Source organism: Esox lucius, chromosome 5 (assembly GCF_011004845.1).
Source record: "Esox lucius isolate fEsoLuc1 chromosome 5, fEsoLuc1.pri, whole genome shotgun sequence".
Classification (NCBI taxonomy): Eukaryota; Metazoa; Chordata; class Actinopteri; order Esociformes; family Esocidae; genus Esox; species Esox lucius.
The window spans coordinates 19386879-19944920 of NC_047573.1; the positions used below are offsets into that span (position 1 = coordinate 19386879).

The following is a 558042-nucleotide window of genomic DNA, read 5'->3' on the forward strand; positions in this document are numbered from 1 at the left end:
TGTTCAACTTTAATACTGCATCCATTTCAGCAAACAGGAAACACTAGCTCTATATAAAAAAATTCTAAACTGAAGTTTAGAGTAATTTCACAAATGCACCTTGTGTTGCGATTACTTAACAGTTACAGCCCATTGCATTACACCAGAGTGGGACATGAGAAGTTGTCCAGATACAGATATACTTCCTTTTGTCACAAGTGCAAATCCTTTCATAACCTCAGCTTGTTCCTCATTGTCTGCCTAGCCAATAGAAATCTTCCCTCTGGTAGATAACTAACATATGTTATTCCTAAAGTAAACACTTCCTTTGGCCACCATTCACATTTCTCTGCTTACAGTAACTGGATTTAATAAAAGACACACCTCATACATCTGAATATATTCATCAAGGTGTAACTTGGTGTAATTTATTTATCTCTTGCATTTTCCATTGTACACAACGTTTCTGATGCAGTTTAAAGCTTACGTGGCAAAATAAAGCAGCAATTTATGAAATCAAAGAAAAAAGTGACATGTAAAAGGATGTACTAAGAAAATTACCTTAAAAACAATGCATTTATCTCCCACCTTAGCATCATTTTTGTGTTCTCATTGAAACTTAACATAGTCTGAAGATATTGCCTACTGCCCGTTATCTATTCCATTCCAACATAAAAAAAAAGTATATTATATACAGTTTTCTTGACATTTTCTTGACCTCCTTTTCCTTAGATTTGTATTCATGCGCAGAGTTTTTTTTGTTTATGTTTGTTTTTTGCCCCCCCTGGCTCAAATATCAAATATCTTATGTTTTTATTTCTATATATTGTGATGGCAATATACAGAATGAATCTGTAACTCAACAACGTTTTTGATATTAAGCTATACAATCATGTTTTAATGCTTTATAAAAGCTGTTAAATTGGCTAATTCAATTGTCAGATACTGTTGTAAGAGGAATTCTCATTTGGCCCATAGCGCCCAATTAAAATGTTGGTTACACCCCTATTTATAACCACAGCTGAAACCTTTTCAATAGAATTTAGAACCTTGTCTAAAAGATCTAAAAAGAGCAAGGTTCTAAATGAAACGTGGAAAGAATCTTTTCCTACGGTTCCTTATACAGTAAAAACATTTTGCTTATGTTGCAGTATCAACTCTTTGAAAAATCCAACAAAATAAAAATTATTATTCAACAAAGGAATACTTTGTTGAATACTGTTCACTGTTTTTGTTGTCTGCAACCATAACCAATTTGAAAATGGACAAACTTGGACAAACTTGTCCATAAATAATTATTGGAGGGAGACAGTGGTATATTGTTGGATAGAGTGTGGCCCCTAATAATAAAGTTTACAATATTAAGGTTTATTTGAAAATAGTTGAGGTCAATTTGTTTTCATTGCTGTGAAACTGAGAAAGATTACATTGTTATATTCTGCATTGATTGAAGGCAAAATCGAACTCCTCAGTAGAGCAAAATCCTCTGGCTATGTTTGCCTGCTTACGTATTTGAATGTGTCCATTACTGCAAATGTATGTGTGTGTGTGTGTGTGTGTGTGAATGTTCCAGTTTCTGTGACTGTATGTGTGTGTGTGTGTGTGTGTGTGAATGTTCCAGTTTCTGTGACTCTATGTGTGTGTGTGTGTGTGTATGTGTGTGTGTGTGTGTGTGTGTGTGAATGTTCCAGTTTCTGTGACTATGTGTGTGTGTGTGTGTGTGTGTGGGTGTGTGTGAGAATGTTCCAGTTTCTGTGACTGTATGTGTGTGTGTGTGTGTGTGTGTGTGTGTGTGAATGTTCCAGTTTCTGTGACTCTATGTGTGTGTGTGTGTGTGTGTGTGTGTGTGTGTGTGAATGTTCCAGTTTCTGTGACTGTATGTGTGTGTGTGTGTGTGTGTGTGTGTGTGTGAATGTTCCAGTTTCTGTGACTGTATGCGTGTGTGTGTGTGTCTGTGTGTGTGAATGTTCCAGTTTCTGTGACTGTATGTATGTGTGTGTCTGTGTGTGTGTGTGAATGTTCCAGTTTCTGTGACTGTATGTGTGTGTGTGTGTGTGTGTGTGTGAATGTTCCAGTTTCTGTGGCTGTATGTGTGTGTGTGAATGTTCCAGTTTCTGTGACTGTATGTGTGTGTGTGTGTGTGTGTGTGTGTGTGTGTGTGTGTGTGTGTGTGTGTGTGTGTGTGTGAATGTTCCAGTTTCTGTCACTGTATGTGTGTGTATGTGTGTGTGTGTGTGTGTGTGTGTGAATGTTCCAGTTTCTGTGACTGTATGTGTGTTTGTGTGTGTGTGTGTGTGTGTGTGTGAATGTTCCAGTTTCTGTGACTATGTGTGTGTGTGTGTGTGTGTGTGTGTGGGTGTGTGTGAGAATGTTCCAGTTTCTGTGACTGTATGTGTGTGTGCGTGTGTGTGTGTGTGTGTGTGTGAATGTTCCAGTTTCTGTGACTCTATATGTGTGTGTGTGTGTGTGTGTGTGTGTGTGTGTGTGTGTGTGTGTGTGTGTGTGAATGTTCCAGTTTCTGTGACTGTATGTGTGTGTGTGTGTGTGTGTGTGTGTGTGTGAATGTTCCAGTTTCTGTGACTGTATGTGTGTGTGTGTGTCTGTGTGTGTGAATGTTCCAGTTTCTGTCACTGTATGTATGTGTGTGTGTGTGTGTGTGTGTGTGTGTGTGTGTGAATGTTCCAGTTTCTGTGACTGTATGGGTGTGTGTGTGTGTGTGTGAATGTTCCAGTTTCTGTGACTGTATGTGTGTGTGTGTGTGTGTGTGTGTGTGTGTGTGTGTGTGTGTGTGTGTGTGTGTGTGTGAATGTTCCAGTTTCTGTCACTGTATGTGTGTGTATGTGTGTGTGTGTGTGTGTGTGTGTGTGTGAATGTTCCAGTTTCTGTGTCTGTGTGTGTGTGTGTGTGTGTGTGTGCATGTGCTGAAATGAATGCACTGAGGTTTGACAGTGCATGCAAACTGCAGTCTGTGAGGTTTACAGTGGAGTGCAGCGTAAGTGCCAAAGACTTCATAAGCATAAACAGATGAAGGCCGTCCCCTACGTGGTGCAACGCTTCAGCCGGGACAAGACCCCGTTGACCCCCAAAGTAAGCTCTGTGGTCGCCTGCCTGCTATTGCTAATAACTGATCTGCAACTGCTCCATTATGGGTGAATAAGTCAAAATCTGTGGCCCCTGACAATGTAGTAGGTTGCCTTCCTTGCGTAGCTGAATGCAGCGCCATCTGTTAAGAGCTTAACAAATACGAACAGGTGAGATTATCACTTGTAGCCTGTCCCATGGAAATGTTGCTAAATCCCTTTAGAGAGAAGTAAAATGTTGCCCTCCTGACATGCGGTCTAGCCTATAACACAGCATGTACTCACAAAAAATCAGTGGGGAACCGTCAGGTCTTCTATGCCCTCAGAGAGGGCCTAAGGATAGATACAATCTGTATATATTTGTATACAGCTCCGGACAAAATTAAGATAAAACATTTCACCCCTGATAAAAATGTATGTGATGATGTGTTGCTCTTGCTTTCCTGGCTTAATAACAGACACAACCTTGTTTTCTCATATTGAAGCAGATATTAGTCAGAAGTAGCCTGCTAACCAACAACAAGTAACATATGGCCTTGAGAAAAATAGAATCACATATAGGAAGACGTCTAGCTAGCATTGAGTGAGTGGTATGGACTAGAGCCAAGCTTGTGTGTCTGTCTGGGGAATTGAAAGGGGAGGGGGAGTATCTCTAATCCAATTTTAAAAGCAGACTCAACCAACACCGCACCAGTCCCTTTACAGACAGCCAAACCTAACCAACAGGCCAGAGTTTTTTAGGACAAACATCGCTTCACACTATTTGTGCTGGCAGGGCATCTAAGCATTTTGATCACTGATAATTTTCCTAACAAATGTGGCCAGGCCAGCCACACACGTGCCCTTCATCCGCAAAAACTTTAAACAACCGCCTTCCCGTGAATACAACCGTAGAGAGTCTGGGTCATGAGTCAATCCGTGTTTCACTAACTACTGAGCCTGCCACGCACTGTGTGGGGGCCTTGCATCATTGGTGTGTCTCTGCTATCGCTCCCTCTCTGCCACGTTCATTTCTCACACCAAGCAGCAAGCACAGGGTCGGGCACTGGGGACCAGACAATGAAATTGAAAAGAGAGAGGCACATTTTTCACCTCAGGCCACAAAAAAACACATTATATCCTGCTGCTGGTGTTTCCCACCAAATCACACTACTCTGCAGCTCCCCTAACAGAGCTGTGCTTGCACAACCATCAAATGAATGAAATTTAAAACGCTGGTTTTGCCTGTCTTACTTGCCGTATAAAATGTTTAACATATTTGGTTGACTGGACACAACACCCCCCCCACATTTTTTTTCTCTGACTGTGGGGTTGTCTTGAATATAAGTGTCCTTGTTACACAGCCTGTGAAAAGTATGACACACGTCAGTGGGTTTTCTTCAGGTTTTAAGTTTCAAGGTTTAACGGCTCAATGTGTGTGTTTGTTTGGGTCAGTGAGTGCATGCATTTATATATCAGTGTAGGTGGCCAGTGGTCTGGCCGGCGGTAGGTAAATAAAGCCCAGGTGAGACAAGTCCTTGATGAGACAGCGTGTCATGTCCTGAATGGTCTCGCATAGACGGCTTGTACGCGTGGAAGTGCAATCCCTGGACTGCGTCTTCAGCGCCCGCTGGAGGGCCCTTGCAGCCATGCGTTGGAGCAGTTCCCATACAAGTCTATGATTCAGGGATTGGATTGACAGGACCCAGGATGGGATGCCGCATTTATTTAGTCGCTTTAGGGAGTAGTCTTAGTTGTGCCACTTGTGACAACACTGGTGGCATTGATGGACCATGACGAGAAGATAAAAGTGCTGACTTTCTTTACAGCAGCCTCATTGATGTTGACTGGGGCATTCTCTTCACTGCGCCCTGAAGTCGACAATCATTGGCTTTGTTTTGCTGACGTTCAAGGAGATGTTTTAGTCCTGGTACCCCAATGTCAGTTAGCTTACCTCCTTCCAGTAGGCTGACTCCTCGTTGTGGGTAATCAGGCCTACAAGCATGGTATTGATTGGACAGTTTATGGAGTTGGTTTAGTATGGAACAGTGTAGTTATGGGTCAACATGGAGCAGAGCAGAACATTCAGGGCACACCCCAGTGATGCCACAGTGTGAAGAGTACATGAGGAGCAGGTATTATAGCCAAGATTCACAGCATAAGGTATGTCTGTCAAAAAGACCAGCATTCCAGTGTACAGGGTGGTGTCCAGACCTAGTACTCTGAGCTTGGTGATGAGTTTTGCGCAAACAATAACCTGAAGTTGTTGAACTAGTTTTTAGGTATGTTGTGGCTGGGTAATGATTGAAGGAAATAGACAAGTATTTCTTAACCACTTCAACACGTGTTAGCTTGTTGTTAAAGTGTTAGCTTGGTGTTAAAGTGTTAGTTTGTTGTTAAAGTGTTAGCTTGGTGTTAAAGTGTTAGCTTTGTGTTAAAGTGTTAGCTTGGTGTTAAAGTGTTAGCTTGGTGTTAAAGTGTTAGCTTGGTGTTAAAGTGTTGGCTTGTTGTTAAAGTGTTAGCTTGGTGTTAAAGTGTTAGCTTGGTGTTAAAGTGTTAGCTTGGTGTTAAAGTGTTAGCTTGGTGTTCTTGGGCACCGGGATGGTGGTTAGGGTTAGGAACCACACCCACATGGGAACAACACTTTGACAAGGACAGGTTGAAAATACCTGCAAAGAAACCCATCAGCTGGTTGATACAAACTCAATGGGGCAGTTTCACGGACACTGATCAACCATTGTCCTGGACTGAAAAAAATCAAGTTCAATAGAGATTTCCATTTGTCAAATTCAGGTATTTGTTATTCTTCCATTTTAATGGATTTTAGGCTGTTGTATTTACTTGAATGCGTTGCATGCCACAGAGGGGCGGGTTGGTAAAGTGAACGATGCACTTCGGGCTTTCACCAGGATCTGTGTTTCTCAGTTCATTAAAAATACATTTGGAGGAAATATTTGAATGAGTTATGTGGGATCAACGTCATGCACACATTTCCCGAGGAAGCCTGTGATTGATGTTGCATATCTCTCAATGTTGGTGGTGTTTCCGCGTGAGTGAACCTCTGAACGTGTTCTACGTTGTATCATCAAAGCAGTCTTTGACAGAGTGTGGCAGAGAGACACACAGACACTGGGAGATGGAGTGGGAGAGACATAGAGACACTGGGAGACGACATGGGAGAGACATAGAGACACTGGGAGATGGAGTGGGAGAGACACACAGACACTGGGAGATGGAGTGGGAGAGACATAGAGACACTGGGAGATGGAGTGGGAGAGACACAGAGACACTGGGAGATGGAGTAGGAGAGACATAGAGACACTGGGAGAGGGAGTTGGACAGACACAGAGACACTAGGAGATGGAGTAGGAGAGACATAGACACAGATTCACTTGGAGATGGGTGGGGGAGACATAAAGACACTGGGAGATGGAGTAGGAGAGATACAGAGTCACTGGGAGATGACGTGGGAGAGACACACTCACTAGGAGATGGAGTTGGACAGACACAGAGACACTAGGAGATGGAGTTGGACAGACACAGAGACACTAGGAGATGGAGTTGGACAGACACAGAGACACTAGGAGATGGAGTTGGACAGACACAGAGACACTAGGAGATGGAGTTGGACAGACACAGAGACACTAGGAGATGGAGTTGGACAGACACAGAGACACTAGGAGATGGAGTTGGACAGACACAGAGACACTAGGAGATGGAGTTGGACAGACACAGAGACACTAGGAGATGGAGTTGGACAGACACAGAGACACTAGGAGATGGAGTTGGACAGACACAGAGACACTAGGAGATGGAGTTGGACAGACACAGAGACACTAGGAGATGGAGTAGGAGAGACATAGACACAGATTCACTTGGAGATGGGTGGGGGAGACATAAAGACCCAGGGAAATAATGTGGTTATGGCCGAGACACACAGAGAGACCGGAAAGGTTAACTGGAAAGTGGTGGATACTGGAGCCCATACCACTTGTCTTTATATTTGTGGTTATACTTGTTGTTTGGCTGGGGGGATAATAAATCACAATTAATAAAAGTGATTTCCTCCAACATTTTTTACTGTACTAAAGAAAAGTATTTGGGTAAATAAGTAGCTTTATATATCAGAATACTGTAATGGTGCACAGTTAAGTCTAAAATAAATACATAGCATGGCTGCAAATTGGCCATTGAAATGCTGTACAAATTACGTTGGGCTTGGTGTACTGCTGTTACATTTCTAGCCAGATGTACTGGTTTGGATGCCGTTCCTGATCAGGCTACATGAAAAGTTATTTTTATTATTCTTTCCAAAAATGTACACAAAAGACAATCAAAATTGCTTGCAGCGAGCATCAACTGAAATGAATGCCTAAGATGCACCATGAAAATATAATAAATTGAGTCCTCGCGATCAGAGGACCATCCAGTGACATTTACTGACACCTATAATTTGATGTTTTACAATGTCAGTACACATGCATTACAAAGCAATTACATATAATATCCTGTATCTGGATACATTCTCAAGTGTCAATTTATTGTAAAGCTAGAACAATTCTACTGGGACGCACAGTTCTAGTGATATTTCAAAACCCAACTTAATTGAAAACGGTTATTTTGACAGGTTATTGTGTTTCCGGGAAAAAAATATTTTAAATCCTCTGCCATTCCATTGCATTTCAACAGAAAATCGCCATGAAATAAAGGGAGAAAATGTTACAGCTATTAATACTGTGTTATTTGGAGAGCTTGGCGTACGTCCTTGAGTTCTGCCAGGCTTCTTTCACTTTCTTTTCCTTTCCACTTTAACCCTCTGTTATCCTGCGCCAATTATCTGTTATTCTGCACCTCTTTCTTTCTTTTTCTGTCTTTCTCCTTTTTCATGAAAATGTCATTCCTTGTCTCTTTCCTTACAGTCTCTCGCTATCTTTATCACTCTCTTTCTTTTGCACACACTTGCATGAGCATTCCTGCACGCATACAGACCCACATAAAAGACCTGTGTAGAAATATGTTATCTGTGACAGTTGAATGTGAAACATGCAGAACTCAGCTTGAGAAGTAGAGGAGTGATAAAGTGAGTATAAATGCTGTGGGACTCCACAAATTCACATGTAACATGAGCTGGACATAAACTGGAATATGACAGTTAACTATTACAGTCTTCACAAGAATGGCTGGAGCCCCAGACAAAGTGACCTAGTAATTTAAATGGAACTTAAAATGTAGTGATTTATATATTTTAACAGTTTGGGTAGATTGATGAATTGGGCAGGACACAGGGCAGGACACTTGAACACATCATGCTACAGTTGCCCAAAAGCAGGTTTATGATCTACCTCTTCCTTAATGCTTATAAGTAAACAGTTAAATGGACGAAGAAAAAACACAAGGGTTTCTACCAGAAACCCACGTTGAGCTCCAGTACTCTGCAAAAGCCTTAGGCAACTGAAAGTCGCGTTAAGCCATTTATTTTGGTAGCTGCAAAGAATTTTGTTAAGTGCTGGTAGAAGAGCTGGAAAGATTATTGATATCTATCAATAATGAGAAGCCACCTGATAGTGATTTATTGTATGGGAAACTACTGAGGATGGTAGCAAACCATACTGACACTACTATTTGCTAATTCTTTTTTTTTATCTTAGCCTTGAAAGTAATGTGTCCACAAACCTTGGCTCCAACAGCTGATCAATCAGCTTGCTGCCAGTTATAAGCAAACTGTAGGAAATACAATTATTTCACTAGATACAATGCTATTTTTCCTTGAACAACTTGACAAGTGGTTACCAGCATGCTTATTGGGAAGGGAAATCGACTTGCATAGCGTTTACACAAATGACGGATGATTGGTTAAACGATATTGATCAATAGAAGATTGCAAGAGCAGTACCATTAGACGTTCATACTGCCTCTGATGTCATTCATCATGGATTGCTATTGAGGAAACACGTATTATGGCTTTACTCAACCTGCCTTAGCATGGCTGGAAAGCTATCTATCTAATAGAATGCAGAACATTTTCTTTAAAGGAAGCTTTGCAAATATATGATGTACATAAATAAGGTGGAATTCTACAGGGTTCTTCCCATGAACCGCTGTTCTTTTCAATTTTGAATTGCCTGTGTGTCTATGTATGCAGATTATTCACTTTACATGTCTGCACCCACTGCAAAGGGAATTACTGCAACCCTCAACAAAGGGTTGTAGAAAGTACTTGAAACTGTCTATTTACTTAAACTGAAGTCACGGGAAACACCTTATTGTAATTGCACACAAGTGGACTCCCAACTAATTACATGACTAAAGACAGTTGGTTCCACCACGGCTTATTCAGATGTGTCATACTGTAGCAAATGGGGAGAAAACTTCAGCAATCATTCATTTCCTTTTTTGTATTTGTAATTAATGTAGAATAATTAGATAACATTTTTCACTTTTACATTAGGGAATATTTTTGTGTTTATCAGTAGCAAAAAAACCTGATTAAATACATTTTGATTTCATGTTTTAATAAAATAATATGTGTTCAGAGGGTTGAACCATTTTGAAAGCCACTGAATATATGACTAAGGGCAATGTATGAGACCTCAGTAGAATTGGGTAATGAACAATTTTGCTGTTGAGCAAGAAGAGGAAGCTAAGCTTTTGGCATGACCTTAGATTGTAAACGTTCATGGTCAAGACAGTGATTCGCTGGTTGTCAAAAAGATTTTTGCCGGACCGTGTAAGCGGAGCCTGCTAAGAAGAGTGAATGTCTTTTACTGACTGACTGACTGAGTGCCTGACTGACTGACTACCCCTTGTTTAATCGCGTAGTGGTTAGAGAAGCGGACTTGTGAACTATAGGTCCCGAGTTTGTATCTCCTCGCAGGCGAAGCGAAGTACGCATTGTGAATTATTCCGTATTGGCGAAAACTTCGCTGGCTGAAACTGTATACAGTTATATTGCGACTGTTTCGGGCATGGAATAGTTCATCTTCAGTCTCGCTAGAAATTGCTCAATTCTTATGATTATTCCTATGAAGTTAGTAGATACTAGTAAGCCTATTACTGGCTAATAAGCTATTAAAACGGCCAGTGGCAAAAGCAATACAGTTCATAGACGCTATTTGTGGTGGAGGTAAACTTAATAAGAAATGTTAGTCAGTTTTACACAATCCTCAATGGAGTCTAGTGACTGTTGAAACGTGTAATGCCGTCGCGTAGTGGTTAAAGACAGTGCCTCTCATGTGGAAGACATAAGTTCTAATCTATTGAGAACAATGACATTTATTAATTATTTCTGGTAGATTCCACGATTCTCTCGTCTTTTCACTTGTATAATTATATAAATGTTGTTCACGAATGAAAGAAAAAAATACGTTCTCTTATGACTATTCCAGTAAGTTAGTAGAGACCGGTAAAGCTTATTACTGGCTATAATACGCTGTTCAAACAGCCAGTGGCAAACGCAATACATAGCAAGAAACGTTAATCAGTATCAACGACATTCACGAATGGCAAATTAACTATTAAAACAGTCAGTGGCAAAAGAGGATTTGTTCAGGATAGAGAAATGAGGCTATACTGACACCCAGCAACTGTCCAGCTCTGTGGTGTAGTGGTTCACGACAAAGCCTTTCATGCGGTTGACCTGGGTTTAAATCTTGAGGTGGCAAAGTTTTCTATTGCGGGCCGGCTGAACTAGGCTTGCCCGTTTTCTTGTTTAACAAGAAACCAGTCTTGCAGACTTTTATTAAAACTGGATTATTGCCCAATGGTTTGGTTGGTGCCACAAACAGACGTAGTAAAGCTTCAGGTGGTTCAGGCCTGGGCGGCTCGGCTGAACCTACGATGCTTGCTGAGAGCCAATACAAGTAACGTGTATAACATGCTCCTGGTTTAAAGCACTTTTTTGATTTTGTGAGAAACATGTATTGAAAATCCCCAGTTGTGCATCCAGTCAACCGACACCTCAGACACACACATACCATACCAGACATGTGATCAGAGGTCACCACACATTGGCCAGAACTACCTGAACCATATTAGTTCACTGCCATCACATGACTGCGTACATGAAACAAGAAATAATGACATCAACACCATGAAGCAACATGACATTGTCATCAGCTAATAGGGATTCTGGTAAAATCCAAAAATCCTCCAAGAAGCCATTCAGTACCCTGTACTTTATTCACCTTACAGCCTCAGGTAGCTTTGAATGTCCCTGAGGTGTCTGTCATTTAACATTACCCCCCCGGGTAATGTTAAATGTTGTCTAATGCAAATCTACAAAAACATTCCAAAATGCTAACAACATGAACCCCGGCAAATCATACAGTGCTGTAATAATGATATGTTTGGGAATTTGCATCATCCATTTGAATACTGTTGAGTCAGAATTAAACAAACGTTTGAATCCTGCTTGCGAGTTGACACTGTGGTCACGCTGTGGGCGGTCCAATTGACCAGAAGCATGCTGGTTTGGAGGATAGTACAGAATTTGGTCGCCATGCCTTGTCGCGCTGTAGCGATTCGTTATGGCAGCTTGGGCCGTGTAAGCCCAATTGCGGTAGAAGCCAGTGTTCCTGTGTGCCAGTGTAAACCTGATTGAGTGAGCAGCATGATAAGAGCAGATGGCCTCGGACGTGCTTCGGAAGACACATAGTACATCTCGATATGTCTCAAGCACTGTATGTTGGGAGTTGATTGCGATGAAGCTGGGCCTTAATAAAAAAGAAAAGATTATTCAACAATCAAGGCCTTTAAACACTTGATGGGAACTTTTGATCAAGTTGCGTTGTAGATAAGATAAAAACCTTCACGTGATCACGCATGTAGAAAAGTATTTGAGGAAAAAAAAATATCCCTGATTTAAGTGCTGTTTTCCATTCCTCTCTCTACTAACCATGGGTATAATTGGATATAAAACATTTGTGAGGACCCATAGCTCTCTTACGCACCCCCCCACCCCCCACACACATTGCCTCCCTAGACCAGTAGAAACAATAAAACACCATTAAACCACATGAGGAATTATTGATTAGTGTGGACAAGCAGAGGGAGTCAATAGTCTATTATGCATAACATTTTCTATAAAGGGGTATGTTGAATGTGTTGTGACGGTTGTTATGAATGATACTGCAACACTCATCAAAGTGTTATGACTGGTTATGATGTATACCCACTTCATAAACTGTCACTGTATTATGTATGCCATGGTTCCCAGAGAGTGCATCGCAAATGACAGCCTTAACCCTTTACAAACACCACTGTTTTGGGAACAAAACCTAAATAAACAACTTCAACCATTTCCTCACCACCACCAACACCTCTGTGACATGCCATGTGTCACTAACCTGCTCTAGTCATCCCTAATAGTCATTCATGTGATGGATTGGGGAACAAAAATGCAATGACCGAGGTTGAAATAGTGGCTGCGGTTGTGCGACATTTCCAATACTGTGACGAAAAAGCTCTTGTCTTTAACACATGAAGAGACGACCATGGCAGGTGTCAGAACGAAGCCCCCCCAATCAATCCCAGGACTAACCATACTCTTTGGCCTGGTAGTGCAATCCGTGGCTCGTATCACCGGTGTCGGGCAGGAGACACAAATTCAGCAGTGAATAACAACCCACTCCTGGCGTTCAACGCTGGCATGACTGAGGTGTCTGCATCCGAAGACAGACGGAGGCCTATAAGGTTCCCTTCCCACCCCTGTCTTCTGATCCCACTCATCCAATGAATAACCGTTTCCAGTTTGTCTGTGGAAATGCACAGGATTAACAGCCACTGTCAGAGCGGGGGGGGGCGGTGACGGAATGGGTGAGAGGGGGCATGGCAACCCTCAGTGTCGGTGGGACGGTGGGGTGTTGGGACGGTGAAATATGGCAGCATTGAAGGACGCGGCATAAACCCAGAGCCACTCTAACTTTTTTTTTATTTGGATTGGCACGCCAGATGCCGGAGCGCTCATATTTTATCCGCCCTAGTTTTTCTGAGGAGCTGAGTGGCTCTCAATCACGTTTGGCAGCGGGGTTTTATAACACTGAGAAAGGATGAAATGCTCGCCGGCTGGGGTGGTGACCAAAGGCCTGCGAGAATGCGAGCGCGATGTGTGTGTGTTAGAGACAGGAAGATGGTGTGTTTGCGTGCATATAAAGAGAGGATGTGTGTGTGTGTGTGTGTGTGTCTCGGTAGGTGGCTGAAATTGAAAAATATGCAACAGAGTTTATGAAAAGTTCCACATTTACGATTGTAATATCAATTAATTATGTATGAGGAACTCGGTGTCCATATTTATCTGTACAGCAGCAGATTTTTTGTAGGGCAGCAAGGTAGTCTTGCAATCAAGAGGGTTGGTCAATGAAAAGCAATATGTGCTTGAATAAAGATGATAACAGACAGCTTTGGATGATATTGGTGGTCTCCTAGGTTTCAATGATAGTGTACTAGGTTTCGTTATTTCTGAGATAACTCTTTGGTCAACAACTTAACAGGCAATCAATCCATAAATGAGTTTTATATTCTGTATTGTTGTTTTTGACTCATACGCATTGTGGATTTTCTGTCTCTTTGTGTCTGTCCACAGAACATTTGCTGGCTTGAAAACTTGGCTTGAAAAATCTGAAAATGTAATTCACCTTACATACACAATACCAATGTTTTTATAAAAAGTTTAATTATACGAAACAACCCCAAAACCCTACACCACCCCAGAGTGATTCTCTCCAACAAAGCAGTACTCCATTGAAAGCTAACATAAAGTAAACACTGTACAACATAGAAAAATAGCCACTCACAGGCATTACAGTGGCAAATAGCAGGTTTTGATCAAAAGTAGGTGGTTCTGAGAATCAATGTCTCTGAAAACCAGTGTCCCAAATGGCAGCGTGTTCCCTTCACGCACGACCTATAACAAGCAATTGGGTGTCATTCAGGACACATCTCTAACATTCTGGAGAGTAAAACAAACGTCCTCTGCTTCTGTATTGTCATCTCTTTGAAGTGGTAACTCAGCAGTCAGGAGTTTTCCACAGACCACCAACTATCAAGCATTTGGTCTGTTTGTGTGTGTCCTTGTTTTCCTACAATTGTGAAGACCAAACCCAAACAAGACTGTTAAAAAAAGGGAAATGTAACTTGTAAATGTGCCATGAAGCAGACATCTATTTCCAGCTCTTGAGTTAGTGTAATGGCTCTTGAGTTAGTGTATTTTAATTTCTTACTGCTATAAAACCCTGGGTTGCAAGGAGCAATTTCAACTTCCTGTTCTTAGTAAAGATACAGTGAGTTTAAGTTACTCTGGTCAGGAGAATGTGGGGGACCATGTGGGAGATGTTTGTCTGTTGAATCAGTGAAGGTTGTGAGCCCAATGGTGGAGAAATGTAAATTAAGCGCTAAGAGTGAACAAATCAATATAATCAAATACAATAGATTGATTAAATAATGAACAAAATACTCCCACCAAGAGATTCAGCCCTACATATAGAAAAGGGTCATATACAGGAAATAAATGCATTTAGTTAAGAGAAAAAAACAAAGAGATACACAGAATGGAATAAAACAAATACAAATTAATGTAAAGTTTAAGGTTAGGGAAAACAGGACTTTAGGTTTCGAGTAAAACCCTGAGTGTGTGTCTATTTCTGATCTGTTTGTGCATTTCTGAAAAATACAGTCCTTGGGAATGATACAATTATGCCCTGTTGACAGACTCCAAAGACCCAGGATGCCTGTTTTTTCTGCAAACATAAATCCGGCCCTCTTTCCACTACCCATCACCCCCATCACGTCATTTTCCATATCACTGTGGCTGGAGCCGTCTTGACCGATTGAAAGGCCTGATTTACACCCTGGGGACCTGTGTGCTGCAAGAATTTAATTAAAAGAGAGGACATAAATAGAGAATACATTAAGGGCCTCACCTTTCAGTTGTAATCCTTATACAACGCAGATTTAGGTCCACATGGGAAATGCATGGACTGAGCATTTGTGCGATGTTGGTTAATTGTGTATCAGCGGTAAATAAAATAGAAATGCAAAGGTCAAAGAGAGATAAAAATAAAAGACACATGCAGAGAGAGACAAGATGGGTCAGAGAAAGGGAGCTAGAGGGTCATATTGGATCAATAAAATACTCTGTAGTTTAAAATGATTGGATGCAATAGATGAGTAAAGAAATTCTAGATTTCAATGGTTTCATATACAAACACTAAATGCCTAAGCGACTTCTATGATTGGATGCCAGGCGGCACATGAGAAGAATCTGTCCTTCTAAGGGCAGCTAAACATTAAGCATTTTCCCTCATTAGTCAGTCCTCCTAGAGCTTTAAGCCTTGATCAAAACAAATATTCAAATTGGCTATCTGGACCCGTTTAAGGTCAGCAGGTATTTTAAACAGCCTTTGGGCATTTAGTTGGCGAGTGCTAGGAAGAACCACGTTCTGCATTACAGAATCTGCATTGCCTTTATTTGCTAAGAACCTTTATCTGGAAAAGGAAACGTTTTGGGCCTGCGAGTGACCAGGGTGGGAGGGGTCCACGGTGACCTTTAATGCAGGCTTCTTTGCCATGGAGTCATGTACTGTAGATCCTTGATACAAGGCAGGTGGCAGACAGTGGCCCTTTCTTAGGGACCCTGCAATGCGCTGGCGGACAGACGCAGACCCTACGCTGATGGGTGAGGTTAGGACGGACCCTCTGACAGACGGGGAGAGACGCATCAGGATTAAGACATAAGTAGTCTGCATAACATGTAGCAGGAAAGTGAATGGGAGAGAGCAAAAGAGATGTAGAGAGAGAGTAGCCCACGGAACCTACCACATTTGGTGGTCAAATGTTTCATACTAAGGTAATTTGGACAAGAGGGTACCACTTGAGACCAAAGGGAGAAATGACACGGGTAACATTACATTGATGTGTATGCACACATTTATGTCAGTTCCCACGGAACATTGATACATCAGTCCTCAGGAACCAGTCTCAGTTATGTACTGTACAACATTACATCGAGAAGAAATTATAGACCGGAACTGCTCTTGCTTTCTCTGGTGCCATCTTTCTCTATTCCTTCCCCTTTCCTTGTCAACCTCCTGTAGGTCGCCCCAGTCATTTTTGTAATGGGATACTCCAAATCTCTCATATCTGACCTCATCCCTAACAATTCAGATGTGACCTTTCTCTTCCCACTGACTTGGCCTACCTTCAGACATGAAAATGAGAACCTCAGAAAGGATGTTTTATCTGTCACAATGGGACTAAAGCACTCTGTGTGTGTGTGTTTGTACCAGTGTTATAATTAAAGATTATTATGTTGGGTGGATGACTTATTACTATTATAAACTGGTTTCCAATGCAATTACAGCAGTAAAAAAATATGTGATAGCATATATGTGGTATACAGTCTGATATACCAGGGCTATCAGCCAATCAACATTCAGGATTCGAACTACCCTGTGCGTAATCAAAAATGGTGTGCTTACAGTTGCCATCCCCATAAAATCGGTACAAAATCCAAAATGCTTGTTTCTTGCATTTCATTGAAATGTGTTTAATTGTTTCTATATTTGGATATTCCCACTTTTGGTGCAATATTTTGGAACCAAGCAACATTGGAGCAGGTTAAAAGTAGGGCACTTCAACGGGATCACAGTGCCATTTTGTAAGCACTCCATTTCCCTTCGGACGTCTAAATGTGCAGCAGTGGTAAGGAGTGAAAACAGGCACTCTTGTTGCTGCAACTTGGGCATCTTCTGTTCACCTCTCCTTCTACTTAAAAGGAAGTACTTAGTATTTATGCAAGGTGTATAAAAAGCCCATAAAATAAAAGCAGAACCGGGGAGTAGGGAGGGAGCAGTGTAGACTGGGCCAGGCAGCCGCCATGCCCCAAAGCCCATTGTAACTCCTCACCCTCACTGATAACTCTGAGACAGCGCGAGAGAATCGCTAACAATGGTAGGCAAGGTATGCAGGATTTTGACTTAACCGACCTGGAATACCAGGAGCTGTATTCACAAAATATTTCATCTTACCACTACGACTCCCAAACAGCACTAAAAGTTTACTCTTAAAACCTATTCACAAAGCTGCTAAGACCAACTTTTACTGAGGAACTACACCGGGTGTTTGAGCTATGGCCATAAAGTCGGCTTTGTTTCTTTGTAGTTGGCGAACATCATGAGGAAACTGAATGATTTGTCGCACAATATGGGGTCTGGAGAGGGCATTTATTGTTTGATTTAATATGCTAGTGACAGATGACTGAGATATAAGCACGTCATCTGCGCTGAATAGCTGCATTTTCCCTGTGGCCAAGTAACGTAGTTCTCACAACCTTGATGTCCCACGTTACTGGGTTGTTTCTGTTTGTTGGTGAAGTGACAGCATCCCTGACTAGCTCTATATGTGGATAACACCCTCGCGATTAAGGCAATACCTTGTTAAAAGCTCAGTATCATTAAATGTTTCTTAAACGTCGACCTGATTACGAGGCGGAGTGTCGACAGCAGCCCTTTTAAGATTATTTGTGATTTGGTCTTAGTGTCTTAGGAGTCCTCTTGACAAGGCTACTCCTAACTTTTCACAGATTTAGGAGCTGGTTTTAGCTCTAGAACGCTTTGTGAAATACTTTTAGAAAAAAGATTTCAGAGTCCTTATTTCTTTTTAAGAGTTACTCTTAAATCAGCATGTTAGCCTTAAGATGTTTTGTGAACAAGGCCCCAGGTATTTTGAATTTAGTAAACCACAGAACTAATTAATTTGCTTAGTTGGTCTGTCTGTAGTAGTGATTAATTTAACTCAACACACCTGTTGAGTTGATGTATATCCCATGGCTTTCCAGTAGGGGGTTGGCTACCCTTGTATTGTTCTAACACAAAATATACACTCTGTGGAAAGTTTATTAGGGAAACAAAAATGATAGTGATTCACATGACTTGGTATATAAAGCCAGGCAGACAGGCATCAAGGAATGTAGTTACTGTTTGAGTGAATTTTAGAATGGACAAAACAACTGACCTTGAGCATAATTTAATTGTTGTGACACGCAACGTCGGTCTTCAGAAACGTCTGTCGTCCTTTTGCCATGATGGGCTTTTTACGCGTAACTGTGTCTAGAGTTTATAGCAAATGTTGAAACACACCACCAACTGCGGTGCCAAGTGGTAACACGTCTTACTCGTTTAAATGGTGCCATTTGAAGCGTTTTGCCATGTCAATCTCCTTGACCAGATGGTTTTAACCCCAACCCTAAAAATAACCCTAAAAATCCTGATCCTAAATCTATACCTAACCTTAACTTCTGACCTTTCTCATTACCCAAGAATAGCCATTTAAAATGACAATGTCCTCACTGATTTACCATCAATGGTAAACCACACACGCATACAAACACAAAAACACGGACACAATGCAACAAAGTGCTCTCTCTCCCCTCACACATTCTTCTGAGGACATTTAATTTTCCCGCATTTACAGGGTATGTAACACAACCATCTGTTGCTGTGTGTCATCCTGTTTAGTGACCTTTTGAGAAACTAGGAATGTCAACAGTGTTCAGGACTACACCATTATTGTCTGTTTTCATCACTTGACCAAAGTTGATAAAATTGATAAAAGGGAGCAAGCAAAATAGTTCTAAAACTACACTGTGGCCTCCATGTGACCATTTGTTACACTACCTCATTCACAAACATTTCGAAAGTACAATAAACCATCAATTTCAAGTGTTCATGAGAAAGAAAAAAATTACATTCTGAATTAACTAGAATTTGCAAAACCTTAACACTAGTTTGAAAAACTCTCCCCCTTAGCTACCCTTAGAAGGCCTTTGACTTTGTGAACTAAAAACTGATGTTCACATCACCATTCCAGGACTCAGCCTTCCAGTATACTTCAGACAGCCTCATGGGAATTGCTGTATTACTGTATTTTCCCTTTACTTTTTCTTCTTCAATCCTTCTTTCACTTTCAATTTTCAAAGGAGCTGAAAATTCACCATTGATCACCTCATCTTCTCTGACTGCATCAAAACACTTATGTTGTTCTTTCAAGGCGACCAGAGGCATATTGCGTTAATGTTGTTTGAGTAAACATATGTCACTAAAAAGACAAGGGTTGGGGCCTTTAGATGGCATGGACACCCGCGGGGGGCTCTGTCAGAACTCCCCATACCGTGTGATATAAAAGAAAGCATAGATCCATCAGTTTGCTGAGAGCTAAGTAAACTGGTGTTGATTCTTGATGAGATACTGAACTATACACATTTCTTTCTTTTTTTTTATCTCACTACAATGGCTTTAATTCATCCAAAAACATCATAAGAATAAAACTCCCTATCCATCTGGCTCTAAGCTTGGCCGCATATGTTCCACACAATACATACCCCGTGCTTTCTAACCATCCAACTTGATATGCTGCTGTCCAGCACAGCTCACAAGCTGTGAATTTAATAGGCCGGCCACTGAACAATCCAATAATATCAGGACTCCTCCAATGTTCCCCTAAAACATTGTACCATCTACCCCGGATGATCCCAAACCGCATACTCCTTGGGATGAGGGCCCACAGGGCTGGGGTCAAGATGCTGTGAATAGGGTGCCATTTGGAACACAAGTTCATTTCTTATTGATGGAACTTTGAGTCGCAAAACACAGCAATGACTAAAGGCCTGTCATCCTGTACGACGCGTCGTCTGGGACAAAAGTAGTTTGTACTGAAGAAGGGGACAGTGGGAGAGATGAAGGGTGAAAGGGAAACAGGAAGAGCAAAAGAGGGAGAGAGAGAGAGAGAGAGAGAGAGAGAGAGAGAGAGAGAGAGTTGGACATGGACAGGGCAACACTTCACTGAAGCCTTCCATCATCCACCTCACAGAAGGCTGTCACCAGGCAGGACAGAACACAGCGTAAAGACATTTGTAACCCTCTATTACCGGCTTGTGACAAATGGCTGTCAGTAAGAAGCAGCGAGTGATTAGCGCCAGCAGCATAAGAAGACAGTAGTTACATCCCAAATGGCATCCTACAACCCCCACACATTCCAAGGCAGTGCTTTATAAAGTCCGTAGTGGGTCATTTTGGATGCAACCAGTGAGTTTAACAAGAGGACGAGGAGAGGAAGAGTTCTTGGCCCATCGTGGGAGAGGACAGGGTTGTAAGCGATGTCAAATGGCCAAAGGGGTATGTTGAGAAGGGCTAAAACCTCACTGGATAAGTTAAACGTTGTATTTTGTATCTTAGAGAAATAGGGTTTTCTTTAACAGCGAGACTAACGTCAGGGTTAAATCCTGTTTCCTTAAGAAAAGCAGTTATGTCAATGACTTGCATAATATTTTACTGTCTCAAATAGAGCTTTTTAGAACTTTTTTTGATACAACTTTTCGGCCCAAAGCATTAGCAATGTTTTTTTTCACTCCCTCCCCTTAATGCACTTTGGTTTTTCCCTCAAGACCCACAATATTCCCATCGTCCATATTGATTTGCCTACACCAGATGCCTTTTGGGGACACAAGCAATTGTTAAGAATTCAACAGCGGTTGCTTTCTAATGGAAATGGAGGGCAAAGCGTGTATAATCCATACACACGCTTTGAATGATTTATTAACACTTATTTGGGTATGGAACCAATTTGTTTCATTACATGCCTTTGTTTATTTATTGAGCAGTGGGGACTATGTTAAAAATTAATAGGCAAATAATTGCCAACAAAGCAAGACTTCATGCTGCAATGCTCTATGAAATATTGCTTTAAAAAGTGATCCAGAATGACCTCCTGTATGAGAAATGCTCCAAGCAGCATCAACCGTTATTAAAATGATCTTACATAGCTAATGGAGGATATTACACATACCGCCGATTTAATTAAACAAATTTGATGTTTTCTATTCACACAGAAAAGGAGGAATTTAATTACAAACGGCAATACTGTCCAACTGTGAACAAGAGGTTGCTGGCTTTGTTGGCTGCTTGGCTGGTTGAATTTTTGTTGTTTGGTTGTCATCTAGCTTCCTCCTTAAAGGCATAGTTCACCCAAATTAATTTCTTACTCTGTAAGCTGTTTACAGGCCAGGTTTGACACAAATCCATGCTCTGGTTTAGTGTCCCCGGCACGTTTTGCAACTTCTAACGTTTTTAGCATATGTGACAACTCCAATCAAAAGTCCAAATCATCCAAGAGTATCTAAAATTGATGGAAAACAGCTTTCTTTTATTCTCTCTTTGTAATTATATTCACAGTGTTGTTTGTCACAGCACAAAGTAGTTGTTTTATTTACCTGTTGATTCACAAAGGACAAACTAACATCACCAGCAGGGACTTGTCTTTCCCCTTGGCGGAGCAACCTCTCCTCAGACAGGAACCTTCCTCTCCCTTTCTATCTCTCCCTGCCTCATCCCCTCCTCTCCAATTAGTAAGGGACCCAGTGAAGGTTTGAAGGGAAGAAAGATAGAGAATATACTGCCCTGCTCCATCCACAACAGTCCTGAGCCCTAATCCCTCTCTCCATTCCTACCTCTCAACATCAACCGAATTCCAATCAATTATTTTAGTGTGAATGACCTTTAAGTATTTATGAAAGAGCTGGCTGGCGGTCCTCTAAAGAGTGTTTCGGATCAAATGTATTGTATATATATAGGATGCATCCCTAGAAGCACGATGTTCCCCCGATTTAGTGGACTACTTTTGACCAGGGATCATATGGTTCCGGTCAAAGGTAGTGGAACACGTAGGGAACAGGATGCCATTTGGGAGGTATCCTTGATACTATTGGCTACAGGCCCAGTTTTATGGTTCTGCTCTTTGCTCTTTTTATTAAGAAAAAGTGGTGCCGGATAATACAGTATATTGGCATGAGCGCCAACTCTACCCTTTTGGGGGCCGTAAGAGCTATTTGATCAATGTGCCCTCCCACCTCTCAGGCAAAACTTTTTTTGGTGTGTGTTCATAATTTTTCCTCAATTCTACAATTCCGCAGTCTAAGGAAGATAGACCGTCTAATTACTTTTATTCAGATTTTTCGTGTTCAGAGTGGTCAGGAGGCCTACACACATGCACAGCATGCATAGACTGGAATTTAGTGATGATTAGGTCTACAAAGTTAAATACACTTAACATATCAACCTCAACAACAATAATTAACAAAGAGAAACAGAATGTGGTTTCACCAGTGAACGGCTGATTCCCCCCAAAAAATGCTGACAACTGAGTGACTGATCCACAAATGAAGAAGAGTTGGAGAAGTCTCCCAAACATGTCCAAGATTCGGTTTCGCTTTGGAGTCAGGGCGGTACTTCCAACATTGAAATAATCTCAGTTGAACATCAGCTTCAAAACAAACATTCGAAACAGCACTGTGACGACATAAGAAATCTATGTATAGGAGAATTCAAGGTGTCACAATACGGTTTTGAATGTTAGTTTTGGGTTTGATGTGCAACTGAGCATTCTACTCAAAGCATCCTCAAAGGGAGCTGATGAAGATTTGATCTAAAGCACATTACTAAGGTTTAAAAAACATGATACCATCACTAAAAAAGGCAAATAATTAGTATCTAGGCCTTTTGATATCATTTGGATGTAACCAAATTGATTTTAGATGCAGAATAACATTAATGTTAGTGACCATGGCAACAGCACAGCCAAGTGAAGAAAAATTCATAAATGTTGACATTTTCCATTGGGGTCCCCTAGTGGCCACATGGCTGTTATTACTGCACATATTCCATCTACAAGCAGTGTTTCTCAACCCTGCTCCTGGGCGCCCCCTGCCCTGCATGTTTTAGATCTCTCCCTGCTCTGTCACACCTGATTTAAATGATCAGCTCATTATCAAGTCCTTCATGAGCTACATCAGGTATGTTAGGACAGGGAGAGATCTAAAACATGCAGGGCACGGGGCGTCTAGGAGCAGGGTTGAGAAACAATGACTTAAAGGAAGCAAAGGCTCTGACTGGCAATAAAATGACAACAGAGGCGCTAAAGAGGCATTACTAAAGTATGCACTTTGAGCAAAAAGGATGTCAGAATTCTGACCTTCGTTCTGTCCTGTGGTGCAAAGAGAAACAGTACATGTGAAAACTTGTCAACTTTTCGATCAGTGTAAAGTTTTATCACAATAATATATGCTTTACAGTACAGTCCTCATCCTAAGGAGCCCAGCGTGAAATGGAGGAACAGCTTTACCTTTGGTTCTTAAAGATTTTGCAGGCAAATGGCATCACTCACAGCCGCTAACTGCTTCTGTCACCCCTGAATTACGACCCCATATTTCAATTTTGACAGGACTGTTACTTGTCTTCAACTTGGCGGCTTTGTTCCAGTTGAATTGTGTTTGGTTTTCAGATGCAGAAAGCTTCCAGGAAGCCAAGGTCTTGTGTAAATACACTGTATACATTAGGTGTGTATTGGGAAAACATACGTCTCTAATCAAATACAAATGTATGTCGACAAGGGAATGCCATTAATCAATTGACAATTATTTGATCTTGTAAATGTGTTGCAAACCAAATATCCACATTACACCATCATTTTGTCTGTGTACAGGTGTGCTATATAAAAGTGTTACCATGAAAAGTTTAATGTGAGGTTCACAGCTATGCAATGCAGTTGGGGAATATAAAATATTCAGACGCATGGCACGAGTCGGTGCCTTAAATAGTGGGTTTTTATTATTATTTGCCTATTGGACAGGATAATCTTTGCTCCCTGACTTTCACAGTACCTGACATGGAATTAGATTGAAGTCACACTCAGCTGGTCGCAATTCCCACAGAAAGCCATACTTGTTATCGTCTCTCTCTTTCTTTTTCTCTCTCCGAGGCATAGGTAGCTCTGGCCTGGGAACTAAAGACAGGATTGTCTATCCTGTATTCACAACTCGTATAGCCACGAAAATGTGTATTTCCAGCGTCTGGTATCGTTGTAAGATCTACGTAACAGAGCGTAATAAGTACAGCCGGTATCTCCCTGTATGTCAGTTTACATAAAAACAAGGTGAAACGACAATTATTGTACTTAAGGCATTACATTAACAATGACATTTATCAGAGATTTTGCGCTACCCTTTTCAAAACATTTACATGTCGATTCACATTTGAAATCACACTAGAACATGAAACGCATTTTGGTGCCATCGCTCTCACAACTCCCTCATACTGGTCACTGGAAGTTCAACATGGCACCTCATGGCAAAGAATTCCCTGAGGATCTGAAAAAATAATTGTTGATCTACATAAAAATGGCCTAGGCTATAAGATTGCCAAGACCCTGAAACGTAGCTGCAGCATAGTGGCCAAGACCATACAGCTGTTTAACAGGACAGGTTCCACTCAGAACAGGCCTTGCCATCGTTGACCAAAGATGTTGAGTGCATGTGCTCAGCATCATATCCAGAGGTTGTCTTTGGGAAATAGACATATGAGTGCTGCCAGCATTGCTGCAGAGGTTGAAGGGGTCAGACCATACGCCGCACACTGAATCAAATTGGTAAGCATGACTGTCGTCCCAGAAGGAAGCCTCTTCTAAAGATGATGCACAAGAAAGCCTGCAAACAGTTTGCTAAAGACAAGCAGACTAAGGACATGGATTACTGGAACCATGTCCTGTGGTCTGATGATAAACTTTTTTGGTTCAGATGTTTTCAAACATGTGTGGTGGCAACCAGGTGAGGAGTACAAAGACAAGTGCGTCTTGCCTTCAGTCAAGCATGGTTGTGGGAGTGTCATGGTCTGGGGCTGCATGAGTGCTGCCGACACTGGGGAGCTACAGTTCATTACCTGTGTGAAGTTGGCCCCCCACCCAACACGAAACGTCGTCAAACTATGCTCAATCGTTTGTGCTCCATTTGTGCTGTAAAAAGTTTTGTTTGTGCTGCTTCGGTTTTTTAGATATTAAAATAATATTTTTAGGTCAATCTGAGGTCACCCCCCACATGTTCCAAATTCACCCAAAATTATCTTGTTCGTTTGTGCTTCGTTTGTGCTGGAAAAGGTTTTGTTTGTGCTGCGTTGGGTTTTAAAATATTAGACATTGAATTATAGACGATGATGTCACCAGCCCCCCCTCACACCTACATTTTTCAAGTTTTTGTCCAGTGGCTAATGTCCAGGCTAAAATCTGGTTAGAGTGGGGCTTGAGTCTGCACATAGTACAGTAGATCTAGGGATTGGTTGGGCAACATTACAACCAAATTTTGTGATGATTCCCAAATTCCATGATCAAATGCATTAGCTAATTAATCTATTTCCACACATTACTGTCCATGGCAAAACATGTAGAGAATGTCTGCTATTTTTTATGCAAATGCCAAACTGCATTGCCTATAGATGTGGATGTGGGAAGGTGACCAACAGGCTAATTTGTTTCATTAAAAGTGCAGGTACAGAGCTCTGGATGGCTTTTCTGCCCAAGGAATTTATACCAAACCCCGGAGCTCCTCTCCGGACAGCTCCGGACAAGGCTAAATGTTGGTGAAGGTGTTGATAAAAGTCACCTTGTTCTACAAATATTGACACAGGTATGTGAGAAATAAATGATGTAATAACGCAGACGCCTTTCAAGTTTTGCCACATAGTTTTATGGGGATTATGACACATTATTTCAGTCAATTTGCATGATCAACCATAAATGAACTAGTTGATACCCACTAGAAATTGATTCTGGTGGCAGGATTTGTCTTCCAACATTTTTCGTAGCTCAGTGTAGCCAGCGACAGTTTAAGGAATGGAACATTTCCGTGCATCCGAAAAAGAATTCTGTGGAATTCTATGCATGTGTAGAACGAGATGCTGCTCAGCTTGTTTGGTGCCACATCGGGAAACCCAGAATGGGCACCAACGGAGAATGGGTAAGACACTGGTCGTTTAGAAGATCACATAAGATTGAAAGGTGTATCCGATGGTGTCCGCTCGAAAACCCCAATTTAAATATTCCCGACGCGTAGGACTTTGAGCCTCTCTTTGTGGAGAGGCTCTAGGTGACTCCTTATGATGTCTCCTCCCCTCTCTGAGTTTGAAATAAGGTCTAGCATACATTACAGGCACACCAGAGCAATCTGTGCCCCACAAGTGGCCACACGTGAAGAAAGCAGCAGGGCTCTCTTCCAGGCACCAGCATTTAGCCAAAGCATTCGGTCCTGATGGATGTCAAAGATGCATTGTTCTCATAGCGCTAATGGATCTGCCCTAGTAGCACTATTTATTATCTCTCTGTTGTTAGAGCCAGGTGTTGATAACACTATCAGTTAGTGATAAAAAGCTGAGTAGCTTGGCAGGATGTGCTCAGGAGGACATGTGTCCTGATTAACTTTCCCGAAAACACTTGGTAGTTGCTGCGTCGAAAAAAAAACACAAATAGACAACACAAAATTTAGAGAAGCGAAATGCGGTGTGAAATAAAACTAAACGTTAAATGGGAAACAAATGCACTTCTTTTCTAATCTATTCAAGCAAAGGGAGCTAGAACGAGAAAGAAAGGGCTTTGTGTATTAATGCTGGGTGATGAGGAGTATGGGGCAGCTGCCATCCTTCCTCAGTCTGAGTGAGAGAGAAGGAACAGCAAGCTGACAGCAGTGCAACGTGTGGAAGGAGTGCCAAAAGACTCATTCACTTCTCCCGTCCCTCTCATGTCTTGTCTAGCTCGTTCCTCCTCTTCCCTTCTTTCTTTTATCACAGAAATTGAGAGCTGCTCCTCTCACGGGCAGAAATAAGTAAAAAAAAAAAACAAGTCCGTCTCACTCCGGTGGATAAATAGAGAAATGACTCGAGTAACAGGCCACGCTTATTTACAGGGGTTTATTTATTTATTTATTTGTTTAAAGATTATCTGAAACTGAACAGAGGAAAAAAGCAATATCATTTTTCATAATGGGCTTTTCTCTCCATTGACTATGTACAAGGGCTATTTCCTTTCCATGAATTTCCGGTGAAACCAAGCAGCACACTGAATGCAAAGCTGTACATTGTCGTACTAGTAATCCTGTCAATATCAAACCTTTGACTGGAAGAGAAAGTTCTAGAGCTTTTAGTTCTATCCTGGTTCCATGCTGGTATTATCCGTTTCATCCATCAGGATTCTAACGATTTATAACATGTATATGGGATGTAATCTTCTCCCACCATTTTAACACACAGTAACCATCAATCAACACAGAACGCTGTATGCAATATCAGTAATGAGAAAAAAATGCAGCTCTTATAACCACTTTTCCTTCTGTCACGAGAACTATTGTGGCTTTTTTGATGAGTATGTATTGTGATATGGCCCTGAATCTCAGCGGATCCTAAACCTCAAAAAATAACAAACACTTAAACATTCTGCGGTGGCTGCTCTCATTAAGACAAAGTGCTGCACTTTGTAATTAATGATATATGCTAAATAATGGCTCTTTGGAAATGATGGTGGTGGCTTTTTAATGAGGCGCTTTGTCTGGGGCTGTGTCCCAAATGACACCCGGAGGGCTCCATGTCACAAGCAGTGGACTATATAGGGAGTAGGATGCCATTCGCAACACAGCCTTGGTCTGGCTTTTTGAGATGAGTCTGTGGTGTAAAGCAGACAGCAGGCCTTCAAAGTCTCTGCCCAGAGAGGAGAGGTTGATTAACTCAGGATCGGTGCTGTCGAGTGCTACTGAAAGCAGAGAGGAGCAGGAGCCTAGCAGAACGACGCCTACATCAGTCCATCAGTTCTCTGTTTCTTCCTCTCTGTCGTCACATCTATACAGGCCAACACTACATTCTCACCTGGTGCCTCCCTCCATTTCTCCTATTAACCCCCTTCTTTGACAGTGTGAACGCAGGGAAGGGAGACCAACAGGAGGGCATCACATTTGGTCGAGAGGAAAAAAAGAGATACACCAGGGGAGATTAGAAATGTCAATGGAAATGACTAGCATGATGTCAGTGTATTGGAGTGAGGCTACCGCAGGGGCACAGAAAATAAATGCTAATACGATTCGTGTACACATACCGTATAAAATGAGTGGACAAAGTTGTGATGTACAATATCCGTTCAAAACTTGGAGTGTACTATGGAGTATAGCAAGACACGGAAGACAGTTTAAAGTGGGATAGTTATTCGAGCTGCGCCGAGGAAAGGTCATAGAACAAAACAATAACACTACAACAATGGAACAATAAAAAACTGGGGCAATTTACTGTTTGGATTTCACCAATACATCCGGTTGCAATATGATAAATGGTTACCGATCCAGTTCCAATCTACATGTAAATATGGAACTGCTGTTAGCTATAGTACTACCGTCACAGATTCATCTCTAAAATGTAAAATATCCTATCTTCTTCCTCCACACACATTTGATTGTTATTGTCTACCTTTCAATTCTATTCCCCCTGGCCATCTCAAGTTCCTGCTCTCACCCATTTATCTTCCTCCCTCAACTTCTTTCAACTCTTCTCTTCCTTCTTCCCCTTTATTCTCTAATAAGTATGTCAGAGGTGCTACTCACATTGGGGGGATGAAGTTCAGTTTATTAGATTCCCATTAGTTATAGCACATGCAGTAGCTACTCTTTCTGAGGTTCATATTTAAAACATGATATTCATGTATTATTTCTATTGAAACATAGTGCATTGTAATTTTTATATTATAATATTGCATAGCAGTTTGATCGTTGTTAAGATTGGACTTCAGAGAGATAAGTAAAATTGGTTGAATGCTTTATCTAACCAAATATAATTGAAGAGAACTATTTTCTCCATAGAAGATAAACACCCGCACCCACCTGCTTTGGCGTTATTGTGGAGTTACTCATTAAGACATGCAGCAGCGATGACATGCGGCCAACCAAGATGTGTCTTGGAGGTGGAGTATCATTTGGGGGTCTCTTGGTGTGTCAAGGACACATCCACCTGTCAAAACATGGACGTCTTGCACACAACCAGCTGCTCATCTGGTAGGGGCCCCCGGGGCTACAAGCCTTTCTAGCTTTCATCAAGGGTTGACAGGGTTGATGTATACTTGTCTTCCTTTCTCTCTTGGTCAATAATCTTTCTATGCATATGCTTACTGAATTAACTGTACGGTAATGTATAACGTGGGAGCGTCTGCCACACCATTTTTAAAATGTAGCTTCATGAAATATATTGTTCGCAAAGCATTATGTGGGGCAAGGTGCAGGATTAAGAACGACTTGCCTGTGTTTCTCTCATTCACACCGGAGCACCGCTGCATTCTCTGTGCGTCTTCACCAAGTGCACAGAAACCACAAGTCTTCCAAGCGCGATCGCTCCGTCTGCAAACGTTTCGGTATGGCCCCTTTAAAAACTCTTACATTAATGATCCAGCCTAGATCTCCACTTCATTAGCGATCTGACATTCAGTATTTCATGGAAACAGGACAATGTCAAACGCCATTCGACTAGGCTATAATGTGCAGGTTTCGTCCTTAGTTCTAGCCATGGCAAACGAGGGGAGCGGCTGTTTCTTGTGAATAGGTGAATGGGATCAAACCTGGTCGTTGTCATCAAAGTTCACATTAAACCTGAAAACATTACTGGAGAAAACTGTGCACAAACTAACACAATGAGATCTCAGTGGAATACGTAAGAGATTATACGTAAATCTGTGACACCTGATTTTGAATGATATGTTGCATTATGTTACATTGCAATGTGCTACCAAAACATATAATGTGTTACATATCATTTGCTAAAACATGTGTTACGAACACAACTATTTTTCTTTTATGAATTTTCAATGTATTTATTAAATTACGTTTAGGTATCCCAGTACTGGGGCAAATGTTATGGTTATGGTTTGGGTTTAGGTTAAAAAAAATTTAAATGTTAGGGAAGAGTTAATGCTAGCCATTACAGCACTGCCGTTAAAGTTTCTGTATGAAAATGAAAAATTTTTGGTTTGCCTTAAGGTCAGGGGTCACAGTACTGGTTAGTAGTGGGGTTAAGGTTTGGGTAATGGTTACCAAAAAACATCTCATTGGATTTGAACTTGCAGTTAGAGTTAAGGTTGGGGATGTTTCTGTATTCTAACCATACCCACCATAACAATAACCATACCCACTATAACAATAACCATACCCACCATAACATATCGTACACACTTGGTTGTCAAAGCCATTTACTCACAAAAATGTACTTGCGCCTCAAGAGGCAACTCAATGATTAGTTGTATTTAATTCTATATTTTCAGCCAGTATACCAATGTTGTTAAGCATTATCTATTGCAATTGTTGCATGATACCACTGTATATATTTGTTTGCATGTCTTTCAATGGTGGACTTCTACAGGCAAAATCCAATTTCCACTAAAGTGGCTATTAAGTTCACACAGGTTGCCATCCCATGTATATTATGGGATACTAGGACATTAGTTGCTGTTTTAATTTTAATTCAATTCCAACCATGTGTTATGGTGATGCAATCTTAGAGCACTTCTCTTTCGACAAGAGTGAAGAGTTCGTTATCGCTACAGGTGCTCCTTAACATTTGTCGCCACCTCCTGGGACCTGTAAAATACTTTTGGATGGATGGAGAAACAGAGAAAAAAAAACAGATTGAAAGACTAAGAAAGAAAGACCATTAGAAGAGCAAGCAAACAGATACCCAACAATCATTATTTTAAGGTTGCAAGTTTATAAACGGAGTCATCGTTTCTGCAGTCTGATTGGTCATCGGTCTCTTGGCAGGATGATTTTTGAGGGACTAATATGTACTTAGAAGTCACGGCAAATGTATCTTGACAACAAAAAGGAAAGGCAGAACCAGTTGGATGAGAACCCTTGAAACACCCTTAGTGAGGTGCAGAGACTGGTTCACAAACCATTTGGAGGAGACCCCTTGAAACACCTTTAGTGAGGTGTACAGAAACTGGTTCACAAACCATTTGGAGGAGACCCCTTGAAACACCTTTAGTGAGGTGTACAGAAACTGGTTCACAAAGCATTTGGATGAGAACCCTTGAAACACCCTTAGTGAGATGCACAGAGAATGGTTCACAAACCATTTGGATGAGAACCCTTGAAACACCCTTATTGAGAAGCACAGAGACTGGTTCACAAACCATTTGGATGAGAACCCTTGAAACACCCTTAGTGAGATGCACAGAGACTGGTTCACAAACCATTTGGATGAGAACCCTTGAAACACCCTTAGTGAGATGCACAGAGACTGGTTCACAAACCATTTGGAGGGTCTTTTGATTCCCAGTGATCAGAAGGTGTACACTAACTGTGCCCTCCTCTGCCTTTAATGCATCCGGTATGTGTGATTGATTTCTGGTGCCACAGCGTAGGGTGTCTTAATGTCCTAATGCATTGCTCTGTCACACCGGGCTACCTTGGCAACCTGCCCTCTCCACAGAGCGATCTGCTGCTCCATTGGATGAGACCTGGGTGAATAAATACAAAGAGACGGCTTGGCGCTGGGGCGGAGGGGGGGATGGTTAAAAACAGAAATGTACACACAAGTGCAGGCATACGTGCACTCACAAAAAACCAAACAGAGGTGATGTGTGTGTGTGTGTGTGTGTGTGTGTGGGGGGGGGGGGGGGGTCGACATAGGTTGTTTCTAAAAGTGTTTGCCGTTTTTAACCGGATATTGATTCGTCTCAGTGGGGCCTGCCCGTGCTCGCCTGGTCCATTTCAGGCAATAGTGGCTTGTACTTGTTCCACCTCTATGGCTGGATAACACCTAAATCAATACATTGTTTTGCAGCATTTTCATTTTCCCTTTATGTTTGTGAAAAGAGCCCCCCACTGGGTAAAGTAGATCCTCCCTAATCCCTTGGACCGTTGGTTAACGGAACAACATTGTTGGCTGCAGTTCAGCTCTCATTACAGGAACCCATGGTTGTACAGTTAAACCTCTATACAAACAGTCCGCCATCCTAAGAAAAGCTATCGTAACCTCGTTGCCAGACTTGATTACCCCCTAAAAGGCCTCACTATAGCTGCCAACTTATATTGTATTCAAATGGGAGTTAAATTCAACATAATGAAAAACAAATAATTTTGTTACAAATTATGTATGTTTAATAAAACCAAAATGCTTTTTACAACTTGCTAACTACAATGTTTGCAAGTATTTTTTTTATAACCAACCAAACTAAAGCTTTTCCTTTTCCTAAGCAAAGGAAATGGATGAAACGCATTACTGCACCTATTCACGCTGAATGAAATGCACAATTTTAATCAAAGATAATCACCCATGGTTCCTACTGTGGCGCAATTAGCCAGATTATGTTTTACAGGATGTAAAGCCCCAACCATGTCTCTGAAGCATCTGAAAAAATTGGCGGGTTTTAGCATTGAAGCTACTTCTAGACAGATTGCATATTTCTTTCAGATTATATCCATAGTTGCAAGCAATACGACATTTATGGTTTTTCCTTTCCTATCGTGCCCCCATGTGGGCAACTTGAAACATCATTCACACAAAGTAAAATCACAACCCTGATCATGTGTACAAAATGTAATCGCACTGAGTGACAAAGATCAATAGATATTGTGTTATAGCTATTATACCACCACTGGCCAAAGTGAATGTACTTGCATGTCCTGAAAACTATTGCATGTAACATTTACCTCCAATGGCATTATAGTGCAATTATAATTAGTCTTCCCCAGCACAGAGCATGTTAAAAGATAATGATGGGGTCAGAAGAGATAGTCATTATCATTTTCAAAAGGTATGTTTAATTCAGTATGTGTATTAACACCAATGATTAAGCAAACTATTTCTCTTAGAATTGTCTAATTTTGATGATCAAAAGACTGTTACAGGTGGCAACAATAATACCAATAACTTTTCAGATGTTCCTTTTTTGGGAAAATACCCTCCCTATTCTTACTGTAAAAAGATGTTGACTTTGATAGGGCATGGGCATATATATATCCTACGTACCCATGTGTTGTTGTTGAATTACAACTCAGATTTCATATTAATTTAACTGCCATGTAGAAGTGGAGCTGTTAAAACAAATGAAAACAGAGAAATTACTTAACTACTGAGAATAGATGATCTACTGAGGCTTGAACACATAACACCCTATCTATCAAAGGCACATTTTTTTAGCTAAAGCATTTGTTAAAATGTTCATGTCACCAGAATGATTTAAGGTGAACTAACACTAGCATAGACTGAGGCACCTCTAGCAATTATTTATAAAGAAATAATCATGGCAACGTTGCATTTCACTAAATATTTGCTTATATTAGCAAGTAGTTGTTACAAATGAAAACAAAGAATAAACTTAGCTACATGAGCATACATAAGCTACTGAGGCTTGAAAGCATGACAGCATCTCCACAAGGTCAAGTTATTATTAGCTAAATCATATGTCATAATGTTCATGTCAACAGAATGATTTTAGAAGGACAAATGTTAGCTTAAACTTAGCTTAAACATATTTTTGTTAGCTAACGTTACTAGCTAGCCAATGCGGTTAGCAATTATCGCTAAGGTTAGTGTCATTAGCTATTTTTAATTGACTCTGCTAGCTAGTTTTTTTATTAAATAATCATGGCAACATTGTATTCCACTAAATATTTGCCTATAGTAGCAATTCATTGCACAAATGAAAACAGTGGATTAACATAGTTATTGAGCATTGATTAGCTACTAAAGCAGGAAAACATGACACCATATTTAAAAGGCAAATTATTAATAGCTAAATTGTTTGTAATAAGGTTCATGTCATAACAATCATTTTAGATGGAGTAACTAGCTAGCTTCAAAAATATAGAACATTGAACAACTTGAACTTGAATAAGTAGCAAAAATAGAACACTTACAACAATGATAATGTTAAAATAAATTGGTGGCAACTGGCAACTATGTCCAGTAAATATTTTAATGTAACTATTTGCACCTTGGCATTTATTTGCCAAGGCTGCAGATCCATTGCCATAAACTTTTTTATTGCATTTGTTATTTCTTTGGCACAAGTTGAGTTTATTGTCAGTTATTTATGCTCTAACCATTTCTCCACTTTATAATATTCTCAAAATTATGTAAAGCATTATTGAAATAGTAATTTTGTTTTGTTTATAATTTCCTCCCACATAGTTTCACTTGTAGCCTACACAATCCAAACTATAGACACACTGCAGACCTTTATTTTGAAGGCAACATATGAAATTTTAAGTCTTATTGTTGCTGCCAAATGTATATAACATTTCATCGCAGACTTCTATTTTGAAGTCAAAATACAAAACCGCATGTCTTATTGTTGCTAAGTTAAATAAAAAATAGGCCTGCAAGTATAGAGCAGTATAGTTGTTTTTAACTGTTTTGTGAGTGCAATTCGTTTAATGCCAAATCCACAAACCGTACACGATCAGTTGCATGGATATGGTGGAGGTGGTAATCGCTGGCCACAATGACATGCGGCTACTTAATCACAGAATCGCGAACTCCTTTTAAATTTCACAGTTCGAAATCAAACTTGCACATTTTCGAACTAGAATCCAAATTGGTCCACATATAAGTCCATATATTGTAGATTAAATGACAAAGTATTCATCCCCTCTTGAAAGTCATTAGCCCCTGACCAACTTCTGTGCATCTAAATGGCAGCTACATTTACCTGGTTACAGTCTTAACCTGCTTACCTTTGAAGTAGGTACAGGTCAGTAACCAAAACAAAAGTGTTGGACAGGCATTTGATTTCCAAGGGGGGGGGGGGGGGGGGGCATGTTTATCTTACTTACCAACAATGACTAGTGATGGGCTATTAGGCTATTGTCATTCGACATAACCATCCCACATTCACAGTGACAGTGGAATAAAGCGATTTAACTAGAGGCTTGCAACACTAATTACATGGTGAATTAAACCACCAAGGATGTACAGTACCAGTATGCAGTATGACAGGATGCCGCAACACTAATATACATTGCAACTCCCAAATCAATGACATAACAGGTACCAAAGAAACAAGAACGTACTCACAAAAACGTTGTTCCCTCGACTGTAAGTCAGGTGTACTTTTCGTACTTTGGTTCCTCACAACTTCCATGTTTTCTCTAAAAAGGCTTTGTCAGTAAATCCGCCACCAAATGCATTTCTTCTCTTCCATTAAGCATTAAAAAGACAACAACATGGCTCAGAAAAAATATAAACAAAAAATCTAACGGAAAGCACTATATCTAAAAAATGGCAACCTCTCAAAAGAAAGTTAAAATAAATCTTAGATGTTCCTACATTACATCCTAACTAGATCTACCTCAGTTAGGTAGCTGGCTCTCAGATCACACCACCTGAAAAATGTGCACATAGGCAACTAGGCAAGCTAGAAAGCTGCTAAGTGGCAAAGAACAGGCTCGTTATGGCAACTCGAAGTCGGATTGGTTGAAGAATATGACAATCAACAACCTCCTCCCCATTTGCATCAACAGAAGATGGGATTCACTCAAAATTCTATAGGCCTCAGGATAGATTTTTCACCTGGAGACAGCACATGTGGAAAATCTGATTGGATAAAAGCTCTGATTTATCTGAGCTGCACTGGAAACAGCCAAACTGAAGGAGAGAAAAGCAATGAAACTATGTCAGTAAACTGATGAGAACGAACTTTGTAAAATACATAGTGTTATGAAAATACATATTAAATTAAACAATATATAATTTTCCGTTTCTGATATCACTTGGCCAGCAAAACATTATCGTCTACCTTACTATTTTGTTCAATTGCATTATATTTCGTTTTTATTGATGTTGCAAATGACAGACTAGAGAGTTTTACCTACCTTACTTGCCTTCCAGTAAAGAAAAAAGACTGATCAAATTAACATTACATGATGTCTGGTCTGTCGCGCATGTGGTATTTCACGATTTGCAACTCATCTGCTAAAGATTGTTTATCAAACAAAGTCAGATACAGGTGACAAGATGAGTGACTCAGAGACAGGAAGGTAATCAAGATTTGAACATCCGGTCAGATTGGTGAATCATCTTCTTCAACCATCTTTGATTGCAGAGACATTTGGTCCCAGAATTCAGTGGATTGAAAACAAAAATGGCTGTGCGCGTAAACAGTAATTAGCCAAACAAGCTCAACATAACCTTCATGAATATGTTTTTCACTGATTGTATTTGTCCATTACTAAATATACAAGAATCGGAATTTATAACTTTTCACCATCTTTAGTTAAATAGTGAATAATCCTGTAAATAAAGGTAATATTAAGACACAAACCCTTGTCTGCTGGTTAGCATATGTTTTATTGATAAGACAAGTGGTGTGATCCTCAGGAAAATAACATCTTAGAAGGTTGCTCAATAAATATTCAGTCTTTAACAGTACTATTGCCCTAAATAGTTTCAAAATATAATTTGAATCTGTTGAAATCAGAATACTGCTCCATATCTAATAAGCAATATGGTGTTTATGGGCTGCTGTGGTGGCAATTTGTGTTGTGTTATAATATACAATTCTAGAAATGTCAGTGCATACTGAAAAAAATATGCATTAAGAAATCAACTTGAACATAAATTATATTTAAAATGTACTTGTGAAAAGGTTTCAGTATGTCAGTGCATACTGAAATAATATGCATTAAGAAATCAACTTGAACTTCAGTGATATTTTAAAATGTACTTGTGAAATGGTTTAAATCTGTCCTTTGATGTAGCGTTTGCAAAAAAAAAGTATAATAATGCCAGAAGTATAATAATAATAATGACCCAGAACAAACACAATAGGGTTTCCCCAGTGAACTGCTGAAACCCTAATAATAATAATAATGAACAGGAACAAACACAATAGGGATTCACCAGTGAACTGCTGAAACCCTAATAATAATAATAATGAATGGGAACAAACACAATAGGGTTTCACTAGTGAACTGCTGAAACCCTAATAATAATAATGAACGGGAACAAACACAATAGGGTTTCACTAGTGAACTGCTGAAACCCTAATAATAATAATGAACGGGAACAAACACAATAGGGTTTCCCCAGTGAACTGCTGAAACCCGAATAATGAACCGGAACAAACACAATAGGGATTCACCAGTGAACTGCTGAAACCCTAATGAAAATACGCTACTAAACGGTCAGTGATTAACACCATTTAAAGCATGTCATTAACTAAATAGAATTACATTTAAGCTGCAAATGTTATTGGCCAAGTGGGAGTGGGGCTGTAATCGATAGACCACAGCAGTCCACACTGACTTAAACCCACGTTTATCAAGTCAGTCATGGTTCAGAATACAATGTAAAGGAATGAGGTTATCTCAATAATATATTCGAACAACCAAAGACATTCTTTGTATGCAAGCCCAGACTGAAGTAGAATTCACAACCTAATCTCTTAACAAACCACGTCCCATAGGCGAAACTGCAGGACCAGAATAACTGCATGACCTCACATTTTAATTAAGCCATGTTGTGGTAAATCTGTTATTTTGCCATTGCCTAGCATTTTAATTTGATCATATTCCAAATTTTGGCTGTCAATGAAAATCTTAAAGAAATATTCAACAGAAAGAATTCAACAGTTAAGGTTAGATGTGTATTGCCTGTGACTAAAAGTTCCTGATCCAACAAGGGGAAGAATCTGTCAATGTGCAAGGTACTGAACCATAATGGCTAATTTAATAAGTAACTGAAAGGATTTTTTGTGTAGCTTGATGTACAAATCTAGCAGTCTCAGTGGCTAGCCCCTAAGCTATGGCCTCAATGCAGAACGCCAAGCAGAGATTTGTTGTGTCCCATTTTTAAACTGTTTTGCAAAACTTGGTTTGATAATTAAATAAATAAGTATTTAAATAAGTGTAGATAATCTAACCTCTAAATTCAAGCTAATGTCTTAAGTAATTGAACTGGCATTACTACAAACACACCTTCATTTTTGTCAGGTATCTTCATGTATTTTTTATTTTATTTGATAGCTTGCACAGCCAGTTAGCCTTAACACAACAGTTTATGTTTACATATTGCATTTTAATACATTTGCCGACATCCCTTTCCAAAGCAACTTACAGTGCTGAGTGCAAACATTTCTGACACGGTCCCTTATCAGAATCCAAATGTCAACCTCTGGCATTGCTAATTAGGTTATACGTAAACAGCAAAACCTAATTATGTGCATTTATTTGTTTTAGCTAACATCAAAATTATATCACCTATGAGAATCAAGTGTTTTAAGCAACAGGAGATGTATTAGGGAAGCACTTTTTCTGTATCTTCGTAGTCTACCATTTTTGACAATATTTCTTGACCTGTTCTGGCCAGTGTTAGTCAGTAGCCATGAACTGGGCTGTTGTGTTTTGTCTACTCTTGTGGTTCCTTTATTGCCTCTTGGTTGTTGGAGTTTATCTACTTACTACAGTGTGAAACTCCATTGGTCTCCCCCATCACGTCACATACTCACATTATAGGCATTTATCACAAACTTGGCCTAGAGGATTGCATTAACATTTTAACAATTTGTTGGATGGTATTATCTAGGCTATTTCCATTGGGGGTTGGGAGGTTGGCAGTTTTTTTCTCAAATAATTGTACATTTATGTCATTTAGCAGATGCTCTTATCCAGAGCAACTTACAGGAGAACATGCATTTTCATGAGGCATCCCTGCTTTGACTGGTCTGGGTCAGGTGATCGAATGACATTATGAAGGGCAGCTCTGAGAAGCTGAAAAAGGATTTTAAGAAGCTGATTGTCTCTACTAATTAATTCTGGACATTTACCACCACTTGATCGTGGTATTAAACGCTTCAGCAGACTCAAAATCATAACTGCCTTCAGAATTACTGCAAATCCATGGGAGTAACTTTTGTAGACAACTGTGATACTTTCTGAAAGCAAAGGTTGTTTAATAAAAGGAACGTTTCCACACAAAAGACCTAGGAGCTTGGATTTGAACTCAACACTACAGGGCAGATTTGAGTGATCAACTAACCAAGCCTATCCCTGTAAAGATATTTGGTGACCAAAGTTAGCAGTTCCATTGTCCTGCTTCTGTGTCTAATGACAGAATGGGTTTAACCAGTAATCCTGTGGATGTAACTCAAAACCAAAGGGCTTGTTCATTATACTCCCCAGACCGTAGTGTCACCCTACAGTGACTAACATTTCATATTCCTTCTCATGTGACCTTAAAATGGTTCAGCCCATCACAAGACAGACCTAGGCATAGAGGCGCACATATCAGGAAATCTAATCCCCATTGCCTTGCAGTCTCCAGAAACATATTGTCGATGTGTTGGTAATAATCCTACATTTATTGCAACCCTCTTGTTTTCAAAAATTGTAATGGGTTTCTGGTTCTTGCAGTCGAATTTACAAAGTCTACTGTCTGAGATGGATTTAATTAAGAATTGGGTATCTCAGTCAAATCCAGACATCTTTATTTATCTGAAACCAAATCAAAGTAAACAATGATGAAGACACCGTACTTCTTGGGTAAAAATGTGTTGGATCAGATAGGTTGGATAAGGTTGAGGTGTTGCACCTTTTACAAAAACTAATCTTTCAGTCTCCCAGTTAGTATTTGTCTCCATATTAACTAAGCAGTTTGAAATTAAATTATGAAACTGTCATGTTATTTATGGGTGTATACTGTCCACATTTCACAAAGTAGCAATGTATGACTCAACATGAATAGTGCTCTTTTTGGTGGTTTTGCAGTTGGACAACTAATCAAGTGTCTGTGTGACGCGGGTGCCACAAGCCCATGGCCTCCCGCCACCTGATGTCCATTCCTCTTGCGGGAAATATTCGGGAGGATGATTTTCCAGTTTTGGCACAGGCACATTGAGAGGTCTGTGAATGGCTCAGCACAGGGACCAACAAACCTGACCTAGGTCTGCTGGTTACATCGGGCCCACTCAGCACCGGAGCCCTAGATTAAATTCAACTTTAATGTCATTGAATAGTACAAGTACAGTACAACGAAATGCAGTTTGCGTCTAACCAGAAGTGCAAATAGAAGAGGGCAGGAAATGTATAAGTATTAATTATATGTATGTATAAGTGGAATGTATAGATGTGCAATTAATGCAAATGCATTACATATGGCAATTCTAAATGTGCAGTGGAAGCAAATAGAAGAGGGCAGAAAATGTACAGGTATTAAATAAATTATGTACAAGTATTAATTAAGTAAAATGTATGTACAAGTGGGATAAATAGTTGTTCGGGTACAAGTGGCAATTCTCAGTGGCATTCTGAATTTGCAATCGTGGAGAACTGAAGGAGTAGGGTAGCATGTGCAACTGACATGCAGACATAGCAGCAATGAAGTTCCTGAGGTATACTTGTATATTTAACAATTGAAAATGCAAGTACAGTGGATGTTCTAAATGTGCAATGAAGGCAATTTTAAGTCAGCATGTGCAAATACAATTTTAGCAGATATTTTTAAATGTACACTCATTCTTTGGGTTATTCCATAGGTATGGAAAACCGCCTGTGTTTTGCCACTACATTGGTGTGGAAATACTAGTGACCTTGACAATTAAAATCTCTAAAATTCTTGTGAAATACTTGAGAATTCTATAGCTGTGTTCTTTTTTATCTGACCACCACTTTCTGAATGGATTTCAGTCTGGTTTTACCTGGGTATTTTTTTCTATTACAACAAATACATTGGTCGAATTGGCCTGCTGTACCAGTGAAATTCAACGCTCCTCATCTCGTGTCTGGACACCTGTTTGTCTTTATTGCCCCCACCAGCTCTTCATCACTGTCCCTATTTAAGTATTTTCTTTGTTGTCGGTCAATGTTTAGTTTTCATGGTTTCTGTTTTTGTTACATTTCAGTTCTTTATTAAAAGTTCTTTGTTCTCTTTAGACTTTTTTCCCCCACTATCTATTGACCTGTCAAAGGGTTTTGATACATTGAATCACTTAATTTTCCTAAAGAAACTGACTCCTTGGGCCACATACGTATGTTTTGATAAAACAAAGTATATGCTATTTACTAGTTTCCAAAGTCTTGGCTTGGATTATTTCAAAACCTTGAACAGTTCTCTCACAGAATATGTTCCTATCTACAAATAAGATGACAGTCTGTTTTTTAAACCCAGCATTAATGATTGGGTTAAGAAGCTGGTTAAGTTGGTTCATTTCATAAAAAAAAACGAATCATGTCTGTCTTCTCAGCACAGAAATTAAATTGTGCAAGCCACTTTTATGTTGGTGCTAGATTATGGTGACGTGGTTTATATGCATGCTCCAGCATCAGTATTGAAACCTCAGGATTCAGTCAATCATGTAGCCTTGCGTTTTATTACTGGTGCAAACTTTCGCCCACATCGGTCTATTTATACACTTCAGTTGGCTGGGACTCCCTGACATCCAGAAGGGTCATACATTAGCCAATGTTTGCTTAAAAGGCTGCCCTCGAAAAACTTCTGCCTATCGCAATGAAGTTGAAAAACAATAGTTATCAAATGCTTTCATTCAACTGGTTAGTCCTACAGATACCGTTTGTGATTTGCAGACTGACATGTGTTGCATGTCTGTGTATTTTTGTTTTTATTGCTGTAATACAGGGTTCAACAGTGAAAGGCACATGGGTCTCAGTTGGATTTTTCTTGTTCACAGGGGAAATAAAAAAAATATATATATAAAAAAATATTAAAAAAACGTAATGTTGGTCGAGTTTCATCAAACCCTTCGTCACATTCACTGGACTAAGAGGTCAGCCAATTAAAACTATCCCAAGTTTTGTCCGCAATTGGCTTCCAACTTCCAAACTGAGGTGCTTTGAAAACAGATGGTTTGACAAAGGAGAGCCAGCTGGTGGACGAGATTGACGGTATCCAAACTGTTACTGCAGTTTCAATGTCATTAGTGCCTCCTTCACACACAGGGAGTCTTGTGAGGAATTAGAGAATTGTCAGTCTATTCTCCTCCAGGGCTGCCTGAGTGTTCATAAGAGGTTACAGGGCAAATTACTCATCACTGTCACCATTAGCTGGATACAGTAGGCTGTGGATGGAACAATGGGCAGGGATATTGCCTGGAAAATATATTATAATACAATGTCCGAATATCCAGACATTAATTTAAAAAATAAATTCTTGGTCAGGATGTCAGTGGTTGCATGGCCAAGGGCAACCTGTATTACAGCCAGGATATACAGTAGTTTAGAGATAGTGGACTATATAGGGACTTATGTCCACATTGAAGTGCCATCCAATCCCAAGCACTAAACATAATTCCAATAGCATTATTTGCACATTATTATTATGTACATTTGAATCATGTTAGTTGATAAGCGTAATGAAATTAGTTGTTAAAGTAAACAGGACCAGTTGATAACTGTAGTACTGTATTTAGCCCTACCTACAATGGGACTTTTTCAGAACTGGCTTCTCACTGTTGCTGCCCGATCCTGCCAATTATTATCTCCAGAGAAATATCTCTCTGAGAAGACATTTTTGTTGCCAAAAAATTGTAATTTGCGGCTTCATTGGACTGTTTCAGTGTAATGACTTGGGGTGAGGAATACAGACTAGAGAAGGAGTCGGGAATGAACCTGTATCAAGGCAGTGTGCATGCACAAACACACACACACACACACACGCAGTCACACGTATGTATAAGCAAAGTTTCACACACACACACACACTCAGGCTAGCAATTACATAGTATTGATCTCAAAGGGAAGGTGTTTTCCTGCCACCTTCCTGTCAGGTGCCTATTGCATGACTCTCACATTTAAACACATGCCTACACACACACACACACACACACACACAAAGGAAGCTCCAGTTGAGATATTTCCCCCTGAGGTGAAACAGAAAAGCTGTGAAGTGGACACAGGGTCAATTCACCTCCTCTTTCTAAACACTCCCCTCTGCCCCTGCTGTTAAACTCTTTGGTGACGGTAAAAGGAATTGTCAGGATGCTTTTTACAGCACCGAACCACATTCCCCCGCAGCTAGCCTCTCCTCTCCTCCCATGCGCACCATAGGCAATCCCAAAGAAATTTGAGCCTTAAATGGCAAACTCTCTCTACCCTCAGGAAATACAATCTGCGGGGTGTTTCGGTTCAACTGTGTTGTTTAAGTGAGTGCTGAACCTGCTGTACACAGAGGAAACAGGGAAAGAAGATTTGCTTGTTGGTGCCTCCCATGTGAAGCTCCACCGAGGTGGAGGCTACTGCTTGAAACTGGATTGTTTTTGGATTGTTAACTTACCATGCTTGAATCTACAGATGTGTGTGTGTGTGTGTGGGGGAGTGGGTGTTTTAGTCTTTGTCAAGGAATAAGTGCTAATCCGCAGTGTGATGGCTTGTGGCTGGACGTATAGTGATATTCAGACATCACAGGCGTTCGGTCCGGTCTGTCTGGCAACTAATGTAAACGGCAGTCACTCTGGGAAATGGTATTCTTGTCAACAGGAGTGTGGCACCATATGGAGGGCATGACACCCAAAAAGACATACCTTTGCCGAGTGTTAAACAGATTACAGCAGGTGTCTCTATAAATGTAGGCCTAATTGTAAAAATAAATGTTTTTTTTCCTCTATATTGCTACTTATCCCTAGGTCCTTATCAAAGAGAAAGCCCTGCAAAAAGTTTTGTCAAAATAACCATTCAAATAAAAGCAAAAAAATAACTACTATATTTCTTCAGAAATGTCCTAGGTTTTATTTTTCCTGCTTGTGAAATCAATCAATTAATCAATCAAATGTATTTATAAAGCCCTTTTTACAACAGCAGTTGTCACAAAGTACTTTACAGTGACACCCGGCCTTAAACCCCAAGAAGCAAACAGTAGTGTTGAATTTCAGTGGCTAGGAAAAACTCCCTAAGAAGGTCGAATTTTAGGAAGAAACCCAGGCTCAGAGGGGTGACCAGTCCTCTTCTGGCTGTGTTGGGTGAGATATTAAGAGTCCAATTGGAATAATAAATACATGTCTCTGGGCTAAATCCAGAGTCTATTTGATTTTAGACTCGGTCAGAAGTATGACCAGGTGGACAAGGACAGGAACAGCAACGGGCCAGGACCTCATCTCCTCCTAAAATTTAAAACTGGAGGAGACTGAAAAAAAAGTTAGTAGTGCATTTCTCATATCCCCCAGCACAATAATATAGCAACGTAACACCTTGGAACTGAGACGGGGGGGTCCGGTGACACTGTGGCCCTACCCGGGGGAGGCCCCGGACAGGGCCCAACAGGCAGGAACTCAATCCACCCACATTGTTGTTCTATTTCAAAAATGTCTTATTTGTCGAGCAAATAACATGTTCTGAGTTAATATAAGTTATGAAATCCCATCAGAAGAAACTGTATTTATTTGTTTAAAAATATAAACAGAAATATTTTTCACTCATCATGCATCTGGTCCTTTTATTTTGTATGTGTCTTGGTCTTTGAATTAATCTGCTGTTTTTGGATGAATCTCTAGCTTGCTACTATTTCATATGAATAACAAATAATATATAACAATTATGTACTTACTCAAGATATACTTCTGCCAGGAAAGTCTAATTTACAGTTTTGAGAAGGTTTTTGGGAAAGTTCAAAGTATTTCGGTCAACCCACATGACGCCGGTATCATTAGCAACTGGCTACACATGGAGTGATCAAACGTGCGCACCACGTAGACAGACAGTGCAACATTGTGGAAAATAATTGCCATATATTGTGTAAGGTTTGGCTTTTCAAGCCCAAAATGGCTGAACAAAGAGGGGGTAATGTCAATATTGCATTGATTAGCTAGTAGCAGAGAGATCCTCTGTTTCTAAACTTAAAAAATGCATACCGTTCAATTTTCTTTGGAAGGCTACTGATAAATGATCTGCGAGCTACCAGTACCCTGGGATTAGCCCATTGCATTGCAGAATACGTCCGAAATGGGACCCTTAAACCCTATTCCCAGTATAATGCACTACTTTGACCCGAGCCCTGGGGCTGTTTTAAAACACACTGCATTTAGGATTCTGCCTTTTTCCCCTGTTAATTTAACATCCTCCACAGTGGGAAGTGTCACACGTGCCGTGCCACAGCCAGGGGCTCTGATCCTGGGCTGAGAGTTCAGACGGAGGCCTCAGGACCACACCGCGGTCTGCTGGAGGTTAATGACCAGATCAATCTTAATTCAAAGATAGTGATGGTCGGATGGACCAAATGCTTCTCTCATTACTTTGATTGTGTGCCATATTTGATCAGGGCACAAATAGCTCAGGTCAAAAGTAGTACTTAAAGAGAAGACACGGTACTGGTCTGTTGACTATTGTTATGGGCCTCACCACGCCGGGGATCAATAAAATGCTCAATATGAGTTTGAAATGAGAGAGGGGTGGTTTGGTTAATCTTGTGACACGTTAACCGAAATGGGAAGATTACAGAGGATTTCGGATGTACTTCCCAGCTTTACCCTTTTCTGGAAGTTATTTTTTACAAATGCTGTCTTCTGTACCTCTTCTTCGATCTGTCAGACTTTGGGTAGTCTTTATCTTAACATTATCATTGAGCCTAACTGACTGCAGTCTCTGTGTGATTGCTTGCTATGCTTCGTCATAATGGGGACAGCTTTTTGTTCGAATTGTGTACAGTCATTATCTCCCTTCCACAGTTTTGTTAAAACACATGGAATCTATGGCTCTGTGTAATCTAAAAACCATCTAACAGATCCATGTGAGCGGAAGAACACAGCACACTTTACTCATAGGCATCCATGTGGCTAGCCACTGTTTACAATGCTCTTCAAACCAGGAAGTCTCATTGGTCAACGCATGTGGCCACCTCAGATTCCTTTCCTGGTGCCCAAGGTGCCTGAGGGAGTTGCAAGAACACGATAACACCGTAAAATCCTCTGCTGACAATGATTTGTCACTCCCCAGGCTCTGTTGGCCAATTTGCATCACTCATGAGGGTTGTAAGAGGGTCTTAGGTTTAACCATTTAAATCATAATTGATTTAAAAATCATCCGAGTTCACTGTGTGCGAAGGGGGAAGACTGACTGCTGTGGTCTAGGCCAGCATTAAAGAGGTCACCACAAGAAGTCATAAAGGACTGATCCAGATCAGGTCCCCTGTTACTTGGCCCTTGTATTTGGAACATCGTTTGAGGGTTTGCTAGTAAAACACATCAAGTGGCACTATTTGAAGTGCTGGCTAAGACCCAAACAGCATTTCAGACTAGTGTGTGTATGCGAGTGACTGCCTGTGTTTGTGAGCATGTGCAAGCTCACAGACCTGGTACCAGATCCAAAACAAACTGGATAATAATGTAGATTTACACTTAACATAAAGTAAGACTAACTCCACCAAAATATAGTTATGTCCTGAACTACTCCTTTAAGACACACAGGGCTGGATTTTGAGATCTGACTTTAGGAGAAAAGAGAAGATTAAGACGAGTGCATCATCTCTAGCAGGGTGATGCTGTCTCCCTTCTTATGACTTAATCGGGCAAACAGCTAATTAAAAGTCTCATTAGCAGGGACGAGGAAAGCGGAGCGAGCTGGAGACTTCATTAATGAAGAAATGCATCCATCCTGGGCATCACAATGACGTCCCTAGCCCCCTTTTAGCATGACACGCCACATTAACTAACACACAGCCCCATCTGGACCTCAGAGCCACACTGGACCAAGGAACAGCTTTACCCCAGCTCATCAGAATGGTCTGATGGAGAAACTTACATGGAGAAACTGACTTTGAGCTATATGGTGCAGCGGACTCTCAAGCAAAATCTCATCAAATTGCATTTGTCACGTGTTTTGTGAACAACGGGGGCAGATTAACAATGAACCGCTTACGTATGGGCCCTTCTTCAACAACAGAGTCAACTGGGAAATAATGAGATATGGAAGTAGATAAAATGTAAATAGATAACATTAAATACAGAAGCAAAACTGAGCAATTGAGGATGTAAAGCAATGAGAGAGGTACGAATTCCAGACTTCTCAGAAGTGATCCGCGCATGTCCAACTCTTGTCTAATGTATCCGGTGGTCCATCAAAAGTTTAACTGAGTTCTACTTTTTGTCTCTGAACCGATGGGATGCGTCATAGGCAATCAACAACGCACTCCTGGTATAAAATGACCCGTTTATATCATTCCACAATAGAGCAGCTACACAGATAAACTTGTGTTTTGCATTTATTAGAGGGCAAATGAAATGCTGTACCATGCTTTTGTCCTTTGTGTGATTGCATCACCATGGCCAAAAGCTAAATCTGAATTGGATCCTTCACTGTGGAGGTGTTAGATGTGAATAAAGTTTGGTTGATGAGCGCATACGTGTGTGTGCGCACGTGTGTGTACTACTATACTAGGCCCAGATGTACAGGAATGGTAACGGGATATTTAGCTGGTCTTCGATTCAGGTTAAGTTTAGGGTTATAAATGGGTTAAACTTAGGGTTATAAATGGGTTTCAGGGGTTAATATAATGTTTAGAGTTATAGGTTAGAAAACATCCCCAAAGTCCTCATGGGTTGAGTAAAAAAAGCCTGTGTGTGGTAGGGCTATCAAAATTGCTCAGAAATGACGTTAGAATATTCCCTAAAAAAAAACGCATAATATTTGAACTATTCGAACATCTGGTTGCGCATGAGCATTTTGTCAATGACGCGCATTACGTTAATAACAGGACAAATTAATACAAAGAGACATAACTACTTGTATAGGTAGTCTATTTAAGTTTAAACATATTTGACAACGTATAACCTACACAAAAACAAGTAAATCAAATAATGACCAAGACCGCAGACCTCACGCTTGCTCACTCGCTTGCTCACGCGAGCACTTTCTCTCTCTCGCCCTCACGCTCTCTGCGCAATGTGCGGTTGTGCGCATAACGGTTTAAAATTAACAACAATAAACACATTTTGAGTGCTGATCAAGAGTTTTGTGCAAGCAATTTAAGGTCGCGACTATAGACTCTGTGCACCAGCGTACTGACGAACTTCCGCTTTTGTCTAGAAGTCAGTATTGCAGTTTCCGGTTTACTTACTAATACTCATCCGCATTAGTAAACACCTAAACTCACAACAAGATGAGTGATTACATTCTTGGCGTTTGAATGAAAAAAAAAGGAAAAAAATAAAACTGACAGCAATCCGGCGCGCTAGCGTGCGCACTCGCAAAGCAGTGGGCTACCGCAAGCGTTTTTTTATTTATTTTTATTCTAATATACATTTTCACCTTCGAAATTCGTTTTTTTAAAACTATTCAAATATATATTTGAATTTAGAATATTCGTTGACAGCCCTAGTGTGTGGCCATGTGTGTGCGCCTGGTTGATGTGTGTGTGTACGCATGGTGACTGTGTGTGTGGGGGGGAGGGGGGGGGGGCTGTATGCGCACTAGTGTCAGCGTATGTATCTGTGTGAATTACACCGCAACACTGACTGTAGATAAGAAACACTTCTACTTTTTCTGATCAGATGAGAGATTTAAAGGGGGGAGGAGAGATGGGATAGAGAGTCGAGAGCCACTAGATAGTGTGACTGACTGCTAAAACATGCCAAATGGCAAACTATAAACTAGATAGAGCACTACTTTTTTAACAGGACCCATAGGGAACAATGGGCCATTTGGTACTCAGTCTGTGAGTGCCAAGGTCAGGCTGGAGGAGTGGAATCGACAGCATTGATGTTCCTCCCACTGTGTTATCTGGAGAAGCCAGACTGCAGAGTCACAGGAAGGCGGATCTCCTCACAGCTCATTTAGGAGATATTACACACAGGCTGCCCATGGAGCCAAGGTACCTGCCGAGTGAAGATCAAATTGACATGGAAACTGAGAGAGAGACAGAAAGAGAGACAGGGCAGAGGGAGAGACAGGGAAAAGGGCGAGAGTGAGACATGGGAGGAGAGATAGATGCGGATCACATACATACTGCAGTAGAATAAAATGCTATCCTATTTGAGGTCAGTCCAAGTTGACTATTATTCAGACTCTGGTCCCAGAGTTGAGGATCCATTTCCTAAGTCCTCATTACAAAATTGTTGGACTGTAAATTAGTGTGTCACATGGCTGGCTGATTGGCGAGGAGGTATTGTGTCTATATCCTAATAAACTATTTCCTTAACGTTGGGTCTTTCTTTCTCGTCTCTGCAAGGCATGGTTACAACAGCCTGGTGTTTGTGCGCATCAAATTTTCCAGTGGTGAATCACCAACGTGTTTCTTAGTCCACACAATTTACTAATAAATTAACACTGCTTGGTGGTTATGCTGTTACACTTGTATTACAGTATGTACCAACACCTCACAGTGGCAAACTATAGCTATTGGACCTTGGGTTTTCTGTGAGGGAAAATAATCCTCCAAAATGTCTTATCAGACTGAATAAACTAGAATGAGGACCAAATCACAGCATCACGTCAAACATCACATCTAGCTCTAATGCAAGATAATCGAATTTTTGTAAGGTGCCTTTACAGATCACATATCAAGAATGGGTACTTGATGTTATGGTGCTGCTAGCAGCGTTGTAACACCAGAGTCGGACTCAAGTTCCAATTGTCAGGACACTGTACTAGACTTGTGGGGACCCTTCATTTTTACTTGGAATCGGTTAACTATGAAAGGAGATATAATATTAGCGGTAAAAGATATTCAGGTAGTATTTAGTAGTCAGAAACTCATGCCACACACAGCCCACATCAGCTTGTGAGCTGCAAGGGAATGTGGAAAGACAGGCAGACAGGCTCCGTTCCAGCTCAGATCATACGCACCGCGCAAAACAGACCTGTTTCTTCCCCCTAGATAACAGGCCTGGTTAAGGTAGACATACTGATCTATGAAGTAACTACGTGTATTGAGTTGACTTTAATATTACAACTGCATTCCACCTATTTGCGTCTCCCCATGGAGAGGTTGGTCTTTGATTTTGTAGTCTTGCTAAACCATCACACTTTCCACACAGCATCCCATTGTTATCATCTCATGTGCATTGCTTTCAGTCAGCGAAAATGGCTTAGTTCGTTAAATAATTGATGCTGTATTAGCACCAAAACGTTTCTCTTTCTGTAGTAGGTACATCGTTGGAAATTTTTAACAGATGAAGCATATCGTGCAGACAGTCCTAGAACCAAGTTCCCCTACATGCAGACATGGCCATTATTAACTGCAACACCATGTTTTCTCAAAATGGCCCGGCTGGTGTGATTTCATGTATTTATTCTGGTAAACAAAACCTTTTAATGGAGCATGTCGCTGTCCCAGTTTGGTTCAATTTCACCAAATGTTTTGCAACTAAAACGTTTTGTTTGCTGAAATGAATGCTCCCCTGGTAACTTAACCACTGCCAAAAGAATATATGTAAACATTGGTTGGCACAGAAAAATAGAAAGCAAACCAATTAAGTTAAATTAAAAGCCATTAAATTCCCCTCACCGTTACACTATATTTGACAGGGTGAATAGCATATTTTTTAAGTGAATGAGTCCCAGTGACTCAGATATGAGCACTATGCCCAGGACTCAAGCCCAAGAACTCAGACTTCAGCCAAAGACACTTGGGTGACCGAGACTCAAGACTCGACTTGGAATTGGAGTGTTTGGAGCAGATCCATTCAAGCAACACACAAGTAGATGATCTGCTATAATGATGGTAGCTTAGCTCAGAAAATGACTGACATTTCTGGACATTGTTTTGAAGCTAGTTCTTTAACTGATTATTTGTTACAGTTAGGTCTGGAAATAATTGGAAACTGACACAAGTTTTGTTTTGTTGGCTGTTTAACAAAATATATTCAAATAATGAAAGTGCAGTCACTCAGCTTTAATTTGAGGGTAATGGAGGAAGGGTTTAGCAATTACAGCTCTTTAATATGTAGCCCCCTCTTTTGCAAGACACCAAAATTAACTGGACAATTGACTCAAAAGCAGTTTCATGGACAGGTGTGGGCTATTCCTTAATTATTTCCTCATCAATTAAGCAGGTAAAAGGTCTGGTGTTGATTCCAGGTGTCGCATTCACGTTTGGAAGCTGTTGCTTGCAGTCGAATGAGCTCTAAGTGCAAGTGAAACAAGCCATCCTTAGGCTGCAAAAAAAAGAAATTCCATCAAGGAGATAGCAGGAACATTAGGAGTGACCAAATCAACACTATGGTAATTCTGAAAAAAAAGAATGCACAGGTGAGCTCTGCAACTTAAAAAGGCCTGGACGTCCATGGAAGAAAACAGTGGTGGATGATCATAGGATCCTCTCCATGGTAAAGAAAAACCCCTTCACAACATCCAACCAAGTGAAGAACACTCTCCAGGAGGTAGGCATATCATTATCCAAGTCTACCATAAACAGAAGACTTCACGAGAGCAAATACAGAGGGTTCACCACAAAGTGCAAACCATTCATAAGCCTCAAGAATAGAAAGGCCAGACTAGACTTTGCCAAAAAACATTAAAAAAGCCAGCCCAGTTCTGGAACAGCTTTTTTTGGTCAGATGAAACTAAGATCAATCGGTACCAGAATTATGGAAAGAAAAAAAATATGGAGAAGGCTTGGAACGGCTCATGATCCAAAGCATACCACAACATCTGTAAAACAAGGTGGAGGAAGTGTAATGGCATGGGCATGCATGGCTTCCAATTGCAGTGGGTCACTAGTGTTTATTGATGATGACAAAAGACAGAAGCAGCCAGGTGTATTCTGAAGTGTATAGGGATATATTGTCTGCTCAGATTCAGCCAAATTCAGCAAAGTTGACGGCACTTCACTTTAAGGATGGACAATGAACCAAAACATACTGCAAAAGCATGTTTTTTTAAGGCAAAGAAGTGGAATATTCTGCATTGGCCGAGTCAATCCCCTGATCTCAACCCGTTCGAGCATGTATTTCATTTGCCAAAAACTTAACTTAAGGCAGAAAGACCCAGAAACAAACAACAACTGAAGACAGTTGCAGTAAAGGCCTGGCAAAGCATCAGAAATAAGGAAACCCAACGTTTGGTGGTGTCCATGTGTCCAGAATTCAAGCAGAATTCAAGTATTAAAAATGCACATTTTACTTTGATTGTGTTAATTTGCCCAATTACATTTTAGCCTCTGAATTAAGGAGACTGTGTATGAAAATGGTTCCAATTCCTAAACATTTCATCCAATATTTCTGTTCAACCCATTGAATTAAAGCTGAAAGTCTTCAATTGAATCTCAGTTGCAATCTCATTTAAAGTCCATTGTGGTGGTGTACAGAGCCAAAATTGAGAAAATTGTGTTAGTGTCCAAATATGTCCAGACCTAAGTTTGTCAGATATTTTATTTGTCCATTTTCACATGCAAAAGCTCAAACAATATTTACAAGACACATCAGAGCTTAAGACTAGCATTTTGTTTTATATTCTGCATTTATTTGTATTTTCTATAATTTTTTCATGAAGGTCTGTGATGGAAATATGTTTGTTTTGTCTTTTGTAATTTTACATTTCTTCAATATACTGAGACAGGTTCCACAAAACAATGCATAACAGCCGGCCCACCAGAATGGTGCAGCGGAAACGTCTGCCTTAATTTACAGTTAGCTCCATGATTGTGAGGCCATGGTTTTAATCCTGCTCACGGATTAGTCTAGGGTTCCCCCAGAGGTCAACGCGATTGGCCAGCCCCATCCGGGTTTCGGGGATTAGTAATCAAATACGGTTGCCTTGCCTTGTTGTGCTCCAGCAACTCCTTGTGGTGGCTCGGGCACCTGTGAATGTGTTCCCTTGGACGCATAAGGATTCTGAAATAGACTTCCTGGTCATACAAGCAGAGTGACAGGAACCAGAAATGTAATGGATTTGCGTCAGGGGACATGAACGTTACAGAAGCCCAAATAATAGAAATACAGCCAGGAGTAGAAGGACAGAGAGGTCGCCAAGCTGCCTGAGCCATTCTTACCAAACCTCCACTGGGAGGCTTCCCCAGAGACAACACAGCATTCCCAGCAAAGTGCTTTTTCTGACTGTTTGGTTTCCCACCTCCCCAGTGTCTTTTGGAAATAAAATGCCCACCAAGTGTAGCGTAGTGAAAGGAGGGAGCCAGGCGCAGGATGTGGAGTACAGGTTTTTCAATAAAGCAGCTGCACAAACCCTTATGAACAGTGAGTACAGTTACAGAACATTCTTATAATTTTGTTTAATTCTTATAAGTAGAATTAAACAAAAGGAAACAACGGGTCACAGCCCGGAATGAAGTTTCCGTCACAACAGCGTATGCCATACACGTAACAGGGAAAAAATAACACCAAGGACTAAGGGAGTAAAAGAAACAGATATAAACTAGTAATGACGGGAAACGAGGGTCAGGTGTGTGTCGTTGTGACAGGACAGGCCATGGTGCGTTTGGGACAAAAGTGTTGTGGAATGTTCCTTTGTCCATTCCATGTGCGATATTCCATTACTATATATCAGTGTACATGCTACACAGCTTTTCAATAATAACAATTGTTCATTATTCACCCCCCCCCCCCCCCCCAAACAAAACAACACTGTTACACAGGCAAATTTGAAGCAAGCATTGAAACACAATCAGACAGACTCAAACAACAGAGGAAGGCAAAGCAGAGGAAGGCCAGGTGCAGTTCTGCTGTGACTGCACTGCAAAACCCTTCAACACGTTAACGGTTTGATATAGTGGAGGACACATGCCCACCTTTTCATCGTGGCCATGTTATACTCGGAAATAATATCCTATTATTTGATTGTGAATGTGATTTATGTGACAAAAGTGTGATTATAAAAGTTCAAAAAAATGTATGCCAAATTGTAAAGTCTTAATTGACTTTCTGGAAAAAGATTTAATGTGGAAGATGATGTCTTACAGGCTGTAGTTTGGGTAGACCCTTGTCAGGGATTGTGATTCCACATTATGGACGTTATGATATAGATCATTGATTAATAGAGGTCATAAAGAAACTAAGCACTAGATAAAATCACAAAGTGGTTCAAATGCTTTTGACAGATTATTTAAACAGATTGTCATTAGCTAGCAAAATCAGTGAAAAATGTTAATGTTAGCTAGCTCAAATTCAGTGGACTTTCTAGTTAGTTTTATTGCATCTTAAGTAAATCTGTCGACATTAAAATGATGTTTTCAAGCCACAGTAATGAACTTAAGTCCAAATCATCATGAGCAATCATAGGATGCACTCAGTAGAATAGCCTTTTGGAAAACACTCTTTAAGCAAATGTCCAAAACAATATTTTGATGAAATGTGCAACCAATTAATTATTGCCAGTGCTCATCATGTCTGGAGGCTGCCTGGCAGCTATCAAAATGAATGCCGTTATTACGAACAATGTTCCTGCAAACATCAGGTTTTGGTTGGTCGAAATATGCAGGAAATTAACACTTGGATCATGTTTTTAAGGACACAAAATATTTACACCCTGTGATCGCTAATCATTGCCAGTAAACACGGGTTTCATAATAACGCCACTTTTATGGCAGGCGAAAATAGGGCCCTCTGTGTGTGTCTGTGTTTGCCTTGTGTACAGCTCATTTTGTAAATTGCTGTGATTTCTTGGCTGCCGCCGGTGCCCTCTCTCTCACCGAAGCCTTGGGGTGTGTGTGCGCAAGTGCTGGGGTGCCGGGTGACACATTTAAATAGGATTTGCATCTTAAACCAGCAGTGAGAAATGTGAGCATGATTCACCAAGGAAGATGGCAAGAAGATTGCATTAGAGAGACTGGAAGAGAGAAATGGGGAACAACGGGAGAGACAGTATCAGTGACCTTGAGAGCTAAACTAAGAAGGAAGAAGAGGTGAAGCGATGGGAGTAGAGGAGGAACGATCTCGATGGAAAAGAGAAACAAAAAGTGATTGAGAGAGCAAGACAATAGGTTTGGCTCGTAGCTAATGGCGCACTGCAATTGCAGTAATGAAAGCTATTCAGGTGTATTTTAGATGGTTAGAATATATAAAACTCTTCAGGCACCCAATTTCTTATGCAGTGCGCTACTTTGCCTGGTCATACAGCACTGCAAAGGATGCCATTTTGGATGCACCCAGCTTACAGAGACTGTGAAGACCATAACTAAATAGGATTTATTCATGGAAGAGTTCCCATTCAGAACAATCATTGTTGGTGTTCTTCAACAAATCAGATGGGCATTTGTGGTTTGTAACAAAATATGTGTTTAAGCAAATGTAGTAAGGGTTGATTCATACATGAATATAATGAAATTATAAAAATAAATGACTTGCATAACTGAGTGGGATGGTAAGGCACAGTTCCCCCCGGGGGATTTCTCTCCAGTCATTCTGAACACAGTGAAAGGTGTTATAGTTACTTAGGGACTGGTCGTTTTTATGACATGGGGTATCCGGAGGATAAAGCCCCAAAATATATGAAAATGGTTGACTCTCCCCCAAGGCAAAATATACACAGCTCAAAAAGATTAAGGGAACCCCTAAATCACACATTGGTTCTCCATGAACGAAATATATTAAAGATCAAAATCTTTACTGTTTATTGTGTAATTCAATGTGAATAAAATGACATAACAACGGTCAATGGAAACCAAAATCACCAACCGATTGAGGGCTGGATTCGAACTCAAACCGAGAATCTAAGTAAACCATTGAAATCACAGGCTGCTCCAACTGGCATGAATTTCGTCATGGCAACTTATAATGTGACTCAGTAGTTTGTATGGTCCCACGTGCCTGTATGCACTCCTGACAATGTCTGGGCATGCTCCTGATGAGACGGCGGATGGTGTCCTGGGGGATCTCCTCCTAGACCTGGATCAGCGCATCAGTGTTCCTGGACATTCTGTGGTGCTACCTGGTGGCGTTGGATGCACTGATACATAACGTCCAAGGGGTTCTCAATTGGATTCAGATCCGGGGAATTTGAGGGCCAGTCAATGGTATCAATGCCTTTGTCAGTGAGGAACTGCCTACACACTTGGGCATTGTCATTGTCCTGCACCAGTAGGAACCCAGGGCCCACCATACCAGCGTAAGGTCCGATGATGGGTCAGAGGATTTCATCCTGGTACCTAACAGCAGTCCAGGTACCATTGGCTAGCATGTGGAGGTCTGTGTGACCCTCCAAGGATATGCCTCTGCAGAACATCACTGACCCACCGCCAAACCAGTCATGCTGGATGATCTTGCAGGCAGCATAACATTCACCATGGCATCTCCAGACTGTTTTGTGTATGTCACATGTCACAGTAAGAAGCCCAGGCGCAGGATGAACGCTGAAACAAGGGTTTAATATACAAGGGCAGTTATAGGCTGAAGTAGGGAAGATCCAGTGAGCGTAATGATGGGAAGTCCGGGGTGAATGCAATGCTAGCAATGGGAAGAATGGATAATGGTGGCTAATAGGCCGGTGACAGAGAGCAATGTATTCAAGCTTCCCCGGAAGGAGGTGTGATCACAAGAGGCACCATGTTGGCTACGGTAAATCATCCTTTAATCATCCTTTTACTCTGCCAATCAAATTTTCAAATACAATTCATCGAATAATTCACTGCAATGTTTTTTCTTGGAGAGGCTACATATCCTTGGATCTATCCATTTTATGTCTATGAAAAGGCTGTAGCCTATGTGTTATTCATTCTTTGAAATTGTTGACGTTTATCGAGCAACTGTGCTTTAGGCCTATGTATGGCTCTTCATGTGGATGTTCTTTGATGTTACGCATGCAGGTACCCTGTATGTGCGTTTGTATTTTTCCCCTCCTGTCGTTTCCTCATGTGTCCCTTATGTTCCTGATTGTGCTCGTTGGTGTTTCCCACCTGGCAGTCATGAGTTTATCGCCTGACTGCTGTGGTGGACCAATCAGTGGACACCCCTCCTAATTGCACCACCTTTTTCTTTTTCTTTTTCCATTACCCAATCACATCACACATCCACAGGTTTAAAATCCCAGTCAGTTGGTTCTCCCAGAGATACTCTTTTGTTTTACCCCACATGGACATAGACACTCTTGAGAGACATTCCCTTTTTGATAGACAGGCACTTTGTTCATTCATACATCACTTAGTTTAGCACATACATCTCACTTTGTCCTGTTTCATGTGAGTATGTACTGCTGTGGTGTTTTGTTTGGTGTTGTCTAGTCAATTGTTTGCTGTTTAGTCCTTGTTCAACCTGTGTGTTTGGTTTGTCTCTGCGTCCCTGGGAAAAGTTTATTTTTAGCAAGTCACCCTTGGGTATGCACAACCCTTAGGAAAACTTTGTCTAAAAACACTAGTTAGAACTGAGTGGACCACCCAGTGTATTTTTGTATTGGTTAGTAGTTAGCTAAGTGGTAAGTTCAGTTTAGGGGTGTTTGACCATATTATTTCATTTCTTGGGTCCAGCTCAACCCTTTTCCCCTAACCCGTTTACCGTGTGTTTATAATACACGTTTTGTTTGACGGTAGCTTTGGTTATCTGTGTCGTTTGTTCTCACTGTGCCTTTACACTACACTAATTTGCATGAGTTTTATGTAATGGGTCTCTGTACCATCCACCCTAGACTGCTAGAGCCACAGGGTTTGTAACATTTGATCATTGCAAATTCTAATATTTTGAGAAACTGTTTTTTTGAATTCCATGAGCTGTAAGCCATAACCATCAAGATTGAAACAAAAAAGTATTTTTCACTTTGTGTAATGAATCTAGAAAATATAGGTGTCACATTTTGATTAGAATTACAGGTAAAAATGAACTTTTCCACTATATTCAAATGTTTTGAGATGCACCTGTACACACATCAGCCATATACCTCACAAAGGAGGATTCAAGGAGGTTTCATTACATTGTGTAACTCTGTTTTCCCCCAAAGCTCAGAAAAAAATAATTGACTCTGCAACAAGGGGGTGCTGATGACAAAGCGAATGGTAGTGTGGTAAATTACATCAAATTCATAAGAAACCTTTTAGCAGAAAGCTTATATATTACATTGTCATAATGGAGAATTGGCAGAATGGTCATTTTAATAGGTTACACTTGATAGTGTGGGTACAGGATGCTTTGTTGTGGAACTGAAGGTGGATGAATAAGGGTATTGAATGAGTGCACTGTCAAGCCATTTTGCAAGGTATTTGTAGGTTTCAATTAGGTGTGATATGGCCTAAAAATCACACCACTGTGGTAAAGAATATATCACAGAGTTATAAAGAACTCCTTTAATTGATAAAAAGATAAGTATAAGGAAAACAAGATTGTAGTTAACAACTCTAGCCATGTACAAAGATGAAGAACTACAAAGAATAATGCAATTCACAACATTATTCTTCAGATGAAAGAATAATGTCTGTAATGTTGGCATTGTGGCTTTTTCCTTTGACACTGACACTACTACTTGTCATGATGACCCTCTAGTGTCTGAGTGCATTCTATAACTTCCATCATACTCCCACGTTTCATCTTGATGTGATATAAGAGGTTGCTTGTATTACCACAACTATACTCCCAACACCTGTTGCAGATAGTGGTTCTCTGCTTTGAATCAGGACCATGTCCAAATGATGGAGGAGGCCTCTTTCTTCCTAGCTATTTCTTGAGAGGCATGGGGGAACCAGGGTGGGTTCTGCTCTGCATGCACTGGCACTCCACTCATCTTTGCCTACAGAAGTTGCAGAACAGGCAGGTGAGCTTGTTCACATTGAATCAGAAAAGGAAACAACCCAACGTGTGGTTGCATTAGACAAGTTATAATATCTCTTCATAAGGGCGGTCTTCTCTAGCCAAAATTCTGGCAAATACAGACTTTGCATGAACTTCAATATCCATCCTCCATCCTAGCGCAGAACATACATAATGGGCAAATTCATGCCATAGCACATAGTTCTACACAAGCATACTATTTCCATTATCCATATCACCTACCCCTAGTTTAGTCCTACCTATTCTGCCCCAGTATTGTAACACTCATATGTAACACTTTATGCACGATCACAGAAATAGTTTTCAAACCAAACTAGGCAGTCTTCTACTGACCCTAGGTTGTTTAATTGGAGTCTGTTCATTTCAATGGTTGATATAATAAAAGCCTTTAGCGAAATACATTTCAAAAAGTAGCAAAATACTGCTTAGTGTAAAGCCAAAATAGTATAGTCATTAGACATGATCTCCAACCACGGTGATTTCTGAAGCCTGACTCAACTGCAGAGAAAACACTGTAGGACTCAAGATTGGGGGTTAACATTTTGTTGACCAGTTTATATACAGGCAGGGCAGGATTGAGATAGGGGGAAACAAGACTGTTACAGGCCTATTTTACAGAAATGATGGCAGCAGCTTTCCAGTCCTGTGGGATAAGAACTGTTTGAAATGAAATATTTACCAGGCATGTGATAGGGGCTGAGATATTAGAGGCAGATAGCTTCAGAAAATAAGGGTGCAGATCATTGAGCCCAGATCAGGAAACTCCTTTTGCACTTCATTCACCAGTGGGTGAAAGCAGGGTTTGCTCTGAGAGAGGACTTTACGGGGGTTATGGGCAGCATTTTATTTGGCCATATTCTTTCTCTATGTTACAGAAATGTTTAGGATCATAACCAGTCACAGGAATGCAGTTAAATCACACGTTTGCCTTCTTGACCTCCAGAGTGCCCTGAGCCAAAGCTTCGCCCCAGAACAAGTGGTTATACTTGACTAGCACAGACAATTCTTGATTGGGGCATGTTTATTAATACATTGAATGACTTCGCAGATAACTGCAGCGGGGTAGCTTATAGGCATATCAGAACAAATTATGTATATTAAAGTTGCTTCATCCAGAGACATATGGTTGAATCTGGTAGGGGGCCTAAACCATCTGAATTTAGAACAACCAATTGGAGCAGGTCAAGTGTTGGTGTGTTTTGTACTTCCTAGTCTCACAACGCCACACCTCCAATCTCATCTGGCCTCCTTGGAGGTTTGGAAACTTTCCTATTAAACAGAAGTCTGATTCTCAGTGGCAAGATTTCTATTGGATGTTTGTTTTAAAATAAACCACCATTCACTGGCTTGGTGAAGGCGGGCTTAATGTGGTTTCACTATTTTTTCAAACAGGATAGAACACATTTCCTGAAAGTTTTTAGTTCCTTCCTACGTTGCAACATTTCAGAAAATAAATTCTGTATTGGAAGAACTGTGCTGTATTCATAAGATCGAGTCAATAAAGCCATTACAACTTCTCTGCTTAAATTCTGTTCTGAAAAGAAAGAGATTTGTTTTGGCGTGCCTTCCTACAGGCTATGGTCAGTGTCCGAAAGAGGACTGGTAGATGAAGAAATCAACCAACCAAGCTTATTTTTTACTGGCCAAAACAATAAATTGCCTTTGTGTGTGACATATACATTAATTTCAGTACATTTCATTGAGATTTATGATGACAAATTAATTGTTTCTGCTTATATCTATAGCATACTTGCCACACACAGAACAACTCGTCACCAGAGCCTCAGCATCATACTGTAACCAGTCACTTGAAACTCCTTTAGCTCCAAACCTCCATTTCTCACAAAACATTCTTATTTGAAGTGATTCTCCAAACATGTTTTTTATGTACTGCAATAACATCATCCCTGTACACCAGTCACTCTTCCTTGTCAACTGAACTTTTGACAATACTTTCTTAACATTATTCCCTAAAAATAAGCAGTTCCCCTCAATTAACCATTCTCTAAATCTGTTAATGAATTGCCTCTCAGATTTATAACACAATCCCTCTCCAAAGCAAATGAGCAAAAGCAAAATTAACAATAATATAAAAAATTTGAATTTGATTTATAATATTCTTTACCTTATATGATGTATTATTTAAATAGTAATTTGTTTAATTTATTTTTTACCCAACATAGTTTTTCCTTTGAAAATGTATACAATACACACCACAGACATTTATTTTTGATGCAAATTACAAAAATCGTGAGTCCTGTTGTTGCTGCCGAATTTATAACGTTTCACCGCAGACATCTATTTTGAAGGCAAAATATGAAAACCACAACGAAGCTACTTGATGACAGTTCAACACAAACATGGAGGGAAATGAAGTGGCTGATATGGTGGCAAAAAATACTGCGAGGTGGACGGAGATAGATGTCCGCGTACTGTTGGGGCGTAGGGAGGTCAAGTCCGTAACTCAGCTGGGATTGAGTTACGGGAGAGACAGTGGAGTGAAGGTAGCAAAGGGAGACATTTTTATAATGTACATAGGTCTGTGGGGTGGGAATTGTGAGATGTACTGTGGGAGAGAGGAAGTGGTATGGAACAGGTTGCGGTATGAGGACACAGGTTTGAAAGCCACATTGAGAATAGTGGCAAAACATGAAACGGGATTGTGTGACTTTGGTGGTGGAAACAGTGGAGAATGTTCTGTTTTTCTGTGAAAGGTATGATGGTGATAGGAAAAGATTATATGACAGGGTAATGGAGGCTAAGCGAGGATGGGACCTGGGTGGTATTCTTGGGGGTGGGAAAGGGGAGGAGGTTGTAATAAAGGCATTGTTTTCTTTTCTAAAGAATACAGGTCTTTCAGTGAGGATTTGAAGTAGGGAGGCTGTGACCGGCCACACACTCCAGTGTGCCCCTTCAGTTGGACACGATCTGCCAACTGAATCAAAATAAGAAGAACTTGCACAAGCACAGACACAGGTGGGTCCTGGATGTTGTTGCTCTGCTCTAGTCAACAGTGCGTGATGAAAAATGCACTAAGCTTGGTGAAAAATAAATGTGGATTTCATAAAACTGTCTGCTTCTGTCTTCTGTCACATAATCAATATACACTAGTGACCCAGTGCCATTGGAAGCCATGCATGCCCATGCCATCACACTGCCTCCACCGTGTTTGGATCATGAGCCATTCCAAGCCTTCACCTTACTTTTCTCTTCCCATCATTCTGGTACAGGTTGATCTTAGTTTTATCTGTCCAAAGAATGCTGTTCCAGAACGGGGCTGGCTTTTTTAGATGTTTTATTATTTAGTCTAATCTAGCCTTTCAATTCTTAAAGTTTTATGAATGGTTTGCATCTTATGGTGAACCTTCTGTATTTGCACTGTATTTCCAAGTCTACCATAAAGTGAAGTCTTCTCTTTATGGTAGACTTGGATAATGATATGCCTACCTCCTGGAGAGTGTTCTTCACTTGGCTGGATGTTGTGAAGGGGTTTTTCTTTACCATGGAAATGAAAAGGATGCTACGATCATCCACCTCTGTTATCTTCCGTGGACGTCTAGGCCTTTTTGTGTTGCAGAGCTCACCAGTGCGTCTCTTTTTTCTCCGAATGTATGAAACTGTTGATTTGGCCACTCCTAATTTTCCTGCTATATATCTGATGGATAAAAAAATGTTTGCATCCTAACGATGGCCTGTTTCACTTGCGTTGAGAGCTTATACTTTAGGAGGACTTGAGATCCTGGTCCACACCTGCGGAGTACCTGGTTTGGGAGGCCCGTTGCTGTCCCTGTCCTTGTCCACCTGGTCATACTTCTGAGACTCTGGATTTAGCCCACATGCATTTATTAATTATTCTAATTGGACTCGTAATATCTCACCCGGCACAGCCAGAATAGGACTGTTCACCCTAGGTCCTCTCTAGGTTTCTTCCTAAAATTCAGCCTTCTTAAGGAGTTTTTCCTAGCCACTGAAATTCAACACTACTGTTGTTTGCTCCTTGGGGTTTAAGGCCGGGTGTCTCTGTAAAGCACTTTGTGACAACTTCTGTTGTAAAAAGGTCTTTATAAATTAATTTGATTGATTGAATGCCACACCAGGAATCAACACAAGCCATTTTACCTGCTTAATAGTTGAGGAAATAACAAAGGAATAGCCCATACCTGTCCATAAAACAGCTTTTGAGTCAATTGTCCAATTACATTTGGTCCCTTGAAATAGAGGGGGCGACATATTAAAGAGCTGTAATTCCTAAACCCTCCAATTTGGATGTGAATACCATCAAATTAAAGCTGAGAGACTGCACTTTAAGCCCATATTCATTATTTAACTGTAACTTGAGTAGATTTGGTAAACAGACAAAATAACAAATCTTGTGTTGTGGTCCAATTTTTTCTGGACCTAAATGTATGATAAAGCATAAGAATGTGACAGGAGGCACATACTGCTTTAGAAAACCCATCATTCAGTATTACCGGTCCTATTATATCTTTTAACATGTGTTAGTTTGACTCTTTCTACTGACTTGGATATTGTTGAGTCATTCAGTGAAAGTCATTTTCAAGTCATTTTGTTTATTTGTGTCAGTTATTCCTACTTCCTTTTAGCTAGATGTAACACATTAGGACAATTGTTGAACTCATTCTTACAAACCCAATTCCAAAAATGTTGGGACACTGTACAATTGTGAATAAAAACAGAATGCAATGATGTGGAAGTTTCAAATTTGAACATTTTATTCATAATACAACATAGATGACATATCAAATAATTAAACTGAGAAAATGTATCACTTTAAGGGAAAAATAAGTTGATTTAAAATGTCATGGCATCAATACATCTCAAAAAAGTTGGGACAAGGCCATGTTTACCACTGTGTGGCATCCGCTCTTCTTTTTATAACAGACTGCAAATGTCTGGGGACTGAGGAGACAAGTTGCTCAAGTTTATGAATAGGAATGTTGTCCCATTCTTGTCTAATACAGGCTTCTAGTTGCTCAACTGTCTTAGGTCTTCTTTGTCACACCTTCCTCTTTATGTTGCGCCAAATGTTTTCTATGGGTGAAAGATCTGGACTGCAGGCTGGCCATTTCAGTACCCGAATCCTCCTTCTATGCAGCCATGACATTGTAATTGATGCAGTATGTGGTCTGGTATTGTCATGTTGGAAAATGCAAGGTCTTCCCTGAAAGAGACGACGTCTGGATGGGAGCATATGTTGTTCTAGAACTTGGATATAACTGTCAGCATTGATGGTGTCTTTCCATTTTAAATGATCCTTGGCCCAGAGAAAATGCCTGCCCTGTTTAGATACGGCACTGTAGATTATGATAACTTCAAACTTTTTCTCTGAGAAACTCCTTTCTGATATTGCTCCACTATTTTTCCCCGCAGCATTGGGGGAATTGGTGATCCTCTGCCCATCTTGACTTCTGAGAGACACTGCCACTCTGAGAGGCTCTTTTTATACCCAATCATGTTGCCAATTGACATAATAATTTGCAACATTTGGCATGACATTACAAAATGTCTCACTTTCAACATTCGATATGTTATCTATTTTCTATTGTGAATTAAATATAAGTTTATGAGATTTGTAAATTATTCCATTCATTTTTTACTCACAATTTGTAGTGTCCCAACTTTTTTGGAATCGGGTTTGTTCATATTTGTATTGAGAATTACTGCTTTGCATAACAATACGCATGCTTTGAAACAAGATATTCCAATACTTTCACAAGCAAACACACAAAACCTTTTCCAATTCACATCACTTCCTCCAAGCAAGTTTTTAGGAATAACATATTCAATGCAAAAATACAGATAAGTGGTTTTGTTCAGTTTTACACACCTGATATTAAAAACAGAGTAGCAGACAACGGTTACCATGTAGCTTGCTCAGGTGCAGTCTATTTCCTGATAGTCAACCTTGCTGCAATCCCGAAGTCTAGCATCTCCATTTCTTCCTGCCTACAGCGCCACCTGTTGTGCAGGTAGTTACCACTTAATTCAGTAAGTTTCTTTGTTGGGTATGAAACAATAAAAAAGGAAGTGGTGCTTTATCATTGAATACTCAAACCATCACTAGTTTTCAATCCATTACAGTTGCCTAGTAACACAAAGTCTGAGGAGAGATAAGGAGCAAAAAGATCACTTAGGACAATCAGAGAAGTGACAGGAGCTGAGGGAGGTCTACAACAATATGTTCAGTTGGGACAGTCAGAAGAAACCAAACACCACATTAAACAAGCCTTATACATTGCAATTCAAACAGTGGATGCACACAAGTTAGAGTCAGAGTAACAAAAAATAAAGATCATAATGGAAACAATAATGAAAATCAATAGTTCACTGAGCTATTTACAACAGAGTAAATAAGTAAATGTCACACCATCATGTGAGCAAGACAGTCAACTAATTTTAAATACATACATTATAACATAAATACCTGTGTGTGGGTGTGTAATACCTGTGTGAGTCATGCTGGAGCATTGATGCAGAGTGCACAGTGATACACCTCTGCACTGACCGTACCTGCATTGGTTTATCCTTTGTTTTCAGTCATGGGGCTAACACCCAAAGGGCTGACAGCCATAGCAGAAGTGCATAACCCCCAACTGTTTGAAATAGAAAAAGGACAATTTCCTATTTACCCTCCTTCAATCTTAATAGGCCATTCCCTTCTCTACCCAAAGGAAAACATGTATTTATCGCATAGTCACAGTTCAAGCCAAAAGCTATTTAATGCTCTTCTTTTGTTTTAAACTGTACCAGGTTAAACATTAAACCTCTTTTATATTGCATTCTACAATACAGGTTGATGTTTCAGCATTTGGCTAGGCCCTACACGATTGATCATGGTGACTCACTCCAAGGTCTTGCTTTCCTGCCGGCTAAATACTATATCATGTTTATCCATAGTCTGCTTGCAGCCCTGCTTGGTGAATCACTGTATCTTGCTTATGACACTCTCATCGGTAAGATCTCCTCCTCTGTCCTTGAACATTGATTGCCCCACCCCCCCACCCCCCACCGGTTTAATCTACCACACTTCACAGGGTTGTTCTTCTAGAATGTGTTTCGAGAATCTGTTTCTTTTCCTTTTCATTCTCAACTCTGTAGGATGTCATGTCGAAAGACGATACAACGTTCTTTAAAAGCCTCATGACACAAAACAAGGTTTCATAACATGAAAGCATGGGAACTAAAAGTATTTTACCTCGGTTGGGTCCATTTCTATAGAAAATTGTAAAACAAATTGGGCAATGGGGCAATAAGACAAATGTTCAGAAGTCCCCAGGCCTGCTTCTTTGGACCCCAATAACAGTGCACACATAAAACAGAAAGCTGGGAAGCAGAAGAGGTACAGGGAGGTTTTTCACTGAGAGAACCAATCTCAGTAAATCAGTCACTTAAGACACGAAACAAGTGCCAATAGGCCTGTCAGCACCCGGAGTCATCATTAAGACATTTTATATACTGTACCCCGTATAGCTTTCACCCTCTTCCATAAATAAAAGAAACTGGATGAGAATTAAAAATGTGAGGTATGCGCTGAGGTAATAAAATGGAGTTGTAGTGCGGTCATATTTCATATAAATGTGTAATTCATATGTGACCCGTATAAGACTATGCAAATGTAATTACGAAGTATATTAAAAAGATTCTTACTGCACAAAGACAAAAGAATAACTGGAGAAATGCCTTGCATGTGATATAAAAGAATGGAGTTGATGGAAAGAATGGGTCTGGGAATTGTATTATGTAGGAAAATTGATTCACTTCACATTAGAAAAAGAATTAATACATTATACACACAATTCACGTTTTTACATTCCATGTGCTTTTTTAATTTTAACATATATAACCTCTCTTCATGGATTCATGCTTTGTTTTGTTACTTAATTGTATATGACTGAACAGATAATACTTTAATGTTGATACACAGCAAATAGGGCAGAGTTCTTCAGGATGATTTAGGACTCACCAGTGATAGGTAGTAACTCTACAGCTAACGTTTTGCACAGGGATGCACAGGCCAGAGGGGCGGGTTTCCGAGGTAGGGACTTCAGTCCTACGGTGGGTTTGCAATTGAGACCTCCTTGGTTGCTTCTGGGTCCAGTGGTTACCCGAGGTGGTAAAGAGGCACCTGGAGGGCTGGTGCCCAGAGTGTGTCGCGGTGTTCATGGACGGATCTAAGAACCCAGGGACGGATCAGACTGGGGCAGATTTTGTAGTTAGGGGAGTGGTGTGTGAGTGTCACTAAATGGGATTGCTGATCACTTGGCGGTTTAAACTGCTGAAGTGTCTGGCGGTGCAGTTTGCATTGAGGTGGGTGGAGGACACAAAGCCAGAAAGGGTGGTTATTTGCTCTGATTCATGTGAGGTGTTGATTAGTTTGCAGTCCTTCAAATCCACTAGGTGGATAGGGTGTTGGAAGCACAGGATAGAGTGAGAAGGGATGGGGTGCAGGTCTCATTCATTTTGGTTCCGGCTTATGCTAGGGTGGCCAGGTACGAAACAGACGATAAATTGGCGAAAAAGTGTGTCTTTGAGCAGAGGAGAGGCTAAGGTGATTATGTGGAATGAGGTGAGGAAGGTGTGGCAGGACCAGTGGAATGCAGACACCAAAGGAAGACACTTCCAGATACAGGGTGAAATTGGGGATGGAAGAAGGGCAGTTAGGAGTAGGAAGGAGGAAACCATAGTGACTAGACTGAGGGTGGGGCACTGTGGATTGGAAGGAGGGCAGTTAGGAATAGGAAGGATGAAACCATAGCGACTAGACTGAGGGTGGGGCACTGTGGATTGGAAGGAGGGCAGTTAGGAGTAGGAAGGATGAAACCATAGCGACTAGACTGAGGGTGGGGCACTGTGGATTGGAAGGAGGGCAGTTAGGAGGAGAAAGGAGGAAAACGATTGTGACTAGACTGAGGGTGGGGCACTGTGTATTGCACGACACGCTACAAATGATGGGGAAGCATCTGACTGGACTGTGTGACTACTGTGGGGGAGTGGAGATGATAGATCACGTCCTGAGGCAGTGCAGGAACTATGACAGGGAGAGGTTGTGACTGGGTGTGAGGGAAGTAGGCGTGCACATGTTGTATTTAGTGTAGGCGGTGTTCAGATGGAGTGGTTAAGTGTCTGGAGGTGTACCTTGACGAGACTGGGTTGGCAGGGAAAATTTAGTTCCTCCTTGACGCTGGCCCATTACAGTAGGTGGCAGTAATGTGCCAATAGCGTTGGATGCCAACTGCCATGAAACCACACAGAAGAAGTGGCTGAAACAAGGTAAAGTCACTTTTAGACAAGGTGAGATCAACTTTTATTTGGAGGTACTTGACCATTTAAATGGGATGATCAAATGACTTTTGTTCCCCTCTAATAAGTAGAACTTACTTTTATAACAAGAATGATCTTACTTTTAGCTTAAAGGGGAGGTAAGATAGAACAAGAGATAATGGAGAACTGCTCTACATAGAAATAACAGCCAATGTTGTCCCTGGTAGTCAATGGTGAGAATATGTGTCTAAATTTGCTCAGATGCATCATGGGGGCATATGACATACTGGGTCCAAAAGCCTCAAGAGTGTCAGCAAGGTGGATATAGATTATCTGCAAAATCAATTTGAGGGAAGAACAAGAGTATATAATGTTCAAAAAGTCAGTTGATGGTAAGTTGTGGAGCACTCATAAAATGTGGCTCTATTTTGTGATGCAAACGTAAATCTATAGGGCTAATCTTACAAGGCCATGAATGGTGGTCACTCCCATTAATCACATACCCGTCGAGTCAAGGGAGAGAATTTAACTTTCATTGAAATTATCGCAGTGTTGCTTCTTGGCTGTTCAAATCAATCTCAACCATACTTCCGGTTACAACCCAATTTATAGACATTGCTACCCAGAATTCCACAACGCAGTAACGTGACTTCCTGTGAATGAATACAAATGGATGTTCTGTTTGTTATCTAAGCACATTTAACTTACAACAAAGCGTACATCAACACCATAATTATACACTCTATTGCTGAAGGGACACAGGCACAAATATCTTTCATTCACATGTACTGTAGATGAAAGCCACAATTACTCTTTCCCAGGAATGGGTTTGAATTGTTTATTGTATACAAATAGTAGTGGCATTACTATCCATAAAGGAGAGGCCCCTAGTCCATATGTACATAATGTATAACACTTTGTTAGCACACTAATTTGGACCTTTGACTTTTAACTCATTCATCATTTTTTCTTCTTGCCCAGCAGCCAGCAAACTTGGTCCCTATCAATTTTCAATTTTAAAATGATGCTAGTCCCAGCAGGGAAGAAATGAAAGCACAGCGAACGAATGAAGATTTGAAAATAAGAGTGCTCACAAAATAACTATTCTAGGTCAGAGACCAGAGGCTGCATGTGTGAAGCTATTTTCAAAAGACAAGGCATGAGAAAGTGAATGAGATACAAAGAGAGAGAGAACAAAATAGAAAGCGAGACTTTGAGAGAGGGCAAGACAAGAGGAGAAATATAATTTGAGGGAATGGGAAAATGAGAGAGAGAGGGAATAGAGAAAGAGTGAGATATGGAAGAGAGAGAGAAACAGAGGGTTGTAAAGGTTTTTATATTATTGTGTGAATCTGTCTCCCTGGGTTCCTGCACCAGATTTTATTACACAAAAGCTGCCTAATACAAGCTAATCCCTCAATCCAGGCCTCGTAGAATGTGTGATAGATTTGTAAAGGGTACCCTTTACAAATCGGCTTGAACCTGCATAGGTTTTCTTCCATGTGCTCTGCTCTCTCACTCTCACCCGTCCCGCTCCCCTCTCTCAATTGCTCTCCATGTCTTCTGCCCCTTTTCCATTACCTGGGCAACATCACTGATATCATTGGATTAGTTAGGGGGATTCTAAAAACCGCAAATCCACTCCTTGAGTTTTTCTTTTACTACAATATTTATTGATGTGGTTATTTCCCTGCCTTGTTAGACTGGACAGGGCTATTGACCAGCCACCTCCCCTTGCTAAATATGTTAATTAAACTCAGTTGATCTTCAAACAAATAGTCTATTTGATATGCATTTAACCATACAATGTAAACCTTAATGTATTTCTTACTCAAATGTTTTATAACTCAAAGTTAGAGAAAACATATGTTACACAGATTTTTACTGATTTTCAAGTTTAATATGAAAATGTTCCCAGCATGCTCTGCTTCAGGTTGAACTTTTTATCCTTATTTTGCATATAAATTGAGTAATTAATAGATTTTTGCTGCACAAACATTAAACACATCATGTAGTAAAACAACTAGTTTGCACCAACTACTAAAATAATTGTAAGAATTACATTTTTTTAAATCCTGTCAAAATGTTAGCTGGATTCCAATGGGATTTGTGCGTTCCTTTGTGCTAATGCCTTATGAGTAGCTTTGTGAAGTTTGGGCAATGTGCCCAGGTTATCAAGAAATATCAGCAGAAGCAGTGATTTCATTTTTGGAAATATGTGAATTTCCTGATAGTTAGGAAAGATTTTTTAACCATGGCTTTCTGGCAACTGTGCAAGGATTTTAATCTGACAGCACAGTGTATTTTGAGGACATCTGAAATGAATGAGCTAGGTGGGTTTTTTGGGATATGTTAAGTATTCACTGTTGACAATTTTATTACAGTCAAGGAGGTTATAGAAAACAATTATAGAAAATGAATGTGTTCAGTAACCATGTCTCTGTCAATAACAAATACAGTCATTAGTGGTAACTCTAGAGTTCACTGGGAATGCATGTTGGGAAATTATATTGTAGGTGTGGCTTAGTATATAACTCAGTTCCTTTAAGCAAATACAAATCAAATTTGAAACGCTGTTTAAGTTGTATCAACTGAAAATGTGTGTGCTTTCTCAATAATTTCAGTAGTATGGAATGGAAATATAAATGTTCAACTAACTAAGTTAAGAACCAAAAGTTTTTGCGTTACTTAAATCAGAACGTTTTGGTTTTATATTAGTTGTCATTACTTCAATTATTAATAGTTACACTTGTAATTTCAGTGCAAGTACATTAAATACTCAGTTACTGCACTTAAAATTGTTTAGCTATTGACTTAATTTTATTAAGTGAGAAGAATTACCATTTTAAGTTTCATTGACTGAAAACATTTCAGTTTACTTATTTAGGCATTCAACTGATTTGTAATCAAAAGGTGCATATACAAGTCACTCCATGTAAGTTCCACAAACAAAAAACCTTTGAGTAAATAAATTTAAATCTTTTAAGGTAATCAGTTGTCTTACATTTTTCGACTTCTGCTATCTTATTCGGGTTTACAGTGTAGTACATTACAGTTTTGCTACATTTCTCAAATCACAGTTGAAATTCTCAAAACTACTTGTTCAACCTTCTATCTAGTTCACATCATCTAGTCACTTCTGCACATAATAAAAGCCATCTCTTGTTATTTTTGAACAAATTGCCACTGGTTTGGTACGTTCATGCAGTTGATTACTTTATGTAAAATGGCCTGCTGTTTACTCCTTTATCAATTGCTTATACAATGTTGATCAAAAAATAATACAGGTCTTCGTCCAAATCGACCGACCGGCGGGTCAGAACGTATCCCGGTCGTATATCGACGACTACCTGTATACAGGTTCTTTGCTGAAGTCTTACCCCTCAAAACAGCTAGGCATTAGTTAATTGCACAAGTCATTAAATGCAAAATAATCCACTTGTCATAATCTGTCAATCATATTTTCTATACTCAGCCACATACTTAGATGACCCTGCTGGCTGCCATGGATGCTGCATGTGAGGACATCTTAGCAGACGCCTGTAGAGGCTGGATAAGACACTGCAAGTGATTCGTTCAGCGCTGCATTGCAATGGAAGATATCTGTTGTAATGTGAATGTGAATCTGTAGCCCAATATACCGGGACGTCAGGAGGTGTAGATAGTACGCACTGTAATTCTCCATACAGTGCTGCATGTACAGTTCTGACTAAGAAATGCTTCCTATGTTTAACTTTCTAATTTTGTATTTCTTCCCTTTGTGCTGTAAAACTGTATTTTTCTTTTCTGTATTGCAATGACATTGTACTGTAATTCGTTGACAGACCAACAGTAAAAGAGTAAATGTGAATCCTGTCCATTCTCTTGCAATCAATATCCCACAACAGTAATGTGTAACTTTGAACTGTTGAAATGGATATATGCTATACAGAAAAAGTGCAGCCATGTGCATTTTCAATCATTGTAATCAAAACTGTAGCCGTACAGTAGTTTACATCAGAAAATACTCACAGCGTACATTGTTATATTGACAATATGACTGAGAATTTTGACTATCTTGTTTGTGAACAATGACACAAGGACTTGCCGTTCTGATGGCACTGATATGTTCATTGACACAAATATTTATCTTTGAGAGATGAACTAAGGATTTTGAGCAAGTTCCCGGCTTTTGCAAGTAATCCATTGTGTGGTGTTGTTCGTACGAATTGTTTGGAGAAATGCACTTACTGGTCTGCAAATGTTAAGGATGATTCAAGGAATGTACCAAAGTGACTTTGAAAAACTGTAACTTATAACTTGAATATACACTGATTATGACCACTCACAGGTGAAGCAAATAACATTGATCATCTCCTAACATGGGAACATGTCAAGGTCTGGGTAGATGAGATGGCAAGCGAATAATCAGTTCTTGTAGTCACCGTGTTGGATGCAGGAGAAATGGGCCGGAGTAAAGACCAGAGCGACTTTGACTAGGGCCAAATAGTTACGGCCAGACCTACTGACAGTGGTCCGAGGAGGGACAAACCGACGACAGGGTGTTGGGCACCCAAGGATCATCGATGCGCGAGGGCAACAAAGGTTATCCCATCTGGTCCAAACCGACAGAAGGTCTACTGTGGCACAAGGCACAGTACATTTGAATGCTGGTTACGGGAGGTACAGTATGTCATCACACCCTGCTGTGTTTGAGGCTGCGTAGCCGCAGACCTGTCAGAGTGTCCAGGTCCACCGTCGAAAGCACCTTCAATGGGCGTGCGAGCGTTGGAACTGGACCTTAGAGCAGAGGGAATAACTTGTCTAGACTGATGACTCCCGTGTTCTTTAATGTAGACGGCCGTGTACATGTGCACGGTTTACCTGGGGAAGTGATGCACTGTGGGACAACGACAATTGTGTTGGTGTCGGTAACATGTAATTTACCCCTGCAGGTAACTAGGACTGTTATGGTTTCTCAAGCTCTATGCGATTTTAAGGTTGGACCATCTCTGTGTGGATTGATCGCATTGTGTGTATGTGTATATCAGGAATGTCAAACCCCATCATAACCCTCAATTCTCGCACCGGAGTGAGCAGAGTAGCAATTTTGGTTACATCCTGTATAGATAATTTCTTTTTTTTTTTTTGTGGAACATTAGTATATTATGTAGTATATATTGTACATATCAGTATATATTGTAAGGGAATCTTTGTTGCACTGGCCTATTGCCTTGGGTATACATGACTGTGCTAAAATCCAAATAAAAATTCCAAGCTAAACACTGATCTGTTCCGTCAGCGTCATTATGGTTCATTGTGTGGGGATTTAACAGTACGGACCTCAGTGTCCTTAAATCGAGTTACGCCGCTCAATTTGAGGGAGAGGATTAAAGTCTCTTGTCTGGGAATTTAAACATGGAGGTTTTAAACACTCTCACCATCGTCTACATCAGGGCCTTAATTGTACCTTGCCTGACTCACTGCCGTCCTGCACTGCTTTGCCAGGGGCCTCGGCTTTCTCTGTCACGCACACATACACACATTGTATACACCGCCAAGGGCTGGTTAGGCTGCTCCAGTAGGATGCCAAGAAACTGTACAGCTTTAGTAGGCTAAGTAAGAGGCTTTGTCCTCACCCATAGGACTCATTAATACCCTCTACAGGTGTTTCTGCCATTTTCTGGATCGTTATGACGGTTTAATCCAGCTTGGTTTTAGGACAATCAGAGCCAGCTACACCGCATGCTATGACTGTGGGTGTGGAATTGGCCAAGGATCGGTGAGGAAGGATAGATGTGACAACAGAATTATCATGCCCCCTATGGTATAACAATGACTTATTCATGCTAATCCTGTCAGCAGGGGGACACCTTAGTGCCTGGTTCGATGGTGAGTAATGTTATAATTTGTTAGAAAGGTTGCACTTTATAACTACACATAGTGAAGTGTTCACAACTAAGTTATGATTAAGAAATGGTGCATTATTCCCATATTTCCTAAATATTAGTAATCTAATTATTCATAACACCATTTTGACATGTTTAAACTAATACTTATAAAATAATAACAACGGTACTAATAATACCATTATGAATTGAATTATGGGCGTGGCAGGACATTACTTGGTGATGGTCTTCCATACCTGTTAGTCTCACTGTGAAGGCAGCTGAAAGTTAAGGCCATTAAGGAAGGCAGTTCAAACTGAAATGAATTATGGGCATGGCAGGACATTACTTGGTGATGGTCTTCCATACCTGTTAGTCTCACTGTGAAGGCAGCTGAAAGTTAAGGCCATTAAGGAAGGCAGTTCAAACTGAAATGAATTATGGGCATGGCAGGACATTACTTGGTGATGGTCTTCCATACCTGTTAGTCTCACTGTGAAGGCAGCTGAAAGTTAAGGCCATTAAGGAAGGCAGTTCCAGCGGAGGTAGCTTCGATGGTACATGAAGGTACAAGCGTCAAGTCAGACAGGCACGGACCTCCTCCTCATTGTGCACCTCCCGGTATCCTCCTCCTCTGCCAGTGGGCTGGATCATCAACTGGCAAAGCGTAGCACCCATCTGGGTGATGCTCATTGGCAGCTGCAAGCTGAGCACCAACAAAAAGATGGCCATTCCGCGCCTGAAGCTGGGTACATTCTCCATTCGAGGCGAGTTGCATCCATTCACACCAACTAGAAACCAAGGCAGATTAAACCAAAAGCCGGTTCTGCAGGCTATTGATGCATAATTTCAATTAACGCTGTGCAAGTGTGCTAGCTTGCTAGATAGCAAGTTCAGCCTTAAAATTGCTGACACTCTACTGCTACCCTGTGGACGTGGATTGGGGCATGTTCCCTCCTCTTATTCCTAAAGTCTCGTATCATCGCCTTTGTTTTGCTGACAGTGTGCAATAGTCTATTCAGGAACTGCAATGCTAGTTTGCTTACCTACTTCCCCATTGTTGGCTGTCTTCACTATAAAAATTGAGCAACCTGCAAACTTGATGAAACATTTTAAATGGCATGATAATTAATAGATTAATAAACTATTCACAAATCTTTTAATAATGCTTCATTGTGTGCAGTCATTATAAAATGCTACCGCTGTAATTTAATTCATTAAATTCAGTACAATATCTACACCCTCAGAACTCACTCATCTCCTACAGTACCTAGCTCTAGTTCAGCCCTTCCTGTGAGCATTGTTTTCCTAAAGGGACCCTATTCCTTAAATATTATGCTTTTGACCAGAGCTTCATGTTTACTACTGAAGGAATGCTGCCAAGGAAGGTCTGATTGAACCCACAGTCTCATCAACTACTGTCCCCCATTCAATACTGCTCACCACCAACCAATCGGTCTAACTAGGATTAATCTACCCTCCTCTACCGGAGCCTACTCTATTAGACCTGAATTAAAAATAGTATTCAAAATCGTTTCAAGACAATAGTTCACTGAAGTCTGGCCTGGAGAGCCAGGTGGGTTTGCACAAGAGATATTCATGACTGTTCAATTGGAGATTAGTCAAGCCCAGTTAGAGCATGTCAAAGGTTTATAATACTAGCTATGTGAAACCAGGTCTGCTCAGTGTGCTTATACTGACTTATATCACAGGCCTTTACTAGCTGATGAACTGGTAATAACTAATTGCCTGCTCACGGACCAGATTGAGTCATTTGGCACTTTCGACAGTTATCTGGGTATTATAATTTTTTTTACAGGTATGAAATTGTTCCAACAGCTAATTGAATTGGGGAAATGTGTTGTTTTAATAAAATTCTATGAGAATAGTAGCTGCCAAAGGGTGAGGCTCGCCCCACAGGGATCAACTTAACAATTAAATGATCTACAAAAAAAGCCTGAGCATAATTCGCACTAACAATTGCAACTGGTTATTCACGTGAGTGAAAACATTTTGGAACCACTGCCCTAAGTATGAACACAAACAAACAAAACATGCATAGCCACCAAGGGTATGAGAGAGAGATTTGTTCACTCAATTTCTCTCTGCTTTACAAATAAAATAATTAAAGCAAGCATGAGACGTGTATTGAGGACAAAGGAATTCAGACAAATACTGTGATTTCAATAATGTTATGTTGAATGTCATTACGACTGCATTGTTCATTTGGTGAAACGTAATGGCAGCTTATTGTTCATAATTTACATTTATGGGGAACAGTAAATCATTTATAACCCCAGAGCTTCTAAGCTCTTCCCCTTGTGTCAGCACAACTCACATATTCAATTACATAAAACACATACAATAAATCAATATTACACAATCCAGACAAATCAACTGCACAGAATGATATTGGGGTTGTATCAAGAGTATTGCAAGAAAAACATAAAACAGCTAATGAAATGAACTTAGATAGTGGTGCGCAAACTTTACATACTTTATGGTCCCCCAAATCCAAACACGTTAAGAATGCTTCCCACTGTGGCGTGTTGCGTACTGTAGAAGAAGTGAGGTAGATTGGTGCAATACGAGATTGCAATTACATTTTAAATACCAGATAAACATAGTTCGCTTTTACATTTTTTCCCGTAACAGTCTCTTGTCAGTACTTTTGTCTAATCATACAAACGCAAGTGATTTTAGAACCACAGAATAATTCCTTGCCTCGCGGTCTCTCTATACAATCTGCTCCTGAGCATCCGCCTGGATCGATGGTTCCAATATGCTCCATCTCAATAGAGTACAGTAGACTAGCCTATCTCTTTAATTAACACCACACTGTGTCTCTGTCACAATTAAATTCCTTCATGCTTGAGCGACACGTTCTTTGACTGGATTTTTCACTGTCCGTAACTTCTTTGGCTGTGTTCGGTGTGGACTAAATATTATACGTGTCACAAATGGCACACTACTCCCTCCACACCGTAATGTACTACTCTTATAGTTCCAGGACAAAGTGTTTCATTAAGTGTTTCATAACAGTTGTTAGGACATTCTAAGGGCTCTGTTTTTACAAACCTAAAAAGATTTGTTGTAGGGTTCGCTAAGAGAGTGCTTGAGAGGGTTTTTGAAATATCGCTGTTTTTTTACCTTGAATAATGAGAGATGCATTAATAAATAAGTGGAGACTTGACCCCTCACTGGTCCATCACAACAAGCTCCATGGGTAAATATTTAGTAGATTGTTGTTGCTTAGACTGTGTCAAGTTTCAAACGCAGGACCTGATGGTTGTAGGTCCGCATCTCTAACCGCTACACTATATAACAAGGGGTAGTCAGTCAGTCAGTCGGTCAGTCTGTCAGTCACTCACTCAGACAATCACTCAGTAAGAGACATTCGCTCTTCTTGGCCGACTCCGCTTACGTGGTCCGGCAAATATAGAATGTATGTAGATATATCTGGGCAGCATCAGCAGATTGATAGGCCCAATATTTGGTAGGTCTGCTTACAGTGACAAAGACAGCAGTTGGCAGAGTCAAGTGCGAAAGGAAGAGAAGACAGTGATGATCCAGGCCCAATGGCAGCCAAGGTTCTACAATACAGCAGCCAGTAGTAATCCCTAGTAACTGCGGGTATGCATTTCTGTAGCCTAATATAAACTTCTGGTCATCATGGTACAATGAACATAAATATAAAACGGAATAGGCAACGCATTTTGCTACACCAGTCGACTATGGATTCTGTCCGCAAAGGAAAGATACTATTAGGGTTGTAAACATTTGTGTGCAACATTTCAGAGAACTAAGCTTTTCATGCTTACGCAACATTTTTTACGCGACTTTTTTTTATATTAGCTTATGATACACTGGTTCAATACGTCACATGTGGCTTTTATATTTTTGTTCAGTGTACATAATATTGTTTAAATATTTGGCAAATGGGTCTGCCACAGGTGCAATCCAGCATTATTATTTTCTACAGTTTATTTTCTACAGTGGTGCTGCTAGTGGAAAACAAGACAGGGTGGACAGGCAGTGGCCAGATTTAAGTGGGTGAGAATGGAGGACAGGGAGTCAGCTCTGTCAGAGTGGAAATCCTCTTTGACACAGAAGGGAGGAGTTTCGGTTGAGTTATCCTTCTGGCTAGTTAGGGTAAAAGAGATCATAACTGGGGTTTTACAGTATAGCCAATATTCCATTAGGGTAGCCATGCTTAACTTAAATATATCAATAAAATGATTGCTTGTGATTGCAACCAATAACCTAGGCTTAAGGGCCTAGTCCAAAGAAGAAATATGCTAGAATAAATAAACGCAGATCGGTGAATGGAAAAAGAGGTGGAAATGTCTAATGAAATTCAGTAGCTAGACTATAATTAGGCCAACAATACATTCAGATTTATGGTGTAAGTGCCCTCTCTATCTTCAGCCTAGGCAACATGTGTTTTAGTTGAGCCAGAAGTTCAAGTACATTTCCAAATATTACAAATGCAACACACTTGCGTAATTACATATTGTTCCACAACTCAACATTCTGTTAGATTTTGCTGCAGGTGCCGAGTTTTGCACTTTTGTGTTTTTTTGCATGCCCTCTGCGGCTGTGTGCCCTAATAGAGTAGAACCAAATAACATTTTGAAAAATATTATATCTTTTATCAATTAGCTGATTAGATTAATCAGATATTGCATACGTCCTTCTCTGCCCTAATTGGCTCCCATTTGGAATAATGTAATCCTAGCATCTATGCATGGCTATGGAGCCCTGGAGGTGACATGGAGGGAAAAAATTGCATAACACACGTGTTTCATAACTCGCACTCAGGCTTTACTAAAATGCATGCCCCCCCATGCCCAACTAACTGCAGTTCAGTGCTCAGTTTGCACCTAGAATATGCTACAGCTCCGGAAAAAATTTAATTGACCACTGAACCTTTTTCTTTCCTTTCCAAAAAAGTTTAAAAGGAAAGTTTTGAGTGAGGAACAGAAGCGTTAAATTTGCAGTGGTCTCTTAATTTTAACCCTTCAGTTCCTCACTCAAAACCTTCCTTTCCAACTTTTTTGGAAAGGAAAGAAAAAGGTGCAGTGGTCACTTAATTTGTTCCAGAGATGTACTTGTTTATTACATATTACAAGTTAAGAATGTGGTCATCCAGCTATTATATTACACTTGTGAACTGTTTTACTCTTTGAAAGTACCAAAAGCATTGCAATGGACTTCTTACTAAAGCACGCAAGCAACTTACTTAAAGCATGCGAGCGACATATTAACAATTGCAACTTAACAAAACACATAGGCACTTTACAATTTCACCTCTGGGGCTCCGTACATGGCTAGCATTAAGACTGCTGTAGTTTTTATTCATGAGTAGCTTTGCATTTTCACTCACACCTATAGGTGGGTACACAGGAGTGGTATAAGACCCAGACGCAAAGTGATTGTTGGAAGTTGTATTGTTTAATTCCAAAGGGGCAAGGGAAATAATAGTCAAAAAATACACAACACAGGTCGTAAATCTTTTCCAGGCAGGTAATCAAAAGGGCTAGGCAGAATCGTAGTCAAGGTAACACATGGCTAAGGTCGGTACACAAAATCACTAATAATAAACAGGCTCAGTATGTCGCTAACACAAACAATACCTCACAATGAACTGAAGGTGGGCATAAACTAAATAGATATACTAATAATGCTAACAATAAGGCCAACGGAAAGTCACACTAAGCAGAGAGCATAGAACCACGATAATAGACAGGCACCTAACGAAAAATAACTAACACAAACACTCAAACCCAAACAAAAGGTTTAAAGCTTATTGTGTATCCAAACAAAAGGTACATAATCAACACAGCAAAAAAGGACTCCTCACATGCATTGTCCGAAAATCATTAAAATACCAGTGTTGTTACATTATTACCTACACATGGTAATATAGTGTGGTCCTAGTGTCTCGCCATCAAAAAATGTAATGTAAAAACTGGTATCATAAACTTTGAAATGGTATTATATTATCACTAGGCAATAACTTTGCTCATCCAGATAATTATATCCAGCAAATATATTTGTAAAAAATTAACACATGAACGACAAACAAACAATTCAGATACTCCCAGAAATCATATATGGGCTATGACTTTCTCCTAGTCGGAAGGAAGGCTAAAAAAATGCATCTGGCAAGATCAGCAGGAAACAATAAAAAGCACTGACACACCCACATCATTCCAAAAGGATATTTCTTGAGGTATCCAAGGCTCACTCATTATGATTAGGCTGTAACATGACCCTACTTGCCCAGAAATTAATAATTGTAGCAGTCATTAGTAGACAACAGAGCTAAATAATCTATATTACCTCGTAGCATGCATTATTACGTAATGATTTGTAGTTCACGTCTAAGCCAAACTGCTCTCCAACATTTTTTTGCGTTAAAATTAGGTTGCCAATCATTTCAGCATTTTGTTATTTAAGATTAATTAACAGTCATTTTAATGTACAACCTACAGTATTTGTTGCCCAACTGACCTCTCTGTAGGTTGCTCATTGTTATTCGTGCTGCAGATTTTGAGCCAACCTGTCAATTCAAAAGGTCTGGCAAACAATTTCATGTAAATATAGCAGTATAGAAACTGAAAGCATTTTAAATGTTTTTGCCCCTCTTTAAATTGGTACTTGGTGAAAGGATGGGACATGACATTTCTTAACTCTTTAACCCTCTCCAGCTGGTTTCTTCAATTTTAGTCCAATGTAAATAACCTTTAGACCTTTGTAAATAACAATTCCAATTACTGTAAGCCTACACATGTATTGAATATACAGTGGGGAGAGTATCAAAAGTATTTGATACACTGCCGATTTTGCAGGGTTTCCCACTTACAAAGCATGTAGAAGGCTGTCATTTTTATCATAGGTACTCTTCATCTGTGAGTGATGGAATCTAAAACAAAAATCCAGAAAATCATATTGTATGATTTTTAAGTAATTAATTAGCATTCTATTGCATGACATAAGTATTTGATCCATCAGAAAAGCAGAACTTAATATTTGGTACAGAAACCTTTGTTTGCAATTACAGAGATCATACGTTTCCTGTTGTTCTAGACCAGGTGTGCACACACTGCAGCAGAGGTTTTGGCCCACTCCTCCATACAGACCTTCTCCAGATCCTTCAGGTTTGGGGGTTGTCGCTGGGCAATACGGACTTCCAGCTCCCTCCAAAGATGTTCTATTGGGTTCAGGTCTGGAGACTGGTTAGGCCACTCCAGGACCTTGAGATGCTTCTTATGGAGCCATTCCTTGGTTGCCCTGGCTGTGTGTTTCGGGTCGTTGTCATGCTGGAAGACCCAGCCACGACCCATCTTCAATGCTCTTAATGAGGGAAGGAGGTTGTTGGCCAAGATTTCACGATACATGGCCCCATCCATCCACCCCTCAATACGGTGCAGTTGTCCTGTCCCCTTTGCAGAAAAGCATCCCCAAGGAATTATGTTTCCACCTCCATGCTTCACGGTTGGGATGGTGTTCTTGGGGTTGTAATCATCCTTCTTCTTCCTCCAAACACGGCGAGTGGAGTTAAGACCAAAAAGCTCTATTTTTGTCTCATCAGACCACATGACCTTCTCCCATTCCTCCTCTGGATCATCCAGATGGTCATTGGCAAACTTCAGACGGGCCTGGACATGCGCTGGCTTGAGCAGGGGGACCTTGCGTGCGCTGCAGGATCTTAATCCATGACGGCGTAGTGTGTTACTAATGGTTTTCTTTGAGCCTGTGGTCCCAGCTCTCTTCAGGTCATTGACCAGGTCCTGCCGTGTAGTTTTGGGCTGATCCCTCACCTTCCTCATGATCATTGTTCCCCACGAGGTGAGATCTTGCATGGAGCCCCAGACCGAGGGAGATTGACCGTCATCTTGAACTTCTTCCATTTTCTAATAATTGCGCCAACAGTTGTTGCCTTCTCACCAAGCTGCTTGCCTATTCTCCTGTAGCCCATCCCAGCCTTGTGCAGGTCTACAATTTTATCCCTGATGTCCTTACACAGCTCTCTGGTCTTGGCCATTGTGGAGAGGTTGGAGTCTGTTTGATTGAGTGTGTGGACAGGTGTCTTTTATACAGGTAACAAGTTCAAACAGGTGCAGTTAATACAGGTAATGAGTGGAGAACAGGAGGGCTTATGAGAGACGGAATTCTTACTGATTGGTAGGTGATCAAATATTTATGTCATGCAATAAAATTTAAATACATTTTTTGAAAATCATACAATGTGATTTTCTGTATTTTTGTTTTAGATTCCGTCTCTCACAGTTGAAGTGTGCATATGATAAAAATGACAGACCTCTACATGCTTTGTAAGTAGGAAAACCTACAAAATCAGCTGTGTATCAAATACTTGTTCTCCCCACTGTATTACTATGTTAATATTGTAAATAATTTATTTAAATATAGTATATTTACTATATAATAGCTTAATGTACTTTTTCTTTATGCAAAGACACAAGCAAAGTCTCGCAGGCGCTTCGTTGTGCTGATGTGTGAGTGATCACTGAACAGGATGAATTAATACAGTTGTATGCCCTGCGACTGTTGATTACACTGCAGTGCAATGAGGATTAGATGCCTACTCCCAGCCCAGTTTTATGTTGGCTTAATGCATATGAAACAAAGTGGAACTTAGATCAAATTATTACAGTCTAAATACTAGGATGTTGGCTCTTAGGGAGTTCTTCCTAGCCACTGAAATTCAACACTACTGTTGTTTGTTCCTTGGGGTTAAAGGCTGGGTGTCTCTGTAAAGCACTTTGTGACAACTGCTGTTGTAAAAAGGGCTTTATAAATTAATTTGATTGATTGATTGACTTGAGAATGGGGGTTACCAGTGCTCTTGCTGTTATTCTTTAAAATTGCGGTGCAAATTCACATTTCACGTGGCAGCCTTTCTCAGATAATTTATGACTTCTTCAAGCTCTTTCTTGGAGAGTTCACGTTTTACTTCCTCGGTCGGTGGTGTGACAGCCGAAATATTCAGGTATCGTCAGCTCCTTGATCTGCAACACAACCAGGAGGACTTTGGACAAGGCCAGCTACAAGCAGTTGGGGCCAGGTAGTCCTGAGGTGTTGTCCAAGGTGTGTCTTTAAACAAAGCAGGACACAAAGGAAAATGTTGACAGTGCATTCCTTAGATTTACAAAACATTTACAAAGGAGAAGGAGAACTAACCCTACTCCCCCAGCACAGTAATATGCAACTGTGCAATTTGTTCATTTTGCAGTAAACTCAGGACATGGTAAAATACAGAGAAGTTTGTAGATAAACAAAATCCGGCCAGGCGAGAACATAACAAACTGACTGGGATGATGTTAAGTAACGCAGGCAGATCTGACAAGTGCATTTTCCCAGCGTGCATTGTTTAAATTGCACAGGGTTGTATGAAATATCAGCAGAACACCCCACAGAACACCCAGCCTGTTTTTACGCTGGCATTAATGTTATAATCATGTGAGTGACTACAAACTGACTAACAACCTGAAAACCATTACACAGGTATTATATGTGGATTTAAAAACAAACAATACCGATAAATCAGAATACTCTGACATCATTTTAATTATATTTGAATAATTTAATATAAAGATATATATATATATATATATTTAAACATAAAATATGGTATTCTATTGCTAGGTCAAAACATCATCAGCCATAAAAATTGCAAGTTCTGATCTTTATCGGTCTCTCTTCCCTATCATACATAATCATTCACCATACATCATCAGGCATCTTAAAATGAGCGGGCATGTATATTATTACACGTAGGCTATAATGTCTTTATTAAATGTGGGCATTTTCAAGTGTTTGTGGACTTGGTGTGGAAACTAAAAAGCATTGTGCTTACACCATAACAGTTAACTGTACTGCATGAAAGGCTAACATGGAGGCGCCGATGTGAATACTAGCACCTAAACATTTCGAAGGTTTTTATTTTTTACTATTACAGACAATAATAAAAACATAATTACATATTAGGCAGTTTTTCAGTCACAATAATTAGTTTATAAGGTTGTTATTATTAGCCCTTATTACATGGATTGGCTGAATTCCAGTGCAGAATGCGTGTTATTTCTTGATAACAGACCGTTGCCATGAAAAACAGCGCATTGCAATTGACGCAGCAGGATTCTAACCAGTGACAGAACGGACTATTTTCTTTAGAGGAAGCAATACAATCGTTTTTAAATCAATAAATTCCTTTTGAAATCAATATTTTGTGTGAAATTATAGATGTATTTGGTAGGTAGCCATGTAATAAGCGGGATAAGGTATAGCGAGGCGGTTGTTATAACCCCTTCAGGCTGATTCAAGATCCCTCCGCTTCGTCCCCCCAAAAAATTGTACCGCGGAGGAGAAAAATATTTGGTTTTGAAATCGAGCTTCGCACCGAGCGCACGTCAGAAACAGAGGACAGTGTGTGTGTGTGTTCATCTCTTTAGTACTGTGACTTGACTTGACTTGAAACTTATAAGGACTCGACTTGACTTGCTTAGAGTGAACCCTTGACTTGACTTGACTTGCTTGATTTATCTGAACTGTGACTTGAGACTTGACTCGAGACTTGATGGTTTAGACTTGAGACTTGCTTGGACTTGACCATGTGTGACTTGTCCCCATCTCTGGTACCTCCCCATACTTTTCCTGCAGAACGGGACTTACAACAGAATTATCCAAACATCTATTACATGCTTACTTACAGAATTGATAGCAGTCCATTTGGTCCCTCCAGCCTGCCTCTTCTTACAGTTTCTTTGAGGACAAGGAAGATATCCAAAACTGCCTGCAGTTGTTAAGAGTTTGAAAGTCAATGCCGTCTGTTGCAATCTGGAGCCGATTCAGCCCCATCCACGGAAACATCAAGGTTCTTGATAGCATTAGGTGGCAATAAATTCCACTCCTAACATGAGCTACAGTTTTGTAAACAAAGCCGGTTGCTGGATAAATCCTCCTCGCAGACAGACCTGCGTTGGTTTACCAGCAGCTTACACAACTTGTTGGCATTTGTCTTTGAGCTAGTCCATAATAGGTAACGCGAGCTACAGTTTTGTAAACAATGCTGGTTGCCAGATAAATCCTCCTAGCAGACAGATTCCTGTCGGTTTACTAGCAGCTAATACAACTTGCTGGCATTTTTGTTTGTGCTCGTAGTCTATACTAGCTAACGGGAGCTACAGTTTTGTGAACAAAGCCGGTTACGGATACATAGGATGACCACATTTTCAAACCCTCAAACCGGGACCCTTGTGTAACAGGATGTTAATGTACCCGCACATGTATGCCTTATGCACGCTTGTAGGTCATCATGTGTGCTTGTGGTTGGTGGAGCAGGAGCGCTTTGAGCTTTGATAAAAATTGTTGCTTTGCTACGCAGTTCTACGCAGTCGTTCAACTCATATGTGGAAACATTACAGTATTGTTATTATTGTGGGGAAAACCTGGACAATTTGGCAGTGAATGTCAGAAACCGGGACATTTTCGTGTTTTACAGATATTTGTCAGGGCCCCTGACACACAGCTTGAAACCGGGACAGTCCTGGGCAAACTGGGACGCCTGGTCATACTACGGATAAGGCCTCCTCACAGACAGATTCATCTGTGAGGCAGCTTCTTATGCATTTCCCGGAAAGAATAAACAGCCATAACCATTGATACAATGCTCTTTTTGGCACAAATTGTTTTTGGCCAAATATATCCTATATTGTCTAACGCTACATCGATTGACCCATTCACTTCCATTGTAGCCCGGGTAGAGGCTTCCTTTAAAAGATCTGAGAAAAAAAAAAACACTAAAAACTGTGATAATTCCCAAAACATTTCTCTATCCAGCATAATCCTAGACTGTAATCAGAAAAAGACCCCAGGTTCAAAATAGCAACCCTTTCCTTTAAACATTCAAAAATAAATCAATAATGATTACATAATTAAATGTGTTTGACTCTTATACCACCGCCTTGCTTTAAGTCAAATAATGTATTTCTAATGATTTACCCTCTGTAATTATAGGTGCCTTCTTGTGATTTTCCTTGTATTGATATTGAAATGGTGGAATGACGCAGTCTTTCTAGACTAGAAGGCCTACGGTTCTTCATCCTAATGCATGCTAAATCCATGGAATGCAGAACAAACACTGGCATAAGATAAAATATACAGTAATATGTAATATATAATTATACAAATGTAAATCAAGCAGGGATATATTCAGTGACATGAACAAAGCATTGTCATTTTATTGATGCTTTTCTCTGTCTTATTGCAGGGGATTAGACATATGAACTACAGTCACCTGATCCCCAATCTTGAAAACCTAAGTATAGATACATCTAAATGTGTCATTTTGAACACATAAATCATTTTCTATTGGTTTCCTTGTATATGTGCATGAGACCTTAGAAAACAGCTTACTGTACAAAATATGTAATTCCCAAGTGAGGAACATTTCAAGGAGATTAACCTCCAACATTCATAAGCTTATTCAGTATAAGAGGGTAAATGAACTCACGACAGCTATATATTTTTCCATACACACAGGACACAAGTTTACAGGGTTTCTTTTCAACCCTTACTAAAGTTTTTAAAGTTGTATTAGTCATATACAGTACACATTATAGCAGATGCTGTTGTGGGTGTAGTGATACAGTATGATTCAGTTCCTATGCTGAAGTAATTTAAAGAAAGTACAATAAAACAAGTACAATATCAACTAAACAGTTTACAGAAAAAAGAAAAATTGGAACATGACCAGAAAAAGGTATAGCAGCATGGATTTAATGTGTCTACTCTATAAGTGAAAATGTGTGTTTGTGCGCTGAGTTTGAAGAGGCACAGGTGCATCTTCATGACCACGAAGTTGGTTGAAAAACTCAGGTCCACAGGAATGAGTACGTCATGGAACTTGAAGCAAAGATCATTCCACAATTAGGTACTGTGTAGGTATTTTGTTATTTGTTTTGTTACTTTGTTACTGTTTTGTTAGTTTTTGAATTCTCCACCAGGCTCTATCTTACAGTCGCATTGTTGGAAACACCACCAATCACCATACAGAACAACTTTTAAATGGTTCCTCCAAAAACCTTTTGAATAACCTATTGGGGTTGATTTTTGTGGAACAATTATTATGATATACACTCACCTAAAGTATTATTAGGAACACCATACTAATACTGTGTTGATTCAACAAGGTGCTGAAAGCATTCTTTAGAGATGTTGGCCCATATTGATAGGATAGCATCTTGCAGTTGATGGAGATTTGTGGGATGCACATCCAGGGCACTAAGCTCCCGTTCCACCACATCCCAAAGATGCTCTATTGGGTTGAGATCTGGTGACTGTGGGGGCCATTTCAGTACAGTGAACTCATTGTCATGTTCAAGAAACCAATTTGAAATGATTCGAGCTTTGTGACATGGTGCATTATCCTGCTGGAAGTAGCCATCAGAGGATGGGTACATGGTGGTCATAAAGGGATGGACATGGTCAGAAACAATGCTCAGGTAGGCCGTGGCATTTAAACGATGCCCAATTGGCACTAAGGGGCCTAAAGTGTGCCAAGAAAACATCCCCCACACCATTACACCACCACCACCAGCCTGCACAGTGGTAATAAGGCATGATGGATCCATGTTCTCATTCTGTTTACGCCAAATTCTGACTCTACAATCTGAATGTCTCAACAGAAATCGCAAGGCATTTTCGCCCACAGGACTGCCGCATACTGGATGTTTTTCCCTTTTCACACCATTCTTTGTAAACCCTAGAAATGGTTGTGCGTGAAAATCCCAGTAACTGAGCAGATTGTGAAATACTCAGACCGGCCCGTCTGGCACCAACAACCATGCCACGCTCAAAATTGCTTAAATCACCGTTCTTTCCCATTCTGACATTCAGTTTGGAGTTCAGGAGATTGTCTTGACCAGGACCACACCCCTAAATGCATTGAAGCAACTGCCATGTGATTGGTTGATTAGATAATTGCATTAATGAGAAATTGAACAGGTGTTCCTTATAATCCTTTAGGTGAGTGTATATAACATATATACACTTTTGAATATACAATTGCTTCTGTATATACCCTTTCAGACTTAATAAATTAGAAATGAAATAATTGAAAATGACTATTTCTTCAATAAAAGCTGTGCCTTGTAACCATAGTTGTTTTCCTTATGGATCCAAGTTCAGCCTGTTTTATCAATCCTTGTAAAAATCACGAGGCATCATGTACTTATGCATAACACAGATTTTGGTATGAATTATTAACAAAGTCATTTAACTGTGACTTACAACATTTAATTTAAAAACATTGGTTATATAGTAGAACAAGACAATGTGTAGTAATATCTGTTGCTACAAATATGGATTAACATTCAGCGAGTGAATGTGTAATTTCACAATTAGTTCCAATTACCAACTGACTCTGCAACAACCATTACCATGTACTACATTACCATGTAATTAGTTAGTAAAGCCAATGTATTTCATAAGTTGTTACTACTTTCATTATTCTGTTAGTTGTATAGCCAACTTTTTAAATGTTTTGTTAATTTATAGCAGTGCATGTATCCCTCAAAAACAGAATGTACTGTTTTATAAAAATTTTTAATATTTTGTTAGACACCATTAACTAGCTTTAAACTGAGAGTATCGTGAAGCTGGCAAAGTGTTTGTCTAACCTGAACAAATCCTAATATCCACCAGAACCGTTTTATTTTAGGCTTCCTGTTATGTAGCTATGTAAAGTTGTAGCCAGTAAAGTTTTTTCTGTCCTGAACCTCAGGCATAATGCATTTTGACTGTTACGGGAGGCGAACACAAGACCAGTTGTTCCAGAGCCCGCGTCTCTAACCACTACGTTATTTAACAAGGGTCGGTCAGTGGGTGGGTCGGTCGGTCGGTCGGTGGGTCGGTCAGTCAGTCACGGACTCAGTAAAAGACATTCTTCTTGGCCGGCTCCGCTTGCGCGGTCCGGCAAAAATTAGACTTTGAGGGAAGTGAAAGAATAAAGTGTGGAACTCGGGGGTATAACAAACCGATGATAATTAGGGAGAGAGTTGCGTAATGATACTGTCCTCTGTGTGACTTCTCTCCTGGCTCCATCATCTTTCTCTCCCCCCATTATCCTAACTGTTCCTCCCTTCCTCTTTCTCTCTCCATTCCTCCCTCTATGTTTCTCCCTCTTTCTCTTCTAAAATGTATCTCTCGCCCAACCCCTCTTTTCATTTCTCTCTCACCCTCCCACCCACTCTCTCTGTCTCCCTTTCTTTCCCTCACTGTTTAATTCTCCACCTGCTCTCTGTCGATTAGCAGCTCTCTGTGTAATCCCATTAAGGTCTGCGTGTTTCCGTCAGAAGCCCATTACTCCTCCTTCCACCATGCCACACACCACCGTCCCTGTCCCCTCCACCGACCGTTGAGTCTAGAGGTGACTCAGGCTCAGGCTGCTCCTCACAAGCCGCGGGAGTGCTTCACTTAAGCTGTCTTCCTCTTCTCTGTTGCCTTTCTCCCTGGGCTTCTAGTGTAGCTGTCCCTGTGATCAACACACCATCGCGGAGGTTACGCCGGCTTGTCTATCGTTCCTATGGCTGGTTACGAGCATCTGATAAATTACTGAAACAACAGATAACTGATGAATATATAATTGGGAATAGTATTTGTTGAAACTTTGGTTTACTCAACATGCTAGATGACTTCGAAAACATAGTCAAAATGTTAATTTGATGTAGTGTGTTTGTATGACCATTATTTCAAAATACATATATGACCTTCCACAGAACAATAATGCCATGCAGACAAGACATTTAAGAAAGCAAACTACCCACTTTGGACAGATTGAAGTCTTGGAGGTGCATTCTTATCCATGAAAACACTGACCTTCATTATTGTCTTTCAGACCATGCTGGAACCCCTCCGTTAAAGCTTTTACCGGTATTCTGCCTGTCTATTACTATAGTATAGGGTATTAAAAGACCTTGCCCAGTCCTCTGAGCCATGCTTATGAAATGAAGGTATACTCGCCGAGGTAGCTATTTAGGAAAATAGATAAATTAGACTGATAGTGGTCTGGAAGGGGGAGCGGACAGTTGTGCTGCTGACCATGGAGGAATGAAAAGTCCCAAATGGTATTCTATTCAATTTATAATGCATAACTTTTTGCAGAGCCATACAGTGCACTATATATTGAACAATAAAGGGGAACCGTCTCCATAACTTTACCTGTTGTACAATAAGCAGTAATCAGTTAATTAACCTGAAGTGCTATTACCAAGTAATAAACCTGAAGTAATGTTACCAGGTAATAAACCTGTAGTACTGTTACCAGGTAATAAACCTGTAATACCGTAATACATTTTTGCCTCTTGCCCACCCGCTGTAATGTTGCCTGTCAGGATCCACTATCTTTCACATACATCTGTCTACCAGTTGGCCCGCATGGGCTTTTTCAAAGCCTAAGTAACAGTTGAGTGTACACTGATCTTTGATTCACCAGAGGTGGCATTGAAATGGTGTTCTTATCTTAACTAAAACATTTGCAAGGTGTTCATATTTTTTGTTGGTGTGACTCTCCCCACGGAATAACTCAATCTTCACTGGTGTGTAATCCTAACCTCTTCACTGGCATAACATGCAACATATCTTTATTTCTTTTACTCACAAAACACAATAAATCTAGTGAGCTTTAGGTACCCTAATCTGTTGTGATGAGATATTAAAGATGTTTTGTATTACTTAAATACTAATTTTTCCACTGCATTCCATTCTGTTTATAGAGACTCACTTTAGGCCCATGGACAGGGGATTTTTTAGAGAGTCAGTTGTATCAGCTACAGCACACCGCCATCGTAGCAAACAGTGAAATTAAATGACGCAAGAAGCTACAGTACAATGTGAAGTGAAGAATCCTATAGGAAAAGAGGTCTGCCTTCAGGGAACTGCTGCGGATCAATGTGATTCATGTTATTGGGGGAGGTGGTGATGTAATGGGGGAGTTGTTGTGTGGGTTTGACTCAATACTCCTTGACTCAGTGGGGTTCGACTCTAAACAGTTTGACTCAATTGGGTTTGACTCATTTGGGTTTGACTAAGGGCAGTTTGCAATCTCTTCTCAATTTCTATACCTTCCCTCGCCCTTTCTCTATTTTTTCCTCTACAGTAGCATTTCTTTTCACACACACACACACCAATCAGTTCTCCCTCAATCTTATTGCCTTCCACAGCCAGTGAACCTCTGGGTCAAACACTTCAAGCGGTCCCAGTAGCAGCTGAGGCTACTGATGTAAACAAATCAATTAATCAAATGTATTTTATAATGCCCGTTTTCCATCAGCAGTTGTCAAAATGTGCTTATACCTGTCTGGCAGCGAGGGGGCTGTGAATTGAGGTGAGCATGGCCTGACTGACAGCACGCGATCCAGAGAAGCAGGGAATAAGCTCTTAAAGGGAGTTATGTTATTTTTATGAAATTAGAAATAGAAGGAATCGTGAGCATGCATAAAGTAAACTTGTCTAATGTCCTAGTCCAGGAACCCCTATTATATCTATTAAGCTGGCTTTACTTAATATCAGATCTCTCGCTGACAAATCATTCTTGGTAAATTACATTATAATATCCTACAACTTAGATTTTATGTTTCTTACTGAAACGTGGTTAACAGAAGAATGTAGTGCTACTGTTCTTAACGAGACAGCACCTGAAAAATTTGGCTATATAAATTCATGTCAAAATGGTAGGAAAGGAGGAGGAGTGGCTGCCCTACTCAAAGATACATTCCAGTGCAAAGAAAATACATTAGGTAATTTTATTTATTTTGAATACCTCTGTTTTACATTGAAGGGTACCCCCAACATTTAGTTTTAAAATTTGCACGATATTCTGCAATTTGTATTAATGATTTTGCTAAACTACTCTCTGTTATATCAGTTGATTATAACTTGTTTATTATTACAGGGGATTTTAACATCCACATAGATAATAGTACAGACAATAATGCCAAATAACTTTTTGCACTACTTGACACTTTTGATCTCACTCAACACGTGAAAGAGCATACACACACTCAAGGCCACATTCTAGATCTGATTAGCTCTAAAGGTCTCGATATGTCCTCTGTCATGGTTAAAGACTTGGTCCTGTCTGATCATTACTGTGTCTTTTTTAAATCACCTATCACCCTGAATGTTCCAGTAAACTCTGTTTCTGTTAAGAAAAGGTACATTAATGAGAGTACCAATGCTCAGTTTATGGAAGCCATAGCTATCTCTCCAACAATAAGTGCTGAGTCAGTTGATGTACTCCTGGATAATTGTAATGCCAAAATATTGAATGTCATGGATCGTGTTGCACCGGTAAAGGAAAAGAAAACTATGAGCAAACAGAAAACACCATGGAGAACCACCATGATGGGAAGTGCCCTGAAAAGAGAATGTAGGAAAGTGGAACGTAAGTGGAGGAAAACTAAACTTCAGATCCACTATGACATCTATAAACAAAGCCTTGGTAGCTTCAGCTATGAGTTACGCAGGGCGAGACAGCAACTTTTATCAGGAATGATCAACAAAAATATCAACAATACCCGCACTCTATTTGTCATGGTCGACAAGCTTACAAACCCAATAAAGCAGATAGCATCAGAACTCATGTCCACTGTGAAATGTAATGAATTTGCGTGTTACTTTAGTGAAAAAATTATAAGCATTAGACGAACCACCAGAACTACACAGTCTAACAAGGACTCTGTACCGTCTCCATGACCACTTGGTTATTATGTCGCATTTTAATACAAATGATAAAAAATCCCTAGAAGAAACAGTTCGACATCTTAAAGCTTCCACAAGCTGTCTCGACACACTGCCATCAGACTGTTTAACTCTATAACAATGGACCTACAGCAAATAGCTAATAGCTCTCTGCAATCAGGCATTTCCCCAACGTCTCTAAAAACAGCTGCCATTAAGCCCCTATTAAAAAAGAGAACAGTGGATGTACAGTATCTATAATGAACAACTATAGACCTGTATCAAATCACCCTTTTATAGCCAAGATCATTGAGCAATTTTGTGACCTCAAGCGGTCTCTTTGACAAATTTCTGTCAGGTTTCCAACCTCACCACAGTACTGAAACGGCCCTGATTCAAGTTTTAAATGATATACGGCTGAATACCGATTCTGATAAAATAACAGTTCTGGTTATATTAGATCTCAGTGCAGCATTAGACACTGTAGATCATAGAACACTTATAGATTGAAAATTGGGTAGGACTCACCGGGACAGTCCTTGATTGGTTCAGATCTTATCTAGATGGCCGGAGTTACTTTGTCACCATTGGTAATCATGAATCTGATAGGGTGGCTATGACATGCAGAGTTTCACAGGGATCAGTTCTCAGACCACTTCTGTTCAATCTCTATATGCTACCTCTGGGCCAAATTCTGCAGAACAACAACATTAACTACCACAGCTATGCCAATGATTCTCAAATATATATGGCTCTAGAACCATATGACAACAGCTCAATAGAATCTCTATGTCACTGTATAGAGCACATAAATACCTGGATGAACCAAAATTGTCTACAATTAAACCAAGATAAATTATTGTGTTTGGCCAAAAAAATAAAATAAAAAGTATTAGTAAAGAGCTGGATTCTCGGGCCCTTAAAACCAAGGATCAAGTGCGTAATATTGGTGTTCTGATAGACCTCACATTTCACAGTCATATCAAAGAGGTCACCGAAACAGCATTCTATCATCTAAAAAATATAGCCAGAATCAAAGGCTTGGTGTCCCAAAAAGACCAAGAGAAGCTCATCCATGCTTTTATATCTAGTTATCTGGTATATCTAGTTGACTACTATAATGGGCTCTTAACTGGACGAAAAAGACTATAAAACAACTGCAGCTCATACAGAATGCTGCTGCTAGAATGTTAACCAGGACCAAGAGAACAGAGCACATCACTCCGGATCTTAAATCTTTGCATTGGCTTCCAGTCAGTTACAGAATAGATTTCAAAGTGATGCTTTTAGTTTATAAATCTCTAAATGGTTTAGGACCCGAATACATTTCTGATATGTTTGAAGAATATAAACTGAGCAGGGCTCGTAGATCCATGAACATAGGTCAGCTAATAGAGCCCAAACTAAACATGGAGAAGCTGCGTTTAGCACTTATGCTGAACACAACTGGAATAAACTACCAGAAGAAATTAGACATGCCCCAAACTTATACATTTTTAAATCCAGGTTAAAAACACTTCTCTTTTCACGTGCTTATGACTGAGCACTTAAACTTAACCACACTGTTTAGCCTTATAGCTTCTTATGTTTTTATCCCATTCTTAATGTTTTCTTATTGTATATTTTATTATTATGATGTATTAATTTGCTTTGATGTTTCCATTTGAGTATTTGTTTTTATGTTATTGAATTTTTCTATATATTTTTTTAATTTTTTTTGTAAAGCACATTGAATTGCTTCGATGAATTAATTGTGCTATATAAATAAAACTTGCTTGCTTGAATCTTACATTGGGCCTTATACTGTAAATCCTGGTCAAAATCGACAACAACATTGTCAGTATTGGAATCCTGGAAAAACTGTTTTGGGTGTTGAGTGGTGTTATTTTAGCGTTCCTCTGGGAAATTAAAATTGTTTTGGGTTTTCAAGGGGAATAATGAAAAATATCTAGGATTTTTCTAAGTTCATGAATTGCTTGAAGAAATTGTTGGACTAACGCAGGGTTGAGCTAGCGCAAGTGCAGAATCAGAGGTACATTCCTCTCAAACTGAAGAACAAATGATCTGTCATAGAGAAAACGCTAATGTAACCCTATGACACAGCACTTACACCAGAATGACCCTAGCCTGCCCCAGAGTGAGAGAACTGCATGCATAAACAGCCCAAAAAGGATTTCAAAAGATTTAAGAACATAGACAGATCTTAGGTATTCGTTGTAATTCCCCTTTTAGTGGCGTAAAATAATCCCATTGTTGTGGTAAATAATCAAACCACATCTGGGATTATTACATTTTTTATGATATAGATTGTTTTTACTTCCTGTGTTTCTGGTACATTGATTGAGTAATCAATCTTATGCTACACAAAGCTAAATTATATGCTTCAAAATAAACAAATGCAATCAGTCAGATTTACATAAAGCATGGTTGTTCCACTTTCTTTGGTTAAGGTACTCTCACCACAATAATTCTAACCTTGATGGCCATTTTGAAGACCGGACACAGGCACATGAAAATTCATGATTAAAATGAAGTGCTTTGAAACACCAAAACAAGTGTAAACTATGCTGCCACCAACTTGAATATGAAGAAAACATATTAAAACACATCATATGGAGTTGTACTGAAACCTTTTAAGGTTTAATGTAATACTACTTAATCAGGAAATAGGAGCATAACCAGAAAAAAAGATTCAAAACTTGCTTTTTTCCATTTAGTATATAATTACATTACTTCTACTAAAGTATTTTACGTTTAATAGTGATTTACAGAAAACAGTGCATTACTGTATTTATCTCTACCATTAAAATACAACAATGTTATATTGTCAATAAACTTGATATTTGAAAGTCTTGATTTTCATTAATCATGATTAGTTCATTCAATACCTTTTTATCCATCTTTGCGTATCCTCATAAAATGTATTTAAATGAAACCTGGATTTAATAAAATGTAATTAACAAATCAATGAAACGGCTAATATTACATTTGATTAATTCAATTTGTTGTTTTTTAATCAATTTTAACTCACCCCAGAATATGTATTGCCAGTGTGGCTGTTTGTACATTAAGGATGAAATTCCAATAAAATTACCATCTTCCTTCTCCAGAAGTCATGGTTTAAACATTGCTTCTACCGGTCCCACTACCAAACCTACTGAAGAATACAAATAATTAAAGGGGAATTCCTCTATGTAGTACATCTAACAATGCAGCTCTTGTACCACAAAACTGTTGAATAATTGTTGCTGATAGGCAAACTTTTTTCTAGAATTCACGTTAAGGCATCCTGATATACACGTAATACCCCAAACATGTATTAGAAGCAATTAGCTAATTGTATCTACAGACACATTTTGTAACTCTGAAAATAAAGTATTACCTTACATCATTTTCTGTTGCACCTACAGGTGTTACATACATTGTTAGGATTTTATTTGTTTCTTTGTATCATACCAATATTGTTGTCATATTTACTAGCCTTAACATTGCTAGTGGAAGGAACAGTGTGTTTTTTTCTCTTATTGTCACTGTTAAATTGTGTTTGCAACATGGATTTTAAAGGGATTGTAGCCTGGTGCACTGAGAACAAGGATGCTACACAAAATGATGTGCTACTGAGTGATGTGTCTGTTGAAGTGACAGATGAGGAACTGTTTCATGTCATGTATTTCACATGACTCATGTCCTGAGTCATGTCAAAGACCATGGGAAGGTTTTGATGTGCAATTGATGAAAATGAAGGGATGACTACCGCTGATCTTAAAGACCTGATAAGTCTAACCCCTGCTATAGACAAATATTCTCAACTGGTTAGTGCTGATCAATCAGATCATGGTGGAAATATATATATATATATATATATATATATATATTTACTGCTCAAAAAATTAAGGGAACACGTAATCATCACAGTATAACACCAAGTCAATTATACTTCAGGGATATCAATCTGTTGAGCTAGGAAGCATAAGCAAATGAAAATGAAAGTAACAACAGGTGCACTGGAGATGAACAGCAAGACAACCTCCAAAAAGGGAATGGTTTTCCAGGTGGTGGCCACAAACAATTGCTTTCCCCTTATCCTTCCTGACTGATTCTTCTCTAGTTTGGCATTTTGCTAGTGTCATCACTACTGGAAGCATGAGGCGGTACCTGCAGCCCATTCAGGTTGCACAGGTAGTCCAGCTCCTCCAGGATTGCACATCCGTATGTGCCATTGCAAGAAGGTTTGCTGTGTCTCCCAGTACAGTCACAAGAGCATGCAGGAGATACCAGGAGACAGGATTTTACTTGAGGAGATCTGGACAGGGCCATAGAAGGGCATCAACCCAGCAGCAGGACCAAAATCTGCTCCCTTGTGTGAGAAGGAACAGGAGGAGTACTGCCAGAGCCCTACAAAATTATCTCCAGCAGGCTGACTAAACTCAGAAACAGACTCCATGAGGGTGGCACAAGGGGCAGATGTCCTCTAGTTGCACTTGTGCTCACAGCCCAGCACCATGCAGCTCAATTGACATTCACTCGAGGACACCAGAAGTGTCAGGTCCGCAATTGGCGCCCCATTCTCTTCACAAATGAGAGCAGATTCACACTGGCACATGTGACAGATGTGAAAGACTCTGGAGACGCCATAGTGAACGTTATGCTGCCTGCAACATCGTCCAGCATGACCGGCGGTGGGTAATTGATGGTCTGGGGAGGCATTTCCTTGGAGGGTCACACAGACCTCCACGTGCTAGCCAACGGTACCCTGACTGCTGTTAGGTATTGGGATGAAATCCTCAGACCTATCGTCAGACCTTATACTGGTGCAGTGGGTCCTGGATTCCTCCTCTTGCAGGACAATACCCAGCCTCATGTGGCCAGAGTGTGTACAGTTTCTAGATGACAAAGGCATTGATGCCATTCACTGGCCCTCACGTTCCCCAGACCTGAATCCAACTTTCAGCTTTTAATTTTTGAACAAAAATATAATACGAAACGTTTAAGGAATTGTAACCCTTTTCATACACATACGTCACCTTATTTCAGGGTCTCAAATATAATTGGAAAAATTAACACAATCATAAAGGAAATTTTCATTTTTAATACTTTGTTGGGAACCCTTTGAAGGCAATGACTGCTTGAAGTCTGGAATGCATGGACATCACCAAAACTTGTTTGTTCATGGGTCTTTCTGCCTTAAGTTTTGTCTTCACCAAGTGAAATGCATGATCGATCAGGTTGAGATCAGATGATTGCAAAATATGGTTGCTTTCACAGTGGCCCTCATTTATCATTCTTGCGTAGAAACTGGCGTATATGTTGGCATAAGATTTTGCTTACACTCCTCTCACCGCCTGATTTATGAAGCTGTGCATACCTTTAAAATCCAGGTGTACGCAATACCTTCCCTTGATAAATGCCGCGGCTGAAAACGATCGTCATTAGAATAACACGCCCCTATATATTCAAGTCTCCGCTTCCCCCACGCCCTCATTTTACACCATGGACACATGGAAGACGGCAAAAAAGAGAAACTTCTCTGACGTGGAGATTGAGATGATCACCAGGGAGGTAGAAAGAAAGAAAATTGTTTCATTTGGCAGTTTAAAAAGCGGAATAAAAGATGATGATGTGATGTGGAGTACCATTCATTCACATTAATAATTGCATGACAATTTGTAATATACGTCTTATTATTTCATGATATTTATTATTAATGACGTTTATTGTTATTCAGAAGAAGAATGTCGTTCTTATTATTAGTTCTATTATTGTTTAAAAGAAGAAGAATGTCATTTTTATTATTTTGTCAGTCTGAATTTTATTTTGGTAATTTAAAGCCTTTTTTTTACTGAACCCAGTCCATGCGCAACTGCCGGGCCGAACCCTGAAACGTCATGCAAAGCGCACAGGCTCGCATCTGAAGGAATACATATAAGTCAAATGCTTTGGTAAAGTCACACAAATGAAACCTTGAAGTCCATGTTGCACAAAAATAAACACTGTATTTGTAATTGTGTTGTTGTTTTTTTTACAGTAGGTCATAATATATCACATCTTTTAGTTTGTCAGTGCGTTAGGATTTTTTTTTCTGCGCATTTCCGCACTAACTCAAAACGTGCGTACACCACCTCCTGAGCTGGCGTAGGATTTGAGAGTGCCGAACGTCCATATTGATAAATCTCAAAGTCACCGTGGTTTTGGGTGTACGCCAGGTGTATGCTGGAAATTTGGTGTACGCACTTTTGATAAATGAGGGCCAGTATGTTTTGAGTCATTGTCCATCTGTAAAGTGAGGCACCGTCCAATCAACTTGGCTAAATTTGGCTGAATCTGAGCAGACAATATATCCCTATACACTTCAGAATTCATCCGGCTGATTCTGTCTTCTGTTACATCATCAATAAACACTAGAGACCCAGTGCCACTGGATGCCATGCATGCCTATGCCATCACACTGCCTCCACCGTGTTTTACAGATGTTGTGGTATGCTTTGGATAACGAGTCGTTCCAAGCCTTCTCCATACTTTTTTCTTCCCAACATTCTGGTACAGGTTGATCTTAGTTTAATCTGTCCAAAGAATGCTGTTCTAGAACGCGGCTGGCTTTTTTAGATAATCTTTGGCAAAGTCTAATCTGGCCTTTCTATTCTTGAGACTTATGAATGGTTTGCACCTTGTGGTGAACCCTCAGTATTTGCTCCTGTGAAGTCTTCTGTTCATGGTAGACTTGGATAATGATATGCCTACCTCCTGGAGAGTGTTCTTCACTTGGCTGGATGTTGTGAAGGGGTTTTTCTTTACCATGGAAAGGATCTTACAATCATCCACCACCATTGTCTTCTGTGGACATCCAGGCCTTTTTGTGTTGCAGAGCTCACCAGTGCGCTCTTTTTTTCTCAGAATGTACCAAACCGTTGATTTGGCTACTCCTAATGTTCCTGCTATCTCTCAAATTGATTTTTTTGCAGCCTAAGGATGGCCTGTTTCACTTTAGCACCTTTGACCGCATATACACCCTTGAACCAGTTGTGGGTTCAAAGCAACAGCTTCCAAATGTGAATGCCACCCCTGGAATCAACTCCAGATATTTTTCTTGCTTAATTGATAAAGAAATAATGAAGGAATAGCCCACACCTGTCTTTGAAGCTTTTGAGTCATTTGTCCAATTACCTTTGCTCCCTTGAAAAAGAGGGGGCTACATATTAAAGAGCTATAATTGATACAACATTCCTACAATTTGAATGTGAATACCCTCAAATAAAAGCTGGGAGACTGCACTTTAACAGAATACCATGAATAAATCTGTACTGCAGAAGCCCATATTATTGCAAGAACTGCTCAAATAAGCAAAGAGAAATGACAGTCCATCATTAATTTAAGGTCTATAAATCCAGAAAATGTTAAGAACTCAGTAAGTTTCTTCAAGTGCAGTCACAATAATGATTTTAGTGCTATGATGAAACTGTCTCTCAAGTCCGCCACAGGAAACAAAGACGCGGTGTTACTTATGCTGCAGAGTATACATTTGTTAGAGATAGCAGTAGGCAGCGAAGGAATTTTAAAATGGCCACGGCCGTCGTTGCCCTAACTCTGGCCATGATGCCCTGAAAATCATCATACGCCCTACGGCCACCATTGCCTTTTTGCTCCAGTTACTGTAAAAATCTTGCGGTCAGCAATCGGTAATTTTTTGTAAGTTGGTTTGTGGTTCACAACTGAGAACAACAACAAGAACAGTCTACATGCAGGTGAGCAAGCTAGCTAGTTATCGAACGATAGCTGACTTATTTAGTGCTTCACAGAATCAAAACTCTGTTTGGGAAGGTGCATTCATGAGCAATAGGGAAGTGGGAAAGTTCCGAACTCCGAGTGGGAGAATACCCCTGAACGCTTTTTGAAAGCTCAGAGAAGTAACGTTAGGTTTGACATCACTAGACATGGCAGCGTTTGTAGTTAAAAAAAATAATAAAACAAAATAAGTCACACAAATAAGTCACTACATTTGTTTATTTAGTTTGTACAATTTTGCGCAGGGGATTGTGATGTTAATGGATACTTTCCGGGTTACTTTTGTATAATTGAGGTAATGTTAGCCTTCTTGCTAGTTAACCTTAATGTTACTTAACTGTCAATACAGTTGCCTATTTGGTGTCGATATGTGAATGCTATCAACTAAAACTCTTGAAATTAAACAAATTCCAGAATCTATAAACATTTTGAGCGAGGAGTAGATGTAATTTCAAGGATTAAAACATGATCCTTTAACTTTTTAAGTGGAAAAAAAACATATGATTTATAATAAGTTATTATTCAAAGAATTATAAAAAAAAGTGAATAATTTATGTTTTTATGTCATGCATGATATTTTTCTTATCAGCAATTAAAGTTGTTTATTTGTAAGCGCCAAATCCTCCTAATTCACTCAATGCCCTGGCAATGTGGCCTTTGTGCATTCAAAACTTTTGTGACACTGAAGGCCAAATGGCCTTGCCCCTAAAATGAAGAAATTCGAAGCCTGCCAGTAGGGCTGTCACGATTATGACATTTTAGTTGACGATTCATTGTCGCACAAATAATTGCAATTAACAATTTAACAATTTATATTGGAAATTGGATGCCACTATTATAGAGTAAGCCAAATGATACTGTAGGCATAAAATTACATGATGGATCCAGAGCAGAGGATATAATTGCAGAACGAAAGTCGGGGCATTATGTAATATGGGGGTTCATGAATATTAAGTTACACCCATTGATGTTTGCCATTGGTCTGGTCTTTTTGGTGGTTTTAATTGCTTGCGTTTATGAAGGAAGAGTTACAGGGTCAGTGACAACGTTTTCAGTACGTACTTCCATAGGACAATCTCTTGCTATACATATAGGGATAGGTAACATGTTCATTAAGATCACTTTTCTACTCAATTCTTTATTTGAATCTGAGATTTGAATAGCTTTCTAGTTACAGAACTCAGAAAATACGACATTCTGTATAGCTATGTTTAAAGATAGCTAGCTATGCGACGAGGTAGGCAACTTGTTAGCCAGCTTTACGCAAGGTTTACATTGTAATGTATGTAATTATGGCATTTTTTGGACGCAGTCTTGCTCCGCTACATGACTCAGATCTGGGCAGACGGCGACTACGGCAGCTGTCCTCCAGCATAGCGATCAAGAAAACCTTACAAAGCTTTGTGTCTCTCATTTTGGTTTGAATAAATAGTCTTCCAGGCCAGCTTATTCATACTACTTTTACAGTGAAAATAGATACATTTTGGAGGGAGTAACCAAGAATAATAAAAAGTTCAATATCAATTTAGGTAAATTATATGTATGCAATAACCTTATTTAAAAAAGGAACATTACATTCTATCATTAATATTAAAAAATACTTTTTAGAATAAAATGAGAATGTTATTCAAGAAATTATAGACAATTATAACCACCAATATTATCACAATGTATATTTTAGATGGGAACATTATTTATTAAAATAATAGGTCATTATAACCATCACTTTTATTATCACAAGAAACGTAACAACATGGGGACATTATTTAATAGTGGAACATGTAATTCTAACCATAGTTATCACAAACATTTTAGTAGGCTATAGAAATAGAAAGTTGCTAACATAACAAATCGTTCAGAACTTTTGTATAACAATCAAGTTAATGTTACTGAGCTGGTAGCCGAATATCAGAATATCATCTTCCTCCATGCATTATTTGTACCATTTATGTTTCTATAAATATCTGTCAGACAAATTGAAAAGGTCAGTATAACCGGCGACCGCACATATCAGCCTCTATAGATGCGTCGTGAATCTAAAAATAATGTGTTGTATATGGAAAGGGCTTGCAACAAACCGATGCATTCACAACACAATTGTCAGATCTGGTCTGGCCAAGGCGTTCGCCCAGGTGCCTTGAGGCCTGCGTTGTTCTCGATCCTGGGGGTTATGCAGTGCAGGTTTTTCTGGCCGTCGTTTCCGAGGTGTCTCGTGTGCATTCATTTCTCTGATCCAGTTTGTATGATCTGGTTCGGTATTGTGACTGCTGGGATCTGGCATTTCGCCTCGATGGCTACGTAACTCATTTGGATGTTGTCCGCCATGTGCTGCTTGTTTCCGTGTGGCATTTTATGTGTCGAATTACGGTGTCATCCGTGGTCTCTCGCACTGCAGTATTTGTGTGGTCCTGCGGCTGGTCTGTCTGTGTTCTATGTATGGACGCATGTGTGTTCATGTGGGTACAGCGTGCATGTTGCAGCAACGCATCTGGTTATGTTTCAGTGTGGACTGTTTCCTGCGGTTGTGCTGCATCAGGTGTGCTACATCGCTCCATCTAGATCTGGTTGTGGAGCGCTCCTCGATTGTCCGTGTCTTTGTGGCAGGCGTGCTGGTTGTCGCCTGGCTGGCGTCTTCGGGAGGGTTTAATCTATCTGCGCTTCTGCGATGCGGTGATCATTTGCTGTGCCCGTGTGTATCTACGGATGCTTCCCGTGTGGGGGCCCCGCTCGCTGTAGATGGTTTACTTGCTGTGAGTGGCATTGTGTTTTCCTACGGAACTCTGGTGTTGTTGTCATGGCCACTCAGGAGTTATCCTGTCAAATGTGTTGGCACCTCTGCTCTCTCGGTGGAGCTGAGGCTGTGCTCATGCTGTGTCGGGAATTTGCGGGGGGTTTCTGGGATCTTTGATTGTGCGATCTCGTCTTCTTATTGCGGCATGTGTGTTCGCTGCACTGTGGAGCATGCAGTGGTCAGAGGATGTGCCCAGGCAGTGATGGGAGTTTTGATCTGGAACCTGGGTATGTACTCTCAGTCATGTCACTCCAGCAGTGGCATACGGCAGTGGTTGTCCTGGTAACAGGGTGGAGCGTGCCAGACTGATCAGAATTATCTTACTATTATCGGGTTGGCTTCGTGTCTGTGTGGTTGTCCGCATTGATGTTACCGCCGTATTGTTGTCTGTCCTTGCACCCCGTGTCATTCTCTTTTATGCAATTCCCGTTTGTTGATGCACTGTTACTGGTTGATGCATTTGTTCTTTTGATTCCATGTCACTCCCTGGCTATGATGGTGACTGCTGGTGGATGGGATCCGCTGATCTACTTCGGTGCCGGCGAGCCCATGGTGCGTCTTGGTTGTCGTCCCAGGTCTTCTCCGCTCAGATGACGTCGAGAGTTGTCTCCAAGTTCATACTCCGCGTTCGCCCACTGTGTCTATGTGCTGTTTGTATTGTCGTGTCCCTTATGGTGTGTATTACCTTATGGCTTCAGTTGGGTAGTGGGGGTGTATTGATTTAGCGGGTTGTGTGTTACTTTTGGCGATGGGTCGGATGCAAACGTGCAGGATTTTCGGCTGTTGCGGGACCAACTTCGGTCGAGGGTCGTCAGGTAGGGTATTACACCATCAAGATGGGTGGTGGATCTTCCTCCGGCTCCCACCTGATGGCATCAGGTGGGAGTGATGTTTCTGAGGGCATGTAGGAGTGACATGCCGCTGAGTAGGTTCATTCTCACCTGACAAAATGGCTGGTCCATCTTGCTCCTGCGAGGCACCTTGCGGTGTGTTATGTAAGAATAAATACTCTGAGAGCGTCAGTATGGGTGATGCGCTGCTAAGTAGGTTTATTCTCACCTGACAAAATGGCTGGTCCATCTTGCTCCTGCGAGGCACCCTGCAGTGTTTTATGTGGGAATAAATACTCAGTGGAATGCTTGTCAGTATCGGGTGGAGCCGGTATCAAGAGGGTATCAGATGGCACTCTGCTGAATGACGTAGTGTCTGGCAGTGGTTTTGCAGTGTTGGGGGATTGGTACTGCGTACCTTGCTCATTGCCATGGGAATTGCATAAATAATAACAAAGGTATGTTATTGTGGTAGTATTGTATACATGATCATGTGATGGCAATGAGTTACCCTAAAGGAGCAAAACCTAATGCCAAGACTTGCATGTACAGGGCTGTACATAAGCTCTCTAATAAACGGTTAAACTCATATGTGATGTTTTCTGTCTGAACTATGATGTCATTATTTTGAAATGTAGGATCTAACCAGAAGTGCAAATAGAAGAGGGCAGAACATTTACAAGTATTAAGTATACAGTTGTGCTCATAAGTTGAAATACCCTGGCAGAAATTGTGAAATCTTGGCTTTGATTTTGAAAATATGAATGATCATGCAAAAAAATTGTCTTATCTAAGGATAGTGATTATAAGAAGCCATTTATTATCACATAGTTGTTTGACTCCTTTTTTAATCAGAAATCACCCAAATGGCCCTGATCAAAAGTTTACATACCCTTGAATGTTTGGCCATCTTTCAGACACACAAGGTGACACACACAGGTGAAAATGGCAATTAAAGGTACATTTCCCACACCTGTGGCTTTTTTAATTGCAGTTAGTGTCTGTGTATAAATAGTCAATGAGTTTGTTAGCTTTCACGTGGATGCAGTGAGCAGGCTAGATACTGAGCCATGGGGAGCAGAAAATACCTTTGTTACAAGATAATGGAACTTGATAAATATGGAAAAGGATATAAAAAGATATCCAAAGTCTTGCAAATGCCGATCAGTACTGTTCAATCACTTAAGAAGTGGACAATTAAGGGATCTCTTGATACCAAGCCAAGGTCAGGTAGACCAGGAAAGTTTTCAGCCAATTCAGGCTGCTCTGGAAAAAGACAGTGTGGTTGGTTCAAGGAGTACGATACGACGATACTTGAACAAAAATGAGCTGCATGTTCAAGTTGCCAGAAAGAGGCCTTTACTGCACCATCATCATCATCATCACTTTCTTCCGCTTATCCGGGGCCGGGTCGCGGGGGCAGCAGTCTAAGCAGGGATGCCCAGACTTCCCTCTCCCCAGACACTTCCTCCAGCTCTTCCGGGGGGACACCGAGGCGTTCCCAGGCCAGCCGGGAGACATAGTCCCTCCAGCGTGTCCATGGTCACAACCATAAGCGCTATGTTTGGAGAGGGGTCAACAAGGCCCATAGTGAACAAAATACCATCCCCACTGTAAAGCATGGTAGTGGCTCACTGATGTCTTGGTTGTGTGTGAGCTCTAAAGGCACGGGGAGTCTTATGAAAATGTATGGCAAGATCAATGCTTCATGTTTTCAGAAAATACTGGCAGACAATTTGCATTCTTCTGCACGAAAGCTAGGCATGGGACTCTTGGACTTTCCAGCACGACAATGACCCTAAGCACAAGGCCAAGTTGACCCACCAGTGGTTACAGCAGAAAAAGGTTACTAGAGTGGCCAACACAGTCTCCTGACCTTAATATCATCGAGCCACTCTGGGGAGATATCAAACGTGCAGTTCATGCAAGACGACCAAAGACTTTGCACAACCTGGAGGCAGTTTGTGGGCTCTCGTCGCCACTGGGATGCCCTCCCTCCAATGCCTTTCGGGGGAAGAGTCACTGGCTTGTTGTTGACTCTCTGTTGCGCACTTGTGCAATTGGGCTGTACGCCGCTAGCAATACTCAGCCCTCATTCAGGGGGGTTGCGGTTGGTGGGTGTCCCTTTGGTTGATGCCTGGCAATGTGGTTGGATTGATTTCCTGCCTGTTGGGCCCTGTCCGGGGCCTCCCCCGGGTAGGGCCACAGTGTCACCGGACCCCCCCGTCTCAGTTCCAAGGTGTTACGCTGCTATATTATTGTGCTGGGGGATATGAGGGATGTACTACTAACTTTTCTCAGTTTCCTCCAGTTTTACATTTTAGAAGGAGATGAGGTCCTGGTCCACACCTGCGGATTACCTGGTTTGGGGGGCCCGTTGCTGTCCCTGTCCTTGTCCACCTGGTCATACTTCTGACCTAGTCTAAATTCAAATAGACTCTGGATTTAGCCCAGAGAAATGTATTTATTATTCCAATTGGACTCTTAATATCTCACCCGGCACAGCCAGAAGAGGACTGGTCCCCCCTCTGAGCCTGGGTCCTCTCTAGGTTTCTTCCTAAAATTCGACCTTAGGGAGTTTTTCCTAGCCACTGAAATTCAACACTACTGTTGTTTGCTTCTTGGGGTTTAAGGCCGGGTGTCTCTGTAAAGCACTTTGTGACAACTGCTGTTGTAAAAAGGGCTTTATAAATAAATTTGATTGATTGATTGAGTTTGCCAAGACGAATGGGCAGCTATACCAACTACAAGAATTTGGGGGCCTCATAGACATCTATTACACAAGACTGCACACTGTCATTGATGCTAAAGTGGGTAATACACAATATTAAGAATTAAGGTTATGCAGACTTATGATCAAACGTCAGTTATTTTTTTTCCTTTGTTGCCATGTTTTGTTTTATGATTGTGCCATTCTGTTATGACCTACAGTTGAATATGAATCCCATAAATAAAAGACTTGTTTTGCCTGCTCACTCATGTTTTCTTTACAAATGGTACATATACAGTATTACCAATTCTCCAAGGGTATGCATACTTTTGAGCACAACTATATGTATATTGCAATTGGAATGTATAGATGTGCAAAGAAGGTAAGTGCAGTACAAATGGCGACTGGCAATACCAAATGGTCTTTGGTAGACCAGGTACAAGTCCTCCCACCTTAATGTTGTAGGAAATAGAGGGTGCTGTGCAGATGCATAGAGAGGACTCAACTCTAGAGGAAGAACATAGATGCTCTTTCCCAGTTCGTTTTTGTTTAATGATTTTGAAGACACAGTCAAACATTCATGGACGAAATGGACAAAAGAGGACTTTATTGTAAATTGAGCTTCTCTGTTAATTATTTTTGTTGATGAGGATGTCTTTAAACCGCCAGCTAATGCTGGTTTCCACTCAACAAAAAATAGAAGATCCATAAAACACAATATAGTGTGACGAGACAAACAGACAAGAAACATCAGGGGGGTCTTTCAGAAAGCTGAGGGGTAACCTCAGGAGTAACTTGGTGACGTGGGGTGTAATTTATAGATTAACCAGTACTATGAAGGGTGAATACGTTTTACCCGGGGTATGCTGCCATGGCAATTTACGCTGCATCTCTAAACTGTTTCGAGCAGGTTATCTTCACGGTTAATTCAGTGATACCCAACATAAGCACCGCCCTTCCACCCACAAAAAGACTGGCATATTTGGAAAGCCCAATCGACATTGCCACACGGATTGTGTGAGGCTCACTCCGCAGGCCGAGGGTCTTTAAAGACCGTGTAACTCCGTTAGTTTACCCCGATGGTGTTTTCTAATAAAGATATTGATTCTCATCTGAGGGAATTGGATCTTTGCTGGCTTCTTGGGCCAGATGTTTCCAATGCCACTTGCCGGAGTAATGCGCTCATGTTGAGCAGCGTGTTGTGCTTTTGCGATGTTTTGCCAGTGGACATTTCATGTATTACATCGGTGATGCTGAACAAGAATACTGTAGGCTATGCCGTGCAGTTCGCAAGGTGGTAGCTCTCACAAACTGCTTGATGCATTTGTTGTTCCCTGGCCATTTAAGCGTTCTTAAAATCAAGTATGCTTTTTATATGATCGCAAGTAATTAGCAAAATAGACTTGGTCTACTTTTAATATGATATATATACTGGGTATATACTGGGTTAAGGTTATATACAGAAGACATTTTTTTCCATATGAATTTTGAATATGATTGGTGTGATTGACTGCATATCCCCATTAGAGCGCCCCTGGGAGAACATGAGGGGGGTTGTGTGAATAGGAATTCATTTCACAGCATTCATGTTCAGGTATTTGATCAATGAACTCATGCAGGTAACCCTGCAACCAAGGTGTTCTATGGAGTAGATCTTAAATAATGAAAAGTGAGTAATGGGTCAATTTCAGAAATCTAGCCCATGTGTAGGCCATAACGGAATTATCTTAATTGTTTTCACATGTTTAGATAGACTAGTTAACTTGTCCTAACATCTCAATCAAACTACAAATAAAATATGAGTCTGCAAGCCAAAATAGAGAATATCGGACAAGAACACTGCTCTCACAAATGTACTGTCATCAGTACGCTGCCAACAAGTCTCCCTGGCTTTGTTGGCTGCCACGGTGTTAGATTTAGGCATTAACCTCTCTTTGAACTCCTCATAACCTTTCTATATTAACGTGCATACGTCCAAGACAGAAGACAGAGCATGAGCCATTGTGCAAAAAACTCAGCTCTCGTTGCCGAATGCGCCCCTTTTAGGCGAACGTGCACAAACTCCAGTAAGTTAACACAGAGACAACTAACAAACATCTTAGTCACAGTCTTGGTACCGTTTAACACCACTTTAGGCAATCAGAGTTTGTGCTACTCTTTAACTGAAACCTGCCCTCTGAATGTATCAGACAGGGCATGTCCTTTTCTCGAAGAGCCACTTCAAGCACAAATACTCAGCCGAAATCTCCATCAGGAGTGATCAGACCCTGCTTGGATGTTTTATCATTCCATAATGATTATCTGTTTGAGCATTACCATTTTCCTGCACAATCAATCATTGATCTCTTTTTTTATGATTAGGGCCGGCCCAAGGCATAAGCGATGTAAGCGTCCGCTTAGGGCCCCCAACCGCCAAGGGGCCCTGGACTGCTAGTGAGCCACGGACCGCTAGGGGAGAGGGGGCCCCCAAAATCCAATTTTGCTTAGGGCGCCCAAAAGGCTAGGGCTGGCACTGACTATGATACATGGCGGACATGCTCTCAGTTTGGAACAAATTCTTTGTGTTGCAGTCTTCTGTATAACATCGGTGACGCTGAGCATATGTCCCAGGCAACCGTCTCTGTCGGACTCTTGCACTGAATCGTTTTCTGTACACTTTCGTAGTGTTCCCAAGTCACAGACCAACAAGACTCATCAAAAAAGATTTTCACAGAATTGCAGGTATCAGTCTAAGCAGTAATCCGATAATTTTGTATGAAGCTTTGAGACTTTTGAGACTACTTTTTCTGAGAATTGTTATTATTTTTTTGCTTATAAAATTTCACTTACTGCTTAAATATATGTTGAATGTAGCCACTGAAAGGTGTTTAATTAGGTAGGGCAGGCTAAACAGCATCACAATTGTTTGTACCGATATTATACTTCTCCTGATTGAAGTATATATTTTATTTCATTTTCAGTTGCTGCCAAGTACGTTTTGTGTCTGTTAGGTTGCACCTGCATAAATAGATGACCTCACATTGTCCAGGAAAGCAAACTCAGCAGTGAAAAGTGCCCAAAATCAAATATACTTCCTGAGGAGACTCAAGAAGTTTGGCATGTCTGTAAAAACTCTCACCAACTTCTACAGGTGCACCATTGAGAGCATCCTCTCAGGCTGCATTACTGCCTGGTACGGCAGCCGCTCCGATCACAAGTCCCTCCAGAGGGTGGTGAAGTGTGCGGAGCGCATCATCGTCTGCCGACTCCTTTCTTTGCAAGGCATCTATCATACACGATGCCTTAGGAAAGCATGGAACATCATCAAAGACTACAGCCACCAAGGCTATGGTCTGTTCACACTGCTGCTTCAGTCTGGTTGACACTACCGGAGCACTGGAGCACTTCCAGACTCAGTTTTTTCCCTCAGGCCATAAGGCTCCTCAACCAGCAACAGTGATCTATGATCATACTGATCACACATGAACAATCCAATTGCTCTGATGTCTTTCTATGTACATTCAGTGTACATTAGAATATTATTTTGTGTGTACCATTCATTGGCATATTACACTCATATTATATTAATAATATTCAATACTTCTACCCATATTGTTCATATTTCCCATCCTACTCCCTTTAAAATTGCTGCTAGTTTACATTTTGATGTATAATATTGCTATATTTTAGTTTTATATATTTCTTAATTCTTACTACGTAGATGTGTGCGATGTCACATGAGTGTCACTGTTCAGACTGACGCTGTGTTATTCGGTGCATTTGATAGATCAACTCTGAGCTTGATATTACACCCCCCCACACACACACATTATATAAATGTTTAATGAGTGGAACACTCGAGATGTGACTTCTCTTTTTTTTCAATTAATATGTATTGTCTTGGTCAGCAGTTTTCTGCCACTCTAGCTCACGTTCTTTTGCTGCTGCTACTGTATTGCTTTTTTCTTGAATATATACTATATTTTGTATGTGCATTCATTAATATATCTAACTCCACTGGGGAGAAGTACAGGTCCGAGAAATTGTTCTCCTGTTGCCATTATGAATCACGTTATCTGCGTTCCATTAATGTTATCTGCTTCTTATTTCCTCGTGCACATGCTTTACTCAGGGTTAACTTAACTCAGAATTGACTGAACTAATTGTTACCACCTGTTTGGATACCGTCAACTCTGAGTTTGACAGCCCAGAGTCAGTGAACCCAGAGTTGTGAGAGTATGTTAAACCTGCTTTCTGAAATCTTCCCCAGTTGTTAAGCTGTAAACAGGAAGTTTTTTGGAAGTGTTCACCTGGCCATACAACATGGTAGGATGAAACCAAAGTACAGAATCTGGGCAAAGCTGAATACACAGTACATAAGGAAACAATTTGGTTTTGTCCGGGTTGGAATGTGATGTTTTAAATAGTTGATGGATTGATTAAATGTTTAATTGTCTAACTGGTAAATCATTTTACTGTGTATTACTTTTAATCTTCATGCTTTTGGACTACATACATTGTCTTTCAATGTTTTTTGTGCTCTTTTGGACCTGTTCTAAATAAATTAAAAACTTCCAGTAACCAATTTCAACTTTCTAGAACATTGCAAACTGAAAAGTGCAAGTCAAAGGAAGGAGAAAATATCACAATGATTTGCATGGAAACTGGTCAGATCTCCACAGCAGAACCCACAGGTCTTGGCAAAGGACCTTCAGAAAAGTTTAGCTGACAGTGAAGTAGTTGTTGACGTCACCATCATCGAGGCACGGATTTCCCGAAGAGGGATTAATCGTTTAAAAGCAGTAGATTAACTTTTTTCTTGAAAGAACCTAAATGGTAAAGGTAAAACTTTAATATCGCATTTATTCACCGTTGTTCTTAATTGGAGGAGATCGTGTCTGAAACGCAAAAAAGTACTTTGGCGTATGCATAGCACGAAATTGTGAAGTGTAAACCCGTGTTGTACGCAAAGGGAAGAGAGTGGGTTGGTTGAATCTATGGAAAATTGATAAATAGTAATCCTGTATAAACTTGTGCAAAAGGGTGTTTTGTTCCACTTTGTAACATGTAGAGCTCAGATCACCTATATTGTAACTGCAATAAGCAGCATTCTCAACCTCCTAATGACGGCCCTCTATCACATTAATCGCAATGGCTATTCAAACAAAAACTGACCATGGCAGTCATAGTGAGTATGACTGTGCATGTGTATGTATGCATGTGTCTGTACTCAGTAGCTTTCAAAACCACCAGTATCTCATCCTTGACCGTAACCAAAACATTTAAAACTATTTTTAGAGGCTCTTCAGTCTTCAAATTAATATCTTTCAGCTGTATCTTTTCAAACATTTTGAATCCTGAAACAAAATACAAATAAATGGTATTTCAGCCTCTGCAAATGGTCCTGGAAAAATTGGTACAAGCATCATGAGACTAGAGCGTTTTTTCAACATGTAGCCTAGTCAAAGCAAATACGCTTTTGTTTTCTATATCTATGCTTAAACCGCTTGAACCTGTTATCAAGACAAACAATATTAAATGAAATCACACAGACTCAAAGACAAAGTTTGAACATCAGATAACCCTTCTTCCAGCATTAGTACACTCAACGTAATGACCGAGTGTCAAACCAGGATGTTCCCAACCTGAACCAATGGCGAACATCAGTGGGCGTAACTTAATATTCAGGAACCCCCATATTAACTGAGCAATGGTAAACATCATTGGGGGTAACTTCATATTTAGCCCCCCCCCCCCCCCCCCCCCATATTAAGTTCTGCAGATATATTATTGGCATCAAATATATATATAACACAGTTTTCACTTTTGAGCGAAAAAAGTAGACTTACAATATTAGTAAATCAAAATGACTCACTCTGCTAGACAATCCAGAACGGTGCTTTGGTGCAAAGCCATTCCAAACTAGGTTAAAGCAAATACATTTCAGTAATTGATCTGCCACTATAAATTGGAACAGCGAAGACTGTGTTCTAACGTACGAGCAGCGGCTTTTCATCAACCGAACTGTATTATAAAAGAAGCTCAAACTGATCTTTAGAACGGAGCGGAGGCAGGACGGTAATTCGTAATTCAGACAGGCTTTTGGACCACGCAAAGACGCTTTGCTTTGAGGTCATGGAAAGAACATGCACACAGTGCTGGTTACCGTAGTACAATAGAGGCTGCCGTTGCTACTAGCAACAGAGATATCTGGTTCATGAAAGTTCGATAATCTAGCTGACATTACCTCTAGTTAACGACCTCCCATAACATATGATTTAGGTAGATAATTAGCTAATAAATCCTCAATCACAGCTCACCTACATGGTACAAGTCAAGAAGAGATTTAAATTAGACATACAAGCAATTTTTTTCTATGCAAAGGCAAAGGTTGGATCTCAAATCGCATATTACATACTCCGTACTACAAGTATGTACCTCACGGATAAAATACATAATGTTCAGTAGATAGTAAGCTAGTATTCCAGTATTGGGACCGATTGGGATATACTACCTCATCATAAAATTCTCAACAACATTAGATGATTTTTCATTAACATCACACCAAATGTGAATATTTAGCTAGACACCACTAAGCATTGTGTTAAAAGGACAAACATTTCTTATGAAGTTTACTTCCACCACAAATAGCATCTGTGAACTGTATGGCTTTTGCCTCTGGCCATGTTAATAATACCCCAGTGAGCAATCGATGGCAGCCTGCCGGCGTTTTGCTGCTGGCGGGCCGCAGGAGGCTATAATGTCCTACAGCCGGTGGGCGACCAGCTTTTGTCATAAGCTAATTTGCCTCTCAGGCGGCTTTCCACCAGCGGCCCGACTGCGTTACGTTGGCGGCTATCCGCCAAAGAGAGGGCGTGCGTTGTGATTTGCTGTATCTGCTTGTGTTGCCACTTTCATCCAGCATAGATGCTATTGTACCCCTTTTATTCCTGTACTGATTATTTGTATTAACCTTAATATTGTTAAACTTAGTGTACAGTATCTTGGTCAACATTTGTAGTTTATAAATAAAATAGTCTTTGACTTTTGCACTATTGCTTGTGTCAAGGACCTGTGTGTAGATATGTACAATAAACACATATAAACAGCCATCTCTCGCGATTGCTGACCATAATATTTTCCCAAACTAATGGCCATTTTCCACTACATGGTACCGGCTCAACTACTCGCCTATAGCCTCAACTTCATGTGGGACAGTTCTTTACTGTGTTTAAACACCGCCGTGACCGTAGATGGCGCTATAGCGAATGTGAATTGCACGTAAGGCAAGACAATCGTGATTTTCAAAGCCAGGAATTCCACGCTGTAGTACCGTGAAAACTAGTAGGGATCATTTGGTTCTTTCTTTCAGGAACAGGAACAATTATTGTTCAAAGTGTGTGAGGTATAAGCTATATGCTCTGAATTTGACAATACAACGTGGATTATGACATTGTTTTACTACAATTGATGAACTCCCGAAACAAACGAAGATCAAGATTTTTTTGGACATCGGACTGAAAATTCCTGAACGCCGAGTCACCTACATAGCTATGGTGAGTACTGTTCTGTGATATTATAAATAAGTAGCATTAAGTGTTGTTAGGTTACTGAGTAAAAACGTAATGACTGTTTTGTATTAAACAAGGACTGTTTGCAATATAAAATTCAATAGAATTGAATGGCTCCTGTAATACAGTAATATGATATTTTACTTAAATGGTCTGACATGATTTTGAGAATTGCATAACATTCAAGACAAATGAAATGTTTCATGAAGACAAAATGCTAGCGCAACTATAGTCTTGTTTTTCCTGATTGTAGAGCCAGCTGTGCCCTCAGCTTGACATTCTCTTCAATCAGATGTTTATCAGAAGCTAAAAAGCACAATGAAATGTCAATAGCTTAATAGTGAAATAAATAAAACTGCCATATACATGTAATTTCAGAAAGGCTGTACAGTATTGCATTTTAGTAAAAGGCACACGTTCAGACAAATGCAGTTTCATGAAGATGCTAGCGCAAATATAGTCTTGTTTTTACCTGATTGTAGAGCCAACTGCGCCCTCAGCTCAACCTTCTCTTCAGTCAGCTGCTTGATCTTCTACAAATTTTCTGAAAGTAAAGACAGTTAATTTTTCAGTCCTAAATATCTGCTTATTTTACAATCAGAACTCAAATCGCAGTGTCCGTTAAAATGTTAATTCTTACCCTCATGTGCAGAGCTAAAACCTCCCCCTACCTCTGCCTTCTTGCCCTTAAAAATTAATGGAAAATGACAAATGGACATTGGAAGCAACATACTTTAATAAAAAGTTAAAGTTTAATCTGGGTTAAGTGAATGAACCCACTTACCTATGGTGGTGTGGGGTACCTCTCTGGTGCCTTGGATTACTGTGCTTGCTCCATCCTGAAAATAAAAGTTGGTGAACAGGTAAATATGGTGAAACCAAGTAAACATTGCAGCAATTACGAGATCAACATGGAATTCACATATCTCCAGGGCTGCAATCCACAGGGTGTTGTGGGGTAGATGTGCTTCCTTGGGGTGGTAGGTGCCCACGCTTGAAAGTTTTTCGCTCCTCTGGCGATACACACATCCGCTCTCTCACGTGTCTAGGAAAAGTTAAGGTTTTGTAAGCATTTATCCTGCAAAACATATTTTCATTCCAAGTTTCAAATTGTTATTACATTTTCAAATTCACCTGGATGCTTGATGAGCTTATAAGGGACAGCCTCCCAGGTGTCTTCAGGTTGTGAACAAGTTCTGGCAAACTTGTCGTGGCTGAAGGACTTCCTGCTGGTGATGCTGTGTGGTGGCCAGTAGCAAAGTCCTCCTTTGAGCCACAGGCATGGAACTACTGCCACACAGTCATCCTCCTCCGGGAACAAAACTACAGAAAACTTCATCAACTGAAAGCAATGTTTAAAAAAGAGGTTTAAAAAAACGGCAGCATAAGACACACACAGGCTAGCTAAGAACAATGTCGATACACAAAGACACCTCAGTAACAGAATTGTAACAAGTGCAGGTTTAGCTAGTCTAGCTAAATCTACTGCCGAGAGTAACGTTATCCACATCATGTGGATATCGTTACACAAAGAAACACGATGTAGCTAACGTTACATATCAGTTGATAAAAGTTACAACGAATAAGCACATATCATAACATTCTAACAAGTTGATACGCTAAGAAACACGATTTAGACAAGTTAGCTAACAATGTTACCATATACCTGTTCAACTGTTGATATGCGAAGAAGCACAAAACATCCCAACTTGAGGATAAACGAAGAAACAAAAAATTGTGAGCAACCTAACTTGTGGACTCACGAAGAAACAAGGGTTACTGTAGGTATTTCATCTCATGCCAGCGCTGTTTTCTATATCTTGTTTTGCCTCCAACGGTTTAGAACTTGCGTACAGCTACCAGTGACTTTGACTAAAGAATTTTCATGTTAATAGAATATTGCAAACAGTAACCTAACAACACTTAATGCTAGTTATTTATAATATCATAGAACAAAACTCACCATAGCTATGTAGGTGACTCGGCATTCAAAAATTTTCAGTCCGATGTCCAAATAAATCTTGATCTTCGTTTGTTTTGGGAGTTCATCAAATTGTAGTAAAACAATGTCATAATCCACATGTGGTATTGTCCAATTCAGAGCATATAGCTTATACCCTAAACACTTTGAACAAGAGTTGTTTCTGTTCCTGAACGAAAGAACCAAGTCACTAAAATTATCCTATTAGTTTTCACGGTACTACAGTGTGGGATTCCTAGCTTTAAAAATGGCAATTGTCTTGCCTTACGTGCAATTCACATTTGCTATAGCGCCATCTATGGACACAGCAGTGTTTAAACACAGTAAAGAACTGTCCCCCATGAAGCATTAAAATCGAGGCTATAGGCGAGTAGTTGAGCCGGTACCATGCAGTGGAAAATGGCCATTAGTTCAGGAACATATTATGGTCAGCAATCGCGAGAGACAGCTGTTTCTATGTGTTTACTGTACATATCTACACAAGGGTCCTTTACACAAGCAATAATGAAAAACTGCAAAACATTTATTTTTTTTATTACTGAAGACACATTTGGTTAAAGAAAGTCACAATATAAGGTGCTTTAGCCGAACGGGGTAAAGTAATTGTTGGCATTTAATATGACTATCTAATGACATTCTACAGCATTGAGGAAGTGCTATAGCACAGAACTCATGCAGTCCATGGCAAACAGTATGTTTAGAGTTGAGATTTTCTTTTAATGTCTTTCATGTGCAATTTTCTGACTTTGGTCTTTTTTTGTAACACTGAGTGAAAAATGTGATGAAAAATACCCACTTTATAATGTATTATTATCACATTTATAACACTCTATGACATTGTGCATAATGCATTATAATGCTCTTAGAGAGGATAGTGAGTGGGTGCAGGTCCATTAAAAAGACTTCCCCTATTCCAAGCCATTTCTCTATCCTTCTCGTGTGTCCTCACTCCTCTTAGGCTCATTAGGTCTCTGTTACACACACACACCAGACTGGACTCCCTGCCCTATGGACAGTTTCTGTATTGTTTATATATGAAGCTGCAGATAAGTAGGTTGAAGGAACCGAAAAATGTCAAATCTATGTCTGTTTACACATTTAATGATTCTTCATTATTTATTGTATACATGTATACCTGTGTATGTAATTTATATTCTATAAGGCTGTCATTGGAATGTTTATGGTTAACAGTTGTTTCTGTACTGAGCGAATGCAGAGACAAAAGGGTTGATTTAAATGCCTAGCTTGCGTGATCCTTGAGATACCACCCAAGTATTGATAAGAGGTCTATTCTACAGGACTGGTTTTGTTTTCCTTAGGTCAGTTAACCAACCCCCACTACTTGAGTTTTAGGATAAAACCAAAGCAAGGGTTTGAGGAAGCTCTCTTGCATTTACCTTTCTTGCTGCCTGCATTTTTGGAGAACTTTCTATCTTTGATACTTATAATACTGTAATACTCTCTTTATATATTAAATTAATTGGTTACATTAAATAATTGACTATTTGGAATAAATATTAAAAGGGTCAAAATCCAGTTCCTTCAAGGTTTCCCCTCGTCACTCCCTTCTTTCCTTTGCCTCCCTCCTGCTCCCCCCTTTCACCTTACCTACCCTGCCTTCCCCCATTCACCTTACCTACCCTGCCTCCCCCCATTCACCTTGCCTACCCTGCCTCCCCCCATTCACCTTACCTACCCTGCTTCCCCCCTTTCACCTTACCTACCCTGCCTCCCCCCTTTCACCTTACCTACCCTGCCTCCCCCCATTCACCTTACCTACCCTGCCTCCCCCCATTCACCTTACCTACCCTGCCTCCCCCCATTCACCTTACCTACCCTGCTGTCATCCCTGTCTGCCTTGCATTCCTTAATTCCGATCCTGTTTGCCTTCTTTCATCTAATCACACATCTGTCCAATATGAAGAGCTTCTGCGGGTACACCACTCTGATCTCTGGGCATTCATTTACACTCACCCACGGCTGTGTTCCTCATTGTCTGACGGGGGGCCCCAGGAAGGAGAGGAACAAAGAGGAGGTGAAATGGTAAATAAGTGCAGAAGAGAGACCACCTGAAAGGGGAGGGTAGAAGGACAAGAGAGGGTAAAGTTAGATAAATAAGTCTTGGACTTGGGGATGTGGCCATACCCAGAATCAGAAAAACTACTGGCTACCGTTTCTATGGCTCTGTGTTCAGTTTGGAGAAAGTTGAGCTCATTGTCACCTCACCCTGCCAGTCCGGTAGTCCATGCTTAGCCTGACATTCCCCATCTTATGTCTGTCTGGATACTCTGCGCCATGGCTTTGCATTCGCCCCACCAGATGGGCTAGCAGTCCAGTGCTGCACACATAGCATAACATTATCTGACCATGTCTGGCCAGCCCACAAACACCAACCGATATGTTGAAGTAAAGATGTGCCTTCTTTTTTATGATTTCAGTTGGTCAGCTTGTCTTGAAACGTTCATAGAGAAATAAAAAGGATCCACTAGCATTACTTCATTAAAAACAAAATTCAGATCACCAAATTTTTATACAAGGACTGCATCCAGCAGTGACAATATTCATTTTTGCATTGTTTTTGATAGAATTTGCTCATGTTGTTGTACAACTGACATATACAGTATTCCAGTTTTCCAGTAGGGGGTCCCCTCTAAATAACTCAACACACAGCAATTCATGTCTAAACCGCTGGCAGCAAAATTGAGTACACCCCTAAGTGAAAATGTTACATGAAAAGATATAATCAAATATTTGCAAAAATGTGAGGGGTGTACTCACTTTTGTGAGATACTGTAAGTGGGATAAACGCCTACGTAAATGTGTTTCGGCTTTCTAAATGTAGTGGTTTTGTGGCTTCTTACCTCATGATTAGATGTCCCATTAATCAGGAATGAATGTTCATTGTAGAACTCATTCAGTCAGGATAAAATATTCAACAATCCTGTGGCATAAGTAAGCAATAAGACACTAGGGGGTGTGTTATATGGCCAATGTAACCCGGTTAAGAGCTGTTCTTAGACACAGCGCATTGCGGAGTGCCTAGACACAGAGCTTAGCTGTGGTATGCCTTATTAGTCCTCTAAACCGTTTACCAATGCAATTAAAGCACGTGAAATTGATGTGATGTCACACTTGTGGTGTGTGGTCTCATATACTGTACCATGGCAATCAGTCAATCAGAATTCAAACACCTTTATTAGTAAGCGATAAGGCACAGCAGGCTGTGGTGGATAACCGGTGGGCGCATCATGTATGCATGCTGGAGTGTGTGGCTGAGCGCTTAGCTCTGTTATATTGGCAATGTATCACAAAGTACCAAGATGCCTTACCTCTCTTATGATCTGGTTACCAAAGAGAAGTTATGTCACAGCCATGTTATAAAGTCTCACATACCATAGCTATAAGGCAAACAGCATTTACAGTAAATATTAGTATGTATAAGATCTTCCCCCATTTGTTGTTTTTTATTAGCTTTTTATTTGCTTCCAATGAATACACCCTGTCTGAGGATTTCACTCCTCTGTTCCTGCGTGATAATTCTTCTGAATAATTCTTCTGCCCCAGCCGCACTGGGCATGTGTCCCAAATACCCAATTCCCTTTATAGTGCATAGGACTCCAGTCAAAAGTAACACACTACATAGGGAATAGGGCATTATTTGAGATACACACTCACTCAAAGAGTCATGTCGTGTGTAGCTCTCATTGGATTAAGTAAGCCTAATATAAACCTGTCATCTGGTTTAGTGAATGAGAGTTATTTGCTTTGGACTTAGTCCCACAGTAGAGCTAGGAGGTGTATGTCTATTAAAGGATTCCTTTCAAGTTTTGTACACCATGTGATAGAAGGAAAGAATGTGTGAAGTACTAATGGATCTTGTGTGAAAAATAATCTTAAACAGCAATAATGTTGTAGGGACAAATAAGGTAAGACACGTAAGACGAGGTACTCTAGATATACAATGTAAATTGCTTATGGCCTTTTTCTGTCAGGTCTTGGCAAGAACTGGATTTATAACCTCCCAATGTAAATGCCAGTGTTATGAAACACGAGAGGGTGCTTAGCATTTATTGCAGAAAGGAGGGTGGAGAGAGCTCTGTGTTGATTCTGGAATTGGGTGGAGTTGGTTGAATGGAAGTGCTGTTGGTCAGAAGAGCGGATGCAGGCCTGATAAAAGGCTAGGACACACATAAGCAACAGATGCTTCCTAAGAGCTTGCCCTACCTGTCTGCACCTCATTATACACTTTATTATAGAAAGAGGACAAAATTAGGACAATAGACTGAGGCTTTTAGTTTTTGGTGGAAACATCAAAGTGACTGTGGGCTTTTTAAATAAAACTAATACGAAGGTGGTTAAAAGAAACTGAGCCAATATGCTGGTCTTTGATCTTCTAAATGGAAGCCTCATGTCCATTCAATACAGGAGAGGAGAAGATGAGAGGAGAGTACTTCGCATATGGTCTTTATTGGCCTAAGCAGCAAAAGCCTCTCCAATGAGCCTATTATTGTCATTAAGGAGAGGTCCTGAAAAATGATATTTTTTATTTGGATTAGATTTTTGTTTAAATATGATGTAAACGTTTCAGCACTGCCATAAATATTTTAGGAAATATGAATAGTGTTATTCAGTAAACGTATATTTATGTATAACCTTCAACTAAGATTTGGGAAAATACTGTAAAAAATGTTGGTATTAATACTGTACAATTCTGTGTAATTTTCTGACAGTAATGTTCTGTTGAATAACTTCACAGTAGTTCTACATATTTAACCAAACACACATTGCATGCTGGGTACAAGGCATCTTCAAAATATGTGAATGTTGTAATCTGGATAAAATGTTCAACCCATTAATTACATTTGTTATACAATAGGTACTGAATCATACTGAAAACAAACTACATAATAGTGATGCGAAGCGAAACTATTTTTACTGACTTTGATCTTTTTGAGTCAAAATAACTAATATTGTGCCTCGTTTTGTGAATTTGAGTCAGTAATGCCAGAGCACGTGAGACCCCCTACTGGAAAACGAATAACTACACCCTCAAAGAAAGATGACTACAGCCACTTATTCACAAATCACATTGTCCTGAAGAAACATCAGTGCTGTTCCCAGATCATTCCTTGGACCATAATTTAGTCGGTCAGAGCACTGAGCTAAGAGGACCACATATGAATCCCACCAGTTATCATGTTGTAGATCTCCACTGCCTATTTCAATGTATTATAAAGTCAAAAAAAACTTGCCAGAGTCAAAACAAATTGTAAAAAAAAACGAATTGGGGTCGTGTCTACCTAGCCAGTTAGAACGGTTGTTCTAAAATAATTAATCGTTCTCAAACTGCACATCACTAGTAACTAGCTCAGTTTTTATGACTTAGATCTGAAATTTTAACACATCTCTTGTTACCACTTTTGACTAGCCTAGCTATACATCATACATGAAATCACATGACAATGTGTATTACACTTTTTGTAATTTTTGTGTATATATTTTTTATTCTTTTTCACATTCCCAGATGTAATTCGCACATTTTCAGAATCTTTTTAAAATTGTCTATTTTGTACAGTCTACCTACTGTAATAGCAATGACATATGATTCATATATATTTTCTTTTTTAAAACCAGAGTAGTCTCTTATCTGTTGAGACATTTATTTTAGTACTTTAATGTCATTACCAGCAATAACTGATCGTGGTACCCTGATGATCTGATGTGAAAATACATTATCCATTTTCCAAATGTCGTGTACAATCACTCAGTCTTTCTGCTGTTCTCAGGCACAGCCATTATTGAGAAAGAGAGAATGTGATATATATATTGAGAGAGCAAGAGGAGAGTAGAAAATCAAAGGGTACCAAACGCTGCTTGGTCTACCTCAGTAGACAGTCCTCAGTGCTGGCCCACATCTGCGGAGTACCTGGCTTGGGATACCTGTTGCTGTCCCTGTCCAGAGTCCTCTTGGTTGTGTTACAGATTGAGACGATGCCTGAAGATTTCAGCTGCCACTGTGCTGACACCTCCCCCGTGTTGTCCCTTTCCTTGTCCATCTGGTCATGCTTCCGGCCTGGACTAAGTTTAAATAGACTCTAGAGTCTAGACTCAGCCCACACACATATAATATTTATTACAATTGTAATCTTAATACGTTCAACTGGCACAGCCAGAAGAGGACTGGTTACTCCTCTGAGCCTGGGTCCTCTCTAGGTTTCTTCCTAAATTTTGGCATTCTTAGGGAGTTTTTCCTAGCCACTGAAATTCAACACTACTGTTGTTTGCTCCTTGGGGTTTAAGGCCAGGTGTTTTGTAAAAGCACTTTGTGACATCTGCTGATGTGAAAAGGGCTTTATAAATAAATGTGATTGATTGAAATGTGAGTAATTTGGGTATTTTAAAAGACCGAAAGACAGATTTACCATCTCTCTTCTGCTACCATTTGCAGCAGCTCTCACTGATTTTTTTTGACATGGTGATCTCAACTTTTGTTTTTACATTAGGTCTCTGCCATCAGGTCATGTGTTCAAAATCAAACATGTTCACGCCTCATGATCTGGATTACCACCGCTACACGGCTGACTCATCCCAGGTTGTATTGCTAACTTCAGAGATCTGGTAAAGGTGGATTTGCTGACAGAGAAGCAGACAGAACAGCGACTCGTCTTCCTGCCCAGAAGCAGAAACTGGAATAGGACGTATCAGGTCTGATGTGGCTTGTACAACGTCACTAATCTGTCATTGATAAGTGTCCCAGATATTTTGTCCTTTGTCATTAGTAACAATTTGCCCCAAAAATATTATTAGTTTTATCTGGAAATTAATCACAAACACATAAATATCCACATAATATTCCTATTAATATTCTTCAGAATCAGTTCAATATTTGAGGGCGAACTCTGTTTTGGTTTGTAAGCACAGGAATTATCTGAAGAAACTATAGAATGTCAGAGAATGGACTAATACAGTATACTTATGGTAGCTCTATATATTACATAAATGGCCCTTCATTTAATAGTTGATCACATTATTTAAAGCGTATTATATAACAAAACACTTAAATGTGCCATCATTTAATATAATAGGTAGCAAAGGATTCTTCTAGATAGAGCTATAAATGGATAATGGATGGCTGAATTTTAGGAATTTATGAACCGCATCACATATCTCTTAGCAGTTAAGGATTATAGGGTTATTGGAAATTATGTTCTCTTTTTTTAGACCCAACATAAACAAAATGATCTAGGTCATATGGAAATAAAAAATGTGATTCTTTGCCCAGGCATCTGATCCTTATGCTGGCTTCCGATGATTGTACACCCCATGTTTGATATCTTAAAGCAGATGAAACCCTAGGTGCTCTAATTTTGATAAATTCAATATCTAAATTAGATTTGGATCTTGCATGTATATATTTTTTCTTCAAAACCGGACGATTGGAACAGATAACCCATAACACCATACGTTTTTAAAAGACACCCCAAGTGGGGCTGATATAATATGCCACCAGCTGCCATATTCCAAGGCACTATCGATATTCCGCAGCCAGGATTCAAACTCCTTACCCCATGACACAGTTGTACTACAAGAGGGTGGCAAACACCAATACACCACCTGGGGCCCCAGATAGTTAAATGTCTATATTCACTCTCCCTAAGCATGACATTGCAACACAATCTCTTAAGATCTCTGTCCCATATACACACAAATGTACATAACTTACGCGTCAGTATGGGAACGCGTTTTTGACGCTGCTAGCGTGGACCTGGAGGGGGCGCTGCTGCTACGGACCTGAGGAAGACCATTGACCCCAACTTCTTACACATTTTCCCTCTACCCCAACTTCTTACACATTTTCCCTCTACCCCAACCAAAACAAATGGTTGATAAAATAAATTGGTAAAAATCTCCCAGTTTACTTTGTATTCAAAAATTTTGATCAAAGTATTGAGCATTCCAAAGTTGGAGGGAATTGAGGATTCAGGATTTGATAGCGCAAAATAATATCAGTGTCTAATTAAATATCTTGTGGCTTAGCCCACATCCTGAATTCCAGTATTGTCAGTTAATTCTAAAAATTCAGTCAGGCAAGGATGGTGAAAGTGGGAAGCCTTGGCTCATGATTTGGATAGCGTGAAAGGCCTTTAACGCCCCCTTTTTGTGTTAAAAAAAGCTTTGATTTAGTACAATGTCTTGACCGAGGAGCAAAATGTGGAGCCAAATGTAAAGTCTGTAGAATAGAAATTACACTGAGTAACCTATGTAATTTATCAGATGACTAGCAACCCTTGACAAACCCTGTTAGATTATTATAGATTTGTGTATAAATAAATGCTTCCATATGACGTAATCATGTACATTTTATGTAGACACAGGATAATGTTATAGGAAATAAATCTTTATTTTAGTAATGTAATTATTGCAATATTAAGATTCTCTATTATGGTTCCTTCCATATAGCTGTGAAAGGAATTCTCTTGAGAACGTTTTGCAGCTTTTAAATAAAAATGATTATACATTTACACTGGAATTCATAAACCTCATAATAAGTTCAACTATATGCAGTCTGTAGCAGTATTGCAATTTAGATTTCCCCAAGCTAGCTTTCCCAAGTGAAGGATCTGACATTATTCAAGGCAGCTATTCACATTTTAAGACAATATATGAGGTTTTATTAAATATATGAGGTCCCATGGGATAAAAAAAAAAAGAGAAGTCCCCAACATGGGGGTGGAGTTATCTCCACACTTCACAGAAATGCAAATTTCTTGCATTAGGACTCAAAGCTATGCCAAATTGAAAGGTGGCCACCCCTTATAGACAACTTGTAAAGTTATGTATTAAAGGTACCAATAAAAAACAAATCCTAATGCAAGTTTATTTTCATCTTCAGGTTAATTATCTTTAATTATATGTTGTTTTTGAATTCAGGGTCAGCTTGATTGGGGTTTTCTTGGTGAATAAATGAGCAACAGAACGTCCTTTTGATTCAGCTCTACACTATACATAGCATACTGCCTCTCTGTGTATTACTTCATTGGGTTGAAATAATATGTAGAACTAAGAAAGCACCCTACTCATTAGTATGACCATATAAAGAGTGAAAGATGTATTCAAACCAGGAAATGTATTATTTACACCAGTGGGTGAAAGAAATATTAGATTGGTACTGAATGTATGTTGTTTGTTTTGAATAGAATAAGTTGAATCTATCAATCAATGAAAATGCCCCAAAAAGCACCAACACACACAAACAAAACCTACTGTACATTCCAAACATTCCTCTCTTCCATTGTGCAGAGTAAAACGCTTCGTCCATCAATTCTAGATCTGTTGCAATCTGACTCTCGCTCCGGTGATTCTGATTTGCACCCCTTGATCAACATGTCTTCCTGAGGCCATGAATAACAACATTGTTGGTATTTTAAGCCAATGACTGTTAATTTAAAACTCAGAGTTAATTTAACAACAGAATCAACACTAGAAATGTAACACTGAAAAATCAACACAGCAGGAGCATTCATTTCCTCCAAACTAACCGTTTAGATGGCAAATGCAGGAAATCCCACAGTAACTAAATTTCACCAATTGGAACCATTTTACTAAATGTTTCTAAGCTAAAAAGCTTTGCCACTAGTATCACTGGTCAATAATTCGCTGGGTTGAGGTAGAGCTACGCAATTACAGAGGGAGTGAGTGAGTGATGAGAGTGAACAAGGGGAAGACAGAGTATAAGGAGAGACAGAATCAAAAAGAAAGAGATATGACAAAGATGGAGAGTGGAGAGTTGATAGCCCACTCAAAGTGATCCAGGATAATCTGTAGGACCATGCTTGTGTAAATAATGTGTTAATTACAGCATTACTATCAAGATTATGGAAATGAAAGAGAACCCTCTTGTTGTGACCTTTGTGAAACGGTACGCAATCACACTCTGGCAAATAGGCGTTCTATTTCGAGAGCTCACCCCAACACTCACTTCCTCCACTTCATCCCTCCACTCAATCCTCCTTTCTTCTGTATTACTTCCTCATTTTCTTTCTTTTTTTTCTTTCATGCTCTCTTGCTTTTTATTTAACCTCTGCTCTTGCTCCATCACTTTCCCTTGATTCTGTTTCCTCCGCTTCCTCCTCCACACGTTCTCATTACCATACCTCCAGTGTCTTATCATAAAGTCATTCTTTCTTCTTTGCTCTTCCTGAAACAAAGCACAGGTCAGAAGAGGTCAGTACCATAGCAGTAGAGTTGACCAAGTAATTAGGGGGAAGAAAAGTGATGCACTTGCCTCTTAGTTGCCTATTATTGTACTTAGAATGGGTAATATCCCCCAGGCCCTCTTTGAGCTGTAGCTCTTGTGATTTCTTGGTTGCTTCCTAATGGCACCATATTCCTTAGTCCACTGCTTCTGACCAGAGCCCTAAATAGGGAATAGGGCCCTAAATAGGGAATAGGGCCCTAAATAGGGAATAAAATACTATTTGGGATACTGACTTCAGAGACTCTAATGTCAATCGGCAGCTTATCACTCCTTGTTCCTAAGCCGGTAATTCAGCAATGACCTCTTTCAAACAGATCTAAATAAATGTGGTGAAACCCTGTTTTTAAGCTGAGAGGAGAAATGTATTTACATGCATCCTCTCAACAACGACACGCAGCCAAGTGCAAGTTGTCTTCTTTGAGTCCTTCCAGCCAGATCAATCATCCAATATCTACCTGGATATTAAAAGATATATCACAGACTCTCAATTCACCCGTCTCCAGCCCAAGGATGGTCCCATATTCATCAATTGATAAGCTGTTCAAATATTTCCTTTGTTCACATTCCTATGGAATTACAATCGACATCACCACTGATATATCATTGTCCCAGCAATGTCTCGAGTCATCAGGTGCTTGAACAACCTGTCTCAACTCTACGGCAGCCTTATTGAACATACATTCATCTCATGTTGCAATGGAAGCTTCACCATCACAAAATCTAACTCAGTTTGAATCTTTAATTCAAAACTTTCTCTCCTGAATGATTGTGCTATTTAGCTCCAAATCACAAGTTGTCAAGACACATGAGTTAAATTAATCCAGGCTTGTTTGTTTCCTGCATATTTTCTATATGTACCCTTTAAGTAATTTGTGAGCTGTGTCAACATGATCCTCTTGTAGGAAAATAAACATGATTCTGGTTACAGTACCTGATTAGCAAATGGAGCGAATGGAACTGATTGAACGAATGATAATGATGATAGCAACGAGGACCCTTCAAGATCTGAGGTGTATTATTCCAGGCTTTGAGATTCAAACTGAAGAGCGCATGAGGGAGATAAAGGACCTATGGCCTCCAAAACCTGCCCAAATGCTGTCCTTGATTCCCCCTGGTTGCCTAGCCCGAGGGGCCTATGAACTGATGGAAAACATCCTAAAGAAAATATACCACGGCCCGGGCTGACTGCCCTACTGGCTGGTTTGTTGGGTGACTAACTGACTGTCAAGAGTAGTTTGCTGGCTTGCTGGTTGGTTTTCTGTCTGGCAGACTAACTGGAAGTCTGACTAGTTGGCTGTTTCACTGGATAATTGATTGACTGGGTGGCTCACTCACGCTGCCAGAAACGACAACCAGTCTTCCAAATTGTGTCTGCGAGAGATGAAAACCAAAAAAAAAAAAAAATTATGGTGTCCCTTGGGGCTGACAAACTAACAATGCTTTAATTGCCTTGGGGCTGACTCACTAACAAAGCTTCACCCTATCTGCCTTGAAAATGACATCCTTTAGTACACTGCTTTTGACCAGAGTCCTACGAGTATGGTAAAGAGAATTGGGTGCCATTTCTGCCTGCCATTGTAACCATGCCATTAATACCTATATGAATCAAATTTAGGAATGTTTGTCCTAGAGCATCTTAATTGAGGCAATCATGCTTACAACATTTAGTTTAGTTCTTATGGATCATAAGGAGAATTATGCACACCTCACATGGAAAGTTCTGCAATTATGTATTGGTAAATACAGTAGTTGTTTTGTCAGTCGTCATGTCCAGACTACAATATTTTCTATATTTGCCCAGCAGCTATTGGCAGTGAGAAGAGCAGGTATACAAAAAGATCACCCGAAACAACGGTAATTGCTGTGACTCTAAATACCAGAAGGGGAAATGTTTTTTTAAGTTAACACTTTTTCCCAGGGGCCACAGTCTCATTGAATTCAATGTAAAGGTTTTCATGAATAGTGATCTACTCAAAATACACATTTACATTTTGTTCGAATACCTGAGGTTGTGGGTTTTAACCAATTCATTTTCTACTCCAACAAACAACATAGACTACTGCAGAATGTTCTGCTTTGTTAATTATTTTAATTTAATGAACATGCCTTTAACCTTTCTGTTCCTTACTGGAAATCACATAGAATCCCTGCTGGTTTCTGAATGCTATATCTCAGAGTGGACCAGCCCTTAACACCTAATTATATCACTATTGAAATGTTTCATACCAACTGTGATAGGTAGTAGCCCTACTTTTTAATTGTGTCTTTGTTAGGTAGAATTAAAGTAGTGATGATTGTAACTGTTGTTAAGATCATCCCCAATCAGCTTCACTCTTTACAGGCCTGGGTCATTAAAAATCCACTGGAAAGCAAAGCAGGCAGAACTTCAAAAGATTTAGAAGCAAACATTCCGCCCTTACCTCTCCTGCAATTGCCTCTTGATAATACTTCTGATGGACTGTAGGTCTAGTCAGGAAGAGATTGAGGCACGGAGACAGAGAAACAGAGAGTAGGACTGTTTGGCTAAAGGATCGGAGACAGAGAAACAGAGAGTAGGACTGTTTTGCTAAAGGATCGGAGACAGAGAAACAGAGAGTAGGATTGTTTTGCTAAAGGATCGGAGACAGAGAAACAGAGAGTAGGATTGTTTTGCTAAAGGATCGGAGACAGAGAAACAGAGAGTAGGATTGTTTTGCTAAAGGATCGGAGACAGAGAAACAGAGAGTAGGACTGTTTTGCTAAAGGATCGGAGACGGAGAAACAGAGAGTGGGACTGTTTTGCTAAAGGATCGGAGACAGAGAAACAGAGAGTAGGACTGTTTTGCTAAAGGATCAGAGACAGAGAAACAGAGAGTGGGACTGTTTTGCTAAAGGATCGGAGACAGAGAAACAGAGAGTAGGACTGTTTTGCTAAAGGATCGGAGACAGAGAAACAGAGAGTAGGACTGTTTTGCTAAAGGATCGGAGACAGAGAAACAGAGAGTAGGACTGTTTTGCTAAAGGATCGGAGACAGAGAAACAGAGAGTAGGACTGTTTTGCTAAAGGATCGGAGACAGAGAAACAGAGAGTAGGACTGTTTTGCTAAAGGATCGGAGACAGAGAAACAGAGAGTGGGACTGTTTTGCTAAAGGATCGGAGACAGAGAAACAGAGAGTAGGATTGTTTTGCTAAAGGATCAGAGACAGAGAAACAGAGAGTGGGACTGTTTTGCTAAAGGATCGGAGACAGAGAAACAGAGAGTAGGACTGTTTTGCTAAAGGATCGGAGACAGAAAGCAGGGAACAGATGTTCATCATAGAATTCGGTTTAATTGACCCTCCTATTCCGACTTATCCACTGCAGCCTTTTGGAAACAAAACTTTAAAGTTATTCTCAAGTGCATTCAGTATAAAATAAAACTCTAGTTGGCCTTGATTGCTGGAACAGGACAAAAGCACTGTGGATGACAACATTCAGTCTCCCCCAACTACCGTACAATCAGGTACACCATCACCCAGGCTATTTTCCTAAACGCAAGCCAGCCTCTTGTTGCCAACTAGCAAAAGTAGAGGAGGAACTGGAGCGGGAAAGAGGCTTTTAAATCACTGGGAATTGACGCAGGCAGGTGGGTTGATATAAATGGACTGGACTCAACACAGAAGCACTGCATGGGCAGATTATATCAGAGACGGATATGTTCTTTTACCCACATGAAAAGGGACTGAGATTGAGTAGGTGTATAATCTAGCCGAGACTCCAGCAGTCATGAAAACTCCATAAATATGTATATGTCTATGTAAATAAGGGTCTGTAGGAGAAGAGAGAGAGGTTGGAGAGTGGATACAAGCGGGCGGGGCTGAGGTGCTGGCTTTAATTGGCTGAAATAACCAGGCTCTTTTACTGGGATCAGTGCATACAGGAGCAGGGATGTAGTTAGTAAAGCAAACAACCACCCGCAGTTTACCCGTAGAGATGTAGCATATGGTGGAATCATATAGTGAGGCACCCGCTTAAGCAGGACAGTTTTAGTGGAAAACTGAAAATTACAAGAATGACTCAACTGACATGGCAAAACCAGCGAAGCTAGCTATAACTAATGCTGTGTTTTAGTATGTGAAGAGGTGGGCAGAAAAATGCTCACACGTCCTGCCCAGAATATCCCATTTTGTGTGGCAAGTAAGATGAGTTGTATGATTTGTCATATTCGTCTCTTGCTGTATCTTAGGGGATGTATTGGTAGATTTTTGCCCCAGGACAAAACGTTTTTCCTTTCATAACCTTTACGGTGCAGACCTCAGATACGGTTCTTGTTTCGTTGTGTTTAATATTGAGGTAAAAAGGGGTGAATTAATAAATGAAAAGGTGCAATGATCCTGTTCTCTGTTCTTCTCCCTGAGGTTTTCACTCTTCATTTTTGCTCTGAAAAAAGGAATAGAGAATGCATAGACTAGTTTCAAACCCACCACATCCTTTCTGGAGAGAGAGTGTGTAATAGAGAGAATGTAACACTTTGGTGTAGTGTTGCGGAGCAAGGAACCAGGCTGCAGGCAGAGGTAGTCGGTGTAGTTATTTAACGGCAACACACAAGACATCCAAACATGACAATAACAATGATCCACAATGTGGAGAGCCGACGGAGGGTCGGTAGCCGGCGGAGGGTGAGGAGCCGGGAGAGCCGAACGAGGGTCGGTAGCCGGAAGAGCCGGGACAGAAGAGGGCGCGGGGGCGGCCGGGCCGGTAGAGGGCGCCGGGGCGGCCGGCGGCAGAGGCCACTACTCCTCAGGCTCAGGCGGCAGAGGCCACTACTCCTCGGGCTCAGGCGGCAGAGGCCACTACTCCTCGGGCTCAGGCGGCAGAGGCCACTCCTCCTCGGGCTCAGGCGGCAGAGGCCACTCCTCCTCAGGCTCAGGCGGCAGAGGCCACTCCTCCTCAGGCTCAGGCGGCAGAGGCCACTCCTCCTCGGGTAGGTAGGAGGCACAGGCTGCCGCTTCTGGCAGGTAGGAGGCGCTGGCTGCAGCTCCCGGGCAGCAGGGGGCGCTGGCTGCAGCTCCCGGGCAGCAGGGGGCGCTGGCTGCAGCTCCCGGGCAGCAGGGAACAGTCGGCGCCGTGGCGCAGGCACCGGACGTAGAGGGGGACTTCCCTCGGGCACCCACTCACCCCCCCCCTAAATATGTCCTGGGGGGACCTCGGTTCAGGAGGGGACCGCAGACCGGGCGTTAGGCACCTCGCCCGTTTGAAGGGAAGATGTCCCTCCCCAACCGGAACGGGTACCGGGCCAGCAGCTCCTTAGTCCCGGTGATCGCTCTTTGTTTACACGCCTCCCCGGGTACATGCTCGATGCGCTCCCCGGTAAAGGGAGCCTCCCGCTCCAGGTGTCGGTAGTGTACTGTGCTGAGCATGCACTCGAGGAGGTGGCGATTCCACAGGTTGTCCTCCTCCATTGTAGCCTACTGGCTCCAGTTTTGGTGTATCATTCTGTAACAGTTTGGTGTAGTGTTGCGGAGCAAGGAACCAGGTTGCAGGCAGAGGTAGTCGGTGTAGTTATTTAACGGCAACACACAAGACATCCAAACACGACAATAACAATGATCCACAATGTGGGGAGCAGAGGGGAAACATTTAAACACATACAAACAATATCAATTGGGACATGTTGTGAATGATTGAAAACATGTGACATTCCGGGATGTGTTCATATGTGTTGGAAACTGAGAAAGTACTGCACAGTGGCACTGCTGCTCACCGTACCATGACAGAGAAACAGAGAAAAAAGAGAAAAAAGTGACAGAAGCAGAAACTGAAAGAAGCAGAGATTGTTTTAGGACTTATATTCTACTTGGTCTCTCACTATTGTTTGACGCAACATGTTTCAACTTATCAGCGCAACGTGTATATTCCTTATCAATACTTTCCACTTTAATGGAGACAACCTCATTATAGTATTTTTGTAACTTTAGTCTTCAGGTACTAGCGTCCATCCGATCTATACCATTATTCAGTCTCCACTTCCCCTCTATCAGTAGCCCATCTCAAGATGGATTCCAGCTAATTTCCTGGCTTAGCTGGGTGTCCTTTTCTCGCCTGTAATAACTGAGCAGTCTGCTGCTTGACCGACAGACTTTCATGGATGATTTGGCTGAGGGGATGTGGTTCAGTCATTCATTGGTGCGCGTATAATTGACGTCCTCTGGGTGGAATGTGGCCATTGTCTCCCTTCCCCTTCCAACAGTTGGGGACGAGAGGGGCCGGACCTTCCCGTGGTTCCCAGGGTTCATTGCACTAGTTCTGACCAAAGAGTTAATGGCCACGGTCCAAGGTATCAGCATGCCATTTGGGACACCTTCAACCATGTCTTGCTGATTCCTCCATTCTATTGTATACCGCTGGAGCAAACAGGGAGGGTTCATTAGGATGTGCCTTCAGAGGCAAACACTACGTGGGGGCGTTTGTTTTCCATGTGTGGATGTGTGTTGTGGTATTGTGTTAGAGAGAGAGAGAACAGCCGGTTCTTTTCTTGGGTAAAATGAACTACAAAACAAACTTATTTCTATCTAACCACAGTCTCGTCAGGTGATTATCCAAGTGGGAAAACAGAAAATGATCTGGTACAGTCAGTAAAGAAAAAAAGTCAAGAAAGAGACATAAAAGAGAGAGAAGGGAGATAGAGCAAAAGAAAAGTGAGAAAGTAAGAAAAAGAGAGCAAGGAGAGAGTCCCACAGTGAGGGAGATGTTGAAAATAAATAGTGAAATAAAGCACATCCATAATGAAAGAGAAGCGGTTCTTTTCAAACCACACCGGAGGAGGCGAGGAGGAGAAAGGACTATTAAATAAACACAGTCAATGCTGAGACTCCCCCAGAATGTGTGTGTTCAATGGTGTTGGATTAGACTGGGACATAAAAAGTGCCCTCGCCCAGCCTGGCCCACCGCACCACAGCTGTGCATACCCCACTTCCAATGCCCTCACCAACCCAAATATTCACCGTATGTACACCAACCCCTAAGACCATTTCCTAGCTGCATAAAAGCTTTTGCAAATGCAATAGCATTTAGAGGTGTTTCAGAACACAGCCTGGACGTTGTTCGGAGACATCTACTGAACACGTATGGAATAGTCATGATTGAACAATTATCCGATCAACTGAAGCCTAGAATAGACAGAGAAGGTATATGATAGCCAGAATACGTTTTCTGGCCCTAAGACAGAGGATTAGATCAAATTTAAAAGTGAGAAACTCAGTAGTATTAAAATGTGCAAACAAAAAAAATAAGGTTGCATTACGGTTGATTGATTTTGTTTTCTTGTTATTGCTTATTTTGTTTTAGCCACTTTACCTAAACCACCTCAGTATCTCTTCAGTGAACATGACTTTTTAAAGATGGAATATTCTAGATCATGGTCCAGATCCACCCTGGCATTTCCAATGAGCTAATTGTTACATTTCAGTGTTTCCGTGTGGGCGTCAGTCAAATGTCAAACCATTAGAAGGCTGATACTCCCCGCTGTTGAATGCAGGTGATGGGCAGCAGGCTGACTTATTGGTCCGTTTCTCAATTACATAACAAAACTAATAATCCTGGAGATGTAATGGGGCAGTTATTCATCATATGACTTTACTGAATTATGAATGTTTTGCACAGTCCGGCAGTAAGCCAAATGGAGGCAGGTGATGTTTCTTTCAGCTGCTGCAGAAAACAACTGCATGCAAGTTGTTCTATCTACTTCATACAGAAGCAACTGAACATGCAGGCGTACTCGTTATTTCACATCTGGACTGAAGGGATAACATTAAATGAAATGCAGATCTCATTAAGTTGATGGAGGAGCCCTTAGAACAGAACTGCAGTACAGTATGTTGAGGACTGGAGAAGAAGAAGAGGTGGTCTCACCATAGTGGCTTAGTAGTGAGAGCGTCTGACTTTTGAATCTCTGAGCTCGGCAAGTGCAACATTTCTTTGTTCTGTCCTTGAGCAAGACAGTTAATCAGTATTGCTCATGTAAGTCGCTCTGGAGAAGATAGTCTAATACATGTAAATGTATTCTGTGTTCCATCCCTCAGTTCAGGGACCTGCAGATTCATGTTACGGTATTGCATGCTACCTTTAACATATTTTTATAGAGGTTGTTTCCTGGACATAGATTAAACCTAGTCTTGGATTAAAAGCCATGTTCAAGAATGATTTGACTTTAAACAGGCTTTTAAGTCCAGGACTATGCTTTATCTTTGTCAGGGAATCCAGCCCATATTGTTCCAGTGAAATGCATAGATCATCTGTAAACAGCTCACATCACAGATGGCTATGTGGAGTGGGAGTCAATCAGCAGAGGTAGGAGGCAGAAGGAAGAAGCCCTGGGTCTGGGCTAGGGGGAAGGGGGAAGGGGAAGAGGGCCTGGGGCTGTGGAAGTTGGGTCCCAGGCTGTGTGTGTGTGTGTGCCCACTAGCGTCGTCACATTGCTTGTGGAAAGGCTTGAGCAGCGCTGGTGGTGGATGTTTATATTCCTGCCGAGCAGAGAGCCAGAGAGGTGAACCACTGTCGTACCTTCTGCTTACCTGTCAGAGCCACCAGCTTCAGTGATTAATGAGAAGGAGAGTGTGAGCATGCTCCACATAAGGACACTGTGTGTGTGTGTGTGTGTGTGTGAGTGTGTGTGTGTGTCTGACGCACTGGCCTGGCTATCTGTCTGCCCAGCTCTTAACAGTCTTGATTTACACACACACACACACACACGCACACACACACATATTGCTACACAGGCCTGCCAAATGACCTGTCTCGAATACTTTATTGCTACTTAAACAATCATTTCCAGAAGCAGTCTACTTTTTACCACCATTAATTTACTCCTCTCCCTGTGTCTATCCTTCCCTCATACCACACCTCCTTTCTGATATAATACAGCTCACAAAACCAGTGACATGGACACGTACTGACTCAAAGCTATGCAGGTGTGTGTGTGTGTGTGTGTGTGTAAATATGCGTGTGTGTTCATATAGACCTGTGCGTGGCAAGTGGGCAGCGGTAAATCAATGCGCAGTCCAATGCTAGGCTGAAACCTCAGTGGGAATGAGGTGGCTGAAGATGATTTCACTCCACAGTCGTAAGTCTGTGTCTCTGTTCCCCTCTGGCAGTGACTGAGAAGACTGGGCTCTGTAGGTGTGGTCCATCGGTCCTCCCATCCTTCATTTGTCACCATCTGTCGGTCGGGGATCTCCTTCCTTCCCCATCCCCTCATCGCTCACTCTCTCCATCACACTCCCTCTCGTTAGGCATCCTCCATCTCTCCCTACCACTCTTTCTATCTATCCATCACCCTCTCTTTCTCCACTGCCCGCCTTTCTCTCAGAGAGTGTGCATTTAACGTCGAAGAGGAGCGTGATGGTCGACCGGCTCTAAGCTTACGCAGCGGAGACTATATTCTGAGTCCCGCTGTTGCCTTCACGCAGCCTTCAGATGAGCCATGGTCGAGGGGAGGCTCATTCATGGTGGACTCGTCACATCCTCGCAGGCTCTGAAGAGCATGAGTGACGTCTGGGGAGTCTGTGCTTTTGCATTTTGACGGATCAGTATAGTCCACTGACCTTCCTTCCTCTGTTCTGAAACCCGTCTCGCCCCTCCTTTATGTGTCTGAACCCAATCCGGAGTAAAAAGAGAATGTGACTTGCTTAGAAAGTTAGAAAAGGACCCACTTTGAGTGTACCTGTCCATCCCTCATGCACTCCTATAGCACTGGTTCTGGTAAAGCTATTTTTGTCATTTACTTGTTATTCACAAATGAATGAAAGATAGATATATGGCCATAAGTGATCTGTGTTTTTGTATTGTGGATTCTCTCAGAGGCACAGAGAGTGCAAAACATAAAGACATCCGCAGCTCAGAGGAATTTATTTTCACGCCTTCTTTCTGATGAATATTATCATTTCCATTTTGAGAGTTGGCTCTGACACCGGCTGTTAGTCATCTTTACGGACGTGTCAGGTGAGTGGGAGTAGTTGATATTGATTCTTTTGCAATAGCAGCAGGGTGTGGCCTGATGGTTGTCGACGCTGGATGTCTCTGTATCGGACTGGGAAGGCTGATGGAGAGGAGTGGTAAGGAGAGAGAGATGGATTAGAGGAGGCATGCAAAGAGGAAGGGGGGTGAGTTGGAGGCACAGTAAGTGGAAATAGCAGCGGCAAACCTGGGTCCTTCGACGGGTGAGACCCTTAAATGCTGCACCTAACTGAATAGCGAAGGGAGATCACAGCGTTACGTGTTCACTTTCTGCACACAGCGTCAAATCTCTGAAGCAGGAGAATCGAACCCTCGTCATGATGACATCCTGAAATCATCAAAGCCCTGAGCCGGAGTTGGAGTGGAGCGCGTGTCATTTGGCTGGAGCACAAAGCAGATCAAACCGTTCCCTTAATGACCTTCGGCATAGCCTGTGATATGCAGCTGAAACATCGAGTGCTTCTTCTCAGATAGCTAACATAGACAAACAAATGGTAGCCTAGATCAAGGCCGTAATTACAATATATACTCTCTCTATCTCATTACTTTTCAAAAATGGAAAACTAGAATGTAATGTGAATGTTACACAGGCTATCTTCTTGTCGATTATGATAGTTTTAACATCAACACGTCATTTTGTGCTGGAACTGTAATTGTGGAAATAAATAATAGTTAGCTAAAAAGTGTCATTAATTGCATGGAGCGTAAACAAATGTTTTTGGTGAAAAAGGGCCAATGTGCGAGTGCTAATAAATCAACCATCACTAACGTCATCTGTCATAGCTAAGTTACCTGGAAAGCTAATTAGCCACACATTCTCCTAGCGACCAACAATGGTGCTCATGTGAGACACTGAAGTTAATGTCTTACATTAATGATTTTGTTAGAAATGTCAGAAAGCCCACGTGAAGCCTGAGTAAAGTGTCAATCATTTATGTTGCGGTGCATGTGTAATTTATGCAGGGGTTAGTCATTTTCATTGATTGCATATTCATATTATTTACTGTAAAGTTGTATCTGCTTACTGTATAATACATGGCATTATTAGTGTTTGATTTAAGTGCATGCAGTTTTATTAGTTAGCCCTCATTCACAGTGAGTGTCATCATGATCACTAGGAAGGGTGGCAGTGACACTCATCAGTTTGTTGGGTAGCCTCAGAAAAGTAAGCTGAGAGCAGTGAGAAAATGAGTACCAGTCAGATAAAAATATACAGTAGCACATGAGGTTAGTTAATGTTTATTGATATAATAATCATTTCCATTCAGATCAGAAATTTTTAGTAATCCATTCCTGAACATCATGGCAAGAATGCCATGTTGGTGTTGTTTTCGACATCATACTTAATGTTGGCACAACAGAGGTTAGGTTTAGGCCCTGGCACCACTAATGTTAGGTTTAGGCACAGGTGTCTCTGAGATTAGGGTTAGGTCAAAGGGTGGGGAGCAGCATAATGATGGTTAAGAGTCTTAAAAATATTTAGAAAATGTTTGAATGTTTTGTTTGGGGGGACTCCCAGCCCCTTGTCTGATTTGCCCCCCCCCCCCCCCCCCCAATGTTGACTCCATGGCTCCATCCAGATCATTACAGAAGTAGCAGTGTTTGTAAACTGTATGTTAAAACAGCATTTTTTTTTTTTATGGAATATCTACATGGTCGTACAGAGGCCCATTATCAGCAAACATCAGTCTTGTGTTCCAATGGCACCTTGTGTTTGCTAATCCAAGTAAATCATTTGAAAAGGCTAATTGATCATTAGAAGACCCTTTTTGCAATTGTCAAAATGTTAGTTCAGCTGAAGATATAAAACTGTCTGTCTTTAAACTATGTCTCCCGGCTGGCCTGGGAACGCCTCGGTGTCCCCCCGGAAGAGCTGGAGGAAGTGTCTGGGGAGAGGGAAGTCTGGGCATCTCTGCTTAGACTGCTGCCCCCGCGACCCGGCCCCGGATAAATGGAAGAAGATGGATGGATGTCTTTAAACTAGTTGAGGATCTGAAGCATCGGCAATTGAAGAACTTTCTTCTGAAATTTGTCTATTCCTGTTCTGAGAAATGAAGTATATTCTGTGTAAAAAAAAAAGCCAACAAACTGAATATCCCATAGAACACTGTGTACTACTCCCTTCACAGAACAACACAAACTGGCTTGATTAGAAAGAGGAGTGGGTGGCCCCGGTGTACAACTGAGCAAGGAGACAAATATCTTACAGTGTCTAGTTTGAGAAAAAGATTCCTCACAGGTCATCACCTGGCAGCTTCATTAAATAGTAGCCGCAAAACACCAGTCTCACCGTCAACAGTGAAGAGGCGACTCCAAGATTCTGGCCTTCTAGGCAAAGTTGCAAAGCCCAATCTCCGACTGGACAATAAAAAAAAAGAGATTAAGATGGGCAAACAAACACAGACACTGGACAGAGGAAAATTGCCATACCCTGTTGATGGCACTTGATTGGAGCCAATTTCCTCCTACAATAGGACAATGACCCAAAGCACATCACCAACCTATGCCAGAACAATTTAGGCAAGAAGCAATCAGCTGGTATTCTGTCTATAATGGAGTGGCCATCATAGACAGAATAGAGTGGGACAGTCACCGGATCTCAACCCTATTGAGCTGTTGTGGTGGCAGCTTGACCGTAAGGTACAGTGGGGAGAACAAGTATTTGATACACTGGCGATTTTCACATATACAAAGCGTGTAGAGGTCTGTCATTTTTATCATATGTACTCTTTAACTGTGAGTGACGGAATCTAAAACAAAAATCAAGAAAATCACATTGTATGATTTTTAAGTAATTAATTTGCATTTTATTGCATGACATAAGTATTTGATCAGAAAAGCAAAACATAATATTTGGTACAGAAACCTTTGTTTGAAATTACAGAGATCATAAGTTTCCTGTAGTTCTTGACCAGGTTTGCACACACTGCAGCAGGGATTGTGGCCCACCCCTCCATACAGACCTTTTCCAGATCCTTCGTGTTTCAGGGCTGTCGCTGGGCAATACAGGCTTTCAGCTCCCTCCAAAGATTTTCTATTGTGTTCAGGTCTGGAGACTGGCTAGGCCACTCCAGGACCTTGAGATGCTTCTTACAGAGCCACTCCTTAGTTGCCCTGGCTGTGTGTTTCGGGTCGTTGTCATGCTGGAAGAACCAGCCATGACCCATCTTCAGTGCATTTACAGAGGGAAGGAGGTTGTCGGCCAAGATCTCACAATACATGGCCCCATCTATCCTCCCCTCAATACGGGGCAGTCATCCTGTCTCCTTTGCAGAAAAGCATCCCCACAGAATGATGTTTCCACCTCCATACTCATTCCTCTTCTTCCTCCAAACACGGCGAGTGGAGTTTAGACCAAAAAGCTCTATTTTTGTCTCATCAGACCACATGACCTTCTCCCATTCCTCCTCTGGATCATCCAGATGGTCATTGGTAAACTTCAGACGGGCCTGGACATGTGCTGGCTTGAGCAGGGGGACCTTGCGTGCGCTGCAGGATTTTAATCCATGACGGCGTAGTGTGTTACTAATGGTTTTCTTTGAGACTGTGGTCCTAGCTCTCTTCAGTTCATTGACCAGGTCCTGCCGTGTAGTTCTGGGCTGATCCCTCACCTTCCTCATGATCTTTGATGCCCCATGAGGTGAGATCTTGCATGGAGCCCCAGACCGAGGGAGATTGACCGTCATCTTGAACTTCTTCCATTTTCTAATAATTGCGCCAACAGTTGTTGCCTTCTCACCAAGCTGCTTGCCTATTGTCCTGTAGCCCATCCCAGCCTTGTGCAGGTCTACAATTTTATCCCTAATGTCCTTACACAGCTCTCTGGTCTTGGGCCATTGTGGAGAGGTTGGAGTATGTTTGATTGAGTGTGTGGACAGGTGTCTTTTATACATGTAACGAGTTCAAACAGGTGCAGTTAATACAGGTAATGAGTGGTGAACAGGAGGGCTTCTTAAAGAAAAAGTAACAGGTCTGTTAGAGCCGGAATTCTTACTGGTTGGTAGGTGATCAAATACTTATGTCATGCCGTAAAATGCAAATTAATTATTTAAAAATCATACAATGAGATTTTCTGGATTTTTGTTTTAGAATCCGTCTTTTACAGTTAAAGTGTACCTATGATAAAAATTACAGACCTCTACATGCTTTATAAGTAGGAAAACCTGAAAAATCAGCAGTGTATCAAATACTTGTTCTCCCCACTGTACATAAGTGCCCATCAAGCCAATCTAACTTGTGGGAGGTGCTTCAGGAAGCATGGGATGGGATATCTGTAATTGCTTTGATGAAAAACCAAGTGTGAAGGACACAATTATTATTTCATTTAAAAATCATTATTTCTAACCTTGTCAACGACAATATTTCATATACATTTTGCTTTATTAAAGCAAGGAAATGTCTAAGTAGCTGACCAGCTCCAAATAATGTGACCAGCAGCAGCACCCACATGCACACCCACCTGTACGTAAAACATGTGACAGTGACAAAGAGACAATGATACACAGACTAGGTGCTTTTTATAAATCAGATCTACCAGACTGACTGAATAAAAAAACATCAAAATAAAAACATCCAGTTTTTACATCCAGTTTTATTCCCTGGATGTAATATGCCAGTAAGCCTCAATCATGGAAATTTTAAACCATTTTCAAATTGAAATGTGCTATTACTTCTCATTGCAAAAACAAACGATCAAGTTTGAATGCTACACAGTCTTGAAAGGTCTCATGCACATATTTTCATAGAAAGCAAACACCTCTGCATAAAAAGAACTGTGACTCTTACCAGGTGATGATTTTTGAAACATAACCTCCTGTGGAAAGTCCATCTAAAAGGCAGATGTTTATAAATAAGACCACATAATTGTTGAAAACATTTTTGAAAGTCAGTAAAAGTCAAAAATCTGCCCTTAATTAAACTAGGCAAATGTTAGCTATTTGCTCACAAATATTATGTCTTTCCATGCCTTCTAGAAGGCATAATGTGACATTTGCATCACAGTGCAAAAAGGCATAACAGTCCCACCCATATCGGTTGATTATTTTGACATTCCAAAATGATGCTTTAATGGAGTTGAATGACAGGTGCAGTGACATGGGCAGATGCCATCTCTCCAAATCCTGAAGGCTTTGAATTTTTTTTTGGGTCACTGTGTACAATGGAAATAAAAACACAATGCAATGTGCAAATAATTTGAACCCTACATTCAATAGAAGATAGTACAAAGACAACATATCACATGTTGAAACTGAAAATGTTTTGTTGTTCCTTGAAAAATATATGCCCACTTTAAATTTGATGCCAGCAACACATTTAAAAAAAGCTGGGACAAGGGCAACATAAAACTGGAAAAGTTGTGTAATACAAAAAAAGAACCTGGGGTAACATCATGCAACAAATTAGGTTAATTGTCAACAGGTCAGTAACATGATTGGGTATATAAAGATCTTCCCAGAGAGGATGATTCTTTCAGAAGTATAGATGGGGAGGGGTTCACCACCAAATAGTGCAACAATTCAAATTTTTTATTGCAAAAAGTTTGGGAATCACATAGTCTAAAGTACATAATACCATTAACATATTCATAGAATCTAGTGAAATCTCTGTACGCAAGGCAGATGTTGTATGGCCGTGATCTTTGGGCCCTCAGACGGCCATGCATTTAAAATAAACACAATTCTGTAGTGGAAATAATTGCTGCATGGGCTCAAGAACACTTCTAAAAACCATTGTCTGTGAACACAGTTTGTTGCTGCATCCACAATTGCATGTAAAAACTCTACCATACAAAGAAGAAAACATATATAAACAAGATCCAGAAATGCCGCAGCATTCTCTGGGCCCGAACTCATGATGGAGTGAGCTGAAGTGGAAAACTGTCATGTGGTCTGACAAATCAAAATTTTAAATTCTTCTTGGGAATTATGGACGCCACATACTCCGGGCTAAAATGGAAAGGGACCATCAGGCTTGTTATCAGTGCATAGTTCAAAAGACAACATTCGTGATGGTATGGGGGTGCATTAGCGCACATGTCATGGGTGACTTGCACATCTGTGAAGGCACCATTAATGCTGAACAATATATAAGCAGGTTTTGGGGCAACATATGCTGCCATTCAGACAATGTCTTTCAGCAAGACAATGCCAAACCACATTCTGTGTGTTTTTCAACTGGACTGCCTGTATGCAGTCCAGACCTGTCACCCACTGGTGCAGCACAAAATTCTGGGCTTGTACATAGGAGGTCCCTGAGGGCCCCTCCCCCCTTTACTCAAGATTAAAAAATATTCAAGGGTAACTCTACATGTTAGGGCTCTATATACTTAGTACCCCTTTTCCCCTGGTCCAACGCTGTCACCCATTGTTGAGCAGCTGAAATTCAAGCAAGAATGGGAAAACATTTAACTTTCAAAACTACAGCAACTGGTCTTCTCAGTTACCGAACGCTTACAGAGTATTGATAAAAGAAGAGGAGATGCAACACAGTAATAAACATGGCCCTGTCACAACCTTTGTCCGAACTTGTTGCTGGGATAACATTTTAAATGGCCATATATTTTTCCCAAAAATGGATCTGGTGCCACATTAGATATCAATTAAACATAGGTATTAAATGATTTGCACATTGAATGCATTCTGTTTTTAGTGGCATTTTACACAGCTTTCCAACTTTGGAAACAGGGTTGTATGAAGACCATTAAAATGTAAAAATATACAGGAAAGAGAGACAGAGAAAGGACTGGAAGAGAGGAAGGTATAGGGCTGAGGAAGGGAGAAAGAGATAGGAGATGAAGGTAGGGCAAGGAAGACAGAGACAGGAGAAGAAGAGAGAACGGTAGAGGGAGGAAGTTAGAGGGAGGAAGTGGGAGAAAGGAGTGGGTGGTTATTGGATCTATACTGTTTGGCCTTTTGTCTACTGGTTAAGTATTGCTTGATGCTTAATATGCTTGTGTTTGTTTTAGATGCTGTGTTGTTCTCAGCTCTTCTTTGAGCTTTACCCTTTTCACCAGTTTGGCTTCTGTGTGATATATTTTCACTTAGGGATTAAGACCATTTCAAGTTTAAACTGTGTTTGGCAGGTCATTACAAGCACAACAACAGGCATAATTTTGAAGGCAGGAAGCAGGCATAAGCAAGTATTTGAAAGTCATAATAAATCAATCAGTCCAGCACTTCTTAAAGTAATAAGTAGATGCAGTAACATTTGAACACATGACTGGAAAAAACTGTTCCTTAAGTGGGCGGAGTTGATACCTTGTTAAGCAAAGGCATGCAATCTAAGCAAATCGGTGTATACCAAAAATCACCATTATCATCAATGACTACAACACCTAATGGTACAACACATTCATTAACCAAAGCATAATTGGTTTCACTTGAACGTTTTTCCACAATCCATATTACATATTACATATTACAAGCATGAAATCTTAATTAAATATATTTTCCACTTCCTTGAAACTATAAAGGGAAGTAGCGAGAGTGTAGCTGTTCCTGAATGAATTTTTCCCTTACCAGTATCAAAGATCAGACATATTGGGCCACTTAACTGTACCTCCTCCATATCTTCGTTCATTTCAATAATTCAACTGAGAATCGTTTCAGGGGAAAGAGCTTTTCGATCAATGGATGGGTGCTGTGGAATCCTATTTTCACATTGATATGTAAAGCAGACCTAGAACAATGTCGTCAACTGTGGATCATCTCCAATGCCACATGAAACAGACACTTCACATGGTCGGAGTGAGCATTCTTTCCCGGTGTGGGGGGGGGGGGGGGGGGGGGGGGGGCTGCGAGTGAAAGTCATTGAAATGGACAGATGAAAAGATAAAGATATGTGCTCGGAGATGAGGGATGGATAGTGTGAGAAAAGAGGTAGTTGGAGGGAGAGGGATGAGAGTAGATGTTAAGAGGGCCTGTCTGTGTGTGGGCAGTGGAAGGCAGTAGGCAGCGTTGATGGGCGGATGCATCCAGTTAGCAGCTACTGTTCCACCTGACACCTCCATGCCTGTAACCCCATCTGCACTCTTTTCCCTCTGCAGTGTCTATAGGGTCCAGGTCAAAAGTAGTGCCCTAATAGGAAAACATTTTAGGACACAATCCATAGTTTCCTTTCCCAGGAGGCTTTGCTAGCTGTAGATAAAAAGCCTCATGGGGATACAGCTGCAACACTGCATGACGCTGGCTAATTCCATGGCTCCTCTCGTGATGCTTCCCAAGTCCACTAATTACACACTAAGCGTTTTTAGGTGATTAGGCATTTTGTGTTGGGTTGTCCATTTCATTTAATTATGTTTAAATCATGCATTCCTTTGTTCAGCTATGCACATGTTGTGCTTGTGGAAAATGCAGTGAACTGTCATTTCTTTTACTGTATGTTTGGTCATTTTGTTTTGTGGTTGTGCTGTGGTGGTGAATTGGTGGTTTCTGGCTGTTTTGTGTGAAGCCTGTGTGTCTTCGATAAGTCTGATATTTTCATCCAGATTTCAGCTACATTAATTCTTAAATCTATTTTTATTTAAATTGTGAAGTGATCTTTCTAAAGGAGGCAGAATTAGAATTAATTTTGGGATGATTGTTGTAACTAAAGGATTTTGTTAATACTGTATATTATGTATACTTCACATTGAAATTTAGCTAAATAATAGCCTATAAAATAAATATTGTCTTCTCCATCCATTTTCCCTCAGTCCAGTGAGACAAATTATAAGTAAACACTGATCAAGCTTCTAATTTTCATGGAATTACAATGAATGTTCCAAGCACTACAGGAATAGCTTTTCTTTGATTCTGGAAAATGCCCTTCAGGAATGTACGCGGGAATGTGTGTTTGCATGTGATGTGCGCGAGTGTGTCTGTTTGTCTGTGCACGCATGCCTGTCTGTTTTGCTGAAGACTGACTCCTGAAGGTCTTTGCAAACTTTTACCTACTCTAATGATTTTAAGTACTGCTCGGTTTACCTATCATGCAATTATAGAACAATCCATACCACTCTCTCTGTCTTAAGTTATATATTTTTTGTAATTTGCTGTGGACATTCTATTTTGTAGCACCCTATTCCCTTGCTGATATAGTGCATCCCACATCAAATGTAGTTAATTTGAAAAGAAGTAGGGTGCTATTTGTAACACAGGAAGAGTCTTTAGAAAGAGCCATCTGTAAAAAGATGGAAAATAATGTTCCATATGGAAGCCTGACCGCGGTGACCCTACTAGCGATCATGCTTAAACAGCTTTTTGTTTTCATTTTCTTGTTTTCAATCAAAAAGCAGAAATAACAGCATTGGACGAATGCATGGCCTGGTATCAGAAGAAAAGCGTCCAGCTGGCATGATTTTGCTAATAGAAACACCGTAAATAAAGTGCATTCAATTGGGAAGAAGATTAAAGTACGTCAACAGTGTTGACGTATTGAAAAAAAGTGTCACGGACATAAAGCTTGTGAATACACTGCATTCAATGAAGGGAATAGCTCTCCCCTCTCTCCCACCTCCACAGACAGTGTATTGAGACATACAGTAGATATGTCTGGCTATTGACTATCTGTCTTTCCCCGTCTCTTCCTCCCTTTTCTATAGCTTTTTCTCTTTCTCTGTATCTCTCCTCTTCATCGCCTCCCTTCCTCCTCTCTGTTTGACTCTCTCCTTTTCTCCCTCCTCTCAGCAGCTTTCTATCTTCCCTTTTACCCCCACCATTCTCTCTCCCTCCTTCTTTCTTACCCCCGCTTTTCTCTTTTTCTTTCCCTCCTCTTTCCAACCTCCAACTCTCTTTCCTTCGTCCCCCACAGACAGAGTACTGGGGTGTAGATATGCTTCAAGGCAAAGAAGTTGATGATCATCTGTAAATAAGTACATTGGTGAGAAAGACCGAAAAAAAATTCTGTTGCGTTCTATTTTGTCGATCAGTTTTATCCCATTGTGGATAAAAACAGGCAGAATGCTCAGTCAAGCTAGCCATCTCATAACATATCTTGTAGAGGGACAAGAGCATAATCTTACAGGGATTTCAGTAAGTTATGCACCTCTATGGAAAATATCACTCTACTACAATCTAACACACAACTAGACGAAGGCTACAATGCTCGTACTCATAAACACAATTTGGACGTCAGTAGAAATTGGCCAATCTTTTCAAACGCTAATGATTGTCAAATTCATCACACAGCTTTGCACTTGGGAGTCATGATGAAACTGAAGATTTTGTGGCAACTGGACAGCGAACTTAATGAAATACCACTTATAAAAAGTAAGTGCAAAACAAGCTATTGGAATGTATTCTGACCTCAGTACAATGTAATAACTTAATTTATTAAATTCATAGTTTAGAGATGTGTGTAGCAGTTTTTTGGGGTGAGTAACATGCATTTGTTGCACTGCAATCCTGACTCAAGCTACGCGCATGTTTTTTATCTGACCACCTGTTTTCAGCTACATTTTACAAAAAGAGTGTTGGTTGGCCCAGCCCAATGAGATGTAGACATCATTGTATTGGGAGCATCTAGTGTGTCAGGGTGTGTAAGTGGTTGTCTGTCACAGAGGTCAAAAACATTCTCTTCTGACCTTTCTCTCTTCCTCTCTCTCTCTCCCACACACACACTAACACACACAGGCACCAACACCCACACCCCATGCACACAGCCCTGTGTGAGTTAGTAGATGCCGTGGTGGAGAGCTGGAATATTCAAGATTGCAGATTACTTTTTGTCATAATTTGTCAGAATGGATAGGCATTCAACGTGGTGAGAGGCATAAAAATAGGTAATGAAGACAATTATTTGATTATTTCTGAATTACAAGAAAAGGTCTCACATAAATCCTTTCTAACACATCCTAATGGAGAGGAAAACTGCTGCTGATGCACTGAAATATCCCTGAGACAGAAACACGTTGTATTCAAAAATGTTCCCCTAGTTTTTCATGGACCATAGTGCTGTGGTCATGAGTAATGCACTCCAGAGATTAACATGCCATTTGGGATTAGAGTTTTGAAAGTGTGTGATTCCCATAACCTCGGTTTAGGTGTCTTGTCTATATGACAGTCTAATTCAGAGGGACGGTATTCTGGGATCAAATTGAGGTAAAACATTTAAAATAATTCAACTTGCTGTAGTTCAATCAAAGGATCCCCAAACCTGACACCCTCCGGCCCCTGGCTGCGCCTAGAAATTCTGTCCATAAAAATTACGAACAGAACCGGCGACAAAGGGCAGCCCTGCCGGAGTCCAACATGCACTGGGAACAAGTCTGACTTACTGCCGGCAATGCGGACCAAGCTCCTGCTTCGGTCGTACAGGGACCTGACAGCCCTTAGCAAAGGACCCAGGACCCCATATTCCTGAAGCACTCTCTACAGGATGCCGCGAGGGACACAGTTGAATGCCTTCTCCAAATCCACAAAACACATGTGGATTGGTTGGGCAAACTCCCATGGTATAGAGCTGGTCCAGTGTTCCACGGCCCGGACAAAAACCGCACTGTTCCTCCTGAATCCGAGGTTCTACTATCGGCCATATTCTCCTCTTCAGCACCCTGGCATAGACTTTCCCGGGGAGGCTGAGAAGTGTGATCCCCCTATAGTTGGAACACACCCTCCGGTCCCCCTTCTTAAAAAGAGGGACCACCACCCCGGTCTGCCATCCCAGAGGCACTGTCTCCGACCGCCACGTGATGTTGCACAGGCATGTCAACCAAGACAGCCCCACAACATCCAGAGACTCATCACCATGTGATCAAATTTACCATCCTTAGACAGACCTCCATTTTCATTCAGTTTTTTCATTTAAGGTCGAGTGAGTTGACACCTGCATAAAGCAGTCAAACCATCTGTGTTCCCACCTCCTTCTGATTCAGGTGCGCAGATTTCCACCACTTCACAGTTTTGCATGTTTTCTGTAAGGATACTTTAAAAACGCAATTCTATAGTGGACATCATCGCATGGCCTCAGGAATACTTCTAAAAAACCATTGTCTGTGAACACAGTTTGTCACTGCATCCACAAATGCAAGTTAAAACTCTACCATGCAAAGAAGAAACCAGGTATAAAGAAGATCCAAAAATGCTGTCGCGTTGTCTGGGCCCGAGCTCATTTAAGACGGACTGAGGCGAAGTGGAAAACCGTCCTGTGGTCTGACAAATAACATTTAGACATTATTTTTTGGAATCATGGACGCCACGTCCTCAAGACAAAAAAGGAAAGGGACCATCCAGCTAGTGCATAGTTCAAAAAGAGCCTGGGTGCAAAACTGGCATGCTTGCAGTCCTGACCTGTCACACATTGAAAACATTTGGCGCATTATGGAACAAAACATACGATAAATTAGACCCCAAATTGTTGAGCAGCTGAAATCCAGTATCAAGCAAGAATGGGAAAACATTTCACTCTCAAAACTACAGCAATTGGTCTCCTCAGTTCCCAAACGCTTACAGAGTGTTGTAAAAAGAAAAGGCAATGCAACACAGTGGTAAACAGGCACAAGTCCCAACTTTTTTGGAACGTGTTGCTGGCATCAAATTCAAAATGCCCATATAGTTTTCCAAAAACAATTGCATTTCTCTGGTTTAACATTTCATGTGTTGTCTTTGTACTATTTTTTATTAAATACATTAGCACATCATTGCATTCTGTTTTTATTTACATTTTACCCAGCATCCCAACTCTTTTGGAAACAGGGTTTATACATTAGCCTATCGATCATTTCAGATTAAATACAGGCACACTTAATATTGCGCACCGACCAGAGCATCTGGGATGAGGGTCTGAATCAGGTACACATTGAGGCCAATAATAAGCAACTCATTCTAAAACACATTGCAATATTGACATTTCATTGATCACAAATTACATTAACCTTCCCTGGTGTAGATTTAAACAACTCTCCCCCTGACTGAACTGTAAAAAGCATAAAACTAACCCAATCTCCTCCAGGTCCCAGGGCTCAGTTCAATCTGTTTTACTGAATCATTACGGATTGCAACATTGAAAATCTATTTCTGGTTTAGCTCACTGAATGCAGTCTGTGCTAACACAGGAACATCGGACTGAAATTTGAATCACTTTACAACCCTGAATCTCCACCATAAAGATTGTATAGAGTTCGAAGTTGTGAAAATGTCAAGCATTCCCAGTGGAACTAGCTTGAGTACCAGACCAGATTTGGGGGGCAAAATGTTATCTATAATGCGTGGGGCATTGCCAGGTGTTTGAGTTGTTTTAGTTGTGATTTATAGCATACAGGCAAAACAAACCAATCGCGTGGTGCTAATGATGGAAAAGAGGAGATTTGCCTGAAGCCATAAGGTACGAAAGGGGAAAAGAAACAGCTTTTAACTTCCATACTTGTTTGGAGAAATTGGCGTGGCCAGACCATCACCCATCTCCCTCCACCACCCTCCCTCTCTCCCTCCCACTTGTCCTTCTCCTCCCTCCTCTCATCTCAGTCTAGTTCTGTATTTATTCATTTTTCCCCCCTCAGTTCTCTCTTTACTTCCCTCCTTTCAGCCTCTCTACCTCCCTCTGTTCTCTCTCTTTCCCTTCTCTCGCATCCTATCTAGCTCCAAGCTGTCTTTCTCCCTCGCTCTTCTACGTAACTCCCTCGTTTTGCCCTCTCCTTCCCACTATTCTCTCTCTCACCTTCCACCTTCCGCTACATTCTCTCCCTCTCTCTCCTCCCCCTTTACCCCGTTTTTCCTCTCTTTCTCCCTACAAGGCTGTAATGAGGATTGGATGATGAACTGCTCCAAGTCCCCCACACCACTGCCACACAATTTAAGATGGCAAATAGTTATTTGAAGCACTGTTGGGAAAGTAAAACAGAAATACGGAGGTTAAGTACTTCACGCAAACATATGCCAAAGGCTGCCCAGGCAATCTGGATGTGACTGCTTCCTTTCTTCTCTTTCTGTTTCTGCATGTTCATCTTCGTTTCACTGAAAGTATTTTCTGTTCACTTAAATGCAATTCAGAGCAATTCAGAACGTGGCTTTTGGAATGATTATCAATACGCCTACATGTGGGCAACTATGACCACTAAGGCAGCCAAATAGGGAATGGAAATGAATGCTGTGGACATAATGCTCTTGTATACTGTTCCTGTTGTCAAAAGGTTCTATCAATCAACCGCCTGTTTACCTTCTTGTCAGTTATTGCGTTTTAAAATACTTGAGCAGGTCATTTTGGGTGTTGAGTTGCTATGTGTGCGGAGGAGTCAAAAATATGTTGGTTTGGCAGTGAATGGGTTTGTTTAGGTGTACTTTCAAACTTGTTTCACACATTGCTCTCAGGATTCACATATTTTAATCTTTATTTAGACAGATAAGTTATCAAAAAGTTATTTTTTAAAGTACAGCCAGTACACATGAAAAAGATACCTTTGTATATAAAAAATATATAAAATGTAAATGCATAATCAAATAAAATATACAAACATTGCTGTTTTTAAAGAAAGTTCCACAAATGAAAAACAGTTACAAAATGATTGGTTATGGGTAAATAAATATGGTTATGGGTAAATAAACTCTTAACACAGACTCTCCACAGGTAGGCCTAGTAACCCCCTGTCACCAGCCTCAACCCCTGACTAAACTAAACTACCTTTAAATAGCAGCTAAACACACCATCTTCCTTTGGACCCAAGTCCCACATGCACAGGGGGGTTTTCCTTCCTCATTTTCATCAGGTAGGTCAAATATAGCACATAACCAAACACAGTTTGGTTGCATGGTGGTGGCTTACTAATGGTTTGGGGGAGTGTGAGCTCTAAAGGCACTGGGAATCTTGTGAAAACTGATGGAAAGATGAATGTAACATGTTATCAGAAAATACTGGCAGACAATGTGAATTATTCTGCATGAAAGCTGTGCAAGGAACGCTCTTGGACTTTCCAGCATGACAATGACCCTAAGCACAAGGCCAAGTTGACCCTTAATATCATTGAGCCACTCTGGGGAAATCTCAAACATGCGGTTCATGCAAGACGACCGAAGACTTTCCATGACCTGGAGGCATTTTGTCAAGTGGAATGGGCAGCTATACCACTGACAAGAATTTGGGGCCTCCTAGACAACTACTACAAAAAACTGCACGCTATCATTGATGCTAAAGGGGGCAATACACAATATTAAGAACTTAGGGTATGCAGACTTTTGAACAGGGATCATTTCATTTTTTTCTTTGTTGCCATGTTTTGTTTTATGATTGTGCCATTCTGTTATGACCTAAAGTTGAATGTGAATCCCATAAGAAATAAAAGACGTGTTTTGCCTATTCATTCACGTTTTCTTTAAAAATGGTACATATAACATATAAATTCCAATTCTCCAAGGGTATGCAAACTTTTGAGCACAACAGTACATGTATTAGGGTAGTGTGTGTGGACATAGTGCAATGTGGCTTAATATCTTTTGAATGCAAAAATCCAAAAATGTGTCAATTTTTCCTATGGAATTCAGGGAGATATGTCCAAATCTGGCAATGAGATACAGTGGGGAATATGTGAGTTTTGAGAGAGCATACAAAATGAAAGAGAGTGTAAACACATTTTACAGTTTTTCTCGATTGCTTGACATTTTTCCCGGACCACATAAGTGGCGCCGGCCAAGAAAAGCACTCTGACTGACTGACTATCCATCCCTTGTTAAATAGCTTAGTGGTTAGAGAGGCAGACTTCTATGTGGGCTACCAGTGTTCGTTCCTTGCCTCCAACAGAACAACATATACATTAGGATTTGTTATGGATGAACAAAAATGTCACTGGCTACAAGTTTCTGTAGCTACGTTATAGTAAGTCTAAAATAAAACTGTTTACGGTTATGTTGCGACTATTTCTGGTGGATTTTTGAAGTATGCATCCATGCATGCTTTTTGGTGTAATATAGACCACAATCCCTGCAGAGTAAAAGAGGAGGGTTTTCAACGATTTTCTTATCTTTTCACTAGATGAACAAGTCAGTTATTGTCACCTATATTGATAGTTATTGTATCAATGTAATTCACGAATGAAAGAAAAACAAACGTTGTTGTGCCATGAAATGAAATAGCTTTGGCAGTGTAAAGTTCATATTCCGTCTCGCTAGCAATTGCTCAATTCTTATGACTATTCCAAGTAGTAGGTTAGTAGATACTAGTAAGCCTATTACTGGCTAATAAGCTGTTAAAAAAAGCCATGTAGTTCATAGGTATTTGTGGTGAAAGAAAACCTAAGAAATGTTAATTCAACACAATGCTTAATGGTGTCTAGCTAAATATTCAAACTTGGCATGATGTTAATGCAGGACAAAATGATCTGATGTCGAAGAAATATGTCCCAATCGGTCCCTACAGTAATCTCTTTCTTAATTAATGCGTTGAATGTAGTGTAACCCTGTTATACCTGTTTGGATGTTAGCTAATGTACGGAACCAGTTTCAAGAACCGTGGAATTTCGACTAATTGTTTAAACAATGCAGAACACTCATAACATTCATTCCAACATTCATTCCAGCCAAACTAGGCTTGCCTGGTACCTTTTCTTGTTTTGTCCATGCAAAACTGCTAACATGCAGGTCCAAGCCAAAAAGCACTGACTGCCAGAGTGTCAAATTTAATTAGCAAAATACACAAACACATAAAAAAATTAAATACAGTATTTGCAATCAAAGGATGAAACTTGTTATCTCATGAAAGGTGTTATGGAAATGTTGATCTAAGGTACATTTGGGAAATGTCTGTCTTCCAGTCAATCATTAACACAATGAACCAATACACCGATCAGCCATAACCTTATGACCACCTGCCTAATATTGTGTAGGTCCCTCTTTCACCACCAAAACAGCCCTGACCCGTCAAGGCATGGATTCCATGAAGGTGTACTGTGGTATCTGGTACCAAGACATTAGCTGCAAATCCTTTAAGTCCTGTAAGTTGCAAGGTGGGGCCTCCATGGATCGGACTTGTTTGTCCAGGATCCTAGAGATGCTCAATTGGATTGAGATCTAGGGAATTTGGAGGCCAAGTCAACACCTTGAACTCGTTGTGTTCCTCAAACCATTCCTGAACCATTTTTGCTTTGTGGCTGGGCGCATTATCCCACTGAAAGAAGCCATTGCCATCAGGGAATACCGTTGCCATGAAAGGGTGCACATGGTCTGCAACAATGCTCAGGTAGGTGGTACGTGTCAAAGTAACATCCACATGAATGGCAGGACCCAAGGTTTCCCAGCAGAACATTGCCCAAAGCATTACACTGCGTCCGCCGGCTTGTTTCCTTCCCATAATGCATCCTGGTGCCATGTGTTCTCCAGGTAAGAGACAAACACACACCTGGCCATCTACGTGATGTAAATGGAAATGTGATTCATCAGACCAGGCCAGCTTCTTCCATTGCTCCGTAGTCCAGTTCTGATGCTCACGTGCCCATTGTAGGCACTTTCGGTAATGGACAAGGTGTCAACATGGGCACCCTGACTGGTCTACAGCTACGCAGCCCCATACGCAACAAACTGCAATGCACTGCAAGTTCTGACACCATTCTATCAGTACCAGCATTACCTTTTTCAGCAATTTGAGCTACAGAAGCTTGTATGTTGGATTGGACCACCCGGACCAGCCTTCACTCCCCACGTGCACCAATGAGCCTTGGATGCCCATTACCCTGTTGCGGATTCACTGCTTTTCCTTCCTTGGACCACTTTTGATAGGTACTGACCACTGCAGACCAGGAACACCCAACGTGCAGTAGTTTTGGAGATGCTCTGACGCAGTCATCTAGCCATCACAATTTGGCCCTTATCAAATTCGCTCAGATCCTTACGGATGCACATTTTTCCTGCTTCTAACACATCAACTATGAGGACAGAATGTTCACCTGCTGCCTATTATGTCTTACCCACCGCCAAGAGCTATGATAACGAGATTATCAGCGTTATTAATTTCCCCTGGTCATAATGTTATGGCTGATCAGTGTATATATTAAATATAACCATCAATATACCCTAGCATGGTTACCCCTTTTTTATATGTATTGGCCATTTATTGGTTTTGTAACTATACCATACCATACCATCCTCCATAATTGGTAAGTAAACATAATTGGGCATGGGCTCATATTTTTCACTAAAAATATTTCAGATATGACCAATCTGGATAATGTCACTGAAGAGTGTGAATATCCAGAACTCAGAGGCATTCATTTTTTTCTGGCATTTCACCATTTTCTCTTTTACAAAGCAGTTTGTTTAATGGGTTTGTAACATCTGAATGAGGATGCAGGACACTGGTCCATGGAGAAACAAATCTTACAGGTGGCAAATAAATCCCTAAATAATAACCAACAAAAGAAATGGGAAGAAGGAACTAAATAGGGCCAGTGAGCAGGAATACAAGTGAGGTTGATAACGGTAAAGAGCAGGTACCTGTGCTCCAAGTGATGGACAGAAGGCGTTGGGTCTCAGTGGCTTGGCAGGCTTGCTGCTCCAGGACATGACAGTGTATAAAGTTGTATATAATATATATACAGCTCCAGAAATAATTAAGAAGACCACTCCACCTTTTTCTTTCCTTAGTTTGCAAGAATTGTTACCAAATTATTTAATTCTTTTTGACATGATTCACTGAACTGAGTTACATGTTGTTAGTAGAGAGGTATGTTTACACATTCGCAAAAAGGTGCTTAGGCTTGACGTGTGTAAAAGCAATGAGAAATAACTAACAAACAAAGGACACTTATGTGCTAATATGGTAAAAATGGAGATCAACTTGACCCCAGGTTAATTAAAAGTATCTTAGTAATCGAGAAAAACTTGGCCTGGCATATGAACACAATGTTACCTTCAAAAGTCATACAGAAGCATAAAACACAATGACACTTCTCAATACACATTGCACACCGGTGAGAGCAATTGAAAAAAAAAACATCAGAAAATGGTTTTAATGAATCAATACCCATAATGTGTTCCAGAATTTCCCAAATGTATTTTGCACCTTCAATGATATTGCAGACTATAAATTATGTCTCGAAAGACAGGGTTACAGGAAATTCACAAACACCAATATTGTTCGTTTTATGGGGGATTTTGCACTGTAATTCACTAACACTTGAAATGTATCCCATAAAGACAAGTTTAAGGTTATAAATGTTTGTTCTGCCTCCGCATCTTGTGTCTGACCTGGGCCAGAGATTTTCACCTATACGCCTCAGGCTGTCTTTCTGACAATCTGTATACCTTGAAAACTGCCATTGTCTTGAATTATTCTTCCTGACTGGATTTCTCTGAACATGTTAAGTTGTTTTTGATATTCTTGTTCACAGTTTCGAGTTCTTGGGCTTTAGAAATCTGGCATGCATTACCACCATCAACGGGTGTCTCTCCATTCTACAAAAAATAAGAAAAAGGGTGTTTTATAAAATATGAACACAAGACTCAAATTCATGTCATTGTTCGGTACTGTCCTGCGTGTGCTAATGCAGATTCAGAGTACAGGAAAGAGGGTGGTCGGCAAGGTAGTCAGATATCTGTACAATTGATGGAACAGTGAAAAGGCTTCAGTTTGGTACAAGAACATGGTTAAGAACGGTGCCATGAATCTCATTAGAGATCATTGTTCATCCATCTCTTCCTCTCATTCTTCCTCTACCTCTCTCTGACGCTGTCTTCCATTGTTCCAAAACAAAGGTGAGCTTTCCTGGGGCCCTTTTTTTTTCATGTCAACCTCTTGATTTTGTGGTCACTAATTATGCATGTCAGTATTTTCACCTGGACAACTGTTTGCTATTAAGGGTGCAGTGATTTGAGTTTGGGTATTGAACGGCAGTGTTTTCTATATGAAAACATGGTGACAGCTGTGTTTTACAAAGAGAATGTGTGTAGAGTTTTGCAAAAAAAAACTATTGATGGAACATTTATGGGGATTTGTAAATTGTTCTTGTGTTGCTTCCTAAGGCAAAATATACACTCAAATAAAGCTGCTACATGGAACATTGGGAAATCTTTGAAGAACAGTTTTGGTTCCCCTTAAAATCTTTCTTGGTTCTCTAATGAACGCTTTAACTTGAGGATTCTACATGGAAAATGCTTCCTCCAAGAACCTTGAAAAGTTATCCAATCAAGACGTCCAAACGACCCTTTTGGAACACATTTTTTGAAGAGTTTAGATAACTAGAAAGCTGGTGAGTGGTTAGCTACAGGGAAACAAGAGATTTGTCTGTGCAATGTGTATGATCTGAAGGGGAGCTGGAGAGTACCCTGTCTGCCTGCCTGTCTGCCCACACTCAGATATGCTCTGAGCATCTAATGCCACTTATGTAATTTATAATATACATAATAATTCATAATAGTTCATATTATACATAATATACATAGGTAAATAACATAGGAAAATAAAAGTCAAATTCCAAGTCACCAATTGTTGAGAAGTCCAAATGTTACAAGTCATGAAAACAGTTAATGCAAACAAATTTAACTTGCTTGTGTAGCTGTTAATAGCATTAACTTTAAGTCTAGGAGTGGGACGCGCGTGTGGCCATGGTTGTAAGTGGCAGCTTGTTTCACGCTCATACATTTGTGTCCTGCGCCGGTGAAGAGACAGGGAGCTGTCTGTCTACCCAGAGATCGGTCTGTGCTGACAGTGATGCCGACTCTGACACACCGACACACACACACCTTGACATGGACACTGACACTGACAGGGACGTGAATGGAGAATCACTCCGTCTCTTAGGGGCTTATTATGCCTTTTTGCTGCTGGATCGTCAGGGTAATAATCTTCAAAAATACTGCCGTTGAGGGAAGAATTTCAACCATAGCCGAGCAAGCACGCGCAATTCTCGGCTGCCGTTTGCGCCACAGTGAATGTTCAGCTGAATGTGCTCCCGTTATCTACACCGCCTCCCCCTTTTCCGTCATGCCCCTGGCGCACACACAAACACGCACGGACACACGCACGGAATATCTCATCTGTGGCTGTCTTCCCTCTGCATGTTTTATCGGAATTAGTACAGGGCTCCCCAGCCTGGCATTAAGACCTGTGCTTTGCTGTATTGTAATTCATACATAATTCATGCATCCCTCCGCACTCACTCAACAGAGATGAAGAGCCTCTTACTGAGCAGATGCCAAGTGTGACGATTTACCAGGAGAGCAAGGGTCAGCTGAAGGGCTCCAAGTGATGAGAGGAGTGGATGAAAGGAAGGGCTAAACATGGGGTAGTAAGGAAGGGGGGGAAGAAGGAATCGGGCTGAGGGGAAAGGAAGAATAAAAGGTGGGGAAGGAGAAATAGGTGGAAAAGAATTAGGTATAGTAGTGTAAAAACGATGGAAGGAGGTAGAGGACATGGGTAAAGGAAAATGAAAACCAACACCATGTGAATGAAAGACTAAGAAGGACAAGATGCTTTGTGAAGGAGAGGAAAGAGTTTGAGAAGAGAAGGTTTGAGGGAGAGAAGGTGATTTAAGGAGACATAACTGTAAAATCATGGCATGTGTATCTGCCTGAGCTAGGTGTAGATATCATCACATGCTGCGTGGGATTTGTGCTCTATCATAGTGCATCTACTGACAGTAGGTATAACAGGGGCTTGTGTGTTTGACAGCTCTAATGCAATTAGACCTCTGACACTGCCATTTTTATTGTGTATAAATACACTCTCACACACTACTCTGCTGCTCTGATAGGTGTCCCTCTCTCTGAGACACGATTGCGGTGGTTGGCTGAATCCTAATGGTATTTGCTTAGCGTGTCCTGATAGCTGTGACCTGCTTCGAGTCACATCACCTCCATGTTGTCTAGACAGGAAACCCTAAATGTTGTCCAGACATCCAGTGGCTACCGCCAGGTATTGATTCTCCTCAATGCACTCAAGATGAGGACATATTTATTTTTAAGAGACTTGGTTTTGTTGTTGTTTCAATTATTGGCTTGGTTAAATTGAATAAAGCTCCCAGAAAATGACTATGATAATGGTGATATAACACTGGCTTAGAAGAGGTGCAGAGGGCTGGAGACAGTTTTTTCATCAGTATGGTTAAAAATCATGATCTTCTTTTTACTGTTTTGAGCATGAGGGAAGATTCGGAAGTACAGTACACTGTCCATTTGCTGCACCTGTAAGAATGCTAAATTGTATCACAGACTTTACAGATACTTTACAACAGAGACAAGAAAGTTTATGTTTTGTGCATTTGATATTCATTTTATACAGTTGAAATGTTGACATTCCCAACACAGAAATTGAAGTAACACACACAAATGAACACTAGGCTAATAGAGATAATAATTGTTATGTTGCAAACAGAGTGAAATATTTTCTAGTAGTGGTAAACTAAAGAATATCATGTGGATTTTAAAAGGTTTTGCAGAGTTTTTATTGACAGCAGGAGGCAGGTGAAGGTTGGAGATGGGAATTGAACCCTGATCCCCAGCTATGAGTCATTAATGTGCATGAAGCAGTGAACATTACCACCCAACCACATCTCGGACCATAATTGGAGAAACATAACAACTGTCTAGATAGCACATTTGAGTGCTTGTAGGACCGATAGAGCAGGTTTAGCTGGCTACAGCTCGGTTCAACCCCTTTAAATTCATTTATTAATATATGCAAAAAGACTGCAGATGCAAAACAAAATAAACGAGGTAGGATGTTGATTGGCTGAAATGCTTGCTGTATCAAACCGTGTCCCACCACGCAAAAACGTACAGTGGCACATTTTACGGTTCAGAAATCCATTGGTAACCAGTTTATAATACCAATACACCCTCACAAAACAGGCAAACACAGCATAACACAGAACACTAATGGACAAGTACAAGACAGAACTGCATATTGTCTGTCCATTGAAAATGACAATAAAAACATTGCAATCCTTTGCTATGCAGGATTTTCTTTTTGTATGAGCAGGCCCCTGAAGTCTTAAATTCTCACACATTGTTCTATAGACATTGGATTGTTTATCCCCGACAGTGTTGTTTGTTTTTCAGTCAGCCATCCCTACCTTTCACAGAATAATGAAAATGGAGATGCAATCATAGGCAACACAAACCGTAGCTCCTGTTGCAGAACATAATAGGATGCATTCATTCACTCAGTCACACATCCATTCGGAATATTCATACCCTTTTGTCAATCAGATCTTACAGTTACTACCTGCACAATGCAAGCTCTGTTAGGTTTGATGAACTCTGGCGGAGTTGGTACTTCATTGAATCAAATCAATAATAAATCAACAAGATTCACAGTATGTTTGGTTGCATGAACCAGTTGTGTTTTAAGGTCCTACCATGAACTATTATCTACTTATTAAATCAGTTCGGTATGTAACAGAATATTGTATCATGATTTTAGGTACTCATGTTTGTAAAATAATCATTTCAAATGATGAAATAATCTAGGGTGGTCAGGGTGGGTTTAGATGTCAGGACCCCCAGGTCTCCGGTGCTCATGTGCTGCTGCAGCACTGCTTTAAATCAGACCTAAACGTTCTGGCAGCATGTTTTGGCGTCATGTGTTGGTTTCATGTTTTGGCAGCATATTTTGGGGCATGTTTTGGCGGCATTTTTTGTGATATTTTTATTATGTAGGTTACTCTGTCAGGTTAGTTTTGCGGAGTTACTACAATGTTGTTGAACAATCCTATTTTTTCCCAGCCAATAAACTCTCTAACTGTTTTAGAAATATTATTGTCCTCATGATGAAATCCCTTAGCAATTCCATTCCTCTGTACAATGCTCTTCATGATTATTGGCGTAATTGCTGCAAAGAAGCAAATAAAGCTCTGACAAATTGCCATTGTTGTCTACCAGCTTGGCCTTACACTCAATATATGAGGGGCATAACCTTAGAAATCAATTTGTTTAAAGAAAAACTATGATTTTTGTTTCCTCAAAAACATGTCATATATCTGTTATTGGCACCTCTGCATTTAGTGCTTTGTGCATCCAACCCTTGTCAAAATAACAGCTTGTAGTCCTCTATATTATTTAATGGGATGGTAGAACACATAGCAAGGGATCTGAGACCATGAATCCATTAATACCAATCCTTGCATGCGGACACTCCTCTTCAGTGCATCTCAGATTCTCAAGGGGGTTTAGGTCAAAGGACTGGGAGGGCCATTGCAAAAGCTTGAAGCTTTGGTCAGTGGGCCATTTTGAATGAATGAATTTGTTCATTTGTCTGAAGGAAGTTACCATAATGACTACATAATGACTACAGCCTGCTGGAAGAGGCCAGATTGCAGCCAGATTTTACTTTGAAATCCCCTTGTACTTTAAGTCCATGATGTCAGGTAAACTAACTAGTTCAGCTATGCTCTTCTCCCTTGAATTGAAATGCTGGACCATTTAAAAATGTGCCATAATAGTGGAGATAGGTATTTTTTGTCAATCAATCAAATACATTTTAAAAAAGCCCTTTTTACATCAGCAGTTATCACAGCGGCTAGGAAAAACACTTTTGTAGGGCTGGAATGCAGGAAGAAACCTAGACAGGAGCCAGACTCTGAGAGGTGGTCACTCCACTTCTGGAAAACAATATACTGTTTACTGAAAACAATAGTCGTCCCAGAATCTATCGTTGAGGAACACCACCTTGGATTTGTCAGTAGAGTGACCATCCATACATATGAACTGATATTTTTCTGATATATAGGATCTAAACCACGGAAGAGCAATATGGATTTCCAGTCTCTCCAAAAGTAGGGAATGATCAATTTGTTGATAGCAGCTGTACGGTCAAGTAGCACAAGAAAAGACGCAAAGCCTTAGTCTGATGCCATTAAGAGGTAATTTACCATCTTCACATGTGTAGTTTCAGTAGTATGATGGAGCCTAAAACTGGACAGGAGCATTTCATAATTATATTGTTGGTCGTAAGTTTTTGAGAGCAACAAGAGTTTTGATATTGGGCAATAGTTTGTTTCAAGGGGCCATATGTATGATTTTACCTGTACTACTAGCATAATTACAAGTGTAAATGACCATTTAATGTTTAGAGTAGCAGACTCATTGGAGAATACTAGGCTGACTACTCTAGTGATTGACTCTGCTAGTTATAGACTCCATTTAGCTAGCAGACTGCACTAAGCTCACATTTTCAAGCTTATAGCAATTTGTTTTCAATTTAATTGATGAAGGTCATCAAGGTTTAGTTATATTTAATTTGTTATTGTTTGCTTCTTTTTGCACCTTCTTTACAAGGAATTTGATACGCTTCCAGCTTTTTATGGTTAAAAATGTGCCAAACAATGTTACTTAAAATACAGATGGGATATGTTTGGTTTGGGATTGTTTGGTAATTCCAAAATCGTATTTATCACTAATAGTGAGTCCACACATTTATTTATTTGATTGCCTGAAATTAAGTTGCCTTAACAAAGGGGTTGCCTTAACAAAAGGGTTGCCTTAACAAAGGGGTTGAATAATATTTGAACAAAGGGGTTGAATAATATTGACTAAAGTGCTATTTACTAAACAATCCAAAATGCATATTCGATACAGTTGCAAAGTTAACAAAAAAGCAAATCTCCACAAGTCAAGTGAGTCTTCACTTTAGTTGTAATGATACATTAACTACTTTAATGAAATGATCATCACCATTAGAAAACAAATAACTGACCCCTCCTTAAATAGTTATGGTCCTCAAAATATCAGTAGTCCTGAGAATGTCCTGAACCTCCCTGACCCGGTGTCAATGGGGTCACTTAAATTTTTTTGATACCATATCGCTCGACACTTTCACTAAATTTGATTTTCCCAACAACTGAATGCCTTCCTGAAGACAAAAAAACATTTTATGAAATGCTCCAGTCTGGTTTCAGACCCCATCATAGTACTGAGACTGCACTCGTGAAGGTAACAAATTACCTTCTAATGCCCCAAGATCTTACGCTGCTATACTATTGTGCTGGGTGAGTAGAGTCAGTTCTCCTTCCCCACTAAGTTATTCTACTCCACTATAAATCGTTGTTGATATAAGGAATTCATTTTCAGAATTTTCCCAATCTCCTCCCGTTTTAAACTTTAGGAGGACATGAGGTCCTGGTCCACACCTGCGGAGTACCAGGTTTGGGGGGCCTGTTGCTGTCCCTGTCCAAAATCCTCCTGGTTGTGTTGCAGATCAAGACGATACCTGACGATTTCAGCTACCACTGTGCTGACACCTCCTCCCTCCCCCGTGTTGTCCCTGTCCTTGTCCATCTGGTCATGCTTCCGACCTAGTCAAAATTTAAATAGACTCACATGCATTTATTCATTATTTCAATTGGACTCTTAATATCTCACCCGGCACAGCCAGAAGAGGACTGGTCACCACTCTGAGCCTGGGTCCTCTCTAGGTTTCTTCCTAAATTTCGGCCTTCTTAGGGAGTTTTTCCTAGCCACTGAAATTCAACACTACTGTTGTTTGCTCCTTGGGGTTTAAGGCCGGGTGTTTTTTGTAAAAGGACTTTGTGACAATTGCTGTTGTAAAAAGGGCTTTATAAATAAATTGATTCATTGATTGATTTTAACTTGTAATATTTTTTTTTATATATTTACACTTCCACAGCAAAGGCGTTTAAAATAATATCTAGTGAGACATCAAAATGTGGATTAATTCAAGTGGGTTGACTACTTTTTGCTATATTTTGAAATGCTGTATGTCTGTTTATATCCATACCTCTTCTTCAGTCAGAAACAGTTACCACTTTTAAGGAGTAATTCATCATGAAATAATAATAACAACATCAACCACAATAATTAAAGGCATAGCTGTTCAGTAGTTCAAACGGGACACATTCACTTGCTGTATAGGTCATCAATATACTTGATAGAGTTCATCAGACAGATTTCGTCTCTGGTTTTGTGATTAAACGAACATGTGGTTTAATGTGTTCACCACTGTGTGACTATGGTTATCTTATAGTGTCTGCCTTCTGGTTGAATAGGCAACGAAGCAAAATAAATAATTATAAACTACACAACACAAATACACAGCCTACGTTTCTGTTTAAAGTCAGGTCTGCCAGGGTGGACATTTGGATTTGGTGTTTGTTTGCTGAGGTAAATATTCTTAATGAGTGCATGAAATATAAACAACACATGTTGGGGCTGTCTCTATCTTAGCCCCAAGCCCCCAAACACCTTGTTTTAATCTCTTTTCCTCCCTTTTCATATTTTTCATTTATTCCAGACTCTCCCTGAATACCAGTAAAAAAAAAAAGATTATAAAGCTTTGAAAGTCCTCATGAGTTAAGTGTTAGACAAAACAGCGGGGAAATATGTATGCATATGTACTGTTGAAGCACATTTAAATACAGTTAAACACACAACTAGATATACCTAAAAAAAACATATGCTGTATCAACCAGCACATAAGGCCTAAATCAAAGGATGCTGTACTTATATTTAAAGTCATGTTTTGAAAATGGGAGCTGAACCACACGTTTGACAGGAACATTATAAATGCTGTGCACTATTTCAGTCAGTTCATCTAAGAGCACACAGCAGAGCAGATGAGTAACAACACAGAAGATATTCAGCTGATACTAAGTGGACATTCTTCACAACTTCACTGGTTTATTTATTACGTCTTAATAAAATACAATGAGTTATTTTTCAAATATGATTCTTCCTGATTTACATCTGACCAAGACATGTGATGGTACCATCATTTGTAAAGGTTTGCAGCACCAATGACATCATAGCCTGGAGCCCCGTAACAGTTACAGGTATCAACCATTACGGAGTAAGATCTAATTCCGATGAACACATATGCCTATAGTGTTAGCTTGGATTATTAAGCAGAAAGACACAGAAGGAGCACAGGGTTAGAAGAGAGGACGCATATCAAGAATATACAAGAGGGAGGCAAACAAAATGGCTCGAGCAGAAGCATAGTTATAGTGTTGACTTGTATCTCCAGTATTGTTTTCACAAGGAGTATTTGTTTGAAACATGGGCTCATTTAAGCGGAGTAAGAGGGGCATGGTGAGGTCATGTCTCACCAGTCAATGCTGCAGAAATGATCGCCACTGTGTCAGCGTCACTATGTTCAGAACCGGCTGTGCCGGTGACAAGTCATTTCGGACTGTCATCCAACTCTGAATTCCACGTAGGAAACCAGGGCGACGTCCTAAAGCTCCAAATTCCCAACCTGAACACCTGACATCATTATTTTACTTGAAAGCGTCATAAGTCGGGTGTACAGGAGGTTGGGGGTCAACGTGAATTGAAAGGTATTCGATTCAGGAGGGGATTTGAGTTAGCCACACACACAGGATAAAACCTCCAGCCACATTCTTGTTCCAGGGCACCCATGTCTCCGCACCTCCACTTTCTGACAAAATGCCATTATCTCCTCGGGAGTAGAAAAAATAACAAATCTCTCCACAAGCCATTAAATATGACAGGGGCAGGGCCACAGATAAATCTGAAAAGGTAATAGACATTCATTTGGGAATGTGCCAAAAGGAGTACACACCAGCAGCACATCAGCCAACTCAGGCATGGGGTGAAAAGTAAGAGTATGCATAGACAGGCCTGTCTAAAATAAATGTCCATCGTTAATCCCATTTAATCACGTCTATATAAGCATTCACACGTAGGCAAATTCATAACTGAAAGTGTCATATTGTGTGTGTTTTACCACAACCACAAGGGGGAGGATCCTGACCAGCAGAGCAGTCATTCTGAGTTCTGTATTAGGTGGTCTGACCGGACCACCAGCTACTGACCTGACCTGACCTGCCAGCACCACCGAAGCTCTGGGGCTGCCCCCCCCCGATGGAGCTCTACTCCCCATATAAGCTACATATGGACCAGGGCCCTGGGGTGCAATATAGACAACAGGGGGGGATTTGGGTTTCAGCTGTGTACGGGTACAGGGGTCAAAAGAAGAACATGAGGAACAGCAGACACACAAACACATACACACGCGCCTGTCCCCCCACCCCAAACCCACATGGTATCGGTGATCTCCCTGATGTAGATGTGATGGGTTGTTTCTCCAGCCAATTACAGCTCCAGATCAGTGAAACTTCCACCAGATGTAAACCCCACTGGTAAACAGTGTTTAGGGGGGCTTTCATAGGTGTGTGTGTGTGTGTGTGTGCCAGCGACATCTATCAAGTGACCTATAGAAGTTTAAGGGCATATGATCCCAAGGGGATAGAGGGTATTGAGACTTAAGTATATTCCCCAACACAGCCTAGGAATCCCAGGATAAGACAGCTCCACACAAGATGACAGTTCAAATCAGTCAGACAGGCTTATTGCAGAGAATTCAATCAGTTCTAAAATAAGATGCTCTATTGTAGCTTTAGGCAAGAATTATATTCAGCCACTAATACAAGTAAAAGGGGCCCAGGAATTTATAGGGAGCTATGCCACTGTGGCGCAGACACTTTGTGATTACCCTTCATTCTAACTGCAGGGTGTTTGCGTGTGTGTGTGTGTGTGTGTGTGTGTGTGTGTGTCTGTGGGTATATGTGTGTCAGATAGACAACTTCTGGATGAAAATAATTCTTTGTCCCACTGAATAAAAAGTGAAATAGTAATTTTTGTGTGTGATTATACTTTAGGCTATCGAATCACGAGTTGCATGATTCACATATGTCTGAATTGCTTAACTTTATGGTCCATTCATTGCTCACTGCCTATGCCCTCCTGGTGCACGTCTTTACAGTTCATGAGCTGTGTGTGTGTGTGTGTGTGTGTGTGCCTCGTACAGATTCAACCTGCCACGGCTTTCTTTGTATTTTGATTCTGCCTTTTACCTGCAATACCTCTTAATGTTATTTCCCAATAATCCCATGAACATGTCAAGAAACAAGGTGGGTGTTTAGGGTACTTGAGGGTACTCATGAGGTTTTATAACATGTTTCGTGTATCATAACACTTACATTAGGTTTACATTCAAACTCACTCTAAACACCAGATATTAGTTGCACTACTCTTAATGATGTCATTACACCACTTCGAGTCTTTCTGTTTTTACAGTTAACTAGTATGTGTACACACAGTCAAATAAGGGCTCAGTGGGAAGCCAGTGAAACATCAGGGATTTTCTTTGTGCTGTGATGTTAATTACTAATCTCCTACCAAAAGACAGGTTTCCTAGAATCAAGGCCAACTAGTTTCTATTGAGATTAAAAATATATAAAAAATATATATAAATAAAGTAAAAAAGAAATACAGGTAAGTACTAAAAGGCTCAGAACTGAGTGTCACAGTGCCCTCCGTAAATAATGGGACACAATTCAAAATTGCTATTTGTGCTGTACACTCAAGGCACAGGTCTGCGTTTGGTGTCTGTAGGCCTAATCCAACATGCCTATAAAAAGGAAAGCAAACAATTTGGATGCTAAAAGAGGAACTCAATTAGAAGGAACTCCCTAGGGAGACATCCTGGGGGCATCCTTACCAGACGCCCGAACCACCTCAACTGGCTCCTTTCGACGCAAAGGAGCAGCAGCTCAACTCCGAGATCCTCACGGATGGCTGAGCTTCTCACCCTATCCCTAAGGGAGAAGCCTGCCCCCCTTCTGAGAAAACCCATTTCAGCCGCTTGTACTCGCGATCTTGACCCAGCCTTCATGACCATAGGTGAGGGTAGGAACGAAAATTGACCAGTATATCGAGAGCTTTGCCTTCCTGCTCAGCTCTCTATTCGTCACAACGGTGCAGTAAAGCGAATGCAATACCGCCCCCGCGGCTCCGATTCTCTGGCCAATCTCCCGCTCCATTGTCCCCTCACTCGCGAACAAGACCCCGAGATACTTGAACTCCTTTACTTGGGGTAATGCCTCATTCCCTACCCGGAGTTGGCACTCCATCAGTTTCCTGCTGAGAATCATGGCCTCAGATTTAGAGGTGCTAATCCTCATCCCAAGTGCTGAAGGTCACAGACCGATGATGCCATCAGGACCACATCATCCGCAAAAAGCAGCGATGAGATCCCCAGCTCACCGAACTGCAACCCCTCCCCACCCCGACTACGCCTCGATATCCTGTCCATAAAAGTTACAAACAGGATTAATGACAAAGCGCAGCCCTGGCGGAGGCCAACCCCCACCTGAAACGAGTCCGACTTACAACCGAGAACCCGAACACAGCTCTCACTTTGGACGTACAGGGATTGGATAGCCCTCAGAAGGGACCTCCTCACCCCATACTCCCGCAGCACCTCCCACAGTATCTCCCGGGGGACCCGGTCATACGCCTTCTCCAGATCCACAAAACACATGTAGACAGGATGGGCATATTCCCAGGCCCCCTCCAGGATCCTTGCAAGAGTAAAGTGCTGGTCGGTTGTTCCGTGACCAGGACAGAATCCGCATTGTTCCTCTTCAATCTGAGGTTCTTACCTTCTCTTTAAGTTGAATTGTCCCAATACTTATCCTTGCATAAAATGGGGGGATGGAACTCTGAAAACGCTGTTTTTCTTAGTTGGAATAACATATGTGTTGAAACAGCCAGAAATAAAAGGTGCTATAGGGTACATTTGCCTCATATTCATCTTTTAATCATATTTTCATATGCCTTGAGTGTACAGCAAAAAACTTTTTTTTTACTTTTCTGTCTCAATATTTATTGAGGGCACTGTAGATTTAACTGAAAAATGCCTTTCTCGTGGTGAATGAGAGGTAAAACAAGAGACATTCCCTGAACAAAAATACTTTAAAACACAACACACTTCAAATGCTCCCCAAATGGTGCCCTATTACTTTTTCCCAAGAGCCCTAGAGACTCAAAGCTAACAAAGACGGCCGCAAAAAAAAAGCAACTAAGCTGATTGTTTACCTAGATCATCATCTGATCATCTTGGGTCGATGGGATGAAGAGTGCCTTGTCCAGAGCTGTATAGGTCATCTATCACAGATGCAATTTCCTCCTTCACTCTGGTTTTCCTCCTAGGCTACCAGCAAGCTGAAGTTAGATGGAATGCTTTACACCTTGTTACTCTGCCCGGCAACGCGGCGTCTCCATGGTGACTCAGGTTCCCACCAGTGGAGAATTAATAAGGGTGGTACCTAAGTGATGTCACAGCTGGGTCACCAATGGTACATGACAAGGCGGCAGACATATTTCCTCATATTTTATCAATAGACCAGTATTCTCTGATGAACATTTGGGGTCTCAACAAGACATGCACAAATGTCTAACCTTTAATGCAATTGGCAAGAATTTGTGAAGTTACAGCAAATGTCGGCATTTATGTCAAAACGTGTATGATGGAATGACTTTTCATTTTATGAGAAAAGAGATATTTGTTAAAAGCTCTGGTGACTTTTATCCCCATATCTCCTGGGTGATGGATGTGCATACCCAAGTAAGAGGATGATGTCACTCAATGGAAATCATAGTTCATGACCTTAGCTTACAGATGATGACAGAGAGAGTTGGAGGGGGAGGAAGAAGTATAGCCTTTCATTCTATGTTTGTAGTTGCACTTTTTGTGTGAATGCTTTCTAAAGCCTTTCTAAATGCCTGAATAATGATGGAGACTATTATAACAAACATAGCAGATAAATCTTAGCAGAAGGACCAGGGCTGTGTCCAAAATATATGAATTTTTCCCAGCAGGGAAATCAGTGAATAGACCCCACCCCTAATTTATAGTTTATAAATGTCTGTATATACAGTAAGTACCTAAAATGCCTTTAATGTGTTGTAGCCATATATAGGCTTATAATAGGCATGCAAATGCTTAAGGATTTTCAATCCCCAGGTATGTTTATTTTAACAAAATGTAAGAAAATGAAAACCAGGAATATTCCTACAAAGGACTTAATTCACTATAAAAGTGTATTGTGTAGCCAGAAAAAGTAACCAAAACATTCACCAGGACCAGTATAGCTGGGATAATAGATTGTGGACTAGTTACATGTCATCAGCAAATACAGATAAATATATATCTAAATGGGATTTCAAAGTTTGGGAAAGAGCTGTGTCGTCGGCATCACGTGGCACGGCTACTCTCCCTCCCATGCTCCACCTCAGCGGTGTACTGACCGGCTGGAGACTGATATAAGCAACGCTCCCAGAGGACGCACCTGTTCCCCATCGCCAATCAGTTGTGTTTAAATGTGTTTGTTTCACCCCACGGACTATTGCTTGTACGTTCGACAACGTGAGGTGCTGTTATTTCTCAACTTAGAAAGACAAGTAAAGAATCTACTGACCGTTTTTCCTCACAAAGCCCACAGTCCAGATGGCATCTGCGGCCGTGCCTTCATCCCCGGGCGAGTTGGTGCCAATCTGCTTTAAGGAGAGTAACATCATGCTGGAGCCCAATAACCAAGGTTCCATGTCTTAATGACTACCGCCCCATCACATTCACCCCGGCCATCAGCAAGTGCTTTGAGTGGTTTGTTATTTCCCACATCAGAGGCAGTCTGCCAGGATCACTGGACACACTCCAGTATGCCCCCGCCACAACACAACGAAAGATGTAATTTCCGTCGTTATCCACACAGTTGCAAACCACCAAGAGAAGAGGAACACCTATGTGAGAATGCTATGTCAGCTACACTTTTATATTTAATCATAAAATGAACCACAACCAAGAGAGCCAAATAAACATTATCGCATGCACTCAACCTCTGACACTATAGCCCCAATACCTCTACCTCGATCTCAGAAAATAGTTTTCTTTGCTGTTTTGGTTGAGCATTTGTATTTGCACTGTGTATTTCCTGAAGGTTGAGTTATATAGTTACTTTGACGACCAAAACAAAACCTGCATTTTATTATCCACAGCCGTCTAAGGGAGAGAATACCACGACATGCTTTATTTACAACTGTCTGAGTGTGTGCGGCCAATGCTAGCTCATTGGTGATACTGACACCAAGGAACTTGAAGCTGTCTACCCACTCCACTTTAACCCTGTCATTGTGGATGGGGTAATGCTTTTCCCTCCATTTCATGTTAAGACTGACAGACTTTTTCCCAAAAGACTGTCTTGTCTTTATCGGTGAAGAGACCTTCTGCCGTTTTGTCATCAGCAAATTTGACAACGGTGTTGAGTTGTGTGTTGCCACACGGTTGCCACGTTATAGGTGAACAGAGTACAAACGGGGCTTAGCACGCAACCCTGACAGGCCCTCATGTTACAGGTTTCGAAAATGTCAGTGAATACTTGCCAGCTGTTCTGTGCTTTGAACACCCAGGTATTTCCAAACTGGCCCCGGAGCCATGCAAATGTTAACGCTTAAAATATCTCTCTCACATCAACTACGGTGACAGACATCAGATAGTGATTAGCAGTTGATCTTATGCATGTATTTTGTTACTGCGTAGAAAGCATATAGCGTAGAAAGCATATAGCTCAATTGGTTGTCTGACGTCATTTGGTGTCCCTTTGTAATCCTTGATAGTTCACAAGTGGTGCCACATTCTTCAATCAGAGCCAGCATGGCAGGATTTATTCTTAGTCTTAAGCAGCAGCTGAGAGCAAATTTTCTATTCAATTAAAGCATTTTTGACCAATGTGTTGGACAGCACTCTCCACCACCATCATCAAAACACCAAAAGAGGGAATAACTTTTGGAAGAATGGTGTTCCATCTCTCCAGTAGTTCCAGACTGGTAGAATGTATGCCAAGGCACATTGAAGATGTTCTGGCGGCTCATGGCCCAACACCTTACTTTATCTTGGTTTTACCTTAATACTTGAAAAATGAAAATGACAATATGTGACATATGAAAGTATTTGATTGCCTTGGGTGGCTGTGGCATCAGAAAATGAACCAACCACTTCCCTTCACTTTCCATTCTCCCTCTCTCTCTCTCTCTCTCTCTCTATCTCTCTATGTAATATTCTTTCTGACAAGCCCACATGCTTTTCGACCAGTACAGTTGTTATTGATCCAAAATAACTATCCTATGTCATATGAACCTCCAGGGCCAGCTTTAGACTTGTGGGAGCACTAGGTATTCTTTTTTTTGTGGGTGGGGGACACCTCATAGAAAAACATTTCAGTGAGAAACATATCTTATCAAGTTAATCATGTGCAATTCTCTTAATTTTGCCATGGGGCAGAGGGAAGATATGCCTTTAATGCAGGTTTTCAGCAATTTTCTGTTGGGCAAAAATGATACGTTTTATTTTTTATGTTTAAAGTTTATTCCTTTTGCCATTGGGAAAAGACAAAATATTCTGTAACTTTATAGATCAATTCCAATAATTTTACACATTGTGTCATGATTTGATAATGAATGTTGATATGCTATCTGAGTGAGAGGAACCCCTTGATGTCAGGGGCCTCAGCATGACCCCTTTGTGCCTAGTCTGAATTAGGCCATGTTTACTAGATTGAAGGCTGAACTACTAAATCTAAAACAATTTGTCTAACTGACTGACTGTCTTTAACAGATACCCGATAAATGTAATTAACAGATATAAAATCAAATTCTGAAATTGAGCTTGTGTATTGTACTATTTACTCTCAATAGTAAGCATTGAGAGTCTCCACCTGATTTCCAGGGGGCCCTGTGGGCCCTATTTGGCCATTGCATTGGTCAGGCCATGCTAATCCCATCTTCAGTATGCTCAGTCAGCTGTCACCACAAGCAAAGTACTAATGATACTAGGTTCCATGAGTGCCTCATAGATTCAAAACCCCAATACAAAAGTACTAGTAAATAATAAATAAAGCTCCTAAATGAATAAATCAGCCTGAACTTGGTTGGATTTGTACAAACTTAAAATTGTGTTTCCGTATTATGGTTCCAAACTAATTTCAGTACGAATTTAGAGTGAATATGATAGAGAGGGGAGTGGCAGGGATAGATACCAAAGATCAGAGGGCCTCTCATCACTGTGACAACTATGACAGGGCCTGGAATATAATTGGTGAGTGGTGCTAATAAGCGACCACTCATCTCCCTCTCCTTTCACAGACTATTCACTATAAAGATAATCTCTCACTCGTTCCAATTCATTAAGCACCTTTCTGAGGTCGGTCAGGGTGCTGGAGCATTGAGGAAATGTGTGCAAGGTTCTATCTGTGTGTGTGTGTGTGTAAAAAGTGTGTTTTGAAGTGTTATTGCTATTTTCCCTCTCCCTGCTACAAGGGGTCTAATGGATAGAGAAATGTTCTGCTGGGGAATTGGGGGAATGCGTGGGTGTGTGTGTGGGTGTGTTTCCTAGAGTTTCTGTTATGTTCCCCCTCTTTCCAGCACAGGTCTAATTGATGGAGAAATGTTTATGGCACAAGAGATGTTAAATAAATAGCAGGCTGTTGTAATGTATATGGTGAGCGAGAAATCTAGATAAAAAGAGGGTGAGGAAGTGGGGGAATGATTGGTGATGAAGATGCTAATGGTGGTCAGAGAGCATTCATCTTCACTGATGGTATTTCCCTCTTAACTGCTGAGTGGTTAGGCCATGTTTTTAAGCACTGAGTAGTGGTGCTGGACCTCAATGTGGGTAGAACAGGTGAAAGATGAAGGTTAAAAATGAGGGCCACCATTTCTGCAGCATAGTACAGCAATAGCCTCACCAGTCTGACAACACAGCAATGCCCGGAAAGCAGGGTTTCCATGGGGGACCAGGACGTCCAGCACGTATATTTGTTGGTGAGGGGCTGTCTGTTGCTTCATAAGTCTGTGGAGGTACACAAGTTGCTGGTGTGCCTATTTCTTTGAATGAGATGTACCGAGGGACATTTGCAGGTCTACATAGCAAATGTAATTTAAAACAGTGATAACAATGGTGGTAAGCACCATGGTTTTGTATGGCTAGTTCTAATACACATTTTTGTTTGGCTGAAGTTCCTCAACAAAATCGACTGTCTTGAATATATAACTGGAGGAAAGACAGATGTGGCTAAAATATACATGGACCAAATAACGACGATCCGTTACTACTGTATAACGATGATGCGTTAATAGTAAGAATCATGAAATAATTGAGTCAAGTGTTTCTATATTGTTTGTTAGGTCAGAATGTCAGGGTGTCAGGTGGGTAAGGTGTAATTACAGTAGAATCACTGGAGATGGAGATGTTCATGTCCCTCATGATACACCACAGTAACATGGAGAGGAATTGCAAGAGGAAAGGGCAGAATAGGATGGGCTGCCGTTGCACTGCAGAGGTTGGATTTGATATTGGAGTGAACTGACTGTTCATCTGCTCTTCATAAAAATCACTTCTGTAAAAATAATTTTTGAAGGTAATGATTAAGTACATATACTGAGCCAGTAAACAAGGCATGCTTGGGTAAGATAATAATTGCTTTGCATCAGCCACTGATTGACCATTGGTTCAACTGGTTGATGAATATAAAATCTCTACATATCGGCTGATTGAAAATGTCCTGATTGAAAATGTCCACTCACCCAAACCAGCTACAACACATCTAAATCTATCGGTTTCATCACCTACTTGCTTCAGCCCTCTGATACTGAACCTACGCAAGAAGCTCAAGGTGATCCGCCTCAAACTGGATGGCGGATGATTTATTAAACCTCATGATAAATAAACAATAAAGAGATGCAGAGGCCTCTGATGTCGGGGTGAACCTGGCCGATTATTTATTCATTTGGATTCCCATTTACCTTTTGCCAAAGCCGCAACTTCTCTTCCTGGAGTCCACACAACACAAAACATGACAAATAACATAACATAACACGGATACAGTGATAGAGAATAAGGGTGGGTGGGATGGCGAGAGGGGAGAGCTCCAGACCAAGAACTTCAAAACAGATTGCGGGGGATTGGGGTGGGGGGCACTGTGTGAGACTTTACAAGGCTCTCTGGAGAACTCTGTGAGTATCGAGAGGTTTGCCTGCTCAGTTCCAACCTCTACCTATGTGTATTTTATATGTGTGTGTATGTGCGTGTGTGTGTGTCTGGGCAGCGGCAAATTCGTCTCATGATAAATTGTCTTATTTGTGCACGTGTGTACATGTCAGTGCGTATATGTGTATATTTCCTCTCACCTCACGAGGAACAGAGGCACCTCAGAAGCATGATGCTCCAAGCTATTGATCAGGCTTGTTGTCAGAGCGTATCTGAAATCATTTCATAGACTGATGCCTATTGTTGTATATAGCATATTTTTTACTCTTTGCTCTCTTTCTGTCTTGCAAGCTTGTCAGGGATTGCCTCAAGAGCTTCTCTGAGCTTGTTTGCAATGGGTGAAAAGATGGACACCTCAGTGTGTGTGTGTTTGTGTGTGTGTGGGGGGGGGGTACTAAAGCAGTTTGGGACAAGAAAATAGAGAGCCTACATATGTAGGCACCAGTGGAATCTTTTGTTGCTGTGGGTGGACATTCTGCATGGCCTGGGAGTGGATGGGGCGGGTTTCCATTGATTGTCTTCTTTTGAATTCATTTCATTTTAGCAGTTTAAGGTGTATTACATTCACTTATGTATCGCTACAAATTACACATTTGAACATTTAAAGTTACCTTGATGACAAATCTTTCCAGATACAGTTTAATGAATTATACTGCAACTACAGATAGCAATACAAACCAATACGTTCTGCTATAAAGTAGTAGATACCAAGACAAGTAGATCCAAGCCCAGTTAAAGGTAATTCTACGCACTATGTGGTGTGTAATTATGGCTTCAATCTGTGAATTTCAAGACACTTTTGGTAAAATCCAGATTGCTGATTGTCTCTCTCTCTGCTTTCCTCTATCTTCTGCTCCATGCAGTCCCTCATTACTGCCTCAAAATTAATACTCTTCCCTGCTTGGTAATGTTAAGGAATACACTTATTATAAAAACACTAATTGAGGCTAAGCTTTTTAATATATTACTTGTAATTTGCTCAAAATGAATGAGGCTAGTAAGGTTAACTGCTCGTATTTTCACACACACACCTTCCTATGTTTAGCTAGCACAGTAATAACTGATGGCTGAAGTAAAGAAAAACGTTTTTGTATTCAGTCTGTTATTACCTGACACTCTCATCCCTCCTCTCCCGCTCTCTTTTGCTGCTGTGGCTTAAAATGTTACAAAAAACTAATTTGGAGAAACACAAATTACTTTGAAAATGGATGTATTTGCCGTGTACTCAAGGTTGTATTTACGACTAGCTAACCCTGGTGAAAGGATAAGCTTGTTTGAATAACGTCTGTGTTTGCATCTCAGTATAAATCTGGACATAATTGTAGTGAGAATAAATTAGGTGAGAATAATATGCATGTTTAACTAGCTAGCTAGATAGCTAATAAATATCATCAAGCAAACAAACTATCAGCTCCCTGAAAGTATGCATCAGCACTATGAAGTGATGTTATCAACGGTTTCCTGGTGTCAATCTCTAGTTGATGATTGATAAAGTTAATCAACCACTATATACCTAAATTAGTGGATATGAAGTAAAGCATCTAAATTCCTGAACCATATTGCCCTTTTTGTATTATAAAATACATTGTAGGCTGTAATGTGAGACAAATCCACGTCTTTGTGTTGTAATCAGTATTCTGGGAATTGAAAAAGTATCTTTTGCATCCAAAAGTATGAAGTGATGTGTGTTGCGTAGCATGGAGAACAAGTTTTTCTCACGCTGCTGGTCTGCACATAGTGAAATGTTTCTCAAGTCACACGTGCAAACAATAGTACAAGGAGCTCAATAATCTTAACAACATACCACGCCAGATAATCTGTTTACCAAGCAAAAGCAAACATCAACAAAGCTTTAAAGTCAATATTCATTTTTGTATTAGTTTCTTACCGTGGCAGCAATCATTTGGCTTTGGCGGAGCACAGCGGAAACACCAGTAGCCACTGTTACTGGAAGAAATGCTGTGGTGTGGGCTTACCTTATTACTTACTCTTACTGACCCAGGTTGGACTGACTAGGGTAAGATAGGGTAACATTATGCCAACAGTCTGTTTTCCATTGTGCATGGATAAGATGTGTGGGTCAGACTGAATGCTAGGGGTAGATGGGGAATGAAATGTGCGGATTAAACTATTTTCAGGGGTGGGGGAGGGCACACACCAATGTCTGATATTGGAATGAATACAAGTGAAACATGCCACCTGTGATTATTTTATGAAGAGATGCATTTGAAAGAACATAACTATGATACAGCCTCCTGTCTATAAGATGTTCCTGGTCGGTATGGGTTGAGTTAATAATCTAAAAATAAAATAGTGATTTGCAAATGCATTGAATTTATTTTTGTAGGCATTATTTAACCACAAGGGAATAGACAATGAACACAAAGTCTCAGAGCTCATATCAGTCATTGGTGGTAGCAACAAATGAAATGTACTGTACGCTCCAAACGTGATCAAAAGGAGCTATCTACGGGAGTGTAGATGACTATTCAAGTAGCAGACAGGGGAGCTGATAATGGGCTCAACCATGTATTTATGTAGTTGGTGCTGTATTTTAACTAATATAAATGTGTTCAATTTAAAAGGAATTTGTTAGTTTACAATTATACAATATATGCTCCCCACATACAAAAAACACAAGTACTCCCAGAAAAGCGACAGCACAAGATCATAATTTCCATGACTGCCACAGTGAGGAACATTATGCTTGTAGCTTAGTCCACACTGGTAAATTGGTGTGGAGCAACTGTAATACATAAAAATAAGTCAGGTTGAATAGCAATGTGCAATTATCAGATGAACATAGTTTTCATAAAAAGCAAGTAAGCTGAAGAGGTTCCGAGCTGTGTTATTTTGCGAAGTGGAAAATATAGCAGGAGTCATATCGGGAATCTGGTACAGGCAGTGTGTTAATATCTTGCTAGCTATGAATCAAGATGTGCTTTTTTGTTATGTTGGAGAACATAAGCATACAGCTCAGTACCAAGGTAAGCTGTTGAGCTTGAGTATGCTATGAAATACATCTGGGCTCAGTTGAGCTTGCAAAAATATGTTTGTGTTTGTCTCCTTTCAGAGTTGCACATGTCAGCTAACATCATTCAGTGTGACAGTACTGTGAAATACAATTTATAGTTTTCATGTGACGTCACGGCATATGGGATCGCTCACTTGGCGGGCAAAACAAACTCTCCTTCCATTGCCCTCCTTCGACAACTCCACAACTTTCAATAGTTATGCTTCAAAATGCCAGATAGTTGCAGTTCCGTTGTATGCGCTAACACAGTGGTGGGTCATTTAAACAGTAGGAATGGTTTACCTGACACTGGGAAAACGTTTATATTACTACCAGTACAGTTATGCTCATAGGTTTGCATACCCTTGGAGAATTGGTGATATACAGCTCCGGAATAAATTAAGAGGCTGCTGCACCTTTTTCTGTCCTTTCCAAAAAAGTCAGAAAATAAGGGTTTGTGTGAGGAACAGAAGGGTTAAAATTAAGAGACCACTGGAAATTGAACGCTTCTGTTCCTCATTCAAAACTTTCATTTTCAATTTTTTTGAAAAGGAAAGAAGAAGGTGCAGTGGTCTTTTTTCTGGAGTTGTATGTACCATCTGTAAAAAAAAACATGATTGAGCAGGCAAAACACATTTCTGTTATTTCTTAAGGGATTCACATTCAACTGTAGGTCTTAACAGAATGACACAATCATAAAACAAAACAGGGCAACAAAGAACAAAATGAACAGACCCCTGTTCAAAAGTCTGCATACCCTTAGTTCTTAATACTGTATATTGCCCCCTTTAGCATCAATGACAGCATGGAGTCTTTTGTAATAGTTGTCTATGAGGCCCTGAATTCTTGTATGTGGTATAGCTGCCCATTCATCTTGGCAAAATGCCTCCAGGTTGTGCAAAGTCTTTGGTCGTCTTGTATGAACTGCATGTTTGATATCTCCCCAGAGTGGCTCGATGATATTAAACTGCAAGTTACCTACCACATAACCTAACTGTGCTTGGTATTTTAGGGATTTGTCTGCCTTAATGTTGCATGTAATACATGAGAAGAAGGGTTTTTATAATTTTTTATAAAGTCTAAACAAACATGATTCAGTTATGTTAGTTCTGTTTTGTGTATTTCAGTTTTATATGAGGTTTTGTTTTGGGGAGTTGTTGATATCATAAATTTTTATGGGTTTTGTCAAGAATGATATATGCATAATGTCTGTGTCCCTGGTAATTGGTTGTCTAATTACCTTCTGTGTCAATTAAGGTCCATAAAAACAGCCCAGCTTTCGTGGTTCTAGGCAATCTCTTTAAAAAAAAGTGTGTGTAAGTTGGTGTGGGTATGTTTGTGGGTGTGGATTTTTTTCCAGTTTTCAAAAAAGCATTTTCAAAATTTCTACCGAACCCAAATACCAAACATGACCTTTCACATCTATTGTGTTACAACATGAAATCAATATGAATTTAATCCAAATGTTTGCTACTGATCAGCACAAAAACTCCATAAAGTGGGGGAAATCTGTAAATTGTTCTTAATTGATTTAGTCAATATTTAGTGGCGTGAACTTGGATAGCAATTAAAGAGTCCACTTGAGTCTAACTTTCAACATATGGACACAGCAATTTCTCCCAAAAATGTTACATTTATCATGGTCTATCAAATTGGATGGTGACATTTGGTGAGCAGCAATTGTCAACTCTTTCCACAAATTCTCAATGGGATTGAGGTCCAGGCTTTGACAGGGCCGCTAAAGGTCATTTACTGACTTGTGCTGAAGCCGCTCCAGTGTTGCCTTGGCTGTGTGCTTTGGGTCGTTTTCATGCTGTGTCACAGTGCCTCCCGTGGTCACGCCTCTCTCCGAGGGATCCTGACTACGTTGCTCCCTGCCACTGTCCATTCATCCGTCAGCAATCCATTCAACTACACACTCCAGACTCTCGATGATTACACACACTTGACTCTCATCACCCCGGACACTCCAAGATTACGCACACCTGATTCTTTCCAACACAGCCTATAACTGTTTTTGTGTTTGTTGGTATCTTTGTTGAGTATAGCCTTGTTGTTGTCAGTGTGTGGTGCTTGTGTGTTCTCTTGCTACGAGCGCTATATAGAAACGGCCTGTTGCCATTTCAGTGTTTTTATGTATCCAGCACGAATGCAAAGTCTACTTTAGTCAGCTCCTGTTCATCATTCATCCTGCGCCTGGTCTCCTGACCATGCACCATGACATACTAAAAGATTAATCTGTGCCAAAGTGTGAGGTCCTGTGCGCTCTGAACCAGATTTTCTTTGAGGACCTTTCTGTATTTTGCATGCCCTGTAGCTGAGAATCATCAACAAAGCTTTATTTTGATTTCATAAGACCATATGCCTTCTGGCAAACTCTAGCCAAGTTTTGATATGAGTTTATTTTTGCCATTCTCCTATGAAGGCCACTTTTGTGAAGTTCCCGGGCTATTGTTGCAGTTCACACACTGTCACAGCTCAGCAGTGGAAGACTCTTGCCATATTAGGTAAAAACGCATATAAACTAATATTAAAATTGTAGATATATATCACCAAGCCTTTGCTAAATAGAGTATGCTTAGCCATTCAACTGACTTGTTAGCCGATTTTTGTTCAACTGAAGTCCTTATGCTAGGAGACTTTATCCTGGATTGGGTAACACAGGAATCAGACAGTATTGAAAACTTCTGTAATGAAATAAATCTTACTCAATAATTTACTGAGCCAACAAGTGTCTATTTAGTCTACACTATCTGACTTCGGTTAGGTCTGTAAATTCAAGTTAAGTCAAATTTGAAAGTGAAAACAGGCCATCCTTAGGCTGCAAAATAAAATCCATCAGAGAGATAGCAGGGATATTCCAACTGGCCAAATCAACAGTTTGGAAAATTCTGAGAAAAAAAAGAATTCACTGATAAGCTCTGCAACATAAAAAGGCCTGGGCGTCCATGGAAGACAACAGTGATAAATGATTGTAGGATCCTTTCCATGGAAAGGAAAAACCACTTCACAACATCCACCCATGTGAGAAACACTCTCCAGGAGGTAGGCATATTATTATACAAGTCTACAATGAAGAGAAGACTTCACTAGAGCAAATACAGATGGTTCACCAAAAGATGCGAACCATTCCCAAAAAATATCTAAAAATGACAGCCCAATTCTGGAACAGCATTCTTTGGAATACAGACAAAACTAATATCAACCTGTACCAGAGTGTTGGGAAGAAAATGTATAGAGAAGGCTTGGAACGGCTCATGATCTGAAGCATACCACATCATCTGTAAAACACGGTGGAGGTAGTGTGATGGCATGGGCATGTATGGCTTCCAATTGCACTGGGTCACTAGTTTTTGTTCATGATATGACGGAAGACAGAAGCATTAATTCTGAAGGGTATAGGAATATATTTTCTTCTCAGATTCAGCCAAATTCTGCAAAGTCGATTGGACAGCGCTTCACATTACAGATGAATAATGACCCAAAACATACTGCAATAGCAAACCAGTTTTTAAAGGCAAAGAAGTGGAATATTCTGCAATGGCCGAGTTTATCAACTGATCTCAACCTGATTGAGAATGCATTTCACTTGCTGAAGACACAACTTAAGGCAGAAAGACACACGAACAAACAACAACTGAAGACAGCTGCAGTAAAGGCCTGGCAAAGCATCATGAAGGAGGAAACCATGCATTCTGTATTTGCCCAGGCGTTCCAGATTCTAGACAAAGCATTAAAAATGAACATTTTATTTATGATTCTGTTAATTTGTCCAATTTCATTTGAGCCCCTGAAACCAGGAGACTTTGTATGAAAATGGTTGCAATTCCTAAACGTTTCATAGAATATTTTTGTTCAATCCCTCGAATTAAAGCTGAAGGTCTACAATTAAATTGCATCTTAGTTGTTTCATTTCAAATCAATTGAAGTGACTTACTGAGCCAAAATTATGAATATTGTGTCAGTGTCCAAATATTTCCAGACCTAACTGTATGGAAGAACATACTCTGGTCAAATGAGATTTAGCTTTTTGGCCATCAAGGTAATCAATGTGTCTAGGGCAAACCCAGCAACTCTTGTGGTAGGAATGTTGTGTTGTAAGGAAACAACATTTCAAAGTGGTAGGAATGTTGTATGGTAACAAAATTGGAAAATGCAAAGGGGGTGAATACTTTTGCAAGGCATTGTATACCCAAAGTTGGGCTGATGTTAGAACATTGAGTATTCTTTTAAATTCCACTGTGGATAAGTACACTCCATAAACTAGTGTCAGAGTGAGTAACAGGTCAAATCTGTGGTTCAATTCTGACATAATCTGATGCTATTCATTGTGTTGATGTGGCAGATGTGTATACCACTCTGCCAAAACAGTCAGTTTTTGGACACTGGACTCAATACTGACAAGAATGGAATTGCTAATGCTTTAAACCAACACTTTATTGCTGTCCAGTCCGGTCTTCCAACATTTCTGGAGTCATTGGTAAATGTATAACTGACAATTGTATACATTATCAGTCTGGCTTTAGTCAAGTCAATTTCATACCCAGGGCAATTCACCATGCTTGACATTAGAAAAACTAATGTAAATACATTTAGCATAAAAGACAAAGCATACAAATAAAAAAGATTAATAAAAATCAGTAGAAAACATGGAGCTTTTTAGCCTAGATTTAAAAGTGGTCAATATTGTCTAATATTTTCTGTCAGTTTGTTGCAACTCTATGCAGAATAATGACTAAGTGCTGCCTCACCAACCTTTGTTCTTACTCTCAGTACAGTTAGTAGACCAGACCCTGATGACCTGAGGGGTCTAGCGGGTTCATACTAAGAGAGTAGGTCTCAGATGTTCCTAGGCTCTGAAGCATTCAGTGATTCATAGACAAGTGGCAATATCTTAAAATAAATTCTATGAGATACAGGGAGCCATTGCTGAGACCTAAGAATTGGTCTAATATGTTCAGTTTTTGATAGAGCTCGAGCAGAAGCATTCTGAATGAGCTGCAATTTTCAGAGGGTTTTATAGAGGGACCTGAAAACAGGCCATTACAGTAGTCCAACCTACTGGAGATTAAAGCATGGAAAAGTTTTTCTAGATCTTATCTGGACAATAATCCTCTAATTCTAGCTATGTTTTTAAAGTGATAATAGGCTTCTAGTCAGGGACAATGTGTCTTTCAGTCTCTTGTCTTTGGCACCAAAGACAATTATTTCAGTTTTCTCTTTATTTAATTGCAGAAAGTTCTGCCACATCCAATTATTGATTTGTTCAAGGCACTGGCAGAGTAATGGGACCATAGACACTAGATGAGAGAGCTATATAAATTTGGATGTCATCTACATAATTATGCTAAGAAATTGTGTTAGACCTGTGCTATTACAGGCAATAATTGTTTTGTGAATGATATGATCAAAGCTTGGGATAAGAAATTAAAATGTAATGCTTTGTTTATTGCTCTTTAGCTTAAACAAATAACTTCATTAGACTTGGACATAGGCACCTACCTATGGTTTCAGAGTTGTCTCAGTGATAGATTACAGGCTACAGTGCCTCCACTAATATTGGAACCCTTGGAAATATGAGCAGAGCAGGCTTTGGGGAAAAAATATTTGCTGCTTATCCTATTGATATTTCACTCTAAATATCAACAAAAAATATAGTATTTCAATAAAGTAAAGAAACTGAAAGAAATACAAATATTTTTCACAAATATACGTATGCCACAATTATTGGCACCCCTTTATTTAATGCTTTGTGGAACCTCCCGTTGCCAAGATAACAGGTCTGTAGTTTGAGGAGGAATGTATCTGGTCAGAGTGCCTATGATGACCCCTTTCCCCCATCAAAAGCACCTACAATGGGCATGCGAGTGTCAGAACTGGACCTTGGAGCAGTGGAAGAAGGTGGTCTGGTCTGATGAGTCATGCCGATGGCCGTGTACATCTGTCCTGTTTAGCTGGGAAAGGATGCACTGTGGGAAGATGACATGCCAGTGGAGGGACTGTGGTGCTTTGGTCAATGATCTGTTGGAAAGCCCTGGATCTGGGTATTCATGTGGACATCAATTTGACTCGTGCCATCTACCTAAACATTGTTGCAGACCAGATATGCCCCTTCATGGCAATGGTATTTCCTGATGGCAGTGGCCTCTTTCAGCATGATAATGCACCCTGCACACTGTACTTATTGTTCGGGAATGGTTTGAGGAGCATAATGAAGAGTTCAAGTTGTTGCCCTGGCCTCCAAATTCCCCCAATCCCAATCCAACTAAGCATCTGTGGGATGTGTTGGAGCCACGGAGGCTCCACCTCGCAACTTACGGGACTTGAAGGCTATTCTGCTAATGTGATAGTTTCAGATACCACAGGACCCCTTCAGGGGTCTTGTAGAGTCCATGGCTCAGCAGGTTGGTGCTGTTTTTGGCAGCATGCAGAGGAACAATCATAATATTTCGGCTCATCAGTATTTTACAGATAATAATGTATTGGGGTGCCAATAAATATTTATTTCACATTATTGGTGGCCTCGACAACCCGATCCCTGTACTCGGAAACTAGTTCTAGGGACGTGGAACGTCACCTCGCTGGCGGGGAAGGAGCCTGAGATCGTGCGTGAGGTTGAGAGGTTCCGACTAGAGATAGTCGGGATCACCTCCACGCACGGCTTGGACTCTAGAACCACACTCCTTGAGAGAGGATGGACTCTTCACCACTCTGGAGTTGCCCATGGTGAGAGGCGGCGGGCTGTTGTGGATTTGCTTTGCCCCAGCTCTGCCGCCATGTGTTGGAGTTTAACCCGGTGAACAAGTGGGTTGTTTCCCTGCGCCTACGGGTCGGGGATAGGTCTCTCACTGTTGTTTGTGCCTACGGGCCGAATGGCAGTGCAGAGCACCCGACCTTCTTGGAGTCTCTGGGAGGGGTGCTGGAAAGTGCTCCGACTGGGGACTCCATCGTTCTACTGGGAGACATCAACGCCCACATGGGCAACGACAGTGACACCTGGAGGGGCGTGATTGGGAGGAACGGCCCCCCTGATCTGAACCCGAGCGGTGTTCAGTTATTGGACTTCTGTGCTAGTCACAGTTTGTCCATAACGAACACCATGTTCAAGCATAAGGGTGTCCATCAGTGCATATGGCACCAGGACACCCTAGGCCGTAGGTCGTTGATCGACTTTGTAGTCATTTCATCTGACCTGCGGCCGTATGTCTTGGACACTTGGGTGAAGAGAGGGGCAGAGCTGTCAACTGATCACCACCTGGTGGTGAGTTGGATCCGATGGCAGGGGAGGAAGCTGGACAGACTCGGCAGGCCCAAGCGTACTGTAAGGGTCTGCTGGGAACGTCTGGCCGAGTCTCCTGTCAGAGAGATCTTTAACTCCCACCTCCAGCAGAGCTTTGACTGGATCCCGAGGGAGGCTGGAGATATTGAGTCCGAGTGGACCATGTTCTCCACCGCCATTGTCGAAGCGGCCGCTCGGAGCTGTGACCGTAAGGTCTCCGGTGCCTGTCGAGGCGGCAATCCCCGAACCCGGTGGTGGACACCGGAAGTAAGGGATGCCGTCAAGCTGAAGAAGGAGTCCTATCAGGCCTGGTTGGCTTGTGGGACTCCTGAGGCAGCTGACGGGTACAGGCAGGCCAAGCGGACTGCAGCCTGGGTGGTTGTGGAGGCAAAAACTCGGGCCTGGGAGGAGTTCGGTGAGGCCATGGAGAAGGACTATCGGCTGGCCTCGAAGAGATTCTGGCAAACCGTCTGGCGCCTCAGGAGAGGGAAACAGTGCCCTACCAACTCTGTTTACAGTAGAGGTGGGCAGCTGTTGACCTCAACTGGGGATGACGTTGGGCGGTGGAAGGAGTACTTCAAGGATCTCCTCAATCCTGCAATCACGTCTTCCATTGAGGAAGCTGAGGATGAGGGCTCAGAGGTGGACTCGTCCATCACCCGGGCTGAAGTCACAGAGGTAGTCAAGAAACTCCTCGGTGGCAAGGCACCGGGGGTGGATGAGATCCGCCCTGAGTACCTCAAGTCCCTGGATGTTGTGGGGCTGTCTTGGTTGACACGCCTGTTCAACATCGCGTGGCGGTTGGAGACAGTGCCTCTGGGATGGCAGACCGGGGTGGTGGTCCCTCTTTTTAAGAAGGGGGACTGGAGGGTGTTTTCCAACTACAGGGGGATCACACTTCTTAGTCTCCCCGGGAAAGTCTATGCCAGGGTATTGGAGAGGAGAATACGGCCGATAGTAGAACCTCGGATTCAGGAGGAACAGTGTGGTTTTCGTCCGGGCCGTGGAACACTGGACCAGCTCTATACCCCCTACGGGGTGCTGGAGGGTTCATGGGAGTTTGCCCAACCAATCCACATGTGTTTTGTGGATTTGGAGAAGGCCTTCGACTGTGTCCCTCGCGGCATCCTGTGGAGGGTGCTTCGGGAATATGGGGTGCTGGGTCCTTTGCTAAGGGCTGTCAGGTCCCTGTACGACCGAAGCAGGAGCTTGGTCCGCATTGCCGGCAGTAAGTCAGACTTGTTCCCAGTGCATGTTGGACTCCGGCAGGGATGCCCTTTGTCGCCGGTTCTGTTCGTAATTTTTATGGACAGAATTTCAAGGCGCAGCCAGGGGCCGGAGGGTTTCAGGTTTGGGGACCACACGATTTCGTCTCTGCTCTTTGCGGATGATGTTGTTGTGTTGGCCCCTTCAAACCAGGACCTTCAGCATGCACTGGAATGGTCTGCAGCCGAGTGTGAAGCGGTGGGGTTAAAAATCAGTACCTCCAAATCCGAGGCCATGGTCCTCAGTCGGAAAAGGGTGGCTTGCCCACTTCAGGTTGGTGGAGAGTGCCTGCCTCAAGTGGAGGAGTTTAAGTATCTAGGTGTTTTGTTCACGAGTGAGGGAAAGATGGAACGGGAGATTGACAGACAGATTGGTGCAGCTTCTGCACCTGGCCTGGGAACGCCTCGGTGTCCCCCCGGAAGAGCTGGAGGAAGTGTCTAGGGAGAGGGAAGTCTGGGCATCTCTGCATAGACTGCTGCCCCCGCGACCCGGCCCCAGATAAGCGGAAGAAGATGGATGGATGGATGGATGGATGGAAAGACTTTGAGGATGAACAGGAAAGACACAGGCCATTTTGTTCATATTTACCTAGAGTGCCAATATTAGTGGTGGGGGGGGGGGGGGCACTGTATGTGTGAAACCAATCAGACGAACATGATATAAACCATGGGTAAAATGCCATTTATATCACAAACGTTCTTTTGGGCCCACACCCCTTGAAGCTCTGCCTCTGAACAATATTTACCACCAGAATGCTGGACAGCAGGCCCTCAGACATGACACATTGAACAGGGTCAGTGATATTGTTTTCAAACTAGACTATACAGTGTTCTGAGAACCTTTGGTTGCATTGTCTACTGATAGGGATTCAACTGTTGATAGAGTCAAAGGCACAATACTGCTTTTAGAGCAGATATTGCATGTTTAATAGCTTTAGAGATACTAAGATACACCTATGGCCAGCTCCTAAGTTTGCCTGAATCGTGGAGAGAATCTTGTCGGACTCAAGAATACCACTACACTTTACCACTACACTACTTGTTAACACCTGGTAGATTTGGAATAGCTACTGCATTGGGCATCTAAAATGGAAAATAGGGGGAAACTCAGCAGGGGAATGCAATTAGATTCAACCTCAGGACGATTTGTTTGGAGGTGATATTTGAGGGGTTGGAAAATGATTACCATAATTATACACATTTATTTGTACTCTGTATTGAAAGCAATAAAAATGTGATTGTATTTGAAAATAACAGTAATTTAAAACACTGATTACTTTTGGACACAATCACCTTGTCTTTTTTATTGTGGGAATACTTTGTGGGAACATATTTTCTGAATTAACTAATTTATGATCCGATATCCAGGTGATTTTACTGTCCTATATTTATATTTATCATTATAGTCTTTTGTTTTTATTTAATTATTTTTACAAAAAACTATATCTAAACAAAATATTCATTTATTTTCAATGCTATTTCTCATATCAGAATCACAAACTGTTGCTCATCCCTGCATTATGATACACTTTAATAGCTAAATAAGAAAACAACTTTCCTTTAAAATGAGAGTTTCAAACAGCTTAATTTCAATATCTACTCTGGGGGGGTTTAAAATAATCACACACTTTCGACGTGGAGGCATTGCACTCCAAGTACTTAAAAAATAAATAAATACATAAACTAGGTCATGGGGAATCCCTGGGAAGGAATGCACTCCTTTGTTTTCACTGACATTAAATGTGTTATTATTAAGTTCCTCCTGTTAAGGTCTCCCATTTTCCAGGATCAGAGGCAGTTAGAAAACAATAGTGGTTTGTGGCTCAGATGGAATTCGTCACTAAAACACCTTACTGTCCTAACTGATTCCCCTGTGGAGAATAGCCTCATTCTAAATACAGTGCATACAGCATATTTGCTGTGTCATACATACTCTCTCTTTCTCTCGACACGTAGGAACACGCACACACACCTAAACAAACACACACGCTATCATCCATATGCATGAGTCTCACCTAATACCTGTCATTGTGCCACCTGTATTCAATGCAGTGACTGCCAGTCAGCAAGTCTCTGGTTGGCATTTCGTCTCACTCATTTGGCTGTCATCTGTCTCATCTGGATAACCATGTGAATCACACTCTTAGCACAGTGGATGTGTTAAAGTCACATTTGAATATTCAAGAGAGCTGTTCAGTTATCATAATTTATCAAGTCCCACACAGAAAGTATGAGTATTTCTATTTCCATAAGGATAGTGATGTGCCTCAGTATGCGCTTTGAAGTGTGGATGATGTCAGTGACTTCTAATTCGGAAAACGTTTTGTAAAGGGTGGCTTAAGAAAAAAACGTACACATTTACAAGGCACATTTAGCTATTTTGTGTTAAGAGGGCTTGATGCAGTAATGGGCTGTTCGCTGTCGCTTGGTAATGGATGCTTTATTGCGCTCCGCCGCGTGGTGGCAACCTGCTACACTCCCATAGAACGGCAAGTAGAAAGCAGACGGTCAGACAGTTCTACAAATGATTCTCAGAAGGAACCGTGGACGCTCCCCTCAAAACACATCGAAAGACCAGGCTCCTGTTCCAGCGCGGAAGACACTGTATGATACAGTCATTATTTTAAGTTACTTTCCCACTCCCCTTTTCCCTGTTTCACGAGCTATTTACCACTACCACTGAGTTAACGTTTAGCTTCTACCAAAGGAATTCCCTTAACGTGGGAATTGGCTTTGGAAACTTTGGACACTCAAGCCGAGAGCATCGTGTTGCTTTAGTACGTAACGGATTCAGGGAGCAAGACGGCTCTCCGTCGTTCACTCTTTCAGTTGGACCAAAGAGAATATCTTTTCGAAAATCACCAGAAAAAGGATAAACTTCATATGAAGAACTTTTATGGAAACTGGACTAGTATTGTTATTGAAGTAATAGTATAGGATATTAACATTTTATGATTTCAACTTGCCCTGATGCAGGTGCAGTGAGATTTCAACGGACTACGAATCAACTGCTATGCAATCTGAAACGGCATTTCTCAAAGGAACCCAAATTGGATTAGGCGGTTTTCTTCAATTCTATTCCTAAATAAAAATTGATTTACCTCCTTTCATGACAGATTGAAAGTCACGATTGCCAGTGTTGGCTAGAATATAATTTAAAAACTAATACTCTGGCTAGGCTGTTGCCGTGAAGAATATGTTCCTATTTTTAACCAAAAGAGAATAGTCTAAAAGAGAAGCATTTAATTCAGTGGCCGCGTAATTGCCTATATGGGTTTATTATTGTTGGAATTTATTCTCTTCATTCAGTCATATCCGTGACCGTTCGTGCTTTCAATTCATCTGTTCCATATACCGTTCCTTTGGTAGGAACAGTTGGCTCTTACTAGACCGCTCTGTCTCGCTCAAGCGCACAGAGACCCGAAGATTGCCGGCTTCTGCGACCCCACTGAGAGGACTGAACTCCGGGAGGACTTTTTCAGAAAACACCACGGACCAGCATGTATCCAGCCTGCCGGACACACGTTGCGCATTTAGCCCAGCTGTGCACCATGGTCGGTGACTCAACCGGACTGAGGTGGCGCGTCTCGTGGATTTTATTGTTTTCTCTGTTTATCCACTACACAACAGCCCAAGGTAAGAGAACTATGTTCAGCACCGGCCATTTGAAGTCCCTAGGCTAGACTTTGTTCTGATAAAAAAAATCCTCCCAATTCTGCACATTTTGCAATGAGACAAAGATAAAATGTTGTGTCTTTAGAACACGTTTATTGCATTAATATATTTTGCCATGGGGCAATTTTCCACCCATTTCGCCATGAATTGCCAAATTAATACAAAATCTTATTAAGAAATAGAACAACTACCAAACTCAATGGGGCCCCCTTAAGGTCGGGGCCTATATCATATACGCCTGTTTGGTAATTGGCCATTATAACTACAAGTTTGGATAACTGGCTAGACAAACTAACAAGTCAAAAATTGTGATATATATATATATTTATTTATTTTTTGAAATTGTGCCTTTATTCCACTACTTTATTCTCAATACTAATCATAGACCCAAACTTTTAATTTCCTTCATGTTACTGTATATTTATTTTTGGGTTGGGAGCCCCCTAATGGTCGCTTATTACAATATGTGCCCTTGCCATTTGGTGCTTTCTTGGAACAATGTGAATTCATTATTCCGATCTCCTCATGCTGTAGGCTCTAAGTGGACCCTGAAGGCAGTACTACTAGCCTATATTACTATTGTAATCGAATAACTCAGAACACTGCAATTGTGAATGCTAATGAAACCATGTAAAACTGCCCACCCTACCTCAGATCTGTTTGGGGGGTGGGGGGTTAATGTAAAGGGTTGTGAAAACAATGTTTGGGTTTAGCATCAAAAGTGTCTCTCGTACAGTCAGGTAATGAAAGTGATTTCCGCCTTGTTTTTTTTCAATAATTTGTCGACTGTCTTTATTCTTTCCATAAAGACAGTTAGCAAATATGATTTCAATAAAGTCAGTCAACAAACAGGAGACAGAGAAGGAGTGGAAGAGATGCCGTTGGATGCAGGAATTCAACCCCCAATCATTATGGAGTAGCAGGATGATACATCTGATTGGAATGTCATTACAATGTTACACCACACAGCCACACTATAAAAAGTTTGAACACATTTTAAGCCCAGTTAGGAATTAGGATTGCCATCTTCTTATTATACCATGTCTAATGGGTTCAGGGAGCACCTATCTCACTCTGTGTCTCTCTTATTGTCGTTCTCTCGCTCACCAACTCCCCCTCTTGCTCTGTCTCTCTCGCTGATATGTAATGACAGGACAGTATTTTCCTAGTGCGGCAGAGTTGCTATGCTGACCCTGAAGTACTGTTTTTGACACAAGCATTTAGAGGGTAATGCTATTAATTGAAGTAAAAGAGACATTACTCCAAACTGTTTAAGTCATGGTATATATTATTCTGATGTTTGAACACTCACTATGAATTTGACATTAGATGCCCAGCTGTGAAAAAGGCTAATTTAATTAATGAGTCTTAGTTAATTAATCATGTTGTGTGCACAACACGATAAGTGTTTGCATAACTGGCACGCCACTGTAAATAAGCACATATATAACACATGCTGATATTACTAATTTACTAACAAGGCAAACATGTACTGGAATGTGAAGTTGTAGATTCTACACAAACCAGAGAGACTTGGGTTGTGTGTCTGTGGTGTGTGCTTGTGTGCATCCGTGTGTGTGTCAATAAATTATTCATCCCTATTTTCTCACAGAGTTACAGCCACTTGTGGTACATTTTCACCCACCGGAGTTGATGTCCTCAAAGGGGTAGACACTTTCACTGCGCATTTATTTAAAGAAGCCACTTGGGTGGCAAGAGCATAAATTCATTTGAATCTGAATAGTTATTTAGCCTCGACTTAATCTCCTGAGAGTGTGGAGGCCTGTTCCTTCACAGCATTTCCCTAATCATATAAAGAGCGAAGGAGATAGGCAACAGTATGATCGTTATGTAGCTGTTGCCCCCCTCCCCCAACCCCCCAAGCACCCCTCACCTTCATACACACCCTGATATTGTTTCTGTAAATGGATCAGACTGGTCATGCAGGCTTTCAATTTTTCTGTGACTTTTTTTGATGTTGTTCTTTAACATTGGGTGCCTCCACAGAGCCAGATTACTGTTTGAATTGGTTTGTGAGAGAGAGAGAGAGAGAGAGAGATTGAGAGTGCATTCAAAAGCTTAGTGTGTCCTTTGGGCAAATCCTCCTCTTCTTTTATCCTTCCTCCACCTCCCCTGCTTGTGGCTGCAGCTAGCAGAGCCGCCACTGGAGCAGTATGGAAAGGTAATTGTGATTCAGGTATTTCTGCTGCAGTAAGGGATGAGCTGCATTACCTCTCAGCAGAACTGTCTCACTATATAATACAATGGAGAGGAGAGACTGGACCTGTGTTCCAAATGGCACCGTTTTCTTTACATAGGGCGCTTGTTTTCATCCAGAGCCCTACAGACCCTGGTCAAAAGTAGTGCACTATAAAGGGAGTAGGGTACCATTTGGGATGTAGTGTTGAAGAAAATAAACAGGTTTTCTAAGATATGGCAAGCAGCTATATACGTATATCCATCATTCATGAGTGCAGATCCTTTCCCTCCGACATTTACTGAGGATTGATCATTTACGCATCACAGGATTAACAATCCTGACATTGTCACTTTTCACATTATGTGTGTGAGTGTGTGTGTGTGTGTGTGTGTGTCTGTGTGTGCATACACATGAATGCACACATGCATATGTAAAGGGAGATGGTGTAGCTAGGTAAGATCTATCTATCTCTAGTTGCATTGCATGCTCTGCCTAACTTTCATTATGGATTCACTCAGGGGTCAAAACCTCCAGGAATTAATTGGACACTATTCATACTCTCTTGGAGTGCAGCACTGATCGTTGAACGCATTTTGACCAGTGTTCCGGGACTTTTCCCTCCAATGATTTAAGGGCATTAAGGGGCAAGCTGAGCAGAGCACTGTGACTCTGGACTGCCAGCCTTTGTCTTAATATATGGAGGGGTGTGTGTCTGTTTCCCTTAGATAGTGCAGAACAGCTTACATCAGAGATGACTGAAGCATAGTAATGACAAGCATTATTTAGTAAAACATTTGGGTTTATCCAATTGTGCAAAATTCTCTTCAGATTTTGTGGGAGACCGTAAAATGAGATGAGAGATGAGACAATGTACCAAAAGAAAATAATAGTTTGGAGCCTCTCATCCTGGGAAAAATAGCATTTGTCCCCCCGAATAAATCACTGTAAGCAACACTATGTCATTTTAATAATATTTATATCACACAATTAAAAAACGTTCTGATTATGGACATTTAATAGCGCATTTCTGAGTTTCAAAAGATTGCGACCCCCTGCCCACCTGTTGGTGGCTGACTTTCAGTAAGTAGCTCAAACAAAGGATGTTAGACATTTCTTTACTTCCACCATTACCACATTAATAACCGTCACCAGTCTTCATTTTCACTGCATTGAATTACAGGTCACACTTGGTTAGCTAGTGGTTAGCGGACATTTGCTAGTTAGCTACAGTAACATCAATCAGTGTTTTCAGCTGTTTGAATTTGAGTCAATGAGAGAAGCATGCAATGCAATGTACAGTATGTAGTGTTCCATAGCTGGCAAGGTGACTGTCAACCATTTGTGTCCGTGTGAACCATCTGAAAGGCGCTCCATGCACGTAGCTAACACAAGGTTAATCCAGTCAGTTTGTTTTGTGCTGGTAGAGTTCACACACACAATTGCTGAATTTGCAGAGATACAGTAGTAAGGAAAATGATGGCACAAACTAAAACAGTATTACAGCACTACTTTTGGTGTCCCCCTCAGGAATTGCTTGAAAGAAATGTTCATGTAATTGTCCCCTCCAAGTTGATATGTAGACGGTACAGCCCCGGGTGTTTTTATGAAATCTAATACCTTATTTATTACATTTATTTCCAGACATTGTATAATTTACAATTATAGAAAGAGAATGTGTATTTATTTTATTATCAAATAATTTATATATTTTCAAATAATTTAGCTTATTTTTGTTATGGTCTTTTGTTATTAAATTATATAGAAATTAGTGCTGTCAAACTATTAAAATAATTAATCCCGATTAATCGCATAAACGTCTGTAGTTAATTGCGATTAATTGCAAATGTATTATGTCAAGTCAATTTATTTATAAAGCACATTTAAAAACAACCAATGCTGAACAAAGTGCTGTACAAAGTTATGCAAAAAGAATAAACTGAAACAAGACAGTTAAGCAGGGATGTCCCTAATCTTTAATGCCAAAGAATAAAAATGTGTTTTAAGATGAGGCTTAAATGTCTTGGTGGTGGGGGATGACCAGGTAATGATGGGCAGTTTATTCCACAGCCTGGGGGCCACAAACGAAAAAGGCGCAATCACCTTTTGTTTACATCCAAGACTGTGGAATGACTTAAAGGAAGTGATTTGATGATCTAATTGGCCTGGAAGCATGATATCACTTAAGGAGATCTGAAATATACAATGGAGCCAATTCATGTAATGCCTTAAAAACAAGTAACAGCACCTTAAAATCTGTTCTATGTTTGACTGGTAACCAGGGGAGAGGACAATATCAGGGAGATATGGTCGCTCTTCCTGGTACCAGTCAATAATCTAGCAGCCGCATTCTGGACAAACAGCAAGTTTCAGAGTACAATGAATTGCAATAGTCAATTTGAGATTATATAAATGCATGTATAACAATCTCCAAGTCCTTAAGAGAGAGGAAGGGTTTTAGTTTTTGGCAATTAATTTATCAGATTTTAATTCTGAATCAAATATAACACCTACAGTTCTTGCAAGGGGATGCACATTTGTGGATAAGGGCCCCACATTATTAGATAGTTCCTCAATTGATTTGGGGGTGCCAAATTGTCCCTCAATAGCCTCTCATACTCTCATTAAGTTGGTCATTAAGTTGCTAAAAGCAAGGTTAACAGGTGGATTCGTGCACACACAGTGTCTAGGGATCAGTTTCAGAGGGTCAGGAAAGGGTCAGAGGAGAGGCATGGCTGTTCTTTTAGATATCCCAACTTGGAGCAGCGCAGATTGTGTTTTAACGTATGAGTACTAACGTGGGGTTACACCTTGTTCACACGTAAACGGCATGTTGTCGTTGAAAGCGTAAGCGCTCCGTTTAACAGCAGGATACACAGACGTGAATCCGTTTAACAGCAGGATTCACATGACATGAATGCCTAGTCAAATAAAGTTACCTGTATACTGTTGCATATTAATAAGTGACAGCTCTCGCTTAAGTTAAACACTAACTATGGTCCGGAGGCTCCAAAAAATGCATTAACGACGACAAAATAATTGTTGTTAAGCATTTTTTATTGACGTGTTCATTTTGACTGCCCTATTAGGAATATAACTTTTGTATGATTGAATTTGCATTTGTAGAAATTAGAAGCAATATTTTTATATTTTTTATGCCAGAGTACACATGTTACGAAACTGACGACTTACAGATGTTGGCATCGGCCGATTGTGTTATATCGTTATCAGTTTCAGTAAATAATATTCTCATCAGCATCCTTAGAACTCTCAAAGCTAAACTAATGCATTGACATTGGCAGTCAATCTAAATATTGTTCATTCCTCCTAAATATTGTCTGCTGGATTTGTGTTCAGAGTGAAGGGACCCATGGAGCACGCTCAAAGCCCTCCATGGCATGCTGATTTGTATAAGCCTAGCTCCGATAACATTATCCCTAAATAAACTAGGCTGACAGAATACACCCCGACCGTGCTCACCCTGGCTATTGTGCCAGATCTGACATTTATAGCTACGGCATATCCCACTCGAAGTATGTTTCTATTCTTGATCCTTCCCTTTTACCGGGCCTTGTAGAGACAATGGGCTCCGGTCTCCTGCTGCATGTCTTCTTTAACAGTATTTCTATTTTGGAATGCACGGCAGCAGGCGAGAACTCAACTGGAATGGCATGTTTAGCATGCACTTATAAATCACTCAACATTAGAGCAGATTAGCCTGACTGACTTACTGTTAGACTTTGGGTGTTTTGGGGAGAGGGAGTGAGGGAGAGAGATTTGTACATGGATGTCACCAGAGAGTTAGATTGAGAAAGGCCCTTCTCTGGGTGAAGGAATGAAGGAGTCCCATTCAGATTAGTGTCAATGCGTATGGTGATGAGAGACGAGGATGAGAGAAAGGATGCATCATCCACTTCCTGGGGGATATGAAAGCCTGACACTCCATCTCCCGGCCCCCTCGTGCTAGGGATGTTTAGAATTGGGGTCATTTTTAGATGGCCCTAAATGAACATTTGTATGCTGTCCATAATCTTTCATGTTGATGTGTGTGGCCTTGAGCGTTGAAGACTTGAAGCTTTGTTCAGTTTGACTTTGTTTACAGTAGGTCTAAGCACAGGGTCATTGGACAGTATGCACGGCTAGCTAGACATCACGACAACTTGCATAGGCTCTTTCTTTGCGAGTGCAACCCAGTAGAATGAAGACATTTGCTGTTTTGTAGGAGGTAGCCGGAGACTGTCAGGACACATGCCGCCTTGCCAGTAACAAACCACGGTATGTTACGAAAGCTACATGTTATCATCAAGGTCTCAGTTCTGTGTGAGATTTTGGTTTCCTACCTTGGTCAGCAGTTATGAGACTGACTGTTGAGTAGGCAACTGGAGAAAACAGGTGAAAGGAGACATTACCACAATAGCACCAGCAGCAAGATTGTTTAACATTCTAGGGAGGAGGTCAGCTCATGGTCATGTTCTACTGACTTTCTGGAACTCTCGGAACAATGGCCCCAGTTTTAGCCTAATAAAAATAAAAAAAATACCCCTGGCCTTGAGCTCTGGTGATTTTGCCTTGGAAAAAGATACACATGCTGAAGAGAAACAACAACCTTGAAGCTCTGATGGAGTTAAAGAAAACACCCCAGGGGTTGGCTGGCTTCACAAAAGTGTTATCGATCAAGTTTCTTTTCGCGTTTGCCCCACGGACATCTCTGGATGACTTGGTCACTTTTTATCCTGTCTCCTCAGTCTCCATGACTCATCCCACACACATGGCACTGCCTGCCTGCCCTGCCCTGCGGGGGGACTTGGAGGTGGTCTGGCCCCTTTTGTGAACTGGCTGTGGCCAGGGGCAAAGCCTCAGGGCGATTAGATCAGGTAATGCTCATGAATAGGAATGACTTCATAGAAGTTTCCTCCTCAGCCCTCTTCAACCCTGCAGCCTGTTAACCGATTTCAAACTTTGACTGCTTTTTCTTGTGGCCTTGCCTCCCACGTAGCTGTCCAAAATCCACTTAATAACTTTCAACAGTTCCCAAACATGCAAGTAGATGTAGTTGCCAAAATTAAGGAAACACCAACTTATAGTGTCTTAATTGGGCCACAACAAGCCTCCAGAACAGTTTCAATGTGCCTCGGCGTAGAGTCTATGAGTCTCTGAACATTTTGGAGGGATGCAACACCTTTCTTCTGTGGGGAATGCCATCATTATTGAGTGTTTTTTTGATATTGACATTCTGTGCATGTTTACTGTTCATCCACTTACACTAACCCAGAATAATGCACTTATTAAAGTATTTGCACACTTGCACGCACAAATGGATGTGCCTTTCAGAGGAGCACACCTGCTGTCTTCACCGTTCAACCCTGGTCCTATTGTTTCCTCTTTATCTCCTGTGTCTCTATCCTCCTGTCTATCTCTCCTATCTCTTTTTCACTCCCTCTGCCTCCCTCTGTAGTGCTGTCTAATTGAAGGAAGTATAAAGGAGGAGTCTATGGAATCATTAGGGCAGAGGAAATGCCTTGTACTATATTATAGGCGCCGTGGGGGGCGGCCTGTTGAGCTTAATCGAGTGCTGTATAATAATTCACAAGTGAGGCATGCATTCGATACGCAAACGTGCAAACACACACCGAAATGCACCCTTTGGCGGGTACACACACACACGCAGGTTAAAATACACACATACTCTTCAAATGGCCTCTCCAGGCTAAACAGTGTGTGTTCAAGGGCTCTGTCAATAAAGCATTTGGCACATGGTGTGCCTAACAACTGTCCCCTGTGATGTAGCGTATCTAGGACTCTCATGTACGGTGCTTCGACTGGCCAAGCCACAGCCTCTCACCCTCTGATTGAACTCCCCGTCGATTGGGGCTGCAGCCCGGGTTCCAGAGGGGAGTGTGGGGGGGGGGGGGTCTCGTTGGCCGGGGGTTGACCTCTCTGTCCCCCCACTTGTCCTCAGGGTCTTCTCACCGGCTAACAGGCCAGGGTGCACGGACGAGAAAATGACGTTTCAGGGGATGAGTACACGCCGAACAGTTGTCAAACTCACACACTTGCACAAGAAACAAACAAAAAATGAAAAAAGAAAATGGGTCAAACATTAGCGCAGTACAGGAATTCTTAGTGTCTCTCTACACCCCTGCGTTATCAGAGCTTAACTGCCATATACTAAAAGGTATGCTTCCCTCTGAAATAAGAAAACATTTAGCATATGTTTGTTTTGAGGGGGATTTGAGGCTTAAACCTAAATCCTATTCTGGCTTTAATACTTTGCAGCTGACTGAGATAAGATTATGTCCGTGTCCGGTTCCCCTTACTTGCGTTTTAAGTAGAAGGCTGTTTGGGCGTGTAAAAATAGAAAGTTTATAGCTAGTGTATGTGACATTTAGAAAATTGTATATGGTTTAAATGCCAGGATGCCATACTCATTTCCCCTTTTCATCTCGTATAAATAGCTGCATACCATTAAGGAGAAGACTTGTCCTTTCAGTAGGGATGTACACTTTTCATTTACTGGAGTTTCATTTTTGCAAAAACAAAGGTTTTTGTTCTATCCTACCTCACATATGAGAATGATGAGTAGTCCACAGACTGTTTAAGTAATTCAGCAGACAGTTCTATCCAGCGCGACTACCATTAGAAATTTGGATGAAGTGCCTTACGCAAGAGGACAACGACTAACTTTTCACCAGATTCTTGCATAATGACATATTTCTTGGGATGATTGAGGATACAAACCAGCCACCTTTAACTCATGGCCCAACACTCTAACCAATAGGACATTTACTCTTTCATGTGAGTCTCTACAAACTCTTAAGTGGTCATCCATGACTTCTTGTTTCATTGTTTGAGATGCTCTGACTCTGTGTTCCGATCTGTTATATAACCAAATAACCCACACTGAAAGTGACGGCTGGAGCTCAAACAAAACAAGCTACTTTTTAAGATACAATTATTTTGTCCCACTTAGCTGTGCTCCTGCTTGCAGTCTTTGTCAGTCTGGGCTGTGTGTAGTAGCAACAGACCTGTAAGATGCCACAAACCTGGGCAGCCTTATTTGCATATAGACTGCTTCAGTTCTAAAACATGGGCCTACATCTACCACTAATTTGGGGTCTACCTTGAGTGGGAGGGAACAGCCTATGTCCCAAATTGCACACTAATGCCTATATAGTGTGATACATTTACTGGGGCAGATAGGGCACACTTTATGTATACATTAATGTATATTTTCGGGTTACTGTTTTCCTTCCCTGGCTATAACTGGGCCCTTTTTTCTGGTCTGGCAGACTGAGACCTACCAAGGCCACCCATTGGGCAGCCTGTCAGTTTCTGCATGCTTTCCCCCACCCCTGACCAGAACAAAACACTCCAGGGTCTGTGGCCTGTCGCATCACAGACTTCATTTTGGATGGTCTGCTGCTGCTTATTGTAACCTGTCAGCCAGCATCTCCTGGCTTTAGTAAGTTTGTATGAATAACAGGTTGGTTGTGATTGTTGGCTGGTTACTCTTGGTGAAATGGATGGTATGGTCCCTAGTTGAGCAGCCGTCATATGAGTAATAAGACCTTCAGGTTATAATCGAATATAATATATATGTCATGCTATGGTTGAACTGCTTTTTTCCACATAGGCTTTCACAGTCTTTTAATGGCCTACTTGATTAAGCTTCCCTACGCCAAAGCTTTTGAGCTAGATTACTTACCCATAAATAACTTTGCTGTTGTGTCTGTGTGTGTATGTATGTGTGCATGTGTTTTCATTGATTGATCCGTAAACTGTGGTGTGTTTCTTTGTGTGCTGCTATTTACAGGTGGGAGACTTTAGCCTTTGAAGTATTTGATCAGGGGAGTTTCTGTGTTTTTCTGCAGCACTGTTTGTAGTGTATTTAAATGTTCATTCTCCATCAACCTCATACAGATCTACAGTATTTCAACCACACTAAGGGCCAGACTTGATCATGGCTGAAACATAAAACGGTTGTCTATTTTTTTGTATATGGCTATTGAGCCCTGTTTGGTAAGGTAGGAGCGTAGAGAGACACTGCATTCCGGTACCCCCTTAGTCGTTCCATCTCTAAGAGCAGACACCTTACAACTTCCTTCAGTCTGTCTTGACATCAAGGTTCTTCTCACAGACTTTTTTAAATGTAATGGGAAAAATAAAAGAAAGCAATGGAAGGTCGTTTTGGCAAACATCACAGATGATGTCACTGGAAATCACAGGTGTGCTCTTTAAGACTGTGGCTGTAGATTGGAAAATGTATTCAGCTTTTGTCTGTTAGATCAAAAGCACCTGCATGTGTGTGGATGGATTTCGCACACGTGTTTATTCTCTATGCACAGTTCCTGCTCTGCTTGTAGATAACAAGCAACTCTGGGGAAAGTATATTATACAGTGACATTCCATGGGTCTCTATTGTGTAATTGAGCTTGCCCAAGCAGTATATTTTTTAATTAAACTAATTGTATGAAAACTGTTTTAGTGTTGCATGAACACAACCATTCATTGTGTTTTCATTAGATTTTCATACAAATCTTTAGTCTACCTGTTCATGTCTACTTCAGAGACCAATTCAATCAAATCCATTTGATCTTTTTCAGCAAATCTAAAATAATATCACAGCTGTTTGCCATGAAATTTCATGTTGAATCAAACTATATGCCATTTTGTTAAGCAAAATTACAATCCTATCGGAGTTGGTTGCCTTACAATTGTACATTAAACCAAATGTCAATGCATTTTGACAAAGTTGTGTGTAATTCATTTTGAAATCCATCCAAGAGATTAGATTTTCAACAATTGGGAACTTTTAATCTCCTATAACCTGCATCAGAAATGACTGCCTGAGTAGGGATGTCTTATTATAGAGGCTAAATCATATAATCTGGAACAGCCAGCTTAGTAACAGGTGCAAAAATACAGCAAAAAAGAATGAAACAGTCAATGTACATACAGTAACACCGGTTTTAAAACAAGCTGTTCAGATAATTGCGCATACTTAGAAACAGGAAGTTGATGTCGGTGGTTTTTAGATGTTTTTGAGCCAATGTACATTTTGGGTTCTAAATTCAGTTGCTTCAAGCTTAATTTTCTATTCATAGAATTGGAATGCAACCAACTGCAATAGAACTTACATTTGCTCAACATTAGAACCTGTGGCTAAACCAACCTGATTCTGTGATTTCCAGCTTTTTTCATTTGAGCACATTCATAACAAAACTTATTGAGTGACAAACAGACCAGTTAGAAGATAGTTCTGGTTAAGTGGCCATGATTGGAAATGTAAGGGCCTTGGGAACAGATTGTCCACAGCCAGTTAGGACACCTGTTTAACAGCCTGTCTGAAAGGTGGCACACTAAACAGGGCAATGTCCCTAAGTATCTGCCCTGGGACATTAGGATCTATTTAGACTAAAGGAAAGTGTGCCTCCTACTTGACCTCGAACCTTACATTCAACCAGCATGCAGTCTCACATCCAGGGATGGACCAGCCTTGCCTCAACTTTTATTACTGTTGGGAATCTATAACCTTTTCGATACAGTGAACTAGATGTCCTTTAAACTTGTTGTTTAGATGGTTGATGACCTTTGAAGATATTAGTGAAAAGCCAGAGTTGCAGGTATTGTGATTATGGATGCCCTGAATGAGGGGCCATTATGCAAACCTAAGCAGACAAGGAAAGAAGGATGATATCAGTGACAGCTCTGTGTGTGTGTGTGTGTGTTTGTGTGTGTGGAACAAAATGGGTCTTAGGTGGTTAGCCTGACAGGCTGCTTGGCAATTTGTAAGGTCTGCCTGCAGGTGTTTCAGACCCAACGTTTCAGAATGTTTGACATTTTTGGATTTCCTACAATTCTGCTACACCACATTTTGTAATAAGTGTTCTATCATTCTTTGGGTTCTACCATTATTTTCTTGCCATACTATCTCATGCAATGTTATGCCAATTGGTCATGTGGTGGCGCTATAACTAGAAATATGCTAGGTATTTCTCTAAAGCTAATGCCCCTTACCCCTTGTAATGTGGAGTTGAAATCTTTGGTAGGTAGGTTTGTCTCCAATCTAGGAACAAATTTGCCTCTAGGACGCTTAATGTCATTAACATTTTCTCACATAAACCCAAATCCCTTCTCTGGGATGAAATGACTGATCTGCATGCAACTTGGCGAGTGGCATTAAGATATATATATTTTCCAGACTACAACCAATTCATTTTCATGTGGGCGGAGTCTAACAAATAATTGCCTATAAATCAGTAATTGGTATTTGGATCTTAATAAAACCTGGTGAACATGTTCACATCAGATGTTTAACACAGAGTCGATAATCTTTCATGAATGCTCATGTGTATAAGTCTAGTTAAACTTTAAAGTGTTGTTTTGTATGACCTAGGTGTTGTCATTGGGGATAAACCTTTCCTGGAAGCTCCTTGGCTCATAGCGGCCATCTTGTTTTTACTACAACGCTGGAAAATATATTTTATAGAGATCAGACCAGTGTTTCCAAAAGAGCATTGGTTTAAATTACGGAAAGTCACTGACAATCTAGAAAAATTGCAGAAATAATTGTTTATGGTCCATACGTTTTCACCTTTGTGGCAATGCTTTTATGGACACCACCACAGTTGCATAACTGTTTGAACTGTCTTCTTTTCTTTAGGTTACCATTAGCTCTTAAAGGTTGTATTATATTGCTGCCTATTTAGACACACATTATGTCTGGTTTAGGTTTACACTGAACATGTTTTTCCATCCACAAAATAACCAATTGAAGAAGCCAGTGAATCGTGTGGACGGGTCTGACGTGATGAAAACCAGACAAGCTGCAGGGTTCTGGAGAAGTTGTAGGGGTTTGACGGCATGAGTGGGGAGCCCAGCCAACAGACGGTTACAGTAGACAGACAGCACATGACAAGTGGCTGAATTAGGAACAGCTTCCTCTGTGAGATCGCGCCTTACGGATGCTGTGGAGCAGGAACTTGCAGGAGCTGGTCACTTTTAATGTTTGCAGAGGCCGACAGGTTGTTGACTAGGGTCACACCTCGACAACACTCTAGAGTTGTTGACTGTGATGGAGAGGTCTTAGAGAGGGCATACCTTCCCCGGGTGGGAGAGTAGCCCTTCTCTTCTTATGGATGAGCTTGAGGTGGAGGCCCATTCTCAGATATCTGCTGGGCACGCAGAAAAAGCATGTCGCCCCCTTGGCGTCAGAAGTGGGGAGTGGATATGATCCACCTTTCTTTGAAAGTGATTGACAAAGTCATTTGCAGAGAGGGATTGGAGGCAGAAGAGAGTGGAAGGTTTAGAGATGAGAAGGTGGGTTTGGTTTTTACAATGGTTGGAGGTAGAGGCTTGGATTTTAGACTGATTAAAGTGGCTTTAGCAGCAGATATGGAAGGAGAGAAGGCAGTTTGGAGGGAATTGATCAAAGGTCCTGAGAAAGTTTACTTTTCCAAAATGTTGAAAAGGAATGGAGGATGAAGCCGGCTTGAACATTTTTTTTAGATAAGGAGTCAAAGGCGGTAGAAAAGGAGGTACTGGACGGTCGATGAGGCATGAAGAGGTAGGACCTAGCAAATGGGAGAAAATATAGGATAGAACAACGAGAGCAGTGGGAGAAAGAAGATTGTGATGGTGGATGACAATGGGTGGGGATGAGTAGGTGGAACTGGAGAGGGAGAGAAACAGAGTACAGTAAACCCCCGTTTCCACATTCGCGAACTCAAGAAGTCCGAAACTCTAAAAACGGGCTAATTTCAGCCATCCAAGCGTTGATCCGGTGCAAATATAAAGAAAATACAAAGTAAACTGTCCATTACATAACGATTATGCAAATAAACGGTCACGCGTGCGATATGTTGTTTTCCTAGATGTGATTGTGTTGAATTAATACTTATCCGCGATTTGTGTCACTTATCCGCGATTTTCCACATCTGCAAGGGTTCGCAGAACCGATCCCTCTTGGATATGGGGGATGTACTGTAGTGGTTTGAGACCTGGAAGGGAACTGCAGTGAGAAGAGCCACTATTAATGATGAGGTCGAACGTATTGCTTACCTTGTGCAGAGGGTCCTGGAAAAGGTTTAGGTCAAAGCAGGCAAGGAGGGGAAAAACAAATACACCCAATAGTATTTCAGTACATTATTTGAAAATGCTCATTTGGAGTGTGTTCATGTGTGTATTTGTGTGTGTGTTTGTGTGCGTGTGTTTCACAGTGTGGCGGCATGCTAATGAGTATGGACCCCAGCGTGACACAGCTTCAGGAGGCCCTTTAAACCCTGACTCACTCATGCAGCTTCTTGTGTTTTGGTAATGAATATGCAATCAGATCGGAGCTTAGGAAGCCATCTCTGAAACCTGATGGAATGTTTGTTTGTTTGTATATGTAAGTGTGTGTGTGTGTGCATCCAGGCATTCTTGTTACGGGTACACCGATATATTGGCCAGCAACAGGTATCGGACAATTATTGGAAAACATGTAATGCTGGGTATCAGACGATTATAGGAAAACATGTAATGCTGGGTATCAGACGATTATAGGAAAACATGTAATGCTGGGTATCAGACGATTATAGGAAAACATGTAATGCTGAGTATCAGACGATTATAGGAAAACATGTAATGCTGAGTATCAGACGATTATAGGAAAACATGTAATGCTGGGTATCAGACGATTATAGGAAAACATGTAATGCTGGGTATCAGACGATTATAGGAAAACATGTAATGCTGGGTATCAGACGATTATAGGAAAACATGTAATGCTGGGTATCAGACGATTATAGGAAAACATGTAATGCTGGGTATCAGACGATTATAGGAAAACATGTAATGCTGAGTATCAGACGATTATAGGAAAACATGTAATGCTGGGTATCAGACGAATAAAAGGAAAAAAACTATAATTGGAATCATTATAATTTGGCTGAACATTTGTTGAAATTATAAGCATAATCAGAAGCTACATTTTTATTTAATATCTACCACGGTAGGCAGGTACCGAAATGACAAAATATCAGGAACAGCATCGTCATCGGCCGATAATCTTATATAAATATTGGCCATTGGTACTGGCCAATCATTTTCATATCAGTGCCTACCTAACCCATATGTATATGAGGCTGTTGCTTCCTGTCTCTTGTTCTCTGTGTGTGAATGTGTTTGTGTGCTGTGTATGTGAGTTATGTCAGCAGCCAAGTGATCTTTTTACTGTTATGATGTACCTGACATACTGTCAAACACTCCTCTCCCAGGGCTGTAAGGACATGGCTGAGGTACCTCACAAACACACACATGGGCAGACACACAAACACATGCATGAACTGCAGTCCTTTCAGTTAAAACCTATTAAGGGATTTTAACATTATATAGGTTTTTGATGTCCTGACACTTAAAGATGCATTATGGGATTTTTGGCCACTGGTTGAAAAGTGGGTGCTGTCGAGCTGAACTGGTCCCTTGAACATTTTCATTTTGTGTGGATATCTTCCCCAAGTCAACCAAAGATATTTCTAATTTCATGGCTAGCTAAGGTATGATAGGGAATCTACTTATACAGTAGCATTTATACATATAAATAACATGTTACTTATATAACTCCCTAAATGGGAGTTTTAAAAATGGCCCAGACTACATTTTTATGGTGTAAAAAGCATGTTCTCATTCACACAGCATTTTGCCCATAATTGTTAAGAAATCGTCAACATCAAACCAGGTTCCTCTGACAAAATAAGTGTTCGTTTTTTTATTTCAGTAGCTACCAAACAATATGGAATTCCTTTTATGAATAACAACTATTAGAGATGTGCAACAGACTATTATATTAATATGAGGGAGTATAATACAGAAAAGATCATGGTTTGTAGGGTACCAGAGTGCTAGGTTGTACACACACACACACACACACACACACACAGACACATGCACGCACACATGCGCACGCTCACACAAATAATCCCTAACCAGAGATCATTAAAATATTCCCCAGAGTTTTAGAAGCCTTGAGCAATATGCTATAATCGCTATATACCAAGTGTGATGATACTCTAAAGCCTTTTTATTTCTGTATTAGCTTCATGATTCTCCTTTTTAGAAGCCAGCTGTCTACCAAAAGATCAATTCACCCGCAGCCATCGCATACGAATCCCGGTAGCTAGCTACGGATCTGATCTATTTAAAAGATCACCAGACAGATATACATCTCATTACCTACCCATTACCACACCCCTGCGTATTCTCTCTCTTTCTCTGTCTGTCTCTGTTTATCTGTCTCTGTTTGTCTCTGTTTATCTGTCTCTGTTCATCGGTCTCTGTCTCTTTGTCTGTCTGTCTGCCATGCCATTAGATTACCCATCCATTCATTGACTAGTCCTAATGCTGTCTCACTGTTTACTTCTTCTACAAAAAAGAAAGGAGCCCCCTCTCTCTCTTTCCATCTCCCTAGTTGGATTAATCAGCCATAACCATATGCTACCGTACGTAATTACACCGCAATTCTGACCAGGGGAAACAGCTGTTGCCATTTTGAAAGGGTGAAATAAGATGGTAATTTTTCTAACTTTGATTTGTAGTGTGTTTTTCTTTTGATGAGGGAAGGCATTTACGTTTCACATAATATTAGGGGGAATGGGATAGACTATTAAGCCTAAGGAAGGAATGTTTACCCCAAATACTTCCGCATGTATTTCTATAGATGAAGTAACCTTGCCTGTTGCTATGACAGCTTTGAGGACTTATACTACATTATAGCTTTGGTTATGATTGTTTGAATGCAACTCTTTATATTCCCATGGGTGAGGTGCTGTACGTTTACTCAAACTCCTGCTTGCACTACTGATGAATTATCACCTTCCCTACCCGCCTACCAGTCGTAACGCTGCTTGACCCCCCCCCCCCCCCCCAAACATTGTGTTACTTCCTGTACCTGTAAGATCTGACCGGTTAACGGCATCTCATGCTATTCCCCAATGGGCCCTGTTCAAAAGCAGTGCACTCCGAAAGGCCATTGTGCACGTCACTCCGCTCCCCGCGTCCCGGTGAGTGCGCTGCGGCGCCGTGACAGCCACGGGAGCTGGTGACATTGTGATCCGCCTGTCATCATCCCAGGCAGCCTGGTTAAAAGACACGCGAGAATGTCGAGACGTCGAGCGTTCCCCTGTGAGCGCCGCGTCATCCTTCCCGACGGCGTACGGCTGTAGTTCCTCGTCGGGAAGCCGGCCGAATCGTCAGGACTTGTGTTGCGCTCGGACACTCGGCGAATCTCACCCAGGGACTGTCTCACTCAACCTCCGTGGAGAGGGCTTGGGAAGTTGTCCCCTTGTTGAAACGGAACTACTATGAGGAAGACAGTGACACAGCGGAGAGACTGAACAGACATTTGGGAGAGAGGGACCAAGAATGGAAGTCACAGAAGTGGGAGAGGTTTTTGGTGTGTTTAAATGAAGCTGTGTACACATCCTGTTGTATTTAGTTACGACTTTTGCCCGCTTCGTCTTGTTCCACTGCTTACCTTCACGAATGACTGACGTGAACTGTATGATTTAACGAAGAACACACAAAAAGGTGTACTTTTCCATGTTTTCACTGTACACTTTGGTCAAACAGCGTATGCTGAAAAAAGTAGGTGAGGCCAGAGGATAAGGATTTCTTCCAAAGTGGGTAATTGAAGTCAGGCGTTCAAATCAAAGACATGACATTCAGGTGTGGGTCAAAGGTGACCTGTCATATAAAAAAAACCACATAGGCTGGTTACCAGCAAAGTCTGCCCCTCAAAACAGAGATCTATTGATATGGCCCAGTCAAAAGAAATATCATAAAACCTCAGGAGAAGAGTTGTTGAGGCTCATAAGATTAGACAAAGCTATAAAAGCACTTCCTTGGGCCTCCTTCAGTCAGTCGGACAGATTGTGCACAAATGGAGAAGGGCATCCAGCAAAGATCACAGCCAGGGGATGTTGCATAATGGTGGTGGGAGGTGACAAAGAACCTGAAAGTAACAGCTAAGCATCAGCAGGCATCTCCTGCATTTTTACATCTGTGTCCGTGGGTCCACAAAAATACTAAACCAGAGTGAGAGTCATGGTAGGAAACCCGGGAGGAAACCAGTGCCCCCCCTCCAAATAAAAATGTCTGCCTGTCTCAGGTTTGCCAAAAACAACCTGGATTTTTCATTTCGCTACTGATTACATTGATCATTTTAGCAAGAGGGCACCATAGTTTGGAGTTGAAAGAATAACATCAAAGCCTCATACCAACCATGAAAGCATGGTGAAGGGAGCATCATGCTTCGGACCTCAGGGCCAAGATGGCTTGCAATCATTAAGGGAACTATTAATTCAAACTTGTATCAGGAAATTCTACAGGGGAATATCAAAGTAACAATCCAACATCTAAAGCCAAACATGCTTGACATCCCAGTCATATAAATGAACTGAAACAGTTCTGTAAGGATAAACAGTCCCAAATATCTCCTTACCGTTGTGTAGGTCTGGTCAGCAACTACAGGAAATGTTTGCTTGAGATTATTGCTGTGAAAGGAGTTACTGAACAGTTACTGATCAAGGTTCACATAGTTTTTCCAGACTCCAGGTGTTTGTTTCAGCAATGTGTTCAATAAAGGCATGTATATGTACCCATTTGTGCGTTTTCTTTGTTAAATCACAATGTTTTTATATATGTTATGACTTAAATGGATATCAGATCTTTTAGTAACAATTTATTCAAAAGGGTTTACAAACTGTGGCTGTTTTTGGCTAGCTTAGACATGCTAGAAAGTGAATGACAAATACAATGAGTCACTAAGCCAAACATATTTTATTATGCCCTGAAACAATATATTAATTGTGTCTTGAATAAAAAGCTTGTATTTTAATTTGTATTTAAGCTTGTATGCAAATTCCCTAAATAATTGCGATCTCTGACCAGAGACAGGGTCGCGTTACAGGCTATACTCTCGACAAACTAGAGAATAAAATTGCTTGAAAAAGACTTAATGAAATATGGCTTAATGGAATACGTTGTCAGTACTATTGACAACCAAAGTGTGTCTTTCCCAGTCAAATCAGTGTACAACAGCAGGTTAGGATGTGGATAAAAAATGTATCTGTCTCACAAAGGTTGTCTCTGAACTCCTGGTGTCTTGAAACACGACAAGCGAAATGATAGATACTCCGTAGTGTGGAGACATTCTATTTCTTGTATAATTAGCCGGCGATTGAACTTCGCTGCTGAATGGAAGTGCGGCTGGGGTATGTATAATGATGACAACCCAACTACTCTGGGTGAGCTGTAGAAAAGGACTGCTTCATTTAGTCATCCGTTTGACAAACTGCTAAATCACTATACTCTTGGGGTACTTCTTTAAAATAACATTCATGGATATTATCGTCGTTTGTTAGACTGTCATGATTTGATTTCTCGTGCTCGTTTGACTTTCGGCAGTCTTCAGAGAAAAATTGTTGTATTGTGTAGTCAATCATACAGGACTCTGAAATGAACTTCCCTGGGGCAGCTATCGCTGTGCTACTGATCATAGGGCTGATGATTAGAGTAGCTTTCGGCTGTTGCCAAACTGCCATACAAACATCAAGCTCTGTTTTAAAGGCGTGAGTTTTTGTGCTGTAAGAAAGGTGAGTGTAGATAAGATGGAGGTTTGTGTGACTATAACACATGCCCCATGTGAAGTAAAGATAAGAACTGCGGCTTCTAATAAACTGTGAGGGACAGACCTCGATCATGCTTTTCTATAGCACTTCTACTCTGCAACGTAATTGAGTAATTACCTATCATTTAATTTCTAGTAACTATCATTTAATTTCGATTTGTTTATGGACACACATCAGTCATTATTTTATTTCATATATAAAATAACAGAAATCTTGTGAAATAATAGTCATAGCACCCTGTGAGCAGGACAAATATTCAAGGGAGGGTTTGGTGTCTTTTTGTCAGTGTATCATTGTAAAAAGACAAGACATTTGTGGCATTTCAGGATATTGTGCCCTTAATTTATCTCTTTCCCTGTCTTTGGGTGATAAAACGCCTGGCTTTTATGGATTGTTCTCAGTGCAATTCCAACAGCTGCATATTTTTTCCCATATGCTCTGTATACTCTGCAATTGCTGTTGTTGAAATGTTGGTATATTAACCGATCTGCGTATTTGATTGATTCATTTGATTGACATGCCTGGAGTTTAAATAGGTGTGTCACAATTTTGTACGACTTGATTGAGATCTTACTCTGATCGTACTCTGAAATGTCTGAATAAAATCACCATGATATCATACCAGAGCAGTATTTTATACTTTTTAATGCCCTGTGAATTTCATAAATTGTATTTATTAACTCATGATGTACTAAGTGGATGACTGCTGGATTTCAACCATAACATGTTAATATGTAGTTTAAGCGGGAGTGGTGTGAGGCTAATTCTATCTGACAGAAAACAGATGGATGTGGTGATGGAAGGCGCTGACCCACAGGGCTTTGATAACTTGACCTCAACTTTACACTCCGATTCGACACCTTCAGTGGACACACTCGCGCACAAGCAGGCGTGCGCATTATACTGAAACCACACGCACTCCTACTTCAGCCTCCCAGAGATCACCGCTCAATCAGAACGAGCAGCAGGCAGGGGTCTCCATCCATCTTGATTTGTCAATAGTTACAATTTTAATTACACCTGAGTGCTGTCAGCCTCCCAGGCTAAGCGGAGACCATTGATTCATTCCGGCTAATTGATTAATTGCCGTGTTGATGGGAGCAATGTTTTTCCCTCGCTTTTTGTCTCCCTTTCTCCTTCCTTCTCCTTCCTTTCAAGAGACAATAGCGTAGGGCTGAGTAACACCTGCAGGTTGCACTCAGACAATGAACAGAGACTTGTGAGAGAATAGGCCAGACACACTGTATTTAACTGTGTCGGTGCAGTGACATTTAAAACAGTGTACCATTGTTACAGCAGGGTAATACAGTTGACAATGAGGACCAGGTGTACGTGTGCAGATCTTCACAGAAACCGTGCACGGCAGCTGAAGGGAGTGAGAGATTTGAAAGCCACAATGAACACCACAATGGTGTCCTCACCATCTACCGTTTGTAGCTCTCACCTCCTCCTACACACACATGTGCAGAGTCTTCAAAACGTCTCTGAAAGTGTCTGAAGAATCGGGCGCTGTCATGTGGCCTGGGAACCACTACAGCTGGCTTACCTTGAGTCTATTTCAACATGGCCAAGCTGCTTTGAAATATTGAACTTTGTGGGTGGCCTTATTTTATAGACCCGTCGGATGAAGTCGTTAAATTGGAGCGTCATTTTACATATGGACAGCTAAGTGGGAGGGTTGTATTTATGACCGACAAAAAGGACTGAAGTCATATGGAGGATAGGAGAGAGAAATGATGGAGCAAAGGGAGAGATGGAAAGAGAGATAGGAGTGGGATGACTTAGATGAGTGAGGGATAAGAGAGAGAGGAATGTAAAGAGTGATGTGAGAGGGATGTGGAGTGGGTTGTAGAGAGGGATGTGGAGAGGGATGAGAGGGATGTAGAGAAGGATGTGGAGAGGGTTATAGAGAGGGATGAGGAGAGGGATGAGAGATTGGTGACAGAGGCTTGTAGAGAAGGATGGAGGAGGAATGGAGGTGTTTCAAGTGTTTATTAACAAAGGGTAACTGCCCCACTAACAGAAAGGACGGCTGTATACATTTGATGATTTAGTCTTCCTAAAATACATCTGGTTGAAGGCTGGGTTGAAATAGCCCAGGAGTTTCGCGAGTTGGGAAAATGGCGCTAGTAGCAGACTAGTAACTGTAGGGGCTAGTAACTGTAGGGGCCATGGGCACGTATTTCAGTCAGTCATCCTATCATGAAAGGGGGAGAAATGATGACTCAGTTGGTGGAACTGGAGGGGAACAATGGTAGAGAACTGTCCCGAATCACACCCTATTCCCCGTTTATTGTAGCACTTTGTACCAGATGCTGTTGCGTCCTAGTTAAGAGTATTGCACTACGTAGAGAGTAGAATGCCTATTGGGAAGCATTCTATATGCCCCAGCAAGCCATAATCGATGCCGGTACAATAAGGCTATAGCATAACAATGGCAGAGCTGCTCTGCACCAATGCTTCTCACAGAAAACTCTGTTCCCTTTAATGCTGAAGCTTCACAATTACTTTCTCATTTCTTGTGGAAACCAACCTGTGTAAACACGTGAATGGACGCGCACACTTACACAAGCATACTTACACACACACATACACACACACGTAGACAAACACACATGCGCAAGCATACGCACATACAGCGCACGCTGCTGCATGAGAAAAGACATTCTACGCCTTTGGGCTTATCCGTGTAAACACTTACTGAATACAAAAACAAACACAAAAACAGAGAGCGGCCGCCTGCTTAAGCTTTTCTTCTCGTGTCCCCGCTCGCTCACTCTCTCTTGCTTTGTCTCTCTTCTAGCAACTCAGTCTGAGCAATCTGAGAGCGGCTCTTCCTTTCATTCTCCCTCTCTCCCTCTTCCTTTCATTCTCCCTCTCTCCCCCCTCCCTTCCTCGGAGAAGCTGTGAGTCTATTCCAGCACCACGACTCTGAATCAACCAAATAGCAGGACGCTCAGTCAGAGAGGAGTAAAGGGAACAAAGAACCAAACAGGTTTTTACAGATGCCTGTCCATCTCCGTGTGAGTGTGTGTTTGTGTGTGTTTGTAGCTCTGTTTCATTCGTCAAGACAAATTTCGTGGCAAAGCTTTTTACTTGACGGTGGCTTCTCGGTTATACCCTCTTAGCCGTCCCCGGAAGAAGGCTGTGGTTGTGGATAATCCAATCCATCGCCGTCCTGTATTGAATGGGCTATTTCTCAGACTCCCTATCACACCCATTTACCGTACATCTGTCCTTCTACAAATGTATTTACCATTGACCTTCAGTCATATCTGCTCAGGGAGACACTGGAGTGTTGAATATGGAGGGCGGAAGTCTCTGTAATCTCTGAGTGTGAGCGTGTCTGCCCGGCGGTGACTGAATGAGTCCTAGCCGACGTCCCAAAAGCCTACCTGCCCCATATGTACTGCACAGCTTGTAATAGGGTGCCATTGGGGCCGCAAGCCCGGGTGTCCTCAGTCGTCCCAGGGGTCACGTCAGTACTGTGAGTGTTACAACTACTTCTACAGATGGCCCCCCAGATCCTTTTTGTCCAAACCACCCTGTGCAACCCCACATTTTTAAATGGACTAGCCCATGGCCACAGCCTCACCTGCCACACAAAGAGGGCAGGGAGAGCCCATGTCAGGGGGAGGGGAGGGAAGTGGTGAAGTCTAAATGGCAAACTCAAACAAGCAGCGTGATCCTACATGTGGCTCCTGCATGATTTCTCTCTCTGCCCCTTCACAATGTCCTCTTCCCCACATGTCTTACAGACACGTTTTATCTGAGAGTATTCGTTCCAAGAGGCTATGGAAATAATAGACAAGGGTGTACACTACATTAACAGCCACGGTTCCACATTTGACTGGTGTATGCCAGGAGCTGGAATGACCAACAGACAAGCTGTTTTAGTTTTGGTGCTGTTCTAAAGTAGAAGTGACAAGACAAGGTTTCACTTTCTACAGCTTTTCCAGTCAAACGCCAACCCTGTTTTTTAAACTGGGGATTGAGGGGCTGCTGTGATGCCTGTAGGCTGTCAACTTTCCATCATGTACTGTGCAGACAGTGAGGGCTTCTAGCAGGTGGAGGCCATATTTGCACTCCCCTGATGTCTGCTTGATATTCAACTCCTAGTCACCCCATCCACCTCTTCCTCTGTCTCTCTCTCACTCACCCCCAGCCATGAGATGTATGAAGGCAATAGGGGCAAATACATACACAGTAAGTCTTGAATTTGTAGAAGTTTTTCGCATCATGCCCATATTTTCAGTATGTTGAATCCAGGATCTCAAGGTCTGAAAACAACTTTCTCAGTAGAACTCTGGATTGTCGAACTATGTTTTCAGAATCCGCATACAGCATTGGCCATCGCCTTGAGTGCATGAAGGTGTCTCTCTTCTGAAAGTGTAAACTAATGTATTGTCATTACAAATGAATGTAACGTATTCTCATTCAAAATGTATGTAGTCCTGTTTTTGTATTGTACTTGTGTTTTAATGTTCGAAATTATGTCATGATATCCATTTCGTGTGACCCAAAAAAGTTACTCTTTTGGTGGCAGCTGGTAGGGATACTAATGAAGTCCTATATCAAAGGGTAGACACAACCTACCCCCTGATATGATCAGGGCTTCTCTGATGGACCTATTAGAGATGCTGTTGTTAGGGTTTGAATGCCTCTTGTTTGCTGTTTCTGCATACTGTGTGTTTGTGTAGCGTGTAATGTGTGTACTGCGTGTGTCTGTGTCGTGTGTGCGTGTGTGTGTTTATACTGCGTGTTTGTGTAGGGCTGCACGATATATCGTTTTAGCATCGACATTGCGATGTACGCATCCGCAATAGTCACATCGCAGAACGTGCGATTTCGTAATTAAGGTGAACATATATCAGTCTACAATATATATTTTTTTTTAAATGGAAAACCAACATTATATCTGCATTATACCGTTTATTATTATTAATATTATTTTAAACATGGTTCGTTGCTGCACTTAATAGACATGCAGGCCCTGCTTGCGCGTGACGATATGATGAGCGAGGAACTGGCAAAAAAGACCAAAATTGAGAATTTGGTTGCAAAAAGAAATGCATCGTCAATTATATGGAAATATTTCGGCTACAGACAAGATGATGTTGACCAAAAGCAGGTACTTTGTCAAGATTGCCTTGCAGTTGTTGCCACAACACGACAAATTTGTTCGATCATTTAAGGCGGCACCACAAATCTTCGAATGACGAGTGCAAATCATCTCAATGCCGTCCAAAGCAAAAATCTATTTCGGATGCCTTTGCCAGTATTACACCATCAGAGAGAAATCACAGACGTAACTAAGTAAATTTCACGTCGCAAAATACATGGTACCAATTAACACGGTTACCAAAGATGGTTTTAAAAACATGATCCGGTCGCTTCACAAGCGGTGTGAAATGCCATCACGCAACTATTTTTCTCAAGTTTCCATCCCAGAGCTGTACGAAAAATGCAAGGCACAAGTTGAAAAAGAGCTGTCACAAGTGGAATATTATACAGCAACAACGGACTTGTGGTCCAGACGGACAACGGAGCCCTACAGAAGTCTGACCGTACACTTTATTAATGAGAACTTCCAACTGGAAAGTCGCTGTTTGCAAACTGCATTTTCCCAGAGGATCATACAAGTGAGAACATTGCAACAGGGATGAAAGAAGCTTTAGCTGATTGGGGCCTAGATGAGAGTCGTCTAGTCTGTATTACAACAGACAATGCCGCGAACATGGTGAAGGCTGCACCTGAACAAGTGGACCAGATTGCAATGCTTTGGCCAGAGACTGCATCTAGCAGTTGGTAAGTTATGCCCAATTGCTCATACTACTGTTGCTATTGCTATACTATTACTTTTACATATTATTACCAAGCAACCTGTTCTGAAATATAAAAATGTTCATGAGTTTCATACATTTATTCATTCATAATTGTAGAGGATGGGGCTGGGAAAGAATGAAGGATACATACCATCAGGTTGATAGCCAAAGCTCTTCCTGCATTTTTTTCTTATCACGGTATATATCGCAGAAAAACAAAATATTGCAATGTCAGATATTTCCAATATCGTGCAACCCTAGTTTGTGTACCTCCCGTGCTTGGCAGTGGGCCCAGTAAGTGCTTCCTTTGGTGTGCTGTGCTTGGTGCCACCAGTGCCTCCATATTGGGCAGGACGTGGACATGTTCCCCTGGCCTGCATCACACAGGACACACACATTGTTTGATCTCACTTCCTCCTGCTAATAAAGACGCCGTTAAGAGGTCAGTGAAATGCACAGGTGGGGTGAACATTAGACATTGAAGAACCACTCTATAATTGGCACACAGTCAAAAACTGATCTAACGAAGTGAATATTCTTGATTTTTTTTATTTTTTATTCTCTGCCTAGACTGGAAAAAATGTTATTTACATCTGTGCCGATTTCATGGTTCATTTCTTTAATAAGCAAATTTTTCATAGTTTCTGTAAATACTGTAGGTTTAATAGCTGCAGGTCTTCAATGTTATATGTAATGAGAGCTATAACATTAAGCTTCATGTATTCAGATAAAAATATAAATGGCCTGAAAATACAATCAATCAGGCATGATATATTTACTATAACAGGCCAATAAAGCAATTACTTAAAGGGCCACTGTAGAATCTAAACAATAACACAGCTTGTCTCCTCCTCGTTTTCCCTTACCGAACAAGACAAAATAGTAATAGCTGGTCCATTGTGTTTTAGGGTCAATGCAAACTGATCTTTAAGATTTTTATACATTTGGTTTTCACTGCTTAAAATTTTGAACTTGTAATTTTCTGGTTGGGAGAAGTGACTGCTAAAGGATACACTGCAGTAATATAAGCTGATAGGTTAGCTAACATAAGAAATCGGTGGGTAAAGTACATTTTGCGTTTAGCTGTAATTTAGTGCATTTTTGACGATGACATGAACACATTTGGATTGACTTTCATACAAGTGTAGTACCTGCCTTGTATCTGCGTTCATTCATGTGTCTGAACCAAGCGTGCCGCACAAGCCCTGAAAAGTGAAGCCAAAACTTCTCGATCGCCCCCTGGTGAGTGGTCCCAGTATAGGTCATAAACCCCGCCCTCCCCATGTTATTCAATGGGACGCGAGACCAACTAAACAATTAAATTACCCTTCAATTATCTTTTTTCCGAAGCTGGTTTCTGTCATTTACTGTAGTTTGTATCACGCTAATGTAAATTCAAGAGTTTGTTTTTAAAATAAGTTGGTTTTTAGTTAGTTATTTAATGCTCTAAAAACGGTGGTGTGACGTCGTGATTCACAGCTTTGATTGACAGCTATCTGAGCCAAGGAGCCACTGAAGCGCCATCCTCCTTCGGAGGACTGAGGAGATTGGAGCTTTACATTTAATCTCTAAATTTCTATAATTGATATAATTTCACACGGACATAATGGGTTGTTCTGCAGTACATTGTGCTAACCGATCTGGCATTTCCAATCGATCTTTGAATTTTTTTCGGTAAGTTAAATTTATAAGCTATTTAATTAGTAAATAAATGAAATGGGCTAGCTAACGTTAGCTAAAAGACAACAAGCCTCGTTAATAGCCATGTCAATAGCTAGCAGGGGATTGTTAGCTAGAAGTTACCAATTCTTTTTGTATTAGGCCTATTCTAAATTAAGGTTAAACATGATGTAAGTTAGGCTATAACATATCGTCTAGGTTTAACAAGCAAAGGTTGTACTGTACTTGGATTGATTACGGTATGCGCATTCTGCGAGGGAGAGTGAGGGCGGGGCACAGGGGAGGGGCCGTTGATTTCGCGGCTTTACGGCTTTACTTCCTGCTCGCTACTGCGCATAACTACTGCGCAGAACTGGTCCCAAGATCGCTATCTGCGCAGACGCAAGTCCAAGATGTCCGCGCCGTATCGGGACACTGGTGGCTTCATTTTTCACCAATGGAAAAGAGCGAAAGGGCGTCGTCCATTTTATATACAGTTTATGGTCTGAACTTGCGTGGAAGTGTGAGTAATGGAGAACAAGAAACCAGGCAAGCCGAGTTCTGTCCGCCCGTGATTAGAAGGAATTAATGTTGTTGCCCTGGCTGGATTCGATCTGTGGGGTCCTATGTGACAGACTGTGTCTTTAACCACTATGCTATTTAAACAATTGGTGTTGCTGTACGTTATACATGAGTAGAGATTTGGTGTCTGTTGACTTCCTGCATTGTCAAACCAATTAGTCGAAATTCCACGGTTCTCAAAACTAGTTCCCTACATTACCTAATAACATCCAAACCATCAACAGGTATAACAGGATGGCAACACAATGATTCCTTGTCGGTGCATTTCGTCCATCGCAATATAACCGTAAACTATTTTACTTTAGGCTTACTAAAATGTAGCCACTGAAGGTTATAGCAGCAAAGCTTTAGCCTATCCTGAAGAAATGCCTACTTTGTTTGGTCTGTGGGGAGGATCGCTCCCCGCTCGTATGCGTGGCACTCTCTGTCTCTAACCACTAAGCTAGCTTGTAGCCTGCGTGGTTCTCAAAAATAGTTCCCTACATTGTCTATTAACATCCAAACCAACAACAGCAACACTGCATTCAACGTGTTAAATTACTGTAGATGGCTAGCTAATAGCTTTACAGTACCTATAATGAAAACAATGACTCCGAAATCCTACTTGTTGGTGCAGTTCGTCCATCGCAATTTAACCATAAACATACTTACTATAACAGGGTTTACTATAACAGGGTTACTATAATGTAGCTACTGAAGTTTGTAGCCAGCAAAGTTTCAACCTATCCTGAACAAATCCAACTGCCTACTTTGTTTGGTCTGTGGAGAGGATCGATCTGTCGGTCTGTCAGTCAGACATTCGCTCTTCTTGGCCGGCTCCGCTTACACGGTCCAGCAAAAAGCAACAGACTTCATTGAAACCCAACCACCACTGTTTCAATCTCCATAGTTTACTGCGGTTCCTGCTTAGAACAGCCAATTGACTAACTCAGTGTGTCGTGAGACTCTGGTCATAGTCACTGCTGGTCTATTTTTATTCAGGTGAAAGCACGCTGTTGACAATCATGTTCGTGCAAATGCATTCGCTAAATACAAGCTATATTTCCCAATATACTTTGTATTACATGTTCATATCCAGATGAGACCGTATTCTGAGTACAGTAAGTCATACATTTTGCCTGTTATGTGTTTTAGTCAGTCCACACATTGTCCCTCCTCTCAGTAGAGCAAAATTGAAGGCCTGCTGAGGAGCACGCAGATTCAAGCTTGATATATAACATGTGGAGTCCACAGACCGAGTCATAATCACCAGGGTCATCTTGTGTGGTGAGTGGTGGCTCACCTCAGAGCCATTCTGCAACTGTGGCCATGGTTTCAACATTTTTACAGATTGTGGTGTCACGGAGCTGTTTTTTTTTTTTTTTTTTACCCTGACCTCTCCCCTCCCCTCTTCTTTATTGTTGCTGCATGTGGAGTCCTTCGATTGTTGTTCGGCCTTACAAGGTAACCTGCAACTAAATTTTGCTCAGTGTCTGTTATAGAACCTGCTCACCTCTTTGATTTGAATTTATACAGTTGGAACATTCTGTTCCTTTCTGCCACAGCACTCCTGTCTTCTCAGCTTTACATGCCTCTTGTTCTTCTTGATTCATGATCCACCCCCTGGACTGATTATTTAGAGTGTCTGTGTGTGTTGGAGGGGGCGGGGACAGGGGGCGGGTTTGGACAGAATGGTCCTGTTTGTGGGGAGAGCGCGAGGATGACTGACGAATGGCTTTCTGGTAATTACAAGTTGGGTGGATTTTAAGGGGCTAATAATGCTAATAAAATTAAATGGTTTCAGATTTGCTAACTAATAGAGATGTGACGCGGTGTATTAGCACGTTACACTGTGTAACCCGATCTATAGCGCCCGCAAGGAGCCACACAGCTTGACGGAGACGGAGCCATGGACACTACACCTGCACCTGCTGAGAGAGGGACCCCAGAGGGCCCACTTACCCAGTCAGGGACGAGGGCGTGGGGAGAGCATGTCCTCCGAAGAAACACTGTGTGTAACCTGTCATAAACACACGAGAGCAGCGCGGTAATGGGGTTTGTCTGTACCTACTGTATGTGTAGCACTCAGGAGAAAACATCCTCTGGGTCCTCATTAAAAGGGCTCTGACTACAAGTCCCCCATGTGTGTCTGGGGATTTACAGTATATATGCATATGGCTTCTGTAACACCAGTAGGTGTCTAGCACGCAGAGCAAGTTGTTCCCCTGACACTCAGGCTGACAAATACCCCTGACGTGTGAAGCATTTCCGGTTGTTGGAAAGGCTGCCGTTGGAATCACAGGATTCTAATTCTGAACGTCATGTTCATCACGGGAAGATGCTTCTGTTACTTACACATGGAAGTGCCAGTCGACCAGTGGCGTATAAGACACACACACGCACACATCGGATGACCTGCAGGCTTGCCGTCTCCTTATGTGCTGAGTTCAGCAGGCCAGAAGTATTCACCATCTCCCTCCATTTACCTCTGCTTCATTGCTGATGTCTTTAGCTGCAAACTTGAGCATGTTATGGAGGAATGGGGAGAGAGGGGAGGGACGGTTGTTATGATGACATGACCTCTCCTGTCTGGGGGCATTCACAGCCATGAGCGCAATTTGTGTGTGTGTTTGGGTATGTGTGTGTGTGTATGTGTGAGTGCGTGTGTGTGCGTGTGTGCGTATGTGATTGTTATAACAGCATGTGAGCTGCTGGGTCAATGGCGCAGTTGACACAGGAATAGTTGATAGTGGATCGTTTTCAGGGTGTCACATAGAAAAGCACTAAAACACACAGCAGTAGCCTGCTGTCTCTTCTCCCTTTTCATTTGCTTCCTCTCTCTTCATTTTGTTTTTAGCTTGACCTTTGTTCTTTAGGATTTTTGCCGTGCAATTTTTTAAAATTAATGTTTATGTAGTACTTATCAAAGGTTTAGGTTTAGTTTTTTTTTCTGTGTGTCTGTATTTATGTCTGTCACCAGGGAGAGTTTAATTGGCTAGACATGGCAGACCTATATCAGAAACAGGATCAGCAGCTCTGAAAACAATTCCCTGTGGGGGAGTAGCACTAAAACAGTTCTGTGTGAGTTAGTAGCACTACAACAGTTATGTATGGCCTTGTAGCACTAAAACATTTCTGTATAAGTTAGCAGCACTGAAACAGTTATGTGTGAGTTAGTAGCACTAAAACAGTTCTGTGTTGGCTGAAGCACTAAAACAGTTCTGTGTTGGCTGTAGCACTAAAACAGTTCTGTGTGGGTTTTGGCACTAAAACGGTTCTGTGTGGGTGCGTATCACTAATACATTATTACTGAAACATATTGACATACACAGATACAAACTCAGATGCAGGTGTGAACAAGCACACACACGCGCACACACGCTCCGGCATCTGCTTCAAAGTGCAATCAAGACAGAGCTGGGCAGTGCCCTGGTGCTAATGTCTAGTGACAACAGTGTTAATATGGCAGGCCTGGGGACATGGCTGCTCGCACACAGACAGACACAAACCCCCCTTTCTCCCCCAACCCAACTCCCTAATTAGCAGAGGTATAGTGTACGGTCTGTAAGAGAGTGGCGAAAGCCCTCCAATAGGAGATCAGGTCACCTATTGTGACACGATGTGTGCGGATCGGAGGGATACGAACAAAAGCACAGCGGCATCATGGCGCTTGGGTCAATACGTATAGTCCCTATGGTAGTGAATGGAGCCAGAAGGATTCTGTCTGCTCCGTGGGGAGGAATGGGCTTTGCCATTGCCTGCCGCTCTCTTACTTTACTCTACTCCACTTTACCTTGACCTCCCACACCCACCTCCCCACTTTCATTCGACATTGGTGCTTTCTCTCACAGCTCAATAGAGATGTATTACCTAGAGTGTGAATGGTTGTAGACAGTGAGTCAGCAGGACTGAATTGGACTGCTATAATACACAGTTTATGGTGGAAGAGGCACAGTGCACATTTGTGACATTAAACCAATGATCAATGGATATTGCATTTATACATTGCAATTTATCTTGTCCCATTTGACATTGTAATTGGTATAATTCTAACAAATATCAAGACTGCATTTTCTTTATAGAAATAGAGTTTCTATACAGTCTCTTCAGTGCCATCTTCAGAGCATGGGGACAAAACCCCAAACTCTAAAACTGTGTCAATGACATCGCCCATTGCATAATGAAATCGCCAGCAAGTGAATAATTCCCCAAGATGTTATTTTCTCTCTATATTTAGCCACTTCTTTATCCCTGAGAGAGCTTTTTAGTTTAGTGGTGGATTAAGTAATGCTTGGTTGGTGCTCTTAGCCTTTTTTATTAAATCTGGAAATAAAAGACTAAGAGAAAAAGATTTAAAACACTTAAATGAGTGCATCGTTCGCTGCTCCGAGCCTGATACTGTGATCTTGCTGAATAAGCTCTGTGACCTTAATGTTAGTGATCATATTTCCCTCTGTGCTATCAACAGTCCTACCATTAGTTCCATTCCAGCATGCAGGCAAGTTCAGTTGAGCGCAGATGTTATTTTGTTCAAGTAAGAAAAAGTAATTCTGTTTAAACCCATCTTTAGAAATAAGTGTTTTAATTAATGCTTTCAAGTTTTATCCTCTGGGATGATTTTTTTCTTTTTTTATATTAGATTGATGTAGTATTTAAATATTTTGTTACTCAACAAATGCATTTCATTTGGCTGACCGACATTCATCGCTCTGTGTGTGTGGTGCATGTCCAGACCCTGTGTGTATGAAGAGAGCCCTCAGTACGCTGCTTGTTTTATCAGGGCAAATAGGGCCCCATTCAGAACTAGTGCGCTAGGGATTAGGATGGCATTTGGGATCTAGGAATGAATGAAGAGCCTGCAGGGTTGGTGTTGCTCTGATTAATGAGATGTGGTTCTCTTCTCTGTGGTGGTATCACTGCTGAATTAGACCTGATTATGCCTGGCTGCGTCACACATGACATGACTAACGGTTTATATTCAATTCCCCTAGCTTGGGTTTGCCCCTGTGATGGTTTTGTGTTTGCGTGCTAATTGTGTGTAGGTATAGGAAGACAACTCTGTGTGTTCGTACACAATATGTGGGTGTGTGTATGTGTGTCACTCTCTGTCTGCTGGTTTGTGTTTTTCCAGTTTGTGTACCTCCATGAAAAGTCCCCACCGCGTTTTTCTCCCTGCGACTTGATAGCAGACAGCCGGGTGGTGGTGTGTCTTGTTACGGGTCTGTGGTCTTCTTAACGGTGGCACCCTGTGGGAGCTCAGATTCACCTTAATTAACATCCCCACTATGAACTGGGTTGGCTGTGCTCTGCTTTCTCTGGCGCCACACGGCCCGCCTGCCCCGCCTGAAATGGTTTAAATACCCTTCCCTTGAAGGGCTGATACGGCCATTAGGGGATCATGGGGGTTTATTCCTCTGTCTGTTCACGTATTGGTTCGGGGGGCTCTCAGAGCGATGATTTCTTAAAGGAAAGGAGTGATGTGGAGAGAGGAGGCTAGAGGAAGAGAAAGGAGTGATGTGGAGAGAGGAGGCTAGAGGAAGAGAAAGGAGAGCGTGGAGGTGAGGAGGCTAGAGGAAGAGAAAGGAGAGTGTGGAGGTGAGGAGGCTAGAGGGAAGAGAAAGGAGGGCGTGGAGGTGAGGAGGCTAGAGGAAGAGAAAGGAGTGATGTGGAGAGAGGAGGCTAGAGGAAGAGAAAGGAGAGTGTGGAGGTGAGGAGGCTAGAGGGAAGAGAAAGGAGGGCGTGGAGGTGAGGAGGCTAGAGGAAGAGAAAGGAGTGATGTGGAGAGAGGAGGCTAGAGGAAGAGAAAGGAGAGTGAGGAGGCTAGAGGAAGAGAAAGGAGAGTGAGGAGGCTAGAGGAAGAGAAAGGAGAGTGAGGAGGCTAGAGGAAGAGAAAGGAGAGTGAGGAGGCTAGGTTAGGGGGAGGATAGTAGCAGAGATGGAGATGGAGGAGCAGAGTGTTTGTGTGTGTGTGGGTGTGCATGTGTGCGTGTGTTTGTTTGTGAGTCTGTGTGTGTGTGAATGTGCGTGTGCGTATGTGTGTGATTGTGTGTGTTTGTATGTTTGTGTGTGTGTGTACATGTGTGTGTGTGTTTTAGGTCTAGCTATACAAATGGGGACCAAATGTCCAACCTTTTGCTGGTCCCCATGAGCCAGTTTCCGGCTCAGGGTTTATGTTTAGGGTCAAACTTACAATTCATTTTAGAGTTAGAATTGGGGTTTGTTTAAGGTCCAGGCGTTGTTGGTTACGTTTAGGGTTAAGGTTAGGCATTACATCTAGGTAAGGTTTAGGCATTAATGTTACTTTATTAAGGTTACGGTTAGGTTTAGATTAGGGTTAGGTTAAAGTTAGGGTTATGGTTAGGTTTAGGGTTAGCCATACAAACTTCTGTGTGTGTGTGTGTGTGTGTGTGTGTGTGCGCGTGTGTGTGTGCATGTGTGTGTGTTTGCTAGGTCACTGTGGAGGAAGACCATTTTGGACAGTGGTCATACGGTTAGGTCAGCCGTGGCATGGTTAATCCCTCTCAGCCTTGCTACTTGGTGACCCATCGTGACCTTTGGTTTGTATTGATCTTGGGGATTGTGGGAAAAGCCATGGCTTGGTCAGTGTAATAGCTTGCTTTCTATGATTCTTTCTTTACTTTTCTCTCTGTCCCTCTTTGTATTTCTTTCTCTGTCCCTATCCCTTTAATTCAAGGGGTTGAACAAAAATATCTCACGAAACATTTAGGAACTGCAACCATTTTCATACACAGTCCCCTTGGTTCAGGGGCTCAAAAGTAATTGGACAAATGAATAAAATGTCCTTTGCAGGCAATGACTGCTTGAAGTCTCGAACACATGGACATCAGCAAATGCTGGGTTTCCTCCTCTGTGATGCTTTGCCAGCCCTTTACTGCAGCTATCTTCAGTTGTTGTTTGTTTGTGGGTCTTTCTGCCTTAAGTTTTGTCTTCAGCAAGTGAAATGCATGCTTGATCGGGTTGAGATCAGGTTGAGATCTCAGCCAAGATCAGATGAGATCAGCCAAAATTACAAAACTTGTGTTAGTGTCCAATTATTTCTGGACCTAACTGTATATAGGATTGTGTTATTATGGTTTGGATTCTTTTAAACATATTAATTTTCTTCCCAATATGGTGATTTTGATGACTTTACTGGTGCGCCATACGGGGATGCCCTTGCTTTGCCTAGTTGATGTATTTTGCAGAGGGAAAAGTACAGCAGATGTTTCAGCCAGTCTTCTTGACTCTCTCTGGCTGCATGATTCTGTATGCTGTATTGTCATCAGCTGAACATTTGTCAGGAGCAGCTCTAAGGCCTACAATGGGCGAGGGAGAGCAGAAAGTGAGGAATGAATGGTGGATGTGGAGGAACGGAAGGTTGAGAGAGGAAAGGCTGGCTGGGGACCGGTCATTCGATCCTCTGTGAGTTCATCTGCTTGTGTGAGTCTGGTCAACGCTCAGCAGTTGCACTGGTTCTCCGTCAAGGAATGCTACTGTGAACTCCTCAGAAGGTTGTCTGGAAGTGGAGGGGGAGAGAAAGAGAATTAGGGAGGAAGGAACAAGAAGACAAGAGGGGGACATTGGTGAAGAGCAGTGGTTTGGAGTGTGTGGTGTGTGAGAGGGAATAGCTACCCCCCTTCAATGCTGGGGATAATGAGTGTGAAAAGAGCCAACTCTGTGAAAACGTAACTTGTTTTTTTCTTTTTCCTCTGTTTGCTTGTTCCCGTCTCCGTGTCTGGCTCCCTCTCTCTTTTATCTCTTCTCTCTTTCTTCTCCGGGCCTTACCGCTCTCATCCTCTATTTTTCGTTTAACCCTCTCTTTCATGATCTTCTCAACCCTTTACAGAACCTCAATCCTCCTCTTACAACAACACTTGGTACATTGCCCTCCGTGCTAGAGATTACAACTGGCTACACTCGGTTCACCCTGGAGGCCCTGCAGTGACCTTTCAACCCCAGGCTCCTGACCCTCAAACCTCTGAACCAGTCGACCCCTACTCGACACATTCCGATTGTACCCGCAGTGATTTCACAAATAAAAACACATTCCATTCCCCACTTATAAACAACACAGCTGTGTCCAAAGATGCTTAAAGTAGGATATGTCAGAAGAACTGACAACGATGCCTTCTGCTGTTAAATGAAGTCTGACAGCACCGTAAAGAAGGGGGTTAATGAACTACCGTTTGCTCACGGCAACGCCCCCTTAAATGAGATATGAAGAAGAAAGGAGTGAGGGGGATGGAGGCTGATAGGAAGGATGACACGAGAAGAGGTGATGAGGCCGGGGAGCCTGTGAGGAAGGCTTGGAGGTTGTGTTTAATTGGCAGGCCAGCGTGCGGCTGGATGACCACCAAGCGGGACTAGCCGACAACCCCGGGGGCTGAGTTGGCCGTGCAGCGGCCGGGCACGGAGCAACATGGCCATGCTCTTCTCTCTCCTACCGACAACTAATCTCATGGCTCCTCTCTTCTTCCAGAGTCTTCCCACGATCCCACAGGCGCTCCCATCTGCTTCCTGGCTCCTCCGCCCTCATTAGGGCAGAGGCTGGCAGAGGTAGAGAAAGAGGTCAGGTCTTGGGAAGCAGGCGCTGAGGAGGTGAGAAACACCAAGCTGGACAGCTCCCTTTACCTTGGTCCAGCCCGCTTGGGGAGACCCCTTTAGTGGGCCGGATGGACCATTGTCGAGCACACAGCGCACTCAGGGAAAATGCTATTGGACTAATGATTTATTCGCACATGCTGAATAAACAGACTACAACAGATTTTCTACTTTGACACACTGTTGGTAACCGTCACACAATGCTATAGACACAGACGGGCCAGGACCAAACATACCCACTTGGCTAAAACAAACAGGATCTTGATTGAAATCACCAGGGACTTGAACAGCCATGTGGAGAAAGAGACATCCGTACATGGCTGCCACTAGCTGCTCTTAGGGACAATGGTGTTAGACTAATGCTCATGAACTCATTAATAGGCTCTGTTCTTAAGGGCCTATTCAAACTGTAATAATTTTTGAGACAATCATTTCATTTAAATAACTACACAATTTAGTTTTTAGTTTCAAGGAAGAATTTTGGCCCTCAAAAAGCAATGCGATAAGCTGAAAACCAGTGCCTTGCCCTGTCAAATGGTTACTTTAGAGCAACAGGGCTAAATAGTTGTCTAGCTTGTTTTATATTAACTTTTTCTCATGAACTGGAGTTTGATCTCAATTAAACAAGAGGGCACTATACAAAAATATTTCAGGCTGTTACCACACAATAGCTAACACGAGTTATCCCACGTATAAACGGCACACAACATTCTATAATCAATTTTTTTACACATTATTTTTACACAAATTAGAAGCTTATTTGGACCAAGACACAAACAAAATGGCATTCTATAGCTACAATGTTCTGGGGACCAACAGGCTGGATTTCTTAAGTTTGACTCATGGTAAGCAGCATGCTAACAACGTACCCGAGTCAGACTGTTCATCTTAATATAAACCTAAAAGGATTAGGCTTGGGAATAACCAACCTACTGTTATGTCTTAATACTATTACAGTTTTGAAGTCTTGGAAATGGAGTTCTGTTTATGTCCTGGCTGTCATTCATCCATTGCAATTGTGATGAAAAAAAAAAGCTTTAAACTTCAGAGGCAAACAATGCTCCAACGGTTGGAAAGCCTGTGCGTGTTTGCTGTGCGTCACCAGTTCTGTTCGCTACATCAATGTCTTCCAGAAAGAAAATGGACTTAGTGGTGAGTTGCAGTTGTGACCGGCCACATCCTCCTCATGACTGTACCGTTTACATTCCCTGTAGCACAAACACAGACCCTGGGTTCACTTCTCTACCGCCGTCTATCCTCAAATGTTTATTGAAGTTTTGGCGAGCAGACAAAACAGGCGGTTTAAAGAATGAGTTCACTGGTGAGAACCACCTAGCAGAGACAGTTGTTGTGCGGTGTCACTGAACATGTTTAGCACTGAATGGGGAACCTGGCACACAACATCACTGTAAGATCCACTGACCTGCTGCTCAGTCCTGGAGGCGAAGGGGGAGTTTGGGTGAGAATGGAGGGACATAGGGTATGATACTAAATGTATAGGTCTGGGCTTTAGGTGATGACTGGATAGTAAGGGTTGATATGGGTCTTGTGTGGAGGTCGGCGTCAGAGGGCTAAAGTAATGATTGATAGTGGCCGGCCGGAGCCTGTTCTGGAAGTGTGAAGGGATGTTTGATGAAGGCCGGTGGGGGCGTGTGCTGGAGGGCAAAATGAATGGTTGTTGGGACCATTGAAGGCCTGTAATGGAAGGTTTAAGGGATGGCTGATTCGACATAGCGATACAGCGATCGACAAATGTTCTGGGTTTGAATGAAATCACAGGGATGATGTGCGTGGAAAATTAATTAGCAGTTGAAAGAAAACTGTGGTTAGCACTGACAGTGTGTAACACAAAAGCCGGGGCTGCAGCTGAAAGAATATAATTATTCACTTCTACCTCGGGAGGAGGGATGGCGATGTGGGTTATTTTTCTGTCTCTCTCGCTCGTTGCGCATTTGTAAAATATATCTAAGACAAATGGTCTGCTTCACTGGGCTCTGTTTTTATAAATGAATAACTATGCTAATCAGGGAAGTCTTTTTTATCTTTTGGTTGCTCTCTAATGTAATGCAGACCTGGGCACCTCACCCCCTGTGTATCACTTCAAATTGCCTCCCTCCCTTCTGCTCCCTCCATCCCTCCCTCCCACCTGCTCCCTCCATCCCTCCCTCCCTTCTGTCTTTCTCTTTTTCATCACTCTCTTTCCCTCATTTTCTCTTCCCTGTCTCTTTCTCTCTTCCTCTGTCTGACAGGGCCAATATGGCAACATGATTTCATAGTCATTCAGATATGATTCTCAAAAACAGGAAGTGAGATTTTAATTAAATAGTGCTGATTGGGCTTGTGTTTATAATTGCATCTTATTGAAAGGGAGCACTTGTCAGAAGCATTTGAAAACAAACCCTTTCAACCCAATGGGCAGGAAACTAGACGCACGGGATGTGTATGTCTACTACAGACCAGCAGCCATTTCAAGCCAATGAGAAGGTTTCCTTTGACAGTGAGGTAAAAAGACATGCATAGCCACATTGTCTTATCCCTTTTCCTATTTGGCAGATCTCTTGTTTCAATTAGTCAGGTTTAAGTAGCACCTCCTCTAATAACCGCAGATACTTCCTGTTTCACCTCGATTGTTGAGAAGAGACGGCACTGATTCATCGGAATGGTCCCTTTCTTCTTTCAAGCTTTCTCTCCATCCTCTAATTCTTTCTCTTTGGTTCTCCCACTAATTGACATGTCTAGTTCCCTTTCTCAGTATCATTATCCATTTCTCTCTCTTTCTCTCTCTTACTACCTCCCCATCTTAATCTCCCTTTACCCCCCTCCTCCCCCGCCTCCAGTCCTTGCCCTATTTCTCTTAAAGCTGTCATTTCATCTCTGCGATGGGGTGGTGGGGGGGGTGGGGGGGGGGCGTGGTACGGGTTGCTTGTCAGAGCATTGTGGGCAAACGATACAGAGATCCTGTCGTTCAGTCTTCAAGGTTACTGTGCTTATGGTCATACATTAGGCCCAGAGACGAGAGGAGAACATCAGCGCCGCCGCCACTTAGGGAGAACAACAGTTACCGATGTGCTTTGTGTGTAACCTCCATTTAACGTACTCCAAACGTACATAATGCTTATAATTGTAATTGGACAATGCTTATATTGTTTATATGACCGCAACGCATTGATTTACAGCGGCCTGTCTTTTAAACATGCATATGCACATAAATGCACGCACATGCGTACTCGCGCGCCTAGACACGCACACGCACAGCGGAGCGGTTTGAAAGGTTTAACTCTGACAATAAACGAACGAGTGTGAGGAAGGAGAGAGAGCGACAGGATAAAGAACAGGCCCATTCTGGAATCAGGAGACATTAGCCGTGGAGGGAAACGCTTATTGTCTTTTATTCTGTCCGAGAGTGAGGGCCTTGTACTTGTTTCATGTGTCAAGCACTATGTAGTGTAGCCTGACAAATCCAATTGATGTCTCTGTTTAGCAGAATCACACAGAGAGAGACAGTATGTGGGAGCGAGAGAGACGGAGACAGTGAGAGAGAGTGAGGTAGGGAGACAGAGAGAGACAGCGAGAGAAAGAGACAGAGAGAGCTGCTTGTAGTACAGAACCCACAAAGACAGGTATTAAATAGCTTTAACACGCTGGCTCTGTTCAAACAAAACCCGGGAACAGCCTTTGAGACAAAACTGTTTTCATCATGTAAACAATGCGACTATGTCTGCCCGTCTGGCTGTACGTGTGTGTGTGTGTGTTTGTGTGTGTGCGTGCGAATATGTGTTTATCGTGTGATTATGTTAAAAAGTGTCTTCAATTGGGGCTTTGGGTCTGTGATTGTGTGCTTGTCAGACTTCATAGCCCAGTGTAGAGGATACAACGCACTGTACAGCCAAGGGCATAGGAAACCATGCAAGCCCCTTCATTTCTCCCACCTGTAGGAAACAGCCTTCGCAGAAACGGGTGAACACAGCGGATTACTCTGGATCCATGAGAATGCATTTCATATTCAAAGTCGCCGAATATTATGTGGGAGACGCTGATGGGAAAAGACGATAACAGCAACCCTGGAATATCCTTGGAGGAGGACAGACAGGGAGGAGAAAGCGCGAGAGAGGAGGAAAGAAGATGGCGATGGGGAGATAGTAGAACTGGACAAATGACCTAACACAGTGTACTGTAGTAACACTTTGCCGACCTGCTCGGAGAGAGGACAGGGCATGAACGTCCATAGGCAGCAACATTACGGACAGGGAAATAGAAAAACATTTAGGGAAAAACAGCAATTTGCGTTTCAGCTTATCATCATTACTGCGATTCCATCATGTGGTGACAGAAGCATATTTCTGAGCCTGTGTTTTGTGTGTGTATGTCTGTGTGTGTGTGTGTGTGTGTAAAGGGTTGTTTCGAGGTCATGTACACAGACCCTGATAAGAGTCCTGCTGGGGTTCTAATGAGAGGCGGGCCCAATCCCTAACACGGCAATGATACCAGTTTACTGGGCGAGAGAGGCAGAGAGTGAGAGAGAGAGAGAGAGAGAGAGAGTGAGTGTGGGAGAAGACAGATTGATGAGGGAAAGAAGGAGAAGTAAAAAAAAAAAAGAACGACAGAAAAAACAGAGGCAATTAGAACATAATAAAGAGAGAGAGGCAGACAAAGAGAGTGGGTGAACAGGGCACAGCTTTCTCCATTGGTATTAGCCTATGAGGCCTTTGCTGCAGGGAAACCAGCTGACTGAGCACAACTAGATGGGATCAGTGGGATTAGGCTGCCTTGTTAGAGCTCAGAATGGATTCAGCCTAACCCCAACGGCCTGAAAACAAAAACACCCCCGTCACCTACCCCAGCCTTGAAAACACACCCGTCACCTACACCCGCCCTGAAAACACACCCGTCACCTACACCCGCCCTGAAAACACACCCGTCATCTACCCCAGCCCTGAAAACACACCCGTCACCTACCCCAGCCCTGAAAACACACCCGTCATCTACCCCAGCCCTGAAAACACACCCGTCATCTACCCCAGCCCTGAAAACTCACCCGTCACCTACCCCAGCCCTGAAAACTCACCCGTCACCTACCCCAGCCCTGAAAACACACCCGTCATCTACCCCAGCCCTGAAAACACACCCGTCACCTACCCCAGCCCTGAAAACACACCCGTCACCTACCCCAGCCCTGAAAACACACCCGTCATCTACCCCAGCCCTGAAAACACCCCCGTCACCTACCCCAGCCCTGAAAACACACCCGTCATCTACCCCAGCCCTGAAAACACACCCGTCACCTACCCCAGCCCTGAAAACACACCCGTCATCTACCCCAGCCCTGAAAACACACCCGTCACCTACCCCAGCCCTGAAAACACACCCGTCACCTACCCCAGCCCTGAAAACACACCCGTCACCTACCCCAGCCCTGAAAACACACCCGTCACCTACCCCAGCCCTGAAAACTCACCTGTCACCTACCCCAGCCCTGAAAACTCACCTGTCACCTACCCCAGCCCTGAAAACTCACCTGTCACCTACCCCAGCCCTGAAAACTCACCTGTCACCTACCCCAGCCCTGAAAACTCACCTTTCACCTACCCCCGCCCTGAAAACTTACCTGTCACCTACCCCAGCCCTGAAAACTCACCCGTCACCTACCCCAGCCCTGAAAACACACCCGTCACCTACCCCAGCCCTGAAAACACACCCGTCACCTACCCCAGCCCTGAAAACACAAACACACCTTGGAACTGTTATATCATACCAACTTAACTTGTTGAATCTGCCAAAATATTCCATATATATCGCATCCCTGATCATACCTTACTCACACCAGATCACATCCTTCACATTGTACTGTTATTCCTCATCACTGTGATATTCATACTATATCACATCCTTCACATTGTACTGTCATTCCTCATCACTGTGACATTCATACTAGATCACATCCTTCACATTGTACTGTCATTCCTCATCACTGTGACATTCATACTAGATCACATCCTTCACATTGTACTGTCATTCCTCATCACTGTGACATTCATACCAGATCACTTCACATTGTACTGTCATTCCTCATCACTGTGACATTCATACCAGATCACTTCACATTGTACTGTCATTCCTCATCACTGTGACATTCATACCAGATCACTTCACATTGTACTGTCATTCCTCATCACTGTGACATTCACACCAGATCACTTCACATTGTACTGTCATTCCTCATCACTGTGACATTCACACCAGATCACTTCACATTGTACTGTCATTCCTCATCACTGTGACATTCATACCAGATCACTTCACATTGTACTGTCATTCCTCATCACTGTGACATTCACACCAGATCACTTCACATTGTACTGTCATTCCTCATCACTGTGACATTCACACCAGATCACTTCCTCCACATTGCACAGTCAGCCTAGCAGAGTGAGAGTGATTTCTCCTATGCAAAACCACCGTTTGACTTTCACAGTGACATTATTTTCCTGCTAACCTATTCCTCTATTCCCTCCATACCTTCCTCTCTTCCCTCCATACTTTCCTCTCATCCCTCCATACCTTTCTCTCATCCCTCCATACCTTCCTCTCTGCACTTCATACCTTCCTCTCTTCACTTCATACCTTCCTCTCATTCCTCCAATCTCTGGTACGAAAGCGGCCAGAGCGTTCCATCGCTCAGTGTGTCTAGGGATACACAGAACGGCAGTGAGATTCAAAAATCTCTGGTAGTTCCATATGGAGGAGACAGCTGTGGCGAACACATCAAACATCCAGTCTCTCCCCAAGACGCCCCCTAACTCGATTTAGCCATGGGTTCCCAAGCATGGACTCTCACATCACACCAGTCACTTTGATAGGGTGTCCCAAACAGCACCCTCTTGCCTATAAAGTGTGCCTTTTTTGTAGTCCATTAGTCCTCTGGTCAAAAGATGTACGCCCTATGGAGAACAGCATGCCATTTGGGAGGCTCCCATGGATATTAGGGCACTCAGATGTCCAAGGCAGGTTAGCTTGGCATTACTATAGTGAACCAAGGACCGCAGCCAAGAAGCCTATTTTGGATGCCTAATGCAACCATGCCAGGTATTGAAAAGCCATGATATTTTAATTTGAAAACAAAGCAGTGTGGGGCGAGGGGAGGGGATGTTTAATTCGTAGAACAATCAATGCTAAATAGTCTAAAGTGCTATATAATAAGTCTGTAGAGTTTCAGCTTCGGCTCAGGGTCAATGGTATTGACATACTGTAAAGAACCGTGTAGCAATTATAATAATGCTTAACCCGGATTTATTCTGAAGTGCCCTTATCCTTTATATGGAGATATTGGATTGGTTTGCATTCTTTTGTTATGAAAAGGCTTGTATTCAATGTTCTTCACCTTGTCACTGTAGAGATAATGGCCCTGTGTGGCTAAGTCCTTGTTCTGAGAGTTAAGCACATATATCTTGGCAATGCGCAAGTACACCTTCCATATAATAGTAACCTGTCAATACTATTTCCTCTGTGGAGAATTAAGTGAAGGCTGATAACTAGCGGTGTAATTATTCAGCAGACTCACAGGTTGGGAAGTATTGGAGTTTTTGGGGTACAGCCGGGAAATGAAATGCCATTCATAGTGTTTGTGGCATGGTTAGGTTGGGCCTCTTTTGTTGATGCTCTGATCTTATGTTCATAACCATTACTAAATACCGCTTGGCTGCAATTGCTTGCCATGAACATTTTGAGAAAAGTGCAAATGGCCATAACTGGCTAATGGCCAGAAAGTGTCAACCATTAACCACCGCTATCATGTTTGTAAATAAATTATAGTTATACACATACATGTAGAATGCTTTTTAAGAAATAATGCTGTTGCATTTGAACTGCCAAAAAATCTATTCCTTAGTAGGGGATTATTTGGAAGGCGTAAGTGCCTACGATGATGGATGAGTGTACTACCAGCAATCACCTGTAGGAGCGCCTTTCAAGCAGATTTTTCCTGGTCGTACAGTGTGTAGTAAATTCCTGGTTTTCCTGGTTGTACAGTGTGTGGTAAATTCATACTTTACACTTGGCTAGAAATTCAACATGATACGGCCTCCTTCAGTGTGAGATATATTCACACCTGTGAATATAAAGGGAATAAAATGGTAGACTATTTCTCATCTTCCGTGGTAGATTACTTCTAATCTGGGTAATGTGATGGGCTGTCACTTACGTAATCGTTTCATAGGGTGTGTTTGCCAGTTCATTGAAAACTTCAGCCCGGACTTTCTCATATAAAGTGGGTGCTGCCGGTTAGCTGAAATGGATGCAACAGGAAATTTCATAGATGGGTTCGATCGGTTTTTCACGACGTCTGGGGCTGCATGAGCTATGACACACTGTTAACGTTTTATCCACTACTCTGTACATCTCTCTTGTAATCTACTGGGATGTCAAAATGTTTCCAAACTTGAGATTTGAAACATCCATTCTGGATTATCAGGCACACAGAGTAAGCTCCTTGTCAAAGTGTGAGTGTATCTTGGGTACCTAACTGTGTCTATTGTAACCGAGTACGGTTTGTGCCTGCAGGACATAAACCTAATGATATGGTGGTAGCATAGGAGCTGGGTTCAAAATCCACTTAGTGGCCTATCCAGAGGAGCATACACTAGGCACAGCACATTTCCTCCCACTCTCTGGAAGGGTCCACTGGGCATGGAATTGCCGGCACTCTGCCTCCTCAGTCAAGAGCCTGAAAATCACTCTCTCACTTTCTGCTTCTTTCTGTCAATCTCGTTCTTCAATTTTACTTATCCCAAGCATTGGTTTGGATAGGAAGTGGCCTCTTCAAGGTGCTCAAGTTGTAAATCAATCAGTCAAGAGGCCAGTTGCCATACATCCTTGCATATTGACAGGCGTGACAGGGAGGATTGATTTCTGTTCTGGAGAGGGGCCCCTGCCCAACTTTAAACAAGAGAGGCTGCAGTGCCAAGTAGGATTACCGATAGTTTAGGGCCACGAACTGAGTCAAATAATTTTCTCAAAGTTCTGGTAATTATATAGCTAATTCACTACCGAAAGACAAAAGACAAGAGGGAAGATAAAGGAAGGGAGAGCTGGAGGTCCTAGATGGCAGGGAGCGTGGCCCTGGCGATGTGCCGTGCTAACTACCCTCTGTAGCGCCGTGCGTTCAGAAGCCATGCTGTTGGCGTACCAGGCGGTGATTCAGCCAGTTAATATGCTCTCTGTGGTGCAGCTGGAACATCTGGCTAATCTGAGGGCTCCTGCTCCATCTTTGCAGCCTCCTGAGGGGAAAGAGGGACTGCGTGTGTGTGTGTGTTTATGCAGCATGTTCACTGATCTGGATGGCGGGCATGTCCTCCATTTCCTGAGGTCCGCAGTCGGCGCTTTTGTCTTGTCGCCGCTGTGGGAAAGGACGTTGCCCTGAAACCACGCCGCCAGAACCCTGACCGCTACCTGATAGCCTGTCTCCATGTCATTGGCCTAATGCTTTTGTAATGTCTGCAGACTGGATGGTGGGGTTGGGTGAACAAGAAGTACAGGAGTACAGGAGGGGTCAAAGGACACCGTTGATGGTCTACATGGTGAATGTGTAATTGGCTACCTTCACCACCTCGAGGCAGCCTGTCCAGGAGATAGGGACCCTGGAGCAGAAGGACGTGTTTTGTCCAAGGGTCAAGAGTTTAGCACAGAGCTTGGAAAGCATCATGATGTTGAACATTGAGCTGTAGTCAATGAAAAGCTTTCTCACATACAAAGGTGCCGTATTCCTCTTGTTCGGGTGAGAAAGGGCAGTATGGATTGCAACAGTGACTGTATCATCTGTAGATCTGTTGGGCCGGTCGGCAAATTGGTGGGGGTCTATGGTAATTGGACCATTACTGGCCTTTAAAGTAATTCTATGGCTACGTATGTGCTATGGGGCCATTGTGATCTAGACGTTTACTTGGAGTTCCTGGGCACCTTGGCTGTGTTGGTCTACCATAACTATGTAGTCATTACAAAGGGGGTCAGGGAGAGGTTGAAAGCCTCAGGGGAGACATTTATGCTCCCTGTGATGCTGCTCGGAATTGGTACAAAGCTGGCGTCTCGCAGCTATAGTGTAGATCATTCTTAGGTTTGATAACGTTTGCGAAAAGATGACAAAACTCACTCTGGATTTCTTTTGGCAGATATTTGCTACCCAATGTTGTTCTGTATAATTGTGAAAAATGATAAGCTAAAAGAAATCACCAAAGTTATAAAAGTTTAAATGAACCAGTATTAGTAAACGTCAATTGTCTGCGCATGAGGGAGAGGATGACCACTAACTGTGCATGATGGATTGTTTACTGCAGTTGCTAGGTAACAAAAGAAGTGCCTAGACCGAATACAGAAGAGAATTGGTGCACCTAAATGTTGCTATTTCAAAGGTTATAACGGTTAGCCTGACAAATAACACAGACCAAAATTGTATGTCTGTCTCAGCACTAGTTCCATTGAAACCAGAATCAACAAACATGCCTTTTTCTGTAATAGGTTGCTCAGTGTTTTTTCTTGCTCTCTAGAGTGTGGCTTCAGCACAGTGAACAAAATAAAACATAATGACATTCCTTTTGTTGTTGGTGGTGTTGGTGGTATTGGTGGTATTGGTGTGGTTGTGGTGGTGGTGGTGTGGTGGTGTTGGTGTGGAGGTGGTGGGGTTGGTGGTATTGGTGTGGAGTTGGTGGGGTTGGTGTTGGTGGTGGTGGGGTTGGTGGTGTTGGTGTGGAGGTGGTGGGGTTGGTGGTGGGGATGTTGGTGTGGTGGTGGTGTTGGTGTGGATGTGGTGGGGTTGGTGGTGGTGTGTTTGTGGTGGTGTGGAGGTGTGGAGGTAATGGGGTTGGTGGTGGTTGGGTTGGTGGTGTGGTGGTGTTGGTGTGGTGGCGTAGGGGTTGGTGGTGATGGTGTTGGTGGTGTTGGTGTGGAGGTGGTGGTGTGGAGGTGGTGGGGTTGGTGGTGGTGGTGTTGGTGTGGTGGTGGTGTGATGGTGTGGAGGTGATGGGGTTGGTGGTGTGGTGGTGTTGGTGTGGTGGCGTAAGGGTTGGTGGTGATGGTGTTGGTGGTGGTGGTGTTGGTATGGAGGTGGTGGGGTTGGTGGTGTTGGTAGTGGTGGTGGTGGTATGGAGGTGGTGATGTTGGTAGTGGTGGTGGTGGTGGTGTTGGTAGTGGTGTGGTGTGGTGGTGTTGGTTGTGGAGGTGGTGCTAAGAATGCATGACAATCCAGTAGAATAACACAAAAGGCACATCTGAAGAGCATTGTGATCCCGGATCAGATGTACCTTTTCGATTCTCATGGATGAGAAAAAACGTGGAACAAGTCAGTAGGAATTAATTACAGTTTATAAATAGCATAACCAATGCCATGGATTTTATTAGTCCTTTATGACAGGTACCTGGTCATACGTGATTTCAACATTTTAGATGCATCTTGTTTTTCAGTGAAAAACATATATTTTGGGAATGCTGCTGTTTGAATGTCTTTACTTTCGTTTGCAAACAAACAACTCGCATTGATTAAAATGAACACCTGTGTGCTACTGCTCTGCCTCTGTTGGCTGCAATTAGCGATGCTTGTTGTGTGTGCGTAGTGTGTGTTTATGTGTGTGGTGTGTGTGTGTATGTGTGTGGTGTGTGTGTGTATGTGTGTGTGTTGGGCATGTGTGTGTGCCTGTACGCCTTCGTATGCACCTGGACTACGCATTATAACAAGCTTCAGGGACACCGAGACAGAGCACAGATGGATAGGTGTGTGTGTGTGTGTGTGTGTGTATGTCAGTGGGGGTTAGGCATTGTGATGTATGGGAAATCGATGGGGGTTGAGCTTCTCAAAGCAGCCCTGTGTGCTAGGTCATGGCCCTGTAGATTAGGCTGGATATCTGCACTGTTGTTTCTCGCTAGCTGGCAGGATTTGTCAACAGCGACTGAGATGTCTTAGCAAGGGGAGGGTGAGTGTGTTTACGTCCATGTGTGTGTGTCTGTGTGTAAACTGCATTGTGTGTATGCTTGTTGGGCTAGAAATGTCCTTATGGACTTAAAGTGGTCAAGGAGGTGACAGAGGCTCAGCTTGTTGGGCTCTCAGCTCAATACTGTTTAATTAAAATACAGGCCTGATTAATGCTCTGCAGATTGGGGAGATTGGGACATAATCCCATTTAATGAAACCCAAATGTCTGTAAAGCGGGATTAAGACCGTGACTGCGACCTGGGTGGCAGGAGGAGCTGGAAGGTGAAGTGAGCTGGTGTTTTGGGAACAGTTTGAGAAAAATAAGGATTTGTTTAGTGCCACAAACAGAGACTGGTGGTATTTGCACACCCTAACCATGAATGCTCTCTATCAGACCGTTCTTAAGGAGAAGGTCAGGCCTTCCATTCATGAGCTGAAACCAGATTGCAGCAGGGTCATTCAGTGGGACAGTGACATGAAACACAAAAACAATTTGACATCAGACTGGCTTGGAAGCTAAATTAAAATGCTTTGAACTGACTTAGTGAATGACTTCCAAATCCCAACTGAGATGCTGTGAAGGGACTTGAAATGAGAAGTTCATGTTTAAAAAGCCACACACTAAGTTAAAGCAGTTCTGCATGAAAGTGTAGGGCAAAATAACTCAAAACGATTTGAAACACAGCTACAGGTGGCATTTGGTTGCCGTCTGGGAGAAGGCAAATGTTTTCCACTACACCATATGTTACTGATAACATTTAACACAACTGTGGATGTATGATGGAAACATGATCCATGTTAAAGTTGGATGAAATGATACCGGCTTTAATGTTTAAAGAAGAACAAAGGATCAAGCCAATGTGCAATGTTGTAGACAAAAAACCCTGTGTTCCAGTGCTCTCTCAGACAAGCCATTATTTCTGGGGGAATGCTCAGTGACCTTGACTGGGGAAACAAGGGACCTGGCGTTCTGTTAAAAGTAAAAAGAACATGAAAGCGTCTGATTGATTCTTGACCATCTTATAAGCAGCTTTGTGAGTGTTTTCACACTCGTACATAAACACACACACACACATATATAGAGTACTATGAATCCATGTGTATGTAATGGACTAATGAGTCAGCCACTTGTTTTACTAGCTGTGGTGTGTTTATGTGAAGTTCTACCGGCTATACCAGAAACCTTTTAGCCTTGGTTAAAAGTAGTGCGCTAAAGGTTTTAGGGTGCCATTTGGCAACCGTATGGTGTTTAAATGTGTACACGCTATCTGATCCACTGAAATTCAACAGCCATCAGTTTTGCTTGCTTGCTCTCCTGCTTTCTTGGTTGATACGGTCAATGGCATGCTCTCTGAGAGCCAGAGGCTGGGAGCCGTCACGCTTCCGGTTGTTGAGTGCCTGTTCATGCAGGCGTTAAGAGATACCTTTCAATTAGTGAGTGAGTATTTCCCAGGCAGCCGTGGCTCCGGCTGAGACACCAACTAGGAAGGCTTTATACTACAACGACCGCATTGATGAGCAATTAACCGGCCAAGTGGAATGACTGCTAGGAGAGGCAGTGGACCCTGTAAGTCCCTGTAACACAGGAACTGCCTGTGTCTGTCACCAGTTAAAGAGCATTAGTTATCAAAATGTGGGAGAGTATTTTTGGAGTGTAAAAAAAAAACCAAACTGCCTGTAGGAGGAGGCAGAGAAAGAGGTGAGGGCGAGAGCCGGAGGAGATGGGTGGGAGAGAAGGAGGACCTGAACATCAGGAGGGTGAGGTATAGGAGGTGGTGAAGTATGCTTTAAAGGGGGAGTGGTGGAAGAGGTTAGAGACATCCTTCCCACTCAGCCCAGTGGTGCTGACCCAGTTTGCTGTTGCTATTGATATTTCTCGAAGAAATGTACTGAGAAATTCCGAGAGCATTTGATTTAGAAACAAAAGCAATGTTCCACTTCCAGTAAAGAAATTAACAACTTCCTTTCAGATTATGGTTGACCTATGTTGCCAGGAGTTTATAGAAACTAAGGTTGCTATACTAATTTAACAAAATAGTCCAATTAAAAAAAGCTTTTTATAAAATGTGTATCGCTTTGTAGATCTTAGGTTCATGAATCAATAGACCAAGGTCGGTTTGAGTTCAATGCAAACGTAAGAGACCCTGTTTTAATAATGGTTTCTTGGTTAAGCAAACTTGCTTAATGTGAACAATATATTTCTGAAAAACCTCTTCCTGTTTCACAGCACAATATAATGGCGGAGTATTATGAGCCTCATAATAGCCCCTCCATCTGCCATCTAAACAGGCTGCCTGATCGGTTTATGCAATGAAAATCTATTGGAAGGTCGTAAATATGGTTTATATACAATGCCCTCCAAAATGATTGGCCCTCTTAGTAAAGTCGGTCAAGACCAGACATATGACCATAGAACCCAGTCCCAATCAAAGTTCCAGGGACGTTTTAGCAAACTCCAGATGGCAACATGTCTCAATGAGATGAGAGGCTTTCTGCTGATGATACGTTTAAATAAGTTGTAGGTATGGGTGTGAGGATGAATTGTAATTTTGGATACTCATGAACTACAAAAAAATATTAATGGATAATTTCATAAAAATGACATTCTAAAGTAAAATAAAATTGCACTTTTAAATGCTAGTCAATAAATGCTATATTTTATTGTATTTAATTGGTGTTTAGGTCCTTGGTAATTGTTGGAGTACTGGAATTTTATACTCACTCTTTGAAATGTACAATCGAGTACTCCTGTACTAAGGGGGCTCATATGAAGCCCTGGTAGAATGCACTAGATACTGTATAAAAACAGGAGTCTCCAGAACAGAGCTCTGAGGGACCCCTTGGGTGACTGTGGTAGAGTTGAGTTTCTAATTGGCAAGTGCAACACATTCCTGTCCGTCAGTGAGAAACAAGGAAAACTACTGGAGTGCAGTGCCAGAGAAGTAATTTAGTCTGCTGATGAGAATCTCATGATTTACTGTGTCAGGGGCTGCTGTCATGTCCAGAAGTAAAGGATACTAGTGTCTCTGTCATCAGGTGCCAACAGAAAGTAATTTGTTACTCTCACCAGGGCTGTCTTTGCTGTGAACCGAAAGCCAGACTGAAAGCGTTCATGCATATTGTATATTAATAGGTAGTTCTGCTGACCACGTCATCAATGCAGTATGTATAATAACTAACTGTATATTCAGTATGAATTTAGTATGTAAACATATGAATGCACCGTAATTCTCAAATAATATTTGTAATATAGATGACGATACTGATGCTTCAGCTTGAAATTTCCGAATTGTATTCTCCCTGCTCCTGGAGAAAGTGTGCCAAGCTGCATATTAACTGATTTGTTCATTCATTCAGTGGACTGTGGGTTACACAATCTAGAAGTCGCATGGTTCGGATTGTAGGGAGCGGATGTAATATATGAGTCAGATTCATCAATCTGTTTAAGTACTACTGCTATGATTCTGGGGTGCAGGGTGATAGATAGACCATTACTTGAATTGGGAGCGCACAGAGAGGCTTCCGGTTGGGTCTAGATGTCAGTGGGGAGTGTTTGAAGTCACACCCTATTGATGGTATGGTATGGAGGGGAAGGAGGTAAAGCAAGGATGGAACCTGAGCTGAAGGACCGGTGGTATTTGGGTATGCGTAAAATATGGTGGGCTAGGATGGCTCAAGGGAACAAAGGGGAGGATGGTAGGGAACTGAGTGGCCAGCGTCTTGGAATAGTGTTAGGAATTCCTCCTGACCTCCGGGGAAGGAAGTCTCACCATAATATGGTTTTGACACCCACTTGGAGGTGTTGATAAGCGTTTCCTGTAAACACGGGGTCAGACTCAAAGCTCTCACCTCAACAGGGTTAGTCTGGTAGTGAGATTAGCTACACTCTTACTCTTACCATAAATGTTTAGGGTCTAGGTAGAACCCTTTTGCAGAAGTTCTTTATACTTGTAGCACCCCTGGTTATTATCGAACCCAGAACACTATGAAGGGTTCTACTGGAAACATGTTTATCTTCACAGAGTTATTCATAGAACTCTCTATGAATGGTTCTGCCATCCTTATTAGCTTTTTAAATGTTATTGTTTGCTGTATGACAATAAATTGCATATCACATGGTCTTTGAGGACATTGGTGTATTCTAACATAGTGGTGTTAAGAAAGTCCTGCCTTGCGAAGTGAAGTCTAATTTCTACTGAAATCCAGTCAGAGTTAGTGGAATTGTGAATCATCCACAACCTGCATTACGATTAACTGCCAGGGTAGGGAAGATTGTATTCTGAAAATACCTCAATCATCTAAACTGGAGCATCTATCTCAGTAACAGGTGCAATAAATCCAGCAGCTAGCATAATCTGTATCTGATAAATGCATCTGTTTATAAAACTGTTATTTATCTTTGTGCATAAAATCTATGTCTATGCAAAACAGATAAAACAAAAGATTCAGATGGAGCATGCAAAATAACCATTCTTGACTTCCAAAGAATCATCAAAGCATAATTTATTCAAAAAATTATTCTTTGGATGCTAACAGTTTCACATATAACCCTTCCTCTTGCCTATAACAGTTGTTTTTTCTTCCCTTTTAAAATATGTTTGTCTCAGAGTGCTGCCCACTTTAATAACGCTACTTACCCCAGCCATCGGCCTGTGAAAACGAGTGGGCCAATAGGGAGGGAGGCCTGTTGTCCGTGTATCTCCTGAGGGCATAAGTAGGGGTACTAGTACTGACCACTACCTGCAGTTTAGATTCAGTTGTATGGTGTTGCAACCATTTCTTTCTCAGTGAGTCACCAGCATGTGACTGTGAATCCATCAGTCTCAGCAGTAAAGATACACATGATTGGTGGATTTCTGGAAGTCTGAGGGGCCCGGTAGGTACAGATTACAGAGGAGACGGTCGGGAGACTCACAGTCACAGCAACAGTGCGATGGTGGAGTTCATCGCCCTTGTAAGCCAACCTTTTTTCTTCCTGACAACTATTACTTTTTCACGGTTTTCCTTCCTGGTTTTGGGACTTGGACTGTTGATTCCTAACACACACTACCAGAGCTTGTTATAATCACCATGTTGTTTGCAGTTCTGCTTTGGCTTATTCGTCTGTTTGTCTGTCCATAACGAGGACCTCATCTCTGGCAGTCCTGCTTGTAGACTCTGATTGTGTTTATGTGACATGGCTCTGTGTCTCTGTCAGGTGTGGAACCCAATACATTGTCTCCATTCCCTGCCTCCTTATATACCCTAACCCATTCTAACATGCCCTACCCCAACCAAACATCCACTCTAACACTACCCTGTCCTAACATACCCTACCCCAACCAAACATCCACTCTAACACTACCCTGTCCTAACATACCCTACCCCAACCAAACATCCACTCTAACACTACCCTGTCCTAACATACCCTACCCCAACCAAACATCCTCCCTAACACTACCCTGTCCTAACATAGCCTACCCCAACCAAACATCCTCCCTAACACTACCCTGTCCTAACATAGCCTACCCCAACCAAACATCCACTCTAACACTACCCTGTCCTAACATAGCCTACCCACCCAAACATCCACCCTAACACTACCCTGTCCTAACATACCCTACCCCATCCAAACATCCACCATAACACTGTCCTAACATACCCTACCCCAACCAAACATCCACCCTAACACTACCCTGTCCTAACATACCCTACCCCAACCAAACATTCCCCCTAACACTACCCAGTCCCAACATACCCCACCCAACCAAACATCCACTCTAACACTACCCTGTCCTAACATATCCTTCCCCAACCAAACATCCACCCTAACAGTAGCATTTCCTTGCCCACATACCCTACCCCAACATAACATACTCCACCTTATTGCATCCTAACATACCCTAACTTAACATAACCCGCCATAACCTCCCAACCCTATCCTAACCTTAATAACACTACCTAACCTCCCTAACACTACACTATGTTCTCCCACAATACTTTAAGCTCCCTAACCTAACTTCCACTACCATAACTCTTCTGACCTCTTTCCAGCCTTTCTAGCTTTTATCCTTGGACAAAAAACCTAGACAGTAACCTTATCAAGGTGAAAAAGGTTCAAATAGTTTTCTTTGTTTTGTTTTTATATAAACTTGAGTCCTACATGACACTCAAAGTGTTCTACCTGGAACCCACAAGTACAGCTGATGAACACTTATGAACTCTTTTTTTTTAGTGCCCCAAAATCCAGCAGATAAACAGCAACACTGGGCGTGACAGCAGTGACAGGGGCCGTATCCACCAGCTGCAATCCTAAATGAGTCTATTCATCATTGTAAAGTGATTTAAAGCGTTGAATACATATGCTGACGCGGTTGATCTGGCGATTAGCTTGATAGTGCTGAAAACCTGCCCATTGTTGAATCATCGATTCGCTCTTTTGATTTCATTTTACAGAGTATCTGTTCGGGGAAAAAAAAAAAAAAATCAGGGGGAACCAGATATTTCAGTTGAAAAGAAAATCAATGATGGTGTTCATTTTGACAGTTTGCTGCACATGTGATGTATGTAGGTGTTTCGGTAATACATCTATTGCTTTCTTGCTGCATATAGTTCAGTTTTGCCATTGAAATATGTCATGTAGAGGTACCTTGCAATGGTGCTCTACTTTTATCAATGAAGAGGTTCATTCCCTTTCCCAGAAGTTCCATTGCTCGCAGAAAGTTGTACCGGTAAAAAAATATTTTTGTGAGAAAACTATCATCCATTTGAAAATGATGTACAGTGCCCTAAAAAATGTTCATACACTTGGCCAGTTGATATTTCATTTAATAACGCTGGAACTCAAAATCAATTATTGTAAGGTGACATTGGTTTTATGTTGGGGGAAAAATTTGGCTGTGAATATATTGCCAGTGAGTTTTATTGAGAGGCAGAATAAAATATTTCAGACTTTATTTGATATTGTAAACGTGACAAATGTAAAAGTAAATCAGAATACACATGATAATACACACGAGCCCCATAAACTGTGTCGTTGCATTTTTCTTCATGATGACAATCATTTCTGGGGATGTCGGTAAGGATGTGAGGTTTTTACCAGCTGTTTTAGGGTTGGGGTGGATTTCGAGGCCTTGGTCTGTTAGACCTTACAAGGTGGCGAAGGCTCAACCCTAACATTACGTCTCCATATATAGTCAGGCAGGCTCACCACTAACCCAGGGCAGACTGGATGTCTGGCTGGAGGATGGGTGTGGCTCACCCCAGGCCCTGCTAGGACAGAATGGGCAGGAGAAAAGAGAGGGAGGATGAAGGGCTGTATAGGGAAAGAGAGGAGGAAAGTCACTGGGAGGAATAAGGAATGATGAATAGGTATATGAGGGAGCGAGCGGGAGAGAAAGATATGGGGTGAACGAGGAGGGGATTTCTGATGCTGACTGGACTTGTGGTTTCTTCTAAATACATCCCAGTTTGCCACTGTATTTTTTTTTTGTATACTTTTTCTCTCCCTCCCTGCTCAGACTGTTTTTCTTTCTTTTTCCAGTGCCATAGTCATTATAATCCCACCTACATTCCTGATGAAGCTCTGCCACTAAGAGTCCACCACAACAACACTGACAACCAAAAAAAAAACTTTAACATATGAAACCTTAATAGGCATGAACATCTCATTATTTTAAAGGAACATTTTAAGAAAGCACAGTGTTGACAAAACACTGAGAACTTTCTTACAACTATATTATACTGAACACGTGCCTATATTGCATAACATCAGAATACAAACAAGTTATTTAAGTCTGATCACATACTGTATGGTGGATTTACCAAAGGTGAATGATTACTTTTCCCTCTGCAGTATTAACAGTAACTCTTTTTACACCATTTAGAAGCATTCTTGTTCAAAAGATTTGGAAAACATCAGTGTGAAACCGATGCCTTTAAGTTACTGAGACTTTCTTTCATTCTAAACTAATGTGGGGACTTCAATACAACAGCCACATATTTCGCAACCTATTAATGTTAGTGGGCCTGTTTTTTGGTGTGGGGAGTTTCAAAAGTAGTCTGAGTGAATGTAAAAAGCCCAGAGCGTTATCAAAGAAAGATGAGTAATATGTTCTGGAACTACATCAGGAGTGACAGCCACATTAGACAGGTTCTGTTGACACCAGAAGGAGAACACTGTCCCCTGAGATACCAACCTATTCAGGGCAAATGAGACACATGAGTAGATAGAGACTCGCACACACACACACACACACACACACACACACACCCCCATACACAGGCACACTGTACACTTCCCCACACGGAAACACACACACGCATTTCTAATACTTTATTTAAGTCCCCAAATAAAATGTACATTAAAGAATGATTCAAACATTAAAGGTATTTAAGTGCGTCAACACTAAAGATACAAATAGCACCTTGCTAGCTTTTTCACACCTGACTTGTAGGGACACATGAAAACACAGGCACATATAAATCTAGACCAGCCGTTCACAAGAGAATAGAGAAAGAGAGGGGATAATATGAGGATATAAATAAAGAGATAAGAAACATCAGAATGACAATTAAACTTCATTTTCTGCGGCCACCGGGTATTTGTTCTGGCCTCTACCAGAAACCTGCTCAACTGTTGTTTGATTGAATTAGGTCACGAGTACAATACCTATTTTAAGCATATTGGTCATCTAGATCTGTGGTTTCGATTTCAGATGTTCTCTCTTTCGGTTCCAGTGAGAGAGGAAGAAAGGGAATTCTCTGAATACAGGCAGGCACACCGAGCACACAGCTTCCAGCACAACATGCGGTGTCCAAAATGACACACTATTTCCTATGTAGTGCACCAAGTTTGTGTGTGACCCCAAGGGCCCTGATCAGAAGTAGTGCCCTTTGTAGGGTGCAATGTGGTGGACTTCCCTCGACATATATCTATGAATTACTCTACAAAATGTCCTCCAGTGATTCCAGGTGAAGGTCAACACTTAGCAAATAAAGTTCATCATTTCCTAATGAAACCATGTTTATAATTATATATTGCAGCAAGAGGTTTATTTTTTACGAAAGTACATTCATTCTTACTCTCATGGAGGCAGATGCCAGGTCTGGAAAAAAGCTTTTAGTTTTCAGTCAATGTTATCGCTTTTAGAGACCGCTTTTTTGTCCTCCCACAGCTGTCTCCCAGCATTAGCTCTATATGAAGGTGAGATGCTAAGGAAACAGACAAAATGTTAGTGTTTTGAGTTTCATTTGCATCTTTTACAGCTCTACTAACACAGTGTTACTGGGACAGGCAGTTATAACATCCATACAACGTTTTTGTACAACATGTAAATGCCATGGGGATATGTTAAAAATATTATATGAAGCCAACTTTCATCAAGCTTTTACGGGTCTTTTATTGCAGTTTCTCTCTCATTCTGTGATGTAATATGTGACATCTTTAAAGGTTGTAGTTGTGATGTCTAATGTATGGTATCTATTAACCTAATTTATCCAACATGCCAGTATTTATATAAAAAAAAATACATTTCATAGTATACACTTCTTTCAAGGGAAGAGACACAGAGATCAAAAGTGGAATTTCTATTTTTGTTCATCCATTCTGTGGGACGTTAAAGTTGTGAATTTACATGCAAATGTCATGTCCAAAAGGCTGCAATCCCCCTAATAGAAATGCCTTACAACTTGAGTCGTAAATGCCACCCATTTTCAAAGGATTAGGGTGGTGGGTAGATGAGAGACCATGTGCCAGACGTCAGACAGCACCCAATTTACCAAAGAGAACCAGGGTAAGGGCAGAGGCTGGTTAAAGGCCCAGGCATCTGTCTGTGTGTATGTGTGTCTGCATGTGTGTGTGTATACGTGCACTAACAGAAATTGGCTCTGTTTTTTTCCCTCCTCCCAGCCTTGACATCCTGAGGTGTGCGTGAGGGGCATTGGAAATTCATAGACCCTAGAGACCCAAATGAGTTGCTGTCTCCAGAAATACACCCTGGTCCCCGTATCACTTCTATTTCAATATATTTATATAGATTTGATTTTTGTAATTTAAATCATTTTTGTTGGTTTTTTCTCTGCACTTCCTGCAGTTTTCCTTTCCTCTCTCTAGAAAGACAGGGTTTCCGAGAGTGACTTGGTCACACATTTGGTTTGATGTGATCTCTGATCTTGATTTATTCACATTCCAGTTCTCGCTTTTGCTGTATCAGTCCAGCCAAAACATGCATTTCTACCCAAACGGAAGGCTTCCTGTCCAGTCATTTCCATAGCTGACGATATGGACAAGCAGTGGCAAATCTGGCACAATGTGAGGACGAAGCCAGCCTCTTGAGAGAATCGTTGACATACTTTCCCATAAAATCGGTGTGTACGGCGTGTGATCACTATGTGAATCCAACCAATGACCTTGTTTTGTAGCCCCGTGCTCCTAACAAGAGAGCTACAGACGATGTCTCTGGAGAGAGTCCCCAGGCTCCTTGCATCAGAGTGGGGCCAAGCATCAGGTCCCATGTGGCACGATATGCCGACTGGGGAGGGGAGGAGGTTGTTGGGCCTGGTAGTGCCAAGGGACAGATGCCATGGAGACCCCCCACCCCCCTTCCGTCACCCCTGCGTGTTGGCCTGAGGCCGCCTGCGGTCGGGGTGTTTTTGCTGTTCCTCCATCGTGGGAGCGTCAGCCGTTCGCTCAGCCTGGCTCTTCCTTTAACGTCCTCTGTTGCTTTACACTCCGGTTACCCTGAACACGCCACACACATGACCTCCATCCCTGGTCTGTCGTTCTGCCTTTCCCTGCCTGTGTCTGGTCTGTCGTTCTGTCTTTCCCAGCTTGTGTCTGGTCTGTCGTTCTGTCTTTCCCAGCCTGTGTCTGGTCTGTCGTTCTGTCTTTCCCTGCCTGTGTCTGGTCTATCGTTCTGTCCCTCCCAGTCTGTGTCTGGTCTGTCGTTCTGTCTTTCCCTTTCTGTGTCTGGTCTGTTGTTCTGTCTTTCCCTACCTGTGTCTGGTCTGTTGTTATGTCTTTCCCTGCCTGTGTCTGGTCTGTTGTTATGTCTTTCCCTGCCTGTGTCTGGTCTGTCGTTCTGTCTTTCCCTGCCTGTGTCTGGTCTGTCGTTCTGTCTTTCCCTGCCTGTGTCTGGTCTGTAGTTATGTCTTTCCCTGCCTGTGTCTGGTCTGTTGTTCTGTCCCTCCTAGCCTGTGTCTGGTCTGTCGTTCTGTCTTACTCTGGCTGTGTCTGGTCTGTCGTTCTGTCTTTCCCTGCCTGTGTCTGGTCTGTCGTTCTGTCTTTCTCTGGCTGTGTCTGGTCTGTCGTTCTGTCTTTCCCAGCCTGTGTCTGGTCAGTCATTCTGTCTTTCCCAGCCTGTGTCTGGTCTGTCGGTCTGTCCCTCCCACTCTGTCGTTCCGTTTGACCCTGCCTCTCTCTGATCTGTCTGTCCCGACCTCTTCCCCTCTGCGGGTGGCCCCTACCCCAATGTTCCTCCTCCTCTTTCTAATTCAAACCATGCCCCTGACAACCCCAAACCACCAGCTTCACCTCTGTCCCATCCAGCTTTCCCAGTAGCCTAATCCAGCCGGTCAGCCCCTCCTCCTTCTCCTTCCTCTACTCTCTGTTCCAGGGCCCACTCTTCAGTCACCTGATAGCCTTGATAGGGCCAGTCCCCGGGGTTCCTGTTAAAGCACCGTTAAAGCAGTGTATACACACACACACACACACATACACACACATACACACACAGAGATATATGCTTCTTTGTTCACATTTTTGTAGCTGGCCTTTTCTTTTTAGCCTATTTACAGAACACTATTTTACAGACTCTTTATTGCTTAGAAACATTATTGATACACATAAAAGAGTCTTTTGCCATCTACTGTACCACCTCGGACTAACAAACACATATTGAAATAATATATTAGAAAGATGCAATTGCAAACCCTCATTCTTTAAAATGTTTTATTGAAAACACAGACAAGATAAGCACTTTACTGTGAAAATGTGAAAAATGCCTCCGCTGGCAACCACAATAATCAATTCCTTATGTTCTTTTCACTATTTATAAGTGGGTCGCCACACAAATACCACTATATGGCGTACATAGTGCACTACTGTTGACCGAAAGGTGCCATGTGTAAGCATAATAGGGCACCATTTGGGAGTCAATCATATTATTTGATTTCAGTCAACATGCATTTATGACCTAATGTTAATCTGTTTGTTTTGCTTGTAGATGTACTGGCGGCAATTATATTCGTAATCAACATTTCAATGGGCCTTTTACTCTTCTCAGGTTACTGACGTGTTATAAATGATGTGCTTAAGCCAGAACCACAGGCCCATCTATTAATAAACTCATGTAAATTACTCTGTCAACAGCAGCCACATAAATTTATCATTCTGGCGCTTTTACTAATGAAACTGCCTCTAATTAAAACGTTTTATGAGACAACAATGAGACTGGAGAAAGAAATTGTGTTTACATGTTCGTTGCGTTTTCCACGGTCTCTCTACCCCTCTTTTCCCCTGAAATTAATAAATTAATTTGGGAAAGAAAACAAGGCAAAAAAGAAAAAAAAAAAATGTACAGATAATTAAAGATCCTGGCTGAATATAAAAGTGGAAATCAATCAGAGCATGGGCTTTTTAAGCATCTTCATAAAAATTCTTAATACTTTCTTATGCATCCTATTCAAAGAGAGCCCCTCCATGATCTGAGAAGGGGGAGGTTTATAACAGTGACACATTTTAATCCATTTGGTGACTAAAAACACATTATTGTTATTATGAAACTAAAACGGATAAAGGGCTAGTGTGGCTGATGTTCCAAATTGAAACAGCAGAAGGAAACACATGGCAAGCAAGCACTGTCAATGAGGCTTATTGTTCGCTGTTTATTGAGAACAGGAGGCATAAAAAATGACAAAACAACTACTTGCAAATTTTGACAGGAACTGAGTTTTGTTGTATGCAGACTGGAGGTGGCTTCATTGATAGATTCGACACAGTGAGAAACACCTAAAGCATGTGTTTTTGCTAAGGAGTTTCTTTGAACAACCTGAGTGCAGTAAGCTGTTGTTTTTGTTTATTTCTCACGTACTCCTTTTTATTGATGAGCCTCTCGTCTCTTTCCTAATGCTAAGTATGTCTCATCGGAGTGAATGTGTGTTCAATTCCCAGTGATGTAACACAGGAGTTCAGATGAACAATGACAGCAACCTGATGTAGAGCCCCTCGATGGCCCTGTCACATTCTGATCGAATAGTGGAATGTTGTTTCTCTAACCTAGGCACAATCAAATACACACAGCTGCTGATGAACTAGGCTAACATCTGGACCGAGGTCTCTGTCCTTTAGCCTTTAGTTGGAGGTCTCTATCCTTACGGAGGTCCCTGTCCTTCAACCTTTAGTTGGAGGTCTCCATCTTTTACGGAGGTCCCTGTTCTTCAACCTTTAGTTGGAGGTCTCCATCTTTTACAGAGGTCCCTGTTCTTCAACCTTTAGTTGGAGGTCTCTATCCTTACGGAGGTCCCTGTCCTTTAACCTTTAGACCAAGGTCTCTATCCTTACAGAGGTCCCTGTCCTTCAACCTTTAGACCAAGGTCTCTATCCTTACAGAGGTCCCTGTCCTTCAACCTTTAGTTGGAGGTCTCCATCTTTTACGGAGGTCCCTGTTCTTCAACCTTTAGTTGGAGGTCTCTATCCTTACGGAGGTCCCTGTCCTTTAACCTTTAGACCTAGGTCTCTATCCTTACAGAGGTCACTGTCCTTCAACCTTTAGACCAAGGTCTCTATCCTTACAGAGGTCCCTGTCCTTCAACTTTTAGACCAAGGTCTCTATCCTTACGGAGGTCCCTGTCCTTTAACCTTTAGACCAAAGTCTCTATCCTTACAGAGGTCCCTGTCCTTCAACCTTTAGATGGAGGTCTCTATCCTTACGGAGGTCAACCCTGCCATTGTCTGTGTCCCAAATAGCAGCCTCAAATTCACGTTTGGCAAAGGCATTGGATCTGTGTTTTGCATTTGCACTCCAGCACTTAGTTACTAGTTGTACTGTATTCAATGCAGATGGCTTGTTAGTGCTATTACTCTACTGGGATGAATCACTGTTTCTTTAATCTTCATGGTGAAAGCAATACCAATTACAACAGAAGTTTAATTTACATTAAGTAGCACTAGGCTTGCCCTCTGAGAAGTATAAATGGAAAATCCAAGACACTGGCTTGCAGTGCAACTGCATCATAGCGACCGGGGTTCTAATGCAGATTATTGCGTACCGACGACACTCTAAGCTCCCACCGAGGGCTGGCGCATTTGTTTAACGTCTGGGGTGGACAAGTGGGATGTCAGACAGGGTTGCATTGCTTCTAATAACTCTTATGAAAAAATTTGAATCATGGACCGCTATGTGACTATAAGAATTGTCTTATGGACTGCTATGACACCATGACATTTATATTATGGACTGCTATGTGATTATTACATTTATATTATGGACTGCTATGTGATTATTACATTTATATTATGGACTACTATGGTGACTATAGGCAACAACCTGGTTGTTCATTCTACTCAGTGTGATGATATTTCATTCGCACATAGGTGGTTTGTGTTTGTGTGCGAGCATGTGTGTGTGTGTGTGTGTGTGTGTGTGTGTGTGTGTGTGCCTGGGACACAAACAGTAGGTCTGCTTGTCTTTTTTCTAATGATGGCAAACATCATGCATGTCTTACCTACACAGTCTTTGATGGAGGACTCCTGGCATCTTTTTCAGTCTGCCTAGCAAGCCATGAACAAAGAGAACAATCGGAGAGAGAGAGAGGGAGGGATTAGGACTGAGATTTGTGATGAAAGATGCAGATAGAGTAGATACAGACAGAAAGATAGCAAGCGAAAGATGAAGCGCGAAAGAGAGAGATGAGAGAGCACGGCATAAATTAGACGAGGACTGGAGTTACGGCGGCACCGGAGTCACGGTGTGGGAACGTGTGAATGCTGCTGGTGAGAGGCCGACAGATCGCCAGGGAAACAGATGTGTTATAAATGAGTTGAGCCAGAGGAATGTGGCTGGGCTGTACCGCCATAGAGATACCCCTGCTCTGCAACCTGATCTCCCCTGTCCCAGCCGTGGTACAGGCCTCTACTGTGATCCTACAAACACACCCACGCACGCCGAGGCGAGCACGGGCCTAAGCTACCAGAAAGCTCAGCTCCTTTCTGCTCCCTTTATTCTACCTCGCCCTTCATTAGTGTGCCCTGGCCACATGGCCAGCCGTCGCCGCATTTATTCCAGCCTCAACCGCAGTCGAAATGTCTCTCATTCCTTCCCCTCTGCTGACTCTGGGCCATTTTGATATTCCAGCTGTCTCTCCGATATAGACAAGAAATTGAAGTGCACCACTTCTCCCGAACTCCCGGAAACCAGTTGTTATGTTTTATTCCTGTCGTGCCATTTCCTCACCGTTATGTGCGTCTCTCTGCGCTTCGCACGTTCAGCTGTTACTCTCTCACCTTTTTCTATATACATCAGCACGTGTTGTCTATCGCACTCTGTATCACTTCCCTTCTCTCTCTCTCTCTCTCTCTCTCTCTCTCTCTCTCTCTCTCATTCATGCGCTCTCGCTTGCGCAGCCGTGCATAAACATTAAACATTTACACAAAAACACACACGCATTTCCAACGTGTTTCACAGGCCTCCAGCTGCCTCCTTCTGGATGTATGTTGCACCAATTGTCCCTGGTGTCTGTGATCTCACAGTATGGGAAACCCCTTGTTATGCTCCCATGCCCGTCTGGCACCCGATACATTGGATATGCGCGTTGTATTTTAGTTTTCGGCAAGCATGCAGATGCGCCTGTCTCATTCTCACTATCAGTCTTCATTTCTCTCAAAATATTCCACTTTCTTCTTCTGCCTCTCATCCCTTAATGTGTTGCTTCACGTGAGCATAAAGGGCTGTAATAAAGGGCAGGACTTTTCCCCGGTAATTCAATTTATATGTAAAACACTGCTGCTGACAATGCAGCGGACGGCGGGCGAGGAGCGAGAGAGAGAGAGACCCGCCTTAGCACAGCACCTGTGTACTCGTTATTCAATCAACCCACAGGCAGTCAGAATAGTTCTCCTGTGCTGCGCTGACATAGGTCTGCAAAGGCCAATCAATAGGCTCCCCTGGGCGCCCGCCTGACCTGCGTAGAAAAAATTATGAGGAAAAAAGACCGTCATTATAAATGTAGCATGTCACAAGTAAAAGTGTGTGTGTGTATATATATATATATATATATATATATATATATATATATATATTTTTTTTTTTTTTTTCTTTTTTTTTTTTTCAAAACATGTATAACAGGGCTTAATAGATATCACAGTACACATACTAAAATATCACATAAACAGATCCCTAAGTAACAGAGCGACATGGATGGTGCTAACACACCAGTCCCGTTTACAACACAATTGTAGAGCACTGTGCAATCAACCAATTAGTCATCCAAATCAAGTGGTGTGATCAGCTTCCAGTGAACATCTCACTCAACTGGTTCATTTTCTGAGTTAGTGGAACAACTGTCACATGATCCTTCTGAAAAGGTTCGCCTTTCGAAGCATCGGTTTTGGATTTAGGGGACAGAGGAACAACCGGTTCTAGCACATTAAAGACCCACGGCTGCACACCTGAATCAGATTTTAATTGGGATTTGAGGTGATATTCCTGAAAGCGGGTGAAATCACTTATACAGAAGGTGAGAGGACATTTTAAGAACAGTTTGTCTTTAGAGGAGCTTGGCCATCTGAATGAGGTGATCATGGGATTTTTATTCCCCTTCAAACTAGAAATTGCCAACACGTTTAAAATGTCACACTTCCTAAGCTCTAACAATCTTGTCAGCTACAGACAGACTTTCTGCTGCACAGAACGGACAGTGACAGACTGCATAAAGGAGCGCTAGCTAAGTGAGCAGCACAGCATAGTGTTACAGAATGTGCCGTTGTAGGGAGAACTGGCAAGAAAATTTGCAAACTGAAGTCGCTGAAACATTGTGGAAGGCAACCCATCTGTTTCTGTAGAGATCAGAAATGGGACCACATCACAGTTTTGCAAGTCTTAACCTTCATGTCTTAAGTCAAGTCCCAAGTAATGATGGGCAAGTCTCAAGTGAGTCCCAAGTTGTGTCATACATTAGAGATCTTTTTTGTTGTTGAATTCTTGAATTGGCTTAACATAACATCATTAAGTAGGTTGTCTGCATGTATTTATCTGAAGTCAAAGGCATCAAGTCGATGTCAGGTTGCGTGTGTTTTCACTTTTTACAAAGTCAAGTCTTAAGTTGCAAAATATGTGACTTGAGTCATACTCAAGTACAAGTCATGTGACTCGAGTCCACATCTCTGGTAGAGACTGGCTTGATAAGGTAGTCAGCTAACCAGCCTTGCGTGCTGGTTATTGTTATCTTGTTTTTTAAGTGTCTGGAGTATTTGAGTGCAAACAGCAATACCCTAACCTAACATGTTTTAGAATGCCACATTCCTGCCCCGTTATTCTTTCAACGAGAATTGACTTTGAAACAACGTTCCAAAAATTGCACTGCCTTGGTGTGCCATAATTTTGTCTTTAGATCATTTGATCATGTCTAGTCATTCTGACAGAATAAATCAACGTTTGAATTTATTTAGATGGGGCTAATTAATGTTAGTGTAAAAGTTAAAATATGGTTTCTGATCCACTTTAACACTGATATTTTTTTTTCATTAAGAGTCAATTCCTAAATTCAGACAAATCGTTTCTATTGTAATTTCTATAATTTCTGACGTTACTCCTAGCCTTAACCCATTCTGGTTAAATGTTTTAATTGTTTGATAGACTGCTAAGATGTACCACCATGTGGCATGATATTAAAGTCAAGCCGTGCCAAGATTACAACTTGAAGCCTAACGTTACTCTGCTTCCACAGATTCAGTAGTTTATTTAGAGATTGACTTTAGAAATGATTAGGTTCGAAATGGAACATGTGCAAGGTGTTCCGAGAGAAGGTGTTCTCGTTCCGTGGCTGGGGTTACTGTACGGTCTCATTTAAAATATTCTAAATATATACTGTACACCAAAAACTAGAAAAATAGTGCATTATTGAGATTACCTTCTTGGCACATGTGCGGTGTGTGTGTGTAACGTGTGCCTTCAGCGTCTGTTGGCTAAGGTTCCTTAGCTGCAATAAATGGGGACTGACAAGTAGCCAGACTCTTCCCCCTGCCCTTCCAGACTTAAGATTGTTGTGAAGCTGCCTTCCCTTTAATCTGTCAGTCATGTTATTATCCTTTAGCCGTGCATTGTGGTGACTCTTGATCTGTCATGCATGCGTGACACACAGCCCAGCGCAATAATGTAATCATCGTAATAAGCCTAAAATCACTCCTGAATGACGGCAAACTGGATTTGAATTGACTGACTCATTCCGGTTTGCTGGAACACATTGAGTTCATTGCGAGCGAACAGAGGGCCGACGAGTCGCACAATGTGTTTGTTTTCCGGTTCTGTAGCATTGTGTTGTGCTCTGTGTCTTTTCTTTCTGTTTTCTTTTTTTTCTTCTTTCATCCACATGAATAAATCATGGCGACATCCATAATTTAGACGAGCTGCCGGAGATTTACACAGCAGTCTTTGTCAGTGAGTTTTGTTTGGTGGCATATTCAATAATTGTTTAATATATCAAATTGACTGGGTGGCTGAGCCTGGTGCTCTGGCTCTCCTTGACAATGCTGCCGCCTGCCTATGATTTGGCCACGGACTTTGGGTCTTACACCGAAACACTCCCAGTAGGAGAAACGCACATGTCACAAATAAAGCTCTATTCCCTTCAGAGTATGCTGCCTTTGACTGAGGCCTTGCAATGTGCAGGGAATAGAATGCGATTTGGGAGACGGACTTGAAAGGTTCTGCCAGGGAACTTCCTCCGGCCTTTCCCCTGAACCTATAAATCTACATTTTGTTATTGGCTGAAACAATTTGCCCCCCCAACATCTTGGGCCCTGGGTAACTAGGAATTTGGCTTGGATGGTTTATTGTAATTCCCATTTGGGACACTGCCCTGGTGGGCCTCAGCAGAGACAAACATTAACACACGCATACATACACCACTTTCTTATAAACACTGAACAAAATTATAAACGCAATACTTTTTGCCCCCATTTATCATGACCTGAACTCAAAGATCTGAGACTTTCTTTATGTACACAAAAGGCCTATTTCTCTCAACTATTGTTGACAAATTTGTGTTAGTGAGCACTTCTCCTTTTCCGAGATAATCCATCCACCTCACAGGTGTGGCATATCAAGATGCTGATTAGACAGCATGATTATTGCACAGGTGTGCCTTAGGCTGGCCACAATAAAAGTGTGCAATTGGCATGCTGACTGCAGGAATGAGGTGGATACACCTGTGAGCTGGATGGATTATCTCAGAAAAAGTTGTTAGAAAAGTGCTCACTAACACAGACATATGTATATATATATATATATATATATATATATATATATATATATATATATATATATATATATATATATACTGTCTCACAAAATTGAGTACACCCCTCACAATTTTTGTAAATGTTTGATTATTACTTTTCATGTGACAACACTGAAGAAAAAAAACACTTTGCTTCAATGTAAAGTAGTGAGTGTACAGCTTGTATAACAGTGTACATTTGCTGTCACCTTAAAATAACTCAACACACAGCCATTAATGTGTAATGCACTGGCAACAAAAGTGAGTTGTTGCCAGCATATTATTAGGTAAATAATTCTACCTAAAAGTCACTGCAGTGCCACTCCTGAGTGTGTTTATAAACAGGGAACATGGCGTGTATGCCAAATTCCATTTAATGAACTTCTTCCTTTCCTCCATCAAATCCCTAAGCTTAGTCTCGTTCTCTAAAAAGTCTTTAACATTGCTGCTGTTTTGCATATTGTAGTTCAGCCAGATCATTTAAATTAAAAAATGTTATATTGCACATTGTAAAGTTCATCTGTACTGGCGGTCATATGAAAATGTGCTTACCATAAATGGATGCACAACAATGCTTAGGTACACTGTGGCTTTTAAATGATACTCAATTTGTATTAAGGGGTCTATATAATGTGTGCCAAGAAGGCAATTCCCACACCATTAAAGCACCAGAACAAGCAGGATGGCAGGATGGATTCATGTGGATTAGGCCAAATCGTCACCCTGACATCTGCATGTCGCAGCCAAAATGGGGATTTCTGAGACCAGGCAACGTTTTTTCCGATCTTGACTCGTCCAGTTTTGGACATCACACGTGATCTGTAGACACGTCTTCCTGTTCATAGCTGCCAGGAGAGGATCCCGACATGGTGTTCTGCTACTATAGCCCATCCGCTTCAAGGTTAGACGTGTTGTGTGTTCAGATATTCTACACACCACTGTTTTGGTCTGACAACAGCTGAACCTCTTGATCATTTCTGCATTCTTGATGCACAACAGGGATCCCTCTACAGCCTCAGTATTGAGTTGAAGCCCGGTGATTTGCCGATCGGCTGTTTGGGTTTCGGTGTGCCTCATATAGTGCCCACTGACCGTACGTCTTGCTGGTTTGTCTCAAGCACCGCTGCATGACAGTGACAGTATGTTCCGGTATTTATCATAAGACAGAATGGTGAAGCATGTGTTTTTTTGTTAACAACAGCTGGTGCATAACTTTTTATGTTAAGGAAGGTTCTAGTTTTTGTTAGAATAGAATAGAATGCATCGTAATTAGCTGTAGACCATACGGCAGACAATAACATCTGTCTAGAGAGTTTTTATCGTTGGTTTTAGATGTCACATCATCCCCAGAGGCTGACACTGAGACAACAATGAATGGCCTGAACATACCCAGAAGCAACTTAGAAAATAATTAAAAGTAGAAAAGGTTTTTCTCATGGCCCGTGATGTAAATGCAGATAAATATTTTTTTCATTTTTACCCACATGTCAATTGTACAACGACAGGTGACAGCATTCTAGACCATTGAAATGATACTCACAGAATGATAATTCTCCTGGCCACAAACGTAAACTACAACAGGAAGCACCGGACTGAATCATGTTCCGGGACTTATTTGACAAAATGTACCACCAAAAGTGCGTTAGTGAAGTCATTCCATCAGTGGCCATAATGTACATATCCCAAGCAGAAACCGTTAATTACACTCAGCGTTCGCACTCTACGAAAGGCCAGAGCTGCCACTCTAAAGAACAGGCACACAAATCCGGATGGTTGCGTGAAATCCCTCTACAACCTCAGACGAGACATCAAACAGACAAAGTGTCAACACGGGGCTGAGATCGAATCCTACTACACTCGCTCTGGCGCTTGTTGGATGTGGCAGGGCTTGCAAATGACCTCAGACTGGATAGGAAAGTTTAATGCCTGCTATGCTAGCTTCAGACCCTATCCCAGTGTGTAAAACCAACAGGTTTCAGGCGGACCTCCATAGTCCCTGGGCCTGAGAATGCAGAGGAAACCTGCCTAAATGACTATAATCCAGCAGCATATCAGTAGCCATGGAATGCTTTGAAAGTCCGGTCATGGCTCACATCAATACCTTCTGGACCCAGTCTAACTTGAATACCACCCCAACAGATCACGCTATCTAACATATTGCAATCATCTTGTAGCATTTTGTTTCTATTGTTTACCACACTGCCAACTACGCTCTGAACTTTAACCTCATTAACCACCTGCTTTTTCTTACACATGGAGTCAGGTTCTGACTGTACATTAACACACTATTGTCAGTTAATTGTATAAATATTTCTGATATTGACGCAAGTAAAATAAATGTTTTGCTTTGCATTGTTGGGAAAAGACTTAGCAGGAATTTCCCTCTTGGTCTACACCAGCTGCTTGTGAACAATTTGACAGGAACACTTTGGCTTTGATCAGGGCACTAATTGTGCACAAAAGTAGTGCACTATGCAGGAAGCTGTGGTTAATGCTTTCATAGTGTTTATGGCAGTCACCTGAAGCCTGAGTGATCTTCCTGGCTGAGCTCGCCCCTTTGTCCTCGTAGGCTGATTGAAAAGCACAGGGTTAGGCTCTAATGTCCTGTATATATGCATAGTTTAATATTTCATTTACAACAACTGCACACTTGGAATTGGAAAGCGGAGTGAGTGTAGGGTGTCATAGAAAACACATTTGACTTTATTTCCTTATCCCCTCTCTCGCTCTCTCTCTCTCTCTCTCTCTCCCGCGATCCCAGTTTCCCTCCACCTTTCTGTTTTTGGCTCCCAATAAGCTGGCCTGAGAGACAGGAGCGCGGATGGTCTGACGCCCTGTGGGTCTTTCGCTGGGTTTTGTTTCATTTTAAGGTTGTGGGTGACCGACACCAGCCCTTCTCTAGCCCAATTTGAATGTGTCTGTTTGTGTGATTTGCCCCTTCACCATATGGTATTAGAAAACCGTAGTAATCTGCCTCATGTCACAGACACTAATTAGCTACAATTCAGCACAAGACCACCTCACAATGCTGCTACTGTGTTTGCTAATCACTGCACGTACACTCTGCCCATGTTGTCCGCCCGGGAACAAGCAGCAGTCTATTAATGAGTACGAGCCGTGAAGTAGATGTTTCCTGCTGACCTGACGTCATGCCGAAGCCATGTTGTCCCTTCTGTACTTTTTCGAATGTCCCCATTGGATCGGGACACGGGGAGCCACTTTAGCCTCATAGAAACCCACAGGACCGTGGAGTCGGTCATCCGGAGCCGCGGTCAATAAAGGCGTCCGTCCATTGTGATCACGTCTTTCTTCCACTCGCGACAAATGAAAATCTCGGTAGCTGTCACTGGAGCGTGTCAGGCAGCCATTAGCCAGGCGTCATAAGTTGAGCATGTTCCCCCGTACTCATGAGGTCTTTACTGCAAACACTTCAGCCATTCATTGTCAGTGATTCAACACCCGATAAGATGTTCTCCAATTATTACACCCCTTTACTAGCGCTTAGACTAAGTGAAGTGGACCGAGTGGAAAATGTAAAAAGGATTCAAATCGCTCCGTGTAAAAGCTCTGATTTTGATGGTCTTGTGGTGGACACTCGTCAGGTCATTTCTGAGTGGGTTTTAACCCTATGCCATTTCCATGAAACACCAGAAAAAGTATCATTTTTTCTCAGAACTCATATTTGGCTTCACACAGAAATGTTTACCGTTTTCGTTTCAGGATAACTAGGACTACAAGTAGATGATAAAACATGTTCACGTTAACAGTTGCTCAGTCCAAACTATGCCGTGACAGCTGTGTGGAGTTTGTTACAGCAAATATGTGAGCTTGATAAAGTATTATGGTCACTTTTAATTCTGCTGTCTGTGGAATATTCCTCTCCCCCAAATTCTCTCGTGTGGCTTGTGAAAGAAAATGACTAAAACAATATCTGTACTAAACATGACTGTGGGAGCCGCAAATAGTTATTCATTCAAAGCTCTACAGACATTTTATTAAAAATAGACCTGGCCTCTGACCCTTCAGCATCCATGCTTGCCCACCAAGAACCACTCGGTCTCAGACACCAATCAGTATTTAGACAGTTTGGGCATCACTGGATAAAGGAAGGCCAGTGCTAGTCTCTCATGAATGTCACGTCTTGGAGTCTGTCTTTTTGCTCCCTCTAAAACGTGTCAGCTGAACCGTTTTTGTCATATGCCAGAGAAACTGTTTCCACTCCCTTTTTCATCGACAGACGATGTGCCGATGACAGACAGAAAATAACCAATAACCTTAAATCCGATTCGTCGTTCATTGAGCGCAATGGATTTAAAAAAAAGAATCTGCTGAGGAAAGTGGCACTGTTTGCGTGACAATCATCTTCAGTGTGTTGCGTTGTTCCCACTGCGAGGGGAGCCAAACCACATGATGCTGCTTGTCTGCTTCTCAGCTCCGCGCAACCACACTAAATTAGACCCAGGAGAGAGAAAAAGAGAGGGAATACTTAGGCACGGCTAACAATGGGAACATGTGGAGAGTTCTGAGTGAGGGAAAGCCACTTTGTAGACTTTTGAAGAAGAGGGACAGGTGGGGAGGGGGAGAACGTGTGTGTGTGTGTGTGTGTGTGTGTGGGGGGGGGGGGGGGCTTTCAAGCAAAGCAAACAGCTGTACAAACATGTAAGTCAATACCGAAGAGGGAGAGAGGCACAGCGGGAAGGAAGAGAAAGGCAGTGAAAGAGCGCAGGGTGATGAAATGGGGACACAAAGTTAGTGAGATGTGGTGGGAGGGGGGATGGATGGAAATGGTAAGAGACCCAAGGAGAGGTATGGTGAAAGAAAGAGTCTGAGACAAGCAATAGACCCACTAAAAAGGAGTGTATTGAGAGAAATTGGAAAAAATGATTATAATTATATAGTAGAAGATGGAACTGAAAGCCGTCACTGCCCAGCAGTTGAGACAGAGAGGGGTTGAGATAGGATGAATGGGGGTGTGGGGGGTGTGTGTGTGGAGGGGGGGGGGTGAAACGGGATGAATGAGAGAGAGGGGATGCGACAGGATGAATGAGAGAGGAAAATAGAGATTGAAAGAGAGAGTCATCAAGTGATATCTGCCGGCAGTAAGCTAGAACCACAGGGAGAGAGACCGAGAGAGAGGAGGTGCACTGAGAGAGACTGAAAGAGAGAGGTACACAGAGAGGGAGAGTGAGAGAGAGAGAGAGGGAGGAGATGGAGTGGCATGATTGGTGGACACCAGGCAAGCAGCAGCCTCATTAGTTCATTAGGATCAATCTCTGTTCACTCGTTTACAGCCAACATTGTCTGAGTCATTTGTATGGATAGGGTACAGCTCACTTTCTAGCAGCACACTGTGTGTGTGTGTGTGTGAGAGAGAGAGAGAGAGAGAGACAGAAAGAGAGAGAGAGAGAGAGAGAGAGAGTGTTTGTGTGTGTGCCTCACCCCCGCTGTCCTACCCTACCACCACCATGGGTATTTCTCTCACGTTCAGGCCAGCGCGCCTTTGTCTGATCTGGGCTTCGTCTTCTCCCGTCTCCAGCCAGGCAGTCCCCGGGGGATAACATATCTAATACAGCTCAGTTGTGGGTTCCCCCCCCCACAAAAAAAAATTGTGCTTGTCGACATGAGAAATACTGTAGCCTGTTTTAAGTTTTCTGCCCTCCAGGAGGAGGAGATGAGGAAAAAAGCTGGAAAACTGCTCAACCACTGACTTAATGCATTACTAGACCTATAACTCGCAGCAACAACCTTATACACACACACACGCGTACACACACACGTCCCCAATAACCATCACCAACTGAGCTGCTCTGCTTTTCAACTCTGACGGCCACGCATTTCTCCTCAGCTCCTAGCTAGCTAACAGCACTGTGTTGCTGTCTGTCTGTCTGCCTGCTGCTATTGGATTATCGATTGCAATCACCAGCAGTAATTTGCCAGTAAGGGAGTGTGGGGTTGTGATTAAAGATCCCCCCCAGCCTGCCAACACACACACACACACACACACATACGCACGCATACGCACACGTGCACACCCTCTGTTACATTGAGCTGGAGGGCTTGCAGTGTGCACGTGTGTCATTGGGGATACTATTGAAACTGTGTGTGTGTGTGTGTGTGTGTGTCAGTGTGGCTGTCTGTATGCAGCTGTTTGTTTAAATGAGAGGCAGTCCGGAGGAGGCTTGTTTAGTACATGTGAAATGTCCATCCCATGTAAGAATACAGCGTTCTCTTTTTCTCCCAATTTCCTCATATGAAAATCTATTTTCTTTTATGAAGCCTTTTTAAATACAGCTGTTGTCACTATGTAATGAGAAATTCAGCCTGAATCAGCTAAGGGTGATATGTAATCACATTAGTTATGAAAAACTAGAACATCAGGAACCTGGGAAGAACCCAGAAGAGAGCCGGACTCTGGGGGAGCACTCTTTGTCTGGCTTTGCCGGGTGGAGATTATAGTACAAGATATTCAAATGATCAGATGACCAGCAGGTCATAAGATATGTACATTTTACTTGATTTTCATTACTGAGCGTTAAAATTAATCGCAGTGGTTATAGAGGGATCATGCAGTCAGATACTTCGAAGGAAATGTAAAGGCCAGTTGTGTCTATGGGCAGTGGCTAATATGGTATTCAGGAGAGTTGAAGGTTGCGAAGGACCTTCCTGCTAGGCTTCCTGCTGCTTTTATTCCTACTGCTCTTCCAACCAGGTAGGCAACTGCTAAAGCCTAACGACGCCCCCCCTCCCTCAACCTATGACACACATTTACGTTGCCCATGGGTCAGCTAGCGGAGGTCAAGGGTGGAACGTGGACTGTGCTGGACAGCTTGGTGCGACAACAGAGCGACCTGGGAGGCACGGCAGGTTCAGTGGTATCAGTGTAGGTCGCTGAATGATGTTCCGCACAATATGTAATTGTGTGGTGTATCGCTTGCATAGAGGGACTCTTTATATACTATATACCTGGTCTGTAATGACATTGTTCCAGAGCACTGTGGATGAGGGTGACTGTCTAGCGTAATTACAGATGATGGCTTGTCATCTAGCGTAGCTTGACTGTGTCTTATAGACTTGGCTGCATAAGCAGGTCCTTTTAACCTAAGATTAGAAATTTCCCAACTATTTTCTCCTCAGGTCTGGGCCAGACTAATAGGACCCGGTCGTTTTGGTTTGCATTTGTTCACTTAGTTATATTCATTTGGCAGGAGAACAGTAGAGTTTAGCCGTGTGAAAGCATGGAATAATAACAAAATGAGAAAGTAGTTTCCCTGTAATTACTGTGGGAGTTCCTCTGTGCATCATATATGGAGAGAGAAGGTGCTGACAATAGCCTTAGCCAACTAATTTACCAAATGAGGACTTTGGCAACCTCGTCTGTGGAAGAGACAAGAACATTTTGGCCGCTCTGATTGGTTCTCTTGTTTCCTGTGATTGGTTGCCCTGCTGAACCTTATTGTGCCGGGTTACATCGTACCTACATATTACAGGTGGCAGGTCCATATGTGTGCATGCATGCCTCCACTCATCTTTCTGTAAATGGCTCCAGTGAATCCATTTTGCCAAGGCATAAACACACTTTGCTGTCCATCCGCGTGTGTCGCATTCTACTGCATGTCGGAAAGTGTGTGGATTCTGTGGGATAATATGACATTGTCCCAAGCAGCTTGACTCTGTGGGCAGACGGAAACGCTCCACTTTTGCGTGAGTCATAAATTCCCATTGGCAGCCTTCATAAAGGGTAATGGCAGAAACAGAGGCGGCGTTGTAGAAAGAGTGGCGGAAAGCGAGAGAGCGAGAGGAAGGGGGGAAATAGAAAGACGGAGTGGGTGGGGGATATTTTGCCACTGTTTTTGTCCTTATCCTTCCAGCAGACCTCCAGCCAGCTCTTTACTCTGCAGGTGTAATTGCCCTCAACCCCACACATCATTGCTGTTTCACTGTTAAAGTAAAACACTGAAACTTTATCGCCAGGAATCCAACCGTTTTTAGAGCATATATAGTTTTACTGCAATATTTAAAGCCTCCGTAAATACAGTATACTTCTTGAGAGGAGGGGGAAGCAATCAAACATCCATTACGCAGACACCTGTTGCTATTGCACTTAAAGTAGCTTCATCTGCTACTCAGAGAGCCCCAGGAAACTGCAAAATGACTGTGGCTTAAACAGAACCTTGACCCGTTTCAATTGACTTTGTAGTCAGGTCAAAGGTTTGATTAAGACATTGAGAAAACAATCTTTAATCTTGGTATAATAGCTATCATCTGAGCATTTGCATGGAAGCTGCGCTGTTTCGGTATGGCGACTTGATTGTGTGCGTCCCTCCCTCCCTCCCTCCCCCTCCTGGGAGAGGAGCCCATTCATCCTCACGGTCCCTGGCTGTCTCCAACAACAGCGACCCAGTCGGAGCCCGTACCCACAGTGTTTAGTACACGGCCTGCGTGCTCTTACTCTTTATTCACCAGGAGTCAAAAGGTCAGTGTGTTCCTCCTTGATAGACTCAATGTGAGGGAACTGCCTGCTGCTGCATTAGGCCAAGAACCACCACTATGTTTTACCCACTATCGAGAGGTGCGTGCACACACACACACACACACACAAATACAAACACACACGCACCGTTGTTCATCATCCAAAAATGTGTCTATTGAAAAAGTTTAGCAAAGAGCGCACTAACTGCGATATGATGATGTCTTCGTTCATCTTCCTTTAATGAGCTAGCAGCCATCTCTGAATAACAAATTTAAAAGGTGTGAAAGAGAAATAGAGACAATGAAACAGATGGCATGTCAATTAGAGAGAGAGAGAGAGGGGGAATGAAATAGGGAGAGGCTGATGCTGTCTGAGGAAAACACAAAGCTGCGTAATGCTCAATGCGTACTGGGGGAACAGGGAGTTTGTTGGACCATGCCAGACACCCATGTGTTGCGGTCAGTCATGATGTCATGTTGCAGATAGGGTTCGACCCCACACAGGAAGCGGTGCATGTTTCTAAGCCAGGAACCACCAGCCACCTACACTACCGTCGGTTAATACTGGCTTTGCTTTGTGCCATTGAACACCTGCAGCATATCCATATTTACCCGCCCCGTCTGGTTTTCAAATTCTTTAAGTTCTTCCACTTCACTGGCTTCCGCCTTCTTCAAAGAAATAGTGATTGTGTACAAATCAACCAAGGGGAGCGACATCTCTTCACCTCCAGGCGAGGCTCAAACCCTACTTCCCTGAGCGTTCCCATAGATCTACAGGGGGGCCTCTCCCGTTCACCTTCCTCAAAGCTCTTCTCTGTCCCATCACCCCCGTGGTGAAACAAGTCAGAACAGTGGAGTCCCGTTCCATCTTCCTAGGTCAGAAACCTCACGGCTTTCAAGAGTTGATCTTTTTTTTTTAAGCGTCACTTGAACTTTTTTCCCTACTGGCACAGGTGTTTTCTTAAAAGTCTATTTGATAGGATTTCTTTTTTTTTTTTGCCGGACAGCGTAAGCGGAGCTGGCTAAGAAGAGCGAATAGTGACTGACTGACTACCCCTTTTTAAATAGCGTAGTGGTTGGAGAAGCGGACTTATGAACTATAAGTCCCGAGTTCGAATCTCCTCGCAGGCGAAGCGAAGTAAACATTAGGAATCTTCAGTCTCGCTAGAAATTGCTCAATTCTTATGATTATTCCTATGAAGTAAGTAGATACTAGTAAGCGTATTACTGGCTAATAAGCTGTTAAAACGGCCAGTTGCAAAAGCAATACAGTTCATAGATGCTATTTGTGGTGGATGTAAACTTAATAAGAAACGTTAGTCAGTTAAACACAATCCTCAATGGAGTCTAGCAACTGCTGAAACGTGTAATGCAGTCGCGTAGTGGTTAAAGACAGTGCCTCTCATGTGAGACCTAAGTTCGAATTTATTGAGAGCAACGAAATGTATTAATTATTTCTGGTAGATTCCACGATTCTCTAGTTTTTTCACTAGATGAAAAGGTTAGTTTTTGTCGCCTTTATTGATAGTTATTGTATAGCAATTGCTAATTCTTATGACTATCCCGGTAAGTTAGTAGATACTTATTACTGGCTAATACACTGTTAAAACGGCCAGTGGCAAATGACATACATAGATGCTATTTGTGGTGGAGGTAAACTTAGTAAGAAACGTTAGTCAGTTTGACTGTATCAATGTAATTCACGAATGGCCAATTAACTATTAAAACAGCCGGTGGCAAAAGAGGATTTGTTCAGGATATACAGATGTCGGGTGTCATTATCGACAAGAGACTATATTGACAGCTGGCAAATGTACAGCTCTGTGGTGTAGTGGTTGACGACACAGCCTTTCACGTGGGCGACCCGGGTTCGAGTCTTGCAGTGGCAATCTCTATTGTGGGCCGGCTGGACTAGGCTTGCCTAGTTTCTTGTTTCACTTTTTTAGGATGAACACACCCATCTTAAGCTGCTCTGATTGAGAGAGTCTGCTGAATCACTAAAATAATGAATGGTGAACCTCATGGATCTAGTCAAGTGTGGTACACTCTCAAGGGAATCAGTTGTCACATGAGACACTCACATTGTGCGTCAGAGTTATTCCATTACCCTCAACCTGCAGACTAATTATATTATAGTTGCTATTATAGTTTGCCCGTAAATAAACATCAGGGACATATTGATTACTTCATGCTGTGATTCACAAGCTTGTTTTAATGCCAAAGCAACGGCATGTTTATATTAAGGAGCTTGTCCATCAGGATAATTAACAGGTTTTCAATGATTCAATCCAACACAAGACATTCATCTTTCGCATGGCAGCACAAATGGCATTTCCTTTTCAGTCTTTTAATATTCCGTTTTTTTTGCAGCTCATGTTTGCAAGGCCATTCTTGGCTACTGGAGTTGATATGCCTATAGATGAAGGCGTAAGAGTAAACCAAATATTCACAAGAGTAGGAGCAGGAGAAGGACAGCTCAGGAGAGAAAACGAGTGAACATTTGAACGACAAGGACGATAATGAGACAATGTGAAGTCTGTACCCCGTTTTTCTCTCCTCTAGTGTCCTCCCTTTTTCCTCCTCCTGCCTATCCTCCTCTCCTCTCTCCCTCATTACAGAAGAGAAAGGTCGTCTTTTATTAATGACCTCTTTAATCAAACAGGGGCAACTTCCCTTTTCTCAGGGACAAACGTTTCCGGCAATTCATTCATTCTCCAGAATTTAAATCGGAAAAAAACGAGGAGTTTGTAGTATTTAGCTTGGAGTCCCCCGGTAGAGTGTTTTAGTCAGAGCCATGGGTCCCTGGGGGCTGCTGGAGACAAGTGGATTGTGGGTGATAAAAAAATGTAGTCCTTATCTTGTCCATATCTAGTAGTCCAGAGCTTCAGCATGACAACATCACACCAGTTGTGACTGGAGATTGTTTATTCTTGCCCCTGTTTTGTATACCTGGGATCCTTTAAAGGTGAAGAAGACACGTGAGAGGGCAGCCGCACAACCGACAACAGAAGGAACGGATGATTAGTCAGAGAGGAATGGGATCCTTCCCTCAGGGCAATAAGTCTTGTTATTTTACATGTTCACCTCACCTTAACCGCATGTCATTCAGTTCCGCACACAAACATAATATGAACACACATACGCACACACACACACACAGAGTTAAAATCTTAGCCAGCAGATGCAAAAACCTTGCACACACACACACGCGCTTACATAGGCCATAGCCATGTAAATAATTAATTGGAGTGTGGCCTCCAGCCATTGGGTTTTTTCCTTCCCACTATCTTTGTTCTGGACTAAAACCCTTCTGTCCTCTGGGATGTAAACCACAAGGTTGGAAAGAATATTCTGGTCAATATTGCAGGGGACTCTTTCTTTCTTTTGTCCTCATTTTGGGGTATTTAATTACTGCTAATTAAGCCTTTCTCTATCCATTCTCTTGTTCTTTCCAGTTCTCTGTCTCTCTCTCCACTCTAGCTCAGAGCTGGAGTCACTGTGAGGCTAGTGGCCTGGTGCATGCTGGGAACCAGGACCTGAGACTGGGAGGGGGAATGTGTTTGTGTGTGTGTGTGTGCATGCCTCCTGGTTTTCTGAAACTCTCACAGGCCCCCAGAGCTGAATATAAGCGGACAGACATTCAGAATGACAGACATACTGACAGACATACTGACAGACTGACAGACATACTGACAGACTGACAGACAGACATACAGACAGACATAGTTCCAGGGGTGTAAACAGACTACTGTAAATCTAATTAGGACTTGGCCAGCATACATATCCGGATCTGCTATCACTGTCATCACTACAGTTAAAGGTTTATTACTCTAGATGTCTGTTCCTGTGATGTGATGGATGTATGTGTCTGTCTGTGTGTTTGTGTGTGCGTGTGTGTGTGTGTGTGTGTGTGTGCGCGCATGTGCATTCCAGGGATCATACCAGCAGGGCGGGTATCTGGCAGGCCACATTATTTCACTGCATCCTGATAAGGGACTTGTTTTCCGTGGTGGTTCTCCCAGGGACGATAGTGTCCATGTCCTTGATTCATGCTGCCTAGTGCTCCTCTTCTCCCATTTCTGTGTTCAGGCCAGATTATCTCCACACTAATGGGTGTCGCTGGCTCTTAATGAATGACTGAGGCTGGAGCTGGAGCTGGGGCTGAGGCTGGGGCTGGGCCGCTTGCTCCCTGAGGCCGATCTCGTATCTAATGATTAAACACCAGACTGACTGAAGCATTACACGTCTCCTCTCTCTCCTCCCTCCCTAGTCACTCTACGGCTCCTCTTCTTTCTCCTCCCTCCCTCCTTCCCTATCTCCCACTTCTCCTTTCCCCCCATCCCAACTATCTGTCCTCCTCCTTCACCTCCCTCCCTAGTAATTCTATCCGTCCTCCTCCTTCACCTCCCTCCCTAGTCATTCTCTGTCCTCCTCCTTCACCTCCCTCCCTAGTCATTCTATCTGTCCACCTCCTTCGCCTCCCTCCCTAGTCATTCTCTGTCCTCCTCCTTCACCTCCCTCCCTAGTCATTCTATCTGTCCTCCGCCTTCACCTCCCTCCCTAGTCATTCTATCTGTCCTCCTCCTTCACCTCCCTCCCTAGTCATTCTATCTGTCCTCCTCCTTCACCTCCCTCCCTAGTCATTCTCTGTCCTCCTCCTTCACCTCCCTCCCTAGTCATTCTATCTGTCCTCCTCCTTCACCTCCCTCCCTAGTCGTTCTAACACTCCTCCCTCCCTGTTCCCTTGTCCCCTCCTTCACTAAGGACTTAATAGGTAAATGTATACCTTTTTTACCAAAAGTTCTCATAATGACATTCAGTACCAAGTGCTTTTTCTGAGCTCTGCAATATACCATTATATTGACACATGGCGGCATATTGTATTAATGCCTATTCTGTCTTGAATCAGACTGATTCGAGTCAGTCCAAATCCAGATGGGGCCGTCTCCAGACTTCAGGGCATTTTGTTGTGTGTCGCCATGGATACACTCTGTCATATCTGTGCTGTGACAGTGTGCTGCTCTGCTCTGAGGCAGATGACTTAGTGCTATGCTGTTAACTGGTTCTGGTGTGAAGGCATTTTCCACCAACTACTATTCTGTCCAGCCAGGAGACCAGCGAGTCGGCGCGTGGACAGAATAGTAGTAACGCACAGAGTCGGCCAGCCACTGTGTGCGTTACGACGGAGCCGGGCCTCCCACAGGAAGCGGCACAGGTGGTACCTCCTGGTGTTCCCGTGGGGTCCTTATCTTCCTCTGTCTGTTCTAATGCCTGTCTGGTTTCTCCATCCACTAAGTCTAAGTATAATGGGAAAATAACTTGTCTGGCTGTGCCAGTTTCTTCAGTGGCCTTAACTAACCCCATTCTTAAATTGAGTTGGGAAACCTGACATCCACAGCGTGGGATATATGTTGGTTTTGTGTGTTTGTGTCTGTCTTTTTTTAGCTGTATTTGTGAGGACCAGAAATCCCCCCTAGGATTGTAAATCAAAGGAAATGTAACCTTTCATTGGACCCCATGAGGAAAAATACTAATGAAGCCTTTTTTCCTCAGGGTTAGGAGCTAGGGTTAGGGTTAATGTTTTTTTTTTAGGGTTGCAGTTAAGGTTGGGTATTGTCTAAGGGGCCCCTAAAAGAAATGTGTGTGCGTTTATCTGTTGGCTCACGCTCATTCATACACACAGCGAGAACCGCCTAGTTCATAAAAGTGTAGTGGTTCAGTGTTCTGAGTCTGGGAAAGGGATAGTTCGATTTTTGCCTCCGTGGGTTTTGTATTTATATCTTGGCGGTGCTGGGTAGATAGTGACCGTCCTCTCTGCCTATCTTAGTCTCCCTTCTCTGTCCAGCTCTCTTTATCTCTGACTTGTCCCTTACTTCTCTCTGGTCATATCACTGTGTGGTGTTGTTCAGAAAGACTGGATGTTTCTCACAGCGTCAAACATAGTTCCCTGGGTCCTGCGCATCTGTCTTGGGTAGACGTGGGCAAAACCTGGCCTGCGGCAATTTTTAATAAAGGTTTTGGCAAACATTATTTAGTATAAAAAACACTCCGGGCAACTTTTAAATGTTAATGAACCAGTCTCAAATAACTGAAAATGTTTATGGCCCCCAACTTGCTCTTGACAAAGAAACTAGTCCAACCCAAAAAAAAAAAGCTATTTGGCTCTGGAGTGAAAGTGACTGGCCACTCCTGGAGGTCTTACTCTTCTCTCACTGTACTTCTTTTACTGTCTCTTCTCACAGACAGACAGATGGAAGGATATTCTCTTATCACTTCTGTCCAACCAGAATCCACTTTTGCAAAACCGTGAACATGCATGCCAAAACTGACACAAAAAGGACATTTTATTTCCAACATGCACCAAGACTCTGAAAACATTAAGCACATGACACAGAATCAACTACTTTAATTAACTGGTCATATATACTGTGAACATATATGAACCATGAACATGTATCTCATGGAAGGGCTATTTCAATCCGTCATTACACAATGGCCCAATAAATACTAACTACAACTACACTGTATCAATACAACCTAGCATGGTTCCCCCTCTTTTATATATCTGTGCCATTTCACACTATAATGATGGTATGTACAAAGACAAGAAAACATATATTCACCGCATGGGCTGCACCTTTTACCCTAAAATGATTTAGGTGATTACCAATGCAGAAATAACTTCACTAGAGAGCATGACTATCAAAAAACAAAAAAGCTTTATCTTACCTTTTTCCATTTTGTTCGTTACAAATTCAGTTATGCTGTATAGAGTATTGAAACAGCAAAACCCAAAAAAATCCCTGCAAAATCAAAATGTGTTTTACACATATTGTACTGAAATGCATTGAGGTATAGCATTGCAACTTAGCTATGGACTTTTGTTTGACACAACTGAGCTTGGTGTCTTTGTAGAGAGTTTTATTTGGTGTTTTGCAAAATTGTTCCTAACCTAACCTTCTACCAGAAAATAATACTGCGGGGCTCATTAGATTATAATTGAGATCAACTATAGTTTTGTAAGTTTTACATTTCAAATATCTTTGCAAATGAGAAAAAAATACAGGAGTGACGCCCGGCCTCCAGGTCTCCAACACAAGTGTCTGTCTGTCTGTCAGTCTGTAGAGTCCATGTAGTGTGCCTGTGTGTGTGTATGTGTGTGACAGTGTTTCTGTTGAGTTTCGAGAGTGTGAGTGGGGTCAGACAGCTACAGGGATGAGAGAGAGAAATGTAGATGAAACAGTTGCAGTAACCTTGGTTATTCCTGGTCATGTGTGTGTGCATGTGCGTGTTCGTGCACGCGCGTGTGTGTGTGTGTGTGTGCGTGCGTGTGTGTCCGTGCATGTGTGTTTGCGTGCGTGCGTGCGTGAGTGTGTGCAGTCATGCTGCAGGTGGTTGCCCTGCGGCTTTCATCCAGGTGGGCGAGGAGAGAGCCAGGCTGTGACAGGACGCCCAGGGGACGCGGAGGGGTGAGGGGAGGGGTGAGTCGGTGTGTGGAGGCTGGTCGGAAGACAGGCACACAGGGAGGGTGTTCCCTTTCTCAGCCAAAAAACTGTGACACTTTTTAGTCAGCCATTGTGTTACCTCTGTGTAGGGCTTTAAGGCGCCAGACGTCTGTGGACTGATTCGTTAGTTAAAATAATGCTCAGCTGGCCACATATTTCACCGGGTCCAGGCTAGAAGTACCCATGCCAGAATTTGCCGTAGATCAAGCTCAGCTCGAGGTATGAAGACGGGCTTCTCTCAGGACGCTACGCTATTCAGGGAGACATCTCAAATATTTCTAATTACTTTTCTATCCACCTCTATCTTTTTCACACACACACACACAGCCTTTTTTTCCTCTGAAGATGTCTATCTCGTCTCCCTGCGCATTTATGATTCACAGGCGACAAAAGAACTGGAAACAGCAAATCGCAACAACGGAATGGAATGACAACAGCGAATAAAGCCACAAGAAGAAATGCAAGATGTTTGGCTGTGCTGGGATATAGCGTTGAGTTTACTCTCAATTCCTACTGAATGGCCAGAACCTACTGTCTCCCTGATGAGAGTGTGTTGTTCCTATAACCTTAACACACACTGATTTCCAACTCAAGTACCTCCCTCATGGGCTGTCAACTCACAAAAAATGTATTTCCAAGGAATGGAAATTCTTTCTTTTTGACTTCCTTTTCCTCGCTAACTCCTATCCTGAACTTATGATCCTTTAAACTAAGTTGCTCTTTGTCTGAGCAGCTTAATGTCAGACAGTGATGTAACTTTAGAGAGGTGGGGGGCGTGGGGGTGGTGGGGGGGTGTCGAGGGAGATCACAGGACAACCATATGGTGTCATTTAATTGCCGGGAGGAGAACGGTGATAGATAAAGACGGAGGCTGTGGGGAGGGTCTGGGCAACCGCCATGTTTTTGGGCAGGTGGTGTCTATGGGAAAGCAGCAGAGTGGTGTCAACAGGGACAGGCTGTGTGTGTGGCTGTTTTTGTGTGCGTGTGTGTGAATGTGTGTTTTGGTGTGTGTGTGAGTGTGTGTGTGTGTTTATGTCTGTGTGTGTGTTTTTGGGTGTTTATGTTGTGTGTGTGTGTGCATGTGTGTTTGGGTGTGTGTGCGCGTGTTTGTCTGTGTGTGTGTATGTCTGTGTTTGTGTGTGTGTGTGTCTGTGTCTGTGTGTGTGTGTCTGTGTCTGTGTGTGTGTGTGTCTGTGTCCCTTGCCGTGGAGATGGATATTCGGCCCTGTCAGCGTATCACAGGCTTGGCTTCTCATAATGTATTGTTAGCATATGGTGGCGCGCTAACGGAGCAGACTTCGCCTTATCAAATATTCACAATTACAAACAGAGTGAAACCCTTGCCTGGCGTGACATTTATATTTAATTTGGTTCCCTTCTCTCCACGCCACAGCACTTCACTCCCTAGTCCCCAAACACGTTGCTCTGTGTCAGGGTATTGTTTGTCAGCCTTAGTCAGAGGGACTCAGTCCGCGTGGAGCGGTGATGTGTGACGACCAGATATGTGTGTGGTTGTGTTGAGATGTGACAACGCGCACTGAAGTCATTACAGGAGCAGATGCCGCGGCCGTCCTGCCCCACTGGTGAAAAAACAAGAATGGGAGAGGAGGAGCAGAAGGAAAGGAGAGGGAGAGAGAGAGAGCTAGATAGTGAGGGGCATTGCTAGGGAGAGAGAGAGAGCTAGAGAGTGAGGGGCATTGCTAGGGAGAGAGAGAGAGCTAGAGAGTGAGGGGCATTGCTAGGGAGAGAGAGAATACGGGAGAGGGGATGGGTCAGAAAGGGAAAGGCTGAAGTATTTTCTTGAGAAAGAAATGTTACATTTCTATATCGACTGTAAATGTAGCAATTATATTAGACAAGGGAACAATAATCATTCCTTATAAAGGTTGTTAGAGAGTGCTGTTATAACCACCTGTGGCTTTCTGTGTATTAAAATGACTCCTTTTCAGAGAACCACATTTTGACCATTTTGATTCAGACCCACATGGTTTGCGACCCCACCCATTGAGAACCGATTGGGTTTGACCCTGTGTACAGTGTGTCCTTGTGTTCGGTGGGTTCTGGTGCGGGTTGTTTTCTCCTGAGCACCCTTGTATAAACGGCAACCCTACTTCCATTCCATTATTGACAGACAGACGGATATCCACACTCTACACACACACACACACACACACACGCATGCACAAATACACACAGAAACACACCAACCTCAAACCTCCAATGTTGTAAGTACAGAAGGTTAAAATGTTTTCTTTCTATCTCTCCCACACACACTTCTTGTGTTCTTTGTATCTCTGCCTCTCTCGCTTCTCTCTCTGTGCCTCTTCCCCACTCTCTGTCTTTATCACTCTCTCTTTCTTTATTGGGGGATATTCTCTCACACCGCTCAGCCCTGTGATCCTCCAGGCTGGTAATTAAAGAACAGCCATTCACTTATCAGGAGCACTCTAGTTCTTCCCTCTGTCCTGAATTAACAGCAGCTCTGCCAAAGCTCTCCCCAATCAAATCCCATCTCATCTGGCTTTACCTGGCTGCCTGGCTTGGTGGTAGGCTGTGAGGGAAGGAGAAGTGAATGTGTGTCCGTTTGTGGGAGTTCCTTTATCTTGTACTCAGCAGCATTTGCAATTTAATGAAACACAGCTGGACACCATTCACGCACAGACAAACACCCCTCTCCTATCTCCTGTCATTATTAGTGGTTGTTTTTTTCCATCTTTCTGTCGTCACAAAACATAGGCATTTACTGTAGCAAAACCTGGAACACACTGATGATATGCATCATTGTGTGAATCATATGGTGTAGGTAGATGTGGTGCTCTATGTGTGATGTTGATGTGACACTATCTCTGGTGGTGATGTGATGCTCTATCTCTGGTGGTGATGTGATGCTCTATGTCTGGTGGTGATGTGATGCTGTATCTCTGGTGGTGATGTGATGCTCAATCTCTGGTGGTGATGTGATGCTCAATCTCTGGTGGTGATGTGATGCTCTATGACTGGTGGTGATGTGATGCTGTATCTCTGGTGGTGATGTGATGCTGTATCTCTGGTGGTGATGTGATGCTCAATCTCTGGTGGTGATGTGATGCTCTATGTCTGGTGGTGATGTGATGCTGTATCTCTGGTGGTGATGTGATGCTGTATCTCTGGTGGTGATGTGATGCTCAATCTCTGGTGGTGATGTGATGCTCAATCTCTGGTGGTGATGTGATGCTCAATCTCTGGTGGTGATGTGATGCTCTATGTCTGGTGGTGATGTGATGCTCTATCTGGCGGTGATGTGATGGTCAATCTCTGGTGGTGATGTGATTCTCTATGTCTGGTGGTGATGTGATGCTATATTTCTGGTAGTAACATGATGCTGTATCTCTGTTGGTGATGTGATGCTGTATCTATGTGGTGATGTGATGCTCAATCTCTGGTGGTGATGTGATGCTCTATCTTTAATTGTGTGAAGGCAAGATGAGAATAGGCTGATGTTCCTGGGACTGTGTGGAGGGGGGAGCTGTGACGGAGTATTTGCCCACTTGATTCATGCTGCTTGCTATTCTCTTTACCAAAAATATTTGTTTTTCTGTCTGTTCAACCTTTTTTGTACATGGTGGGAAATCCTATTTACCTTTCATTCTGCAATATGATAATACGCTAGTACTTACACCTTAATGTGGTGGCTTTGTCTGATCTTTGGCATGAAGCCAAGATAAAGTGTAGACAGCCACTGTGTTATATATTCAGTAAATGTATTGCTGCTTGCCTTAGGCACACTTTCACATGAGGTTCTGACTAATTTCGAAGAAATGTAAGAGAGTTCACATCATGTTTTGCCTGTAGGTGGAGGAAAATTAAGAGTTGGGTTCACATGAGGTCCTGCCTGTAGGTTGAGGAGAGGGAAGAGCTGTGTTCACACGAGGCCCTGCCTGTAGGTTGTGGAGTATGAAGACCTGTGTTCACATGAGGTCCTGTCTGTAGGTTGTGGAGTATGAAGACCTGTTTCACATGATGTTCTGCCTGTAGGTTGTGGAGAATGAAGAGCTGTGTTCACATGAGGTCCTGTCTGTAGGTTGTGGGGTATGAAGAGCTGTGTTCATTTGAGGTCCTGCCTGTAAGGTTGTGGAGTATGAAGAGCTGTGTTCAGATGAGGTCCTGTCTGTAGGTTGTGGGGTATGAAGAGCTGTGTTCACATGAGGTCCTGCCTGTAGGTTGAGGAGAGGGAGGTGTTTCTTAGAGATATAGTACCCAGGCAGAAATAGTTATTTGAAGCTTCCCTTCTTCCGTGGTAATGTGCTTCTAAACTTAAACCATTCAGCTAGTCCTATTGGGCCTTGACTTCCAATTTCTCACCGTCTCATTTGAAGAGCTTACAGACCACTGCCTGAATCACCACACTGTCTCTCCCTTCCTCGTTCACTCTCTCTTTATCTCTCTCTTTATCTCCCTGTCTCTCTCTTGGTCTTGATGTGCCCTCATTTTTCAACTGCCCCACTTCTGCTCTCATCCACAATAAACCGTAGGCCTGTTTATTCTGTCTCTTAAAATCTCTTTATTGTTCTCTCCCTAAACAATATGTTCTGTTTCCTAACCCTTTTGACCCATTTATAAGCATGTCATTGTTCCTAGTAATAGCAACTTTACTAGCTCGATACTATGCACTTAAGAGTTATTTTACTAAATGATGCTTTTGATCTGTCTGTCAATGCTTAAGTCCATGATTTTAAAGGGATCTGTCCTAAAATCCAGAAATGTCCAATATCCTCCGCCCACTGGAGCTGTTGAAATGTGGTGGAATTCACCCTTTGCCTTCTCTCCATCTAGTCAGAACTCCAGCTGCAAAAAATGGGTCAGATGCTCCATTGACTGTCACTGTAATCAGAAAGTCTTCATTCATTTCTATTTCTTTGTTCAAAATTATCAATTGTTATTACCAGTACGCCCTATTTGAGTCAGGAAATGCATCATTTTCTATCACAAAACAATTTTTGCAATGATTATTTCAGGGGAAACCTAACCCAACAAATGTACATTTGGAAATGTCTGTGTTTTATGAAAAATGTCACATCTAATAATTATTTGGTAACGCAGTATTAAATAAATTGTTTTTGCAACGTAATGATCAAATAAGTAACAAGATGTGTTATACAAAATATTATAAAAAACTAATTTAATGGCATACATACTTTTTTCTGGACTTGAGGAGTGAGGAGTCATTTCAAAAGAAATGGCAAACAGGATGAAGAATCTATGTAATGCATATTTACCACGCGTTATACTATACCAATATTATCAGGAAATACCTTGAATTAACTGGCAGGAGGATCTCACCCCAACTCCCACTCATAAACCAATTAAAGCCATGCTTCAAGGACCAAGCTGAGAGAACGTTCAGACTGATGTCCTTCAGCTTTTCCCCTGCTCCACAATGTATTTGTCAGGTTACCAGAGTGAGTCTGTCAGGTTACCATAGTTAGTATATCAGGTTACCAGAGTAAATTTGTCAGGTTACTGTAGTAAGTCTGTTAGTTTACCATAGTTAGTACTGTATGTCAGGTTTCCTGATTAAGTCTGTCAGTTTACCATAGTTAGTCTGTCAGGTTACCTGATTAAGTCTGTCAGTTTACCATAGTTAGTCTGTCAAGTTACCTGATTAAGTCTGTCAGTTTACCATAGTTAGTCTGTCAGGTTACCTGATTAAGTCTGTCAGTTTACCATAGTTAGTCTGTCAGGTTACCTGATTAAGTCTGTCAGTTTACCATAGTTAGTCTGTCAGGTTACCTGATTAAGTCTGTCAGTTTACCATAGTTAGTCTGTCAGGTTACCTGATTAAGTCTGTCAGTTTACCATAGTTAGTCTGTCAGGTTACCTGATTAAGTCTGTCAGTTTACCATAGTTAGTCTGTCAGGTTACCTGATTAAGTCTGTCAGTTTACCATAGTTAGTACTGTATGTCAGGTTTCCTGATTAAGTCTGTCAGTTTACCATAGTTAGTCTGTCAGGTTACCTGATTAAGTCTGTCAGTTTACCATAGTTAGTCTGTCAGGTTACCTGATTAAGTCTGTCAGTTTACCATAGTTAGTCTGTCAGGTTACCTGATTAAGTCTGTCAGTTTACCATAGTTAGTCTGTCAGGTTACCTGATTAAGTCTGTCAGTTTACCATAGTTAGTCTGTCAGGTTACCTGATTAAGTCTGTCAGTTTACCATAGTTAGTCTGTCAGGTTACCTGATTAAGTTAGTCAGTTTACCATAGTGAGTCTGTCAGGTTACCTGAGTATGTCTGTTGGGTCTCACCACTGGCTGACTGTCTCACTGGCTGACTGTCTTACTGGCTGACTGTCTGACTGTCTCACCGCTGGCTGACTGTCTCACTGGCTGACTATCTCATCGCTGGCTGACTGTCTCACTGGCTGACAGGCTCATTGGCTGACTGTCTCACTTCCTGACCGTCTCACTGGCTGACAGGCTAACCGTCTCACCGCTGGCTGACTGTCTGGCTTCATTCCCCAGTATTCCTCCTGAGGCTAAGCTGTGATAGCCCAGCTGTATCTCTGGGCACATATCAAAGTGCTTTCAGATGAATAAACCCAACTACATTCCCCTATGTTCTCCTACTAAAGACAGTTGATCTAAGAAGTCTCCTTATTGTGTTATTGCGCTGCAGCAGCAGTAGTTCACGGTCGAAGGGAGTTCTAGCCTGCAGATTTAATTGTTTTCATTTGCTAACTGTATGCTCACTCAATTAGTAAGGAAGACAGAAGCTGAAACAGACTTGCGGCAGAATTATTTTGTGCCGGGGAAAAATGCTGCTCTGCTCTTCACACACACACACACTCAAACACACACACTTTTGCACACATGTATACACGCACAGACAAACTGGGATACACACGTACACACTCGTAGTCATACACAGTTGTAATGCTTTGGAGTGGCTCTATACCGACCTTCACCTTTTTCTGCATGACATACCCAATACTTTGTTAATCCTACGCCTTTTCTATTCTTTCCTGGAAATGGCCTCTTTCTTTCTATTTCGCCTCTCTATCAAGCTCTCTCCTGTCTTTATCGCTCTCTCTGCCTCTCTGTATCTATTTCAGTGTCTTTTTCTCTTTATCTTTCTTTCTCTCTCTTTGTTCTACTTTCTTTCTTTTTCTCATTCTTTGGTCCTCCGTGTCTCTTTCTTTGTCTTTTTTTTTGCTATCTAACCCAGAGCGACTTACAGTATCGAGTGCATACATTTCCCCCGTCCTCTTTCTCCCATTCTTGCTCTTTCTTTCCTTCTTTCGAGGTGTTTTCGCAGACCTTGTTCTGATCAGGCTTCTGCCTCCCAGGCTGTTTGTTTGAATGCTGTCTGTCAGGCTGCCTGTTACCTGAGAGGGCTGCGTGGTTTCACCATGACTGAAAGCTGCGTGGTTTTTTCTCTCCTGGTTCATCCGGCTTCACTTTCCTCTCTTGGTTTATGTTCCTTTACTTGTCTGTCATTCATGTTTCACTAATCCTCCCTGAGCCTATAGAGCTCTCACACACACACACACACACTTAAAAATGCTGTCATCTCCGGTTTGTGATGTTCACTTCTTTCGATGGAGTCTCTGGCGACCAATGTCTCTTCAGTCCAGCCTGTCCACATCATATACCCGCAGGTTTAGAGCTCATGCAGGACCAGAGTAATTGGGGATGATTTATGAGTGTTAGAACCACTCTGTGAATGTCACCAGACTGTTCCTCGGTTTCTTTGTGTTAACAAAGCATTTTTATGGAGAGAACAATAACCCGGTGGCTCCCTGCTCCAGATCCTAGCCAATTACCAGGCCGATCCGTTCTCCCACTCTCTCTCTCTGTTTCTCTCTGCTTCCATCTCTCCCTGTGTCTCTTCTCCTCTCTGTCTTTCTATCTCTCTCTTTGTCTGGTTTTGTCTCCCTTTATCTCTATATAGGGCTAAACTGCCCTTGAATAAGTGGAGAGATGTGGGTCTCACTGATGAGGTGAGTAGTGTGTGTGTGTGTGTGTGTGTGTGTGTGTGTGTGTGTGTGTGTGTGTGTGTATTTGTGCGTGTGTGTTTGGAGGGTAATGGGGTCCAGCTGCCGTCCCCAGGGGAGCATTGGAAGGCATGTCTCTGACAGCTATGTAGAGTAGTCACTCCAACACCACCTGTCCTCCAGACACACACACATACACACACACTCAAACACACACACAAATAGACAAGGGTGAGAGTTAGGGCCATAGAGAAAGAGATGCTAAGAGACAGAGAGAGAGAGAGAGAGAGAGAGAGAGAGAGAGAGAGAGAGAGAGAGAGAGAGAGAGAGAATAAGAGATGGAGGGGAAACTTACTGGGTTGAGGAAAAACAAAGATATTCTTTCTAAATGTCACTGTACACTTCTACTTTCAAACAATGATGTGTCCGTAGGCATACAAAAGAAAAAGTTCTTGAATCTCAGTAGACAACAATGTGGACGTTGTTGTGTTTGCACAACGGTATTTTTGGACACTTAGTTACAATCGCTACGCCCTCTGTGTCCCTCTAATACCCCCCCCCCCCCCCACACACACACACACACACACACACACACGTCACCCAGTGTAGACACATCCCACACAACACACGCCTGGCCTCAGCAGATGGAGGTCAATAATAGACGTTTGTCCAGGTGGGTGACTAGGCAGAACGTTGACGGCTACGATGTTTAAACAGTGTTTTCTAGGGTCGTGTAAACAGCGTTGGTCAGTGTTTAGTTCAGTTGCTGACTTTGACTCCAGCCGTTGTGGGAAGAACCACTTCATGTAGAGACATCGTTTTTTTTTTTATGTTTCAAATTAAAAGTTGTGGTAAACAACTTTTTTATTTTATTGATCATGGCTGTGCTGATCTATGTTTCTTGGATGTCGCCTCGTACGACTGCGCCACAGCAGTGGACAAAATATTGAGCACGTCAAATATTGAGCTGAGCTCGTGAAATTGAATGACATTCACTCACTCAAAAGACCTAGATAACTCCGTCTCATGCCAGAAGCCATTTGAAGGCTTTTTTGATTCCACAGTGGCACGGCAGAAGTACAACAATGACAACGGGCGTCTACACATGCTCCGTTTTGTTGTTCCTTTGTCCACAATACCTCCTCCTCCTTTTGTTGCCTGTGTACAAAGCCACACAGGCAATTTGGAAGAGTTTCATCCGGGAAAAAAAATAGAAAAAACGGGTGTAAAAAACAGCTGTGGGCCCTTTTCCAATCACAGCCGCCGCTATGGGCTCACTGGAGAAGCCTTTGTACACACATGTGTGCACAGACACACACACACACACACACACTTACACACAATCACTTACAAAGGCATACACGCACATGTCTGTATACTTACAGGGGACAATTTGCTTTTGAAATGAAAAAAAAGATTTGACACGGTGGTATTTTTCAAAGTGTGTGGACTGTCCGAAGATAAAGCTTGAGATGTACGTGAACATCTTTAAACGCAGATCAAAGACCAGAATCAGAAGCTGAGGCTGAATGAACATACAGTATATCTGCCTAAAAAACAAACTTTTACCCTGTTGTCTTCATGGGCTAAACTTTAGCAGTTGCTGATTGACAGTTCAAAACATTCCACAAAACTGTAATGGTATTTGGATGTACTTATTTTCTAAAAGAAGGTTTTGTGTGAAGCTGGGTTTTAATACATTTAGTGTGGGTTTTGAGAAGAGTGTTTATAGATTTGAGAAAGGGTAGTAAAAATATGTTCACATTCAATGGGGTAGTTAGTAACAGCTGTGACCACGTTTTAATTTCATTTGACTTGATGTACTCAACTGAGTTTTGCGTCTTTTGCAGATAATTGTGTTTACCTTTTTGCAAAAATTAGCAAAAGCATTTGCAATGTTGTGTGTGAAAGCCCAGATAAATGACTACCTGTTTTCCAACACAAAAATATAGTTTATTAGGTTATAATAAATATGAACTGGACCCCATTTTCATTCAAACTATCTTCATGATTGAGAAAAATTGTAACACAGACATTCACACCCAGACACATTGGTTTCACATCTACTTAAGCCTCAATGTCTGCCTGCCTGTCATATAAGTCTTAGTCTTGCCTATTCATTGGATCAGACAGTTATGCATGGTAAAACCAAAGCCTAGCGTTGCGAGCCAACCCGAGAAGCCTGATTTACTTTGAGTGCTTGTGGAGATCTTTTGTTTTGGATTAGAGGTAGGGAGTAGGAACATATTAAGACATGCTGTAGTAGTCTGTATGTAGTAGTCTATGTCCGGGAAATGTCTCTCAAGTTCCAGGGATAAGTAGCTGAGGATGTGGCTGTGGCATAATGACACCAAGAGAGATTGTCACTGTGGCAAAATTGGCAAAGTGGTAGATTGACGCTGGTTTTAATTAGGAAACTCTGTTTAACTAGGAGGCTGTTTTGTTTGGGAGCCAAGCTGCTGGTGTAGAGCCTCTGATCGACAGGTTCTTTAACATTAATGTTGAAGATGGCAATGCCACTGGCTAAAAGGAAAACATATATTGAGAAACAGTCTCTGAACATGCCTTTTGATTTTCACAACGTGGCTGTGATACCACAGAATGAATCATGGCTCAATGCTTTCACAGAGATATCAGTACGCCAATCAGTCAATAATTTATAGGAGTGATGAAAAGAAAAGATGAACAAAAATGAAAATAGCCTCAATTTCTTTTTTCATTTCATTTTCTATCATTAAGCAGACACTTGAATAAAAAAACAAAAACAAAAGACTTAAGGAGAACATCCATGTATAGTGTTATTGTAAATTATATCCATGTCAGTGTTTCAGCATGAAATACATGAGTAGGTTATTAATAATTAAAGATATATATTGTATTTTTGTTTCTTTTTGATTTTTGATTGTTTCCTTATCATCTGCTTGACCGATCTTAATGCATTATAATATCTCTGTCTGACCCTGAATATTAAACCAAGGTCGGACATGAATTCACTTGTTATTATCCAACTTGGAAGTGACTCATTATTTAGCCTGTTGGAGGTGGGATGGAAGCAAAGGTGTGTGGAGAAAGAGAGATGTAGCGAGAGAGTGAGAGAGAGATGGAGTGAGAAAGGAGTAGGAGATAGATGTTGAGGAACAGAGAGAAAGATAGAGGGAGGTATGAAAGAGATGTTGAGAAAGAGGGAGTCAGAAAGCTTTGAAGTCAAACAAATGTTTCTTCTTTTGGTGAAATAACATGATAAATTGTCTTAGCCTAGATCCTTCAAGCACAGTCTGTTGTAGAAGTTAAGAAAAATCAATTGATTGCAATGGATGCAAGAGGCTTGATAAACATTCCAATGGTATTTCTGCGAGAGATGAGCTATCAGATGACACAAAGGTGATTTAACCAGTGAATGGAAGCAAGAAAACATTTCTTGATTCATTTCTCTCCCTTTGGAGAATGATCAGTTGAAAGGCCTTATTTTTAGCTATCTGTAGTTTTGGATTACAGATGTATTTTTCTCTGTTGCCACGCTAATGTCTCCACCCCTCATCTCTCAACGGGCCCTCTTTCCTCTCTCTCTCTCACACGCAATCTCTGCTGAGCCTGTTGTTTCGTTCCGTAGCCCCCTCGTTTTCAGAGAGTGTTTGGGTAAGTGCCTGTGGACCGTTGATAGATGATGATAGGCGTGCATGTGAGGACGGGGTTCTTCTTCACTGCACAGTGCAGCAGGTCTTCAGGAGTCAGAGAAGATGAAAGAAACCATTCTTTATTCCTGTGCTTTTCCAGCTCATCATCTCCACTTCTCGCCTCCCTCTTTACCTTGCCTCACTTCTCTCTCATTTTCCGTGATCTGTTTATTCTTCCGTAATCTTCCTTTATAACTCCTTGGCTACCCTGCCTTGCTGTTTCTCTTCCTCAACACCATCACTCTCTAGACTCTCTCAGGTGGTAGCCAGCCTAGTGTTTGGACCGTTGGCCCGGGAACCGAGCGGTTGCCGGCTCCGTACGCCCTGAAGCAAAGCACTTCACCCATAATGCTCCAGGGTCATTGACAACAATGTTTGAAATAGAACTGCCACAGTTTGACCCCATCTTTCTCAGCTCTCCCCAACTCGCCCCCCCTCCTGCCCTGCTGGATATGTCAGGCAGTAGTGACAGACCCATGGGCTTGATTCACGCTGACATGGCTAGTCCCCAGTCACCCACTAAACATCTATGCATCACTTTTAGCCTGATGTTTATGGTGCCCAAAGGTGACGGCAACTTTTATTGATTTTATTTATATCAATAAAAGAGCAGCTGGCTAAACCCATCACAGCAACCCCGGAGGAAACCAAACCCAACATACACATGAAATTACAGAGAAACTCGTCTCTCTTTGTTATTTTTTTAAGATGCACTGATGAACCTATTACTCTCACTGTTTTATTTGTTACAAGCAATGCTGTCTCTGGATGTTCACTTGGCACATTCAGTACTAGAGCAAAGAATGACAGAAACACTTAACGCCACAGTGCCACCACTTTATTGGAATTGTCAAGAAGGATTCTTTGTGTCAGTCTGAACACACAGGTTTTGTCAAAATACTGTGGTTTTCTGCATGTACTACACTCTCCTATAGATTGCGGTTATTTATTTATTCATTATTATTATTTGTGTTATAAAAGTGACTGTAAATTAACTCATTATTATTGAAATCAAATAATAAGATGAGGTTGCTTCTGTACTAATTTACATTATCTTTTTCTGTTTTCGGTGCTGCTTTCCTTCATAATGGATCTGGAAAAAGGTAAAAACCCTTTTTTTCTCTATTTGTTGTGGTAATATTGTTCAGCAACTACTATTCATAAAATATTCGGGGCACTTTTTTTTGTGCTGAGACTCTTGGATAATTGCTTTTTAAAGTCATTAGCAAAGCCCTTAAATTGAGTAAGTAATTATACAATTTGTGGCATATATCAAATTAAATGAAGCAATGTTCTGAGAATAACACACACACAAACCCCCCCCCCCCCCCCCACACACACACACACACACACACACAACACAAGCAGAAGCGGGGACACACACAAAACTCACCGAAGCACACACACATACAAACATGCACACAAACAGACACACATACAAACATACCCACTCACTCACTCACACCCACACACATACATACAAACATGTATAGAAACACTTATACACTCTCCCCCACTCTGTCTGTTTCTTTCCTTCCCTCCCTTTCTCTGTCTCTCTCTGTCTCTCTTTTTTCCTCTGTCACCCACACTTCCTCCATAGCTAGCAAGAATTATTTTACATTTTCTGGCCAGAGGTAGAGAGGATCTGCTCCTTCACTTGGAGCTGCAATTGCAGTCCACAAAATGCACATTTCTGTTTTTTAATAGTCCGTACCTCAGTTTCACTAGTTCATACTGAACATGGCTGTTCAATTAATACGTTTTAGTTGGGTGGGATTTAATCGAGACAATATATTCAGTGTGTTTAATAGCAAAATGTATGTTATTGATAGTTGATTAGGACGAACACTTATAATAATCAACATGTAATATGTCTTCAGATGGGAAATATGATGGGAAATATCTAGTGCAGATGGTTTTGTTTCAACTCTTGTTGTTTACACTAAGACTGGGATTCTATTATACAATTTATTGATAGCTTTACTCTTTACAGTATTATTTTAATCCCAGAATCAACATTAGAAATGTTACATTAAAAGATCAATTCTGTTTACCTTTAGCTGGTGTGCTGTGTAATGGCTTCCGTACATTACAAGAACAACTAGATTACACCCAAGGACACGACAACTCATAGATTCTTGATTGGGCAAGAGTTCTCCAAGGAACTGTAGTAGCGCATGGGACTTGCAATGCAAAGGTTCTGGGTTCAAATACCACAGGAAGCCAGCATTAAATAATTACTGTAAGCCACTCAGGATAAGCATTTAGTAAAAAAAGAAAAAAAAGAACACGTGCTTGTGAAGAGCTAAGGAAGGACCGTTTCGTTTCTTCCAGTTTGGCCAAGGATGAAGTATTTTTCGCAGGCTTGTTACTCAGTTGCTGCATTTTTTGTACGTTCCTCTGAAGCTTATGTAGCATTCGACTCACTTTTGAAATGCACTGTTCAGGTATTTATTCAGCAGGGTTCTCCATCTGTAGCTGTGTTGATGAAAACCACTCCTTCCTGACCGTGGCTGACCCTCTGTAATCATCCACTGGAGAGAGGACTGATACTTCAGACACTTCATTTCAGTTACATTTGATAAGCCAACCAATCAGAGCCAGAGTAGCATATCCAATTGTCTCTCCAGTGTTCTGGATTAATGTCATGTAAACCTTGTTCAGTACCACCTACCTGCAAAGTCAGGAAACCCCCAATCCGGTGTTTTTATAGCCTAGAGGAGTCGTACGGGTACACCTCCATGTTATTTGTCCAGTCCCTGCAGGGTTTTATAGATGCCTGCGACATTCCCTGAAGTAAAACTGTGGCATTCTCAGTAATCTTCTCAGCTCTGCTTCTGTTTCTTCTGGAGTTAGGAAGCAACTGGCTGTTGACTGTAGAAATGGCGTTGCACCACTAGATGATCATCTACATTGTGCTGTAGCTGCTATAGCGGTGATTCAGCCAGGATGGGCTAGTGCCGGGCTTAACGCTTCATATGTGTGTGTGTGTGTGTGTGTGTGAGAGCGTGCGTGCGTGCCTGCTTGCATGCTTACGTTCATGTGTCATGGCTTCGCGGCATCAAGAAGGATAAGCCTGAGAATAAAGGAGGATCTGGGTCTCCTCTCTTACTGGCGGAGACAATAAGTCATCCTGGCACAATGAACAGTCTCTTCTCTTTTCTCCTCTTGTGTTTCATTTGAATGCCAATGCTTTCCTCTCTCTCCTGATTACATCAGCCGGCGATGGGTCATTTGTTTTTCCCCCCCTGATTCTAACGAATCAGTAAGGCATGTAAAGATGTCTGGCCAGCGTCTGTAAAGGTCAATACTTAATGCTTTTTCCCAGAGACACTCTGACCTGTCCGGAGGGTCTCCTCAGTTTTGTACGTCAGACAGGCAGAACGACTAATGCTCTGTCACGACACGCCTCTTTATACCATCGATTCGGATGTCCAGAAGAGCATTCTCAAATGTGCATTTCATTTTCATATAGGGTTCAGTTGGAAACGATATGGGATGTCTTCCATGTACAGAAGGTACAACAGACTGCGATGCTGACGGGTATTATAGATCGCACTTGCTTCTCAGCTCTGCATTGTCCCCATGCGTTGTCTGTTATTTCTGAAGCTCATTTAGGCTATAGAACGTCAGCATTTATCCATTGCCTATGAATCATAGTGGATATGACCACTGGAGAGGGAACGTTGATAATCATTTTGGTTTCCAGTGATTTGTGGTCAGTGATGATGATGATGATGATGATGAGTCTCTTTAGCAGCGGTGTTAGTTGTTATGATGCTCTTCGAGGCTGTACAGTAATACTGATCACCACAACATCCCAAATGATTTTGTTTATAGTGTTTTCCAGTGTTGTGTTGCCATGTCCTCTCCCTCCAGTGCTGTCTCTGGAGGCTTCATTATTAATAATTAACAAATGGCAGATCCGACGTCTGTTCTGTTCCATCCACCACAAAGAGCGTGTACAGAAGCAGACACATGTACAGAAGCAGACACATGTACAGAAGCAGACATATGTTCAGAAACAGACACATGTACAGAAACAGACACATGTACAGAAACAGACACATGTACAGAAACAGACACATGTACAGAAACATGTACAGAAACAGACACATGTACAGAAACAGACACATGTACAGAAACAGACACATGTACAGAAACAGACACACGTACAGAAACAGACACATGTACAGAAACAGACACACGTACCGAAACAGACACACGTACAGAAACAGACACACGTACAGAAACAGACACACGTACCGAAACAGACACACGTACAGAAACAGACACATGCGCACGTTCACAGAGACACACACACACACACCTCTATCTTGCTCTCGTATACCAGAAAGGGTCTCTATGCTTCCCCATGTTCCATCATTCATTAACCTTCTCCTTAACGATATGTAGCAAGCCCAATGACGGAGGCCCAGCGAACATACCAGCTCATTGGTGCTTTTCTTATTGCAGGCCTTCTCACTCCAACACACAGCAGATTACCCCCACCTGCATGTCAAACCCTGTGTCTGACAGTTGCAGCTTCTGTCCGTCAAACACATCTCCCTCAAAGGATCATGTCCCACATTCAGACCTCCACTGTGTAAAAACTGACGCCACATTCCCATATTGCACAGTTTTGACCATGGCTCTAAGGTGCACATGCACACTATGTGGGGAATACACTGTCATTTGGGACACAAGCTCTGAATGGGTTAGGAGGTCCCAGGTTGAGGCCTTTTTATTGATAACATTAGGTTGATACATGGTCCCCTGTTAATGATTAGTTACACTGATGGGGCCGGGGTCCTGCTTGACTAGAAGCCTATAGGTTGTCATTTGGTACAGGCCCTGGGTCTTTAAAGACAAGCCTAATGGACACATTTGGAGACATCGGACAGTACTGAAACAGTTTTTCCCGCTTCATAACAGGGCAATTAGCGTTACTTTAGTACTTAAGTCTGAGACACTTCATGTTGCTATGATCTCTACTTTTTAACCTGGTGTGAAATTCATGTGAGTGGTTCTTTTATCCCCTCATACCTGCCCTGACACTGGCCTGTTCATTAAAGAGACTAATTGATTATGGGGCCAAAAAGGCAGAGGCCAAGAGAGAGACTATTCATTATTAAGTTTCGTGAATGGATTAGGCTGACATCATGTGTGGACTGTTAAAGTAAACCGATGATAGTGGAAGTGATTATTGTGCCTGTGTTCTGACCGTTCTGCTTAATGAAAGAACCTGTCGGTTATTGACGCATGCTCACATTTGTTTTTCTAACCTTGTGGGGCCCAGAAACCCAATTCTCCTTCTTCCCTAAACCCTAACCCTAATTCTACACCTACCCATAGGCACAATAACCCTACCAACATACCTTAACTTAACCTAACTTACCCATAAAGACCTAATCATAAACCTTACCCCATATGCCTGAACCTTAATCTATTACTTTTGGGGACCAGGTTTCACTAGCTTTTTTTAATCTTCCAAATGTAATCTTCCTAATTTAGTAATATGTAATGTGTGCTTCATCGGAGCAACTCCTAGCTTACTCTGGACATTCAATGTCAAGACGCGTCTTATTCTAAACACATCGGATGTCGTTCTGGTTCTTTAGTCGCTTCTTGCTCAACCAGTAAGTCTCCTGAATGCACTAGCCCCCACAAGGTGTTTCTAGAGTATGATGAGGCAAGACAACCTTCTGTAAATCACCCCCCAAATGTAGATAGTGTTGGCCAATTGCAATTCCCTCTGCAGGACCCCAGGGTTAATTTACAAATGTATTGTTTGACCTGAATCGCCCAGACACAACTTTGTTTTTCTATCCTTGTGAGGACATGAAACCCATGTTCCCTGCCCCCTAACCCTAACCATAACCCTAATCATAATCATAAATTAACCTGAACCACAATAACATAACATTATGCCTAATGTTAACCTAGCCCTAATGCCTCACTGTTAACCTAACCTGTAATGGCTAAACTTAAAAGTAACCTGAATTAACTAACAGTATACCCAATTGTTGTTTTTCCCTCAGTCTAATCTCCTGTAAACTGGAAATTAAAATGTTCTAAGCTGGGACCTCAAAATCCTCACATGTACACATTGACCTCGAGCGCGCGCGCGCACACACACACACACACACACACACACACTCACCCACACACACACAGACACAGATGCTGGCCATTCTTTTTTTTTCGGGGTCAGTGAGCTGACCTTCATCATTTAATTTTCAATAATTAAAAACAGAACTTTCAAAAATTCCATCTGTTTGTTTTTGCTAATTGTCATTTGCCAGTCTAATGATGAGGCAGTGCGAATGCCTGAAGATAGCATAGAATCTTCCCAGGCAGAGAATCTCATATTTCCCCTCCAAGTATGAAAGAAAGAATGGAAGGAAAGAAAACCATAGATCATCATGTTTCTTTTCCATTTATTGAACATTTACTATGATTATGGCTGATGATGGGCCACTAATGTTTGATTTTATGGTTGGCATCCAAAATAATGTAATGCATCTTTGTCAGACCACTTTATCAGAATTTTTTTTTTGGGCAGGGATGATGTATATAACTTTGTGTCCTGGTCCAAAGTGCATTCTTTTAGGATATGGTGCTAACTTGAACAAACTCTGAAGTTGCGAAGTAATATCAAGCAGTATTTTGATCCCTTTTCTTAGAAGCTATGATCAAAGACTGGAGAGACCTTTTGAACAACGTGGCAAGCATAAAACATCCGTTCTGTTTAACAGGTAGGGTTTGGGTGTTTAGGATGGAGTTAGCGGAGGCCTGGAGGGACAAACAGTGCCGGGTAGTGTACCAGAGCATCCCGGTACAGCTACTCCAGATTGTGTTATGACGGATGGGCCGTCACTCAGCCAGGCCTGCTATTGATTGGCCAGCCTCAGGCTGAGATTTACGAGCGTATTCGTCGCTCGTCTGAAAGGGGGGCTGTGTCAGGAAGTGGCAGAGTTATGACCAGGTCCTCTACATGATTGGTGGACTCGAGGTGGCTCCTCAGTGGCTTATGTCCCAAATGGCAAATTATTGTGCTGCACTTCTACTTCCTGGTCCAAAGGGATTATGGTGGCGTTTGAGTTGCACAGTCTACACGTCCTGTACTAAATAGAGAGGATGGAGGAAACACATTCAGGTTATTCTGTTGTTATCTTGGAGGGAGGGGGGGGGGGTGGTAGGAGAGAGAGGACAGAGAAATCCCCCAAAAAAATTGACGGAAAGGGAATAATATCTCAGGAAAACAGAGCGAATTAATCCCCTTTCAACTATGATTAGGAAGAAAAGTTTTCCTCTGCTTGCCATTGCCTTGATTAAATCTCCTATTTGAAAACGGCCCTTGTGGCATTGTGATACGGAGGAACAGAGTGAAATGAAAGGTTGCCATTTCTCAGCTCTGATTGCCTTATTGAATCTGGCAAAGCTTGACCATCAACCGTGCGACTCCGATTCGCTTCTTCTCTCTTTCTCTTTCCCTCCCTCCCTCGCTCCCTCCCTCTCTCTTTTCAATAAATAAAGGGAGGGAAAAAAAGCTGCCTGACTGATACTTTCCATTTCTCCATTCTGCCATTGCTTAACGCATATAAATAAAAGAGGGGAATGAATCCTAATAAATGTTTTTCCTCGCCGGTGATCAGCCCTCCTTCCGGTAAGCATTGGAAATAGATTCAGGCTCTCTCACTCTCTCTCTCTCTCTCTCTTTATTCCTCTGCGGGCCTGTGTAACAGTCAGAGGCTGATGGTGATGGGGGAAGTAAAGACTGATCAGAACCCTGATGCATTTGGCACACAACTGACTTCCAGTGCATTCCACTCAAGAGAGACCTGATAAGTGAATTGGCTTCCTGCATGGGGGTGTGTTTGTGGGTGGGTTGGTGGGTGGGTGGGTGGGGGGGGTGTTGGATGGTCTGATGGAAAGAACCATTTTGCATATTTTCAGGGTGCCTTTTGAGTAAAGTGTTTAATTACCTGCCAGCGACAAAGACATGTTAGGGTTAGTCCTGCAGGCAGCCATTAAGTTGACTTGCAAAGTCATGTGAAGTGTAGTTTATTGGTACTACTGTACTTTAAACATCAGAACTGGTGAAGTAATTTCAGTGATAGCTTTAGTCCACGTAAAAGTTTGGAAATCCAAATCATTTAACATTTTGAATGTATTTTGAAGCGTATTGCTGTGTTTTTTGGGGTGAGTCCTTTGACTACAGCTGGTGTCACTCGTATCAGCCTAGCGAAGCAAAAATTGTCAGTTTGATGCGCCAACACCAGGAGTAAATCTGTGAAAGGCAAAAAATAACAATAATATCCCTTCGATGCCAATGTCCGTCCTCATGCACTGACAGATTGTCCTTTAGGGTTTGATCCCTGATCAGGCTCAGGTAAGTAGCCTCCATGCAGATAGACTGAAGGGACGAGCCGGCTTCCAGAGAAGCATTGTACAGGGGAAATACTCTGCTGCCTATAGTGACCTAGCTTTACTTTACACCACTGCCCTCGCTAGGGCACGATGCCAATTCTCTGCTTGTGGCTTCGGAACACGAACACGACAATGTGCACATGTTCAGTCACTCACTCTTAACCTTTTTGCAGCCGTCCACTACTCTGACAAAAAAACAAACATCACAGAATCTCTCCATCTCTCTTTCTGTTCTACTCTCAAAATGAAAAAGGATATCTTGTTATCGTGTCGGGAAACTCTTCCTGTCCCCCTCTACCTTTCGTTTCTAACTTCATTCCTCTTTCTCCTATCTTTTCCTGTATGTTTTTCTGTTGGCTATATAAAGTCTCCCCGACTTCAACCATTGTCGCTCTAGCCTTCCCTCCCCCCATTTGTCAGCCAGCGGCCCACTCACCTTCATTAGGCTCTGTCTCTGCATCTCTGCTCCCAGCCTTAATGAGAACAGAGAGAGCCAAACAAATACAACGAGACAACGCAGACAACTGAGGCAGGCGAAGCACAAACTAGGTTGCTTTTCAGGGTAACCCTGTTGCATTTGTTAACATTGGTTATTATTACGCTTCAGTTTCTCCAGTGACATTTTAAGTGCAAATTCACATGAAATAGAGAGGCATAGAAAGTTAATACGTGGTATAGTTGTAATGGGGCATTGGCCCAGTCAGTGTCACGCCGATCATCCACATGGAGGCGCTAAACAAAACGGTACTCCAGGAGTTTTGTAGATGCTCACATCCATTGGTGCGCCAGATAGAGTGTTTACATTAGCGGTAGTTAACACTGTCCACATCCCCATGAGGAACACATTTTCCTTGTGCTGTTGCCATTTTTATTTTCATTTTGAAAACACCTCAATCCCTACTCCTGTGGCTGAAAGACGCTATATTTTCCAAACTACAACATCAAAACACCTCTCCACTACTGATTCATCTTCATGTGGACGCGGTCTGACACAAGAATGCCTGTAAATCAGGCATAGATATATTCAGATCTTAATAAAACCTAGTGAACATGTTCACAAGAATGTGTGTTAGCAAGATTTGAAAAAAAGTTTGGTTTTGTTTGGCCTAGAGGTGTGTAATCAAAATGTTTTTGTGCCAGCTCATTGGGTCATAGTTACCATATTGTTTTAGCTAGACTTCTGGAATATATTGCATTTAAAGAAGTGGGCACATGGATGCTACATACACATTTTATGGGGTTGAACCAAAAGTCTGAAATGAGTAACCCTTTGAAGTAAAAAAAAAAAATACATTGAAAACATATTGCAGCTTTATTGTTTATTTGTGATGTTTTCAGAAGTGGGCTAAGAAGGAGCTAATTATGTGGAAATGTCTCATTTGCCTTGATGGTGGCACAGTGGGTACATCGTTGAAACCCGGAGAATGCAGCTTTAATTGTCTTTTGCTTTTTTACAAATGTAATTTATTCTAACTGAAATTATAAATAGCATATCAATATGGAGCCTCTATGTGGGGATCCAGGAAGAGCTCAGAGTCCCTTACAGGGCTGAGCTGTCACAGTAAGTAGGCCGGGCAAGGTGTGTGGTGCAGCAGTGGCACTAGCGCCATGACAATTGAAAACCAGAAAAGTGTGTGTGTGTGTCTGTGTGTCCTAGGGTTGGGGTGTGTATAAGTATGTTAGTGTTAGACTGAGCTCGTCTACCCTACGGATAAGGTCACCTCCAAGTCATATAGAAAATAGACAATGTAAGAAAGACAATAGGCAGTGTTTGTAGTTTTAGTTGTTTAAATCTCCCTTAGCACATTTCATCTTCCTTCTTTCATTCAACCGTCGCTTTTCCTTTTTTATTGATTCATGGGCTGGATGAATATTTTGACTCTGTTTTGGTATCCAGCCCAATATTATGTCTGCCTTAGGTCTAGGGGAGAATAAATGTCAGTATTTGTTTCGTTTTTTGATGAATAATGCATTTGAAGGCATATGGAGACCAATGACACAAACTGTAAGTCAACGATTGGTGGTAAGTGCTGCTCATTACCCATGTGTTTCTGAATTCAGAGCAACGTTTATACAGCTTGCAGCCATATCTAATGATTGTGAATCTTCAACTTTTGACGCTTTATTTTTAGCATACTGAATTCATTAGCGTTGGTTATTATCATTATTCAGTTTCTGCTGTGAAAAGTTAAAGTGCAAATTTGCGTGAGATGGTAAGGCATACAAAGAGTAGGATTTTAAATGGTCTGCACCGTCCGTGCGATGCCTTGCCAAATGGCCAAATGGTGGTGCTATAACAAGCGATATGCTGAGAGATTTTCAAAATCTTTGTTTGACCTGGAGGGGCGCTCCTAGTCCAACAACTTTTGTGCAAGCTCGTTAGCGGCTATATTTTTTTTTAGCTAGACCACTGAAATATGTGTGTTTCAAAAAAAGAGGGGGCTCTCCCGGTCAAACAACTTTTGTGCAAGCTTGTTAGCGGCTATATTGTTTTAGCTAGACCACTGAAAAATGTGTGTTTAAATAAGTCATCACATGGATGCTTCATAGAAAGTTTCACTATGATTACAGAGGAAGTTTCATAGAAAGTTTCAAACAGTTACAGAGGAGTTGCATTTTAAAGTACGGTATGTTATTTAACACTTCTAATGATTTGTAATGATTTGGAAAATGGGCAAAGGAATGTTGAATCTGCTAATAATGTAATAATGTTTAATTTGTCTTGATGGTAACACAGTGGGTATAATGCTGAAACCCTTAAACACAGCAGCTTGGTGTCCTGTCCAACCATCAATGATGCAGGCCATATTCTAAGCATTGGCAAAGTTCTTAGCGCTGTTAAGCTTTCAGTGCTGGGATTAAAATCAGCAGAAATTCCTGATTGTTTTATTAAGCCAGTTTTATAAGAAATAGATAGATAGATGACAGAGGAAGAAAAGCATGGAAGAGAGGAGACACTGCAATTAATGCTACTTCAAAAGTAGGTTGAATGAAAGTTAAATGGGGGAAATTAAGCTAATAAATCTGCCAATGGGGTGAGGATATTTATCTCAATTCTGAAAACAAGCTATATTGTCATTGACACAATGACAGAAGTCTGATTTTCCCGTTTTCAGACCTATAAGATGATATTGTTTTACTCTAACAAGGTTGTGCTTGAATTAGACAGTGTTGCTTGATTTCAGAATGTTGTTATAGCAAAAAAGTATATAGATGTATTTTTGATAGCTTTTTGCAATGACAATGGTCAAAGTGACAAGAAGAGGTGAAGTCCTGAACAGATGAGGGACAGGTGGTCGGAGGGCCATCAGCTTGTACAGGAGTAGAGGAAGAGAGGGACATCAGAAATACAGTGGATATAAAAAGTCTACACACCCCTGTTAAAATGCCAGGTTCTTGTGATGTAAAAGAATGAGACAAAGATAAATCATGCCAGAAATGTTTCCACCTTTAATATGACCTATAAAGTGAACAATTCAATTGAAAAACAAACTGAAATCTTTGAGGGTGAAAAAAAAATAAATAACTCACAATAGCCTGGTTTCATAATTGTGCACACCCTAAAACTAATATTTTGTTGTAGCACCTTTTGATTTTTATTAAAACACTCAATCTTTTTGGTTAGGAGTCTATTAGCATGGCACATCTAGACGTGGCAATATTTGCCCACTCTTCTTTGCAAAAGCGCTCCAAATCTGTCAGATTGCGAGGACAACTCCTGTGCACAGCCCTCTTCAGATCACCCCACATATGTTCAATTGGATTCAGGTCTGGGCTCTGGCTTGGCCATTCCAAAACGTAAATCTTCTTCTGGTGAAGCCATGCTTTTGTGGATTTGGATGTGTGCTTTGGGTTGTTGTCGTGCTGAAAGGTGAATTTCCTCTTCATCTTCAGCTTTCAAATGAACGGTTGAAGGTTTTGTGCAAAAATTGCCTGGTATTTGGAACTGTTCATAATTCCCTCCACCCTGACTAAGGCCCCGGTTCCAGCAGAAGAAAAACAGCCCCAAAGCATGATGCTGTCACACCCATGCTTCACTGTGGGCATGGTGTTCTTTGGTTGTTTTTGCGCCAAACATACCTTTTGGAATTATGGACAAAAAGTTCATACTTGGTTTCATCAGACCATAACATATTTTCCCACATGCTTTTAGGAGACCCAGCTGGGCTTGGATGTTTATCTTTGTAAGAAAAGGCTTCCGTCTTTCCACCCTACCCCATAGCCCATTCATATGAAGAATACGGGAGATTGTTGTCACATGTAGCACACAGCCAGTACTTGCCAGAAATTGCTGCAGTCGCTTTAATGTTGCTGTAGGCCTCTTGGAAGCCTCCCTGACCAGTTTTCGTCTCGTCTTTTCATACATTTTGGAGGGGCGTCCATTTCTTGGTAATGTCTCTTTTGTGACATATTTTCTCCACTTAATGATGACTGTCTCCACTGTGTTCCATGGCATATCTAATGCTTTGGAAATTAATTTGTACCCTTCTCCTGACTAATAACAATGAGGGCCCTCTGATTCTTTGGAAGCTCTCTGCGGACCATAGCTTTTGCTCTGAGATGCAACTTAGTAAATGTCAGGAATATCCTATTAGAACAGCTGAACTTTATTTGTTATTAATCAGAGTCACTTTAAATGATGGCAGGTGTGTAATGAATTCTATTTAAATTTGTTTTAATGTGGTTGGTTAATTCTGAACACCGGCACATCCCCAGTTATAAGAGGGTATGCACACTTATGCAACCAGGTTATTGTAAGGTTTTCATTTTTCCCTCTCGAAGATTTCAGTTTGTTTTTCAATTGGACTGTTCACAGTATAGGTCACATTAAAAGTGGAAAAAGTTCTGACATGATTTATCTTTGTCTCCTTCTTTTACATCACAAAAACATGCATTTTAACAGGGGTGTTTAGACTTTTTATATCCACTGTAGGTGACCCACAGTTTTTTAATTAAGTGGTTTTAAAAGAGCAGAGTGGCAACCTAGTGTAAATTGAAGGAGAAGAGTGCGAGAGAGGCAGAGACAGAGAACTCTGTTATTTTTTTATTTTTTTTGGTTTTGCAAGGTTGGCAATTTAAATCAGGTTGTCTTTCGGCAGAAATGCAATAAATATCTGAATTTATGAAGTGGTGAAAATTTTAGCTGCATATTTGTCTCATCTGAACACAAGTTAGTAAGTGGCTGAGAGCCGAACCTTCCAATCTTAGATTTTATTCCCCCTCACTATGGAAGAGGTCTCCAGTGAATAGCTGTAACACGAACACATCTCTAATCATCTTGCACAGTTCTATCCATCTGCCTCTCTTTTTGAACCAAACACACAGACACAGTTCAGACAGCCGAGTCCATCATTGGGTCCAACCACCCACTCATCCAGGACATCTATTCGAAGTGGTGCATGATGAAGGCCTGCGACATTATCAAAGGCAACATACAGCCTAGCCATACGCTATTCATTAGCTTGCCATCAGACAGAAGATTCACTCTCCCAGACACATACACACCCTTCAAAATACGTTCAGACCCATTTACTTTATCTACATTTTGTTGTGTTAAAGACCTAATTTATAATTGAAAACACAAGAACATGTTTTTTAGAAATGTGTGCCTATTTATTGAAAATAAAGAATCTCATTTACTTTAGTGTTCAGACGCTATGCCATGACACTCCAAATTAAGCTCAGATGCATCTAGTGTACTTTGATCATCTTGATATGTTTATAGCACTTGATAAAATCCACCTGCGGAAAATTCAATTATTTGGACGTGATTTAGAAAAGCACACACAGCTATATAACATTTCACGTTTCACAGTTTAGTCAGAGCAAAAAAACTATCAATGAAGTCCAAGGAATTCTGTAGACCCCAGAGCTAAAATTGTGTTGAGGCAAAGATCTGGGGGAGGTAATAAACAAATAGAATTTGTAAGTCTCCAGAAACTCGTAGAAGGTGACCAAGAATTAGGGAAGTGACCAGGAACCCAGTTGCCCCTAACTGAGCTTCAGAGTTTTTTCTCCAGAGATGGGTCGAACCTGCCAGCAGGGTTTCTGGCAGCATTTCTGGCAGCATTCAATCAGGCCCTTATGGTATACTGGGCTAAATGGAGGCCATACCTAAGTAAAAGGCATTTGACATTCCGTCTGAAGGACTCTGAAAGGAGACTAAAAACAAACTTTCAGACCTGAATGCCAAGCGCTGCTTCTGGTGAAGAAAAGGTACCACTCATCATCTGGCTCACACCATTGATACGGTGAAGGATGGTGTTGGTAGCATTATCTTATAGGAATGTTTCTCAGCCACAGGGACTGGTAAACTTGTCAGAGTTGAGGGAAGGATGAATGGAACCAAATACAGAGAGGTTGTTGAAAAAAATTAACACCTCTGACTACAGCGAAGATTCATCTTGCAGGACGGCAATGACCCAAAGCACCAAGGCAAGATAACACTGGAGTGGCATTGTGACAAGTCCGCAAATGTCTTAGAATGACCCTGCCAAAGCCCGGACTCGAACCATGTTGAACATTTGTTTATCGACGTGAACGTCCATGTTGGCCAAAGGTCTCCATCTAATCTAACAGAGCTTAAGAAGATGTACAAGGAGCACCGTGCGAAACTATCCATATCCAGGTATGCCAACCGGGTTTAGGCATTCACAAGCTGTGAATCGGTGAACGGTAAACGTTGCCAACGGCACATATACAAATTACTGAATTAATGGTCTGAATCCTTATTTCCCTCCTAGATTTTGCTTTTCAATAAACTGGCACATGTATAAAATATCATTTTGCTGTATTGTGTATAGATTTATTTCATTTATTGAATTGTTTTAATTATTTAATCAATATTAATTCACTCTCTAACCCAACACAAAATGGATTAAGTGGAGGGGCCTGAAATCATTCCAAAGGCTCTCTATGTACACAACTACTGTACATACATATTTGCAAAATGCACACTGCTGCTATCAGACTATTAGTTACTATCTGTGAATGGTCAGACTCTGGTACTATTTGTTACTTCACAATTTAAACATTCCCGTTCTGTATTCACAATAGTATAATTATTTGTGTGGTGTCCTTTTTTCTATTGTCTTGTTTACTGAAATCTATTGCAGTTGAACAGTGAGCTCTTGTGTATTCTGTTCATAAGGCATATACCAAACAGCCCTGATCTATGTCAGAGGTTATAGATTAAAGTACAATGACTGAGAATGACAATGTTAGGCTTTTGTGTTCCCATCTATGGACCAGGAGCAAGGGTGTAAGAAATCTGTCCTCTCTGTGGGGCTAAAATGAGTAGATTACGGGGGGGGTGTCCTGTTCCTGGAACCGACCCACTGGCTTACTGAGCACATTCAGCTTCTTGAATCCAAACAGATGGTATGTAGCACGGTTTGACATTAAGTGGCACCGTGATGTTCGCGTGTGGGTGTTGGCTTTACTCGTTCCCCATTTTGGGCTGGAAACTGTCAAGTCAGGACAAATGGTTCTGTCCGGTTGGCTAATGGATGGCACCGTGCCGGGCCCACTTTGTGACACGCAACAGGACTGGCTAGCTGGAATTGGAGAGGGCAAAAAAAAATAAAGCTAGAGCACAGCTCATTACAATGTGACATAGCAGTCTACCAACCCTCATCCACCCCCCACTGCAATGGAATCTCTGTGTCGCTGTTTATAGGCAATAAGCATCCTTCTCCTGTCTGTTCCATTAACAACCAGATGATATGTGGTGCGTCCCAAAGGGCTCCCTGGTGACTGTAGTGCTCACTACTTTTGCCCGACGAATAAGCTGCCCCTTAGGACACAGATGTGCAGTGTCTGTGTTTCCTGAGTATTGCCACAAACGTCATTCCCTTATCCCTCATCTCTTCTTCTTCCTATCCCCTCTCTATGACAAAGCTGTATTAAGTCAGATGTGAATCAGATTTATTTAATATGGGTCACAACATGTTTTTTATTCCTCGTTTATTTTAGGATTTCCTTCGTATTTACTTTTGTTCACCACAGGATTCCAATAAATTATACTTGTAGTGAATTCCTCCTGAACCTCTTGCTTCTCCCTAAGCCTTTAGTGGTTTTGGAGTCTTTACTTTTTCATCATTTTTAGTCAATCAAACCACTGGGCAAAAAATGAAAATGGCCATTGTTATAAATAGACTCATCTGAACTTGATTCTGCTGACCGTCTGTACTGGGAGAGGTGTGAGGCGGAGAAGAGTGCAGCGTTTAACCAACTGTTGTCAGACACTTTAGCTAAGGGCAGATAACACTGCATGGATGAACTGAACTAAACATGACAGAGAGAAAGAAGGGATTTAGAAGACGGTGAAGAACAACTAGCGATTAGGAGGGCAAGGCGAGTCAGAGCAGATGATTAGGGCAGCTCCTCAGAGTGACAGAGAGGAGGGTGAATGGTCGATGGCCTGTCAGAATAAGCAGAGATCAATGCTGTTTCATTCAGTCCCCCCCATCCATCCATCATGCATTAAGTAGAACCAGGCGAGGCCGAGACGAGCAGAGGGAGGTGTGGGAAGGGAAGCGGGGCAGTACTGGGAGATCACTCTCCACAGCCCCCCCCCCGAAGGGCTTAGTTATCCCTGCAGCAGTCTGTCATGGTTACCCCCTACGCCCCTCTATCCCTCTGTCCTTCCATCCATTCACTCAACCCACCCACAACCTTTGTAATGCAGAGATCTCTGGCCCTGGCCCTTAAAAGAGCATTCAGGGCAGCAATGAGGTTGATGTATGAGCTCCAATCAAGGCTTGACATGGGAGAGAATGTGGAGGAGACAGGGAGGGCGGGGGAGGGACAGGGGAGATACTGCAGGGAGACAGGGAGGACAGATGAGAGACAGAGGAGGCGATGGAGAGCCATGGGAGAGAGGGAGTAGGGGAGACGGGGCAGGATAGGGTAGACGGGAAAGTGTTCTTCATAAACAAACTGAGAGAGCCTGTAGTCAGAATGTGTTTGGTTTTATGATGTAGATTTGAAAGTCTGTCCTGCCGTTGTCTGGGGTTTAAAGGTCACAGAAAGGTCATTGAGTGAAAAAAATAACAGCTGTGTGGCATTTCCAAGCCTGCTCAGCGGTCTTTCAAAGCTATCCAAGCATATGCTTGGTTCAGCTCTTCGTTGGAGGTACAAGTCATCAGGTTATGGTAGTAGGACTGCTACATTACCTGGCCAGCCAGTGCCTGCAGATTAATCAGCAGATGATATTTCCTCCCATACATTTATACCATGCACTATGTCTAGAGGATCAGTTATTCATAATCTATTCTAAATTACATTTTCCTTTGACCAATTACAGCCTTCTCTGGAACTGAGAACATGAATCACAGTCTGCACACATCTTCAAAACATGACCTGGGTGTGTGTGTGCATAATGTTTGTGTACACTAGGGCTGCCCAATATATCGTTACAGCATCGACACTCCGATGTATGGATTCACAATGCATCCACAATAGTCACATCGCAGAAGGTGTGATTTAGTACGGTAAACATATATCAGTCTACAATATTTTTTTCAAGTGGAAAACTAGCATTATATCTGTCTGAAATAACGTAATTTACTCTCTGATTTATGGGTTATTGGATACACAGTTCATTATAATTCTTCTTATTTTAAACACAGTTTGTTGCTGCACGTGGTTGACATGCAGACTCTGCTTGCACGTGACGAAATGATGAGCGAGGAACAGGCAAAAAAGGCCAAAATGGAGAATTTGGTTGCATAAAGTAATGCATCGTCAATTATATGGAAATATTTCGGCTACAGACAGAATGATTTTGACCAAGAACAGGTACTTTGTCGAGAGTGCCTTGCAATTGTTGCCACAACACGATGCAACACAATCAATTTGTTTGATCGTTTAAGGCGGCACCACAAATCTTCGTGTGACGAGTGCAAAGCATCTCAATGCCGTCCAAAGCAAAAACACCATACAAGAAAGGTTCCAAACAGCAGAGAAAAATCACAGATTCAATAACATTTCTCGTCGCCAAAGACATGTCTCTGGTACCAATTAACACGGTTACCAAAGAGGGTTTTAAAAACATGATCCGTTTGCTTGACAAGCGGTATGTAATGCCATCACGCAACTATTTTTCTCTAGTTGCCATCCCAGAGCTGTACGAGAAATGCAAGGCACAAGTTGAAACAGAGCGGTCACAAGTGGAATATTATACAGCAACAACAGACTTGTGGTCCAGACGGACAACGGAGCCCTACATAAGTCTGACCGCACATTTTATTAATGAGGACTTCCACCAGAAATGTCGCTGTTTGCAAACTACATTTTTCCCAGACGATCATACAAGTGAGAACATCGCGACAGGGATGAGAGAAGCTTTAGCTGATTGGGGCCTAGATGAGAGTTGTCTAGTCTGTATTACAACAGACAATACCGCGAACATGGTGAAGGCTGCACCTGAACAAGTGGACCAGATTGCAGTGCTTTCGCCACAGACTGCATCTTGCAAAATATCGCAATGTCATATCGTGCAACAAAATATCGCAATGTCATATCGTGCAACCCTAGTGTCCACGGCACATAGCTAGCATGCGTGTCTACTGTATGTTGTTATGTGTCTATTTTTGCCTGTCTCTCTGCCGTCTCAGCCTCAGATGCAGTTTCCATGTTTTCTCTCTCTGTTTCTGACAGTAATGCCCACATCACATCTCCATTTCCTTTCCGTGAATCACCAGAGAGAAAGAGAGAGAGATAGAGGGAAAGGAAGAGCGTATGTTGTACATGACATCTATGTTAATGGCCTCTGAGACTCGTACCCCGCCTGTCGTCTTCACACATACCCTGACGTTAATCTAGAAGCCGGCGTCCCTGGACTAGCTACTGTCTCCGGAGGGGGGAGTCCATTTAATGGGACACAGCAGGAGCGGGTCTCGCATGACTCTGCGTGAATAAGCACTTTAAATGGGGGAGTGAGTTTGAGTTTGGAGTTTTTAAAACCCTTTATTTTAGACATAATCCTCAAACCCTGCACGTACACCGGCCCACTGTGGCATTTCAGAAATCAACACAATTTACTAGACAAGAAATGAATCACCGAAATAAATATTATTAAAACATTTGAGTACAAACTAAAGTTCCACCTTCCACCACACGTCATACAGCTCCATAGTACCCCGACTTCTCAAACAGGAGGAGATCTTTCAGAGTGGGAGGGAGGAGGAGATGCATTGCGGTAGAGAGGAGAGGAGTCTGAGAGGGAAAATTGAGGATCGCCAGTTCCGTAGTTCTGCCAGGCATATGTGTTACTCTGAATCAGATCTTACTGTGTATGGGTTGATTACTGTTACAGGGTAACAGTAATCAAGACTAACTTTGTCATCCTATGTCGTTGGTGCTGCTAACGTTTACAGTTTGGTCAGATGGAAATCATGAAGAATCAGGTTTATTAGCAGTAATGCTTATTATCAAGTAATACATCTATATTTGTGTTTTTATTTTATTTACCAGGTAATCCTGATTGAGGATACATTGTAAGTTTCAGCAACGACTCGGAAGCGATCAAAATAATAATTTTTCAAAACATGAATGCATTTAGTAAAAGATTTTTTTTTAATAATATGAATTCAACAAAAACATATGCAGTCATCAAAATGTGTAATGCTGTCATCATACATTCAGCTCCGGGAAAAAAATTAAGAGACCACTGCACCTTTTTCTTTCCTTTCCAAAAAAGTCGAAAAGGAAGGTTTTGCGTGAGGAACAGAAGGGTTAAAATTAAGAGACCACTGCAAATTGAATGCTTCTGTTCCTCACTCAAAACTTTCCTTTTCAACTTTTTTCAAAGGAAAGAAAAAGGTGCAGTGGTCTCTTAATTCTTGCGGGAGATGTATATACTGCAGAAAAAACAATGAATGTGAACACAATCATAATATTGCTCTTTAAAAGCAACATCTTAAAAGTAAATCACCTGCAGTCTTTATCATGACTCATAAAATAAAAACTCACAAACAAAAACACAAAAGTGTTGGGCATTTTCATTTGGCCACAACCTTTCGTCTCCCTGAACCAATACATTTTTTCTAGCCAGGCTATAAAATAAGTGTGCTTTTTCCAACCCCGGCTAGCCTCAGCACTTAAGTTCTCACAGCCAGCCTCCATGGCATCAAGGAGAGGAGCCAGCATGTGGGAACCACAGCCATACACTCAGCAAAGCCAGGCAGAGAAAATACCTGTTCGATGGTATGAGGGGGGCATGGTCAGAGGAAGACCTTCAACATACAGGGTGGGCCTGGAACCATTGCACCTGGACACTGCGGTGATATTTCACCTTGTCCCAGATTATTACATGTTTGGATTTATGACCCTCACCTGCGGCATCTCCTGCTTCTCAATGCCATCCCAAGCAAAAACACATTCCAAACGGCAGAGAAAAAGCACAGATTCAATAACATTTCACGTCGCCAAAAAACATTTACCAAAGAGGGTTTTAAAAACATCTGTTTGCTTGACAAGCGGTATGTAATGTCTTCACGCAACTTTTTTTCTCAAGTTGCCATCCCAGATATTTCACCTTGTCCCAAATGTTGACATGGTTTGATTGCTGACCCTCACCTGCGGCATCTCCTGCTTCTCTAAGCTTTTGGACCTAGAGAAACCCCAGGCGACGGTCACTGACGTAAGGGCCAATAATGGCACAGCGTTGTGTCGCTTCTTGATGACCAACTGCATCACACATGGTGATGTTGACCCGAAGCTGACCGAGGATGTAAACAGTTGCCCTCTGTCGAATGACATTCCTGCCACGGCGTCTCCGCGTTGCGAGATGAAAACCTGCTCCATCCGGCGACACACACAAACACACACACCCATGTGGGATGGCACTGGAATCAATCTCTGTTATCCTCTGAGGACAGGGTGGATCACTGAATGGGCTTTACAGTACAGCACATAATGTAACGTAGAACGCTGTTTCATAGGCTACAATAGGGTATGTATGTTGTATTTGATTCTAGGCTTTTGTTCATATTTGCAGTACCGAACAGAAAAAAATACTACTGTGGCAAAGCTTGAACACTGGATCTCAATCACCCTCAGTTTTGTGGTCGTAGGACATTCCGTACTCTTCTTTCCTTCCTTGGTCATATTCTGGCATAACCTCGTCAATCATTGTTTAGCTGTCTGTAGGTACATTGGCAAATGTTTCCAGAAGGCGAATGAAAGTGTTGTCCGTTGTTGAGATTTCTTGTTCTTCTGAGAAGACTTGCTGACCGCCAGCTCCATGTCCTCTTCTCTGAATTCTAGAACAACAGCAAAATCTATAATCAATATCTATGATAGGTGATTTATAAATCAATTATTTACGTAATTATTCTGAAGCTCTCAAATGTTTGAGAAATTATTAATTCCGATTCTTGCATATTTAGTAATTGACAAATACGATCAGTGAAAAAATAGATTTTCTGAAGATTACGTTAAACCTTTTTCTCAAGAACAATTCCTGAGGGGAATTAAAAAGTAGTACTATAAAAGTAGTAACAAAAGTAGTACTGTAATACTGTTTTAGTTTGCACCATTCGGTTTGCTCGCTACTGTAGATCTGCAAATTCCGCTATTGTGTGTGAACCCTACCAACATAAAACAAACTGACTGGATTAACCCCACATTAGCTACGTGCATTGAGTGCATTTCAGACAGTTGACAGGAACACAGTCACCTTGCCAGCTAAGGAACACTTCATACATTTCATTGCCATCTTCTCCCATTGACTCAAATTCCAACAGCTGCAAACACTGGTTGATGTTACTGTAGCTAGCTAGCAAACATTAGCTAACAAAGTGTGACTGTCCAGGCGCAGGCATATTTCGCGTTCGTGGGTTTATTCAACAATCAAAGCAAAACCGAACAACGAACGGAAAAACTGTAACTATAGACTGAATGAAATAAAAGTGCGCGACAATGTGTCTTATACATATAATCTTCAGACAGTACATACACGTAACACTCACCAATAAACGAACTGACAACAACAATTATCCTCAATGTGGGGAGCAGAGTGGAAACATTTAAACACATACAAATTAGCTAACAGGGACCTGGTGTGAACAATAATAGACATGTGACACAGAACAAGTCCGGGATGCATTTGTGTGTGATGGGAAACTGAGAATATCTGGCACGGCGGCGCTGCTGCTCACCGCACCGTGACAGTGACCTGTAATTCAATGCAGCGAAAATGAAAATTGGTGACAGTTATAAATGTGTCTTATTGTCTTGAGCGGTAGAACATTGTCTAACATTTCCTTAGCATGAACTAGCTACTGATAGTCAGCCACCAACGACAGACTGCCTCAGATTCCCACACATGCACTTTAGTTATGTAGTACCTGCATGATGTGATCTGACTGACTGACTGACTAACTGATGGTTAAAGAAGCCGACCTGTGAACTATAGGCTTTCGAATCTCTTCACAGTTGAAACAAATTATGCATTAGGATTTGTTCTGGGTAGACAAAAACTTCTCTGGCTATAACCTTCAGTGTCTAAATTATAGTAAGCCTAAAATAAAATTGTTTATGGTTGCATTGCGACTATTTCTGGTGTTTCTTTGAAGTACGCATCTGTGCATGCTTTTGGGGGTAATATAGGATAGATCATAACCACTTGGGCAGTAAAATTGTAGGGTTTCCATGATTCTCTCTTCTTTTCACTTGATGAAAATGTAATTCATCATCACATATATTGATAATTATTGTATCAATGTCATTCACGAATGTAAGAAAAATATATAGTTTTTTTTTTACCATGAAATGAAATAGCTTTGGCTGTGTAAAGTTCATCTTCAGTCTCATTAGAAATTGCTCAGTTCTTATGACTATTCCAAGTAGTAAGTTTGTAGATACCAGTAATCCTATTATTGGCTAATAAGCTGTTAAAACCGCCAGTGGCAAAAGCTGTACAGTTCATAGATGCGGAGGTAAACTTAATAAGAAACATTAGTCAGTTTAACACAATGCTTAATGGTGACAGGGCAATTGTATAGCCCTGTGGTGTACACAATGATTTTGACCAGTTGTCAGCTCTTCCTGGAAATGGTAAGATGCTCTAGTCACTTATATCATTAGTCTTTGTGTCAGACATATTATGTTTATTTTAGAAAAATATGACTGCTAGTGTTGGCTGCTTGTCGGTACATGAGTAACACTTCTTGTCCCGAATTGAATGCTTGCTACATGGTTAAGATCATAGTGTAGATCTTCAAACAATTACAATGAGGACATAAAGTTATAAACACTGTTTGAGCTAAATGTGAGTAAATAAGAGCGAGGTCTGACCAGTGATTGTGGCACTGTAGCACATTTTTTCCAGCAAGACCGTGTAATCAAACATCTTGAGTTAGAGTACAGTGCATATCGTATTGTAATTTGCTTTGTACAGTGCATTGGAAACAATAGAATAGCTCCACAAGTCTCCAAAGCATCCGGTTTATTTACCAGTTTTTGAAGAGCTTCAGCCACGGTCAGTCCATGGTTCATGACATGGTCATCAGTTGTTGCTTGAATCTCATCCGATATGGCTTCTGGTCTTGTTCCTCTCAGATGGCCGCATCCAACTCGTCATCGAGTGTGCTAACTACCCATTATATAATGCTGACTGACCAATACCGAACGGCCAATTCTGATTGAGCAATATAGATTGACCAATGCTGATTAAGCAACGCTGATTGGCCAGTTTAGAATTGTGCACCCTAGCCTTTACTGATTGACTGAGCAGATGATCACAACTGCACCTAATTATCTTCAATTTGTCACATGATTTTACCACTGCGAACAAAACACTTTTTAGCGAATATTGTATTCATTGATGAAATGTGTATTTACAGTTTAAATAAAAATAGGATGTGCTAACACATTACAAAGGCAAGAAAATTATTCAAAGCTCTTAGGTATTTAGGGATTTGATCATTGCTTTTAAGCTGTAGATACTCATGTCAACCTTTTAGAAAAAAGAAATGCTTGTATACAATTGAGAAAAAATGTAACAAAGTAATACTTCTGTCTAAGCTAACGCCATATTTGTTTGAGAAAGCACTCTGTGTGTGGCAGCTGATAAATAGCAGATTTAAGAGATTACTCCCTAAATAACCATGGTTCTATGAACTAAGCAGCACCGCAGTCAGTTATACTTTAGGATGATGGATGTGCCATGGACTGGTAGGTAATCCTCATTGGACAGGCACCTCTCCACGGACCTATGCTCTGGATGCTCTAGACACAATAACCACTCCTAGTAGCAATTTATTCATCAGACAGTAAATGTGTTAAACATATGTGCAATGATCTTAATGTGTTTGTGCACATTTGGCACACATGCCTCTTCATATCTCAAAAACATATCATGTTACTGTTGTTGTAAAAAAGAACAATGATACATATTGGCAGTTTGGAAAAGGTGTATACCTGTAATTACCAGGTAGTCCATAAAACGCCCATTCTCTCTGTCAAGGAAAAAGGGATGCTTCAAATGTTGTGCTTTCACACAATTTTCAAACAATTACGTTTTCAAATATCCTTTTGAAATCAGAGCACCTTTTTCACTTTAGTAGATTTTATTGCCAAGCATTAGGCAATAAAATCATTATTCTGTGTGTGAATTTCATCCCTGCCAACCCATAAAAATTATTTAGAAAAACGGTCCAGCCCATCTGGCTTTTGCCAGAATTGCTAGCTTGCAGATCCATGCACGACTCCAAAAAATAAAATAAAACATTTGTAGGGATGCAATTTACACTTCCTATTTTTTCCCTCCCTCATTTCCCTTTTAAGTGTAGTCTTGTGTGTAATACAGACTTGTAACGTAAGATATGACACCGGTATCATGAAAACAGCAAAGGATATATCTATAATATAGATGCATTTATGCAAGAGGGCTGTATATTTGAAGATACTGTATATGTGAACGGAGGATGACGGGGTTGGTTGCCTATTGGGACAAGCTGGCTCAACAAAGTGAATCATTAATACACAAGCTAGCTGACAATGTAACGGATGGTAGGGGCTGACGTCTCTCCGTATAGTCATACATAATTCACCCCATCTCTTTAAGTTTTCATCAGATTGAAAAGACAAAAGAGCATCACTGCACAGCCAGGCCCATCCATTGTCAACATCAGGGTGAACTTAAGACTCTTCTTAACAGTTTGGCTATTGACAGGAAGAAGTAAAGGAAAGGTTTACTGCAAGAAAAAAAAAATGTGTCTCCTGAAAAGACTGCTTCTTTCCCAGGATGGCTTGCAAGTAGCAAGTTTGTGCCGGCAGGGAGTCTGTAATCTCTGTTTCATCTTTCTCTGTCTGTCTGGTCATGTTGGAGCAAGGTCAAATTAGATAGGTTTGAGGAGGGAGGGACGAACACAAGATAGATGGAGGGAGGGAGGGAGGGAGGGAGGGAGAGATAAAGGTGGGAGGACGGATGATATCAAAGAGCCAGTGGCTACTATTGTTCTTCTGTACACGGAAATCAGCTTATTTTGTGTCATCAAGGTCTATGTATGTGTATGTGTGGGACTAGAAGTTCTAACATATTAAAACATGACAAATCGATCAGCACAAGATTTAGGCTTAAGATATTAGGGAACATGGATTTCTATGTTTCCAGTGTCCACAAATAATTTGTGTGTGTGTGTGAGTATGTGTGTGCTTGTACTTTTGTGTGTTGGGGTGTGATTGGCTTGGGTAGTATCCTGGCTAAACTTGGGTCATCGCAGGATGTTCTGTAATACCAGCACTAGACAAGAGCCTTATTTTTTTATACCCCTCAGAGTCTCTATAATCGCAAATGTATACATTTGAAAGTTTATAAAAAGAAATCTCAGTTTGCTGCACTCACAAAATAAATACAGGAGCCCTGCAAATTTTTGGAGCTTGAAATGTATTTGAACACAACCTTTTTCACTATGTAAAAAATAATTGCCTGGTTTTAGAACATTTTCAGCCAATTTTAGCAACATTATGTTAATGGCATTTCATTACTTTAACAAAAAAATGACAGTTAAAACATGGTTACATTATATTACATTTTTGGTAATGTTCTTGGAATGTTCTCTAACTGATTTTGCAATAAGAACATTTTGTGTTTTCTCAAAATGTTCTGTGAATGTGTTGTTTTGCGGAACATCATGCGTACTATTTCAGTAATTACTTGAAGTTCTCTCATGGTTCTATTAATGGTTTCCTCTAATGTTGGTTGAAGGTGCCAACTTCAGAATAGACATTCCCAAAACTTAATTGTCTAGCTGGGATGACTTGTTTCAAGTGGTGATCCTTTGCTGTTTTCAAGTGAAACTTATTTGTGTAACAATATTTTATAATCATCTAAATACTTAGCTAGATACCTATAGCTGCTAAGTTGGCAAACAGACAAACTTCAGAGTGAAGAACTGCATCAATCTGTCAGGCTTTATCTGGCCCCCATGGGAATCAAAACCACAAGCTTGGCATTGCAAAATAATCATGCTCAACCAGCTTATCTACACAAAACCCCATATGGTATCATATACTCTAGCCTACGAAGCGGTGTGTGTGTGTTTTAGTGTGTGTGTGAATCTGTGTGTTTCAGTGAGTGCATTTGTGTTTTAGTGAGAGTGTGCGCTTCTGTGCCTCTACAACTTGTTTTTGAGCTGTTCTCTGTCTCTGAGTTGTGTCCGATTCAACTGATCCACAGAACAGAAAGACTTACTTTTCCTCTCTCTGCTTTCCTCCTACCATCTATTCCCCTGGTCTCTCCCTTGAGTTTGTCCTGCTTTTCTTGTCGTAACAACCTGACATCTAGATAGTCGTATCATTGTCTCTGTGACCCTGTGCGGTGAGGGCTGTAGTCCTATAGATTCTCTGCCATGCTTCCTGACATTAGATTTCATTTGTATCATGCTATGTTTCATGGCCTTAGACTGTGTCTGCGGTTACGTGGAGCCAGAGGTGTGTGTGTGTGTGTGTGTGTGTGAGAGAAAGTAACAGTTTACTAGTTAACCCAGACGTCCACAGAGTCCATTTAAAACAAAGTGACATTGTGTGTTTGTCACGTGGAGACACAGGCCCTGCCCCCACGCTCAATGAGACGCACAGCAGAACCCCTCCCACTGACCGCACAAAGTTGTGTCTGGCAAAGTACTGTCTCCTGCACATCTTTGTGTTGGCACCATACACAAGGAATGACTATTTCTATGGTTACCGTCCTACCGGGTGTTTGGCACACTCAGCAAGATACATTTGGAGGACTGCGGGGAAATTACAGCACTTTTTAATATCTTTATTTGTGCATTTGCATTACATTTGCAGTTCTACTTATTCAGCGAAATAATTTCATTCCATCTCTGGCCTATTGCTGTTGGCGGAGAGTACGCTACGTTGCCCATGGCTATTGTATAGGTACGACTGCATTCACTGCCCAGGATTCAGACCTAAGTACCTCCTGTTATGGGATGTCTCTCCGTCTCTTTGTCCCCCTGCTCTCCTTTATCTCACAGCTGCGACACGAGCACTGCAACACGGCGGCGCGGATCAACAAAGCCACACTCTAATGGACACACATTTTCAAGCGTCCTGTTAGAAAGTCCCCAAACCCCTGGCAAACGAAGAAAGCCCCCGTAGATATTTATAATGCATAGCCTTATTTCATACCCTAGTAAGTATTCTACTGGGTAGAGGAGAAAAGACGGATTGCAGAGTGCGTGTTTTAGCTAAGAGAGTGCGAGGTTGGAGGACTTCAGACGTGATGCGCTGACTTTTCCCCCCCCGTTTGCAGTTCCTTAGTACAAGGGCGTCTGTAGTGCGTGTGTCCCTCTGTGTTATTAGTCTGGTTTTTGTTTTGCTGTTAAATTGAATCAGTGAGGTGCTGTACTGCAGGCGTCTGGGTCTGTCTGGGTCTGTCTGGGTTCACTTGATAATGATTGTGTTTGGAGTGGACGTTTTACTTATGGTCATAACGATGCTATTATTTACCTCACAAGGCCTGCAGTTTCCCTAAGCTGGCAGCAGTATCTCTTCCTCTACCTCTCTCTCTTTCCATCTGTCGACTCCTCCCTTTCTTCCTATCTGTCTCTCTCTCCCTGGCAGAGTCTGTAGCTAATTTGTATGTTTTACACTTCATAGTGGGCTGCCAAGCCGACTGCCTGTTGTTGTGCTGGCTGTAATTGAGTCTAAGCCACCCGTTGTGAAGACAGCAATATGTCTGGAACCCATCAATTTAAGTAAACCGCCAGTGCGATCCTCTCTAACGCATAGTGTTTAAACATTACTTTCCACAGCACTTACCATCTCATGTTCGTGATCATGTGTGGCCGATGCTGTGACCCTACAAACACCAGAGTCCTGTGGTGTTGTCGCTGAAGATGAGAAGTATGTGGATAAGACCACGTGGATCATATTGGCAACGCGTTTCGCCCCTCTGCCATTATACCAGGTTACACAATCAACTCTGTCCATAGAGAAGTTCGACGCGTCCCTCCATTTGTTCCTGTCCATATATACAAGGTGTAGGCTTCCGCTTCAGGAGATGCGTAACATTTTCATGCTAATATCATGTCTGTTTACTCAGTCAGTGCAATCATACATTACTGCAGGAGCACTTCACTCCCACAGATGTGCCTTTTAATGGACTCGTGTACAATTCAGACTGTGGTGTGTGGGTGGAGTGGGGGGGTGGGTACAGGGGGGAAGAGGTGTAAATAGAGGGAGAAATGGGGAGATGACGGCAGAAGTACAGCTGTAGGCAGCATTATATATTTTTTTGTTACACCTGGGTGTTAATTGCGTTCACCTGCGTTCCCAGGTTTGAACCAGTCCTTCATTAGAAAATCCAGATAGATTTCCGCCCTCCGGGCCTGGAAATTACCCTTGAACTTGAGGGGCCGAGGGAAATAGAATTGGCTGGATGTGTACTTGTTCTGGTGGGGATTAGAGGGAGGAGGGAGTCTCAGACTTGGGAGGTACAGGCCAACCTGTGGGGGGGCAACCCTAAAGTAGATGGTGTAGCTATTCGGGGGGGGGGGGGGCTAGCCATAGAGATGGTACTCGTGGGGGTTTGTACGGCTCTGTCAGAGGTCCCATAATTCCCTGCACTCTCCCCGTGACAAACGACATGGCTTTGAGTCAGGGTTAAGACATGGCCTCCCACTCTCTCCACCCCGATACATCCTGCCCCCACCTTCCACTCCTTTGCCCTGTAACTCATAGGGTTGTAGCAGCCCTGCTCTTCAGTCCCAGCCGTAACTTACACCCAACCATTCTTCCAGGTGGGATCAGGCTCTTCCATCCCCAATCCACTGCCTCCTACTGCAACACATGCTAGGCTTTCCCAGAATCTATCCATCCCACAGTAGGCGACGCTGAGGGCCGTACAGCTGTTTCCTCCCCAGCAGGTCCCCCAGCACACCTCGGACTCTTCATAAATCAATGGGTCACAACAAACCAGCTGTTAGACGCGGAACTTATCGGTCTACAACGTGATCTCACCGCTCACTGCACTGTTCAATGTTTGGTCAGGGGTAGGTGAAGTGAAAAACATGTACATTTAAAAGCTAAATTATAAATATATTTAAATAATTTGAATAATTTTAGAAAATGGCCTGATCTATTCCCCATTTAAACTGGCCTTTAATCTCTGCACAACCACAGTGCTATCCTTCCCACCTTAAAACACCCTGAACTAGCTAATACTATTCCAGTCTTGTCCGGTAAAGGAGATGACGAGAGGACATTCTTTAAATGTGGTCTTGTATACGTTAGAGGCATGATTGTACACAGTCCCCCTTGAAGCATTAACGTGGGCGTAGTTATTCTGAATGGTTGCAGTGAGGCTAAACGTTTCGGAAAGGTTTAAAATGTAATGTAAGGTGTCAGGACATATAGAAAACTATCCGATGAACTGCCCAACCAGTGTCCTTTGTCCTTCCATCCACAATGCCCTAGCAAAATCGGACTCTGTTTAATATGTTGTAGAGCTCACCATTGCCTCGATTGCTGGTTTTCAGGTCATCCACAGACTGGATCCACTCTCACCGACTCAGAGGTAATTAGGAGGGAAAGTGTGCACTTCTCTATGCTTGTGCTGGCACACACCTTTTTCCATGCGAGTCAGTCTCTGTGTGCGCTCGTCGTTCCCTTTGACTGTTTGTTTTTTCCGTGACCGCTTTTTATCAGTTTTTTGCCTGTCATTCTATTGATATGAATGTCTTTGTGGTTAACAGCCTATTAAAATTAAGGGGCAATACATGTATAAAATAACACTGAGACGTGGATCATAGATCAACACCTACCCTACACACTCAGCTGTTCATTCACCCAGACATGTTGCTGTTGCTGCCTTTTCTGTCTCTTTAATTCCTTTTTCCGTCTCACCCCCCCCCCCCCCCCCCCGTCTTTACGTCTCACTGACTCAGCCCTGGAAATGACCCCCGCGTCTTTACGTCTCACTCTGACTCAGCCTTGGAAATGACCCCCCCCACCCCCGTCTTTACGTCTCACTCTGACTCAGCCCTGGAAATGACCCCCCCCCCCGTCCCCGTCCCCCGTCATCGTTCCCTCTCCCTCCAGCTCTTCTCAGGTGTGTCTGATGTAAACCTACTCTTCTCTTCTCTCCCCAGCCCTCTGTCTCTCTCTGGCCGGCCCACCCTATCTCGGCAGAGTTACATGTCAGCCATTTAATCAGACTGATTGTGTTACCACCAGACGCCGAAACATGCCATCCATTCCCACTGCAACACTGTGACATTTAACAAGCTGAAAAAGTACCTCAGGGCTCAGCATCAACGCGCCCACCTCCTCCGTGGCTCCCCTCGTAGCAGACGGGAGGGCTGTACGGACTGACTCAGATACCGGGGCTGGAGTGGCAAGACCTTGGGTGGAACTGCTCATGTGTCTGCGTGACTGTTTTTGACTGTGTATTTAGTTTTTGTGTTTGTGTGAGAGTGTGTGCTTGTGTGTGTGTGTGTGTGTGTGATACAATGTCGGCAGAGAGAGAGAGAGAGACAGAAAGAGAAAGAGACAGAGATTTGACAAAAGAGATGGGTGGAGAGAGGGTGTTATACGGGCTGGAAGCGTCAGAAGCCAGGCTATAACAAGTCTGACTCTGTAAGGTGTCAGTCTCACCTTTGATTGGTCTGTGTTTAGCTAGAGCCCACAGGAGACAGGTTGTAAACTGACGGCAAGTTGGCACCTTCTTTAGACGTCACCTCCTCTGTCCCGTTGTAGTCTCTTCGGCGTGCAGCGCCACCTGTGTCAACAAGGTCATTATGTCGACTTCGTGTCATCATGTCGACTTTGCATTATGTCGCCAATTCATTCTTTTCTTATATATGGTCCCTGTAAGGACCCTTCCACATCAGACCTTCATTTCATAGTATTCACCTCCAACTAATCAAGTGTAATCTGTCTGTTATTTGGCCTACATTTTGCAGTGTGAACCCAGTGACATAGCTTTGCAAGGAGACGATAAGTTTACTGTTGTGTGTTTACCTCCTCTGTAAATGTTTATCTTTCCTGTTTATCATAACATATCAATGTCCACCTTCAGCTCTCCATACGATGTGGACCCAAAGTTGAAGCGAGGGTGGGGGTGAGGAAAAGACAATATATGACAGAGCCGCTCAGGAATAGCTGGATGTTTAATTTCCTCTGCCAGGGGAAGGTTGAGGGGTGTTGTGTTTAGCCTGCTCTCCTCTCATTTCCTCTATCTGACCATGACTTGCATTGCCCTACTCATAGCTCGGCTTGACTGGAATGACTGCATCCTGTGTGTCATTGATTTACGCACTAAGTGAATACCAACCTGGCAACTATCTAGTTTTGCTTCCTTGTTTTAGTTTCTTCCATGTCTATCTGTCACTCATAGTCTCCGTTGTATCTCTCAGCTGGTGTTTCTTTTGGCCTCTCTCTCTCTCAACGATGCTCTGTAAGTGGGTACCCACCAGGGACTAGGGTTCAGTACCCATCTCCACCCTCCAGCCATGTGGGTTTTGTGTTGAATCTTCTCCCCAGTCTGAAGTCTTGCGTGATCTGGATCAGGTTTTCTTCAAGGACCTATCTGAATTTTGCTTCTCTCAATCTTGACCAGTCTTCCAGTCTGTGCCGCTGAGAAGCATCCTATAGCAAGATGCTGCCGCTACCATGCTTCACGGCAGGGAAGGTTTTGTCAAGATGATCTGTGTTGTTAGGCATCTGCCAAACATAGCACTTAGCATAGAGGCTATTGAGTTTAATTTTGGACTCACAGGATAATATTGTCTTGGCTTTTTTTGCCACTCTCCCCATGAAGACCACTTTTGTGGAGCACCCAGGCTGTTGTGGAAGACTGTAATTCCATTAGAGTTCCCACAAGCCTCTTGGTTGCCTCCCTGACTCCCTGTGCTCTTCTTGCCCCGATACTCACCATATCCCCACACTACACTACACTAAACCACACCACACTAAACCACACCACACTACACAAAACCACACCCCCACAACACACTACACTAAACCACACTACACTACAGTAAACCACACCACACTACACTAAACCACACTACACTAAACCACACCACACCATATCACCACACCAAACTACACTAAACCACTCCACCACAACACACTACACTTAACCACACCACACTACACTAAACCACGCCACACCATATCACCAAACCAAACTATACTAAACCACTCCACCACAACACACTACACTAAACCGCACCACACTACACTAAACCACACCACACTACACTAAACCACTCCACCACACTACACTAAACCACACCAAACTACACTAAACCACTCCACACCATATCACCACACCAAACTACACTAAACCACTCCACCACAACACACTACACTAAATCACACCACACTATACTAAACCACACCACCACACCACATTACACTAAACCACACCACAACACACTACATTAAACCACACTACCACCACAACACACTACACTAAAACACACTACACTAAACCACACCACATTACACTAAACCACACCACAACACACTACATTAAACCACACCACCACCACAACACACTACATTAAACCACACCACAACACCACCACACACCACTACGCACCACCACACCACAACACACCACATTAAACCCCACCACACACCACTACGCACCACAACAACACACCACATTAAACCCCACCACACACCACTACGCACCACCACACCACAACACACCACATTAAACCACACCACAACACCACCACACACCACTACACACCACCACACCACAACACACCACATTTAACCCCCCCACACCACCACCACACACCACTACGCACCACCACACCACAACACACCACATTTAACCCCACCACACCACCACCACACACCACTACGCACCACCGCACCACAACACACCACATTAAACCACACCACAACACCACCACACACCACTGCGCACCACCACACCACAACACACCACATTTAACCCCACCACACCACCACCACACACCACTACGCACCACCGCACCACAACACACCACATTAAACCACACCACAACACCACCACACACCACTACGCACCACCACAACACACTACATTTAACCACACCACCATCACACCACAACACACTACATTCAACCACACCACCACCATACCACAACACACCACATTAAACCCCACCACACACCACTACGCACCACCACACCACAACACCACCACACACCACTACGCACCACCACATCACAACACAACACATTCAACCACACCACCACCACACCACAACACACTACATTCAACCACACCACCACCATACCACAACACACTACATTCAACCACACCACCACCACACACCACCACCACACCACAACATACTACATTCAACCACACCACCCCTACACACCTCAGCACCACCCTACCACACCACCACTCCCACTGAGTACCAAATCAGTGTTTCTGGGAGATCAGAGGAACTGGTCATCAGCCCTTTTAGGTTCTAGTTGCAGGAGCCAGAGTTTGAGCTCTGCGTTTGTCCTCTTCCTTCTTCTTCCACACTGACATTTAGCTGCTGACCTATAAAATATGGCCACTACTGTCAACATCTGCCCTAAGCCAAGGGGTGATGAGGATTGCATTTGCATACTATTAATGACGAAGGGCGAAAATACAGCTAATACGCTCTGTGGATGAGTTCAACATGGTAATGTGCCATTTAAAGAACGATGGAGGAAGAAAGGAGAGAGGGATGGAAGAATGGAGGGAGAAATGTTTATAGGAGGGTTTGAGAGAGGAGTGATGACATGGAGGATTAAATTTAGTAGGTGTGGGAGGACTAGCCCCCTCCATTTCTCTCCCCAGACACTCACTTTCTCCATGATTTAAAATAAAATACAACAGACGGCCTGATTTTTGGGCCTTCATTGGTTATCTGATAGCTGATAATAATGTCTCTTCTCTGACCCCTTCATGTGTCATCCTCCCCCCGTTCTGTTCCCCTCCTCTGTTCTGATTGGATGTGGCATGAGAGAACAACAATCAGAGAGTACACTTCACAGCCCATCGCGAGTGTAAAGAGGTGTGTGTGTCATCGCTGACGTCGATGGAAAGGCATCACGGTTAGAGCGTTTGAGCATGTGTGTGTGTGTGCATTCACTCCTTGTCCAAACCAATAAGCTTTAACATTAAAATAAGCCAAAACCGACAGGTTGAAAGCAGCATAATGACAGAAGAATCACAGTAGCTTTTTCTTGCCTTCTTCACATCGCTCTTTCCCCCCTTTCTCTCTTTAACACGTTTTTCAGCCATACAGTGCAATCTAGTGAGGTTTGAGTCCTGGATTGCAGCCTGCCACTCAGAGAGACGCACTGAGCAAGGCTCTCCAACTAAATGAAACACCTTCATGTAAGCCGCAAAGGTACTTTGAATCCTATCATTTTAAAGGCAGAGCTGCCTGAATTCAGAGTCCATGCGAGTCTGTCACTCATGCATTGACAGTGCGACGCTCACAGACTTGACTGTGCTCAATAGTGGAACGGAAAGATGTTTCTTTGAGAGGAGACGTTCTGCATCTCTCTGGATACGACCACGTCTGTCAGAGTTCAGAGCGGTATCACATTGCTGAAGAGATATAGTATTCCTATAGTGTAGCAGCGTACAGTAGATATGACAGACAAGTGCTCACAATTCATGGTGGGAAGACATACTCAGTGATGTATGATATCTGTCTGTTAATCTGTGTCGGCGTTTTCCTGTTTTTACCACAGGGGCAGACAGTTATGCAGGTTTGGTGGGCGGGCAGGGCAGAATGAGCTGGCGGGTTGTAGACGGGGGTCCTGATCGATCGACGGACGGGCGCTCTTGGTCAGAGTGTAACAGATGATGTCACCACACTTGCAGACCTCCCAGCCGGCTGTGACCTCCCGGGCCAAACCCTCAGCTCTCATCTCCCCCTCCTACGGCATCACTACTGATTGATGTCTTCTCTGGAGACAGAGGCCTGGACTGTCACAGGTCGTGAAAGGGCTTACATCTGAAATTTAAAAACCAACTGAGGCATTTAGCAGATGCACTCATGAAGACCAGCTTGTAGTTATTACATTTTACTTAGTTTTTTTCAATTGCTTAAGCACAATTTTTAAAACAGGGCCCGGTTTTTCAAACCCCGTCACACAATTAGCACAACACCACACCAAAGTAGCACAGCACCTCAGATCGTTTGTAAAATGGAACACTTTTGTCAAAGCTATACAATGTCTTATAAAAAACTTTATTTTGTGGTCATAACATAAACCCAACCTTCATATGATCTGATTCAGTCAAACACTCCTGTGCTTAACCTTAAACACTTATAGCATTTACACAGAAAGTGTAAAAATTAATTCACCAATACCACATGACACCAATTGTGCAGATTAATGAAAATATTTATTCATTTTCATGTACTCAAGTCAGTCAATACCGAACATTTCTACAAAACATTCATAACACAACATTTTCCAGTTTTCGTACTGTATTACTAAACGTACCATTGTACTGTAAGCCTACAGTAATACTGTAACGTAAGTAGAATAACCTAAACATCTCTCCGCCTAGCTGGATCTGGCCACAGGGCCTCGTCAACATCACAGGCTACATTTTCATTCGCAGGGCAACGTGGGAAGAATCTTTTGGAGTGACGGATCCACCCTTGTATGGGTGCTGCTTCAATTTGATCACATGCTTCCTCCATAACTTGAATGAGGGCCATCTGGACATAGGGCCTGAGATCATAAACCTTCCACCGCCATGCTGAGAAGAACTCCTTGACTGTATATTGTGGGTGTTGATTAAACTAGTTTTGGAGCAGAACGATGGAAAGCTACATTTGGTCCCTTTGGTTTGCTGCTGTGATAATATTGTGTAATCTGTCTAAAAATGTAAGAATGAGGTCAGTGTTGTAAGGACCCAAGTTGGCATGGTGGTGGAGGACCCCATTCTGTGTAATGGCAGCACAAAGGGTAATGTTACCCCTGTGTTGCCCTTGTACTTTTACAATAGCCCTTTGGCCTATTATGTTTCTCACTGTTGTCAGGTTAAATCCAGCCTCATCAGTGTATATAAACTCATGCGGGACTTCCTCCGCATCCATTTGCAAAACTATCTGAAATACAGCAAAAGATCACATTGTCTAGATCAATTTACTCTAGGTCTGCTATACAGTAAAACTCCATGTACAGTGAAAAGGTTGTGTGTGCAGTACATAATACTACAGTCAGTGAACAAAACGTACCACCACATATTCACGCCGCAGGACTTTCACCCTGCCTGAATTTCTTTCAAATTTCACTTTATACAGATGTTTAATCATAACTTGATGTTTTTTAAGGATATGGGCCATTGTTGACAGAGAGACGTGTTGGACTTTATTGAAACTTGGGTGATCATTGACAATATGGGCTTGAATTTCTATATGTCTGATTGCATCATTGGCCAAAACTAAGTTTATGATCTCTCTCTCTCGCTCCTGTGTGAATATGGGGCCCCTCCCTCCTTGGTGTTCTTGACGTCCAATCCTATCTTGGCCAAACAAAATACATGTAGCTTACTGTAAAATGATACAGGAATAGATACCAAAACTGCTGAAATAATACATGCAGTAAGCTATGGATTTTCTGTTGAAAGAATACGTTTCTCACCTGTGCTCTTGACAAAATGTCCGAACTATTGATGCCACTGTGTACCTGCATAGGTTAGGCTGTACTCTCAGTCCAGGCTCCCTCAGTGTTAGTCCGTGGTTTATTACACGGTCCACAATTGTAGCACAAATTTCGTTACACAGATTTGGTTGTCTTCTTCTTTGTGCATGTCCTACCCCTCCTCCAGGTCTTCCTCTCCCTCTCCTTCTTCCTCTTCCTCTACCTTGGCCTCTTCCTCCTACTTGTTCTCTCCGGATTACCCCTCTCATCCGCACTCTTCCTCTGTCACCTTCACAATTTTTTTGAAGACAGGTGAACTTGCCTGTTGCCTTTTTATGGTGCTTAAACCTGATTGGTGTGTCTACAATTAAGCACCAGTGTGTGCACACCTGGTGGCTGTGTTTAACCAATTGGTTCATGGGTGTGTTCATTTGAAAGCCTTTGCTTTGAAATTACTATGAAATGACATCATGATAAATTTGTTAACTGACATATTGCCATCTCTGCCTTCGTCCACATTTCTCAGAGGAAGCTAGGGTCTGGGGGTTAATTAAACAATGCTATTCTTCAACAACTGACATATGTCTAACTCTATATCACAAAAAACTTGTCCTTTTTCTCATCTCACTTTCCTTCTTTATGCTTTCTTAATCAGACCTTCTGTCAGTGAACACTCTCATGCAGTTCCTTTTCCATGAACATATGATTTCTTGTTTAGTTTTGTGCATGTTGCCACCTGAGAGAATGGAAACGCTCATGGACATATGCACAAAGACAGCAACTGATGGAACTCCAATCCTCCCTGTCACGACTAGTAACAGAATTAATATAATGTATGTGTCTAACTGTAAGCTCTGAAGGTAGGGGAACCTAATTAAACATTTTGTACTGAAACTTGATTTATTTGGCAGCCCACTCAGTGCACTGACATGCCTTCCTCTGTTTAGCCTCAAATTATAGCAGGAAAAACTAACAAGCAACCCAGGAAATGTTAATAACAAATAGCCCATATTCACATAATAGAGTAGATCATATGAAAAGGTTTGTTAAATTGACAACCAGCTCACATCAGATAACATTTTTATTCTACATATCTCCTAAACACATTTATATCCTTTATTTGACTGTATTTTAGTCCGCGTACGTGGTTATAACATATACATAATATATAACACAGACAGAGAATGTGTAGGTGTATACCCAATGTGATAAGGGAGGAATAGAAGGTCTATTTTCGGGTTTCATCAGCCTGTCCTCTAAAAAAACAAGCTTCAAATTGTTACCGATTCCCTCAGTCTAGTTCAGGGTATCAGTCAACTAACCAGCGTACATATAATCACTATGCATCATCCATGTGTATTGCTCACATCTTTTCTAGTGCTAGTTTACTAAGTTGCTCTAAAGCAGTATGTCCCCACCAAATGATTTTATTGATCCGAATTTTAGAGCCATAGCTAAAAATAAATCATTTCTAATAGCTAGACGTAAAATAATGCATAAGCAAGAGTGTGTAAGTGGTTTTGTGCAATGATTTCACTGTTGAAAATGTGAAAAAAATGTGGTGGTTTGATTGGAGGAACAATTTGATGCCGCACTTAAAGCGTTCATGAAATAGTTTCTTCCTGTTACTGATACCAGGAGCTGAATGTTAGAACTGTCAAATCTCCATGGATAGATTAGGAATTGAAAAACTAAATGGCTGAGAAGGATAAGGGAAGGGGATTAGCAAATATTTCTAAAGCAGCAGATTGGCAAACTTATAATACATTTCTATATCTCACAAGTAAATAAAAAGTAAACAAAACCGTAAGATTGAATAAACGTAATTGCGATGAGGAATGAGCTCTTGAGTACCCTACATGAAATTAAAACTAAAAAAGCTAGGTCAGCTCCACAGTTCATTGAGGTAGACGGCTTGTTCATAACTAAACCGTTTCACATTCTCAACCACGGTTATACATTTTCTGGTCGACCGACAAATTAAGGCATGATGAGCTAACAACAAATGCTGAGCCTTTCCTATTCATGCACAAAAGAATACATGATGAAAGACAAGCACTGTCATTTTTTTATAACGCAATGTTTGTGTGGAAGAGGTCAACAAATCATTATCCATAAATAAGGACAAAACTCTTGGTACCAACAACATGGATGATAAATGATTGACTTCTACCAGTCAGCTTGTTACTGGTGCACAGGAATCCTGTTTCACCATGTTAATTAGTTTTCTATTTTCAGGACACTAACTAACAACATACATATGCATATAGGTAAGCAAATTGAACAGTTTTATTGGCTTGAATAAATTCATAAAAGAAGACTGTCTTGTTAGAATTCAGCGAGTCTTTTGTTATCAATAATTCTAACTTAGCTCTGAAAGGTAAATGCAAATTTTTTTTCTTTCCCATGTGGATTGAAAGTTAGCTATCTAACAAAACTCAACTGGATTTATTTTAATGGAAGCCTCTCTAGTATATACATCATTGAGTGCGGTGGTCCACTGGGCAGCCTGCTGTGTCCATTGTTGTTTTTGGGTTTTACTAATGACCTTCCACTATCCTTGAATTCACCCTTTCTGCCCGTATACAGTACCAGTCAAAGGTTTCATGCACTTAGATGTACTGAACACCAAGGTGAATGTCAGTAACATTCATGTCACTCTTTCCTGGCTCAAAGTCACTATTGTCGCAGTGCTGATCGTGTCAAACTATATGTTTAAGCAGTTGGCACATGTTGCGACCTCACAATAGTTCCTCCCGTCATTTCATCCCACCTGGGAGATGCAGAAGAAAGAGGTGTCACTGAAATAAAGCGGCTTCATTTTGAATGCGACTCCACGCAAAGTGCTCTACTTCAAACGTCACCCTATGTTTAGCTGCAGTGCTTTTGTTTCTTATTGTGGGAAATGTCACAAGAGAAAAGGTCTCCTCTTGTAAAAGGGGAGATGGGAGATGCTGAAAGATGTAGAAACCGACTGTAAGAGGACACAAGCTGGAGGTGACTTTGGGACAAACATGAAAGATGGAAAAAGAAGGCTACTTTATACCAAAAGAATGTTTGTTTGAGATCCTCTAAAGTGCAATACAAGAAGGTGAAGCCACCTTCTCCTGTGTCTTTGTCATCTGGACTGACTGACTCAAATTTCCTTGTGGTTAGAGGGACTCACCACTGAGGACCACTGGATTGTATGTTTGTGCGTGAGTGTCGAGGAGCATGCCTTGGTCGTTCTGTCATGGCCATAATGAGAAACAGGGCTTTGTTTTGCTGGCGAGGACCACACTGAACTTTTCCCTCCCCTTCACCCTCCACCTCTATCTGTCTGTCTATCTCTCACTCGAACACACCCTAACACCCCCACCTCCCCGAAGCCAACCCCACACAGCCCACACACTCTACCCATAACCACCCCCCCAGTCTGTCGTCATGCTCCTGGTTTACTGACTGTTTTCAATCACCCTCAGATTCCCATCGGCCACATTAAACATCAGGACGGTAGCAGAGGCTCCATCTTGAAACAATTTTCTCGGGAAATTGTATGATTCACTCATCTGTTTCCCATTTAGGCCAGGCTGCCTGCTATTCCTGGGATGTTGTAGACTGTAATTAAGGGACTGTGTCTTTTAGAGCCAGCCACAGAAGTCAGGACAGCTCTTTCTCTGTCTCTCTCTCTGTCACTCTTTCTTAGTCACACAAATGAGCATGCACACACACACACATATAGGAAAACACACGCATACAGTAGACACATAAGGACACTCTCCCAGTCTCACACATGGTTTCTCTGAACCCACTGCATTAGGGGAGGATTGTACAGGTCTTACAGCACATTAGATTTACACTGCAGAGAAGAAGAATGTCTGAGCTATAGATCATTTGTCACAGTGAAGTCCCTCTCACAGCTATATCCCACTGTGTCCGGGTTGGAGTGACGTGATCATAATGAGCATCTGGTTTTCTAATGTACTTCACTGAAGTAAACTGGACTTCCAAATGGAAACCTATTCGCAATTTAAACTAGTAGCCAATGGGGACAGGGGAAAGGGAGTGCAATAAATACAGAATATGGTGCATTTGGTCTCCAGCCTTTGACTTCAAATTGGCCCTTATTCTCCCTCTACACAGTTAGAACTGAAGTACATTACACAGTTGTTGCCCGGTATACAGGATCTTCCCATTAGATGGTCTATGGATCTCAAACTCAACTATGGACTTTGAAGCCAATTCCACTCAATTTGAGAATGTCAACCCTCTAATTAGGCACATATTTAGAACTGGAACACCTGTGGGCTGACATTAATGATTAGTTAGAACAGAACACCAGCAGGCTCCGGACCTCATAGGGAAAGGTTTGAATACCCTGTGGGATCTACCTCATAGGGAAAGGTTTGAATACCCTGTGGGATCTACCTCATAGGGAAAGGGGTTGAATACCCTGTGGGATCTACCTCATAGGGAAAGGTTTGAATACCCTGTGGGATCTACCTCATAGGGAAAGGTTTGAATACCCTGTGGGATCTACCTCATAGGGAAAGGGGTTGAATACCCTGTGGGATCTACCTCATAGGGAAAGGTTTGAATACCCTGTGGGATCTACCTCATAGGGAAAGGTTTGAATACCCTGTGGGATCTACCTCATAGGGAAAGGGTTGAAACCCTGTGGGATCTACCTCATAGGGAAAGGGTTGAATACCCTGTGGGATCTACCTCATAGGGAAAGGTTTGAATACCCTGTGGGATCTACCTCATAGTGAAAATGTTGAATACCCTTTGGGATCTACCTCATAGGGAAAGGGTTGAATACCCTGTGGGATCTACCTCATAGGGAAAGGGTTGAATACCCTGTGGGATCTACCTCATAGGGAAAGGGTTGAATACCCTGTGGGATCTACCTCATAGGGAAAGGGGTTGAATACCCTGTGGGATCTACCTCATAGGGAAAGGGTTGAATACCCTGTGGGATCTACCTTATAGGGAAAGGGGTTGAATACCCTGTGGGATCTACCTCATAGGGAAAGGGTTGAATACCCTGTGGGATCTACCTCATAGGGAAAGGGGTTGAATACCCTGTGGGATCTACCTCATAGGGAAAGGGTTGAATACCCTGTGGGATCTACCTCATAGGGAAAGGGGTTGAATACCCTGTGGGATCTACCTCATAGGGAAAGGGTTGAATACCCTGTGGGATCTACCTCATAGGGAAAGGGTTGAATACCCTGTGGGATCTACCTCATAGGGAAAGGGGTTGAATACCCTGTGGGATCTACCTCATAGGGAAAGGGTTGAATACCCTGTGGGATCTACCCACCTCATATTGATTCTGTGAAGAAAAATCTTAGAAAAGAAGTAATCCGTATTATACTTGGTGGCACCGGAACAGCCATTGGACAGTTGAGTCAGAATCAAGCCATAGTTGCACATGGCAACCGTAGTTCAGCCAGAGGTTTACGTAGTACAAACAGAGGTGAACAGTAGTTCAGCCAGAGGTGTACAGTAGTTCAACCAGAGGAATGCAGTAGTTCAACCAGAGGTTTACATAGTTCAGCCAGAGGTTTACGTAGTACAAACAGAGGTGAACAGTAGTTCAACCAGAGGTGTACAGTAGTTCAACCAGAGGAATGCAGTAGTTCAACCAGAGGTGTACAGTAGTTCAACCAGAGGAATGCAGTAGTTCAACCAGAGGTGTACATTAGTTCAACCAGAGGAATGCAGTACTTCAGCCAGAGGTTTACATAGTTCAGCCAGAGGTGTAGTTCAGACAGAGGTGTGGTTTAGCTAGACGTTTAGTTCAACTAGAGGTGTGCATCATTCCATCTCCACTATTTCTCTAAATTTAGGCTTTCATATAAAATCCATGTCTGTACTGACAGGCCAACCAAACTCTGTGCTCCAGTCAAAAGCAATGCCATACTCCTAGGCATTTGTTCTCCATAATGTTTCTGGATCTGGACAGACTCCCCAGTTGCACAAAGGTACCCAGATTTGTCTCAGAAATTATAGATTCCGTCTGATTGGTCCGAGAAACTAATGGGTTGGCCCAGAGACATAACATACATGTGGTAATGTATGCTTTAGAAAATTCATTAATCTTTACTTGTGCGCTTATGTTTGTGTATGTGTGATGAACTTGTGAGGTAGGTTAAAAAAATATAGTTCTGAGTAGCTGACCTGCCCTGAAAACTGCTCAGTGCTCATTAACATTACAGTTCAGCCATTTACCAAACGCTGTCATCTAGAGCGACTTGCAGCTCAGACTGTTCTTATGATTCCAGGCCAAACATATCAAAGTGCCCACAGAGTGCCTGGGAGCCTGTGACCAAATGCATGTATTAACACCTACCAGGCGGTGCTGTTATGTTTTACTCCAGATCGGAGGCCTTTAGATCAGGCTAAAATGTGCAGCGTATGGCTGGTTTCAGTTAGCCCCCAGTGGAATGTTATTCCAGGCCAATTAGTAGGGTATGATAAGAGAGAATGACTGTTTTAGATCGTGCGTCATGAAAACAAGTAGCTAGACCTGGTTGACCTGGTTAAAATACCTCCCCGGCCAGACCCTATCGGCCCACTAAATGGAGCGAGACACTCAGGAAAACAGGGTCTGAGTGGCATCATTTCCAGATCTTGCAGGGGAGTGTTGAACATTTTATTGACATGACACAGTAGACTGAGCTGAAGAGGCAGACTTGTAACCAGACCAAATAAGAGAGTCAGTGTGCCAGTTGGTCCATGTAACCCACACAGAGAGGGAGAGGGAGGCTCCTGTGATCTTGAAACCTCCAGCCCATGTCATTGGAAAATCAATATGGCTTGCTATTTCATCCAATTAATTAGTGACTGGCTATGGCCCTTTGTTTTCCTGTGTGACCGTGTGGGAGTGAGCACATTCAGTGTGTGGAAGTGTATTGAAAAATACAGTATGTACAGAACATATACCGCAGAGTATCATACTGGATGTCATTTTTTTATGCAGTAATGTAGGCTTTTAGCAGTTTTGTTAGTTTCGTTAGTTTTGTTTTATTTTCTAATGATTATTATATTAATCCAAATGAGTATCATGTACTCTTACTTCTCACGGTGCCCTATCAGTGGTTAGTATAATGTAATACATTAGTGTATTACACATATAACATGTATTCAACAATCCATGTTCAATGAATGGAAACAGTAATTGAACAAAATAATGTTTACAGCTTGTGGTGACGCTTGCAGCTTGTGGTGATGTTATTAATACTCACCTCAGCTGACAGACAGACAAAGAGACAGACAGGCAGACCAACAGACTCAGACAGACGAACAGACAGACAGACAGGCTGACAGAAAAAATGAGACAGACTGACAGACGGACAGAGGGCATCACTTCAGACAGAGCTCCTTGTGCTCCGGTCAGAAGTAGAGCATTATACAGTATATAAGGAATATTCTATCAATTGGGATTCCTCCGTGGTATATGAGGACATGCTGTGCCTGGCAAAGCCCCGGGTCTGTTCTTGTAAACCTGCAGAAACTCTGTTGTCCTGGCCCAGGGAGGACGTGTGTAATCCACTGGGGGTTTGCACACCTCGCTGCCTCCACAACAGCACGGAGTCTGCACCATAACACACACGCTTATATGGATCCTGTCTGGTGCCGAGCTGGCATACTCCCTTAGTAGGGGGGACTGTACATGACACCAACCTGAGCCAAGCTCCCAGACCTGAGCCAGAAATGGTCCAGTGTAGAGGTGGGAGTGAGCGGAGAAGCTTAGAGAAATACAGGGACAAAGGATGGATGAAAGGTGAATGAAAAGAGACACAACGTAGCTTGGTGTCTAGAATATACAATCTAAAGCATTGGGACGTTCGAGCGGTGCAAAACAATCAAAAACAATGATGCCAAGAAAAACACTGAGGGAAATGGTTGCCTCTTCTTTTGGCCTTCTCTCTGAACTGCTTAATGTACTGGGTCTGGTCTTTTCGCTTCCCCTTCATCTCAGATTAGGTCCTGACTAATTGTAATCTGGCAATGATAGCTGACCTAGTTCAGGTTAAGAGCCCAGGGGCATCTAAGAACAGGCCTATCATGGATTACTCTACTTGACCGTACACAGCCTTATCCAGGATTTTATTCACACCTCCAGATATCCGGGCCCCACCACAGGCCACTGCTCATTAAGTTGGAGCACCCATATGGGTTCAGCAAGTGGGAGGAGTATGGTGTGATGGAAGGATGACAGGATGGAATGATTCTGATCTCTTCTGAGCTGTTCAACCTGCCAGTGGACTAGCTGATGTCCTAACCCATTCAGTTTCTTTTAAAGCAGTAATTGAACCCTGGCTGTAGAAGTGACTGGAGATTTGATTTGAGATTTGACGCAAAAAAGCAAAGTAATTCTCATCCAAAATATATTCTATAGGGTTGAGGGGGCCTACTCTAGTCTATAGGGACGGTGCAGGCTACTCTAGTAAACTGATCCGGTATCAGTCGTATTTTGTGCTGTGTTTCCTCTCGACTATTCAGCATTGGTCATTGTGGCCACCGGTGCAGCAGCTTCTTGTTTTTAACTGATTGATGTGGAACCCAGCGTGGGTGTCTGCAATAGCATCTGTGACGAGCACCAAGCCACTACCATTTCCCGTTTTTCACACCGATGTTTTACGGAGATGTTGCTTGCTTTTTTTGTGGGCACATGAGTTACTGTCCATAAGAGCAAACCGTTTTTGTGAACAGTGTGATGTACCTGATATATGGGCCACTAAATGTGTGTACGTTACTCACTAATTGCCCATTTTTCTGGCGTCGGAGTATAAATCAAGTACTTGCATGTGAATGACACTTTGAGAAATAACACGGATCTATAGCGTTGATTTTCGTTGAGTAAATTTTTTCCCCCTTCTCTGTGCGTCTAAATCATGACATTACAATGCACGTAATGGGTGATATGTCACAACTGTCTACACACGTCACATTAAGGTCTCTGGGTGTCTTACGGCTGTGGGATGGTGGGGGTGGGGGGTGTTTTAGTGTAGTGACTGCAGCCTAACACCTCTTTTTCTCCCTTCCGTGTCTGTATCTCTGCAATGATGGTCAGTCACTATGTCCTATTTTTCCAATTGTCACCAGTAATGAAATTTCCTCAGAAAATTGTTTCTCTAACTAGCCAGCGGAGAGTGGAGAGATAATGTAAAACATTCAATCAGTTCCACTGACGTGAGACGGAAACACTGCCTCCACAGCTTCAGTTTGTGAAATCAATTTGCAATAACTTCAAATATTAGATGAAGCCTCTACATGCAGAACTTAATATACATGGCCGGGGCAAACATTTCTCCTTGTGGAAAGGTTGCAATTAACAGGGGATTTCATCCCTTGTAAAATATAATTGAGTTCAGAATAAGGGAGAACAAGAAATGTTTTCAATCTATCTGACTTTCTAAAATAAATGTAAAAAATACTGCTTGTTTTTTTTTGGAGTCTAGCATCATTGTTTTTGTCACTATTGACAGAGTGTTTTTGATATATGTGTTTAAGTTGCCAGCTAAAGTGGCTGGCTGTTTTCAACAGTTTGTAGTGTTGCTCTAGTTTTAAATTGGGGTCAATAGCCCAGTATAATGACTACTACAGTAAACAAACAGTGCAACCCACTAGTCGTCCTGAACAAGCTGCCATTTTAGAGTATTGGTAGAACTGAGGATACTAATATCCTACAGTAGATACAATACACAGTTTTGTTACCAAACCAAACACACACACACACACACACATTTTCACACAGATGCAGAAAATAGGAACATCTATTTAAATTTGCAAGTGGAGAGTGTTATTGGTATTGAAAGTGATAAGGATGATAACGGTTTTCTGTAACTGAACAGAATGAAACAGGGAATATATTTTACACCAGCATTGGTGTAAAGCCCCGTACAGTACGAATGGCAATTTTGTAATAAAATATGCTGTGCTTACAACAGAATAGCAAATGGCTAGCAATCAGTAGAAATTGTTGTAGTAGCACTGGCTGGGCTAGCATGCTGTATATAATATACCTTGAGGATCCTGAGATTCCTGATGCTTCTAAGCATATATGCAGATCATATTGCACTCATTTGTTTCTTCTCTGATATCTACTATAATGTAGCCTATACATTTTCTATGGTTTTATTACCTGCTCTCTCAAAGAGCAGTTAAAAGAGGCTGAGAAAAACAGTTCAGGGGCAACTCTAAGGGTCCTCCAAAAGGATCAATATCTAATCCAGACTCTGGTTGTAGCTCTTTTTCATCAACCACAACGGAACACATCGGAAGAAATCAGCCATAACAGAAGCCATTTTTCTTCACCAGAACTTGTTGAGGAGAATCATTAGAGTTCTGAGAATCTAGACAACGAGGGATCTTGCGTTCTCCCTGGCTGTATTAGCATTAATTCAATGTATCCTCACAACAGCGTCTACAAAACTGTGGGGGTTCTAACTGAATCTCCAGGGATGCCCTAACAGAATATAGAACAGAGTGTATGGAACCATTCCCCCAGGTCACTTAGATCTGCCACCGTGCCACTCTACACAATTAGATTAGGCCCCGGAGATCAATGAACTTCCTGGAATATAGAGCACAACAAACACAATGGCACTGGCAGCCAATATCTTCAAGCGTGACTAAGTCACAACACAACACACAAAGGGAATGGAATTTGATTGTTTGTGTTAGTATTTTTTTTCGCCTTGTTTGTGTATGTGTGCATTTTCTTTTTCTTACAAAAGGCAATCCGTTGCATAATCATCGTGCTACCTCAACTCCACTTCACGCCAGATCATTGTTAAGTCGTTGTTTATAAATTGCCTAGATTTCTAGAATGAACATTAAAATGGTTTCAATTGGAAGCCAGTGGAGTGTGCAGAGGAGCAGGGTGATATGGAGAATTTTGGAAGGATGAACTCCAAGCAAGCTGCAGCGCTCTGAATAATTTGCTTGGTTTTGATGCCATATGCAGGGATTCCTGCCAACAGTAATTTGCAGTGGTTTCGTGTATCTCAGTTGGTATAGTGCTTACAATGTCAGCATTGTGGCTTTGAGGTGGTCAGTAAAAACTATGGACAGTAGGGGCACCTTGCACTCATGAAGCAATATATTTTATCAGCCACGTAAAGAACAAGGCAAAGAAAAGAAGTCTTTACCCCACACACACAGCGATCGATGACAGTCTCAGCTAGTGAGATAGTCTATCTCTGGTTGGATTTCATATGGTCCAACATCATGTTTACCTCAAAGTTGTCATGCATGCAACGAAAATGAATGTTAAACCAAAGATCAAGAAAGCAAACTTCTATCTCATATAGCCTCCTTGAAAACAGGCCAATAGAGACTGTCATCATACAAGTAATTCACTTGGGTGAGCTGGAAAATATATTTTATGCCTGCATGCATTAGGCGTTCTCTACTGTGCTTTTCATGGATTTGTAATGTACAGATTTGTAATCGCTAAGAAATGTATGTATGTCATTTTTACAGAAAGCTTAATTAACAACCACACAAACAAATATTGTATACATTGTAAATGTAGGTCCAATAAGGGAAACCTGGCTACGATAGCTAGCATTGGTTTGTTTTTCTAGGCCATTGTCAATGTGACGTAAGGTGGTGAGTAATGAAAATCTAACTTTGTCAAGTCGCGGTCTTGATGCAAACAGCACTATGTTGTCAAATCCTCACTCATGCTTCTAGTTTGACCAGTTATTTTCCACAACTAATATTTGAAAACTTGTTTAAATAATGTGCACGGTTAGCAACAAACTATTTACCTATCTTCAAGGCTAGCGTTATCTCTTTAAATTTAACCTCATTTGTCCTCACCAGAATATTGTAGATATGGCTATGTAAGCACAAGCGTGCATTATCTGCTCATTTTTTATGGATGTATCCTAACATGAAACAAAAACAACTTAAACAAATGGAGATTCAACTACTTTTCTGTTATTTTAAGTGTAAGGCTGTGACTGCCATGTTTAGCAAGAATGTCGGGCAATAGACTAATTGCCTCTATACTACACTGTAACTCTAATTGAAAGAAAAAAAGGCAACATAGTGAAGAGAACTTATGAATTTCTGTCGTTTTTTAAAGATACTGTATATTTCCTCTAGTTTATTGATAATGCCTGTGGGGAAGATGGCGGTTGGCCAGAGGCAGGGGCTCAATCAGCTAGACCACCCTTGTTCACAAAATAAATGAAAGTAAATCGAATAAATAACAAAAATCTGACAAATGTTTGCTTTAGTATTGGGATGTTATTTAGCAAATTTGGTATAAATGCATTGAACGCCTCAGTTTTTTACATTACCTTGGAACTATTAGATGACGCAGAGCTTTATGCTCTTACTGCTAAGTATTCAAGCCACATTTAGATTTCTGTGAATAGAACCTATGAATTTGTTATAAGTAATAGCAGGCAATTCAGAGGCCATCACTGAAGAGTAGTAAAGATGCACGAAGCGCCTTGGTTTCTGCGTCACACTGTCGAAATTCTGACCCTCTTTTCATTACCCAGAAAGTATTTTCATTTATCTCCTGCGCATTCTCTCCCTCCGTCTGGGCTTTTTTCGTCTCGCCGTCTACCTTCCTTCTTCTTTCTGTGATTTTGTGAGAAACCTGTCAGAGAACATCCAGAGTCGGCAGCTACCTGAGAAACCAGGGGTCATCACCAATCACACATTTTCTAGCCCACTTCGATCTCCCTCTCTTTCTCGCTCTCTTTATTCCTCTGCCATCCCCGTTTTTATTCCTCCTATTCAGCCAAGTATTCCTGCAGCCTGGCAGTAAATTACAGCTAGGAGCAGCATCAGGGAGCATTAAACTTCTACCTCACTGAATGTCAAGCACTTAACACGCTACATTTTTAGCCTGTCTGGATCACACAGCATCATGAGTGAATTTGAAAGCAATGTTGTTAAATGACACGCTAGAAATTGTCACATTTCCCTATTTTCCGTTCCCCTTTGCATTCTCCTTTGCGCTTTTACTTTGTCAAACCGCGCCGCTGTGCCCTTTTGGGTGATGCTCTGCCTCCTGCCGAGGCGTCCGGGGTAGTGTCTGAGTTGAGATCGATGTCCTGAAGCTCTCCGAGTCCTCTAATTGCATTAAAGGTATTAAGGTGCAGGGGTGAAATGAGCCAGTGCTGTTGACATAGCAGCCTCAGTGCCAGGGCATTAATTGGGCATTCAGTCTCTGGCACGGCTGATAGTGGGAGTGCTGGGATCATGATAGGATCCAGGATGACTCTCGGTTCTGGCACGAGGAGCTGTGTTGAGCTGTCTATCTGTGTGCCAAACAGCACCCTATTCCCTTTATAGTCCAAGACGACTTGGGAAAAGCGGTGAACTAAATGGAGAACAGGGTGTCATTTTGGGATGGGTCCTGTGTTTCCAGTGTAATCTCTAGCCCCTAGTGGCTTTGCCTGCCTCGCCTTCACACCACAAGCTTCTTAGGGGCAGATGTGTAAACAGTGTGGGGGATTAACCTCCCCAGGTTCACCTTGGTAACACCCCCACTCCTATCCCTCCTTCCTTTCCTCTGGAGAGGATTTATCAGTTTCTCCCAGTTCACTTCTCTACCTCCTCTCTGCCTCACTGTCTTCTGCTACCAGAAAAAAATAATAAACATCTCTAAACAATGGCAGGAAGGGAATGGAAGGTGTCAATACCATTCCATCGATTCCGTTCCAGCCCGTCCGCCCAAATCTGCCACCAGCCACCGCTGGTACTTAATAGTGAAATGTCAGCTCCATGAGAATGCATAGCCTTATTGTACCATGAGGCGGTTAATCCCATCACCTACACTATGTGTACCATTTGTTTTTTAGGAAAGAGGCAAAGGCCGCTATCTGGTCACTGAACACATCTACTCCTTCTCCGGTCAACACAATGAAGCCATTCATAGCCTGCTTGCCTGGAGTTCAGTTCCCTGTATTGTTGAGGTACATGAAAGAGGAGAGGGCTTAATGTGTAATCAATGGCCGTACACACTGACTGATATAACAGGTGATTTAATGCCATTGGATGGATATTGGCCATGCAGGTCAAGGGAAGATTGTCCAGAGAGGGAATGAGAGAGTGACAGGGGGAGAATGAAGGGGGGGGGGGGGTGCATGCGAGCAGGAGATTAACTGTGGTACAGAAGTGTCTGTCATTCCAGTGACACCCCCATGCACCCACACTCCCTCCCTCCTCCCCAGAGAATCAAGGCCCGTTTATTCTCATTGGATAAATTAAATTGGTCTCCCCCTGCTCAACTCGTACACAATTTTCAAAGACGCCGAGAATAAAGTTAGGTTTCATTTCTTGGTTGCTTGACTCCCATTGGATGTCTTGTCATTGATGTGGACAAAGCAGCCAGACTGAGACCAGATCAAGACCAGTGCATTGGCTAGAGGATCAATCATGACTTCCGTCTCACTCGTCTCATACTCTCATATGATACACATTATACGGCTTTCCTTCAAAGTCTGCTCCCATCAAATGTTTACCTTCAGATGTTCCAAACAGGTCGGGATTGTTGCAAATCCACTTTGGATTCGGACTGACAAAACTGACTGACTGAAGTTCAGATGTTCAGAGCTAAAAGAAGCCTGACAGACAGAAGCCTTTGAATCCAGACGTTGCCGACACTTGGGAAAACCTCTGTTGATCTGATGCCTCTCCCAGGATTGCAGTTTCATTACTACCTTCAGCCACCATATATTCGGTACAGGAGGTTATTTGTCCTCCTCAGGCAATTGTAATTCTCAGGTCGGCAGTCACCCTGCTGTGAACAATGTAATAAAATCACTCCTAATCACTACTGTGAAATGTATATATACAGCTCCAGAAAAAATTAAGAGACCACTGCCAATTGAACACTTCTGTTCCTCACTCAAAACTTTCCTTTTCAACTTTTTTGGAAAGGAAAGAAAAAGGTGCAGTGGTCTATTAGTTTTTTCCGGAGCTGTATAATCTGGCAGTCTGGCAGACCCATACCCGGACAGACCCAGACAAACCCAGACAAATCCAGGCAGACCCAGACAGACCCAGGCAGACCCAGATAGTCCCAGACAGACACAGATAGACACAGACAGACCAGATCCAGACTAGACCTAGACCAGATCAGACACAGACACAGTCCCAGACCAGATACAAACACAGGCCAGACCTGACACAGAACCAGAACAGACCTTACAAAGATCTTGACCCAGACACTGACCTAGACCTGACCCAGACCAGACACAGACCCAGATCTGACCCAGACCAGACCCAGATCAGACCAAACCCAGGACCAACTCAGGCTGTCATAATATTTTCTATGACCTCCTGCCTTTCCAGTCACATTTCCTGCCTGGCAGGCCTTTAGCCCATAAAAGAGGATAGTAAATACATAATGTTTTATGAGGACATCTCTGTTAGTGTATAATATACAGTTTCAACTTTGCATTGAGATTACTTTACATCCTGTAAGGGGGTTGAAAACACAGACATTTTTAAAAGGTATGTATCTATGGAATATTGTGCGATTTGGAGGTCTATTCAATTATTATCATACACCATAAGACTGCTAAGCGTTGATAAGACGAGGTAGTCCTTTCTCCCTTTCATTTATTCTATTTCACATTTAAACCCATTAGAAGTGTCTTCATGTTGCACGTGTGCGTTGTTCTTAATTACATCGTTGACGGTCTGTCCTTTTCTGCAGTTTTTGTGCATGCGTTTGTGTGTATGTTTGTGTGTGTATGTGTGCTGCAACCTTCACAGCCTTAATTGAAACTTCCTCTCCCTTTGAGATTAGCGGCCTCAATTAACCTCACAGTGGTCAGTGATTGGCCAATTATGTCCTCCATCTCCCCCATCCACAATGTCAGTGAAAACAGACACATTGACCTAATGAGATACTGTTGGGGGCATCCAAAACCACACCCTATTCCCTAAGTGCTGCACTACTTTTCTCATTGCCCTGGGATGTGGTGAACATTTGTGTACTATTTTGCAACTAGGGAGTCATTTCAGATGCACATTGTCCCATCCGAAGTGTTTTTCTCAAAGTGCGTCTCTATCATGCTGTTTTGTGGATCGTGTCATGGGTGATGTTTTGACAGTGTCTTTGATTCTTGTTAGATGTTAGGTCATTATTTCAGCTCTTATCACAGTGTGGCTCTGATCCTGAATGACTTTGAGTGGCAGTCAATTTCATTTCCCCAGCTTGGCATGGTCTGGAAGGTTGCCTGTATACAGTTTTTGTGATATCGTTTATACTTATGTAACTTGAACTGTTCAATGTGTGCATACAATCTCCAAATACATGCATGGGAAGTGTTTGGATTCATTACGTCATTAAGTCTTGGTCTGTTAAAGCTCCAAAACACATAAAAACATGCAAACTCCTATATCAAAGACAATAGATTTGAATGTCCAGGAGAGTCTCTAATAGATATACATTTCCTGTATTCACCCCCTTGGTCTCCTCCAGAGATTATTGTTACGACATGAAATCAAATTATATTAAAAGCTTTTGCCACTGATCAACACAAAACAAATATAACGTCAATAATGAGAATGAGAAAAATAATTACATTTAAAATTGCACTAATTATATTTTCAAATATAAAACTGAAAGATAATTGATTGCATATATAGTCAGACCCTTTGCTATGACACACCTGAATAAGCTTTATATATATATATATATATATATATATATATATATATATATATATATATATATGAGATGATATATATATATATATATATGAGATGATATATAATGTAGTTTACATACTAGATAATGTGTGTTTCAGGATTTATTTTTAGTGGTGGTAGTAGTAGTTTTTGCTGAAAGTGCTGTCTAAACGAAGTTCAGTAGACTTAAATAAGATCCACTACTGCTTTTGAACATTAAAGCTATAAATACCAAATCAAATTAGATTACTTGTCATAACATGTTATACAATTTGTAGTTTTTGTGCTATAACCGCTTAAAATTTGCATAATCCCTTCATAGACTACAAAGGCAACATTTTGATTTAATGCTGCTCTTGATCCACATCAGCCACAAACACCACTCCAACGTTGACCTGTACAATGACTCACCTCAGATGGATTGAAGCAGTTCTTTTTGCTACAGTTTCTTCTTTTTTTCTACTGTATATAAACTATAAAGCGTGTTGTGTCCATTGACTTTCTTGAATTGCACAAAGGGGATAAGATCCCATCTACCTCAGCTTAGCTTTTAATTTGCAAAAAACCCAAAATGATGAAATGTGGCATTACTATCTCCAAAAATATTTTATTTAGAATATCTTTCAAACAAACACATTTACAGAATGATTAATATCATACAATAGTTTGTCTGTTTATTTCTGTGTGTCCGTGTGTGTGTATGCATGAGATTGGCCTGTGTGTGTGTGTGTGTGTGTGTGTCTGTGTGTGTAGATGGGACTGAGCATAGTGTTTTCAGGCCTTGGCAGTCCTGAGTGGATGATTCACAGTTATCTGGAAGACATCTCTGTGATCTCTGAAGGACAGGAATCACCTGGAAAGACCATGTTACACTGTTCCACAGAAAGCAGATCCTAGGAGCCTGTGTGTGTGTGTGTGTGTGTGTGTTTGTGTGTTATAGTTCTGTAGATTAGTCATTAGTGAGCGATTCTCTGTTGTGATTACCTGATTCCTCCGGATGGAAAGCTATACACAGACACTACAGATGTGCCCCAAATGATGCCCTATTCCCTATATAGTGCACTACTTTTGACCAGAGTCTTATTAGCCCTGTTTAAAAGTAGTGCACTTCATAAGGAATGTGTATACCATATGGGCAGCCGCCACAACAGATAACACACTGACAATGAAATAGATATCATCAGCAATAGCTTCATGGGAATCGTCGCTAGGAACATTTATTGATGTTCCAGGATGTATACTGAGTCCTCAGATGTTCCAGCTATTTATCATTAGTTTAGTTCTAATTAGCTTTTTGGGTAATATTGTATAGTGTCTGTGAGTGTGTGCGCGTATATTTACGTACATACTGTATATCTATATGTGTGTGTGTGTGTGTGTGTGCATGCATGTGCTGCAACCTTCACAGCCTTAATTGAAACTCCCCCTCCGTCTGAGATTAGCCACCACAGTTAACCTCTCACAGTGGTCAGCGATTGGCCAATTATGTCCTGCACCCCTCTGTCCTTCTCTATCCTCCCCCTTCTCCCCCAACCCCATTTTCAGTAAACACAGACACATTGACTGTAGATAGAATCTGTTGAGGGCATCCAAAACTGCGCCCTGTCCCCCTTTATGGCGCTGTGCTAACAGTATGTCTTTCTTTCAGTTGTCATCACAATGTGGCTCTGATCCCGATTGACTTTGAGTGGCAGTCGATTTCAATTTCCCTGCGCCCCATCACGAGAGAAAAAGTTTGATTCGCCTCCAATTGACTCCTATTGAATGAGAGTATTTGTCCTTTGAAGAAAAAAAAAAAGGTCATTCGTTTGGCATTGGACCAAGTTGTGGTGGCTGCTGTTGGGCCAGAGAGAAAAGGGTGGCTGGGGGGGGGGGGGGGGTGCAGGAGGGGAAGGTTGTGGAGGAGTTGAACCTCCGGAGATTCCTTGTCAGTATTCTCCTACTGTGTGCTGACTCATGTTCTCTCTGTAGTTGTCAGGGAGATGACCAAAGGCATCTCTCCTTCTCTACTGCTGGAGAAACTAGACTTACCATAGAAAAAAAGGAGAGAGTAAGGGAGAGACAGGAAAGAAGAGAGAATAAAAGAGAGAGAGGAAACTAGAGAAGTAGACGTGCCAGAGGAAAAAAAAGATCGTCTGCCTGCTGCTTCTCATGGTGGGCGGAGATAACTCTGAACACCTGCGGATTAGGGACACGCAGATAATGGTGTCTACTACCGTGAGATACCACACTAGAAACGGAGTATTGGGGGAAGTGAGAGAGGAAATAAAGGGAGAGTGGATGAAAATGTAGGAAAGAAACCAAGAGGAAGAGAAAGCGAGAAAGAGATAGAGGGAGAGAAGGGCAGATAACAGTGCTCACAACTCTTGGAAAAAGTCCCACATCCTCTCTAATATAGAACAAATTTGCAGAATAACATGGAAGTAGAAGCTTGGGTCTCTTATGGATGGGCTGTGATTGTTACCATTGTTTTAAATTACTGCCTAGTGTCTCACTTTTCAAAGATGACATTCTGTTAACTGAAATGATGTTGTTGACCTGTCATTTGTGTACAAAACCTAAAGTGGAGAAAGAAAACACCTCAAAATCACAACCTCAAACTTTTTTCTCTCCGACAGACCATGTAAAGAATGCTCAAGAGGATGACATTCACTAGGTACTCAGATCTCTATCCGAAAGTATGATGTCCACACCCGCGAGCAAGCTCGTCTTTGTTGGTGTGTGTTGGCACGTGTGTGTGCTGGCACACGTGTGTGTTCATGCGCAAATGTTGGGGACAATTTGCAATGAATTTGAGTCGAATGTGAGTTTAATTCTAAGGAATTTCACAAATTCCAATTCCAAAATTCAACTGAAACATGACAATCTCATTCATTTGAAATCTTTATCAACATGACATGTAATTTATCTATGCTGATAATACATCAAACATTAGGGAAGTGTGAACTATTATAGGTAGCTCATAACATGATTTTAGAATGTGTCCATGCCATTGTCATAATTTAAAATATGTATAGGGGAATCAGCCGGGGCTCAAACCCCCTTTACCAGGGGCAAGTGTGGTCTAGTGAGTTTTGGCAATTCAATTCAACTTTATTCATTTTGGTAAACGTACATGATGTCAAAAATAAACAATACTATGCTATTTTGTGAAATTATTTGACATTTTCATTTTGGGGGATTTTATTAAATGTAATTCTAATTTGTGTAATTCCTGTGGGCTTCGTGTTGGGTGTGACAAATTCAAATGTAATAATGTATTTGGATTTGAAAAGCAATTTTCTACTCATTTCAGTATTGGCCCTCACTCCGGTGTGGGTTTTATGTATGTTCATGTGTGTATCTGCGTGTGTGTGTGTGTGTGTGTGCATCTGTTTTTGCGCTTCTTTGGGTGTGAGCCTGCTCGTGTGTGTTTGTGTAGATAGGATAGAGCTATCAGAGCCATGCCTCAGCAGTCCTGAGTGGATGGTCCACAGTTATCTGGAGGACATCTCTGTGATCTATGGGAGAGGAATGTGAATCACCTGGAAAGACCATGTTACACCATTCCACTGAAATAAGAACAAGAGTTCATCAGGAACTTAAGTTATTTTCAGATGGATACCATTGTCTGTTGATGTTATTTGATACTTGTTTTTAACAAATTTCAGAATGTTGATATGGTCCCCTTTCATAAAGACTAATCTTTATGAAATCTTGTTGTCATGCACATTTTACATAGCCGTTTATGTAGACTGACATTTTGAGAGATTGGAGGGTTTATCACCGCCTCTTTGGTGACCTAACCAAGCGTTGTGTTTTTCTACTGGTTTTAACTTAGTTAGGTGGCCATGCATCATAACTAGCGATGATGAGGAATAATTGATGGTCGACCTGTCCACATAACAATGTTACAGTTGATTTTTGAGTTTCCTTATACAGGAACAAAGAACAATCTAGTTATCTCTGTGAAACGTAGTGATTCGTTTACCCACATGATCACTGTGTATCAAGATGTTATAATCATGCTGGGCAAAAGCTCAGTGTGTGACAAAGCTCCTACTATACCTGAGGAAAATCTCCCTAGGTTGGTTGATGAAAAAAACACACACCGTAGTGTCTTTATTGTCAACATATTGTTTGGATTCCTTTCAGGTACAGAAGCAAATAGTATAATTTTCAGCTGTATAGTCTGATTTATTGGTTTTAGGCTTGGTATGAAAGTGCACTAATATTTGAAGAGAGCCCTGTTGGCTGTGCTTAAATGTAGTGCACTCTAATGGATTTAGAATGTGATTTGGAATCAGGTATTCATCATAAGAATAATACCCTGAAATACAATAAAAATACTGTAGATAGCACCAGCAGTAGGTGCATGAGAATTGTCGCTAGGGTTTATTGATGGTTCGGTATGTGCACTATGTCCTCGGATGTTCCCAAACATGATTTTTTTTGTCATTCTGTGTTCTTAGACAATTTGATTGCAGCTTTTGTAAGTACTTATCATTAGTTTATTCTTCTTTAACCAATTACCATGTTTGGTTACAGTGTGTGTGTGAGTGTGTTTGTGTGTGTGTGTGTGTGTGGGGGGGGGGTGTTTGTGTGTGGGTGTATTTGGTTAATGGAATGCAAACATCTTCCAAGGCCTTTTTCGTAATTAAACCTGCCGAAAACCAATTTTCCTTGACACATCCCTCAAGACATCAACAGATTGCTACAGACACTTAATGTTCTCTTACTCCCTGTCTCTATCTTCTGTCCATCACCAGCATAAACAATGTTAATGTGTTTGTCTGTCAGACGGCCATGGTAGGATCTGAATGTATTAACATTAAAATCAGCCGTTATAAAGTGAGGAGTTAGTATTGAACATTCACATAGTGCACCATATAAATCTTGTCCACCTTTCTACCTGTGTTTTTCAGCACACAGTGTTGACCTACAAAGTAGCTTTGTTTAAATGTTTTATGTCAAATTACGTTTGGGCATGTGAATGGGTACTGAGAAAAACACTTAGTTTGAGCTGTGTTGAAGTAAACATTATGGTTCTGGTGTATATTTCCTTTCCTTTTTGTCTCTGGAACTTTTTTCAAATGTTTTATAGAAGACATTGAAGATGAACTGTATCTGTAAGGGACCGTTTATTGGTCCTATAGTCTTAATCCAATGTCTGTAATTTGAGCTAGGTTGAGGGCAACATTTCAATTGCTATTTCCTGTGCTAACAACTAGGGGCAGGAGTTGCTGTGTGTATGCCTCCAATGAAGTTGCAAATTTCCATGAATGCTGGTGTCATATTGTCTTATTTATATGGGTAGGAATATTAGAATTTAACATGGTGTATTGACATAAGCTATATTTATTATTATTACTATATTGACAAAAGTTTTGGAATATTCTAACTGTTTTCTCTCTTCCCCTCCGGTGCTGTTTTACTCATCTCTCCATATGGATCTGTCAACAGGTAAAGTCATCTTATTTTACCAACTTCCCTCTTTAGAGTTGTTAGCAATGTCGTATAAAATTTACAGATTGAAGTGTGTAATCTTAAGGGATGTTAATAAAGTTGTTTAATATTAGATGAGTTGTAGTACATGTTCCTCCAATTATTAATGACATATCCAAGCGATTTAACCTAAGCAGTATTTTAAGGCCACCAACACAGAGAAACATCCTCTCTCTCTCTCTCTCTCTCTCTCTCTCTCTCTCTGTGCATGCTGGGAGTTTGGGTGTGGGCTGGTAGTGTGTGGGTGCTGGCGGAAGGGTGTCACCACATACTATGTTTTGTGTAGTCTGTGTTTTCTTGCACTTCACTGTGTATGCATGTTGATGATTTTATGTTACAGTGATTTCATAGGTTGGGTTTGGGCAGAGGATATTGTAATGTGGTTGGAGAATGTTGGGCAGGCTGGTCTCCCAATGCTAGCCGGTCCGTTGAGGATGTCTTGCTTACCATGGGTGAGCTTCTGGGCCATGACAAGATTGTGTTGGTGTCATAGATGAACAAAGCTGTTGTGGTGTTGCTAGATGAGGTCAATTTAGTTACTCATATGGTTGAGACAGGGTTGTGGGGGAAGGAGGTGATTTGGCCAATTACAGATGTGAGAACTGTGATTCCTGACATTGTGGGGGATGCGGTGACGCCGGGCCTGAGCGGTCTGGCGGTAGTGGAGGGGTCGGAAGTGAAACTAGGAGAGACAGAACTTGGGGTGAACCAGGGAATGCTGTAGATTAGGCCGTCACAGAGTATTTCCCGAATGTGAATACATTTGTTGTGTCAGTTCAAATGACCTTAAGAGTTCACGATTTGGTTGATTTTAGTGACATTAAGCATTTCAGATTGAAGAAATCTGTGACTGCAATTAGAAAGCGGAAACCTTGTGTCTGGTCTATATTCAGAATAAGCTGGTTAGACAGTCTTTTTGTGGTCTTCTTCAGCGTGTGTAATCATGCCCAGTGGGTGGCGCTGGCGTGTGTGGATGTCTGATTAATTTGCATTCCTCTGAATGGACGGATGAGTCAGAACCAAAGTCTGAATCTGCACATCGTGATGCTAAGTTATTGTGCAGACTATTGAACGTCTGAGGGGTGGGACGCTGGTTGATTCCCATATATGTAAGGGGGTCTCGGCTATGCTGGTGGAAGAAAAGAGGCTCACAGATTCACAAGAGTACCATGGTGGGGCGTGAAGAAGGGGACCATGCTCGGAGATAAGCGCCACGATACTGCTGTGTGTTGGGGGTTATGGGTGGGTCTCATTGACAGCGCTGTGTGTTGGGGGTTATGGGTGGGTCTTTGTTATGAATGCAAATGGACGACTTGTACTGCCTGTTAAAAAATCTAAAGATTATGTAATGAATTAGTTTTTGGTAGTGTGCATTTTATATGGTTTTCGTTGTTCTTTGATGCCAAAAAGGAATTTTGGAAATCTAATTCTCTCACACAAACAAACAAACAAACCAAAAAACAAACAAACAAACACACACACACACACACACACACATACACACACAAACATGCATACATGATTATAGCTTGGGGCTTGATGAGAAACATATCCAAAGAGCAGGCAATTACAGAAGCTTTTGACCCTTACCATTTCCCCACTTAACACTCTCTGTACCTTTCTCGCTCTGTTTCTCATGGTATGAGGGAGTTTTAGAGATTGTTACACACACACATATAATCTCTCTCCCCCTATCATCCAAGCACCCCCTCTCTCTCTTTCTCTCACACTCTCTTATACACACAAACACACACACACACACACACACACACACACACAGAGTACTTTTCTTATGACTGCGGTAGAAGGAGTCAAACCAGCTATCAGGATTTGTCAGTGTAATTGAATAGGCCCTCAGCTCTTCTCTCTTCTCTGCATGGGAGAAGTCTATCAAACTTGCTGATATATATGTGTTTTTGCTAAGTCAGCGTTTGGGACCTCTCGGAAATACATTTCCAATATCCATGTGAAGAGGTGAGTGCGGTGTGTGATAGACTGTAATATGCAAGCCATTCCGTATTTGGACTCCAAATCTAGTACAACTCACACAAAAAAACACATTCAATGTCTCCGTGCGCGGATGACTGGCCTTCGATGTGGAAAGGTATTTATCTGAGCCCTCAAGTGGCGTGTCTCTGTGGAAAACGTCTGGCTGTCTTTGTGTCCCCATCTAAGTGGCTTGTCATGTTGTTCTAATGGAGATTCCTGTGACTGTGTGTGTGCCTGTGTGCAGGCGTTATAAATACTGAAAAACTAAGGTGAAACAAACCAGCCGCTGCAACTGGAGACAGAGGGCGTTCCCCAAATGGCACCTTGTAGCCTACATAATGCATTACTTCTGACAACGGCCCTAAGGGTCCTATATATGGAGCAGAGTGCCATTTGGAACACTCGGTGAGTGAGTGTGAGGTCATAGTTGACAACAGGAACACTGCCTGTCTCAGTCCTGTTTACTGTCACAAACTCTCTAGTCTTACCGTTGAAATCATTGTCTATTTTGGCAGATAACAATGACTGAGAGGAAGAAATTGACTGCTAGAGACAGTGAGAAGGAGTGAGAGTCAGAAAGAATTGGAGAAATGGCCAGGGGAGAAAAAAAGAGAGGAAGAGAGATAGAGAGTGAGACAAAAAGAGAGAGAGAGACGAGGGGCCTCCATGCTTCAGGACAGGCAGATGCGTAATGTGATCTATCCCTGCCTGACCCAGTGTTCTATATATGGCAGCATGCAGACAGTGATGTGTGAGGCTTATAGAAGAGCTGGGATGGCACTAAGACACACCAATGACAATACTCTGCTCTTATATTGGAACTGGTGTTGTTGGTGATAGTATGAGTCGTTCAGTTTTAGGGGTATCATGTACTGGCAGTAGTAGTCAAAGTCTTTTTATTGTCAAATGTTCAAAATAACATAGTGTCATTCTGAGCAGTGAAATTCATATGACATGGCACGTGACACCTATGCCCTAACATTATGTAAAATGTAAAGCAATATGAAAGATATCTTAAAAATTAGGAATATAAACACGTGTAATATTGTTTTGTAATAGTAGAAGTAGGTATAGACTGCAGATATAGTGGTAGACTACTACCACTGAAGTAGACTTTAGTGGTAGTAGTAGTAATGGCAATTCTAACATAAGTTTGTATTATTAGTTACACTAGTAGTCATAATAGTAGTAGTAGTAGTAGTAGTAGTTGTAGTAGTAGTAGTAGTAGTAGGAACAGTAGTTGCCGTATTAGTAGCAGTGTGTGTGTGTGTGTGACTGAAGCAGTGGACGCATTACTGTTGGTCTGTACAATAGCAGTTGAGCAGAGCTGTGTCGGGTGTTGTTATTGTAAAGCTGGCAGTTGAACTTTGCGCGGTATTCTCCTGTGGTCGGCCTGCTTTCCAGCCACCTCTCCCCTCTGCCAAGAGGAAGTGTGAGTTTACTCAGTGTTATTTAAAGACTGGAATGGCACAGCGAGGAGGGAGACAGCACCTTATGTGTTAACCCCCATCTCCTCCTCTTCCTCCTCTCCTCCTCATCCCTCTCTTCCTGATCACCCCATCCGACATGCACATGCAGATTTCGTCTTTGAGGCACGAAAACCTGGGAGAGGCCTAATGTAGCTTGAACATTTGCATCGTTTGATCTTAGCTTTGACTCTAATGACTCCTATGACAATGAGAGGTGTTAGCGGAGCAGGGGAGGGCGAGGAGCGAGGCTAGGGCGAGGAGAAGGCGAGGAGAGAGCGAGGGGAGAGCCGTCAGAGTAGTGCAGTGCAAAAAGGAAAATTATATAGCTCTCACTTTACATTCAGCAAACAGGCTCCAGAAGAAGATTGAGCTATTACTGCGCGAACGAGCGAGATCAGGAGGATGCGCCAGCCGATGCTAACAGGACAAATTACCACCAGGTCTAAATGGAGAGAAGTGAACGAATGAAACAACAGCCATTATTCAGATAGGGCTGTTATTAGTCCTCTCAATGAATAGCCAGCTGATATTCGCATCATATAGACGATGACAGATGTTCCTGTTAATGACATTTGAACATGGCCAGCCCAACGTTTTAGTTGTCAGGCCTTCCTTGTTTATTCTGTTTGATTTTCTGTGTGTGTGTGTGTGTGTTTGTGTGTGCGTCTGTCTGTGTTATTTCAGTGTTTATCCCGTCCTAATGAAATCCGTTTAGAGTAGGACATAATAGCACATATGGTTTAAATGGGCCCATTGTGTTGGGCCTAAGTGGCGTGGGTCTAAATCTCTGGTCTCATCTGTCCTTTTCACGGGGGGAGGATAGAAGGCTGATCGAGGACAGACGTTAGGGCTCTGGAGTTCAGTCTCCTATTTCTTTATATGATGTAATGGATTTGCAACTCCCACATCCTGCAGAGAAGACATACACACACAGACAGTCAGACACACACACACACACACACACACATATACATAGACAGACACACACACATATACACAGACATACACACACACATATACACAGACATACACACACACACACACACACACACATACACACATACAGGCAAACAGAGAACTCAGCTTTATAGGGAGACAAAATACAATAGAGTGAGAGAAAGAAACATTTATTTTGGGTAGGGAGGCAGAAAAAGATTGGAGGAGAGAATAGATAGATGGAATTAGTGGATGTTAGAGGGTTTTCTCTGTATGCTGCACTGTTTTAAAATGATTTCAGGAACTGGATAGAAAAACTGTAACGAGGGACTGGGTGGGAAAGAGAAGGACAAAGACACACAGAATACACTAGAACGGTACTATGAATTTCAACAGATTTCCATGAAAAATACTGTACATGATGGCTTCCCTTCATCCTCCTGCTCCTTTTGTCAGCCTGACCTGGGTCACTGCCGAGTGGGGGCATGAAGGAGGATGTAAGAGGGATGGAAGGAGGAGAGAGGAGCAGAGACAGAAGGGAACCAATACAGGAAATACATGGATGAAAGGAAAGAGTAAATACACGGGGAATAAAATGGAGAGGAGGAGGTTGTGTGGTGAACTTGTTTATGTGTGCTCAGACAATGACATGACATGACTTAGTTTGTATGGTTTTTAATTTCCTGTACAGCCCACTTGGAAGCTATTCCTGTAGTATTCTTTCAGAGAGGGAGCGGTATTCTCTCAGAGAGGGCGTGGTCTTCTCTCAGAGAGGGCGTGGTATTCTCTCAGAAAGGGCGTGTTCTTTCAGAGAGGGCGTGGTCTTCTCTCCGAGAGGGTGTGGTATTCTCTCATAGAGGGCGTGGTCTTCTTTCAGAGTGTGCATGGGTAGGCTGTCAGCCACAGTTTGGCTCTGCCACTATCATAGTTGCATTAAACATACAGTCTGGGGCATAAACATAAATGTAATCTCCCATTTTCGGTTGGTTGTGTAATATGTTGATTAAATGTGCACAATCTGTCGGAAGTAACACTTTCATGTCACAATTAACCTTGATATTCCAATTTTGAAAGTGAATGGTTTTTGGTGATATGGGGCACTACTGTGATACAACTTTGGGGGACCCTTCTGGCTCGACAGCAACACTTTCAACCAGTGGGCAAATATTTGCGGACAGCATCCTTAAATAGCATCCTATTGCCTGATTAGTGCACTCCCTGTTGTGCTCTGGTCCAAAGACATGCAGTAGGGTTGTGCCAAGGGAACCTGTAGCGCGTTAGGGCCAGAGCCCCACATGTGACTATAAATATGTATATATGTATATATTATGGTTCAAACTCTGAGAAAAGTGTTGTACATGTGCTTACATTAAAATGTGCTTACATTTACTAAAATGAACCTCCTAATCTGTCATCTGGGGCTGAGTAGCATGTCATTTGCTTACCTATGGGCACAGTCTGCACCAATGAGATAGTAGGGATTGCCTAATTTGGTGGTCAGTGGAAGTAGTTGCTGCGGTCATTCCTCCGTCAGCCAACCATCTGCAAGCCAGACTATATTTTCTGTCTGGATTCTTGTCAAATGAGTAATCGTAGTTAGCTAGAATAACCAGCTGGCTCATGTTTAGCATTGGCCGTTGGCTTGAAACTATTCATAGAAATATGTGTCATTTTGTTATCCTTGTTAGCCAATGCAAAGGTGACATACTGGCTGTAACTAACTACCATGGCAACCTTGGCATCAGTGTTGTAACCGGGAGTGTCAGATAGATTCTTTATACCCATCCTATGTTTATGGTTACTTCTGCTCTTTATTTTTCCTAACAAGTGTGTGAATCAAAATCAGTAGTTGGATAGTTATTGCTTTTGCTATCGATCTAGTTGCATTTCCAACTGTTCTTATCATTATTATTTCCATACAGTATTTTATGCAGCATATCCTCACAGAGAGGTTGCTGGTCCACCCCCCAGAGAGGTCACAGGTCCATCCTCACAGAGAAGTCACAGGTCCACCCCCCAGAGAGGTCACAGGTCCATCCTCACAGAGAGGTCACAGGTCCACCCTACAAGAGAGATCACAAATCCATCCCCACAGAAATGTCACAGGTCCGGCCTCATAGAGAGGTCTCAGGTCCATCCCCCAAAGAGGTCACAGACAGTCCTCCCAGGGGTCACAGGTCCATCCCCCGAAGAGGTCACCGGTCAATCCTCCCAGAGAGGACACTGGTCCATCACACTGGAGAGGTCACATGTCCATCCTGACAATGAAAGACTGTTACAGAAAACATCTTTAGCTTTACATTTTTTCTGGTTCTGGAATGATTCGTTTATCTCTGTGCCTTTACTTTTGGACTATCGGTTGTCTCTTATCAGTATAGCCAGTCCCACTGCCAACATTCCAGAAACTATCGCCAGCCAGCAACATAAACATTTTACTGACAAGGACGGTCAACTGTTTACTGACAAAGCAAAAGTGTTGCTGGCAACAGCCAGTGGTTGTGTGTGTGTGTGTGTGTGTGTGTGTGTGTGGGTGTGTGTGTGTGTGTGTGTGTGTGTGTGTATGTTTTTGGGTGTGTATGTATGTATACATTATGTTCAGTTAGAATGTGATAGAGTTAGCCTGTATGCAGGGACCTTTAAAGTGATCCCCATCAGGTTCTTTAGAAAGTATGGATTCCTATTTCCCATCCTTCTAATGCACATAACTCCAACCTTGGACACTGTACCTGAGGACACACCTTTATTCTTCCTCCTTTTCCTTTGCTTTATCTCTCTCCATCTATCGTTCTCTTTCCTATCTCCCTCCCTCACTTTTCCCCTTTCTGAATGAGGGTATAGGTCAGTTATCTACAATATTGTGTAGATGGATCGTCTTGGCCCAGCTCCAGTGGGAAACAGACATAGTCAGTCATCTAAATTCTCCTTAGCTAAGAAAAATTAATTCCAACCCCTAACGTCCCCTCTGGCCTTTGTTTGGAGGATGTCTAAAGGATTTGCCATGACGACGTGTCAGGACTGAATGTCCTTCTCAAGGTCAACTGGTAAGGTCTGTCTGTGTGTCTGTATGTGTATCTGTATGTGTGTCTGTCTGTGTGTCTGTAAGTGTGTCTGTCTGTGTGTCTGTGTGTGAAAATACACCCCTATACTACGTTTCATCACCTCCAGTCAGTCAACTCGTCCCCGTCTCGATCCCTCCAGTGAAGCTAGGATTTAGCCTTATTGAACATGTCAGTCAGTCACTGGAAATGGTTGGTGATTCGGTAAATGCATGTCCATGTCAGTGATGTCAGCCCACGGATTCATCAGCAAACCGGACGGTGGACTGAAATCCTCTGGAACTCATCTGGAGGTTTTCTTTCAGTTCTGTGGGCTAGGTAGGTGGTCGCCGTGTTCGCTTGTATGTGGGTAGTATTAGAGCCACTGTGTGTGTGTGTGTGTGTGTGTGTGTGACTACTGGCTAATGCAAGTGCATCCTGGACTCCTGCTGTCATGTTTTTATCGGCTTTAGTGCAGTTTAGGGATCTGATCTGAAGCCCTTCTGGTTGTCTTCAGATGTTTATCTGAGAGGTGAGGGACATACTGAGGTGTCTGCCCTGGCCCCTTGCGACTCCTCAGCTGCACAGCCGACCGTGTTCCAGTGCACGCCGCTATCGTCTTCCCGCCACATAGTCGCCATGGTTCTTTTGCCGTCCATCTGGACGCACTCACGTCCCTCTGTGCCAGTCTGCCTGTATGGACCAGCTTCCCCCGCACTGTTGGGGCACTGCCCACATGGGCGCTCTGTAGTGTCACCCAGGCCCAGAGGCTTGGAACAGTAACATGCCAACATGCCCCTTGTTCTGGGTGGAGAGTGATGGATGCTGGCCTCATCTGGTTGTCCACACATACACACATCAAGTCACCTGGACCCGTGGCAGGATGCCAAATGTGCGTCAGGGTTTGTTTGGTGTTGTGTGCTAGGGTGTGTGTGTGAGACGAGAGGGGCCAGTGTGTGGAGGCAGAAAGAAAACAATGACATTGGTCATTAGAATGATGGCTAGAACGAGACCGGCCTGTGTGCCCTGTCTACTGAAAAAAGAGAACATTATATCGATGCGCTAAAGTGGCTAATCATTCCAAAGCGTGAGTTTCCCTTTAAAACGTTTTAGAAGTCTCTCCCTCCCCTATTCCCCTTTTCTCTCCTCTTTTTTTCTTGCTCGTTCTTTCTCTCGTCACTCTCCTCTCTCTCGCTATCTTTCCCTCCTATCTGTCACTCCTTTCTTTTTCTCTTGCTTGCTCTCTCCTTCTCTCTCATCTATCTCTATAATACTGTCTTTGTCTTAGTGTATACTGTGACAATGCGTACTAATCAGAGCCACGGTGTGTTGATATCCCTCTTTGTCCTCTGCGGGCCTGCTCATTAAACATCCTATTCAATCTAAATGCCACCTTAGCAGGTTGCGGACTTCGCCATTGATTTCAGTCATTTCCTTTAAAACGTCTGACACTCTCGTCCAGTCTGATTTCAATAGTTAATAGAACTGCCTGCCATTAAAAATAAGAAAGAAAAAAAGTTCAATTTAGTTTTTCCCTCCAGACATAATGGGCAATGGTAAATTGGTTTCCTTTTTTTCCCCGGGATGACCAAACGAGAAGCAGCACTGTACAGACAATGTGAAGGGTAATGGCCAGTGAAACATAATCAGACTTTCCCCTCCTTTGCTTAAATCAACGCTCCTAGTCTTTCCCCACAAAAGCCAAGCTTTCCCTGTCTCGCAGCTGAGCCAATCATCTGTCTTCCTGTACGTCCGGAAGAGGAGAACCCGTCTGGGGAGGTTGTTGGGGAAACAGCGTTGGATAAAGATAAGAGTAAAGATACGATTTATTTATGGAGAGATGTATGAGTTCTTTGACGGCAAGAAATCCTAGCTAAGTGAAAATCTATCAATCCAAACATTTAAATTATTACGCTCTGAGCCGTAAAACTACTAGAAGGTAATAGATACTTGCATGGAAAATCTATAAGTGCCTATAATAGATATAATATTGTTCAGTCCAAAGGTAATCAGCTTCGTTTTTTTTTTGTTTAGTTTTTTACCTTTTAGTTATTTAGCAGACGCTCTCCTTCAAAGCAAATTACCGTTAGTGCATTCAGTGTGTGTTCCTGCAGAATCGTTACGCCCTTGCGTATTCTGGACAAGAACCTGAAAACCACATGTATAATCCGCATTGTGTATGCACACACACACACACACACACACACACAAACCTGCACTCGCCACCCCCCCTGCCTCTCCCAGTCCTCCTTTCTCAGACACTGTAATGTTGCCTGTCCATGTTCAGAACAGTCCATATCACGGATGATGTCCCATCTGTCAGGTCAATCTACTAGAGCCAGGGACTGAACCTCCCCGATGGCGCCACCATAGCCTAAACCAGTGTCATGGCCTCCGGTGTGCTGATCTAATCGACAGAAATGGACCGTTCTATAGGTCGCTAGCCGTCAAGCCACTGTGATTAACAGACAGCATGGCATTGGCATCCAGGAATCTAGGACCCTAACCTGAGATGGCATCTCTGTATCCAACAAACGCCCCCGGGTATCATGACAGATCAACGCTTATTCCATTACCGTCTTGGCACGCCAGAATTCCACCGGGATGTTATCAGCACTGGAAAAGGCTTTGGTATGGCATCAGAATGCCATCGGGGTGCCATGGTCACATTGTCTCTTGCTCCGGGTGGCTTTGATAGCGGTGCCAGGTGACACAGTGTCTGGTCAGATGGCATCACGCCACCGGCTGGAATGACATTCCCACTGAGGTGTCGTGGGAGTGTCTGCGCTCGCGTCCAGGGGAGAGTTTGTTTGCGTCTTCGCGTCCGCATGTTTGAATGTGTGTTTGTGTTTTTAGAGGCAGGGATCAGGTCGTTCCCAGTGCCGACCTGGCTGATCCTACAGTGTGTGAATCCATCTGGTAATGGCTTAAGGGGGACAATCTCTCTAAGCCGACGCCAGTCATGGATGGCACTGCCAAGGGACTGTGTACACTTCGAGCTCTGAGTCGGAAAACATACAGTCCCCCCCCAAACAAAACAGAGCAGTGTAGTGTTGAGAAGAATCCACAGAAAACCTGTCGAGCCCCATGGGTGGCTGTGTTACATGGACGGCCACAATCAACAATATCTGCTTATTCTCCTGTGCTGACACACACACACACAAATCTCAGGAGTATTGAGCTTCACATGTTTGTTTTGTGTGCGTGTGGGTGTTTCCAATTTGGCCTTTCCACACAGACATTCCTGTCTCCCGGGGCCACCTGTTCCCAGCAGACACAACTGTTCCCATCCTTCTGGCACCGGCACCTCCTCTCTCCTCACATCCCCCCCGTCCCTCTGAACTATGGCTCTTGCGGATGCCCGGCGTGCCCTGACCATGACCGCCTCATTCTCCACACATTCCGGGCCGGGGATAGGATGACAGACAGCCTGAGCCACCGCGGACGGCAGACATCTTGTTTTCGGCGACAGCTGGCTACGGACCTGCCTCTGAGGCGTTCCTCCTTTCATCATCTCTCGCCAAGGCGGGGTGGCGCGCGCCAGCCTCGCATATTTTATACATCTGACGCCGTCTTCCGCACTGGAGGGACAGAATAGGGGATAGAGGACCTCGATCTGGGAGAGGGAGTCTGAGATCTGGTGTCTATTCCTATCTTCACTCTGTCTTCCTAGATGAGTCTGTGGAAGTTTGGGTGACGGATGTCAGCCCATATCTGATCAGGGCACCTGATAGGTAAATCTCCCAAATGAAATGTAGACAGAGAACTAAGAAGAAACCGTCGACATTCTAAAACCCACAACCATAGACCATACCTGTTGTCGATTGGTTAAAAGTTCTGGGGGTGTCAAGATTTTTCAACATGAAGCAGGTGACGTGTTTTATTCCTCTGCTTCCACACTTTGTCCCACTTCCCCAGTTTACAGGAGTTGACAAGCAGTACAGTGGGACATTGGTTCCCTCCACTGGCTAAAACCCTGTCTCTCCCCCCTCTCTGCCTCACACGCTGCTTCTCTTCGCCCGCCCTCTCTGTCTCACTGTCCCAGCTCCGCTGCACGGGCCTGCTGGGATCTAACAGCTGCGACGTTACGCACTAAGCTATCTTTCCCTGCAGGCCCCGGCGCCGTGGAATCACTCTGTCTGGGCAAGCCCCATGTCATTCCCATCCCCAACCAGCACACTGCACAAAGAGATGGGATGGAGGGTGAAAGAGGGAGGGAGTGAGGGATGAAGAATAGCTGTAGATAAAGTGAACGAAAGAAGAGACGCGAGGAGAACGGGGGAAGAAGAGACGGCGGGTTGGAAATGGGAGAATAGGTCACAGGATGGGCAGGAGGAGATGAAGCAATTACCACTGGTATATAGTGGCAATTACCACTGGTATATAGTGGCAATTACCACTGGTATATAGTGGCAATTACCACTGGTATATAAAGCAATTACCACTGGTATATAAAGCAATTACCACTGGTATATAAAGCAATTACCACTGGTATATAAAGCAATTACCACTGGAATGTAAAGCAATTACCACTGGTATGTAAAGCAATTACCACTGGTATATAAAGCAAATACCACTGGAATGTAAAGCAATTACCACTGGTATGTAAAGCAATTACCACTGGTATATAAAGCAATTACCACTGGTACATAAAGCCATCACCACTGGTACATAAAGCCAGCACCACTGGTATATAAAGCAATCACCACTGGTATATAAAGCAATCACCACTGGTACATAAAGCCATCACCACTGGTATATAAAGCAATCACCACTGGTATATAAAGCAATCACCACTGGTATATAAAGCAATCACCACTGGTATATAAAGCCAGCACCACTGGTACATAAAGCCATCACCACTGGTATATGAAGCCATCACCACTGGTACATAAAGCCATCACCACTGGTACATAAAGCCATCACCACTGGTACATAAAGCCATCACCACTGGTATAGAAAGCAATCACCACTGGTATAGAAAGCCATCACCACTGGTATAGAAAGCAATCACCACTGGTATAGAAAGCATTCACCACTGGTATATAAAGCCATCACCACTGGTACATAAAGCCATCACCACTGGTACATAAAGCCATCACCACTGGTACATAAAGCCATCACCACTGGTATATAAAGCCATCACCACTGGTATATAAAGCAATCACCACTGGTACATAAAGCCATCACCACTGGTATATAAAAAGCAATCACCACTGGTATATAAAGCCATCACCACTGGTATATGAAGCCATTGCCAAGATGAATTATTTTTATAGTATGACGTCAAGTAATTACACACAGTTATAATAATGATGGACTTTGTTTGCTGTTAGATAGATAATAGGGTTTCCATGCCAACAGTATGTGTCATATAAGTTAATAATAATGATGTCTGCCAGACCACTTTGATGGTATGCTGTATCTAGGATACAGAGGTAACTGGTAGCCTGTACTTTACATGTGCTTTGTGTAATTAACTTCCACAAAGTCATCCGGTTTGGTTAATGCTGTCCATGAAGACCAATGTAGAGGAGTCAAAGTAGGACACGGTTTCTCTCCGCTTCTCTTTCTCTTTCCCTGTCTCTTTCTCCCTCAAAAGCCGTCTCCCTTGATTACGAAGGAGGAGAAAAGAGGGAGAGGAGGAGGGAGAAGAGCGGGAGAGAGATAGTTGCGGAAGAGGATTGTCAGAGAAGCCTTTGATGTTCTTTGATTAATATTTCTCCTTTATTTTGAGTTTTTATTCATTCATTACATTTTGTATTATCCTGTTGTTCCATGGCCAGAGGGTTTGCATTAGGGGGCTGCTGTGAAGCGTTTTTATATTCCTATAATGATTTTATTGTGATCCTAATTCTGTTTTCGTATGTTACCACTTTTAATTTATTTATATTCTTGACCTTGAACACTTAAAATTTAATTACTTAATTTATGATTATATTATGAAGTGATACTCATGGCCGTCATTCCTGTACACTCTGAAATTGTTTTCTTCCAAGGTGTTTTGTTGGCTCTCCTTGTAGAACCCTTAGAACCCTCTGAGGAATCCCTTTCGGATCCCAGGTAGAATGTATGTCTTCCATCGATGTTGTTTTGGTACCTCTCTAATTGTTTTGTAAAGAAACCATTAAAGGAATGTTTGCCCACAACCTCTCTGCGCTTTGGGTCCTGTCTTCCAACTGTGACAATTTTGTTTCTTTTCAGAGAGTGTCATGTGATCAGAAACAGGTTAAAGTAATTAGGATCTTTGAAAATGCACATGCACACACCCCATTCACACTCAAGCAAATATATGTGTATATATATATATATATATATATATATATATATATACACACTCACCTAAAGGATTATTAGGAACACCATACTAATACTGTGTTTGACCCCCTTTCGCCTTCAGAACTGCCTTAATTCTACGTGGCATTGATTCATCAAGGTGCTGAAAGCCTTCTTTAGAAATGTTGGCCCATATTGATAGGATAGCATCTTGCAGTTGATGGAGATTTGTGGGATGCACATCCAGGGCACGAAGCTCCCGTTCCACCACATCCCAAAGATGCTCTATTGGGTTGAGATCTGGTGACTGTGGGGGCCATTTCAGTACAGTGAATTCATTGTCATGTTCAAGAAACCAATTTGAAATGATTCGAGCTTTGTGACATGGTGCATTATCCTGCTGGAAGTAGCCATCAGAGGATGGGTACATGGTGGTCATAAAGGGATGGACATGGTCAGAAACAATGCTCAGGTAGGCCGTGGCATTTAAACGATGCCCAATTGGCACTAAGGGGCCTAAAGTGTGCCAAGAAAACATCCCCCACACCATTACACCACCACCACCACCACCAGCCTGCACAGTGGTAACAAGGCATGATGGATCCATGTTCTCATTCTGTTTACGCCAAATTCTGACTCTACCATCTGAATGGCTCAACAGAATTCGAGACTCATCAGACCAGGCAACATTCTTCCAGTCTTCAACTGTCCAATTTTGGTGAGCTCGTGCAAATTGTAGCCACTTTTTCCTATTTGTAGTGGAGATGAGTGGTACCCGGTGGGGTCTTCTGTTGTTGTAGCACATCCGCCTCAAGGTTGTGTGTGTTGTGGCTTCACAAATGCTTTGCTGCATACCTCGGTTGTAACGAGTGGTTATTTCAGTCACAGTGGCTCTTCAGCTTGAATCAGTCTGCACCATTCTCCTCTGACCTCTAGTATCCACAAGGCATTTTCGCCCACAGGACTGCCGCATACTGGATGTTTTTCCCTTTTCACACCATTCTTTGTAAACCCTAGAAATGGTTGTGCGTGAAAATCCCAGTAACTGAGCAGATTGTGAAATACTCAGACCGGCCCGTCTGGCACCAACAACCATGCCACGCTCAAAATTGCTTAAATCATTCTGACATTCAGTTTGGAGTTCAGGAGATTGTCTTGACCAGGACAACACCCCTAAATGCATTGAAGCAATTTCCATGTGATTGGTTGATTAGATAATTGCATTAATGAGAAATTGAACAGGTGTTCCTAATAATCCTTTAGGTGAGTGTACTGTGTGTATATATATATATACACATTTCAGGTATTTTATGTAGATTTGTTACCGTTTTATTAGCATCTCCGTATATGAAATGCAATGTGATCTGTAAATATGGTGACAGTGAGCTTATTGTTGTTATTATTTTCATCTGTTACATCAAGTATAGATTATCTGATTTTATTTGAGTGTTTAACCATTCTGGGTAATTGTGTCCAAACTTTTGACTGGTACTGTACCTATTGGTTTCACCATTTAGAAGTGCCATTTATATAAACCTTTTATAGTCCACCTATTTCAGGGTTCCAAAATGATTGGCACAGATAAATGTCCAAACTAAGTGCTAACTATGTTTGCCTTAAGTCATCTTCAAATTAAACAAATATTGGATTTCAATCTAGAGATTGACTTGGCCAGTCAAGGACTGTCAATGTTCGGCCCTGAACACCTCTAAAGCTGATATTTAGCAGACACGAGGATTCTGAACATTTCCCCATTGATTCTGCTGCTGTCAGCAGTTCCATCATCAATCAAGACAAGTGACAATGTTCCAATGACTCTGCAGCCATACAGGACACATCCTCCTCTTGGTGCTTTTTGCCATCTCTCTGGTACAAGTTAATCTTTGTCTAATTCAGTGTTATTTACTAATGGCTGACGGTGGCCAGCCAGGAATAGATAAGACATCAGAGTGAGGGCCGCCAGAAGATAAAATACATAGATCCCAAAGAAAAGAATGTTCTCCACACAAGGTTGATTGATCCTTGCTTACAGGGATTGTTTGTCCCCATAAGTGTAGTTATGCATGTATGTCCATATAGTACAATACACACACCGTACCCACAGATGCACACAGTCCTCTGCCCCATACTGCCTGACTGAGTTAAGTGTATATTACAGTTCTCTTGAAGAGAAATGCAAGTGCATGTACCTACCAGGAAACTATGATGGGGAAGTGGGAGTCGGGTCCTATAGTGCTAGTCCATCAAAACGCAATGCCAAGTGCATCTATAGAATCAGGTAATATTGTCACTTCATTGATTTCAGTCTTTCTTACTGTAGTTTCTCTTTGAAGACAACTTGCAGACAACAGACTTTCCTATTTCTCTCCAGCGCATCTTGTCTGTAAGGGGAAGTCTAGTGGAGTTAGTAGTTCAAGGTTGTTACCCAACTTGGGGGGTTGATAGCAACACCGGACCATGTAATTTACAAGCTCCACTCGACCAGCTGAGCAAACTGATAGTGATTTCTGGGTTTGTGTGGTCGGGGTTGGTTCAAATTTTGCTACTGCAGCCCGCCTCTCTATCTGTCTCACACACTGGTGCTCTAGCATAGCCTTTCTGACTCCCGTTTTAACAAGGGAGACTGATACTGAGTGTTATTACAGGCTAATACAGTCTGGAGCTGTGTGATAATGAGTGTTATTACAGACTGGAGCTGTGTGATACTGAGTGTTATTACAGACTGATACAGACTGGAGCTGTGTGATACTGAGTGTTATTACAGACTAATACATACTGGAGCTGTGTGATACTGAGTTTTATTACCGACTAATACAGACTGGAGCTGTGTGATACTGAGTGTTATTACAGACTGATACAGACTGGAGCTGTGTGATACTGAGTGTTATTACAGACTAATACAGACTGGAGCTGTGTGATACTGAGTTTTATTACAGACTAATACAGACTGGAGCTGTGTGATGCTGAGTTTTATTACAGACTGATACAGACTGATCTCTTCCTTCCTTCCTATGACTTTTCACCCACCATCCATCTGTACATCTTTCCTCCCTCTGACACACACACACACACACACATTATTTCCTTATTCATTGAATTAGCCTTTTCACCTGTGTCTTTCAGATCGTGTAGATCGAAGTATAACGCAGCACAAATGATTCATTTGAAAGGGATCATCAGATTGTGTGTGCCTTGCCTTGAGGCACCACTGCTGGTGTTGTGTTCTGTACCGGTGGTGTTTGTTAGTACAACAACCTCCCACTTCACGGGTCGTATGGCTCATATCCACTCAGCATTACTGGACAACCTTATGTTCCGCGTACGGTTTCTGCTTCCCAAGTGGCTACCTCTTCCTCACACAGAGCTGTGCTTTCACACCCTCTACCTAACCGCGTGTCTTCTTTTAACTGACGCACAGTCGAGTGAAGGAGAGACAGGGAGCGGGCAGAAAAGAACACGGAGAGGAGAGAGAAACGCTCAGTGGAGAGAGCAGAGAAAGAAAAAGAAATGGAAGGAGAGCAGAAAAGGGGGAGTAGAGGAAGCCTGGAATAAGATCCAGTTCCGTGATAACCTTTGACAATATCAGTGATTCTACCCCCCCTCCCCCAACCTCTACTACATTTCATGTGCTGTCATTTGATTGTTGTTTTTTATCTCTCACTCCAGCATGTCTCTCTCTTTCTTGTTCCCCTGTTCCCTCACCCCTTCATCCCTGTGATGTTTTGATCCTGTTTTTCAACCTCTCTCTCTCTCTCTCCATCTCTCTCTCTCTCATCTCTCTCTTTTGTGTGTAGGGAGGCTCCCAGCAGTATTCAGCCTCCTCAGATTGATCCAAAGCTCTATCTTTCTCCCTCTGGCCTGCTATTGATCAGGGGGATAGAGGAGAGGAGAGAGGAGAGCATGGGGGTTGAGGAGCGCCGCGGGGTGGGGGCTGGGGGGGGGGGCGGTAAAGTAAGTAAAGAAAGAGAAGGCTGAGACAAGATCTCTCCTGGGTTGGCCTATCCGACAGAAGGGCTTTTACAAGCATGCACACACGGAGATGTGCACACGCGCCCGCACGCACACATACGAACGCAAACATACGCACGCGCGCGTACGTACGCCGCTGTCGTGGCACACTGACAGTCCCCGGTCTGCTTCTCTGTCTGGTTCTCTAACATACCTTCAGCAGAACTGAACAGGACCACGGAACAGGACACACAGTTATCAATGGGACGTGTGTTCTGTTGTATTGACGCACTATCAGGTGGGGCTGCGCTGAAAGCCAAGGAGTCGGAGGAAGTCTGGTTCAACTCAGGGAGGCCCAGACTACCGAGGACACGCTGTCCCAAATTGCAACATATTAGTCGTAGTTCACTACTTTTGACTTGGACCCTTAAGGGACCAGGTCAGAATGGAGTGCACTAAAAATGGAGTGGGTTGTCGTTTGGGATGCAGGTATTGTCACTGACTGGTATGTAACCCTGGGCTCACTCCAGACTCCAAAGTCATTGGGGTGCAGCACTTGATCAAAGAACTTGCTGCAGGTCCAGGAGTGACACTTGACTTTCTGGGTTTAACGGAAGGTTACATGTCGTCTTGTAAGGCAAGGAAATGCTGTTTCTGTGTTAAAATGTAAGAAGGAAACACATTTTTCTATTAGATCTAGATGCTTGGGAAGCTCTTGCGTGAGGCTTGAATGAGGAGGCTGAGGGGTGGGTTGGTAATGGGAGTGGGAGGAGTCTTTTCGGTGCTGAATTAGCGGCCAGATGTACAAGTGTCTTTCATGTCTGTCTCTGACAGGAAACCAACCAGGTATTTTCCTCAAAATGTACCCCATGCCGGCTCTGTGACAAACCTGTACACGCACATTTATATATTTGAAATCAAAAGACCCAATAAAACTTTTTCTTACATACATGGTCTTTTAACTATTTCCTATTTTTTGGGGGGGGGGAATTGGGTTGTGGATAAATTTGATCAGGTTGATATTCATCAGAGATGAGTGTGACTGTTGTTTAAAACCCTGTCTTTAAAAGCATCAAGATAAGCATAGCAATATAATGGATGCCTTTAAAAATCCAACCTGCATTTGAAAGAATCTTATTTACAGTGGAGTGAGAACCTGCCGATTCATAAAGGATGGCATTCATGTTGACTCCATGAATACCCAACTAAAGGCCTCTCACCTTGTCAGACAAAAGGTTAACCAGTTCTTCCTCAACCACTGCCAGGTTCTAACCATTTGATTTGGTGGTAGATGTCTTCTGGTGTCTACTACTTCACTGTCTCTGTTCCACACGCCTGCCAGGCCTTTGAAGTTCTCTCATTAGCAGGTTGGTGCAAAAGCAGTGTGATTCGAAATAACAAAAGGCATGAAAAATTCAGTTGGGACTACTGTTTTACCCACACTGTGAGACACAAACACATACACACATGGAGAAAAGCACAGTGAGAAAGAGAGACAAACAAAAATACAAACACACACAGACTTATACGTACGCATAGTGAGACAAACACACACACATACACACGCACACACAGATAGAGACAAACACACACACACATTCACATACACCTACAGGGAGAAAGATAAACACCCAGAGAGACACAAACATTCACTCCCACATAGAGGGAGAAACAAATGCACACACACACACACACACAAACACACAAGAGAGAGACAAACACATACACATATTGAGACAAACACACATGCATACAGATAGGGACACACAAACATGCGTAGATACCTGGACACAGAGACACACATACAAACACACATACAGAGAGAAAGATAAACACACAGCAAGACACAAACTCTCCCTCCCACATAGAGAGACAAACACACACACACACACACATAGAGACACACGCACATAAGTACACATTGGGACACACAAACATGCATAGAAAACTGGAAACAGAGACACACATACACACAAACAGACACACAGATACAGACCAGATCCACAGATAAAGACCAGATCCACAGATACAGACCAGATCCACAGTATGCTTGCACTTGAACAGCACTCTGGGAGCCTCCTCAGCCTGTGTTAAAGTATAGCTCCTTCCTCCTTATAGGATCTGACACCAGGCAACAGTGGGAGACACATCAGAAGGGAGTGCTGTCTGATGTGGGGGGTGTCATGGCTGCCGTCGGAATACACTTGTTTGGCCTTATTGATGTGAACAGGTGAACAGAGGAGGCTTTCCTCCCAGTCGGCGCGGATGTCTCAGTTTACCAAGCCACTTGGCCCTCCCTGAACCTCCCCTCATTCCGTATAGCCTCCCACTCCGTCTCTCCCTCGCTCTCAATGTCTATCCCTCTCTGCATCTGCCAACATGTGAGACGCCTAGGGAGAGAGAGAGAAAGAGAGAGATAGAAAAAAGTGATGCAGAGACACCCCTGGCCTATCCTCGTTTCATTTTTCTGCTTTGATTCTACTATGCCCCCCCCCTCCCCCCCTCCAGGTGGAATGAGTTTTTGGGGGCGAAGGAGGGGTGTAACGGGCTGCTGTTTGATTCCTTGCTCACACGCAGAGAGGAGGCGAGGCAAGGCTTCATGTAGCATCAGAGGACCAAGCGTTCTGTAGGATGCAGAGAGAAGAGAGTTGTGAAGAGACCAAGTCAGAGAGCTTTGATGGGGGGGGGTGAAAGAGATTAAACTTTGAAAATGTTGAGGGGTCTGTTGGTCGGTGGAACAACATTAATCGAAATACAGGGATCTTGTTTCCATTCAGCTGTCAGTCTGTCAACAGACTAACAGCACTACAGATCATTAAACAGTTAGCATCCCAGCAGGAGCTCCGGTAAACCAGGCATTATATCCACTTGCCACACACGTTCACACAATGCTGATTTAAGGACCGAACGTGTGGGTTTTCTCTGTCGTTTAAGGGGAATTGGCCTGTCTGTATGAGGTATGTCATATCCTTAGTTTTAAATGTTTACACTGATGTACGGAACTGTGCAAAATTCTTAGGCACCAGAACGTTGAGCTGAAGTCATTTATTTGAATAGTGTTTATTTGTAAAAATATATATATATATATATATGTGTATATATATATATATATATATATATATATATATATTATCTTATATTATATTAATGTATTTATGTATATTATATAAAAAAGGTGACTTTCAGACAACTTTTGCACAGTAATGTAGGCATCCTGCATCATCTCGTATCATGTCACACATTTATGTTCAGTTTGCCATCCCGGATATTTGAACGTATCACATTGACGGTGGACAATTCCTAAATGGAGTGTATTTGAGATGTCCGACCAGGCAGATGTCGTGAGTCTTTAGGACATTCCCTTTAAAAAGCGCTGTACCAAAGTAATGGGACTAGGGAGCTATTGAAGACAGAGCCATGATGCGTCAGTATGTTCACTACGGTGGCCCTAAGGGACCAATCAGCTTTGGAAATGAAGTGACAGCGCATGCACACAAAGCAGGACTTTAAATCGAGCCTGACAAACAATTCAAAGTCATGCAACGTTCCTTTTTTATTGTTGCATGCCTGAACTTGGAGCTGCTCAGGCAGACGGGACTGGATCGGACAGGTTCAAAAGGACTACAGGACGGAGCATAGCTGACTGAAAGGTGTCCTGAATGAAACCCTGCTCCCTGTTCGGAGTTTGGATTGGTTTGTGATGATTGGCACTGCAGCCATTTTAGAGGCCCGGTACCACCGCCCCGGTCAGGTCAATGGCACGGCTATTCTAAAGGTCACGATCCTGAGGCATTAAGCCATCCTCCGACACTTCCCCCCCATTGGCCTTGAACAGACAGAGTGTCACAGGGCTATTGTCATCAAGCAGGCCTCTCAATAGCATGAGCTGTCACTGGTAAAACCTAACATACTTCCATTTGCTGTTTCTTTTCTTTATTTCTATTTTGTCCCTCTATTCTCTATTATTTTCCTCTGTTTCATTTAGGGAGGGAGGGACTGTGGGGCACCTTGCACAAGAAGCCAGTATAGAAGCTGATTTGGGAGAGGGTCACTCCACGGTGTAGAAACAGAGAAAGGGGTCTTACAATCTAGCCGAGGTGACACTTGTCTACAACTCATTTAGAACGGTATCTGGTTGATATCAAAGGGTTTTCTGAGGAGTCACCCATTGATTTCTCCAAAGGAAACTAGAACTTTATGTGTCTCTTCCCTTCTCCCTCTTTCTCTCTTTTTTTTCCTCCATCCCTCTCCAACTCTCCTTCTCTACCTTTATCCTTTCGCCCACCCTTCTCTTCTCATTTATCTCTCACAGCCTCTCTCCCACTCCCCCCTCCCTCTCTTCGCTCTCTCAGAGGATTGATTGGTAGGTAGGTTAGTGGTGTGTTTATGCCTATAGGCTGTCCTGTCTTGCCAGTAAAGACAAGGGGAAGCTGATTGATCGGTTGAGGCCCTGGCCCTGGCTACAGCATACTGATAGATAGGGCACCTGGAGCGTGAAGAGGCTCCAACACTCTGACCAGCTCTCTGTGTTGGGAGTTGAAAAAAGGATTTGAAATCTTTTAGCTGCTTTAAGCCTTTTCCTCAGACTGCCTGGAGCACTTTTTAAAACGTTTTATGTTGATGTTACTGGCAGAGTAGGAAAGCCTGTAGGCAGTCCGTTCCACTGCAAAAGGTATGCTCAATGCAAATTATTCCAAATATGATTTTAACCCCAGTCTGTCTGACCGAGACCCTGGACTTGTTGAATCACTTAAAGCACGTTGTACTTATGTATTTTTAGCAGAGAGTTGGTTGTTAGAGGATCATAACTTATCGTGTGTACTCATTGTGTGTACTTCATCCTCGCTCTAACGAGGCATCGTTCGGTTAGTAGAATGCTGGGGAGAGCTCAGGCCCATTTCTGCTTCCCTAATGACAGGCAGTGTGATTGCAGGCCAGATTAACGCATAATCTATGTCACTGTCTGGAGAAGAGAAGGGGGGAGCGGACAGAGGATGACTTTCAGAGGCAGCTCCCTGACATTGGGATGGTTTTATTGAGGGCTTTGGCATGGGGACCAGCCTGTAGTGAGCGTAAGGGTTATATATGCCTTGTACCTCACACACAGATGCTACACACACACACACATGGTCACCTTTTAAGCCCTGTTTGTTTTGAAAACAACAATGGCTATTTTCAGGAATAGAATCCACCATGGATTGTTGAGAGGGAAAGAGAGGGAAATTGATGTGCCATTAGGATGCCTTTATTACTTTTTTATCAGGGGCTAGAGGATAACCTAATGGTTTCAGAGTGGACTGGAAATGCGTTATAGAGAGAGAGAGAGAGACAGAGAGACAGAGAGATGGACAGCGAGTGGTCCTGGAGGAAGATATCAAATCCCAGCACATTAGGGCCAGTTGCTTGAAAGTGAACCTTTTGTCAGGAAACTGGGATGCAACTCTGCCCTTTGCTCCCTATGTCCTCCCTAGCCATTTTCAGCGAGCCTCTATTGCTCTGTAAAGTAAATGTGAGGGTGGGTATCGTGCGTGTTTGTGTGTAAGTGAGACAGGAGTTTGTGTTAAAAAGAGAGAGATGATTGTAAAGTGCCTGGGTGTGTGCGTGTGTGTGTCAGTCAGTGTGCGCCTGTTTGTGTGTATCTGTGGTAATATTGATCAGTGAGGATGAAGAGGGTTGGTGCTGGATTGTGTGTGCGAGTGTGTGTGTTTGTGTGTGTGTGTGTGTGTGTGGGTATGTTCTTACAGAACCTACATCCAAGGGCATATCAAGCATTTGTTCTTCCCTGGTGCTTCTGTATTTGTACCAATGTGAATTTTATTAGTTTATAAACATTCTGTAGTCATCCTGTATCTGGATGCGATACTATTTTAAGTTTGATCAACTTTTGCTGAAGGACAGTTGACCCGTCACAATTCTATCACTGAAGGTTGACATGCAGTGGATATAAAAAGTCTACACATTCCTGTTAAAATGCCTGGTTTTGTGATGTAAAAGAATGAGACAAAGATAAATCATGTCAGAAATGTTCCACTTTTAATGTTACCTATAGTGTGAACAATTCAATTGAAAAACAAACTGATATCTTCGAGGGGGGAAAATGAAAAATAAAAACCTTACAATAACCTGGTTGCATAAGTTTGCCTCTTATAACTGGGGATGTGGCTGTGTTCAGAATAAACCAATCACATTCAAACTCATGTTAAATAGCAGTCATTACACAGCCAAAGAAAAACATCCAAGCCTAACTGAAGTTTGCAAAAACAAACATCAAGTCCCCCTAAAGCACATGGGAAAATGTGTTATGTTCTGATGAAACCAATGTTGACATTTTTGGCCATAATTCCGAAAGTTATGTTTGGCGCAAAAACAACACTGCACATCACCCAAAGAACACCATACCCACAGTGAAGCATCTTCAACTGGAACCAGGGCCTTAGTCCAAATGCCAGGCAATTTTGGCGCAAAACCTTCAACCGTCCGTTAGAAAGCTGAAGATGAAGAGGAAATTCACCTTTCAACACCACAACGACCCAAAGCACACATCCAAATCCACAAAAGCATGGCTTCACCAGAAGAACATTACTGTTTTGGAATGGCCCAGCCAGAGCCCAGACCTGAATCCAATTGAACATCTGTGGGGTGATTTGAAGAGGGCTGTGTACAGGAGATGTCCTCACAATCTGACAGATTTGGAGTGCTTTTGCAAAGGAGAGTGGGCAAATATTGCCACTTCAAGATATGCCATGCTAATAGACTCCTACCCAAAAAGACTGATTGCTGTTATAAAATCAAAAGGTGCTTGAAAAAAAGTTTTTGTTTAAGGGTGTGCACACTTATGCAACCAGGTTATTGTGAGTTTGTTTTATCTTCCCTCTCAAAGATTTCAGTTTGTTTTTCAATTGAGTTGTTCACGTTATAAGGAAAACGTTCTGGCATGATTTATTTACTTTTACATAACAAGAACCTGCCATTTAAACAGGGGTGTGTAGACTTTTTTATATCCACTGTACACACATATGTTGAATCAACCTTCATGCTTTACAATTCCCATTGGGATCCAAACTGAGGATATCCCCTGAAAGATTAAATCCCCCATGTTAATCACCTGCCACAACCTGCATTAAAATTGATGTTCAGGGTAGGAAAGATTTTATTATTCTATTAAGACTAGCTAAAGAATATCCACTGGAACAGCCATCTCAGTAATGTGTTAAAATGCTTATTACACTGTGAAAGATTTGATTAATCTAGAAACAGTTGTGGTATTTATGTAGCTTAGTTTTAAATAACAAATGTACACTCAAAAGTGTAGCTTTTGAAACAGCCTGTTCAGTGTTTGGATCTCATATACCTCTGTACATGGCAGAAAGCCTATAATGGTTAGAGCATCTGACCAGTAACAAAAGGTTGATGATCGAATCCCTTGGCTGGCAAGGCAAAAATCGGTAATTGAGCAAGACAGTAAGTAGGTCTGAATAAGAGTGTCTTCTAAAATTCAACTCAACAAGCCTCATCAAATTTAGCTCAATTCAAGCAGAGTTGATTCAAAGTACAATTATAAGATAAGCAGCTGGCAATTGTTTGATAAGTGAGCGTTCACACGTTTAGCTGAATTTAAAAGCCCACCTATCACACAACATAACGCTTATTAAGTAATTAGTTAAGTTTGCCCACTCACACGCTCACACACAAAAATTCATATGAACACACACGAACGCACTTAATCCTTTCATCAGTTGAACCAGTCATTTAAACCAGATGATAGTGTAAAAAGCAAGTAGTCCATTACGTTCCTGTTAAAGCCCATCACTTCCAGTGTTAAAGTGGTAACACTTAGTGCCAACAGTAAATTGAGGAAGTGCTCCGAGGCATCCTAAAGCAGTTGGGACATTTCCAGGGGAAATATGGACCCCCTAGCATCCAGTGTATCTGCTATTCTTCACCAGAGAATGTTCCCCTCCCCAGAGCTCTTTCCCGTCTCTCTGTCTATACACACAACAAGACACTGGCAAACACATGCACCCACACTCCCAAGTAATCTACACACTCACCCTCACAACTATGCTGAACTATACTTAACACATCTAGTTAAAATGTATTTAGCATCTGGAGCTTCAGCAAAATGCTCTGTCCCCTTCTGGTACCTGCCATCTGAATTACTGACACCACCCATTCCATACCAGTCTGAATCACTTACACCACCCATTCCATACCAGTCTGAATCACTGACACCACCCATTCAATACCAGTCTGAATCACTGACACCACCCATTCCATACCAGTCTGAATCACTGACACCACCCATTCCATACCAGTCTGAATCACTGACAACACCCATTCCATACCAGTCTGAATCACTGACACCACCCATTCCATACCAGTCTGAATCACTGACACCACCCATTCCATACCAGTCTGAATCACTGACAACCAATTTTGAACAGTCTGAGTCACAAACACCACCCATTCCATACCAGTCTGAATCACTGACAACCAATTTTGAACAGTCTGAGTCACAAACACCACCCATTCCATACCAGTCTGAATCACAGACACCACACATTTTGAACAGTCTGAGTCACAAACACCACCCATTCCATTCCAGTCTGAATCACAGACATCACCCATTCCATTCCAGTCTGAAACAGAGACGCTACCCCATTTCCAACCAGTCTCAATCACAGACACCACCCATTCCATACCAGTCTGAATCACTGACACCACCCATTCCATACCAGTCTGAATCACTGACACCACCCATTCCATACCAGTCTGAATCACTGACACCACCCATTCCATACCAGTCTGAATCACAGACAACCAATTTTGAACAGTCTGAGTCACAAACACCACCCATTCCATACCAGTCTGAATCACAGACCCCACCCATTCCATACCAGTCTGAATCACAGACACCACACATTTTGAACAGTTTGAGTCACAGACACCACCCATTCCATACCAGTCTGAATCACTGACACCACCCATTCCATACCAGTCTGAATCACAGACAACCAATTTTGAACAGTCTGAGTCACAAACACCACCCATTCCATACCAGTCTGAATCACAGACACCACACATTTTGAACAGTCTGAGTCACAGACACCACCCATTCCATTCCAGTCTGAATCACATACATCACCCATTCCATTCCAGTCTGAAACAGAGACGCTACCCCATTTCCAACCAGTCTCAATCACAGACACCACCCATTCTATACCAGTCTAAATCATAGACACCATCCATTCTTAAATCACTACAAATGCCATACACTGTCTTAGGATTTATCAGAGTCTTCTGGGACCTGGTTTAGAGAATTTCACTATCTGGGATATAGGCTACCATTTGGGAAGCAGTCAGTGTTTTCATTTTGTCTAGCCTTCCTTTGTGTTAATATGGTTTTGTTAACCTCAGGGCATTCTCCTGTGTTTGAATAAGGTGAGGATGCTGAGATGCTGAGGAATGCCAGAAGGAGCCTGATTACTTGCATATTCATGGGAGCAATTTGCAGATGAACATTTCCTGCCTTGGTTTATTTTGTAATTTTATGTTGTTTTTTATCCTTAGCTCCTTTGCATTTCCTGATTGTTTGCTGCTCAGACTCTTTTTAGGCAAGCCAAGGTCTATAACAGCGTAAGAGGGAGAAGTGCAGACTGCCCTCGCTAGAAAAACTAGGGAAATTCTCTTTTTATTCCACCCACTCATATGTTCTCTCTCTTTTTGTCACTCTTTCTTTTATCCCTTTTTCTCTCTCTCATGTATCATTCCTTTCTCTCTTTCTCTTTTCCCTTTCTCTCACATATCCAACTCTCTCGCTCTCTCTGTGCGAGAGACGAGTGATATGCGATTTTAAAGAGATCAGAAGTTGTTTTGCCGCCTTACAACCAAATCCTTCACTTACTGTTAATCTTAAAAGTAACGCTTCGCTTTTAAAGATGTTGAAGGCTGACAATCAAATGTCAGTGAATGGAGGGGAGGACCGAGTGCTTCCGCGGACGGGGATTAAGTTCTGCATGTTACCATGGAGAGCGAGTGAGAGAGTGACGTGTCTTCAGCTCCACTGTAAAACAATACTTACTAGTTAACCTGCCATTTTCCTCTGTCTGAAGGCCGTCAGTAAAATGTCTTTCCGAATATTATGAAATGGAGTCCCAGGGTAATCTGACATTTTTCCATTCTCACTGTCTTTTCTTTCTCACTTCCTCACATAAAGCAAAGAAGCAGAATGCTGAATAAATGTTCCTTGAAAATGGACAGAACAAATCAGTATGAAGGAGGGATGAGTGAACAGTGTGATGGAAGCCTGTGTCTGCTGAGTCTCCATATAAAGATGGCAGTCCATTTGTAAAGCGGAAATGCTGAAACCCCTGTGCATTCATAACCCATGGCAGCTTGTCCATCCAAGTCTCCTGTATCCCACACGAACACAAGGCTGCCCGATGCAAGACCGTTCTCTCTCTTTCTCCTCTATCTTTCTCTCTCCTCACTGTCTTTCTCCTCTTTCTCTTTTCTGTCTTTCTCCAATCTCTCTGTTTTTTTCTGTTCTCTTTGTCTCCCTCTCTGTAGGTCTAGTTTTTTTTTTTTATTGTGTCAGCGTCATCTTTTCTGTACGTATTAAAGATTGAAAATAGAAGAGATTGATAAGCATACACGTGTGGAAGTATCTTTGGTGGTGATGAGGTAGGCTGCAAGTGTTAGCAAGTATATATATATATATATATATATATATATAAAGCTCCAGCTTGTTCTGTTCCGATTTTTCCAAAAGTATGAGATGCCAGTGTAGCATCCGATGCCAGTGTGGTTCTTAACATCTTTGTGTACATGATATTTTATGTCCTTTCGTAACGGTGCTGGTGAGGAAGAATTTAGCATTCATGCTGGAATGTTCTTTTCTCTGAGTCATTTCTCAGCTCTGCCATATGTATTCCCTATCTTTTGATGGAGTTGCCCTTGGCTCAACTGTCCTGATTCCAGAGGGTTCATTGGTTTCAACTCTACCCAATATGAGCCGTTATGGGAGAAAGAGGGAGTGAAAGGGAAAGAGACAGAGGACTGAAGGTTAAGTGGGAAAGGTGGAAAAGGAAGAAGTGGCAAATGGAGAAGAGCAAAGGAGTGAGAGTGAAGGAGAGAGTGGTAAGCAAAGAAATGATGTAAAAAGTGATTGAGCTAGAATGTTAGAAAATGCAATGAAAGAGAATGACTTGGAGAAAGATAGGGGTGAAAATGTTAGGAGAGCCCAGCAAATCTGTATACCATAACATACATTTCTTAAGTGGCGGAACACATTCTCAAAATGCAGTAACTACAATATTTTGTCTGTTCTTTAAAGGTTCCTAGAAATTATGGGAACTGTCTTGTGGGAACATTTTCAAATGTGGAAACATATCACTATTCATGATATTCATTGGATGCTTCTGTTAGGTTTAACATAGTATTCCATAAAATATCATGAGTAACTAGAAAATTCCATTACAGAAGTTATATTCAAATATAAGTTGGGATAGCCTTAACCTGTCCAACAAAGTTGTTTTTTTCTCTAGCTTAGATGGTTCAGAATATTCAGTTTAAGGTAATTAACACTATGCAGATTACCCTAATTAAAATAGTCTATAGTTTATAAAACTTTCAAATAATTTTTATTTAGGATAACCTTAAAGCTTGACTGGTCAATAAGCACGACCATGTTAACTTTCTTATATGTATTTGCAAAAGGAATATAATGGAAGCAATTGAAATGTGTGGGTTTTTCTAGTATATAGTACCTTTCTTACCATTTAAAAGAATTTGGACATCATTTAAATATTGTTGCCAGTTAAAAGATATGGATTAAATCACATCATCTGTGCTGGGGTAACCTGGACATTTGAGAGTTGGTTTCAGGTTAATAGCTTTTATCATTTAGGCTCTAGAATGAAACAAATCCAATAATAAGACTGTGAACAATCTAGAGTCATGCTTTGCCTTTGGCAAGCCCACCTAATAAAACATTAGCTGCCCTTGGAGGTCCTCGAAGTTGTGTCCTTGAAATATTTCAAGAACACTTGTAATTACATGTGACAAATGTAATTACAGTGGATATAAAAAGTCTACACACCCCTGTTATGCCAGGTTCTTGTGATGTAAAAGAATGAGACAAAGATAAATCATGTCATAACATTTTCCACCTTTAATGTGACCTATAATGTGTACCTATAATTCAATTGAAAAACAAACTGAAATCTTCGAGAGGGTAAAATATAAAACTCACAATAACCTGGTTGCATTAAGGTGCACACCCTTAAACTAATACTTTGTGGAAGCACCTTTTGATTTTATTACAGCACTCAGTCTTTTTGGGTAGGAGTCTATTAGCAGGGCACATCTTGACGTGGCAATATTTGCCCACTCTTCTTTACAAAAGTGCTCCAAATCTGTCAGATTGCGAGGACATCTCCTGTGGGGCTGTTTCTCTGTAATAACACTGTCAAATGCTTTCATAACAGTGTCATGAATATTTTTCTTGACCTCAAGTACAGTGGTACAATTTGGACTTGAATTTGGTCATAAATAGTTTGTCAAATACTATCAAAGTTTGTCAAATACTATCAAAAATATGTAATTAAGTCTGTCAAGTGCTTTTAAATACCTTAACAAAAGCAATACATTTCCTTTATTGTTTTTGCCCAGCAAACTACTTTCAACAATCCTACTTTGGTAACACTTTCCGATATGGGTACATGAACAACCATTAACAAATGCAGTAGTTACCTTGAACGAACATTGATGAACAATGTTCAATATGCTGAGTATGAGCACCAGTCTCAGAATCAGCAAAGTTTATTTTATGGCAGACAGAATACTGGCTAAAAGTTTGATAATTAGGCCCATGTTTATGACAGGTTATGTTGTCTCGGTTACTGTCATGTTGTCATAAAAAAGACACTGACAGGTTATGTTGTCTCAGTTAATGTCAAGTTGTCATAACAAAGACATTGAAAGGATATTCTGTCGCAGTTAATGTCAAGTTTTCATAACAAAGACATCCCAAACAATGTCAGCCTTGCATAAAAAATGACATAATCAACCAAATGACACCTAATGACAACATTCATAAACGTTCAAAAATGATTACTTCATGTGTCAAGTCATGGTTATGACAGTATCATAACAGTGTCATGTCACTCTTGTGCACACCCCTTCAAATAAAGTGTTACCGACTTTTTATATCCAGGAAGACATTGGAGTTGATTTGCAAATGGGCTAGCAAGAAAATTAGACACTGCTCGGACCCTTCCTCTGGCCCTAACCTTAGGCCTTACCCTAACCACAATGTAACATTTATTACCTACATTCAATTATTCAGTGCGTATCTGAAAAAAGTTGTGTCCTGTGAAGAAATATCATCCTTCAGTGCAGATCTAAAAGAAACACAATAATAAGGTACCTGAAAAAAATGTGCGTGTATTTCATGAAAACCTGTGATACTGTGTTGGTATTTTAGCTACATTGCAAGGTGAAAAGTTCTCGTTCAAGGTGAAGTCATACTATGATATTACGTTCTTATCACCCTGAATGACCATGTAAAACAACATTTGGTTATTAATGTTAAATAATGTAGGTTATCCATTTGCTCATAATATGATATTTTTGACCTTGTGGCAAATCCAAATGATCCATGTCAGATGTTGCCATGTTAATCAGTATATTTTCATTAGAGATGAAGTTCACATATTTTTCATTTTCTCTCTCTAGGGCTTAGCTGCATTTTGAATGTTATCATCACCAACACAATGTTTTCAGAGAAGCCTGCCGTCATTCCGTTTCTTAGTTGTGACTGGCAGTTATATGTTTTATAGATTGCCTATGTATGTCTACTTTGGAGGAGACTTTGGGTCCATCTTCTAATAAGGTCGTAGCCTGTTAGGTAGATGTTGAAAAGCATACCTGAACTTGTAGGTACATATTTTACGTTTGAATAGACAAATGAAACTTTACCAGCTGGTGAAGATTAGTAGATGGTGTCAAAAAACGAATACGATTTCCTAAGTCTGTGTTTTCCACAGACCTTATTGTCACCATTAAAGAAACCAAACATTAATTTCTTTAACTTTTTTCAGTGAACCAAGATGAGGTTAGCCTTCATTGATGCCTACAGAAAGACATGACTACTACTCTTCCTTGTGTTTTCCCTGGGGAGCTTGACCATTCTCTGCCCTCTGGTGGCCAGTATAAGGGCTGAGGGAGCAGAGGCATGACTGGTTCAATGAACTCCTGTTTCTAAACATTTCCATAATATGTGTGTTATGTTTCTCTACACTCCATGAAAGCCATTAGCGGTTGATGAGCTCTGAGTGGGAAACCTTGGATAAACCTTGAAATTAAATAGAAAGATTTGAGCAAGTTTGTTATTTTACCTCTACTCCTCTACTCCCTCTGGCCCTCCACTCCTTCCCTCTGGCCCCCCACTCTACTCCCCCTGGCCCTCCACTTTACTACCTCTGGCCCTCCACCCCTTTCCTCTGGCCCTCCACTCCTTTCCTCTGGCCCTCCACTCTACTCCCTCTGGCCCACCACTCTCACCCTCTGGCTCTTCATTCAACTCCTTCTGGCCCTTCACACCCTCCCTCTGGCCCTCCACTCTACCACCTCTATGCTCCCCTCCCTTCATCACTTGGTCAAACTTTGCCCGTATCTAAAAGCAGTAGAAACACTGAGTCATAGCACTTATGGTTTAGAATAGAGGGCTTGTGTACACAGTGAAACAATAGAGCCAACAGAAAAGCCTTGTTGACACCAGGGATATACACTGGAAGAGAGGAGCATTCCAGCCAAGGGTGTGTTGTGCTGCATATACAACACACCCTTGTGTGCATATACTCAAGTGGTAAAGAGATTGGTCCCAATCTGATTCACTATGTCTTGAGGAATGAGCAATGCGGTTAGTCTATATTACATACTGACCTCCCCCAGTCCTGCTCCTTCAGCACCTCTCCTCAATCCCTGTTCCACTTCTCTAGCCCCACTCTTTCAGCCCCTCTCCTCCAGTACTGCTCCTTAATCTCTTCTCTACTCCTCCAGCCCTGCTCTTTTTGCTTTACTCATCCAGCCCTGCTCTTTTTGCTTTACTCCTCCAGCCCCACTCCTATAGCCCTGCTCCTCCTGCCCTTCTCCTAGTCCAGTATACGGGGAGACAGATCACATTTGCCCAGTCTGTTGTCTGGGCAGCTTATCGGGGCAACAGTGTGATGGAAACCAATGACTCAGGGTTTAAAATAGCCTACAGAAAGAGAGGACGGCACGAGTCTACTTCAGCCATCTGAAGATAAGACCCAGAGGGAGACAGAAAGGAGCAGGGAGGGAGAAATTGCTAGGAATAAGGGGCAGCATTCGCAGGAACCTTTGGAGGAGTTGTATTTTGTTCTGGAAGGAGGGTGGGAGAAGTTCCCTGCCCTGGTGCTCTCTGGGTAATTAGAGCGCTCGTGCCTTACCCCCCCCCTCAGGATGGAGGGGATGGCCCTATGGTTTGCCAGCTGTGTGCCTGACTGATCAGTCCGGCTGAGAGGCAGCCACAGAAATGCTGTTCCATCACAACCAAAACACAGACACAGACATTTGTATTCTTCCATAACCCTCTATCTCTCAAAATCCCTCACACAGTTACACACATCTGATGGCTCACTGTACTGATAGATACTATATCTTCCTGTGCAGGGGTTAAACACACACACACAAACACTCACACACACACAATAGCTCCAACTTACACCATCTGCCTTCAACTGCACATTAAACTTTGTACATCCATCCCCACCTCATTGAGCCAGCCAACGCTTTGCTCCAGTCCATTAAACAGGTATTAATGCAACTTGGTCCTGCCAGATAGCCTTCGCTACATTTGCATGTTTCTGTTTTTCTCTCCTTTTTTTATTTGAATTGTTCTCTCTCTCTCTCTCTCTTCGTCCCTCTGTCTCTCTCCTCTCCATCTCGCCCTATCTCTCTCTTCGTCCCTCTGTCTTCCTCCTCTCCATCTCCATCTCCCTCTCTTCGTCTCTCTGTCGTCCTCGTCTCCATCCCTCCCTCTTTCTCTCGGTGTCTTTTGGCTCCCCGGCGTGAAGGCTGACCTTTACCTCCCTCTCTCCTCCGAGATGAAAGACATCATTTACACGTAATATTTATCTCTCTGCTCGTTCGATTACCAGCCGTGACAGGCCCACGCGCAGCCCGCTGCACCAGCTCTGTGAAGCCCAAACAAGGCTAATAACCTGCAGTTTGTCACCCACCGCCGCCCACTCGCCGCGTCTGATGGGATCGCTGTAGCTCCCACCGTTTTTCCGCGGCAGCAACCGTGATTAATTCGGTTAAATGGACAATGACTGCGGTGCTCGTCGTGTCGGACTGTGATGTAATTCATTGTAATTATAATGGACACCATTGACATTACCGGCCCATTACAATTATTATTATTATGATTATCCTTATCAGGGCACTCCTGTGGGTGGAACTATTGATCTTGTGTTTGCAATGTATCAGGGGCAGACATTTGGCGTGACACGGGGGTTCATTACATTACACTGTTGTCCTCGTTTGGTATAATTGCAGTAATTTATTCTCTGTATTGTGTGTGTGTGTGTGTGTGTGCGTGTGCGTGTGCGAGTCTGTGCGTGTGTGGGCCGATGTATGTGTGTGTTTTGCCTGTGTCACTTGGTCCATGTGTTTGTGACGTGTGTGTGTGTGTGTGTGTGTGTGACATCATGCGCGGAAACATCCGAGTCTCCTTGCATTCGTCTGCAGCTTTAAGCTGGCACCCCCATCAAGAAGATTATTCCGAGGGAGGGGGCCTCTAAGTATTCTTCCTGGTTAAGCACACATCCGTAATTGGACTGTGTGTCGGGTGTAATTGCAGGGTTTTAAACATGGCCGGATTAGCCCTGATGTGTATGCCATCATGTTTGACTAGCAACGCTGATGAGAAAGGAATCCTTTCACTGAGTGAGGGGACAGGCAGAATACTAAAATATTAAAGTGTCAGGAAAGAGATTAGTGAGACCTGGATAATCAGAAGAGTAGCATTGCTTATTCCACATGGTTCCACGGTAGGATTCAGCTGTGGTAATTCCACATAGATCTACGCTGGGACACAACCAAGGTTACTGGTAACAGCTTCTGAGGCTGCATTGCTTGCAACGCCATCTGATGAAATCAGACGCGTCCTTTAGTCTTTCTAATGTCACCCAAATGGCTGTTTCCTTAGACCCTTTTGTCAGAGACCTTATTGCATCCCTTAACAAAGTTCCAGGCTGCGGATTGAATCAGTGAATCACCCCTGTCGAGAATCTGAAGATAGTAACCTTTCCGTCGTCTCTCACACAACAACCTAGCATTGCTCTTTTGACCTTTTTATCTCTAGATGAATAAAATACAGCTAATAGGCATTCACAAAAACACAGATATGAAAGAGTGCAGCGGAAGCGAGAGAGACGAACACTTTATTCAGGGCCTTTGGTGCTTTATCTACAGCATGGCTGTGGGTGTTATGGGCCGTCATTAGATACCCAGCTAACCTTTCTCTGCTTTCATATACGTTGGTTAATAAAAGATGCCTGTCACGTTCGGTAAAGTGTTGTCTTACCATTATCAGCGTTTAGTTAACATTTTATTGCTTACGTTAGCAGGCTGGGTTTGCAGGACTGAATTCCAAGGGTGTTTTTTAATTGGAAACAAGTTTTGTCAAAGTCAAACTGGGAAGCGGGATAATAAGTCAAACACCTTTTTTAAAATCCATTGGAGGAAAGGGTAAAGGGAAAGATGGGCGGACGGTGTTCTGAGATGATGTTACTTTGATCTGTTGTGAAAACATACATATTGATTCGGTCTCAGCAGTCAGGAACATGGAGGCTGGTTGGTCTTTGAACTGTAAACTCAATTACCCCGTCACTCAGGGTCTACTGAGAGATCAATGTGGAGGGGACCCAGCTGGCTGTTCTGCACTGATAGGATTGGTGATAGATTAGGGCTGGGATTGTGTTGTGATCAGAAATAAGAACATACTTTCGGGCCTACACAGGAAGTTCTCCTTGATCGTACGCTGACAAAGTCCTCAACGTCTGCACTGTTCCTACGATGTGCCGAGTTAACAAAGTACTCCTAGACACGCCTGAGAAGCAAGAGAATGTTAGGGGTGGATTTATAATGAGGAATTTTCATTTGAATCTGGAGAATTGCTACTTTGTCACAGGAATAACACGAGTCAAATGTTAATTAGAACTTATTCTGAGCCACATGCAGAAGATTTGAATTAAAGCTCCGGGAGTGATAATTATATTACTTACAAAAATGTGACTAAACACAGGTGAACATGGAGTGCTTATTCATGTGTGGCATGTTTTTATCACAGTGTTGTTAAGAAAGTTATCCTTACGACTCACTAATAAACGTTTTAAGTGCTGTCAAGCGATGTTGATTTGTTAGTATGAAAATGAGTTTTGATCTTTGTGGTGTTGCAGGATGTAGTTAGATGTGGTGTTACATTGGTGTAACGTTAATTAAATATCTCACATCGAGGCAACAGCACTTGATTGTAAACGTCAACCTGTCCCTGTCTACTCCCTCTGCATCCTTGTTTCTGCATTCTATTTGCTGATTTGAACCAGTGTCTTTTTTGCAAGCAAGCCATGCAAATACACAATGAAGAATACAAACCAAATATTAACAGAAAATATACATTTACAAACACAATAGAACACTCACATTTCTCAGCAAAATGTTCTCAGATCAACAGTGTATACTTCTTAGAGGGACCAGAGCATCCACTGGTTTGAACTTCTAGATTGTTCCATGCATGGAGTGCAAATAAACTTAAAGCGGATTTGCTTCACTGTGGAGACCTAAGGGACTGACAGGGATAGCCATTCCTGAGGCCATGGTAAGTTGTACCTCTAAAGGTTATTAACGATGTTCGGCATGGTGGGAGTTATTTTAGGATATTTTTATCCCGCAAGTAAAAAGATGGCAATGAAGCGATCTACGTGACTGTTTAATTAAGCCACCTGCTCTTACAATGATGCCAGACAGTGTTGTTATTGGTAGTAATGGGTTTTTCCCAAATGTTTTCAGAACTTTGCTCTTCCAACAAAATCGCCAACCCATTTTTCAACTTTATCTGTGTCACTCAAGGTTACACTTCTGATTCCAAACCCTAAGTCAAGACATGCAACCATATTTCTTGTTTGCCGAACAAAGACAGAGACACTGTGAGCCCAAATCAACACTATGTCATTAAAATGGAATATGAAGCCATTTGGGAAATGCTGTTTGTTTGTGGGATCTCCCGGGGTCTAATATGGGGTTTAGTACAGGCTGTTTTGTTTTCCCTTAGCTTCAGACATATACACCCAAACACACAAATGATGAGCAGATGATAAACCCTTTGGATTACAGGACATCTCCCCTCATGGCGTCTGTTGGAAAATATAGGCTCAGGCAGTGAAGATTAATGACAAAGAATAAAAGTCAGTTATACCCAGATGCACCAATATGTAATCTCATCAAGAGATTAGAAAACATTCAATTGCTGGAAACTAAATAAGGATAATGTAAATGCTTCTCCTACTATTACTAATTCTAATAATAACACCAGTAGTAGTTGTACTAAAACATTGCTTGGTCATTCTTTAGAACCAAGCTGACACCCATTGAGGCAACTCTTCTGCAGCTACCATGCCCGTTGCTTCTCTAGAACAACCTTGTAATCTGTGAATCCAGTACACTCCCGCCCCTGGTCGTTATGGTTGATGTGGGTTGAAGTTTAGGGTTAGAATTAGGTAGAGGGTTAGGTTTAGATTTAAAGTGAGGATGGGTTGTTTGAGTTACTGTTGAAGATATGGTTGATGTTGGGTTAGGTTTAGGGTTAGGGATAGGAGTAGTAACACACACACACACACACACACAATCCCCTCCAACTACTAATTAGGAGTAATTAGTAGTGTACACAGTCACAGCAGAAGACTAATAGGCTTTAATGACCTTGCTCTCTGCATGTGACAGTGTGAGAGACACTTTGCAACGTTTCAGGTACGTTTCAGGTATTTACGACTCTTGCAGGTGCGTCGTAAGGCAGTGTGAAACCCTTTAAGACTCTCTGAGATGCTGTGAGATGTCCGAGACTCTGTCAAAGAGGGTGCGAGACGCCGCCTGACAGCGTGAGATGCTTTAAGGCATTCGACATGCTGCGAGACACTGTTGGACACTCCGAGGCGCCACGAGACAGCGCGAGGCGCTGTGAGTTTCTTCAATCAATGAAGAGGAAGAGGGGGCCCCTACTTTTGCCACATGGCCTTGTCATTAAACACAATCCACTTTGATCCCCTCAGACATGAGGTTGTGTTTTTCCTAGTGTGTATGAACTCCTTTGTACCACAGGTTTCTTTTGACGGCCGAGCGAAGCCCGGAGCCTGTGTTGTTATGTGCTCTCTGCGCTGCATGCTCGGATTTGACTTGCAGATGGGCTCGCCACAGCGCTGTTTCGAGCTGGAAAAGATCAAATGAGTACATTTGTGGCGGAGTGCCTCCTGGAGTGGTTGTGTGCTCTTCCTAACCCGCTGATTATGTGTGAGCACATCTGATTGTGATTATGCCTTCCACAGGCCCATCAGCCTTTCTGCTGCAGTCCAGTAATGTGCTTTCTCCAAGGATAACGAATAAAGAAACCGTGGGTTATTTCATCTGGGGCACTCTACTCGGTTGCAGGCCGACAGAAATTCAGTGCGTCGAAGATTGACACTCTGTACACTATCCTACACAGCAGTACATCTGGCCTGTTGTACAGGATGCTTTTTTGAAGTTAATTGTCATTTTGGTCGGCCAGCATGGGCGCAACCTCTGCCTCTTAATTAATATACAGGAGAGCAAGCACTCGACACGATTCCGACTAGCTGCCTATCTCGCCTCTCCCACCATAAGAGAGTGAGGGAGAGAGAGAGTGAGGGAGAGAGAGAGAGAGAACACAAGGAGAGCGGAAGTGAGGAGGTAGAGATTCAGATTATAGATTTTTTGGGGAGAGATATAGAAAAAAAACGAGAGGGAGAGGCTGAATGTCAATGCCTCCTCTGGCACGGCCTCCAGGTATCCCACAATGCATTGTTTTCAGCAGGCGTTCCCCGTGCTGCTCACCACACATTAATATCTTCATTTGCTGGCTCATTGGCGCCATTAATTGTTTTTGGATCACCTTATTGGCTTCCTGAGAGGAGACAGAGTAGGAGGCAGAGGTGTATTGGCCCATACAGGTCACTCTTTAGAACAGTGGTTCTCCATCTCTATCCATCCCTTATTCTCTGTACCGGGACATTCTTCCTCTCTCTTTTTTATTTTTTTGGGTGAAAAATGATGAATCTGTATTCAGTGACTGTAAATCTCTCTCTCTTTTTTTTCTTTTTTTTTCTCTTTCTGTTGTTTTTGTTTTCCCTCTCTAACTCCATCTTCAATCTTTTTCATTCACTCTCTCTCTCTCTCAGTACTTTATATACTGTAGTCTTATTTCTCCACTTCTTTCTTCACATTACAGTAGTTTTCCTAACCCTTCACCCCAAGCTTGACGACAACAACCGGACAGGTGCAGCCTCAGCTCCTGTCCCCTGGGACTGACCTCTGAACTTCTCAACAGATGAGTGGTCCGTTGCTTCGCTGGGGGCCTCCCCGTCTTCACCGGGGAGTTGCCTATGTCCCAGGATGCACGTCACCATGGTTGTTCTCCTGAAGCACGGTCTGCTACAGGATGCTTTGAACCTTGTGGTTAGGGTCATTATCGAGGTTAAATGATTGTGTAGTACACTGTATGCCTGGTCTCTATGGTTACAAGGTGATGTTAGACCGTTGGAGAAGATAAATGTACTTTCTACACTCCTTGGCTATTTTTCTTGGAGACTCATATCATCCATACATTGGCTGTAAAATGGGCTGCCTGTTCCTTATCTCTTTGTGCGTTTCCTCTGCATTGTCATCCTGTTGAAGCAGCACAACTGTCAAGCTCTTATTACAACACCATCCTACCCCTGCTTCCCTACATCACATCTCCACTGAGAAATAAAGGATATAGGGGACAAAAAAACTTCACTTTTCTCAGAGTTTTCAACGGTTTCTGTCTTTCTCTCTCTCTCTCTCTCTCTCATTCTTTCTCCCTTGTGCTCCGAGCACCACACCACTTCAAAAGGTACGTAATTAGTTTTCCATTTCTTGGCAGTGACGTGGCGTTTATATTAAACATCTGTTCTGGCTCAGGTGGCTCAGATGCACCCTGCTTGTTCTCCTGCTTGTAAGTGAACTGAGAAATGACAGGACAAAGAAAGAGAACGAGGGAGCAGGAGGTGGGATGTGAGAGGCGGACCGTGACCCCTGCCTGTGACCCAAATGGCAGGTACTGAGGGGTTTTACGTCATTGTGAATTTCAAGAACCCCAGGTCCCCGATCCGTCTCTTGGCAAAGGCCATTCTGCCCTTTCCACAATGACAGCATTCTTCTTGCCAGGACAATGCATCACAGGAACCCATTTGGCTCCTATCTCGCATCTGTATCATAAAGAAAGGTAGCAGGTAAGAAAGAACAGGAACGGGGCGTCCATGCTAATTGTAGAGTGGAAGCTACCCTGCTGGTCTCTAGCCTGCAGTGCATTCAGGCTCCCAGTTCCCTGTGGGCATGGGCTTATCAGAGTCCAAAATTTGTGTGCATCAGCACAGCAGTGTTGTAGAATATTGGACCCTCTGGGTTATGTTTCTTTTGTAATTTTTGTGGGTCCTTGCCTCCTAGTGGTCAGACATTTACTTTCTTTTGACTCATGTCATGTGACAAGTTTAGAGGACTTTCATGGTTTCTAATAGCAGTGCAGGTGAGTGCAAAGCCAGGAAATCATAATTTCAGCAAAAATAAATGTAATGAAAATAAAATGTCAAGAAAACTATAGACAACCACACTGTTTTTACACCAAGTGAGGTGCAAATGACCAGCTGCATGGAAATGAGTGGATTTATTTGGACATGGTTGGCAGGCTTTCCAAAGTTTGTTGTGGTTTGACGAGAACGCTACATGTTTGTCAGGGCTGGAGATAATTGTCCTGGACGTGACGGGCACATTCAGCAGTGGACAGACACATTGATTCAGGAAGTATTCTGGTCCTAAAGACAGTTGTCCAATGTCAAATTGTTTTTGGTGGTCAGATGTATTTTCCAGTTACAGCTCTGAATTGCTAAAACACTAAACCCCATTCTCTGAACCAAATTCTCAGTGGCTTAATTCCTCTCTTTTGGCAAAACCTAAAACAAAGTCAGTTAGTTGGACACCATTTGCAAATTGCAAAACTCTAAACACATTCTCACTCATTAAATCACATTTCACACTGTGATGCACATTTGTTGCAAAATGGTAAACACATGTAGGAAAAGTTGAACACAACTACAACACAGTTGTCATTTACACACAGTAACTCAAAATAGTTCACACCTGTTTCTAATGATGATCAAACCAATTGTTCAGAATGTAACTCAGTTCAGTGTACACAGGTGGCACTGGTCTGAGGCAGAGGAGAAGAGTATGTGTCAGAGGTGGTGGATGAGGAGGAAGAGTATGGGTCAGAGGTGGTGGATGAGGTGGAAGAGTACGTGTAAGATGTGGTGGATGAGGAGGAAGAGTATGGGTCAGAGGTGGTGGATGAGGTGGAAGAGTATGGGTCAGAGGTGGTGGATGAGGTGGAAGAGTATGGGTCAGAGGTGGTGGATGAGGAGGAAGAGTATGGGTCAGAGGTGGTGGATGAGGTGGAAGAGTATGGGTCAGAGGTGGTGGATGAGGTGGAAGAGTATGGGTCAGAGGTGGTGGATGAGGTGGAAGAGTATGGGTCAGAGGTGGTGGATGAGGAGGAAGAGTATGGGTCAGAGGTGGTGGATGAGGAGGAAGAGTATGGGTCAGAGGTGGTGGATGAGGTGGAAGAGTACGTGTAAGATGTGGTGGATGAGGAGGAAGAGTATGTGTCAGAGGTGGTGGATGAGGAGGAAGAGTATGGGTCAGAGGTGGTGGATGAGGAGGAAGAGTATGTGTCAGAGGTGGTGGATGAGGAGGAAGAGTATGGGTCAGAAGTGGTGGACGAGGACTCAGCACACACCTCTGGCCGGACTCAGCACAAAGACATGATGGTGAGGCAGAATTAATCTCTCACTGACTTTGATTTTGCAGTTGCACAACATTTGTGAGTTTATTGGAATGTGCTTTTCATTTAGAGTCAGTTTTTTTTTATATAATTGGGCTTTTGCAGTGGACTATTGTATTTTATGCCACTTCTGAATATACAGACATTCAATACTGTATTACTTGCAGTACTTACAATATTTACACTTTTTGCCAATTGCTTTTACACTTTTTGCAGAATTTGGCTCTTAATGTCAAAACTCTACACACAAGCCAATCAGACATAGCACTTGGATTGGATAGCATCGCACATCTATGCCAATCTATGCAGTCTTTGTGTTTCTATTTTTATTGTCATCTTCTCAGACTCAGTCTTCTATTAAACTCAAAAGTAGAATTTCTGAAGTAATCAAACAAGAGTTTTTACAAAAAACAAACACCTCGTCAACATTGCAGGCGATGTCCTCGCGGGCCAGGCATCGGGGAAAATACCGCCCTTGGATTGATCCCACCTCAGGTTCTCCTCATGCCTCTTCCCATCGCTTGCAGAAGAGTCATGTGGCCACGTGGTTGGCGATCATATACTTTCCACCGCCACGCTGAAAATAATTCCTAATGCATTTAGAAAGGGTCTGTAAGGGGGCAGGTATAACAGTGTGTAATGGTTATGGTTGTTGAACCAATCTTGGACCAGAGCAGCCGGTGGAAACTAACATGATCCCAGATGACAACAAACCTGGCCTGCTCTGGTCTGTCCTGCACAACTGCAGGTAGTGCATCTAGAAATGCAATGATCTGTCCTGTATTGTAGGGACCTAGAGTGGCATGGTGATGCAGGACTCCTTGGACACTGATTGCAGCACACAAGGTGATTTCCCCCACTGCCCAGGGACATTTACAACAGCCCTTTGTCCAACTACGTTATGGCCCCGACGCCTGGTTTGGGCCAGATTGAAGCCTGCCTCGTCCACGTAGATGAGCTCATGTGGCAGCAAAATCCAGAACTGTCTGTAACAGAAAATATTGAATAGTGTTACTGAAAACACATACAGTAATTAGTAGGGGCTGGGTTGGGTAAGAATGTACAAAAACTACAAGCTACAGACAGGGCAGGTGGCAGCATGAACCCTCATTCCCACATCAGAATATATAGTAGGTAAAGTAAAGTGACACATACCTGCGTGTAATCATGGCGCAGATCCTTGACCCTGACACAGTTCCTCTCAAATGGCACCCTGTACAGCTGCTTCATTCTGAAGTTATGTTTCTGTAGGATGCGACTTGTTGAAATGCTGACCCTGTTGATATTGTTGAATACATTTCTATTTGCAATTATACGTTGTTGCAGCTCACGAAGTCGGATTGCATTATTTTCTCGCACCATTTCAATGATGACAAGCTCTTGTTGTTGAGTGAAGAGCCGTTCCCTTTCACCTTGTGGAGGTCGTCCAACCATTCTGTAGAAAATGCCACCTCAAGAATGCCATTGGTTAGGTTATTTTTCACTTACAATGACTTACTTTCAATCTGTACTCAGTACTGTAACATCACAATGGTATTCCTTGACATATACTTCACAGCATTACCCATTTTTGTGTAGTACAGTTAGTACAGTAATACTGTAATATGATACAGAATCATGTGACACGTACAGTAGGTACAGTCTGGAGTAGAAACTTGAAGATATACCTTTTCTCCAGTCAGAATGTCCTTATTATCGATGCTACAGTGTAGCGACTGAGGTTAGGGTGGACTCTTTGCCCGGCCTCCCTCATGGACAGGCCAAGATTTATCACATGGTCCACCAGAGTAGCCCTGATGTCATCTGATACACGTCTCCACACTGGTCCTCGTCTTTGTCCTCATCCTCTTCCACGTCCGACTCCTCTCTCTCTTTGTCCTCCTCTTACTCTGACTCTCATTGCCTCCATGCTTGCAGAGTTCTCAAAATGGCTTTCCTGAGGCCTATTTGTGGTGCTAAGGCTCAGACCGATTGGTGTTCTGTTTTCCGTGCAAGTGTTTTCAGGTGTGTATGTAAGTGCCTTCAATTGCCAGATGTGTTTTGCTTTTTGAACAGAGTGTTTCCCCAATGATAACAGGTGATTTCGTTTTTGAACAAAGTGTCTAATGTAAGAAAAAGTGTGTAGTGTTGAATTGCAAAGTGCAAAGTTGCCAATGTGTTTAAGAACCTCTTAAAGGTAAGTACCCCCTGTAATCCTCACCGTTTAAGCTATGGTTACACTGTGTTTCAGGTATGCTACAAGAGGTTTAGGTATTGAGGCTTTGCTCTAAGCATTCAGTTTTAGTGTGTAAGCAATGGGCAAAAACTGTAATATATTCACTGAACTAAAGCGCTGACTATTAAATATTTTTTTCAACAGCATGTGTGTGTATCTGCAAATATTTCTGTGCATGTGAAAAATCTGAAAGCATACTAATGATGAGAGTTACAAATTAATATAAAAAATCTGCTAATATCAATGAAGTTTGATTTTGATAATGCTATATGTAGTTTTGGTTGCAGTGCTTCATTTTGCAGGATATATTAGGTATTTTGCAGTTTGGGTGTGTGGTTTAGTGAATTGTGTATTTTGATAAAACCAGCCTAGTTTGGCAAATTGTGTTTTAGCAATTGGATAAAAAACAAATAAGAAACGTTAGTTTAACATGATGCTCAATGTTGTCTACCGACTGGTAGGTAGGAGCATTGCTGTGGCGTAGTGGTAAAAGACAGTACCTCTCACCTGGGAGCCTCCGTTTTGAATCCAGTGAGAGCAACAATATTTATTAATTTTAATTACGGGCCGGCTGAACTAGGCTTGCCTGGTTCCTTTTCTGGTTTTATGTAGTGTCTAATGAATGCTCTGTAGTGTTTATATATTGACTGGCTGTGTGTATGTTCTGAAAGCATTGTTTGATTTTGAGAATAGATTAAATTGTTTTGAGGTGAGTGTTTGATTTTGACAGAAGAGTCAGGAGTTTTGTGAGTGTAGTTTGAAGATTTGGATCTGTGTTTAAAGTTTTGAGAAAATGGGTGGTTTCAAGAAATGTGTCTTAGCAATTGTGAAAAACTGTAATGAAATTGCTGATGTACAGTGCAAATTGTCTGTGTTTTTCCCTCTAGCAAAAAGGCTATTTCTGTTTTAGGGGTGACAGGGAGTGATGTGGGATGGAATGACATGATGAGGGTTGGAATGACAGGATGAGGCACGGATTGACTGGGGAATGGATGGAATGACATGATGAGGGTTGGAATGACAGGATGAGGCACGGATTGACTGGGGAATGGATGGAATGACAGGTTGGGTGATAAAATTACAGAACAAGGAATAGAATGTGAAGTTGGATTGAATGGGTGATGGATGTAGTGAATGGGTGATGGATGTAGTGAATGGGTGATGGATGTAGTGAATGGGTGATGGATGTAGTGAATGGGTGATGGATGTAGTGAATGGGTGATGGATGTAGTGAATGGGTGATGGATGTAGTGAATGGGTGATGGATGTAGTGCATGGGTGATGGATGTAGTGAATGGGTGATGGATGTAGTGAATGGGTGATGGTTGCACTGACAAGGACAGGGATGACGTGACATGGAGAGGGATGGAGTGACTGGGTGATGGATGGAGTAACATGTTGAGGGATGAAGTTACATGGAGACGGATGATGTGACAGGGAGAGGGACGAAGTGACTGGGTGATGGGTGGAGTGAATGGACCACCCACTCCCTCTGCTACCAGAGGTCAATATCATAAGATGTGGTTGTTTGGTAAATCGGTCCATTTCATGAACAAGCAGGAGGTGGTTCTGACAGTGACTGATGTGTCAACCCTCCTACATGCTAGTGGTACAGTCCTTCGAGCTGCACTGGGGATTACACAGCATAAATTGAGACAAAAAGGATAGGTACAACCTTATGTCTCACTACATATCCTCCCTCCTAAACGCCAATGGTACAATCCTTAGGCTACTTGGCCTATTGGTAAGAACCATTCAGAGAGAGCATAGGGGAAACCGTTTGGTAAAGTATGGGTATGACCTTACATCTCATGAGCGATGAGGGCCTGTTTCGCCCGGAGACAGAATGCAGGGTTTTGATGGATGGCCCCAGATTGGCCAGTCGTGGATCTTTTTGCAGTGTCATTAAGTGGGTGTTTGTAAGACCAATAAAAAAAAAGCAGTGCCTCTTGTGAACATTCATCACCACAGTTTTCACTTCGTACTGCTGCTGCTTGGTCATCAGGAAGGCCATGTAGACTCAAACTGCTACTATGTAGGACAACTAAGCACAGGGGGCGCTGTGTAGAAAGGGGAGGTTACAGTAGGCTACTGCTACTTTTTGGGGTGCCTGGTCTACTGAAGTATACCCTAAAGGGAATCCGGTTCCATTTGGGGTATTTACTGTATGTCTCTCTGGAACATACTGAAGCAGAATATAGTAGAGAACAAATGGTTGATATAGTGTGCTTTACTGTCCAAATGCACACTAATTTACTGCAGTATAAAACTTACATTTTACATCTAGTTGTTGTTTATTTTCCCCTGGAATTGAATCTTGAAATGTGTTGATCTTGTGTGTGTGTGAGTGTGTGTGGGTGTGTGTGGGTGTGTATGCATGTTTGTGTGTGTTTGGTTGTTGGGTGTGTGTGCGTGTGTGTGTGTGTAAGGGTGTGTGTGTGTGAGTGGGTGTGTATGCGTGTTTGTGTGTGCCTGGTTGTTGGGTGTGTGTGTGTGTGTGTGGGTGGGTGTGTGGGTGTGTGTGTGGGTGTGTGGGTGTGTGTGAGTGGGTGTGTATGCGTGTTTGTGTGTGCCTGGTTGTTGGGTGTGTGTGTGGGTGTGTGTGTGTGGGTGGGTGTGGGTGGGTGTGTGTGAGTGGGTGTGTATGCGTGTTTGTGTGTGCCTGGTTGTTGGGTGTGTGTGTGGGTGTGTGTGTGTGGGTGGGTGTGGGTGGGTGTGTGTGAGTGGGTGTGAGTGGGTGTGTATGTGTGTTTGTGTGTGAGTGGTTGTTGGGTGTGTGTGTGTGTGGGGGTGTGAGTGGGTGTGTATGCGTGTTTGTGTGTGCCTGGTTGTTGGGTGTGTGTGTGTGTGTAGGTGTGTGGGTGTGTGTGTGGGTGTGTGAGTGTGTGGGTGTGTGTGAGTGGGTGTGTATGCGTGTTTGTGTGTGCGTGGTTGTTGGGTGTGTGTGTGCAACATGTGTGGTGGTGCTTGGTAAAGAGAATAGCCACAGTAGTGATGAGTCGTCTTGGTGATCCGGTTCCTCTGGCTCCATTCACCTGAAGGTGCTGGCTCATTTGGCTCCCGAACGGCTCTTTGTTTAAAATCCATACAAATTGCCCCAAAACAATGAAAAAGTGTGAAACACCAATGTAAAGGTGTGAAAGTATAGGTTAGAATTCTGTTTGTAAAATGCACTTTCAAATTGGTTGCATCTTACCTGTCCTAATTATTAGATTGCCTGTTTGTTTTTTTGATTTCCCCACTTTTTATCGATTGTGCAGTGCAGATTTACAATCTTCAGTGAACATGTCTACATATCATCTGCAAAGAATCATTGTTTGAGCTTAAAAATGAAGGAGCCAAAGTAATGTAGAAGGATGAAGCCAAAGGCTGCAGATACAGATGTACAACTTCTCTAAGAAAAGAATAGTAAGTGTAGTGATATTGTTTTTTAGCTAATGTCAATTTATTCACTCCCCCTCAGTTTTGAAATAACCACCATCTGTCCCATAAACTGGGGAGGTTAAGTAGAATCACAACAGCAGTATGCTGTGTTTCAGGAGTGAGCGTTTTCAATCAACAATTCCATGATTTAAGTCACCTTTTAAGATGATTTTGATATTTGTATGGTGCTTAACATCCATCACAGGCAATTAAAGAATCACAACTAAAAGTCTACATCAATGGCTACTGTACTGGTTGGAATGTCCTTGGCCCGCCCCTGCACAGCTAATGTCTGTCTGCTAAGTTAGGCAACAAGAAACTCAGAGAAGAGTGAGAAACTGACTGGCAGGGTGCTTGGCTAGGTGAATGTGATATCATTCACAGCTTTATTCAACTTAGATTCCCATAGGTGTACACGTGAGTAAAGATGACTTCATGTCATTACAATAATCACAGAGCAGTGTTAGTCGATTTGTGATATGGTATAGGTGATACATCGTTAGATTAGCCTTGATAAATCCTGTCATCTGGCACTGGCTTGTGCAGGCATATACCTGAACTGGTCTAAAAGAGGGATCAGATTCAGACAGGGAAGATGTGCGGGTGCGTTTTAAACTGGCTATCGTCTCAACACATGTGAAGTTCAAGTTCATAAAACAAGGACACACCTGATCAATGCACCACGGCTGTATATGATTACCAATGGAAACATTCATTGGGTGTGTATTGCACCTAAACCCCTGTCTGGTGTGTCTAGCCTTGCAACGCCTCCAGGCTTGAAAACTCTGTGTCGACAGTGTCGGTATAGTCTGTCCTCGGAGCGAAGGAGGACGAGAGGCAGAAAGAAGGGTGCGAACCGTGGTCTCCCCAATATTGAGGCTATGGATTTCACGTGTGAATCAACTGCAGAAAGCCTTGTTACATGCTCTTGTCCAAAAAAAAAAACGTGAGATCAGTTAGTGAAAGCTCAGAAAGCGTGGTGAAGTCTCCTGGGCCGCACACCGATGTTGATGGAGACAATGCCCTAGATGACTAGCACGGTGGGTTGGAGGTTCTTGGAGGGATCCATTTCTTTTATACGACCCATAGGTGGTATGAGGCTGGATGTAAAAGAAGCTGCGTTCTGTTAATTCAATGTAAGTATCCAATGGGGCTGTGGAGATTTTCTGTGTTTCCTCTGTGCAGTGGGAGTGTGATTCCTCTGCTACTGACAGGAGTGATTACCGGAATAACTATGTGTTAAACTGGAACAACTGGAGCTAACGGTCCTGACATTGGGTGCACTGGAGAGCCTGTGGAGAGAGCCTGTGGAGAGAGCCTGAGGAGAGAACCTGTGGAGAGAACCTGTGGAGAGAACCTGAGGAGAGAACCTGAGGAGAGAGCCTGAGGAGAGAGTCTGTGGAGAGAGACTGTGGAGAGAGACTGTGGAGAGAGACTGAGGAGAGAGACTGAGGAGAGAGATGGTGGAGAGAGACTAAGGAGAGAGACGGTGGAGAGAGACGGTGGAGAGAGACTGTGGAGAGAGACTGAGGAGAGAGACTGAGGAGAGAGATGGTGGAGAGAGACTAAGGAGAGAGACGGTGGAGAGAGACTGTGGAGAGAGACTGAGGAGAGAGACTGAGGAGAGAGATGGTGGAGAGAGACGGTGGAGAGAGACTGTGGAGAGAGACTGTGGAGAGAGACTGAGGAGAGAGACTGTGGAGAGAGACTGAGGAGAGAGACTGAGGAGAGACCATTGTCCTAAAAGGGATATAGGGATATTTTGGTTTTTAGCCCTAGATCTAACTATCCACTAGCTTTTTAGTTGCGTTCAGGAGCCATATATTGACATATATATTTTACACACACACACCTAACCACCTCTGTAGGAGTCAAACAGAGGTCCCCGGAGAGAGTGAGAGGAGAAGAGATCGGAACAGAGTGAGGGATAATGAGAGAGAGAATGGAAGGCGCTGCTTGGTGAGGTGTTGGGAGAGAGCATGTGCTTGTTTTCTTTTTTATTAAGATGACTTCTGTCCAAAAGCTGACTTGAAAAGAAACTGATACCATACATATTCAATTCAGTCATCTTCCTTACATCCCCGGGCTTAATTTATTCCAAGCCACCAAGCCACAGCAGCACAACGAGACGGACTGAGAGCTGAGCACAGAAAGCTAAATGAGGACCTGGTGTTATGTTGTTGTATCAGGGGGTAAAACGCTTTTGTTCAGACGACATGCAATCTCCTTTCCATTCCTGCACTTGTTGTGCAGCTTAAGAAAATTGAAAGGCATGAAGTCAGCTGGCATTGTTGTTGTTCTGTGAAGCTGTTTGCTGTGGTGGGAATGTAGATGTAAGTATAGGGTGTGTGTGTTTGTGTGTGTGTGTGTGTGTGTGTGTGTGTGTGCGTGCAGTATCCACTTCTTCAAATGGTTAGGTAGTTGATTTGAGTGGGTGGGTGTGCTTTTGGAGTGATTGAGAGAGATGGGAGAGTGTGTGTGTGTGTGTTTGAGGAGAATGGGGGGGTGTGATAGAGCTGTCAATCACCCGATAGCCAATGGACTGCTGTAAGAGGAAGCTGTCAGTCACCTGTGATGTGTGTTAATGACATGGCTGTCCAGGCTCAGATTAGGCAGTACCTGTTCACATGTGGTGTGACAAGCTGCCTGCCATTTAGCTGGGCTGTCACTGGAATGGGCTCTTCTGTTGCATTGTTTCAACACTCCTGAGGGACCAGAACATAGTGGTCAGAGTGGCAGAGGTGGGAAATAGCTAGCTAGTTTTAGTCAGCGGCGTCACTTGCTCTTGTAATAGCCTCAGGTTTTGTGGAGCAAATGAAATATATCATGAAGAGATAAGTTAATAAGAACACCTCAAATTTCTGAAATATTACTCTTAAGCTATTTAAAATATATTTTGAATATGTTTTAAGTGTATTAAATGATATGTCAAATCATGTATTATAAGTATACTAAAGCATGAAATATGTGGGTCCATGTTGACCCACTTAAATTATGCATACTTCTATTTAAATAATACTTAAATACTATCTGAATTATATTTTGTGTACTAAAGTGCAACTTAAGTGGTTCCAAACTAATATACTCCAGCATGTTTTTTGGAGGGGGGCTTTGGCAGGTTGTGGCCAGAAACGGTGTTATATATCCTATATACCTGTTTATTTGCTTTCCCTCTCTCCTTTATTGGTCCTCACTGTCTCAGTCAGATTTTTAAAGACCATATTTCCACTACAGTAATTTTATTTAAATGACATATATGCATCAGAGATTATTTTTTTTAAGTGTAAATGGGTATTGTTGGACACATTTCCGACAGATACTCCCAGCGATGATGTATGAGTATTGGTTCCGAACGTCCTTTCAGCTCCATCAACAGAATCTGAAAAAAAGAAAGGGTTTTCTAAATATCACCAGCGACAGAACTTCTGCGGGGAACATCTTGTTAGTTACCAGGTCAACAGCATTGTCAATGAGTTTACATGCCTTCATGGTCAGGGGTCTGGCCAAAGACTATAGACCCTTCCCAGTTACTGCCAGTGAATGTTCCAGTGGAACATAGTCATTCTAAACTAAAGCTTTTGCCGCTAGCATGGGTTTAATATATGCTCACTGAACTGCACCAAATACATCCTGGTGAATTTGAATTGTAGATGTTTTCAGTGTCAGTGATATAGCTCTCCCTCCATTCCTCCTAGTCTTTCCCTCCATCCAACCTCCCCCTTGTTCTTTATCGTCCTCTCCTTCTGCATCGCCTTGTGTTTCGTCGGTGTCAATGTTAGCCCTCTCCTCCTCCTGGCAGTGTAAGCTCCGTACGTTGTTGATAAGAAATGGCACCTGAAATAAAAACCCTTATTACCAACCAATTACAGATTAGGGCTGTTTGAAATGTTCACAGGCCTCCACTCCCAGCTGCCCCCCCCCTTCCACTCCCCCCAGCCTCCATCACCCCTCTCTTTCACTATCGCCTCATTATCCTCCTCTTCTCACACCCTCCCTTTCACACTCTTCCTCTCTCTCACCGCTCTCCCCTCGGTCTTTTACCCACCACGCTCCTGTTGTTTCTAGCAGTTGCTGAAACCTCTCTCCAATTGAGCTTAACCCAATCCATACATATTGGACCTCGACTATGCTATCCTGCTATACAGTTAGTATTTTATTGAATAGGTTAATGACTTGGCATATTCTTGGAAGCTAGTTTTCTTAGTAAGTAGCGTTCGGCGCTAATAGCCTTTTGGAACACTGCATAACACACTAGGGAGCACTCTATATAACACACAGCCACACACGCGTGCAACCAGACATATTCACATGCAGCGCATATGAAGTAAACAAACTAAAGAGCTTTTTCCTTGTATGGAAGGCTACATAGCCTAACGACAGGGTGTACAGTAGAGGCTCTGAGGGCAGAGGACACAGACTCAAACCAGACATACATAACCCCACATAGACAACCACAAAAACCACAACCGCATGCATACGGACCACATAAACCACCTTGATGCAAACACAACCCCACTCGTCTAATGGTCATATGGAACGGTGTATTAACAGCATCTATTGCCCTGGACGGAATTCCTTGTCCTTGATGAAGGGGACAGGGGATGATCACACACCCCAGAAGCGTTTCTCAGACCTCGGACTGTGTGTCTGAGAGATGTGGTTAATGAAGACATAGGTGTGATGAGAATACGTATGTGTGTGTGTGTGTGTGTGTGTGTTTGTCTCTGTGTTAGTGAGCATTTCAACAGGCGGCTGTTCCTCTGTGAGCCGGCTCCTTCTGCTGTCTGTGGGCTCGCTTCTACTGTACAGAACACACACACAGAGACACACACACACACACAGAGGCACACACACCCAGACACACCCACACCCACACACACACACACAGACACACACAGAGCCAGGCCAATAGGCAGGCCCTACAGCACCCCTGGCAGGTGAGACAGCGTGAGCGACCCTACTCTCAGGGCAAGAGAACATTCCGGCGACAGCCTCAAAAGACAATGAGGGGGAAAAGAAAGCGGGAGACATCAGAGAAGGGGAGAAAAGAGAGGGACGAGAAAGGGAAGCAAGACAGAGAGGGAAATTAAGACAGAAGGCAAGAAGGAAAGATGAAAAAAATTCAAACAAAGGTGCGTTTGAGACAGAAATGCTCAGAGGAATGCAGGTTAGTTAGGTGATCCAGTTAATTGCCATTGAACGGGGTTTCACACGGTGTTAGAGTGTGTAACAGTAAATACAGCAGATGCCCAATCACATGGCAATTAGAAGCCTTGTATAACCCTTGTGAGGATAACTATACTCACATACTACACACAGAATGAAAATTGAACCAGGCAGACACAAAGAGACCGAGAGCCTTAGGATAATGGGCCTTCCCTTTAAACCTCCTCAACAGAATCTAATGATCCCTTTGCTTCCTCTTTCCTTCCGTCCACCTACCCACCCACGCTGGCTGGCTCCCTGCTAAGTGGCAATTAAGACAATTATCTAGTGGGCTGGCCCTCCCATTTACTCTTTTTTAACTTGGATGAAATACGGACAGGCATTTTCCTCTTGAGAGCTCACCCTTCCATTTTCATTTTCTTACTTTTCTTGCATTTCTGTATGCAGCTTGCTAGCTGGCCAGCCTCACTCTGTATGCATTTAGCTAGTTGTCCTCTCTCTCAGTATGCATCTAACTAGCTGGCCTCACTCTCTGTAGGCATCTAACTAGCTGGCCTCACTCTCTGTATGCATCTAGCCAGCTGGATTCACTCTCTGTATGCGTCTAACTAGCTGGCTTCACTGTCTGAATGCAGTTAGCTAGCTGGCCTCACTCTCTGTATGCATCTTGTTAGTTGGCCTCACTCTCTGTATACAGCACTCTAGCTGGCCTCACTCCTTGCCCGTAGTAAGGCTGTGTAACAGTTCTAAGATAAGATGAGGGTGTAATAAAGGGGTATTAGAAGCTTGGATCGGCCTCCAGGCTGAAATCACAGCATCAAGGTGGGCAAAACAGTCAGTCAGTCTCAAGGTATTCTTGTTCTTGTAACCACATAGTCAAAGGCTGACAGGGATATGTCATTCATTTGACAGAGAAATGTCATAATTCTTATGTTAAAGTCAGAATGTGACATGAACAGCACTGGGAATGAAATGAACCATTTTAGAAGGGAACATCGGAGTGGTTAACCACTCATATTGCTGTGTGTCTGTGTTTGGCTCCTTGTGTAGAGTTTTGTGTGTGTGTGTGTGTGTGTTTTATCCACCCACGTTCTCTGTGTTTTTTCCGTGACGTTCCCCAATAACATGTCCGAGCGAGGCCAGCTATTGACTAATGAAGGACATGGTTGTACGGAATTAATAGTTTAACTGTCGTGCATGCCACTCTGGTTGTTGTCATCACTGACCGAGAGGATTTGACCGTCTTCTGGCCTGGAACAGTCACAATAACATGGAACTTGACACATACAAAACTATGGAAGTGGTCGATAAAATGCCTCCCACCTTCCCCTTTTGAGTTATGGATCAGCTGTTAGTTCAGCTGAATCATCTCCCGCAACTTCACAGCAATTGCTTAGATAGCCCAGTAGATGTGGAACAGCTAGAATACCTCCCAGTCAATGCTGATCTTGCTTCTACACGTCAAGTGTAGAGTCCATCCCCAACTTGTCCATCACCGTCTGGCTTGGGGTCAGCGGAGGTGAACTGGAATGGTTTCCCTGGTGCTCAGAAATGGTCATTGGCTTCCACCTGCCTTTATCCGACGTCCAACTTTAGGCTAAGGAAGCCAGCAAGGAAGCACACATAACCCTAACCCTCCCCAGCAACGCTCTATTCCACAAATTTGCTTCACATGGGCAGAGGGCAGGAAGGCACAACAGGTCAATCAGGACCAAAAAGTCCCACCACCTGAATGTTTTCTTTCCCCTTTGCCGTGTCCCTCCGCAACCAGCCATCAGTGCTTGTATGTCAACTTTCCATAGTTCTAGCGTGTTCCGTCCCAATGATGTACGTTGTCCAACTCCACCAGCAATAGAACCATTCTGGGTTTGGGTAAATGTACACAGACACTGATTCTGATTCCTCCTCCTGACTACCGTTCATGTTGCGTTTCCACTTTGTCTCTACAAGATCCCACCCCTCATATCGGCTGTGATCCCAGTTATTCTAGTAGTTAGTTGACGTGAAGGTTATTTGTGAGGATGTTCCAGGACTAAAGCTATATGACACACGGGCCCAGTCTTAGCTTTATTGTCTCAATAATGCTGGATTTAATTTGCTCTCATAAACATAATGGCATAATTTGCTCGGAGCATGCAGCGATGCACAAAGCCCATCTTGTCCGCAGGAGAGGCTTTTCATTTCTGGATCTTCAGGGAAATTAAACCTGCTTCGCAACGCGCACGCACACACACACACACACACACACGTCGGGGGGAGATACACTCAGAGACCCATCTACACATTATATGCATACCTATCCACACACGCACAAACAATATTACACTCTTGCTCTGTGACACACACACCCAGCCACACACACACACACATATGCCACTAGCTGCAAATGCTCTTGCACACATGTCCATATTAAAAGTTATTATTTGCACGGGAGGCAATGTGTCATGCAGTTTCCTGTCATTGTGCTTTGACGTTATTAGGGATAGGAGTGATGGCTTTGGGGTGACTGATAAAGGCAGGAGCGCACTCTGAGAGCTTACCCTGTCAGGCCGAAAGGTTAGCCGGCAGATTTACGAGCCTGCGTCCCTCTTCGGCGAGGCTGTTAAAGAAGGAAGACGCTTTTAATGTTTTACCTCTCTGATTTATGGCACTAAGGCCTTCCTATCTCATTCCCTCAGTGGAAGGGTCTGGTCACAGCAATGGACTGGGCGTCTTAGCATCAGAAAACGTGATCGTGGTTAAGGAGAAATATACACAGGAGTCGTTCGGCAATTTCTTGTTGAGGGGAGGGATCGTAACCTATTCAGTTTGAGACGGTGGCTAGCAGAGACGACCCAAGGAGAAATTCAATGTGAAATTGAGAATCCTGTCCACTCAGGGGCTTTAGAGGCTCTGAGAACCAGGGCTTTAGGCTATAGTGAATGGCCAGCTGAACTGATGTGAACCAGGGGTACCAGGAGGCTTTGTAGAGACAACAGGAGGAGGGGATTAGTGACCAGCTGCACTGCCTCACGGGAAATGTAGTTGTACAGAGAGCTATGGAGATTTGATCCGACTGTGCCATGGAACGAACAGGCCTGTCAGTAATACGCTGGAGCCATGCCAAAGGGGATCTGGTGTGTGCTTGTGTGTGTGTCTGGGTGTGCTGGCAGTGTGTACGAAGAATGAGGCCTAGCTTCTTGGCTGATGGGAGCTATGGCCTGGCTATGACAGTCTCATTGGGACTGATAGAGTGGCGGTCACCGGCGCACATACAGGCCCTGGAACAGATCTCACACCTAGTACCCAGACAGAGCCAGGCCACTGGGTTAAATTATGACAGGCTCTGGAACATTGTTAATAGCCCAACTGGACCACCAGCAGAAAATGCTTCCCACAGACAAACACACAACCGCACACGTGTTGTACTACAGCATACCCCTGAGGACCTAGCACTTTTTCTAACCCTTAATTTGTGGGTTCCTGTACTTGTGAAGACATCTGGTCACACAGACACTCACAGACACACACATACACACACACACACACACACACACACAAACTCCAGGCAATATATAAGTATGCAGTGAGTGGCTGGGGAAGGTGGGACATGACTGTGGGGAGAGAGAGGCTGGGAGAGAGGTGGGTGGATGGACTGTAGGTGCTGAGTGGCTCACGTAAACGTGGCTGTGTTTGTTGGTCTGCCATTCTTTTTGCAGTTTAATTGGCACTCCAACAGTAGGTCTTGTGTTGTAAATGAGAGAATCTATTATATTCCAAATCTTAACTCTAGGGCAGACATTTGTACCTGTGTAGTTTTCTCATTAATGATAGAGTGGCTTTAATTGACTGGAAAGGAAATTAAACACGCGCACACACCGCTCCCCCTAAACACACACACACACCCTCCTCCCAAACACAGACCCCTCCCATAACCCCCCCCCCACACACACACACACACACACACCTCCCCATAAACACACACACACACCCTCCCAAACACACACACACACACCCTCCCAAACACACACCCCTCCCATAAACCGCCCCCCCCACACACACCTCCCCATAAACACACACACACCCCTCCTCCCAAACAAACACACCCCTACCCATAAACACCCACACACCCTGTTGGCTTTGAGATGACGTCATAACCCTAGGGAGCAACGTGGAATCAGATCCAGCGTATGCAGATGAGCCTACAAAACAGCCGCCTTTATCAGACATGAATTGCTTTGTTGGGAGTGAAGACGTGAAACCTTGATTGTGTGTTGGTGAGAGTGTGTGTGTGTGTGTTCATGGAAACTGACTTGGGACATACTACAGCCCTTGGCGCTCTTCCTATTGTTTGTCTCCATCCCCTCACTCTGCTCCAGGGGCTTTCTCCATTTATATCCCCCCCCCCCAGGAGGTAAGAACATTTTCCATTAATCAAAACTCCACATAATTGGCCCTGAGCGGCTCAGTGGTCTAAGTCACTGAATCGCAGTACTGCTGGGAACTTGTGTTGCGGCCAGATGTTAAATCCTGGTCACGGCATACCAACGGTGCCCGGCGTCCAGCAGAGGGCGACGCAAATCGTCTGAGCGTGCTGCCCGGGTTGGGGGGGTGGATGAAGATCAAGAGCTGTTGCGACAGGGCAAGGCCATAATCACAAATTGGATATTAGGAAATTGCGCCGGATAATTTGAGGAAAATGGGCTCTTCCAAATGCTACTACTATTAATAGAATATAAATATGCGATATTCAAAGCAACAGGTCTGCTTTACAGTGGATTTATGGCGAGCTGAATGCCCCCCAACTCCAACTTGTCCTCACAGCTCCAGTTGGACCTAGAGTCTGTTGACTGTCAATCACTGGTCCCTGTAAAGCGGTGCAATGACAGTGCACAGAGGACACGTGTGATACAAATCAATAATCGTGTTTTACTGATATGAGGTTGCTCTGTGTTATGGCCTGCTCCTCTACCACATGTCGTACTGTGTGTCTCTCTCTCTCCCTCTCCCTCACACGGTCTCTCCCGTGCTCTCTGACACCATCACCCTCTCCCTCTATTTCCCCCTCTCCTTTTCTTTTTCCTCTCTATCAACCTCTCTCTATCATTCTCTATCTCGTTGTCGTTCGAAGTCTCCCTCTCTCCGTCCCCTACGGCTCCGCTCTATCGTTTTATCTCTATATCACAGATAAAAGCGCAGCCCAGATCACCGGGGGAACAATTAGTCTCGCCTGTCTAATCAAATCCCTTCTGCGCGCCTCAATCTCCCTCATTTTCCTAAACTTCCCTCCTATTCCCCAACAGGCATACCATTACCATGAACCCACACAGAGGAAGCTGTGAAGCCATCAATACAGGCCAGGACCTTCCTCTATCTCCACATCCATCTAGTTCTCTTTGAGTCTTTATCATGTACATCATTCACCTTCCGGCTTCCTGTCCCTTTTATCTCTCACTCCATCATACCGCCTACCAATCTTCTCTTCTCTTCAGCTCCCTCTGTTTAGAGACTAAATCTGTCTCCTCTCCCCGGTCCAAGCCCGCCCTCGTTTTTTGGATCTCTCTCACTAACCATACCTCTGTTGGAATAGCCATGCAAAATATACGAAGCCAATAGATCATTTTGACAGTTTAATTTAAATGCTTGCTAATTAGTTAATTTGGAAATTATATTATCCAACCATCCAATTAATTTGGTCTATATTTACAATGATCATCAAGTTTCAGGTCTTTATTTTAGTACTATCTTTCAGGGTTGAGCTATCGAGAGCTCACGGATTGTTTTCAATGAGGTGGGTAGCAGCTGATTGGATGGAATGGGCGGTTGGTGTGTGTGTGTGTTGATATATTCTATACTATTCTCAGCGTTGTGTATTCGTTAGGTAACACATCACCTGCTGGCTTCCCTCTTTCCCTGTTCCTTTCCATTCTTCTCCAATATGTTCATACACACGCGCGCACACACACAAGCACACACACACACACACCAACACCCACAAACGCAAACACTCACAGAAACATGCAAACCGAGAAAAAAAGAGACGGCGAGGTAGAGACAGAACGATGAAAGGATTTCGTGCCTTCCCTTGTCTTTTTGGATTTCCAGCCATCCCTGTCTGGGCTGGGGAAAGCATTATGCCAATGTTGATCCGTGAAGACGCAGAGGACACACAGATCCAATCCGACGCTTCTCTGCTGCTGAATTCCATCTGTCAGTCTGTGATACTGCTGGGCAGGCTGCGGCCCACTCTGACTAGTCACATCAGGGAGCTGAACCGGTGAAACATGTCACCGCCATCCCGGGAGACACACCGACACTTCCCTGCCATTACGCCATCGCACCGAACACTGTGGAAGCCCGTACCACCGTGCTGCCCTGTAGAGTCACTGCTAAATGTTTTCTCTGTTGTTTATATATTGTTCTGTGTCCGTGGATTGCCCAAACTGGAAAGCTGTCATTTCCCTAGGAAGGTCTGGCGGAGCGCTCCTTCAAACGTGGCCTTCGTTGGCCGATACAAAAGCTTTGAGGAATCCCCGGAATTGGATTAATCAGCTTTGTATTCTCACCAGTTATCTCACACAACCTTCCCCCCCCATCAGTCTGGACTGGATTTAATGGACAAGTGTTATGTTTGCTTTGTCATATACAGCTTGATTTGGAGTTATAGCAGGCAGTGTTTTTGGCTAAAACCTTGCTCAGGAAAGTTATCACTATTAATGTAAACGTGGTCACTTTGGCTCAGGCCATCTTGGAGTTGACATTGCAGGCATAGATAGCCTGGAGACAAGTTAGGTGAGTCTTGGTGGAACTGGATTTTGACCTGTTTTAGATTCATTCCAGATAGTCAATGAAATAATGTAACAAGTGAATGTAATATATAAAAAGAGTATTACAATTACATACCAGTATCCAAGATAAAGGTTCTCCCTGGAGATTGTAGATGCAGGCAGGAGTGAGGAAGTGCAGAAGAGAGCTTTCCCAAAATCCACTCTGGTTTATATCCCCTTACCAAAGGTGTGGGGGTTGGTTTACTGACCTAAGGATAACAAACTAGTCCTGAAGAATAAACCCCTTATCAGTTAGGGACACATTCCAGTCTGTTCTGGGGCCATCTCATATGAGAAAGTGGTGTTGTCTCGAGAAGCAAGCCAGCTAGGCCATTACATGCAAAACCCTTGTCCCTGCATTCACATCTTACCGAAACATCTGTTTACCATTAACATTCCAATGATAGCCTACATGGGTATACATGTCTTTAAAAATAATGAAGAATCATTGAATATGTAAATAAACATCAATTTTTTAAAAATGTTGTTTCCTTCAGTCCCTTAGTAACCACCATTTGTGACCAACTGTCCGACCTGGACTAGGTTTAAATAGACTCTGGACTACAATTTGTACTCTTAATATGTTCACCTGGCACAGCCAGAAGAAGACTGGTCACCCCTCTGAGCCTGGTTCCTCTCTAAGCTTCTTCCAAATTTCAACACTACTGTTGATTGCTCCTTGGGGTTTAAGGCCGGGTGTTTTGTGCTGATGTAAAAAGGGCTTTATAAATACATTTGATTGATTGATTGTCCGTCTCTCTCTCTCTCCAGATGATGTGCCGCCCTACTTTAAGACAGAGCCAGTGCGGAGCCAGCTGCACCTGGAGCGTAACCGGCTGGTCCTGACGTGTATGGCGGAGGGTAGCTGGCCCCTGGAGTTCAAGTGGATCCACAATGGAACCGAGCTCACCCGCTTCTCCCTGGAGTACAGGTGGGTCTGGCCACTGTATTGGCCACACAGTCACTGTTTCAACTAGGGAGAGAGAGTATACTGTTGGTCTCCCGTCCCCATGTGATCAGCAAGCGCGTCTTCAGCTCGCCACAAATCCAACTCACAGACCTGTGACCTCCACCAGAAAGAGACAGAAAAAGAGAGAGAGACAGAGAGAGAGAGAAGAAAAAAGAAAGATAGAGAAAGATAAAGCCTCTTTATTGTGAATAATCTTAATCATGTGGCAAGCACTGGTCTTATCTCTGGAAGTGGTATTTGCGTGCGTGTGTGTGTGTGTGTATTTGTGTGCGTGTGTCTTTGTGTGAATCTGTGTGTGTGTGCGGGTATATCAATGTGTCTGTGTGTCTGCGTGTGTGTGTGTGTGTGCATGCGTGTGTGTGTGCACGCATGTGTGCCTCTTCTTGGATCAGAACAAAGAGCTAGCAATGTCTCTGGTGTCGTGTTAAGGGAGCTGCTGAATTGGATTTCTACAAAGCCTCAGGAAGATAGACAACATCAGTAACAGTCGGGGTCATGACCCACTGAGAGACAGACAGAGACACGGTCACAGAGAGAGAGACAGAAAGACAAAAACGGACAGGCAGACAGACAGCAAGAGTCCCACACACACAAACACAGACACTGTTTTATTATTTGTAACTTTTGTTAAATATTGCTAAGTTTTTCTACCCTTCCAAGTTTTTAATGTCCAATTCACAATCATGGCCCTGCCTCATCGTTACAAATACCTGGTTCAGGAGAGTCATCGCCAAGCCTGCTTCTTATCATACTTCTTGCTCAACGTCCAGACACTGATGGCATTCCTCAACCAAGATTCCTGCTGCTAGTTATTGACGTAGGCTTCTGTCTGCCTGTCTGTCTGTTATTGAGTCAATGAGTGAGCCTGATGGATTGTGGTGTATTTGTGGTGTGTGTTATCAGATTATTGGTTGTTTGTCTGTGTGTGTGTATGTGCCCCCCATCGCAGAGTCCTCTCCTGACAGGTAAGGGCAGATGGCCAGTGTCAGGTCCCTGGAGACAGCCTCTATTTTAAAGACTGACACACAAACACACAGGGCCAGAGTAATGCTTGGACTTATAGGGGCTAAATGTGTTTATTTAGTGAATGGAAGCACAGACCAATGACAGGAGGTAAGGATGTGAAGCCCACAGGCATTTAATTGAAAGGACAAAAAGGTTAACTCAGTCCAAATAACACAGAAATGGACAGGAGACGGGCTGGGGATGGCGTCTCAGTCATGGTCCTCAGGCGCTCAGGCTCGTGATCGGCTTTCCCTCAGTTCTCTCTGTCTGGGGAGAAACACACAGGTGAAACACGTATGGGGTGCTGTCACAAACAGTCTCTCACTTTCCTCATCTCTTCTCATGTGGATTTCAAGTCCTCTTTTTATAGCCCCCCATATTACTGTAAGTCTCATCTGGGGAAGACGTGCTCGGGCAAAGCTAACCTCCCCAGTTGCTTCCAGAATATACCAGATGTACTCTATGTACCCACAGTAGATGTGCGGGAGTACAGTTGTACATTATGTAACCACTGTAGATGTGCAGGAGTACCAGGTATACAGTATGTACCCACAGTAGATGTTCAGGGGTACCAGGTATGCAATAAATGTGCAAGAGTACCAGGTATACAGTATATGTTTAGGGGTAACCGGTGTACAGTAGATGTGCAGGAGTACCAGGTATACAGTAGATGTGCAGGAGTACCAGGTATAGAGTATGTGACCACAGTAGATGTGCACAAATACCAGGTATACAGTAGATGTGCAGGAGTACCAGGTATACCGTATGTAACCACAGTAGATGTGCACAAATACCAGGTATACAGTAGATGTGCATGGGTACCAGGTATACAGTATGTAACTACAGTAGATGTGCACAAATACCAGGTATACAGTAGATGTGCATGGGTACCAGGTATACAGTATGTAACCACAGTAGATGTGCAGGGGTACCAGATATACAGTAGATGTGCAGGAGTACCAGGTATACAGTATGTAACCACAGTAGATGTGCAGGGGTACCAGGTATATAGTAGATGTGCAGGAGTACCAGGTATACAGTATGTAACCACAGTAGATGTGCAGGGGTACCATGTTTTCAGTGTGTTTGTACCTTTGTTTCGTGTATTCTGCAATCTAATCCTTTGTCTCACTGACATTGAGAGAGAGATTGTTGTTCCATATTGAGAGACATGATTCTTTTCCTTTCAGTTGTCAGGCTAAGATGCTATAGACAGCCCACGTGTTGCGTAGGCAGAGAGGTAGCATGTTCTTCATTTTCCTTGAACAAACAAGCAAAAGTTGGTCTTTGAATAGTTTTGCTCAATAGTATTATTGGTTGATTGAGCGAGTGAATTATTGAGTGTGTGGGGGAGTGTGTGTGTGTGTGTGTGCATGAATTTGTGTGTATGCTTTTTGCATGCATTTTACATGTATATGCTTGTGTATTTGTGTGGATTTGTGTGAGACACACCATCCCTCAGCTGTCTGTGAAAGACCATAGGCAGCCCACATTTTGCCTGGGTAGAAAGTAACATTTCCTTTATTTTCCTTGAACAAACAAGCAACAGTTCTCTGAGTAGTTTGATTAGTTAGGATGCCCTGTGCAGTACAGAGACCTAGCAGACACTGAACTGTGTAGCAAAGCGAGTATCCTGAACACTGGCTTCACTGTGGATTTCTACTGTATCTACTGTATTTATTAATTTATTTATTTCTGTCTTTTACCTATCATATATCAATATCTATATCTATATACAACTCTGTTTCCAAAAAAGTTGTGGTGCTGCAAAACATTTGTATATATACTGAATGCCATGATGTGCAAATCATTTAAACCATATGTTCAATAGAAAATAGTGAAAAGACAACATATCAAATGTTGAAACTGAGATATTTCATTGTTTCTTGAAACAGATATGCCCACTTTGAATTTGATGCCAGCAACACATTTCAAAGAAGTTGGGACAGAGGCAACAAAAGACTGGAAAATCTGTGTAATGTTAAAAAACTATACCTGGTGGAATATCACACAACTAATTAGGTCAATTGGCTACAGTAACATGATTGGGTATAAAAAGATCATTCCAGAGAAGATGGGTCAGTCAGAAGTGAGGATGGGGAGGGGTTCACCACTCTGTGAAAGAGTGTGTGGGCAAAAAGTGCAACAATTTAAGAATTGCGTCTCTCAACGTAACATTTTTGGGGATTTCATAATTTACAGTAACTAATACCATAAAATGATTCAGAGAATCCGGGAAATCTCTGTATGCAAGGTAAAGGCTGAAAACCAATATTGGATGGCTGTGATCTTCTGGCCCTCAGGTGGCACTGCATTAAAAACAGAGACAATTTGGGAGTGGAAATCACTGCAAAGAAGAAACCATGTACTAAAAAGATCCAGAAATGTTGCTGCCTTCTCTGAGCCTGAGCTCATTTCAGATGGACTGAGGCAGTGTAAAACGTTCCTGTTTTCTGACAAATCAAAATGTAATTTTTTTGTGTGAATCATGGACGCTACGTCCGCCGAACTAAATAGGAGAGGGACCATCCAGCTTCTTATCAGCACACAGTTCAAAAGCCAGCATCCGTGATGGTATGGGGGTGCATTTGTGCACATGTCATGTGTGATTTGCACATCTGTGAAGTCACATTTAATGCTGAACAATATATACAGGTTTTGGAGCAACAAATGCTGCCATCCAAACAATGTCTTTTTCAGGGAAGACTTTGCTTATTTCAGAAAGACAATGCCAAAACATTCTGCATGTATTACAACAGCATGGCTCTGTAGTAAAACAGTTTGAGTGCTAAACTGGCCTGCCTGCAGTCCAGACTTTTGGCGCATTATGAAACCAAAAATATGACAATGGAGAGCCTGAAATGTTGAGCAGCTGAAATCCTGTATTTAGCAAGAATGGCAATACATTTTACTTTCAAAACTACAGCTATTGGTCTCCTCAGTTCCCAAACGCTAACAGAATATTGTTAAAAGAAGAGGTGATGCAACACAGTGGTAAACATGCCCCTTTCCCAACTTCTTTAACATGTGTTGCTGGCATCAAATTCAAAATGAGCATGTATTATTCCAAAAACAATAACATTTCTCAGTTAAAACATTAGATATGTGGTCTTTGTATGAAAACATTTAAAAATTTAAAACAGGGATAAATGCTGATGATTGCACATCATTGCATTCTGTTTTTATTAGCATTTTACGCAGCTATCTTCTGTCTGTCTCCCTCTTCTCTGTCTAACTCTCTCCATCTTTCCCTCCCACTCCATCTATCATTGTCTCCCTCTTTTCTCTCTATAACTGTCTCTCACTGTCTCTTTGGTGTGGAACTGTGAGTCAGAGAGTATGAGAGTGTGTGAGGTTTGCGACAGAGATTCATGCCTGTATTCAAAACTCTACGTAAAGAGATGTGCAAATGTTCCCACCAGTGGTGTGTTTTCACCAAACACTTGACTTTTTGCGGATGAAGAACAGTGTGCGATTAAACACACTTTCTGATGAACTTTTCATGTACTGAATGAAAATCTAAAGTTTGATGTGTTTCCATTGCATATTAAACTGTTCTAGTTTTGGCAGGTGCACTTAAGCCAACAGCCCCCAGATTCAGTGCCAGTAGGCTTGCCTACATGATGAGATGAATATGAATAACTGGGTTGTTTTTTGTCAGTCAAAAGACAGCCAAGCATCGATCATCATGGCACCAGCATAATACCTTCAATATTTATTTAAAAGGCATCAGCCTCATTCACTTTGTTCAAATGTTTTGCAGCTGTATCGTAATGAACCGCATGATTTTTTCCACAGTGTGGGAAGGTCACATAATACCATTGCATAACTCCAAGTTTATTTCGATAATTTTATTCCTATTTGGGAATCCAAAAAAATTATTCATATTACCTTTCATGTCTATATCTGCCTGGTCAGAAATACCAGTCCCACCAGACCCTCTAATTCCTCTTTTTCCTTCCTAATTTCATCCGTCTCTTCCTCTCTTCATCAGATTGCTCTTCCTTCCCTCAATTCCCCTTTAAATACTTTTCTTCTACACTCTTCATCCCTTCATTCCATCATTCTCTCACTTCAGTCCCAATCCCTTCTCATCCCTCTATTTTCTTTCTTTTCGTCTCCTCTCCCCCCTCTCCATCCATCCCTTCATCCCTCTCTCCACTCCTCCCTGGGCTAATTAAAGGGGGACTTGACACAGAGGAACCGTCCACAGGAACATCAATCAATCACTGTCCGACATCCCAGCGGCCTGCTGACTCCTCCAACCTGCTGGGTGACACACACCACGCACTCAGTTCTGCAAAGGTTAATTGTATTCATGAGAGAGCAAAGGAGTGAGGGAGAGAGGGGGATGAGAGGGCCAGGCAGAGAGAGAGAGAGAGAGAGGGAGGGAGGGAGGGAGGGAGGGAGGGAGAGAGGAGTATGTAGGGCGAGCGATAGAGAAACAGATAAAGAGAGAAAGGGAGAGAAAACGAGTTAAAGTCACCCTGAAGGTTCTTGCTCAAGATGGAGGACTGAATTCTCCACAGGCCTTTGCAAGGTTAGACTATGGAGCACGAAACACCACCTGTCAACTTTCTCTCCTACACCCTTCCTCCCTTCCTTCCTTCCTTCCTCCCTTCCTTCTTTCCTTCCTCCCTCCCTTTCTTCCTTCCTTCCTTCCTTCCTTCCACGTTCGATATCTCTCCTCTTCGCTGGATCCCTCTGATTCAGTCCTCTCCCTCAGCAGTTACTCAAACTAATGTTTCTTGTTTTACTTGTGGCGCTATGCACGTACAAAACACCCATTCTGTTTACTATTGTGCTAGCCGCTGTCTGAGGTGTTAATTTCCCTTGCAAACACAGGAGAAGCCTCGGTAAAGTCACCAGTTTACCTCTCGCTCCTAATTAGTCGATTAGCACTAATAGACTTCAAACTCCAAGTAATTGAGTACAGTTGGCTGGCGTTGCCCCCCAGAGCTAATATGGTTTGATACCTCATTATGGAACAGGTATTACAGCCCTTTCCAACTCCTCCCACCCCCTGATCCCCCTATCACGCTATCAGCCTGGGTCCCTGTCCATCACAGTCTCTTCCTCTTTGTCCCGCGTTCAGCCCCTCCCTCCAGGTGGCTCGCTGGCTACTTCTTTAAGGTGTTAAGGTCTCAGCTGTGCCGTCATGTCATGTTCCTCATGTCATGCCTCTTGGCGTTCTACTCAGCCATATCGAAGTCGAAGATCTCGCGTCATACCTTGTCTTTCCCTTGCATGAGAGGAGACAGTCAACACATTGACGTGAAGCCACGGTGCATCCAGCCATCTCCAGAACATCTAGACGAATAGATGCAAAAAGCCCATAGTGGGCATGGCAACATAGTGGTGAGCAGGGTCTCAAACAGTGATGGGCTCTAACCTAAGCCCAAAAACACGTTGTGTGTGTCAGGCTGGACTGCTTTTGGTTTTTCCCTCCCTGTGTCTCCCTATCACTTCCTCCTTTCTCTCTGTCTCTGTGTTCTGTCGCTGTCCTCCTCATCCCTCCATTGCCTGCCTCCCTCCTTCTGTTCTCCTCTATTTGGCCAGATCTCTTTACCTTGCCCACCCTATTGTGTCTATTGATCTACATCTGAGGTCAATAGATTTTTAAAGACTTGGGACCCAACTCCAGGCTCTCCTTCCCTCTCTCTCTCTTCATCTCTGTCCTCTTCTCCGTCTCCCAATCTCTCTCTCCATCCCTCCCCATATCCCCTTTCTTCTCTCTCTCTCCTCTCTCATTCTCTCTTCACCTCTCTTTCCTTCCCACTCTCTTCCTTTCTCATTCTCTCTGTCCATCCATGTGTCTGTTCTTTCGCGTCCCTCATTCTCTCTCTCTGTGTTCTTTCTCACAGCACTGATCCGAGGGGTCATGGAGAGCTTTCCCTCTGTAGTCATTTGTTGCTTAAATTCTCCAGATTATGTACCTGCATATCTAACTTCCGGACTGCTGGATCACTGACAGGAACCATGTGGAATGCTGGAATTATTTCATTTACTGCATATTAATCGGCCAAGCTCATATCATAAAGCATGTTGATGTTATTTGTATCCCTGTTGTCCAGGAATTGTGAGCAGCTCCTCCTATTGGCCTTATTGTATAAGCGCCTTTGACCTACACCATCTCACCTACACCTGAATATGTGTGGTAAAATGTCTGTCTTACTTTTGGAAATGAAAACTTAAGAGTAGAGAACTATAACAGACCGAAGGACAGAGAATATATTTGGTGTAGTGGAGTCTGGCGCTACGAGGAATCTGACCACCAACTCCAGGGCTTGTGATTGATTCCAGTTTCAAACACATTGAAACTGGAGACCGTTAAAAAGTTTCCAGTTACTTACTCGCCAAGGAAAGTCTAGATAAGGAGGATCAAATATATGGCCGGCACTCCGAATCTGGCTCGCAAGGGAGTCCAATTCAGCTAATGGGAGTTTTGAGGAAAGAAATATATTTTATACATGTTATTTATTTGTGAGAATGTCAACATAATTTAAAATGAATATAACAAATGGACTGTGTAGAAGTTATAATCGGCTTACATTAATTAGCAACATGACATAGCACCCTGCTAGAATAAAGGTTAAATATTTAAATAAATACAAATGTACTACATTTCTTGGCACCAGCTTGAAAATAATCACCTAAATAAAAACCAGACATTTTGAGTGCAAAGAAATCTTTATAAACAATGGGTATAGAATTATTTTAGTAACATTTTACAGTGAGAAAATATTCATTGCAACCCCAGGAGCAAAATGTGTCTAGTCTAGATGTTATCTCTGCATTCCTTTGTTTTTCTACTTTCATGTGGTCAGCCCTTTGTGTATTATCCCTCGCTTTCAAAGCAGACATTTCACCCTCTGCAGCCAGACTCAGAGAGCGTGATGACCTGCAAAGTGAGTTTGTGCTCTATCATTCATTGGACGTTATTATAATGTCAGACTAATGGTAGTGTACTAAATGATGTGTTTGGTTGCCCCCATATGGCCGGGAGGTGAAACAGCAAGTCTGTGGCTGTAAATTAAACTCAAGGTCACAGGAATTCTGTGGGTGGGCTGGTGGGCAGAGGCTGCTAGATACAAGCGCACACACACACACACACACACACATAAGACCTGCAATGCTGCAATGTTCCAGCCCAGCTACATTAATGTATTGTTCTCCAGCACTCTGACGGGCATCCTATGTTCCCATCTTGTTGGGTGTCCAACTGTCCTGTCGTGTTCCACTTTCAGTAAATCTTTCAGGTGTGTTCCAGGCACTTTTGACACGTGTGTAATGTGTGTGTTCCAGACATAATATGTGTGTGTGTGTGTGTTTTGCAGGTACCTGATTCCCTCCTTGGACCGGTCCCACGCTGGCTTGTACAGATGTATCGTCAGGAACCGGGTGGGGGCCTTACTGCAGAGGAGGACTGAAGTACAGGTGGCATGTAAGTGACTGTGTGTGCGTACGTGTTTGTGTGTGTCTAGATGTGTGTGTGTGTGTGTGTGTGTGTGTGCGCCAGTTAATTTTACTCCAGTATTGATTGCAGGAAGCGTGAGTCCCTTCTGAGAGACAGAGTGACTGTATCAAGATGCACTAGGTGCCCTCTGAGGGAGAGTGGTGTGTTGGAGAGTGGGCCAGCTGTGTGGGGGGGGGTAAAAAAGATCTACCTGCATCTCATTTCCTGAGCCACTGCCCCCCCACCCCAACAGCTGGTCCACTCTAGCCTGTCATTAGATAGATTATGTTGTGCTGTTGTTTTTAACTTACCACCATTTTAAAATACGACTGCCACTTAGTTTATTCGCTCCTTTGTCAACAACATCTGCTCCTCTCCAGCTGAACCAGAGATTTTTGAATATGTCTCCATAAATTCAGGTTAGAGTTCAACAAGTCCCCTCCCCCCCTCCCTGGAGCTCCTCCACGAGTCTCCCCACCACAGTGTTATAGTCGTTTGTCAGGGCGAGCACACCGATGAGGGGGCCAAACTGGAATCACGCTGAATTCATCTCTCAGTTTGCCTTAATCTCACAGTGGGATTGGACCTGCTTGTGCTTTAACATGCCAGGGACATGTGACTCCTTGTGGAGACTCGTCTCCACAGATGGGGGTCAATATGAGATGTTTGTCTTGTTGATAACGCGAATATATGACTTGAGATCCAGCAACTGGGGCAGTGGCGAGTGCTATTATTGTATAGATTGGCTGTTTGCTAGGGTTTCGTGGATGGAGATGATTGATGGGTCAGTAAACCAACCACTATGATAGGGTTGTGAGACTGAATCCATCTAGAGAAAAGTCTTTCAAACCCTAACCTTAATACCTAACGTTAACCTTAAATATATCCTTTTACCATAACACCTGGACCTAACCATACTACCTAACCCTAACCATCCCTGTGGTTGGGCCATGCTCATCTTTTATCAGTAATTCCAGCCACAGAAAATATATGTTTGCTTTCACTTCACACCTAGACGTTTAGCTCCACAAACGTCACACATTGAGGTGAGACTGTGAGATCTTGTTTCTGTGTGACCCCGGGTTTCTCCCAAATGAACTGTAAAGTCAGGCAGGGGAGTTAAACAGAGGCACACCAGGTTCCACTGGGGTAGTCCCTGGCGGCGTGGTACAAACACCCCAAACCCCTTTCACAAGTCTCTCTCTATTTCTCCCGACAGTCTCTCTAAAACGCAGTCCTTTTCACTCCCGCACATAGTACCTCCTTTCTCTCTTTCATCCTCTCCTGTAATCGCTCAGTTTTTCACAGCTTCTCTCTTTTAATATCTGCTGCTCTCTTTTTGCTTTTTCTATCTCCTACCTCTCTTTCTCCAGTTTTTCCCTTCCTGCTTCACTCTCTCGTTCTCCTGTCCCACTCTCTCATTCTGCCTCTTTTAAACCGAGTAGCCAGGGAGTAAAGCAGATCTGCAGGTCCACTAGCTAGCTCAGTTCTCAGCGCTTGCTAGTTTGTATGACTCCAACAGGGTGCCAGAATGGAGAGAGAAAAACAACCACTCAATACTGTAAGTGGTTCTGGATAAGAGTGTCTGCTAAATGACTAAAATGTAAATGAAATGTAAATGCAGCGGAGGGAGAAGCAAAAGGAGGAGAAATGGGGAGGAATAAAGGTAGAGAGGCTGGGGAGCGAGAGACTAATGTAAAGGGAGCAAAGGGAGGTTAGATTGAGTCCTCCTATTGAGCCCAGACAATGCAGGATTGCAGAAACACCTCTGAAAGAGCAACACAGAACAGAGAGGAGTGGCAGATTAGGGACATCAATGACAGTATATTGGCCAAACACCAACATCAAAGTCGAGGGATTTGAACACTACTCTAATGAACACTACTCCATTTGGATGCCAAGCAGCACAGTAAAGCCAGATTACAGATTTATTCTCTTTGAAAGAAACAGACATTTGATATTTTGCCACCGTCGACCAATATCATTCTACACATTCTGGAGGTATTAAATATGTTTTAGTTCAAAGTGTAAATATGTAGGCATGTATCACATATGACATATTTATTGCTTAATTTACTGTATGATTTTGTATTCACATGGGTTTGGAGATCTCTTTTTTGATTCTCAATCTCTACTCAGTGGAGGAAAAATTGTTACCTTTTTAATCACTAACTCTCAGTCTTTCATGTCCTACATAGTGTCATAGAAAAGTGAGTTCTCAACCCTATTGTCTCAGACACCCGTCATCCCTGTGTACTGTAGACACCCGTCATCCCTGTGTACTGTAGACACCCGTCATCCCTGTGTGCTTTAGACACCCGTCATCCCTGTGTACTGTAGACACCCGTCATCCCTGTGTACTGTAGACACCCGTCATCCCTGTGTGCTTTAGACACCCGTCATCCCTGTGTACTGTAGACACCCGTCATCCCTGTGTACTGTAGACACCCGTCATCCCTGTGTACTGTAGACACCCGTCATCCCTGTGTACTGTAGACACCCGTCATCCCTGTGTACTGTAGACACCCGTCATCCCTGTGTACTGTAGGGCATATGATGCTTTGTCTGAACTCTTACTCTGTCTCCCTCTCTCTTAGTCTCCCTCCCTCTCTGTCTGTCTCATTCTCTTCCTCCCTCTCTGTCTCCCTCTCTGTCTGTCTGCTTCTCTCCCTGTCTCCCTCTCACCCTCTCTCTTTGTCTCTCTCTCTTTCTATTGACAGGGACTGCATAACCTTATAGTATAATTGACAGTGACTGCATAACCCTGTAGTACCATTGACAGTGACTGCATAACCCTGTAGTATCATTGACAGTGACTGCATAACCCTATAGTGACATTGACTGCATAACCCTATAGTATCATTGTAACAACTTTTGGATAATGAAGATAAATTGAAGCTACTGTTTCACAGCTATCCGTTGATGATGAGACTGACAATGTTTAACTTGATGAGAATTCTATTCTCCTTACGACTAACTCATCTTTTTCTTTGGTTCTCTTCTTTTTCTTCCCTTAGTTATGGGCAGTTTTGAGGAAGGCGAGCGCACCCAGTCCGTCTCTCAGGGGGAGGGGGCAGTGGTTCCTGCCCCGCGCATCAGAAGCTTTCCCCAGCCTCAAGTCACATGGTTCAGGGACGGACGCAAGATACCACCCAGCAGCCGCATGTAAGACACCCATCATCCCCATCTACTGTAGACACCTGTCATCCCCATGTGCTGGAGACACCTGTCATCCCCATGTGCTGTAGACACCCATCATCCCCATTTACTGTAGACACCTGTCATCCCCATGTGCTGTAGACACCCATCATCCCCATGTACTGTAGATACCCATCATCCCCATCTACTGTAGACACCCGTCATCCCCATGCACTGTAGACACCTGTCATCCCCATGTGCTGTATACACCCGTCATCCCTGTGTACTATAGACACCCATCATCCCTGTGTCCTTGTAGACACCCGTCATCCCCTTGTACTTATAGACACCCGTCATCCTCATGTACTGTAGACACCCGTCATCCCCTTGTACTTGTAGACACCCGTCATCCCTGTGTACTGTAGACACCCGTCATCCCTGTGTACTGTAGACACCCATCATCCCCATGTACTGTAGACACCCGTCATCCTTGTGTACTGTAGACACCCGTCGTCCCTGTGTACTGTATACACCCGTCATCCCTGTGTACTGTAGGGCATATGATGCTTTGTCTGAACTCTTATTCTGTCTCTCTCTCTGTCCGTCTCCCTCTCTGTCTGTCTGATTCTCTCCCTGTCTCCCTCTCCCCCTCTCTCCCTGTCTCCCTCTCTCTGTCTCCCTGTCTCTCTTTCTCCCTCTCTCTGTCCCTTTCTCTCCCTGTCTCCCATTGTCTGTCTTTAAAATGATTCAGCATTTTTTTGTATATTAATCAGAAGAGGGAATTGGCCTAGTTCTGCTTTACATGGGTTGTTTGGGGGTTTTCTCCGGACTCTCAGGATGCTCTTACAGAGTTCTGCATTTAGGGTTTCAGTTTGGTGTTTGTCCCATTTGTCAATTTCTTGTTTTCTAAGTGATCCCCACGCGTCAATGACATATAGTGCAATTTGATTAATCTTTTAATGGCATCAAATGCTCTCCTAGCATTATCTCACAGTTCATTCACTGCCAGGTTGAACCTCCCTATGGAGCCCATTTGTTGTCCCAGATATGTGTAAGCATATGTGTGTTCTATGTGAGTGGAGCATAATAAGAAAGTATATCTGGATCTTTATTGGAATATCATCATCTTTGTCTTTTTTAGATTGACTGTCAGTGCTCAGGTCTGGCAGAACGGATGCAGTGTATCAAAATGATGCTGTAGGCCCTCTTTAGTTGGTGACAGTAGAAGCAGATAATTTGCATACAGGAGGCATTTTGTTGCATACAGGAGGCTGTGTTGTTAAGAGTGAGTCCTGAGGCTGTAGATTGTTCAAGCATTTCAGTCAATTCATTGATATTGTTGTTAAATAGGCTTGAGCTTAAGTTGTTCCATTGTTTTACTTCATGTCCTTGAGAAAATAATTCTGTTATTCTATTCTGTTTATCTCCAATTTTGACTGGACATTTGTTATATGTGTATGTTGATTTAATAATATCATATCTTTTTCCTCTCCAAAATACTTTCAATTAGTTTGAGTAAAATTCCTTCATGTCAACCTGAATCAAATGCCTTTTCAAAATCTGTGAAGCAGAAGATGTTTTGATTTAGGTGTTTTGTTTTGATTTAGGTGTTTGTCGATGGTGTGAAGGGTATAAATATTAGTTTTGATAATTTGGTAGGAATCCAGTCTGACTGTTGCTCAGAACATTGCATTATCTTAGAACACATTGTGTTCTAAGATAATGCATTAATCTGCTTTTTATGGTGGCACAGAATAGTTTGCCCAGGTTGCAGTTGACACAAATGCTTCAGTATTTGTTGGGATCAAATTTGTTTCTGTTCTTAAAACATTATGTTATTAGTCCCTGGTTCCAGAGGTCTGGGAAATAGCCTTTGACTATGGCAATGTTGAAATTATAATATGTGTATTTTATCCTTAATGTAATACCCCAATCATACCACACGTTTTTGGGTTTAAGTGCCTGTATTTTTTCCAATATTTCAACTTTTGGATTACGGTTATCTTTGATAGCAGATTCAAGTTGTTTTAGTTTATTTATTTTGTTTCAAATTCTTTTTTGTGGTACTTCCATATTCTTCTCAATCTGACTTTTTTAGGGAGTGTTGCCAGAAAATGTTTGCATCAATTGATACTTCCGTTTCAGTTAGTTGATGTTTGATGTGTTTTTCTTGTTTTCTTCTGAGAGTCTGTTTCTTTTAGGATTTCCCAGTAATATTGGCGCGGGTCTTGGTTTCTGGCTCTCTATGTTTTAGGTCCAATAGATTTCAGATATCTCTCACGCTCTTCCTCACTTATTTTCTGACTCTCTCCGTCTCTCTTTCTTCCTCTAGGTCTCTCTCTCTGTCTCTCTGTCTCGCTCTCTCTTTTTCTCTGTCTGTCTCTCTCTGCCTGTCTCTTCTTTCTTTCACTGTTCATCTGCTACTCTGTCATTGTTGTTAAAACCGTATTTCCCCTCAAGATGTTGGCTGTTACAATGGATGCGTTGTCTGTTTCTGTGAATGTACTGTTCATTCTAATGTGTTGGTAGGAGTAGGCTTCATCTGTGTGTTTGAAGTTTTCATGTGGCAGAGGTTTGTGTCCCAGTGTTACAGAGAGACTTAAACATAGAGAGATGTGGAGAGACTATGTTTGGGGAAATTTTGCAATGTGCTATCACAGCTGTAAGATCTGTGGCCTATTTTCACGAGAACAGGGCAAACAGTGGAGCAAAAACAACATGGGGAACCTACCCAATATTCATCTTTTTATTTATTTGTGACATTCTTACACATAACTATTTGCACGTTTTTACACACTGTAAATACAAATACAGTCAATTATACATTTTTAAAACTTGTTTAGTAAAGAAATGATTATTTTGTTAGCAGGTTTTTCTACTTGGTTTTGCTGTGCAAACAAATGTCAATAAAGTCAATAAAGTCCAATAAAATGAAATAGAATTGAAAAGTTTCAGACTGAAGGGTGAAAGAGGGAGACAGGGACACATGCAAGGCAACAGAGAGAGAGACAGCAAGAGACAGAATGACAACAAAACAGACAGACAGACAGAGGGAGAGATTGTATCTGTCTGTAAGGTAACTATGTCTCTATTACTTCAGAGAGCTTTTGGCCAAAGTTAAATGTACTCCCAGGGCCTATCCTCCACTCTCTTATTGCAAATGGAGTCGAGAAGGCTAGGGATACTTGTTTACCAGGTCAGAGAGAGGCCTGGTACTATCAGTCTAAATGGGGCCAGGCCAGGGTCTCTGCTGGGCTCTGAGCTCCACGTGGAGCCACTGACAGCTTCAAATGGGATTCTTGTCTTGGTTTCTCATTTTTCCACTTAAAATGGAAAAGGGGGCAAATAGAGAGGTGCTTTTGGGAAGAGGCTCTCATTTTCACGCTCTCTCACTTAGCAGCCAGCCGAATGGGAGACTGGGAGCCCTGCTCATTTTCAGTGGAAGGATTGGCTCCAGATACTACTTCCACGATAGGAGGCGGCGCTGGGCAGCTGCTTCAGCCAAGGGGACAGCTTTGTTAATTGGGTTTTGGTTTCTTTTTCATTTTGGCTGGTTTCTTAGTGCGAAAGGACAGTGTGTGTGTGTGTGTGTGTGTGTGTGTGTGTGTGTGTGTGCGTGTGTGGTAAAGGTGACCCACCCTTTCATCATGTTTGCCTGTATTCATTCAGGGAGGTGACCTTGGTTAAACTAAGGCTTCCTTATCTGATGGTATCGTCAGTAATCATCTCCCAGCCTGGTTGACAATGAAAGGAGATGGAAGGGGGATAGACAAGTTAGTTGGAGTAAAGTTGAACTAAAACATTGGGTAATGAAAATGATAGCAACCTTCTGACTAATAAGTCAGTTGTAGAGGCCCTAACCTGTAGTTTACCAAATGTGACATTGTGACATTCCAAAACACTACAACACAACCCCCCCCCCCACCCCCCAAACACACACACACACAAACACACAAATTCTCCCTCTCTTTCTGTCAGGCCTAGGGCCACCCACTGGGTGCCTTTTTAACACTGCCGTCCTTGCCTTCTGCTCTCGAGATCCTCATTTGCTAATTCCACACGAACTAGCCAAGGTTACTCTGTGCAAATGAGCATTGGTGATATCGCGGTCTGATTTTTTTCAGACAATAATTGAATAGAATTTGAATCAAGATCCACTCTGTAGTAGCTTCAATGCCTGTGGGGGAGTGGGGGCTACCATGTACCTGTCTATCATCTGTCAACGTTCTATATAACTATATATGTACAATCTATCTGGGTATTATCTATGTATCATCCATGTATCACCTATATACAGTATATATCATCTATCTATCTAGCTATCACTTACCTATATACCTAAAGGATTATTAGGAACACCTGTTCAATTTCTCATTAATGCAATTATCTTATCAACCAATCACATGGCAGTTGCTTCAATGCATTTAGGGGTGTGGTCCTGGTCAAGACAATCTCCTGAACTCCAAACTGAATGTCAGAATGGGAAAGAAAGGTGATTTAAGCAATTTTGAGCGTGGCATGGTTGTTGGTGCCAGACGGGCCGGTCTGAGTATTTCACAATCTGCTCAGTTACTGGGATTTTCACGCACAACCATTTCTAGGGTTTACAAAGAATGGTGTGAAAAGGGAAAAACATCCAGTATGCGGCAGTCCTGTGGGCGAAAATGCCTTGCGATTTCTGTTGAGACATTCAGATTGTAGACTCAGAATTTGGCGTAAACCGAATGAGAACATGGATCCATCATGCCTTATTACCACTGTGCAGGCTGGTGGTGGTGGTGTAATGGTGTGGGGGATGTTTTCTTGGCACACTTTAGGCCCCTTAGTGCCAATTGGGCATCGTTTAAATGCCACGGCCTACCTGAGCATTGTTTCTGACCATGTCCATCCCTTTATGACCACCATGTACCCATCCTCTGATGGCTACTTCCAGCAGGATAATGCACCATGTCACAAAGCTCGAATCATTTCAAATTGGTTTCTTGAACATGACAATGAGTTCACTGTACTGAAATGGCCCCCACAGTCACCAGATCTCAACCCAATAGAGCATCTTTGGGATGTGGTGGAATGGGAGCTTCGTGCCCTGGATGTGCATCCCACAAATCTCCATCAACTGCAAGATGCTATCCTATCAATATGGGCCAGAATTTCTAAAGAATGCTTTCAGCACCTTGTTGAATCAATGCTATGTAGAATTAAGGCAGTTCTGAAGGCGAAAGGGGGTCAAACACAGTATTAGTATGGTGTTCCTAATAATCATTTAGGTGAGTGTATTTCATCTATCTGGCTATCATGGATTTATAATTCATCTATCTGGCTAACATCTATCTACGTATGAAATGTCTCTATCTGTCAGTCGGTCTGTTTGTCCGTCCGTCCATCTGTCTTTCTGTCTGTTCATCTGTCCGTTTTATAGTTCCACTAACTTCCAGGGCACAGGGTTTTTTTTGGAGAGAACATAATGAGGGCATTGATAATAAGGCAATATACTGTACCACCAAAAAGTCGTTCTCTTTGTTCTCAACTTATATTTTTTCTCTCCAGTCTCTCCTTTTCTCTCATGCTTTTTCTCCATCTTTATCTCTGTGACTTTGTATGGAGGCAAGGTGTCATAAGTGTAATTTGCAGACTCTCTAGGGTTTCTCCACACCCGTCCTTCCTTCCTTTCTACTGTACAACTATAAAAAATGCCCAGAATAACAGCAGTTATAATATGGAAGTAATCTAACATCTTCTGAAATCTAATACGGTTGACCCCAGGAGGAGCCCTCCTTCTACTTTAACTTCTGCTTTGGCACCTTGACACTTCTTACTACTTCTGTCACACTATAACATTACAATACAAAGTCTGCAAGTGTGTGTGTGTGTGTGAGTGTGTGTGGGTGTCTGTGTCTCATTGCTGCCTTCCCCCATAGCTGGGTGGATGAAAAGGCAGGAGGGAGAAACTGTACCATCTTCTGTGGCTTTGGATTCCAAGGACACTGGTTTACTTCCGCTGGCGTGGGTTACTGCTCGGAGACAGACACTGAGAAATCAGTTTCCCTTGAAATTCAGAGGCAATGATCTCGCATTATTTCACCTTTAAAGACGTTGAATAAACGTCTAATTTACATTCAGCTATTGTTGAGGAGAGGAGCTTATTGAGGGAGCCATTCAACCCACGTTGGCTGAGAATGGATGTTGAAGTGGCGGTACGTACCATGGTGGATCAGGACATTTGAAGTGATTTACCAGATGCTTTTATCCACAGCAACTTAATGTAGTTAATGCTTCCGTTGTAATACTGGACCCCCATGGACCCCCATGGGAAATTGCCCCAAACATCTGGCCACACAAACACAATTCTCTGCCAACTGAGCTACAAAACCAACTGTATTATATTACCTAGGTCTTCACAGACCGTTACATAGTCCCTTGCGTGTGTTCCCTCAAGACCTGGAGAACTCTAAACGGTCAGCTCGGTGAAACAGAAAAGTCCTGTAATCATATACGTTCCTCATCTAAGTGTCAGTAAGGCAACTGTCTTTATCTGTCTGTCTGCCAGCCAGCAAATGGAAACACACGCTCTCATTCAACTGAATTCAACGATTAGAAACATTTAGCGTTTTTTGAGCAATCCAAAATACTCTCGACGGCACTCTTAAACGGATAAAAATGCATACTTTTTTTTCAGTAGAAGTTCAACAGGTTTTCGTAGTCTGTGCAGTACTCCGTTTTTTTTTCTAAGCCCTGCGACGTGTTGACCACTGTCGCTGAATAACTGGACTGCTAAACTCTGACAGTATATATCAGCACTCAGTCTGGTGCCGGAGAGTTGGATGGTGTATCTCCATCATTGGCCTTCATCTACATTTTACTAATTTTACTCACTGTAAAATCCCCCATCTTGGCTCTCCTGCCTCCAGTTTCCCCTTGACAAAGGCAATGTTTCATAGTGGGCCTGCAACTGCTCTCTCCCTATGCCATGCTGCCTATGCAGCTGTTCTTTTTGGCAACGGCTAGCACTGCTCTGTCCTCACAGACTCCCAACGTCCTTGTCTCCGAGAAAGAGTTCTGTGCGTTGGTTGACTACTTTATACTCTTCATTGTGATCCTTCGGGACCATTCTGGCTATAAAAACAGACCTCGGATGTCCCTTTGATCTAAACAGAATAGTCGTCTGTTCACAGAAGAAAAAGCCAAACAGCTTTCTTTGTTTCCAAGTTGCTTTTCTGCAAATGATTGATCCCAACTCTCCTGAACAGGTATAGTGTGTCCAATACCGTGGATTGTTTTTCTGTCCGGATCCCGGGCTCATTGAAATGCAGTGTGCCAGGACCGGCTGAAGCAGATGGGAGAAAAAGCACTTATTTAGCTCTAATAGTCATTACTCTTCCATTATTGAATAGGTGCGCAATTGAAAGGGCCTTTTTCCATTCAGGCACTGTGATTTCTTGTGTTATTCACCAGACTAATGCTCTATACAGTGGGGAGAACAAGTATTTGATACACTGCCGATTTTGCAGGTTTTCACATATACAAACCATGTAGAGGTCTGTAATTTTTATCATAGGTACTCTTCAACTGTGAGTGAAAGAATCTAAAACAAAAATCCAGAAAATCACATTGTATGATTTTTAAGTAATTAATTAGCATTTTATTGCATGACATAAGTATTTGATACATCAGGAAAGCTGAACTTAATATTTGATAAAGAAACCTTTGTTTGCAATTACAAAGATCTGAGATTTTGGCCCACTCCTCCATACAGACCTTCTCCAGATCCTTCAGGTTTCGGGGCTGTCGCTGGCCAATACGGACCATCAGCTCCCTCCAATTATTTTCTATTGGGTTCAGGTCTGGAAACTGGCTAGGCCACTCCAGGACCTTGAGAGGCTTCTTACGGAGTCACTCCTTAGTTGCCCTTGCTGTGTGTTTCGGGTCGTTGTCATGCTGGAAGACCCAGCCACGACCCATCTTCAATGCTCTTACTGAGGGAAGGAGGTTGTTGGCCGAGATATCGCGATACATGGCCCCATACATCCTCCCCTCAATACGGTGCAGTCGTCCTGTCCCCTTTGCAGAAAAGCATCCCCAAAGAATGACGTTTCCACCTCCATGCTTCACATTTGGGATGGTGTTCTTGGGGTTGTATTCGTCCTTCTTCTTCCTCCAAACACGGCGAGTGGAGTTTAGACCAAAAAGCAAAATTTTTGTCTCATCAGACCACATGACCTTCTCCCATTCCTCCTCTGGATCATCCAGATGGTCATTGGCAAACTTCAAACGGGCCTGGACATGCGCTGGCATGAGCAGGGGGATCTTGCGTGCGCTGCAGGATTTTAATCCATGATGGCATAGTGTGTTACTAATGGTTTTCTTTGAGACTGTGGTCCCAGCTCTCCTCAGGCCATTGACCAGGTCCTGCCGTGTAGTTCTGGGCTTATCCCTCACCTTCCTCACGATCATTGATGCCCCACGAGGTGAGATCTTGCATGGAGCCCCAGACCGAGGGAGATTGACCTTCATCTTGAACTTCTTCCATTTTCTAATAATTGCGCCAACAGTTGTTGCCTTCTCACCAAACTGCGTGCCTATTGTCCTGTAGCCCATACCTTGTGCAGGTCTACAATTTTATCCCTGATGTCCTTACACAGCTCTCTGGTCTTGGCCATTGTTGAGAGATTGGAGTCTGTTTGATTGAGTGTGTGGACAGGTGTCTTTTATACAGGTAACAAGTTCAAACAGGTGCAGTTAATACAGGTAATGAGTGGAGAACAGGAGGGCTTCTTAAAGAAAAACTAACAGGTCTGTGAGAGTTGGAATTTTTACTGGTTGGTAGGTGATCAAATACTTATGTCATGCAATAAAATGCTAATTCATTATTTAAAAATCATACAATGTGATTTTCTGGATTTTTGTCTCTCACAGTTGAATTGTACCTATAATAGAAATTACAGACTTCTACATGCTTTGTAAGTGGGAAAACCTGCAAAATCGGCAGTGTATCAAATACTTGTTCTCCCCAATGTATAATCAGGCTATTTCAGTAAACACATTTAGTCTGAATTGCACAGTTTGCCAGATTGGACGGCGAAGCAGGTCCAAGGAGGTCAAGAGGAGACCGGCCGGATCCTGTCCGCCTTCCTCCCGCAGCCATCTCTTTTAGCGCGGACACATCTGTTTCCCCTGCCTCTCAATACGCAGAGTCATGGATTTATCTCTTAGCGCTGCAGCTCCACAGCCGTGTCGCCGTGGCGGTGAACGAGCCGTTGTAACGTGGTCTACCCGGAGAGGCGTGTGGAGGAGACCACTGGCAATGATGAGGAACATCCAATGCCGTGCAATTAGCAGTTCTGCTCTTTGGAGAGAGTGGTCAATCAATGGGGCTGAAACCATCCCCTACTGCCAGTCCACTATGGATTCTCTATCACTCATTGTGGTAAATGTGTGTGTGTGTGTGTGGGGGGGGGAGGGGGGGGGGTTCATGTGTGTGGTGTGTTCTGTGTGTTGTGCATGTGCGTGTGCATTGTGCATGCATATGTGTGTATCCTTGTGCATGTGTGAATGCGTGTAGTTGGATTAAGTGAGCTGTGTTGGATTAGTCCTAGTTGACCTGTCTGGGTGGGCTCGGTGGTGAACCGTGAAAGGCTCAATGAGAGATGACCCCTAGTGACAGTTACGTGATCAATCAAATGGATGATGCTTAGAATAATCTGGCCACAGTGCCCGGGCCCACGCCCCAGACAGGCATGAGAAGAGGTCCGACTGGCCATGCTTTGACATTCTATGAGAGAATATAACATCAAGCAGTTGGTAATGGAGTGTCAAGCAGTCGACCACAAGTGAGAAAACCAAGTGGCTGTTTTATGATGACCAGCCTCTCCTTCCCTCTCTCCCTCCCTCCCTCCCACCCTCCCTCCCTCCCTCCCTCCCTCCCTCCCTCCCACCCTCTCTCCCTCCCTCCCTCCCTCCCACCCTCTCTCCCTCCCTCCCTCCCACCCTCCCCGGGGCTGTAGCTTTTCATCAGCGCACTGTCCGCTGGAGCCAGTTGAAGGCACGGGCAGTGTGCTTTCTGTCCGCTCTGGTTTGAGTCGCTTGATCCCCCCTGACCCCTCTCTCTCCTGGGGGAGGCTGGCCATGGCCGTTTGTCTAGAAGTAATGGAAGTCTGGGGGTGGGGAGGGACACAGAAATAGAGACTGAGAGAGAAAGACCATCACGACGTACCTCGTTTCCGTTGTGTGTCTGTAGTGTGCCTGGTCACGCTATGTGAACAACATGAAGTGTAGCTCACTCTTCCACACAGACACTTCCACACAACGCCAGACGTGTTACCGTTATGCATTTTAACTGTCAACCTTTTTCATCTCGCATGGCGTCCAATAAATCAATACACCCTAGATTGGAAATAATTACAAATGGCTATACATGACGCCTCCAGGAATCTGCACAGCCAGGCTCAGCTCCCGCTACAAGCTGTCTAGGCTGCCAAAATACCTCAGAGCCACTGCCTGCTGTCCAGCCTTCTGCCATGCAGCCTCCCGGCAGAGTGATTGGAACTGTTACAGTGGAATAACAATTGGTCTTAAATCAAAGGAAAACTTTAGATTTTTAAGATGTTCCGTCCGTCTAAGCGCTCATAGGCTTGTTGACACAAGCTCATGCACACCCGCACACACCCATATGCTTTCTCTCTCTTTCTCAAGCACGCAAATTTAAACGTGCACACTGCTGAGATTGGTTTTGTCCCGATTATGTAGGAGAGAAACGACGAGAAACGGAAACAGAGTGAGTGACAGAGAGAAACAGAGAGAGCGACGCAGTTAGACACAACCAAAATGAGAAAAGATTTTGACACACGGTTTGACCCCAAAAAGCCCAGAGCAAACTGGAATGCTACCTTGCTCCAAACAAAGAGTACGAAGTGGCAGAGTACCTGGCCAATGTGACAGACCCAGAATTATGAAGTACCATGACTTTGTACAAATTGCCCTCAAGAATTACCCTTGTATCTGTTAGGCAGAAAACTGCAAGGCACAATCACAGCAGCACGATATGTGACATTTTGCTGTGAGCAAAGGCCACAATTACCAATATTCATCTATTTTCACTTGTCCTTCTCACTTGCAACTATTTGCACACAAAAAAATGCACGGCACTGTATGTTATCATTTAATGAAATGTGGTTTCTTAGAATTTCAGATGTATTTTCCCACTTTTGTTGTTTAATATAAATGTTGCTATTTTCCAGTGAAATAAAAAAACAAAAGGGATTTCAATGGACATGGAGAGGAACAGATTAGATCACACTGAGGTCACCACTAAAAACATGTCATCTTAGTTACTCCAATTCTTGGCTCCCGTCGTTCAAGCCATCCCTTGGAGTATACATGTAGATCCATCTGTGTCATTATCATATGCGTGTAGCTGGGAGAGATGGAATGAGACAGACAGCAGCCTTAGTTTACTGTATCTGTTTGGGTGGATGATATCCTGTCTGTAGTGTTCAAGTAAACAGTGTAGATGATATCCTGTCTATACTGTTCAGGTACACAGTGTGTAGGATATCCTGTATATAGTATTCAAGTAAACAGTGTGGATGATATCCTGTCTATAGTATTCAGATACACGGTCTCGATGGTATCCTGTCTATAGTATTCAGATACACGGTCTCGATGGTATCCTGTCTGTAGTATTCAGATACATGGTCTCGATGATATCATGTCTGTAGGATTCAGATACACGGTCTCGATGGTATCCTGTCTATAGTATTCAGATACACGGTCTCGATGGTATCCTGTCTGTAGTATTCAGATACATGGTCTCGATGATATCATGTCTGTAGGATTCAGATACACGGTGTGGATGACATCCTGTCTATAGTATTCAGATACACGGTGTGGATGACATCCTGTCTATAGTATTCAGAGACACAGTGTGGATGTCATCCCGTATATAGTATTCAGAGACACAGTGTGGATGACATCCTGTCTATAGTATTCAGAGACACAGTGTGGATGTCATCCCGTATATAGTATTCAGAGACACAGTGTGGATGACATCCTGTCTATAGTATTCAGAGACACAGTGTGGATGTCATCCCGTATATAGTATTCAGAGACACAGTGTGGATGTCATCCCGTATATAGTATTCAGAGACACAGTGTGGATGTCATCCCGTATATAGTATTCAGAAACTATAATTAATATATATATATATATATATATATATACACTGACTCCTATAAGCTCCTGCATCATTCCAGTGTTCCCGTCTGAAAGGTCCTGGGAATCACCCGGGGTTCATTTAATGCTCCGGACAGTTCAACGTGTCCACATCCTTATGAGAATCCATAATTCATGGCGATGGTCAGGATGTGTCTCCACGGGTGATGAGCTCGGGCGGTGGTATTAAATATTAAATGTGGATCCTAAGCCTCTGTCTAGTGAAGCCAAGCACTCCGGGAATCCCAAATGAGGCTTTCTCGCTTGGGCATACAGTACATTACATTCAGTCTGCCAATCGCTTGGAACTTGTTAGCCATGATTAGTGCCTATAGAATATGTACACACACACACACACACAGCGCGTCAGTCGGTCGGTCTCCCGTGGTGGCGCTGCCGTTGTTTTCGTCGGTGTCTCGTTGTCTTTTCATTAGTGACTAGCCAGACCTCTGGCTGCTACTGAACAGGCCCGGATACGGCCGGCCTGCGCTCACATCGACATTATCTAACCTGTGGTGGAAGGTTGTGTGCGTGTGCGTACGTGGGTCCTTGGGAGCGCCGGCGTGTGTTTATTTGTGTGTTCATTTTTGTTGGTGATTGGAGGGCCGTATTGCCAGGCTAAGAGTAGCACCCTTGCTGCGCAGGACCGGCAGTGCGGCCTAATGTTATATAGGGCTGAAACGAGCACGCACGACTGGAAGCCAATCCCAGCACCCCTCCACTCTGAACGGAAAAACAGAAGCGAGCACACCATCCCTGACGCACAGCCCGGCCACTTATTTACAAGCGGCGTAATTCACAACAACATCTAACCGGAGCTGCTGGTTGTCGAGTGCATGCTCGTTAAGTCTCCAGAACACGGGGTGATTATCAATACCGGAGCCTTGGTTATTCTGAAGGTTGCGAGGTTCAGGGCACTGAGCACCACAGGTAGGGAAATGTTAAGTCTGAGGACTGAGTTTATATAGGTGTGCTAATACTCAATGTCAGATGTTATATACCCAGTACAACTGTAATCTCAGAGGTTGCGATATGAAGTAATTAATATACCTCAGAGGTGTATTTTGGTGTGTGCGTGTTTGTGTGTGCTCGCCTGGCGCTCAGCGGCGTGGCTGGCCGTTTCTGTTGCTCGGGGTGTGAGGTGCATTCGCATTAGTATGCAGGCTCCTGGAGGAGCGAGAGAGAATGAGTTAGATTTGGGTGGGGGGAAAGAGGGTCAGGGGCAACCACTCGGAACATGCAATTCAGCTCCAAATTGTTGAACAGGCGCTGATAATAAGCAAACATTGATTGTAAACAGAGGCGGGGCTGTAATTGGTAGACTGCAGCCAGAGGAGGTCTAAGTCTCACTCCACTGGTCTGCATTGCTCAGGGTTGGGGGGAGGGGGGTGGGGTGGGTGGGGGTCGTTGCGGAGAGGCTAATTCACACGACGGGAAGACAACTGAGCTGGGATTGTAATTAGTTCAGCCGCAAATACCTGGACGTCATCCCTTTCCCGGTGGTGACCGAATGTGTCCGTATGATTCACAGAGCCATTACCCTGGACAACACGCTGGTCATCCTGTCCACGGTGGCCCCGGATGCTGGACGCTACTATGTGCAGGCTGTCAATGACAAGAATGGAGAGAACAAGACCAGCCAACCCATCACCCTGTCGGTTGAAAGTAAGTAGAGCTTTAGCCATATTGGGGGGGGGGCATACATGGAGAAGTCTTCACAAGGCTAAACGCATTTTGAAGACGGGCAAAGACGCAGCTGTTGTCCGGTGAAAAGCAGACAAACACACACGGCCTGATGAGGCAGAGGGGTGAAAAGCCGACAAACACACACGGCCTGATGAGGCAGAGGGGTAAAAAGCCGACAAACACACACGACCTGATGAGGCAGGGGGTGAAAAGCAGACAAACACACACGACCTGATGAGGCAGAGGGGTGAAAAGCAGACAAACACACACAGCCTGATGAGGCAGAGGGGTGAAAAGCAGACAAACACACACGGCCTGATGAGGCAGAGGGGTGAAAAGCAGACAAATACACACGGCCTGATGAGGCAGAGGGGTGAAAAGCAGACAAACACACACGGCCTGATGAGGCAGAGGGGTGAAAAGCAGACAAACACACACGACCTGATGAGGCAGAGGGGTGAAAAGCCGACAAACACACACGACCTGATGAGGCAGAGGGTTGAAAAGCAGACCAACACACACGGCCTGATGAGGCAGAGGGGTGAAACGTATCCACAGGACCACAGAGGGTATAAAAAGTGAGCAGGTGCAGTTCAAGGTGGAGCTACTTTGACTATAGAGAGTGGGGCAGACATGGCCTGTGGCACAGAACAGAGACAGGGTTGATTAGAACAGAACTCAGACAGGCTGAATATCTCGCAGGAGTAGAGGTAGCTGTTCTAGCTGGCCAGATCAGACAGAGAGTTTGGGTCAGCTATGGTTGGTATGGTGGCGCTGGTTCAGTTGAAAGTTGGAGTAGAGGGGAAGAGGCCATTAAGGGTCTTAGTCTGGCAGAACAGACGGCAGGAATTTGGACAGTGGAGATTGTCTGTGGTTGCAGCCAACATCGGTAGGAGGCGAAGGAGGTTAGCATTTATATTGGAAGTTAACAAACGTCTATGGTGAAGTCAAGAAGATGAACATCTTTTGGTGAACCATGTACCTGAGCCATCCAGCCAAACTTAATATTAAACTGAAAGGATTAGGGTTGGGAATAACCAGTATGTTCTGGTGCAGCACACAATTAAATATATATTCTCCTAACGTCAGCTTCTGCAATTATAACCTGCTAATGGGCAGGCGGACCGATATTCAGTCGTTCAGTCACTTTATGAAGAGATCTGTTTGTATCAACGGAGAGTTAGTCTCCCCGTCCTAAATATGTCTGCTGCTTGTCAACAGCGGGAAACATCCTTTGACCTCCAACGTGATTACCATGAGCACCGCATTCGGGCTTAGACCTCAGTAACCGCCCAGAGTATCTGTCAGGAAAGTGTCCCATGCTGCCGCAGAAAGGTGGAAGGCGACGATTTACATTTTCACCCGTTTACAAAATTATATATCCGACGCAAACCTGCGCACACACACCCACCCACACACACACACTGGGTCCCTATGAAGGTCATTCAGCCCTTCAGGCTGCAGCAGTGTGTATCTGCATGCTGAGCTGTGTGTCTCAGTCCTTGTAGGGAGGTCCTTGACACAGCATTATCCCCAGGGGCCTTCCGGGGGTCCACCAACATAACTGACACTAAATCAGCTTAGAGGGAGGCATCCGTGCACTCACACACACTCTCTCTCAATCTTTCTCTCCCTAGCTCTCCAAAATGGGCCCTCTTTTACAGCCTTTCTATTGGTTTCTTAGCAATATTTCCCAATTGGTCCTGTTCCATAGCAAATCGTATTAGGAACGGCCAGTGGGCTGTTCTTTTATATGCTCCGGTCAGTTCCATTATCTCAAATGTCCTCACACACACACAAACAGACACACTCACTTATCCACTCTGCCCACTGGAAATGAAATGCAACATAACGTACAGCACCGCTGAAAGTGAGCCATAGCTTTATATTGACTTATAGTGAGCCGTCTGAAATTCTCTCCATTATACTGTATGACATCTGTTGTGTATAGAGTTACTCTCATAAACAGAGAGAACACCATTTGACTGTGTTGTGTTGACATCCTCCTCTCCTCTCTTTCCAGATGTGGGAGGTCCTGCCGATCCCATTGCCCCCACCATCATTATCCCCCCCAGGAACACCAGCGTTGTTTCTGGCACGTCTGAAGTCACAATGGAGTGTGTCGCCAATGCCAGGTAGACCCCCCCCCCCCCGCCTCACACCCCGTCCCTCCCGCACCCCCTCTGTGACAACATACTCTGGCTCGTCACTAATGTCTATTCTGTCGTCGCTGGCTCATCACCAGCCTGATTGATTCCGGCGGATCATTTTCCCGGGCGCGCTATTATTTAAAAAAAAAATTGTCGCGGTGAATGTAACGGCTGATTAACAAGTCAAATATCAACCTGTCTGCGTTTGGCTCGTTCAATTGGCCAATGACATTCAAAATGGAGGTTTTGTCTGCTCACCGCGGTGGCTTTAATGATGTCGTTCTACCAGGCCGCTGATCAAACTCAGCATCACCTGGAGGAAGAACGGGGTTCTGGTCACCAGTGGTCTGAGTGACTTCAACCGCAGGTTGACCATCATCAGCCCTGTGGTTAGTGACTCCGGGTTCTATGAGTGTGAGGCGGTCCTTCGTAGCAGCAGCGTGCCGTCTGTCAACTCTGGGGCCTTCCTACATGTACAAGGTAAGAATGCAGCCGTGACGTACACCTATGGAGTCTTCCGGATGTGTTGGGACCCCTTCGCTTTTCGTTGGGTTATAGACTCGATTTACAGTGAAACTTTTCGGGGACTTGAAGTCATTCTTTTGCCATCAATGTGCACGCGAATAGCCGTAATGAGAAAACGGTTTTTGGACACGTGTGCCACGTTTTCTGTTGGTATTTGATTTGTGTTCATAAACATATGATCCGCGCAGATTTTAGAGAATGAATCATACCTTCATAAACATGTCTGTTGCAATAAAAAGGGCTTAGCATAAATCGTGTGACATTCGGGAGATTTTAAGTGGATTTTGTACTCCTGAAGGTTTTTTATTTGATCCAGATGTCTGTCCTTTCCGTACCTCCATAACTTTCTCTCCTTCAGAGCCTCCGCAGTTTGTAAAGGAACCAGAGAAGCATATCACTGCTGAGATGGAGAAAGTGGTGGATATCCCCTGCCAGGCAAGAGGTGAGATACATGCACATATAGTTTTATGTGTGTGTGTGTGTGCGTTCGTGTGTATGTTTATGTGCATGGCTATTTTCCCAGCTACATCTCTCCCTTTTGCAGGTGTACCTCAGCCAGATATTGTGTGGTACAAGGATGCGGTGCCCATCAGCCCTGTAAAGACCCCCAGGTACAGGGTATTAGTGGGGGGCAGTTTACAAGTCAACGGTCTTCTGCCTGACGACACAGGGATGTTCCAGTGTTTCGCCCGTAACGTGGCTGGAGAGGTGCAGACCAACACTTATCTGGCAGTCACCAGTGAGTATTCCGTCGGTTCACTTTACTATATCCGAGAGCCTTTTAGTTACAGATGTATGATCTCAATTCGAGAGCCTTTTAGTTACAGATGTATGATCTCAATTCGAGACCCTTTTCTGCAGAGGGAAAATGATCCTAAAAAAGCATGTGAGGTAGTAAGTGGATTTAAATGAATGGATATTTTGGTACAGGTTGATACAATTTTTGTAAAGCAAGAATAACTTTGAAATTTCATAGTGGAAATCGAAAACTTCAGATGCCTTTTCTGTCCTTAAATACACTAAATGTAGAATTTCCTGCCTAGTACAAAGGTTGATATGTGGCTGAAAGTTCAAATGAAGGTCGTACATCTGTAGTGTTCTGAGTTATTGTCTACTGTAGTTTACGGTCTACAATGTTTTACTCATCCCCTCATTTTTTTGCATCAATCTGTCTACATTTCTCCTGCTCTGATGAGTGCAACGTAACCATGAAAAAATATTTTTGTCTTTTCCTTCCTGTTCTCCTTTCTTCCTGTCAGTTCAATAAGTGGCATGTTGTCATCTTTTAAGACTGTGGTTAGTTGCCTGTTGTGAGTGGGGGAGACGGCTTTGTCACCCTGTCTTTATCCATTTTCCTCCGTTCTCTGCTTCTCTTTGGGGTGATGAGTGTTATGGAGGCAGCTTTGGCAGTGAGGCTGCCTACTGCTGTGTTACAGTATGCATTTTTTATCGCTTTGGGGCTAGTTCTCAAATGGTCGGTAGAACAAAACAAAAAACACCAGATACTTTTTTTTTTAATTGCTAAATGTTGATAACTTTTTCAATGCAGAAATCCTATACTTATTGAAACACTGAGCCTGCCTAGTTTTTGTGGGCCCGGTGGTAATTCAAACCTGTGACTCAACTCTGGTGTTCCTGGTGTTGTCCAAGAAGTGATTAAAAACCGAATACTGGGAGTGTTGTTGCTACAAAGACAGCTAGCCGCTGAGATTCTCTAGAAAATGATCTGTCGCCAACACACTCATTACTTGTCTAAATGGGTTTGAAGGTGAGTATCTACTGAAAACGACTTCTTCGGGTCCCGTTCAGTAATTATCGACTTGCATGCTGCTTCCCATCACCTGTGTCTTTCTGTGTGTTCCTGTGTGTCTTTCTGTGTGTTCCTGTGTGTTTTTGTGGGTGTTTTTCTGTTTTCTTTTATCAACACCTAATCTAAAACCAACACTGTCTTCTCTCTCATCAGCATGTGTTCAGGTGTTCAGAACGTGCATATGTCTGTGTTCTCTAACTCCTCCCTCGCTCTCTCTCCCTCTCTCTCTCTCTCCCTCTCTCTCTCTCCCTCCCTCTCTCTCTCTCTCTCCCATGTGTGTGTTTCCCTATAGGCATTGCCCCTAACATTACAGCTGGACCATCCGACAGCACTGTGATCGATGGCATGTCAGTCATCCTCCACTGCGAAACATCCGGAGCTCCAAGACCGGCCATCACCTGGCAGAAAGGTCAGACTTACCACCGAAGCTCTCCAACACTCGGCCACAGGCACACCACATCAGACGTTGTTAACCGCAAGTCTGGGTTTCTCCATTATGTATCAACAATGTTTAACCGTCCAATCGTGGCACAACTCGATTACACAGAAAGGACAAGCTCACGCCATCTCCCGTGGCACCGCTGTAGCAGAGTGATGCGAGTGGGTCATTCGACTCACTCGCCAGGCTGAGGCTGTGGTTGCAGATCTTCTCGACTGAAGATTAGAGTGTTAATGAGCATGTGTCAAGTCCTCCGCTTTTAACGCAGAATCCTTTTTGGGCCGCACCGTGATGAATAGAGGGACAAAGGTGCTTTTGTTAATGAAGTTTGATCAAAGCAGAATCAATGTCTGTGCCGCCACAGAAAGATAGTATTCTACATAACTGATCGCAATTCCATGACATAACACCACTGTAGCCAAAAACCACAGGGTCATTCCTCATGAGATTTTCAGTTTTTCATCACTAGGCAGTCCGTCTTCAAATGTTAGCACCTTTTGATCTGAAGTTTGCAAGCTTTCCGTCATTCAAAACCGCACTTTACATTGGTCAAACAGTTACATAGAATAATTATCAATCTGAAGTGAATTAGGAAGTTATGTAGGCCTGTCCTCAGTGAGCTGTGTGTAACTGTCCTCAGTGAGCTGTGTGTAACTGTCCTCAGTGAGCTGTGTGTAACTGTCCTCAGTGAGCTGTGTGGAGCTGTCCTCAGTGAGCTGTGTGTAACTGTCCTCAGTGAGCTGTGTGTAACTGTCCTCAGTGAGCTGTGTGTAACTGTCCTCAGTGAGCTGTGTGGAGCTGTCCTCAGTGAGCTGTGTGTAACTGTCCTCAGTGAGCTGTGTGGAGCTGTCCTCAGTGAGCTGTGTGTAACTGTCCTCAGTGAGCTGTGTGCAACTGTCCTCAGTGAGCTGTGTGCAACTGTCCTCAGTGAGCTGTGTGTAACTGTCCTCAGTGAGCTGTGTGTAACTGTCCTCAGTGAGCTGTGTGTAACTGTCCTCAGTGAGCTGTGTGTAACTGTCCTCAGTGAGCTGTGTGCAACTGTCCTCAGTGAGCTGTGTGTAACTGTCCTCAGTGAGCTGTGTGTAACTGGCTGGTGCCAGTAAACACCCCCGGTTGTTAGGCTTATTGTGTTTTTCTTCTAACTCTCTCCCCCTGTGCCCAGGTGAGCGTGTCCTGGCCAGTGGTTCTGTTCAGCTGCCCAGGTTCACCCTTCTGGAGTCCGGAAGCCTGCTCATCTCCCCCTCCCACATCTCAGACGCCGGCACCTACACCTGCATGGCCAGCAACTCCCGGGGCATCGACGAGGCCGCCGCCGACCTGGTGGTGTGGGGTGAGTGCGTTGGCAGGCCGGGGCGAATGGGCATCCCGCAGGTTCGGTGTTGCACCTCGGCAGACCGTCGCGGAGTTGACGCTGATGGAGAAATCTCTCTGCTGACTCCTCCCCCCTTCCCGCCCGCTGTTCTGACATCCCGTGTTTCCCTCCCCCGCAGCCCGAACCCGTATCAACGCCCCCCCCCAGGACCAGAGCGTTATCAAAGGCACCAAGGCAACAATGACCTGTGGAGTGACCCACGACCCCAGTGTCACTGTCAGGTAGGAGAGCGCACACAAGGCGTGCCCTATTTACTTACACGCAGACACCTTGTACACACACACACACACACACACACACACACCAGTCAAGAAGCAACACACGTACCGACTCTGTATCAGTACTCCGGCATCAGCACAACAGTAAAAACCTTGCCCTGGAGGTGGCCCAAAGCTTCTGAGCCAGTAGGGGTAGTTCAATTGATCTCAATATTCAGCTCAGTCTCTTTGTATAGTTGGATGCTTGTGTGTGCTTGTGCGTGTGCACGTGTGTGTGTGTGTGTGTGCGCGTTTGTGCGGGTCTGTGTGTGTGTGTGTGTGTGCGTGAGCAGCTAATTTGTGGTGTTTTCAAATCAGTCCGTTGATACGCTCGTTTCTGGGGTTGTTCCGCCCGACGCCCTGCTGAGCTGCTTGGCCGCCGTGATAAAGTGGGAGAGATTAAATGAGCCTCTAATAGTTCTTGACTTGGCTGTTAATGAAGAGGAAACAGTCAAAGGATGTCCTGATCTTTCTGATATAGACACACACGGTGGCCATTAGATGCACTTGCGAGTGTATGTTCCTGACAGAAAGGCAACCTGATTATCCCTGGGCGATTATCCCAGGTCGGCCCAGTGGGCAGGCACCAGTGGGCAAGAGATGGGTCCTGCCCGGGTCTCCCAGCCTTCTGACAAGCGTTGAAAACTCTGTGGTTTTGAAAACTGATGAAAAATAAAAACATACACGGTAGACATGCTGCTTAGGTCAGATATATTGAAGACCTATGTGAAATATTTTAATTAGAATGCACCGAGTGTCATACATAATATATACCATGCTCACTATGTTCAATTAGCACAATAATCACGCTGGTTGAACTTTCTCCATTTAATATGGACATGGATTAAGAAGCTGTTGAATTCTGGAAAATGTTCTTCGAAGGACCTTTAATATTGAGAATATAAGTCTGTTTGCAGTAAGTATCAATAAAGGTTATTTAAAGAACATCCCACATAAGGTACTCTGTACTCCCAACAAGGTGTGTAACATTATGCAGAAGCCCTTTTTGTGGTGCTATATGACCTTTCTGACCTTTTCTTTGTTTTCCTCCGTACCGAGTGACCGTTGATTAACCGTGTCTTCCTCTAGGTATGTCTGGGAGAAGGAGGGCGTGGTCATCAACGCCCAGGCCATCCCTCGCCTCCGCCTGGATCCCGACGGTACCCTCCACATCTCCCAGACGTGGTCCGGCGACATCGGGACCTACACTTGCAGGGTCACCTCTGTAGGGGGCAACGACTCGCGCAGCGCCCACCTGAGAGTCAGGTGACAGCCCCGCCCGCGGCGCTCCTTAATGTCTGTCACCTTTTTCCCCCAGTCCTGTCGTGAACAAGACCCGCCTTTCCCTCGACTCAGCTTCTGCCATTGTCCTCGCCACAATGTTGTGTTTCCGCTCTGTCTTTTCATTTCATTTCTTGTTCCCCCTTCAACACTTGCACGCGTAGTCGCTTCTGTCCTCTCCTTTGGTATCGGCACCTGTTTTTATAAAGATACCGCGTCTGTATCGCACCTCTCCGCCGCGTGCCTGCTCTGACTCATTCTCCACGTACATCCGCACACCACTCTCTCCCGATGGTGCCTCAGAGGACAGTCAACTTTGAAGACCGTCTCCCGTCTGACAGCTGTCTCACCCCTATCCGCTCGGTCACCTGTCTCGCCTCACTCCTGTCTATCTCCTTCTTCTGTCCGTTCTCCTAGGTTCTTAGAATGATTGACCTTGAGGCCTTTTTTTGTTTTTTGGTTCTTGTGACATTTGGTTTGTCTGTCTCCCCATGTGTCTGATGAGCTCTCTGACCCCTCCCCACCTCCACAGGCAGCTGCCCCACGCTCCAGAGAACCCCGCGGCCCTGCTGAGTTCCTCCGAGAAGAGGGCCATCAACCTGACCTGGGCCAAGCCCTTCGATGGAAACAGCCCCCTGATTCGCTACATCCTGGAGGTGTCGGAGAACAGTGAGTGACCTCGGCGGGACTCGGGGGGGGGGGGATGAGACTCCGCCAGGGTCTGAGAGAGGGAGGATGCCAAGCTGCCCTCCGTGGATGACATGTTCCGTGTCTGATCTCTGTCTCCGTCCCAGACGCTCCCTGGGCCATCCTCCTGGCCAACATAGAGCCCGAGTCCATGGCGGTGACGGTCAGTGGGCTCATCCCGGCCCGTTCCTACCAGTTCCGCCTGTGTGCCGTCAACGACGTGGGAAAAGGCCAGTTCAGCAAGGAGACGGAACGGTGAGTGGGGGGAGTGAATGAACAAGCGTGTGGGTGGGTTTGTGAGTAAGCAAGGTTCAGCATGGTTCTCTCAGCGCCCTCCTTCCCTCCAAAGCTCCTTATCCCGGCCATCTCATGATAACAGCCTCATCCAAACAAGCAGTGTGTAATTCTGTCTCGGTACACACTGGCCTGTGTGTGTCTGTGTGTGTGTGTGTATGTGCATGTCATATATCCCTGCAAGGATTTTAAATCAAGGATGTTACCTCGTGGGGACATTGCTCCGGTCCCCATGAGGAAAAAGGCAATTTTCGGCTTAGTGTTAGGTTGAGTTCAGACATAGGGTCCGAGGTTAGGTAAATAGAATTTTAAACGAGAGTAATGTTTGGTGTCCCCACAAGGATTGTTAAACGTGAATGGATGTGTCTTTATCTGCTGGAGGATCAGTATCTAAGCCGAGACAGGCAGACACACCACCAGCGGGATTTGGGGGGAGGGGTCCCAGGAGAGAGAGGAGATCAGGTGGGCTTCGTTTGCCTTAGTCCCGTCTCATACCTTACAGGGTGTGTTGTGTTCCCAATCCCTCATCAATCCTTTGCATCAAAATCATATCCAAATGGCACACTGTTTCATATCCACAGTGCGCTTCTTTCAGACCAGGGCCCCTAGTGTTCTGGTCAAAAGTAGGGCACTACTTAGAAAATAGGGGCCCTTTATGGATCAACCTTCCCTTAGCGGCTAGCTCGTCACGCCGGCTGAAATGTGAGCTGTCGGATCCCCGGCCATCTCCAGCTGAGAGGAGAGCCACGGGGGTCCACGCACAGCGTTTTATGCTTCCGTTTGATGCTAAAGCGCCACAATTCATCTCAACTCTTCCTCGCTTCAGAAGCGTTATGTGTCTCTCTGGGCTCTTTGGTTTTGACAAGATAAGAATATACTATAGTATATTGGGCTGGAATGAACTGATTGAGCGTCAAGCGATGGGTTCACTGTGGTGTGTGGCAATGGCCTGTGGTACTAACTTTTTACCTCCCCTTCAATGTCTCCATCATTAGCTGTAGGATAATGTTTTAGTCAAGGCATCAAAGCTAGTTGATGGTTTTGTACCTAGACACTGGAGATAGCATGGACAACAAAACAAGGTCTTTAACTGCTTTGAAAGAAGAAGTGATAGATTCACTCGACAGATAAATCAACACACTTCATGGTCAGATGAGACCTGGCCATCCACGTCAGACAGATAAACAGTCCCTCTCCGTCCTTCCTTTCTGCCCTTTTCTTCTCTTTTTCTCCTATTTGAACTTTCCTCTTTCACCCTTTCTCACTTTCTCTCCTCTCTTTCTGTCCTTCTCTCTTTCTCTCAACCCTCCACCTCTCTCTTTTCTTCTTTGTCTTTCCTTCTTGCTTTCAACCCTCTCGATCCCCTCGCTCTCTCATTCGTTCTTTCCTTCTTGCTTTCTGTCATTCCCTCTCGTCTGCTTTTGTCTCCTCGTCTCTGCCCACCTCGCAGGGTGTCCCTACCAGAGGAGCCTCCCAGTGCCCCCCCCCAGAACGTTATCGCCAGTGGCCGGACCAACCAGTCCATTATGATCCAGTGGCAGCCCCCACCGGAGAGTCACCAGAACGGGGTCCTCAGAGGCTACAGCGTCCGGTGAGAAGTTCGGAACCAACGCTGGGTTTGATACCTTCTCTGGGTTTAATGTGTAGTCCCTCTGCTGTGCCCTTCCAGTGGCCAATCAACAAGGACACACTCAGTAACACTCAGTAATACCGTTCTGTGGAGCCAAATGAGTAGATATTCCAGTCTGATAGGGTTAGAGACAATGTTGCAATAATTACTTTCTTTCTCTGAAGTGCTGACTAGTGCTCTGTCTCCCCCTGCTGTCGATAAAATGTACTTTAGCTCCTGGTCAGACCACGCTCTGGCGCTGTGTCTCAGGTAACTCAGTACTATGTGTTAAGTAAACTTGCAAGAGCCAGAACAGCTAATCGGTGCAGAAGCCAATCTGCTGTTTTGTTCTGTGAGACACCTTGATCCTCTAGACAGGACGCTGGTCTCTCAACGCTAGGCTGTTGTGTGTCGCAGGTACCATGATTAGATTAGATTCAACTTTATTGTCATTGAACAAGTACAACTACAGTACAACAAAATGCAGTTAGTGTCTAACCAGAAGTGCAAATAGAAGAGGGCAGAAAAAGTATTAAGTATAATGTATGTTACAGATGTGACATACAGATGAGCAATGCATAGATGTGCCATGAAGGCAAATAGAGGAGGCCATTAAATGTACACGTATTAAGTATAATGTATACAGAAATTACAGTATTCTTTTCTCCCAGAATCAGTTTGTGCTAAATGTTCTGCATCATGTTTAGCCAGGCAGCTACAATGGACTCAGATTAGCCTGTGCTGTTTCTTAGGTACCGATTGACAGGTCTTCCCGTAGACTACCAGAGCAAAAACATCTCCAAACCTGATGTGACCAACCTTCTGCTGGAAGACCTCATCATCTGGACCAACTATGAAATTGAGGTGGCAGCTTACAACGGGGCGGGGCTAGGAACCTTCAGCCACAAAGTCACTGAGTGGACACTGCAGGGAGGTGAGGTGCTCAGGACATTGGCTCGTTTGGTTGTCCATCAAGTAAACAGTTAATGTTAGGGTCTCATATAGAGTCAGATATACAGTATTATCAAATTACACAGAAAGGGGATGGGCAAGATTTTACACCAAGAACTTGTCAAGTCGGCCGGCCTAACCATACATATTTCGGATAATATATGATGTTCAATAGAGATGTATATCACTAGATTAATAATGTAAATGGCAGGGCAATCAGTACTACTCTGGCACAAAAACCTTGAGTGGGCACCTGTGCCTGGTACCGACGTCTTACTGATAACATTGATTGCTTTGGGATTACAACTATGCGTTCCTACGAAATACTGTAAATGACCTTACACCACCTTAGCAGTAGATTACTATTTTTGTTGTAAAATAAAAGCAGCAAGGCTGTTAATATCTGACCTGTAAAAACGGTGTCTGGGAGAAAGCATAGGCCAGTAAACAGTTACTGCACATTCTCTCAGCCAAGGTTGTCCGATTGAAAGGTGTTTTGTCATTTTATTTGGTTCTCTGCATTCCTGTCACACTGCTCCATTTTAATGTGTTTTACTCTCCTTCAGTACCTACCGTCGCCCCCGGTAACGTTCAGGCGGAGGCTGTGAACTCCACCACCATTCGTATCTCTTGGACCGCCCCCAATCCTCAGTTCATCAACGGGATCAACCAGGGATACAAGGTGAGCGGCGGTACCATCTACCAGGTGACAGGCTACGGCTTGCAAGGTCGACGACGCTGCGCCCTGTCGCTAAGGGTGAGCCGAGGGATCGATGGTGATCGAGCTGCTAGTAGCTCCGTCGGAGCCATCGAGCTGGAGCCTGTTTCCGTAGCGGCTCCATGTAGAAGCACACCGCCTGGAAGGAACGCTGGCCTGTGGCGGGTCCTTAGACTAGTATGAGGCTGGTACATACTTCAGGGTCATAGTGACAAAAAACAAACCGCGGGTAGACATACTGTTTGCGCTGTTTCTAACTATTGTGAACGACGGCATGCAATTAGTCGCTTGTTTCTCTGACCTTCGTAGATCTTCATGTATTTAAGCAGCATTGTGACTGAATCTGGGTGTCTGCTGTTCGCATCTCTCCGACTCACACTGTTGAGGATGTTTTTTTTTTTTTTAACGCAGTCCCTCATTAGAGATGCACTCGATAGGATTGGAATGAGATGTAGGGAGAATCACTGCTTCGAATCAACCGTGTTAGAACTCCATTCTGTGGTGAGGCTGTGTGATGTGATGACACTGCATTTCTTCCAGGAGAATTAATGAGAATGACTCCGGCCAGACTTAGCAGGACATCTCAGGGGTCACCATTAAACTCACTATTAAAGTCTGTCTCTGACTGCAAGGCCATCCCTCCAGAGAGTATACGGTGGAGGCTGGGGAGGGGCGGGGGGAAGAGAGAGGTCATAGGGGACATCCATTGATTCCACATTCAGCTCACACGCACACTCAGCCGCTTGCTAGCTCCACGCACTCTTTCCCAGAGACAAACATTACTTACATCCCGGGAACCAAGCTAGATACAGTCCCCTAACATTGCCCAAGGGTATTTATTATGGGAACGGTGAATTTGCCTAGCAGTACATTAACGCTCAGTTAATGTGTATGTGAAACCCCTCTACATTACCCTTTTATACCCCAGCTAAAGTCTTTTTTTTTTTTCTTTTTCTCTCCATGGTCTCGTTCCAGCATTGCCTTCCAGAGCTCACTTCAGTGGCAGAACACGTTCAGTGGTGCTAGCCATTCATATGACAGTTATGATGCCAAATAGTACCCCAGAGTAGTTCAGCAGCTTAGGAGAGGGAGGAGAGTCGGTTTAAACCAAATGTGATAATGATTAGATTTGGAGAGTTACCGTTCTATTTAAATACAGGTTGTGGGGAGAATATAGGATGAATAGAAGCCTGACGTATTGACTGGTTCAGTCTGGTTCCCATCCGTCCTGAACTATGAGGGTGAACGTCTGGCCTGCTCCTATAGTATTACTTCTTCCATTTTAATTTATTTTCTCTGCCCTCGCCCTGTTCCAATCTTCTCGCTAGCTGTTAGCATGGGAGCCAGGTCAGGAAGAAGAGGTCACCGTGGTTACGGTGAGACCTAACTTCCAGGACAGCGTGCATCTGGGCTACGTGACGGGGCTGAAGAAGTTCACGGAGTACTACACCTCCGTGTTGTGTTTCACCACGCCTGGGGACGGACCCCGCAGCCCCCCGAAAGGCTTGAGGACACACGAAGACAGTGAGTTTGACTAAGTCTCTCGATACACACACAATAACACAAATGGACCCCCTCTCTCTCTCACACAAACACACACACACACTGTTGAATGGACATGACCAATCACAGTGAAACAAGCCCATTGGGTCAAATATATTATTCATGCACAGCCTTGTTCTGCATATGTCCTCATCATTACGAAGGCCACATTTGGGTTTCAGCACAGATTCCCACATAATTGGACATATAATCAAAGGATTCGGTTGGCCATACTTTGTTAGGCATTGGACTGTCATTAAGTCATTTGAAATGTAAAAGGCTCATTTTGATAATTTGTTTCGGCTATCAAGCTGTAATTACTTCACAAAGTTCCATGTAAGAGCAGACATATTTAAGAAATGCAATTATATCTAATAAACACTGTTACATCATATATTCAATTTGATATATTAAATTACATATAATGTAGTGGTCAATGCCATTGACATCTATGGGATCTATTGTGTGATAATTCTCCTCACTGTTATGACGGTACTGTTCCTCTCTAGCACCCGGGGCAGTGGGTCACCTGAGCTTCACAGAGATCTTGGACACGTCTCTTAAAGTTAGCTGGAGAGAACCTGGTGAAAAGAATGGTGTCCTCACAGGTACACTACACCGATACATGCTAGAGACCACACCATTACATGCTAGGGAGATTACCTTGGTTAAAAGGTAATCTTTCCTATTTTGGACACCAAATGAATGATGTAATTCTTTCTGTGTGGTACTAGAAAAATAAATAGATTTTTCTGTGTGGTACTATAAATGTATTAAAACCCAAATATGAGCTAGTTTTGGTATTACAAATTAGGTCGAAATGGAAGACATGGCATCACTCCCACAGTGTCCTGTCTGTTTAGGTTTCAGCTGGTTTTTGTTACAAGTACAGTATCTCTATGTGGTTGACTTATGTTCCAGGGTATCGTATCTCATGGGAGGAGTTTAACCGCACAAACACACGGGTGACCCACTACCTCCCCAATGTGACTTTGGAGTACCGGGTCACCGGACTGACCGCACTCACCACATATACAATCGAAGTGGCCGGCATGACCTCAAAGGGTCAGGGACAGCTGTCCTCCTCCACCATCTCATCAGGAGTTCCTCCAGGTCAGTAAACCCCCCCCCCCCCCCCCCCCCGCCAGCCAACCCATCACCTATATCATTGATCCCAGCCCGGGGACGTCTGGAGTCCATACTGTACGCGGCCAGGCCAGTCCAGGGGTGTCCATTAGGGCAAAGCAATTAGAATGAGTTTAGAATTTATTTCACCCAGAAACCACACTGGAGGTATGACCCCCTCAAGAGCGTTTAGGGTAATTCCACGTTACGACTTCCTATTAACACACGTTACAGTACAATACCCCCATTCAATCACTTTAGCGCCAATGTCTCCCCCAGTCATTCTACAGTATGTTTTTCAGAGCTGTCAAATAAAAAGAGCCGCTCTATCATGGGCTGCTGTGAATACAGTACAGCGCTGTGGTTATGGTTCCCAGAATGGTGATTACTTCAACTCTTTTACTGGATTAGTCTTTAGCGCTACGCCTCCAGCCTGGGTCTCCTGCTTTTTTTCCTGCTGTGTGTTTGTGTGCTTTTGTCTGCATAACCAGTCATGCTAATGATTTAGAGCTGCTGATGTTACCATTCTAGATACGTGGCCTGTAGTCCAGGGTTTGCAACTCCGTTCAGCTGCAGGGCCATTTTTGTCATGGTGAATGGTCAGGGGGTGGAACATAATTAAGTATGTATGTGTAAATATATTATGTTCACTGTACATTGACCTCAAGTAAGACCAAAAAGGGATTGTATTTGATAATGACAATGATTTAAATACACGCCACAGTGTTTTAGAGAAATACAAAACCTGTACTCTGTCACAATAGCACTGATGTCTCCCCCAGCCATTCTACAGTATGTTTTTCAGAGCTGTCAAATAAAGAGAACCATTCTATCACAAGCTGCTGTGAAAACGCTACAGAGCTGTGATTAAGGTTCCCAGAATACTGATTACTTTAAATCTTTTACTGGATTAGGCTTTAGAGCTGCGCCTACAGCCTGTGCCCCCCCCCTCTCCATGACTCTGTCTAAATAACCAATCCTTCTAATGAATCAAAGGCGCTGATTTCACCATTCTAGATAGTCCCTATATAGTACAGTCTAGGATTGATTTAGCTCTGGGCTTAATTTCGGTTGCGTGGATGGTCACCACAAAATGACTGCAACAATCAAATGCGTTATATGTTGATAATATTGAGACACTGTTACGTAATGCCTCCTTATTCTAAGTGGGTAAGACCTTGGATCCATAGCGCTCTGGTTGAATTAGATGCACCTTATTGGCGATAGGTTGTCTTTCAGGATTCAGCCTGGTAACACTAGTGCTGCCTTAGTGCATTTTTTAGGTGTTCTGTGAAGCCCTCCTGTGAAGTGTCTATGAATGGTGGGTTGCTATGGCATTAGGACATTTGTTAAATAAAGGTGACTGTTGCCTGGTTGTTAGCCATACTGTGTCCACAAAAAATGTCAACTAGCAATCTTAATGTTCCTGTGTGAGAGGCCTTTTCCGTAGTAAAAGCCAAATGAGCACACCTTTTGAAGGTTACGGGGACACATCCAGTTCGGTTCAACATGTAAGCTAAGGATCCTTACTTTTTTTATGCGGATGTGAGTATACTTTCTGTATGTTATCCGTTACAGTTTTTAGTTACCGGTCCGAAATTATAATGCTTTATGTGCATTTTTTCCTGACGCAGAGTGGCATTGTTTAAATTCAGTCGGTTTCAGCTTTTTAGATGAGAAGGGAACCAGCACATATATGCCATTGTCAGTGCAGTCTGCTTTTCTGCTTTTCTGTCATCACAGTTCTCGACTGTGAGGCGCGATACCCTTTGACATACAGTGTCTGTCCATTATAATCAGTCACAATGATGATGGCAATGCTACTCTTCATGTGGGTGAATCTTTGCCATATTCAGCTTTTTTCCCCACTCAGATTTTCAGAACCACCTGCAAACGTATGCCCTAAAAGGTGAGAGAAAATGTAATTGCTACTCATATGGCTGTCTCTATGTGAGGCCTTTTGACTAGATTCCCATTTGGTTCTGCTACCTGATCTGAAAGGTTTTTGTTTTATAATCCCCTGAGAGTTTGAGTGAAGTGGGTCTTTCATGTGAGCGAGATAACTCAAAAGCATTGGCTCGTCTCCAGTGCAGTATCCATTTTAGACCACAAGGGTCCACTGTCACACAGGGATATTTTAAATCAAGTTGAAGCACACACAGAACTGACATTATTGACTAAATATTGCTGTTGATACTTTTTATTTAGAATTGAAATAGTTGTTCTGGTTTAAATGGTATTGGTAGTATGTGCTTGCCCTTTCTGTCTGCCATTAATGCACATTGTGGGTGAATGAAGATTGAAGTGGCTGGGTAGCGTAACACTGAGTGGATTCCAATAGAAATTATAAGTCACTTTGCAATCCAGAAGAATGTCATGTGCAAGGCCAATAATACAACAAATTCCTGATATTTTGTATAGGTTTATTAGTAAAGTAATTTAGGTACTGGCTTGTTGAACACTAAGGGAAAGAATCCAACAACCATGTCTCTGTCACTAACAAGTACAGTCATCGGTGGTAACTGTAGGCACCCTGGGAAATATACAAATTAGCCATTACACAGTTCAGTGTTAAAGCAACCCCTGAGTGTTGGCTGGCAACAGTGAAGAGTGTCATTGATACAAGGATGAACACTGAGTTTGAAGGACACAACACTGGTGTGCAATCCCAATTTTTTAACATCTGTTCTCCTCGCTCCTCTGTAGAGCTGCCTGGACCTCCAACCAACCTGGCCATCTCCAACATCGGTCCTCGATCTGTAACTCTCCAGTTCAAACCCGGCTACGATGGAAAGACCTCAATTTCTCGCTGGCAGGTCGAGGCCCAGGTAAGGATACCTTTTACCCAGAGAGAAGAGCTGATCTTTGTCATAATGTGTGTTACTGCTCCCTGTTACTGTTCTCTGCACAGGTGTTTCAAGGGCACCCTCTAAAATACCTCTGTAATACCTTTAAAATACTCTCTAATACCTCTGTAATACCTCTAAAAAAAACCTCTAATACCTCTGTAATACCTCAAAATACTCTCTTATACCTCTGTAATACCTCTAAAATACTCTCTAATACCTCTGTAATACCTCTAAAAAAAACCTCTAATACCTCTGTAATACCTCTAAAATACTCTCTTATACCTCTGTAATACCTCTAAAATACTCTCTAATACTTCTGTAATACCTCTAAAATACTCTCTAATACCTCTGTAATACCTCTAAAATACTCTCTTATACCTCTGTAATACCTCTGTAATACCTCTGTAATACCTCTGTAATACCTCTAAAGTACCTCTGAAATAGTCTCTAACAATCCGGCGGTCTGTTGTGTGTTGTTGTTGTGTGAAGGTCAGTGTCATAGGAGATAGTGAGGACTGGGTGACAGTACACCAGTTGCCCAACGAGCCTGATGCCCGCTCCCTGGAGGTGCCAGGCCTCAACCCATACACCTTCTACAGGTACTGTCCCAAATCCATCCGGTACACTTCAGTCCTGCTGTTATTACGGGTCTTACTCAACCCATTCAGAAATTCAACCCTACACCATCTCCAGGTTAGCTCCATGTCCATGTTTTCCTGTTTCCTGTTGACTCCAGGAAGTGTGGCTGCCGCTCTGTCGGGAGCCAACGGGGAAACAAATCAATAAAACAATCGTGCTGACCAGCCCCCGGCCTTCTGGGGACCCCTCCCATGACCGCTTGTCTCTCGTTTCCTCCCTGCAGGTTCCGGATGCGTCAGGTCAACATCGTGGGCACCAGTCCCCCCAGCCAGCCGTCCAGGAAGATCCAGACCCTGCAGGCCCCTCCGGACATGTCCCCCGCCAACGTCACCCTCCGCACGGCCAGCGAGACCAGCCTGTGGCTCCGATGGGTGGTAGGCATCGTCAGACTCTGCCACGTCCCGACTGTTTCGAGGCTTGACGGCGTGTCTCTCGCACGCTCGCGGTCATCTCTCCATTTTCAGTGCATTTTCGTTTCTCTCCCTCTCTCCCGCTTCTCCTCTGTCTGCCCCCCCCCCTCCCCCCCACCAGCCGCTTCCAGAGTGGGAGTACAACGGCAACCCGGAGCTGGTGGGATACCGGGTCCAGTACTTCCGTACCGGCTCGCAGGGCAGGGGGCTGACTCATGTGATCGCCGACCGGCTGGAGAGGGAGTTCACCATTGAGGATCTGGAGGAGTGGACAGAGTACGAGGTCAAAGTTCAGGCCCTTAACGGCATTGGCGCCGGGCCCTGGGGTCAACCCGTCAGAGGGCGGACCAGGGAGTCTGGTGAGGTCCCACTTCACACGTCTCTCAGATCAACTCCCGCATCTCCTTTAATACAGCCCTACGCCTTAACCAGGGCCTGTGGGGAATAGGGTAGCATTTCGGATGCCGTTGGAAGGACCTTGTTCCCAACCGTACGGCAACCGCCTCATCTGCCCACACTGCTCACCCTTAGCTGTGTCGTGTGTCGGCAAGATGTTAGCGGATTTTGGGGCTAGACTGTCTTCAAACTAGCTTCCGTTTCCCTGATCACAGGACGCGGGGGCTCTGCTCAGGCTTTTGTTTCAGGCCTTCTATAGGTTATTAGACCCAGTCAGTTGACAGTACCTGACTCTCAGACGCACCCGCCATGTGTGGGCATGGCTTCCAGACATCCTGCCGACGACTTCTTTTATCTACCCACGCTTACGTTATGGAGGCCAGGGGTGTTTTATTCTTCCTGCCTCACAAAGCCATATGAAACGGAGACCAACCTGTCTGCCTTCCCGCTGCTCCTCCACAATCGTTCCTTCACTCCCTCTCTCTCTCTCTCGCTCTCTCTTTTTGTTGATCTCTCCTTTTCTTTCTTTTTTTTCTCTCCCTTTCTCCCTCTTTCTTTCTTTCCCTCTCTCTCTGCCTCACATTCTCTCATCCTCAATCTACTCCCTCTCCCAAATAAGTTATTGCTGTGGAAAGTGTTCCCACAGGCATTGTCAGGGCATCCATGTAGACACATGCCTTATCAGTAAGGATACACATAGTTAATAACAGGAAAAATAATAATACTTAATATTAAAGTAATAACGACAAAGTAGTAACAATTTACAGAATTAATTCAGATAAGGGGGATGATAATTATATATCTTTCCGTCTCCCTTCGGTTGTGTAGTCACTGTGGTTACCAGACTTTAGGCAGCGGAAGGTAGCGAAGGAAATTGGGAACACATGGACGTGGAATTCCACTGCATGTTTTTCCTATTTTCCACTCACTCTAGCAATTTCTTAGGAATCAGAGTATTCTGTGCAGGCAGGAGTGCCAGGAAAGAGCCGAAGCCTAGCTGGCCTATTAGAACTGGGCCTCAGTCACGCCTGGCTTAGACCATAGACACTAGGCCACAGTGCTTCACCAGTGTGTATCTTTATCACCACACACACACAAACGCAAGGGCGCGCACACACACACACACGGTACACACCGACATTCTTATGAACAGACAGGAATGCATGGCAGGCTGGATTTCCACATTTGGTCATAGAAGATTCTTTCTGTTTCTTTGCTCTCTCCTCTGTCCAGTTCCTTCATGCGGGCCCAGCAACGTGTCTGCCTTTGCCACCACCTCCAGCAGTATCCTGGTGCGCTGGTTCGAGGTACCACAACCAGACCGGAATGGACTTATTCTGGGCTACAAGGTGTGTAAGGTGGTTAGTTATCACAATATCCTTAACATGGCTACTTTACATTATAACCAAACGTTCCGTGACTTGAGGCTTTTTCTTTTACCCTCTCTACTCCACGCTTGCTCCCCTCCTCCTCTCCTCCCCCATTCTCCCCCCACCAGGTGGTATACAAAGAAAAAGACTCAGACTCACCCGTCCTGTTCTGGACAGTAGAGGGGAATGCCAGCCACAGTGTCCAGTTGACTGGGCTGGGGAAATACGTCCTCTATGAGATTCAGGTCCTGGCCTTCACGCGCATTGGAGACGGCATGCCCAGCTCCCCACCGATACTGGAGAGGACCCTGGATGACGGTATGCCCTGGGCTGCCTGCTATTTGCCAGTCCAAAAGTACAACAACTTTGAAAGAGAAACAGTGATGGATACATTCATGTAAAATAAACTACACCAACGACGCCCATCCCCGCTCCCGTTCGGTATCATAACAACCGATGTTGTGGAAAGCGGTGCTGAAATGTATTTTTCTTTTAATATTTTTTTATTTTTATTTTACTTAATGCTTACTGTGTAGATGTCGCGTGCCATTTCATGAGAATTTCACTGCTCAGAACAACGCTGTGTTTTTTGGTGCATTTGACAATAAAAAAATACTTTGACTTTGAAAGTGTAACCCATCTGCCCTCTTCCCAGTGCCTGGTCCTCCTGTGGGCATCCTGTTCCCTGAGGTCCGGACCACTTCAGTACGCCTCATCTGGCAGTCCCCATCCCAGCCCAATGGCATCATCCTGGGTATGTGGTTCACATTTGACCCGGACCATACCTTTACCGTTTACTTTAGACTTAGCATGAAACCGTGATGTTTCTTAGTTGTTGTTCATGAGTGTGTCCCAACGCTGTCATGCTGCGGGCATGTGTTCTTCCCCCCCCCACTTTCAGCCTATCAGATCACATACCGGCTGAACTCGACCAACAGCAACACAGCCACGGTGGACGTGCTGAACCCAAGCGCGCGTCAGTACACGGTGACCGGCCTGAAACAAGAGTCGGTGTACGTGTTCCGGATCACAGCCCAAACACGCAAGGGCTGGGGCGAGGCCGCCGAGGCCCTGGTGGTGACCACGGAGAAGAGAGGTGAACGTTTGGTTTAGTGGGCATGTCTGATAGGTTACATTAGGCCCGACGTAGTGTTAACCATGCCTGTACTGAGTTAGCATTGCGTTAGCATTGTTTCATATCATTAGGTAGATTGTTTACTGTCTCTACATAGATCCGTTGTGTTTCAGCTTTTTCCAGTGGGAGCTTTAAGATGAATCGCTCATACAAACAAAGTGCCAACTGCAATACAGACTGGAGGTAGAAGGGTGACGGTTTAGATGTATAATGGGATATGGATCATGATTATGGCAAAGTTAGTATGTTGGACGGTCAGCCGAGGAAACAGTCGATGGTCTTTAGACGGAGAGGGCAGCTCAGTCACAACCCTGGTGTTAGAGACCAACAGGTCTGTAACCTCAGGGGAGCACCACACCGTCCCCCAATGTCCTCTCTGTGCCGTGGGCTTTAGATACCTAGCTGGTGATATTCCTCCAGACCTACAGTGCCCACAGTAAGACATGTTACAATAAAATAAGAGTTATTGTTCCTGCAGTAGAAAGGGACATCCAAATCATTATGAAAATATGAGGTTTGTGTAGTCCATTCTTTTTAACATAGCAGACAGTAGTGACATCTGCTGGTCATAAATATATGTATATATATATATATGACAAGTTTAAGGTTTATACTGAAGTCTTCTTGTCAGGTTGGGTAGTTTGTTGTGCTCTTCAACTGGGGGAATGAGTTAGCATGCAAGAGAATCTACAAGTTTATAGTCTCTGTTTCAGTCCAACACTGTTAACGCAAGATCTCAGTCAATTCACTCCTTCACATTTAGCACAGTAAACAACAGAGCATTCCAACGTCATCCGAAGATACATTTATCTTATAATGCTTCACAGATTCAGCACATTGCTTTCTAATGAGTTTCAAACCTCCCGGTAACATCTGCCGTTATCACATGCAAATAGTTAGAAGGTAGGGTGTAAGCTGTGGCTGTAGAACATGGGTCTGTTCAACCCTGTCCCTCCCTCTCTCTCTCTTCCATTCTCTCCCTCAGCTCGCCCCCAGCCCACCGGTCGTCCTGTTGTACCCCAGGAGGACGTCCAGGCCCGCAGTGTATTACTGTCGTGGGAGCCAGGCAGTGATGGCCTTTCTCCAGTCCGCTACTACACCGTCCAGCTGAGAGAATTGCCTGACAGTAACTGGACCGTCCACTCTTCCTCGGTCAACCACGAGGCCAGCTCCTACATAGTCGGAAGGTACAGCACCATACCTAGCATATTAACTAGTAGCCTAACTCGCACACTACCCTGCCTAGCACCTTAGCTAGTAGCTTAACTAGTAGCCTAACTCTCGCTCTACCCTGCCTAGCATCTTAGCTAGTAGCTTAACTAGTAGCCTAACTTGCGCACTACCCTGCCTAGCACCTTAGCTAGTAGCTTAAGTAGAAGTCTAACTCGCACACTGCCTAGTAGACAGTAGAGACTATTTTTGTAGATCTGCTTGAAACAATTACTCTAAGGCCTGGATATAAGTGAAAGTAGAACATCACATGGGAGGGTTCATGGGAGTTTGCCCAACCAGTCCACATGTGTTTTGTGTATTTGGAGAAGGCATTCGACTGTGTCCCTCGCGGCATCCTGTGGAGGGTGCTTCGGGAATATGGGGTCCTGGGTCCTTTGCTAAGGGCTGTCAGGTCCCTGTACGACCGAAGCAGGAGCTTGGTTCGCATTGCCGGCAGTAAGTCAGACTTGTTCCCAGTGCATGTTGGACTTCGGCAGGGCTGCCCTTTGTCGCCGGTTCTGTTTGTAATTTTTATGGACAGGATTTCTAGGCGCAGCCAGGGGCTGGAGGGTGTCAGGTTTGGGGACCACACAATTTCATCTCTGCTCTTTGCGGATGATGTTGTCGTGTTGGCCCCTTCAAACCAGGACCTTCAGCAGGCACTGGGATGGTTTGCAGCCGAGTGTGAAGCGGTGGGGATGAGAATCAGTACCTCCAAATCCGAGGCCATGGTCCTCAGTCGGAAAAGGGTGGCTTGCCCACTTCAGGTTGGTGGAGAGTGCCTGCCTCAAGTGGAGGAGTTTAAGTATCTAGGGGTCTTGTTCACGAGTGAGGGAAGGATGGAACGGGAGATTGACAGACGGATCGGTGCAGCTTCTGCAGTAATGCGGTCGATGAATCAGTCTGTCGTGGTGAAGAAAGAGCTGAGCCGCAAGGCGAAGCTCTCGATTTACTGGTCAATCTACGTTCCTACTCTCACCTATGGTCATGAGCTTTGGGTCATGACCGAAAGGACAAGATCCCGGATACAGGCGGCCGAAATGAGCTTTCTCCGCAGGGTGGCTGGGTGATCCCTTAGAGATAGGGTGAGAAGCTCGGTCACCCGGGAGGAGCTCAGAGTAGAGCCGCTGCTCCTCCACATCGAGAGGGGTCAGCTGAGTTGGCTTGGGCATCTGTTTCGGATGCCTCCAGGACGCCTTCCTGGGAAGGTGTTCCGGGCCCATCCCACCGGGAGGAGATACCGGGGAAGACCTAGGACACGCTGGAGGGACTATGTCTCCCGGCTGGCCTGGGAACCCCTCGGTGTCCCCCCGGAAGAGCTGGAGGAAGTGTCTAGGGAGAGGGAAGTCTGGGCATCTCTGCTTAGACTGCTGCCCCCGCGACCCGGCCCCGGATAAGCGGAAGAAGATGTATGTATGTATAGAACAACACAGTTTAATAGTACATACAAAATAATGTGCCTGTTGTGATGACTGCCCCCCCATGCTAGGCTGAAACCCTTCACCTCCTACCAGTTCAGAGTGAAAGCCACCAACGACATAGGGGACAGTGAATACAGCGAGGAGAGTGAGGCCATCACCACACTACAAGATGGTAAGACGCCTAGCCTCTTAACACTGTAGGGTATTGGGGTATTTTGCACTGAAAATAATGTCCATTGTTAACATCACGTGGTCCGCACTTGGTTCGGCCTTTGTTGTCCTTGTGTTTTGTTTTGTACTTGTGCCACGTTGGCAACCCGTGTTCTATCTGTTTTACGTCAGTGCTGGGACAGAATCCCTCCCTGACTAGCATGTCAGTGTGAGTTAACCTAATGCTGTTGTGAAGGCGCTGTTGGCAGCAGTACAATAGGTGATGTCATCTTCAGCTGTGTGTGTGTGTGTGTGTTGGCGGGGGGGGGGGGGGGGGGGGGTTGTTAATGTGAAAACAGATTTACAACCAAACGACCATGAAGAACTTACATTAAGTCAAGGAACATTCTGAAATCATTCTTATGGCTCTTTTTCCACTTTTGTTTGTAGCTGTGTGGTGAATATTACTGAGTCCCTTATTTGGCCCTGAGTGGTAGACCTGCTCTGCTTTGCTTGGTGCTTTAGCTGTATTCATCTATTTAACTTCAATCTTTGTTCTCTGTTTTCTCTCTTCTTGTCCAGCCCCTGACGAAGCGCCAACAATCCTCTCTGTCACACCACACACCACTACATCCGTGCTGATTCGCTGGCAGGTATGAAGAAGTGTGGTGATTGGTCTTGATGTCTGTCTTTCCAAAACCCATTCATCTGTCAGTCACCGGGGTGATAATAAGAGGGCAGTGCAGCTGTCGAAATCTGTTCTCAGTCCAACACACAACTTCTCTTTTCCCGTCTTTATCACAAACACCTGATTTAGCAGACCATAAAGAGAAATGGAGAGTACCCCAGTTCCTGTTTGATGACTTCACATGACCACTCAAAGGGTTATAGCAGAGCCTTTTACTTTTTTCTATCTGTTCTGTTTAGTCTTTCGTCTGGTCCTGTCATGTTTAACGACAAGGGGAATTTCTCTCCAAGATGCGGATGAGCTCAGGTTGTCTGGGGATTTTTCAAACGTGTCTCTATCATTCTCTCATTGCGCACTCCCAGTGAATTGAAGGACTGACCATAAATATCACCATGACATGTACAATTATAGGGGAATTTGGAAATAATGAAAAGACTTTGCAATAGTTTCTCCAATGACAAGTGGGTTTGCTTGCTCAGCGTCTGTCAGAGAGATGACGCTGGTCATGGCCTACAGTAACTGTCTGTGTTGTCACCGCAGCCTCCGTCTGAGGAGAAGATTAACGGGATTCTCTTGGGCTTCCGGATACGGTACCGGGAACTCCTTTACGACCGCCTCCGCAGCTTCTCAGTGCGCGCTGTCAACAGCCCTACGGCCACCTGGGCCGAGCTCACCTGTAAGTCACAGTCTCCCGTCAACCTTTCCCCAACCCTTCTTTAACCTTTCCACGACCCCCCCCCCCCCCACCCTACGACATCTGCACGGGGCAGAACCCCTTCGGAATGTGAACAGAACCCCTTGAGAATGCGGCTGTGACTGTCATACCTCACTCAGTATCCACCTGGTGTAACTGCTCATTGTGACGTGGAATTTCTCCTGAAGATTTCTTTTCGTTTACTTTGACTATATGGGCTTTTTCGCTTATCTATGCATGCAATAACATGTCTCTCCTCTGCTCCCCCTCTCTACCTTGTTGCTGGCTGCTCTCGTACTCACGTTTGACCTCTCACATGCTACCTCACAGCCCCCTACAACGTGCGAAACCTGAGCGAGTCCTCTCTCACCCAGTACGAACTGGATAGTAAGTGTTCACCTGCTTGTCTACACTCAAATGACTCACCGCTGAGAATACACACCGAGCAGCCCAGAGCCCTGGCGCTGCAACACAAACTCACACCCGCACATGCAGTCACACGCACAGAATTAAGTCAGTGTAGACCTGGCCATTTACTGTACATGATATACCCAGATATGTGTTTGTGGGGGGGTTGTGTGTGAGTTTTTATAACTATAACTCACAGAGATAGTAGCTCATGACAAATAAGGCTAAGTGCATTTCGCCCTTTCCTCAGTTAGAAGAAAAGGCTCACTTGGTTGCCAAAAAGTATGTTTAAGGAGGCTTTGTCTGTTTTTTCTATGGTGTTTTGTAGTTTCAGTATCGCCAGTTAAGTCCAAGTTTCGTACTTGTATTTGTTTTGTTAAGCAGCACAAAACCAGATGGTCACATATTTTCAGCATATTTCTTTTCAGTGCACAATAGCAGCTTAATTAGACCCTTGGATTCATTCTGACTGCTGCAAATGTAGACATGTTTATTTTTACCTAATCAAGATATCTTCTGGCATGTATATTGGTTACCCTAACAAAATTGGTTTCTGACCTCAAGCGTCCCTCCTTGAGAAACAAAAGTTAAACAAAACATTGCAGCGGTGGTGTGTTGTCGGATAAGGTAAACGAGCTGTTGTTCCCTGTTCCCCAGACCTGAGCAAACACAAGCGTTATGAGATCAGAATGAGTGTGTATAATGCTGTGGGCGAAGGACCAACCAGCACGCCCCAGGAAGTGTTCGTAGGAGAGGCAGGTAAGTCAGAGATCGAAGTGTGTGGCGGTAAGGTAAAGCCCCACACGTACGAACAAATGTACGCACACGTATCCCCACAGATATTTAAAATTCACCTCAACAGTAGCTGAATCGCGGAACTAGACTGACCGCCGTAGTTGTTGAGGTGCTCTTGGTACAATTAGTTCATTCAGGTTTCATGATAGGCTTTCTTTCAAAATCTCCATGTCTTTCACTGTGTGAGCCTTACAGTAAAATAATCTCACACATGGGGTGGAGGGGTTTCAGACTTCAGTGTTGCCAAGATGAGTAAGAAGAAAACCTACATAATGTTTTTTTTTTTCTTTCAATTTTACTTCATTTTCCACCATTTCTTTTCACAGTACCCACTGCCCCGCCCCAAAACGTGGCCATCCAATCAGCAACAGCCACCCAGCTGGACGTGACATGGGAGCCTCCCCCATTGGACACTCAGAACGGAGACATCCAGGGCTATAAGGTGTTTATTGCACAAGGTTCATAAGGATGGAGTTATAGTGTGGAATTCTAGAATCCTAATCGTTCCAATCAATGGCAGTTTGTTGATGTCGCTACTCTTCAGTGAACTTCCCTTTTTACTGTGGGCTAATGTTTATTTTGTCCACACATTTTCTGCTTCTTCCTCCAGGTGTATTTCTGGGAGTTCCAGCGTAAAAACGAGACTGAGAGGCTGCGAACCCTGTTCCTGCCTGAGGGGGGGGTGAAGCTGAAGAACCTGACTGGATACACGACCTACATGATCAGTGTGGCCCCCTTCAATGCAGCTGGGGACGGGCCTCGTAGCCCCCCCACCAGGGGTCGCACACAGCAGGCCGGTATGGGCCAAGCACACATGCATACACACAGAAACACACACACACTCGCACACTCAGGGAAGTGTGAGGGAGAACTGTCGGATTAAAACCAAATTCTAATTCCTCCTCCAGCCCCCACAAACATTCCAGGAGTGTCTATCTGTAAGCTTTCATACGATGCACTTAATTAATGCTGTCAGCATGCCAGTCCAGAAATGTTTAAAACCACATGGCGTAAACATCGGTTCCCTGTTAATGGCCTCTTTCAGGCTCTTGACTCATCCACTGTTCCCAGGAACGTCTGGTTTAGTATAAAATGGTAGGATTATTTTCTTTTTGTCTCAAACCTCCTTCTGGTTTCTTGGAAATGCTTTCTCTCTGGCTCAGTGTTTTTAATAGTAACAGAAGGCCCTCATCGAATCATTTCTCCCAAAGATGACCGCCCCGTCCCCACCCCCCCCCGCCTTCTATACAGTTAATGTAGACATTTGCTTTTCATTCAACACGGTCCTCAAAGGGATTTTTGTGGAAGTTTGCCCCGTTTCATATCTCAAGAGGGAAGTGGATATGGGGGTTGGTCGGATGACGGAAAGGCTGGAAAGCTTTAGGCTGCATACAAGATAGGCCCCTGGTTCCAGGCGGGCCCTGTTGAAAAGCTGCGCTGTGCCACCACTGAGGTGACATTTTGGACAGAGCTGTACGTTTCCTGGCTCCTTCCGTGTGCCGCTGCCTCAGAGGTGGAAGTGGAGGATGTGTTGATATGAGAGGAGGAGAAGGGCGGAGACGGATGAGTTTCACTGGGCTGACAACCGGAGGCTCAACACACAATGAAGCCTGTGTCTCAGAGGATATGAGCAAATCCTGCTAGACCTACCTGTTTTTACTGACATCATTGTGCTAGTCCCCAAATAATGGTACATGCACTGTCTCTGTAGCTCTTTGTCGGTGAAGAGCTTGGTTCAGACCAGGGCTCTACACGAAGGTGTTGTTCAATAAAACAGGGCATATAGGATTGTCTGCTTCTTTTTTTTGTTTTCCAGTATTGTGCATTAGAAATAAGCTTTCATAAAACTGCCAAAGATGCTACTCTGAAGCAATGGCATTTTCTTTGCTTTGTCAGCATTCTGAGGCTGAGGTATGGCCTTTTATGTTCTAGAAGATACGCGGGGGCATCAGTCATTTAAATTCTCAAAGACTGTTCAAATCATGGTCACTTTTACGAAGGCACTTACAACTTCTGTTTTCTTGTTAATTAAGCTCTTTAGTGTTGGTTGGGACTATGGTTAAAAAGGTGGCTTTTGAAGGTTTTTCAGAAGAAAACATTATTCATAAAATAATTTATTTGATTAATAAAAAATATAGGCATTCTTACCGTATTGGAGAAATGTCCATTCCACCTGTCTGTTGAGGCTTTGCGATTTACAATTTATCTTTGAAGCAGATTTTTCTCAGACAAAACATAATAGAAACAACTAATTTAATAGAGGCCCTGGGGATTTCATCAGTTTAACCAGAACAAAATGTTTACGCTATACTAACCAGATATGTTAAACGTTTAATTTGTAGTGTAGGGCCTATAAATGCAGCTCTATTACTAAATGCCCTGGGGACAATGAACAACACATCGAAAATAGCTTTGTGATGACTTTCCTTCTTCAAACAGAATGCCTTACACAACAATGGCTGTGATATACAGCGGGCAATAAGAAAGGTGATCTCAATGAGTAGTGTAATGAATGTGTAGTACTGTACTTGTCATTCCTGACCTTTAACCTCTGACCTGTGTCTTGTGCAACCACTAGCCCCCAGTGCACCCAGTTTCATCCACTTCAGTGAGCTGACCACCACATCGGTCAACGTATCCTGGGGAGAGCCCACCTACCCCAACGGAATCCTGGAAGGCTACCGGCTGGTTTACGAGCCTTGTACCCCCGTGGGAGGTATGACTCAGATCTGCTTCCACATCCAACCTGTACTATATCTCATTACTGAGTGATTGTCGGCCATTCTCGCCTTTGTTCACTCCAAACAACGTGTGGATTCTGTCGAAATTGTTGCTGCGTTAACCCTTTTAATCCATCTCCCATGTATGTCCCAACAACTGTTGGAATGTGTTTGCGTCAGTGTGTGTGTGTATGTGTTGCATGTTGTTCCCATCCACACACCGGGTGAAAGACCCACTCTAAATGTGGTGTGTTTGTCTAGAGTCTTCCGTGGCCTGTGCCGACTGTCTTCACTCCCCCTCCCCCCCAGGAGTCAGCAAATCAGTGGCGATGGATGTTAAAGGGGCCCAGCTCTGGATGAAGATCAAGGATCTGGCTGACGGGGTCACCTACAACTTCCGCATCCGAGCCAAGACGTTCACCTACGGGCCTGAGGTGGAGGCTAACATAACCATGGGGCCTGGAGAAGGTCAGTCTCCCTCTGACTGTCACTGAGACCCAAATGCTTCGCCTTGCAATATGTGGATGACTAAAAAAGTGCGAAATCTTGAGTTCACGTCAACTGAGTTTGCGGGTCTCAAGTCAAAATGTGACCCACAAAATGTTCAGGTTGCCTGACAAACCAACCCCTTTGCTAACCTGTGACCCAACCTTTTATCCCACGTAGGAGCCCCAGGGCCACCCGGTGAGCCTTTCATCTCTCGCTACGGCTCGGCTCTGACCATCCACTGGACCAACGGTGACCCCGGAAGATCCCCGATCACACGTTATGTCATCGAAGCCCGTCCCTCAGGTAGGACTGCCTGCCACGCTGGTGACAAACTGGACTTGTTTTGATATACTCCTTTAATCATTCAGCGGCACTTTCAACAGCACATCTACAAAATGTCGTTCCCTGCAGCCTTTTTGACTTCTTTTCTGGTGCTGTGGGTCATACTGAAAATGTCTCATTTAAGTTAGTTAACGTCCTTTCCAGTCATGCAATCTCTTAACCCAGCCGCTATGTGCTTCAAAGGGAATAATATGATTAAGAAAAGAGGGTCAGTGGTCTCCGACTGATGGGCATGCTTACTTGCTGTTCCGCTAATGGAGTATTGATTGGGTTGCAGCAGAGCATGACACGAGTAGTGTCAGGTTTCGTCCGTGATTGACAGCCGTACAGAGGAACCAGAGGGTGATAGAGGCACGGAGATGGGGGTGGATTACACCACTACTTGAGGAATGGGGAGACGGGAGACTGTGAGTGGGTGGGACTGAGCCCCAGATGTTATGAGTGCTTCTCAGAGAGTCCAGTTTGTATGGCTTACTGATCCCGCCGGGATGTTAGGGATAACTAGAGAAAACCCAAACTCTCTTCCCAGATCGTTGTCTCTTGACACCCCTAAATATAACGCCAGTGGTCCAGTTATCTCAACCCAACCCCTTCAGTAAGCCTTGTTGCTGGTTATAAGGCTCACTGCTACAGACTACATTCACCATTCATGTCTTCACGATGTCCCACTGATATTAACTTTGAATGAACTGTGGTGTTTACTCATGTTCTTGCCCACTCCATAAAAGTTTTCTCCATAATCTCAAGAGGGAGATTTTTATGGTTATTAGCACTTAACGCTTATGGATTCTCAAAGCCAAATATAAAAATGATCTACCTACAGTAGACGCTGTTATACAGGGTTTTTCTTACCTCTCAAAGAACATCATGATGTTTATGGGTGCTGTAAAACATATGAATTGTATGTTTATGTGGTATGACCTGAATGAATGACCTTTGACAATGCCAGGGTATGTTTTCATATCATAGGCTTTTAAAAAGACTTTATGGCAAAGCTATACTGAATACATTGCATCTTGTTTACAACCCTCTGTTGTTTCATGTCTGATAACTATTCCAATACCTTCTTCTTCTACTTCTACTCTGGTAACAGATGAGGGCTTGTGGGATATCTTGATCAAGGACATCCCAAAGGAAGTGACGTCATACACCTTCAACATGGATATTCTGAAGCAAGGCGTTAGTTATGACTTTCGGGTCATTGGAGTGAACGACTATGGCTACGGATCTCCTAGTCCGGCCTCTGCCTCCATATCTGGTGAGCTAATATATAACCACGTTTGTGTCTCAAACACCATCCTATTCCCTATGTAGTGCAATATGTTTGACTAGGCTTCGAATGAGGTAGCATTTGGGACACAAATATTAATTGAGTTTAGGGATTTTGTATTAATCAAGGAAAATGTCATACTTTGTAAAAGTCTACACACCCCTGTTAAAATGCCTGGTTTTTGTGATGTAAAAGAATGAGACAAAGATAAATAATCTCAGAACGTTTTCCACTTTTAATGTGACCTATAATGTGAACAATTCAATTGAAAAACAAACTGAAATCTTCAAGGGGGAAAAATGAAAAATAAAAACCTTACAATAACCTGGTTGCATAAGTTTGCCTCTTATAACTGGGGATGTGGCTGTGTTCAGAATAAATCAATCACATTCAAACTCATGTTAAAAAGAAGTCATTACACACCTTCCATCATTTAAAGTGACTCTGATTAATCACAAATAAAGTTCAGCTGTTGAAGTAGGTTTTTCCTGACATTTTCTTAGTTACATCTCAGAGCAAAAGCCATGGTCCGTAGAGAGTTTCCAAAGCATCAGAGGGATCTCTTTGTTGAAAGATATCAGTCAGGAGAAGGGTACAAAATAATTTTCAAAGCATTAGATATACCATGGAACACAGTGAAGACAGTCATCATCAAGTGGAGAAAATATGGCACAACAGAGACATTGCCAAGAACTGGACGTCCCTCCAAAATTGATGAAAAGACTAGAAGAAAACTGGTCAGGGAGGCTTCCAAGAGGCCTACAGCAACATTAAAGGAACTGCAGGAATTTCAGGCAAGTACTGGCTGTGTGCTACATGTGACAACAATCTCCCGTATTTTTCATATGAATGGGCTATGGGGTAGGGAGGCAAGACCGAAGCCTTTTCTTACAAAGAAAAACATGCAAGCCCGGCTGAAGTTTTCAAAAACAAGCATCAAGTCCCCCAAAAGCATTTGGGAAAATGTGTTATGGTTTGATGAAACCAAAGTTGAACTTTTTGGCCATAATTCCAAAAGGTGTGTTTGGCGCAAAAACAACACTGCACATCACCCAAAGAACACCATACCCACAGTGAAGCATGGTGGTGGCACCATCATGCTTTGGGGTTGTTTTTCTTCAGCTGGAACCGGGGCCTTAGTCAGGGTGGAGAGAATTATGAACAGTTCCAAATACCAGGCAATTTTGGCACAAAACCTTCAGGCATCCATTAGAAAGCTTAAGATGATTACGTTCACCTTTCAGCACGACAACGACCCAAAGCACACATCCAAATCCACAAAAGCATGGCTTCACCAGAAGAAGATTAACGTTTTGGAATGGCCCAGCCAGAGCCCAGACCTGAATCCAATTGAACATCTGTGGGGTGATCTGAAGAGGGCTGTGCACAGGAGATGTCCTCGCAATCTGACAGATTTGGAGCGCTTTTGCAAAGAAGAGTGGTCAAATATTGTCACGTCAAGATGTACCATGGTAAAAGACTCCTACCCAAAAAGACTGAATGCTGTAATACAATCAAAAGGTACTTCAACAAAGTATCAGTTTAAGGGTGTGCACACTTATGCAACCAGGTTGTATAGAGTTTTTTATTTTTCCCCCTCCAAGATTTCAGTTTGTTTTTCAATTGAATTGTTCATGTTATAGATCACATTAAATGTGGAAAAAAGTTCTGACGTGATTTATCTTTGTCTCATTCTTTTACATCACAAGAACCTGGCATTTTAACAAGGGTGTATAGGCTTTCTATATCTACTGTAGCCCAAGCTGTTGTTTTCATGTCCTAAATTTGCATCAAAGTACCCCAGGCTTGTATTGCTTTGTCTCGTTGTTATAGTGTGTGTCCTTCTCCTTCAGCTAAAAAAGTGGCGCCGTTCTATGAGGAGTGGTGGTTCCTGGTGGTGGTGGCCCTTGTAGGTCTGATCTTTATCCTTCTACTGGTCTTCATCCTTATCATCCGGGGCCAGAGCAAGAAGTACGCCAAGAAGTCTGACTCAGGTAATAGTCCAGTACCTCTAGACAACATACTGTTTGTGATGGTCCTCCTATCTCAAGCACTCTAGCATAAAGTGGATTACTTTTGGGAGGTAAACGACAGAGAGATAGAAGGTGGGGATAAGAGTAAATGTGAGAGAATTATCTTTCAAAGAGGGCCTTGGGGTCTAGCTAGTTGTGCAGTCTGCTCGCCTCTGACATCAGCGGGTATTTCCTCTGGCTCAGCACTTCTGCCGCTTTGTGGCCCTGCCAGGCTTCCAGGCTGGGCAATGGGGGCCTCCTGCCAGGTTTGGGCATCTTGCGGGTCAACGCATTTTTCTGACTGACAGACGAAGCACAAGAGTTCCATTCTTCACTCTGTTCTGTGGCCTCCCTCCCTTCTGTGCTCTGTCACATGCCCAGATACTCACACACATACACACACTCTCACAGATTTCCTGTCTCCCGCTTGCGGAACGCTAGACCAATGTAAGCTAACAGATCGCCACGTTTGTCATGTGTTTGCATAACGACAGCTTGCCCCCGAGTTACTTTTTGTATGGGGCTTCTGTGTCAGTGGGGTATGTTTGGATCCTGGCCTCCAATTTTGGATCAGTATATCAACATCCGCTTATAAGGCTTTTGACCTAGACTCTGCAGGTTTTAGTTTTGGATTAAAGGCTGTTGTTTTTTTGATCATCTCAGATCTATCAACGACATTTATAAGAGGCACGTCAGCCTACACTCATTGTAATAGTAGTTATTAAATCTGTCTGTTGTTGGGGATTCTCTCCAGTCACTCCGCTAGTATCTGTTGAACACTCTTTGTGTAGGCGTATCTAGTACTAGTATCTGTTGAACACTCTTTGTGTAGGCTTATCTAGTACTAGTATTTGTACTCAAATGGCACCCTATTGAGTCTCAAATGGCACCCTATTCCCCTTGTTGTGCACTACGACCCATAGGGTTCAGGCCTTATAAGTTAGAGCGAGGCATTTGGGCCCATTTGGTAGGAGCACCAGAGAAAGCTGCATGAGACACATAGCACATCGAGTTGTGACAGGATAGAGTCTACGTGTTTAACATACATTATACCCTGCCTGCCATTTGACCTGTGGTAACACAGTTTCTCCCTATGTGTGTTTGTCAGGGAACAACTCTAACTGTAACGCCCTGACTCACGGGGACATGATCAGCCTGGATGAAGGACGATTTCCTGCCCTGGAACTCAACAATCGCCGGCTGTCCGTCAAGAACTCCTTCTGCCGTAAGAACGGCGTCTACACTAGGTCGGTAACCAGTTACAGCCATGCCAAATAAAGTCTTTCACTTCATTTGTTTGGATTCCATCTTTGTTCCGAGCACTGGTGTTTTAAGCGGAGGAGCCGAGTCTCGGTATGTGAATAAAATGTATTTGCAGGCCGTAGTGTTGGAATTTATTAAAAATGACACTTTTAAATTGACTTTTTTTAAGTATTGCCCTAGTGTCATTATTGAGGAAGCTCCAACTCATGCTTTGGGAAATCTTACTGAGCTTGATGAATTGATCAAACAGGCCTTTATTCTGTGATGAAATGGAATGGATGCTGTCCTAGTAAATCCCATGTTCTCACTGTAAAACAGAGAACAGCTGCTCCCCTCTAATGAGGCTATATATTCCAGACCTGAGTTCAGATACAATTTTCAATAATCGTTATGCGTTCACTTTAGCTTGTCAGAATGGCCAGATGGCCCTGATGTAAACATTAGGACTATATTCCACTGGTTCCAATGCATCAGACAAGCTCATTCAAGCCCTGCCAGAGCATTTTACTTTAAATGCAGTATATGAACCAAGGTCTGGAAAATCCCAGAGTCCACAGCCTAAACACCATAGCGGGTGGATTTTATGTTCTTATCTCTAGTCACTTAATAAATTAGCACATTCGTCTACCGCTTCTCTGAGTGGCATTTGGCCTTATTCGCCTGGAGGGACTGAATATTCATGAGGCCACCCTTACGAACCTGCAAAGCCTTACATTCCATGATATTGTCCTGCTTCCATGCATTCGTACTGTGGGTGACTGCAGTGTTGGGACATAGCAGAGTTTCCCCCGTCACTGTTTGGCCCTGTGTATTAGTCTGCTGTAGGTTAGCATTACAACATATGGGGAGTTCCTGATATACTGCTTACTGTACTTGGCTCGGTGTGAAGGGTGTCAGGGTGTGTGTTCAGTCGTGCCAGCAGTATGGTTTATTTTAGGGAAGATAGTCTTAGGGGGTGTGTCCTAAATTGTACCCTATTCCAATATGGCACAAGCCTACTTTTTCCCGTATGGGCCCTGAGACTTATGGGCTCTGCATGGGGAATAGGGTGCCATTGGGGAACGGAGCCGGTGAGCGAGCTCACACCAACCAGCTGGAAAGCCAGGTGCCCTTTGTCTGATGCAGAGCCCAGAGGAATTAGCCCCGTCCTTGATCTCCTCGGAGAGGTGAGGTGTGTGTGTGTTTGTGTGTGTGTGTGTGTGTGTGTCTGCGCGCGCTTGTGTGAGGGTGTGTGCATTTAGGCGATTGAATGTGTCGGTCTTTGCCCTTGGGGAAAGATCAAAGGTGCCCTGGCCTTTGAGGATTAGCCAGTTTGGGTCGTTTATGCGGCTGAGAGGAGGAATTCACTAGTGCTATCATTTCCCCAAAGTAGAGGTGTAAGGAAGGGAATACCTGGGGACTGCTCTCAGTTCCACACTGAGACAAAAGACAGGCACATTCTGTATTCATAGTCTTTAAGTCAATATTGGATTCAAGTGTAACAGAAACCCTCCAGGAAATAGGCCATCCACTGCTTTTCTGTCCTCAAAGTTACGTTTACTCTGCAGTAGCAACAGAGTGAGGTAGAAGATCCTCAGTTCCCCTTTTTTTGGGTATTTTTCATGCTTTATTTGACAGGAACGTGTGGAAAAAATAGAGTAGAGTTTGTTGTTTTGCTGAAACAGCAGTGGGCTGTAGTCTAACCTACACTGCAACAACTCTCATAAAAATCTGCAAGGAAGGAGCTTTAGTGAAGCAGTTTATCAAAATCTCCCCCAGGCCCAAAATAACGTCACTACTTAACCTTTTTTCTGCCCTTGAGGTTTTCTGGAACTTGTCCCTTCTCACAGAATAGGCTGTTGCAGAACAAGGTCGGTGAGTGAATTTTGTAATAAAGCCTGATAGTAATATGTGTTAGTCAGAGTTTGGGTTGATCAGACAGGAGTGTAGATTGTAAGGTTAAAGGTTTTTGGCATTTTATGACACGACAAACTGCTCAGAATGACAAAAAGGCGAGACTTGTTTTCATCTGTGTGGGCGTGGCAATGTTAAAGCATCAGACAGACAGCAGACTCCGGCTGGGATTGTCTTGGATTGCACATGCCCAGTCTGCAGTTCCCCAAAAGGCTCCTGGAAGACATATGTTGAGTTGCCCAGACTCCAGACAACTGGGATGTAACATAGCAGATAGCAAGGAAACAGAAAGACCTGAACTGTCTCAACATGATCTGGACCCTATCTGGAGGAGCAAGGAGAGGTTTGCCACTCGTATGGCTTATCAAGCACTGCTGTCCCTCGCAAGTGACCGTGTGTCCTCTCTATCTACTAAAACTGTCAACAAGGCCTCAGCAGAGGAGCTTTTAGAATTTAGGATCCACTAATTACTTTGTTTGGGACCCCTGCATCTATGGAATTCAACCGCTGGGTGTTGAAGGCGCCCCCACCACAATGGGCGATTTGGACAGTAATTAATTCAGTAATTTGAATTTAAAAAATGTAACAAAGGTTCTGCAGAAGTGTTGCTTATAATCCTCATTTCATTTAGATAGTCTAATCTTCGGCAAGAGACTGAAACCTAGAAATGTTATTTAATTTAGCGCTATGCTAATGGGTTTCTATTTCACTTCTTCATCCAACATAATTGTGTTAAATGTAAAGTTGTTCAAGCTATTAATGTTATTAGATTTCCCACCCAAAGGCTTGTGGTTAAATTGAAATGATTTCACCAGGCTCATGAAACCCTGACACCTCACCACTATAACCACTCTAACCCTGCAAATCCACACCTCTTTCTCATTAATGTTTCAGTATTTTTCTTTGTTGGGAGAATGCATTCAAACTAACACTACTTGTGAAAACAATATTTTGTACTGGACTGTTGAACTGAACATTTGTAATTAAATGTTCCATTGGCAGAGTTTTCAATGAAAGTGTGGCCTGAGGTGGAAAGACAAAGATGGAGATTGACAGAGAGAACGAGAGAATAAGATGTACAGAGATAAAGGACTAGTAAAATGAGAGAAACCGCAGAAAGACTATGGCTTTCCTGGCCAACACAACCAAGATAATCGTCGCAAAAAGATGTCTGATTTTGTAACAGACTTACAGACCGAAGAAAAGCATCACTTATTTTCCTTTTTCGTATTGCTATTAGCAGACATTATGGCAGCAGCTAGTCCAGATTGTAGCATAACTTGCTGGTGTTTCCTCTCTTTTCTTCTCTTTCTCTCATAAGTTTAGTTGTATACCTTTGCCATGACCCTACCCACCACACTCACTCACTTACCACTTACCAGGCCCTCTCTCACTACATACTCATAAATGCCCTCTCTCACTACATACTCATAAATGCCCTTTCTCACTCCATACTCATAAATGCCCTTTCTCACTCCATACTCATAAATGCCCTTTCTCACTCCATACTCATAAATGCCCTTTCTCACTCCATACTCATAAATGCCCTTTCTCACTCCATACTCATAAATGCCCTTTCTCACTCCATACTCATAAATGCCCTTTCTCACTCCATACTCATGAATGCCCTTTCTCACTCCATACTCATAAATGCCCTCTCTCACTCCATACTCATAAATGCCCTCTCTCACTCCATACTCATAAATGCCCTCTCTCACTCCATACTCATAAATGCCCTCTCTCACTCCATACTCATAAATGCCCTCTCTCACTCCATACTCATAAATGCCCTTTCTCACTCCATACTCATGAATCCCGCCCTTGTAAACCTTCAATTCACACTTACCTCTGAATGAATAAGCTGTTAAGTGTCATCCACGCGCCCTGAAACACAGCTGTTTATGTGGATCTCATGATTCATAGGAATAACCTTTGCAACATATCATAACTACGCGTTCTGAGCCTTCCTGTCTAAGACACATGGGGATTCTTGCATCCAGTGAGCTCTTCCATTCCACAAGGTTTTCCTTTATGAGTGGGTCACAAGGCAAGCTGTGCCTGCAGTCCCACAGGCAGCCCCCTCAGTATTGAATCAGAAGATATTATTCATCCCAGGGGATACTGTAGGCTGGCTGGGCTCTCATGGATGTCCCATGATTCTCATTAGAAACTCTCCCACTCCTAGAAAACCTGCAACCTCCACAACACTACCCCAAAATAATCATTGTAGGGTTACCATCAAATACTATTTTCATTTTTTCCATTTCATCCCTTGACTATAGGGAATTCATGTTAAGTACCTGTAAAGGAAACAGTTCAGTTGATTCGTTTTCATGGATCCTTTCGTTGAGTTTCTGTGTCAGGTTGTCCAATTTGTGAACGTAATTTCTTAGTGACTTAATATGATTAGCCTCATTAAAGCGGTACTTTGTGTTAAAGTGCCTTGTAGCTTTAGGTGCAGTATTACCAACGTATACTGTTATTACAGTTTTTCACAATCGCTACCCAACTAAAACTGGTTCTACGTACATATACACAAACCCACGGTGCAGAGTTACAGAAGGAAAATGATTTACCCCAACACATAAGAACTATTCAAGTACTGGTCTGCTCATAAGTTTGCAGAAATAGTGACATTTTGGCATTGATTTAGAAAATAACTGTAAAAAAAGTTATTTTATTTAAGGATAGTGATAATATGAAGCCATTTATTATCACATAGTTGTTTGGCTCCTTTTTAATTCATAATGATAACAGAAATCACCCAAATGGCCCTGATCAAAAGTTTACATACCCTTTAATGTTTGGCCATCTTTCAGACACACAAGGTGACACACACAGGTGAAAATGGCAAGGTGAATTTCCCATACCTGTGGCTTTTTAATTGCAATTAGTGTATGAATAGTAAATTAGTTTGTTAGCTCTCACATGGATGCACAGAGCAGGCTAGATACTGAGCCATAGGGAGCAGAAAATAACTGTTTAACAAGGTAATGGAACTTTATAAAGATGGAAAAGGATATAAAAAGATATGCAAAGCCTTGCAAATGTCAGTATCTTTTGAAATCAAGCCAAGGTCAGGTAGACCAAGAAAGATTTCAGCCATAACTGCCAGAAGAATTGTTTAGGAAACAAAGAAAAACCCACAGGTAACCACAGGAGAAATACAGGCTGCTCTGGTAAAAGACGGGATGGTTGTTTCAAGGAGCACAATACGACAATACTTGAACAAAAATGAGCTGCATGGTCGAGTTGCCAGAAAGAAGCCTTTACTGCGCCAATGCCACAAAAAAGCCTGGTTACAATATGCCCGACAACACCTTGACACACCTCAAAGCTTCTGGCAAACTGTAATTTGCAGTGACAAGACCAAAATAGAGCTTTATGGTCACAACCATAAGCCCTATGTTTTTGAGAGGGGTCAACAGAATAGAACAGAATACCATTGAGAGGGGTCAACAGAATAGAACAGAATACCATCCCCACAGTGAAGCATGGTGGTGGGTCCCTTATGCTTTGGGAGTGTGTGAGCTCTAAAGTCACAGGGAATCTGGCGAAAATTGATGTCGAGATGAATGCAGTATGTTATCAGAAAATACTGGCAGACAATTTGCATTCTTCTGCACGAAAGCTGCGCATGGGACACTCTTGGACTTTCCAGTATGACAATGACCCTAAACACAAGGCCAAGTTGACCCTCCAGTGGTTACAGCAGAAAAAGGTGAAGGTTCTGGAGTGGCCATCACAGTCTCCTGACTTAATATCATCGAGCCACTCTGGGGAGATCGCAAACGTATGGTTCATGCAAGACGACCAAAGACTTTGCATGACCTGGAGGCATTTTGCCAAGACGAATGGGCAGCTATACCACCTGCAAGAATTCGGGGCCTCATAGACAACTATTACAAAAGACTGCACGCTGTCATTTATGTTAAAGGGGGCAATAGACAATATTAAAAACTAAGGGTATGCAGACTTTTGAACAGGGGTCAGTTATTTGTTGCCATGTTTTTTTTAATGATTGTTCCATTCTGTTATGACCTACAGTTGAATGTGAATCCCATAAGAAATAAAAGTAATGTGTTTTGCTTGCTCACTCATATTTTCTTTACAAATGGTACATACAGTGGGGAGAACAAGTATTTGATACACTGCCAATTTTGCAGGTTTTCCTACTTACAAAGCATGTAGAGGTCTGTAATTTATCATAGGTACACTTCAACTGTGAAAGACGGAATCTAAAACAAAAATCCAGAAAATCACATTGTATGATTTTTTTTATAATTAATTAGCATTTTATTGCATGACATAAGTATTTGATCACCTACCAACCAGTAAGAATTCCGGCTCTCACAGACCTGTTAGTTTTTCTTTAAGAAGCCCTCCTGTTCTCCACTCATTACCTGTATTAACTGCACCTGTTTGAACTCGTTACCTGTGTAAAAGACCCCTGTCCACACACTCAGTAAAACATATTCCAACCTCTCCACAATGGCCAAGACCAGAGAGCTGTGTAAGGACATCAGGGATAAAATTGTAGACCTGCATAAGGCTGGGATGGGCTACAGGACAGTAGGCAAGCAGCTTGGTGAGAAACCTGAAGGATCTGTATGGAGGAGTGGGCCAAAATCCCTGCTGCAGTGTGTGCAAACCTGGTCAAGAACTACAGGAAATGTATGATCTCTGTAATTGCAAACAAAGGTTCCTTTACCAAATATTAAGTTCTGCTTTTCTGTGGAATCAAATACTTATGTCATGCAGTACAATGCAAATTAATTACTTAAAAATCATACAATGTGATTTTCTGGATTTTTGTTTTAGATTCTGTCACTCACAGTTGAAGTGTACCTATAATAAAATTACAGCCTTCTACATGCTTTGTAAGTGGGAAACCCTGCAAAATCGGCAGTGTATCAAATCCTTGTTTTCCCCACTGTATATTACCAATTCTCCAAGGGTATGCAAACATTTGCGCACGACTGTATTTTCACAAACACTTCTGGTTAATTCGTTGGTTAGTTTTTAATGCAAACAGCTACACACCTTTATGTTAAGCTCAATTGTCACCATGTTGTCGTGTAGAAATCACCACTATTCATGATCAGACTTTTTTTATTTTCAATACATGTAAAGATAACTTTTGTATGACTGAATTTGAATTTGTTGAAATCAAAAGCAAATATTTTATTTGATTAAACCCAAAAGTACACAGGTAGAGAAATTACCAAAACATTTGAATAGTACTGACATTGGCCGACTGTGTTACAAATGATTGTCGGTACCGACCAAGAATTGTCTTTTCAATGTGTCCCTACTTTGAGGGCAAGTCCCAACTTTAATTAATATGACTGCTAATTTAGTTTTAAGTACAATGTTTCATTTTGTGTGAGATGTGTGGGTTTTAATATGTTGTGGGTTTTGAGGAGAGTGATTGTAGATTTGAGAAAATACAGGACACATTCAGGAAATGTGTGTTTGAGGTTGAGAAAAACTTTTGTGCAACTCTAACCCTAAGGTTGTGATTGGATTTGACTGTGTTCATCCAGGAACTCCTCAGAATCCTTCTGTCATAACAGCAATAAAACAGCACAGGAACTTGTTTTTTACCATTGCAAATATACCATGACTAAGTGCTGTGTCCAGGCGTTCTGCTGTGTTTTGTACATATAAACAGATGTTAGCCATATTATTATTGGCCATATACCACAACCCTTGTGCCTTAGCTCACATATACCATGGATATCGGCCAACTGGAATTAAGGATTTGAAGCACCTTGTTTATAAATACTGTATATTCCTGTCTCCTCAGATCTCCTCCTCGACCCAGCCCTGGCAGTCTCCACTACTCTGATGAGGATTTGAGCACCACAAAGTACAATGATCTAATCCCCGCTGAGAGCAGCAGCCTTACAGAAAAACCATCAGAGAAATCTGACTCCCAGGTACCACCAGTATGTACCACCCTTAACATCATCCATCTGTCAGACACCCAGTATACTAACAGTGTGTATCACCTTTAACATCATCCATCCATGTGTCATACTCCCAGTTACCAACAGTATGTACCACCCTTAACATCATCCATCTCCCAGACACCCAGTAAACTAACAGTATGTACTAACCTTAACATCATCCATCTGTCAGACACCCAGTAAACTAACATTATGTATCACCTTTAACATCATCCATCCATTTGTCAGACTCCCAGTAAGCTAACAGTATGTACCACCCTTAACATCATCCATCTGTCAGACACCCAGGTACCAACAGTATGTACCACCCTTAACATCATCCATCTCTCAGACACCCAGTAAACTAACAGTATGTACCACCCTTAACATCATCCATCCATGTGTTAGGCTCCCAGTAAACTAACAGTATGTACCACCCCTATCATCATCCATCTGTCAGACACCCAGTAAACGAATACTATGTCCCACCTATAACATCATCCATCTGTCAGACACCCAGTAAACGAACAGTATGTACCACCCTTAACATCATTGATCTGTCAGTCACCCAGTAAACGAACAGTATGTACCCCCTTTAACATCATCCATCTGTCAGACTCCCAGGTACCAACAGTATGTACCACCCTTAACATCATCCATTTGTCAGACACCCAGTAAATGAACAGCATGTACCTGCATGAGAACATCTGTGTGTCAGCGTCTGTTGTCAACCTTATGAATCTGATACAGATTTATGCTATCTATCTCCTTTGATGGTGAATCACTAATGGTTAAGGTTAGCATTGTGTGAGAGGTATCTGATCCTAGATTTGTACCTAGATAATGTTTATCTGGTGGGTTTGTTAAAGTGTATTGTCCAGTCTACTGGTTGTGGTCTAATATAACCAAGCATCCAGACAATCAGGGCATTGATAGAGTAGATTTGGATGTGAAGCGTGTCCTGTGTTTCTCCTCGACTGTATGGGGCAGTCAGCCTGAGTCGGAGACAGACTCTGTGGGTAGGGCCAGTAGTCAGCGGTCAGCTCACACACAAACACGTGCGCACACACACATTCACACACATGCTTCCATACACACAGAGACTGGGGCGCCGGCTGCATTCTGAATCCCAGACTGGACTCCTTCCACGGTCCTGTCTTCGTCTGGGGCGACTGTTACCCACAATGCCCCTGTGTGGGCATCATCTCCTGATTCAGGGGGAAGATGGGGCTGGTGCCTGTGAACACCTCTGGTTAATAGATTGAATGTGTATTTATGTTTCCCATTGTCAGTCTGCCTCTCTCTCTCTCTCTCTCTCTTTCTCACTCCCTCTCTGTTTCCCTCATTCTCAGTTTCTCTATCACTTTCTCTTGGTCTTTCACTCACACTTGTTTTCTTTCACTCACTCTTTCTCTTTCTCTCATCCTGTCTCCATTTCTCTCTCTGTCCCTCATTTCTAGACATCATGTGTTTATTCTTCTTTATCCTGCTTGTATCTCATTAACCTTTTCATTGATTTCATTGTTGTTTTTGTTAACTCAGTTCTATGTTCTCCTCTGCTCTAGTGGTTTGTGTGAAAACATTCTGGCAGGCAGTCAGATTTCACTGGCAGTCACATCCAAGGAAGGGAGGAAGCGGTCCTGAATTCTCATGGTTTATGCTCCTTCCATGTTTTCTTTCATCTTGGAATTTCCTACTCTAACTTTCTCTAAAGTTACCTAGGAGTGGCTATCAATGTCTCCCAAATCGCACCCGGTTTCACCGATTGTGCCCTATGTTGACCAGTTTCCTATTGGTCTATAGAAGTGCACAAAGATACATCCGTCATTTGGGACAGATTCCTCACGGTCGACTAAATACATCCCATTGTGAATTCCTCAAAGGCCAGGCGTCTCTCTCCAGCTGTTGCCTTATCAAGAGCTTAGCTCTTTTAACATCCATGGAGAAATATCCCTTACCAATGAACTGCTATCGACAGATCCTTTCCTTGCAACCAAAACATCCGCCAATATGAGGCATTTTTGCATGTCATCGTCAGGCAGACATATCTGCCGTTCTGCCCTCCCAAGCTCAACTACAGTAGCCTATCTGGTTCGCCAGAGCTCCACCCTCTGCTGACACACCGGCTAACCGCCCTAGACATCAGCGGGGCCAGGCAGGAGTCACCGCTGATGGGCTCGGCAACACGCAGGGCTTAGCTTGTTCTCCCAGCCCTACAATTATCCTGCCATCCACCCTGACGAACAGCACAGCCTTGGCAGCAACTGGTGGTCCATTCTACACATGACCAGGAATGTGATATCTCTTTGAGGTTTTATTGAGCAGATAAATCCAGGCTATCAGCTTAGCTCACACGGACGCACACACACACACACACACACATTGCATCGGCATTGGTCTCCTATGGTCCTTCACTGGCAGGTATAAGTTGGCTCTTGTCCTCCCCTTCAGAAGGGATTTGGAAGAAGAAGTTAATAAGGGCTACCACGTTTGCTGTGCTTGTTACCCGAATCCCAGCGGTCCACCCAAGGAGTGGGGCAGCATGATGTCAGTGTCACAGCCTCTGTGTGAGTGTGGCTGGATTGGGACCAGCTGAGTGATCTCATCTCTGAGGGGCCTGCGTCCCACATGGCACCCTATTCCCTTTATGGGGCCTAAGGGCCAGGGGTCACAAAGTAGCGCACTATGGAGGGAGTAGGGGGGCATTTGTGGGGGGCTTCATCATGAGAAAAGTAAAATGCCAGAGTGTTCCTCGTGTGTGTTAGAAGACTGGGATTGACCTCTTCTGTGTTATCATTGTCTCCGATGACGAGTGGATTGTTTTGACTGGAAGAGCGCTGTGGGTTCGTCTGGAGAATTACACAAACGCTATGAAGTCATATAATGTCACATCCTGGAACAATGCAACAATAGAACTGGCTGTGTGTTATGGTCATTAAAACAGAGAGCGTGTTAGCGAGACAGTGGAAATACTTGACTATAAAATGGTATAATTAATTATAATTCAGATGATGGACATTTTCACTTGGACAACAGAAATGTTTTGGGTATTTTTAGCCCAGAGCCAAATGTGTCAGTACCCTTTGATTAATACGTTCATCCTAAACAACGGCTGTGCATGATGCAGGGGATTTGGAGCTGCGTAGTCACACCGAGGGCTTCTTTACATGACGAGAGAGGGAATAATAACGCTGAATCTTCCACAGAGTTTGAATGTACACCGGGGTGTTCAAGAAGGACCATGCAGGATCGTGGCCGTCGGTCGGGGGAAAGTCTGGTGATATTTGGGCGCTCTGGACAGAAACCTGTATTGGAAATGTGCAAGCGCCACCTCAGAAGGTGGTGCACAGTTAGATAACAAAATAATCTAGCGTCTTATTATAGCCCTGACGTCCGGCCCCAAATCATATACGGCTGGATTTCCATTCACATATATGTGTTAGTCATATAGTAGATGCTCTTACCAAGACCACCTTACAGTTCATATAAGTTCATATCAGCAAGCGACACACACACACACACACAACAAAAAACACTGTTACTAAAAATAACTTTCTCTGTCTAGGCGATGAGGTAATATTACTAGGTAATATTTTAGAGGTTATTCCTTCTCTTTTATATATTTTGGATATCAATTTCTGGTAAGTTGTTTGCACTGTTGTCGACAGTAGCAACATTTCCAGTCAATCAACATAAAACATAAAACTATTGTCGCCGTCCACGTTGAAAATGAAAACCACCGTCTGCATGACAAATGGCTGTCAGAAATATCCCGCCTGTTAATGAGAGAGATTGTTAATCTGTCTGGACAGTAAGTTAACATTCTTATTTTGCAAAGAGCTGTCTGGGATGTGCTTACGGGCCACCATGCTGTCTCCTCTCATCCTCAGATAGAATGGTCACTGCCCTTGGGACAGATTCCTGCTGTTTGTAGCCTGGAGCCATGGCTTGTTCACTACAGTCATCTTCCCTAATTAGCCTTTAATGTGTTCCAATGAATCACTCGTTCACAGGCTAGACCCCCTCAAGGCATATTTTAACGCTTCTTATTTTAGCGTGGGTTCCACAATAGGATCCTTGAGTTTATTTTGGACAAGGATATGGAATGGAGACACAGGGGGAGGGGGAGAGAGAGGGGGGTGGGGGGAGAGACGGGGAGGGGTGGATGGGAACATTTCTGGAGAACGAAACATCTGTTATCCCCAACGACTCCAAAACGCTGGTGAGGGTGGACCGAAACGGGACACAAACCAGTGAGTCAATACGGCCCTCCCCCTAGCAGCCACCCACTCACTCTCTCACACACAGCCAACACCACAACCTCCCACATACAAACACTGTACACAAGCATTCACTGTTGCAGCCTTTGGGCACACTGCGTTAGCTAATACTTACTGAGTGAGGTAATGCCATTTGACTTGGAGAGGCTAAATTAATCTGTTCTGAGATCAGATGCTTGTTTGTCTTAGCTAGGGTTCCTGAAGTTGGAGGAGGCATGACAAGAATGCTTTTCATTCTGTCCCAGCACTGCCTAGTGGGGTTCAAGTGCTCACAATGAAGCTACTGCTACAATAGGTGACTCAGAGACCGTTGATACGTCAGTCTGGATGATGCAGCTGTTAAGGGAAATGTATTCACTGGAGAGACACACGTAATATATGTAGCTTATGATACAGTACATGACGACCATATTCACTGAGCAACTCAATAGTTAGGAAACTGTTAAATGTTGTGCTAGTTTAAGTTAGGAAACTGTTAAATGGTGTGCTTGTTTAAGTTAGGAAACTGTTAAATGTTGTTCTAGCTTAAGTTAGGAAACTGTTAAATGTTGTGCTAGGTTAAGTTAGGAAACTGTTAAATGGTGTGCTAGTTTAAGTTAGGAAACTGTTAAATGGTGTGCTTGTTTAAGTTAGGAAACTGTTAAATGTTGTGCTAGCTTAAGTTAGGAAACTGTTAAATTGTGTGCTTGTTTAAGTTAGGAAACTGTTAAATGGTGTGCTTGTTTAAGTTAGGAAACTGTTGAATGTTCTGCTAGGTTAAGTTAGGAAACTGTTAAATGTGTGCCAGTTTAAGCACCACCCTCTACACAAGTGGTAGTTGAGCTGAGAACTTATTTCTGTTTTGGATTCCCTGTAGGCCAATGGAGGAGGGGAGAGAGAGAGGAGAAAAGGGAGAGGGGGATGGATTTGCAGAAACAAACTGTGGCCTTTTTCTGTAATGCATGACTGACATCAGCCCCTCTGGCAGTCATGAAGGTTTCTGACATAGATAAAAAGTTGAATGTGAGAGTTTTGCATGAAACCTCTAGTGGAAGATGATTGGTTATAGAGGGGATGGTGGGGGGGTCTTAGACATGAGCCATGGATTGAGAAGAGGTAGCAGAAGATTATGGAATACGAGCTTGGCCACAGGTGACACGTGTTTAGTCAAATTCCTACAAGTGACTGCTCTTTCTGTGGAGCATCAGGGGCCAATGCCAGCGCCTTGGGGACCCTGGAGTGAAGGAGATAGACCAGGGCTAAAGGACTTCAATCAGCCCCATCATTCCATTCCTGAGCTGCTGAAAACTGATACTGTCTTGAAAAGAAAAAGAAAGGGTCTTTGTTACATTACCTTTTGTTAATAGCTGCTTTAACATTTGAGCTTGACTTGGTGAAAGCTAGAGCCCCTGAACTCATCAATCATTGGCTCTGTGGACTGGCAGCTTTCTTTAATGGATATAGTCTGATTATTGGGAATGTGCTAATTATTGGAAATACTCAGAGAAATTTGAAATTGTGTCATTTCTGTTGTGAATGTCTGGGTGGTATCACACAACTAAAGCTGAGCAGGAAGATCACAATTTACATTCGTCGGTGTACACTGTACAGTATGTTGTTGATCTACACTCACCTAAAGGATTATTAGGAACACCTGTTTAATTTCTCATTAATGCAATTATCTAATCAACCAATCACATGGCAGTTGCTTCAATGCATTTAGGGGTGTGGTCCTGGTCAAGACAATCTCCTGAACTCCAAACTGAATGTCAGAATGGGAAAGAAAGGTGATTTAAGCAATTTTGAGCGTGGCATGGTTGTTGGTGCCAGACGGGCCGGTCTGAGTATTTCACAATCTGCTCAGTTACTGGGATTTTCACGCACAACCATTTCTAGGGTTTACAAAGAATGGTGTGAAAAGGGAAAAACATCCAGTATGCGGCAGTCCTGTGGGCGAAAATTCCTTGTTGATGCTAGAGGTCAGAGGAGAATGGTGCCGACTGATTCAAGTTGATAGAAGAGCAACTTTGACTGAAATAACCACTCGTTACAACCGAGGTATGCAGCAAAGCATTTGTGAAGCCACAACACGCACAACCTTGAGGCGGATGGGCTACAACAGCAGAAGACCCCTCCGGGTACCACTCATCTCCGCTACAATTTTCACGAGCTCACCAAAATTGGACAGTTGAAGACTGGAAGAATGTTGCCTGATCTGATGAGTCTCGATTTCTGTTGAGACATTCAGATGGTAGAGTCAGAATTTGGCGTAAACAGAATGAGAACATGGATCCATCATGCCTTGTTACCACTGTGCAGGCTGCTGATGGTGGTGTAATGGTGTGGGGGATGTTTTCTTGGCACACTTTAGGCCCCTTAGTGCCAATTGGGCATTGTTTAAATGCCACGGCCTACCTGAGCATTGTTTCTGACCATGTCCATCCCTTTATGACCATCATCCTCTGATGGCTACTTCCAGCAGGATAATGCACCATGTCACAAAGCTCGAATCATTTCAAATTGGTTTCTTGAACATGACAATGAGTTCACTGTACTGAAATGGCCCCCACAGTCACCAGATCTCAACCCAATAGAGCATCTTTGGGATGTGGTGGAACGGGAGCTTTGTGCCCTGGATGTGCATCCCACAAATCTCCATCAACTGCAAGATGCTATCCTATCAATATGGGCCAACATTTCTAAAGAATGCTTTCAGCATTCAACATTTTATGTATTGTAGACTTAATTTATAATGGATTAAATGCGAAACACAGCTTTGAGTTTTCTCTGGTTTGCATCTACCATCTATGCATAACTGGATTTGGCCAGTCTTTCCCATTTTAAGTAGGTCCTCTCAAGCTCTAGGGAGCAACAGTGAACTATAATCTTCAGGTTTCCTCACAAATGTTCAATCGGGTTCAAGTCCTGGCTGGCCCACTCAAGGACATTCACACACTTATCTTTGTTATGTTGAAAGAAGAATCTTTGCTGCAGTTTGAGGACCTGTGTGCTTTGGATCAATAAAATTCTTCTAGCACCTCAATGTAATTTTGCTCCGTTCATTTATCTCTTCATCCTGATCAGTCTCCCGGTCCCTTTTGCTGAAAAGCATCCCCACAACATGATTCTTTCAACACTGTGCTTGAGTGTAAGGATATTAGCTAGGTCACAAGAAGTACGTTATTTTCACCAAACATAGCGCATGGCGTTCAGACTAGTAGTTGATTATTGGTCTCATCAGACCAGATATTATTTTTCCTAATGCTCTCAGAGTCCTTTAGATGGCATGCTATATGCCTTTTACTGTGGAATGGCTTCTGTTTTGTCATTCTATCATAAAGGCCTGGCTGGTGAAGTATTGCACAGATGGAAAACCTTTCAGAAGGAAAATCATCTCTGTGGAGAATGCTCTGTTAGAGTAGCCTTTGTGTTCTTTGTCATCCCCCTGACCAAGGCCATTCTTGTCTGGTTACTTACTCTGGCCAGATGCCCAGCTCTAGGAATACTCTATGGGGTTTCAAATCTCTTTCATTTCAGAACGACGGTGCACTTGGAAACTTTCAATGCTTTAGCATTTTTTTTATAACCTTCCCAAGATATATGCCTTGGCACAATTCTATCTCAGATATCTGTGTAAAGTTGTTTGGACTTGATGGCTTATTTTTTACTCTGACATGCACTGTTAAGTGTGGGGCCTTTAATTGATATGTGTGTGCCTTTCTAAATCATGTCAAATCAGTTGGATTTGCCACAGGTGGTTGATGAACTGTATGAGAGATATTTAGAATTTTTTATTAAAGGTCTTTAACTCGACACAATTTGGCGAAATTGAAGAGGCATGTGAATATATTCTGAAGGCAGTGTATGTACAAAAGATGCAGTAATTGGAAAATTGTTTGTACAATCGCCTGATAGTTTATAATATAACCTCGGGGTCACTGTGTCATTAGAAATCCATAGAGCTGGAGTACACCTTCAAGCATCTCTGTCCAAATATTGCTGGAGTTCACTGTACCCTAAGTAACTTTTAATGAACTAAGGAACTTTAAGTTACTTAGGGAAAAAGCACCATATGCACCTATATTTGCTGCTGAGGGTCCCGAAGATAGATCATGGAGGACGGAGGTCATGACGTACTGTGGTGTTCTAAACCATGTCTTTGTCCATGTCACCCATAGGAGGCCCTCGTGTTCTCGTATGGGACGGGTGGCCTACGTGTACTTCCACAGAATTGGGTGAGGTTCTGTAGATTTCTGCCTGCTTGTGTGTTTGTGTAGACTACTAGTAGGAGACTGATTGTTCCTTAGCCCCCATCCACCTGCTCCTTCGCTCCTCTCCTGTCCTCTTCTCTCAGACTCCTCTAGGGGCCTTTAGAATTTTCCTGTGTCTTCCTACTTCGTTCTGTACCCGACGGTTACCTATAGTTGATATTAAATACAAATATGGCTGTTGGTATGGTTACTTCATGTAAAACCTCATCAATTGGCTGTTTATCTATTTTGATGATCTGATTAATCTGCATGTCCATTAACAAATCATCCTCCTTTGCAATCATGCTTAGTATATGCGTGTGTGGCGGGATGTACGTTGTATGTGTTTGGTGGTGGTTGAATGTGTTTGGTGGTGGTGGTATGTGTTTGGTGGTGGTTGCATGTGTTTGGTGGTGGTGTTATGTGATTGGTTGCAGTTGTACATGTTTGTGGTGGTATATGTTTGATGGTAGTGAGATTGTTAGGTGGTTGGTGTGTTTGGTGGTGTTTATGTTTGGTGGTGAGTTTGGGTAGTGGTTGTGTCTTTAGTTGTGTGTTTATTAGGTGGTTTGGGTGTTTGGTGGTCAGTGTGTTTGGTGGTGTTTGATGGTGTTTGTGTTTGGTGGTGAGTTATTTTGGTGGTTGGTGTCTGGTGGTGAGTGTGTTTGGTGGTGTCTTAGGTTGGTGGTTAGTGGGTTTGGTGGTAAGTGCATTTAGTGGTGAGTTAGTTTGATGGATAGTATGTTTGGAGATGAGTGTGCTTGGTGGTTAGTGTGTTAGGAGATGAGTTTTTGGTGGTGAGTGTGTGTTGTGGTGTCTTAGTTCGGAGGTTTGTGTATTTGGTGGTGAGTTAGTTTGGAGATGAGTGTGTTTGGTGGTTAGTGTGTTTAGTGGTTTGTGTGCTTGGTGGTTAGTGTGTTGGTTTCGAGGATGTTTGGCGTGTTCGGTAGTGTGGTGTGTGCATAAACTAAAGGTATTTTGCATTGAATAATAACACGCATTATCACACCTCTAATCTCTCAGAGAAATGTTAGATATGGTGATAATAACACTCCCCCTCCCTTGTTCTGCCCCCCTTCTCCCTAACTTCTCCCTTCCACACTCTGTTACCCCTCTGATCCTCCCTTCTCCCCCTTCAGGGCAGTGACAGTGAGTATGAGGTGGACCAGAACAGGCAGAAGACCCACTCCTTTGTGAGCCACTACATCAGTGATCCAACCTACTACAACTCCTGGCGTCGTCAACAGAAGGGCATCTCCCGGGCTCAAGCCTACAGCTACACCGAGTCAGAGTCGGGCGAAGCAGAGCCCTGCGCCCCGCCACCACCACTGCCCCCACTGCCACCCCAACTCACCTCCACCAGCCCTCCACCTCAGCTCCAGACCCAGACCCAGGGTCAACACCCAGGTCTCCCCCCTCAAGGCCAAGGTAGTCTCTTCAGGCCTAAAGGCAGCCGGACTCCCACCCCCTCTCAGCAACTCTCCAACTCCACTCCCTCGAGCCACTCCAACACCCTCTCCTACTGGCCCCCCAGCAGTCCCAGCCCAGCCACTGGATCTCGGGCCCCCATTGCTGGATTCTCCTCCTTTGTTTGATGCTAAGAGGAACTTGAGTTCCCTTCTGAAAACCAAACACACCTTACCGGCCAACATGTGTTGGTTTCTAGAGAGTAGATAACAACACAAAAAAACACAACAAACAAACCCTAAAATTCAGCATTTTTTATTTTATTTTCTGTCATGGGTGGTGTTATTCTAGATTTTCTCCTGCTTTTTTATTGAGTTACGTTTTAAGGATCACAACTGAAGTTTTATACTTTTTTTCAGTACATTTATCCTCTTGTGTGCGTGGGCTGGTATTATTTTATTTTAAATTCTTTAACTGAGAGACAGCTACTGAGAACATTATAGTATCTATTTGCTTCTCTTTTTGTGTTGCTGGTTGATAGAGTTGCATGAGGTTTTTTTTCTTTATTTTTCTTTTTCATTGTTAAGCTTTTACACACATCCAATAAAGAAAATAATCTAGTAAGATTCTGTAAAAAAAAAAAAAAAAAAAGAAAGAAATATAGAAGAACATCCTGACAAATATAAACCTGTCATGGCTTTGATCCATACTTGGATAACACATACCCATGGAACTGGAATCCGAAAATGGAGCTACATGAGCGAGGCGGAGGACTAGATTTGGATGGACTGAGAGAAGAACCGGCATGGAAAAGACAAAGTGATGAAAGTGAAAAACATGCGGGAGGGGGCAATCGAGGCCAAAAGCATCCCTTTGCTATTCTGGCCATGAAAATGCCTGAGCCTGTCCAACATAGCCAAAATAAACTGTGTCTTCAAGTGAGACATTTTATTGACCTTAGACCTACAGTGTAAGACTTATGGACCATGGAATTCATTGGAATAAGCTCTGTGGCATGGAATAGCCTATAGCACAATTGAGTCTGACAGCCCTGTGATAGGTCACAGGTCACAGCTCTGTGCTGTACGTGTAGGAACACCAAAGGTCTGGTCGGCCACGCGTCTGCACCACCGGGCAGGGATGGGAAATGAAATGTACTGTATGTCTGAAGTGAAAATGTTGAGGTTGGACTGCGGGTTGTCAATTTGAGTGTCCTTCAGTGGATTAGACATGCCCTGGTGGATTACAACTAGGGATTCATATGTCATTCCAGGATTCCTGCTCAAACTGGGAATGCTGTTTTATATCAGGAACAATACAAATCTGGCTTAATTAGAGCAATGTTAATTGAGAAATATACAATGGAATCTAATGTTTTCCAGTTGTATTTGTTGCAATTGAATCAAGTCAAAACTAAGTCACAACAATATTTTGTTGATGTTTTTTACTATAGTGTGTTTGGACTATAAAGAAAAGCACGTTGGTTTTATCTTACCATTACCTGGAAGACATCAGCAAGCTACTTGTTCTTCTGCACCTGGCTATCAACTGTAGGAAGGTTGTGGGGTTTTTGTGTGTTTTTTTACTTCACGCTAACCTGTTTATCATATTGACTCGGTCCCAGGGAACATATTCGATTGCTGCGTTGCACAGAAAAACGTCAGCATATGGCCAGAGCAGCGAAGACTCATGACCACGGATGTCGCTGCGGTTGATCAATTCCTCGCAGATCCGACTTTCAAGTCGAGCCCGTACTCTTGCTTCTGTTAGTGTAAACGTTGAACAACGTTGCAAATGTCGATTTCGCCTTGAGCGAGCGCTTTTGAGGACAATGTGTCTGCCGTTTTGTGAGTAGCAGTTTATATTTTGGAGCCGTGCCACACAGCTACAGTTTGGATATTTGTAAATGTGAGATGCAGATTATCTACCATATTGACATGTTGCGTTGCCTGTAACCTGCTACAGTTTAAAGAGAGTCAACATTGCCGGTAAAAGGCTATTGGGGACTTGTGTTGAGTAGCTTAAAATAGGTAGGCTGCTAGCATTGTGATCACTGGTCTAACGTGTGAATGGATACTTAAAATCCATTACATGCAAATATTCGCATGTGCATATTTTGTATTTTTCCATACAAATTATATTCTATTGTTCCCCGATCCCGTCTTTTTTTTTTTATTTTGAGTATCGGGAAAGAGTTTGGTCAGGCAAAACAGATCCCGGTGATGACCCCTAATTTTAATAACTATTTGTTATCTGACATAACTGAAGAAGACTTACCCCCTGAGTCTCAAATGGAACACTTTCCCCCTGTGTACTATTTCTGGCCAGTACACTATGGGCCCTTGTTCAAAGTAATGCACTGAATAGGGAATAAGGTACCATTTGGGCCAGACCAGGTAACTGCAATCACATGGCCTCGTCAGCTACAATGAGCCTTCTTTGAATCTGATAAGGGCTGGGTCGGAAGACCTCCAACAACCCTACCGCTATTTGATGACCTACTCCCAGTCACAATTCCCACCGACCCAGCGCCGACAGGCCCAGTGGCCCACAACAATACATCACACAGGGGCTTGGGCACGCCTCCACAACCACGACGAGGCGGCATTTCAATGTTATTTTTGTTCAGTGTTCCCGCTCCCAGATGCAGGTCCACAGAGAGGAGCAGGTTCAGAAATTCGGGACAAGTTGAATAACAGAAATACCATAGTTTTCAAACCTGGAGTAGACTTGGACCGATGTGTTAGGTAGCTGAGTTGGTCGTTGCTCCAACCTTCTGAACGTGACTCACCACAATGTTTTCATTTTTTTTTTAAATCAAAAACAACGTGATATCGAAGGAGTGCCTTTGATTTGACGCGCACGAGTTTTGCTAGCTAATGTCACTGTAACATCGACTGCGAGCGTGATCTGACATTTCTGTAGTGGAAAGAGCGCATCGTCCCAGGTGGTCGTCTGGCTCAGGGACCGACTCTGTAAGGGGCACTGTCATGGAGCTGCCGCAGAGAGATCGCTACGGGATAGATAAACCTCTCATGACGCGCAAGGTCGATGATGACGACGTGAAAGGCTCAATGCAAGTGTGACTGACTGTAAGGTCTAAATCTAAATATGAGACTATTGTCAGTGCTACTGTGTGACAATTAATGATAGCACTTCTTCAACATGAGCTTTATACAAAGCATCTACTGTTTGTGGATACAAAAGTTGTTTGTATAGTTTGCCCAGGAGAGGAAGAGGGAAGGTAGGTAGATAAGCCCGTCTGGTGCCTGCCATTCAAGCCCCGCTGAACGGATACATTCAGTACAGACTCAGTGTTGGTATAGTCAAAATTGTATCATCATTTCCTAAATATCATCTGCTTTTTTCTCTGTGTGGTGATTTCACTGTACGCAAAAAAAGAGCCTATAATTATACTGAACCTGAATGGATATATGATCACGGTACATTTCCAAAATAAATTATTTTTCAATGGGAGACCTGGTGCTGTGTTGATACTGTAAAGGACAGGGGTTGGGGTGGTGGTAACATAGAGTGACACGGTGTTGACAGTAAACGGTGAATGTGTCATCTTATACATAATATAATGTGTCATGCTGACGATGCAGCTAGCATCTTCAGCGGTCATTGAGTACAATGGTTCCGATATGTGGGTCCACCAAGTGGAGCAGGGTCAGGCCATTTTGCAAAGCGTTTAGGGAAAAGGAGGGCCGGCGGGTCTCTCATCTGGCTCGGGTGATGTTTCTTGTCACCTACGTTACCAAGGACCAAGGACGCGAGTCGGCGAGGTGAGTCCCAGTCCCAAGAGATGACGTCGTTGAATGGCTTCTACGACAACGATGACCAAAATGCACAATGCAGATGTGGCTGAGTTCTAAATGTGAGACTATAGTCAGTTCCACTGTGTGATAATAATTGATAATATATATTTGAAACATAAACGTTATAATGAGTATGTACGGATATATAGGTAGCTTATTAAATATGCATTTTGCTACTTCATAGGTGGATGTAGCCTAGCTAACCTGTCAAGGGGAAATATGGTTAACTCAAAACCAGTATTCAAGGTCCATAACAACATGTGATTTTACTTCATTGCTTGAACATGATAAATCTACAGTATATATACTTGAGTTTTCTCCAGAGCTTTATCGCAATATGTTTAGGACTGGTCATTTTAATAAAATGTATTAGCCTTATTTTACAAGGTGAGCAATGTATGAACACTGCAACAATGAGCTGGGAGCAATTAGAGTTAACGATCATTGACGGAACAACAGGGTTTTTCACCTAGTTGATACCCTGCAGCCTAAATGCTTTCTTTATTTCCTAATTTGTGTTTTGAGCAAGACATGGGGATGGTGCTAAGTGATGGGCGGTGGCCTGGGTATGAGAAGGGGCTGGGGTGGGAGGATGTAACATGATGGGAAGATGGGTAGTGGATTGAATTACATGACTTAGCATGGTAGCACTGGGACTGTGCTGACAGTAAACTGTGAATGTGTCATGAACACAGGGTTGTACGCAGCGGAATGTGTCAAATTAAATAACTTAATAATAGTGAAGTAGTGTTGAGTAGGGATGTCATGTAAAGTAATAACATAATAAAAATGAAGATAATAATGTAATAATAGTGAAGACATTTTGAGTAGGGAGATCATATGAAATATTAAACTCAATAATAGGTAGTTTACAATATAAATATTATCTGAGACAAGTGTGTTTTGTGTGTGTGTGTGTGTGTGGAGGGTTAACAGGGTTTACAGGTATGATCACATCAGTAAATCCTTTTAAGTGGACACAGCTGTCCCCTCCTGAAGTTACCTTGTGTGCTGCACTCTGAACACTGTATCAAGCTGGAAGTGCTCACACTGGGTTCCTAGCTCATTCTCACTTTAACCTGGCAGCCAAGGCTAACAGATAAACACAGTGACTACTGTGAAACAAAAGAGAAAGTATGAAGGACAACATGTAGTTATGTCACTCATTGATCACAATAAGAGGAGGTGGTTGAACAATGTAAATGACAGTAAATCATTCATCAGCTCATCTCTTTGGTTTCTCTGCTCATTGTCCTGATAAACTTGCCAGACGTGCTCCTTGGAAACACTAGTGACAAACATCAACAGCCCTGGGGAGGTCATTCCAGAGAACCAACCAGAAAATAACCCGGACGTGTTCCGCCTGTTTGTATTAAAAGTTTTGGTTTGGGGGGGGGGGGGGGGGGGGGGGGGGGGGGGGGGGGGCATTTATAAAAAGAGCTGCATGGTCTACTGTTAAAAGACCCATCCAAAGACTGTCCAAAAACCTATCCCTGGTCCTATTCATAGACACAGACCGACTCGGACCGTGCCGTGATGATGTTTGTATAGGTTGTGTCAGATGGTGTTGAAGCTAATGGGATCTCAGTGAACCTGATCCAGTGCTAACCTACTAACGTGTCTGACCCCGACAGGAGGGATTTCATTGGTTGGGGTAAATGGAAGGAAGGGATTGGAATGCCCTGCCCTACACCATCGGTTAATCTGTCTGTGGAAAACAGCTCTCTTGATGGACGGATGGGGGTATGGGGGTCGCAGATGGAGGAGTCCATACCCGATAAACGCGCTTAGAGAGAGTGCTCAGAGGTAAAGAAAGCTTCTCAGAGCATTAAAGAGCTTCCCAAAGCCTTAACTCAGCCACACGGCCTGGAAAGGACATTCGAAGATACTTAGAGACGGTAAAGTTCAAAGTTCACTGAAAGTTTAAAATCTGTCGTTTAATTGGTTTATTTCACAGGTGATGGTGAGGCTCAAGAAGAGGGGGGTGTTGGGAACGGGGTGAAATACAAAGTGGCAAACTCTAGACATTTCTCCAAATTCACTTTTTGGTTTCCTAGTAGAAATATTCCCGGTTGGAGGATTGTATCACAGCTTATTGTCTGCTGATTCCATTAACAACTGAGATTTCAGTAAAAGGTTAATATTTTGGAAGAGTATTTTTCTGGGGACCAATCCCTGGAATATGAATCATTCCAGAATACTTGTTGTACTCTGTATAGACAGTAAAGATGCTAAAATTATATTCGAGGAGGTAAAATATGAAATTTGATTTATTTGTTCTAGACCAGTCAAATTGGACTGGGGCAGTACGGTATGTCTAGGCATGTCCAGTCATGGGCTAACTGTTTGGCACTGTGCCACTCCTTTCCATCTGATGCTTGGGGCCTTTTCAAAAAACAATGGTAGAAAATGGAAAAGTCCTCTCCGCTTCTCCAGGTGCCTGCGTGGGGGAGTTGAGACACGGAGACCATGATGTAGACTGAGACTCTTGACACAGCTATGTCACTAAAATAAAAATATATATATTGTGCTACTTTTCTCAGAATGGTATTTATTTGTTCCAACATGCCAGTGTGTACACTATAGTGCTGTAATGTGTCTCTGTATGAAACTCCACAAGATCCCTCCTATGGCTAAATCTGTCAGCCCATTAGAAATTAATTAAATAGTTTATTGTGTTTCCGGACCCTTTAAAAGTAACTTACCACATATGAGGAGCAATCTGGATGATATATGTTCTCCTTACATTATTATGGGTGCCCTTCCTCTTTATAATTAAAGTCCCTACTTCCCCTGCGCACACACACACACACACACACACACACACAGCCCATGTCTGATTACGTAACATGATGGAGGAAGTGGTAATAAATCCCTGGGACACCCTGGATGGAGGGGTAGTGGGTCTGCCATCAAAGCTTTGTGTGCAGGCACCGTCCCATTGAAGTTCTGAAGGGTCCCAACTTCAATAGCCACCCATAAAATCTTGGACCCATAATTGGCCTATTATGGTATCTAAAGACCCCTGATGATGTTATCAGGTGGCCGGTAGTTTGGAATCAATTAGCCTAGTATTAGGCCCTGTGGAGCTCACTTGATGAGAGCATAGCAGATTAAATGCCAGGGTTGTGGGTTAGACTCCCTAGGGGGGAAGTAAGAAAGGGTGTAGATATGTATGCCCTCACTAATATAAATATATCTGGATAAATTAGAAAAAGGTGTTAATCTGCATTATTTTCTGCTCCTATTGGCTGTTCATTATGATAGTATGTGTACATACAATGTAGGAATATGTAAGCCTACAAAATGCTTTGTGTACTAAATATATTTCAGAAGACCTTGAGCATAGATTAGCATAGATATTTGTATGTATGCATGTGAGAGCGATTCTGAATGATTGTTCAGAGTTAAAAATATGAAAAAAAGGATCTATAATCTATAGGGTGCTTTCTGTGTTTTCTGTTTTACTAAATCTATTCCCTCCCTATTTATTCACATAATGTAGATTTCTTTGCGAGCTATTTCTGTATTAATGATAATGATGAAGATGATGTCTATGATTATGATTATTTTTTGAATATTATGAATAGTATGATTATTTTTTGAAAGCCTGATATTATTTTAAACAACATGGTAACTTGTCATCTTTCATAAGACTCCAGTGTAATTTATGGGTTGCATATTGTTATTACATATTTAAATAACTATCCATAATATTACATGTTATGTTAATACCTATACATTTTTTATTACCACACAAATAACCATAAAATTTGGCATACAAATACTAAATATAAAGTCCATCCATCTTCTTCCATTTATCCGGGGCCGGGTCGCGGGGGCAGCAGTCTAAGCAGAGATGCCCAGACTTCCCTCTCCCCAGACACTTCCTCCAGCTCTTCCGGGGGGACACCGAGGCGTTCCCAGGCCAGCCGGGAGACATAGTCCCAAAATATAAAGTAATTGTATTATTAAGACATTCTAAAACCAAAAGGTATTGTACATTTTTAATTAAGTAGGTTATATTAAATCCATTGTTCTGTGTTCTGTGAAATAAAGCCAGTATTAATACTTGTTTTGTAAGTATTAATACCTGTTTTGTAAAGTAACTGACATCCCTGATAGCATATAAAACTCTGATAATGTCAGGCTGACAGCGTTAAGATCAAAATATTCACAAAGCCATTATTTATTTTGTGACTCAGGCTGTAAATGGTGTACTGCCCCTTTAAACCATGACAGGAGGCGTTGATCGCAGAGAAAGGACTGCAGCGCAAAGGACAGTTCAGTGCTCGTTGTTTTGTGCCCCGCCGCACTGCAAACTTGACGGACCTACATGAGGACTGCGGACCGATAACTTTATTGTTGTGCTCGTGGGAAATTCCTTACACTTTGGAGGTGAAGTAGTCAGATTTAAAAAACAATTTTAATGTACTTGTATTCTGTAACAGGACGGGGTCCGTTGTCCTTTCAACAGCGGCTGTGTCCTCTTATTACGTGTAGCTTAATCCTACTCTGTTCAAAGCTCAATGTAGAAATTGTACTTTCTCTTATTAAATTAGATATGTATGAACCTCTCTATCTGAAATTGCTTACCATAAATCCAGATCATATTTTGAGTCTGTTTTGTTTGAACAAATGGGTTTTGAACTACTTTATTACTTTCCTTTTGTTTTTAATAGGCTGTTTTAATTAGAAAAGGTATTAGTATTCAGATTCGCAACACTTTACATACTGTATACTACTCCAAAAATGGCTTTACTATTGAAAGCAAGACAATGTTGTCAATATGAAAAGATTGGATCCTCATGTTATTTCTAAGTGAAATACTTTGGGTATGATGTTTAACGCCTTGCAGTCTCGTAGCTTTGGATGACTGGATGATTACTTGGGAGAGCGCATTCGCAATGTACGAGAAAAATCTATTAACCAAACATACAGACTAGTAAATTCCCATTTTGTTTATCCTGGTGTGGGACCCGTTGCTGATTAAGATCTATTCATGTGTTTTTGAAGACCTATGTGTCTTCTAATCTGGGTTTTTATAAGACCACGCTCGTTCAAACAAATTAAACAATGAACTTCGCCTTGGGTGATCCTGCCTGCCTGAAAGTTGTCGCCTGCCACTTTAAATCAATGACCTATGGGGTTAATGTATTACGTAGGCCCATCTTTTGTTACTTCTATTGTAGCATGTGCTAGCTGCGTGAATTGAAGCAGAAAATATGTGACTAGTAGTGCAACATTGCAGCTATTGTTGCGAGCTCTGCTCCCGCGCCCAGCGGTTTAAACACTGGCTACTGCGTGGCCTGGATTACCACTGTGTTCAGGACGTTTAATGCGTGTTCATGGCTTGCCCGATCTGAATCATTTCATCGTTATCTAAATTGAGTAGAAAATAGTCTATATAAATCTTAATGCTATTTTTGTTTATTTGAAAAACAACAAAGTTTATAACTAGTTCAATGTTATTCTAGATAGAATGCCCTGTGAAACTCTTGCTTAGAATGCCCTGTGAAACATTGCAGAAGGGTTATAAATTGTCACATATACATGTTCTTAATCAACATGGGAAAACAGTTAACATTAACGTCCTGAGGAATTGTGAGATTATTATTATTAATGATGAGCAAACTAGCCTGGAATTATGTAGGACAGGACTTTATTAGTGCTTTTATATATTTGTTATTATGCCCCCTTCCTTTGGCAGCCGGTTTATTTCTCCCAGTCATTACCTGTTTTCTGAGCCTGTTTGCTAATGTGGCACATCTCTTATTCCTCAGGGATGGGTATTACTCTATCACAGCCAAATTATTTTAATTTGGCCCAATGGATAATTACAGGAAATAGTATTGTGTTGCATCATTAAGTGATCGTGTAAGCCAAGTAATTATGAGCTGCTGTTAACAATGATAGCCATTAAATCTAACCATGGGTTTCCATTTAAATAAATAAAAATACAAACACAGCTTCAGTGCTTATTCCTCCATTGTAGGATCAACCGATACTCCAAACAGAAGTATAGAGACATGTTGACAAATGAGCTTGGCTTTGTGTCGAGTAGCGCTGCAGTGCAGGCAGCCTCTGACCTTTGCCTTTCACGTTAGGGCCCTGCCAGTGTTTCACTTCAGGCTCTCTGCTTGGTGGTGTCTGGGTGTGTTGGTGACCTCTCCCTACCTAGTCCTACAAGGTCAGTCTGTAGAATGTGGTACAGTGTGTGTTTCTACAGCTTGTGGACTAGAGGAATGATGCGCCTGTTCTTAGTTTTTATGAGAGAGAGAGAGCGATGTTGATGTCCACACTCCTCTCCCCCTTCTTTCTTACCAATTCTAAACCTATTAATCAGCCGGTTCTTCCCGCAGCTCTTCTCTCACCATGTGGGCTGTGCCGCGACGACAGTTGGCACACACCCCAGACCCCCTCTCAACTCCTTAGTGTCCCAAGCCTCTCTGGATGTCCCACGGCTGCCAGTTATCATTCAGTCCCAATCTATTATGTGCCAGCGGGGAAGGGAAGGAGGGGTGTGTTTGTGTTTGTGTGTGTGTGTGTGTCATCTCCTCCGAACTGCTTTATAGCTGCATGGGGCCAGCTGATCTGTGTGCTGATGGGCTGAGGCTCCTGCTGGCTGCTGCATGGTGAAGGAGCTCAGCTGGCGACCCTCCCAGTTCTGCTCTGAGGTCATCTTACTGTCTGCAGTGCAGGAGGAGGGGAGAGTTCAGATGCAGTGAAGACAGGCTGCTTCTTGTAAAACCGCCGTCTTAGGGCAATTTCAGAGCCGTTTCTGTAACATGCCTACGGTTGCCAAGCCTATTCCCGGACGCTTTAAGAGTGACTCAACGAGTTTATTCCAAGTTGCAGGCCCGATATATGGTTCCTGCGGCTGTGAACCGATGCACATTTTCTGGCCTGTGGCACCTATTTTAGTAAAGCTCACTCTGTGCAAGAAAATCTGAATGACGTCTTTTTAAAGGCAGTGGATTGTTAATGTCTCTAACATATCGTGATAGCAGGGCTGTGTCTGTTCAGTGTGCAGACATTTTGTTACCTGTGCGTGTGTGGAGTCCTATTGATTTGATTGTGTGTCAGTATATCTGCCTGTTCCTGTCTGCACCAGCTAGGAAATGCAAATGTCACCGGTTTGAGTTTTCTCCACCTGGATGGCGGGATCAATAGATAATGGTATGGGCTGACACAGCGAAACACGCCAAAAACCACGCACGTCGTTGTCCTGTTACCAGACTTTGCATTGTCACTGTTCAAGCGGATTGTCAAATGTGGAGCACAAATTGTTCTTAGTATTCTCAATGAATGGTGTTTTTAGTTCGTAAATCGTTGGTTTTTATTTGACATGTTGTTATTTGATAAAATCAGCCTCAGCTTAATTCTGTCTCAGTGGGATTTTCCCTCTATTTGATCTTCACAGTGACTTGAGATATGCGTTATGATTGGCTAAATGTTCATCACTATTCAGCTGCTGTGTTTCTCATTATACTGTTCTACACATTTTTAATAGTGTACCAGCAAGGACATATAATGTCTATAGATTTGCAATACATGTAGGTGTGATGCAGAATTGGAATACAAATGTGGTCCACGCCCTGTGAACATCCCCCTTATTGCAGTTTATAAACAGCACATGGAGAGCAAACGTTGTAGCCGTAACAAAAAACCTGACCTCCCTTTATATAGGTTTATGTAAAATATATCTTGTGAGAGAGGTCCATTGGTCTCATGGTCACGCAAATGCATACCAAGTATATGCTTATGGTTAATGTGATATTTTAACAATACACTTGGTTATCCAATTGTTTGTAGAAGTCCTCTGAGAATCAAGTTCTAGAGGGTGTCGTCTAAATCAGTCCTCACAGCCAGCCTTTGGCTGACAGGTTCAAGTTCAACCCAGAGAGACCATTTTATCAAAACCGAGCTCAATACATCCAGTAATACGTTGGTTGGATTGAGTGTCAGGGGCTCAAGAAGACTACGCTGTTATACATCTTGCTAGTGTGTGGACACAATGTTGTGATAAGTTACTCATCTGGTTGAATGGTGTCTGCTGTTGATCTTGGACAGTAGATCTAATGGGTGCCCAGAGCAGAGGTATTGAATCTGGAACAATTGCAGGAACTACCTTTCTCTTTAAAGGGAAGCAGATGTCTTTGAAATTCACTGAACCCTTTTCATCATCTCACCAAGCATTTGCTATTTGATGTCAGGCAAAGTCTTGTGTGTCTTTTATTGGTCTTTATTGTTGTTTGTTGTCTGCCTTTGGATTTCAACTTCCATGACTGGGTCAGATTTCTTTCTATATATTACCAAAAATCCATGTCCATGGACATTGAAATCAAGGCCGTTCCACACCATATCAGAAACATTAATTTACATCTAGGTTCTGTTTTGTCCATGTCGTGCAGGCCTCGATTTGGCTGAAACATAGATTTCCATGTTTGGTTCAGATTTGTCCCGGTAACTGATCCTGCCCAGCCCATATATTACCTAATTATAGACAACTGTAATTGGTCCTTATTTGTCCAGTCAGACAAAATGTAATCCAATTATAGACGGATGCCTTTCATAAATTTAGTCCCCAGAGATGCCTTATTTCTATTATAAACTGGTTACTAACGCAATTAGACTAGCAAAATAACTTATTCATTTTCTCATTTGTTTGCATTTCTCTTGACATTGTGGAAATGCTACTGTAATTGTATGGCATACATTTAGCAACATCAAAAAAACATACTGCAGTCAATTGCATTTACTATAGGGCTATTGTTTCTGCTTTTATTAGTGACACGTCTATGTCAGTCACACATCATGCTGTCTTATAGGCCTGTGGAAAACATTTGTAAATCAGCACAAAATTTGATTTAGCAATGTCTTGTTCTTCTTTAATTAATTCCATGTTGACAGAGTAGGGAAGCTACCTCTTCCAACTTGTATAAGCCTATTCCATGTCAGCTGGTATACAAACTGTTGCAAGGGTATATATTCAGCTGGCTGTCCACTGGTTGAAAAAACATTGGCTAATAAGCCAGTTCAAGCTTCCCTTCATAAGTTATTGGTTTAGGCTAGAGCTGTAAACAGCCGTTCACAAACACACTCAGTAAGGCCCAAATATTAAACGGACCAGTGTAGTGTGATTCATGTTGTATATTAGAGGCCAGTGATATCTGTAGTCTGTCGCCTCTGTGGTACCCTGTGGTTCTGCACAGCTCATTAGAGCATGATGCTTGCAATGGCATGGTTGTGAGATTAATTCCTATGGGCGACCAGTGCAAAACATTTATACACATTTCTGGGTGTCGCTTTGTACAAGAGTGTCTGACTAATTATGACCAAAATGTAAAATACACCACTTTGGTAGTCAAACACGGACTACCAAAGTGACCCTGAATATGTAGTTGTTCAAGCCAATGTCAACTAGAGATATCAAGTTACTTCTCTGGAATCCACAGCCAGCAGGATCATAAGACCCACCTGATGAATGCCGCTGCAGAATCTACTGCGTCAAAATATTGAAAAGGTTTCAATATTTTGTCTAAGGTGCAATCACAATGAGGTTTGGCTCCACCCTAACATTACAGGCCGTGGGCTTAGCCTGCCCACACCTTTCAATAATGTAATGATGACGAGATTTATCCATGTTGTTTTCCTTGTCGCAAAGTTATTGAACTGCGGATGCAGGAAGCCAGATAAAATGTGGAGTTCAAACGAAAGCGGCACTTATTCTTCAGTAGTCACACAAGGCTCAGTACAGTGCCTTTGGTCCACTCAGTTGTTTGGGATTAAAAATACTCCAAAGTATGAGAATATGTGTTGTTAGGATGGTAGAAAACAAAAAAAACTAATATATTTTCCCCCCACACGTTTCTGACATTTTAGGTTTATAGCTGAATTACAAATCCCTATTTCAAAGACGCTCAGCAGTAGCAACATAAATGGAGTGGAGTGTCGAAAGACTTGGTGTTGACATTATTCGGTTCATACGCTTGTTTGATCTTCACTGTTAAGGTTGAACTCTACCTGTTTGAATTGAAGTGTTGACCTTAATCTTTTGAATTGACCTCATCTAGGCCTTGAATAAACGGATGTTGTGTTAGCATTGTCTAATAAGACCTCATCAGTTGAGATTTTATCCCTTGCATAGTCGACCACAATCCAGCTCTTGTTAACGTTTGATTGCGATCCTATCATCTAAACCCACTGAGTGTGCCGGACTCCACTAGTGCAGTGGGTTACAACACCAACAAATGGAAGGTTGGCCAGGGATTGGTTGGCCAGTAATAGATTGGTAGCTGGCTCCTGTTGTGTTCAGGTGAGTACCTGATTCCAAAGGCCTGTGTTTGTTACGGTCAGTCAACCTAATGTCACAAGCATCAAAACACATAACCGGTTTGGCTGGAAATATATGCATCTGTGGTTTAACAGCATACCTGGCTGATGTGTTAATTTTTGGACAAGGTGGAGTGCGATCTACTGGTTGTTGTAACATCTTTCTTTCAATGATGTCTTTGCAGATCTATTTGGCGCAACCATGGGACATGTTGTTTAACTTGGATTCAAAGCACAGGTTCCCAAACTCCTGTCATCCTGTGATCTTATTTTGCAATTGAGAGGTTTTTGTGGCCCCTTTATGTTAATCATAATGTTAATACGTTTTTTTTTTGTTCCAAGGTTTTTATTTAGAACAGAAACTTGCCACTGTCTCTGGGTGAGTCACATTCCAAAGTTTCACAGTTAGGGCCTTCTGTGGGAATGTCACTTAAATCATTGGCACTTCCTTCCTACATGACACCACAGCTTGACACACCTGTCCTCTGCTCTGCTCAGTCACTGGAATGTCACAATCACTGACACCAAAACATCAAAACATGTTTTTGCAAATATGTCACCTACCCATTGACTTAAGCATTGCATTGAGGATCCTACATGAAAGGAGATGCGTAGCTACAGCTGGAGTCCTGAAACACAACTTTGACCCAGCCTTACGAACACACCCGTGAGCAAGATAGCCATGAATCGGCCAGATGCAATCATTTTGGCTTTATTGTCCATTAATCGCTGTCTTAGTTGGAGAGACATCAATCCCCTCAAAACTTCTGTTCTCGTGGTCTTCTCTGATGTTCTTGACATAAAACCGCATTTGCACATTGTTGACATCAAATTGCAGTTGTCCCTCTTCCTGGTTCGTCATTTGTGTTTATGTGGATCAACATGGCTCGGGACACATGGTTACATGCCAACCTTGCTCACCTTAACTGCCTCAGCCCCTTCATCTGACACCTGTCACTGCTTTGACTGGCCTACAGTAGTGGTTGGGCAGTTAGATGAACTAGACACTAGAGGGCTGATTAAATATTCAAACCACACAGTGGTGTGGCACTGGTCTGTGCATCAGAGAGAGAAATGACCTGTTCATATCTCACGCATCGGTTCTCTCCCTCCTACACAAGCCTAAAAACAAGTAGCGGCTGCTTAAAAGACGAAAAAGAATGCTGTCTACTTGTCTTTCCCCTCTCCATTACAGGGCCCATTTATCCTGAGACTCCTGGACCTCTGTGCTCCAGGGTCAGCTAGGCCGATGAAACAATCTCCCGATGAAGTCATATCTCTAATAATACGTTGTCTGTCAGCCATGTCCTGGCCACGCGGGTCTCTTTTACTCTGGCTGAATATGAATACACAGTGTTCTGGGCAGGATTGGGCACGGCATGTCCACTGGGTCTGTGTGTGTGTGTGTGTGTGTGTGTGTGTGTGTGGAACCCATTTAGGGTTTGGCTGTTGTTTCCTTTTACACTTGTTGATCTGCATCCATTGTGATTTCTGTGGCTTTGTCGGTTCTTCGGTTCTGCTGGCTGGTATGCTATAGGGGCAGACTGCGTGTTTGTTATCTTAGCCATGAGAGAAATTGTAACATTTTAGTCTGACTGTGCAGAATCGCTATATACAAATCTGTTCAATAAATCCCAAATAACTAATCATTATTTTATTAAGACTAACTATGCTGTCATCAAACACACTAGCAGACTGTGTGTGTGTGTTGGGGGTGGGGGGGTGGGTGTCCCGGAAAGACTTCAGAAGCTCTGTTTGTGTTTTTGACCCTTGACCTCCGAATCCTTGATCAATTAAAGGCATGAGTCTGTGTAAATAACAAGCTGTTGATGGACTTTGACTGTATTGTTTTCACAAAAACACACACATGCACACCCTCTTAAAGCCAGCCTACCTACTAGAGGTATCAAAGGGTCAGTGTGGTGTGACGGAATAATTGCTGCTATCTCTGCATTTCAGTTGCACATGCTACCCTAGTTCTCCTATTTGCCTCGATTGCAAATTGAGAATGCCATTGAGAATTGCCACAACTATTTATCTCACTTATACGTACATTATACTTAATACCTGTACATTTTCTGTACATTTGTGAATTTTCCACTGCACATTTAGAATTGCCATATGTAATGCATTTGCATTCATTGCACACCTATATCTCCCACTTGTACATGCATACAGAGGGGAAAACAAGTATTTGATACACTTTATTAGATTTTTCAGGTTTTCCTACTTACAAAGCATGTAGAGGTCTGTAATTTTGTATATAACATTTTGTGATAAAATTGTAAACCTGCACAAGGCTGGGATGGGCTACAGGACAATAGGCAAGCAGCTTGGTGAGAAGGCAACAACTGTTGGTGCAATTATTAGAAAATGGAAGAAGTTCAAGATGACGGTCAATCTCCCTCGGTCTGGGGCATGCAAGATCTCACCTCGTGGGGCACCAGCGCATGTCCAGGCCCGTGTGAAGTTTTCCAGTGACCATCTGGATGACCCAGAGGAGGAATGGGAAAAAGTAATGTGGTCTGATGAGACAAAAATAGAGCTTTTTGGTCTGAACTCCACTTGGCGTGTTTGGAGGAAAAAGAAGGATGAGTACAACCCCAAGAACACCATCCCAACCGTGAAGCATGGAGGTGGAAACATCCATTCTTTGGGGGTGCTTTTCTGCAAAGGGGACAGGACGACTGCAATGTATTGAGGGGAGGATGGATGGGGCCATGTATTGCGAGATCTTGGCCAACAAGATCTCAATCAGTAAGAGCATTGAAGATGGGTCGTGGCTTGGTCTTCCAGCATGACAACGACCCGAAACACACAGCAAGGGCAACTAAGGAGTGGCTCCATAAAGAAGCATCTCAAGGTCCTGGAGTGGCCTAGCCAGTCTCCAGACCTGAACCCAATAGAAAATCTTTGGAGGGAGCTGAAAGTCCGTATTGTCCAGCGACAGCCCCGAAACCTGAAGGATCTGGAGAAGGTCTGTATGGAGGAGTGGGCCAAAATCCCTGCTGCAGTGTGTCCAAACCTGGTCAAGAACTACAGGAAACGCATGATCTCTGTAAATGCAAACAAAGGTTTCTGTACCAAATATTAAGTTCTGCTTTGTAAGTAGAAAAACCTGCAAAATTGGCAGTGTATCAAATACTTCTTCTCCCCACTGTATACTTATATGTTTTCTGGACTCCTCTATTTGCACTTCTGGTTAGACCCAAACTGCACTTTGTTGTACTGTACTTGTACTGTTCAGTGACAAAGTTGAATCGAATCTAATAACTGGGCCCATAGTTTTCCCTTGTCTATTAACCTAACCAGATAATACTCCAGACATTTTCCGCTGTGACATAAGTCTGCTGTGAAAAGGTCAAATACAATTTTGACTCCATAGCAATTGGATAGGTAAGTGCTGTGGGAAATGTTGCTTCACCCAACCTGCTAGTATACATACAAGAAGACATTCCCACTGAGCACCACTGCATGGCCGCTTTCTCATGTCAAACATCTTTAATCATCTTCAGGAAAGCAGAGCACTTAGGCAGTTGACTGCCAAACCCACTCCGACAGTAATAATAAAATAGAAAGGCACAGTGATAGGGTAGAGGATGGCGATAAGCAGTCAGAGTCAGTGTTCTCCGGCAGTTTGCTGCCTCTGTGTTTGTCACTATTAATTAGTGGTGACATTGTGTCTGCTGAGTGTATCTACTCCCCAGGCCCTCCGCCCGCTCACCTCACGTGGATCATCTCGGCCGACGGTAAACGTCTCATCCCTGTCCGTTTCTGGCCCCCTGCAGCTTGTGTGTTTTAGCCGAGCTGTAGCCTGGAACCGGTCCCCGCCTGGCCTTCCTGTAGAGCCGCATCGAAGGCGACACATACACTTGGACTGACTAAGTCAGGTGTCATGAGAACCCCGGTGCACGCTGGGGGATTTCATTGGCTTGTAGTCACACTAATGATGGGTTGCTTACGGTGCTGTGTTTGTGCCGGCCTCTCAATTTCGCCAGCCACTGTGATTTTCAGCTTGTTAAACTGCTACTTGGTGGTAGTAAAGAGATGTTTGCATTGTCGCGCACATTTTAAGACTCGCTGGTCACAAAGTCACAAAAGATGGGTGATCACATAGGAGGTCTTGTTCTATAAGTCTTTCCAGCTCCATAAACAAGTGATAGTTGGGAAGCAACATTTCGTGCACTGAAATAATTTGACTATTACCAGCAACAGAATGTATTTGATGGAGCGTGGCATTGTTAGTTTGCTGGTAATCTACATGTTCAGTGAGTTTATGTGGACTCCAGGCCAGAGGTCTGGTCCAAACCCTCTGTGTGGATGTTGCTCTTTACCGTGCAGCAAGTGTTCTGTTGTTGCTAGTGTGAATAAAATTTAACGTATTTCTTATTTAGAAGGAATTGTTTTCACAACAGTTCTTGTGGTTTCAATAGACTCTAATCCAACTGCTTTGCCTTTCGTGCCTGTCATGCTCACATACTGTAACAGCCACAGAGTGTTTGGCTTCAGAGGGCAGCGACTGACTGAAGGATTTCTGATAAAGGGAATGGGCTGTTGAAAAGTTCACCACAAAGAGCAGAGAGGGTCCTCTGAGAGTCACTTATCTTCTCGTCACATTGAAAAGCCCCCTGTGACTTCCACTGTGTGTCACTTTGAGTGGGTGTTCATAAGCAGTATCTGCTGCGCAGGCCAAATTAATGCTATGCTGGTATCACCACTGCTTATCTTTCTGGTGATTTGGCAAAAAAAGATCTGCGGGGCACAGATGGGCAGAGCCACCAGGCAATGGGGGAATGCCCTATTTGCATGAGGCTCTACCATTTGTAGGGAGAAAAAACCCTCAGTTTCGACTGTTGGTCATGTAAAACATGTTAGCATTAAAGTAGTAGATAGAAACAGCCACCTCATTCTGTAAGTTTTTGTTTCAATGTTATGAGGTTTGGGTTCCAGCCTCTCCTAATGCAAATGAATCCTACAATAGGGCCTCACTCCATCTGTGGGTGTTGTATTGCCTCCTGGCTAGGGAAGTGGAAAGCACACGTGGCCCCTCTTGGCTTGTTTAATTTACACTACATTTTCCGAGACGTATCGAAAAAAACGTTTTGTTATGTGAACTGACAGTAAGTGATAGCTCAAGACGCCACCTTCCGAGCTAGCAGGCGCCACAATTTCAATAGAGCCCCGCTGGGGTTTTGAAAGTGTACAGACGGTTGTTTCGGAACTGGATCAAATTTCAGTGCAGTGTGCACGGACCTCGCTCGGGTTTTCCCATGATTGACGGCAACAATCCTGCATGGTATGTCTTGAAACTCTGAACACTAAGATAAGTCCATCTAGCGTGTTATTCTCTCTCTGGTAATGTGAACAAGCCCTCTGTCGGAGGACAAACACACTCCCCCTCTGTTTTCCTCTGTTGGGGCTAATAACAGTTTGGAAGTGCTCCATGCTGGGCTTGGAGAACAGCTTGTGTTAAGCCTGTGTTTGTTCTTGGTGTTGGCATACAGTCCTGGGTCGAGGCGTTGAAGTGGTACCACCTCCACATCTACCCTTTCCCTATTACGAGGGCGGGTTTCACTTTTGTGCCCCTAACTGTGCCTTTGATTCGGGAAAATCGCTGTGTTGATGTCACTCCACAGGGGCACGGCGGTATCCCTCCCTTGCGATCCTCCCTCGTCTTTCCCACCCTTCACTACCTCCCATCTTCCCTCCTCGTCTGGCGAGCCTCCAGCCCTGTGTGGTGTCAGCCTTGCCCTTAGGAGGGAATGGGAGGCCGTGGCATTCTCACACAGGATATTATTCATAGATACAAAAGAGGAAAAGCCTCAAGGGGGATACCGTGTACAAAGGGACATTTTGACATGGCTGGAGCATGTTAATCATCTGTTTTGTTGCCAGTCGTGGCTGAGATCACCCTACCCACAAAGGGTGCCGGCACACACATACACACAGTATTCCTGTTGCAAACTACAGCAGAATGCCTGCCCAGCCCACCCGGGTTTGAACCACACGCCGATTGTCCGGCCATGTGAGGATAAAAGGTTTATAAAAGCAGTGAGCTTGTGCCGTGCATGGAAGCAGACTAGCTGTAAATGTCTCTTTGGACATTTGGATTGGTCAGGATTTGAACATAATACGTTTTCAGTATCTTTCTGTAGGCAGACTGTTGTGAAAATGATCGATGGAATTGCCATCACAAGACCCAGGACACATGATTTGAATTTACTTAATGAAATTAACAACTGAGTTAATGTTTAGCTAGCAGTCAAGCAGTCAGCTAGCTAACCGTTAGCTGAGGCAACCAGCTAACAGTTTAATGAGAAATACTGCCCTACTAACTAATCAGATAACTTGCAATGACGCTGCGAGCAAAATGTTAACTACGAATGAACAACAGATGGTTTGAGAGAACAGGAGAGGTTAACAATGCTGGCTGGTTGTTGGATGCATTCCAGGATTTCTGGACACTGGCTGTTAAAGTGGTGCTGTCGAACCAAAACGGGTCCCCACAAATTGTGGTCTGTGTTATCCATATGTGCCCTGTGTCATAAACAACACTCACTTTGACTATGATAACGATTCTACCTCTAGATTATACACAAACAGCATATTTCACATTTAGCCCAAACTGAGGTTAAACTCCAAGACTGCATCTTGGAAAGAGGGCAACAAAGCTGGCAGGTTGGTTGAGGCCCTCTGGTTTTATGTTTCCTTTTTCAATATTCTCTGGTTAATCCTCCAGGGGATGGTTTCTATGTGATTTGTGGCTCATTAGGTGGGTTCACATGGGTTTAGACACACACACAATTCCTTGCTGAGGTGGGTCTATTTGCCCAGTCAGCTGTTCAGACTTGTCTTGCAGATCCCTCTATACCAACATGCCGTCAACCAACCTCCTGTACAGATCAGGTACCCTACAGCTCACACAAACAGGCATAATGTCAGTGGTACTATACCCCCTGCTCTCTAGATGACCTTAAGCTGTAGGCCTAAGTGGTGTTGAGCTTCAGGTTACCTCACCAGAATTGTGCACATTGTTCTCTTTTGCAAGTCATCATGCTCAGGATAACCATAATCTCTCATGGACAGTCGGAGTATAAAGAAAACTACAGGTGCTGGTCATAAAATTAGAATAGCATCAAAAAGTTGATTTATTTCAGTAATTCCATTCAAAAAGTGAAACTTATATATTATATTCATTCATTATTGTTCATTCATTTCTTTTAATTGTGATGATTATAACTGACAACTAAAGAAAATCTCAAATTAAGTATCTCCGAAAATTAGAATATTACTTAAGACCAATACAAAAAAAATTGGCCAACTGAAAAGTATGAACATGAAAAGTATGAGCATGTACAGCACTCAATACTTAGTTGGGGCTCCTTTTGCCTGAATTACTGCAGCAATGCGACGTGGCATAGAGTCGATCAGTCTGTGGCACTGCTCAGGTGTTATGAGAGCCCTGGTTGCTCTGATAGTGGCCTTCAGCTCTCCTGCATTGTTGGGTCTGGCGTATCGCATCTTTCTCTTCAAAATACCCCATAGATTTTCTATAGGCTTAAGGTCAGGCGAGTTTGCTGGCCAATTAAGAATAGGGATACCATGGTCTTTAAACCAGGTACTGGTAGCTTTGGCACTGTGTGCAGGTGCCAAGTACTGTTGGTCAGCAGCAGGAAGCATGAAGTGCTCTAAAACTTCCTGGTAGACGGCTGTGTTGACCTTGGACCTCAGAAAACCCAGTGGACCAACACCAGCAGATGACATGGCACACCATCACTGACTGTGGAAACTTTACACTGGACTTCAAGCAACGTGGATTCTGTGCTTCTCCTCTCTTCCTCCAGACTCTGGGACATTGATTTCCAAAGGAAATGCAAAATGTACTTTCATCAGAGAACATAACTCAGCAGCAGTCCAGTCCTTTCTGTCTTTAGCCCAGGCGAGATGCTTCTGACGCTGTGTCTTGTTCAAGAGTTGCTTAACACAAGGAATGCGACAGCTGAAACCCATGTCTTGCATACGTCTGTGCGTGGTGGTTCTTGAAGCACTGAATCCAGCTGCAGTCCACTCTTTGTGAATCTCCCCCACATTTTTGAATGGGTTTTGTTTCACAATCCTCTCCAGAGTGCGGTTTTCCCTATTGCTTGTATACTTTTTTCTACCACATCTTTTCCTTCCCTTCGCCTCTCTATTAATGTGCTTGGACACAGAGCTCTATGAACAGCAAGCCTCTTTAGCTATGACCTTTTGTGTCTTGCCCTCCTTGTGCAAGGTGTCAATGGTCATCTTTTGGACAGCTGTCAAGTCTGCAGTCTTCCCCATGATTGTGTTGCCTACAGAACTAGACTGAGAGACCATTTAAAGGCCTTTGCAGGTGTTTTGGGTTAATTAGCTGATTAGAGTATGGCACCAGGTGACTTCAATAGTGAACCTTTTCACTAATTTTCTGAGATACTGAATTTGGGGTTTTCATTAGTTGTCCGTTATAATCATCAAAATTAAAAGAAATGAACACTTGAAATATATCAGTCTGTGTGGAATGAATGTATACATTATACAAGTTTCACTTTTTGAATGGAATTACTGAAATAAATCAACTTTTTGATGATATTCTAATTTTATGACCAGCACCTGTATATGGGATCCCTCATGAATCAACAGTGAGCATTAGCCAAAGGGCAGCATTAGCCAAAGGGCAGCATTAGCTAAAGGGCAGCATTAGATAAAGGGCAGCATAAGCTAAAGGGCAGCATTAGCTCTGGTCCTTTGAACAACCCGATTTCTTTTGAGGTCCGGTAGGGAGGGGACATTCGAACCATAGACATTTCCGTCACTTTTAGAAAGAGCGGTAAATCTTTTTGTACCCTGTCCAATCTCTTACCATATGGACAAAGAATCTGGTCAGTAATTTGACTGCTTACACAATATTTTAGTTTGATACTTTAGGTCAATCTAGATTAAGTTTGGCTCATCCTATAGCTGTTATTATTGATAACTATCCTAAACATTGTAATCAAAAGAATTTGATCCTGTCATGGTCAGCATGTGTTTCAATGTTTTTCTCAGTTATTCTGTGTTAAACACATTGAATAAGCATTTCGGTTGACAACTGTTGCTGTGGATTAACATTGGGATTGCCATTACCCTTGACACCCTTCATATATGTTATAGTATTTAGGTATACAAAGAGTATGTATGCTGACCATCAGAGTGACACCAATGTGACACCTACTGTATGTCACTGCAGACCAGGCTCAGGCAGCAGCACCATTTTGCCTTATATAGGGAGGCATTTTTCTTCATTGCATCCCCTCTATGTCCTTCCCTAGCTCTTTCTCTTATTATTCACATGAAGCCTACCCAGTATATAAAGAGAAACTGGAACAGCAGGTTATTTGGACAATGACAATTCGATAACCTGTAAGAACAATGAGAAATGTAGACAAAAGTATTTCGGTATGTGACAGACCAGGGGGTTGGCCTGTGTTCAGAAGGACTTCTTTTCACATGACCACTCAGATTATGCTTGATATGTTATTGACATCATTGACAACATTTCACATTTGTCAGTAATATTCTTTAGATTCAAACTTCCAAGAATTGGAATCTATCAAAACATCCTGAAATGAAGAATACCTATTCTGTAATTTTACATTTGCGACAAGATTGCTGCAGCCAATGGCCTGGCCCAGAGGAGATGGTAACGAGAGTTCACAATTAGCTGTTCGGGGCTCCGCAGAGGATTGCAGTCAAACATGCCAGTCTTGCATGCTGGGTTATGAGGGTTAAGGTGAAGGTTCGGGAATGACTTCACAGTGAGACGCTAGAGGAGTCAATTACAGGATGGGGGGATTCACTAAGCCGAGTTTACAAAACTTTGTCTTGATGGCTTCACTAATTATACTACTTATACAATGACCTCGGGCTTTTAACCATCAACAGCTTGAGCATTACCTGAAGGTAGGGAGAGGCCATTTTAGTTGCTACTCCATTGGCAAGCTCCTGCAGTGGATGAGAACATACATCTGGATTACATGTTTATTTTGCCACTAACCTAGTAGTTATATCTTCAGTGAACCAATGTTTAAATCTACAGTTTCCTTATCCATTTGTAAACTCATTTAAATGTTTTATGCAGATCCATTTATTAAGTGATAATTGTTGTGAGGGGCCGTAACGGCTGGCAGAAGCCCCTTTATCTTGATGTCATTAGCACCTCAATAGGGGCCCTTTCTCAAGGCGTGTGAACAGTAGGGGAGGGATGGCTGTAGGGGAGGTGGTGGTTTTACAAGTCCAAGGTTGAAGACAACAGGGGTGCTCTCATAGCTTTCACGGGTTGGGCTGGTAGAAGTTCTCCAGTAGAAAGAGGGTGGAGACAATGGGCGTGTTTAGACCACAGCAACTGTGCTTCATTTAAATAACATGTACATAATATGTAAACACTTAACCATGGAATGGTCATCCACTGGTAACTCAGTTGATCCTTGTAGGAACGTCATAGGAGCAGGCATAGTCCAGATGTGATCATTACATAAACCTGGGAAATATAATACACCATCTCTAACATAATTACTGCAGTAGCTCCGGAGCCAGTTTACAAGCATAGCTGAAAGTCACTGGGAACATACTGTATGGTGAGAGTGCTTTGTTGTTTTGGGAAAGCAAGCGACTTATGTTGCAAGGATGTCATTTATTTATTTATCTAACGGGTTGTAACATTGCTAAAGTAAACTCACATGTGACTGCCGAGTCAGATTCCAATATCGACCTGTCAGTTTGTTACGGTCCCTCTGTTGGTTAAACTCCATGAGCTATTCATATTACGCCACCAGTATGCTCTCATCCACCTCGTAAATAAATAATGTCCTCTCTGTTCTTTCCTTTGAAAATGCAAAAAGCCTCAACTTTTGCGATGTGTGCCTTCTCCTCTCCAAGGTGGTCCAGCTGTGGGAAGTAGGAGACTATAGACGGAGGGTTGACTTGACTTGGCACTGCGGATGACATTTCAAAGCCTCTTATGTGTGTGCATTCGCCGGGAAAGAGAGGGCTAGTAATCGCTGTGGAACATGATTGGAACATGGTTGAAGGATTGTGGCATTGCCCGTGAACCAGGGGGATTAGCAGAGTCAGAGTTGATGTGTCTGATTTTCATTATAAGGAGAAGCTGAGCTGTACTGAGCTGGCTGCATTACTCCACAGTTCCTGGAATCATGATGAAGGACAATGTGAGCAAAGAAAGCCAGCCCAGTACAGTTCGGGTTGCCATGTACTATGAATCGGCCCAATATCATGTGCTCCCATCCACGATGGTGCGCCGGGGACTGAAGGTGACATAAGAACCTGTTAATCTTTCATGGACTTTCTCATTGCCGCTTGGTCTGGTGTCATGTGATGTTTTGAGTGCTTAAAGTGTGTTATATAAAGACACCGTCCCCGGGCTAGACTCATGCTTCAGCATGGTGCTCTGACTCCAAACACAGATTGGGGGGGGGCAAAAGCTAAATACAGCACACATCCAATTAGTGATCTAAAGTACCCATTTAAGGAGACCATATTTGAAGTTAAAAACAGATTAAAGGGAAATAAAGAATCTGGAGTGTAGCTGATGGGCCTGGCCTGTCCTGAGATCAGTTCTGAGCAGCATGTGAAAAATCACTGGGATTTACTTAAAGCCTCCCACCCCCCACCCGCTGAGTTCTGAGAAAGTGTGTGTGTTTCTGCGTGTGCGCCTTAAGCAAAATATTACAGGACATAGAGCTGGGCTCGGTGTGGATTCCTCAGTGACCCTTCATGCATGGTGTCAAAGATGAAGAAGAAAATGGCTTTGCTTGAAAAAAAAAAAATCCACCCAGAAGTTGTCTAGCTGTCTAGACTTAACACTTAAGTATAATGGTACTCGCCATAAACTGCACAGCCTCAACGCCACAGGCTTGCAACCCAGGGGCAACAAATGAGCACTTTGGAATGTAGCCTTGAAATTCACATGGAATGTCTGTGTGGCTTTGTATGGCATTATTTATGTTAGCGTGAAATTAAAATATGTAAATGTTGGATGACAGCACAGCCTGGAGTGTTCTCAGTCATACATTTGATAATGTGACCAAATTTAAATACATTGGCATTTAGATGCATACTCCCGAACACACATCGGGGTCCAGCTGGGATGCTTCCCATAATTACCTGAGGTGTGACGTTTAGGCCTTCTGATGCAAGAAACACTATGCTGAGATCTTTTGTCCTGCATATGAAGAACTTCTTATGATGTATCACTTCAAAAACCCTTGATTCCCTCTCTAGGCTAATTCAACTGGGACAGTGGGCTGCATTCTATATGACACCCTATTTCCTTCAGGGGGCCCTGGTTTTTACCCTTAAACCCTGGGGGGAAATGAAAAAGCTGTTCTGAGACAGGCAGCTAGGGTTAATCCATTATTAAGAGGGATGAGGGACACTTTGGGGATTACAGACAGGTAGTCAGCTCGCTCAGCAGCAAGGCAAGGTAGCTATGGAAACATGGCCTTGAGAACTAGGTGAGTTCAGGGAGGGTCACGTGAGTTGTCTGGACTAAAGTCCAATCAGGGTAGTGTGTTTTTGATCAATGCTGCCATGGTTGGCTGGCTCCTGGTCTGCCTGCCAGGGCCATGGGCACTCTGTTTCTTTGCCAGGCACTCAACCTAACTGCTGCTGTCAACCGTAGCTATGTTTCCATCCACTTACCAAACATGTTTTATGTGCAAATTCTAAAGTTTGCCATGGTTTCTGTGGCGTTTTCTTCTGTTCGCCCTGTTCATGATTAAACTAAATCACATGACTCAAAACTTATTTAACATGGCATTAGTAATAAGTAAAACCCATTTCCATTGGCATTTGTTGCATAACGGAATATGTTGTCATAGGGAAAATCCACCCGTCGAATGTAAAAACGTTTCTGTGTTATGGAAAATGTCAACACATTAACTCGCCGGCACCTTGTAATGTACTGAAGAGTTATGTAAGTGGGTTGGCCTCTACCTGCATTGGTTACAAGGACTTAGGACTTAGTCTGTATGTCATCCTATGCAGATGTATAGAGAAGAAGCAGACTGACTGGCATACTGGTTGGGTTCGCTTGAGTCAGGCCAGGCTAATAATAGGTAATGATGGATCATTAATGTAAGCTAGGCCCACTTCAGAGACTTCCCTGGCCAGCCTAGTACACAATGTTTCGTTGCACAATGGTTTCTCTTGAAAGGGGTAATGACTAAGCTAATATTTGAGTTATTTTTGTTTGTTTGTTAAATAAAGACTCAAGTGAGTCGTCGTCGTCATCGTCCCCCCCCCCCCCCCAATTTCCAGTTGAGAATGCTAAGAACATATTGTTGTTTACACCAGTTACTGGGCAATAATGAAGCTTAACTGTCTTGCTCAGGGACATAATGACTGGGTTTTTCACTTCACTGCTTCTGGGATTAAAACCTATAACCTTTTGATTTACTGGCCACTTTTGACCAGTAGGCTACCTTGCCAGACAGTTGTTGATCAAAGACCTAAAATTCCATACGAGTTTGTATTCTGTTTCTAGTGGTCTCCTGTGCAGTCATTCACGCTCAGCTTCTGTTTCCTAGCTCATACATTTCTGTATAAAGGAATTACTTGATAGAAGGGGTGTAACCTCCTCCCACAATCAAGAGTCCTCATGACTGAGGACAGATTTTGTTATTTAGCTGTAAAATAAAGGGGTCAAACCACAGTAGACAAGAAGATTATTGAAATGTGCCTAGGGACGTTATGTCTTATGAAAAGGAGTACGGGGTTAGGTTATCATCCATGAAAACCCGCTCTGTTCTCTCGGCAGCTACAGTTGCATTTCCGCTTGAATGGTCCCTTGTCTTCGGACACAGAAATGTTTTTGAGGTTTATGTGGCTGTAGAATATTGTTGCCTGAGGCCCCATTCATTGACAGTCACAAACAGACTGGAGGGTAGGCCAGTGTGTGTATATACAGCTCCGGAAAAAATAAAGAGACCACTTTTTCTTTCCTTTCCAAAAAAGTTGAAATGGAAAGTTTTGAGTGAGGAACAGAAGCGTTCAATTTACAGTGGTCTCTTAATTTGAACCCTTCTGTTCCTCACTCAAAACCTTCCTTTTCAACATTTTTGGAAAGGACAGAAAAAGGTGCAGTGGTCTCTTAATTGTTTCCGGAGCTGTATGTGTACTGCTCTTATCCTTGTCAGTGATCATGGGGGCCTCGCATACAGAGACCTTTTAGAAATATTTGTCCATCGTAAATTAACATTTCATTTGTGGCCGCAAATATTTTGTGTGTGGGTGTGTGTGTGGGGGTGTGTGTGGGTGTGTGTGTGTGTGTGTGTGTGTGTGTGTGGGTGTGTGTGTGTGTGTGTGTGTGTGTACATGTAATCCAATGTGACCGCATTGCTTTGAAAACCAGAGAAGGATTGGATGGCGTCTAGCAGCCACAACTAAAGCCGTTGACGCCCCCCAGTCCTTCCCTTGCGTCTGCTGTGTGCCGTTGCTGGCTCCTGGCCTGCCTGGGGAGGGTTCAGCTCAGCCTCTCCGTCCACTCCACACCGTTATGTTTGGAGCTTGTGTTTCATTCCGGGGGGCCATTGTGATACACTGACAGATGGGCCGAGGTAAGAGGACACTGCTTTTCAAACGATCCGCGTAACCGGCCTCTGAAACGGCTCATATCGTCAGTCTTATTGAGTCATAGTTCACAGGGCTGCCAGGTCGCAGATTGCCGGGTTGCAGATCAAAGTGACGGCTGGGAAATCTAAAGCGCCCGTGCAGTAAATCATAACCCAGTGGCAGGATTGCAGACGTGTCACAGGGCTTCTCGCTCTAATAATGACGTACGTTCTCAAGGCAGTGATCAGTGCTACAATGCTTTCAGTGTCTGGTGACCGTATGGACCGTGTGTAGCTTAATGGAGTAGACATAGGGAGGGTATAATGGGGGTTGAAATGCTTTAGCTCATCCGTTTACACAGAAACCAGCACTGGGAAATACATTTAGAGACAGCTGAGTAAAAATGGTACAGGTCTTAAACCGCTCCTTGGCTTTAGTGTTTCGGAAAACCATGAGAGCGCCATACAGAGAGAGAGAGAAATGCTAAGACAAAGCCTGGGGAGACTCCCAATGAGTGATGAGTTGATCTCCCAATGACAGAAGAGTTAGCGCTTGGAGCAGAGCAATACAGTTGGTTGCTGATAGTCAACTCGAAGAAATCCTGTTCTTCATTCTTTCTGTCGTACTCACTTTATTTCTGGCAGCTGGAGACACTCTAGGCTCTCAGTATCTTATGACTACAGGGTTATGTAACAGAAACAGAGGCACGCAGGGGCCCAAATGGGATCTGCAGATCGGAGTACTGCAGAGGCAGCATGGACAGACTGCAGACTCGAGACAGACGGCCCCAAAGAATGAAAGCTTTATTATTTCAGCTGCTGCTTTTATAATAAAAGGACTAAATAAGTATAACCTATTGTAAGTAACTCAACATAAGCATCTGATAAATAACTTAAATGTAAATACAATATTTGAGAATGCTATATTTAAATGGCATCTAAACACAAGTACTTGCATGCAAAATGTATTCAGATTAAATTACTTGTTTTCCTTTTTTTTTGTGAGAGAGTAGTGTTAGAGATTTTTTAGTTCATTGAGAAATAGCTGAAGTACCTTTCTATCCCGTTTATTGATTCCATAATCTCTACCGCTGTCTCCTCCATGCTGTTCAATGCTTAAGGACAGAAAGGCTTTTTGATAGAGTTTGGAATCACTTAACTGTAGGTTATTTCAAAGTCTGGCCTGGCAAGAGACGTTTCAACATTTGAGGCAAAGCTGCATATGAAAAAGTCTTAAATCTGTGCCCTTGGCCAATCTGCTATTGAACGTGGTGACATTTAGCGTAATTTAGTCGTTTTCTCAAAAAAAAATACATGTAAATTGTACATCTCAAAGCCACTGTCGTATATTGTAGGTGATTCCTTTCCATGCTGCCTGCCAACTTCTGAGATCCAAGTTGGTTTGCATTTGCTTGCAATGTGGTTTTAATGCGTCCTCTCCTGTTTATCCCTCAGGTTGATTTGTGGATCATCTGGAACGGAACGCAGCGTAGTTGTATCTGTTTTCAAAGACCATAATGGCTGTGTTTCCTAGACAACTGGATTTAACATCGCCTTGACACCACAGTTTACAGCTGAACTCGAAGGACTCAAACATCTCATCATTTCATCTTTTTATTCAGTTTTTCTTCCTGTGGATTATTCTAATAACACGGGTAGACTTAGAGGTCAACATGCCTATCCTCAAGCAGCTAACCTCGAGCCAGTCCAAGCGTCGCTCCCGGGCCGACCTGACCGCAGAGATGATCAGTGCCCCCCTGGGGGACTTCAGACACACCATGCACGTCGGTCGTGGCGGAGACGCTTTCGGCGACACCTCCTTCCTCAGTACCCGTTCTGGAGAGCCCCCTAAAGAACCGGCTCACGAGATCCAGCAGAGCTCGCCCGGTCCAGCCCCCAAACCAGGCCTACTGTCCCGCACCTTCAGGAGCAGCAAGCGCTCGCAGTCGGTGAACCGAGGCGACAAGTACGAGAGCAACGCGCTGGCGCCCCCTGGCAACTCGCCGACCTTTGTAAAAAATGCCATCTCTCTGCCCTACCTCAACGACGAAGACGCGGGCAGGATGGTCGGGGGTCAACGGATGCCCAAGAGCGTCTCTTCCAGCCCTATGAAGATATTGCCAGAGATCGATGGAGTCGGCAAGCCAGTCAACGGCGCCGCGGCCGCAATGGACCTGGAGTTCAACGAGCGGAACTTCGGCGAACTGACTGACCTGCCGCCGTCCCACCCTCGAGGTGGCGGGATGAAGCATGCTGAGTCCATCATGTCATTCCACATCGACCTGGGGCCCTCCATGCTGGGGGACATCCTTAACGTCATGGAGAAGAAGGGCTGGGAGGAGGATGACCTGGGGTACGAGGAGGGGAAGTGTAGCGAGGGGCACGGGTCACCCACCCTCAGCCCCCCCACCACCGAGGACGAGGACCAGGTGGATCTGCAGCCGCCGACGAGGCCGCCGCGAAGCGTCTATCCCCAGCAGATCAGGACCGACCCCCCGTACACCCCTCCCAGGGGCCACCACCACCACAGCCACCTCGACAGCTGCTCCGTGTCCTCCTCCGGCTCTGCTGCTCTGGAGGAGAAACCACTGAACAACCTGCACGAGGGGGACACTGACAGCGCCAAGTACAGCTCCCCAGGGGGCCGGGGGGAGGACGACAGAGACTTCTCCTTCATGGATGAGGACGAGGATGAGATCAGAGTGTAAAACAAGGACATGGCTGTGACACCACCCATTGTGGTTGGTAAGGACACCAGAATGTTGTTAATAAGGACATACAGGCCATGTTTATACAGACAGGCCAAGTCCCAGATCCCATTTCCAGTCATTGGTCTTGACCAACCAGATCTTTTCCTGTCATCAAATCTGATTGGTCTAAAGACATATTAGTGAAAACCAATATATATGAATTGACCTGCCTGTGTAGATGCAGACAGAGGACTTTTTTTTAAGCTGGTAGATGGAGAGTTTTGAAGCTAGTAGACGTCTGACTTGGGAAGGGTGGGTTCTGGGACAGGGTGAAAATAGAATCACATCACTACATCTCTGTACCTACGCTATTCTGCCATACCTCCGGAAACAACTATATAATCGCACACCATCTGAGCCTTATTCACTCCACTGTGGCCAAGTATGAGTCTGTCTGACTCTCCGTCCGTCTGTCTGTCAGTCTGTGTGTGTGAGTGTATGTTTGTTCCACAGTTCATGGAAACAGAAATGCCTGTCCCATGAGTCCTTTTACTGTAGCCTGTTACAGAATTCCAGTGTCAACCACTAAAACTCATACACACACACAGAGACACACACACACACACACACGTACAACACTCTGAGGCGCCAGTTATCGGTCTGGGGGTTTCTTTTTGTTACATTTTGATCTGTCATTATCATGATCCAATCCCATCATTTAAATGATGTCATTACAGTATGTTTGTCCTTATAAGAAGGCAAATGTCAAGGACCCCAACAGGTCATGCCCAAAAGTAATCGTGTCTCCCATCCACATGCCTATGTTTTTCCAGCAAATGGTTTCGCCTTTATGATTGCTGTAGTGACAGTACTTATCTATTCTGTATAACGTGGGAGGAAATGAGGAAGATAAAGCCAACCACCGACCAGCAGTCGTGACACAGGCAGTCACATTCTTTGAAAGCGGAAGTGTGAAGGCTGACTGAGATCGCGGGAGGTCAACGTGTGAACTGTTGATCAGTCACACTGTTGTCCTCCTGGAGGGGAGGTGTAATGCGTGAGGTGAAGGGGTTTACGTGAGGTCAGGGACTGAACTGTATGTTTTCCACACCGCTTTGGAGGAAGTGAGTGGGAAAGGAAAATGTAAGTTACATGAAGAAAGACATCTGTATCCCGGAGCCTGGCTGGCATAACTGCTTAGCATGGGGGGCCTCGGATGTGGATATTGTTTGTGGGTTTGTGTCGAGTGAGATGAGATTAAATTATAGGTTGGTAAAATGTTGAAAAGCTTAAAGGTGGTTAATCCTATGCTCACTACATTGTGTGTACATAGTTGACCTAGCAGGTTCAGTCGATGTCATGACTTGGTTGTTCATTGTTCCAATTATTCTTCACCGTTCCTTAAAATGGACCAGTACAATAAACACTCTCTATATATCCACTTCCAATGAGGGACATATACTAATTGTATGTGCACTGTTGTGTTAAAGCTAGTTTGGATTTTAGTTATTTTCTATAGTTATTTTAAGCCTAAGGTACTAGCCTTCTCATGAGGCCATTTGTGTTATAGTTGTTAGGGTAAGGATCTTCGTTAGCTCAGATTAATGGACTTCGTAGATACAGGCATCCCAAATCAACTCTCCCATCACTCCCTAAAACACTAACTGTTGCATGTACAGAATCACACATTTTCCTTTATTTTAATGTATATTTTGATTGACTTTAGAGGTTATAGAGACAGCATTTTTATTTAGAAAATAAAATGTGGCCTTTTTACGTTTTCATGCTCATTAGCGCATATATGTTTTAGAAAACGATAAAAAAATACTTTCATTCAAAAAGAGCAGAGACAATGGGTGTGGCCAAGAGAATAGTGACCTCATAGAGTAGTTTGTGACCATGTCTTGCCCAACATCAATTGCTTGTAGATGACATCAGGTTAGAAGAAAGAGCAGAGCGAGGAGGGAGGGCAGATTTAATAAGAGAACACTAAGTGACCCCCTTCTTGCCATTGCGCCACGTAGGCCTTGGCTACAGTACAAGCAAATCAACAGACCATCTGGATTCCCTCAACTCTCATTCACAAACAGTTGGCTGATTGGTCGGAAACCAAACCAACAACCCATTCATAAGTAACATATTTGGGAAAACAAGCATCAGGTGTGTGCGTTCAGTTGATGTCCCACAGTTCTGAAATGATTACTAATGTAGACTATTGCCTTCCTTAAGTGAGGAAATAACATTTGTGCCATATGTGACTGCAGGTAAAACCTGTTTTTTTTTTCCTGTCATGGAGTTGTTTTTTTTGTTGGTTTTCCTGTTAAGGAGGAAGCACATCATCCAGTGGTGTAAGGTGAGGGAAGGGGATTCATTCTATGAGGGGACATCACCATGTCAGAGATTCACATCTACGTGTATGCATTAGCTTACAACCAGGTGTAAATGTGCCAAGTATGTATGGAATAATCATTCTGTCATCCTCTGATGTTTGAAATGATCCCTTGACGTTTGAAAGACAATTTTACACAACAGTATAGGCTACTTAAAGCTCCAACCTCAATTTTATTTGTAAATGGGCCAAATTTCAGATTGCATTGTTATTCTTTTTTCTATTTTAAACCCTGTTGTTTGTTCCATTGTTATAGAAAATGTCCATGGAAACAGGGCGGAGCTGCTCCACTGTGTTAGCTGTTCTTCACCTATACGGCTTATTAAGAACCTTTATTTTCCATCAGACAAACTCCTTTCCACCCACCGCCATTTTATTTGCTACTGAAGTGACATAGACACATTCTAATCGTGTCGTTCATAAACAGCGACTATTGCTATGTTTCGCTATAGGCATTATGACAAAGTAACGCTAATGTACTGTAAGAGCCATCAGAAAGTCAAGTGGCTATTTACTCCTATAAGATTGCAGTGCTCTGGCCTGATGTCAGTGTGGGGTGTGATAAAATGGGAAAGGCTTGTAAAACAAGGTCTGGCTCTAAGGTTCAGAGGCGTTTTTTTGTGGCTGTTTTTATATTTGCCAAGTATGTCATACCTTTCTTCATCTCCCCGTCTCTCTCATTCTACTGTATATTAATATATATTTTACCACAGTCACTCTTCTCTTTGAAATAACTGCTATATTTTTCAATAAAAAATAAAGCTGGTAATCTTTACTTGGAACGGTGTTGTGGTTCATTTCACCTGTTATCTGCACAAAAACAGAGCTTGAGGCAGACTGAGTTAGGCACTGTTGTTCACATTAAAAACAATGTTAACCTTTAACCCTCCACGCAGTTACAACTATTATATACCTGTATTCTTACCTGTCAAATGATGGCTAGAGGAAATATGGAATTGGTATTGTTAGCTTTTGTAGGCAGATTAATTCAAAGCATTTTCAAGCTTACTTTCCTCTCCTGGACACAGTCACAGACATGACAAAGTGTGATATTGATGTGTTGATGAAGAATGCTTAGTAGGCATACTACTGACTATATTTTCCCCATTGATTAATGTCTAGATTTCAGCCAGGTTAATGGTTTTGTGTGAGAGAACTTGTTTGTTTGTGGCCCCCTTGTCTGGTAGTATACACACTCGGTCTCAGCCATGTTCTATATAGATCAAAAATGTTTACATTTCAATGTAATCAACTGGATGGGACTTTCAACTTCATTGGCTGATGCCTCCTGATGGTTGTTGTTGTGAACACAACTCCAACTGGGTCATAAGGAGGTATTAGACAATACATTTCACTGACATTGTTGTTCATTGTGAAGATGACCTACATGATGCTTCCCAAGCCATCACACTATACTGGGAAAAACACAAATGATTAGGTCCATCCAGATGACCACTGCATTCAAGTTCATAGGTTACTTTTGGATTTCAAGATGCAATCCGGCCCGGTTGGAATAGCTGAACGTTTATTATGAAACATTCCCCTGTTACACCCATGGTGTGATTGAACCCATGAGTTGTTCCAGTGGGGCAATGCCAACCAGCAGCGCAATCAGACAATGGTTGTTTTGTGGCAGTGAAGTGCCCAGTCTGTCCAGAACCATTCTGTTGTGGGAGTGTGGGATAACAAGGGTGTTCTTATTTTGAAGTACAGGAAGCAGGGGGGTAGAGTGCATGATTACAATGGAGTCCAGCGAATGTCGCCGCATGATATTTGGCGACCACGACGACGTGGTCGTGTTAATAGAAATGCAGTATGAAATGCTTCCTATTTCCTTCACAGTCCCCAGTCTTCATTAACTTGAACTCTGGGCTAAAGAAAACTTAACGGAAAACAAACTCAGACCACTTCGAGAGGTTTGCTTCGGGGGCTCTTTTGAAGGAGATGTTAAGCGAAACACAATGTATTCTAAAAACAGAAACAAGTATGAAAACATGCTAACACGTTCTGAAATAGGGTCAACTGCCTTACTCTGGAATAGTTTATTTTCCCAGCTGTTTCAAGGGTTTCACCAAGGAACTCTTTGGTTACTGGGCAGATGCTATAACCTTTAAGCTGTCTCACCCCAAAAGGTCAAAACTGGGGGAAAAATTGTCATCAAGGCATCCACCATGTTAATGGAGTAAATGGGATGGCACTTCCAACTTCCTTTGCCTATCCTACTTGATAACCCTATTGTTTATTCACTGATATTTCCTGATGATCCGGCGGGATCAGTAAATTAATTCTACTGACATTTTTAAAACAGTAATGGCCTAAATGGAACTTTCCATGTTGGACCATACACTCTAAAGTTTCAGTGTTAACAGACACATTATAGAAAATGTGTTTGTGGGTGTTGCCCAAAACTCTTCTTGTTTCCTAAACAATACAGTCATTAAAATATTGAATAAAACGTTCAAATGAACTTGAATATAAAACATTTACAAATGCAATTGAAAATATGAAGTAAAATGAAAGTACATAGTATATAAAATAAAACAAGATGGATAGTAACCAGTATTCATTGTGATTGACTAGATTTCACCTTTTCTTTATTGCTTGAGCACATTTGTCCAACCAGAATTCACATTTTCAAAACAATTAACACATGCAGAAGAGGTTCACATTCAAGGTTGTGTGTACCAACTATGGCCAAATGTTTTAACTTTGATTAACGTCATTTGAAAACTCTGACAAGAAGAGTTTTGCATATTTTGAGTTGTGTCTATGGTTTAGCAACCACTTGCTTAGCATTTGCAGTGCATGTAAGCAATGAAAAATAAGTATTTCGCAAAAAAGAGAATACTGTTGTGCTCGTGAAGTTATGGAGAAACTCCAATTGCATTGTTGGCGGAATGTTAGAGGAAATTTTGCCAAATACTTTCCCATCTTTTAAATGCTGTTATAACTTGTATAAGTATGTTTCTTTAAACTGTACCAGCAACATGTATATGCTGCTGCTTTGAACTGGCTGTCTGTGGTAGATTAAATAGTCGTTGTTTGCATCTGCAATAAATAATTAAATTGTTTACCAGCGACCCTCATATCAAAATCAAATACAGGATTCGTGTCATCTCCCTTCACTGGGGTAGGACAAGTGTGTTGCTCCCATTGCTGCTGTTGATGGAACACGAAAGGAACACTACATTCGTCGGTCTGGTCGACACAACAAGTTCACAGTCTAGAAGGTGTATTTTTGACAATTGTTGTGCCACGCCAAAAATAACTACTGGACCCACTTGGCTGCCACACTGAAAATGTTCTGGGCACACCGCTGCTTATCACGCGTACCTGTCAGCATCGAAACTTGGTAAAACGTGGAAGGAGGTGTATGCTACACAACCTTTGACAGTATGGTAATGATATCCAACAACTGAATATAAAGGCAGACGAAGCAAAATTATGATAAAATGATGCAGGAATTGGACCTCAATGCATAACATCGCCTATATTTTGGATCTGTCTTCCACGCTGGAACACTGAAACGAACCCATTTACATTCCGGATTATTTAAAACTGAAGTCAGGCATAGGCAATATCTGAGAGGCTGCTCGTACAAGCATGATTTAGCTGAGTGTGCCTTAAATACTTTATTAGGTACTGCATTGTAATCAAATATGCAGCTGCCAAGACTGGGCGGTTGCAACGAATACAGAGTTATTGCTACCGATTACGATTAGAACATCATTTATCATGTTAAGGAAAATGTATAAATATTGTGCCATGGAAAATGCAATGAAATTAATTTGTTTTAAAACGTTCTTACATCCGTGTCTGTATTAATTCAACTGTTTGTACATTTAATATGGAGAAATGTCATTGGTTGGTGGTAACCTTGGGATATGGGTCCCTTTAGCACGACTTGAAATAAATTAGTATCTACCGCCCTCTAGCGTGTCAACGCATTTTATATCAAGTACAGGCAGCATGGCTCGAACAATGTCCCAGCACATACCAGCAGGCAATGCCATGCGAACGTTGGATATGGCCGTGCGCACAATATATTTAGGTTTGATGGTTGCGCATGTGCACACCATCGAATCAAAGGCACTCCTAAAGTACAACGTCGTTTTTGACTAAATTAAGTGTGTAAATTTTTCACTATCGAGTGGTAGCAATCATTATATTTTCAACTACTTCAGCTCGTTTCTAGATTTACTATTTAGATTTTAAAAATGACTTTTTTGTTTTTCACGGGCTGTTGAGTCGACTCGAGGCTACTTCGCTAGTGTTCCAGGAAGACTCGTGTGTTTGCGCCTCTGGGAATATAAATTCTGTGGTGGTACTGTAAACTACTCAAGAAAAATCTCTGGTGTTGAAGCTAGCAGTAGGCAACACAAAAGAAAAAAATAAATAAAAATATGTTGATACGTGCTTTTACCTACATGTTTTATGGCAGTGATGATTGGTAATACCTGTTAAGCTAAATCAAAGCTTGGAACACAAACGCTGAATAATTTGTCATATTATGAAACTTAAGCCCTGATAACGTTTGTGTAGTTTGTTAAAATTATATAGTAATATGTCTAATTTCCCTTCAGATTGTTTTCCCCCTGAGGGTGACAGGAGGGCAATTGTGTGCACATTCTGGATATGGAATAAGTGCAGGAATGGTATAACTGTGAGGTGTGGAATTGTGACTAGTGAAAGTGATAGTTATATTTTCTTTCATCTGCAATCAGTGGGTGATTATGATTGGGACTACACCATGGAGAATCCTGTTCATAAAGCACTGCCAGAAGACTGCATATACTAGCTTACTATGCTTTGTTGATGCAAAAAAATACTATAAAAAGTATGTCTGCTTTGAATCCTAAATGCTTATTGGCTGATACTCATGGTGTACGAATGCATATACCACAATTATGACATCACAGCACTTTTTATTGCTCCAATTGCATTAGTAACCAGTTCATAATTGCAGTAAGGCAGTAAGAGTGCAGAGTGTGCAAAGCTGACATCAAGGCAAAGGGTTGCTATTTTAAAGAATCCACTCAATTAAATGTATTTTGATCATGTACTGTAGTAACCACTATTTTGGTTACTATATGATTCCGTATGTGTTATTGATGTCTTCACAATAATTCTACAATGTGGATTTCAATACCATTGAATAAGTGGGTGTGACCTAACTTTTGACTGGTACTGTATACACAGATAAGCCATAACATTATGACCACCTGCCTAATATTATTTGGATCCCCATTTTGCCGCAAAAACAGCCCTGACCCGTCGAGGTATGGACTCCACTAGACCTCTGAAGGTGTGCTGTGGTATCTGGCCCCAAGACGTTAGCAGCAGATACTGTATGTCCTGTAAGTTGCGAGGTGGGGCCTCCATGGATCAGACTTCTTTGTCCAGCACATCCCACAGATGCTCGATTGGATTGTGATCTGGGGAATGTGGAGGCCAAGTCAACACCTTGAACTCGTTGTGTTCCTCAAACCATTCCTGAACCATTTTTGCTTTGTGGCAGGGAACATTATCATACTGAAAGAGGCCAATACCATCAGGGAATACCGTTGCCATGAAAGGGCACATGGTCTGCAACAACGCTCAGGTAGGTGGTACGTGTCAAAGTAACATCCACATGAATGGCAGGACCCAAGGTTTCCCAGAAGAACATTGCCCAAAGCATCACACTGCCTCTGCCAGCTTGCCTCTTTCCCATAGATAATCCTGGTGCCATGTATTCTCCAGGTAAGTAACACACACGCAACCGGCCATCCATGTGAGAAAACGTGATTCATCAGATTCTTCCACCTTCTTCCACACCCTGTCCATCGATGCTCACATGCCCATTGTAGGCACTTTCGGCAGTGGACAGGGGTCAGCATGGGCACTCTGACTGGCCTGTTGCTATGCAGCCCCATATGCAACAAACTGTGATGCACTGTGTGTTCTGACACCTTTCTATCAGTACCAGCATTAACCTTTTCAGCAAAAAGGCTGGCCCGTGTTGGATCGGACCACACAGGCCAGCCTTCGCTCCCCACGTGCATCAATGAGCCTTGGCCCCCCATGACCCTGTCGCCTGTTCACCGCTTTTCCTTCCTTGGATCACTTTTGATAGGTACTGACCACTGCAGACCGGGGACACCCCACAAGGGCTGCAGTTCTGGAGATGCTCGGACCCAGTCATCTAGCCATCACAATTGGGCCCTTGTCAAAGTCACTCAGATCCTTACGCTTGCCCATTTTTCCAGCTTCTAACATATCAACTTGGAGGACAGAATGTTCACAGAATGGTCTTCACTACTCAGAATATATAATATCATCCAACGGTTCAGATATCAGAGTGAAATCTACCTCAGAGACCACAACCGTAGCCTTTCCCCATGGAAACCTGCTACCAGGTAAGACATGCTCATGTAGGCACTAATAATTGTAGTTGTAGTCTTTATTTTTCCAAATTCATCTTGTTGTATATTCCTGGGAAACACTTTCTGATTGTGGTTGTTAGCATTAAGCATTATCCACAGCATTATGCAGTGGATTTGCCACAGATGAGAGGGCTAAAAGGTATTAAAGAGGGAGAGAAATGTGTTGAGATTTCAAATGTACATTTATGACAATTTAAAAACATAATCTATCTCTAAAGGTCAGTGTTGCATCAGTGTTTTGTATTTAGGGCAAACATTTAATGTACTGAAAGTATGGGGAGTTTTCCATTGCTCACTGCCATCAGGGATCTGGGTTTACCCGCCTATGACCCCTTTTTGTTTTCAGAAAACCACTGGTGTAGAGAGAAGAATATTTGTATTGGAAAGTTCATATGACATCTTTTACTACTTTTGTCTGTTAAGTGTGGACAGAAGGAACACTCTCATAGAACCTTTGGAATACTTGACTGGCTGCATTCTAATTCTACCTTGTCAGTCTCAGCTCGTCCTAAATAGAACTGTGAAGTTATTTTGTATTTCTTTTGTGCTCACCTATTATTATGTTAGAAAGATACCACATTTTCTCATGCAAATTAGTAAAACATATTTTGCCACTAGATGGCAGTTTTAATCTGTTTTCTGTGTTAGTTCATTCTCTGGACTTCTTTCATACTTTAATTAGATCGAAGTGTTTTAATTCAAGTTCTTTATTAATTGACAGCGGTCAATGCTTTGTTATTTATATTACATAATTATCTTTGATAATTTTTACAGTATCTAAGTTAAAGAATCTCATATAGCTTTGCTATCGAAAATACACATTTCTACAATGTTGTGGAAATGTTGCGGTTTACAAATTGTTACATTGACATTTTCTATTCCAGGCAGCTTTGCTTCAAACAAAACAAATTCCTCTATTCTTTGCAGTGCAAACAACACCAAGGTGCAATCCACTGAACTTCAAAGTCTTTGTGGGTCTCCACCAGAAAATATCATGTGACAGTCTTTGAGGGTCTCCACCAGAAACGAATCATGTGACAGTCTTTGAGCAGCCTGCACCAGAGACAAATCATGTGAGAGTCTTTGTGCAGCCTGCACCAGAGATGAATCATGTGACAGTCTTTGAGCAGCCTGCACCAGAGACAAATCATGTGAGAGTCTTTGTGCAGCCTGCACCAGAGATGAATCATGTGACAGTCTTTGTGCAGCCTGCAACAGAGACAAATCATGTGACAGTCTTTGTGCAGCCTGCACCAGAGACGAATCATGTGACAGTCTTTGTGCAGCCTGCACCAGAGACGAATCATGTGACAGTCTTTGTGCAGCCTGCAGCAGAGACAAATCATGTGACAGTCTTTGTGCAGCCTGCACCAGAGACGAATCATGTGACAGTCTTTGTGCAGCCTGCACCAGAGACGAATCATGTGACAGTCTTTGTGCAGCCTGCAGCAGAGACAAATCATGTGACAGTCTTTGTGCAGCCTGCACCAGAGACGAATCATGTGACAGTCTTTGTGCAGCCTGCAGCAGAGACGAATCATGTGATAGTCTTTGTGCAGCCTGCACCAGAGACGAATCATGTGACAGTCTTTGTGCAGCCTGCAGCTGAGACGAATCATGTGACAGTCTTTGTGCAGCCTGCACCAGAGACGAATCAAGTGACAGTCTTTGTGCAGCCTGCACCAGAGACAAATCATGTGACAGTCTTTGTGCAGCCTGCACCAGAGACGAATCAAGTGACAGTCTTTGTGCAGCCTGCACCAGAGACGAATCAAGTGACAGTCTTTGTGCAGCCTGCACCAGAGACAAATCATGTGACAGTCTTTGTGCAGCCTGCACCAGAGACGAATCATGTGACAGTCTTTGTGCAGCCTGCAGCAGAGACGAATCATGTGACAGTCTTTGTGCAGCCTGCAGCAGAGACGAATCATGTGACAGTCTTTGTGCAGCCTGCAGCAGAGATGAATCGTGTGACAGTCTTTGTGCAGCCTGCACCAGAGACGAATCATGTGACAGTCTTTGTGCAGCCTGCACCAGAGGCTGTTCTGAGACATGCAAAAGTTATCTCTTTGACATACCTGATTATCTTAACATCAAAGTCTGATTGTCTGCCAAAAGCCACTTCCGTACAGACATTCCAGTTGTTTTGGTGATATCATCCATAGCTTTTGTCCATCCATTTCAAAATGTCTGGACATTGTTGTCATTGGAGAGTAAGAGATTCTTACTTTCCAATCATGGGAACCACACTAACTGTAAGGCAGCGATTAAACTTGACATAATTGCAAAAATGCCAATCACGCATATTAGCCAAACCAACTTTCACTTCATTACATGTGTGCCAACTCTGCTTCTCTGACATCTGGGTATAAGTGGAATGATTATTGATATGATTCACATCTGGCCCTTGTCATTCCACTCACTAGCTGAAGTGCGACTACAAAATGTTGATTGTACTTGTCTGTTAGCCATGAGTTGTTCTCATGCCACTGGAGAAGCCCACCTGTAATTGGCTGGTGCTGCTCTACAAATGGCCTCACCATGAAGTGAGCCAACCGTCAAGGTGGAAAAGTGTACGCTCAGGCAACTGTAGTTGGTTCTCCTTGAGCTTTCATGTTTTATTAATGTCACAGTTGTAGAACTTCCCCACATTCAGGAGCTTTTTCAGTTTTCAGTCCACAATATTTGTCTAGGTGTCACGTCCTGGTTATGCCCCTAGCCATCTCTCCGCTGGGCTCGGGGCATAGCCAGGACAGGACAGGAGTTGGCTCATCTAGCCACCTCCAATCCTTTTTGGTCTCCCCAATTGGAGGCAGGTGTTGGTCATTGCCTCCAATTGGGGACCAATTAAGTTCTTTGATTTTGCCATGCTGGCATGGATGTAGCACAAAATTCTGGGCCCTGTACATAGGCGGTCTCTGAGGGCCCCTCCCCACTTTATTCAAGATTCAAACATTTTTTGAGGGCCCCTCTACACATTAGGGCCCTATATACTTAGTACCCCTTTTCCCCCCAGTCCAACGCCCCTGCATGCTGGTGTGGTTCATTTTGGTTTTGCCTGTTATCCGTTAAGCCCACGTCACTGCTTGCTGCTTTTTGTTTTTGTTTGAGTCTTTCTTTTATTAAACATGGATTATCCCTGTTATTTCGACTCTGCGCCTGTGTCCTTCCACACTCCAGCTCATGACACTAGGAAGTCTTTGAACACCAAGTCCAAAATATAATAAAGACAAGAGATGTGTCCACTATGCTTTAGACACCTCTAGCCAAAAGGCTGTTGCTCGTTCCATAACTTTGGCATGGATTTAGTCTTTAATGCCCCAGGCTTTTGTAGTTTTCACCAACTTTTCCCATTGTCAATAGTTTTTGGTGTGTGTGGAGAAATCCAGTTTATTCTGGGCTTCTACAAGTGATTCATATTCTCATACAGTGGGGAGAACAAGTATTTGATACACTGCCGATTTTGCAGGTTTTCCTACTTAAAAAGCATGTAGGTCTGTCATTTTTATCATAGGTACACTTCAACTGTGAAAGACGGAATCTTAAACAAAAATCCAGAAAATCACATTGTATGATTTTTTAATAATTAATCCATGCAAGATCTCACCTCGTGGGGCATCAACGATCATGAGGAAGGTGAGGGATCAGCCCAGAACTACACGGCAGGACCTGGTCAATGACCTGAAGAGAGCTGGGACCACAGTCTCAAAGAAAACCATTAGTAACACACTACGCCGTCATGGATTAAAATCCTGCAGCGCACGCAAGGTCCCCCTGCTCAAGCCAGCGCATGTCCAGGCCCGTCTGAAGTTTGCCAATGAGGATTGGGAACCTGCGTGAAGTTGGAACCCCACCCAACGAAAAACGTTGTCAAACTATGCTAAATCGTTTGTGCTCCGTTTTTGCTGGTTTGTACTGTAAAAAGTTTTGTTTGTGCTGTTTTGGTTTTTTAGATATTAAAATTATATTTTTAGGTCATTCTGAGGTCACTCAGCCCCCCCACATAAAAGTAATTTGCCTATTACGCGTGCATCGTTTGAGATATCAAAATTCAAAAAAATTGAATTGAAGATACTGGTCCCAGGGTCCATCTTAGCGAACAGTGTGCAAATCCGTTCAGCGGTTTCTGAGGAGAGGCTTAACCCAGGATGCTCTTGGACATTATGGAGCGTCAGATAAAAGCAAAATATGCCCACATGCTGTATTATACACAAAAGACTGATTGTACTATTTATATTTAATTAGTTAAATATTTTTGTTACATTATTTTTGTTGAACTTTTTGTATGCCACCCACCCTTGTTTTCCTACTCCTGTTAGGAGAAGTAGTGTGCTATTTTATGGAAGTTTGCATTCAAGTCTATTATTTTGTGTGGTATCTTTGGTTTGAAGACAGATTGTAACTAGTCAGTATTAAGCGTTTTTAAGTAAAAGTTTTTAAAGGTATTATTTTTTTGTTAATGGATGTTCGATAGTACATAATTAAATTTGAAAAGTTAAATCATTTTGACTTATTTGAGTCATGAGTTTCCACATACATAATAATATTAATAGTAGTAGTAGTAGTAGTAATTAAATTATATATACACAGAGACACATAAATACACACACAGTAGCCTACCAGTCAAAAGTTTTTAAAAGTTTATTTTTTAATGTTTCTCAAAGATTAATGTTCCCTTATGCTCACTAAGGCTATATTTATTTTATAAAAAATACAGTAATATTGTGAAATATTATTCCAATAATACTGCAGTTTTATATGTGAATATATAGTAAAGTGTAATTTATTCCTGTAATCAAAGCTGATTTTTAGCATCATTAGTTCTGTGTCACATGATCCTTCAGAAAACATTCTAAAATAGCTAGCCTACTGATGTTATGAATTTGATGCTCAAGAAACATTATCAATTTTGAAAACAGCTGTGCTGCTTATTGTTGTTCTTTTCTTCTTCTGAAAACCAATATATACAACAATTCAAAGATTTTGGTTAAGTAATGTAGCCTATATAAAAAAAATATACTTTTATTTAGCAAGGACGTAATAAATTAATAAAAGGTTGATCAACATTGATCAAAATTAGGAACCTTTCTTAACTGAGCACCAATATAATTTTGAGCACCAATAATAATAAATGTTGATTGAGCATACAATCAACATTTTACCATGATTTCAAATGAATCATGTGAAATTGAAAACTGGAATAGGTCTAATGATACAGAAAATTCTGCTTTTACATCACAGGAATAAATGACATTGGAATTATACATATAATATAATATATAACCAAAAATAGCTACAAAATAGCAAATAGCTTGTAATAATATTTCACAATATCAGTGTATGTTTAATAAAAAAATAAAAGCCATAGTGAGCTTAAGAGACATATAGGCCTATAGGCCTTTACAATACACACGTGTATAAACACAGCAAACAGATTATGGTGCGTGTATTTGTGACAATTGTTATATTATTAACAAAACACAGCATACAGTAGGTAAAAACATATACCTCAAAGTTTATGTTGCATCCACACATCCTGTGATCCGCATCAGTGGTTTGCCAATTCTTTAGGTCTTACCTTGTTACTTCAACTAGCCTAAAAAGAAAGTGGGCTGGTGCACCGTCTATAATTCTCTCTCATTCAGTGTCTTTCCCATTCAGTTAGTTGTGCACAAACGGAGCACAAATGAATGAGAATTTGGAGCATTGTGGGGGTTGGTGACGTCATCAACAATAATTTTATGTCTAATATTTTAAAACCCAACACAGCACAAACGAAAATTTTGACGGCACAAACCAGCACAAACGGAGCACAAACGAACGAGACTATTTTGGGTGAATTTGGAGCATGTGGGGGGGCTGGTGATGTCATCGTCTATAATTCAATTTTTTATATTTTAAAACCCAACGTAGCACAAACGAAACTTTTACCGGCACAAACCAGCACAAATGAAGCACAAACGAACAAGACTATTTTGGGTGAATTTGGAGCATGTGGGGGGGCTGAGTGACCTCAGAATGACCTAAAAATATTATTTTAATATCTAAATATCCTAAACAACACAAACAAAACTTTTTACAGCACAAACCAGCAAAAACGGAGCACAAACGATTGGGTCTATTTTGGGTAAATTTGGAGGGTGGGCTGTGTGGGGGGGCTGGTGACGTCATCGTCTATAATTCAATTTCTAATATTTTAAAAACCAACGCAGCACAAACAAAACTTTTACCGGCACAAACCAGCACAAACAAAGCACAAACGAACGAGACTATTTTGGGTGAATTTGGAGCATGTGGGGGTGCAGAGTGACCTCAGAATGACCTAAAAAATATTATTTTAATATCTAAAAAACCGAAACAGCACAAACGAAACTTTTTACAGCACAAATGGAGCACAAATGATTGATAGTTTCATAGTTTGACAAGGTTTTGCGTTGGGTGTGGGGCCAACTCTGATGAGACAAAAATAGAGCTTTTTGGTCTAAACCCCAAGTACACCATCCCAACGTGAAGCATGGAGGTGGAAACATCATTCTTTGGGGATGCTTTTCTGCAAAGGGGACAGGACGACTGCACCGTATTGAGGGGAGGATGGATGGGGCCATATATCGCAAGAACAACCTCCTTCTCTCAGTAAGAGCATTGAAGATGGGTCGTGGATGGGTCTTCCAGCATGACAACAACCCGAAACACACAGCCAGGGCAACTCAGCATCTTGCCTACAGCACTTTGTTATTCTTTTAATACCTTTTTGTTTTGCTTCACATGTAGCGACAATTTCTGCTTGTTAGGGAACCAAGTACCGTAGGTACGGTACCCTATTGTTTTTGTTGGTTTAATTATTATTATTATTAGGGGACCAAGTACCGTAGGTACAGTACCCTATGGTTTTTGTTAGTTTTATTGTTATTATTAGGGGGCCAAGCAACGAAGTTGCTGGAACCCTTTTATGTTTGTACGTTTTATTATTATTATTTTTAGGGGACCAAGTACCGTAGGTACGGTACCCTGTTGTTTTTGTTGGTTTTATTATTATTATTATTACGGGACCAAGTACCGTAGGTATGGTACCCTATTGTTTTTGTTGGTTTTATTATTATTATTATTATTATTATTATTATTATTAGGGGACCAACTACCGTAGGTACGGCCATTACTATATCTATACACCCCATGGTGGCGCTATAGCACTTAGTCAAATGTTGAAGGTTTGAGCATGCATATCTCATGACCCGTATGTCGTAGAGTCATGTAGCCAAGTTCCATACATGCCCCTTCTCCTGATGACCAAATAAGTCTCTGGGGTCTTTCAAATTCGCCCATTGGATTTTCCTCCATTTTGAATTTGGTGAAAAACACGTTAACAACATCTCCTCCAAAGACCGCTGAACGGATTTGCATGCCGTTTGGTGTGAATGACCTCTGAACCATTATCTTTAAAAGTTATATAAGAAAAGTAGATATCTCAAATAGTATTGCCGAAATCAGCGAATGAAATTGAGCTGGGTGGGTCTAAGAATTTATAAGTCCATTAATACCAAATGGAACATCAAACAGCTATGAAACGAAACATACTCGTAAATGTGTCTGTCAGGAATGGACAGAAAAAGTCCCATACAGAAATACCGCTTGGGGGCGCTATAAACATCACTGATGTTTCTCACGATTTTGCTGTTAACAAAAACACACTTAAATGACATCTCCTCCGAAACCACTGAACAGAGTTGGTTGACAGTCAGTGTAAAGGGCCACTGGATCATTGTCTTTAAAAGTTATATAAGAAAAGTTGATATCTCAAACAATATGAACTTTTGTAAAAAACTTGTTAACGACATCTCCTCGGAAACCGCTGAACGGATTTGCACACTGTTCGCTAAGATGGACCCTGGGACCAATATCTTCAATTCAATTTTTTGGAATTTTGATATCTCAAACGATGCACGCGTAATAGGCAAATTACTTTGTCAGGCTATATATCCTGTCGGGAATATCCGAGACTTACGCCCTTTAACATAGCACTAAACATCAGGTCCATGGATTATTTTGAAGGAACTCTTATTTTGAAGGAAGAGCTGATATAATGAGTGTGTGAATCTGCTAGAATGTTGAGTTGGAGTTGGTGGTTCTTTCAGCAGTAACGGAGGGATATTTTTGAAGCAATGGGAGGAGCCATGGCAGTGCCTGTGAGTCAATGCGGAATGGGTGGGGTGTCGGGAGGATGGCAGCATTCAGTTAACATTTTGTTTATATTGGACTATTATTTTGAAGGAACTCTTATTTTAGGAAGAGCAAATGTAAATTTTTTGTAAATCTCCTTGAACAGTAAATTGGTCTTGGCAGTTGAAATTGCTGCTGCCATAAGCTAGATTCCAGTGCAAACCATCTTAAGGTTTAGACTATGGATGATAAATGTCTGTGTAAATTCTAACCCTAATGAAATTATTATTCAAAAGAAGTACATTTTTTCATTTTATTTTCCCCTTGTAAAGAAGGGGATTTTAATGATTTTAGAAAACTACTCAATTCTGGTAATGGTGTGATTGTTATTAATGTACAGAAGTAATGTCTTATTACCTACATTATCTAGCTTGGCTAGTCTTAATATTATTTGTAACCTTTCAAATGGTAATTTCCATTTTCAATGTGTAGCTTAGAAAAATTAAGCTTTTCACTATATAAGATTTCTGTGAGTGTGACATTCATCTACTATCTTTTATTACACTGATGCTGAGAATGTTTTGTTGTTATAATCTAAGCTATTCTGCAAACAAAGTCAATTGACAGTGTGTCATTAGGGTTTCAAAAGTATGCCAAAATCCTATTCTGTTTGTTCCAGTTTGCTGTTATTCTTCTGGGAAAAAACTGTCCTTTCTGCAAATTCCTGTGAGTTAAAATGGTGTAAAGGTACCCAGATTAATATAGTAAAGCGTCAAGAAACACAACTTCTAGTGCAGTGGACATGCCAATCAGCCTCATGGTGGCACAAGCCTGTGAAGTTTGACTTTTTGAAAGTTCACCACACCCATCCCTTTTGACCTGGTCTTGGAAATCAGTCTATAGGTGTATCTCCTCACTATGAAATATTTTGCCACTGAGACCCAAAAATTGCCATAATGGATTTTCAACCATCTTAGTTATTTTGAAAAACACTTAAAACACTACTCATATGGCAGCAAATGACCAATCTTGATGTAGTTTGACATTTGGTATCTATGTATGAAGATCTTCAAGTGTTGTATAAACCACTATGTAAATAAACTACATGGAATCACAATTGGACAGGAAAAAACATCCAACATTGGGTTAATGTACACATGTGCAGTTTTTTACCCTACATACCATATTGCATAATTTTCATGCTAACTAAATGCTGAAACCCACTAAATGCTGCTTGCAGCTTTAATTGAAGTTTCAAATGTAAATACAATTGCTTAGTTACAGTAACATATACATTCCAAGGGTCTTCAAAGTGTCCTTTTGTCATTACTTGGTCCCCTTAATCGCTGCTTGCAGCTATATTTATTATTGGATCTCACAGGTATGCTACCAGACAAATCCAAACTTTTCATGTAATTCTGCTTTATTTATTATTCTGCTTTATTTATTTATAATTACTTTATTTCTACTGTTAGATAATCACTGCCAGCTGTGTTGTATAAATTACCACTCCATCTTACATTCTCAGAAAAAACAAGGCTTGAAAAGTGTACTTCAGCTTTCCCCATACAATAACACTTTTCTTGTTTCAGGGAGAAGGGTTTACACAGAGGGTTCTACATGGAATTGAAAATGATCCTACAGGAACAGCCCAAAAAACTTGAATGTATTTCTTTTTTGTGATTGTTAAATAATGTTTTGGCATCCCTTGGTTCAACAGTACCTGTTCCTCTCAAAGTAAATGACATCTTACTCTGCTGAGGATAAAGAGGTTTTTATACTCTCCAGCATAATGTTTATACCTGTATATCTGTTGTGAATGAAAGGGCCATTGGAAGAGTTGTTTCAGCTTCATAGGATTTGAAGTACTCCAGCAGCCATTCTAATGTTCACATCTGGCCAGACCTGCCATGACACAACCCTTCATAGACACAACAATACAATTCCTTTCCTGGTATTTAGACTACAGGCAAGCTAACTACAGCTTGCACAACCATCTACACCTTTTAATCCAAAAATGCGACCTTGTAATTAGACTTGCATGTCAAAACACACTTAAGAAAAGCCTGGTCAAGTCAAGCTTTCTTATCACAATGAAAGACAGGGCACAAAGCAGGAATTGTCACAGACATTTACAACTCTGTTTGGTCATTTGCTGCACCTGTTCATTAGTTTGGTTGGGAAGGTGTTTTATTAGCATGCAGGTGGAGTATTTGTTTTTAGAGTTTATTAGTGTCAAAGTCCACTCTTTATAGTGCTTGGAATGGTTGTCATTCTCACCGTTCATTTGGGTGTAATAAAATGAAATGGTATTTGTCACATGATTCATTAGCTACAAGTATATAAACAGAGGTCCTTTCTAACAGGCCCTTTTCTAAAATGCATAGAGTCCAGTGCAAAGTACTCCTGATCAATTCTCTCACATTACTGAATTACAATCTTTTCTTACAATTATTTCCCAACATAAATCCCCCATCACCGTACAATAATTGATTTTGAGTTTCAGTCTTTTAATTTTTTTTTTTTTACATAATTCAGTAATATGACAGAATTGACCAGGGGTCTGAATACTTTTGGAAGGCACTGAATACAAATAGTAATAGGAATAACAAAGATTAAATAAAAATGAATAAATAAAAATATTAATAACAATAACGTTGCTATAGTGAGTACAAACACCAATTATGTGCAGAAGTACAGGTCATTTAGATGAATGTACATATAGGTATGGGCAGCAGCAGATAAGAAACTGTGATGTGTGTGCATGTGTTTGAATTTGGGGATAGAAACATTGGGTGGCTGGAGTATTTGACCAATGCTTGGTGGAGACATTTTAGATAACAGGGAAGCCCCGGTGTTTTACTCCGCCTTTCGCACCACCCTCTAAATCTCCTTATGGTTGGGTGCGTTGCTTTTGCCATACCTAGCGCTGATGCAGCCTGTCAACAGGCTGTCAATTGGGCTTTTTCTACAACCATTTAAGGATCTAAAGGCCCATGACAATTTTTTTCACCCATCTAACCAGCACTTATATGCTTTTTCTGTAGTGCACGTGGACCGTGTCGCTTACTAGTGGACACAGTGGAACGCGGAGCTCTCTGCCAATCCAATTCATCCCTGTTGTTGTGAAGTCACTAACTTGTCTGCTAGATTCACGTCTCTGAGCAGCCGGCGGCTGGAAACTGCTGGACGGGGGTTTGTGTACATTTTACTGTAATAATAGTAAAAAAAAGGAATACTCAGACCTTGTTGGGAACATTTGTGGGGACATTTTGGTTTTACATTTTGATGAAAAATGGGATTGTGAAGGGTAGTGTGTTTGGGTTTGATTTTAGTTTATGGTTAGTTCTTAGGTTTTTGGGTTTAGGGTTAGTTTTAGGGTGAGGGAAAGTAGGAATTTGAATGGGAATAATTGTTTGTGCACCCACAATGAGTGTGTTTTTGAATACTATGAAGTGTTTATTTGGTCCACTGTTATTGGATGACAGATATCAGCAGTTAGCTTTTCATATTTAGCTCCTTGATTTGGGTCTGACATTCTACTGCCTAGAGTCCTGCCTCTAATGTTTAGAAGACAATTTAAGGCAATGACACGGCTTGTCTCCTTCCCTTTCAACTTTCACTATCTTGCCAGGCGGTGCTGAGGCTACAGCAAGGGAATGTGAAACTTTATGAACTCTGATTGCTTTTAGTTGAGTGTTTACAGTGCAAAGTGCACTCTGTGATGAAAAAAGACAAATAATGGCTGATGGACAACGGATCCAGGGTCGGAAACAAACTGGACAGAAACTGAGAGGTGCTGGATCCTGTTTCACCAGGGCCCATATCAAATTAAGCACTGTCCTGTCCACATTGGAAGAATTTGGTCTAAATTTCTTTTTTTGAAACATTACCATAAAACATTCACTGCAGATGTGTTGTGTTCATTTATGCTAGGAGGACAGTAACATTCATACAAATGGCCCCTTTAACCACCTTATCAGCTCTCTATGGCTTGAGGTGTGCATATATTCACCATGTGAAACGGATGTAGCAGAGCCTACACCATCCTGGTCCAGTCAAGAGGAACTGCTAGATGTGATTGGATAATGAGACATACACACACAGGAACTTGATGTGATGTGATGCGAAAAATGCATGCTGGTGCATGGATCATCAGGGAAACTCGACAGAACATACTTAATGTCGTTTGGAAAGCTAAATATTTAGTTCAGGAAAGGTGAACAAACTGAAATGCCAAATTAATCTTCGAGAGAGTGTGATCAAACAAAGTTTTTTTGCCCCTTGAGAATACCATGGAAACGGAATCTTATTCCAGCAATTAGTCAGACTGCGATTGAAAGTATGAGTTATGTGAAACAATCGCCGTAACCAAATGCTGCTGTCATAAATGATTGAAAGATCAGGCCAAGCACAGCCTGTTTATTCAGGTAGCAAATTCAGGCATGTAACCAAAGGTGACATGGCATTAATACATGCTGTTAATGTCAATAAATTGGTTATGAGCCTTGGCTGAAATATTATTATGTTTTTCTTAACACGTTCATACTTTTGTTGAGTTATTTGAAACAAGTCTGGCAAGTGCTCTGGTTTTTAGCTGCCAGTCATACAGCCATTTTCAGCTGACCAAGCACATCTGAATGAAAAGACAACATCTGTTTCCAGTGTAGCACTTTGAAAAAGACTGCAGTTCCCTTACAGATCCCTGAGGTGCTCTAAGAACAATGTATGTTAACCAAAACACCACCCACTGTGCCATTTCATTTTCGCTGTGTGTGTGTATTGTGTGAGTGGGCTGGGCTGTTATGTTGGCAGACCCAGAGCTGACGTGACAGCAGGTCGGAGATGTCGACCAATGAATGGGAGACATTGTTTTACAGGGGGAAGTTGTAATGCATGGTGGGGTTAGGGGCGGGCCACACATCAGAGGAAAACCGCAAAATAACACTAGGAGAAATTAAAACCCAAATCCTTTCAGAGACACCCCACAAAAACACTTGGCTGAAGATATGTTTCCATGAATTTTGGGTTTATTAATAGCAGATTCCCAGTTAAAGGCTGTCAGCTGAATTTCGGTCTTTATGTCATGCAGAAAGACATGCTTACTTGTTTCAGGCTGGGTTATTGGATATTTGACCTGGGTTAAATAAGGTTTTCAATTTCCTGCAATATCACCTTATTCAAACCCAGGTCTGCTTTGGTGATATTTTCTGAAGCCCTTGCCCATCTTGTCAAATACTACAAACATTCAGGCCTTCCTCTGGGGTTGGAGAGGGCAGGAGGACCCCCGAATCAGGCTCCAGTTTGGGAGAGGAAACCTAGGGTCTGGAGGGGTTACCAAGGGCCTGTCTTTCTGAGTATTCAGAGGAAGCATGATGAGGGGTTGTCCCAGCAGAGTGCCCGTGCCTTAGACCTTGGGATTAGCGTTTTAGAAATCAGATGGACCGCATCCAAGCGTCCCCCACATCCTTTCATCCCTTGCCTATGTTCCCTTATTCAGCCATGTGGAACTCCTGCTAGCAGCTCCTGGTGGGCTGAGTGGCTGGAGTCTCCTAAATAGCCTCACTGAGTACTATGTAAAGTTATACCTACTCTGAACACTGGACCAAAACATAAACATGGCAGACAGTTTCTCTAATCTCAAAATGAAACCAATAGTAACCACAGACCTCTGTGAATAAGAGACTTGAATTACTAAATACTACTGTTGCAGAGGTTGACTTGCTAGCTAACTACAGGATTTAATTCCCTGCTTTTATTTCCAAAGCCTGACTGGTGGAAATAAGCAGCAATTTCAGCAAGAGAACCCAAGTGGGTATTGGTTCAGTGATGCATCAGCTGACGTCAACGTCACTCCTACCACAGTCTCATGAATGTCTGTCTAATATGGTGGTTTATTTGAGTCAGGCAGGGTACTCATTCTGTCTGCTGCTCGGTTGCTAAACCCACCCACCACCCCAGCCTTCATCTGCTTGGATCTGTTTCTTTCTGCAAGGCGATTTTTCCTATCAACCTAGCTAATTGCCTATAAATGTTGTTGTTAATATTAAATGATTCATGTTATGATTAGCTGTATTACATACACAATCATACATATGATCGCAGAGTTACTGTTTCCCAAAGGAACAGAACTGAAGACATGGTATGTTGCATTGTTTCTCTAATAAATGTTTGAACGAATATGTGGCGTTTCCTGTTTGAACTGTACCTATCAGCCAGCATTTGCAGAGGAAATATGTTGTTTATTCTACCAGACCATTGACCAACAGGCATTTAGTGCAGGTATTTCATTATGGCCACAAAGAAAAGAGTTCAGAATTTGCACTCTCTTTAATAGCACACAGTTTTCTAAGACTGACCAGATAAAGTTAACATTGGCAGGGACTCCACATTATGTTATTATTTTGCATTTACTGGATGTTTTATTTCTTCTTGAGTATAGCTTTCCGTAACTCTTCAAGACAGTCATTGGAACATTAAAACAACATAGCTATTAACATTTTAAATGGCTAAAATAGTTGCATATAGTTTAACATTAGGCAATGTCTTAGACATGGGTCTAATAGTGTTTGTTATTTCCTCTGATGAGAAGGATTACACCACATACAGTAGGAGCTTGCTGATAGATATAACTCCTGATAGATTGGTGCTGCTTTGGTTTGAAGACCTGACAGTTATTACGTTAATAACATATGAACAACAGGGTTGGGGTCAATTACATTTCACTTCCAGTCAGAACCAGTAAACCAAATCCCAATTCCAAATGTCCCTAATAGAAGAGCATTGTAGAGAATTGGAATTTTTGTTTTATTCATTAATTTACTGGAATGTAAATGGAATTGACTTGATCTTTAATCAATAACACTTCCCCAAAAATAAACATAAATAAATTGTGTACTTTAAGGTGGCAGGGACTGCATATTGTCAAACTTCAAGTATGTGAAACAAACATTTGTATCTCAACTGCAAACCTCACTGTCAAATTTCTCCCACAAAAGTTCTGTCTCTATCAGGTTTGAGTAGGCTGACTCAGAGCTTGACCTTCAATACCATTGACATGTCTCTACTATAATGTAATAAAATCTTAAAAGTTAGGTCTACTTTGATTTGGCTGCAATGCCTTACTACTTGTTACAGTACTCTGACCAAGAGGCAGCTTGGTTTCTAGTGTGTTTACTGGTTGTATGTAAGCTATAAACCTAAACAACAAAAGTTCAACATGACACATGATATTACAAAAAGAAGGGAAAAGGTAAGAACACAGATCTGAATCAATGCTAATTGAGTTAACTTTTTCCATCTTGGAACATTGGCAGGACATTCTAATACTGACATTCCAAGTAGCATTCCAACAAAAATAAACAAATGGTCTATCGCTCCAATGCTAATGAACCTTGTAGGTGCACATTAAAAGCTGATTTTTTAAAGCTTTTATACACACAGAAGCAGTTAGGCACAAGAACATTACACTAAAGTCTTCTTCTCACTCTGACAATCTAGTTACTTCATGGCGTAAGTCAAGTCTTTGACTGTAAATTATTGCAAAATTGCTATCAGTAAAAGGAATGGTAAAAACATAGCACCATCTTTGTTGAAAATAAAAAATACTGAAAATAACATTTTTGAAAATGAAATAGCAACCAAAACCACATTTGAATGCTTAATCTAAGCCATTATTTGGATGTTACCAGTTTTCGTATTTGTAAGGCAAGCTCAGTTTAGACAAATTATTTTTAGTTCACTTTTATACATGCAATGGGTTAAAATAGTTCAAACACTTTTTTTTCTCAATTTTTTGTGGTTTACAGAGCAAATAAAAACAAAAACAGACACAGCATCTAATTATTTCATCATTACAAACAAATATTTAGGCACTTTATTAGCTGAAATGATATGCATACGAGTATCTTTGTCAACAGAGCAACACAACATTACTATGTACATATATGTAAAAAGTGTTATAAATAGGTTTTAAACCATAGATATTATATACATCTTCAAATTCTGACAGTATTGATTGTTTCGTCGTGTCATTTTGGGTGGTGGTTTGTTGTTACCCCTCGTCGTGGTAGGATGTGGACCTAGTCAGGTATGCCAGGGTTGTTAATGCAGAGGGCGGAGTGGGTCGGGGGTGAGGGGACGGGGGTCTCATTCCCGTTTTCTTAGGATGACGTAGATGAGTCCACTGATCAGGGCCAGAGGGAAGGCAACCCAGGCCAGGATGTAGGCCCAGCCCAAGGTTTCGGTCGGAGCCACCCACTTTGGACTCATCACCGTATAGATCACAGCTCCACTCATCACAAACAGACCTGAAGGAAAGGAGAGTGCATCCCATTTGAACCTGAAGATCATGATTTACATTATCCTCATTATCTTTGTTGTTCTAGTATGAACTCCCGTTAGGCAGCATTTACGTTGGGTAAGTGTTTTCGTGATGGATTCTCCCAGCTGGGATTTGACATCACACTGTGTTATGTTGGCTAATGAACCGCAAACAGGCCACTGCTAGATTCCTCACTTCCTCATCTAGAACACTGGCCCGGCCCACTGTGGCGTGACATGACAAAGTCTTCTTGCTGATGTTAGTTTTTCTGTTGTTCACCCGCCTACATTGCCGGTCTTGACATTTCCACTTGTGTGAGTGTATGTGTGCCCACTGCCACTGTCTACTATGCCAACCTGGGAGGTTTGAAAGGGCTGCCAATGGTAGACTTAACAAGCTAGAAGAGGTGTCAATCCATTGCCAAAGGGCACGGACTACAATAGACAAGGGATAAAACCCTATTCAACTCACACAGCCCAGTCTGGATTGACTCTATGGTGAAAAGCTGGTGGCCAGCTAGACAAAAGCCCTAGGACCCTTTATGCACTGTAATGTAAATGTCTGGAAATGTGTTTACGTTATGTTTTGGCTGGATGACATAATGGGCACTTACTGGCGAAGATCTGGAAGGTTCCGGTCAGGAAGAAGCGACCTCCTTTCTGCAGGGTGAAGAGCTGACAGAAGAACACGATCAGGGCGATAACGCTGAAGATGATGGACAGGATCATCAAAGCCTGTACTGCCTGGATCCACTCTGCAGGAGGGGGAGACGAAGACAGAGAATAAATTCGACATGGCCATACGTGGGAAACTGGATATGTGGTCACATGCATATGGACTGGGATGGGTTATGCATGAACTAAACATTGGCTGTACGGACGTGTACGTTTTCATCACTTCCAATACAGCCGACTGCTTCCTACACACAACAACATGATAATAGTCTTGTGGTGAGGTCACAACGCCATTGGGAACATGTTTTATGAGGACTCTAGATTGTCAGTAAAATGTTTTGCTCTGGCCAGACAGGAAACGCAGGAGTGCGCCCCTTTTGTCTGGCATCCTTAATGGATTTACAGTAATAGTACCTGGGCGTCTTGTTCCTGGAAGCAATGTAGCCTACTCAATAACACAAAGAGGACCCAAACACTTTGTAATCTAGCCCCATTCCAAGGCCAAGTTACCAAAGTAAAGAAAGCCCTGTTAACTCTTTATAGTAACCTCTAATAACAAGCGACCATGAGACATGAGGCTCCACTGTATGTGTGTATGTGTGTATGTGTGTGTGTGTGTGTATGTACGTGTGTTTGTGCTGCAGTTGTAGCCATATCCACTCCTGGAATGCCAAGCCTCCCACACAGGTCTATTTCTTCTCCCAGGGTCAGGCATGCAGCCTACAGTCACTCTCATGTTTCCTAAGCCAGCTCCGTAGATATCTCTATCCCCATGGGGTATTACCTCACACCTCTCTCCCCTGAGATAATACCTCACACCTCCCTCCTCACAGGACCGTACCTCACGTTCGGTGTCCTTCGTCCTAGTCTTCCCCTGATCTTGTTTAAGCTCTTTTTCAAAGTCTACACCTGCCCATAAATGTAGGCACACTCAGAATGTGGACAAAATTAGGCCACAAAATGCGTGTGATAACCAGGTATAAACCGTGGTTACACCCTCCATGCCACCAGAGTATTGAGGTCTCTCACTTACTGTGGCTGTCTCACTGACGGGTTAAGATATGTTAATGAATGCATGTGTCTAAGTCGGGTTGTAATTTAGGGTCAAGACAACCGAGACAACCGGCATGGCAGACCTTGGTTCACCACACCAGCACCAGCAGTCTGTCCACAAACACAGTCATCAATTTTGAATTGCTCACTCGTTCAGCATTCGTTTGTTATGTGTTTATACATGTCCCGTCATGTCTTTCATCTCCAGAAAACAGTAATACATCACCGTCATGGCATGTTTTGACAATAACAACAGGGTTTGATGGATTTGATGACACCATCAAAGAGTCAGGTTAGAGCCAGAATAACCAAGCTATCTGTGCCCATGCCTCACTCACCTCAGAGTACGATATGGCTGAGGAAATAGTCTCTGGGCTTGATTACACATTCCGTACAACAGAATGTGTAATATAACATATCCACCAGCATATCCAAGAGCTACAAACAAAACCAACACAAATTCAGTCAGGACCCATAATGGCCATACTGTAATGTGTGTGCAATAACATGCACTGACTCTGTGTGCAAACATTATGTTACATGATACTCTTGTTCAGCATTACATACGGTCTGGAATTAGCTCCTCAACCTACACAGACATGTTCTAAACCTTCTGACACACAGACATGTCACACAGACGGTCCCCTGGTGTGGACACTAGTTAATGATACAGTCTGGGGACTGGCTTCTTATGTCTGGTCAAAGTCAAGTCGAGGACTAACATCATGGGCAACAAAAATGTAAACCAAAACCCCATGTCTAATATAAACTGCATGTGACCGCATAACTCCTAATAGCAAGATTAAAAGTCAAATGATAGAGTTTGGCTACCTGTCATGCTTCCGCCACCATGTCCTCAGTGTACAGTGTACTGAGCCTTTAAGAACCTTTCATCCCATGCACGTGACTACACACTCCACTGTCTCCCCCTCGAATCATCCCTCTGTACAGAATACACACTAAATCACACACATACACACGCACACTCACATAGATGACATTCGCCTCCTAATACCAAGGTGGTGGTTTAAGAAAAGTCAAACCGACAAGCAGTGCCATGAAACCACCTGGCACTGAGAAAGGGGTGAATACAACCAGGCAGCGTGTGGACCTCAGACCGCTGTTGGCTCTGTGTCCTGTCTCACTGACAACACACTGGAACTACAGTCTGAGACACTTATTTTAGACACATGACATCACCAGGCAGACAGCTTACAGCCTGTGGATCATGCATTTCGTAGTGTAACACTAAGTCTGTATTGGAATACATGCAACTCTCTACCACTACCACTCCAATCACAGGTCCGGGGATAAGAATACTTTGTAGTCCTATTTTTTATCTTTCGCGACCGCTATCAGTTATCGTCTTGAGCCATGTTCTTGTTGTCACTAAGTACGCTGCATAACACACTTTGACAGGCGAGAGTTACATCGGAAGGCAGTGGCTCAAGAATTAGATTTGACAAAATGGCCTACCGGCTTAAGTATTATTTGATACAGAGGCACTGGAAGAAGACATTTAATCAAAGAAATTACATTATTGCAGGATCAATAAATAAACAGGTGTTGAATTGTACTTTTTTTATTAGGTATGGTGTTTTTGACCCAGCGCTTTCTACAGGTTATTTCCATACATATACCATGATTAAGCCATACATTAGGTTTACATAAAAAAAACAGATTTCCAGTCAGTAAGTGCCTCATTATATTTCAGAATTTGCCCTTGGAGGACTGATTGGGCCCATTGCACAAAGACATTGTTGAGAAAGAAATGCTGCTGTCATAGAATTGCATGCCAAGGTCACCGCTAAAAGGCTGTAGGCATGTGAAAGAAATATTTACTATCTGTTATGTTTGCCAATCGTATTGTGTTTTTGTTGGTGACACTTTGATCTCTCAGTAACCTCAACTATGAAGCCTATTAAAATTGCACAGTTTTGAGCATGATGTGTCCCTTTGGAAAGAAATGAATGAATCAGCACAAATTAGATTCAGCAACACAATGCCCCACTCGTAGTCTTCTGATATTAGTGTAGTTCCTGACAGTTGGAGTGTAATGCCACATAAAAGTTCAGAAGGTAGGCTTGGTAGGAAAAGTATGGATGTAGGATGATGACCCCCACATACATAATTAATTCAACCATTATTTGGTAATGGTATTATTAAGCAATAAAGCACAAGGGGGTGTGGTATATGGCCAATATACCACAGCTGAAAGCTGTTCTTAGGCACTAAATATTGTGGCATGCTGGACACAGAGTGAGATCATGTTAGTTCATTAGAGTCCAGCGCAGAATCTCATAACCTACCTACATGCAGGATGGGAGAGAAAGCGTTGCCTGTCTGCACTGCGCGCCATCACTGGGCAGAGGCCTTGTGGCCAACACCCTTCATCGTAATTTACCACAAATGCCGTGATGAATTACGCATCATTTCATTGCAACTTCACTCCATAACATTTAAGGCAGTTCATTGTTTAAAGCCAACTTCAAACACGAGGCCACCCAAACGATTCTTCGCAAAACAGACCAAATATGTAAGCTGTCATACGTTTTTTGGGCACACATTCTTTCTGAATATGAAAGTCTCCTAAGTAGTTATCATCTGGTATTTTTTGATAACATAAGAACTATTCATTCTTTTTGGTAATCCATTACTCCCCAGTGCTGAAAACACATTATACTGCAACATTCAGAACGCGTCCTTGTTTATTATGCTAGTATTTAATTAGTAGAGAGCTGACCGCAAACCCATTGCAAAACCAGAAACTGCAGCCGTTCCCTCTTACTGCTGTTGACTTTGGTCAAAATCTCTCTCACACTCTTATGCACACACGCACAGACACACACACACTCTTCGCTTCTACACCCACACTCTGCACACAGAGTGTGCAGACACTCTCAACACACACACACACACACACACACACACACACACGAATAGACGAACTGCAGCTGCTAGATCTCTTGTTTTGTTAATGATCTCGGAGTACAATCTGATACATGGGCGTGACCAGAACTGTCAGCACAACATGTTCTGCATCGGGTTGTCCAAGGCCTCCCTGTCTACTGAATATGGACATCACACCATGACTATTTATACAGGGGAGAACCTATGAGAACAGTGAATTTTAAGCTGCAGGTTCACATTCTCACCCCTAGATGGTGTCAGTGTCACAGTGGAGTCTGACGCCCATCGGGGTATGCTTTGTAAACATCAGAGTGAGTGGGGCTGTCAGGCCATAGTGGGTTACAGAATCAAAACTTCTACATTTGAAAATGACCAATGGGGCATTGATATGAGTCAGAAACTTTGTTATATAATCTGTTTCAGAATGTTAATTAGGTTTGGATTTGACAACGCCGATGTTCCAACTATCAATGAATTAACAACTGCAGTGATAGTTATCTGTCCAGGAATGTCACAGAGAGCCAGAGAACTTCCTGGAACTCATCATTTGTTCAGATGAAGAAGAAAAAAAGATGACTAGAGAAATACAGCGAAAAACACCTTACATGTAAATGTGTGCCACTAAAACACAATCGGCCAAGTCTACTAAATGTACGCAGTCAATAATCCATGTAAATTGCTCTGTATAAGAGCATCTGATAAATGACTCAGATGTAAACTAGATGGACAGAGGCTTTGAAGACACGTAGCCAATTAGACTGTACTGCGCCTTACCTCCAGTACTGGCAGGTTCACAGTGGAATTCTCCATTGGTTGTGGAGCAGTTATGCCAGAGATCTGAGCTTCTAGCTGCCCCTGTCGTCCAGGCCTGGGTGGAACAATAACACAACACTGGTATTACCAGGAGAACTGCAGCCTAATACAAAATGAAACATCTTGATACATAAAAAGTGATGGAGAAAAAATAAAAGCTTTAAATTAATCTATTGATTTTCAAACACAATTGTGTTTTTTAAAGTAAATAGGTTATTATAAATTGCATAAAAGCCATATAATATATTATTATTGATTATGGCCTCATTACTTCAGCTAAGAGAGGATCTTTATGACTTCATCACAATCATCTCCTGAGGCATCTGATTATACAGTAAGTTATATTTTTCATAGAGTGATTACTTACGCTCACAGTTGTTGACACAAATAGTAGGACTAGGGCAGCGACATGCAGGAAAACAATTCCCAGCAGTAGGATCAGCATCTTGCCGGAAGGAGCTAAATGATTAAAGAAGACAGTCAGTTTCTGAAGGTCTTAGTCACTCTCCAGTTCTATTGGACATGGGTGTGTTGGTGCAGGAAAAGACAGGGGCCCGTTCTCAAATTGTACAGAACCCCGCCTCTAAACTTTATCTGCACCAATGTCTTTAGCAAAGCGACAAGTTAAAGACGCAACCTGTATATTGGGCTGGATGTTTATTATGTTATTTATTTGTGCATAATCTATGAGTGGAATCACTTTCATACCTTGGTTAGCCGGGAAGTTCAAAGTTTAAAAGCATGGAACCAAATCAACACATAAATGACATGCTACACAATTTCAGGTGACCATTCCTGACTCGACAGCGCCACCTCAACAACCAGTGGCCAAATTTCACGGACTGGAACTTCAACAGAAATTGGGCCATAAACCTAATATTCAAGATGAAATTGATGTAAAGTAAGTTTAGCAGAATATTCTGCTGTCTATCTATCCATTTATCTATCCATATCCATATATATATATATATATATATATATATATATATATATATATATATATATATATATGGGTGTATATAACAATCAAAATTGTTTGTTGTACATAGTATATAATGCATTGAAGCTTTTGACCTATTTCATTACTAACAGCAAAGCCTATTTACAACTTTTAGGAGGCCCACATTTCCCTGCATTATTGGATGAGAAAAACAATAGAGGGCACATATGCTGTTTTCTACACTTCTTATGAACACATCTGAAAGAGGGTTAATCTAGAGATTAGAACAGACAACCATTCACAGCACAGCAGATCCAGAACAAGGACACAGCCCAAAAGACCACTATTAACAAAATGAGAGGGCTACTTAAAAAATTGCACATGCCTGATGGTGCAGGTTGCATTTCTTAATAACTGCGTGTATTAATAACAATATCACAGAACGATAACAAGCAGGTAGTTAGTCCTGTTATGGGCCTGAACATGACAGTCGCAACAATGCCTGCCTTGCGAACGCATCGCAGTAATCAAAGAATGAAGCCCGGTTCGTTTTGATATTCCGTGCGTGATATTGATTTTACGTATGTGATTCCTATGTAATGATATACCTACAAAAAAAGTTCAGCGAAGCAGGAAGACAACTTACTTACAACAGCGAAGTGACGATAATTCCACAAGAATGATTTTCAATTGAAAAGCGTAAAATGCAAGTTGTCCCAAAGTTCAGCAGGTAGTCCCTCCGTCCTAAATCCTTCTGACCAGATTGATGCCAGGGTCAGCGCTGCAGTTATAAAGTATCTTATTATGGAAGAACAACGCCCATCGCTGCGTCGCTACGTCATGGAGTGCCCCTGTGACAGCTAGGATTCCCGATAATTCCTGATATCCTGTCAAAATGCACCGAAAGCCGCTTGGGATTTAGGCTACTCAATATGAGCAGTTTGAAGTGATTTCACTGCACATTGTTTGATCTCCTGGGTATCCTGAACACATATCGAACGTTGTATTAAAGTAATTATGTTTTAATTCCTCTTTGAATAGAAACACTTAGAGACACTTTTGACACACTGAGTTATTTGTTTGCGTTTTTTGGGGTTAGCATATGGAACAAGTATTACAGTAAATATAGTTCACACTATTTCAATTCATGACCACTCCAAATGTAGACCCAAGGTATGTCGTGAAAGATTAAATCCAATCAAAATATGAGTGACAAATATGTTTGATGTAATATTGTTGTGACTAAACTTTCATAAGACTCATAATTTCTCTCATATATCCCTGCCTAAAAGGGGTAGTGGTGAATATAGCCCAACAGTAAGTAGCAAAGTAAAGTATATTGGGCTATCACCCAACTAAATAAATATTAAGATGTCTCCCTTCTGTCACTCTGTGGTCTATTTTGCAGGCGTTGTCCAGGCAATGAGGTACACAAACATTGTCCGTTCCCAAGGTGGGGGGTCCTCTCCCTCTCGCTGGCTACTAGCAAAACAGTGTAGTCTGCCCTGTGGGTGATTCACCCCATCACGATGCATGTGTGAAATTGTGGAAGGGTGGGTATGTCCGAAACGTAGACCTGCTGATGAGGAGCGACAGGGTCTGGGGCTGTCCTTTAGCCTCTGTTTGACCTGACTCATACAGCGGGGAGTGTCAGGGTGTTCCGGTCTCCATAGTGTATTCTACTCCGTGTATGCGGTGGAGTTTATGGGCACAGTTACAGATAACAGGTTAATAAACCCATAGGTCTCTCAATGATTGCAGTAATCCAAATTCAGAGAGCCAAGATGTCTGAAGAGCAGTGTGGCGTAAAAAAAATTAAAATAGAGCGTGATTCCTGGACACTGAAACAACCAGTGAAAAGCTAAGACACAGAGAGCTGCTGTCTAGAAACCTGCTTCCAATGCAACTCAACCCTGGGTGAGATAGGGAATTCTGCAGAGGCATGTAAAAGACATATTTCTGAATTAAACTCTGTAAAGGTCTTTGTGGTGCAGATTAAGCTCATAGGATGCGGATTGCGGCACTGAAGGGTTGCTCATCAGGCCTGTGAGGAAGAGGAAACCAGCGTAGTGTTTTAGCCCTGAATGTAGAATACTGGGATTCCTGAGAAATGTCTTGAGGTGAATGATCAGGGACAACCGTGCCATAAAGACCCCCTCTCCATGTCCGCGTTGCCTGTGCTTTAAGACCACTCGTGGGGTGGACTTTGCTTAGTTGATTTTAACAATGTTGAAATCACCATGGTCATAACCGTAAAACGTCAGCTTTATCTCCCTGACAAAGGTGAGGAGTGGCGACCTGGTCAAAGGTCTGTTTCTGCAGGGTCTGCCACAATCAATGCGTCGCCAAAAAGCACCCACAGATCTGGGGACTGGCTTGAAATGAGCAGCTCAATACTGCTTGAAATGAGCAGCTAGATACGGCACCCACCCAGACCCATATAAGCCTATGTTTGTGAAAGGCTGACAAGAGTAACTGGGTGGGTTGACGTGCCAACCACATGAGAGTGTTAATTTGACCCCATCTGTTCAGCAGAAGCCCAAAGCCAGCCCAGCTGGGACAGGCAGTCAACTTGTCCGATTCTAATGAACATTGCACCTCTGTCACTAACTCCCTGACACAGTGATGGGTCTCTGTTACGGAGAACACTTCTGCAGAGAGAGAGAGAGGGGTAAGGTTTAAAGCCACAGAACACAACTTGCCTGGAGAGAGATGGAGCAAACGGATAACCCGTCGCCTCAGATTCTGTATCTCATCATTTACTCCGACAACATAATGAGGTGACAATGGTTTTGTCCTCATGTTCGCAATTCAATCAAATCCTCTTTTCACATGTAAACAATAAAACAAACAACCAAAATGATTGAAACCTACAAAAAACAACCTGCCAAATAAAATGAAAGTTTGATATTTTCAGAAATGCACAAACTCAAAGGAAATGCTTAGAGACATTACCATTAGTTCAACCTAACTCTTAGACAGTGGGACATCAACTGCCCAATATTCTTAAATTATATCAAACTAGAAACTATTGTTGAGCAGAATAGTGAAATAACTTTTATAAGTAGGGAACACACTAATAATTGACATCTAGTTACTTGTTGGTGAAGGGTCATCTTAGAAGGTAGTCAGACTTACAGTGTATTGGCTGTGGATGGACAGCGGAACAGTTGGGCCCAGCTGGGATTCCTTCCTTGGTGGTCAGGAGGACAAAGGGTCACAAGCTGCTGTGATAGTGCTAGTCAGACAACGGTTAGCTTACTCCCTGTGTCCTGAGCTCTCATCAGAGTGTTATGGGATCCACTGTTGGCCCTCATAGTTAGTTTAAGCAGCATCTCTCCTCCCACCAATACCATCCTACACACACACACACACACATTTCCCTTTTTTATTGGAAACGCAGAAATCATTATTCTGTATCCCCTAAACCCCTACCTTAACCTAACCATGACCTTTACCTCATTAACTTAACTTTTATCCCCAAACTTAACCTAGCCCTAACGCCCAACTCTACCTTAAAATGTAAACCCAAAACCCGGCCTTTCAAAGGAATGCCTAAACCCAAAACCCAAAACACATAACCGGAACACGAAACAGACTTTTTCCTATTGAGGACTGGTCAAAAACAGCCCGCATGGACTGATTTGACAGGCTTTTTATTTTTGTGGGGACATCTTGTCCCCACATGTACTGATAGACCTGGATCACAAACACATAATCACACACGCACACAGACACGCGCATGCACTAACCTAGCCAAGATGCCCAGACAGAGTAGGTTCACATACAGGACTCGTGGAGGCACATGATGCCTATTAGTTAGGTACAATGAGACACACAGGAAACAGTGGCATGAAATGAATCTGCAAATGAGTAAGGCTGTGTATAAGACTGTGAGAAGAGTTTGGGATGATGCTGCGTAGGCAGAGAAACAGAATGCCCTAGAACAGGGCAAAACAGGATGGTGGATCGAGAATGAAGTGGAGAGAGAGAGAGACAGTTGGGGAGTGAAAGGGAGAGGGATGTAACGGCGGTGGGGGGGTGGGGGGGAGGAAGGAAAGAGCAGAGAGAAAGAGAGAGGGGGATATATTATACTGTATATTTATTACTTCAGCCTCCGTCTCTGAGCTCCCCTCCGGAAGGGTTGTCATCAGGTTTTCATTTGGTTCAGACAAAGGACCAACACCCCGTCCTTCAGAGTCCATTTAAAGCCACATTGTTTAATGGTGAGCGCCGCCGCTAAAATAAGCTTATCTTTGACTTGGTCTAATTGATCAAGTTTCCGACACCCACAGAATCACTTAGTCCTCCAGCAACGCACTGGAGGTGAGAATTGTAAGTTCCACTTCCTGATTCTAATGTTGTGACTTTAGAGTTCCAACAGGATACTGTGGTGCTATAGGAACACTGATATAATGAATTGTTTGTGTTATGTACGATAATCTGATAATCTGACATCATAGATCATATTTGTCTGTGATTGTGTAAAACAACTGCTCTGCTCACCCTCGACTGACTGCCTCTCTCCTCTTTTATTCTTTCTTTTTTTAGCTGCTGTTTTTCTTATCTTTCTCCAACTACCCTACTTCCTGTTGTCTCCATAGAGACGGATATATAAATGAACAACAGCTAAAAGTGAAGAACTCTAGAATCATCCCACGCTATGATTCAGCAGGAAAGAGCACAGTCGGATCACTTTGCCCTCCGCCCCCCCCCCCCATTCATCCCTTCAACCCACCCACCCATCTCTCTTTCCAGCTCTCTCTTCTTCAGCCTAAAATAATATCTGCCAGCAGAATGAACAGAGATGGAGAACAACAGATCAATCATATCGATCGTCCAGGCTTCCCACTCAATTTGACTGTATAATTGTCAGACTCCTGGCTCCATGAATTAACCCAGTGTGATTCAATACATCTCTTGTGATCCCTGATCTTTGGTTTGCAGTTGCACGTTATCATATCACGTTGTTTAGTTCAGTTATGTGGCATGTGCTGGACAAAGATAAGCGGGAGTGAATGACAAGTTCCGTTACTGGTGTAATACTGAGGAAAAAAAGGATTGTAACACTAAACGGAAAACCAGCACTCAAGCAGCACCGTGACGAGGAAAATGTCAGTTATGTTAGGAAAGTAGAAAAAAAAAATAATAATCTTCACTGCCTCCAACTTCCTTCTAATGGTCAGGATTTCACACGAATGTTTGTTCTTTTTGTTCATGATCACAGAGACTTCAGGTGTTGTATCACCACAAGGTCTACAGTCATTTCTGTATGGTTAAAAATACATTTATTACATCAACATCAATACATTGCCAACATTTTATATTGTTACTATGTTTTGGTTTTTGTGATGAAAGAGGTCATGTTTACTGCTTTGTCATAACAAAAAATATTCTAGTGTGAAATCTCACCGTCACACGCTTCCAAAATCTATATTACAAAACTTTTCTCTCATGTTACCATCGCAACCCTTCTCTTTTTCATAGTCATGAAGTTGCATTAGTGGTCATATTTTTGGCCAGTGACCATATCCATCTTTGCTCCGAATGATCTTAGGCCCCACTGTCTTCTTCTAATATGACATATAGAGAACCATACAATTATGTTATCTATATTAGCAGGCAACATTATAATGTACAGAATAATTTGTCAGTGCATTCCAAGCTTTTGACTGAAGCGATGCGACGGGATTTTATCGAATTTTCTGGGATTTCAATATTTGATTGTTTTTCAACTTATTCACGCTTACACACGAAGACCAGTATAGACTACTCAATACAATTTCATTAAATGGATACAAAAAGATAATATAACAGTGAAGAATGTACCGCTGACTTTAGGATTTCCCCAGAATGTCAGGAGATTTTGTCCTTGACCCTAGTTTGGTGGTGAACAGGGACTAAAGGTGGGGACTAAGAACTCTCCCCCTGGGGGTCCCCCATGTTGGGGGACAGCATCGTGTGGTTCCAGGAGGAAAGTCTACAATCCAATTGTTCCTAGTGTGTTCATTGTGTATTTGTTTCACCCTGGTTGTTGCTGTACATCGTAACTGCTTCTTAATCAACTTGCCCAGATAAACAATGCTAAAATTAAAAAAAGAAAATGAAGCATTCCATAACCGACACACCTAAAACATAAAAAAATAAATTGTTTCAAAAGACATGTTGTTCAGTCCCACAGTGCTGAGCTCAGTGTTGAGTTTGGAGTGCGCTATGGTGTTGAGTAGTCGATGACAAACAATCTCACATGGATATTCATTGGCTGCTCAAGTGAGGGCAGTGTAGAGCACAATAGCAGTTGCTTAATCTGTGAACCTGTGTCGGGGCGATGTTTGTGTCGATATGGATCCGGCGTAGCACCGGGAAGATGGCGTTGATGTGAGCCATGACCGGCCTTTCAAAGCATTTCATGCCTACAGATGTGCTACTGGATTACAGTCATTCAGGCAGCTTGCCTTTGTGTTATAGGAATGGTGGTGGTCTGTTAACCCGTTAAAAGTGTCCCTCACATCGTCTATAGATGGTGAGATGCCACGCCTTGAAGTGTGCATGGGTCACACTGAAACCCAGCTTCTGTCCTCGTCACGCGAGCGACCGAAACGGAGTGGTAGGATGGTGTAGTGACAAGTTTTCTGGACAACAGGACTTGTAGCTGACTAAAAACCATAGCTCTGACCTTTAGCTCAGTGTGGATGTTGTCTTAAATATAAGACTGGGAATGTAGTTGGTTGGGATGTAGTACAGGTATGGCCGCCGTCCCCACGCGCTGTCGGTGTACTTGTTAAAGATGCAGTCCACTCCACTGCTTCCACGTATAGCAAACACTGTTTTTAAACTTCCCGTTTTTGGCTCGATGTGCGATGTGTTTTTTCAGATGTACTCAATTCAGAGGTAGAATAATATAGTACCTCTTGTTAGTCATTTCATGTTTGAAAGGGATTTAGATGACACCCTGCTGTCTTGCCAGGTGGGCTCTCCTCGCCGCTGGGATGCCCTCTCTTCAATGCCATTCGGGGGCTGGGTCACTGGCTTGTTGTTGTCTCTCCGTTGCGGCCATTGTGCAATTGGGGTGAACTCTGCAGGCAGTACTCTGCCCTCATTTCAGGGTGGTTGCGGTTGGTTGGATGTCCCGTTGGTTGATGCTTGGCAGCGTGGGTGGATTGACTTCCTGTCTGTTGGGCCCTTTCCGACAGTGCCCACTGTGTCACTCCACCCCCTGTCTCAGCCCCAAGGCTTTACGCTGCTGTATTATTGTGCTGGGGGAGTTGGGTCAGTTCTCCTTCCCCACTGTAAATCCTTGTAAACCTAAGGAATGCACTCTCTAAATGTTCCTTGTCTCCTGCTCTGTTTAAATGTAGGAGGAGATGAGGTCTTTGGCCACACCTCCCGTGTACCAGGCTCTAAAGACTTGTTGCTGCCCCTGTTCAAAATCCTCCTGGCTGTGTTATGCTTTGTGATAAAAGCTGATGTGAAAAGTGCTTTATAAATGAATTTGATTGATTGATGACATGGGCCACATTGGCACACACATGACATAACACACATCCTGGAATGCATCTTTAATACTTCCTGTAAACTCCTCAATATTATCAGCTGACTCTCAGAACATAATCTGGTCTGAGCTCATGAAATAATCCTATATTTTAGCATCTGCTTCATACTGAGCGTGTCACTAGGACCTTTTCCATTCTGAGTGTGTCACTAGGAACTCCAGTCTCACTGTTTGTATGCAGGAAGCAGGAGAATGGTGTTATGGTCTGATTTGCTAGGAAAGGGAGGGCCTTATATGCGTTCCTTTATGTGTGAAGTAAAAGTGATGTTGATATAATGGTTTTCCTGCGTGTAAGTTCCTGCTCATGCGTCTATGTACATTTTCTAGTAAACATTTGGCTATAAAAAGTATAGCGCCATCCTCTGTGCTATAGTCTTAAACATGGTTGTTTGGAAACATGAACTGCAGGTCATCTATAAAAGGAGTTGAAGATAAAAAAGAAACTGTCAATATGCTTGGGCTGTGGGGAGCATTCCAGATGACATTCCTTGTATATGGGGGTGGGATTGGCGTGAGAAGAGGTCAGAAGGGGAACTATTTCCACTGCTATAAGGAAGACAATCACATTTACATGCACATCAAACCCACTGTTCTCCCTTCCCATCTCCAGAAGATAATAAAAATCTAATATTCTCCTGAACGCAGTTCACGTGTCCATGCACCTCATCAAATCCCTCGACACATCTTTCTTCCACCTCCGTAACATCTCCTGACACCGACCGTTCCTCACAAACTTGGTAGCTGAGACCCTCATTGTAGATACCTTAGCAACATCATGTCTAGACTACTAAAATGGATTCCTATTTAGGGTGCCTACAAAACCCCCTGATAGGCACCAGTATGTCCGGAACTCCAACACCAGGGTCCTCACACACACTTAAACCCTGGGAACGAATCTCCCCATTCACCACCTTCACTGGCTCCCTGTCAAAGTTTGCGTCCTACTACTGGACGACCAGGGCCGCTATGGGTTTGATCCCATCATACCTGTCCGACCTCTACCACACACATACACAGACCCTCTAGTTGGTGCCACTCTTCAGACTCTGCTCAACTCACATCCCCAAAACAAGATTATGTACCATGGGGACTAGGCATTCAGTGTGTCTTCAAAACTGGAACCATTTCTCACTCTGACTTTTCTCCCACTGACATTTTCAAAAACCCACTAATTCGGTCTGGCTTTCCCCTGAGGTTTGCTTCCTCCTCACTCAACTTTAGATTTAAATTTGATAAAAATACATTATACAATTCTTATTATTTTTATTATTGTACGCGACCTGGTCATAACTAGGTATTCAGAACTCTTCTGTGTGGTGTGGAGGAGAATAGAACATGACAGAGGGAGACAAGACAATGTACTGAGGTGAGAGCAGAGGGAAAGCCTCGGCCCTGCCTTTTGTCAGTCAGTACTGTAATCACAAACTGATGAAAGACCCTAGTCTTGTGATGCAAGGGAGACAATAAGGGGCCTGTGTCTGGATCGATGGGGCCCTGGAATGTTCTAGAGAACATGTGGGGGGGCCTGAAAATGCCCTGGAGGGTGGGACCACTTAGGACCAACCTCCATGTATTTACTCCTGAAGGTCGCAGTCAGGCGCAATCCTATTTGTATAGGAGAGGGGAGGGGAGTACTAATAATGGCTGGCATGCTCTGTACAAACACTAGGCAATATTTAGTACAGTCATAAAACATGGCACACCTGCATCAAAGTGCAAGTTTGACCTTTAACCCCGTGACATCATCACATTCTCTCCCAATTATTTATGTGTATGTTCGTGGTATCAAATGTGAGAAATTCCGTAAAAGGAAACCCTTTTGAAATTATTTTGTAAAACCCCAACAATGTAATCTAGAAGTAATTTATTTATCTTTATTTATATTGTTAGACTGAGACCCAGGACCCTGTATTACAGCATCAATAACACGAATTTAGAAAAACAGTCACATTCCCTACAGGCACCAAAACGTCTAACTTGAGATTATTCAGCAAAACAAGGTAAAGGGATAGTAGACAAATGCAGTTTTCCCTAACTCTGAATAAACACTGCGGTACCTCCAAGACAAACCTGTCTTCACAGCATATTAGATAACTTCTGATTTTCCAATTTGTTTCTTCATTAATGTTCATTAAGTTTGAAAGTTTTTGCATTAAGGCCTTACATGCAACATAAACCAATGTATGGCCCTTCTGGAAAGTGAAGAGCCGGAGAGTATTCACCTGTGACTTCCAGCCACAGACAGCATGGTAATATTTTTTTAATTTGGTTCTCTTAAAAAACTGTCTAAGACTAAAGAGATATCTAAATGTAGGGAAGTCCTGGGACTTTACAATGACTACTTGTGCACGGAATGCAATTACCCTAAAAGCCTGTATGCTGGAACATTGTAGTATACATTTCAATGTAATGTACATACTTAAATACAGTACATACAAATATAATAAACCAGATGGTTTGAATCTTTCATGTTTAATGATTGATTGTCATGGTATAAGTAAGCGATGAGGCGCAAGGGGGTGTGGTATATGACCAATAAACCCCGGCTAGGAGTGCTTCTTATTTTCTCTGCAATTTAACTCCCTTCAGATATTATTACTCTGGGGAAGTAGAGGCACGTCCTTGTGTTAAATTGGTCAGATTTAGGTGTTGTAATGAAGAGATCTTCTCATTGGATTTAAAGAAAGCCACTAGCTAAGACCCAGGCCTGCTTCCCAGATTCTACTGTTGGAACGTAAAATGTGGTTTTGCCCTAAATGGCATCCTTTTCCTTGTATACTGTGGTGCACTACTATTAACAAGAGCCCTATGTTCATTAGTCGTGCACTGTAAAGATAATAGGGTGTCATTTGGAACCTGTGTTTGTGAAGCCTGCCTATTGGATCCTTCCGTGTTGACTCTAACCTCAAGAATGGATATCTAAACAATTGAATCAATTATCGAAGTCACCACAGACATTTGGATATGCAACAGGAAAAAGGGATTGAGAAAGAGATGTGTGGGAAAGAGTTCCAATCCCAATGAATAAGGAAAAGATTAAGGCCCCATTTTGCCCAGGAATGAGTACCGGAATTTTTTTATAAAGTCTGTAATAAAAGTTGATAAAACAGAATGGTCTATAGAACAGGCTCAATTTCAGGTACAGTGTATATCTTTTTTTTTACTGTAACTATCTACTGCACTCAAATTACTATGTTTTGTTCAATATTCCAAAGGCCCATAGACCGTTAGAAAACAGGCCTTATGGTTCTCTACTCCAGATTGAAATTTGCATCAAAAGGTCCTGAAACTACAGAAGCTTGTCTTTTGAAATGAGTTCAAGGCTAGGTTAAACAATGTAATGGAAAACGAAGTGGTGAGCTGTCAATGTTTTTACTCCTAGTTGCACAACATTTTCCCAAACCATCTAGCTGTTTCCAAAGTGTTTATGTTGCAATTGTGTCTGCAACTTTGCAAGCTATTTTTGTCAAGGTCTTTTGTAAAATAGAGTACATTTATTTTCTCTATGAGACCGATCTGCTAACATAAATATATAGCAATTTCGCTCATGCCTTTTTTTTGTGAGTGTTACAATAATATCTGTGGACTTCAGCATGGACCTCTGGCTGTTGCAGCAATCTGTCACCACCCCCACTCTGATGCCAGCTAACAAAGATATCAGAGAGGGGGAGGAAAGAGAAAGAGCTGGTAAAGATAAGGAGTGTATGTGGAGACCTGAAAATGATTGATAGGGGGATGGGGGGTACTGTAGCTGTCCACTGTAAACACACAGCCACACATTTTTGTGTGGTAAGTGACCCCTGTGACCTTGTCGGGGATGTTATCATACCAGCAATAGAGCAGCAGGAAGTGGCAATACCTCATTAAGGCGGCATCCAGGGCAGTTGACAGATCAGAGGTTGAATAAGTTACCCTCCAGTGGCCAATATATTTGTTTTAATAGTTAGGAGCTCATTTAGATATTTGTTCTGCGATTACTCCCGCCTCTGCTTCTTCCAGGACCACTATTTTAGTATCCCCAGGTTTTTGTACTGTCCAATCAACAATGCCTTTATAGGAACCAGTTTTTATTGAAGGTGCGGTTTGTTGATTTTGGGTCACTGCTCGTGAAA

At 42.5% G+C, this 558042-nt stretch overlaps 3 protein-coding genes across 14 annotated transcripts; 2 read left to right on the plus strand and 1 right to left on the minus strand.

Annotated features, from left to right (window-relative positions):
* The first annotated feature begins 188152 nt into the window (after nucleotides 1-188152).
* On the plus strand, nucleotides 188153-486698 carry sdk2b (sidekick cell adhesion molecule 2b). Of its 10 annotated transcripts, none has more exons than XM_013133839.4 (46): nucleotides 188153-189245; nucleotides 404747-404906; nucleotides 413288-413394; nucleotides 416424-416571; nucleotides 430284-430417; nucleotides 432462-432573; nucleotides 432878-433068; nucleotides 433472-433555; nucleotides 433658-433852; nucleotides 435216-435332; nucleotides 436525-436692; nucleotides 436853-436955; nucleotides 438081-438257; nucleotides 438805-438941; nucleotides 439067-439214; nucleotides 440704-440844; nucleotides 441615-441796; nucleotides 442380-442495; nucleotides 443860-444055; nucleotides 444583-444681; nucleotides 444995-445186; nucleotides 447905-448026; nucleotides 448537-448646; nucleotides 448910-449060; nucleotides 449218-449455; nucleotides 450726-450841; nucleotides 450991-451180; nucleotides 451518-451616; nucleotides 451764-451958; nucleotides 452983-453184; nucleotides 454699-454802; nucleotides 455363-455433; nucleotides 456009-456144; nucleotides 456493-456549; nucleotides 457228-457329; nucleotides 457692-457807; nucleotides 457976-458162; nucleotides 459944-460081; nucleotides 460347-460553; nucleotides 460752-460877; nucleotides 462010-462174; nucleotides 464040-464180; nucleotides 465307-465445; nucleotides 473164-473305; nucleotides 481743-481799; nucleotides 482954-486698. In XM_013133839.4, exons 1-46 carry the CDS (start codon nucleotides 189110-189112, stop codon nucleotides 483407-483409), a joined length of 6810 nt encoding a protein of 2269 aa, XP_012989293.1. In that variant the 5' UTR covers nucleotides 188153-189109; the 3' UTR covers nucleotides 483410-486698. The 10 variants fall into 10 exon arrangements, with proteins under 10 accessions (XP_012989293.1, XP_012989294.1, XP_012989295.1 ...); XM_013133840.4 differs by having other exon boundaries at nucleotides 473164-473296; XM_013133841.4 differs by having other exon boundaries at nucleotides 460395-460553.
* Nucleotides 486699-491314: 4616 nt separating this feature from the next.
* cdc42ep4b (CDC42 effector protein (Rho GTPase binding) 4b) lies at nucleotides 491315-517865 on the plus strand. Its single transcript, XM_010888645.4, has 2 exons — nucleotides 491315-491440; nucleotides 513460-517865. Exon 2 carries the CDS (start codon nucleotides 513678-513680, stop codon nucleotides 514710-514712), a length of 1035 nt encoding a protein of 344 aa, XP_010886947.1. The 5' UTR covers nucleotides 491315-491440; nucleotides 513460-513677; the 3' UTR covers nucleotides 514713-517865.
* Nucleotides 517866-537976: 20111 nt separating this feature from the next.
* Nucleotides 537977-549645, minus strand: pmp22b (peripheral myelin protein 22b). 3 transcript variants are annotated; one of them, XM_010888647.4, is made up of 5 exons: nucleotides 549517-549645; nucleotides 545806-545897; nucleotides 545400-545493; nucleotides 540602-540742; nucleotides 537977-539974 (listed from the first exon to the last, which is right to left on the minus strand). In XM_010888647.4, the coding sequence occupies exons 2-5, from the start codon at nucleotides 545881-545883 to the stop codon at nucleotides 539814-539816; spliced, it is 474 nt and encodes a 157-aa protein (XP_010886949.1). In that variant the 5' UTR covers nucleotides 545884-545897; nucleotides 549517-549645; the 3' UTR covers nucleotides 537977-539813. The 3 variants fall into 3 exon arrangements, with proteins under 3 accessions (XP_010886949.1, XP_012989302.1, XP_019902494.1); XM_013133848.3 differs by lacking the exon at nucleotides 549517-549645 and adding an exon at nucleotides 547029-547157; XM_020046935.2 differs by lacking the exon at nucleotides 549517-549645 and adding an exon at nucleotides 547025-547157.
* Nucleotides 549646-558042: the final 8397 nt, after the last annotated feature.

What these genes read in the sequence shown, in the direction of transcription:
- sdk2b (XM_013133839.4), top strand. Translation starts at nt 189,110, where the DNA reads ATGTATCCAGCCTGCCGGACACACGTTGCGCATTTAGCCCAGCTGTGC. An exon ending in GACTGAAGTACAGGTGGCAT is followed by an intron (nt 413,395 to 416,423) that starts GTAAGTGACTGT and finishes TTCTTCCCTTAG; the next exon opens with TTATGGGCAGTTTTGAGGAA. An exon ending in GGCCTCTGCCTCCATATCTG is followed by an intron (nt 462,175 to 464,039) that starts GTGAGCTAATAT and finishes CTTCTCCTTCAG; the next exon opens with CTAAAAAAGTGGCGCCGTTC.
- cdc42ep4b (XM_010888645.4), top strand. Translation starts at nt 513,678, where the DNA reads ATGCCTATCCTCAAGCAGCTAACCTCGAGCCAGTCCAAGCGTCGCTCC.
- pmp22b (XM_010888647.4), bottom strand. Translation starts at nt 545,883, where the DNA reads ATGCTGATCCTACTGCTGGGAATTGTTTTCCTGCATGTCGCTGCCCTA. An exon ending in TTGTGTCAACAACTGTGAGC is followed by an intron (nt 545,494 to 545,805) that starts GTAAGTAATCAC and finishes TGTTCCACCCAG; the next exon opens with GCCTGGACGACAGGGGCAGC. An exon ending in TGAACCTGCCAGTACTGGAG is followed by an intron (nt 540,743 to 545,399) that starts GTAAGGCGCAGT and finishes CCCCTCCTGCAG; the next exon opens with AGTGGATCCAGGCAGTACAG.